The sequence below is a fragment of the Hyaena hyaena genome, unplaced genomic scaffold (assembly GCF_003009895.1).
Source record: "Hyaena hyaena isolate Hyena2069 unplaced genomic scaffold, ASM300989v1 scaffold_187, whole genome shotgun sequence".
NCBI lineage: Eukaryota > Metazoa > Chordata > Mammalia > Carnivora > Hyaenidae > Hyaena > Hyaena hyaena.
In genome coordinates, this window is record NW_024080820.1 from 241,693 (window position 1) to 805,407 (window position 563,715).

The 563,715-nt window shown below is 39.3% G+C and overlaps 7 protein-coding genes and 3 pseudogenes across 13 annotated transcripts in view; 3 read left to right on the plus strand and 7 right to left on the minus strand.

Annotated features, from left to right (window-relative positions):
- Positions 1-4,576, minus strand: part of COMMD8 (COMM domain containing 8) — a 12,863-nt gene extending 8,287 nt beyond the window's left edge. Inside the window, exon 1 of the mRNA XM_039241073.1 lies at positions 4,478-4,576. Within this exon, the coding sequence (XP_039097004.1) occupies positions 4,478-4,543 (66 nt within the window). The 5' untranslated portion in view covers positions 4,544-4,576. The remainder of the gene's footprint in view (positions 1-4,477) is intronic.
- Positions 4,577-26,386: 21,810 nt separating this feature from the next.
- On the plus strand, positions 26,387-132,441 carry ATP10D (ATPase phospholipid transporting 10D (putative)). The gene is made up of 23 exons (XM_039241109.1): positions 26,387-26,597; positions 56,113-56,442; positions 58,532-58,726; positions 68,216-68,420; positions 70,364-70,449; positions 77,270-77,376; positions 77,642-77,773; positions 78,180-78,307; positions 78,421-78,673; positions 89,577-89,815; positions 96,684-96,872; positions 99,733-100,336; positions 100,962-101,068; positions 102,395-102,521; positions 104,431-104,615; positions 109,279-109,588; positions 112,400-112,476; positions 113,669-113,794; positions 115,990-116,190; positions 120,795-120,875; positions 122,096-122,200; positions 126,922-127,109; positions 130,499-132,441. Exons 2-23 carry the CDS (start codon positions 56,150-56,152, stop codon positions 130,827-130,829), a joined length of 4,269 nt encoding a protein of 1,422 aa, XP_039097040.1. The 5' UTR covers positions 26,387-26,597; positions 56,113-56,149; the 3' UTR covers positions 130,830-132,441.
- Positions 131,106-378,924, minus strand: CORIN (corin, serine peptidase). 5 transcript variants are annotated; one of them, XM_039241111.1, is made up of 22 exons: positions 375,989-378,924; positions 346,629-346,773; positions 329,091-329,291; positions 304,225-304,432; positions 284,402-284,583; positions 225,465-225,578; positions 214,419-214,526; positions 211,837-211,947; positions 210,022-210,138; positions 205,779-205,886; positions 197,211-197,442; positions 192,786-192,931; positions 191,892-191,999; positions 180,591-180,704; positions 178,617-178,727; positions 176,074-176,203; positions 159,254-159,370; positions 156,437-156,486; positions 156,114-156,288; positions 143,677-143,948; positions 141,943-142,076; positions 131,106-131,229 (listed from the first exon to the last, which is right to left on the minus strand). In XM_039241111.1, exons 1-22 carry the CDS (start codon positions 376,256-376,258, stop codon positions 131,176-131,178), a joined length of 3,207 nt encoding a protein of 1,068 aa, XP_039097042.1. In that variant the 5' UTR covers positions 376,259-378,924; the 3' UTR covers positions 131,106-131,175. The 5 variants fall into 5 exon arrangements, with proteins under 5 accessions (XP_039097042.1, XP_039097043.1, XP_039097041.1 ...); XM_039241112.1 differs by lacking the exon at positions 131,106-131,229 and adding an exon at positions 133,940-135,189 and having other exon boundaries at positions 376,490-378,924; XM_039241110.1 differs by lacking the exon at positions 131,106-131,229 and adding an exon at positions 133,940-135,189.
- Positions 232,988-234,425, minus strand: LOC120237683 (annotated as a pseudogene).
- LOC120237711 lies at positions 292,209-292,958 on the minus strand (annotated as a pseudogene).
- Positions 378,925-383,150: 4,226 nt separating the features above from the next.
- Positions 383,151-457,709, minus strand: NFXL1 (nuclear transcription factor, X-box binding like 1). 3 transcript variants are annotated; one of them, XM_039241116.1, is made up of 23 exons: positions 457,663-457,709; positions 457,027-457,272; positions 453,567-453,740; positions 442,214-442,323; positions 439,302-439,435; positions 436,056-436,234; positions 435,665-435,826; positions 435,218-435,318; positions 434,469-434,583; positions 433,200-433,324; positions 432,407-432,529; positions 428,141-428,231; positions 422,440-422,560; positions 422,049-422,208; positions 421,239-421,330; positions 413,305-413,326; positions 412,760-412,888; positions 407,207-407,373; positions 402,367-402,436; positions 395,328-395,432; positions 388,464-388,550; positions 387,592-387,645; positions 383,151-384,772 (listed from the first exon to the last, which is right to left on the minus strand). In XM_039241116.1, the coding sequence occupies exons 2-23, from the start codon at positions 457,268-457,270 to the stop codon at positions 384,599-384,601; spliced, it is 2,739 nt and encodes a 912-aa protein (XP_039097047.1). In that variant the 5' UTR covers positions 457,271-457,272; positions 457,663-457,709; the 3' UTR covers positions 383,151-384,598. The 3 variants fall into 3 exon arrangements, with proteins under 3 accessions (XP_039097047.1, XP_039097048.1, XP_039097046.1); XM_039241117.1 differs by having other exon boundaries at positions 457,087-457,272; positions 457,600-457,666; XM_039241115.1 differs by having other exon boundaries at positions 457,600-457,666.
- A 17,268-nt stretch (positions 457,710-474,977) lies between these two features.
- Positions 474,978-489,608, minus strand: CNGA1 (cyclic nucleotide gated channel subunit alpha 1). Its single transcript, XM_039241099.1, has 8 exons — positions 489,493-489,608; positions 488,510-488,635; positions 486,999-487,061; positions 482,378-482,419; positions 482,178-482,288; positions 480,394-480,501; positions 479,533-479,639; positions 474,978-476,392 (listed from the first exon to the last, which is right to left on the minus strand). Exons 1-8 carry the CDS (start codon positions 489,597-489,599, stop codon positions 474,978-474,980), a joined length of 2,079 nt encoding a protein of 692 aa, XP_039097030.1. The 5' UTR covers positions 489,600-489,608.
- Positions 476,915-494,408, plus strand: LOC120237692 (60S ribosomal protein L23a-like). Its single transcript, XM_039241100.1, has 2 exons — positions 476,915-476,918; positions 493,873-494,408. The coding sequence occupies exon 2, from the start codon at positions 493,891-493,893 to the stop codon at positions 494,305-494,307; it is 417 nt and encodes a 138-aa protein (XP_039097031.1). The 5' UTR covers positions 476,915-476,918; positions 493,873-493,890; the 3' UTR covers positions 494,308-494,408.
- A 23,713-nt stretch (positions 494,409-518,121) lies between these two features.
- Positions 518,122-519,445, minus strand: LOC120237686 (annotated as a pseudogene).
- Positions 519,446-523,993: 4,548 nt separating this feature from the next.
- NIPAL1 (NIPA like domain containing 1) lies at positions 523,994-546,632 on the plus strand. The gene is made up of 7 exons (XM_039241104.1): positions 523,994-524,039; positions 524,321-524,647; positions 537,578-537,865; positions 541,182-541,238; positions 543,475-543,565; positions 544,660-544,820; positions 545,351-546,632. Exons 1-7 carry the CDS (start codon positions 523,994-523,996, stop codon positions 545,968-545,970), a joined length of 1,590 nt encoding a protein of 529 aa, XP_039097035.1. The 3' UTR covers positions 545,971-546,632.
- Positions 546,633-563,715: the final 17,083 nt, after the last annotated feature.

Consider the following 563,715-nt stretch of genomic DNA (forward strand, 5'->3'; position numbering starts at 1 on the left):
AAAATAAGTGAATTATACGTAAACTTATGAAACAGACTAATCTTCCTTGTAGGAAACAAGTGTTGTTGGGAGAAGCTCCTGTGACCTGCAAGAGCAGCTGACATTGCAATGTAACTATTTTAACATTATTCTCATTAACTGAAAATTAAAGCTCCAATAAAAATCCCAGACTTTCTATAATTTTGTCCACCTTCAGAAGCTAAAATAATTTCACAGACACACTGTTGTTTCTCCTATAATCCTGAAAGGAAGACAGTGAATATAAAAGTTTCACCTTGAGATTCCTTAGACATTGTATTTATACCAATAATAAAAAAAGGTATGACTTTTAGATCAAAGTTTTTTATGGTAGATCTATAAATTTCATTTCCGCTTGCCTCCATTTTCACAGCATTCACACTCACTTCTTTTGGTCCACTCCAAGAGAGTTGTCAGAACCTTTTTTTTCTTTTTTTACATTCCTTTACCTCTACCCTACCTTAGTATCAGCAATGGAAATCCTAACACATATATAACTGAACATCGTGACTAAGACTGAATTTTGGAATAAAACTGTCTAGTTTGAATCCTAGTTCCACTACTTAACTAGTTTTATCAAGTTATTTAAATGTTCTGTGCCTGCTCCCTCCTGTGTAAAATGAGGATATCATTTACCTACATTATGCTGTTGTAAAGATTAAACAAGTACATGCAAATTACTTGGCACATTCCTAGCATGTATAACACACTTCCACAGTGCCAGCCATTGTTATCATTCTTCTCATTATTGTTATTATCACCATTACTGCCGCCACCACATTACGGTATTATGTTCCATGTCTTTAACATACATTAACTGATTGCCTACTATGTATGTCAGCACTATTCTAGATAATTGACTAATATGGTTTTCTTTCCCAGGAGATATCTGTGTCTTGTTAAAAGAGTATTTGAACCCAAATAATCTGGAAATGCATTTTAAGTAACAAGACTTCCAAATCTTTTCCCCTGGACCATATTCCACTCCACTTTAAGCAATAACTCTTTCCCTATAACACCACACATATCAGAACAGAAATGAGCAACTGGTAACTCCACTTCCAAATGATGGCTAATGCACTCTATGAACAGATCTTTTATCTACCATAAATCAACCAACATTCTCAATCTGAAATTCATTCAAAATTCTCTACACACATCCCATGTTATCCCAAACTGCCCCTGTGGTAAAGCAAAACACAGAACTCAAACTAATAAAGTACTATCTTTTGGAATATAAATGTCTGTATTCATTCATTCAATCATTCATTCATTCATTAATGTTTTCTAGTCATACATATGAAATATGTAATGAGTACTTCCTTACAATTGTTAAACAAGTTAGTGAAAATACAAAGCAAATATAATCATAATGGCTACCATATAGGGAGCCCTGACTGAGTACCAAGTACTGTGTTCATCCTCACTACAACCCTATGGGTAAGTCTCATTATTATACCCATTTTACAAATGAGAAAACTGAAGACAAACAAGAATACGTTGCTACCATATCAGACCTTTAGTCCATTAGAGAAAGACGAACGTAAATATATAAATGCAATTTAGAATGAGAGGAGCTGTATTATAAATTTATAGAAAGTACAAAGAAGTACAGAGAAGGGAAAGGCCTGCTTTTAGAAGGATGAAATGAGGATATCATCTACCACATTATGTTGTCATAGTACCTGGCCACTGAAATAGAAGAGAAGGGCATTTCTAGTCACAAGCAACTGCGTATGAATAGAATGAAAGTGTACAATCACATGTTCAATTTGAAAAAAGACAGGATGCAGGCTGAAGAAGTGAGTGGAGGCCAAATCATAAGGGCCTTGTGTACAGTGTCCAGGCTTTAATTGTTTCGATGGGGAAGCAACCTATTCACATATTTGCATTATGTTTCCATAAATTTTCCAACAAGTTTGGGAAATATAAGGAGAGAAAAGGAAAAGAGAGATGGTGAGACCAAAGGCCCCGTGCCTTCTCTTTACCAGGAAGAAATTAGATTGGGGGGGGGGTTGCTAAATAGTTGAGGACACTCAAAACCGGGGCAGTACAGAGGTATAAAGAGACTGTGAAAAGAAGGGACCAAGGATGACACTCAGAATTTTAGGCTGAATGACTGGGTGGTACTCCAAACCAAAAATGAGGCTATGATCACAGGAAGAATAGTTCCAGGGGGAAAGACAAGTTCAGCCAAGGACATACTGAATTTGAGGTACCTGGGGTGTGTCTGAGCAGAAGCCTGACACTCAAAGAAGAGAGTTTTTTGCCGGATGCAGAGATCTAGGTGTCATCAACCTACATGGTGAGAAAGGCTATGGGCCTTAATAAGAAGCAGGTAGAAGGAAGACAGGAGCAGGAAGCTAATACTAAGACTCACAGTCAGCAGAGCTGACATGCATTCCACCTTTGCCACTTACTAGTTTGACAGCCTTGGGCAGGGTCCTCCAACTCTCCCTGCCGACATTTCAGTTTCCTCACTTGTAAAATCACAGACAAGAGTTAAGATGGTTTTTCCTGATCCTGATAAGAATTAAGTAAGTTTATTCCCTTCGATCTCCCTCACACTTTCCCCATTGTAAATGGAACAGAGGAAAAAAGAAGTCTTAAATGTGGGCCTTATAAAGGCTGCCTACCCCACACCCCTCTATCACATTACGTAGGCTAAGCCCCCCCTCCCACCCTTCACCCATTATAAATGGAACAAAAGTGGGACTTACTCAGAACTGCCTATCATTTACACTAAAGGCCGGCCCACCAAAGCTTGGAATCCAGATAACTGCACCCTCCCGCTGCCATGATTAAGCAGAGTTCAGTATGCATTGATTCCTTCCCTCAGCGAACACTGATTTAAGAACTCACCTTGATCCACAACACAATTCTCAAGAACTGGGAATGTAAAACATAGAATCTACCCTGAAGGAGTCCAGAATAAGAGAGAGACCAGAGTCAAGCCAAGCAGTCAAGAAGTTGTGTAAGGAGGCCTGGATTGTTGGGGGACAGAGAAGATGGGAGTAAACATCCTTATATATTAATTACAATACAACATATTAATTGGCTGACTTCTGAGGACAAACAGAATCTCAACTCCCAGCTAATGCTGAAGCTCGATTCTGCATATATTGCTTTCTTTCAAAGATAGGCAAATTTCCTTCAGGTCTAAATTTTTTTTGCTTAAAAGTTCAATGGGGGAATCTCACTTCTCAGTCAGATATTCCTCTTACAGCAACCATTGGGTTTTCTCTTCACAGCTCACAGTCAAGATACTGTTAGATGTAATTATTGCACACTGTAATTTTTCACACTCAAAACTTCCAGTGCCTTTGGTATCAAGGCTAAATAAACAAGCGTGGCATATAGACTCCAGCCGCCACCTGACTTTCTACTCACCTGTCCAGCCTCAGTGTCCCTGCTCTGCTTCTCACTCTGAATTTCAGCCTCCAAGAATCAGAGCAGGTCCTCAAAGCCCGCAGGGGCTGCTTTCCTTTTTCTAGCCTTGTAGCTACTATTCCTCTACCTAAACCATTCTCCCCCTCTAGCCTGTCTATTCCTACTCATCCTCTGGAACTCAGCCTAGAAATTTTAGATGTTCGTTTTCTGGAAAGCCTCTCCTTGCCCCTTCAAATCTGGGTTGCCACCTGTCCCACAAGCTCATTACTGGAGGATTCAGTTTGGTTTCCTTATTAGATACAAGCTCTACCAGGATACCGGCTGTATCTCACTCATCGTTTTACCTTATCCCATCTGGGCACTCAGCACAAGGTCGACTTAAGAGAAGAGCTGGCAGAACAAATAAACGAAGCTCTCTCCAGATCCTTCGAGCCAGGCTCAAGGTTTCAATGTATATGTCACCTCTTGTATATGCCACCTCTTGAGAGAAAGGCCACCTTGGACCACGCTACCGAAAGTAAGTTGCCCAGTTATTGGTAGTACTTCCCAATTTGTTTTCTGCAGCCCTCAAGGGAGCAGGGTGTGCCTTTCCATGTCCCCAGCCCGTCCCCAGCACCTAGCCCTGTGCCTGGTGCACAGGTAGCATTCCGGCGGTGCGGTGTATGAATGAATGAAATGAGATGCTGCACACCACCGGCTGCACGGTGTAAGATTTTCACATACGAGGGTGGCGACTCCGCTCCCCAGCCACAGTCGGCGGGTCCTGGGCCGCGCGGGGGAGATAACCGGCCCCCCCACCCAGGTGCGAGCAGAGCGGACAAGTCTGCTCGCCAAGCCCCCCCGACCGGTAGCTCCAAGCAGGGATTTGGAGGTGGCGCCAAAAGCGTCGGCCTTCCCAGCTCTCCAGGAGAAGCTGGTGGGACCCTGCGCCAGACATCACGCCCCTTCCCCATCCCTGCCCCAGGCAGCCCGGGTGAGCCCAGACAAGGCGTCTCCATCAGACCCGGCCAGACCTGCACGCCCGGCCACCTCGGAGCCCCGCCTGCCACGCCGCCCGCGCTCTCCTCACCTGCGGGCCCAGCTCGGCTGGAAGCTTCTGAAGCCGCCACAAGGGCGTCCCCTCTTCCGGCTCCATCCCAGTACCAAGTAGGAACCTAGGTCACATGACAAGGCCCAGTCGCGCCTCTGGAGCGACGGCTCAGCCACGTGACTCTCTCGGGTGGGGCGGGGGCCGAGCGTGGAGACGCAGGAGCTGTCTTGCGCATGCGCAGAGACGCAGCCAACGCTTTCCCTGTAACTAAGGAAAATCCTTCTTCCGCCCGGCGTGAGTTTGCTGAGCACACCTATTACCTTGAAAGCAAATTTGCAAACCTCTCAGGCAGTTTCCAATTTTGTTCAGACTTCTGTCGAACTTTCTCTGCACTCTAGAAAGCCATCTAATAAGAATAACCCTGTTTTGAGCTCTGGGCCACTGTCCTGGAGGCTTGGCAGGTGTCTGTTTTTACTAAAGTATTCTAATTTGGAAGGTTAAGTGAGGGTTTACCTGTGTGCAAGATGCTTTATATAGATTATCCTAAAAAGAAGGTACTACTTCCATCCTTATGTACAAATAACAAATAAGATCAGAGAAGTCACTAGGATTGTCAGATGTAGCAAATAAAGAGTGCTGGGTTAAATCTGAAATTTCAGATAAGCAACGAACATGTTCTTATAAGTGTCCCCTAAATATTGCATGGGGCATACTTAAACTAAAAAATTATTCCCGGGGCATCTGGGTGGCTCAGACAGTTAAGCGTCCAACTTCGGCTCAGGTCATGATCTCAAGGTTCGTGGGTTCGAGCCCCACGTCGGGCTCTGTGCTGACAGCTAACTCAGCCTAGAGCCTGTTTCAGATTCTGTATCTTTCTCTCTCTGACCCTCCCCTGCTCACGCCCGCTCTCTCTCCCTCCCTCCCTCTCTCTCTCTCTCTCTCTCATAAATAAAAATATTTAAAAAAATTGTTCCCTGTTTATCTGTAAGTCAAACTCAACTCTGCATTCTGTGTTTTATGGCAACCCTAAAAGTCCCAAGAGCTAGGAGACACAGCCTAAAGTCAAGCAAAGTCAGACGCTACAGCCGCACTGTCAACGTTGAACTAACCAAAAAACGTTTTCCAACGTTGAACTAACCAAAAAACGTTTTCTGTGATTTCTCTCATTATAGCTGTTACCTTAATCAGGTGCTGGAGAATTTTGAGAGATAAGACAGTTCCTTGTATCTAGAAATGCACAGTAAGTGGGAGACCGAAACAGAAATGACAGTCTGATATAAATTTAATAATAAAAGTAGTGAAAGTGATGAAACATACCATAGAGGAGGAAGTCATTATTTTAGTCTGTGGGCTATGCAAAGAAAAACTACATATTAGTGACACCCTTTGATGTTTAGCTGGAATGCCCTTTCTCTACTTGGTGCCCCGTGTCTTGGAGGTGAAAGGAATTTCTTCCTTCTCTGAATTTTCATGACTGTCCCTCACTTAAAGTATTTATCGCTTTCTAGTTCTTGACAGTTATGTACAAGAATCATTGCCCCAACTGAAATATAATTATCTTAAGACTCTTCAACGTTGTGCATAGGAGCTCCTCAACTAATAGTTAATAAACAAGGAGTCTGGAAATCTACCTAATCTATCTGTGTTAGTAAGTCTCCTGAGGGTAGAGTCTTGTTTTCTAAGAAAAGGCTAGATTTTATATACTGTAAAAGTTGGGGTAAAAATATTTGTTAAGCATCTACTATATGCCAAACAGTTTATATATTTTATCTTATTAATCTTCCCTATAACATTGTGTTGTGGGAGTTACCCCAACTTTTAAAGATGAGGAAACATATCTGGTGAAGTAGTATCAACCTTGTCCAAGGTCATGTAAGTGTTAGTTGCAAAGTCACTGGGCCAAGTCTGTGTGTTTTACTGGCTCTGAAGATTAAAGAAAGACATTCTGGAGTGATATGACTTCCTAGGGCCATATAACAGATTACTAAATAACGGAAGGAGGCACAAAGAACAGTGCCCAAGATTTTGTCAGAGGACACAGAATTAGGTCCTGATTTTTCTTTTCTAGCAACGCTAGACACTAGGAGGAATTTGGTCCTTCCTTTGGAATTTGGTTATAAGAAAACTTAACTCTTAATTGTTGAATCACTACATTATACACCTGAAACTCATATAACACTGTATATCAACTAACTGGGATTAAAATAAAAACATACATAGACAGGGAAGCCTGGGTAGTTCAGTCAGTTAAGCATCTGACTTTGGATCAGGTCATGATCTCAGGGCGAGTATAAAGCTCACATCAGGCTTTCTGCTGTTGGGACAGTAGTCAGATTTCTCTCTGCTCCTCCCCTGCTCACGCTCTCACTCTCCCTCTCTCAAAAATAAACAGACATTAAAAATAAAATAAATTTAAAACATACATAAACAATAGGAGTACAAACACAAAAACTTGACCTTTAACAAACACAGCTTCTAATATTGTTCACAAGTTGAGAGTGCTTAATATTTGCATTTTGATAAGAAGATGTCCTTACGTGTATAATCCAAAAGGTTTTTAAAACATTTCTGTTTCTTACAGTCCCATTTTTACTAAGTGGGTTCTAGGCCCAATTTTCCAAATCTTCCTTGAAGTGATAGTTAGAAACGTGAACGCTAGAGTCAAACTTCTTAAATTTAACCCCCAATTCGGCAAATTGCTATCTGTGTAATATTAGGCAAGTAGTGTTCACTTACCTGTGTTTATGGTTCCGAATCTATAATTAGTTATAAAGTTAGCACCAAACTTATAGAGTATTAAGTCCATATGTGCAAAGTTCTTGAAATGAGGTCTAGCCTGGCACATAAAAAACATTATTAGATTCCCTTGTAAGTGGCATTCTTTTCTCTCTTGTTATCTAGCCTAAGTTTAGTGGGTTCCAGAAAACAAGGTGTCTCTTCCTCTTCTTTACCCTCCTATATATAGTGTTGGAGAGTCTCTGCCTTGGGAATGTGATCTGTTTCTAGAACCTGCCTAGGCTGTTATATAGTGCAGTGTAGGCAATGTAGGTCAGTGATCACAGCTCACACCTCTAAAAAATATCTAAAGATCTCAGATAAACCTCACTGGGTGTGCTTGCTGAAGTGAAATTGGAATTTAAGCTGTTTATCGAAGAGTTCATTTGTTGCTTCTTCTTGAGGTTATTTGATTGGATCTTTTCATTTTAAAGAGGAAGGAACGAGAAAGGATTTTGTGCACCATGCCCTGGGAGATTTATTCATTCACTCATTCTTCAACAATTAGTGGTTAAACATCTACCATGCATTAGATACTTTAATGGCTCTGGTATTGCAGGCAGTGTGAACAATAACTTACCTTCTAGTTGTGTATGGTGGGACCTCAGATATTGAATAAGTAAGCAAGTAAGATCATGTGAGCTATGGAGAAGCATCTTTTTAAAAATTTTTATTTATTTATTTCAAGAGAGAGAGAGAATCCCAAGCCGGCTCTGTGCTCTCAGTGTAGAGTCCCATGTGGGGTTCCATCCCACTACCCTGACATCATGAGCCAAAACCAAAAGTCAGACAGTTAACCAACTGAGCCACCCAGGTGCCCTGGAGAAGTATCTTAAAGAAAATGAAACAGAGTGATGTAATAGAGAGGGATGGTGGAAATACACTTTAGAATGGCCAAGGAGTACATTGTCAAGAAGTGGCATGTATATACAGGCATAAAGGAGGAGGAGACACGAAGGCAAACATCTGGGGAATGAGAGTTGTTATTACAATGTAGAGGCCCTGAAGTGGGAGAAAACCTGCCTTCCTTAAGATAGTAACCAGGGGCCTCAGTAACTCAGCAACCTGAGTGCTTCAGTTGGTTAAGTGTCTGATTTCAGCTCAGGTCATGATCTCATGGTCCATGAGTTCAAGCCCCGCATCAGGCCCTCTGCTGACAGTGAGGAGCCTGCTTGGGATTCTCTCTCTGCCCCTCCCTTGCTCACCCTCTCTCTCTCCCAAATTAAATAAATAAATAATTTTTATATTTATATTTATAAATAAATAAATAAATTTTTAAAAAATATAATAACCAATGCCTATGTGGCCAGACCATACTCAGTGAGCAAGGGAAGCGTGATGGAGATGATGTCAGAAATCTAGGCTAGGATTTTAATCAGCAAATTGACATGAACTAGTCTGCATTTTTAAATGGATATGCTCTGGAAAGCAGATAATCTTTGGAAAACCAGCTTTTAGGTACAAGAGTGGAAGCAGGAGAATCAGTTTCGAGGATATGCCAGACGAATCCTCTTTTTTTTTTTTTAATGTTTATTTATTTATTTACTTTGAGACAGAGAAAGCACAAGATGGGTAGGGGCAGAGAGAGAGAGAGAGAGAATGAAAATCCCAAGTAGGCTCCACACTGTCAGCGCAGAGCCCCACATGGGGCTTGTCCCACGAACAGTGAGAACATGAATGACCTGGGCCAAAATCAAGAGTCAGACACTCAACCAACTGAGTCATCCAGGTACCTCCAGACTAATCCTAACTAATGTAGGCATTTAAGTTAATATGACCGAATTTGCATGTGCAGACTATAGAAATCTAGAGGCTTCGATGATGAGTGGTGGGAACCACATATACTTGGAAAGACTCAAAAGCTATTTTGGGTAAGGCATGGAATTGTTGAATCGTCGTATTGTATGCCTGAAACTAAATATAACACTGAATGTTAATTATACTCCACTAAAAAGAAACGTACCATGTTTAAAATCTCAAAAAAATAAAGATATTTTGGAACTAAGAACTATGGAATTTATAGTGAGTTGGATGCTTTGGAAAGAGAAAGAGGGTATAGAAGTAAAATGCAGACTATACAATGGGGTAAACCATCTGTCCTCTCGGCCCAGCTGGAGGCTTGGGGCTCTGACCAAGAGTTAGAGTCATAAACTATAGCTACTGTGTTAGTGAAAACTTTTTGAGGAACAGTGTCATGCAGCAAATCTAGAGTCAGAGTCCGTTTATATCCCTGTCACTTAACACCTGCATGACTTTGGGTAAAGTGCTTCAATTCTCTGTATCTCAGTTTCCTTGACTGAAGATAGGGATAAAACTACTACCCACATAATAAAGTGTCTGTGAAGTTAAAATGAAATAATGCACACAATGTGTTTAGCATAGCATCTAGAATGTAGTTCGCCCACAGCAAAGCTTACCTATTATCTTTTGCCAATATTAGTATTACTTGGAGTGCAAGTAGTATTCAGCCCTGGGAACAAAGTGAGATTCATTGACACATGTACACACATGCCCTGTGCTAATGGGTCTGGTGAGGTGCCCAGATAAGGAAAATTCAAGAGAAAAATGGAGTTGACTCATCCCTGTGAATTCCCATATGTAACTGACTCTGGCAGGGGTTGTGCCAGACATTCAGACAGAAGCTAGGCATTATGGCAGAGACTGCTGCTTCCCCTGCCCCAATATCTATCCTCTATTTTATGCATTAGATTGTTCCCCTTAAAATTCATATGTTGAAGTCATTAAGTCCCAATACCTCAGAATGTGACTTTATTTGGAGATAGTTCTCTATAGAGATAATCAAGTTAAATTGAGGTTATTATGGTGCATCATGATCCAATATGACTAACATCCTTATGAAAAGGGGAGATTTGGGCACAGACACACAACGAGAGAAGCCTGTGTGAAGAGACACAGGGAGAGAGCTTAGCTCTTCAAGCTGAGGAGAGAGGCCTGGAACCGATCCTTCTCCAATAGCTGTCAGAATGAACCAACCTGTGAACACTTGAATTGTTCATTTCTAGTCTTTAGATCTGTGAGAATAAATCTCTATTGTTTAAGCCCCCATCTCAAGAGACTGATTGATAAACCAGAATGTCCTGGGATAAGAGTTGTTTCTCCTTAGGGCATTCTTTCTTGACCCACAAGTTGTTTAACCAAGTCGTGGATTAGAAGGATGCTCAGTGAATATAAGACTAAATGAAAGAAAATGGAATCGATCTAAAATGCTTCCTTAAAATTGTAGTCCTTTTTTATTCCAGAAATGGGTAAAAACAAAGCATCCTTTCCTCTTGACTGAAGAAAAAAACTTGTTTCTTTGACTGTCCTTTTTACCAGATACCATACCCTTATAATTGCTTCATCTAGACTTCTTGACCAAGATTTAGGGAATACTTCTGTTCCAGAAGATTACTCTGGGAATTCCTATTCCTCATCATTGTAGTTTGTCTTACTAGTTAATTTCAAATGATTACCTTCTCCTTGTCCATAAATTCTGGGGCTCCTTACTTTTACTACCCATGAACTGACAACATTAACTTCAGTAATTACAATTTCTGACAAATGTTCTAGGAATCAAAAGCTATCAACTCATTATTCAGAATTTATGGCACCCTTTAATTTAAAAAAAAGTCATCTGTAGCTTTCCAGATCCATTTTCTCAGTTCAGACCTGCTTTTCCAGTTATCCTATGACTTGAAGTTGACTAATTTGTTCACCGTAATTAGATGTGTTGCAGTGCAGATGTGCTTAGTGATTTGCATTGCAATCTATTTAAAATTATTCCTGTCCATAAATTGTTGAGAGGAAAGGGCCTTCAAGTTTAAATGACTTTAATTATCATCTCATAACCATACAGGAAATATTTAAATGTTATATTGGCATTGATTCTATTGCATCAGAAAAAGTTATAATAGCTAATTTGTGAAGACTTGGAGGGGGTTTCTGGGTTCAATCTTGTCTCAGTATAAACTGAGTTTGGCTTCCTAGAGAAGCAGTATCTTAGAGGTCACTTGCATAAATGTCTCATCCTTGTGAATAAACATAATAAGCGGAAGGTCCTTTTGTTTTTTGAGCTCTGTACATAATTAAGAGATGCTTTTAATATCTCCTTATTCCATTATTTTCTTTATCAAAAAATATTCTTGTAGCTTAAGCTATCTGAGTTCCCCATTAAAATGATCTTTGAAACAAATAGACATTTTCATTTAAAAAGGGCAATACATTAACAGTTATTTCAGTGTCCCAATAAAAAATACAATATATTAATGCTCTGAAATTGCTCTGTGAAAGTGAAATACTTGAGTGAACTGCAATTTTGGGCCTCAGATGGGATGCATTGTAATCCACACTACATCCTTAGGAGGCAGTCTTTTAGAATGGCACGTCAAGTGCTCAATTAGTCTTCCTGATGAAGATTCTATGCCTGTAAGACCTCTCGTTTCTCAGTTGCCACCTCTTTAAATCACTGTACGAAAATTCTCCATGTCTGTGAGCTCTTAGAATTTCAGGCAGTGGTTCTTAATCAAGATAGCACATTAGGGTCACTCCAGGGAATTTTTGAGTGATTGGTTTTTCACTTAAGATGTGTCCAATTTTGTTTTTTTAAAATAGCTTTGTAATTTACATACCAAAAAAAAAAACCCACCATTTGAAGAACAGTTCAGTAAGGTTTACTGAATTTATACAGCTGTACAACCATTTCCACAATGTAGCTTGAGAAACTACCAATGGCCCTGCAACATGTCCTTTGTGTCTGTTTATAGACAATCATGTGGGAGCTTTAAAAAAATAATAGCCAGACCTCACTTCCTCTGCCAATAATATTTGAATCTTATTGCAGGTAAGACACCAATATTATTTTGTTTGACAAAACACCCCATGTGATTAAATGTAAACCAGTATTGAGATCCACTGTTTGGGACAAAATTTTGTAGAAAGGGTGAAGATTTGGAAAGTGAGGATGTAAACCCTTACTAACCAAGAGATCTGGTCCATTTAGACCGATGTTGTCACAACAACAGCACAATGACTTTTAGCACATTTAGAGAATGGTGTGTTTTTGATCACTCTGCTATTCCTATTGGTTAGAATAGAGTTTTCTAACTTTGATTAGATTCTTCTCTCCTTTCTCCTGCAGCTCCCTCCATGCACATCTAGTTGGCCTACTGAATCCAAACACATCCCTCAGAGAATTTTTGTTACTGCCTCTTGTGTTTCCATAACTCTTTGAACAAATGATCACCGTCCTTATTGCATTGCATGGCACCTTTGGGTTTATATTCTGCCTCTCCCATTGTTCTGAGATCTCCTTGAAAAGCAGAGACCATGACACATTCACTTTAGTATTCTAGGCAGAGTCTGGCATGAACGAGATTCCCCATAACTGTTTATTGAATTCAGAAAAAAAGTGATTAAAAAAAAAACACTATAAGGAGCATAGGTCATGATTCACAACCTTGACTACAAATTAGAGTCAACTGAGGAGTTTGGCAGAATCCCTATGACCGATCAATTCACACCTAGAACTACCGAGTCAGAATTTCTAGGGATGGAACACAACAACATTTTTTCCCAATGTGTAGCTGAATTTGAGAACCATGAGCTTAAAGCCTTAGAGCATGGTCCAAAATTACCTCTTTGACCAAAAATTGCTCTGCCCCATTGTCTAAAATATATAAATTATTTGTTCTTACCTTGACTGAAAAGAGCTCAGAAATACATGTGGCTTAACAAATATCTGTTCAAAATACATACAATGCCCTTAAGAGTCTCAAGAAAGAAAGAGGAGCCGTCTGGGTGGCTCAATCAGTTAAGCATCTGACTTCAGTTCAGGTCATGATTTTGTAGTTAGTGAGTCTGAGCCCTGCATCTACCCTTCCGTGGAAACAGAGATAGGGCTGCTATCTCCTTTGGTAATTACATTTCAAAAACATAAACCACAAATTCTTGAGAAAGATGTTCCTAAAGTGCAAAAGTGGCAAGAGACTTTTTAAAAGATTTCCATTTCAAAGATGAAGAGTAATTATAATTACAAGTTTTCCAAAGAAAATGTTCCAGGAAAGTGGAAGTCAGGAGTTTAGTCAGGAAGAAGCCTCTCTATGAAGTTTAGTCAAGCTGGGAAATGTTAAAACAGTCTTGGTCAAAGTCAAAATAAGTAGATAACTTTGACCCCATGAGAGTGGTACATAAGGTCGGATCCAGAAGAACTGTCAAAGAAATGCTTTAGCGAAGAGCTTTGAACAGCGAAGCTTAGCATGAGGGGATTGGATACGCAGAAGAACCAAAGAGGAAAGCTAGCAAAGGACTTGAGGAATTTCTGGAGAGGATTAGAATATTTTGCAGCTTTCCCTGCGTAGCCTGGTTGGTATCCAGCAGATGAGATGGAAATGCCTCCTTCAGCACACTCTTCTTCTTGAAGGAACGCTCAGGTCCACATACCACACTACCCTTCAGCGGCTGAGGAAAATGCCCACAGCTGCAATCCCCAATGGGCCTGAAAAGGTCCTTCAAACCACCTAATTGGTCTATTGGGGAAGGTCCATGAGAATGCAACCTCTGGTCCTGTACCCTCTAAATGTATTATCATCCCAAGCCTGTTCGGACAGTAGAGGAAGACACAAAGACATTTACCCTGCACTTGTTCCAACAAGCAGTGGGAGTTACAACTTGCTGGAATTTGGGGAAACTTCTTTTGGTTTTACCCTGGAATTACAGGGGTACTTTTTCTTTTCTTCTCTTTTCTGCGTATTATGGTTCTTTTCCACCTTCTATCTGGCAGCTTCTCCTCCCTCAAGGCTCCCACTCCTTCTGCTTCAGCACTTGAGTTTCTAACCTTTAATCAGCTTGACTCAGCAACTCTCAACCTCAGACCTATGTCGTCAGGTATATATCTTCCGGTTTCTGTCAATTTACCATTCTTTTCATTGGCCCTTAAAAGATATTTTCTCACTGTAGGGGCGCCTGGGTGGCTTAGTCGGTTAAGCGTCCGACTTTCGCTTAGGTCATGATCTCGCGGTTCGTGGGTTCGAGCCCCGCGTCGGGCTCTGTGCTGACTGCCAGCTCAGAGACTGGAGCCTGTTTCAGTCTGTGACTCCCTCTCTCTCTGACCCTCCCCTGCTCACGCTGTCTCTCTCTCTCTCCTAGAAATAAATAAAACATTAAAAAAATTAAAAAAAAAAAGGATATTTTCTCAGTGTATTTATTCTATTTTTGTGGTTCTTCCTGGCCAAAGAATTATTTACAATATATCTTTGAAACTCAAGGACTTATGGTGTCATAGGGGAGATTTAATTTATGAACCAATTAACACAACATAAAGGGCATCCATATTATTGCATTCCATCAATAAAAGAATTATAAATGAAATACAGTACAGTCACATAATGGAACACCGTGTGCTCTTAAAAGAAATGAACTTATTTATTATATCAGTGAGAATAGAACTAGATCTTAAAAATATAATATTCAAAGAAACAACAGGTGTCAGCAAGAAAAAAAGGGAACTCTCATGCACTGTTGGTGGGAATGCAAACTGGTGAGGCATACAGTATGAAGCTTCCTCAAAAAGTTAAAAATAGAACTTCCCTGTGACCCAGTCACCACACTACTGGGTATTTACACAAAGTATACAAAAACACTAATTGAAAGGGATTTATATACCCAGATGTTTATTCCAGCCTTATTTACAATAGCTAAACTGTGGAAGCAGCCCAAGTGTCCATCGACTGATGAATGGATAAAGAAGATGTGGTATGTATACACAACGGAAGATTATTCAGCCATAAAAAAGAACGAGATATTGCCATTTGCAACAACATAGATGGATCTAGAGAGTATAATGGTAAGTGAAATAAGCCAGAGAAAGACAAATACCAGATGATTTCACTTATAAGTGAAATTTAAGAAGCAAATAAACAAAGGGAAAAAAAGAGAGAGAAACCAATAAACTAGACTCTTAATTATAGAGAACGAACAGATGGTTACCTGAGGGGCGGGGGTTAGGAGTATGAGTGAAATAGGTGAAGGAGATAAGAGTACACTTACCCTGGGGCAGCTGGGGCTGGCAGTGCAGAACCTACTTGGAATTCTTTCTCTTTCCCTTTCTCTGCCCCTCCCCATCTCAGGTGCTCTCTCTCTCTCTTAAAATAAATAAATAAACATTAAAAAAAGAGTATACTTATCTTGATGAACATTGAGTAATACATGAAACTGTTGAATCACTATATTGTACACCTGAAATTAATACCGTATGTTAATTATACTGGAATTAAAATAAAAATATACACATAATGTTCAGTTAAAAAACAAGATGTGGAGCTAAATATTGGCACACCATGTAATAGTCAGGTACATTAGACAAAATGTAGCAGAGCATCACATAAATGTGTATTTTTTATTAAAGGATCTTGGAAGATTATACAGCATAAACATATAGTTTCTAGTAGCAGGACTTGGAGTAGTATTGAAGGGGACTTAGTGATACCTGTAATATTTTTCATTAAAGAAATAAGAAATTAGGGACCCATAATCCAAAATGATAACTATAATTCTGAATAATATGATACTATAAATGTGTTTTATGTTCTTGTTACCTGTAGAGATCTTTTAAAATCACAAAAACAAAGCAATAATAAAGGTCGATGACAGGTCCAAACCAGGAGTAAAGAAGAAAGAGAACTCACCATCAGGGTGATCAGAATCATTCTGTTAAGAGAATAAGAAGGATTTGGGAGTTGGGTTGAATATTCATAGGCAGAAATGAATGGGCATAACAATTTAATTGGAAGGAATCACACAAACCAAAAAGGCAGATAATAAAATTCAATGTCAGAATATATCCAAGATAAGTACATTTTTAAATGAAAATTTGAGGCCAAGAATGAAGAAATGTCTGTGTTTAACAGTATGAGGAATATTCAGATTATAGTGAAGTGACTAGATTTCTTTCGGATAGCTCTTCTGTCAGTATTGTTAAGTTCTGGAGCAGAGCAAGAGGAAACAAGAACTTGGCCAGATAATTACAGTGGTAGAAGCCAAACTAACTTAGAAAGCATCTAATCCAACTTCCTCTTACAAAAGAGGAAACGGAGGCCCAGAAGTTAAAGTCACCAGTAGTCAAATCCAATCTAGACTCCTACTATAATGTCACTGTCATCAGAATACAATTCAAATGCTGACAAAAACTGAGGACTGATGGATGTGGGGGGGGGGATGGGCATGGAGGAGGGCACTTTGGGGATGAGCACTGAGTGTTATGTAGAAACTAATTTGACAATAAACTATTTGTAAAAAAAATAAAAATAAAATAAAATAAACATTAAAAATGAAAAAAAAAGAATACAATTCAAAAATACTATTCATGTTTTGTTTTTCAGCTGCAGTAAAATATGTATCCACTTCACATGCTAAAATGTAAGAAGAATGATACATTGAAATTATAATGTCTGCTCTAGACATTAGTTTTAAAATTTACAGATAAAGCAGATACTTTTCTAAATTCACTTTTGTTAAATCTGATTTTCTTAAGTGTTTTATTTAGTTTTGAGAGGGAGAGAGAGAGCAAGCAGAGGAGGGGCAGAGAGGGAGGGAGACACAGAATGTGAATCAGGCTCCAGGCTCCAGCGGTCAGCACAGAGCCTGATGCAGGACTCTAACGCACAACTGTCAGATAAAGACCTGAGCTGAAGTTGGATGCTTAACCAACTGAGCCACCCAGGTGCCCTTAAATCTGATTTATTTTAATCTATTTTTATGCAAAGAAAGATTACTTTAAAAAACCAAAGAAATTTTAGCATATATTATGTAAATCGAGAGCATATAAAAGAATAGCATAAACCCTCTGTCTTAGTGTCTACGAAAGCTGGTTTAACAGAATGTACACACACACAAAATATTATTAAGTTCTTATAAAATCCCTATGGCAACGATAGCAAAGGCAATTTTATGCAACCAGTAATAAACTATCGAGGGGCCTGGTGAAGGACCACTCAGAATCTAGCAGGATTGTATAGCACATTGAACATCATTAGTGCCCTCTTTCAAGAAAAACAAACATAACAAAATTTGACATTATAAAAGGATGCTCTACCAGACTCCTTTAATACAGAATTTCTCTAGGGCATTTGAAATAAAATTTGATTTATGGAACTTCAACAAACACATAATGTTTAAGAAACATCACTTTGAAGGTGCCTGGGTTGCTCAGTTGGTAAAGCATCTGACTTCAGCTCAAGTCATGATCTTGCCATTCATGAGTTTGAGCCCCATGTTGGGTTCTGTGCTGACAGCTCAGAGCCTGGAGCCTGCTTCAGATTCCGTGTTTCCCTCTCTCTCTACCCCTCCCCGGCTCATGCTCTCTCTCTCTCTCTCAAAAATAAACAAACATTTATTAAAAAAAAAAAAGAAGAAGAAGAAACATTACTTTGGTAAACAGAGAAATATTTATCTTGCTCCCTACTCACTGTGGGTTGAATAAATGTGTCTCCTACATGACAGATGGTCCAAATTAATCTGAACATTAAACATTATACCCTGGGTGGATTTAAGTAATAACAGTTTTCAGAGGAATAGTCAATGCCAGCATGTGGTAGCAGAAGCAGTTTTGGGCACAGCAAGGGAGTCAGCTCCTTGGAGGTCTAACCAGCCCTCTTTCCCGCTACTCAATTTTATCTGATTGACAAAGGCAAGATATTTTCTAGATTCTTCCCTTCAGGTCCCAACTAATGATTCAGGAAATGCCCTGAATTTCCAATTGGAAGCTTACTAATAACCTTCCAAATCAGTGGGAGATTGTTCACGTGGGCTAGGACCAAGTAAATAAGAACAGGAAAGGCCTGCCCATACTTTGCCCTGGTGTTTTGGCTGGCAGTCCTCCTTAAACAGATGATTCCCTTGCATTCCAAAGGACCCTGGTTTGACGGAAGTTTTTAAAAGTCTATTTTATTATTATCTGCTTATGGGGGCTTTTACAACTGTCTTGGCTAACCTTGGGATCTTATATTCCAAACTGTACTCTCAGCTTCCAAGACGAAGACAATGATTTAATTTAATAATTGTTAATGTATCTTAACAGCTTAAGAACAATAAAAGGTTGATTTTATGTGCCAATTTGGCTAGGCCCACAGTACCCAGATATTTGGTCAAACATTATTCTACATGTTTCTGCAAAAGTATTTTTTAAATAAGATTAACTTTAAATCAGCAGAGTTTGATTCAAGGAAATTAATCTCCATAATGTAGGTGGGTCTCATTCAATCAGTTGAAAGCCTTAATAGAAAAACATGGAGGGAGGATTCTGGCAGCAGACAGCCTTTGGACTCACACTGCAAAATCACCTCTTCCATGGGTCTCCAGCCTGCTGCGGGTTTCAGATCTCCACACCTTCCCCCGCCCTGCCATTGTGTGAGCTACTTCCTTAAAATCTCTCTTGCCCAATGTATATTTATACACACAGTATTGTTTCTGTTCTCTGTAGAATCCTGCCTATTATACCACCATAGAGCTTAATAATACACATCCCCAGTGCCTTTGAAGTCCACTGTGTGCCCCTCCCTGGTCATGCTGACTTTCTATTGTGATTTGTTTCCTGGCACAGTACTTACACCTTAACTGAGATTTGCTTTCCATGGTGTCAGTTACCTCCAGTCAACCATGGTCCAGTAGTAGAAGCCCCTCCTTCTCATGTGTGGTCAGAAGGTCAATGGTAGCCTAACGCTATGTCATATTGCCTATGTCATTCACCTTACTTCATCTCATCACATAGACATGTTATCATCTTACATCAACACAGGAATTAGAAGGATGACTACAGTACAATGATACTATGAGAGAGAGAGAGCACATTCACATAACTCGTATTATGGTATAATTCTATATTATTATTATAGTTGCTAACCTCTTACTGTTCCTAAGTTATACATTAACCCTTACTGTAGGTCTGTATATATTGGAAAAAAACATAGTATACATAAGGTTCAATACTATGGATCCTTCTAGGCATTCCCTGGGGATCCCAGGACATACCCCAACACACCTCCCCCCCACAGATAAGTGGAGGCTCTTGTAATGGAGATACTTGGTCAGCAAAATTGTTCAGAGAAGAGATTTGGTACAGAGAACAAACTGAGGGTCACTGGAGGGGTTGTGGGTGGGGGGATGGGCTAAATGAGGGGTTGTGGGTGGGGGGATAGGCTAAATGAGTAAGGAGCATTAAGGAAGACACTTGTTGGGATGAGCACTGGGTGTTATACATAGGGGATGAGTCACTGGAATCTACTCCTGAAATCATTATTGCACTATATGCTCACTAACTTAGATGTAAATTAAAAAATAAATTAATCTAATTAAATTTTTAAAAAAGAAGCGATTTGGCACTTAACCCAGTAGATGGCAAGAATGTCACTACATTCAGCATGGAAACTTACACTGGACTTAATGAAGCACCCAACTTAATGGAGTAATGCTACTTCCTATCACCATTTAAGTCATGTACCATCTATCAGACCAAAAAAAGAAAAAGAAAAAAGAAAGAAAGAAAAAGCAACTAGGATTCTGCTAGTCAGCCTGCCCAGGTCAGGACTCTTCTGCAGAGCACAGGATCCTCTGACCAACTCCATTACTGCAGAGCAATAACATTCCTACCGGCCATGCAACCTACATTGTTGGATGGAGCTCATTTTTCTTATCAAGGAAGATTTGACCTTGCAAAGACTCTTGACTGCATCCTTTCTTTTCCACACCACTTCCAGGCCCTTATTTCAGGCCTTTATTTCATATCTCTCACACTGCAATGTCTATCCTGTCCAGTGTGTTTAATTTGTTATGCCACAGAGCTGACCGCAAGTCTTTTGTTCAAAGACCTTCACACTGGGGTCCTAAAACTCTTTCTCTCCTTCTCTACTCTGCACTGGCCTGCCAAAAGTAAACGATTCTCAAACATGCAGTACACTCCAATGCATATGCCTTTTTCTTCTTTTTTGTCTTTTTGTATTTAGCCAGAGGCCCGACCTTTATTGTTCCATCAGTGCATTCCTACACATATCAGAAACCCCGTCAAGTCACAGCCCCATGACATTTATCCTAGTTCCCCTGTGCCACGGGAAGAATGAATTCCCTGTCTTTTATACTCCCATAACACCTGTTCCATACCTCTATGGTAAACATATTAGTATATATTACGCATAGTAAATGTGTATTTCACAAGCCAGTATTAGGGTTCTATGGTGATATTTAAAGGGAGATGGGAAAGATAATTCTAATGAAATGCATTCTTTCCTTTAGAGTCAACCAACCCCTACAAGGATTAAGATTTTTGCGGGGCGCCTGGGTGGCTTAGTCGGATAAGCGTCCGACTTTCGCTTAGGTCATGATCTCGCGGTTCGTGGATTCGAACCCTGCATCCGGCTCTGTGCTGACTGCCAGCTCGGAGCCTGGAGCCTGTTTTAGTCTGTGACTCCCTCTCTCTCTGACCCTCCCCTGCTCACGCTATCTCTCTCTCTCTCTCTCTCTCTCTCCTAGAAATAAATAAAACATTAAAAAAAAACAAAAAAAAAAAAAAGATTTTTGCTAAACCAGTCAAATTGACCTGGAATTTCCTCTTAGAATAACTAAATCCCAAGTTCTCCCTAGATCTCCCATGCCAATAAACACTTGCTGTGCTGTCCCACTAGTTTGGCAGGCCTGCCTAGGCATGACTAAACCCTAGCAGTGGCCACAGCAGAGCTTGGTAGGGAAATAGAATGGAGGAAAGGGCAGAGCAAGTGTAGCAAGAAGGGCACACTGCATTAGAGGTATCAAGTAGACATTGCTAGCAGGAGGAAGAGGTGGTGGGCAGACAACTGCAAATGCATACCTGAAGCTAGCAGATGGCAGAAAGCTTGGAACTCCTTAGGCTGGGGACCATAATTACATCATGAAAATGAATGAGGCTACCAGGGCAGACCCTGGGAGAGTTCATACACTCAAGGTAGAGAAGAAAGCAGATAACCAGACAAGAGTCTTTATAAAATATTTTTTTATTTAGGGGCGCCTAGGTGGCTCAGTTGGTTGAACGTCTGACTTTGGCTCAGGTCATGGTCTCAGGGTTCCTGAGTTTGAGCCCCCATGTCAGCCATGTCAGGCTCTATGCTGACAGCTCAGAGCCTGGAGCCAGCTTCAGATTCTGTGTCTCCTTCTCTCTCTGCCCTGTCCCCACTGACACTCTGTCTCTCTCCCTCCCTCAAAAATAAACATTGGGGGCGCCTCGGTGGCTTAGTCGGTCAGCGTCCGACTTCGGCTCAGGTCTTGATCTCACGATTCGTGGGTTCAAGCCCCTCAAAAATAAACATTGGGGCGCCTGGGTGGCTTAATCGGTCAGCGTCCGACCGGCTCAGGTCGTGATCTCACGATTCGTGGGTTCGAGCCCCATGTTGGGCTCTGTGCTGACAGCTAGCTCAGAGCCTGGAGCCTGTTTCAGATTCTGTGTCTCCCCCCTCTCTGGCCCTCCCCTGCTCACGTTGTCTCTCTCTCTCAGAAATAAATAAAACATTAAAAAAATAAACATTAAAAATTTTCTAAAAATATTTTTTATTTGAAGAATAATTTAAAAAAACAAAGAGAGAAGAGAACCAGGAAGAACCCCAGCACTCCCCAAAAGAGGAGTTCTCAGTAGCAAGGAGCGGTTATCAAAGCCAGTTGTGACAATGGAGAATGGGAGAGATACAGCTGAGTTTGACAGCTGGAATTGTGACCATTGATAAGTTCAGGGGAGAAAAGAGTGAAATCATATTGCAGGGGCTTAAGGAGTCAGAAAGAGATTAAGATATAGTCCAGTGAATTTTGGTAATGTGGTCAGGAGAGAGAGAAAGCAATAGTTTGATCTGAAAGAATAACAAGATCAAAAGAAAGCCTTCTCTATCATTTTCTCTTCCTTCTTTTCATGAGTCTCCTTCCTTCTCCCTTTCTCTCCCTTCCTTCTTACCTTCTTTCTTCTCCTCCTCCTCCCTCTCCTCCTCCTTAGTATGGAGAACATATATATTCATCTCTAAATTAAACATATGTAGGTTGAAGGTCCAGTGAAGATAAAGTAATGATATAAAGAGGCAATAACTGATAACATAAAGTTGTGGAAGGGGCAAAAGCCAGTGGCCAGAGATAGGAACTTCAGAGTGAAATGAACATATTTTAAAGAAGGGAGGACCATTTACATGGAAATGCAGGAATAGAGAAAGAGTGAGAGAGAAGGGAAATAATGAGATTTATACATCATGGTGCTTGGATCCATATCAGCCCACTGTGGACTCCCTTCTGGTGAGTGGAGGTGGAGAGTTCAGGATGTCCTTTGATGGGTGCTTAGTAAGTGTTGGTCAGAAGAGGGGAGCATGGCTGAGAATGATAAGGAATCACTTAGCAATAAACAGCAAGTTTGTTTGTCAAGAGTGTGGACTCCATTAACGTAAGTTTTCAATTAGCTTATTTTCATAATAGTCTCCTGCTAACACACTCTGGAAACATAAGTGGGGAGAAACAGCTGGTAGAGTCTCTGCAAGGTTGGGAATTAACAAGGTAGACTGGTAGTAGGAAAAAGGATGGACGTGAAGGTTGACCATGATCATGTAGAACACCCTTGAAATACGGAACCAGAAATATCAAAACATTGTAGAGATGGGCAACCTACCCAGACCAAAGTCACCAATATCCTGTGAGAATCTCCATGCTAGTGATACAAATATGAATGATAAATCCCAAATCTGAAAGCTGTTCCACCTCCAGAATGTTTCCTCTATCTGCAACAGTCTTACTCTTATTCATCCTTTCATTTGCCTGACTTCTCTTCATCCTTCACACTTTGACTTGCTCCAACTTTGGCTGACAAGACGATCAAGTGAGGAGATAGATGTAAACTACTTAGAATAGTACCTAACATAGAAATGTTTTACTGATGCTCAGTAAATGTCAAGGAGCAAAAGAGAAAAAAATGCAGGATGATATTAACTACAAGAGATATGACCTTATTGCTTGAAGCATTGACCTCTCCTTTTTTTGTCCAACAGTTAGTCAGGTAAACCAATCCTGGGAAACATGATCTGTGCTTAAGTCATGCTCCACTAATAAGTATAGAGAAAAAGAAATGGTTGTTTATGAATCCTAAAATCAGCTTGTGGATCACTTTAGGAAACATTGTTATATGTAAAATGTTTTGAGGCAAACAAACAAAGAAAAAATTGTTATATATGTTCCATGCTAAAGCAGAGACCTAAAAGAATGTTTTCCTTTCACATACGTAACGGGATAAGAAGTATCAGTGGTCATAGGAAGAATCATACTATTTTATAAAAATGTTTCCTAATAAATTTTTTAAATATGTTTAAGAAAAGAGAGGAAAACAGAAGTCAGTAGATTAATAACTATCACTTATTAAGCACCTATTACATGACTTGGTGTAGTCTTAATAACACTGTTGTAGATATTATTGGATTCATTTTACCTGTACAGTTTAGAGATGGTACCTTAGATCATTTATCTAATAATATGCAGAGCTAAGATTTAAAGCCAGGTCAAACCTTGGTGCTTGACTACTATGCCATGTTTCCTACTGGGAATTAATTATGAAGCCATTAGGGTTTTTTTTTTTAATGTTTATTTATTTGTTTTTTAAGGAGAGAGTATGAGCAGGAGTGGATCAGAGAGAGAGGGAGACAGAGAATCCTAAACAAGTTCCATGCTGCTAGCACAGAGCCCAAGGCAGGACTTGAACTCATGAACCATGAAATCATGACCTGAGCTGAAATCAAGAGTTTAATGCTTAATTGACTGAGCCACACAGGCACCCTGAAACCATTAGTTTTGAGATACTAATTACAAATAACTTTCCAGTTGGAAAAGGTGAAATTTCCTTACATTTATATTGTGTACTTTGAATATTAGTTTAAAAAATTCATCAGATGATAGGTACATTACATGGAATTATAAGGAAGTAACTACATTAAATTTGGCAATGACTGTATAGATTCGTACTTACATTTTGTTAGCTAATGTGTTAAAAATATTATGGATTTTTCCTTTTCTTACCTTTTACAAAATGGAAAGAACAATTAGAAAAGTTAGACATTAGGAATATTTGCAAAAACAAACTGAAGCCCACTTTAATAGTGGCTATTTGCAATGACATTCACAAATATTAATTTTTTTAAAACCTGACTGGATCTATTTAAGTCATAAACAGGGTACATGCTACTTTCCTTGTCAAATGATACAGACATGAATGGAAAGCTAATAATACCTCTCACTCTTCCATCCTTCCCTTCTGAGTAAACGATTTTGATGTATATCTCACCATATATTTTTTGTATTTATATACAAATATATGGGGCGACTGGTGGCTCAGTCAGTTAAGTGTCTGACTTCGGCTCAGGTCATGATCTCTTGGTTCATGAGTTCAGGCCCCACATTGGGCTCTGTGCTGGCAGCTCAGAGACTTAAGCCTGCTTCGGATTCTGTGTCTCCCTCTCTCTCTGTCCCTCCCTTGCTCATGCTCTCTCTCTCTCTCAAAAATAAAACAAACATTAAAAAAAATTTTTAAATATACAAATATATAAAAATATATATAAGGACAAGTTATATTACCAAATGTTTCACATTATTCTGCAAAAATTTACCTAACCTTTTGCTTTACATTTTTAAATCTCCAAATCTGATTTTTAAATATAATTTATTGTTTACTTTTACTTTTATCACATTTTTAACTTAAATATGTAGATTTTTCTCTAATCAGTTAAATCTTAGCCAGCGATTCTCACCCTTGTTGCAGATTAGAGTCCCTCAGGGAACTTGAAAGAAATTGCCAGAGCCCCACCCCTCAAAGATTCCAGTTTAATTGGCCTGGGTGGCACCTTGGCATCAAGCTCCCCAGTTGCCACGAGGTGTAGCTGGTTAGAACCACTGATTTAAGCAATGCAAACAGGCAGCAAGTACCAGCCGCCTGCCTGAACTGTTCTGGTATGTATGCATCCTCCCTGGAAGGTCCTTCCCTGAGATTACAGCTCAACGCTGATTGGGGAAACTCTGGGTGGCCGACCTTAAATTTCAAGCCCCCAAGGTTGGCTATCAGATAGAAAACACAACGTTAAATTTAACCTTAAATCATGTTAGGGACACTTACATGACTGCAAAAAGTGCTACCAAGGCTAGGAATTTTCAGAGGCCACGTAAATGCCAGTCTTCTCCTCGAATCAGCTGGATGCATTCCCAGACCTGACTGAACTCTAGAGGTTTGCCCTTGCCAGCAGGTTTCCACATTCAGCCATCACAGGAAGCCACACCCAGAACTTGTTTCTCCCCTCCGGGAGAGGCACCTTGTCCGTGGATGTAGGAACTTGTTTGGTCTCTCCAGCGCGGTCTGGGAGAGTCAGACAGCCTCCCAGGCGGCTCCATGGGTGTGCCCCGGAGAGCTCTTCACTGTTAGTGAACCATATGAACGATTAGTTTTCTCTTTTGCTACGCATTTGAGAAACAGCTGATAAAGTGTAAGCGAGAAGTACAAATGAGCTGTAGAGGTTTTGGCTCCTTTTATTTTCGTTTCAGTGGGATACAATTAGCAGCCAGTGATGATTAGCTTTTGGTCTGAATATTGCCATTATGGGCTCTTACCCCAAATCCCTTTTCCTTTCTCCAAGCAGTTAGTTGGTCAGAAGATTTGAGAGGCCAAATGGGTTAGCTGGAATTTATTTAGGAGAAAACTGTTTTGTTCAAAGCTCTGAATTTTAAGCCACGGACCATGGCAGGTACAGAGACAAAGCACATTACCCTGAGTGAGACCAAATCAAATTGTGGTCTTCTTCTCAATTTCTTTCCCAGTTATAAAACAATAGCATTAAATGTTTAGATTGGATCCCTTTACCCCTCCAAGAATAATTGCCAAGCGCTTCAAGTCTAGATAAACGGCTAGGGTGGGGCTGTAAACGCTCTAGACCATTGGGGCACCGGCCACGCGGAGACCAGCAGCTCTGAGCTCCTGCTGAGGCCGGGAAGCCAGCTCGCCACGCCCCCTGACGTCACGGGAGGCGGGGCGACGGGCGATTGGCTGTTCGCGGAAGCTCTGCTACTCCCGAGCCGGCCGGGGAGGGAGCCGGGCTGGAGGAGGAGGAGGGGAATTGAGCGAAGAAGGGGGAGGAGGAAGAGAACGCGGGGAGCGGGAGGTCGCGGCTTTGGCTCCTGGTCGGGCAGCGGAGTTTGGGGGCTGTCTTCTGAGAAGTGGGTTTTTTTTTGTTGTTTATTGTTTTTTCCCCCAAAACAAATGGCTGGCGTAGAAGCAAAGCTGCCTCCACTCTTCGGATTTGTGTTTGGTTTTTGTCCTGCACCTTGAAGAGTCGCGGTCGTCATGCGGTGATGTGTGCGGATGGAGGAATTGGTAAGGGCGAGCGTGCGAACTCCCGGGACAGTTTCCTTGACTTCTGTTTCACTTCCCACCCTGCGCACCCCGCTTCCCCTCTTCCTCTCCCGCTTCCCCAATAGTTGCTTTCAGGTCTCATGAAGTGTCTCGAAACTAGACTTTAGGGCTGTTGTTGAACTTAAACCAAAAAAGAACCGGAGAAACACTTTTTTCAATCACTTGATTTTGATTTCAAAAGAGGAATTATTTTATCTATTCTGAATGCTGGGTTTGGTGAAAAGGTAAAGTATGCGCGCGCACACTTGTCATCTTATTGTGAAATCAGGCAGTCTGAATGGCTTTGTCTCAAGGGAAGGAAGAGAATGGGGGTTGAAGTTTTAACCCAGTAGATAAGCCGGTTTATTACTTAGGAAGGTGCTCAGAAATGGGTTTAAAGGAGCGCTGCCGCAAAAGCCCATGTTGGTCCCGGCACACACCAGCTATGCAGGACTTAATGGTTTGAGGCATCCTTCCTCCTACATTATAAAACATAGCCATACTTTACTATGGACAGCAGAGAGACACCAGGTTGGTTAGTGAAACCCTCCAGTTTGGAGAGTCGAGGCTTTGTGACTTTAAGTGATATATTTAAACTATTCTTAATCATAAGGGCGTGCTAACTCAGGTGTTGAGAAGAAGATCATTAAGTTTCTTCTTGCTTCTTTTCATGCTAGTTCTTTGCAAGAGAAAAACACTTCTGTAGTCTGAGAGCAAGCCTCTGACTCATCAGCCTTGGAAGATTGATCCACAAGAATGGGGGGGCTCCTTATCTGCCAACTGATTGCTGTATGGGAAAAGTAACTATAGAGGAGATAGTAATTTTTATATTGGGCTAGGTCAAATATCTGTGAAGGGTGCCATCATAAAAAAAATCTTTGGCTTGTTAAGAGCGGGTTTGTGACATGATCGTTGTAACACTGTAAACTCCTTCAGTGTCCCAGTGTGAGTCCTCACTCCACTCTATCCCTAGAGGTAACGTCTTCTCCTTCTGGACTCTTCTATTCTCATTGCAAATACATATTACATACCTACATAGGGATGGTTTGCTTTTATGAAAATGTGATCATACAACATATATTGAAAAACAACTTGGGGGGCGCCTGGGTGGCTTAGTCGGTTAAGCGTCTGACTTTCCGACTTTCGCTTAGGTCATGATCTCGCGGTTTGTGGGTTCAAGCCCCGCGTCGGGCTCTGTGCTGACTGCCAGCTCAGAGCCTGGAGCCTGTTTCGGTCTGTGACTCCATCTCTCTCTGACCCTCCCCTGCTCACGCTGTCTCTCTCTCCTAGAAATAAATAAAAAAAAAAAAAAAGAAAAAGAAAAACAACTTGGCAACATTCAGAAAGTTTTAGGGAGTTTAAGAAATAATACTAGCTGCTAATTTTTAAGATGTTTATTAGAGAGAGAGAGAGAGCGCGCGCGAGTGCGCTTGAGAGAGAAAACATGAGTGGGGGAAGGGCAGAGAGAGAGGGAGACAGAACTGGAAGCAAGCTCCCCACTCTCAGCTCAGAGTCCAAAGCAGGGCCTGAACTGATGATGATGATGAAATCATGACCTGAGCCAAAGTTGGAGGCTTACTGGACAGAGCCACCAAGGTTCCCCAGCAGTAGCTGCTAATTTAACATTTGTTAAATTGGATTTAAAAAATGGAGAATCTACACAGTCTAAAACAGGATTTTAGGAATGCTTGACTTTCGATGGCAAGAACCAAATACTTTTTCAATACAATTACTTAATGGTTAAATGGAAATTGAAGAGGATATTGTTTATTTTGATGTCAGTAAAACGAAGAAAATGACTTATTGGTTAGACAAATAAAATTCTTAGAATCCGTTAAAGATATTTTTTTTAAATGTTTATTTACTTTTAAGGGAGAGCGAAAGAGAGAAACAGAGGCACGAGTTGGGGAGGGACAGAGAGAGGGAGACAGAATCTGAAGCAGGCTCCAGGCTCTGAGCTGTCACAGAGTCCAGCCTTGGGCTCGAACTCACAGACAGACCATGAGATTCTGACCTGAGCCGAAGTCAAATGCCCAACTGACTGAGCCACCAAGTCGCCCCCTTGGAATCCATTTTTTTTCTTAAATTGTTCATTGTCAAGTTGGTTTCCATATAACACCCAGTGCTCATCCCAACAAGTGCCCTCCACCATGCCCATCACCCCCCTTCCCCTCTCCTCCACCCTCATCAGCCCTCAGTTTGATCTCAGCATTCAAGAGTCTCTCATGGTTTGCCTTCCTCCCTCTCCCCAACTATTTTTCCCCTTCTTTTCCCTTATGGTCCTCCAGTAGCTTCCTCCTAATCCACCTACATGTGCAAACATACAGTATCTGCCCTTCTCTGCCTGACTTATTTCGCTCAGCATAACTCCCTCTAGTTCCATCCATGTTGCTACAAATGGCCAGATTTCGTTCTTTCTCTTTGACATGTAGTATTCCATTGTATAGACAAACCACATCTTCTTTTTTTTTTTCTTTTTTATTTATTTCTAGGAGAGAGAGAGAGACAGTGTGAGCAGGGGAGGGTCAGAGAGAGAGGGAGACACAGACTCTGAAATAGGCTCCAGGCTCTGAGCTGGCAGTCAGCACAGAGCCCGACGCGGGGCTCAAACCCACGAACTGCGAGATCATGACCTAAGCGAAAGTCGGACACTTAACCGACTAAGCCACCCAGGCACCCCGACAAACCACATCTTCTTGATCCTTTCGTCTGTTGATGGACACTTAGGCTCTTTCCGTGTTTTGGCTATTGTTGAGAGTGCTGCTATGAGCATTGGGGTACATGTGCCCCCTATGTATCAGCACTCCTGTATCCCTGGGTAAATTCCTAACAGTGCTATTACTGGGTCGTAGGGGAGCTCTATTGTTAATTTTTGAGGAACCTCCATACTGTTTTCCAGAGGGGCTGTACCAGTTTACATTCCCACCAACAGTGTAGGAGGGTGCCCGTTTCTCCACATCCTTGCCAGTATCTAGAGTCTCCTGATTTGTTCATTTTAGCCACTCTGGCTGGCGTGAGGTGGTATCTCAGTGTGGTTTTGATTTGTATTTCCCTGATAATGAGGGATGCTGAGCATCATTTCATGTGTCTGTTGGCCATCTGGATGTCCTCTTTGGAGAAATGTCTGTTCATATCTTCTGCCCATTTCTTCACTGGATTATTTGTTTTTTGGGTGTGGGGTTTGGTGAGTTCCTTATAGATTTTGGATACTAGCCCTTTATCTGATATGTCATTTGCAACTATCTTTTCCCATTCCGTCAGTTGCCTATTGGTTTTATTGATTGTTTCCTTTGCTGTTTTTAAATTAAGAGGTCAAGAAGGTTCACATACTGAAGGCTTCAGTACATGTTTCAGTTATTGTCTGATCTAATTAGACATAGTCTTTTTAATGAAGGAAAATCAAAGAAAATGCTACAAGCAAGATTGCTTGGGAATTCCTCAGACTCGATGCATTGGTGAAGATAAACTTAATAGTTTGTCAGTCCTTGTGAAAAGGAGAATCCGTAGATGACCTCTTGGAACAATACTGTATGTGCTAGCTGCTATCCCTATTCCTGGTCCATAGTTATAGCAGCTGAGCAGCTTTCCTTATCACTTAAGAAGAGGTTTGATGTGAGTGTATTCTCTTAAAGACATTATTCCCTTCCTATTACCTTATGGATTTATTTCATTTCAGAAATCATCTTAGCCATAGAAACAACAGTTTTCATGGAGCTATTGACACCATTAGAGTCAGAAGGAATAGTGGTACTAGTTTTCTTTTTCTTTTTTTAATGTTTTATTTATTTCTGAGAGAGAGAGACAGAGAGGGAGAGAGAGAGGGAGAGAGATAGTGTGAGCAGGGGAGGGTCAGAGAGAGGGAGATACAGAATTTGCAACAGACTCCAGGCTCTGAGCTAGCTGTCAGCACAAAGCCCGATGCGGGGCTTGAACTCACGAACCGTGAGATCCTGACCTGAGCTGAAGTTGGACGCTCAGCTGACTGAGCCACCCAGGCGCCCCTAGTTTTCTTTAAGAGTCGTGGCCTTCACAAAATCTTCTTTTATGCTTCTAAATGAAGGGTATATTCATTTAATGGTTTAAGCTAATGAAATGGGAATATGTATTAAAACCTGTAAATCCTTGCAGGCTTTGACTCAGTAATACTGGGTCTCGAAATATATACCAAGGAAATCATCTGAATTTTATATGAAGATTTATAAATATGTTCAGTACAGTGAACGTGAATGTAATATAAAAAAATAGTAAAGCATGCAATAACAAAAATACTTAAATTAATGGTCTATATACCTATATTGCTACAATTCAGTTTCCAAAATAGTTCTGAAAAAATTTCATGACTTAGAAAGTACTCTGAAATATAAAGTATCATTTGCTTACATATTAAGCTCTTATGATGTATTAGGCATTGTTCTAAATTAACAAACACTGAACAAGACTGTTGGACTTCCTGTTTGCATACAGCTTCCTGTTTGTATCGATAGATATATTCACTGACATATGTGAAAAAAATTGGATTTCTATGTGTAGAGTTGTGGCTCTTTAAAAATATTTTTCTTCCTATTCCCAAATCTTCTATAGCAGCTATTATTATTATTTTTTTTTGACTCAAGGAACATTTATTATTTGCCTCTTACATTTGGTCTTTGAAAAATGTAGCAGCTATTATTTTAATAATCACAAAAATACAGTTTTGAAAAATGTTGCCAAGAGGTACCAAAACCAAAATTAAAACTCTAAGGTCTATATTTTATATACTAGTAAATCCTTTCAAAGGATGTTATAAACTGCAGTGAGACATAAATGAACACCCACATGAAAAATTATGCCCAATTAAAAATAGACAAATGGGCAATTCACAGAGGGAAAAAAATGGACTTTTTTAAGGTCAGGAGGAGAGGGATGTTTACTAAGTAACTACATTTTCACACATCACATCAGTAAACATGGAAAGCAAATCAAAATGTGTGAAGTTGTTGAGAAGACTTTTAATGATATTTAGAAATATGTTCAGGATAGGAGGAATGAAAAGTTACCGAATCTTACTTTTGAAAAAAATCCAGTCTATGCACAGAAACTACTTTATTGGTGGAGAAGAAACTAAATGGTAATGTTACTATGATTGGGTGATGGGATTATGGGTGATTTCTGCTCTTCTCATAGTATTAATCTGTAGTTTCAAAAATTTCTATAGTAAATGTGTTTTGGTTATCAGGGAAAAAATTACTATCCTAATAAAGCAATTTGTTCTAGAATGAAGAAGACATGGACGATATTCTCTTTGTCTTCTTTCATAAAGCCTATGTAGTCTCCGTGTGTAATTCCATGTCAGGTGTCATTGTTTCTCAATTATATTTGATGGTGAGAACATTTGAAATTAAAGGGAAATCTCAAGATAGAATTTATTCTAGTCACATTTCACTCATCTGCCCCCAGCTGTTTTCTGAAATAATAAGTGGTGTTGGGCTGATTGATTAAAGCTTTATTCTTTTTTATTTCCTGTTGATCCCATCTTCTTGGGGCCCAAGCTGCTAGTCCTTAATTAAACACTTCATAATTTCTTTTTCTAAAATCTACGTATTCCATTCAAGGCCTTTTTGAATGAGGAAGAGGAGTACAACTATATTTCTGTTAGCAAAACAAATTTAGAAGATTTCAACTCTTTATATAGGAAAGGTAATAAAAAATTATAATAGTTATGAGAAAGAAGGTCAAAATTAGTTTTAAATTATCCAAAAATTTTGTGACGCCTTTTTCTTCAAGTTACAGTTTTCATAACTAGTACTATTTTAAAAAATTGTAGTTTCCCTTACAGGCTATAATGATACACTGAAGGCTATTGTTAAAAATCTTAATTTATAATATCTTCACTGAAGTCTTTCCTAAACAGGTGTTCTCTCTCATATATTCTCTTAATTTACCTGTGATGCCCTTCAGCTAACAAACTAACATTTCTGCCTTGCCAGGTTAGAAAAATGCCTGATTCTGAACCATTACTGTACTTAAAAAATTCTTATTTATATGTTTATTTGTTTTTGAGAGAGAGAGACAGAGCATGAGCAGGGGAAGGAGGCTCACACAGAATCTGCAGCAGGCTCTAGGCTGTGAGAGGTGAGCACAGAGCCCGGTGCAGGTCTTGAACCCACGAACCATGAAATCATGACCTGAGCTAAAGTCGGACACTCAATCGACTGAGCCACTCAGGAACCTCTGAACTATGATTATACTTTTAAGATTCCTAAACCAAGAACTGAGAGAAAAGTGAAATGTTTTCAATAGGGCAATAAAATTTTAAAAAATAATTCTTACTCAGAGTCCTAACCTGTCTTTCCTCTCGCAAATTGTAACATTGCATTTGAGCTAAGTAATGCAAAACAGGGTGTATTGTGGTCCCCAGTGCCCAATTAGTCACATTTTTTGCCTGCTTGATTTGGGTCATGGTCCTGATGGACAGAGTAATGATAGGAATGTGTGGATAGAGTATGTGGTGTTAAGGATGCATTGATGGTAACAGGCAGAGGACAGGAGGTATAGTGGGGACTATGAGCATGGTTCCTGCCCGGTTGTTGGGGTGTCCTTCCCAGCTATTGGTGCTGCTGAGGTCACAAATGTACACTCAGAGACGCTCCTGAGAAATCCCTAATGATCCCACTCCTTGCTAGGTTACTGGTCAGCTATGGTCAGAAGCACATTTTCTCCCTTTTGTCAGTGTAGGCTCTCTGACTTCTCCCCTATTCCAATGTGTTTCAACTTCTTGCAAAGAAATCCTTTAAATGTCCATATCGTATCACACCCTCTTAACATCTTCGATGATTTCCCATTTTCTTCAAACTAAGTATAAATTTTTCATCTTAGTAAGGACTTACATGGCCCTAACCTAGATTTCCATCTTCATTTGCCCTCACTCCTTAATTTGTACTTGAAACTCTGGCCATATTGAAGTCCTCACTGTTACTTAAATGAACACAGGGTTTCAGGCTCCTAGCCTTCATTCATAATATTTCTAAAATCTACAAATCTCTCCTGTCAGATTGTAGACATTTCCCAAAGCTCATTTAACATGCCCTCTCCTTCCAGAAGCCTTACCCTCCCTCCATCCCCTTTCTGTCTTCCAATCTCATGTCATGTCCTCTCCTGGGACTTTCTGTTTTCTAAATCTATATACTGTATGATTACAGTAGTGTTATCTTTTGTTGTTGTTGAATTGAGCATGTTGACCTGCTCTGGGCACTTTTATTCATTCTCAATGAACCCAGCACTGTGCCTAAGACAAGGTAAAATAAAGGAATACTAGAAGGTAAGCTCCTAGGAGGAAGAGATTTTTGTCTTCTGTTCCCTGATTTATTTCTGCCATCTGTAGCATTGCCTGGCATATACTAGAAGCTCAGCAGACATTAGTTGAAAGAATGAAGTTATTCAGAATGTTAGGCACAGTGCATTATTGAATAAACCTCCTTACAAAACTCTGTGAGGTTGGTGATACTATTTCCACTCTACAGATGTGGAAACTGAGGTTCAAAGGAGCTAAGAGCTTGTGGTAAGTGGCTGACTGTCAATCTGAACATCAGCGTCACTCGAACTTGTTAGAGCTTGTGTTTTTCTACTAGCTGCAGATGCACTTGTTGCTGTTTTGAAAACCACTAATTATATCATCACTTCTTGTTCAAGATGAATGTGTTTTAAAGGGTGGATAGCATTGTGTTGATTGTTGGAACTGACCATTTATTATGAATTTATCTTATAATCCTGTTGAATGTCATTAACTTCTTTTCAGTACCATTTACAGTTTTCATATGTCCCTTATTGGTGTTTATATGCTATACCTTATAATATAGGCATGAAAAACAATTTATTTTATTTATTTCATTTTTCTAAATTGTTTATTTTGCAAGAGACAGAACTGAGCAGGGGAGGGACAGAGAGAGAAGGAGAGAGAGTCCCAAGCAGGCTCTGTATTGCCAGCACTGATCTAGCCCTATTGGAGCTGAATCCCATGAACTGTGAGATCAGGACCTGAACTAAAACCAAGAGCAGGATGCCCGGCCAACTGAGCCACCCAGGTGCCCCAAAGACAATTTAAATGTACATTTAATTGTTGAGACAATTAAAATTCAGACATACCTCATTTTGATTGCTTGAACTAATCGTGCTTCGCAGATACTGAGTTTTTTACACATTGAAGGTTTATGACAATCTTGTGTTGAACAAGTCTGTCGGTGCCATTTTTCTAACAGCATTTGTGCCTCTGTGTCACATTTTAATAATTCTTGCCATATTTCAAACTTTTTCATTATTATTATAATATTCATTATTATTGTGTTTGTTATAATGGTCAGTGATCAATAGTTTCTGGAGATGGAATCTCCCCCTGGTGAAGATGCTGTGAAGATTATTGAAATGACAGCAGAAGATTTAGAATATGACATAAACTTAGTTGATAAAGTAGTGGCAGAGTTTGAGAGGATTGACTTCAATTTTGAAAGAAGTCCTTCTTTGGGCAAAATGTTGTCAAACAGCATTGCATACTACAGAGAAACATCTGTGAAAAGAGGAGTCAGTTGATACAGCACATGTCATTGTTGTCTTAAGAAATTGCCACAGTCACTTTAACCTTTAGCCACTACTGCCCTGATTAGTCAGCAGCCATCAACATTGAGGCAAGACCCTCGACCAGCAAAGAGATTACAACTCACTGAAAACTCAGATAATGGTTAGCATTATTTTAGCAATAAAGCATTAATTAAGACAGGCATTAAGGCATATACATTGTTTATTTAAGATATTTACATTGTTTTTGAGACATAATGCCATTTTGTACCTAATGGACTACAGTGTAATATAAATATAACTTTTATATGCACTGAGAGACCAAAAAATTCATCTGACTGACTTTACTGTAGTGATGTGGAACCAAACCAGAATATCTCCAAGGTATACCTATAGTTGACATATGTAATCTGTGCTTTCATTACATTAAGTCATGTGCTGAAGTCATTTTTAGCCATTGTAAAATAATACTTCTCCGAAATATTTATAACCTATTTTAAGTCACCCAACACTTCCAGAAGTGAATCTTCAAATAGTTTTTAGAAATTAATTAAACTCATCCATTATACTGAAATCTCCTTTCTACATTTCAGCTAGAGAAATCCCTGTCTTCAAGGGCGCCTGAGTGGCTCAGTCGGTTGTGTCCGACTTCAGCTCAGGTCATGATCTTGTGGTTCGTGAGTTCGAGTCCCGCCTAGGGCTCTGTGCTGACAGCTCAGAGCCTGGAGCCTGCTTTGGATTCAGTGTCTCCCTCTCTCTCTGCTCCTCCCCCGCTCATGCTCTGTCTCTCTCTGTCTCAAAAATAAATAAAAACATTTAAAAAAAAAAGAAATGCCTCTCTTCATCATATTTCCAGGGATACCATATACTTTTAAAGGAAACTATCACTTAAAAGTTTAGTCTTTTTTTAAAAAGTTTATTTATTTTGAGAGAAAAGCACGAGGCAGGAGAGGGGGAGAGAGGGAGAGCAGTGAATCCGAAGCAGATTCCATGCTGCCAGCTCAGGGCCTCACGTGGGGCTCAGTCCTACAAACCATGAGATCATGACCTGAGCCAAAATCAAGAGTCATGCCCAACCAACTAAGCCACCCAGATGCCTCCAAATTTTAGTCTTTGATTTGTTGATTTGATTTGTATTTATAACTCAGGTTAATAATCTGAAAAAAACCTTTGGAAAACATTTAATATAGTCTATTAATTTAACCTTTAGTCTTATAAGTATATACCGTCTTTCAGCAGTTAAATTCTTTCCATTTTAGCTACAAACAACACCTTTCCCTGTCCATTATTTTTTTACTCTTATTCCTCATTCTTTTAAGCATTTTATTTTGTTTAAGCATTTTTATTTAATTTCTGTGGTTACACATCCAGAAAGTACTCTATTTCTTATGTATAAAAGAGTAGTTTCACTAATTATTTGTGTATCTATTACAACAGTAATATATACACTATTGGGATAGAAATGATTAGTTGCATAAAAATATTTAGTCATAATAAATCTATGGAGAAAATATATTTATAAACTATAAATAATTTTTTCCAGAACAGATTTGAGCTGCCTGTGTCAATGATTTTCAAAGTCTGGCACCTAGAATTAGCGTGACTCAAACTTGTTAGAAATACAAATTCTCAGGACCCACTGCAAACCTTTTGAATCTGAAACTGGTGTGTGTGCGCGGGGCAGAAGCCGTGTTTTCACAAATTCCAGGTGATTCTGATCTGTGATTGAGAATACACGCTTAGGGTAAGATCCTTAATAAGCAGGCCATAATCACTGGGTTTTGGTGAACAGGTGCCTAGTCTAGTTTAAAGGCCTCTGAGGAAGGCAATTCCATCGACTTCTGTGTGCCATTTCAAGTACTGTGTGCTACTTGTGAGCTAGCTTCAATTAAACATTTTTGTGTTTCATAAGAGAAAAAGAGAGGGACACTTTTCTCATCCTTTGATCTTGGGTATATTTTTGGAGGATGATTAAAGTGAGCAAATATGAATCCTTACCACTCTCAGTAGAGAGTTTGTGCCTAGGGAATCAAGTTTTCTTACCAGAGGTCCTGAGTGTCTTTGTGGAGGTGAGGAATGTTATAAGTTCCTACTCTGATCATTAAAGTTGTAATTAATTAATTATATATAAAGTTAGAGTCTCTCTGCATTAAAGTATTTTCATAGTGCCATCTGTATACAACACAGGCTGTATTCTTTTTTTTTTTTTTTTTACGTTTATTTATTTTGAGAGAGAAAGCAAGCATGGGGAGGGGTGGGGCAGAGAGAGAGGCAGAGAATCCCAAACAGGCTCCATGCCATCAGTGCACACCCTGATGTGGGGCTCGAACCCATGAACCGTGAGATCATAACCTGAGCCAAAACCAAGAGTTGGACGCTCAACCAACTCAGCCACCAGGCACCCCCTCCCTGAATCTTAAATGTAGAAGCAATACATTAATTTCCTTGTGTGCTTTTCCCTGCCATAAGCATTTGGGTTTGTGATTAAAGTTGAGACATGTTTGGTGGGATTAGTTTTAGAACTGAAATGAAGATATGTTTTCTAATGATTAAGTGTATATTTTTATGGTAAAAGATATGGACAGTTACAAAAGATATCTAAAAGTTATCTATTAATGTACTACTTAACCCCTACTTAACCATCTATTAATGTACCACTTAACTACTTAAAACATAACCAGTGTTTATGTTTTAAAAATATTTTATTCCACATTTATATACCTAAAGAGCATATCTATATATATCTGTATCTATCTATTCCAGTTGAGTTTATAGGGGTATACAGGTATAAATAATGGGTTACAACTTTATAAACTTCAAAATTTTTATAACAATTCATTTGAATATTTGTTTAATATTATATATCCATTTAGATATGTCACATTTTAGCAATTTATCTTTTTAGTGCCCTTTCCAGTGCTGAGTTGATCATCTTTGTATTCAGGGCCGAGGAGGATGAGCGTTTTTAAGGCATATTACCTCGTGGCTCCAGAGAAGTGAAAAAGCAGGCTCGATTACCCCATCACTGTATGAAAGCGTGTTTTCATTGAGCATTATGAATAAAGAAACTCTTTGCTACATTCAGTGCAAAAAATACTCTGTTTTAATTGCTTTTTTTTTAGTTGCTTTTTTAGGTTCCTGGTGAAGTGGGAAATACTTTTTTCCTATGTATTTGCAGTTTGTCAGTGTCCGCGTGTTTGTTCATGCTCTTCTAGCAAGGATTTGAATCAGAAGTGAATAATTTCTAGTAATGCTTTTATAAAATATCAAAGTAAAAAGGAGGCCATTGTGAGTGATAATAGGACTTGTTAGGATGAAAGTGGAATAGTAGGGCAGAGCCTACAAATTAGCTGTGAAAAATTTAAGGTAGATACAAATGTGAATAAATCTTAGTAATTTTAAACATAGGTTAAGCACGCTATCATACAAAATTTTAGGAGGCATAAAATCCTGTATTCAAGCTATATATTAGATAATTTATGACATATTTATTAATGTGCAATTTAGGAATTAATAAAAACCTACCTATATGAATGAGTAATAAAATGGTAGTGGAAACAATGGCTGAATTATTTTATGTGACTGCCGCTAACTCGATGTTATAATAATGAATGAGTCAGAGTCTCTGAGCCTCAGTTTTCTTGTGTATAAAGTATTTAGTTGGATATTAAAGATCTTTTCTAGCTTTAAAATTATGAATTTTTTATTTAACTTGCTAAGTCTTACCATCTTTAAATACTTTTCCTACTTGGGGGAAATGTTGGCATCAAATGATTAATAAGTCCTCTGTAATAGTAAGACCAGCTAGTCCATGCCACATTCCTTGTGTATATTCTCACTAATGCCTCACAGCAAACCTGATGACCTAAAGAGTACTTATCAATTTCCTGATGGGGAAACTGAAGATTATACAAAGTCCTACTGGGATTGACTGATTAGGGCCAAGATTTGAAGCCATGATTGCCTGAAAAGCTCCTTTTTCCACTCTGCTAGCTTCCTCTCTCTCGAATAAATGTGGTGGCTTCCTCTAGACCTGTGTTTTCAGCAGTAGAGTTATTGGCATTTTAGGCCAATAATTCTTTGTCGTGGTAGAGGCTGTCCTGTGATTATAATGGTACCCACGGCATCTATCCATTAGCACCCCCTCAGTTGTGACAATCAAAAATGCTTCCAGATACTGCAAATGTCCCCTGGGGAGGCAAAATTGTTTCTAGTCGAGGACCACTAATTTAATGCAACCTAAGTCATCAATAGTCTAGGACAAATAGAATTATCTCAAACAGAGGTAAGTGGCTTTAGGCTGTCTTGGATTACAGAGGACAAGGTAGAATTGACCAAGTAGAATCCCATCATTCAGCAATACTTATTGCACACTTATTGATTGCTTGGCCTTTATCCTATTGAGATTTTTCTTGTTTGGAAAATACTCATTTTGGGATATATGGTGTACGACCATGAACCTGATTGGATATTAGTTAATTTATTTAAAAATATTCACTGGGGTGCCTGGGTGGCCCAATTGGTTAAGCAACTGACTTTGGCTCAAGTCATAGTCTCACGGGTCCCTGAGTTTGAACCCCGTGTCGGACTCTGTGCTGATAGCTCAGAGCCTAGAGCCTGCTTTGGATTCTGTGTCTCCCTCTCTCTCTGCCCCTCTCCTGCTTGTGCTCTCTCTCTGTCTCAAAATAAATAAACATTTAAAAACAATTTAAATATATTCATTGAGTACTTGTCATGTGGCAGGCATTGTCTGGTTACTGGTTCAAACTGTAAATAAGATGGTCTTGTGGGGGAAGCAGCTATTAAATAATTACAATTCATTCCCCTTTTTCTTACTTACAGTCTTTTACAGTGTGCATTTAGAATCACAATCCAGTGTGTATATTATGTTTTACACACGCAGCTTGTCACATAGAGCTAGAATTTGCTCTCCTTTGTACGATGAATAAAGATAGCACGCCATGAAATTTGTGCTCTGCCCATTGAGGAAGGTATTTTGGCTCTTGTTTTCAAAATGGGTACTTATCGGGGCACCTGAGTGGCTCAGTCGGTTAAGCATCCGACTTCGACTCAGGTTATGATCTCATGGTTCATGGGTTCGAGCCCCGCATTGGGCTCTGTGCTGACAGCTAGCTCAGACCTGGAGCCTGTCTTCAGATTCTGTGTCTCCTTCTCTCTCTGACCCTCCCCTGCTCATACTGTCTCTATCTCTCTCTCAAAAATAAATAAAACATTAAAAAAAACTTAAAGTCTGTTTCCTGGTTTGTCTCCCTTTGCTTCCCCTGTGCTTATCTATTTAAAAAAAAAAGGGGGCACTTATCTGGGTTCTAGCTTCATATCATAACTTACTCGTTTATCTATTGATTAGGTTAATGTTTTAATGTTCTTAGTATTTGCCAGTCAGAAACCTGGTCATAAACATGTCAAGGTTTGTCTTCTGGAGGTTAATCTCTGAAGTATTTTAGGGAGTGAGGGAATCTCATGAAGTTCATGCCTGATCCCTCTTCTGGGTTCTTTGCTCCTTGAGGGCAGGAATCATGGAATTTACATAGGACTTTTCATTATTGTAGTTTGCTGTGCCAGGAAAAGTTCCTGACTGGCACAGGGAGCCCTTGGTACCTATTAAACAGATAGAAGGAAAAGAGATCTCTGAACAGTAAAAATAGGTTTCACTAAATAAGTGATAAGTTTCTGTGTTTTGCTTCCTGAAGACCATTGAGGTCATTAATTCAATTTTTAAGCATATTGACTTTTCTAAGAGAGTTGGGAGTATGAGTTAAATTTTGATAAAAGCAGATATTTGGACATCCAAGGGAGAAACAAACCTGTAAAGTCAGAGATGAGCATTCAAAACAAGAAGGTCTTCAACTTACTGGAAGAGAACCTACAGATATGTTTCCGAACATCTTGAAGGCATCACTGTATAGAACACTTTGCAGTAATTGGTGCTTAGAACAGTGGAACTGAATTCTCAGAAGAAAATTTATTTAAAATGTAAAATATAGGAAAATTTATTTTTATTAATTTTTTAATGTTTATTTTTATTTTTATTTTTTTTTAAATAGTTTATTGTCAAATTAGTTTCCTTTAATGTTTATTTTTAAGAGAGAGAGAGAGAGAGAGACAGAGTGTTAGCGGGGTAGGGGCAGAGAGAGGGAGACAGAATCGGAACCAGGCTCCAGGCTCTGAGCTAGGTGCCAGCACAGATCCCAACGCGGGGCTCGAACCCACCAACCGTGGGATCATGACCTGAGCCGAAGTTGTACACTTAATTGAGCCACCTAAGTGTCCCTATTTTTTTTTTTAAGTACAGTATTGTGAAAGCATGATTCTTCTTTGACAAGGCCGAATTGTTCAGTATAAATCCTGGGAAACACTAACATGAACAAGGAAAAAATAAGATCTGGAAGGGGATACAGTTTCTGAATATCAAATGTTACAGAGCAGAGAGAAAATACCATAAAATAAGTTGTGTAGGATCAAACCTTGATTATTCAAAGTACGGTATATAAGAAGGCACATAAATTCCAAAATAGTAAGTAATCAAGAAACAATTTTTTATTTAACTTTAAAAGACAGTCACACATGGGGACCTCCCCCCCCCCCCACATTTACACTCCCCTGGTTTTAACACTCTTCACATTTTGTCCTATTGGGTTTTTTTCACTTTGTGTTTTTTTTATTTTTTAATTTTTTATTTAGTTATTTTTTAAATATAATTTACTGTCAAGTTAGCTAACATATAGTGTATACAGTGTGCTGCTGGCTTCAGGAATAGATTCCCATGATTCATCACTTACGTACAACACCAGTACTTGTACTAACAAGTGCCCTCCTCAGTGCCCATTACCCATTTTACCCTCCCCCCACCCCCTCATCAACCCTCAGTTTTCCCTTTGTATTTAAGGGTCTCTTATGGTTTGCCTCCCTCTCTGTTTGAAACTATTTTTTACCCCTTCCCTTCCCCCATGGTCTTCAGTTAAGTTTCTCAAATTCCACATAGGAGTGAAAACATATGATACCTGTTTTTCTCTGACTGACTTATTTCACTTAGCATAATATGGTCCAGTTCCATCCACATTGTTGCAAATGGCTAGATTTCATTCTTTCTCATTGCCAAGTAGTATCCCATAGTATATATAAACCACATCTTCTTTATCAGTCCATCAGTTGATGGACATTTGAGCTCTTTCCATAATTTGATTATTGTTGATAGTGTTGCTATGAACATTGGGGTACATCAGCACTCCTGTGTCCCTTGGATAAATCCATAGCAGTGCTGTTGCTGGGTTATAGGGTAGTTCTATTTTTAATTTTTTGAGGAAATTTTCCAGAGAGGCTGTACCAGTTTGCATTCCCACCAACAGTACAAGTGGCTTCCTGTTTTTCCACATCCTCACCAATATCTGTTCTTTCCACAGTTGTTGATTTTAGCCAGTCCGATGGGTGCGAGGTGGTATCGCAATGTAGTTTTGATTTGTATATCCGTGATGATGAGCAATATTGAGCATCTTTTCATGTGTCTGTTGGCCATCTGGTCTTCTTTGGAAAAGTGTCTTTTGCCCATTTCTTCACTGGACTATTTGTTTTTTTGGATGTTGATTTTGCTAAGTTCTTTATAGATTTTGAATACTAACCCTTTACCCAATAGGTCATTTGCAGACGTCTTCTTCCATTCCTTTAGTTGCCTTTCAGTTTTGCTGATTGTTTCTTTTGCTGTGCAGAAGCTTTTTATCTTGATGAGGTGCCAGTAGTTCATTTTTGCCTTTATTTCCCTTGCCTTCAGAGATGTGTTGAGTAAGAAGTTGCGGCAGCTGAGGCCAAAGAGGTTGCTGCCTGTTTTGTCCTCTAGGGCTTTGATGGTTTCCTGTCTCACATTTAGGTCCTTCATCCATTTTGAGTTTATTTTTGTGTATGGTGTAGGAAAGTGATCCAGTTTCATTTTTCTACATGTTGCTGTTTCATCCCAGATAAAATTGTTTTGGTACTTAAAAGGATAAACCTTAAGCCGTGTGAAAAAAAACAGGTATTCAGAAAACTTCCTGCCTGAGAGTTTCACAATGAAATTCAAATACCTGAGCTGTTTTTAAAAATAGGGTCCCCTTGTTTTATCCTCCCCCCCTTTTTTATGTCTTCCTGTTGCAGTCTTGTTAGTGGTCGTTTTAGTGTTACATGCTATAAATGTTAATATGAAACTCTAATAATTTTAGCATGCACAATAAAAGATACAGTGGAATCATGAAATAACTAAGCTTATATACCTACGGAGCTGGTGTGTACAAGATTGTTACAGATATCCCATTTTTTGCTGAGTATAAGAGAGGTGTTACCTGATTCATATGTTTATTCCACAGATATGTATTGAAGTCTATTCTATGCTTGGTACTTTATGTAGGTCTAGGCTGTATGAGTGAACAACAACAACAAAAAAAGATAGAAATCCTTCCTCTAATGGAGAGGAGAGACAGCAAGAGCTAAAATGCAAAAATAATTTTATGATGTTAGAAGGTGATGCAAAAGTTCTGTGAAAAATAAAACAGGTTCCTTTCCTGTCCCTGGGAAGGAACAGGGATGGTTGAGGCAAGCCTGTAGCAGGGGGCACAAAGGAGAGGAGGAGCAGTAGACTGGAGAGGACTGTGGCACCTGTGGCTCCATCAGTTAAACATCTGGCTTTTGATTTTGGCTCAGGTCTCACACTGGGGAGTTTTAGCCCCACGTCGGGCTCTGTGCTGGCAGCACAGAGTCTGCTTGGGATCTTCTCCTCCCCTCCCCCCACTCCCCCGGCTCTCCCCTGTTCATCTGTGCTCTGTCTCTCTCAAAATAAATACACATTAAAAAAATAGATTAGAGAGGAATTTGGGAGGCAAATACGCATGACGCTGACAACTATTGTACTTAAGATGAGAACCTCTAGAGAGTTTTAAATCGTGGAAAATTCAGGATGAAACTTAGGTTTTACTGGGACTAGATGATAGTGGTAGAGGTGATACCACGTGGTGAGATCCTGGACTCGGCGGAATTTGCTCACTGACTATATGTGGGTTTTGAGGAAAGGACAGGACCCTGAGATGAATCAGAGGCTTTCGGGCTGAGGATCTGGACGGATGGCGCTGCCATCAACTGATAACCTGTGGAGGAAGCAGGTTTGGGGGAAGTGGAGGAGCACTGGTCTGTATATGTTACCATCTAGAGAGGGGCTGCCTGGTCGGCAGGCAGATATAGGAATTTGGGGAAGAGGTCTGAGCTGGAGGGCAGTTACATGGGGGGAACCTTGTAGAGGTTCTGGTTTGATGGCTTTGGTTTTCTCAGTACAGTAGAAACAAGGTCATCGGCGGGAAGAAAGGAAGGACATATGCAAAGTTAGAGGAGAAGGTATGAAACAGTTGCCTATGAAAGCGGGAAAGTGAAGAGTGTGCAAATGCTGTGTGATTACCATTAGCAGCTGTGGCTGGTTTGTGGTCCGTGGTCAATAATATAAAGTGACACCAGTCAGGGATATTACATGTTTCTCTCTAGCACTTGCAACTTGGAGGTACTAACTAGAACAGAGTATAACAGGAATTTAGATAGAAATGATTTGAATGGAACTAGGATAAAGGTTTGCCAAGAGAGGAGAGAAGAGCTAAGGGGTAGAGAAAATATACAAGGAACTGGTAGAATTGACCATGAAATTCAAATTGAATGGGCGGGGAAGTGAGGCCATGCATGAAGGAGGAACAGTGAAAGATAGTGGTTTCGTTGCTTACAGGTCCCTGTGAGGGCAGATGATACTGAAGTCAGGTTAAAAATGAATCCTTTAAAAGCAAATTTTGGGGCGCCTGGCTGACTCAGTAGGTTAAGCGTCCGACTTCGGCTCAGGTCACGATCTCGCGGTTTGTGAGTTCAAGCCCTGCTTCAGGCTCTGTGCTGACAGCCAGCTCAGAGCCTGGAGCCTGTTTTGGATTCTGTGTCTCCCTTTCTCTCTGACCCTCCCCTGCTCATGCTGTCTCTCCCTCTCTCAGAAAATAAAATAAAATAAAAAAACAAATTTTATTTGTGGATACTGAGTCATGTTTCAAACATAACGTAGAGAGCTTTCTCTTGAATGGGTCAAATGAATGTTTTTAAATTAAATACAAGTATTTAAACTTGTTAACTTAGTTTTTCAAATGAAGTGTATCTTTAGTTCTTTTTTCCCTAAATGACATAGGTTCAGATTTTTTATACCCGTCCTCTTCTTTCTTCCAACCCTCGTGTTCTATGGATTAGGCTTAGTAACCATTCACCAAGCTGTGTCCCTTGGGTAAGTTTCTCAATGGCTCTGAGCCTCCGTTTTCTCATCCTAAAATGGGGATAATAATATGTACTTTGTTGTAAGGGTTAAAGTTACTGTGTATTTATCACCAGCACAGAACTCAGGCATGTGTTCCTACATGGCAGATACTGTTAATGATCTTAGGTTTATTGGATTAGTATTTTATTAGAGTTGAATAATCAAGTCTCAAAAACATGCTGTTCTGTCATCTCAATATTTTAAGAGTATTATCTAGAATTACCAATGTCAAAACATAGTATTAAAGATTGTTATTAGCATTCTAACATGTGTTTATTTTTTCAGCTTTAAGAATAGGTAAAGACATACTGGGAACTAACCATGAGCAATGTGAGTTGTTTGTAGTTCCCAGTAGCAGAGAGGCATCCATACAACTTCCGTTTTTTGCCCTGCCTTTTTGCTAGCTTAAACCAGTTTGGAAGCCTAAGCATCAGCAAAATGGAACTCATTTGGATGTGTGGTCCTTTCAAGAGAAAGTTGAGGTACATTGAAGATGAGAGGTGGTAAAGCTTTCAGTGTCTGAATAGAGATATATATATTCTCACATAAGAAAACTGAAGAATGTCTTTATATTTAATGTGTTTGGAAACATTAAGAGTGAGTAACTCTTCTATGCATTTAGATACCACAGTCATATTTTACGTAAAATGAACATGTTGTATTTGAAAATTCCACTGCACTGATATCAAACATGTGGACCCTCCAATGCTGTGGAAGGTCCCTTCCCTCAGTCTGAATTAGAGGCTGCTTCTGTGATGTAGAACAGCATCTTTTGTTTCTCTTTCCCCAGCATTAGCCATAGTTGTCTGGTTTTCAGGTCATGGACTGAGTTCCAGCACTCCTTGTTTTTCTTAAAAAAAAAAAAATTTTTTTTTAATGTTTGTTTGTTTTTGTGAGAGTGAGAGAGAGAGAGTGCTGAGGAAGGGCAGAGAGAGAGGGAGAGACAGAATCTGAAGCAGGCTCCAGACTGAGCTGTCAGCACAGAGCCCGACGTGGGGCTTGAACCCACCAACCGTGAGATCATGACCTGAGTCGAAGTCGGAAGCCTAACTGACTGAGCCACCCAGGCACCACTTTAAGCAGTCTTTTCTTTCTTTCTTTCTTTTTTCTTTTTTAATTCTTAATGTTTTATTTATTTCTGAGAGAGAGATAGCATGAACAGGGAAGGGTCAGAGAGAGAAGGAGACACAGAATCTGAAACAGGCTCCAGGCTCTGAGCTGGCTGTCAGCACAGAGCCTGACGTGGGGGCTCGAACCCACCAACCATGAGATCATGACCTGAGCCGAAATCAGACGCTCAACTGACTGAGCCACCCAAGCGCCCCTTAAGCAGTCTTTTCTAAAGATGCCTAAGGGTTATGTGCTTGAGTAGAGTTGACCTTTGCCCATGTAGCGTCCTAAAAATGGCAAAGCTATCACAAAGATTTCTTCGTTAGTGGTAGAAGTGAAAGATACTATATAAGTTAGTTTTTCATACTCCTGTATAGCACTTCCTCCCAATTATCAAAAGTAATTACTTCAGTTCATTGTTTTTGGTGATATATTCCCCTTGCCTCGCCCCTTGCACACATCTAAAGGAATACGTACTTCTACTGGGGACTTGGTTCAAGAAGTTCAGTTAATAGAAATTAATAATTTTATCCAAATGATCCCAAACTCCAAAATGACTTTATTTGGTAAATCTGATTCCTCTCACCTCCTGGAGAACACAGAGGATTATGGGACTTCATTATTCAAGATCCAGTTTCCTCACTAAATAAATTGACCCTTGTCATCACCAAACTTGTATTACATCCATCTATAACTGTTCATATTTTTCCAACCATTATGTGGGATGGTGAAAATATTTCCTCCTTTTGTAGATCACAGGATAGTACTTAATAAAGGAGCCCTGCCAACATGTCACTTTGACCCCTGATGCAACAAAGAAATCAGCAAAGATATCAAATGGTCTTACTGCCATTGTTATTACCTGTCAGAGAGAGAATTGATCTCCTGGAGGGCAGCAGGGCTCTTAGAGAGAGAGTTGGATAAGTTAGTCAGAGATGACCCAGATTGGACCAAGCCCAAGTTTAATCAGGGCTCAGTGTGCTTCAGAGAGGGTTACTTGACACATCGAGGTCAAGGAGACTTTTATAGCTTATAAGTTTCTACTGTGAACAGTTCCTATCTTATTCACAGAAACTGATAGCTATAAAATTACTCTGTATTTTTTATTGACCCTCCTAGATAACTTGACTTTCTTCCAAGGTCTTGAGCATGAAACAACTTTGATATTTCATTAGGGTTTTCTCATCTTGGTTGAGAAGATTAGAAGTCTGTCAAGGCCAAGACTTACTGTTCTCCCTCACTGAGCTTTTGGAAATGTTGTTTGAAACGGACTGTAACTGTGTTAAATCTGTACAAAGAACTGATTCTGCAGACCTCAATCACCAACCTCTGAGGATTTTTGTGTAAACTAGACCTTCACAATTTTAGTTAATTCTAACCTTGGATGAGAGCATCTGTTTGTGCAGGCTGTCAAGTCACTGGTACATAGCCTTAGTCTATATGCTCAAAGGAGATGGGCTTGCTGGTAACAGGAGTGGTACCTAATGAACTGTTCACTCTTAATTTCAATTTTGCATTTTGAAATAAACTGATTTAGCATAGAGTAGTGGTTCTCAAAGTATGGTTCAGAACCAGCAGCATCCATACTACCTGGAAATGTGTTAGACATGCAAATTCTTGAACCTGCACCCCAGACCTGTGGAATCAGAAAGTCAGGGATGTGGTTTGGGACACTCTGATGCATGCTGGAGTTTGATAGCCACAGAGCATTTTGAAATGACTACACATAAGAATGTTTTTCTCTTTCAAACAAGTGAGCTTATATGTGTAATTCAAGTTGTTTGTTGGTTGGTGACGACCTCAGAAATTTTTAAATGCTAACTGGGCCCAAGGGAATTCATTACCGCATATTTACCTTGGTAGTCTGCCTTGCTACAAACTTTTCATTAAGCATTCATTAAGGGAAACAGAAATTGTTTGCTTTCAAGTACATTTGTGTTCAAGAAGGAGCATAGTGTGATATGTTATTTTGGGTACACTCTGTTATTCAAGGATTTTTATTTTTAATATCTTTTAGAAAACAAATGCTATAATTAGAAATAATATGGCTTTAAATGATCACACTTGAAATTTTCTATAGAAGTAGTATTGTATAGTTGGAAAGACAGGACTCTGAAATTAAAATTACATGTCTTGAGTTATAAAACCTTTGACTTTTTGTTTCTTACTTTGAAAAATAAAAGTCATAAATGACACTGGGAAATGTATTTCATAAACAGACATAGAAGTGTTAGTACTTATTTTATAAGCAATGTTTGGCCTTTCTTTTCCTTCTTTCTTTTTCTTTCTTTCTTTCTTTCTTTCTTTCTTTCTTTCTTTCTGAGAGAGTGAGTGATCATGATCAGGAGAGAGGGGCAGAAGGAGAGAATCTTTTTTAATGTATTTATTTATTTATATTTGAAGTATAGTTAAAACACATTATTACATTAGTTTCAGGTCTACTTTATAGTGATTGGAGAACTCTGTATGTTATACTATGTTCACACAAGTGTAGCTACCACACCACACTATTATAATATCATTGACTATATTCTCTATCCTGTGTATTTCATCCTCCTGACTTAATCTTAAAAATTTTTTTAATGTTTATTTGTGTTTTTAAATATAATTTATTGTCAAATTGGCTTACATACAACACCCAGTGCTTATCCCAACAAGTGCCCTCCTCATCACCCATTTTGCCCTCTCCCTCACCCCCCACCCACCCTCAGTTTGTTCTCTCTATTTAAGAGGAAGAGGAATAATCTTAAACAGACTCCATGCTAAGCATGGAGCCCAGTGCTGGGCTCAGTACCACGACCCTGGGATCATGGCCTGAGTCAAAATCAAGAGTCTGACACTCAACCACTGAGCCACCCAGACACCCCTATATTTCTTTATTTCTAATCTTAATTGGTTTTGTGCCTAAAAATAAACTCTTGTAGATTTTAGAACTTAATTGGTTTTTTCAGCTTCTGGAGAGGAATATTGGCTCATGTAGCATCATGCAGACCTAACACTTAGAGCAACATTAGACTTTTGTAGCTATTAATGATAAATTCTTCCTTCAAAAACTTTATTTAGAAAAATTATAAGCCGATATATCTTCATTGTGCCAAAGGCAAGAAAGAAGAGTTCGTCTTCCATTCCCTTTGTATTCCCTCCACCAGATAACCTATATTCATAGCCCTGTGTGAATTATTCTGTACTTTTATCCATGTTCTTGCAAATGAACGTGAACATACACACATCCAGGCTGTCCGTGTTATTAAGTGAAGCAAAGCAAGGCCAGGCCAACTGTAGATTCAACAGTAAGAAATCCAAGCTAGGACTGTGGAGCTGTGGTACACTAAGATAGCCCTAGACTAGAGATCCGTAGACCTTTGTGTGCTGATGTGGCCCTTCTTCTAGCCTAAGAATTTGAAAAGGCAGTGGACTTCTGTTCCAGCATCTTGTGTACTGGCAGCCTCCACAGTCCTCACAGCCAACAGCACTACCACACGGTCTTTATGAGGAGCTGGGGAGGTGACTGGGGTGGCACAGGCTTGCGTGCATCCTGGATCTTGCATATATCTTCTTTGCATATTTTGGTAGGTAGTAATCAAAGCGAAGCTTCAGCCGTGCCCACATTGTTATCCTCACCATTCTTTGAAGCCAGACCAGTCATTTTGGTCTGTACTTCATTCATGTTTATAAATTTTTGATCATTTATATTTGCAGGTCTCTGCTATTTCCTTTTTTTGTTGTTGTTGTTGCAAACTATACATAATAGTCATTGGTTCAGGTCAAAGGATGGATATGTATATAATTTTAAATAAATGTATAATATTCTGTAATGTAGATGTGTCATGGTGTATGTAGTCAGCTCTTCCACAACTGAAGGACTTTCATGATATTTCCAAAATTGTTACTACAAAAAACAAACAACCGCCACCAAACTACAGTATACATTCTTGTACATATACCCATACCTATAGGTAAGACTCCCCAAAATGGAATTGCTGTGTCAATAGTTACGTGTATTTTCAGTTTACCACATGTTAAAACATTTTTTTTGGTGGGGGGAAGATTGTAGCAATTCACTTCCCGTTGCCAGAGGGTTTGTTTCCCCCCATCCTCACCAGCACTGACTATAAGAAAACTTTCCTAAGCAAGAGAGAAGTTAACAATTTTGCCCAGCCAACAATAATATACATATTCTGAATTTCCTTCCAGTAAATTTACTATGATATTTACATTTAAGTTTTAATCTACCTAGAGATTGTTTTAAATCAAAAACTTACTAAAATATTTTTAAATAAAAATTTATTTTTAAATGTGGTTTACATAAAGTAGGAATTTAGCTTTCTGGTCTTCAAGATGGATAACCATTTATTCCAGAGATGTTAAGTCACCATTTTCCCACTGATTGGAAAGCCCACGTTTGCCATATATTATCTATTTATACAAGGATCTACTTTTGGGCCCTCTGCACTAATTTTCTCTTGCCATTGTAACAACCACAACTTAGTGGCTTCGAACAACCCCAGATTATGAGGATAGTTCTGTTGATGAGAAGTGCAGATACGGTGTGACTGGTTCTTTGCTCAGGTCCTCAGAGGCTGACATGAGGATGTCATCCAAGCTGAGTTCTTAACTGAAAACTCGGGAAGAATCTACTTTCCAACTTTACTCAGGTTATTGGCAGACTTCAGTTCTTCACAATAGTAGGACCTGTGTCCCCATTTTCTTGCTGGCCGTCACTTGAAGGCTGCTCGCAGCCCCTAGAGCAAACAGTAGCCATCGTTCTGCATTGTATTTAATTTGCCAGATTTTCATGAGTTTTCCCATCAATATTCTTAAGTGAAATTGGTTTATAATTTTTTGTGGCAATTATAAAAATGTTTAGGGGCACCTGGGTGGCTTAGTCGGTTAAGCATCCAACTTTCGCTTAGGTCATGATCTCGCGGTTCGTGGGTTAGAGCCCCGCATCGGGCTCTGTGCTGACTGCCAGCTCAGAGCCGGGAGCCTATTTCAGAGTCTGTGTCTCCCTCTCTCTCTCTGACCCTCCCCTGCTCACGCTGTCTCTCTCTCACCTAGAAATAAAAAATAAAAAAAAAATTAAAAAAATGTTTGCACATATTTTTAATGCATATAGATATTGATATTATGGTGATAGATGGTTAGTTGCAATGAAACTTTTTTTTAATGATATATTTGCCTTGCTGTGAAGGAGTATTGCAAGTTGGGTATATATAGCATTTGGTTCATGTTAATCTCATACCCAATCCTTCTCTCCCACTATTCACATGTGTTAAGAATCTTGACCTTTAGGGGGTGCCTCGGTGGCTCAGTAGGTTAAGTGGCTGACTTCTGCTCAGGCTCAGATCTTGATCTCACAGTTTGTGGGTTCGAGCCCCACATCGGGCTCTGTGCTGACAGCTAGCTCAGAGCCTGGAGCCTAGTTCAGCTTCTGTGTCTCCCTCTCTCTCTTGGCCCCTCCTCCACTCACAAACTGTCTCTGTCTCTAAAAAATAAATAAACATTTAAAAAAAAAGAATCTTGGCCTTTAGGATCTATGGTCATTTTAATTAATTTTTAAATTCTAGATAAAATGCTAATGTCCGTTAGTGAAAGCAAACTGTTCAGAGTCAGGTGTTTTTTGACATTGCATATCTGGGTAATGCTGGGCTTCAAGTTTCGCTCAGCCTGGGAACATGCAGGCCTTTTCATATAGTTAATCTTTAATAGTATTTTTCCATCACTAAGCAGCAGCAAGTTTGTTATAATCCAACTTTTCACAAGTAGTAGTTTACTCCTAACGTAAAAATGATGTTAGGAATGGAGACTTTAATAAAACCTAGGTAATGATAGGTTTATTTTCTTTTTTAACAAAATACTAAATCTCCTTACCTTTAGGGACAATAGCTCACTCAGCAGTAAAATATCTAGAACTGAAAATTCTTTCTGGTTCTAATGATGATGATTGAACTTGAAGCATTGGTTCCTTAATACACGTTAAGCATGTGTATGTGTGTTGAATTTTGCTGTTAATTCTGAAGGCAGTGTTCCAATCAGCGGCAGAGTACAGGTCATGCATGGGGCCATTTTATGTATTAGCAGAACAGCATGACCCATCAGCTCTCTTTGGAGAGAATGAATCTTGGAATGATGAATGATGTTCTTGAAAAATCGTGAAAGTACTTCATACTAAGTTGTTCATTAGTCTGCTAGGTTGCTCTGTTCACCCCTGGGAACAGCTGAGAAGAAGGTATTGCTATCCTCACATAGTTGGTTTCCTGGCAGACTCTCCAGTTAAATGAAATGCAACGTTGCTAAAGCTGAGTGTAAGTTACATACAGTTTAAGAAATTAAATATAGGTAAGTAATTGGGTATAGTGGTTAGTGTCAACATACCGCATATAAATTCTCAATATTTATGAATGAATACTGTAATTGAGAGAACATTTTCCAGATAATCACTACATTTGTTCACTTTACTTACCACTTAATTATGGTTCACACACTATTGTAAGGGCTTTACATATATTAACTCACTTAATCCTCACAACAACCCTTTGATCAAGGTTAGCTGGCAAGTGGAGGTGCCAGGAATTGATGTCAGCGTCTGGCTTTGGAGTCTATGTGCTTAATCACTACTATACTGCTTGCTGGTCTTATAAAGCCAATAGGAAAGAAAACAATGATTTTCCGAAAGAGTCTTTCAGGCTTGGAGAAGCAGATTCCTTCTATTAATAAAAGTAGAAGGAATGCAGTCACAAACTGACTGTTTCTGTTTTCTCAAACTTAAATCTTATTTACTCCTGCTTCTAATGGAAGGAAAGCCAAGCTGAGCCATGAAAGAGGAAATGGGGTGTTTTGTCTCCTTTCCCCATACTACCTCATTTCTGTAAAATTCAATGATGATAGTCATTTGTTGATCATGTAACTTGAGCCAAGCATTAGGCTCTGTTGTGGAGTCTGGAAACAATTGGATGGCATTCCCGCCTTCGAAGAGGGAAGCTACCTGCTGCACGCTGAAACAAGTGCGGTGACTGAGCCCGGCTCAGCATTGGGATGGGAGCAGAGCTGGGGATGCCTTACTGTATCTCCTGTGTGGACCCTCCTCAATTTCCTCCACTCCACAGTCAGACTAAAACAGTCTAAAGGATGAATAGGGGCTGATGTGGTGAGTGTGTGAAATGATTGACCAGCCCTCCAGAAAGAGCAGCATTTGCAGAGACGCGAGGTATAAGCTATGCTTTGCAACCTCCCTGGTAAGTCTATTGGGTACTAATTAAATTCCACATTCAAGGGCCCCATTCTAGATTTCTTAATCAGGATCTCCAGGAGAGGGGCCTCAGGGACTATTAAAGCTTAGGAAACACCAGACAAGTGGAATACAGTTTGTTCATGAACATAGGATGAATTTTGGAGAGATTGGTTGAGAATAAGATCAGGTGGTGTGAGGGCCATTTTTGCCTATATTTTGTGATCAATTGGTCTCTTCTATGTATCCTACTTAATGCTAGTTACTTGTCACGTATCAACAGGTGTATTCAACTGACCACTTACTTAGCATTGGACAACTTTATTTAATTTGAAAAGCAATATATTGAAAGTTTGGACCACAGTCCAATTTACAGGGTTTACAACTTTGACTTTTGTATGACCTGAGAAATAGCCAAAGAGGTGAGAGTGGGGAATAGAATGAACATTGTCTGTCCACGGTATGCCCCATGACTCTTCATGCTGTCTCATTTTTTTCATTAGCAAGCTGAAGTGCAGAGGTTAATTACATAGGTCACATCCCTGATAAGCGATACAGCTGATATTTGAGCTGGAGTCTGTAGAGCAGGAAGGATTTGATTTGTCAAAAAGTGGTAAACATTGTGCTTATTCACTCAATTAAAATAGGAGAACTGGAAAATGCAGGGTTAGGGACAGGGGCTATCGTAAAAAGGCTTCTGACAGTTGTTATCATGTGAAAATATGTGCCCAATATTCAGGGTTTTTTTTTTTCTTTTAAGATAAACTAAATATCAGGGTTTTTTTTTAACATTTATTTTTGAGACACGGAGGGGCAGAGAGAGAAGGAGACACAGAATTGGAAGCAGGCTCTAGGCTCTGAGCTATCAGCACAGAGCCCGACGTGGGGCTTGAACTTATGAACTGTGTGAGATCGTGACCTGAGCCGAAGTCGGACGCTTAACCAGCTGAGCCACCCAGGCGCCCCATAAATATCAGTATTTTATGTGAATTTATATCTATTTGAAAAGGTTGGTCCTATATCAAAAAGCAAATTCTAACAATGTGTTTGCCACGACTATGATACAAGATATATCATTGGGTAGAATTTTGCTTAAAGTTCACTGGTTTGTGACCTCTAGACTAAATAATCTCTAAAGTCTAAGCTTGAAAATACTATGATTCGTGCTGATTTTTAATGAGGTATGACTTACTCTGATTTGCTTTCTTTTTGATATCTTAAAGAAATTTGCTGAAGATTTATGTGAACTGTTATTAATCATAGAACCTTCTTGAAGCATTAATGTATCTTTAGTTTTGCTGGGCTAGATAAAGAAAGATCAAAGGCTACCTTCACTGGGCCATCATGGGAAAGGTGTCGCCCTCCCTGAACATTCTAGTCCAGCTGCCGTTTTCCCCTACCTTTCTGCCGCATCACAAACTGAAAGTCAGTCCTTTCACTTCTGTGTATACTTTCGACCCATTGTGGAGCCACATGCACTCATGGACTTTCCGAAGTGTGTATAGCAACATACCAGTAGACCTTGAGACCAATTCAGTGCATCTTGCCCAGTATTAAAATGGGACAGAGACCGGGCGAGAGAGAGAATAGAGTAGAATAGAACATGCATTGCGAGTAGTAAGGACAAGCATTGTTTTCTACCTTCTGTTTCAGCTGTGTATGTATTTGCATGTGTGGCAGTTCTAGGTTAGATCACAGAATGTATTTCTCACTGTTCTGACAGCTGACAGATTTTGAAAATGCTTGAGCTAGAATGTCTAGGTAGATCCGTCATCATTCCTGCTCCATGTAAAGTGGTTTAAATTCTAAAGTGGAAATTTGAAAGGATATTTACCACATCTTATACCTCCGCATCTGGTCTCTTTGCGATCCCGTGAGAACACTAGTCATGTCTCTGTCTTGTGTAGATCAGCCCTTTGATCCAGTAATCACTCTTCAGGAGAGAAGGGCAGTGCTGAGGGGAAGGCTCATCATTACAAGATGATGAGCTGCCTGGCCTTAGAGAGAAGGACAGAGATTCAATGGCTGAGGAGGGTACTGGGAGTGCAATAGGCCAGCCCCCATTCAGTCCTCACTAAAATTCCCTGGGAATGAGAACAGGCGAAGGGGGAAGATAATACGTGAGGAAACAGAGCACCTAATGAAAGTGTTCTTATACCATTTATACCTTGAACCGTTAGGTCATGTATTTATTTGATACAGAAAAAAAAAAAAGGTAAATTCTACTATCCTTTCTGTCCTTTAAGACTTTCCAGAAGTTGATAAGGAGTGTTTTATTGGGCTTTTGTTTGTTTTGCCAGATCGCCTACATCTCCTGGATCTCAGCGCATTTTGGACATGACTGAGCATCGTCTTCAGTGGGCCAGGCGTCACTGGCAGCGGCTGACGGGCAGCCCACGCAGGGATGACGATGAGAGGCAGTACAACTACTCCTCTCTGCTCGCCTGCAGGGGTGCGTCCTCTCGCGCTCCCAAACTGGCAGCAAAGCACCGTGTCGTCATCCCCCACCTGCGGCCCTTCAAGGATGAGTACGAAAAGTTCTGTGGCACCTACGTCAATAACCGAATACGAACGACCAAGTACACACTTCTAAATTTTGTGCCAAGAAACTTATTTGAACAATTTCACAGGTACTTTTATTCTTTTTTTCTTTTTTTTAAACCTCTTGATATATTCTTTGTCATTTCTGGTTGATAGGAGATTTTTCATTTCTATAATGTATGTTACCTAAGCCTAAGACTTGGGACATTTTCTTTGATGATTCTGGTAGAGTCTGTTACGAAAAGATGACCCCTCACGTTCACACGGCACTTTACAATTGGTAAGATGCCTTCCCTTGACCGGAGAAGATCTTGTTATTTTCATTTTCTAGATTAGGAAACAAAGGTCGGTACTGTGGTTTACCCAGCATCACACTTGCTTACCTGTTCTTCCCATTAGACAAAGCTGCATTTTAATTTTAGCTTTTTCTTACTTGATGATATGGTGAAATAGAGCTCTGAAGCAAATGCAGATATAAGATGTTACTAGGCGAAGCAACGACATAGTTCAGTTTAATATGTATTTACTGCAGCTCTGCTGTGAGTTTAGGCACTGAAGGAAATGCAGGTCTCAGTGGGGCTCCTTTCCTAAGGGGGTTTGCTGTTCAGCAAGCGAAATGGCAGGTGTATACAATGAAAAGACACCGTGGAGGTGATGAGTGTCATAAAGTGCTACCAAGTAGGATGGAAGCCTCAAAATGAGAAATATTAGAGCAATAGAAGAAGAAATGGCATTTGAACTTAATTATGGAGAGTGGGTGAGATTTTCAAGGCGAAGGTGTCGGCAAAGCACATTTCAGATGTAGGAATGAACAGGAGTAGAAGCAGAAAGGGAGGAGCAGAGATTTGCCCGAGGCCTGAAATGTACACCCTTTTGCAAAGCAAAGGCAGAGAGAACATTTAGGCAGATGCTGTATACACTCTGATGAGTGGTAAGACCCGAGCTTAGAGAAATGTGAGAATGAAAAGGATTATGTGTTACAGATATTATGGATTAGATGTGGGGAATTAAGTAAAAAAGATGGTGTGAACGTTTTGAGCTGAGTTAGCCAGGAGGATTAGCAGAAGAGTAAAGACAGGAATAAAGAGAAAGTTGGCTAGATTATTTTTATAAATGTTGAGTTTGAGATGCAAATGTGTGAATAGAGACATTCTCAACATTCATTATTCATTCTACATATATTCGTTCTCATTATTCACTCTACTTAGGTGCCACATGCATTTATTGAACGGTGGGTATGTTTAAAGTATAGATGTGAATTTGTTGAATTAATGGCTTTAAATGCTATGGGCGAGTTTGTCTTTTATGAAGTTTATAATCTAGTACAGTTGATGGAGTTAGAATCTGGAACTTGAAGAGTCCAGGGATATAGTCCACATGGAAACAATAGAAGCCAAAAAAGTAGCAAATGGATTTAATCATGATTAAGAAAGAAATTTTCAAAGTAAGAGGAGTCGGAGGCGAGGAAGGAGAAATGTGGGGAAATTATTTGGAGAAGTTTAATGGTTAATGGAGAAAATATGTGATAAAAACTCAAGGGGCTATGCAGGATTGAGATTTTAAGGAAATGAACCACTTGAATTTACCTTAGGGACTGGTGGAGAAGTATTTGAATATATAAAATAAAGGAATGGAGGAAGTTCCTGAAAAAGTGAATAGCAGAAGAGCTGAAATAGAAGGGCAGGTCTCCAGGGTGGGGGGGGTGGGGGGTGGGGAACCTCTCAGGCTTCTCTGTTTATTTTGAGCCTTGTTTGAATCTAATGTTTGTACTTGCAAATGAACTTCTGAAGGCTAGAGAATTGGAATTTTTAAAAATTTATTTCTACAACGTGTTAACACTGAATCTCCTCTAAATTTTTTGAGCCTTTAAAATGAAAATAGCGTCTTCTGTTATGCTTTATATCGTTTTACACAACTCAAGACTATCCGGCTCCAATATTCACTATTATATATTTAATAAAAAATAACCTCCCGTTCATTAAATAATGCCCTGAGCTGGATGTCTACAGGAGTGACACATTGCTCAGATCCGCTAGGTTGTGCTAGTTATCCATCCTGTAGCATCGAAAATGAACTAGTAGATATTCGTCAGAAGCCACCCTATGGTACTGTTGCCCCTCTTGCTTTAAGCTTGTACGTGATTTGGTAACACCTGCTTGTCTGTGTTTGGATTTGCAGAGCTGCCAATTTATATTTCCTGTTTCTAGCTGTCTTGAACTGGGTGCCTTTGGTCGAAGCCTTCCAAAAGGAAATTACGATGTTGCCTCTGGTGGTGGTCCTTACAATCATCGCAATTAAAGATGGTTTGGAAGATTACCGAAAATACAAGATTGACAAACAGATCAATAATCTAGTGACTAAAGTTTACAGTAGGTGAGTGTAACAGGAGCTGTGCTAGGGAATACACGTGTCTTATTTAGAAACGTGCAGAATGTTACTTTTTTTCCCCGTAGATGTGATCAGAGGACTCTTTTTGGTGATGGTGGTAGTGGTGGTGTTTTCAACTGATGTTTGTTAAAAACCTGCAGTGAGTTTGGCTCAGGTGTCGTAGCGGAACCAAAATGTGTAAAATGGCCCTGATTTACAATGGTCTGATTTAGGATTCTTTGACTTCACAGTGGTACAAGGCAATATGCATTCAGTAGAAACCTTACTTCAAAATTCAAATTTTGACCTTTTCCCTGGGTGATGTGGTGAGATACTTTCATGATGCTGGGCAGTAGCAGGGAGCCTCAGTTCCCAATCAGCCCTGTGATCATGGGGCTAAATAATTATTCTGTACCCATGCAACCATTCTGTTTCTCACTTTCAGTACTGTAGGCGGTAAATTACGTGAGATATTCAGCACTTCACTATAACATAGGCTTTGTGTTAGATGATTTTGCCCAACCATAGGCTCATAGGTAAGCATTCTGAGCATGTTTAAGGTAGGCAAGGTTAAACTATGCTGTTCTGTAGGCTAGATGTATTACATGCATTTTCAACCTACATTATTTTCAACTTGCAATAGGTTTATTGGGATGTAACCCTTTCATAAGTCAAGGAAGATCTCCAAAAGTCATTGTCAACCCAAGAGCTGATAAAGCAAAAGCTTCTATAACTTAATATAAGTGGAATTGAAAGCACTAAACTTCAAACCATAAGAAAGAAAGCAAACTGATAGTTTTTAATCCTGGATGTTATAATTTGGGATAAACATTAAAAAAAATTAAAGAGTTGAAGGCCTATCAGGCATCCCAAGAGTATTCCTTTTTGTACACAAAACTAGAGGCTTATAAAACTCTTCCCACTGCAGCAGCAAAAGGTATTCACAATAGGTCTTTCAGAAGCTTAGGTACTCTGTTGGAGACTTGTATCTCCAGTATTTATTAAATGGAAAGACTAAATAGCTAAGAATAAAGTCTATAAAGGTGAGTTTTGAATTGTGCTCTATGTTCTAAATCTACATCTACAAATTATGTCTATAATGCTGGTATCTGGAGATAACTATAACACGGCAGTATATTCCTTTAAGTCCTGTGCTTATTATGTGCATATGTTTTACAAAATTAAGATTGTGCTGCATATATTTTTATCCTAGTTGTTTTAGCACTTCTCATGTCTTTGGGAAGATGAAATTTTCATATTTCATGCTTTTATGAAAATGAATTACAAAGTTTATAATATTCTCTGGCCTTATGTTTCATGAGAAATGTATCTACTTTTTATTTTAAAATGCTCTTTGTTTTTTAAAAATTTTTAATGTTTATTTTTGAGAGAGAGAGAGAACACAAGCAGGGGGAAGGTCAGAGAGAAGGGGACAGAGGATCCAAAGCAGGCTCTGCACTGTCAGCACAGAGCTCAATGTGGGACTTGAACTCAAGAACCATGAGATCATGACCTGAGCCAAAGCCAGACGCTTAACCCACTGAGCCACCCAGGTGCCCCTATATCTACTTTTTAAAAGTCCTCATTAGGGGCACCTGGGTGGCTCAGTCGGATAGGTGTCCAACTCTTGATTTTGGCTCAGGCCATGATCTCCTTGTGCATGAGATCAAGCCCCATGTCGGGCGCTAACCCTGACAGTGCAGAGCCTGCTTGGCATTCCCTCTTTCTTTGCCTTTCTCCCTCTCAACGTGTATGCATTCACTCTCAAGAATAAAATAAGTAAAAAGTCATCATTAGAACAGATTTGTGAAATTCTGAATCTGCTAATAGCTTTAAAAACATTGTATGTTTGTATGACATATGATGTTATTTTTTGTTTTCATTTTTAATTTTAGGGATAGGAGTGTTCTGAGGATACTGAGTATATTAACTTGGCCTGAGGTAACCCATTAAAGGAGCAGTAATGAGAAGGGAAGAGAGGGAGTATAAGGCTTACTGTGGAGGGACTTTACCCCCAGGCAACTGCTTGAACATTGCATTAGCCAGGGTTGTCTGGAGAAATCGAAACAATAGGAATGAGATTTATTACAAGAGGAATTGGCTCCTGTGATAATGGAGGTCAAGAAGCCCCAGCATCCACAAGCTGGAGTCTCTGGAAAGCAAGCAGTCCAGTATAAAAGACTGAGAGCCAGAGAATTGATGGTGTAGATTATAGTGCAAGTCTGAAGGCCTGAGAACCAGCAATGCTAATGTCAGGCCATCAGTGTCCCAGGTCAAGCATCAGAAAGGCAGAAAGTAAATTCAACTTTTCTCTGCCTTTTTGTTCTCAAGGGGTTGAGTGAGGGCCATCTGCTTTACTCAGTTTACCAATTCGAATGCTACTTTCTTCCAGAAACACTCTCACAGACACACCCAGAAGTAGTGTTCAGCTGGTATCTGGGCACCCCTGGTGAAGTTGACATGTAAAATTAACCATCAGAGATGTTTTCTTTAGTGGCAGAGAATTCATCTCTCCCTCCCTCCCTCTCTCTCTCTCTAAGTTTTTATTTAAATTCCAGTTAGTTAACATACAGTGTAATATTAGTTTCAGGTGTACAATATAGTGATTCAATAATTCCATAGATCACCTGGTGCTAAGCACAACATGTACCCTCTTTAATCCCCATCACCTACTTAACCCATTCCCCTACCCACATCCCCTCAGGTATCCATCGTTTCTCTATAGTTAAGTCTGTTTCTTGCTTTGCCTGTCTCTCCCCCCCACCCCCCAACCCCCTCTGCTTGTTTCCATCTTCTGAGCAGAGAAGGAAGGAATCGGTGAAAGCTGTGCTTTAGGAATATTGGTCTACTCAAGTCCCGGGAAGAGCTTCTACTAATAGTATAGATCTGCCGCTGCGTATCACTCCAGGGCACTACTGAGAGTAGACGCAAAGTCCATCCAGGAAGGGGTGTGTGAACAGATACTATGAAGAAGAACCCAATTGAATTTGGTGAACTTTTGTGATTTTTGAGTAGAAGTACCACTGACAGAAACAGCGAGCATTACATTCACCTAGGGTGGGGCGAGCTAGAAGTGAGAGCAAGACGGGCATCCAAGTGGAAATGCCCCTCAGGCAAACAGGAACATAGTGCAGAAGTTCTGGAAGGAAGGAAAAGCTATGGTAAGAAATGTCAAAGTCATCAGTCTGTGTAGAGTTGATTTTGAAGTGAGGACTTTGATTTAAATCCCTAAGAGAGAAAAAGGTGCAGAGCTGAAAGGCTGAACTTTGAGCCCAGAGGTAGGCAAGCACCTCTCAGCCCCTTGAGCAGACTTTCCAGGTTCCATTGGACAGATGTCGCCACTGCTTCTTCTGATGTCTCAGAGCATTTGGTACATTTCATGGATTGACGTTAGTGTTCTTATGTAGACTCTAAGTTTTTAGATTGTAATTCTGAATTTGTCAGACCAGCAATTCTGTTCTAGTTACCAAGTCTGAATAAAAGACATGTAAGTTCAAAAGTTTAGTTTTATAATAAAAAGTAGTACCTTTTGAACAAATTTAAGGCTCTTTTGGCTGACCAAAAGTTCAACCAGATGACATAATTTTTCCTTTTTTTTTAGTTTAGTTTCAGGAGAAAAAGAACTCAAAGACTTGTCCTCACAGAATTGTCTTTAATTTTATGTGAGCCACAGAGGAAATGGGGAGGCTGCTCTGATGAAGTGATAAGCTAAAACCTATAGGATTCTTTTTTTTTTTATTTTACAAATAGTTTATTGTCAAATTGGTTTCCACATAACACCCAGTGCTCATCCCCACAAGTGCCCTCCTCCATGCCCATCTCCCCCCTCCCCCCCCATCCATCAGTCCTCAGTTTGTTTCTCAGCATTCAAGAGTCTCTCGTCTGAATTGTGTTCATTATTAAAATTCTCCAGTGGCTTTCTCAGTATTTGTTTTAAAGATCTAGAAACCAAATAACACAAATAACTTTTTTTTTCTCCTTTGTAAGATGATGTGACCTGTACTTAGCTAAGGGAAAAAAGTTTTTTTTCTTATACTCTTGTCTACTTAAAGCAAACCAGAAAAACTTATGTATTGTGTAGAAAGCTGAAAATAATAGTAAAAGCTCGTGATGTTTATTTTATTTATTTTTTATTTTAAAGTCATGAGCGTTTTACTAAAACACTGCTATGAATCATTTAATAACATTTGAGTCTTTATTATATGCCAAGGATAGACAGGTAATGTTGATACAGCCTCACCCTTAAAAACAAACAAGAACAGTATTTTGGAATGATTATGATGAACAAAAAGTCCAGATATTGACCAATTTTAAGATTACTCAGCAGTACCAAATTTAGCCAAGGGGAAGGATGCTTCTTATATGTATTTTTAAATACAAGTTATTGTATATAAATAATTACTGATTTTTAGTGGTAGTTTAAAGTTGATAATGTGTGTCTGTTTGCTTTTCTAAATTGTTCTAAATAAGCTCTAATTCTGGTTTTCTCAGTTAGTAGCTGTATAACTTTGGGCACATTGCATTGGGCACATTGTCTAGCTAGCTAAACCCCAGTTCCCTTCATTATGAATATAATAGTGATAAAACAGTAAGAAATAGTATTCAGCCATTTCTAAGTGCTAAGTAAAGGTTAGCCATTGTGATCATTTTTGTAGGCTAGTAATAATTATTAGCTACAGTTTGTCACATTATTAAGTTATTTAATCAATATTTGAGAACTCCTTAGGACACTGTTTTGTAAATATTAAAATTGCCTAGAGGGAGACCTGATATAATTTTTTTCTAAGGTGTCCTTTTGGACATAGTCCTCATCTGTTTTAGATGATTTGCATACAAACTTAAAGATAAGATGCAGGGGCGCCTGGGTGGCTTAGTCGGTTAAGCGCCCGACTTTTGTTTAGGTCATGATCTCGCGGTTTGTGGGTTCGAGCCCCGTGTCGGGCTCTGTGCTGACTGCCAGCTCAGAGCCTGGAGCCTGTTTCAGTCTGTGACTCCCTCTCTCTCTGACCCTCCCCTGCTCACGCGGTCTCTCTCTCTCTCTCTCCTAGCAATAAATAAAACATTAAAAAAAAAAAAAGATAAGATGCAATATTCTATTTGTTTATAGTCTATCCCAGATGTCACTTTAAGATTACATTTCAAAGTAGAATCAGGTAATTTGTCATTTTATCTATTGTTTTATGTAATTTGCTTTTGTTTGGTGTTGCAGAAGAAATACTGCTTATCTTTCACCCCTCCCCCCAAACTGTTCTTGGAACAAATTACAAGGAAATAAAGAAAATAAAGGTAGATTATAAGATTATGCCTTGTTGATTTAAGCATGCTAACAACTTAAATTCCTATGAAATACAAAGGCATCACTTTAGAGAACAAATTATTCCTCAGCAAAATTAAGGTGAAAGTATGAGCTATTAAATTGTGTAAGCTTTTGGAAGAAGCATATTAACATTTCTGTGTAGATAATTTGATTCTTGTTGGTAATATGTGGTTTTTCACATGGTGCTTGTCTATGGCCAAATATCTTGGGAAATAACAAACACTAATATAGAAATTAAACATTTAAGCTTTATTATACCTCAGTTAAGTTGGAATGAGATATTATAGAAAACCTAACTTTCTAAAGATTGCCTTTAAAATAGCAGCTTTGTGGGGCGCCTGGGTGGCTTAGTCGGTTAAGCGTCCGACTTTCACTTGGGTCATGGTCTCGCGGTTCGTGGGTTCGAGCCCCGCGTCGGACTCTGTGCTGACTGCCAGCTCAGAGCCTGGAGCCTGTTTCAGAGTCTGTGTCTCCCTCTCTCTCTGACCCTCCCCTGCTCACGCTGTCTCTCTCTCTCTCTCCTAGAAATAAATAAAACATTGAAAAAATAAAATAAAATAAAATAAAATAGCAGCCTTGTATAAGGTATTAAGGTTTGTTTCAAGATAATAGAAGTGTTTCAAAAACAAAACTACTAATCAACAAATTTGAGTGCCTACTCTGTTATAAGCACTGAGAGATTTCGAGATTTAAACAAAAAATGGAAAAAAAAATAGATACAGTACTTTCCCTCCAGGAACCTGCATTACTTTCTGATTTAAAAAAATCACCGTGTTGGGGCAAATGCGTGGCTCAGTCAGTTAAGCGTCTTAGTTAAGCGTCTTACTTCAGCTCAGATCATGGTCTCACTGTTTGTGAGTTCAAGCCCCACATCCAGCTCTCTGCTGTCAGCATGGAGCCTGCTTTGGATCCTCTGTCTCCCTCTTTCTCTGCTCCTCCCCTACACCCTCTTTCTCTCCCTCAAAATTAAATAAACATTAAAAAAATAATAAAATAAGAGTCACTGTGTTGATTTTAGTTTTGAAATACTGGCTAATGTTAACATTTTAGTATTATCTCATAAATTCATAGGATTTCAGGATTCCTAAAATGAAACTAAATTATCAGTGGCCTTCTAAAGTAATTAACCTTTTGTGTCATACTTAAAAAAATTCTTTTAAATGTTTTATTTATTTCTGAGAGAGAGAGAGAGAGAGAGAGACAGCACGAGTGGGGGAGAGTCAGAGAATGAGGGAGACACAGAATCTGAAGCAGGCTCTGGTCTCTGAGCTAGCTCTCAGCACAGGGCTCGAACCCACGAACTGTGAGATCATGACCTGAGCCAAAGTCGGACGCTTAACCGACTGAGCCACCCAGGCGCCCCTGTGTGATATTTTCTAAAGTGATGATTCTTGAAATTCACTTTCTAAACCATTTTTTATTTGGCAGTCATCAGTTAGTGACTAGATAGTCAAGTAAAGTCCGCTTCTTGAGAGGTGGGGTCTGGAGCTATGGACCTTGTTTTAAATCCCAGGACAAGTTTAGGAGCTGGGTGACCTTGAGAAGGTTACCTAACTTACCAAAACCAGTTTTTCTCATTTGTAAAAGGGAGGGTTAGGGGGCAGGGATCGTAATTCCTTCATAGTACTAACCACATAAATTGATACAAAAATGATATCAATTGGTGAGTATAAAGCATCTGATAAATTTTAGCTAATATTTATACAGTGATGATTATTTGCTTATTATAAATTTTTTAGTGTTTTATGGGAAAAGTGCTAAAAACCATCAGAGAAAAATATATTCAGAATCCTGTGCTTTTTCTCTCTTTAAATTTGTTAAAGTAAGAAATAGAAGTTTACATTCTCCACTCTTCCTTCTTATCTCTCCTCTTCCTCCAACCCCCACTTCAGTATAATCACTGCTAATAGTCCAGTGTGTTCTTCTCCACGTTTCCCACGCTTATGTAGCAGAGCTCTTTGATCTTGAACTCTTAAAGAAGCAGAATGGGTCTAGGAATTTGCCTGAAGGAGGGATTGTGAAGGCCATGTCCTGTCCAGTGATAATAGTTCAGGAGCACAGCAAACAACTAGATGCAAGAAATTCTAGTTGTGCATTCAGGCTGTGGGAGAAGAAGAAGGTCCTCTTAGTAGTTTTAATTCTTGAGCGGGTAGAGTAATGCAGCCTCATTTTGAGTCTCCCACGATGATAAATCTTCAGAGCTGGTTAGATGTGGCAGTGAGCATTGTCACTTGCTTGCAGTTGCTCTGTCACACCATGCTCTCTTGCCCTATGTCTTTATACTCTGCCTGAGTACCCTGACTGATTCACTGTCCCACCTTTCTTCACCTCAGTCACTCTTGATCATCCTCCAAGATTCACCTCCTCCAGGGCTAAACACCCCAACTGTTGGCTCCCATAGTAACCTGTACCTACGTACCTCTCTCTTATGAAAGTACTGTTTGTGTCTCTTTTTGACATTTCAATCTTAGCTGGTGTCAGACATGGTGTCTGTGTACCTAGGACTTCCACATTTACATCTGGAAATTCAGATCAGGACCCTCTAATTGCTGCACATCTTCAGTTTACATCCCACTCCAGTCTGCGTTTATTATCTGTCCTCTCATGCAAACAGTTGCTTCTAAAATTTGATTCATGATGAAAGGCACTATTCCTCATCCCATTATGCAAGTTAGACACCATAATATCATCTTCTATAAGATGACATTTATATCTTATAGATGTAAGTATACATACTTACATATACTTTATACGCAGTAAGTCATAAAATGTGGTGTAGTAAGTCATAAAGTATGTACTAAGTAAAAAAAACCCCAAATATGTCTTGATTTAATCTTCTGTTTATCCCTGTTGCTGCTACTTTAATTTTGATCATCTTCATCCTTCTGAATTATTTCAATAACTTTGCACTGGTTTTTTTTTTTTTTCCTGCCAATTCTACTCCAAACTAGCCAACTAGACTATGAATTTGAATAGTAAACTCTATAAATGTAATTGAAGAGAAATCTTTGCTTTGGAAATAAGTGTATTTTTGTGACAATTACCAGTTCTTTTTGGGTATTTGGTAGGCAATGGAGGAATGAGACAGACCTTCCTAATATTTGTTGATAGCATTGTATATGAAATGCTGTTTAGCTAGTGGAGATGATGTTCTATGATACAGACTTCCTCATTCTACTCTAAGGAAAATGCTTTGTGGAGCATAATTCATGCTGGTTAGTATGAAAAGACATCAGAAAAACTTTAACATAAAGCAGGGTATTTAAGGTAGACAACCTCAAATGATCTATCTTTCCTTTAAAATGAATATATAAATGGGAAAACTATACTTCTGAAAAGGGTTAAAATTTGCCATTCTTCTTTCTAATGATCAACTGCAGCAGACTCAGGACTGTTTACCAGTGTTTCTATTAAGTGATAATTAGAGGTGTTAATAGTAGCATAATGATTTTTTACAAACATTTTATTTATTTATTTTTTTGATGTTTAGTTTTGAGGGAGAGAGACAGAGTGCAAGCAGGGGAGGGGCAGAGAGAGAGAGAGACAGGCAGACCTAGAATCCGAAGCAGGGTCCAGGCCCTGAGCTGTCAGCACAGAGCCTGACATGGGGCTCAAACCCACGACCAGTGAGATCATGAACTGAGCTGAAGTCCACGGCTTAATGAACTGAACCACCCAGGCAGCCCAGAATAACGACTTTTTAAATGCTGAATATTTTATTTTATTTCGTTTTAATTTTTATTTCATTTCTTTGATGTTTTCTTTCATTATTCATCCCATCTAACAGATGGAAAGTAGATGATGTGTCTTGTGCACTTTTGGATCCTTGATACCTGACCACAGGGCAGCACATAGGAATTGTCTTATATGGGAATAAACTTATCAAATGTTAATTTTATTCAAGAATTACACTCAAACAGCTTAATAATTCAAAATCTCATAGGACTAAAGAGCTGAAAAATGTGTTTTAGTAGCTAAATAACTAAATTTTCAGGTGAAGTAAATTCCGGAATTTAGGTTTTTTCTCTGGCTTCCTTCCCTTTTAGCGTTTAATGGATTAAAACTCACCCCATATGCTTTAAACATGCTTTAAATGATACACAAAACCTAAAAAACAAGATTATCTGTGTTTCTGTCTTAATATTCTCTTTAAACCTCCCCCCTCTCCCCAATATTAGGAAAGAGAAAAAATATGCCGACCAATGCTGGAAAGATGTTGCAGTTGGGGACTTTATTCGCCTTTCCTGTAATGAGGTTATTCCTGCAGATATGGTCTTACTCTTTTCCACTGATCCAGATGGAATCTGTCACATCGAGACTTCTGGCCTTGATGGAGAGAGCAATTTAAAACAGAGGCAGGTGGTTCGGGGATATTCAGAGCAGGTAAATACTGGGTTCTCACTTGGTGACTTATTAACATTTTCGTTTCAGAAGATGACCGAGCTCATTTTCACAGAGATAGAAAAAGAGATTCTTAAATTCATTTTTCCCATTACAAAATAGAATCCCGGAGGGCTTAATCTATTTCCAGATATCCCTGGAAGTGTTTTATAGATTATAGGCTGTAATGACTTTGAAGTTCACACATTTTAGTCTGGCGATCCTATATTTTTTGGAAGTGAATTAAAGGAAACTAACAGAATTATTTCTCAATCTGGAAAATTATTTTGCAATGGAAATGATCACCATCTGTTCCTAAAATCTATAACTGCATATATACTTAGACCTTTTGAGACTTGTGTAGCTTCTCATGCCAAAGAGCTTTCTAGACCCTTCACCACGCTATGGCAAGGAAGCAAGAACTTTGAAGTTCTATGAACATGAGTTTGAATGAATTCTAGCTCTGCTGTTTCATTATTGGGTGACCTTGAGCAAGTCACTTATTTTATGCATCAGTTTATCGTAAAATAGAAATGATGATGCCTGTCTCATAGCATTGCTGTGAGAGGAACATGAAGTAATGTATGTAAAAATGTTATGTACGATGCTTAAATATGAGTTTCCCTTCACTGTCTCTGGAAGCACTTGAGATGTTAATGGTCTTTTTTAAACTGAACTGTGGAGTCAGGTTTCCTTCATCTTGTACTTTGTAAACTAAAACATGTTTTAGCCAAATACATGCCCTGATCTTTGTAAATTTTGTGATCTGAGGTAACATTGGCCATCTTTCTATCTATGGATTTAATTTAGCTCCTGTGATTGACTGATAGGCCTCACATTGTCACTTTTGTGAACATTTACGTTACTAAGACATTTGTAAAAATCTCCCACAACTTGAGATTCTAGTATATACTACTAAGTACCTATTCTGAAGGTGATACCAGTTAATGAATTAGTACACTTTGGGGTCAATGAAGGGTGAGTGCTCTGGAATCCCATGACCTAGATTATAATCCTGTTTCTAAACACCTCCTTGTGTGGAAACCTGTGGCAAATTACTGATCTTCTTCATGTGTCTCTTTCTTTATCTGTTAATTAGACCTAATTATAGCACCTACCTCATGGGGTTGTAAAGAAGAAATTAATATGTTTAAAGTACATAATAGAGATTCTACTATATCAAAAGAACTAAAAAATTACTGATGAGCAAATCAAATCATATAATTATATGTCATTTTCCATATGTGTTGCTGTGATATGTTTATACTTGATGAGGTATGTCAGTAATAGTTTTTTTATTAGGCAAACATTCATATAAAAACAAGGAAATGAGATAAAGTTCCCATGGCTTATTCTTAGTGAATCCATGCCTGTGTTCTATAAAAACATTTTGCTTATTTGTCCACGGGTTACATAAAGCATGCTAAAATCACCATCTAATCCATTAGAGAATTTTGTAAGATGCTGACATCCAGCTTATTTTTAAATTTTTGAATAAAGTTTGCTGGGATAAATGCATAATGTGTTCAGAGCATTCACATACACATTTAATCTTAAAAACTCCCTACATGATAAAAGAACAACAAAGTATTTTCAGCTTTTCAGTGCTTTCTGCATAAAGGAGTGCTTGCTGTGTGAATAGAAGCTCGCCTATGCAGAGTCCTGCATGGATTCTAGTGTGTGATTCAGTGTTGATTAGTGCTCTAGGACCATCTTCATCCCACTTACTCATTTATGATTATGCCTAAACTATTCTCTGCTTTTTTCATTTGGGCAATTTGTGACATAAATTTTGTAGCAAGAATGTGTTAGTTTTATCTTAAGAGTTGGTGAAAGGATAAACACTTAAATATCAAGGGTTTAACTTTGAATTTTTCTCGTGTTATGATTTTAAAATGTGTGTGTGTGTGTGTGTGTCTAAATAATATTTGTTTGCTTGTTTTTAGGATTCTGAAGTTGATCCAGAGAAATTCTCCAGTAGAATAGAATGTGAAAGTCCAAACAATGACCTCAACAGATTCCGAGGCTACCTGTGAGTAGTGACTTACCTTCATTGGTATGAGTAGAATTATGTATTGCAATTATATTGAAGTCAGTAAAATTTTCGTGTATGTATATCCAATCCAAGTTAAATCACCAAAGGCTATGTGTTTAGCCATCTATGAATTTATCTTTATTTTAATAATTTGGTGAATATTACCTATGTGTGTTTTAAAAACCACAACAAAAGCTTGTTCTTAAAATAATCATAAAATCTTGGTCAGTGGTATAAGAATGTTTTCCATGAGCTCTGTATTAAGCTCAAGACATGTTGTTTGGAAGGAGGGACCTGGACAGAACTGGTAACCTAGGTGACATGATAGGATAATGTCCTCCTGCAGAATTAGAGTATTAAGTGGCTATTTCTGGTTAGTAAAAGTTAGCCAAGGAATTGAAACATGTGTAAGAAAAAGTATGGGAAGTCACAACACTGTTCATTCTGGAACCCTTGAGGCGTCTATATCCCTTTTGCAATGGCAGCTAGAATTTCGAGTCTTACCTAATTTCAGGCCTGGCTTCTGCCAGTTAAGTACTTTATGCCTTGAACCAAGTTATTTACTCTTTTTGACTCTCAGTTCCCTGATTCTTAAGAGGGGAGGAGATAATTAGACTCACTTCATAGTAGTGATTTTATGAGAGAATGGTAAAGAAAATTTCCAACTCATTTTTGAGACCAGATTATCCTGAAACCGTAAACATACAAAGACACTTAAGGAAATATCAATGTCCTGTATGAATACAAATGCAAAATTATAGCTAATCAAATCCAACAATATATAAGAAGGATAATACATCACGACCCAGTGGGACCTATCCCAAAAATGCAAGTTGTTTTAATATTAGAAAATCAGGGTGCCTGGGTGGCTCAGTCGATTTAGTGTCAGACTCTTGATTTCAGGTCAGGTCATGATCCCAGGGTCGTGAGACTGAGCCCTGCATCAGGCTCTGCACTGAGAATGGAGCCTGCTTAAGATTCTCCCTCTCTCCCCCTCTTCCCCTTACCCTCACTCACATGCGCTCTTTCTCTCAAAAAAACAAAACAAAACAAAACTTAACATTAGAAAATCAAATGATGTAATTCACCATATTAACAAGCCACAATTAACAAATTAAAAAAGGAAATCCCAAGTGATCATCTCATGAATGTACACAAAGCATTTAACAAAATCTTACTGGAAACAGAAAGGAACTCTCTCAACCCGATAAAGGCATATATGAAGAACCTATAGTTAGAATCATACTTAATGGTGCAAGACTAAATGCTTTTAAATGTTTTTCCCCTAAAATCAGGAACAAGTAAATCAGTAAACAATATTTCAATAAGATCAGTAAACAATATTTACTCTCACCACTTTTATTCAAGATTTCACTAGACATTCTAGATAGCGTAGTCAAGCAAGAAAAGGAAATAAAAGTTATCAAATAAAAAAGAAGTAAAACTCTTAATTATTCATAGATGATTTGATGCTCTTTGTGGAAAACCTGATAAAATCTATAAGAATTTAACAATGAGGCTTAACAGTGTTCTAGGCAACAGATCAATATACAAAAATCCATTGTATTTCTACATACTATCAATGAACAATCAGATATTGAAATTTTTCAAAATACAACTTATGATAGCATCAGAAAATATGAAATACCTGAGGCTAATCCTGACAAAAGATGTGAAACACCTGCACACCAAAACCATTGAACGCTGCGGAGAGAAATGAAAGACCTAAATCAATGGAGAGATGTATGCTGTTCATGGGTTGAAAGACTCAATATTGTTAGGATGTCAGTTTTTCTCCAAATTGATCTGTAGAGTCAGTGTAATTCTAATCAAAATCCGAGGATGGTTTTGTTATTTTTTTAAGAAATTGACAAATTTATTCTAGAATTTACATGGGGATGCAAAGGACCTATATTAACTTAAAATGATATTGAAAAAGAACAGAGTGGGAGAGCCAACACCACCTGATTTCAAGACTTCTAGTAAAGTACAGTAGTCAAGTTAGCATAATTTTGGCACAAAGATAGACCAGCAGATCAGAAAGGATTAAAAGAGTATAGGATCCAGAAACTGACCCACACATTTATGGACAGTTGGTTTTTGTTGTCCATAAATGTGCCTTTGACAAAGGTGTACACAAGCAATTTAGTGAAGAAAGGTTATTTTTTTCAACAAATGGTGCTAAAATGATTGAATGTCCATATTCTAAAAAATAAACTTCAAGTCATAACTCTCACTCTTTAAAAAACTTAACTAAAAAATGGATCCTATAGTTAAATGTAAACCTAAGATTGGAAACTCTTTAAACATAGAGGAAACATAACAAAAATCTTTGATATCTTCAGTTAGGCAAAGATTTCTTAGGCAAAGATTTCTTAGACATAATACCCAAAGCACAATAAGAGAACAAAAAAGTACATAAAAGAACTTCAGAATCAAGATTAAAACCTTTTTCTCTTCAATGAGACTATTGAATGAAAAGATAAGCCACAGATTGGAAGAAGATATTCTCAATGTGTTTATCTGATGTGTTCAGATTTTATAAAGACATCTTAAAACCTAGTGATAAGGGGTTGCCTGGGTGGCTCAGTCAGTTAGGTGTCCAACTTCAGCTCAGGTCATGATATCACAGTTGCTAAGTTCAAGCTCTGCATCCTCTGTCTACTGTCAGTGCAGAGCCCGTTTTGGATCCTCTATCTCCCTTTCTCTCTGCCCTTACCCTCTTCTCTTGAGCATGTGCACATACTCTCTCTCTCAAAAACAAATAAACATTAAAAAAAAACAAACCCTCAGTAATAAAGAAAACAGTATAGTTTTTAAAATGGTAAAAGAAATTTGAACAGACACTTCACCCAAAAAGGTTTATAGATGACATATAACTGTGTGGAAAGATACAAGTTAAAACCACAGAGCTACAACAGTTAAAAAGACCCAACTATACCCAGTGCTGGTGAGAAAGTAGGGGAACTAGAGTGCCCACCTGCTGCTTCTGGGAATATAAAGCAGTGCAGCCACTTTAAAACACAATTTGGAAGTTTCTTTAAAAGTTAAACATATGCCCACTGTATGATCTAGCTGTTCCACTCCTAAGTAATTACCTAAAAGAAAATAAAACATTTCTCCACAGAGTATCCTGTACACAAATATTCAGGGCAGCTGTGTTTGTCATAGTCCCGAACTGGAGGCAAGCCAAATGTCCGTCAACAAGTGCATGGATGGACAAACCGTATATCCATACAGTGTAATACTTTTCAGCAAAAAGGAATTCACTGGTGATACATGCTACAATATGGATGCATCACGGAATCTCATATTCAGTGAAAGACGCCATGCAAAAAAGAACATATACTATATGATATTTTAATATAATTTCTTGAAAATAAACCTAACTTATTGCGGTAGAAAGCAGATTAGTGAGTGCCTTAACTAAATTTCTGGAACTGGTCTCCTGGCCTACCTTGTCAGCCTCTCTCTTCATCTGCATTGGACATTATTTTTAATAGACACATTGGAACATCATTCGCTATTGTGAGTACCCAGTCTTGCCCCAGAACCCTTACCTACTTCTAAGGCCCCACTAGCCTCTTGGTTCCCTAATTATCACTTGCCTCTGGATTCCCTGATGCCACGTTTGCCTGCTCTTTGGTTTTTCCATTTGTGATGGGCTCCTCTAATGTGTGCTTCAACTGCGCTGCCTTACTTTCCGATTAGCCTGATCTGACCACTGGAATTGCCTTTCTCTTGGGATCCACGACTAAAAGCTGCTCTCTGCTTCTTTTCCCTCCCTCAGATTCTGTCTTCCTCAGTGATTAGATTTCCCTGGGTCTGCTCTGTTGACACTTCTATTGAGAGCTGGCTTCAGCGACTTTCAGGAAAGCATTGAATGAGAGAGTCAGCCCAGGTAGATAGAGTGATTTTTCTGTGGAATTATTTTTATCCACTAAACTAGCTCCTTACCCTTTTCCTGCTTTGTGGTCTGTTTTCTAAAATCAACAAAAATCGAGCTGCTCAGGCTCACTCTCTTCTCTTGTTCCTGATCTTAGGGGAAAAACATTTGAAAGCATTTAGTCTTGCACCATTAAGTATGATTCTAACTGTAGGTACTTCATATATGCCTTTACCGGGTTGAGAGAGCCTTCTCTGATTTTCTCCTATTTGTGTCCACAGTGTATGCTAAATGTTCAATTTTTATTATAATATCTATAATAGTTTTCTTACACTTAACATATTTCTGTATCAGTCACTTCCACTTAGACCACAGGAGCCAAGACGATGTGTGTTTTTGTATTCCCAGCATCTGAGTGGGAATGCTGGGTGTGTAATAGATGTTGCCTAGCATCTTCAGTAGATGAGAGCTCTATGTAGACAGTCAGTGCTCCATAGAGAGTCCAAAGATCTCACATCGTAAGTGTCAAATATCATATACATGTCAAGGGCAGGACCTGTTTAATGTTTGGGCAGATACCATTTTGATAGAAGTTACGCTTTGATCTAATGATTGTAACCTAGAGTGATGTAATGATGAAAAAATAAGATTCCTGGCAGGGGGGTGGGGGGAATCTTAAATCTTACTGAGGACCTTTGGAAGTGGCTTTTATTAACAGAATGTTAATTCTGTTTCTATAAAGGTTCTAGGGATAATGAATGTTATATTGATGAGAATTGTGTGGTGCTTGCCTGGGAATGCTACATGGAAATGTCAGTGTTGAACTTAAATTCTTCATCTGCAAAACCAGGAAGCAGAATTAAATTAAACCCATGGACACCACCAACCATATATATATTCACATATATGAAGGCATATAAACATAGACCTCCTAGGACACGGTGTTTACAAATTATAGGAGTGAAATGACACATCTATTTTCTTTCTCCTTTGTGATATCCTTCTTTGAAGAGTTATTTCCTTTTCCTTAGTAATTGTAGATAGAAAGGATCCAGACAACAGTGACAGTTTTCCTATATTTAAGAAAGAAGAAGGGTACTTGGGTGGCTCAGTCAGTTAAGCATCTGACTTCAGCTCAGGTTATGATTATCACAGTCCATGAGTTTGAGCCCCACATTGGCTCTGTGCTGACAGCTCAGAGCCTGGAGCCTGCTTCAGATTCTATATCTCCCTCTCTTTCCTCCTCCCCTGCTCACATTCTCTCTCTCTCAAAAATAAATAAACTTTAAAAAATTTTTTTAAGAAGAAATAACTTACTGACTGAAGTATATTGCTTAGAGAACCTAATTTTAACACTGAAGTTAAGAGGACATTTTCTTTTTTCTTTTTTTTTAAATTTTTAATGTTTTTATTTAATGAGAGAGAGACAGACAATGTGAGCAGGGGAGGGTCAGGGAGAGGGAGACACAGAATCTGAAACAGGCTCCAGGCTCTGAGCTAGCTGTCAGCACAGAGCCCAATGTGGGGCTTGAACCCAGGAAGCGTGAGATCATGGCCTGAGCCGAAGTCGGACGCTTAACCAACTGAGCCACCCAGGCACCCCAAGAGGGCATTTTCAAATAGGTTAAATACATTACTTTCTGCTTATTAAAAAAAAATTCCAATTATTTTGCTCTGTATTTTTGCACTATTATAACTTGATCAAGTAATTGCTTTCATCATTTTTAAATTGTTTATTACAGAAACTTTCAACCAGTCAAACGCAGAAAGAAAACTATAATGAACACCCATGGGCTCTCAGCTAGTTTTAACTATTTCATAATTTTGCCAGCTTTGTTTCTTTCCACGCCCCGCCCCCTGCCTTGCAGTTTACCACACTTACCAGACTGCATCCTTGCCGTGGTAGTGAACATTGTTTTCTGGCTGTCTGATTTCCTGTAAACTGTCCAGAAACACTTTCGAATCTGATGAGGGAAATAGTTTCTTTTTCTACAAAGTGACGTGTGTGTGTGTGTGTGTGTGTGTGTACACTTGCATACATACATACACGCAGGAAATGTTGCATACAGTTTCAGAGACTTCATGGATCTCTTGATGCCACAGGCCCCAGGTTGATTTGCTGTTGAGGAGGCTTGATTAGGTTCCTGTGGAAATAGGTACTTTCTATTGCATACCACCTGTAGGCCTGTGATGTCCTTGTCCCATAGGTAGTTCTATTAAGATTGGTGTTGTTCAGGGGTGCCTGGGTGGCTTAGTCGGTTAAGCGTCCGACTTTCGCTTAGGTCATGATCTCGCGGTTCGTGGGTTCGAGCCTCGCGTTGGGCTCTGTGCTGACTGCCAGCTCAGAGCCTGGAGCCTGTTTCAGAGTCTGTGTCTCCCTCTCTCTCTGACCCTCCCCTGCTCACGCTGTCTCTTTCTCTCTCTCCTAGAAATAAATTAAAAAAAAAAAAAACATTTTAAGATTGGTGTTGTTGGCTACCCTTTCATTATAAAATTCCTCATCAGCCTGTCACCTAGTGCCTTTAGCAGCCACAACTTACCATTGCCTAGAAAAATGGTTGATTCCAAACCAGGTTGAAAATGGAATTTTTCCAGTTCTATCAAGAATGTTTCCCTTGTCAGTTACTAAGTTACCTGAAACTCAGTTTGTATTGGAACAGCAGGCTCCTAATTTGGAATGTTGTTTTGAGGTTTTGGAGTATGAGAAGTTGACAAACAGGAATAATAGAAAACAATGGTAGTTGAGACTTGTCGCATCTTTTTCCAAGCCAAAGCAGCGTAACAAAAGCAAATCGCTCAGAGATTTGAAACCTTTCTTGTGAACTGCTTGACCTAATACTCCAGTCAAGAAAACTCGAAATGTGTGATTTTTATGTTTACATCCCCACTTTTGCAATTTAAAAATGAATGTCTGTGCCATCTTTCTTACAGAGAACATTCCAACAAAGAACGTGTGGGTTTGAGTAAAGAAAATTTATTACTTAGGGGATGCACCATTAGGAACACAGAGGCTGTCGTGGGCATCGTGGTTTATGCAGGTTAGTTACGCTTCTCATTTTCACTGTCGTCTCCTCTGTGTTTTTCTTCAAATTAACATTTTTCATTTACTCAAAATGCAATCTACAAAAGCAGAAAGCTTGTCTTCATAAACTTAAACCTTGGTCTCTGACACAAAAGCAAACTAAATTAACAAAATATATTGTGCAATTACTCTGTATTAAATTACCTGCCACAGAAATTTAAAAATATGCTATTTGCTATCTGACTTTAATTTGCGACTTTTCTCACATGTTACCTCTGTAGGCCATGAGACCAAAGCAATGCTAAACAACAGTGGTCCCAGGTATAAGCGCAGCAAATTAGAAAGAAGAGCAAATACAGATGTCCTCTGGTGTGTCCTCCTTTTGCTTGTGATGTGTTTAACCGGTGCATTGGGTAGGTAACATTTGATTTTTTTGTTGTTGTTGACATCTTTTCAGCAAGATATTTATTTAAAAGCATTTTCTTTTCAAAATATTGATGAAAATTTGACTTCTGTAAAGGAGGTTTTGTTTGCCATCAGCTTTTCCCCTCATATCTCTTTCTTATTCTCTGATCTGAAAAACATTAATGTTGATTATATCCAGCTATGTGGAGCTACAGTAGTAAAGGGACCTGGGAAGAGATTTAAAGAGAGACCGAGACCAGAGAATGTGGGGCCTTTTGAATTTTAATTTGTTTAAAAAAATAAACAGTGGGTCTTCCACCAAAATAAATGCTCGGATTCCTCTTTAGGAATGAAGCCGTCTATTTATATAGTGTATATGTAGTATTCTTTTGATGTCTCTGTGTTTTTTGAAAGGTCATGGAATTTGGTTGAGTAGATATGAAAACATCATGTTTTTTAATATCCCTGAGCCCGATGGACATGTCATATCACCAGCATTGGCAGGATTCTATATGTTTTGGACCATGATCATTTTGTTGCAGGTATTTTCTGTTGAGTTCATCATCAAGAACTTTGTTACTTATCTAACTACATTTGGTTTCTCAACCTTTATTTTCCCTCTCTAATATTTTTTAAATTGCTTGGTTCCTCTTAGGTCTTGATTCCCATTTCTCTCTATGTTTCCATTGAAATTGTGAAGCTTGGACAGATATATTTTATTCAAAGTGATGTGGATTTCTACAATGAGAAAACGGATTCTACTATTCAGTGCCGGTCGCTGAACATCACCGAGGACCTTGGACAGATTCAGTACCTCTTTTCTGATAAGACAGGAACTCTCACTGAGAATAAGATGGTTTTTCGAAGATGCAGTGTGGCAGGCTTTGATTACTGCCATGAAGAAAATGGTGAGTGTTGGGTTTCTGTAAAAACCAACCTTATAATTGGTCTTTTTTGGCACCTACTTAGAGGTTTGATAATTCTAACTCCTAGGTGGCTCAGTTAGTAAAGTGTTTGACTTCAGCTCAGGTCATGATCTCATTGCTTGTGAGTTCAAGTCCTGCATTGGGCTCTGCGCTGACAGCTCAGAGCCTGAAGCCTGTTTCAGATTCCGTGTCTCTGTTTCCCTCTGCTCCTCCCCCACTCACACTCTGTTTCTCAAAAATAAATAAACATCAAAAAACTTTAAAACTTTAAAAGTTTGATAATTCTAGCAAAGTGATGCTATATTTAAGCATTAGGTACTTAACTCATCCAAATAGGCATTAAGCTTTATTTTTGTTCTTTCCAAAGCTAGTGGATCAGAGTCAAGGAGTCAGTTGCCAGCCATGGTTTCTTTAAAAGGAAAGTAAACTACCAGTAATGATAGAAGGTTGGAGATTCGGTATGGTGATAATGCTATATTATAGATACCTGTGAGAATCTAATGAAACTATGGACTATCTCCCTAAGAAATATTTTGAGAATAATTCCAAGGGGACTTTAGGCTCCCCCTAACCCATCACATCATTTAGCCCATCAGTATCCATTGATTCTTGGTTAAGAACACCTAGTTTAAAAATAAATATGATGTGCTAAACTCTGAGGCTAAGGAAGTAAATATACAAATTGCAAAGTCTCTTTAAGGAATTGAACTTTGTTAAGTTTGTTATTTACAAAAGTAATGTGCACTCCTATGAAAGTAATTCTGAAAAATATCCAAAATGAATTAAAAACCTTATTCTCTAGAGATTAACCACCATTAACAATTTGATGAACACATAACCCTCCATTTTTTATGTATATTCTTTAATATGTGAATATATGTGAATATATATTTATTCATTATATATATGTGTGAATATATGTGAACATATATTTATGCATATAAAGAATATATGCATATTCTTTAATATGTGAATATATATTTACATATTTTCCCTTTTATAAATTAGAACATGTTATATATATTTTTTATTTTTAATTTTTTGCCAGTTTGCTTCTTGAATATCTCAAGGACCTTTTTTCCAAATCCATTCATAACTTAACATTAAGTGCACAGTATTGCATTGTATGTGGTCAAGCTTACTTTGCTATTATAACAATACTTGAAATTAATATCACTTACTCATTCAACATAAATTTTGTGAGCCCCTAATATGTAGAATGAGTCCCTTGATCTCATGTAGCTTTTAGTTTAAGGCAAGGAGACAGACAATATTAAGAATTATGAGAAATTATAATAGCATATACTGCTATATGTATAAATATATAGCTATAGCATATATCTATAGCATAAACTTCATCATGTAATATGTATTTTTGTACATACATGTTTGTGCACATGTTTGTACATATCCTATTTTTATAAAATACCTTTCTAGAAGTGGTATTATTGGATCCAGAGGTATGCATATACAGAGTTTTTATAGAGCCTACAAAATTTACCTGTAAAATATCATGCTTGTTCACACTTCCACAATCCAGAAAAACAACACCTGTGTTTTATACCAGCCGTAATATGATGAAGTTATTCTTTTTAACCTGTGTGAGTTTTGTAGACATGGCGCTTTATTGCCTTAATTTGTCTCTGATTAGCAACAAGATGTTAATTTTTCATATGCTTATTGGTCATTTGAATGTCCTTGGTAAAGGGATCATTCTCCCTGTCCCTTCCCCCCATTTAAAAATGAGCTCTTCTTAGTGATCTGTAGGAGGGTTTTTCTATTAAGGCAGAGCCAGTGTTCAGTTTTTCAGGCTTTGTTGACTGTGCCCAGTATCCATTTTTATTTGTGCACTTGTATTGAACTATATATTAAATAATTTGAATATCAACCCTGTGATATTGTCTTTATATGGTGAGTATTTTCCTGGCTCATCATTGATCACTGTTATTAGTTTTCTATTGCCACATGACAAATTGTGACAAATTTAGTAGCTTCAAATAATACAAATATACTGTCTCAGTGGTTTTGGGGCCAGAGCCTGGGTGCAAAATGGCTTCATCCTCCCTCAGGATCCATCACCAAGCTGAAATCTAAGTGTCAGCTGGGACTGTGATCTTATCTGAGGCTTAGAGTCCTCTTCGTAGTTCCCTTGTTTGTGGCAGAGTTCAGGGTCTTCTGGCTGTAGGACCAAGGTCCCTGCTCTCTTGCTGATTGTCAGCCTGATACTGTTCTGAGCTCCTGGTGGCACCCACCATTTCTTACCACGTGTTCTCTCCCTAGCATGGCAGTTTGCTTCTTCAAGGCCAGCAGCCAAATCTCTAGCTTTGAATTTCTCTGACCTCAGGGAAGTACTGACCCCTCATTTTACCTGATGTCAGATCTACCTAAGATAGTGTTCTTTTAGATAAATTCAGATTCAGGTGTTTAGGGATTTGATTACATCCTTTCACATTGCCACACAATATAATTTAATCACAGGGGTGAAACCCCATCATATCCACAAGGTATGTGCATCAGGGGGACTGGAAACTTGGGAGCCAGCTTAGATTCTGTCTAGCACAGTCTCTTAGGGTGTTTCTTCTTGTCAGAATTTTTATATGTTTATTAAATCTTGTAAGTTATTGTGAATATTAATAAGGTTATGAATATTAGGATTTTTGCCCGTAGTGTTAAACTTGGACATCCCACCTGGCCCAAAATTTAAAAAAATACACCGTGTTGGGGCATCTGGATGGACTCAGTTGGTTGAGTGTCCGACTCTTGGTTTCAGCTCAAGTCATGATCTCATGGTTTGTGAGTTCGAGCCCCACATTGGGCTCTGTGCTGACAGCACAGGGCCTGCCTGGGATTCTTTCTCTCCCTCTCTCTCTGCCCCTCCTCTGCTCTCTCTGTCTCTCTAAATAAGTCAACTTAAAGAATTTTTTTAAATACACTGTATTTTCTCTTAGGCACATACATTTTTAAGCCAGGTTTCATTGTTACCAGTGAATGTGAGGGATAAAATGTTGAATGTTTATCATATAATTACTACACAAATATAAAAAATAGCTAGTCATGTTGGATATGATGATACTCCGCCTTGTTTTATCTTCTTTTTGCATTTTTTTGTTACAAAAACTATTATTATAGAAAATCTCAGATAAGCTGAAAGAGGAAAAATATAAAAGTCATCAGCAACCCTTACCAGAGTAGACTGCTGTTAACATTTTTGTGCATCTATTTTGATTCTTTTTCTTGTGTACTTTAATATATGTTTTTTAAACAAAAATGGCATCATAGTGTGCTTTTGCTTTTATGACCATTTTTCTGATCTTCATCACGATCACCTTTCTACACTCTCCTTACTCTTCTAGTGGCTTATGCTGTATTACACTATAATAATTGCCAAAATGTATGTAAATAATCCACCATTAATTTAGGTTGTCCACGTTTACTGTGGTAAGCAATGCTGAGGGAACCTTGCTAGCTAAACTCTCACACCCGTTTGTGAGATGAGTGTCTTCCAAAATAGTTGACTATGTAGATCCTTATTTTCAAGAAGTCTCTTAGAGTAGTGTTTTCACAAAATATGTGATGGGGAGTAGAAATTTGTTTTCTGTATTTGTAGCATTTAAAATTTTGTATTTGTAGCACTTACGAGGGCTGGGACCAGCCCTTTCCTGCCCCAGTCCCTGAGCCCACACTTGGGCCCAGTGAGTGCTTCTCTTCTGTAGCCCTTTATGCAGAGAAGGTACCAAGAGACTGAGAATCACATGCTATCATGACCGAACTGTCTGTGGACCCTGGAGTGTTGCACTACTTCTAAGGCTAACAACTTTGCCTGTTGCCTGTGAACACTTCTCTGCCACACACACATATAGATCCTGGTCTCTTTTCTGTAATGGTTTAAAAACAAGGACATGTAGGGGTGCCTAGGTGGCTCAGTTGGTTAAGCTTCCGACTTCAGCTCAGGTCATGATCTCATGATTCACGAGTTTGAGCCCCACATCAGGTTGTGTGCTGACAGCTCAGAGCCTGGAGCCTGCTTCGAGGATTCTGTGTCTCCCTCTCTGCCCCTCCCCTGTTCATACCCTGTCTCTCTCTCAAAAATAACTAAAATATTAAAAAAATAAAGTAAATAAAAACAAGGACATGTATACAGACTCTGATTGATGAAGGAAGGGATAGTAGGGACTACTTCTCTCCAGAATTTAACCCTAAGACATATTATTTTTTTTGCTGACATTAAAGCTAGTTAACCCTTCAGGATTTGGGGGCAAAATCACTGCCTAGGAGATCTGTCCATAAAGAACATCACTGCTAGGAAAGAGCCCCATGCACATATGCATAAGAACTAAATACATCTGACGACACTATTTTATGTTTTAAAATCTTGCAACTTAGGAGCACCTCGTTGGCTCAGTTGGAAGAGTTTATGGCTATGGATCTCAAGGTCGTGAGTTTGAGCCCCACATTGGATGTAGAGACTACTTAAATAAATAAACTTAAAAAAAAAAAACCTTGCAACTTAGAAATTTGGTTCGTGAACCTAGCAGCATCAGCAACACCTCGGTGTATGTTAAAAACACAGAATCTCAGGCTTCTTTTTAAAACTTCAATTATAATCTTCTTTTAACAATATTCCCAGGTGATTTGTGTGCATATTAAAAATTTTAAAGACAGTCCTTTAAAAGATTACTGAAAGAGAATGTCTTTTTTAATAGTCATCTTTTTAGTTGAGAATAGCATTAGATTTACAGAAAAGTTACAAAGATGCTTTTGAGGGTTCCATTATGCACCCCTATCTAATTTCCTCTGTCGTTAACATCTACCATTAATTGTACAATACATTTGTCATAAGTAATGAACTACTACTGATGTCATTATTAAATGAAATCCATACTTTATTCAGATTTCTTTTTCTGTCCGAGGATCCCATCTAGGAGACCATATGACAATCCTTATTTAGACTCCTCTAGATCTGGAAGTTTCTCAGGCTTTCTGTTTTTGGATGACCCTAGTCATTCTGAAGGGCACTATTTGGGGATTTAGTAGAATGTTTCTCAATTTGTGTTTGTCTAGGGAGTGCCTTTATGATGCGGTTTATAAATATGATCTACACAGTGAGAACATTTATTAGTTTCCAAGAACAAGGATTTTGGAATCAGCCTTCCTGAATCTGATTCCCATGTTTACTGCCTATAAGCTTTGTGACCCTGGGCCAGTTACCTAATTTCTCTGGGCCTCAATAAAAAGAATCCATAATAGGATTCATGAAGATAATTCATGAAAAGTCACTCAAACTATGGCACAGAATAAATTCTTTGTAAATATGAGCTGCTATTGTTCTTATAATTATAGTTGTCAAAGTAAGAAATAGATTTACCTTTTGAGAAGTTCATGATCCCCTATGGAAGACAGGCATGGAAATGTAAAAAATACTTTACTTAGTCTCATAAGATGAAAATTTCATGTTTTGGAGGTGATGTTAGCATTGATCAAGGCTTGGGACTAGAAGGATATCGGGCAAGAAATTTTTGGAATGTTGGGGAAATGCATAGGGAATGAGTTTAAAATAAAAGATTTGTGTGTGTCAAGGATACATGGATGATACAGTTGGCCGAAGCTTAGCTGAGCGTGCTGTTTATAAGCAGGTGAAAGTTGGGATGCTGGAAATGTTTGGGGGATTAGTTCATAGCAAAGTGCTTGGAGGATATGGGGATGGTACGGTTGGGAGGAGTCCATGAACACATTATGCTGTTCACCCTTGTTTTGGGCCCTTTGGGGAGCACGTTGAAAACTGTGATAAACTTTTCCACAGATTTTTGCTCACTTCTTCCAAATATTAAATAAATGTAAGTAATAGGCCCTGAATAGGTTACTAGATATTTGAAGGAATCAGAAGAGAAGATTAGGGATTAAATAAGAAAGAGAAAAAGTAGTTAACCTAGCATCTAACCCACTACCTATCTTGATACAAAGGAAAAACTATATTCTTTGTGTTTTTTCCGGTGAGTTGGAAGGCAAGAATTCCTGTCCCACTGTGAGGCATTTATGGAACTAATTAGAACCTGCTTTAAGAGACATATGAAAAGTTTTCATGATCAGCTGGATAGATTAAAAATTTTTTTAATGTTTATTTAAAAAATTTTTTAAATGTTTATTTCTGAGAGAGAGGGAGAGAGACAGCGTGAGCAGGGGAGAGTCAGAGAGAGAGAAGGAGATACAGAATCTGAAACTGGCTCCAGGCTCTGAGCTAGCTGTCAGCACAGAGCCCATCATGGGGCTCGAACCCACCAACTGTGAGATCGTGACCTGAGCCGAAATCAGACACTTAACTGACTGAGCCACCCAGGCGCCCCTTAATGTTTATTTTTGAGAGAAACAGAGAGACAGCAAGAGAGAGAGAGTGACAGCATGAGAGGGGGAGAGGCAGAGAAAAAGGGAAACACAGAATCTAAAGCAGGCTTCAGGCTCTGAGCTGTCAGCACAGAACCCAATGTGGGGCTTGAACTCATGAACCATGAGATCATGACCTGAGCCGAAGTCAGATGCTCAACCAACTGAGTCACCCAGGCACCCTGGATAGATTTTTGTTTATCAGTATGGTAATAAGCTTTTCTTTCTCATACCCAATTTTTAATTTTTTTTAAGTTCATTTATTTATTTTGCAAGAGACAGAACTGTATGCAAAGAGGGGAGGGGCAGTGAGAGAGAGGGAAAGAGAGAGAATCCCAAGCAGGCTCCACACTGCCAACACAGAGCCTGATGCAGGGCTCAACCTTCCAAAACTGTGTGATCGTGACCTGAGTCAAAACCAAGAGTCAGACGCTTAACCAACTGAGCCGTCTCATATGCAATTTTTGAAAAATCTTCATTGAGTCTAGAAGTATTACACCAATAGCTTTTTAAAAAAATCTCATTATAACTTTACTGGCATGTTTCCTTCCCATAGCTTTCTACAAAATGACTGAAGGTTACTCCATGTGTTCTTGATTCCACTCTTCAGTGCTATTTATTGAGCAAGTTTGTCCTAAGGGCCAAGCTGTCTGGCATTATAGTATTTACACAGTTGCATGATGACTGATTTCCCTAATGATGGCCAGAAAAAATTCCTGAAGTATAAGCCTATGTTTCTATAGGTTCTGTAATACTGTAATTATTTCTTTTAAAAATGGTATCACATCACCAATAAATTTTTTTAGCTACTCAAGGAGTTATCAACCTCAGGGACTATTGACATTTGGGGCTGGATTATTCTTTGAGATGGGTGCTGTCCTGTGCATTGTAAGATGTTTAGAGGCCTCCGTGGGCTCTGCCCACTGAATGCCAGCAGCACTCCTCCCCCAGTTACAACAACCAGAGTGTGGACAGGCATTGCCAAATGTTGGCTGGGGACAAATTCACCCCTTATTGAAGATGACTGAACTAACCTATAATATACAGGTAACTGCTAACGAGATATAACATAGTGGATACATGTACTGGCTTTGGAGTCAGGAAGACCTAAATTTAAATCCCAACTCTCCCCCCAACTCGCTGTTTAACCATGGTCAAAGTATTGAATCTCTCTGGATCTTAGCCTCTCTTTCCTGCAAAGTGAAACAGTATAGTGCCTATGTGGTAGCATTATTTTTAAGATGAAAAGGGAAGGTCTAGATACAGATATTAATATAAAGAACCTAAACAGATGATTGATGAACAGTAAGTACTCAATAAATGTTAAGTCCCTACCCCACAACATTCCCTTGAGTCTAGGGATATTTCATTCATGTGTCTATTCAGACATTCATTCATTATTCATTTAATAAATGTTTAAACTACAATGCATGGACTCATTGAAATCAAGCAGGGAATATTGGTGTAAAATGATAAGGAATAATACATGTTAACATATATGGCTATATTTAGAAAGAGTGTGGCATGAGGACTCCAAGCATTGGCTGTGAACTTCATAGAAATGGATATAAGACTGATGAATATTACTTTTGTGAAATGGGGAAAATTCATTTGATTTCTTTATTACTAAAATTGAGGTACTGATAGTATCTGCCACAGAAGGTTGTTCTAGTTATTAAATGAGACAAATGCCTGGTGCGTAGTAATATTCAGTACATTCAGTATATAGAAGCTTAAAGGCCCAGCAAGAGAGTGTCAGTATAGTTACAGATGTCACCATTGAGGAGCTGGCCTTTGAACTAAGCTTTCAGAGATGTTGAGGATTCATGTAAGTATAGTAAAAAAGAATGGATATTCTAAACAAGGGCACAGGTGAAAATGGAGAACTTCAGTATGTTTGGGATTAAATAAATGGATAGATTTCTAAAGCTGAAAGGCCATACAGGGAAAGAGTTCTGTATATTTAGGCAGAGAATATAATGAAACTTGCAGAGCTGGAAAGGATCTTAAAGTCATTAAATCCAAATTGTTCATTCTGCTAGTAAGAAAACAGGCCCAGGAAGAGTTAAGTGATTTCCTACAAGACACTGAGTCTTTGGAAGAGTTGGTTCTAGAGGCAATCACAGCATTGCCTCTTAGCCTCTCGTCGTCCTTGAAAAATACAGATAAAAACTATTAAACTATGAAAAAATATATACTTTTTGAAATTAACTTGCCAAAAGCCATACTCTAAGTAGCTAGACGTGCCTTGACTACAGCTAGCAATTCAGCAAGTACACATTTACTGATTGTTTACTCTGTACTCCCAGACATAATGATTAACAAGGCAGACAAGGGCTCTCTCACAGAGCTTCTGTTGAATAGTCACAAATAAATCAATTCTTAAATCAAGAAAAATATTAAATAATGAAAAGTGCTTTTCAGAGAATTAAAATGAGATGATATGATACAGAATGATTGGAAAGCACTTTGTATTGTGTAGGGGAGCAAGGCCCTTCTAAGGATTAGAGCTTAAATCTGAATAACATAATCTTGAAGTTCAGGTGCAAAAATCCACCAGTTAGAGGTAGCAGCTAGTATAGAGGGGCTCAGGCTTAATGAGCCTGGCAATTTTCTAAGTAAGAAAAGAAGGCCAGTGAGGCTGGATTTTAGTGGATGTGTGGAAGAGGAAGAGGCAACAAAGTTAGAGAACATTAGTGGAGGTCAGATCATTTTGAGTTATAAAAGCCAACATAAAGAAAGGTTTGTGCAGGAGTAATGTGATCTACTTTATGTTTTAGGAAGATTATTCTAGCTACTGGTTAAGTGATGGAGTGCAAAGGGATAAGGAGACCAGTTATGAGGCTATTTGCACGAGTCCAGTTAAGAGGTGATGATGGCTTGGATGAGGGTAATGAAGATGCAGAGAAGTTGAGATATTTGAGATGCAGCTTGGATAAGTAGTGGACAGCTGTTGGTGATGCTTTGAATATGGGGCTGGACAAGAAGAGAAGAATCAAGGAGACTCCTAGATTTTTGGTGTAAGTAACTATATAAATAGTTAGGTGCTATCTATGAAGATGGGGAAGGCCAGAGGAAGACTAAGTTTGAGGGGTAATGAGGGAGAGAGTTCTATTTGGACCATATCAAATTTAAGGTATCTATTATTTATTTAGTCAACAAATATTTGTTGAGTATTAACCACTACTTTGGGCTCTGGTGATCTCATGATATATTTTAAATTTTTACTTAAATCCAAATTAGTTAATATATAGTGTAATAATGGTTTCAGAAGTAGAATTTAGTGATTCATCACTTACATATAACACCCATTGCTCCTTAATGCCATCACCCATTGAGCCCATTCTCCTCACCCACCTCCCCTCCAGCAACACTTAGTTTGTTCTTTGTATTTAAGAGCCTCTTGTGGTTTGCCTCCGTCTCTGTTTTTGTCTTATTTTGGGAATATATCATATTAACAAAACAGACAAAGCTCTTTGCATTTTTGGAGTTTATATTCTACTGAATGATTCAAAAAATAAAAACAAATAAGATCTACAGTGTGTAGATGGCAGTAAGTGCTGAAGTGGTTATATCTGGAAAGTCTTTGCTGGCAAGGGACATGATATGAGACTTGAGAAAGGTAAGCCATGCAGATAATCTGCTTCAAGAACCCAGTAGACATCCAACTGGAAGTATCAAGTGGAGAGTTAGATATACATAGGAGTCTGGATTCCAGTTAGAAGTTGGAGTTGAAGATACAGGTTTAGAAGTCATGTGGCAGAGTTGGTATTTCAAATGTGGGACCAGTTGACATCACCAAGGAAGAGTATATAGGTGGAGAAGGGAAGAAGCTCTAGCAGTAACCCAGAATTTGATTGAAGAGAAGACAGCAGGAGAAAATAAGAAGGAATAGCCATTGAAGTAGGAGGAAAAACAGGTACACATGGGGTCAGAGAAACCAAAAGAACCATTTCAGGAAGAGACTGGTCACCCTTGTTGGATGTTGCTAAGGATCCATATAACAAATGGACAGATGCAATAATGAGATTTGATACCTTGCCAAAATAGTATCAGTGGACAAACAGGGACAGAAAGCCATGAGATCAGTTGAGGGGAGATCAGGGTAAGCAAAAGAGGGGAAAGTTGTAAATGTGAAGTCCTTGAGAAGGCCAGAGGAGTGGGAGGCAGATCATGAGAGGAGAGCTTGGCTTTTGAAACTTTATCCGTAGTAGTAGTAGGAGGGAAGACAGAATTTGGATACAGATGTGGATAGGTTGGTAGATTTGATGATGGGATAAGAAGGGAGTTGCTGTCTGATTGCTTTTACTTTTCTCAGTGAGATAAGTTCATTAAGGGAACCTAGAGAGGGGACTTTGGAGGGCAGTTTTGAAAAGGAAAGAGATGGTGTGAAATATCTGTTTAAGTAAATGTCTGACATACTCAGTTTGCAAATGGTTCTTCTTGGGTAATGACCCAGTATGGTTTTTGGTTGTGTTTTTGTTTTTTTTTTTTCCTTATCTCTCAGCCAAGAGGTTAGAGTCCTACCAGGAAGCTGTCGCTGAAGACGAAGATTCCGCAGACACTCCCAATGGCTCCCTCAGCAATATGACAAAACCGAGGACCTCCAGTTGCAGGACAGTTCATAATGGGCCCTTGGGAAGTAAATCCTTGAATCATCTTGCTGGGAGCTGTTTAGCTCTGGGAGGTGGAGAAGGAGCCAGTGAAGCCCCTCACTCCAGACAGGCTGCTTTCAGTAGCCCCATTGTAAGTGTGAATGCATGCCTTGAATCTTGCATATCTATAATGAATCATGAAAAAACATCCTCCTAATTATGACAGAGCCAAACACTGTTGTCTTTCTACCTGAGAAGAGACCACATAATTGCGCTTCAGTGTAATTGCTGCATAGAATTGAAAAGATAAGCAAACAATATCACAACTTCCTAATATGTGGGATAATTCAGTGTATCGTTTCTGAAATAGCATAGTATTTCTGATCAGGGCCAGTCGTGTCTGAGCCTAAAGAAGGCTGCCTTGGGGTGGCTCAGCTGGCTAAGTGTCCAACTCTTGATTCAGCTCAAGTTATGACCTCAGGGTTGTGAAATCAAGCCCTGTAGCGGGCTCTGCACTGGGCATGGATCCTGGTTATCATTCTCTTTCCCTCTGACTCTCTTCCCTGAACTCATGCTTGCTCCCCTCTCCCTCTGAAAACAAAACAATCAAACAAACAGAAAAACCCAGAAAGGCTGCCTTAGTTTAAGGACCATGACTCACTCTCAGAACAAGCAAAGCTTACCAGAGTTATCTCACAGACAGGCAAGTATGTCTGAATGACATATGTACTGTTAGTATCCTTCAAGGCCTTTTTTCTGCATTCTTCTCTCCAATCCCATCAAACCCTGAATCCCTCCATTCCAAGTCCCCAGAATGACATTCTCTGATATTTCAGCCAGGTATCACTTGAGTTCCCGAAGGAAGTTTTGGAAATTGTTTAGTCATACCCATTGACAAACCCATTTTGCTGTGGAAAAATCTAGAGGGCCACGTGGAAGATGGGAAAGAGGAACACTACTTACATGAAAGAACCAGAGTTCAAAAGTTTTGCTGTACTTAAAGTTGCTTCTGTAAAACTTCAGCTGCCCCCTTGCCTTCCACATATCATTAACTCTTGTTTTTTACGAAGACGGGGATTCCCAGGCTTGGGACTGCAACTGGTCTGAAGTAGGTGGCGTAACAAGTAACAAGAACAAATCTACTTTGGAGAACCTTTGTGTGTCTGTGTTGAATTTATTGTATGATTTCCATAGCAGAGATGTGATCTGAGTAGACACCAGTGGTCTCATTTGTTCTGGAAAGGCCTCGAAGGGAATCTCCTGGCTCTTTTCAAAATTGCCAGTAAAAATTGAGGCAGTGAGGGTGATCATTTCCATGCAACTCATTTAGGTCATTTCTGTGGCACTGAAGATATAAAACCTGTCATATTGTATCTTGGCCATACGTCAAACTGTTCCAAACATCCAGACTTAATTTTTTTTTCTCCAACTTCTGAATGGAACATGGGAAAAGAATGCATACAGCCTCTTCTGTGCAATCACTATAAGGCTGTATCACAAATAGATATATATTTTCTTCTCTTTTTACCTATTCCTGTACTGATCTTTTATACTTTCCACCCACAGGAAGTTAACCACATGTTGACCCATGTTTACTTGGAAATAGTAGGCACGGGTGACCCACTGGGGTTGTGGTATACCTACCCCCTCAGTTTCCTGATTTAGCCTCATTCTCGTCTTGGAAAAAAAATGATATTTCTTGAAGTCTGTTCTTTTATCTGTACCACCATTTCCTCCATGTAAAATTTATTCTCCTCATTGACAACCTCCCTCTATCTACCAAATCTGATGAAATACTTATTTCTTATAAGACTATATTAACTACTCCCTTCCAAAGACTTTTATGTACATATTCCCCCCCTTCCTTGCTTCTCATTACACAGGCCTTATTTATGTCCCTGACATGTACCATTACATTAGCTCCTTGAGAGCAAGAATTTAACATCTTGAATCCTCAACATCTAGCTCAGTAACTCACGTATTCACCCTCCATAAAGTAGTTTTGAAGGCTGTTAAGTGAACTGTTTCACAGGCTCAGTCTCCCCACTCAGTGCATTTTGTTTTCACTTGCCCTTTACTTCAGTGCCATGTGCTATTCTGATTGTATAGATGCCCTGGGGCTGTTGTTTTGGGTTTTCAAAACCACCCCTTATGTATAGGATAAAGAGGTCTTCCTTGAAATATGAGATCATCTCACTCTTGCTCTAGACAAGTTGATTTTATCCTTTTGAGACTACAGATTATTTTGAAAAAGCTATGGATTCTTTGACCTGAAAAATTAGCATCTGTTAAAATTTGGCATCCAATTCCAAAAGCCTGTCGGTGGAGCCCAGGTTAAGAACAGCAGCTTGAGAGCACACTGAGAGCCTGTGATGTCTAGAAATGAAAAATTATAAGCTAGAACCTTGCATGGGGAGGCACGTTAAGAGCCAGGAAGTACGGATCCTAGGCGGGCTACTGGCAAAAATATGCCAACATTGGGATTTAGCAGGTCATTGAAGCCCCAGGGTCCTGGGGCCTATTTAGAAAAAGAAACCTTTTCTTTGTAAGCCAAGGTTTTTTATGCTGCTTTCATCCTCTCTATGTTTTCATTCAACAAGAGTGCGGTTTGTTCTACCCAGGTGGCTACTCGCTTAGATCTCTGTATGGCTCTCCTTTCTGTCACTGACATCTCAGCTTCTGTGTCACCTCTTCAGCAAACCTTCCCTACCACCTAATCCAAAGTTCTTTTCACCCCACCCTGTCTCTCTCTGTCTCAATCTAAAAACATCTTATTTGCTTATGGATTAGTGTTTGGATCTGCTGTCTCCTCTAACTAGAATGTGAGCCACACGCAAGCCAGAGTCCTATCTGTCCTATGCATCCCTCTGTCCTTGAGGAGTACCTGATGTCATAGATCAACAATAAGTATTTATGGGATGAATGAATAGATTAATAAAAAAACAATAGGAAAATACTAGACACAGGGATATAAAACGAGTCACATACGTCCCCATCCTTCAGTTTTGTTTCTAGGAAGAGGAGACAGACCTATAAATAAGTAAATACAATCCTGTATTAAAGATGTGTTAATAGTAGGTTAACCCGCAGTAGAGTGAGGGCACGCAGAATGAAGTGTTCAACTTCTAATGGGGGAAGAGGGATCAAGAAGGGCTGCAGAAAAGAGGTAAAACTTGAGTTAGGATTAAACTAATGAGGAGGGGTTTACAGAGCATAAAAGAAAGCAACCACAGAGCCCTAAAGACCTAGACTTTGCAGCAATAAAAATGAGAATTGAGGTAAGAGAAATGGACCTGAATAGAGAGGGTCAATAATTGATAAACATAGGTGGGAAGTAAGCCAGAAAAGTGGGGGAGGTGATAGAGAATTACTAAAAAGGAAGCATGGTTCTATGGAAAGCCACCAAATTTAAATTGATGTTTAAATATTTCTTAGAGAGGGGCGCCTGGGTGGCTCAGTCAGTTAAGTGTCTGACTTTGGCTCCTGTCACGATCGTGTGGCTCTTGAGTTTGAGCCCCGCGTTGGGCTCTATTCTGGAGCCTGGAGCCTGCTTCAGATTCTGTGTCTCCCTCTCTCTGCCCCTTCCTCACTCATGCTCTGCCTTTCTCTCTCTCTCTCTCTCTCTCTGTCTCTCAAAAGTAAATAAACATTAAAAAATTTATTTTTAGCATTTCTTAGAGTTTCACTCTAAGAAACACTCTAAAGTTTTTTTGTTTTTTCTGGGTTTTTTTGTTTTGTTTTTTGTTTTTTTTTTGGCTTAGTGCAGATTAGCATTCTGAGATTCCTCTGGAAATGTTTTCTAACTCATGGGATCTCAAAGCACTAGATGACAGTATAATCAGAGACTTTGCCAAATATCACGTGCCAAATTTCCCAAGCATCCCTTGGCTGACTAAGCATTGAGTAAGAAAGAAGTCTCTCAAACTTTACCACTCTCTTCTATTGACTTTGGCAAGGAGGTCCTTGAGGAAAGGATTATTCTCTGAGTAACTGAGGGCCCAGGCACCAGCTCAGTGTTACTGTGTACGTGAGATGCATGAGGAAATATGGCTGACTCATTAGTGAACAGCCATCAGGTTATTAGTGCCTATAAACTGCACCAAACTGCAACAGAATTCAAATTTTGCTAAGTCTCATATGACAGGATAGTACATATTGATGTATTTAAATAGAAATTTGAGAATGCTTCGTGACAGCATATATTTTGGACCCATTGTGAGCCTGGTGACCTGCCCGTAGGTTCCTGTTGTGCAGGTATCACCTCACTCATTATCTCATTGACTTTACACAGCCACCCTGTGAGGTAGGTGTTATTTTTACCATTACTCAGAAGAAGAAAATCCAGCTTGGAGAGTGAAGCAAGCTGCCCGAGGACAGCAGCTGCTGTGCAGTGGGTCCAGGACCTAAACCCAAACTCATGTGCTCTTTTCTTATTAAGCCTATCTAGTTCTCACCAAACTAAGCATAAAATACACGCCATGGTCTTCTGAGCCTAATACCACATGTCTCACTTCTCCGTTGTTCACTCCTATCTCTACGTCACCTCTGCTGGCTTCCTGCAGTCAGTATGCTTTGCCATCCAACTACATCAACGACTCCTCTGGAATACAGTGGCATTTTTGCACAATTTGATTTGTAGCTGATGATCCCTCTCTTGATTCATCTGAAAGATTTCTAAAGTCGTTGTCTACATGTTACTGTTTATAAACCATTTTCTAGTACAACGTTCTTTTATTAACACCAGCATTCTTCAGTTAAGTGTGCGAAGTACTGTGTTAAGCAAAATGGATACATTTTTTTTCAATAGCAGAACTTCTTAGAGCTAATTTGTACTAAGAATATTTATTAAATTTTTAAAAAATATTTATTTTGGGGAGAAAGAGAACAAGCACAAGTGGAGTAGGGACAGAGAGAGGGAGGCAGAGGATTTGAAGCAGGCTCCATGCTATCAGCATAGAGCTGGATGCAGGGCTAGAACTCAAGAACCATGAGATCATGACCTGAGCCGAAGTCAAGAGTCAGACACATAACTGACTGAGCCATCCAGGCACTCCTGTACTAAGAATCTTTAAGAGAAGGGCACAGGGCATATATTGCCAAATATATTTGATGATCAGAATCTCTTGGAGGTACCTGGATGGCTCAGTCAGTTGAGCATCCGACTTTGGCTCAGGTCATGATCTCACATTCGTGGATTCGAGCCCTGCATCAGGCTCTGTGCTGACAGCTCAGAGTCTGGAGCCTGCTTTGGATTCTGTGTCTCCCTCTGTCTCTGCCCTCCCCTGCTCCTGCTCTGTTTCTCTCTTATCTCTCAAAAAATAAAATAAAAACGTTAAATAGAAAAGTAATCTCTTGGAGGAACCCTCATTAACGTCATGTATATTACTAAGTGATGTTCTGTTGCCTGTTCATACTAATGTGTATTTTGGAGAGCTTTTTTTGTTTATTTCTGTTTTTGTTTTTATTCTAATAATGATTTGAACCATAAAATATTTTGTTAAAGTAATATGGTATGAATAATGTCCTCACTTTAAAAGAGGTGGTACTTAGCAGTCATTAAATGAATCATCAGTTACTGTTGGATGCTCTGGAAATGTGTATTTTTCTTTCTTTTCAAATTTTTATTTAAATTCTAGTTCATTGACATACAGTGCAGTATTGGTTTCAGGAATAAAATTCAGTGATTCATCCCTTACATACAACATCCAATGTTCATCACAACTAAGTGCACTTCTTAATGCTCATCACCCATCTAGCCCATCCTCCACCAACCTCCCTCCATCAACCCTTAGTTTGTTCTCTATCAATAAGAGTCTCTTATGGTTTATTTCCCTCTCTTTTTCCCCTTCCCACATCTTTATCTGTTTTGTTTCTTATATTCCATAGGTGAGTGAAGTCAAACAGTATTTGTCTTTTCCTGACTGACTTATTTTGCTTAGCATAATATACACCAGCTTCATCCCTATTGTTGCCAGTGGCAAGACTTCATTCTTTTTCATGACTGAGTAATATTCCATTGTTTACGTATACCACATCTTCTTTGTCCATTCATCAGTCAGTGGACATTTGGGTTCTCTCCATAGTTTGGCTATTGTTGATAATGTTACTATAAATATTGGGGTGCATGTATTCCTTCAAATCTGTATTTTTGTATCCTTTCGATAAACACTTGGTAGTGCAATTGCTGGGTCATAGGGTAGTTCTGTTTTTAACTTTTTAAGGAACCTCCATACTGTTTTCCAGAGTGGCTGCACCAGTTTGCATTCCCACCAATGATGCAATAGGGTTCCCCTTTCTCCACATTCTTGCCAACACCTGTTGTTTCTTGTGTTAATTTTAGTCATTCTGACAGGCATGAGGGGGTATCTCATTGTGGTTTTGATTTGTATTTCCCTGGTGATGAGTGATATTCAGCATCTTTTCATGTGTCTGTTAGCCATTTGGATGTGTTCTTTGGAAAAGTGTTTATTCATATCTTCTGCCCATTTCTTAACTGCATTATTTGGGCTTTTTGTGGGGGTGGGGGGTGTATTGGGTTTGCTAAGTTCTTTATAGATTTTAGATACTAACCCTTTATCTGATATGTCATCTGCAAATACCTTGTCGCATTCCGTCTGCTGTCTTTTAGTTTTGTTGATCTTTTTTCCTTCTCTGTGCAGAAGCTTTTTATCTTGATGAAGTCAAAATAGTTCATTTTTGGCAACTATGTATTTCAAAGTAAGAAAACAGTCAACTAGATTTTGGTGGAAGGCGTTGTTCCTATCTCCTGTTGAGTTTAAGTTAATAGTCAAGGTACTCTCCATCAGTATTATGCATTCTGGATTTTCCATTTCTTTTTATCTGTAATTTTCCTATTCTTGCTTCCCATTGTGCCATATATGTTAACTCTTTGTTAGAAGTGTAAAGTTTACTATGTTGTTGTGCATAGATTGTGGTTATAAAGCTACTTGTCATGTAAATTGAAAGCTCTCATTTTTAGATACTTAATGTAAGAACACTTTTTCTTCTTGGGTTTTCAGGAAACAGATGTGGTACCAGACACCAGGCTTTTGGACAGATTTCATCAGATTACACCTCAGCTTTTTACTCCAGTAGATGAGACTGTCCCAGATCCACCACTGGACACTTTGTACATCATTGACTTTTTTATTGCATTGGCAATTTGCAACACTGTAGTGGTTTCTGCTCCTAACCAACCGCGACAAAAGGTAATGTCTCTGGGCTCCTGGGTAAAGTGTCTGCCTTTGGCTCAGGTCATGATCTCACGGTTCATGGGTTCGAGTCCCCGCGTCGGGCTCTGTGCTGACAGCCAGCTCAGAGCCTGGAGCCTATTTCAGATACTGTATCTCCCTCTTTCTCTGATCCTCCCCTGCTCACGCTGTCTCTCTCTCTCTCTCTCTCAGAAATAAATAAAAAACATTAAAAAAAAATTCAAAAGGTAAAGTCCCTGATGCAAATAAGGATCACCTTCCAGAAGAGAACTTCGGGTTTAAATGTACATGTACTGGCCTTGTTACGTAGATAATAATTAATACTATCACTCATGATAATAATAATAGCAGCTAACATACACCACTGAATCTGTGCTCTGGATATATGTTCTAAGTGATTTACTGGTATTAACATGTGTAATCCTCCGAACAATTTCTAAGTTGGGTAATATTACTCCACTATACCCCATCTTACCATTGACGTTAGGTACTTATCCTGGAGTCACAGAGCCAGTTAGTGGGGAAGTGGTATTTGAACCCAGGAAGAATGACTCAGTGCTGCTCTACTATTTTGCCTCTCGAAAGGTGGCTGATGAGAACAGTTCTTATGAAATGTCGCTGTGCTCATTTTGCATAATTTCCCTACCAAACTGAAGCTTCTTTGAGGCTTAGGAGACCTCCAGCGTCATATGCACTACATCAAGCAAAATCTTAAGTATTAGATTCATCATCATGTTTCATGATAATGTACCTTCTTCATGTATCAGTTGGGTTAGTTCTAACTCAATTTAAAATCCAATACATTTACAGTGTATCAAGATTCTGCAGTTCCCACAAAAGCTAGATTTAAAAAGCCTATTTGTAGCTTAGAATGTATGGAAAAATCCATTTTCAATTCAAAAGAAAAACTTGTTTTAAAGACTGGTGATTCACCACATGCTGTGCTGCCTTCCTCATGCGAAGGACTATCTTTCCTTTTGCAACACCCACTTAAATTTCAGTTTGCAGCACAACCCAATTATATTTTCATTTTCCATCAGATCGTCTCCTTTTGGCGAATTCAGAGGTGGTCAGTTTTAACACAAAAATAACTTATTTCCAGGGTGCCTGGGTGGCTCAGTTGGTTAATCGTTAAGCGTCTGACTTTGGCTCAAGTCATGATCTCACGGTGCATGAGCTCGAACCCCACCTTGGGCTCTGTGCTGACAGCTCAGAGCCTGAAGCCTGCTTCAGATTCTGTAACCCCCTCTCTCTTTGCCCCACACTGCTCTCTCACTCTCTCTCTCAAAAATAAACATTAAAAATTTAAAAAAATAACTTCTTTCCAATAAACCTTTTACTTGATCAGAAAACTGTTTTTATAAGATTTTCAGTTAGAGAGTTGCTCTTTGGAAAGTGGTTATGTACTTAGAGAATAAATCACTGGATATTCTTTTTTTTCCTCCTCATTTAACAATTTTTCTCATGCATCTGTTTCCAAAGTAGGCGTCTTCTGGTGTTTTTTGTTTGAAAATATTGTTGCCTTATCCCCAAAAAATAGAATATGCTCTTGTCTGAAAGAAAATCCCTAGAACTATAAAAGCTTAAGCTTCATGATATTTTGAGGTAATGATAGACCATGACTAAGAAGCTAATCAGAATCTGTAAGAAGTATGGAAACCTCATCTGTATCTGTTTCTCTTCATTTCTGAGTTGCTGATGAGTGTGAAAATTGACCAGCATAGCTCCCTCCAAATATCCAAAGATTAATAACGTTTAGGAAAATACTTTCATATCTTAGACATTTTAGAATGAGAAAACTTTAGGATATAATTGCCCTTCATAATTAATATTAAACTCTATGTTTAATCACTGATAAAAGTTAAGAGCTAGAAAAAAATCATGCCACAAATTAGAATATATTATGCTGATAATATTAAGCTGATCACTTCTGCTGATAACACTTCTCTAAGTGACTTTGTTTACCAGCCTTTTTAAAACAACAGAGAAAGTCATGGTAAGAATCTTTTATAGAATCTGAAAATTAAAAGAGAAAAACAAACCCATTTTGTTAATCTTTTGGCTTTCCTTCAATGTTTTAAATGTATATTATCACTCTTTTTCTTATGTTCATACAATTTTTATTTTTATATTATTCACACAAATTTTATATTTTTATGGCTTTTCCAATTTTACCCTATGGGGAGCTTTATAAACTTTATTTTTTAAATACTGCATAACATTTCAGAAAGATTTTCCTGCTTTGCTATTTCTGAATACTTAATTTGCTTATAATTTTTAAATTGCTATTGCTAGGATGTACATAATAAAGATTATGGATTACCTATATCTTAAGTTATTCATTAGGAAAAATTGCTGTAATATGCCCACTGCTAGCAATTTTTTAATCTTTACTATCATTTGTCAAGTTTCTTTCTGAATGGTTGTAGAAATTTATAGTGCCATCAGTGTTAGCACATATTTTTTATTATGTCCATTTTTACTTTTGTTAATGTTTTCTGGGACAGTTTTTTAAAAATGTTTATTTATTTATTTATTTTGAGAGAGAGAGAGATGGGAGGGGCAGAGACAGAAGGAGAGAGAGAATCTCAAGCAGGCTCTGTGCTGTCATCGCAGAGCAAGGCTTGACCTCAAGAACCTTGAGATCATGACTTGGGCTGAAATCAAGAGTCAGATGCTTAACCAACTGAGCCACCTAGGCACCTCTTTTCTGGGGCAGTTTTAAGTATGAAGAAGCAGGCTGGTAGCTCTTTAAGGAGGGATAATTCTTACCTAGGTTTTTCCTGGTTTGACTTCAACATTGTTCTGAACTGCTTTTGACTATATTACAGAGATCCTCCCAAACTATCTTTCCTAGATTGGACTCTCATCACTGAGTGGAATGCCCATCAAGTCCTTGGAAGAGATTAAGAACCTCTTCCAGAGGTTGTCTGTCCGAAGATCAAGTTCGCCGTCCCTTGCCAGTGGGAAAGAGCCATCTTCTGGGATCCCAAGTGCCTTTGTAAGCAGACTCTCTCTCTTTAGTCGAATGAAACTGACTTCACCTGTGGAGGAAGAAGTCTCCCAAACTAGCGAGAGCCCACAGGGCTCTAGTAACTCTGCTTGCCCTGCAGAGACTGAGAAACAGACCAGTGATGCAGACCTCACAGATGGCAAGGTGGAGTCCTCCCCTGCACAGCCGTTGGCCTCCAACCTGTGTTATGAGGCTGAGAGCCCAGACGAGGCGGCCTTGGTGTATGCTGCCCGGGCTTACCAATGCACTTTACAGTCCCGGACACCAGAGCACGTCGTGGTGGACTTCGCTGCTTTGGGGCCACTAACATTTCAACTCCTGCACATCCTGCCCTTCGACTCAGTAAGAAAAAGAATGTCTGTTGTCGTTCGGCACCCCCTTTCCAACCAAGTCGTGGTCTACACAAAGGGTGCAGATTCTGCAATCATGGAGTTGCTCTCTTCCCCAGGTAAGTTCATACAGAACTGAGAATGGGGATACGAGGGGCTCAGAAGTTCAAAGCCCCACTCTTGATGGTTTTATAAAGACAAACAAGTGGATATTTGGGGGATCAGCTGTTCTTTGTAAAGTGGGGGAAGCTGCCTAGCATTTGGTGAGAAAGCATGTAAGTTTGGGGGCTGCACAGACCTGGCTGCAGATCTGACCCAACTATGTCTTGGTGAAGTTACCTAACTATTCTGTGCCTAAATGTTCAACAAATGGGGACTGTAGCACTTTTTTATAAGTTCCTCAGAGGTTTAATGACATAGTATATGCAATAGGTAGAGAGTCTTTGTCCAGTGCCTACCAAACGGTAGGTGTTTGGTAAATGGCAGCTTGCATTATTATGGTTATTGCTGCTGTTGTTATTAATGGTGCGGGAATGGTGTTTGTATTAAGTTCATGGTACTTTTCCCCAGGGAGGAAGGAACAAGGGAAAAGTTTATTCTGAGGGTCCCTTTAATAAATGCACATTTGGGATTCAAAAGTGCAAGGTCTTTTATTTGTTGTGGGGTAAGCTACTGTTGTTTGTAAAACTGTGGCTTTAATTGGGCAGACTTGTGGGAATACTTGCGTTTTGTTAATTATTTCAGATGGAACAAGTCTGGAAAAACAACAGATGATAATAAGAGAGAAAACCCAGAAACACTTGGATGACTATGCCAAACGAGGCCTACGCACGTTATGTATAGCGAAGAAGGTGAGGCTCTCAGTTAGGCGCATCTTCTTTATTCTTCCACTGCGTAGCCATCACTTAATGATCGGCATGTATCAAACCTGGATCTGGACAATTGGGAAAGCCCCCAGATCATGGGCTCTCTGTTCACAGCTTCTCTCTTCTATATGTATTGGCCGTTTGGAGCTTGTTCTCAGCATTTTGCCAGAAGGGCACCGAAACGTTCTGCTCCCTGAGTTCTCACGTGGTATGTTAGAAACCAGAGTATCAATGTCCATCTGTCATTCTGGGCTCCAGTGAGTATGAAAGTCAGTGAAACACACGTAGATCAAAGTATCAGTGCATTAATTGCCATCCATTATAATTTCTGACTCCTGGAAGCCTGAATTGGAGACTGTAGCTAGGACCTAAGACACACATAAGGGTCTCTCATTTCTCACCCAAATTCTAGTTCTGACGAGTTGCATTAGGGAAGCTGGGGTCCACTGCAGACTCTTAGTCGATATTTAGTCAACCAGCTACATAGAGAATCAGAAGTCAACCCTACACCCAGTTGTAAGAAAAATGGAGAGTTTCAAGATCAAAGCAAAAGGAGAGAATTCTGCCTTTTCAAGTGGAATGACCCTGCCCCTGATAACAGTGCAGCCCAATAGATGTCCAGTTTTTCCTGTGTCAGATTGCCTTGTGAGCAAGAATAAGCAGCCAGAGAAATTGCCTCACTCCCTCTGCTTCATGTTGCTTTATGAGAACTGAAATGTAGATTTCTCCCTCTATGGCAACCTGAAGATAAAGGAAAATGTATCATCGGGTCCTTCTCCAGAAATTCCATTTAATATTTTTGGAGGAGTCCTTCCTTGCTCTGCTCACACAGCCCCCTCTCTCCTTTCACCTTTACAAATAACTAACTCCATAAACGAATCCTCAGAAGGTATTAGCGGTGCTGCTGGCTATGTAATACCTCAACCTGAGCAGTCCTGACACCACTTTCTCTACTGCACCATTAGAATCTTTCTAGATTTAATGACCAAGTAGAGATCTCTTCCAGCTGCATACCCCCTGGTTTAATAGATTAACCCACTTTCATCATATATGATGCCTAGAATTTCCAAGAGATATGGACCTATAGTGTCCACCCATTCTCAGTGGTAAAGTGGTCTGATCACAGAGCTTGGGAAGCTTGTGACCAGGCAGTGTGAAGATGAAGATGTGGATCTGGTATCAGTATGTCCAGAGAGAGGAATTCCTAAAACAGGTTGATGGTTTGGTATTTTGCTAGTGGTCACTCCTGGTGGGATCCTGCAAGATGATCTGGCCTGTCTCACAGCTTTCCCTCCTCCTCCTCCCCCCCAGGTCATGAGTGACGCTGAATACACAGAGTGGCTGAGGAACCATTTTTTAGCTGAAACCAGCATTGACCACAGGGAAGAGTTACTCCTTAAATCTGCCATGAGGTTGGAGAACAAGCTAACTTTACTTGGTAGGTAGACTTTGTTGTGTTGTCTGAATAGATGATTTTGAAAAACACTGGCTATCTGTAAGGAGGTTATTCACCAGTGTTTTCCCCTCTGTTTTGATCTAATAGAGCAAATAGTTCTGTCTGCCGTGTCCAGTCTGATCTCTACCCCATTTCCAATTCTTTTCATTCTGTTTTCCACTGCAATGAACTAGACTTCATTTATGGTGGGATCAGGGTGGTCGTCCTTAAGAAGATCATTTAAAATCTTATCACTTTAACTTAGAATACCCAGTCAGAGAAATATTTCAGTTCCTCCTGGCTCAAGAGGATTTCCAACTAAAGTTTCTTGCCAGGCATTAGATAAGGTATTTAATACGTGTTGTCTTTTTGAATCTGCACAACAAATCTCTGTCTTATTTAGAGGAAACTTGGAGCACAGATCAGCTCATTGACTCGTTCAAAGTCACACACTAACAACTGACAGAGCTACAAAGAAATTCGGATCTACCTAGCAACAGGGCCTGCGTTCTTTGTTCTGTTGACAACTGGACCAGTGAAATTTGTTTCTCTCCTCTTACTTCCTGATTGCTGGGAAAAGTTGCACAGCTAACATTTCTTGTCTCAGACTGAGCTATGCACTGACAGCACAGAGTCTGCTTTAGATCCTCTCTCTCTCTCTCTCTCTCTCTCTCTCTGCCCCTCACCCATTTAAATGTTTAAATAAACATTTAAAAATTATTTTACAAAGGTCACCTGGGTGCCTCAGTTGGTTAAGTGTCCAACTGCAGCCCAGGTCATGATCTCATGGTTCATGGGTTTGAGCCTCACATCGGGCTCTGTGCTGACAGCTCAGAGCCTGGAGCCTGCTTCAGATTCTGTGCTTCTCTCTGCCCCTCCCCACTTGAACTCTGTCTCTCTCTCTCTCATAAACAGTAAAAAAAAAAAAAATTTCTTAGTATAAAAAAAACTGCATCCTATTCTCAGGGATTCTGATTCAATTAGTCTGATGTGTGACTGGGACATTTGAATTTTTAAAAACTCCCCAAGGAACACTGAGCCAGTCACGGCTGAGAACCACTGTCTCCCAGTCTGGACATCTAGATTCTAATCTACGTGCTCACATACCAAGAGACCAGTATCAGAGCTCCATTCCTCTGGTTCAGAGAAAAACAATGATCTCCCTTCATATTGAGCCACAGAGTAATAATACTGCCTGTCCTACATCATTTCTCTGTGACAGCATCAATAGTGTGGGTCCACCTTTCCTCATCTGAAATTCCAAACTCAAAAACGCTCTGTGGATTTAGTGCCAGAACTCATTTGGCTATAAAAACCAGGCCTGATGTGATAAGCTTTTGTAAGTCTTTATTATCCTAATTAATGTGAACATTTGAAAGTTTTTTACAGAAACATTAATATGCTTGATTATGAGATGTTTCAAAACATGATAGATGAACTCTCTTACCTTCATGAAATTGGAAAATTTTTGAATTCCAAAACTTATCTGGTTGTTTTAGAAACGGGGATTATGGATTTATAATACGCATTTTTAATGCTCTTTCCTAATATAAGCCACTTATTGGCAAGAACATTCTTTGAAAGCCAGTCATTACCCTTGGGAGTATCACAGAATTAAAAAATTGTAGAGAAAGGTTACATAGTAACTGAAACGAGTCCTCATCAATTTACAGAGAGGAAGGCTAGCCACAAGGATTACACTCCAGTTTAATTAAGCCCATTGATTCTTAAGGCTTCCCTCCCAGAATAGTACTTTGTGAATGGTTTTGGTCTGGGTCTTTACACTTCTTTGAATCCCTGGAAGCTACTGGAACAGTTCCTGTAGTTCAGGATACAATGCAATTTCAGGCTAGGTGAGCTTCTACTGGCTTTGGTTTCTCACAAGCTCTGTTGCACCTTGGCTGTCTTTTAGGTGCTACTGGCATTGAAGACCGTCTGCAGGAGGGAGTCCCCGAGTCTATAGAAGCCCTTCAAAAAGCTGGCATCAAGATCTGGATGCTGACGGGGGACAAGCAGGAGACAGCTATCAACATAGCTCATGCGTGCAAACTCCTGGAGCCAGATGACAAGCTCTTTATCCTCAATACCCAGAGTAAAGTACGTATAATGAGATTGAGTCCATCTTTTTTTTTTTTCCCATAGCCAGGGGAACATTTGTGATTTGATGAATGGAAGGAAGAAAAAAAAAAAACAAACCCAGTAAGTATTAGCTCCTTGATAATTATTTCTGCTATCCAGAAGGTACCATAGTTCTTCTAAAGGCTTCATGGTTAAACATGATTCAAAAGAATTACTGCTAAAGAAAGTTGCCTTTATTATTTTTTATCTGCTTCCTCCCCCAAACCGGCCCCTGGATTTCCAGAGATTTGACAAGATTTAGCCCATAATGACAAACTATATCAAGTTCTGGGACGGGAATATACCTCCGTTTCAAGTTGAAGGGAAGTGATGATTTCTATCAGCATCAGGTGAATAAATTAGTATTTTTATGGTTAATTCCAAAAATAGACTCTTGGGATAATTATGCCCTCTAGTGGTAGTTCTTAGAGAGTGCTGTTGAGAATATCAAGTTTGTGGAACTGTTTTAAGGGAAGGGGAAAATAATTTTTTTTCTTTAAGGAGTTTAAGAGGTTTGGATCCAGCTTATTTATTTTTCATAATTATCCCTGCTCCACCCCCCATTAAACTCTAACACAAATGTTCTAATGAGTTGAATAGGCATTTTTTCTTAATTTTCCAGTATAGTAATAACCTCTGAGATTTGTGCATGTTGCTTAATTAACTTGGAAAGGCTTTCTCCCTCCTACTTCAAAGTCAGACTTAATCAGTGGCATCCATTCTCCATCAGCAACCTGCCTCTTAGAAATCCTCTACAGCTTGTCATCTGGATCGCATCCTGGGACTTTGTCACAGACTGCCATGTTTGGTTAGCCATGTTATTATGATCAGGCCTTAGTCAATACCTAACCAGATCATACATTTTAAGGAAAGAGAAGTCTTCTTATTCAGCACAGAGTGGGTTCTCCTTGGCAGTTGACTGTGGTCCCAGAGGCCCATAACCACAACTTGCAGTCAGCTACTAGTACCAGCCAGGTCTGAGCACAAGAAAATTGTCATTAGTCATGGTGGTCACTAAAATGGATGTGCCCCAAGGCTGGTAAGACCCTGGTTCATTTACTTGGTCTGCTAGTGGTTAGGTATGTGACTGTGGACAGTTTTCTCCTGGACCTTTTCCCTAACCTGTGATGTGAGAGTAATGCCTATTTCACAGAGTCATTGTAAGCATTAAATGAGAAACTATTAGTGGTAAATTAAACATGTAGTACCTGGGGCACCTGGGTGGCTTAGTCGGTTAAGCGTCCGACTTTTGCTTAGGTCATGATCTCGCAGTTCGTGGGTTTGATCCCAGCGTCGGGCTCTGTGCTGACTGCCAGCTCAGAGCCTGGAGCCTATTTCAGAGTCTGTATCTACCTCTCTCTGACCCTCCCCTGCTCACGCTGTCTCTTTCTCTCTCCTAGAAATAAAAAAAAAAAAATTAAAAAAAAATAAACATGTAGTACCTGTCACAAAGGGTTCAGTGAACATTGAAAAGGAAATGTCAGTTCTTTTTATTTGATGTCAACTTTGACATTTTTATGAGCAGTAAGATCATTAGGATTATAGAGCTCATTTGTAAATGCACAATTTGTAGTTAAAGATATTTAAAACTACCAAATTCAAGAAGTCTTTATAGAGTACCTACTATGGACTGTTCTAAGTGCAAAAAATACATTTTTTTTAAATTATTAAAAGCTATTCCACCTATGTGAATTTTCCAGGTAGCTAAACAGAGCACAGTGAACACAGTTTGGTTTTATGGTGACTCAGGGCCATGCATATAAAATGCCAGGCACATAGTAGGGGCTCAGTCACTATATTATTTTCATTTTTTTTCTCCACTCACCTCTCCCCATCAGGAGATGCTAAGAGTTAAAAAAGATCATGGAACCTGGTTGGCCAGTTAATGAAGAAATTGCTTCTGTGACCTAAGTGAGCCACTGGAAACCAGTAGACTATCTGGTCATTTCTGTAGTGTAGTACCTCAAGCTTTATGAATTTCCATCAAAAGTGGAAATCTGGTGTTCCTAAATCTGCACATTGGATTACAGTAAATGTTGCCACTTATAAGCTTTACATAGTTTCCATTCTCATAAGAGCCCTGGGTCTGTTTTTGATGGGGAAAAGGTTAATATAATTATATATTAGATTATTTACTGCCTTGTGATATATAAAGGCCTTTTAGGATTCATCACTTAATTTTTTAGGTTTTATTTTTATGATTTCATTTATAATTTTTTCCCTGAGAGTAACTTTATTTTCATGTTAATTAGAATCCATAAAAGGCTTTCTTATATGTGATCTTACTTGACAGTTATAGCAGGTATACAGATCAGGTAAAATTATCCTCATTTTTATAGGCTGAAACTCCAAAAGGTTGTACTTTGTCTAAGTACCCACAGCTAATTACTTGTCAAGCATACATTTTGTACTGAATTACGTATTATATAATCTGTATCCATCTGTAGTTATTTTCATTATTCTTGGGGTTCGGTTCTTACAGTTGCTGCAAATGCTGTATTAGTGAATACTAAACGAAACGTAGGATTAGGTTCCCAGAAGCCTCTCTGGTCACAACATTTTGTCAACCAATCAATATATATAATCTTGTTCCATGTGTGTTTCTATTTAAAAACAATTTATTATATGGATTATAACATTGCATTTATGGCCAACAGCACTGTAACTCATGCTTGCATACGGCTTATCTAACACACATATTTTCTCTGTAAAGCACATCACAACCTTCTTGTACGTAGACAGCACTATGCTCGGAGGCCATTTTAAACAGTGAAATTAACAGAGAGCACAAACGTACAGAAAATGTGTCACCAAACAGTGAAAAGGACACTTATGTACAGTATGGGAGCTGACATAAGACAGAGCATCACCTTGTTCAGTTTCAGCCGGAGTCATATCATGTGACTCAAATCTTTCTATCTATGTGTGTTTACAGATGACCACGAAAACACTACAAGTATTGATTGTAGGATTACAGATAAATTTTAACAAGTAGGTGAATTCACAGATATGGAAGCCACAAATAATGAAGATTGTGTGTGTATGTATATGTTTCTATAATGAAAATGTAATTTAGAGAACTAAATACATACTCAAATAAGAGGATAAGAATGTCCATAATCATTCCATGAACATAAAACTACAGATAATTTATGTTCATATTTTAGAGGGCTTCCACTCAAGACTGTATTCTGTGCACCCTGAGCATACAAAGACTGTAATTATAGTATTGTATAGGATTATAAGTATTTTTTCACTTAACAAATACCTTAAATATCATCTCATGTTAATAGGTGTGCTGTTTTTCAGACTTAAGGGTATGTTACCTTCTACATGTATCATTCTAATGTAACCAAACTCTAGAAGGTTTCTAAAAATAATTTTTTACTATTACATATTGAGCCTATTAAGGGCATATTTGATTCATCTTTGCACACTTTTCTTCAGAAGCTTTTGACATGTATGGGATCAGATTTGTTCCTAAGCTAAAGGTTGCTGGGTACCTCCATGTAACGTCGTATCTCTTGTCTGTCGCTTATGTAGTTAGTAAGTCCTTATGTCAGCTATGTACCCATATTTACTTCTTTCCTATGCATTTTGTTTTGTTGTGGGTTGAGAAATGCTTGATTAAACAGTATCTGAAATAAGAATGAATGACCTGTGAGTGAGGGGCTCTCTTATGAATCAACTCTTTCAGTCTTTTCTTTTTCTTTCAGTCTTAATGTCTAAACTTAAATGCAATGCTCCTGGATTTTGTTAGGCTCTGTCCTGAGGGGTCACTTGACACCGTAATTTCTGGATAATTTTGTTGTCAGTCTTCTTGATTAGAATCCATCCAGTGAGTATTCATTGAATGTCTGATGTGGCCCTCTCTTAGGCATTGGGAAGGCTTCAAAAGTAAATTAAAAACAATATGTGTCTTTATGGAACTTTTTACCTACATGGGCTAAAGAGAGTGGAGGGATATACACCCACCACACATGACCAGCACCACTGAAAACATCCCAACCAGAACGTAAGCCCCATGAGAGCAGTAATCTTCTTAAGCGTGTTGACCAATCCTAGTGAGTGCCTAGGATGTTTTCTAGTCTAACGTGGTTTCTCAACAAATACTTAGTGAATGAGGAGTGTTGAGTCCAAAAGAAGATAAAAATAGTTAACTATTGTTTTTCAAATTCTGTTCCATGCCTGACACTAGGAGCTGTGCACACATTATTCCACTTCTCCTTCACAGTGATGTTATGATATGTAGACATTTGCATTTTTCAGATAAGAAAGCTGAGGCTCAGAGAGGTTACATAATTTTCCTGAAGTCAAACAAATAGTAAATGGTAGAAAAAGACCAAAGAACTCTTGGGAGTTCCTGTTTTGAGAAGGTTAAATTGTACAAGTAAAGAAATTCTCAGCTATTCTCAGTTGTAGAATTGGGGATGAGAGGTCTCTTCCATCCTATTAACTGATCCCCACATACACACAGAAATCTCTGTGGAAAAGCTGGGGGGTCTTCAAAAGTAACTGGGGTTGAGGAAGTACCTGTGGTTGCCTTTACACAGCAGTTGCGAAAGACCGACAATGATAGATTTAGCTGGGTATGGCCGCCAAGGGAGCCCTAAGACCAACCGTCTTTGCCTCTTGTTTCAAGGATGCCTGTGAGATGCTGATGAGCACAATTTTGAAAGAACTTCAGCAGAAGAGTCCGGACTCTCCAGAGCGAGCATCGTTAAGGGAGGGTTTACAAGAGTCCCCAGCCACACAGGACTCAGGGCTGCGGGCCGGGCTCATCATCAATGGGAAGACCCTGGAGTTCGCTCTGCAGGAGAGTTTGCAGAGGCAGTTCCTGGAGCTGACTGCCTGCTGCCAAGCTGTGGTCTGCTGCCGGGCCACCCCCCTGCAGAAAAGCGAGGTAGTGAAATTGGTACGCAGCCATCTCCAGGTGATGACGCTGGCCATCGGTGAGTGGGGAGGGAGCCCCGCCCTGTGCTTCTCACTTTCGTGCCACGCCAGGGGCTGACTTCTGCTCCATCCTTCCGTCTGTACTTCTGTTTACCCTTCTGTCTGTCCATCCTTTCCCTCCCCGGCTTACCTTCTCCCTTTTCTCCCTGCTTACTCCCTATCCTCCACTCTTTCCCCTCTTCCCTTCATCACCTATTTGTCCACCTGCTTTGAACCATGTGGTAGGGATGTGATGCAGAAAATAACATACTAGGGCTTGGCTTATGCGTGAGAGCCCCAAATCATCTAAGTTAAGGAGGGTAAATGTACTGAATTATAAAACTGAAAAATCTAGGCATTCTACCTTCAGAAAAGTTAAATTCAGGGACATGAACAAATCATTTATTGATCCATTCAGCAAATATTTATTGAGTGCCCTCTGTGTACCAGACACCTTTCTAGGCACTGGGGATAAAGGAGTATATAAAATTGACAAAGTAATTTTTCCTAAGGAGCTTATATCCAGTAGGAGGCATATAGTAAAAAATGAAATGAAACAAAAAAGCCATAAATATACATCAGATAGTGACAAATGCTATTAAAAAAATAAAGCAGAGCCGGGGGATGTAGAGCACCAGGGGAGGAGGGGGCTGCTAGCTTAACTGTTTTTCAGAGACAGTCTCAATGAGAAGGTTGCATGTGGGCAGATACCTGAAGAGAACGATTAGGAGCCATGGGAGATCTGAGGGGAGAACATTCCTGGTGAGGACAGTGAAAGTGAAGGCCATGGGCCAAATTTGGGGTGCCTCAAGGCCAAAGTAGGTTAAGCAAAGGGAAGAATTTTCTAGGTGAGTGATGGGCAGAGAGGTGGCCAGTGGCCAAATCATGTGGGGTCCTGGAGACCGTTATACATTTTTGGGTTTTCTCTGAAGAGGTAGGGGGTCTTGGAAGAATGTCCAGAGGATCACATGGCTGCTGTGTTGAGAGTAACTATTGGGTGCAAGGACATAGGTAAGAAGACCAGTTGAGAGGCTACTGGAATCATTCAGGCAAGAGATGGTGGTGGCTTGAGCCCAGACGAGACATGAAACATGGTCAGATAATAGACGTGGTTTGAAAAAGGAGTTGGTGACGCATGCTGTTGAATTTGATGTGTCATATGATAGAAGGAGTTAAAGGAAACAAAGATTTTTGTCTCTGAGAACAGAAAGGAGATAGAGCGAGGAAAGCAGGGGAATCAGGAACTGATTAAACTTGTTAAACATGAACAAGTCCGTTAGAGATCTAAGCAGGGATGTGTCAGGGGCAGCACCAATATGAAGTCTGGAATTTAGCAATGAGGGATTGGCTGGAGATGTAAATCCGGGAATTATAAGTCTAAATGATACTTAAAGTCTGGCTAGTAGATGTGATAACCAAAAAATGAGTATAAATGAAGGAGAGAAGCTGTGTGAGATTAAGCTCTGAGCTACTCCAGTGTTCAGAAAATAACAGGATGAGGACTCCGCCATCTCTCATAGTCTCTGTTTTCACCTGGAGGTGAATTTTTCAGTCTCAGAGAGCTTCTCCCTTCAGGGTGCTGCTACAGCCACCGAAAACTCCTAGGTTACATCCTATCCTATCAGCAACCTGAGTGAAAAGACAGCAAGTCTTTTCATTTTGCTGGAGTAAAGAATCAGAAGTAGAGTGGAATTTTGTTCAGCTGTCTTATTGAATGAACATATAAATGAATGAATTGTTCAAGCCCCCAGAGCCAGATGTTCCTGAGGCTAGAAGCCCTGGACACGTCAGTTACATCATTTGAGTCAGGTGCCCATCTCTGAGCCAGTTACCCAGGCCAAGGAACAGATGATGTTAATTGTCTAGGCCCGGGTCAGTTCCCGTCCTACATCTGGGGGTTTTGGTTCATCCTAATAAATCACGTGGACTCAGAGTTCCCAAGGGAAATCAGGATACTGTTACCAGAAGACAGTGAATGATCAGTGGGCATTTGGGGACAACAAATGTTTCTTACCAGCAGGAATGTAATACTGCCCCTTAAGAGGCTTCCAATGCAGGGGCGCCTGGGTGGCTTAGTCGGTTAAGCGTCCGACTTTCGCTTAGGTCATGATCTCGCGGTTCGTGGGTTCGAGCCCCGTGTCGGGCTCTGTGCTGACTGCCAGCTCAGAGCCTGGAGCCTGTTTCAGTCTGTGACTCCCTCTCTCTCTGACCCTCCCCTGCTCATGCTGTCTCTCTCTCTCTCCTAGAAATAAATAAAACATTAAAAAAAAAAAAAAAAAAGAAGCTTCCAATGTGTTGGGGAGACCAAGAAATATATAGCAGCCATAATATCGCATGATAGGTATGATAAAGATATGTACATCCGCAGAGTGGTGCCAGAGTCTAAGGAAGAGGCATCTGATCTCAAGGGAAGATAAGAAGGATTTCCCAGAGGAAGTGACGTCTAAGCTGAGGGCAAGAGCAATTGAAATCCAGCCACATGAGGTGGGGGTGATGAGGGCAGTGTCGTAGGTACGGAAACCGTACGTGCAGTGTCTGGAAGGAGCAGGGAGATCCAGAAAATTGAAAGTAGAGTGAGTGGCATGGAAAAGGGGGAGATCAGACAGGTGCCTGAGCATGAAGGAATTTTAAGGCACCGTTGAGTCTGGAATTTGTCCTCATGGCAGTGGGAGACCACATTTAATTTCTCTCTAACTAGTTTCCACATAACTTGCAGACCCGGGATCAGCTTTGAAGGATTTGTGTGCTTGAGTGGTCACTGTTGCTTTGCACAGTCTATATCTGTTCTTTACGCTGCATACGTTTCTCACCTTTTCTCCTGTCTCCTGAAGGTGATGGTGCCAATGACGTCAGCATGATTCAGGTGGCTGACATTGGGATAGGGATCTCCGGTCAAGAAGGCATGCAGGTGAGTGGATATTGTGCACCCAAGTACCATGAACTTCGCCTGCCTACTCAAGGACAGCATATTTTCACGATAAAATCTCTGGTGTAGAGTAAGGCTGGCTGTGGCTAGATCAGGAGTAGGAGACAGGAAATGTGTCTCTCCATTCATTCATTATTTACTGTGTGGGTATTAGGGTATTTTCCTGGGTAATTTTAACCATGTGGTTCCCTTGTTCAGTTTAAAAAATATAGCTCATCTAGAACATAAAAAATATATATATTTAACCTTGTAATAGCTGTGACTTTTTTTAGTAATTTTAAAGATATTTTCTTATGGTTTTATTTTATTAATTTAAATTCAAGTTAGTCAACATATACTGTAGTCTTGGCTTCAGGAATAGAACCCAGTGATTCGTCTCTTACATATGGCACCCAGCGCTCCTCCCGAAAAGTGCCCTCCTTAATGCCCAGCACCCCTTTAGCCCAACCCCACCTACCTCCCCTCCAGCAGCCCTCAGTTTATTCTAGCTGTGTGATTTTTGACACTGATGAGAGCTACTAAGGTTTGAATAAAAGACCTACAGACCTCAAGAGGGAAGGAGGAAGATGATATTTGAGAATGAGGTGAGGGAGGGGTGCGATTTGTATGTGAGTGTGCATACATGTGTGCACATCGGATAGTGTTTTAGGTACCAAATTCAGATAAAAGCTTATCCAAAGCCTACTTTTCATGTATGGAGCAAATGCTGTTAGGGGAAGATAGGATAGAGGCTTCAGGTTTCCAGAGAATTGTAAGTTATGACATTCTCTACAGCTGAGAAATTGCCGGGCACATTATACGTTGTTACATAGTGTCATGCCTACAGTACTTCTCGTATTTTTCTCACTGAGGGAGAAGCAGATGCATCTTGTAATGCAGGGCAATCTTGCTCCTGCTCCGGGAGCTGCTTTCTAGGCATTTGCTGAAATTGTGTCAGGAGTAGTAACCAAAGAGAAGTCTTGTTTCACGTGACCAGAATGGAAAGTTGCATAGTAACTCCAGGCAGACCATTTAAGGCTCTGAGTTCATGAGTTTTGTTTTGTTTTGGTTGGTTTGGTCTGCTAAACAACAGATGGGACCAGTTGGAGCCTGATGGCGGCCAGGCCGCCATTTTGTGTCTGTTTTAACACATTGGATTGCTCAAGGTGGCATGCTCTTCCCCTTGTCTCTGCAGGCTGTGATGGCCAGTGATTTCGCCATTTCTCAGTTTAAGCATCTTACCAAGCTCCTCCTTGTCCACGGGCAATGGTGCTATACAAGGCTTTCCAACATGATTCTGTACTTTTTCTACAAGAACGTGGTATGTAGCTCCAGACAATCTGTCCCTTCCCCCTTTGCACTTTCTTATTTTGCTACCATAAGGGATGAGGAGGAAGTGCCCTGAGTTAAGCAGCTTTGCTTGGTGATGTTTGGGGAGCAGCCGGGAGCGCTCCTACCGCCTCACCAGAAATAATCTGGGAATGTGCTGCATTTCAGCTGCTGACAGCAAACTGCTAGGCTTGTCCATCTGCTGGCGTTTTCTATTCCCTATGCTTTTAAATTCAATTAAGTCCTGTCTGATTCATTTAAGACCTAATTTTTGACCTTCCATGAAAAGGTAGTGACAACCAGAATTATGAAATGTTTAATGGTGTCTGTCAGTAGAGAATGAAAAGGTTTGCTTCCATTTTACAGGAGATACCAAAAAATACCTGCTCTCCTAAAATTGATGCCCCAGTTGTATATTGAAGGCACAGATGCCAGGGAAAACCCAGTTTTAATGTGTTAGCCTGTAGCTGGCTAACACTCACAAATGAAGAATTCTCTGGTGAATCTGCAAAATGTATTTCTGGTTGGGAGTTATTTGATGATCAGGGAATGGAATTTTGATTATGTAATTCCTAAAGGGGCAGCATTTGATGAGAAGTCTGAGCTTTTCGTCTTTGACATACCATTTAAATTTCAGTCTCCCCTTTTATAAGATCATGTTGACCTTAGATTGCTTCACTTAAGTTCTTCCAGGTGGAGTGATTATATAAATATGTCATGATTTTTAGACTAAATTTATTCTTAGCCTTCAAAGTCCATAGTCAGTGTGTTAATAATAATATAAATTTACATCACTCTATTGAAATATCATCTTTAGGAAAAAAATAACTTCAGTACGTGATTTTCCAGATATTCCAAATGTGTAATCTGTCACCAGGGAACAAAGACAGAAAGCTGTCTTTCTGCTGTGGAACCCTTGATGCCCATTCCCACTGATAGCCTCCCAATTTATTTCTACTTCTTCTGTATCTAGCAAAACAGTGAATGCTTTATAAACTATGAAGAAAAAGGTCCAGCACCAGAAGCCATTCAAGTAACTTATCTGAGACTGTGGTTCTTGGATCTTAGACAACTTTGGAGATACTGACGAAGACTATAAATTCACTCTCCAAGACACATGTAGCCAAATGAATACATTTTCAGGAACAGAGGATAGTGTATGTCCATAGGCCCTAGACTTAAGGATTGTTGTAAGGGTCGTGGCCCCTATCCTAAAGTATTCTAGTGGGTCTAGATGCCAACAGTAACCTCTCTATGTAGGTAAGGCACTCTACAGGTCATGAGCACTTTTGGAGTTGACCTTCATAGCAAGCTCTGAGGTGGTATCATTCTCATTTTTCAGATGAGGAAACCAAAAATTCAAAGGGTTAGGAAAATGGCCTAATGTGAAAAAAGCAATAAGAAGTGTCAGGCTTGAAGGTGACCCCTAAATCTAAATCCGTGCCCTTTCCTGTGGCCTGCCTTGCTGGAGGGCACAGAGCTTTTGCTATATAGTGGACTTAGTTCGTTTGAGAAAAATATTGGAGGAAACAGTAGGATGTAGGTGTCTAGCCTCTAGGGTGACCACCTGTCCTGATTTTCCTGGGACTGTCCCAGGTTTAGCAGTGAGAGTCCATGTCTTAGGAAACTCCTCAGTCCAAAACCAACTGGGATGGTTGGCCACCCTGCTGGCACCACTAAAAAAATAATTTTAAACCAAGAGAGCAAGAGAATGAATATTTGTCATGTGCATGCTACATACCAGGCACTGGGCTAGGTCTCTTCATGTAGAAGTGATTCCTCATTTTGAAAACCGGCTCTGCTACTTATCAGACAGGTATCTTTGGGTACGTTCCTTAGCCTCTCTATGCCTCAGTTTCCTCATCTGTAAAACAGGATGACAACAATTCTCAAGTTGTTAGGAAGGTTAAGGAAATGATTTGTAAAGCTCTTAGGACAGTGCTAAAACCACACAGTAAGTGGTGTGTGCGTGTTCATGTATGTATGTATGTGTGTATGTGTATGTGTTGTACTTAAATGAAACATTTACCTGAAAGGGACGCCAAGGTAAGTTGTAGCCTTCTAGTGAGAGAACTACACCAAGTGAGAGGCTGAGATTGCATGGCAGAAAATGGCAGCATGTGGCTGGTGTGGTCACGGCACACATCGCTGTTTCTAAGATGCAAATGTCGCTCTTTGTGTCCATAGGCCTATGTGAACCTCCTTTTCTGGTACCAGTTCTTTTGTGGATTTTCAGGAACATCCATGACGGACTACTGGGTTTTGATCTTGTTTAACCTCCTTTTCACTTCTGCTCCTCCTGTCATTTATGGTGTTTTGGAGAAAGATGTGTCTGCAGAGACCCTCATGCAACTGCCCGAACTTTACAAGAGTGGGCAGAAGTCAGAGGTAGGTGCTAAAGCAGAAATGCTTGGACCAGTACACATTCATTGTCAAAGCCAGGGCATTCTCCAGTCAGCCCAGCTCAAATATTGTGGTACATTCAGGACTACTTAAAACAATTTGAATTAGGGAGTACCTGGGTGGCTCAGCCAGTTGGGCATCCAACTCTTGATTTTGGCTCATGTCATGATCTCACAGTTCTTGGGATCAAGCCCCGCATAAGGCTCTCTGCTGACAGCGTGGAGCCTGCTTGGGATTCTCTCTCCCTCTCTCTCTGCCCCTCACCTGATCTTGCATATGCCCGTGTGTGCTCTTTCTCCTTCTCTCTCTCAAAATATATACACACTAAAAAAACCTATTTGGATTATATGGTTGCTTCAAAAGATCTCTACTAACATGGCAGATATTAAGTTACTTGCTTCTGAGGTGAACAGGTAAAACTATGAAAGGCCTTAGGTAATTAAATGAAGAAATCAGGTGTTTAGACCTTATACCTAATAATGTCTAGTGTTTGCTAGACCTCACTGTGCTGTCCCTTGTGCAAACGACTAAACATTCCATTTCATGTATCTTCACAAAACATGTCAAGGGGGAACCTCAAAAATCTCACAGCTACACAAACGGCAGAGCCAGGGTGCGACTGCTTCTTAGCCTGATTCCAAAGCCAAAATCAAATTCTACAGGTTCTACTCTCATGCAAACTAGTGGTGTGATCTGAATGGCTTCCTCTACTTAAAACTATGCCCGCCTCTCCTTAACTGACCTTCATCCTGTCAGTCTATCATGGATCATTTAGATCTGTCTCCTTTCCAGTCTTCTCTCACTGCCTTCATTACCTCCCATCCAGAGTATTGTGGTTGCTGATTAATTGGGCTAGTTGCCTCAAAACTCTTTTCTTTCTTTTTTCTTTTAGAGAGAGAGTACATGTGAGCAGGGGAGAGAGGGAGAGGGAGAGAGAGAGAGGATTTTTTTTTTAATTGTAAAAGTGTTTTTATTTATTTTGAGAGAGCCCACCTGGAGAGGGGAAGAGAGAGAGAGGGAGAGAGAGAATCCCAAGCAGGCTTTGCACTGTCAGCACGGAGCCTGATGTGGGGCTCGATCCCACTACCCTGGGATCATGACCTGAGCTGAAAGCAAGAGTGGGGTGCTCAGCTGACTGAGCCACCCAGGCAGCCTAAAACTCTTTCCTTTCTAATTTCTCTTCTACAAAATTAATAATAAATTAATGTAGCACTTATGAACATTTTTGTAATGCCTCCTATAAGCCAGGCACTGTTCTATGTCCTTAATATACATAAATCCAATCTCAAAATGACCCTACAAGTAAGTGCTATCTTTATCCACACTATAGTTGAGGAAGGTTAGGCACAGGAAGGTGCCCTCAGTAATCCGCCATGCCACAGTGTTCATGGCTGGTGCAGGTGAACTCTGGAACTGGCCCCTGATGTCCACCATTATGCTGTGTGGCAGAAGGTACACTGATGCTAACTTCAGTCCTTGGGTCACCCCCTGCCTCCACAATGCTATTTAATGCCAAGAATCGAAAGTGCACTCACAAGTTCATTATCAGGATCACAGGGACTGAGAAGGGTCAGGAGTCTGTGGACACCTGTAAGTGGGCAAAGCTGAGGGGTCCGTGTAGGCAGATAGTCTGGTCTTGAAAGGAAGGCTCCGTTAATCAAGACTCTTTAAGTTGCAAGTGATAAACCAACTTGAACTGGCTTCATAACAAAGGGAAGTTCATTGGCTCACATAGCTGCAAAACCCGGAGGTAATGATGACAGAACAGTATTACTCTTAAAGCAACTCTAAATGTCCAAGTTAGGGCTCATCGGTCTAACTTGAGTCTCATGCCTTTTCCTGTGTTTATCACAGTGGCCAGTAATATCCTTTTCTCCTTGACCAAGCCTGGGACAGCTCTCATTCCTGAAGACAGAGCTGAATCGCATGGACAGGATTGGAAAGAAGGGGACTGTATACAAGCACTGGACAGACAAACATCAGGCCCACCATAAGAAATCTCTGTGTTGTGCTTCACCCACTCTTCTAAAGACACTGGCCCAAATCAGTTAGAAATAATACTGAGTGTATGTTTAAATTCTGGTTCTGTGCCTTGTAACCTTGATAAACTATTTAACTGGCCTGCACTTCTGTTTCTTTATGGAGATGGTGTGAGGATTAAGTAAGATAAAAAGTTCTATCCACATTAAACTCTCAGTATTGTTATTTTTACCCCCCAGAATTAACCATAAATTTGAGGAAATCTCAAATTTAAAATGTGTTTATTTTGCTCAGTCTATCTTTATTCTGACATGAACTTCCCTTTCCAGGCTGGGGAGTAATTTAATGTCCACAGGCTACCTGCAGTGGCCAACACAGAGAAGTCACACATTCATCTTTCAGGGGAGAAGAAATCCCCATAATCCTTTAATATCCTCCAATCCATTCAGATCAGGGAACTAAATGGGGTTTTCCTAAAGGAATCCAGGCTGACTTAAAGTTCCCAGGATGTAGGAATATATGGTTGATATTAATGAAGGTTCTTATACCCCGTACCTAAATTAAATTCCAGGTCCATTGGGGACAGAGAGGTGAGGGCGGGGGAACATTCAAAAATTTTGTAGCTGGCATTTTAAGAGCTCATTTGTATAGACTGTGATTGGTTCTTACCCTTGGAAGAGTTGAGGTCATTGTTTCCTGTTGTTGAAACCTGTTATCAGTTCTTTGCACACATTGTTCTATTGAGTTGGCCAGTTTTATAATACATGGTAATAGCAGGCAGATTCCCAGCATGTGGCTAGTGATGGAAGGTAATGGATTTCATTGAGTTTACCTTCCAGAAGAGTTACCCTTTCTTTGAACTTGGTCTTCAAGTGAATTCTGTTTTATTCTTGGGCCATTTCCTGTGTTCAGCATCATGAAATATACTCTCCAGGGCTTCAGAATCTTCCCCCAAAAGGAGATGATGTGGAAGGCTGTGGCAGAGGCTTCCCTCCCAAGAAGCAGTCATCTGTTAGCCATCTTTCATCACCCAAACAGCCATCTTTCCTGGCTTTGACTTCATATCCACATTTTCCCTTTTGGTTTCCAAGAGATCCGATGAGTTCATCTCTTTAGCCTCTCATTCATCTTTTACCCTTCTCTACTTCCCATGTCCCCTTACTCACATGACTGCTGTGGAGTAATTGTGCCTTTACCTTATTTGCTCTAGGATTTTTGAGCAACTTCCATTCGTCCAGAAGCATGAAGTTATGTTTTAGTTTATCCCCAAATTGTTCTCTCTTGTCTAGCGGCATTTTGGTTGCCACTTTGGTTCTACTACATTCTCTTCTATCATTTTATTGTGACTCTGCTTAGATTTTATGGACATTTGGATGATGAAAGGCCGGTAGAACATCCCATCATTTTTAAGGAGGAAATAGTAAAGAGGTACAGGGCAAAGCAACAGTAACAGTGTAATAAAAGGAAAAATAAGAGTAGTAAGATTAGAAATATCAAATCCTCATTGCTTTGATTTTCCAGAGGCTGAAGAGATCTTTTTAAGATTTTAAAATTCTATGTGTAGTCTACTGAAAAGTAGAAGAATGCATATGGAAAATTTGTATATTTCTAAAACTTTGTTACTTAGAAGACTTTGGTTGAAATTTCAGCCTTTTCATATTTGGAAGGAAATGAGAATGAAAACATGGGAAGAAAAGAGAAGAGTAGGGAAGGGATATAATACATGTGTTACCACGTTTGTCCATGGCAGACATCAGTGATAAACCATAACACTCTATTCTTCCTCCTGGGGCTGAATGCAGCCTCAGAATCCTTCTGCACACACATTAGCATTCCATCAGAGGTGGCTCTTGTTTGAAAACGTGTTTCAAGGAGAGATTAGTGTCTCTGCTTGAACTTTCTCTTTATTTTTGTTACAAGCTTTTGGTAAGAAGCTGTTTAACATGTGCAAAGCCATATAGGAATAGTTTATTAATCCAGCAAATATTTATTGAGTACTTGATATGTAGCAGGTACTATTTTAATCACTTGAATTAAAACAATCAAAGCCCCACTGTATGTAGTTTGCATTCTATTGAGAGAACCAGAAAATCACTAGGGACGCCAGCACAGTCCTTTCCAATGGTGATGGGAGATTTCTTTTTTGTTGGAGAGAAAGATGTTGGAGAGAAAGAGTATATGTGCACACACCGAAGCGGGAGAGGGCAGAGAGGAAGAGAGAGAGAATCTTAAGCAAGCTCCACACTCAGCACAGAGCCCAGTGCCCGGCATGATCTCATGTCTTTGAGATCATGACCTGAGCCAAAATCAAGAGCTGGATGTTCAACTGCCTGAGCCGCCCAGGTGCCCCAAGGTTGGTCAAATGATATAAGTGACACATGTGGAACAGACTTCCTTTATGGATTTTTTTTTTCACCTGTGAACTTACCCAACTGCCAACCTTATTTGTTCACCACTGTTTACAAATCCCAACCCATTCTGCGTATGAGAGAATGAAGGAATATAGTCTTCTCAGAGAAGCGAAAGTAAGTATTGGCTTCTGTTGTTCTTTGACTTTGCTTTGACCTATTTTAATCTTGATCCCTCCTCAATGTCTGTTTCGTTTTCAGGCATACTTGCCCCTTACCTTCTGGATCACCTTGATGGATGCCTTTTATCAAAGCCTGGTCTGCTTCTTTGTGCCTTACTATGTGAGTCCCTGTTCATTCAAAGTGTGTGTTATTAATGAATCAATGATGCTTCCTTGTTGCCAATATAAGTGTACAGAATAGATATATTAGGGAAGATTGCTCATATAATCAAGTTGATAATTAGCTGACTAAATTATAATGCCCTTCCCCCCACCAGATATGTTAGATAATGGATTAAGTTTAGAGAGAAGTACCTAGTTGACTCCTCTTATGTCTCCTTTTTAGCCCTGTACTGCTTGAGAGTTTTTGTAAATTACCTGAATAAAATTGAGAGTCCAGGCATATAATGAGATGAATCAAAACCAGAAAGGCAAAGTTAGAATATGAAATCTATTATTAGTGAGCATTGGGATGATAGTCGTAGCATTAAATTTAAGTTCTTATTCATAATCTCTCCAAAACTAAAACAAAACAAAACAAAACAACAAAAACAAAAACAAACCCTGTGTTACAGGTGAGGAATAGAAGAAAGGTGACTAAAGAAAGAATGTGTAAAAATGAATTTTAAAATTTGTGCCAGCACCAAGCACAGAGTGGGGTGATGTAATTGCCCACCATACACAGCCCGATCCAGGAGAAAACACTAGTTTGATCATAGATTGGTGTTAACAAAAGCACAGTGTTAAGAAAGAAAAAGGTTATAGTCTCTAAGTTAACACTTTATATTCTTTAGTTATTTGTTTAAATAAAATGACTTGAATTTGCCCAGCTTGAATATCCCGGGTTTACTGCATTTCACGAAGAATGCAGATAAGGCGATCTGAAGTGAAAGCAAAAGAGAACCAGTAGAATTGTGAAATGTCAGAAAATAGTGTCATTCAAAGAATACTTTAAGGACTTGAGGGCATATACATAGGAGAGGAGGGGATATTTACATATAACAGAGATATATACTCAGGATAGCCTCAGAGGTTTGCAGCTCTGTTAAATGGGACATATTTCATATTTTTCTCTACCTCAAAGAGAGAGAAGAGTAAGTAAGAGTCTCCAGGAGGATGAATTATGACTCAGAATAAAGAGGCATTCCAGCTGAAAAGTTCAGAGATTAGGTGGCCTATCTGAGAGTCAGTCTCTCTCTTCTGGAAACGTTCAGGTTTATCCTAAATGACCCGTTATTGAAGAAGGGACTCCATGCACAGTTGAGTGTAGAATAAGGGAATGGTATTCCCGCCCCGGAGTGTGACAGCTCTCCAGCATCACCACCTGTTGTGCTGTTGTAGGCCTACCAGGGCTCAGACATCGACATCTTTGCATTTGGAAACCCCCTGAACACAGCTGCTCTGTTCATCATTATCCTCCACTTGGTGATTGAAAGCAACAGTTTGGTGAGTGGTTTTCCTGCCTTTGAATTAGGCTGAAACTGTGCTTGGGGAAGTGTTCTGTATTAGCAGCGACCCTGCTAAACCTTCATGCCTAGAAGGTACATGTTAACAAGAGTAATGATTCCAAATAAGAAGGGTGATTCATGGCTACTCTTGTTGATTGTTGAGTGCCATTATGTTGAGATTGATGGCCAGCCAGGGAAAGTGGCAGATATCTACCTGGTCCCCTTGGTGGTATCCCTGATGGATGGTTTATGGAGGCATGAGTCAGGCTGGAGAAACAACTGATGGCCGATATTCTTCAAGACAGCCAACATTATTTGATTGTCTTGATGTCTTTCAACTCCTAAGAAGAGGGGCCATGCCATTATCCTGGTATACTGACTTTAATAAGTGATGATTTTATCACAACAAAATTTTTCATGATACAGAAACATATTATCTTCCCTTCAGAATTTTTCCTGTTCACTTAAATCTGGGTCTTTATTATCTTATTTGCTAACTTCATGATAAAGTTAGATCTTTTCATCAAAATGATTGCACTGTAGCTCTCTGCAGCAAAGCTAATGTGTAGGATACAGATAATGAGAGCTTTGTTGTAAACCTTCCTTTGCAGATGAACATTCCACCCAACTCTGAAGAATAAACTGCCTCTGTGATTATTTATGCCAGACCCTCATTTCCATTTGCATTATCTTTGCTATAGTCTAAACCCTATCATCTCTTCCTGGACTATTGATACAGCCTCCTTAGTCTCCCCACCAACCTCTACTTTATTTTTTTATTTTTGAGAAAGAAAGAGAGAGAGAGAGAGACAAAGCATGAGTGGGGGCAAGGGGGGCAGAGAGAGAGGGAGACACAGAATCTATAGCAGGCTCAAGGCTCTGAGCTGTGAGCACAGAGCCCAGCACGGGGCTTGAGCCCACGAACCGTGAAGTCATGACCTGAGCCTAAGCTGGACGCTTAAAGGACTGATCCACCCAGGTGCCCCACCACCAACCTCTACTCATGACTCCTCCAGACATCCTCTGCAAAACAACCAGAATCATCCTTTTGAAACGCAAATCCTATCGTGTTGCTGTCCTTCAGGTAAAACCCTTCAGTGATTTCCCACTGTACTTGGAATAAAATGGAAAAGCCCTACGGTGGCCTACAAGACTTCATGCAGTGATGCCTCTACTTTTCCCTGCAATCACATTTCCACTTATTCATGGGCTGGAACTACATTGTCCCTTTTCAGTGGCTCAGATATAGTGAGCTCCTTACCTTATCAAGTCCTTAGCATTTACCGTATCTTCTAAGGGGAGTATTCTTACTCTTCCCTTGGTTCCCTGCACTTTACCCAGCTCAGATAGTATTTCGGGTCTCACCAAAAATATTCCTTTCCCCAAGAGCCCTTCCCTAACATCCATTGTCTCATGCCATCCTTTTGCTTTTATCCATTGTCCTAAGAATAATTTCCTATTCATCAGTTACATAATTATCTGATTTGTGTTTATCTTCTGCATTAAACTATAATCTCTGTGAGGACAGGATTTATATTTTGTTGACCAATTTATACCAGAATCTAGGACAAGACTGGCCCATAGTACGTGCTTAAAAATATTTGAATGGGTAAACAATAACTAAATGACTAACTAGTGTTTGGAGTGTGTTTACCATCCTCATAGTGAATGCATTTCAAACAGGAAGAGCTGAATGAGGTTATAGTTGAAATGTTACGTGCAGTCATATTATAAAATTATCTGTAATAATTTCTAAGGTAGAGCTGAATACTTTTGCCATCACTTTGCTTACAACCTTCTATAATCAAACTGTACAAGCCTAAAGTGTAGTAAAAGGTTAATATCTGAAAATACCAAGTAGGGAGACTAAAGGGAATTCTACAACTAAAATATTTGCCATTGTTTTAATATCTATTTGATTTCATTTTTAAACAATTTTGTAGGCACTTTTGATTGCTACCCAAGGAATTATAGTAGGTTCTAACATTATTAGCATTTCAAAGGACCTAACGGATCAAGTGTGGCCATTTGGGTTCACTGGTTATGAGCAACAGCAACGAGAGCAAATAGAAAAGATATTAAAAATATACTGAAGAACCATGGTCAAACCAAACCAAACCAAGCCATCCTGAGGAACGAGAGTGGCTCCAGACTTCCAGGAAACAAACTAATGGGCAGGATTGCTGTGCTCTGAATTGGCTCTGGTCATTTTCCTTCTGCGCTTGCCTTGCTGGACTCCAAGTTTAGTCCCTGGTGACAGAATTCTGTGTCCTTAGCTTCAGTCCTAGACTTTGGCTAGAGGAAGGATACTATACCAAGACTGTGCACAATGTCAGGTATCTGCACTAAAAAGGAAGAAAGTGAAAGCCAGGTGCCAAGAAAAACAGCGTTTGCTGTATAAAGGACACATCATTAATTATTTTTTTCTCACGCCAGGGGAGGCTGGAGCTCACAGCCTCAGAGGGTCCCTTGTCTGGAAGAGTCAGCCATTGCGAGGATGTGAAGCCATTTCCCTTCACACCCTGGCTCCCCATCTCATTGTCACCCCCACCCCCACCTCGCTGTCTGTTTTCACCCAGTATCTCTGGACTGTAACCATATCAGTTTATGTAGATGTGTCAACCATCATGTTGCTATCTCACTGGCCAAACACACATCTGAAGGGAAGAAAACTCAGGCAATAGGGTTCAATGGGAAGGAAAGGCATTTAAGAAAGAAAGAACAAAAAACCAAATCATTGTTTTAGAGGCATGACGATCATCAGGAGCTCTGAGCAGTTTGTACATTTTATGCAGAATGAGCAGCCTTTGTGATGCTTGTGAAGATACCTACCTTGGGGAAATACTTTGCAGGATTAAGAGGGAAAAGGAGAGAATTGGATCTCGTTTGAAATTTATAGCCTTCGAAAATATTAACAAAAGCAGTGCTTTCCCCTCAAAAAGCATAACCTTTCCCACCCTGGTATACACTGCGATTTTAGGTGGTGGGTACCCACTGCAGTAAATAACACACAATGTGAAGGTGATTCTCTTTCATATGTCGGATTATGTCAATTTCCCTTTGTAACAAAGATCAGACTCTAGACTCAGCACTTATGATAATAGGTAATGGTGATATTACATTTAAGGTAATCATCTGTTCTTTCTAAATGAAGTTCCTTAAATAGTAAGACAGGTTGAGAGAAATATTAAGAAGGGCACCTGGTGGGGCTCCTGGGTGGCTTAGTCGGTTGAGCGTCCGACTTTCGCTTAGGTCATGATCTCGCAGTTCGTGGGTTCGAGCCCCGCGTCGGGCTCTGTGCTGACTGCCAGCTCAGAGCCTGGAGCCTATTTCGGAGTCTGTGTCTCCCTCTCTCTGACCCTCCCCTGCTCACGCTATCTCTCTCTCTCTCCTAGAAATAAATAAAAATAAAAAAAATTTAAAAAAAAAAGAAGGGCACCTGGATGGTTCAGTGGGTTAAGCATCTGACTCCGGCTCAGTTCATGAGTTTGAGTCCCGCGTCGGCTCTGTGCTGACGATGCAGAGCCTGCTTGGGATTCTCTGTCTCCCTTTCTCTCTGCTCTTCCCCTACTTTCACTCTCTCAAAATAAATAAATAAACTTTAAAACAACAATATTAAGAAAAATTCCAAACTATCCATAGATACAAAGGTGGCTAGGTTACCATGGGAAGAAAAAGATTTGTTTCTTGTTCATGTAAAGTCAACTAAGGTTCCAGGTAGCTCAGGGGTACTTGTACTCTGAGCAGGGGGCTGAGTGCCCTGGCTGTGTCTTGTAGCTTTACCATCTGGAATTATCCCCCAAGTGGGGGAACTTCTTGGTCAACATGGAAGGAAAGGAGACAGCATGGAAAATTGCCCACCAGCTCTTCCCATACCTCTAACCTGAACATTTTGCATATCTCTCCCATTCACATTTCATTGGTCAAAGCAGGATATATGGCCATACTTAATCTCAAAGGGACAAGGAAATGCAGTCCTTCCAAATGCTTACAATGGAAAGAAATTGGAATATTGGTGAGGGATGTCTACGAGCCATGTGAATGGGTAAAGTTTGAGGATTGAAGTATAACTTAATGAAGAAAAAGACCAATTAGTGACTGTATTAAAAGAGAGAAAGAGAGAGAGAGAGAAAGAGAAAGAGAAAGAAAAAGAGAGAGAGACAGAAAGAAAGAAAGAAAGAAAGAAAGAAAGAGAGAGAGAAAGAGAAAAAAAGAAAGAGAGAGAAAGAAAGAGAGAGAGAAAGAAAAAGAAAGAAAGAAGGAAGGAAGGAAGGAAGGAAGGAAGGAAGGAAGAAGGAAGAGAAAAGGAAGGAAGGAAGAAGGAAAAGAAAAGGAAGGAAGGAAGGAAGGAAAGGAAGAAAAAAAGAAAAGAAAGAAAGAAAGAAAGAAAGAAAGAAAGAAAGAAAGAAAGAAAGACAGACAGACAGACAGACACACCTTATGGTGCATGGACAATACGGACAATACAAAATAAAATAGTCATCAGAATCAACCTGTTGGCATTTAACTTTGTCTTACAGAAATTAAACAGTGATATGAACTGGTCACAAAAGATGCTCTTGTCTCTGGTATTTTGTGTTTTGTTCACTAAGGTTTGTGACACTATTCATTCATTGCTTAGACATGTTGTCCCTTCAACAGAGCAGAGTGCATCGGGGCACGAAACCCTATCAGTGACAGGGAAACCCTATCATTTCCCCTGCTTTTCTTGTCTTGCAGACCTGGGTCCACATGCTGGTCATCGTTGGTAGCATCTTGTCTTATTTTTTCTTTGCCTTGGCGTTTGGAGCCATGTGTGTGACTTGCAACCCACCATCCAACCCCTACTGGATTATGCAGGAGCACATGCTGGATCCAGTGTTCTACTTGGTTTGTGTCCTCACAACCTGTGTCGCCCTTCTGCCCAGGTATGGTGTCCTGTCGTCAAGAGAGTAAATAAAGTCATAGACTTAGAATTCTTCAGGCAACTGCAAGAATGGATGGCTGACTGTCCTGTCTACTAGTGGACAAGCCAGCCCATGTGCTGGTGTAAAACACTGGTGTATTAGCTCTTTTACCAGAGAACAAATGTGGTTTAAGCGAACTGGAAAGGATAGGTCTCTCTCATGGAAAATTCTGATGTGGTTGGCATTCCCCAAAGATGGGGCAGCTTCACCCACAAGGTTACATGAAGATCCTTTCCTCTGTCCCTTTGTTCTGCCGTCTCCTACTGGTGTTGCCCTTATCTGCGTGATTGGAGATGACTCACCATCAGCACATCCACGTCCCTGCCTCCAGGAGGGAGAGAGAAAATGGAGTGCAAGCAGCTTTCTCCTTCTCTTCCTTTTCCTCCTCCTCCTCCTCCTTCCTTCTTCTTTCTTCTCTTCTTCTCCTTCTCCCCCCTCCTCCTCTTCCTCCTTCTCCTTCTCCCCCTTCTTCTCCTTCTTCTTCATGCAGAAGTGACCCTGAAGCTGCTCATATCACATTAACTAGAACTTACGTACATGGACTCTGAGTGGCTAAAATGAGTGTTTCTAAAAGGAAACAGGAGAGCCTGCATCCTGAGGGACAAGTATCTGTCTCTGTACAACCTATAACCACTGAAAACTTACCTCCTTTATCTGAGTTCAGTTACCTTTCCCATTTTAGTTTAATTTGCATTTCTAATATTGTATGGGATGGAAATCGCTAAGGAGTATACATGGGTTTTTAATCTATAGCTCTTTATCTTTTTTTTTTTTTTAAATAAAATTGATCTGTTTAGCTGGAAACGCTTTGCCAAAGAGTTGTTCTACCTTCGTAAACATGGTGTGAGAGTCACGTGGTGATTTCAGACTATTCCTTAAGAGAGCCAGCAAACTGGCTCAAAGGCCAAATCTGGCCCGCTGCCTGTTTTTAAAAGTAAATAAAATTTTATTGGAACATAAGACATATTTATGTGTTGTCTATGGCTGATTTTGCACTACAACAGTCGAGGTGAATAGTTCTAACAGAGACTGTCTGGCTTGGAAAGCCTGAAATATTACTATCTCGCCCGCTGGGAGAAAGTTTGCCACCCCCAGTTTGTAACACCAGCATAAGAGCATGGGCATAAGCTCTTTGCTACTGATGGGCATTCCTTCTAGAAAAGTGTAGGAAAGACCCACTGGAGTCCTTCTGTGGTGTTTATAGTTGTGTATATATCACTATATACACACTATATACAACTATAGTTGTATATATATCACTGCTAAACCGAGATACCTCTATACTACTCACTGTTATTATAAGCTTTCAGCTTAAAAACTAACAAGATGGACTTGTAGGATTTATGAAGACACAATTCTTACAAAGTCCTAGTCTGAAAAGAAAAATCCATCCAGACCCCTAAGAGTACAACTCTATCTAACATGGTTGTGGTAGGCTGAGAAAAATGACCCCCTAAAATATACCCATGCCCTAATCCCTGAAACCTGTGAATGTTATGTTCTTTGCTCACATGCAGATGTGGTTAAGGATCCTGAGATGGGGAGATTATCCTGTATTATCTGGGTGGGCCCTAAATTGCAATCATAAGTGTCCTTATGAGAGAGAGGCAGAGGGCGATTTGACACAAGCAGATAGGAGAAAGCACTTCAGCCACAGTGCGAGAGATACCTTGGCCACAAGGCTAAGGAATGCCAGCACTTAGCAGAAGCTGGAAGAGATAAGGACTGCATTTCCCCCTAGAGCCTCTAGACGGCGCATGGCCTTTCCAACCCCTAGATACTGGTTCAGTGAACCGATGTCAGAATTCTTGGCCTTCAGGAAGTACTTGGGTGGTTCAATAGGTTAAGCATCTGACTTTTGATTTTTGGCTCAGGTCAGGATCTCATGGTTCATGAGTTCAAGCCCTGAGTCAGGTGCGGTGCTGACAGCGCGAAGCCTCCTTGGGATTCTCTCTCCCTCTCTCTCTCTGCCCTTCCCAGCTCTCTCTCTCTCAAAATAAATAAACTTAATAGTAATAAAAAAAAAAATAGAACTCTTGGCCTTCAGAACTGTGAGAATTTGAGAATAAAGTTTGGTTGTTCTAATCATCAAGTTTAAAGTAATTGGTACAATGGCCCTATTAATAACTAATAGACTTTGATATGGGGAAAATGGGTGCTGCTGTCACAAATACCTAAACATGTGAAGGTGGCTTGGAAACTGGATAATGGGCAGAGACTGGAAGAAGTTAGAGGCACATGATAGCAAATGCTAGACTTCTTTAAACAGACATTTAAACAGAGACATTAAGGTTCCTGTTGGTGGGGATTCAGAAGCAAGTGAGAAGCACGGGTTGGGAAAACCATCTCATCTTAGAAAATACATAGACAGCCTCAAACCAAATGTGGCTATAATTGTGGAGAACAGTTAGACAGAAATGAGGAACATGCTATTGGAAATTTGAGGAAAGGGGATCTTTGCAATATAGTGGCAGAAAACGTAGCCAGTGTGTATTCTGTTATGTGGAAAGCAGAATTTATAAACTACGAACTTGGATGTTTAGGGTTGAAGATTTGGCCTGGTTTCTGCTTGCCGCTTAGAGTAAAATGTGAGAGAAGAGATTGAGAGAAGGCCTGTTAAACCCAGAGAAGCCAGATTTAGGAAAATTCTCAACCTATCCGGATTTTAAAAGTTGTTAAAATTAAGAGATTGGCTTTGGGCACAGTGCTCTAGAGAAAAGGCCAACAGTGTGGCCAGACAGCCTTTCATTAGCACTGAAGAGAGTAGGTCTGTGACTTATGGGTCCCTTCAACCGTCTCCACAGCCACCAGGAAGAGATGGGATCATATAGGAAAGATCTGTGGAGGACCCTCACCTAATGGCATAAATCCACGTGACATATATTGGATACCCACAGGGTTTCTGAGAATGCCGTACCAGCATAAACCCTGACAGCTTGGACTGAAAGGGACAAGTTTGTAGTAATGTGTCACAGTACTCACAGGGAACTAAGAGCCAGCATTTTGTGAATGTTTACTATGTGCCAGCACTCTGTCTGCTTTACACGTATCAGCTTATCTAATCTAACATGAAGCCTATGATCTAGCACTATTGGCACCTCTACTTCTAAGATTTTCTTTTTTATGTATTTGACAAGCACTCTCAGGGCACTCACTGTTTTCCAAGTGCTTTCCAAATATTAACGTACTATTGTTATTGCGTCCGTTTTATAGTTTGCTTATCTTTCCCTTTTACCTCAGGAAGGCAAATGGCCACCAGACCCTTTTACTTTTTCTAATTGGGGGGTATTTTTTGTGTCCCATGCTGCATTTGAGGTGACTGTAACTCTGTGGTGCTTTTTGTAACCTAGGTTCGTATATCGAGTTCTTCAGGGATCCCTGTTTCCATCTCCAGTTCTAAGGGCTAAGCACTTTGACAGACTGACTCCAGAGGAGAGGACTAAAGCTCTCAAGAAGTGGGGAGAGGCTGGAAAGACGGGCCAGGTGACACCTACGTACGCTGACCACTCAGACGCTGCGTCAGAGAAAAGAGCTACGTCTGGCCCCGATGCTGTCTTTGCAATGATGTCAGCGCCTTCTCATCCTGTTGAGCAGGATGACTTATCTGTACACGAAACTGCTTTGGACTCAGACTGCTGTGAAGCCAAGGACTCAGGGATGGCTGGGCCCCCAAAGGGTTAAAAAAAAAAAAAAAAGTAGGGTGCCCTACTTGGAGTGCAAATATTCCTTCAGATTTGGAAGAGGGACTTTGAAGAGGCAGCTCTATCAAGAATGAGGTCGATTTTTCCCTAAGGGACATGAGCATTCCTTCCACTGTGCTTGGAAGAGCCAGTGTGCAGACCCTTTATTGTATGTTTGTAGATACATTTGTAAAAGAGGTTGGAGTGTGACCTGAACAGGGTTTAGGGAGGTGAAATATTTAATTCAGAATCAAATGCTTTTATGAAACTTTTTGGATTTTGTAAAAGCTCTTTTATTGTCTTCGAAGTGCAGACATTCTTAAAGGATTCCTTTGAGATGTTTTTATTTAACTGGGAGAACTCCGGTTCCAGGGAAATGTTTTCAGTGAGCAGACTCCAATCTGAATTTTTAAATGAAGAAAAAAAAGCGGTTTTTTAGATCAGTTCGAACTCCAAAGAGAAGAAAATGTTATAAATGGTCCATTTCCAGAGAAAAAATTCAAAGAGCCTTTTAAATGACAATGTACCTAAACAAGGGTAATAACTGTACTATTTAAATGTAGCCAGTGACTATTAATAGCCTCTTTCATGCAGGAAGATGCCTTTGGTTGTCTGACTGCAGATGCCAGGCATACCTCTCTGCTCACGGCAGTGCTCTCCAGCGGAGTGTTCACTGGGAAAGGGCAGAGGGACGCCAGGGTTCTGTAGGGATGTGTTCCTCTCTCAGCTTTCGCTCAAAAGAAGACTTTTTATGAGGTCTGCCTCTATGCGGCCGTTGTCAGTTGGGAAACGCAGTCCACACGTATGGCAGACAGAGTGAGCTGCGTGTCTACCCATTTGGCAATCTCTTGTATTCTAAAACTTACAATCAAAAGCCTGAGAAAAATGAGACAATCAATTTCAAAACAGTCTTTAAGAGACCATTTGAGGGTTCGTGGTCTTTACAGAATCCTACAACTTCTCCCATGTTGTAGCTTTTAAAAATGAGGTGTTATGAATTGGGTCTGATACAGGTGGTTCTCAGAAGGATTCCATGAGGCTCTTAGAAAACTTTTTTTTTTTAAATACATTTTAGGACAGGAATGTTGATAGCAAGTTACTTGCTGTCACAAATCATGTATGCTGGCTTTAGTTGGAACAAAGACTAGTTTACAAAGTAAGCCCAGTTATTATAATATCATCTAGTCTCATTGAACTCTTTTTAAAATTCGATATCTATTCATCTGAAAATTGTCAGCCACTAGTCACCCAGAATCTCCTTCCTGAAATCTCCATGCTAATGTTCTCTGTCTGTATCAAGGTCTTAGGACTATTAATCTGTTATTCTCAGGGCTTAATTTTTCCCTGATACCTACTTTCCTGGTCTGACTTTCTTTCCTTCCTTCCTTCCTTCCTTCCTTCCTTCCTTCTCCCTCCCTCCCTCCCTCCCTTCCTTCCTTTCTTCCTTTCTTTCCTTCTTTCTTGTTACTTTCTGATACTACTGCAAATACTCTTATATAGACTGATTTCCAGAACTTTCAAAATCCCACATGGCTATTGGAAGTTGCTTTCTACTTTCTTAATGATGTTTTAAAATAAACTGTTTAATAAATAATGTGTATGAAAAACTGTCATCACTCCTATGGATACCACTGACCCCAGTAGTAATTGCTGCCAGAGCTTAAAAGGAAACTCTTAAAGCACAGCTTTTACCAGAACATTGTAATGGCCTTTTCTTACATGGAAAAATCAGTAGTGTCATATCATCCATTATCCTCCCAGCAGCTGGCATTCATTCTCTGAATATCGATAAAGGGTTAGAATGTAAAGATAAAATGAATAAACCAAGAAGACTAAGAAAAAAAGTCAGGTTTCCAGATGTCAAGTATCTGTACATAAGAGTAGAAGAAACTCGAGTATTCGTGTTATGAGTCCGCAGTCTCCTACCCACAATTGTAAAATCCCAAGAGCTCTGAAACAGGTTTTTCATAAATTAGGCACAAATTAACAGACAGATGTAAAGCTATTTATTTAATGTAATTATTCAGATATTTTGCTATCAAAATGTGTTGTATTACTGGGTGCTAAACTATTATATTTTTTATTCTGAAAAATTCTGGATTCTGAAACACAGCTAGTCCTCAGGCAAAAGAGATTTGGGGTCTATATTAAGCCCTTAACAGGCCTCATTTACAAGTGCATAACTTTTACACTAAGTTATTACATTTTGGTGTTCAGTATATTTTCCCAAATTTGAGGGGACCCAGCATTAGATCATTGTTCCTTGGAGCCAGAAAAAAATTGATTAATAGTATATCTTTTGCGGTATAACTTTATCCCAAAAGATTTATGAAAGAATTGTTTCAGGCTCCCAAAATGTACTCTGTAGACATGAAAGACTCTTGCAGTCTTACCAGGACTAAAGTTTTCTTTGGACACTTAAGTGACCTGAGACTATTAGCAACCTCTCATTTCAAAAAGCCACCCGTCACCTAAAATAAGAGCACCCTCCTGTGAGAGTGAGCTCCAAGACAGGTAAATTTGGATTGGTTGGCGGCTGGGGGCCAACAGTTATAGCAGGGGGCACAGTTTTCTGGGACTTGCTCTCCAGGTTCCGTGTCCGTTGAAAAAAAAAAGGATTGTGCCATTTTATTTTATTGCAGGTTATTTAAAACAAGTACAATAGGTACAGTTGACTGAACAGAAGTTGAGCAAGGCTAAAAGCTATTACATTATGTACCTACAACTATAACAAAACTGACATCATGTTCTTGAACTTCCATACAGTTGTGCCCGTCATTCCGTTGCTGGGTTTCACATTCTCAGTAGGTTCACACAAACTAGAGACTAGGAGAGGAATAACATGGAACGTGTCAAGACAACTTTTTGAAACCGCAATATGTGGACACGTTGAAAAGAGGAGAAAACTACATGTATAAAACTGCAGATAGTCTCTGCTGAGGCAGTCCGGGCGGGGGTTGCTTGCTGGTGAAGGTTAGTAGGGAACCCTACTTGTTCGAAAGGCATTTGGATGTTGCAAATGGATCCCTAACTAAATCATTTACATGTGAAGATCTGTATTGTGAAGCTTTTTAGTGGGGAGAGGTTGATGCACATAAAGTGGCCTTGTGCTTAAAAACATTAAAAAAATTTTGTTTTAATTATCAACAGGAGGAAATGGCAGCAACACCAGATATTAAATATGCTTCAAGGAAAGTTACAAAATGTGTTACTCCCGGCAAACTTGAACTGTGCTTTGGGATGCGTTTCTGTGACTCTATTGTTATGGGTGAACGCAGGAAAATTGGGAAATAAGGAATTGGGGTCGGGCGCAGTTTAATTTTCATCTTCAAAAATTGAATCTCTCCAGTCTAAAGCAAGTTCTCCTTGGCAAAGTTTAATCTCAATTCACTGTCAAACAGCCAAAACAAAATGTTTCCCACGAATATTCTTCTGGTTGTTAAAATCTCAGTCAGCCCATTCGCCCTGAACAAACGTCAGCTCTGGAGAAGGTTCAATGGAGACTTTTCTATAAAGTTACATCCTTGATTTGAGTTCAGAGGGGACAGTCCTCTGAGGAATGCTAATGTTGATGTCTGAAGACTTTGTGTTCAATATGTTTCCATTTCAGGTACCTCAATGGATGCTACTTGTCTTTTATCTCTGTCCACTGTAAGTTCTCAGAATTATGGAAACTTGAGAAGAGTAATAGTAAACATTTAACTTTGTAAATTATGTTGGCTTTTAATAAAAGAGAGCCTCCAGCATTAATATTGCAATTTGCCACCGTGCTCGAGAAACAAAAACTGGCAAAGATTACTCATCGGGGATCTCTGTCCTCTCTGTGACTCGAAGAAAGAGAATTTTCCATAACCTGTTCTCCTAGCACCTGCCCTATTCCAGGGCTGATAAATTTTGTGCTAAGGTCAAGGTTAGGCCTGGCAAAAGAACAAGATCTGCTTTTCTTTGTTTTATGGGTTTTTTTTAGACTCTCATTCAACTTGAAATAAGAGAAAAGTAAAGTTGAAACAAAACTGCATAAAATGAGACCAAAACAAACATGAAAATTTGCAGCGCACGGCTGAGCATCACGGTCCACGGAAAGTGCTTCTGTTCAGCTCTCTGCGGGAAGCTCTCCACAGTCAAAAAGGCCATTTGCTTTGAATGTAGCTGACAAAAGTCTCTGATCGTCTTTGGAATTAGTTTAGGAGAAAGGTATGGACGTACATTTGTCTTTCAATCCATTCGACGAAGTATGACACATTGCTGTAAACCCCAGGCCCCAGGACTTTGGAAAAGCATACGGAGCCCCACGACGTTAAACCAAATAATGTCCATTGTCCTCCAGGCCGCTCACAAACAAGTGGCCCACCGCTGTCACCCTGTAATGAATAGCAGTGCACATTAGTCACTGGTATTTCAGAGCCCTCATGGCGTCCGTGTTATCCTGAGGGTGCAATAAAGGCAAACCTGGCTTAACCAACTTCTTGGAAAGTTTTAACAAAGCTCTCAGTGCCAGCTGGTGGCACTTTCCACTACACAAGTGGAACTTGCAAAGGAACATTTTACACTCTGATCTTTAAAAGAATGGAGGTGGGGCACCTGGGTGGCTCAGTCGGTTAAGCATCCAATTTCAGCTCAGGTCATGATCTCACAGTTCATGGGTTCGAGCCCGGTGTCGGGCTCTGTGCTGACAGCTAGCTCAGAGCCTGGAGCCTGCTTCAGATTCTGTCTCTCTCTCTCTCTCAGACCCTCCCCTGCTCATGCTGTCTGTCTGTCTCTCTCTCAGAGATAAGTAAAACATTAAAAAGAAACTTAAAAGAATGGAGGTTACTTGGGAAAGGGCTACATTCTTTGTTTTCCGGCAAATTAGAAGATTTCTCAGTCATTTCCTGTGCTATATTAACATCAGGCATCATTTTCTCTACTTAGCATATCAGTAAAAGGCGAAAGATTTATATGATCTGAAGAGAAACCAGAGTATTCTACTTAGCGTATCAGAACTAATTCTCTCCTAGTTTGATCTCGCTCCTTAACTTTGAGTCATTTTATGAAGTTGGAAGTACCCAAATGGAACAAAGATTTTGTTTTCTCCACCAAAAAGTACTTAGAAAAAGAAAAAAGATTGCAGAATAACCCTATTTTCAAGATTCTTGCTCTGTGAATGAGTGCATTCAGTAAAAGACACTGACAACTTGCTTGATTTCTTAACAGATCTTAAGATCTGTCCAATTAGTGTACTTGAATGGAAAACACCACATAAGAATTATTTCCAGCAAGTTATTTTGTGGATAACCTATATTCTATTTCACATGCACGGGGATTTTCATTCTTGACATCTAACTTGAGGCGTTGCAGTTCTTTTACCCACATATAATTAAGACACTGTGGCTTTACAAATGTTAATATTTGTTACACCTGAAAAGATCACAGATTAGGCAAGTTCTGCACGGCCTCAAAAGAGAGGAATTGATATCCTGGAAAATAAGGATGTAAATGTGGGAATTCATGGTGGGAATTTACCAATAATCCTTGTCCTGTAAGAATTTCAAACTTGGAATGAGATAGATGGTCTTCGCCGCTCTGGTCATGTTGGAGAAAAACAGTAATTATGTTTGTTGATCCTCCTCTAAACACTTTCCCTTGGATTAGCTCATTTAATCCTCATGAAATCCCTATGAGTTGACAATAATTATAACATGTGTGTTGGAGGCACTGAGCCTGAAGCACAGAGCTAGCTTTAGACCCAGGCCATCTGACACCATGACTCCAGCTCCAGAACTACTTCGTCTCAGAAGCGTTAGCAAATACTACTGCTATTAGAGTGAAATGGAGTTTGTTTTTAATTTTTTTAAACATTTATTGAGAGACAGAGAGAGACAGAGCATGAGCATGGGAAGGGCAGAGAGAGGAGGAGACACAGAATCTGAAGGAGGCTCCAGACTCTGAGCTGTCAGCACAGAGCCTGATGTGGGGTTCAAACCCACAAACCACGAGATCATGACCTGAGCCAAAGGAGGATGCTTAACCAACTGAGCCACGCAGGTGCCCTGCGAAATGGAGTTGGTTTTTTTTTAATGCTTTATTTATTTCTAGGAGAGAGAGAGAGACAGCGTGAGCAGGGGAGGGTCAGAGAGAGAGGGAGTCACAGACTCTGAGACAGGCTCCAGGCTCTGAGCTGGCAGTCAGCACAGAGCCCAACAAGGGGCACGAACCCACGAACCGAGAGATCATGACCTAAGCGAAAGTCGGACGCTTAACCGACTAAGCCACCCAGGCACCCCCTGTTTTTGTTTTGTTTTTTTTAATTTTTGGTGTTTATTTATTACTGAGACAGAGAGAAACAGAGCGTGAATAGGGGAAGGGCACAGAGAGAGGGAGACACAGAATCTGAAACAGGCTCCAGGCTCCGAGCTGTCAGCACAGAGCCCGATGCAGGGCTCAAACCCACAAACCGTGAGATCATGACCTGAGCTGAAGTCGGACGCTTAACCAACTGAGTCACCCAGGTGCCCCCAAAATTCAAAAAAAAATCAAAGTTTTTGACTGCGCTGTGTGCTTTGTGGAAAATGGAGATCTTTGCATTCCTAACGTTCCAATGCCATAAGCCCAAATAGTATAGACAGACCTTGCAAGAGGCTGAATAAATTGCTCTGCCTGGAAGCCAAAATGAATTTTTTTAAAGCAAAACTTACTAGAAACATTTTGTCCGACAAATTCCACAGTTGTTTCGTCTTCCCTTGTGCAAAAGCAATAGCAAAATGCTGACTTAATTAGGGTGAGCTGCTTATTATGTCAGAGTGTTATTAACATTGGACATGCCGACGTTACCTCCAAAAAAGAAGCCCGTTCAGAGAAGGGAATGGGCAAGGGGTACATGGTAACTTGGGAGTTCAGTATACTGAAAGATGCTGTCGATAAAATCAAATGTAATTAACATTAACAACAACAACAACAAAAACGGGGATGTGTACAGGCTGGTATCTCTATACTTTCAGATCAGGAATTTAGCCAAATAACTATTCAGCATCTTCTCTGCAAGGTTCTGTGCTAGGATCTATGCAGATGAAGAAGGCACTATTTTTTGTCCCAGAGAGGTCAAAGGTCTGCTTGGGTACCAAGCGTAACTCTACTTGAAAGCCAGGTCTAAGGACCATGAGAAAGGAATCTTCAAAGGACCGAGCGATTACCGCCAAGTGGACGGGAACAAAAGTGCCTTCCCATGATGGGGATTTTGAGTTAGGCCCTAGTGAGACAAACAGACAAGCGTCAAGTGGAGAGCAAGAGAGGAGAAAGGAGCAATTCAAACGCAAGGGATTGTACAGCAAAAGGCACAAGTTGCTCGTTTTGGTCTTCTTCCTCTTTGTCATATTGGGCTTTAGGCCAAAGTTTATGTTGGGCTTCAGTATTGATCCCCGTGATTGATTTCTAGACCTTCACAGAAGGGTCTACAGCTTCCAATGTCGGCTACGGATGTAATTAAGGAAGATAATGAAAGGTTCTGATGAATAATCTTGCTCCAGACCTGATGAAAACAAAAAAGTAGCTTTTGATGATTTGTTTTGTATTCGTCTCCCTAGGGATGTATTATGGAGTATCTGGTATGCATTTGCGTCTCCCACAGTGTTGAATTCCAACTACTCCCAAGGTCGGGAAGGCCTAGTCCTACCAGGCAATGTGGTATGAACCTGGCTGTGCCTGTACCTGGGCTTCAATTCTCTTTCAAAGAACACCTCCCTTCTCTTTTAGCAAGTAACAGGGGATGAAGAGGCACTCATTTGGGGTGGGCCTCCAGATTGTGCTGGGAACGGGGAGAGATGGATGCACACTAATCGCTGCTACCGGGAGTGTAGAGGTTGAACACCTGGACCCTGAAGCTATACTTCCTGTGTTCACATTCTCACTCTACCACCTCCATGCTGGGTGATTTGGGGCAAATCACTTCACCTCTCTGCTCCCTTGTTTTCCTGCTTTGTAAAATAGTACAAACAATGTTACTGCCATAAGAGCTGGTTGTGAGGATTACATGAGTTACGAAAAAGCACTTGGAAGAGATACTGGAACACACAAGCACCAACTGATAAATACTAATGATACAGTTACTATTCATTGTGCCGGACATTGCACACACGTAGGTGAAAGATAGGGGCTTTCACATACATGGGCTCGGGTAATCATAACCACACCCTGAAAATTAGAATCAGCCCCATCTTCTGAGAAAATTCTAGAGAAACTTCTCCAGGTCACATTGGTCTTACAGGCAGAGATAGGATCTCACCCAAAACTTCAGGCTGCACATTCTGTGAACCAAGATCCACACCACGCTGCCTCCCCAAACACTTTTTCTTTTTCTTTTTCTTTTTTGGCTTGGGGAATCAAACCTGGGCCTCTTGCATGAAGGTAGGGATTCCTCCACCACCGGCCACCTCAGGTGGACGATTTGTGGTCAGGAAGCAGAGAGACTGTGGCCTCAGGGAAACCCCAAAGGAGCCACCTGCCTCCCTCTTTCCCGTGACAATTAAGGAATCGCTGTTGGGCCATTTCGAGCCCCCCGATTAGCCTGTTTTGAAATAGGCCGCCCAAAGTGTTCTTTTATTATGTTGTGTGAGTGGTGATGATATTGTTGATCTCTTCTTCAATTCTAAAATGCGAGGGGCAATCTGATTTACTCCACAGCAGTGAAATAACAAGAGTCTTTCATAGCAGTGGCACGGTCATAAGTAGCACTGTTATAAACTTCCTTGAAGGAGAAAGAGAAATTAACAATCCCGTTTACAATTGCACCAAAAAATGATAAGCTATCTAGGAATAAACTTAACCAGAGAGGTGAAAGACCTGTACTCTGAAAACTGTCAAACACTGATGAAAGAAACTAAAGATGACACAAAGAAATGGAAAGACACTCCATGCTCTTGGACTGAAAAGAACAAATATTGTTAAAATGTCTTTACTACCTACAGCAGTCTACAGATTTAGTGCAATCTCTATCAAAATACCAACAGCACTTTGCACAAAACCAGAACAACATTCCTAAATTTATATGGAACCACAAATGACCTCGAATAACGAAAGCGATTTTGAAAAAGAAAAGCAAAGCTGGAAGTTTCACAATTTCAGACTTGATGTTATATCACAAGGCTGTAGTGATCAAAACTTTCTGCTACTGGCACAAAAATAGACACATAGATCAACAGAACAGGATAGAAAACTCAGAATAAACCCACAAGTATATGGTCAATAAATCTTCAACAAAGCAGGAAAGAATATCCAATGGGAAAAAGTCTCTTCAAAAAACGGTGTTGGGAAAACTAGTCAGCATGTACATGCACAGGCAGTAATGTCTCTGACATTGGCCACAGCAACATTTTTCTAGGCAACAGAAATAAAAGCAAAAATAAAGTGATCTATTGTATCTAAAATTATCTACACCGAAATAAAAAGCTTCTGCACAGTGAAGGAAACAATCAGCAAAAACTAAAAGAGAGCCTATGGAATGGGGGAAGACATTCACAAATGACATACCCAATAAAGGGTTAGCATCCAAAGTATATAAAGAATTGATACAACTCAAGACCCACAAAACAGATAACTCAATTAAAAAATGGGCAGAAGACACGAACAGACATTTCTCCAAAAAACATATCAGATGGCCAACAGACACATGAAAAGGTGTTCAATGTCACTCATCATCAGGAAAATGCAAATCAAAACTACAATGAGGTATCACCTTACACCTGTCAGAATGGCTAAAATGCAAAAATACAATAAACAAGTGTTAATGAGGATGTGGAGAAAAAGGTACCCTCTTGCACTGTTGGTGGGTATGCAAACTGGTACAACCACTGTGGAAAGCAATATGGAGGTTCTTCAAAAGGTTAAAAATAGAACTATCCTATGATCCAGTAATGGCATTACTAGGTATTTATCCAAAGAATAAAACAATTCTAATTCAAAGAGACCCATGCACCCTGATGTTTACAGCACCATTATTTATAATAGCCAAGTGTTCATTGATTGATGAATGGATAAAGAAGATGTGGTGTTTATTTATACACAATGGAATATTATTCAGCCATAAAAAGAACGAAATCTTGCCATTTGCAGTGACATGGATGTAGTGTGAGAGCATAATGCTAAGCAAAGTAACTCAGTCAGAGAAAGACAAATACCAAATGATTTCATTCATATGTGAAATTTAAGAAACGAAACAAGCAAAGGAGGAAAAGAAAAAAGAGACAAACCAAGAAAGAGACTCCTAATTATAAAGAACAAACTGATGGTTGCCAGAGGCGAGGTGGGTAGAAGGATGGGTGAAATCAGTGATGGAGATTAAGGAGTGCACGTGTGATGGGCACTGGGTGATAAATGGAACTGTTGACTCAGTATATTGTACACTTGAAACTAGTATAACATTGTATGTTAACTATACTGGAATTAAAATTAAAAAATGGAAAGCAAAAAATAACCTTTTTGTTCTTGCCTGGTTTCCAGTTCAATATAATATTCAATGAATGTTTATTATATGAAAATAAAAACGCCTCCCTGTATTGCTAAGTTTGCATGCTTGGGAAACTACTCTGACTACGGAAACTACTGAAACTACATGACTATGAATCCTGGGTGCCTAAAGCAATCAACGTGGGAGCGATCGACTCCTGAGACAAAGGGAGTTCTCTCACACACCCTGGAAGGTGGGGTGTTGTGTGTGCTTTAACGCCATCACCTTGATGGCTGAAAACATCCTTTGGTGTCCCTCTGCTGTGGGCAGGGAAGAGAGACGGGGAGGGGAAGCCTGGTTGGAGCCATGATTACCATTAGCTTCTCATAGAACTTGTTTGTCTTGGCTGCTAAGATGGGCCAGACAATTGCTGTTCTTCCTTTTGCTGACCCAGGGTGCTATTCCCCATGCAGTAGGATGAGAAAGCTGAGGGCAACCTGGGTGAAGGGCATGGTGGTAGTTAGGAGGATCACTTGGGTATTGGGTAAAGTACATACTGTGAAAAATTAAACATTTGGTAATAAGCAATGTTCAAAAAATATTCCCAAAGGGCCACACATGAATCATAATGAGTTTATATGGACCCATTGATGTTATCGCTGAACTGAATCTCCTCAGTAACCAGAAAGCAACTTACCATGCATGAGTCGACTGTGCCGGACTCATAGCCGGCACATATCATCCGGGTGGTGATGGTCTTCATGTCAAAGTAGGATTGGCAGTGCTCCAGAGAGATGATGCGGACTTCTCCCTCTTGCAGCTTAAAAGGCACTGGATTTTTTTTTTTTTAAAGGAAGAAAAAAACACAATATGTAAGAGGGTAAGATGACTCAAGATGAGGCTAACTGTATATGAACTGATTCCATCTGTATGCCAGGAGCACCAAAATCTTTACTTAAAGCATCATTTCAAAGACTAGTCTTGTTTGGCATCAGAATTTTCCAATTAGAAGTGTTGATAGGAATCATCTCGTCAAAGTCCTTTATTTTATCCATGGGAAAACTGAGGCACAGACTCATCTGTAACTCGGTTAGGTCACTTGGCTCGTGCTTTTCCTCCTCTTAATACATATTGCAACAAGAACAACAGCTAACAATAGGCCAGGACCTGCACTCTGGGCCTCTTTAATCTTTGCAATAATCCTGTGAAATAGACCATTGCCATTGTTTTTTCCATGGTAGAGTAATCTAGAAAGTCAGGGTTAATCAGACCTTTCTAACTGAATTCAGACCCTCGCTCTTCATGCCAGGCCATATATGTGGTACGTGCAATGTCACGTGATTGCTCTGAGTTTGGTGTGGCTATTGTGGAAACAATACAAGTAGACACAATATAAAGCATATTCTGCTGCTATACCACGTCACGGTACTAATTATAACTCTGAAAAACCAAGAGCCACAGGAATGGTGACATCACATGCCTAACACTGCCTTCAAAAGTCTTCCATGGGAGCTTGTCAGAAGGCATTGACTCATTTCTATCTTTTGACTTTTTCCTCCTGTCCTCAACTGATCACATAGAAAAGAAACTCAACTTAGCCCCAGACTTATCTGACTGAATTTTGAGAAGAAGGAAAAAAAAAAAAAAACAAAAAAACTGTCCTTCAAATTGGCAGTAGCTAAGGGATAATGGGACATCAATATACATCAGCATTCCCAAGAGCTGTGCTGGTGTTCTTGATACAGTCTGGGTGGCCAGCACTTACCGTAAAGTAAATGTCTCATTGATTACATTCTTATTCTCAACTTTTAGTAGGTCCGACAACACGAGGGAATACATTATGGGGCTGGGAGTAGGTAGTACAAATTGTTTAATTTTTAAGTTTTGTAGGTTTAAATCATCTAGGGAGCCAAACTATTTTAATCAATTGAAACAGGCGAATAGCAAATCAGGTTTCCTTCTGGAAGGACTTACAGCTTGTGACAGATGTTGACAAGACCAAATCATAACAGGGAATTGGACATGTGGCCGAGCCGCCTGACCGCGGGGCTGAAACTGCCTGGCCTCTGGAGAGTGACTTTGCCTGCAGAGCGCCACTCACTGGTAGAGACGGCGTGAAGCCAGCAAGACTGAGAAACCCGATCTCACGGGGCAGCCCGGGGCAGCGGCAGCGGCTCCCCGGAGAAAGAATCTGGGGTGCAGAGAAGGACTTTTGGGGCTGCATGTGACCGTGGCAGGTCTACACACCGGGAAGTGCTGACATCTCCCGCGTGCGTGGAAGGCGGGTGTGTGACACGCGCACCTCGTATTCGCTCTCTGTGGCTGTATTTTTAGAAATGCAAATGGGAACCTGGTGCCAAAGGCTGGGCGGTAACATCGTGTTTTTCAGGTACAAGCTGAAAAGCAAGAGCTTCTGAGGATGGTGGCTTACTTTTGTTGCCCATGTGTCCCCAGCCTGTGATGTAGCAGTACGTATCGGGCTCCAAGGACTGGTCTGGGCCGGGTAAGCAGACGGGCCGCACGTAGCTGGTTTCGGCGATGTCTTCACTCAGCTCCACCATGCTGATGTCGTAGTCCACCACCGCTCGACTGTAGCGAGGGTGCAGGATGATGCTCTTCACCAGGCGCGTCTGCGTGAACGTCGACGGGTGGTCGAGATTGTTGATGCCAAACACCACTTTCCAAACGGCAGCGTTCTCTCTCCTAAAATGATCAGTTCAAGAGCTATTGGCATCTTAAACTCAAATTTACATTGTAAAAATGTACATGCAATTTTTAAAAAGTGAATTTTATTTGTTTTGAGAGAGAGAGGAGAAAGAAAGAGCTGGGGAGGGGCAGAAAGAGGAGAGAGAGAGAGAGAGAGAGAGAGAGAGAGAGAATCCCAAGCAAGCTCCCTGTTGGTCAGCGCAGAGCCTGACACAGGGCTCAAACTCATGAACCTTGAGCTCATGACCTAAGCCAAAACCAAGAGCTGGATGCCTAACAGACTGAGTCACCCAGGTATCTCTAAAATGTACATGTAATTTTTCAAATATTTTATTTATGTAAATATTGGCTCTTTCCCTGCCCAATGTATTTATATAAGAAGCACCTCTATAATGGCCTGAGCAATTTGTAAGTAGGTATTCTTGTAGCAAGCAAAGCTCATGCTTCTAGAATGGGGCTGTTTCGGAAAATAAAACTGGTTCAGTTTGGAAGGCAGGCAGGGTAGTTACTTGCTTCACTGAGTGGGAAAAATAATAAAAAGACATGAAGAAGAGAAAGGAAATTCTGGGGCACGGAGAGCTCTGAAAGATAAGTGAGTAAAGTGTTTTAAGGTGGAAATTGACTAGAATAATCCCAGCAAGTGCTGAAAAACAATAGCATTTTGTGAGACTGACCACTGGAAGGTGTGGTAAACTTGTTAAGCCTTTTGGCTTGAAATTTTCAAAAGGTTCCTCCAAAAACTTGCCATTTTTTGGAGGCACTTACTCCTTCTCAGAGGAATTTCTAGGTCTTGGCTTTTTATTCTCCTTGCTTTTCATTTTTCCTCTGGTCTCCTCTTCTTCTCTGCTCTCAAGTCTATGTCGAAGTGCCTCCAGGCTCTACCGTCAGTCTTCGTATTCCCTACTCATCCCCTTGAAGATTTCATCCAGTCCAATGGTTTAAAATGCTACCAAATCCTGGTTAACTCGTAAACATGTATCTCTAGCTCCCCCCTCCCCCCTGAGCTGCAAATTTGAATACCCAATCATCTACTCAACACATTCGCTTGTATATTTAACAATAGCTAAGGTTTTTTTAGTGCTTGCCACACTTTTGACAATGTTCTAAGCATTACAGATGCTTAGTACTTATAACCCTGTGACACAGTTGAAACGTCTTTCTCTTATACCAACATCATCTGCATCTGCAGGTCTTCACTTTCAAATATACCCTGAATCTTGTTGTTTCTCCCTCTTCCACAACCTATCTTAATGTAACCACTGTCAAGTACTTGGACCACTGCAATGGCCTCCCCAAAGGAGGCCATTCTACACTTAGCCCCCTGAGACCATTTTCCTCACAGCAGCAGAGTGATCCTTTTAAAAGCAAAATTAGAGGGGCACCTGGGTGGCTTAGTCAATTAAGTGTCCCACTCCTAATTTGGGCTCCGGTCATGATCTTACAGTTCATGAGTTCGAGCCCAGTGCAGAGATCACATGGGATTCTCTCTCTCCACCCCTCCCCTGCTCTCTCTTGCTCTCTCTCTCTCTAAGTAAGAAGTAAGAATTTTAAAAAATTAGATTGAGTCCATCTCGTGCTCATAACTCTCCAGGGAAATTGAATCACACTGGAGACATTGTAGACTTCTCCCCATGGCCCCTGAGCTGACTTGCTCCATTCCAACCTCAAGAACTTTCTAGTTTTGGACATGCTGAGGATATCCCCAACAAAGGCTCTTCCCTTTCAGCTCCCATATGGTTCCCACCTTAACTGCTTCTCTTCTTTGAGGTCTCAGCTCAAACACCACCTTCTCACAGCTATCCTCCTTGCCACCCAGTCTAGGCTTTATTCTGTCCCCATCACTCTCTACTCTCAACCCTGCTTGAATTTTTATCCCATTGATATCAATGATATCAACACATCTGTTGGTCTATTCTCTGCCTTGTACCCAGCATACAAGCCCCGTGAGGCCAGGGACTCGGCCGATCTTATTTGCAGGCACCAGGAACAGGTACGTAGCAGGTTCTCAACAAGTATTTGCTTCATGATGGCTCAATGCATGAACATTTATTAGGGGCCAAATCTGGCCACCTAGGCAAGGTCTATTCTTCATCAACTCCTCCCCACCCCCTCTACCGTTCCCAGTCCCTCCTCCAGAATAGGCCAGGAGCAAAGGAGTGGAGCGGACCGCAGTGCCAGTGGAGCTGTTTTAGCAGACACCCCCTCACATAGTGTTAGCGTCGCTGAGCCATGTCAACTATTCCCACTTGGAGCTTGCTCAACTAAAGTAGGTTGATCTGACCCACTAGAAGGTTGTTTTTCAGTCCAGGCTGAACACTGAATCATGTGGGGAGCTCTTACATACTGATTTTCTGGGCATCACCCCACATCAGTTGAAAGCTTTGGGCTACGTGAATCAAGATTTTTAAGAGCTCCCAAAGAAGTCTCTGACAAAAACTCACCCACGTCCCTTCTTCTTCTTTCTTTTTACTTTTTTTTTTTTTTTTTTGCATGCTTTCCTTCACTATGTTCTCATGGCAAAGATTCAAAAAGTTGAGATTTCAGGAGGGTGAGGAAAGAAGTGGCCAAGGTCAGCATTCAACCTGTTTACAGTAATGCTGGATTCTTGGAGTGCCCTCTACTAAAACACTCCTCTAAAAAAAGTAGTCCATGGATTGTAAAGAAAAATAATATTAGGGCTCTATGAAGAGGAATTGGTGTCATTCTTGAATGCAGATATATAGATATTAGCTGTAGACATATAGACAGGTATGGATATATAGCAACCCCTCCATGCCAAACATAGTGCTAGAAGCTACAATAAGCAAGATATAGTTCCCGCTCCCACAAACTCTAGCACTGAGTGAAGATGAACAATTACAGAAACAATCATAGTAAAATGTAGGAAGTGATACATCATGAGCATTTCAAGATGATATTACAGAAGAATTATTTTTCATTAAATAAGGCCATGATTCAAAGAACACGTCTTTCTTTCTCTCCCTTCCTTCCTCACTCGCTCCCTCTCTCTTCCTTTCCCTCCCTCCCTCCCCTTTCCTCCCCCCTCCCTCCCTCCCTTTCCCTCCCTCTCCCCCTCCCTTCCTTCATTCCTTCTTCCCTCCCTCCTTCCTTCCCTTCCTTCTGTCTTTCCACCCACTCTTCTTCCCTCCTTTCCTCTCTCCCTTCGTCTCTTCCTTCCTTCCCTCCCTCTCCTCCCTTTTCTCTCTCCCTTCTTCCCTTCTTTCCTCTCCCTTCCATCTTCCTCTCCTTCCTTTCCTCTCTTCTGTCCTCGTTTCACTTCCTCCTCTCCCTCCCATACAATGGCAAGGGTATGACCATTTGAGAAATTCAATATTCACTTGAGATTCTATCATTTAAGGCATCTGAAATCAATTTATTTCAAACTTGTGCCTATTTAATTGCTCCTTGCCCTTGATCCTCAGCTCCTAAATTTTGTTTATAACAAATACTTATCCATTTGCTTAAATCACAAGTAGTATTTCAAACAGTTGAACACTGCAAGTTATTCATAACAAGATGAAATAGCATCAGTTTCAGACTTAATTACTATATTGTGCTTAATATAATTCTAACAGTGAAAAATGAAACTGCTAAATGTCATTAACTTGTATCTAGCAGTTTCTTGCTACATAAGTTACTGTCCTTTTGACATTAACACCCACCAAAAACAAACAGAATACACAGGAAATTTACATAATTTTTGTCATCTGTGAGATATTGTTCTTTTTCCTTTTAGTTATGAGTGTGATGGGAAAAATAAAGTCTCTTTTAATGTTTTTCCCCAAGGGTGGCAAAAACCAGGAAAACCCACAAGCTCTTGTTTGAAACAGGCATGTGAAGTGAGGGAATTGTGTCTAAATGGTAAATGGACATATTAAACACATGCCAGAAAGAATGAGTCAGGAATAATAGCAGAGACAGCCCCGTGTTGGTGGAAGCAAAAAGAGGAAAGAAAATTTAGAGCTTCATGAATGCCACAGGAGTCTAGTTTCAGTTCAAAATTATCCTGTGGAGAAACACACAGGAATATGCCAGGTTCACCTGGGTGTTTTAGTGAAGAGTTTGAGTGAGAAAGAAAAAAAGCCAATTACAGCAGCTGAAAACCTTCAGCAAAAGGAGGATTTTTTTCAAACTGAGCTGTCAGACCTCAAAGCAGCAGTACAGAGAGCTGGCGCATCCTTAAAGAAGTTTCTGCAGAGACCCCTCATGCTCTGGGAGGGATGAAGCAGGCAGAGAGGAAGCCCAGAAAATGGCAGATGGGGCACCTGGGTGGCTCTGTTGGCTAAGGTCCAACTCTTGATTTAGGCTCAGGTCAAGACCTCAGGGTCTTGAGACCTAGCTCCATATTGGGCTCCACATTGGGCTCTGTGCTGGGCATGGAGCGTGCTTGAGACTGACTCTCTTTCTCTCTCTCAATCCCTCCCCTCTCTCTTTGCCCCTCCCCCAACCCATGCACATGTGCACTCTCACTCTCTCTAAAAAAAAAAAAAAATGGCTGAGGAAGACATTAAGAGACCCCTTTACTCCTTTCATTCTTGCTCCAGATGTTATTTCCTTGTCTGAAATTCACATTTAAGGTCTAATTTGTCTCATGCCTAGATGACTGCTTTAGTAATCAAAACACCCTACAGAGAACATTGAGATCACATGATTTTAACCTAGAATTCTTTGAACATCAGCTCGAGAGAGAAAGGCCAGCTTTGTACACATCTCAGATGACATGCAAGAAAATTTACACAAAATTGCAAGCACGATGTCTCTGGTCGTAAGAACTGGTCACTTTGGTTTATAACCTGCCACCCTGAATTTGAGTTTAGACACAAAAATGGCACATTTTTACTTAATTCAGCTAGCCAGGTTTAGAGATTTTCTAACTTCTTAAGAACACAAAATTTTCCTTTCTTTCACCCTTTCTGATTTTGCTTTACTATCTTTTATTTATCACTTTAAGAAAAGAAAACTAATATTTATAATTAACACCTGTGATAGAAATCACCCTATTTTTACAATTGTTACTATAGAAATAGCACAGCTAAGTGGTGATTTGGAGGTAGTTTGAAGGTGACCAAATTTGCACTAAGTAAAGAAATCTCACACGATGGCATCATTGCTGTTCTACGAATCTTACCAACCTCTTACTTATAAGATAGTGCTCTGCCCTTGGTATTTCTAAAGAATTCTCCACAACGCACCTGGTGAATAGACTTTAGAATAGGGTGATCACAGAGTGAATGTGTGAAGGGATTGGATGTAAGTCCTAAGGACAGTGTGTCAATCATAAGCTCTGCCCACCAACTGCATCTCAACTCCTGCATTTTGCTGTCATGTTGGAATGCTTGGTGTAACCTGACTTTTTTTTTTTTTTTTTTTTTTTTTTTTTAATGTTCAAGGGAAGCCAGAGCTCTGGATTCCTTGTATGGAGTCCACAGTTTTAAATGCTGGCAAAACAAACAAACAGACAGCAATACAATAAGCAAAATAAACCAGCAGCCTACATTTTATTAGTATAAGAGTTCTGTTTTATAGCTTTCCAAGTATTTCTATACACAATATTTCAAGTGATCTTCTCACCAACTGTGAGATGTAAATAGGAATTCTAATTCCATTTCAGAGAAGAGAAAGCAGTGACTCACAGCAGATGAGTGACTCATCTAAAGTCACAGAGATAGTAAATGATGGTGACAGACCAGAATGCTTGTCCTTTAAACCCCTAGAGCACACCCTTTCTACCAAACTTCTCTGAAGCAAACAGAAAGATCTACAGGCATCTACATAGAAATCAGGTATGGCCACAGGAAAGCATGTCACATGGTGGAGACTCAGTGGTGAGTTATAAAATGCAGATAGCAGGAAAATATCTTCTCTTTCTTGATGGGGAGCTAGCCACCAGTGGTGACATCACAGAAAGTGAAAAATCCTGTAATTCCAAGGTCTGAAAAGGCAAGAGAAGGGAGTAGTCTGATACATGTCATAGACATTTGAGAATCAGATTTCATAATGTTTTGAAAAAAAGGCAGACATGATATTGTGCCCCCAGACTCTTAAAGCAAGTATAACTCAAGAGACATGAGAGAATTAAAGAGCCAAATTCTGATGCTACCATCACAAGTGACTGTGGTAAGAAAATGAAGAGACATTTAAAAAGCAAATGCAACTGCGTAAGGATCCCAGAGCTTTGCAACTAGAAACTGTCACAAACGAGTGGCATGAAAGTCGAGTAACTACAGGAAAGTCTTTATCATAGGCTGAGCAGGGGTTTGTTTAAGTGGGAAAATGTTGGAAAAATAAAAAAGGCTTCTCTGCAAAATAATGTGCAAGAATGAGGAAAGGGGAAAGTTTCTGTCTGTGGCAAATAATATTACTAAAGAACTAAGACAAAACAGAACTATTCGAAGTTTCCTTTGCTTCCAGTTTCTCCATTCAAAGAGAATGTTCCTCAGACAATATTCAGAAGATTCATCTTTCCATTTGATAAAACATAAAAGATTCATCTTTCCATTTGGCTTAATACATTACAATGTTGAACAGATTCGTGGTCTAAGATTTGGGAGGACTCAGTGCAGTGAGACATCGTGGACCTTCTGTAGATAAATTAACACTTCTAGTTCCACACAAGCTATAGTCCTAACTACTCAGGCAACTTCATCTTTGAACCATCTAGAAGATGAGTGGCTGCTATATGCCATGCTGAAAGAAATGAAAACAGAAGGATGAGGAAGACAGTTCATGCCCTCATAGAGCTTTTATTCTACTGCATTAAAGCATATATAAAGAAATAAGATTATCTCAAGCACTTGAAAGTGACAAAATAGGGTAATGTGATAGACGACTGAAATAGATCAGGAACACTAATGCACTCAATGGCATAAAAAAAGGGAGAGATGGAGAAAGAGAAAGAAATGGGTAGGTCAGTGAAATAAGAGGAAAACAAGAATATTTTTGTTATTCTAAAATAAAAGTGAAGAAAGTATTTCAAGAAAGATGTAGTGATGAAATACTTGGGAGGGTTCCAGTAAGTCAAAAACTGAAAAGTCGCCATCGAATATGGCAAGATGGAAGTCATCAAAGACTTCGATAAGTGCTATTTTTGTGGTGACCTTGATGAGAGCTCAACCAGTGTGGGTTGAGGAGAAAACAAAAAGTGGAAAAGGGAAGACAGTGACTGTGCCAAAGTCTTTTCGGGATTTTACTGTGAATACTAGCCAAAGAGACCAGTAGTTGAAAAGAGATGGAAAGTCAAGAGAAGGGGGCTCAAGTTAGTGATATCAAGGCATGTTTGTTGAAGAGAATGACCCAGCAAAAAAGGGAGAAACTGATGATGCAAAATGGAAATGATTATTTTAAAAATAAAGTCTTGAAAAAGATGAAGGAGGGTATGATTGTCTTAAATACAAAAGAGACATCTTCCACCATAAGTCAGGGGAAAGTAGGGGATATACATATTTGCAGGTAATTTGTTGGGATTAAGAATGAGACAAGGTGGAATATATGATAGTGTCTGTTCTCTCCATAAGTATGAGGTGAGGTCAATGGAGACTGAAGAGAATTTGGGGAGAGAGGAGAAAATGTCAGATAACTGTCTCTGAGGGTAGAAAAGTGACTTTACTGTGGAATCGTACTGGAAGTGCCCCATATTGTTAGATGCTCATTTGAGATTCGTGATCACACATTTTATGTGAGCTCAGTTAGCAGTGAGGTGTGTGATATTCTTCAGCAATGGCTAGCTGTTCAGGTCCAGATGCAGAGTACATAGTAGGTAGTTGTTTGACTACAAGAAACAATGACTAACTACAAATCTTAAGAGGGGAGGAGCTCCCAGTTCCTGTGAGCCCCAGAAACTATGAGGTTGGGCCCATATTTTAAGCCAACTTCTGAGTACATCCTAGATATTTTCCCCTGGAGAGAGGAGGATGAGAGAATATCTCCATAGTAGGCAGCACAGTGGCAAGGATAGAGTCAGGTCATTGTCACCGAGGACTTTTTAAAACCACACTTGCTTATTTTTCAGTGATGCTGGAAAACAGCACCTCAGGGGAAGTATGGATCCAAGATGAAGAATTTCTGCTTTAGTGGACACCATTACTGATGGAAGTGGATAAAATCCCTTAAGGGAATGGGACAGAAGAACAAATTGTGAATTACTGGCACATTTCATAAGCACCTAGAGATAAAGAGGGAATCATGAGGACACAACACGATTTAACTTTTAATAAAAAGTCAGACCAAACCTCTCACTTCCTTTTCTGAGTGCAGTAATAGACTGTTAGATTAGGAGGGCTGGACGAGCACAGTGATTTTATTCTACATCAATGAGAGAGGGAGCTCTCCAGAAGAAGGTAGAAAGATGACAGAGTAATATTAAAAGTCTAGTTGATGTTGAAAGTCAGGGATGGTGCTGATCTGCACTCTTGGGTAATGTCCACCCTCAATTCTGAAAAGCAAGAATATTAGGATCAGAACATGAGGTATTTGCATTGACTCATTTTTGGACATCTGCCTGGTTTGAATGGCAGACAAACCCAGGGATGAAGACACTGTAGGTCTCGGTGAGAGGACTGAAGTGATTCGCCTGGCACACAAGGTTAACTGTGAAGAGAAGGGCATGAGAAGACTAGAGGACTGAAATCACTGGGGGACACATGCAGACCAGCAGCCACAGTCCTGTTGGACAGAAGAGCTGGTTGGGAGAAATCACGGCATGGATAGCGTGGTGGGGTTAAGGGTTGTGATCAGATAGTGAGGGGATCATTTTTCATGGGCATTTCCTGGAGAGGAATTAGCTGCTTCTGACAATTACTTCTTGCGTGCCAGCCTAGAAAGTCCAGTCTTATGGCTTCCAGAGGCAGGAGAAGGCAAGAACAATGCATGTTAAATTACCCCTGCAAGTCAAAGTCTTTCTTGCTCAGAACGGTTGAAGTTGAGTTGTTATTAGGGCATATGGGGCTTGGTGTCATCAGCCTAGTAACTCATGTTTTTAATTTTCATTTGGGATTTTAAAATACTTTTTCATAAAAGAGCAAAACAAACTTGTCTTTTTTTTTCCCCTACCAATATAATTTAAAAAGACAGGCTGATAAGGCCTACTGATGGGTCATGCTGGGCCTTGCCAAAGTATGGGATGACGGTATGAAGTAAATCCCATTAATTGCAGCAGTTGATGACTCCAGCAGAGAATAAGGCTTACAATTAGAAGTTCTCAAAGCTTTGCAGGCCACTGGAGAGATTGTAAAATTGAGTCAGTTATTAGCACATATTCAAGACAAGGCTTATTCAAAGTTGGGCAATTTCTAGCTTTTTATGAACAGACCAGATCCCTGTTGACAGTTCTGTTATGTCTAGTGTTCCATGAAATTTCACCAAGACCTTTGATATTATATACATTTCCTTAATTGTAAACACATATTTCTTCTCTAATGCAAAGTTTCTTCTTAGCTTTACAGAGCTGTCAATGACAGGAAGCTCGGATACCACATGTGGAAATGACAAAAGTGGTGTATGAACCTGGTTTAACTAGCGCATAAAGAGTACTGTTGGATTTACTTAAGTAATCATCTTTTGATGAATGTAGTCTTGCTAGTATCATCTTCTGCTGATCACGGAGTTCTACATCAGAACGGGGACAGACATCTGGAAACATCTGGCCCCTTCCAAAGCAATAACATTGTAGTGCATTTCCTGACATAACTACACAGACTCTTCCAATCATTCTGGGTCTTACACACTAGAAGTTCTCAAGAGGAGGCACTGGTTTGATTTTTTATATTTTCTTTTCCCATAAAGAACAATCAACTGGATATACACATTTCTATTTCATAATTGTATTCTAACTACTTGTTTAAATGTCCATCTCCTTACAAGGGTAGCACTTCAAGGAAGGAAACATGCATTCATTTCTATAACCCCCCTGTAGAGCTCAGTACATATGCTGGGACTCTAGTCTGTAGCAGAAAGGACCAGAAGATGAGTAGCTGTGTTTGAGAAGACATATTGCAGTATTGCTAACATGGTAGCAGAGTGGAACTAACCTGAATGTCCATCAACTGGGGAATAACAGAAAAAGTTATGGTAAATCAATAAAATGGAATATCATTCAGGCTTGAAAAAGAGTGAGGGAGAGCTACATTCATTAACCTAGAGGGAGGTCCATGATATACTGTTAAATGAGAAAAACAACGTAACAAACAAAAACAGAGTGTGATTCCAAATCGTAAATGTAAACAGCAGCACCCTGTGAAAAGTGTATGTGTTCACCGCTGTGAAGAATAGTCCCTCGGCTCTAACAGGGGTTACTGTGAGGATGATGAGAAGGGAGAAGGTAAAAATACAGCTCGCAAAATGCAAAGATACTCATGTGATACCGCAAAAGGTAAAATGCATGTTTTCAGCAGTATTTTTTTGAAAGAACAGCCGACCTTTATGGAGAGCTTACTGATCAATGTCAGGCATGGTTCTCAAGGCTTTGCGTAAGACTATTTCACTTACTGCCGGCACCAGCCCTGTGAGGTAGGGAATATTATTTCCCACATGTCATAAGTGAAGAAGCTGTGGCCCAGAGACGTTAATAAATTGACCCATGGTGACACAGAAGGTGGCAAAGCTAAGAAAAAATATAAATAGACAAAAAAAGAAGAAATTGCATTTTTTTTGGAGAAATTAACCTGATCAAATGAAAATAATTGATTTGGTTAACTGATAGAACTATGAGTTATTTGGAATTTTTGCTATTATTTAATATTTAATTTTATCTTGAAAGAAAGTAAAATTATTAAAAATAAATAGAAAAAATGGTATGGGTGATTTTAAAACATGCCCTCAAGTCTTCCTCCTACTGAGAGAAGAGGTCTTTGTTTCTTGCCTTTGGATCTGAGTGGGGCTTGTGAGGACTCTGACCAGCCACATAGGGGACGTACCATGTGGGTTTTGGAAGGTAGGTCAAAAAAGTCAACAGCACCTTCCTCCCGGCTCGCAGTTTGAGAAGCTGGCTCTGGGGACCAGCCACCATGGTGTGAGTCCCATATGGAGATATACTAAGGCCCCAGCCAACAGGCAGCATTGACTGCCTGACTTCCGATGGTTCTAGCCCTCAGCCTTAGAATCTTTCAACCGAGGCCCCAGACATTCTGATCAGAGACAGACTGCACCAGCCATGTCATGACCAAATGTCTGACCCCCAGGATCTTGTGTGAACATACTCAGTGTTTCAGATTTTTTGTTTGTTTGTTGTTGGTATTGTTTGGTTTGTGTTTATTTTTTAAGTTTATTTTTTTGCTCTTAAGGTTTACACAGCAGGTAGTTGGAACAGGTGAGGACCTTCTGGAGTGATACTTGTCAATTTAGAGTATAGCTTTCCTTCATCTTATTTTTCTAGTCCTTTTAGGCATAATGTGATGAATTTTATATGCCGATGAGGTTAGGCCAAATGCAGTGCCCAAATATTTGGTGAAATGTTGTTCTGGATGCTTTTGTGAAGGTTTCTTTGGGCAAGATGAACATTTAAATTGGTGGACTTTGAATAAAGCAGATTACCCTCCATAATATGATTATCTGCATCCCCCAAAGTGGAGACATTAAGAGAACAAAGACTGACCTCCCCTGAGCAAGAAGCAATTTTGCCAACAGTCTGCCTTTGCATTCAAACTGAACCTCTCCCTGAGACTTCAGGCTGCCGATCTACCTCACCAGCACCCCCACAATCATGTGAGACAGGGTCTCAAAATAATTTCACCCCTCGTCTCTCATTCTCTGAGAACCCTAATACACATATTGTGGTACCTTTAACTCTGCTTCTCAAACTCTTCCCAAATCCCTCCAGCTAACCTCACCGTAGTAAACGTAAATCCCCTCTATTGAACTTCAGATGTATTTGATGCGTTTAAGGGGAATAGAAAAGAGACTCATGCTAGCTGGAGAGTCAACCTTCTACACCTCTTCCACTTCCTCCCTCTTTAGGGAAAAATCATAAGCAATATACATCCATTGCCAACAAATGATCAGCACATGAATAGGATGACAACATCAAGGGTAGGAAAATCTAAGCAGATAAAGGAAGTAGATCAACTGTGGCCTCTGCACTGACGTGGCTTCTCAGAATTATATATGCCACTAAGAATGCCCAAGTGACAGAATGATCAGTTGCAGGCAAAGCCGAAGGATGCAGCTTACCCCTCGAAGCAATGGGCAACTGTCAGGACCCACTTCTTGGCAATGAGGACACAGCCGCAAATGTGTCCGCTGGGTTCGCTCTGCAGGGAACACTGCCATGGCCACCTTCCAGGGCGACTCGTTCGACCCCCAAGGATCCTCTTGTTCATTCGGGCGGCAGGGCGGCGCCCACAGTCTACCAGGGAGCAGGAAAGACAGTGGGCGATTCACCGACAAACCCAGCTCCATGCTTGGATCTTTGCTGTTAAGTGCAAGTCATTGTTTTTGCCCGGAGCTAACCCAGTTAAGTTCATATTCCATTGCTACACCACTAATTCTCTCACCTTGTTTAGTACACAGAAGAGAAATCTTACTTCTGCTATGACAAGTCTGCCTAGATTTGGAAACATAAAATGGCATAAAGTTACTATTTATTGTTTACTTCAAACACTTTACCACCAAAAAGCAAGACAGAGGTTCCACTCTTCCCAGAGGTTGTATTTTTTGAGTAAAGATTATCTGTACTTTAGTGCAGGAATTCTTGAGGAATTCGTGTAGGGCTATTGTCAAATATCACCTTGGAAATGTGGGTACACGACAGATATGTACTTTTTTTTTTTAGTTGACTTAATATTATCATAATATATTTTCACCTGTGAGGGAAAAGGAACTATTGTTAGCAACATTTTCCACATCAATTTGGCTGGTGGCATCACCCAGAAAGAATATTGACTCAAACCATGATTTTCAAAGGAAAGCAAGGGAACTGGGTGATTTCTTAGGGTTTTTGGTGAGGAGGGAGCATATTAGATTTTTATGCTTAGGGAGAGAGTGTGGATGTCCAAAACAAGTTGGAAATAGTTTGGAGAAATAAAATATTACTTCAAAAAGTTAGAGAACAGATAAAGGATTTGAGTAGACAGGAAAAGAATCGTGAAGAGACTTGTGATAATAAAATGTGGATCTAGGGCACCTGGGTGGCTCAGTTGGTTGAACGTCCAACTCTTGATTCTGGGTCAGTCATGATCCCACAGTTTCGTGGGTTTGAGCCCTACATCAGGCTCTGTGCTGGTGGTGTGGAGCTTGCTTGGGATTTCCTCTTTCCCTCTCTCTCTCTCCCTCTCTCTCTCTTAAAATAAGTAAACTTGAAAAAAAATTCAAATGTGGATTTATGATTGGCTGACAAGAAGAAGGGGGTTAAATTAACTCCATGTAACCCTAGATGGCAGGATCAGAGCCAGTCAGTAGAATTATAGGAATAATGGGTTCAGGAAAGAAAGACCTTTCTAAACACCACAGTTAACGTTTAAAGCTAAGAACATGGGCCATGTTTAAGCATCTATTAATGTGGCTACACAAGAGCATTCAACTTAGGGCACATTAAGTTTCAATCACAAAGTTTTCTTTCAACCATGAAGCATTTATTCACAGTGTAACTTTAAAAAACAAAAGATACTTTGGGTTTGTCAATGGGGTGTCTGTGTGGCTCAGTCGGTTAGGCGGTTAGGTGACCCAACTCTTGGTTTCAGCTCAGGTCATGATCTCATGGTTTCATGAGTTCGAGCTTTGCACCAGGCTCTATGCTGGCAGTGTGGAGCCTGCTTAGGATTCTCTCTCTCGCCCTCTCTCTCTCTCTGTCCCTATCTTACTCACGCTGTCTCTGTCTCTCTCAAAATAAGTAAACTTTAAATTTTTTTTTTAAATACTGTGACATGCTTAGAATCCTAGCCCACTAGGAAAGAAAGAAGTATCTCTAAATATGCCATGTCTACATTCCCTTTTGAGGAATTGCTTTATTTTCATTTCTTGCTCAATTTGCATGGAGGTATGTGTAATTATTTGTATCAATAAATTATATAATACGGAAAAAGTATGTTTGCTTTTTGCCTTCCCACAACCTGAAGTCCTGTCTCCTCTTTACTCCCTATCTTGTTACCCTTAAATTCTTTGTAGTATTTTCAAATACCTGAAATTTATTTTATTTACTAACTTAGTCTCTCTGTCTACTTATACAATGTAGGTTTCTTAAGACCAGAGCCCTTGTCCCCCTCATTCACTCCTTCATCTTCTCACAGTCTAGCACTGAACCTGACACAGAAGAGATACTCAGTACTAAGTTGCTATTTTAGATCCCCAAATCATAACTTGCAGGAATAGGAAAAGACAGGGAAGACTATCCTGTACCAACTCCTTATTTGATAGGAAATTGTGGTTATAGAAGATCACAAATCTAGGTAGCAAGCCAGAACTAGATCCAGTTCTACCAACTCCCAATTTAGAATGAAATTTATGTATGTATGTGTTTAACCTGAAAGGGCTTTTCTGGCATTTGCAATTTGGGGAAACAAATCACTCCATTGAAAGATCCAGGTCATTGTTCAGAAATCTGGTGGCAGATTTTTGTCTATGGGGAAATCTTCAAGACATTCTAAAGAAAAATGGCTTACATTTACATTTCTCCTCTGAAATTATTAGGAAGTCGTTTCTCTAGTACTTATTAAAAGCTTTGGAGTCAGATTAACTTGGTTTGTGTTGAAAGGCCACCACTTACATTTGTGGGCTGTGAGTTTTAGTCAAGCTATTAAAATACTCTATAGCTATGACCCTATAATTTAATAGACACAAAATAAATCTTAATTCCTTCCATTTTCATCCTGTATCTCCATCCACAAACAAGGGAGACAGCCCTGTTCAAGGTGCCATGATTTTTTAGGGGGAATTTTCCAGAAGTGGACTTTCAAGGCTACTTGATTATAATTTAATTTTGTGTCAGATTTTCCCTCAGACTCTCCAAGTTTGATCAGTTCTCATTATTTCAATTCCCTCTTAACTAGTTCCATGTAGCATCTGTAGGATATTAGACATGAGAATTTGCTTTGGATAGGATTTGAAAAAACTCCAAAATTAAAACCTAAGTTCCTTTTCCTTCACCATGATAGTTTCTGTAATCATCATTAAAGGAAAATATAATTAGCAAAAGAATTATGTCTAGAAAGAAGAGATAAAGCCAAACAATGTTGAAATATAAAGGCCATTCGATGGAAGTTCTTTATTGATGTGATACATTTGGATTATCCTAAATTAGAGACAGGAGAAAGTCCCTGATGATACACTCTTGCTCCATAATCCACTCTACACAGCTCTTGTGAAGGGTGTCTTACCCTTTTACCAGCAGTTCATGCAAAGTGGTCCCATTGAGGCTCTCCCAGTTGGAGTGTAACGTCAGCCACTGCTGGTCTTGCTCCTGTCCCTGTACCAATTTGGTCACAGATGGCTCTCTAATAGAAGGACAAATAACAATGAAATACTCAAATCACAGTGACCTTTGACAGGTAATATCATTATTTAGCTCTCATTCTCTTTCAAAAAGAAACATTACATTGTAAGTCAATATTTCAAGAGGGGAGTGTGTATTAGAAATTTGGCATGGAATGTGATCAACAAAAGAGGAAGCTACTAAAAGTATACACTAAAGCAATAAAGATCTAAATTGTTACAGCTGTTTTAATCATGCTCTCCACTGACATGTACTTGAACTTTGTGAAGCGTTAGAATTCTAACATATGTGACATAAAAGTTCCATCTCAAAAAACAAGAGCAACTTTGGGCAGGGATCAAAAAAAGTAAGAAAAAATTTATCTGCCTGGGGATTTTTTTCTCCCCTCTTCTTACCCAATGTAATTCTGCAATGCAGCAATAACTTAAAATGAAGTAAATAAAGTAAAAACTAAAGAAGTAAATAAGTAAATTGATGGCTATGTAATGTCTATTTGGACAGCACAAAATTGTAAAGGTTTTTCTCAACAGACTGTAAAATCTTTATGCACTAAAAATTAGGAAAAACTCTGGAAAATAGAAATGGGAGTTAAACACTATTATTTTCCTCTTTACCTGTCTTCTTAATTGACTTGTACCAATCCTTTTCTGTGAATGTCTCATTCAATCATTCAAGTATATATGGTTGCACTGTATCCAGGATTTAAAACCTTGGGTTTCAAAAGTAATCAGGTTTTATGTAAAATATTCTATTATTCATGAAATAATTGGTTCTTTTACGCAATTCATATTTGCAGAAAACCTCTTGGACTTCCATCACGTGAGGCCCAAGGGTAGAAGAAATGGAGAAATGAATTCAGACAGTAGGAAGGAGGGCTGCTTCTAAACCCGGAAGGAAGCTGATACTTTGCTGAAGTTGGAAAGGAGTAGGGACTTCAAATCAGATAGCCTCTATCTTTCTTTCCAAGTGAAAGGTGAGCTCCTCAGATGAAAGTTTGGGGTGTCGGGGCACATGATGATGAGGAAAGTGACATGTGTATGGATTTGTTCCCTGGTGGAAGGGTCTGGAGAAACACATCAAATATAACTGAGAAGAACGGCAATAGCACTGAGGGTTGAAATGAACCTGGAAATCCTGAAATTGTACCAGCATCAAGTCTTCATGCTTAGTGACTTTCTTTTCCAATAATGGGATGCCACTTTTTGAAAAAAAAGGGGGGTGGTATGGAGGGCACAGGAAGGGAAGCAAAGTGAAGTTCAGTGACATTGAAAGAGAAATGAACATTGCAGCTGATTATTATTCAAAACTTATTTTTTAATTTTAACTTTATGAGATTTCATTAATCTCATCATAGAAAACAAATGGAACAAAACCTTCATCAAATCCTGTTACTTTTAAAAAGAGGAAAACCCTCTACAGAGAATACTTGATGACAGAATAAAAGCCAAAGGAAAAAAACCAAACAGAGCCTTTAATAATGAATGGATTCCAACCATTGGATGCTAAAACAAAGAGCATGTAACCTAACCGCACTTTAAGAAGAGTTCCACTAGATTTAAATTTAGTTAGAAACTTGAATGAACTGTGAGGTCATTGAAATGTTCACAAAACTTACTACAGAATGAGGGTTTTCCTGTTCCTTGACCAAAATGAGAGTCTGGCTTTCTGTTCATCTCAGAAGTTGCATATGTGGAAGCATAGCGAGAGGGAAACTTTCAATGTCAGACAGAGGTCACAAATACCACTGATAGTATTTCTCCTGATACCTGCATCCTGAGAATTACGTGTTCTGCGGTAGAACTTGGGAGCCTCCTAAATCCTGGCATTTTACTGGCCAAAAACCAAAGGAAGATAAGGATCAGATTTGTTGTTTAATTGAGTCATTCTTTAGGCAGGTATTTATAGGGCAAAAGGGACTTGCACCGGGAGGTCTATTCAGCATAGCATTTGCACTGATGGTGGATAGAAAAATCATTGCAAAGGACACTTCAGTGTTTCAACCTGCAAGCCACCTTCAGTTACCCTGAAAAAGGTCTCCACAGAGCAAGGCCCATGGGAGGTTTCTGCATTTCATTCATTAACCTCCAACAAGAAAGGCAATTTAGTCTGAATCTCTCACTTAGATCAAGTGGAAAATATAAGAAATTCATCATCAAGAAGAGGGGAATGTCATTATAAAAATTAGTTTTCCATGAAATTCTTAAACACTAGAATGCTTTTCATGCACAAAAATAAATCTTTCAGCCCCAGAAATGCGATTCTGTGCCTCATTAAAAAAATATCTAGGAGCTCATGGGGTTCTATTTCTGCCATCATAACAGAATCTGAGCATTGTGTGATTTCAATTTTTTAATTTTTTTCTTTAAATAATTTAAAAACTGTAAAAATAATACTTATACATAGAAAAAGTAATACAAATTATACAATGAAAAAATATTCTTCCCATCCCAGATGTATAGAAACAATCTCGGTATGTATATATAGACATGGATTTTTTAGTCCATCTACCTTGTTCTGTGTTGTATTGATGGTATTTTTATTTAGTGATTTACCTTGGAAGGCTTTCCAGAAAAATAGTTAACATTTGTCAACTGCACTATCTTATCTTATTTACTCCTCTCAATCGTGTTGGAAAGTAGGCATTGTTATTCCCTATTTTGGAGATGAAAATTTTCAGGTAAAAAGAGAGTAAGTACCTTGCCCAAGCTCACACAGTGAATAGTCGGCAGAATTGGGATTTGAAGCCCTGTGGTCTGATGCCAGAGTACCAACCTAATACTTTGAACACTACGTGGTCCCACTTCATTAACAGCACGTGCTGTGTCCTTTTTATAGCTGCAGAGTTTTACCATTATATGGATGTACATACATTTACTTACCCAACCCACTATTAACCCAGATGTAGGTTGTTTCCAATTTTTGTTATAACAAAAAATAGCAGTTAACATTTTTAACTTTTACCTTTGTCTACATGCACAGTTTCCTAAAATAAAAATAATTTCCTAGAAATAAAAGTATCAAATTAAAATTGAAATTTTTTATTAATGGTATGAATTTTTCCCCCAAAGACTAATGCCAATTTACATACTCATCAAGAATATATATGTAAGTACTTTTTCATTTTTATAACTATGCATAAAATGTAAATCATGCCATTAAAAGGTATCTGGAACCTAGCTGCTCACATTTTGTTTGACAATTGGTAGTGCATTTGACTTACCTTTTTCCATATTTTATCAAGTTAAAGAAATTCTGTTGGGTGGGGAGCAAAAGAGCAAAAACCATTTTACTAGTAATTAGGCATTAAAGTCACTGTATCCTAAGAAAGTGCAGGGAATATAATCAGACCTGAATGTTTCTACAGCAGCCATGAACTCATATACAGAGAAGGAAATTAAGGAACAATCTAATCCAGTGCCCTCATTTGATAGCCTGAAAGTCTAAAGAAACTAATACACAGATATAGACCCATCCCAAATATTTGAGAGTAAGGGTACAAATGGACGCCCACATAAGATAGGTCTACATATTTAGATGTTATAAATCAAATTAACAAGTTGTTAAAGAACATGTCTTTTATCTTCCTATCTTTTCTGTTTTAAGAAAAAAAATTCCAAGATTTTATTTAAATTCAAGTTAGTGAACATATAGGTAGTATTAGTTTCAGGAGTAGAATCTAGTGATTCATCACTCACATATGACACCCAGTGCTCATCACAATGAGTGCCCTCCGTAATGTCCATCCCCCATTTAGCCCAGCCCCTCACTCCCCTCCCCTCCAGCAGCCCCCCGTTTGTTCTCTACAGTTAAGAGTCTCTTATGGTTGCTTCCCTCTCTGTTTTTACCTTATTTTATTTTTCCTTCTCTTCCTCTATGTTCACCTGTTTCTATCTTCCCATCTTGACAAACGTAACTTTTAGGTTCAAAATAAGGGATTTTGGACTCCTTGGAACAGTGCTTATCAAAACTTGGCATTCATCAGCATCACCTGGAGGAGCTGTTACAAAAAAACAGGTTCCCTGATTCACTAAGTCTGAGATGGCGCCACAAAGGCTACCTTTCTAACCAGATCCCAGGTGATGATGCTGCCGCTGCTGGTCTGGGACCACACTTTTAAAACATGCTTTAGATAGCAGACCAGGCTCCGGGTGGGCCTAACTCCTTGCCCCATGGGGTGAGGCATGGCTGGGGAGGAAGGCCAGAGCGGTCCCTCTAAATCAGGATTTCTTATCCTTGGCACTATCGACATTTTTATACCAGATGATTATTCACTGTGCGGAGCTGTCCTGTGCTCTTTAGGATGTTTAGCATCATCCCTGGCTTCTACCTACTAGATGCAAGTAGCCACCCCTGGACTGATCATTAAAAGGGTCTTCCAGACATTTCCAAATGCCCCTTGCGGGGCAAAGTTAAGCTTGTTGGGGAACCACTGTTCTCAGTCATGGCGCCCAGGGCAAGGCCCCTCTGCTCTGGGTCTAGAGGCAGTACTGTGCAGAAAAGCACAAGGATTTCCAAATTTGCTTCCTAATTGTGTGGCCATAAGACATACATATTTTAAAAAATGTATCATTCTTCCTCTGCTCCCCAAATGAGAAGATAGAACTTCTCCGGAATTCTAAAACATCCTGACATTCTGAAAGGAATGACACACTGGTACATTTCAAGGCTTTGGTGAGCAACCAGATCTCTAGATAGTTTGATCCGCCTTCCCACGCTCAAGACATTCAGTGTTCAGTAATAGGCGCTTAGTTCGCATGCCATCCTTATGCTGGGCTTGCTTACTTGAGAAGTGCAGGTCAGCACAAATTCCCAGAAACCAAGGGCTTCTTCACTTTTTGGCAGCAAGAGAACAGGGGAGGAATTACCTAGAAATGTGATACATTTAAGTAGCAGGACAAAGTCTGTTCTGTCATGGGTACTGCCGAGGTACAATAATCTGAGTTTTCAACTTCAATACTAACAGTTGGTCTTGAAATATAAATGCCTCATGCAGTAGACAAAATATGTTATTTGCTACTCTAAATACCTTGTTCAGAACTTGGAATATTTCCACTAAACATCCAGATATTTTCTTGAACCCTGTCATAGTATCTCTGTTTGGTTCCTAGAGACTAGACACATTATTAAAAAACTAGTTACATTATTTTGTCAAGTAGAAGGATGACCTGGAAATTTTGACAGAAAGGCAAAATGGGCTTAAAGCAAAGCAGGAATGAGTACTTCTATAGAGTCATTTGTCTGGTTAGTTAGCTCAGCTTATACTTTATACAGGAAAGACTCCTACTGGTAGAAATGTTTAAAGGATACCATTAAGTCCGAGTTAATTTTTCCAGTTAACTTAGTATTTCTAAAAATATTTTTGTTGAAATCCTAACTGAAAACATATAATTTTACTCATTTATCTGTCTCAGAGGTAGAGCATAAGAACTGTATGAGGCAATGACCTATGGGTGTAAGTGACAAAAACTATCTCAACACAAAGATAGGAGAATGTTATGAATTTAAATTAAATCACACTATTGGTATTTCATAAAATTTAAACATCAATGAAACTAGGTATTTAATCCACATTCATCTGAAATTCTAAAGTTATAACATGAAGTAAAGTATAAGTTTAGAAAATATAACTATTAAATATACATTATTCTAACATAAATTAGAAAATAAAATTAATATGGGGTGCCTGGGTGGCTCAGATTCTTTCTCTCTCCCTCTGCCCCTTTCTTGTTCTTGCACACGTGCACACTCTCTCTCAAATTAAAAAAAAATAGTAAAATAAAATAAAGTTAGCTTTAAAAAGTATTGTTTCAAATAAACATGTCATTAAAAGTGAAAAAAGTAACCAATCATAAAAATTTTTAATTAAAATGTCATTTGATCATTTTTTTAAATTCAATCTTATGAAGCACACAGAGTATATGGTGTCAAGTGGTAAGTATACTTTTAAGCAAAAGTATCTTTCAGAATCTACACTAGTCTGGGGCACTTGAGTGGCTTAGCTGATTAAGCATTCGACTTCAGCTCAGGTCATGATCTCACAGCTTGTGAGTTCGAGTCCTGCGTCGAGCTCTGTGCTGACAGCTCGGAGCCTGGAACCTGCTGCAGAGTTTGTTTCCATCTCTTTCTGCCCCTCTCTGCCTCATGCATTGTCTCTCTCTCACTTTCTCTCTCAAATATAAATAAACATTAAAAAAGTAAATAAATTACTTTTTAAAAAAAGAATCTACACACAACTCTTTCCTTTGGTCCTTTGGGCTATTTTATGCTCAGAAAATTCCATTTCTTTCTGATAACTTGTAGAAAACCTTTTGGAAAAAAATTTTAAATTATTTTTAAGAAACAGATTCAACATTTTATTGAGAACAACTTGAGTTTAGTTTCAAAGAAAGCGTTTCCTCTTTGTCTTCACTTTTCAGTTGATCAGTATAAAAGTAGAGATTACCAGTTTCAACTATAATATGCCATTTTTTTTTATTCCACTACTTCAGAAAGACTGTGAACCAGAGTAGAATTAATTTTTCTAACAGAAGTCTTTTGTCAAGTGCCCATTTCTTCCTCCTCTTGAAAATTATAGAAGTATAGAAAAGACCCTTTTATTCAATTAAGACAGACCATGCCTCTAGATATAAGATAAAATGATTAAAACTTCAGGGATTTAAATATACATATTAATTCCATTCAGTTACTAGTTTTACACAGACAAAACAAAACCTCAGGATTTTAGTCCCTAAAATACCACTGGAATATCTGAATATGAAAAAGCTAGAAATATAATCAATCACTAAAGAGATGTGGCACTAAGATAAGCTGGTGGCAGAGAACCAAGAGCCCTCAGGACCCTCGACCTCTCATCTCCACATCCTTCTGTGAGAAGGAGCAGGAGGTGACATGAGGGTGGCTTTATTGTCCCCATGTGACTTTTCCACAAACCAGAGGACAGGCTGCCTGCCCTTCTAAATTCAGATCCATTCATCTTTGTGACCGAAAAGGAAAGAAGTCTCTTCTTCCAGCTCAACCTAAAACATATCTTGTTGAAGAACTTTAAGTATCCCAAATCCAATCACTGTGATCAGAAAGTTAAGTCCTTTGATTGGTTCAGCTTGGATTAGGTACCTCCCCCTCCACCATGTACAAAGGCTCGTGTACAAAGATGGCAGCTCCCATTTGGATCCCAAGGATAGAATGAGGAGTGAAGCAAGTCCCCAAAAGGAAGGGATACAGGGAGCAACATCATAAATGTCTGCTACAAGTGACTTTAATTGAAAAATTTCAGTTAAAAGATGACTATGCCTCAGAGTCAAGATTCTAAATGTTCCTTTGTTAGTTTGTAGAAGGGTAAAAAAATTGGGTAGAAATTGGATTTGACTTATGTTTATAAATGAAACACTGGGTTAATCAGTGAGTGTTCAAGCTGATATTGCTGTAAGGTGAGCTGAATCTCAGAAGGAACATTATCCTGGAAGAATTTAAACAAATGGTGCAGTCAGATGTACAAAGGCTAAAACTGATGACTTGGGGGTTAATAAGGTGGAATGGAAATGGAGATAACACAAGGGTGTCGTATTTAGACAGAGTCTCTTCCTCAAGGGGCTACTGTTTTAGTGACAAACAAATAACAAATATGGTAAAAAATAATTTCTGATTCTGTGCTTTGAAGAAAGCAAAATAAGCAGAGAGTGACTTGGTGTGAGTGAAAGCTGCTTCAACTAGGGTTTCTAAGGAAGGCCTTTCTAAGTGTTTGATGTACGAGCTAAGACATGAATGATGAGATGGAGGTGATCAAGTAAAGGTCTAGAGATCAGCATTCCAAGCAGGAAGAACAATGAGGCAAAGCCCCTAAGGAGGAAATGAGTTTGCAGTTTGAACATCAGTACTAAGGTCATTGTGTCTAAAGTTCACTGGACAAGTGGAGAATGCAAGAAAAGAGAGGGAGGGAGGGGCCAGTGTCTTACAGGCCAGAGTAAGAACTGGATTTTGAGCCCAAACTGTATAAATAATAAGAAAAGACCAGTGGATTTGCCATGCAGATAATGTCATTGCTGACTGTCAGTCCTGTCTTTGAGGTAAAAATCAGCCAAACTGCAGTAAGTTTGGAAGGCAATATGAAAAAAATAACAGATCTAAAGTTGGTTGTCACCAGGAGTCTTCTGGTAAAAGTTCCAAAATGAGTAAGCTGCCATATGAGGACTTCTAACAGAAAGAACACAGGCCTCTTTGGTCAATTACTGAAGGATTGCTGTAAATCACATTCTTAACTTCCCAGAACTCACTCATATTTATGTCCAATGGCAATGTTATATTTATTATGACAACTGGGAAATCCAAGTCACCCAGAGACATTATGGAGATTCATTCTTTCCATTCTAGAATCTTCTGGCTCACATCAGCCCTGGTATTTTTGGCTAAAAGCTGAGTCTTAACAGTACATAATTCTAGAGAACCATCTTTGATTTTAAAAATCGCGATATGAGTTTATTTTTCAAACTTTTCACTACAAAATGGAATGTAGGAGGGTAAAACACAATCTGATTCAGAATCCCACATAGTTCCATTCGAATTAATAAGGGTGAATTTCTCTATACCACTGAGAAGTTTCCTTCTAATGTCATAAAATATTCATTAACTCAAGTCACACAGTTTGAGATTCAGTTTGCTAACAAATATCTAATTTTTTGGCAGAGCCTGCTGATAGCGATCATAAAGAAATGCTTTCAGGACAACTGATAGCCTTACCTTGCTTTGTTTATTAAAGCCTCATACCCAGTAGTCTCATGGAGGAACTTAAAAAACACTTTTACTTCCTTTAGGATACAATACTTTTGCAGGAAATCATTCTTCAACCTCACCCCAAAATAGCATGTTTCAGGGAACTATACATTCACACACTGGACTATCTGATTCTCTCTTCTCACCCAGGCAGTCACTTAACCAGCTTCTTGGAATGTGTAGGATTTAATTCCCTGTGCCCAAGATCTGTGTCTGCCAGAAAAACTGTGAAACTGCTGTGTGAAAGAAAAGAACTCTTTATGGATTTGCTTCAGCTAACTTCTATTCAGAATGTGCCTACTATCTACTTATTACTATAAGTGGCTTTTCAAAAATTGAAAAACACTTACATTGTTGTCTTGCATGCATGATGAATTTTCCCCACTGCTGCACCTCCTCACCATTATCTACTTAAAAATCCCACATCCTAGATGGCTCAGTCAGTTAAGTGGCTGACTCTTGATTTTGGCTCAGATTCATGAGATTCAGTCCTTCACTGGGCTCCATGCTGACAGCATAGAGCCTGCTTGGGATTTTCTCTCTCCCTCTCTCTCTCTGCTCCTCCCGATTCACACTTGCTCTCTCTCTCTAAAAATAAATAAACTTTTAAAAAAATGCCCCAATGATAAAGATCATTAGGTAGTATGGTACTAAGACTTGCCACAAACATCTTATGTAAAACGATACTAAAAGGGATTTATGTTTAAGAAGTTGGTTGGTCCCATCAATCAGGTCATGTTTATCGAAGAGTTGGGTGCTATAGGGAATCTACTCCCTAAGATGCCCTTTGCCTTTGCTTGGACTTGCATCCTGGCACCATAGTTTTCTGTGACCTAGCAAAGTTCCATGACCTAAGCCTCAGTTTCCTCATACATAAAGTAGAAATAATAATGCTAAGTCTGTTGCAAGATTTTATGTGGACAAATGGAGTGAATACATATCAAGGACTTGGAGCAGCCTGGCACACAATTAAGATGAGCCATTACTATTTTGTATCAACTTTCTGGGAAATTAAAGATAAAGAATAAAAAATAAATAAAGATGGTGTATGGCACTGTAGAATTAAAGAGGGAAATTGTGTAATGCCAATCCTTATGCACAAGTATAGAGAGAAAAAAGCTCATGCAGATGAGAAAGTCTTCACGGAACTCATGGTGCTTGAGTGAGGCCCTGAGAATTTGGATAGGAAATGTATGGACATTTATGGACAAAATTACAGAAGCAGGAAAGAATGTGCCCGTGGAACATGGATAAAGGACAAGTTGGTCTTGACAGTGAAGGAGCATATAAAGGGATACAAAGTCAAAGAAAGATGAAGTTTATGGTGAGTCCACTAATTGGGGAAAATAGTCCAAACTTATTTGGTTAAAAAAATATATGAAATGAAAGGTTTTCCCATAGAAAGTATTTATTTCTGCCTTAATCTACTCAGTCTTCTATAACAAATTACCATAGACTGGGTGGCTCATAAATAACAGAAATTTATTTCCCACAGTTCTGGAAGTTGAGAAATCCAAGATCAAGCTCTTGGCAGATTTGGTGTCTGGTAAATGCCCAATTCCTTGTTTGTAGATGGCCATCTTTTTGCCATGTCACCACATGGTGGAAGAGGTGAGGGAGCTCTCTGGGGTTTCTTTCACAAGGACACTAGTTCCATTCATGTGGGCTCCACGCTCATGACCTAATCACTTCCCAAAAGCCCCACCTCCTAATACCATTACATTGGACATTAGGAATTAACATATGAATTTGGAGGAATACAAACATTCAATAGCAATTGAACATGATGTTCCTACTATGGTAGGTAGGTGCTTATTAATAATTTATCCACAGGATACTGAGTCCCTCCCAGGAAATGGAAGCACCAAACATTTCCTAACCCTAATTCCCCCACCAACTACTGCTCACATTTCTTTGCTCCTCTTTACAACAAAACCCCTCAAAAAAGTTCTATACTATCTTTCATTTCTCTCCTTTCACTATATCTTATGTCTTTGCTCCACTCACTCCACTAAAACTACTCATGCCAATGACATGAACATTGCTGAAACCAAAAGTCAGTTTTCAGTCCTCATTTTACTTGACTGCTCAGCAACTTTTAATACAACTGACCATTGCTTCTGCCTTGATACACTTTCTTCTCTTGGTTTCCAGGATATCACATACTCCTACCCCTGGGTCATCCTCTCTCATCTACTTTGGCTTTACTACTTCTCTTCTTCTACCCTTTTAATATTAGGGCTCAGCACTTGGTCTTCTTATCTTCTCTAAACTCACTCTTGGGGCACCTGGGTGACTCAGTTGGTTAAGCATCTGAGTTCAGCTCAGGTCACGATCTTGCTATTCATGAGTTTGAGCCTTGCATCAGGCTCTGTACTTATAGCTCGAAGCCTGAAGCTTGCTTTGGATTTTGTGTCTCCCTCTCTCTCTCTGCCCCTCCCCAGCTTTCTCTCTCTCTACCAAAAATAAATAAATATTAAGAAAAATTAGAAAACAAATACATAAACTCGCTCTCTTGATTATGTCACCAGTCCCATAAATTTATATTGTCTCTATCCAGGTGACTTTCAAATATATATCTCCAGTTCAAACCTCTCTAATAAACTCCAGACTTGAGGCGCACCTGGGTGGATCAGTCAGGTAAGCATTAGACTTCAGCAGAGATCGTGATCTCACAATCTAACTCTTCATGAGTTAGAGCTCCACATTGGACTTTCTGCTGTCAGCACAGAACCTGCTTTAGATCCTCTATCTCCCTCTCTCTCGCTCTCTCTCTCTGCCCCTCCACAATTTGCATTCTAACTCTCTTTCGCAAAAGTAGTATAACTTAAAAAAACCCAACAACTTTAAACTCCAGACTAGCATTCATTTGCATGTCTAATAGACATCCCACATTTCACATGCCCAAATGTGAGAACTGAGCTTTCTCCCCAGATCTGCTGCATCTACAATATTCCCCATCTCAATTTACTACAACACCGTCTTTCCAGTTGCTCTAGCCAAAAAAACAAAACAAAACAAAACAAAACAAAACCTTTCAGTCATTCTTGACTCTTCTCTTTCTTGACTCTTCTCAATCTCCAATCAACATCCAGTCTGTCAGTGAATCATGTTGACTTCACCTTATAAAATATATTCAGGATCAAACCATTTACCACCATGTTCTCTGCTACCATTCTGATCTGAGTCACCCAAATGTCTTACCTGGATTACTTCAATGGCCTCCTAACTAGTCTTCCTGCCCTTACCTTTGCCTTCCTACAGCACATTCTCAATTACAACCAGAAAATGTCTATAGCAAAAAGTGGTCAGAAAATGGCTATAATAAAAAATGAATAATAACAAGTGTTGACATAATATATGGAAAAGTTGGAACCCTCATGCATTGCCGGTGAGAGTAAAATGTGGTGCAGCCCTTTTGGAAGACAGTTTGGCAGTTCTTCAAAAAATTAAAAATTTGACTTAGTAATTTTAGTCCTGAGTATACACCCAAGAGAAACTGAAAACATACACTCACACAAAACTTGTACATTAATGTTCTTAGCACCATTCTCATAAGAGCCAAGAAAGAAAAATGGAAATAAATATCCCCATCAATTGATGAGTGGGTAATCAAAATGTGGATATATCTACACAATGGAATATTATTCAGCCATAGACAGGAATGAAGCACTGATACATATTATAAAACATGGACAAACCTTGAAAACATTATGCTAAGTGAAAGACACCAGACAAAAAAAGCACATATTATATGATTCTGTTTTTGTGAAATGTGCGCAATGGGCAAGTCTCTAGAAGCAGAAAGTAAATTCGTGCTTGTCAGGGGTTTAGGGAGGAGAAACAGGGAGTGACTGCTAAGAGACATGGAGTTTCTTGGGGCGCCTGGGTGGCTTAGTTGGTTAAGCATCCAACTTTCGCTTAGGTCATGATCTCGCAGTTCGTTGGTTTGAGCCCTGCGTTGGGCTCTGTGCTGACTGCCAGCTCAGAGCCTGGAGCCTGTTTCAGAGTCTGTATCTCCCTCTCTCTCTGACCCTCCCCTGCTCACGCTGTCTCTCTCTCTCTCCTGGAAATAAATTTAAAAAAAATATATTAAAAAAAAAAAAGAGACATGGAGTTTCTTTTCCAAGTGAAGCAATGTTAAGGACTCAGTGGTGATGACTGCACAATAGTGTGAATATATTAAAATGACTGAATTGTATACTTTTAAAGAGTGAATTTTATGGTATATGAATTATATTGTATTTTAAAAAAGGACCATAGGGTTTCAAGCTTCTTTTCTATGGTTTACTTGTACAGGACCAGCAACCTAGGCTAGATTTACTACCACAGAGGATTTAGTCTGTCTCTGAGCTTCATGGAAGTCAATCAATACGAAACCATCCTTACATGATGAATGAATTCTGAAGTTAGAAGCTTTTCCCTGGAAGTACACTTTAGGAAAAAGATTTTGATGTAAATCCTTATATCAGGGACTGTTAGTTAATACAGTTGAGGCTATCTTTATAGTTTTGCCCAAGACAAAGAAATATTCCTTGGAAGCATATTGCTTCTATTGACCAACTCTAAAACATTAGGACAAAGTCAAATTGCAACTAATCCCATAAAGGAATTTTTGTTAAAGTAAAATAGCCTATTTCCAGATGATCTGGTTTTATATAAAGTTTATGAAGCCAAGAGACGCAAAGAATCACATTCTCTCTTAGACCAACTTTCTCAAATAACAGATGTCTCAACTGAACATTTGGCAAGTATTAGAGGGCAGTCTAAGTTCTGATTTGTATTGTTGATGAAATAAATGTCCGTATGTTTTTAATACTGGATGTGTAGGTAGCAAAGTCAATGTACTGTCGTGACAATTACGGGTTGATTTATATTCTTGTCCAATCGAATAGTCATCATACTTCCAGACTGGGCTGAACTCAAGATATCTGCAGATGTGAGTTAAAAGTTGTGCAGATTTAGCAAAGAACTCTCAATCTTCTCAGTTGGGCAAGCACTTAGTTGAGAGCTAAGTGTTTGTGCTATTAGACATGGAAGGTGTAATTTGGGTCTGAAGAACTCCAAGTGCAGGTGTTTTTTAATCAACTGCCTCTATCATGAAAATATTTCAATAGAAGACCCGCAAAACACGTAATTTGGTCTAGACCTACATTTTTATAAACTAGCTCCTTCCTCCTCCCCATTTGGAGTTAATGTAGTTAATTAGTTTGTATTTAATGTAGTTAATTAGTTAATGTAGTTAATTAGTTTGGGACACTACACTACAATGCTATTCTCTATAAATGTTTACTGAATGACTAAATAAATAACTTAGTAAGTGTATATTATAATAGCAAGACAATATTAGAGTTGAATATTTTTCTTACATACCTTTAGTAGGTATGCCATGTGTTATACTGTACATGAGTCATTCTCAGATGACAAAAAGTCTGGAATTTTTTTCCAACGACTTTATGTTCTAGGCTGTTTCCTCATGTGTCTTCCCCACTACATGATAAGCTCTTTGATGATGTTTTCACCTTTGCATCCTCCACACAATGCCTATTCCGGTTCAAGGCCCATAAGCAGATACTCAAAAACAAACAAAACAAAAGACAATAGGAAAGAGATACTGAATCGAACTAGTTGGGGCTGTGTTTTAAACTTCAACTTTCTTGTGTAAAGCACATTTGAAGGTATAAAGACAGACCTACTCCACTCCAGAAGCTTAAGGAGGACAGCTATAATGTTTTCCCTCTTTCTGGCAACTGGAGTGTAAATCAATGACTAATCATGGCCAGACAGAACTTGCTGTAGGGACTTTGCATCTAGAGGAAATGACTCAGGGTGCAGGGTTACTTCGAGTTTGAGGCATCTGCAGCAGAACTGTAATTCACAGCATGGCTGTTGATCTCCAGGGACAGTGGATTCCCAAGTAGCCCATTCCTACCGCAGGAATGAATAGCCTCAGCTTGCCATTGTCTTCATTTCTGCCCTAGCCTGGCTCTCTAGATTTCTGTCAATTCATGATCCTCCCAAGAAAACTGAAGAGTACCCGTGAAGGCAATCAGAAAGTACAAAAATACAAAGTGTACCCTTCTTACTCACTTCCTTAGAAGACTTATCACTACTTATCCACTATTAACTCACTCAAATAATGGTTATGGTTTCCAGCCACACTGCTCTCTCAGATTTTCCTAGCCTTTCTGTGAAATAAAGGTATCTTAAAAGAAAATCTAAGCGTCTTTTTAGGTTTTAAATATCTAGTCGATTGAAATAACATTTTCCCACTATTTTAAGGAGATGAAGAAGTAGCATAAGAAATTTATTTAAAAAGCCAATGTGAATACAATATCCAAAGGTGAAAACCACTGAAATGTGCCTCGTTGGATGTACAGGTTTAAAAATGTGGTGGATCCATGCAATGTAATATTTTTCAGCCATAAACAGCAATGAAATGCTGATCCACAGTGGCATGAAAACACGATGCTAAGTGAAAGAAGCCAAATAATGGAGATGGTTGCATAGTATTGTGAATACACTAAATGCCACTGAATTTACCCTTTAAAATGGTGAAGATGGTGACCTATGTTGTGTGTATTTCATCAAAATAAAAATCCAATGTACAAAAAAATTAGAATAAATATCAAAGAGAATATTTAAAACAAGATCCCTTCTATTTATAATAGAATAGGGTGGCCTGTTGGAAGAATTTTTCTGCTGGCAAAACCTTTGCGATTGCAACTTTTCCTCAGAAGTCTGAACAGAGTTATCAATCATTCTGTAATCAAGTTTTCATATTAAGATATAACCTGTGTTTTGGTGAGAGGAAAATAAAGCTCATTCAAAAGGCTTACCATTTATCTCTCGTCATAGTCACATCCCATTTCATTTAGACACTGTAAGGATGTGCTGAAAATGAAATATAATTTAATGGATCTTGATGGTTATAATTTTTCCATTCTTGCAATGTTGAAAGTTCTTTCTTACATATTAGCATCAGTTACTCAATTTTCCAAAGATGTAAGACTTTACATGGGACAAATGGATTGAAGATACTGGGATTTGTGTCATTCTTCAAACTGAGCTAACAAAAATGGGCTGCTAGTTTCTGACCCATAATTCATAGCTCTTTATTGAAACATTGTTTCAAGTGCATTTAGTGGAATCCTGGGAAATGACATTTACTTAATTTTTTATTCTAGGATTTTAAAATTCCTTCATCTTTTATTTCCATCATTTCAACATTTCCCCCCAAATCTCACATACATCAGTGGTAGAAACAAACAAACAAAAAATATGTGAAAACATACACTCACAGATACATCTAAGATCCTCCGTTATTGTTTTCCATCCCCAACAGAACTGAAAAAATAAAACCCCACAAAACATCAAGTATCCAACTTTCAAAGTATGGGTTTCAGCCTTTTTGTATCAAAGCCAGAGTTTGTGTCTTTTCATTCTACTAAGGAGCAAAAATGGTGAACTGTTTCCTGATTTACATTTCCTGAATTACTACTGAGGGTAAACTGAAATGCCGTCAATGTTAAGTTCTATTTCTCAACTTATTAAAAAATCTGTGTTGCTTAAAAAGAAATTTTCAATAACCTCTTGGTAGAAAAACCTCACAATTTCCCCATCCAGGTTGCTTGGAGGAAACCATCTTAATGCTTTTGCAAATACTGAAAGCGTTTCCTTTCAGAAGTTGTTAAAACACAACGACTGCATTTACATGTAGCGGGAGGCTTCATCAGAACAGCTTTTCACCCCAGCTTTCCATCTCTTCAGAGCAGGTGCCTGTGATTAAATATGGTCCTCTCACCTGATTCATTTCCCGAGCTCTGGAGGGCTCTATGTGAGAGCACTAACTCACTCTGCATTCATAAGGAAGATGTTATTGCCAATTCTGCGAAGCCCTCTGAGAAATTCATCAGTGCTACAAACTACTGACCTTACCCTAAACCCATCTGCTTGCAGGCCAGCTGACTCAATGTCTCCTGCCAGCCATCCGCACACACGTGGTGTTCTTTGGCAGATCTGTGAGCCATCAGGAATGAAGAGGAGCTCACATTTTTAGAGAGGGTCACTGAGGGGAAAAAAAGAAAGGGAAAAACCCTAATGAGAAACATTTCTGCTCAGGAACCAAATGCTAACTCTACATGCTTTTGCCTCACTTGCATTTGTTTTTCATTCTTTTAATTAAGAACCACTTGGTGAGGGGCACCTGGGTGGCTTAGTCGGTTAAGCGTCCGACTTTTGCTTAGGTCATGATCTCGCAGTTCGTGGGTTCGAGCCCCGCGTCGGGCTCTGTGCTGACTGCCAGCTCAGAGCCTGGAGCCTGTTTCAGTCTGTGACTCCCTCTCTCTCTGACCCTCCCCTGCTCACGCTGTCTCTCTCTCTCCTAGAAATAAATAAAAATATTAAAAAAAAAAAAAGAACCACTTGGTGAGCGCTTGCCTTGTGCTTAGCACCACTCTCAGTGTTGTGGAAAACTGCAAAAGTGAATTAGAAATGTTCTCTGCCCTCCAGGAACCACAGGCTCTAGGGAAAGAGATGGGAAGTTCTTAACTTTTCTTTAGGAGTTACAATATGACCAGAGGCAGCACTCCATCCGGTGAGTTTATCCAGTGATTTGCACTACTATCAGGAGTTAGTTGTCACTTTGTTCACTTCCTTTCAAGAAAGCATGTGAGAAGGCAAGGGTATGCAAGTGATGTTAAGTTAGGACTACTTTGGTATACGCTAATTCCTATTTTGTAATAGAGCATCCTCTCTACTTCCTACACCATAGACTCCTTGTGAAACACTATGCAATTAATCACAGCACAGATGATGATCATGATGTGGTCAGATGATGCAAAGGACTGAAATAAGAGTCCAGTGAATGGAAAGATGATGAATGTGGAACAAGAGAATTAATCAAACCCAAGATTACAAACTGTAATACTGGATGCTGGTGGGAGATGCCTTTAGGTCCTGTACATGTAAGGAGCTAGATAGTTAGACATCTATTGCCTTTGGATCTGGAGCAAGAGTACAGGGAAGATGGAAGACCCACTTTTTAAAGATAATTAATAATAATTTATTTCAAAATTTTTAATATATTTGGTTGGATTTTCCATCAGCATTTAATTTTTTTTTCTTCCCAAATTTTATTTAAAATAAAATTAGTTAACTTAGTTAACACACAGTGTAGTATTAGTTTCAGGAGTAGAATCTAGTGATTCATCACTCACATACAACACTCAGTGCTCATCACAGGAAGTTCCCTCCTTAATGCCCATCACCCACTTAGCCCATCCCCCCACACCTCCCCTCCATCAACCCTCCGTTTGTTCTCTGTAATTAAGAGTCTCTTATGGTTTGTCTCCCTCTCTGTTTTCCTATTATTTTAATTTTCCTTCCCTTTCCCTATGGTCATCTGTTTTGTTGCTTAAACTCCACATATGAGTGAAATAATACAGTATTTGTCTTTTCCTAACTGATTTATTTCGTTCAGCATATCATATTCTAGCTCCAACAACACTGTTGCAAATGACAAGATTTCATTCTTTTTGATTGCCAAGTAATACTCCATTATATATATATACATATACACCACATACAAATATATATAAATATAATATATAAATATATATAAATATATAAACATATAAATATATATGTATATATATATACATATACACCACCTCTTCTTTATCCATTCATCAATGGACATTTGGGCTCCTTCTATAATTTGGCTATTATTGCTAATGCTGCTATAAACATTGGGGTAAATGTGCCCCCTTTGAATCAGTACTTTTGTATCCTTTGGGTAAATACCTCGTAGTACAATTGCTGGAATGTAGGGTAGTTCTAGTTTTAACTTTTTGAGGAACTTCCACACTGTTTTCCACTGTGGCTGCACCAGTTTGCATCCCCACCAACAGTATAAGAGGGTTCCCCTTTCTCTGCATCCTCACCAACACCTGTTGGTTCCTGAGTTGTTAATTTTAGCCATTCTGACAGATGTAAGGTAGTATCTCATTGTGGCTTTCATTTGTATTTCCCTGATGATGAGCGATGTTGAGCGTCTTTTTATGTGCCTTAGCCATTTGCATGTATTATCTGGAGAAATGTCTGGTCACATGGAAGACCCACTTGAATACCCTATTCCAGGAGGTGTCAATGATATGGGAATGACAGAATATTAATAGTTGTTGAAGCTGAGTGATAATAAAGAGTTTAATATTGTATTCTAGCAGTTATATGGTCATAAGAATTCAAGCCCAAATGTTTTCACATATAATATAGACAATTCAAATAGCAAAATAACTTAAGAGGAAATGTTCTGTGAGTTGGAAACAACATCTATGAATCACTACTGCCAGCTTTTATCATAGTAAAACAAAACAGATGAAATTGATTAGTAAATTCTGTGAAGTCACTTAGGATGTATTAAGCTTAAGTAGCTGATAGGTGTTCCAGGGGGCAGTCAATGGCAGAAACACGTGGCTCACCACAGTCCCATTCATCAGAACTGTCCAAGCAGTCGGCTTCACCATCACACCAGCGCTCACGGGACACACACTCATGGTTTGCGCATTCCAGTTCATCATCTTGGCAAAGTGCTGGCATGGGGAACAAGAAGCGAGACGATGGAAACATTTCAGAAACAAGCGTGGCTATCATTAACATGCACATTATCATCTGTCAGGAGGAGCATGGAAGGAAGAAAAGCTGTGGTCACTGAGGCCTCCAAACAGGTATCAGGACAGAATAACAGAATTGGTAAAAACTCCTATTATAGATGCGTATCCATACAAACAACGATCATTTAAACAATAGTACCATCTCTACCTGACTAAATTGTCTAGGTCTAACACCAGGATTGAAAAAGTGGTACCCAGAGCAGCAAAAATTCCAAAAATTGAGAGAACGGTTAAAATCTGAAGTAGCACGAGGCAAGCACTGGGGATGAGCAAAATGAAGTGACCACAGGATGGAAACAAGCTCTGTCCACATAATATGGATCATGTTTATTCTTTAAAATCTCTACTATTAAATGACTCCCTGAATCACATACTAATTCTGTTGGTTTTTTTAAATCATAGTGACACTCCCTGATTGCCTGCCTAAGATCTATATCCTTTCTTTCTCGTTTTTTAAGGGAACCTGATTTTGTTCATGTTCCCACAGCTTCAGGAGATCTTGACTAGTGTAAGTGGGACATGGCACTTTCTAGCTACAACTATTTTTTTCTGAGTACGGTTATTAGTCCAACGGAAAGCATGGGACCCAAGATCAGAGTTTTGGCCTACCATTTCTTGGGTTGTGCTTTCTAAGATAGTTCCTACCCAAACCCTGCTGGCCAGATCATGCATCCCAGCTGGGGACAGGGGCAGCCTGGAGGAAACAGCATCTTTTTCTAGTTGGTTCTCCCTGAGGGGTGTTTCTTTTTGCAGTCCAGCTATTTAGGCGGTATTTTCTAATCCACACAAAGACCCCTGAATGCTAGCTGGAACCTTGCTCAAAGTTGGCCAATCTGAGTGAATCCTTAAGTGATATTCCAAAGATGAAGGCAAGGTCATCATCACTCCTTCCCACGGATATGATCAAGAAAGCATGGAATCCCAGGTGCTCGTGGCAGCCATCTTTTGACTCTCATAGATCTAGTCTGTAGTCAAGCTGAACTAAAAGAATCACAGAAGAGGTGCTGAACTCCCACATCTAGCATCAAGAATCTATCTTGTACTTGACTTTTAAAATTATAATACAGGACATATGTGATACATATGAAAATAAAATAAAATAAAATAAAATAAAATAAAATAAAATAAAATAAAATAAAATAAAATAAAAATCTTCACTGTTTAAGTCAGCCTGGGTTGGGCTTTCTGTTACTAGTAGATAAAATATCTTGAGAGATAATTTTTTTTCTGGTTCAAAAAGTAGTGGCTAATCATTTAGAAAATGTAGAAAAGACAGAAAAAAAAAAACCCCACTTAATAATCCCAGCCCTAGAGATGAAAATTGTAAACTGTTTCTTGTGACTTTCTGATCTTTCTTTTATGTGGGTATCAGCACTTTAAAAATTCAGGACAATAGTGCACATAGTACGTTATATTTTGTTTTATTCACCTAATGATATGTAATGAACCCAGGAGGAATTATTCTTTCCATTTGATTTTTAATGTTTGCATATTATTGCATTTTAGGATTGTACTTTCTGTCCCCTCTTTTTGGATAGTTGGGGTGTTTTAATTTTTCCTTGTGACAAATAATACTAGAATACTATCACTGTGTATATAATTTACACATGTTTGATTACCTTCTTGCATATATTTTTATAAGCGGAGATTTGTTCAAAAGATGTGAGCATACTAAAAGCTTTTGATACATATTTCCAAATTTCTAGATTATATTCAAAATGGAAAATAATCAGTGTTTAACATTAAAAGACTTGTGTTGGCCAGTTCAAGGTAAGCACTTACAACAGTTCTTCTCATCCATGGCATCAGGGCAGTCTGGGAACCCATCACAGATGACTGTGTGCTTTAAACATTGTTTATTGGATGGACATTCCCAAAGATCTCTCTCTTTACAGCCTGAAGACAGAAGAAAAAATTATTTGCAGTAGATGTGGAGATAAAAAATAATGATGGATTTAATCAAGCAGTGTAGAAAAATTATAGCACAAAGACATACTTCTTTCTTCTTAAAAAGCTTTGACTTCTGGGGGCTCAGTCAATTAAGTGTCTGACCACCAAAAGGAAATCAAAGGCATCAGAATTGGCAAAGAGGAAGTCAAACTTTCACTCTTCGCAGATGACATGATACTCTACATCGAAAACCTGACAGACTCCACCAGAAGCCTACTAGAACTGATTCAAGAATTCAGCCAAGTTGCAGGGTACAAAATCAATGTACAGAAATTGGCTGCATTTTTATACACCAACAATGAAGCAACAGAAAGAGAAATCAAGAAACTGATCCCATTCACAATTGCACAAAAAACCATAAAATACCTCGGAATAAACCTAACCAAGGATACAAGAGATCTGTATGATGAAAACTATAGAAAACTTATGAGGGAAATTGAAGAAGACACAAAGAAATGGAAAAACATTCCATGCTCATGGATAGGAAGAATAAATATAGTTAAGATGTCATTACTACCTAAAGCACTCTACACATTCAATGCAATTCCAATCAAAATTGCATCAGCATACTTCTCAAAACTAGAACAAACTATCCTAAAATTTGTATGGAACCACAAAAGACCCCGAATAGCCAAAGTAATACTGAAAAATAAAACCAAAACGGGAGGGATCACCATCCCAGACTTTAGCCTCTACTCCAAAGCTGTCATCATCAACACAGTATGGTATTGGCACAAAAACAGACCCATAGACCAATGGAACAGAATTGAGAACTCAGAAGTGGACCCAAAAGTATACAGCCAACTGATATTTGACAAAGCAGGAAAGAATATCCAATGGAAAAAAGACAGCCTTTTTAACAGATGGTGTTGGGAGAATTGGACAGCAACATGCAGAAGAATGAAACTAGATCATTTTCTCACACCATGCACAAAAATAAACTCAAAATGGATAAAGGACCTGAACGTGAGACAGGAAACTATCAACACCCTAGAGGAGAAAGCAGGAAACAACCTCCTTGACCTCCACCGCAGCAACTTCTTACTTGACACATCCCCAAAAGCAAGGGAATCGAGAGCAAAAATAAATTGTTGGGACCTCATCAAGATTAAAAGCTTCTGCACAGCCAAGGAAACAACCCAGAAAATTAATAGGCAACCAATGGAATGGGAAAAGATAGTTGCAAATGACATATCAGATAAAGGGTTAATATCCAGAATCTATAAGGAACTCACCAAACTATACGCCCGAAAAACAAACAACCCAGTGAAGAAATGGGCAGAAGATATGAACAGACACTTCTCCAAAGAGGACATCCAGATGGCCAACAGACACATGAAACGACGCTCAGCATCCCTCCTCATCAAGGAAATACAAATCAAAACCACACTGAGAGACCACCTCACGCCAGTCAGAGTGGCTAAAATGAGCAAATCAGAGAACTCTAGATGCTGGCGAGGATGTGGAGAAACGGGCACCCTCCTACACTGTTGGTGGGAATGTAAACTGGTACAGCCCCTCTGGAAAACAGTGTGGAGGTTCCTCAGGAAACTAACACTAGAACTCCCCTAGGACCCAGCAATAGCACTGCTGGGAATTTACCCAAGGGATACAGAAATGCTGAGGCATAGGAGCACATGTACCCCAATGTTCATAGCAGCCCTCTCCACAATAGCTAAAACATGGAAAGAGCCTACGTGTCCATCAACAGATGAATGGATCAAGAAGATGTGGTTTATCTATACCATGGAATACTCCATGGCAATGAGAAATGATGAAATCTGGCCATGTGTAGCAACATGGATGGACCTTGAGGGGGTTATGCTGAGCGAAATAAGTCAGGCAGAGAAGGACAAATATCATATGTTTGCACGTATAGGAGGATTAGGAGGAACTTGACGGAGGAACAAGGGGGAGAAGAAGGGCGGAAATGGTGGGGGAAAGGGAGAGAGGCAAACCATGAGAGACTCTTGAATGCTGACAAAAACTGAGGACTGATGGATGTGGGGGGGAGGGGGGATGGGCATGGAGGAGGACACTTGTGGGGATGAGCACTGAGTGTTATGTGGAAACTAATTTGACAATAAACTATTTGTAAAAAAAAAAAAAAAAATTAAGTGTCTGACTCCAGATTTCGGCTCAGGTCATGATCTCATGGTTTGTGAGATGGTGCCTCACATCAGGCTCTGCACTGACAGCACGGAGACTGCTTGGGATTCTCCCTCTCCCTCTTTCTCTGCCCCTCCCCAACTCACAGGCTTATAGTCTCTCTCTCTCTCTCTCTCTCCCTCTCTCTCTCTCTCTCATAATAAGCAAATAAACATTTTTAAAAAAAGGCTTGACTTCTGTATACTATGAAAACTGTAATTTTGAGAGTAGAAATACTCAATAGCAATATAAATAGGACAGCTTTCCTAAGAGATCAAAAGTGACATATGGGAAATGGAGAAAAATATGGAAAAGCAGCTATACCCCAATGCTCATCTTTAGCTGTTCTTTTTGCCTTCTGAGTCAATTTGCCAGCGCATTAGACACATCTATGAGATGATAAGTTATGCTTTAAGTAAATACGCCAAAACCTAGTAATTTAGATGCATATTATCTTAAAATGTAATTTCAGTCAACAAATGGAAAGGCCATCTGTGTGTTTAGTAAGAGGCACCTCCTACGGCAAATACCTACAAGACTAATTTAAGAGCCAGGTACGAGGGCTGTCACTTCAGTAACAAAGTCTAAGCGATCTAAGGATGTCAACTTCATCAATTAATATGAGAAATAAATGCAATTTGCACAAGATCAGGACCATCAGCTTGAACTGTAATTTGCCTGTTTAATAGCAAGTACTTGCAATGAACTTAAAAAATACCATTTGCATCAAAAGCAGTGCATTTCATACATCTGTTAAAACATGCCAAGAGTCTAATGCGTTCTTGTCACTCCAGAGGAATCCATGGTCCTTACCAGGCTGCTAGGTGCATGAAGGAGGAGTCCACATGCCATTCATCTTTGGCTTCCCCTCATCCCCCATGCCACCATAGTGCGAGCCCTCAGCAGGCCTTCAACACATGTGCATTTTAAATGGAACTTCATTTCATGTAAGGAACAAAAAGTCTCTTCTCTTCCCAAGAAAAGACAACTTAGTTTAAGGTGAGTGAAATGCAAAGCCGTGATCAAATAAGGACTTTCTTAAAAGACGCTATTTCCCATTTGACCTACTACAAATAATTCAGAGAAATTCTGTGGGTGATTGACTCAAGTTTCTTGGAATCCATTGTAAGAAAAAAATCTACTTTTATCAAAATTCCCACTGAAAACAGTTATCAAAATAAGTCACTAGAAGATAAATTTTTATTACAAGCTAAAATTAGATTTAAAGTGTTTCACCATTCAAAACTATAGGAAATAAACAGTGGGGATGTTTCACTAGCTGTACATCTGGAAGAGTCTTAGGTCCAGAGATGTCTATTCTGGGAACTCATAGGTATAGTATGGAGTTTTAGCTAGCAGAGGATACAGACATCACCTGGGTGTTCTGACAATAACAGCCTCATCAGTCTCGTTATAAACATCACCACTTGCTAGTAGATGATGAGAGAAAACAGCAAGAGCCTTTCTGATTATTCACAAGGTATCCTTCCTAAAAGTCTTGAGACTGTGGACCTTTGGAATGGGCTGATAAAAGACCATAGAAGTAAGGGACATAAATAAGGCCTGCATTCTCAATAGTAATAATAATAATGATAATAATAATAAGATAGAATTCATTATCCACTATAGATACACATAATACATATTCATTTCTAAAAAAGTATTCAGTGTTCAAATTTCTTTTTCTTTCTTTCTTTTTTTTTTTAGAGAGAGAGTTCAACAAGGAGAGAGAGAGAGTGAGAGCCAATCTCAAGCAGGCTCCATGCTGAGCACGGAGCGCAACACAGGGCTCAATCCCACAACTCTGGGATCATGACCTGAACTGAAATCAGACTCGGACGCTCAACCAACTGAGTGATCCAGGCTCCCCAGTTTTAATTCTTCCAATAACCCCACAATAACAGTATGTCAGTGTGATGATCATTGTTTTATAAGTGAGGAGAATGAGATTTAGAGAAAATAAATCAGTTGTTCCAAATCACAGCCTTATAGAGGAAGACCCAGTTGGGATCTGGGTGCAAGGCTTTAGCTGCAGTCCTCTGCAAAATGAGAATGTACAGTACAAGGGGTAAGGGGCAGAAAGCAATTTGAATCCTAGCTCTGATTTCACTAGCTGTGTGACTCTGGATAGGTTACTCAACCTCTCTGAACCTCAGTTTCAATATCTCTAAAAAAGTAATAATAATGCCTACTACATAGGGTTGCTATACAGATTAAATGAGTTCTCTCTAAGCATTAGCTTACCCTTCTGTATCTTCTCTTCTCTCATAAAAGTTTGTGTGGCCTCATACCTCTTTTGTGGAATTATGATGAGCATACATGAAATAGGATGAAGACGTCAAGACATTAGTCATATGGAAGATGGTATTATTATTTTGTGAAGGAACCACTGTCTTTAAAGTGACTTTTTGGTGTAATTATGTTTTAAATGTATGTCTTAAAATGAAAAGAGTGTGACTCCACTAAAAATTAAAGGCATATATGGTGGCCCCTGGGTGGCTCAGTTGGCTAAGCGTCTGACTTTGGCTCAGGTCGTGATCTCACGGTTCATGGGTTCCATCCCCAGGCCGGGCTCTGTGCTGACAGCTCAGAGCCTGGAGCTGCTTCCCATTCTGTCTCCATCTCTCTCTGCCCCTCCCCTGCTCATGCTCTGTCTTCTCTTTATCTCTCAAAAATAAATAAACATTAAAAAGTTAAAAAAAAAAAAAGACGGATATGGATGGGGTGGGAAGTTTAATGGAGTTTCAGGTTATGAAACCACATAATGGTTTATGTCAGAATGATAACCACCACCACAGAGATGATGACAAGGCCCACTCATGGAGATGCTGGTGTGTGGCTAAAGTGACCAGCCCAGCCCAGCTTACCCAAGACCTGCCTGTTCTGAGCACTAACGGTCCCTCATTCCAAAACCTTCCATCGGGCCCAGGAAAACAAGATATTTTTTCACCCTAAGTGTGCTAAGGTTTGTGCTGGGTTGTTCGCTTACTCTAGCTCTCATTTTCACAAAAACTCTGTGAAGCAGCAGGCCTCCTACCAGAGGCAGGTCCCACCTGAACTTGGGCACCATTTTGGGGTTTTTTCCTCTCTACCAAGAAAGTTGTTATCACAGGTAAAGGCAGCAAACACCTTAAAGCAGATGCTTCTTATATTGGAAGAATCTCTCAGGCAAATATAAGGTGAGAAGGTTGGCTCATTAGGTCTGCTAATTTGAGCTGTAAGAAATAAAATATATCCTTCAGGGAAGAGTGCCTGGGTGGTTCAGTCGGTTAAGCATCTGACTCTTGATCTTGGTTCAGGTCATGATCTCAAGGTTCATGAGATCGAGCCCCACATTGGACTCCGAGCTGGCAGCACGGAGGGTGCTTGGATTCTCTCTGTCCCTCTCTCTCTGCCCCTCCCCTCCTCTCTCTCCCTCTTTCTCAAAATAAATAAAATAAACATATATATATATATATTCAGGGAGGAACTAGTCAGTAGGGCAAGAGGCAAGGGGAATCTAGGGACACCTGGGTGGCTCAGTGGGTTAAGCAACCGACTTCAGCTCCGGCCATGATCTCACAGCTCCTGGGTTCAGCCCCCCATCGGGCTCTGTGCTGACAGCTCAGAGCCTGGAGCCTGCTTCAGATTCTGTGTCTCCCTCCCTCCCCACTCACGCACACTCTATCTCTCAAAAATAAATAAACATTAAAACAATTTTAACAATTAAAACAATAAAACATTAAAACAATAAATAAAGCATTAAAAAAATTTAAAAATTAGAAAAAAGCGGCCAGGTGAATCTGCACCCTGGGGCTGCTGGGGCCAGGCCGGGCTGGAAGCAGCCATCTTGGGCCTGCACGGGAAGCTGCAGCAGTGAGGCTCGAGGCCCCTGCAGGGCGGGCAGCCCTGGGTGACGGAGCTCCAGTCTCAAGGAGCAGCAGCAGCTCCTGCAGGACAGCAATGCCAGCACAACCAGTAGGGCTCGCGGGTCCTCAGCAGCCCCTCCCAACTCCTCCCCTGTTTAGGGGTGACATCCCCATGTCATCCTCTTCAACATGTGCTGGCTTAGCACGCTCCGTGGAGGCAGGATGGGGAAATAGGAAGGGCTTTAAACTGCAGGCTGGGGGCTGCCTTCCATGACTCATCCCGGAGAGGGGGGCATCTGCCTCCAGAGAAGCTCAGCCTCCAGGATGAGACAGCACCCTGCTGCTCGTGTCTACTGTGTGGCCAGGGGCTTTCCCCAGCTCGTGCTTTGGACAAGACACACCAGCCTCATCTCCTCTGCCGTAAACAAGACCTTGGTCTGTCAGCGACAAGACCAAAGACAGGACTCTTTCCCTCAAGGGAGATCCCTGGGGTGACCTTTGAGGGGAGTTGCCCCCCAAATGTGCTAGCCCCGTGGCAGATGGGTGCTTGGTTACTGCCTTCTGAGGAATGAGTAAAGGCACGGAGTAAGCATTCCAAGCTCCGGAGGACAAAGTGGGTGTTCTCTACCCTTCGTAGGCGAGGAAACGGAGGCCCGGAGAAATTAGTGACTGGCCAAAACTCACACAGCCTCTAGGTGCTGAGTTGGGATTTAAATCCAAGTCTCGGTCTACACAGAGCACCCCCTGACATTTCAAGCTGCCTGCCCAACATGCCAAATAAAACAGCAAAGCAGGGAACCAAGTAGCAAAACAGCTAAAGAGAAAGCCCATTTGTGGGTATCCGATGTGAAACTTGGGTTATGCTAGTTACAGAGCAGAGTCGGGGTCTTCCAGGAGCAAAGAGAAAGAGAGTCATGGAGACTCCTATTTGCTAAAAATGCCAGGTCTGCCATTCTCTGTGAGAAGTCATAGAAATACTAGTAAAGAGTCCAAAGGGCTAGGAAAAAAAGGCCTTTTGGAAAACTTTAAAAATCAGCCCGTCACCCCACAAATATCAGGGTCAGAGGCTTTGAACGCAGCCCAAAGGGGTTTTGATCCCGAGAAAAGATTATAGTTGAAAATTTTATTTTATTGAGCCCAATAATTTAAAAAAATTTTTCAAGGTGTATTCATTTTTCAGAGACAGAGAGAGACAGAGCATGAGGCAGGGAGGGGCAGAGAGAGAGGGAGACACAGAATCTGAAGAAGGCTCCAGGCTCTGAGCTGTCAACACAGAGTCCAATGTGGGGCTTGAACCCAAAGACCGTGAGATGATGATCTGAAGTCCGACACCTAACCAACTGAGCCACTCAGGTGCCCCACTGAGCCCAGTGAGTTTTAATCATTTGAGGATAAACAGAAAGGCACTTAATGACACTTGAGTATTTGTATTGTTGTCAGTCTTTCTCCATATGGTGTATATTCTTTTGTATAGAATAGAGATCAGTTAGTCATTGTAATGCTGCATTTATGTAACAAAGGGTTTTATTTGGACAGTATATATAATGAAGCTGTCTTAGCCCTCTTCCCATATAACTGTCCCATTGAAAACACAGTGCTGCTCCTATCACCTGGCTCCTGTGGTAGCCCACTCACACTGTGGACATAGAGTTAGCAAAATCTAATCTCAAGTCTCACAAACTCAAATCTATGCATGAAGGCAAAGTCCAGAAATGTAATCCATTGTTATTTCCCTCAGCTCGCCTTTCTTTTATGCCATTCCTGTTCAATTCTTGGCCCAGATCTTCACCTTTTCCTTCACTGTTTACTATCAGTGCTTGGAAAAGAGTATATTGAAAATCAACTTATTTCATCCAGTTGCTACTTTGACAGTTCTGTCCATATAATTTATGTTCGATTAATGGCAAAGCATCAGCTTTTAAGACAACGACGTACTTCTGTACTGACACAGCAGTGGCTCTATAAATGGCTCCCACTTTCCAGGCTTCCCTCCCGTGGAGCCATTCTGGCATGCTGTGTTCAGATTTGCCCAATTCTTCCAAACAGTTGCTGAAAACATCTCTAATACTGACAGTGTCTTCAACGGCAGTTTACGTTAGCAATTACACAGTCCAAACAACTTTAACAAAAATTTGCCACACGAGCAGATGACGCTTCAGAGCAGCATTGGTCATTTGCTAAAGCCTAACGCATGGACAGGTATCCCTCTCTTCTCGAAAGTTCGCAACACGCCACTTGGCTTTTAGGAAAGTCCTACTAGCAACTGTTTTCAGTGACCAAACGAAATGGGAAGAGGATTGTCGCTCTCATGAAAAACAGCGAAAAGGGAAAAAAGGAAAATAGCTTCAGCGAGTTAAAAAGAATAACAGCTTCAGCATTTGTTTTGCAGCGGGGCTTTACGCAGGCACCGTACACCCCGAGCAGCGGGTAGCGCCCCCACGCCCCTTCCCTGGGAACTACACTCAGCTTCAAGCCACCAGAGCTCTGACCTTTGTGAGCATCTTTGCTCTGTCTTGATTTATTTTGTACATCCACTAACAAGATGTGTGGTAGGTATCAGAAAGCCTAAAGGAGGATATTTTTAGGGTCTGGGTACACTCAAAATGTTTTCTGCCTAAATCAATGGTAGTTGCTTCTTCATTTCACACAATTTTGGCTTATGAAAGTTTTTACACGAATGCTCTACTTCTGGATGGCAGGAGAAGTCTGTATTTTAAAAGCATATTTATAAACGGGGTGCTTTTTAAAAGCATATTTATAAAGCTACCACATTTTCCTCCTGCAGATTTGCCAAAGAAACACAAAATAAATTTCCAACACATCAATTGTTTTGTAAATAAATAAGTCTTGTTTTGAGAGGAAACCCTATAATGGTTTTAGAAGTTCTGGAGCATCTGCAGTGTGTGACAGTGCATAGTTAATTGTCACATTGTTCAAGAAAGCCCAAGCCATTAGGCGCGTTAAGTTTCACAATGGACAGAATAAATCAAACTATATGAAGCTCGAGATGAAAGCCAGCTTCACTAGCGCTGGTGTTTGCATTGCTGGATGGTACCATGCCTACCCACAAAAATGGAGGGACAGACTGAAAAAATGAGAAATGGGAGCTGAAAGATTTCCCCAGAGTCCTTCATTGGGCCCTCCTCAACAGGACTTCTTTATTTCATTGTAAGTGTCTTATTCTCCCAGAGTATCAGACATGCCCATTCAAATGTGTACATACATCCCAAAGGGAAATGTATGGAACATTTCCATCATCGGTCACTTTGAAAAACTTAATAAGAGTTTTCTCATAACTAGATACTGTCGGAGCAATTAATGTAAGTCTGAATGTATTCACTTCTCTCCCATTTTTAACTTTCCTTACCTAGAGCTGTCAGTAGTGCCATCAATATATTGAGTATTGATAGGGATACGACAACAGATTCTATCCTTCTGGTGTGAACTGATTGCCTTTAATTGTGCGAACAAAGTATTGATTAAAAAAACAAAAACAAAAACAAAAAACCTCCTTACCTAACTAGAAATCTGATACTTTAGGGTCATTTAAACCCAACAGTGCTTTGAATTTCTTTTTGCAGAATATATTCTAGGACTCCGACCATTTAAAACTAAGTTTTTACATTTCTCAAATACTTAGCCCCCTACTGATAGACTTAATCCCCTGCTCAGATATAGGTCCAGCCAGCCCAGTGGAGTGCTGTGTAATCTGTTTACGTCATCAAAGCTAATCCATTTTATTTTATTTTTAATTTTTTTTTACATTTATCTATTTTTGAGAGACAGAGCACAAGTAGGGGAGAAGCAGAGAGAGAAGGAGTCACAGAATCCAAAGCAGGTTCCAGGATCTGAGCTCTCAAGACAGAGCCCAATGTGGGGCCCGAACCCACAAACCATGAGATGGTGACCTGAGCTGAAGTCAGACGCTTAACCGACGGAGCCACCAAGGCGCCCCGAAGCTAATTCATTTAAAACTGCATCTCGGAATACCATAACCCATTGAAGTCATAGTTTAGCAAACAAAGCCAATAGATTCTCAACGAATCACTTACGTAAGGGATATTCAACCAGTTCGGATTTATTTCTCCACATAAAGACCACAAACAAACAAACAACAGTAGCTTCTCAAAACACTGGATGTTCTTCTCTAACAGAAATACCCCTGGTCATTGGACCATCATCCTGACAGCTCTGATTTTCTAGAAGATGCACTTGTCCATATTTATAGCAACTGATGGGGTTTCCGTGTATTGCTTGTGACGTGTTGTTTAGACCAGAAGGACAGTGTATACTACAGAAAATTCATCTTGGGAAACCAGGCAGTATTTCATATTTCAAAGGCCAAAAGAATAAAATGATTTCAAAAGATGTACTGCCTTGTGTGCTTTCAACGAAAGCGTCAATTCATTTTTAAGCAGAACATGGTAAGTAATCATAATCAAACTATTCTTTGGAGAGCCTTTGAATCGTTTTTGCTTTATTCTACAATATTGCTTAGTAAAGAGCATTGCCCGCTTTCTATTTCCTGACACATTTTGAGGTTACAAGTACAGAGGTTTGCAGGGACACAAAACGGGAATTCACTCCACTCAAATTACCATTGGCATTTCGGGCCTTTCCATTGGTGATTTTGGAACTCCATGCAGAAATGTCAGAAAGAGTTTTATCCTTTGCCGACAGAGACAAAATCAGAGAGGGCATGAAAATGAATTCCAATTAAATTGGAATGTCGGAGCCTGAACTCTGCCTGTGTATCTAGATGCCTATTTAACAACATGGAAATCATATGCAAAGACGCTATTATTCTGACTTTTAAACAGGTGACAACTGCTTTAACATCTCTAATAATAAAAATAATCCCTTACATTGTGAAGTGCTTCTCCTTTTACTGAGGATTTTGCACATATATCATCAAGGTCATAAACAGAAGTATAATTTAGGGAAAGTCAATAGAGTTAGCAGAAAAAATACCTATTAAGTCATACCTTGCCATTTGGTAATATTAAAAGTAAATGCGTTAACATTCAATATTCCTCATGTTCATGACTATCAGAACGGCTGACATTTTTAAATACAGTCTTTTATCTTAAGCAGGCATTACCATATATTCCAGAAAAGTGTCATCTCACACACATACCACAGTTTTCTTCATCACTGTCATCGTCACAGTCAGCCTGGCCATCACACCTTCTGGAAGCCAGAACGCACCGTCCAGAGCCACACTTGAAGTGACTAGGTGAGCATTCTGTTAAAAAAAAAAAAAAAAAAAAACGAGCCGTTTTATATTCGATACACAGAAAACCTGGGACCATCAACCGATTTATCTATTTATGGGTGGGCTATTGCCAAGGAGCTAGTCCTGAAGAGAAGATAGTCTTCTACAAAGCTGAGCCAACCAAAGTTAGCTTGGCTCTCTCTGCTTGCTGATCGGGATCTTTCTCCTTCACCCTTGGCATCGTCTCTCCTGTCGGTTGTTGAGTATCTTTTTGCTTTCCAGCAATTAACCACCTTCCCGAATGGACAACCATGTCCATTCGATGGATTGCCAGGGTCTGAAATAACCCATGGGGACAATGCTTCTAACTACCTAGCTGCTCTTGATGTGTTCAAATTGTTTGCAGTTCTAATCCTTCTACCAGGTGGGCAGGTCCCTGATCCCATTTCACTACTTGATGATCCTATGTTGTCAAAGTCTCTAAAAACTTTAAACTTGAAGTAACCAAGGCCTGATGTTCACCATTACCTTCAGGACCCCTAGTATAATGGGCTCTGTGAGTTGAGTATGGTTAAGATAAGTACCTGGAAAATTACATACATCTCTGCAATTTATTTTTAAAGTGAAGACAATGTTTAACAGATCAGCACCAAATTCTTCAGTGTAATCAAGTGCATAGACTCACTCACCCATGCCACCACCTGATTGACAACTAAATAGAATGCAACAAGAATAATAACAACAGAGAAATGTGAGAAGGTAGCTGATCTATTTGTCCATGTTAGATAACTCACGGTAATTAATTTAAACATTAACCTTCCACATCTTCATCAGGCATTAGGCAAGTTTGGTTGTCTGAATGTTCCTCTGGAAATTGACTGCAATCTGTATCTTCCGGCCACTGAAGGCCCACGATCCCAAGAACAGACTCACAGTGTTCTTTGGAGTGCTCACACAGTGCTCTGAAAGAGTAAGAAAGATTAAACACAAGAAACAGAAATAGCTACATCTGAAATGGTATGTTAGGCATACCGTAGGGTTCTAATTCTGCATGCATATGGGTCTATGTGTATATCAGGTGAGTGTATATACCAATATATATAGATGCACAGATACATAACAGATATTCAGAAAACAAAAAGAATAATACTTCCACAAAGGAAATTCATGCCAGCAACATAATTTCACCAAAAGAAACTTCACTGAAGAAACAGAAATAAAACTTTGCTGTGTGTATTTTTATTGAAATATATTTCACCTATAACATGATGTATATTTAAGGTGTAAAACATGTTGATTTGATAACATTTATTTATTATAATGTGATGATAGAACCTCTATCACATCACATAATTATCATTTCTCTTTTGTGGTTGGAAAAGTTAAGATCCAGATTCTTAGGAAGTTTGATGATTATAATACAATATTGTTGCCTATATTCACTATATTTTGTGTAAGATCTCCAGGACCTATATATCAATTAGTTGCAAGTTTATGCCCTTGAACAGATTCTCTTCTGTAGTTTGCTTTTTGCATTCTCTCTTCTGTCTTTCAGGCAGACACATTCTCCGATGCTTTTATGGCAAGTCAGGAAGTTCCCGATATCAGTTTGGAGAGTCTCCCACCAAGGGTCATGGAGTCTATACCATACGCTCAACCTCAGAGGTCTCTCCCTCTGGGGAACAGCCATGTGAGCCATTCCATGTGCCAACTTGGCTTACCTAAGGCACTGCTAGCATCACTTAAACTTGGACCACTAGTGTTGAAAAGCTTGGTACCTCCCCAAACCCATCTATACTGAGCCCAAGTCAGCTAAAATAAACTGTGTTTGTTTCTTTTGCTTTGTAAAGAAAATACACACTAAGCATTGTGCTAGGTGCTTTCATGTGTGTTATCACATTTGTACAAAGCATGTATATATTTTTTCTTGAGGGGTAGAGAGAGAAAGAACCAGTGGGGGAGGAGCACAGGGAGAGAAAGAGAGAGGTTGAATGGGGAAGGGGCAGAGAGAGAGGGAGACAACAGAATCTGAAGCAGGCTCCAGGCTCTGAGCTGTCAGCACAGAGCTGTCAGCACAGAGCCATGAGATCATGACCTGAGCTAAAGTCGGACACTTAACCGATGAGCCACCCAAGTGCCCCTTGAAGAATTTTTTAAATATTTACTTTGGAGAGAGAGAGAAAGAGCACATGCATGCATGGAGGGGGAAGGGCAGAGAGAGAGGGGGCAGAGGATCCCAAGCAGGCTCCGCACTGATAGCACAGAGCCTGATGCAGGGCTCGAACTCACAAACTGTGAGATCATGACCTGAGCCAAAGTCAGGCACTTAGCCTGAGCCACCCAGGAGTCTTCTGACTCATAAAATTTTTAGGGGAGCCTGGGTGGCTCAGTCGGTTAAATGTCCAACCTTGGCTCAGGTCATGATCTCACGGTATGTGGGTTCCAGCCCCACATCAGCCTCAATGCTGTCGGCCAGTCAGCGCAGAGCCTGGAGCTTGCTTCAGACTCTGTGTCTCCCCCTCTCTCTGCCTCTCTCCCTCTTTCTGTCCCTCCCCTGCTCACACTGTCTCTGTCTCTGTCTCTCTCCCTCTCCAAAATAAATGTTAAGGGGCGCCTGGGTGGCTCAGTCGGTTAAGCATCCGATTTCGGCTCAGGTCATGATCTCATGGTTCGTGGGTTCAAGCCCCATGTTGGGCTCTGTGCTGACAGCTAGCTCAGAGCCTGGAGCCTGTGTCAGATTCTGTATCTCCCTCTCTCTCTGATCCTGCCCTGCTCATGCTGTCTCTCTGTCTCTCTCAGAAATAAATAAAACATTAAAAATAAATAAATAAATAAATGTTAAAAGAATTTTTAAATGAAATTTAAAAATCAATAAGCAAGCTTGGCAAAAGCAACATTGCTTCATGAACATATCAGTATATTATTCTTAACAGAACATAAAAAAAACCCTAATAAACAAAATCAAACTGTAAAATTCATTTTGAAAGCCACTGAAAATGACAGATGTACTTGTAGATCTGAGAAACAGAACTAAAGTATCTAAAGGAAGTTCACTAAAATATTGATTGGATAACATTTCAGGCTCATCTTGGGCATTTTCATATGAAACATAAGCCCTGAAATTATAAATCATGTGTGGATGTAAATTTGTTCCAGAGAATACTGCATTAGGGAAATTTTTTATACATATGAAAAGAAAATCAAGCCAAGCATTTTTTAAGTATTATCAGAAGTGATTATGCACTATCCTTGACCTTGCTTAGCAAAAGTCGAATAAAATTGAGAAGTAAGTTTTTCACATAAAATGGGTAGATGTTTTATTAGGGATACTTTAAAAAGCATTTTCCAGAAGTTTTCAGAAATATGTATGCACAAGGCAACATTAACTTTGACTCTGTTCAGTTAATTTATTAGTTCCCCAACTCATTTTGAAATTTTATTGTTTCCTGTCCTCTATAAATGCCTCCTCCTTGTCATCCATTAGATATTGGGTATTTAATTTATTGTTTTTCCCATCTGTCCACTGTATTGATATTACTGCTTTTTCTTAAAGCTCTAAGTGACTTCTGATCCCAACATAGGGTGTCCATAGTTAGTGCTCACATTCGGACAAGCATGTCTATATATTCACCCCTTGATGGAAAACAGGGTGGAGAATGCAGCAGCCCACCTCCGTGACCACCTCTTGTTAACGGCACCGTCTATGACTACACCGCAACACACGGCACAGGACAGACACCAACTGCCACTAGACAGTAGTGTTCCTCTCCCACCATCAGAGCTGATGTTCACTCCCAGCCACCAGTCAGAAGGCTTCACGTTTATGCACATTCACTTACTCTCCCAACAACCCTTACTCTCTTGATTTCACAGACAGAAGTAGAAGACCCGGCACTGGGGGAGACAGAAGAATCTGTCCCAGGCCATTAGGCAGGGAGGGATCACCAGCACGTGGACCAGACAGTGGACTCAGGAGTAGTGCTCTTACCCTGAAGTAGGACATCGCTCATTCTAAATCTAAACTGCAGGCTTGAAATTCTGCCCCTTACTTCATCCAAACAGGTAGCCTGGCCAACCATCAGGCCATACCTTATGTAATGTCCCTAACTTTTTTTTTTAAACGTTTAGTTATTTTTGAGAGAGCGCAAGCAGGGGAAGAACAGAGAGAGAAGAACAGAGGATCCGAAGCAGGCTCTGCGCTGACAGCAGTGAGCCTGATGTGGGGCTTGAACTCACGAATCGTTGAGTCAAAGTCTCACATTCAACCGACTGTGCCACTCAGGTGCCCCTTTGTCTCTAACTTTTGAGTGCTATCTGGAGGCAGCATTTTATTTAAATTTTAATATAATTTATTGTCAAGTTGGCTAACATACAGTATATATACTGTGCTCTTGGTTTCAGGGTTAAATTCCCTTGATTCATTGCTTACATACAGCACCCAGTGCTCATCCCAACAAGTGCCCTCCTCCATGCCCATCACCCCAGTTTCCCCTCTCCCCTGCCCCCTCTCCCTCCACCAACCCTCAGTTTGTTCCCTGTATTTAAGAGTCTCTTATGGGTTTGCCTCCTTCTCTGTTTGAAACTATTTTTTCCCCTTCCCTTTCTGCATGGTCTTCTGTTAAGTTCTCAAGTTCCACATATGAGTGAAAACATGATTATCTGTCTTTCTCTGACTGACTTATTTCACTCAGCATAATACCCTCGAGTTCCATCCACTTTGTTGCAAATGGCAAGATTTCATTCCTTCTCATTGCCAAGTAGTATTCCATTGTATAGATAAACCACATCTTCTTTATCCATTCATCAGTTGATGGACATTTGGGCGCTTTCCATGATTTGGCTATTGGTGAAAGCGCTGCTGTGAACATTGGGGTGCACGTGAGGAGGCAGCATTTTAAACACATCCATGTTGCCAGAGAAAAAGGCAGATACACTCCATCTTCTGTTAACTCACATTGCAGAACACTTCTTGACCCACCAAAATGAAATGTGGATGATTTTATTGGATTAATGTATGTGAACTATTATCAAAGGTAGTTCATGCCTCCCTCATGTGGTACTTCAGTAATTAATTCAAATATTAATTTTCGAATTCTTATTTCTTTACCATTTAAATACATAATTTGTTAAATATGGAGCTCCTTAGCCATATGGACTTTGTCTAAATTCAGACTCAGTCTCTGCCCACTTGGTTCTCCCTGAGGGGAAGTGAGGGTGCTTGGGGGAGACCCCTTGGGTTACCTGCAAGGTGGGATACGCTGGCTTGTGTTCACGTCACACTTTGGTACCAAAATGGTGCAAGCAAAGAACATGAGGTATTTGTAACAGTTGGTTTGAACCAGTGCAGGGAAAAGAGAGGACTCCCAACTGATGGATGCTTCCTTTTGAGTCCTGTGGCCAAGGTAATTTGGATAATTTGTATGGTTGTAGGGTAAATTCATGCAGAGTTCCAACGTGATTGGTTCACATTGACCTAACAAGAAAACAAAACACACATACAGGTATATATCTATGTCTACATCTAAATCTCTATCTCTATCTATCTATCTGTCTATCTATCTATCTATCTATCTATCTATCATCTATCTATCTATAGTAAATTTCATATGCAAAACAATTTCTTACAAAATTGAAATCTATCTTATCTTCTTTAAAAAAAAACAAAGACTGGAATGCAAGCAGTATATAACTTCCATCAAAAGGTAAATAATTTGGTTAAAGAACTACCAAACCAAGAATCATTTTTTATGTTATAGAAAGTCTTTTTTCATTTTTCCCTTGGCTCAATCTATCTGAAGGTGACTCTCCTTTGTATTTCCTTTTACCCATTTTGTCTTCTGATTTATTTATTACTTCTTTTTTTTTTATTTTGTTTTTAAGTAGACTTCATGACCAGTGCAGAGCCCGATGTGGGGCTTGAACTTATGACCCTGAGATTCAAAACCTGAGCTGAGATCTGTGAGATCAAGACCTGAGCTGAGGTCAAGAGCTGGATGCTTAACCAACTGAACCACCCAGCACCCCAATCATTTATTAGTTCTTAATGAATATATCCCCTCATTTTCACAGCCATTTAAAAAAATCAATGAATTTGGTTAAATAAAGTTCGGTTATTTCTTTCTATACATTTTGATTGTTGATCAGTCGATTTAAACATAAGGCTACAATATTTCAAGACAAGAGAGGGCTGAGCTCTCATTAGCTACCCATGGGTAGGAGACAAAATACTAACCCTTCAGCTTGGCATCCAAGACTGTCTCAGACTCCAACCACAGCCTAACTTTCCAGACTCACCACCAAAGACTGTTTCGTCAGCGGAATTTCTTCAGTGACAACAAATATGTTAAGAATTACATGCGTCTGTGGGCCCGGTTAGCTCTTCTCTCATCTTTCCCTGACATACTTGTAATCACCCCTTAAATGCAGTCACGGTTCTAGCTGCCAGGTGTATACAACACCTGCTGCCTGGAATGATCCTTTCCCATCTTCTCCACCAGGCGAGCTCCTCCTTGGCCTGAAGGCCTCACCATGCTCACCTCTTCTGGGTAGCCTTCCCAGCCAACCACTCTCCCCCTCCCACTCCCAGTAGGTGCTGAGCACCACATCACCTTAGGCATGTTCCTACCACACACTCATTGTCCTCTACTGGATTCTTTACTTACTTGTGTCCCCCACGTAAGTTAGAGATTTTTGAGAAATGAGACTTTATTTCTTGATCTCAAAGTCTGTACCTAGCACAGCGCCAGAATGGAGGAAGGAAAAAATTGGGGGGCAAGGACAGTGTTGGGAACCCTCCTGGGCACTTAAAATGCAAAAATCACAAAAAAGACAGTCCCTGCCATTAAAGCACTCTGCAATTTTTATAGGAAGAAAGACACATTTTCTGGTAGCTGTTGTATAACATGAGGATAGGACAGCAGTGTTAAAAAATACTAAGAGGCCAGAGGGACCAGGCAGACGATAACAGCACAGGAAACCTTTCCAGGACAATGGAACTTAGGGAACTGCGGTAGGAAGTCTCCCTGTTTCCTCTCTCTGTTTGCAGGAGTCGTGTCACACTCCCGGGAGGTGGGAGGCAACCAAGCAAGTGTGTTGGTGAATCAGCCCAGGCCCACCAAAGACTCTGGGCCTTATCAAGAGTCATTATTCAATTAAGTTAATTATTTGACCAAGAGGTGGCATGCATGCAGATAGATTGGTAATGAAGACTGGGGTGAAATATTAACATCACTCTGGGACCACTTCTCATTTTAAAGCATCTGAGGGCTTCGAGGAAATTACATTGATAAGGTGTCTGATGAAAAGCCTTCCTGACAGGGGCGCCTGGGTGGCTCGGTCGGTTGAGCCTCTCACTCTTGATTTTGGGTCAAGTCATGATCAAGCCCCACATCGGGCGCTGCACCAGTTTGGGTTTCTCCCTCTCTCTCTCTGGCCCTCTCCCGCTCGTACACGTGCACTCTCTCTCTCTCTCTCAATTTCTCTTGCAAAATACATAAACTTAAAAAAAAGCCTTCTGGACAAAGTGTAATTAGGCTCTGTTTACTGGAAAAAAAAGTAACATTGCAAAGTTGACATAACCTTTTTTTTTAATGTCTTATTTATTTTTGAGAGAGAAATAGAGACAGTGTGAACAGGGGAGGGTCAGAGAGAGAGGGAGACACAGAACCCGAAACAGGCTCCAGGCGCTGAGCTAGCTGTCAGCACAGAGCCTGATGCGGGGCTCGAACACACAAACCGTGAGATCATGACCTGAGCTGAGGTCGGACGCTTAACCGACTGAGCCACCCAGGTGTCCCAACATAATCTTGAGGATGAATACAGGGTGGAGAGAAAAGACGCACAGGAGTGTGGGGCTGGCTCAGTGTATCATGTCCATTGATTTGTGAAAGAAGAATAACATTTAAATATTTGGATTTCATATTACAAAAAATGCATGTTCTTCATAACAATAAAAACAATGCAAGATGTGTAAAAAAAGTTCATGGACTCCCTGCCCTCCTTTCTCACTGACCCTCACAGACAACAGACTGAGTCTGAATCCTTCCATGCCTTTCACTGGCTCAGACAGGCATTTACATACAAGCATTTGCATACATGCATTTACATACAAGTATTTGCATACATGTATTTACATACAAGCATTTGCATACAGGCATTTACATACACGCATTTACATAGAAGCGTTTACACACATAGAAAGAGGTTGCTTGCTTGCTTCTGCCAGAGTAGAACCCACCATTCCTACGATTCCTCAATTTGCTTTTGTTCTTAATTATTCATCATGACTGTCTTATAAGTCAGTAGATACAGCTCTAACCAAATTTTTCCCTAATTTCTTTAATATATTTTTTACAAAAATGGGATGACGTACACAGATTTTTGATGCAGTCCTTTCCCTTCTTGTATATGCCTTTCCTTTCTATCTCTTCCTCTCCACCCTATCAAGTTTTAACGTTTTATTGGCATGCTTTATTTAGATGATTAGTAGACCTATCACATGGATAGTTTTTTCTCTTTAATATGTGGAAACTACCACATTAATGATTTGAGATGAGATATAAGCTTTCAGCGTTTCAGAGCCAAGAAAGATAAAAGGATGGAGTTGTAATCATATATTATTCTGGAGATCTCTACTGAATGTGGTAAGGGCGACTGAATCTTGTTAAGGAATTCTTCATAGAGTGCTAAGCAATATAAACTCTCAAGTTCTATGATTTACAGTATCAATAAGCTTTTTTATCTTAAAACAATGACTCACTCACTAGCTTGATTTATGACAGCCACTAGAGGGCAGTCGTGTTACAAACATGAGGATGTTTAAATCCTGCAGAACTGTTTTTAATCCAAGTTTGATGCCGTGCTTATCAGTACATTGTCCTGAACACAGATGAGGTTTAATAAATATCTGTTGAAAAAATATAATAAATATTTATATTTAATAAATATCCTAATGGAGTCTTAATGATATCCCACTTTTCAAAGTCTGAAAATAGGTTTGTTCAATTCAACCTAAAGATGGAATTGTTAATGATGTTACGTCCTTGAAGGGATGAAATACTCTGAAGCCACTGGAAATCATGAATTTTTTTAATGTTTATTTTTGAGAGAGAGAGACAGAGCAGGAGCATGGGAGGGGCAGACCCAGAATCTGAAGCGGATTCCAGGTTATGAGCTATCAGCACAGGGCCTGACGCAGGGCTCAGACTCACAAACTGCAAGATCATGACTTGAGTGAAGTCAGACGATTAACAGACTGAGCCACCCAGGGGCCCGTGGAAATCATGTCACTTACATAAGGAAAATGTTGTTTTCAACATGCACTGGTATATACAATATTATAAGATTCATCTTTGCCTCAAACTCTGTATTTTTTATCAATATTTTTAATAGCTTGATGAGTTTTATGGGGTGAACATCCCTGTACCTACCACCCAGATCAAGAAATTGAACTTTGCCAGACATCCCAGACGACCTCCATATACCCTATCTTCTATCAACCTTCTCCTTTCTCCACAGAGTAGCTACTGAGTTCACAGTCACCACATCCTTACTCTTCTTACAGTGTGTAAGTGTGCACTGCACCCTAAATACTAGAGTTAAGCCTTGCCCATTTTTTAAAACTTGTTTTGTCTTCTCCTCCATCCCTTAATTTTTCTTAAAAATTTTTTATTTTGAGAGAAGGGAGGGTATGCACTGGTGAGCAGGGGAGGCACAGAGAAAGGAGAGAAAGAGAGATAGAGAGAGACAGAGAGAATCTCAAGCAGGCTCCATGCTCAGCACAGGACGCGATCACAACTTTGAGATCACGACCTGAGCTTCAATCAAGATCCAGACACTTTGGGGGCACCTGGGTGGCTCAGTCGGCTAACTGACCGACTTTGGCTCAGGTCATGATCTCGTGGTCCGGGAGTTTGAGCCTCACATCACGCTCTCTGCTGTCAGCACAGAGCACACTTCAGACCCTCTGTCCCCCTTTCTCTCTGCTCCTCCCAGCTCATACTCTCTCTCTCAGTAAATAAATAAATAAATAAACATAAAAAAATTAAAGAGAGTCAGATGCTTAGTTGATTGAGCCTCCCAGATGCCCCATCCTTTTATTATTAATTGAAGTTTAACTACTGAGGAACCCAGAGATTTGGACTGTAGAGTGTGCCAGAGTTTGAAATTTGCTGACCACTCATTCCTGGTGAGTAAATATATTCCCCTGTCATTCCTATTTCCCGAACACTGGCAGCTGAATCCAGAGGGTTGATGAAGCTTCCTCCCTCAGGTAAGACTACAGATGCTATGGTGTTCTTTCATCAGAAGCCGAAGTATAACCGATTTCTCTCCTTTGGTGATGTCAGCAGCTGTAGATGTTCAGTGCCTTGACCCATTAATTCACTGATTAATGTTACCAAACGGTAACAACTGGTTACCAAATGGTAACCAATCAGTGCACCTAAATGGTAACATTCTAATTCAATCATTTATTTTTCACTCATTAGCTGAGAATCCTTTTAGAAAGAGAACATTCCTCTCATCTATGATTTGTTCTCAAGGACTGAAGTCCTTAACCATTACACTGTCTGGCTTCCTTACTGCACCTCTAGACAATCTGTTCCTTCCAACTAGAGACTGCAAGGAGATCTCAGTAAATTGGGGGGTCAGTTGGAAGTTAGACAAAGAACAAAGCTGTCTGTTGCTTCCTCAGCATTGGAGGGAAAAAAATCATGAGTCAACATGTAGCAGTAACAGTTGACGGAACACTCTAGGAACTTGAGAGTTCCCGGAGTATGACAGTCCTACTTGGCTTCGTACAGCTATGGCGCCCATCGACACAGAGAGGAGGGGGAGGACATATGCCCAGGAGCTGCTCTTTCCACAGGGTTCCCCAGCTGTTGGGATTGCATATAGCCAGGTGGAAGTAAGGATTAGCCCCCCACACCAGCATGAGGGGAAATAACATTCCTGCTCCTAACATCTAAGGCAAGAATGTGTCTGTACTTTGCCTCCCAGGAAGGCATAAATATGTTAAATATTCTGGATTGTACATGGCTGTGGGAATACTGTGAAACTTCAATCTTCTCAGTAAACCATATCATCAGAGATGTGGTTTGTAGTCTTTTTTTTTTTTAACTGTAGGTAGGTATATCAGGGAGTCTGAGATAAGCCATGGACTTCACTGAAAACTTTAAAAACTATGAAGACATTTTTTTAAATTCAGGGATGTCCCTACCCTTGCAGCCTAGCAATGAACAAACTGCTAATGTATCATTCTCAACCTTGGCTGTCTACTGGAATCACCTGGAAATTTAAGAAATACTGATGTCTGGGTCCTGGTTAGTGTGTCTTCAGGGACCATTAGTAAGTTATATAATATTTTATGGGATAGTAAGAACAAGTGTCTTCAAGAACTAGAATCCCAGCAACTCCGGGACTAGGCTGACTTCATCAGACAGAATATCCACATTCTTCAAACTCACATTTCCATTAGTATGGAGCCAGAGAAAGACAGGGCTATGTAGTTATGCCTCTGAATCTAGGTAATGATAGTCTTTCTAACGGTAAAGATCTTCAAATAATTAATCACATTTTCAAGTGCATGATGTTTTCTGAGAGAAGATGCTCCTTGACCAACTTTATAGACATACCATCATGGAGCTCTTGGAAAAATGAGGGAAAAAAGTCTTTACTCACAACTGGAAGTTAGAGATATACACTATTTTTAATAACAGAGAAGGAGTGAGGGACCAATGCCTAGCCCAGAGCCCGGAACTCAGAAGATGGGATGATCAAATGTCTGCTGAATACATATGGGAAGAACCTGGCAAGAACATTTGTGGTGAATGTGGAAGCTAATGAGACAGTGAAAGCTAGGAACATTGTTTGAGTGTATTTAAGGAATATAAAGAGAGGGCCGCCTGGGTGGATCAGTGAGCTAAGCCTCTGACTCTTGATTTTCACTCAGGTCATGATCTCACAGTTCATGGGATCAAGTCCCACATGAGGCTCTGCACTAACAGCATGGAGCCTGCTTGGGATTCTCTCTCCCCCCCTCTTTCTCTGCCCCTCTCCTGCACTCAAAATAAAGAAATAAACATTTTAAAAAGAACATAAAGAGAAAACTAAAATAGTATACATGAGTGGAAAGATGGCACTATGATCTCCCATACCAAAAAGTTACCTCCAGGAAGGCAGAAATCGTGTCTCCCTTCTTCACCATTAAAGTGCCTGGTGCCCATCCCAGAGCCTGGAACATTGTCTGCACGCTATAAATACCAGTTGGCCATGAGCCAGAGTTCTCTAGTGCCCTTCTTTCCACTTCCCTTTTTGACAGGTGTAACACATTTTAAAGTTTTATATTCTCACATATTTCAAAAATGGAGAAAGTGGGACAATATACGGTCAATTCCTCCCCACCCAAATTCGACACAGGCTAACACTGCCCTTTCAACGTTTTTTGAATCTAACACTAAGTGCCATTCCATGTTGACAACCCCCAAAACTAATAATAAACACATATCCTGGAGATGACACTGTCACTGTTTAAAATTACTTATGCCAAGTTCAAGGTATAGTAAAGAAATAATTCTGAAAACCTTCCAGAGCAGAATGGGAGATAAAGCAAAGTGAAACAATGGACCCAGAACATACAGATACAGATACATACATGCGATATGTACACACACTTACTTACATCAGTTTAGGGTGAGTAAAATGTCAGTATGTCGTAATGGTTAGATTTATATCTATCTCAACTGTTCTCTCATATGGAAATGGAAAAGGTCTGGGGATTGTCCTCTTCCCTAAAGAGTTATTAAGTGCTCATGAAAATAAACAAAAACTCCTCAGTCTGGGTTTTTCACTGGCTGCCTCCCTCACACTCCTGTGGTTACAGGAGCAGCCCCTATAAGCCCTATAGTGACGCAGAAAGGTCACTGGGTAAAACTAGAACCTGAACCCTTTGGCCTTTCATCTGGGAGATGACCTTTATACTTTCTTGCAAACGAAAAGCTGACAGACCTGCTTCTAAACCTCAAGCCCCAAGCTGAAGCTGAGGCCACAAATTCATTATAAAAAGTGAAAGAAGTGAGCAAAATAGGAAAGTGGAGCCACAGAAAAGAAGTCATAACTAGAAATCAGAGTCTTTCAGGGTTTTTTGATTCATTTTTCCATTTCCCACGAGAGTCTATACAGCCGTCTGCGATCCCTGCCCAATCTCTCTCCCCCAGGATTTCCCTCTCCTGAGAGCTACTTTAGAGAAAGCCACCTGTTTACACCATTTGTCACCAAAGCAAATTTACATAACAGCCTCAAGATCATCCCAGGCCAGCAAAGTTCCCGGAAAGGTGAGAATACATTTTATTAGGAGAACAGACCTGCCACGGTTGTATGTGGCTGTCTAGATGACCTTCGTATTCCCTTCTTGGATAAAGTTTCTATTTTTGAAGCTGTGCTTTCAGACAGAAGAAAGATAGCATCTGCCCATAGATGGAGCCAAGAAAGTAACATATAGGAGCTGATGTTGAATCGAAAATAATGGTAATGATGTTAAGCAAGGTGGATTTATAGGCTGTTCACAATGACACATTTGTTTCTGATTTCGGTTAACTGAGACCATTTTGTTTCTTTTTCTGCTACCACACACAACCTTTAAAAAAGGAGAAAAGAAATAGCATATATATGTACACACACACACACACACACACACACACACACAGATTTGGAGGGGTTCCAGAGATTTCAACATTCTAATGTCAATTCAAAAGGAAAAAGCCAAATATACATCCTGATAAGGTGATTGCGTTTGTCAGCCGCTGTACTTACTACAGTTATTTAGACTGTTGTTCGGGTCACAAAGGGAGCTACCGCCACATGAATCAAGGCAGGAATTGTAGACACACCTTTGGTCGCCTTCTTGACACGGAGTCTGACCTACAGTGGGGGGAAAGGCACATTTGCTTTCATCATCTGTAAATTCCTTACACTGGGAACGAAGGTATCAAGAATGTCTGGTGGAGTAAAGTGGACACAACTTTAATTCCCTTCCCTTCCAATTTCTCCAAAAATACTGCACCCATGTTAAATATGTAACTTTCTGGATTAATTTTCCTGGCAACTAAAGACAACATCGTTATTCCGAAAAGGATTCTGTAGGAATGAAGAAATAGAGGCAACCTAGCCTACCAAACAGGTGATTGCGGCTTTTAATGGGGGGTTTTATGTTTACATGGGTGAATAAACTTGATTACAGCATAAAATTTAAGTGGTTGGAGAGAAAGGCCAACATAATGATCTTGGAATTTTGAATATCAAGTGATCTTATTTTAAGGACTCATTTGCACCCAACTCTATTATTCTTCCCTGTAAGGAAAATCCTTTCCCTAAAAATAAGTAAGGCATCAACACCAATACAATAAGGATACTTTATCATGGTGCAAATCATATGCAGCTGCTATCTACATTTTCTGTCTGTCCTTGGAAGGTATCACTGGCCTAGCTATGATGACCTGAGAATCGGGTTTCTTGTTTCCAAATGAGTGAAAGCAGTAACATCAGCCTAATGGCTTTTCCTTACGGTTTGTAGAAAGGAAACTGCTTTTCCCATTGGTTTCCTGGTCATTTGTAGGTTAAGTGGATAAGGTAATAAATTACTGCCCATTCTCTTTCTAGCTCTTGCTCATTATAGTCAGTTATTTTCAGACATGTCCTCTGGAATCTAGAAAATCTTGCAAGACATTTTTAAGTCTAAATAACAGTATGTATAAGTATACATAACATACTTCTTATCTATAATTCTCACACAATGTTTATTATACTGGACTCTTTCCTTCCCATTAATGTGCAACAGTATATATCATAGCCTTGAAGAAAAGAGATGCCATTCTTTTTTTTATTTTTTTACTATCATCAGGGGCAAACCATTTTTTTCAAGGTAAGCCAGGAGAATATCCATGCATTTTGTCTCTTAAAGGATTAAAAAAAAATTTTTTTTTAGCATTTATTCAGTTTTGAGAGACAGAGAATGAGTGGGGAGGGGCAGAGACAGAGGGAGACACAGAATCTGAAACAGGCTCTGAGCCGTCAGCACAGAGCCCAACGCAGGGCTCGAACCCACAAACCATGAGATCATGACCTGAGCTGAAGTTGGATGCCTAACCGACTGAGCCACCTAGGTGCCCCAGTCTCTAAAAAATTTTAGTAAGACAACCTGCATTCATGATTTCAGCTGGTATTGAGCATCCGCTATGTGACAAGCTTATGTGACAGGTGAGGCATGAGGCATTAAAAGGTAAAAGAAGTGAAATGGCTTGCACTCCAACCAGGGCTATGGCCATGAACAGAACCTTATAAGGCTGTGTGATCACCGTGCTGCTGAAGGTAAGTGGAAGGCAGTAACAATAAGGGGAAAGCTTCTCAAAGGGGTTTTTAAGGCAGGTGAGTTAAGTTGGCATAAGAAGGTAGAATGGGTTGGGGCATCTGGGTTGCTTGGTCGGTTAAGTGTCCAGCTTTGGCTCAGGTCATGATCTCACAGCTCAGGAGTTCAAGCCCTGCGTTGGGTTCTGTGGCTGACAACTCAGAGCCTCCAGCCTGCTTTGGATTCTGTGTCGCCCTCTCTCTTTCCACCTCTCCCCTACTCGCACTCTGTCTCTTTCCCTCTCTCAAAAATAAACATTAAAAAATAAAAAAATAAATTTAAAAAAGAAGGTAGAATGGGTTTCCCAAGCAGACAGCAGAGTACACAAATGCTGGAGTGGGGCGGGGTGGGGGGGCACAGGTTAGTATCACTGGAGCTTCAGAGAGACTAGACAGCAGGGCTAAGAGCAGAGCTGGAGGGCTGTGGAGGCCTGAATCTTCAGTAGGGGTGGCTTCTGCTTCCCTCCCTCCCTCGTCTTCCTAGCAGAGCCAGCCTGTGATGCTGGTGACAGTATTCTGACGTAGCACCCTCCCCTTCACTTCTGGCTCTAATCAGAGTGGCCTTCTCCTGGTTCCCTACGTATATGACTTGCTCCTTTCCTCCCTGGGACCTTTGGACAAGCAGATCCTTGTGTCCAGAGTGCTTTTTCCCACTTGCGCTCATCAAGTCGACTCCACTCCTTCCTCAGATCTTAGCTCCAACGTCTCTTCCTCAGGGAAACTTCCCTGAGGCCCTGTCCCAGCACATGCATCTCATCTACGGCACGGAAGTCCCTGAATTTTCCCTCCTGGCCGATGTCACTCCATGGGTAGACACTGACCTGCACAATTATTTGTATTGTGCCGGTCTTCCCTCGGAGCCTGCAAGGTCCCATGACCTGTTTTGCCTATCACTAGATTCCCAGTGGTTGGCCACATATTAGCACCATGATACACATTTATTAAGTTGGGTTCATTAGATCAAGTAATATAAAGTTGACACAGTTTTACTTTAGGTCCATTTTATCACATGACTTTCTTACAGCTCACATATGTTAGGAGATAGTTTATAAATCTTGCCATTGCATCCTGAAGAATCCAAAATTGTCTCAAACACAGATGAATTATGTGGAAAGAAAGAACAATTTGATCCAAAGGGAGGTGCTTGGCTGATATGCTCATAATAACTCATAGCTAGAAAAGAATCTGCTTCTGAATGCTAAAATTGGTAAAACAAAGTACTCCTTATCTGATTTTTAGGTACTAAATCTGTGATTAAAAGTACCTCCTTTTAGGTCTGGAATGCATTCCCATTACAGCTATTCTAATGATCAATATTTATTATGACAAAACTAATTTAGCTACAGGTGACAAACCTCATTAGCCAATTTGTGTTATACCCAGTCCTAGACATGTTTTAACACAACAGAAGTGTAATAATAAAAGCTCATGTTTATTGAGTGCTCACAATGTGCCAGCCCTCTGAGGTAGGTATCACTCTGAGTTTACAGGTTCACAGCCTGTGACATGACAGAGTTCAGTTATCAGCCTAAACTCAACTAGAGCCACATTTTTTTTTTTTTAAGTAGGCTTCACACCCAGAATGGAGCCCAGTGCGGGGCTTGAACTCATGACCCTGAGAATAAGACCATCCAGCAGTCACATTCTTAATGATGAGGCTATGCTGGTGAGTAGCAAGGTCACTTACAAACAAAAGTAGTGATTTTTAAGTCAAGGGCTCTTCTTTTCTGACAGAAATAGACACACTTTAAAAACCAACTTATTTGATTTACTTTTTTTTTTTTTTTTTACGAGTTTCACAGAAGATATTGGCGACCCTTTTCAAGTGTAGTTGAGTATGTTACTTGGTAATGTGAGGCATGAAACTGCTTCTCTGTGATTGATCACTGAATTCTACTCCTGAAAACGATATTACACTATATGTTAATTAACTAGAATTTAAATAAAAACTCAAAATAAAAAGTAAATAAAAATAAAATGACACTGCAGGGCAAAAAAAAAAAAAGAAGAAGAAGAAGAAGAAACTGTTTCTCTGAACATGGTTATGTTAGACGGCTATCACATTTTTTGTTTGTTCGTTTTTATTTATTTACTTTTGAGAGGGAGAAGGAAAAAGTCTCAAGCAGGCTCCGAGCTGTTGGCACAGAGCCTGACATGGGGCTCAATCCCATGAACCGTGAGATCATGATCTGAGCCAAAATTAAGAGTCAGATGCTTAGCTGACTGAAGCACCCAGGTGCCCCAGGAGGCTGTCACGTTTAATTTCAGAAGCCAGTTCCTCCTAACTGGAACCTAATGTAATTTAGCAGAATACTATGGACTCAACTTTTCCTTGATCACCATGTTGATCTTTCCTTGAACATCGTGTTGACTTTCCCCATTAGACAGTTCACTGAATCCCCCATGCTGTTTAACTGTTCAGCCTCCACTGTGTACCCTTAGGGATGACTGTTCCATGCAAGATGCTGGAGAATTACATTGACCCCAAGGAAGGGATTTCTGGCCAGCCAGTGCTGTGAGCCACGCCACGCCAGGCAGTCTGGAATTGTTTATGTGGGAATCCTATGTAAGCATTAGGTGACTCCCAACGCTTTGCTTCCTTCCCAGGGAAAGGTCTGTGGAAGGAACGCGTGCGGCTGCTGTCCACACTCACCTTCGCCACAGTTCTCCTCGTCAGAGCCGTCCCTGCAGTCTTCCTCTCCGTCACACTGGAAAGTGCTGGGGATACACTGTCCATTCCTGCACTCCACCAGACCCTGGCTGTGACAAGCTGCGGAGGCCAGAAGAATAGTCACTGCACTGATTTGTACTTCTGTCTGCGGATCATAGAAGGGATTCCCGCTTCTCTGGCATCACCCAGAAATAAACTGTTCTGACTATCGCCCTGTTCCGCATAAATGAATGAATGTGTCAAAAATTTGTTTCGTTCCAAGTGTTTTGGGAATGGAAAGTTTTCTTTGGAGGCTCTCTCTTGCCTTTTTAAATAGCGCTTACTAAAAACTAATGTTTTCTTGATTAAGGGCAGGGTGAGAAATTGTGTTGATGATAGTAGTTTTATTACGAATATAAAAGCTACAATTTATTAAAGGCTTAGCATATGGCAGTAACTGTGCTAGCAGTATTATGTAGCTAATCTCAAATCCTCATAACGGACTTGCAAAGTAGATATTATCAGCCTTTTGTAGAATAAGTAAACTAAAGTCTAGAGAGGTCAGTGTCTGTCTCAAAGTCACAAGGCTGTTAAAAGCTGGTGCTGGAATGTGAGGGCAAGCTTCTCTGACTCAAAGCCCAAACATTTCATTTTATTCCAACCTGACCAAATGGGCCAATGAAATGACAGATGTGAGAGAACTCACAGAGTACCCTGAACACAATAAGCACCTTATTTCAAAATTGCTTATGACACCTGATGTTTGATGTTTAGGGTCTAGTGGTCGCTAACCTTCCAGTTCCCGAAGGTTGTCTAAATGCCATCCCTACTGTCTTTTAGAGCATCAAATACCCATTCATGTAACTTCAGCCTTCACGGAGTTACTGTCTAATATTAAAGCTCCAGATGCTTGAACTGAGGCTCAACACCAGAATTGGTATACTTGAGCACCATGTCCTTGCTTTCCCAGGGATCCATCGAGATATCATCCACTCTGTTCGACTGGTGGCCACCAACGAGGACTCAGCTCCAATTCGATTCAGGGAAAGGGAAAGCTGGGCATTGCATTTGTTCATTAATTTAGATGACTTTTCTTGTGTCAAAATAAAAATCCATGCAACCCATATTTCCATTTTCACTTCAAATAATAGGCAACTTAAATATTTAATCTCATATGTATCAATTTGTCTACTTTTATTAGACAGCAAAAGATTGAATAGAAACTTTAATTGGTTTGAACAGGCATAAAATGCACTGTATTAACTCCTTCAGGTCAACACTATTCTCGTTTAACATCTTGCTTCTACTATTCAAGACTGTCTACTCACCCAGCACCACAATAGCTCCTAAGGTTATAATTATTATTGTGTGTTCTATGTAAGTCTAGGAACACTGAAGGCTTTCTTCTCTCTGGCAGTCCTCTCCATGTTCTCCGACAAACAGTGCCTGAGAACATGTCTGGAAGTTCCTTCAGGGAAGTTTAATTACTTATACAGAGTTTGCAGAAAAAAAGTCCCCCAATCTTTGGGAAGAACATCCTCTTTGACAAAGTTACAGATGCAGAAAGGAGATGTATGGCCAGTGAGACAGAAAACAGACACCTGCCTGACCAGAGCAGCCAAGTTAAGCTTGGAGTTCGGAGGAGAGACATGTGGAAGCCAGATATATGACACTGTTACTGTCATCACACCGCTCAATTCTTATCTTCATAGATTAGAACCAAAGCACAGTGATCTTCCCTTTGCGTGCCAGATACTCTATTTGTCTAAACAGGCAGAAATGGAAAAATAAGCAAATGGAAATCTTCAGGGCACTTACAGCAGTTGGCCTCATCAGACTTATCCACACAGTCATGGTCACCGTCACACACCCACTCTATTGCAATGCAGCGCCCATCTCCACAGCGATGCTCCTTTGTGGGATTACAATCTGGAGGAAACAAAAGCCCATGGGGATGTAGAGAACCGGCATGACAAAGACTTAGAGCTGAATGACTCATGATTCCATCTGAAGAGGGTCTGTTTCAATTGTTCCAATATCTTCAATACTTTATGGTGGGTCTGGAGCAATTAAAATGCTACCTCCTACCCACGCATGTGACCCACTGGCCACCATCACTATGGGGTGAGAGCTGCTTGTTTTTCAGATGAGTAACAACTTTCTCAGGACTCATAGGTTGTTCCCGTTTTCTGTTCTGTTTAGTTGTTGTTTTCTTTCCTTGTGAAAAAATTTTAGTTTCACATTAGCTAAAATACACAGAACTGTGATGTGGATTTCACAATGTAGATAGCTGGTTTGGCGTATTCGTGACAACTCTGCCATGTCTCTAAGAATTGTAACCTACATCTGTCTGACAAATTGGGAAGGCAAATATCCCCTGTCATCTTTCCTGATGCTAAGCTTAGGCTTTCTATTAAGCTATCTTAATATATAACTCATATTGGAAAAAAACTGCCAGGTGAGAAATTCAGAATATTTATATTTTTTCATGATCCTTTTCAGCCTAGATTTAACCTCTTCCCTAAACTATACATTCCTGGGGAAAAAAAAGAGAATTAAGTAAAGTTTCTTCTCACAGAGAGCAGATTCTATGGGACCCCTTACCATAAGACATGGAAAAACCATAATATAAATAGCCCTTTAAAAGATGTGCATGGATTTGTGGATAGCAGATTCGATGATGAGGAATAGTTATGAGTATCCATTGAGAGTACCACTGTCATTGACAGACTCATGGGGCGAGCATGGATCTGAAAGGTCATATTGCAGCAATAAAGTATGGTACAGTGTATGGAAGATGAAGTGCTGAGAAAAGAAGGAAGACACAACAGATAGGACGCATGTGCAAAAACTGGAAGAACCACCACGTGCTCAGCTTGCTAATGGTGGGCAGCTGGGGTAAGGACTGATCTAAGAGAAAGTTGTAATTATTTCCATTACATAGAGGCAAAGTCACCCTAAGAGCACAAACTTCACAATATCCGACTATCTTCAGAGGAATTATGTTGAGAGGTAAGACCATTCTTTTTCACACAGTCACTATATTCCCTGGTTCTCTCCACTGACCTGTCCAACTACAAGCCACACTCAAGTCCTCCGCCCCATTCCCCACCTTCCCCCCCACTCTTGTCTCCAGTTATCTCACTGTAAAAGGAGGGCTTGGAGTAGATCATCTATAAGACTATAAATTCTATGATGTATACAATTAAAATTGCTTCTCATTCTTTGCCCCAAGATTACTCAGTCCCAGAGGATAATCCATATCTACATAGTGACTTGTAGGATAATTTGTGCATATACACATAGCCAATATTTTTATGGATACAGTTAGGGCAGCTAGACAGTTACTTCTAGAAACTACCTCGTTTCCCAGTATGGGACCACTTCTGACATTTGCCACTCTAAGGCATTCCTCTGGTCCTTCCCCAATATCTGTTTCAATATTCTCTAATGCTGAATGTTTTTTCACATCATGTTCCCAGGATACTTTCTCATCACAGCTTGCCTTTGGGTTCATATGACAAAGTCCTCATGTCACTCAATAATACACTGCCTAAACATTCTAAAAGGTAAATAAACAAGAGGACTTTTGCTGCTTTCAACTTATGAGATACTTATGAGATGGCATTCACAATTGAATACAGCTCTTTAAATAGTAGGTTCATTCTTTCATTTATGAAGACATAATGGACATATAACATTGTGCGTGTTTATGCTGAGATAAGTCAAAGAGAAAGACAAATACTGTGCGATAGCACTAATATACGGAGTATTTAAAAAAAAAAAAAGGTGAATTTGTAAAAACAGAGGGTAGAATGGTGGTTACCAGGGTCTGGAGTGGGGGATTGGGAAGACCTTGTTTATAGGTATGAACTTGTAATTAGTAGGTAGGTTGATTTTTTAAAAAGATAAGAACAGATTTTGTGCATAAAATAAATGTGCTTGTCTAACCCTAGGTGTCACTACTGCAGAGGCTGTCCTTGCCAGGCTTGGCAATCGAATAAGCGGGGGAGGGGGGCCTTTGGTTCCATATAGTAAGGGGATCCAATACACAACATACCTGTCCACAAAGTTTTGCTCAAGAGTTCAAAATCTAAACCAGAGAAGAAATAGAACACTTTCAAGGAGAAAAAATTAACATATTAACAACCGTTACCCATCTTGCCCTCTACTTCTAAAGCACTTCCTTATTATGACTTTAAGGAATATTATATTTACACATAAGACATGACTGAGACGCATACTTGAGAGAAAGCTCCTCTTTCTAAAAATTAAGAAACCAACCATTTTGTAATTTAACCTGCTAATCACATTGACAAACAAGGAGCTACGAAGTCTGGATTATGCATTTCTGTAATTTTAAATGAAAATCTTCATTTAAAAGAAACAATAGTACTTACCACAGTTCTGCTCATCACTCAAGTCCCCACAGTCATCATATCCATCACACACAAGGCTATAATTAAGGCATTTTCCCGTGTGACAGTGAAACAAATCCTCACTGCAATCTGCACATAAGAGAAGCCACTGATGTGTCATCAGAGCAGAACAGAAGGGTCTAGTAGTACTTCATTTAACAAAAGCCTATCATGGGAGGGAAATCATAATGGTAACCGGGTCCATATCTACTGTTTTACCAGTGAGGAGACTGTGATGCAGAGAGATCCAAGGTTTTGTTCAAGATCACATAACAAGTTCCTGCAGAGCCAGAACTAGGACCTTCTGGCTCCCAAGCCAATGCTTCTAACACTTTCTGAAAGTCTTTATCTGAGATCCACTTTGTTATCTGACACATCCTTTATAGTCACATATGAGCACAGACACTCTCAACTCACCAAAGTTCCTAATGAAATTCATGTTCATACAGAATGAATGACTTTTAATACAGGGTGAGTAATTATTTCCTTAAAATATTTCCTTTAAAACGAAAGTCTAGGGGCACTTGGGTGGCTCAGTTGGTTGAGTGTCCGACTCTAGATTTCAGCTCTCACGGTGATGATGTCACGGTTTGTGGGATCAAGTTCCATGTCGGGATCTGTGCTGACAGCACAGAGCCTACTCGGAATTCTCTCTCTCTTTTTTTCTCTATTTATCTTTCTCTGCCTCACCACCACTTGCACTCTCTCTCTCAAAATAAATAAACTTTCAAAAACAAAATAAAATGAAAGTCTAGTTTTGCCAATGGTAAGCATGAACGTAATGGAGAGAAAAAGTTATTGAGATTATAAGGTTCTTATTTTCACACAAACATTATCACTTAAATCAACTGAGTGTTTCATAACATGACCCTCCAATAATCAGTCCTGGACTAGATTATGGTGACAAGGTAAGACGAAGTGAATCGTAACCTCAGGGAGCTTAAAGTTTCATGTTGAAATAAGCAACATGCAAGGACTTGGACTTGATCCTTGTACAAGATCTTGTACTTGGGTAAACCAGATGCTTGGTCACCCTGGTTCTGCCATCTACCACGAGCTGTGAGAACTTGAATAACTGGCGTGGTTAAAATCTACGAGTCTGTGAACTGATTTATGAAATCGGGATAAGATCAATTACTTAATATGGTTAAACATGTGTAATGTAAATTAATATGTGTAGGATGCCAACACAATTCAATGGGAAAACAATACTCTTCAACAAATGGTGTTGGGGCAATGGCAAAACTGAAGTTTAGCTTTTACCTCAAAATGTACACAAAAATTATCTCAAAGTGGGTCACGGACTTCAATGTAAGAGCTAAAATTATCAAGTTTCTAGAAAACAAAAACAGGAAAAAAATCTTTTTGACCTTGGAAGAATTCTTAGATATAATGAATTCTTAGATATAATAAAAAAGCACAAGCCATTACAAAAATAGTAATAATAAATGGACTTCATTAAAGGTAAAAATACTTGTGCTTCAAAAGATACTACTAAGAAAATGAAAAGATAAGCCACATACTGGAATAAATAGTAAAAAGTCATCTATCAGATAAAAGACTTTCATCCAGAATACATATAGAACTTCTAGATTCAATAAGACAACCCAATTTCAAATACGTGAAAGAATTGAATAGAAAATCTTCACAAAAGACATACAAAGGAGACATAAAAAAGTGATCAATATAATTAGTCATTAGGGAAATGCAAATTAAAACCACAATAAGATACTATTATATCTCCCCTAAGATGGTAATAATAATAATAAACAGAAAATACCAAGGATTGGTAAGGATTTTAAGAAATGGATGCTCTCATATATAGTTGGTGGGGATGTAAAATAACAATGCTACATTAGAAAGCAGTATGGCAGCTTTTTATAAAGTTAGCTATAACCTTATCATACGATTCATGATTTCCATCCTTAGAAATCTACCGAGGAGAAATGAAACAAACATCCACACAAAGACTTGTATGTAAATGTCTGTGGTAGCATTATTTATAATAGCCAAAGACTAGAAACAACCCAAACACTCACTAGCTGATGAATGAATAATCAAAATATAGACTCTTCAAATGATGAAATACTATCCAGCAATTAAAAATATCATACTATTGGTACATGTGACCACACAGATGAATATCAGAAACATGCTAAATAAAATAATTCAGATACAAAGACCACATATTGTGTGCCCCATTTATGAAATTCCTGGAAAGAGAAAACTTACGGAGACAGAGCTCAGAGCAGTGGTTACCTGTGGCTGAAAGGGTGGGAATGGGGACTGACTACAAATCGGTGGGAGGGAAATCTGAGGGGAGATAAAGAAGTTCTAGAAATGGATTGTGGTGACAGTCACACAACTCCATAAATTTACTAAAAATCAACGAGATAACATATGGTCTGGAAACTGTAACTCAATCAAGTTATAAAAATGTTTTCAGTCAATATGTGTAAAGAAGCCGGCATTTAATAGAAATAAGATTTCTTCAAAGTATTTTCTCTTACTTAAAATGAATTAAGTTCAAAATACAGATTCTTTTTAAAAAATTTTTTTAAATGTTTGTTTTGGAGAGAGAGAGAAAGAGCGCGAGCAGGGGAGGGGCAGAGAGAGAGGGAGACACAGAATTGGAAGCAGGCTCCAGGCTCTGAGCTGTCAGCACAGAGCCCAGTGTGGGGCTCGAACTCACGGACCATGAGATCATGACCTGAGCTGAAGTCAGATGCTTAACTGACTGAGCTACTCAGATGCCCCAAAAATACAGATTCTTAAGGCTGGAGAGGGATCATGGAAGGCAGGCTTTCAGTAGAGCGGACAGGGTGAAAGCTTCAGCTCGTTTCAAGTAGAAGAAACAGCAAGAACAAAGGGACACATTTGACGACAAGTCTCCTTAGCTGATGAGGACCAAGAATCTAATCATCTCCTAAATTCTGGCTGACTGTTTCTCCTCCCCCACCATAAGTCCGCATCTCACATGACTGGTGATGAGTCCCTCTTCACTGTAAACATCCCAGATGCTATAAATCTTTATTAAGATTCTTGGGCATTGATCAGTTAAACTGTTAGCCACATACATCAAATATTATTGTTACATGAATTATACATTTCTATTTCATGAAGCATCCTTCTAAGAAGCTACTTAAATACTTGTAAAATCACATCATTTTAAAAATGTAATGCAGGAGCGCCTGGGTGGCTTAGTCGGTTAAGCGTCCGACTTTCGATTAGGTCATGATCTCGCGGTTCGTGGATTCGAGCCCCGCGTCGGGCTCTGTGCTGACTGCCAGCTCAGAGCCGGGAGACTGTTTCAGTCTGTGACTCCCTCTCTCTCTGACCCTCCCCTGCTCACGCTGCCTCTCTCTGTCTCCTAGAAATAAATAAAACATTAAAAAAATTTTTAAAAAAAAGAAAAAAAAATGTAATGCACCTTAGGGACGTCTGTTCAGTGCCTACATTAAGAGGGTGTGTATATGGAAAACGCACACACATGTGCTTACACGTAACTATGCTCACATATTCTCACATACAGAACTCTGTAAGCGCTTTTTATTTTTTATTTCCCCCAGGCTGAACAATTGTAATAACAAGGATGACCATCATAAGGGAAAATAAAGAACTAAAAAGATATCCCAGGTTTTACCCAGACAGTGCTATTTCCTCCCATTCAGCAGAGGGCGCTCAATCCCCACCCTGCACCCTACACTGGGTGTAACCACCACACACGTCTAACCTAAGTCAAGAAAGTTTACAAACTTTTGTTCTCCTGCCCACCCTGCAAAGTTAGGGAATTTGTGCATCAAAATATATAGATTTCCTTGGGAAGTTTGAAAAGATTTTTCTCATTATTATTGTTTTCTTATCTCAATTACTCTTGTAGGAGGTTTTGAATCAGTATGCTAGAATCAGCAATAACCAGGGGCCTCAACTCGACCATCAGTGTAAAAGTATTTGCATTCCCCAGGGGAGAGAGTGGGGTGGATGATGAGGTGACATATTTTAAACCATATGAGTTAATTTTCTTTTTTTTTAAGCAGTACATTTCACTTTTTTCTTTTTTTTTTTTTTTGATGGTAAGACTGGGGAATCAAATACTTCTTTTAGAATCTGATTAACCTTGGAACACACCAAAAATTTCCAATGATTCATGCATCCCTTCTGTGAGGCCCTTTCTAAAAACATTGGTAGTGCATATTAAAACCCCTTGTTGTAGATATTTTTATATTAATGCGGCCATTTATGAAATTATTTCATAAAAATAAACATTTATTTCATAAATGGAGATGAATCAAACATATTTTTTTTATTTCTCATTATTCACACAGGTGCAGATTCAACTTTCCACTGTTATGACTTACTTGGTTAGAAGCCATTTTCAGAGGTTAGATACAAAATTAGCCGCATTTGGAAAACAACTTTTACCTCCCTGAGGTCCGTGTGATTAGTAAACACACAAAACCTTAACCAGAGGCACTACACAGCCAGAAATACATAGCAAATAGCAAAGATCACAGTGCCTCCTTTTATTGGAATAAATGTTTATTTGGACTGAAAAGAGATGTTGTCAGCACCATTTAGGGCCAACAAATCAAAATTTTCAAAAGCTTCTTGCTAGGAGTTTCTTGCTCAATACAAGCATAATTTTACATAACCTAAGGTAGATGTTTTTCTAGATACAGATTTTTTTTTTTTCTTAATGAGTACTGGCTACAAAAGGTTACTTCTGAAGTTCTCGCATGTTGATATTTATTTCAGTTTGGCACCTTCTGCTATTAACTTTCGCCCCTCAAGATCATCATTAAATTAAGGGAGAAAACTAAGGAACAGAAAAGCTTTTATCAAGAGCTTCATTCATTTTTTCTCAGTCTCTACGAGTTTATAAACATAATTATGTTGCCTCAGTTCAAGATTCAAGAATGGGTGCTCTATTTTCACTCACAGGCGCCCTCATTTTGAGATGTCCAGAGAAGTTAAATGGTTTGCGCGCAGTTGCCCAGCTCATTACAGTTACCCAGGCTTCTTGACTCCTGGGGTTTTTGACTATTGACTTCTAGCTCTGAAGGAGGACTTCTCAACAGCAGTACTACTGACACACTGGAGTGGATAATTCTTTGGCGGGGGGGGGGGGGGCGCTCCTGTGCATTGTAGGATGCTGACCAGCATCCCTGGTCTCTATCCACTAAATGCCAGTAGCACCTCCTCCAAACTCCACACTCATGAGAATCAAATATGTCTCCCAACATTGCAAAATGTCCCCTGGGGGTGGGGGGAGGGCAAAACTGCCCTCACTTGAGAACCACTGAACTAGACTTTCCAAACATTTCCTGTGTCCAAGGCCTGGTTTCATTCCCATCTTTCCATCAGCTTTCTCCACACTAATCTTACTTCTCGTGATTCTGCCCTTGTCTGGATCATAGAACCTATGGCCCCTGCTTTTTTTGTTTACACGAGTCTTTTTTTCCTTTGTGACATCTCTTCTACTGTATTACTCTAAAGTACCATATTCAATGATCTTCGCGTTCATATGTTATTTCTCTGATTAGACTCAAAGACTCCTGAAGAAAGAAATCATATCTTAACAGTCTTTATGTTTCCTGGGTGTCTAGAACATGCTTCACACATAGCAGGAATTCAAGGATAGTCAATACTCTTATTGATTTGTATTATCAGATTGCTACCAAACAGAAGTGAATTTTCCAGACACCTGAAGCTTCCTCCTTCAGTGTACAGCATAATATTTTCCTTTTTGTTATTTTGATGGATATAGTTTTACTATTTACTTGCATCCCTGCCTTTTAGTAAAAAGAATATGGTAAATGTGGTCATTTTGGATGATTCAGAAACATCATCTGGAATACCTGTTTTTATTTTGTACCTCTTTTCTAAGATAGTTTCATGTGGTGCTGGTTTTAAAATTGTGGTGGATATTTTAGTGTTTCCATTTCCTCTTCAGTGTACCCCCCTGACCTTTCTGAGCTGCCTTCATGACTTCGGTGACCATCCTTTACTCCCTGGAGGTGAGGGGTGCTAGGCAGTGGTGGAGGTGAGGGGGGGAGGGAGGGAGGGGAGCAAAGATGTGGTGAATAAAACAGCAATAACCACAATAACAACCAGAAATCCTATCACCCTTCAAGAGTAATTGCATGCCAAACAGACAATGGTCTATGCGCTTTATAGCCAAGGATTTGTTATTCTGCACAGTAGTTCTAGAGATAGTTACTATTATTGTTTCCATTTCACTGATGAGGGCACTGAGGCCCAGAGAGATTAAGGGACTTGCCCAAGTTCACAGAAGCAGGAAATGGCAAAGCAGAGATAGGAACCCAGGCAGCCTGACTCAAGAACTTCCACGAACTTACACATTCAAGAACTTACACATTGTGATAATTAATTATACTTAGAATAAGTAGTTAACGCAGTATAATTAGTATATGGTATAGCTTATAGTATAATTATACTAAAATATACGACAAGCATTTTGACTCCAAATTCCAAGCAAATGATTTCCAAAAGTATTTGACAGTGATTGTATGCAGCATGAAGTGTGTGGACTTTGTGGCTGCAACTTTCCTTGCGACAACCGTTCTCGAAGCTTTCTTATTCATTTGCTAAGCACTAGTTACGAAGAACAGACACTGTTCTACAGCTGGTTATACAATCAAAAGATTGTAGAATGTGAGGAACAAAAGTCACCAGGCCCCCTCTAGTCCAGTGGTTTCAAATCTGGCTGTGTATTCAAGTTACTAGGGAAGTGTCACAAAGGCGCGGCTGCCTCCTGACCAACTGAATTAGGATCCCTGCAGGTGGGGTTTCCTGTTGGTGCTAAAGTGCAGCCAACCTCAATGGCAAAGAAAACCAGGAACAGAAAAGTAGCCTGCCTAAAGTCACAGAGTTAGAAATTTCTAAAAGAAACTTTTCCTTAGTTTTTGAAAACCTTTTCACTACCCCACTAAAATTATTCCAGGTGGTTGGGACTCCATTCATTCTACAAATACTTAGGAAGAGACTGAAGACCATGACAAAGTTAGTTAGTGGAGAAAAGTCCGTAAGCAGTCCCAGATACCTGGCTTAATAGACAATCATCACCCAAAGTATAACAGAGCTCCAAAATAAACATTTTCCTGTCATGTAAGTGATCAGACTGTAACTGTTCATTCACCAGGTCTGAACTTATTTGGACAAGGGCAAGTCAGAGGCAGCATTGTTTGGGGAAAACAACAATTAGATTTGGACCCATTCAAGGTTGGATTCAGACACATAGATCAATGGAACAGGATAGACAGCCCGGAAATAAACCCACATTTATATGGTCAATTAATGTACAACAAAGGAGGCAAGAATTTATAATGGGGAAAGACAGTCTCTTCAATAACTGGTATTGAGAAAACTGGACAGCCACATGCAAAAGAATGAAACACAACCACTTTCTTACACCATACACAAAAATGAACTCCAAATGGATGAAAGGCCTAAATGTGAGACCTGAAACCACAAAGCTCCTAAAAGAAAATACAGGCTGTGATGTCTTGGACATCAGCCTTAGCAACATATTTATGGATAGGTCTCCGAGGGCAAAAGAAACAAAAGCAAAAATAAACTATTGAGACTGCACCAAATAAAAAGTTTTTGCACAATGAAGGAAACTATTAACAAAACAAAAAAGCAAACTTTGGAGTAGGAAAAGGTATTTGCAAATGATATATCCAATAAAGAGTTAATATCTAAAATATATAAAGAACTCATACAACTCAATATCAAAAAAACCTAAATAATCTGAATAAAAAGTGGGTAAAGGACCTGAACAGACATTTTTCCAAAGAAGACATACAGATGGCCAACAGACACATGGTAAGCTGCTCCACATCACTCATCAAGAGGGAAATGCAAATCAAAGCCATAATTAGGTATCACCTCACACCTGTCAGAATAGCTAGTTCCTAAAAGACAAGAAATAGAAAGTGTTAGCGAGGATATGGAGAAAAAAAAGGAACCCTTGTGCCCTGTTGATGGGAATGTAAATTGGCTCAACTAATGTGGAAAACAGTATGGAGCTTCCTCAAAATGATTTAAAATAGAAATATCTTATGATCCAGTAATTCTACAACCAGGCATTCACTCCCCCCAAAATGAAAACAGTAATTCAAAAAGATATATGCACCCCTATGATTAGTGCAGTATTATTTACAATAACCAAGATGTGGAAGCAACCTCAGTGTCCATTAATAAATCAATGGAAAAAGAAGATGTGGTGTGTGTGTGTGTGTGTATATAATGGAATATCTGGGGCCATAGAAAAGAATGAGATCTTGTCATTTATAACAACATGGGTGGACCTTGAGGGTGTTATGCTAAGTGAAGTAAGTCAGAGAAGGACAAATATGATTGATATGCATATTATGCATGTATATACATTGTATATACATTATAATTTCATGTATATATGGAATCTAGAAAACAAACAAAAAGAGAAACAAACTTCTAAATACAGAGGAAACACTGATGATTGCCAGAGGGAAGGGGGTTGGGGGATGGGTGAAGATTTTAAGGTGACGGATGGCGACTACCCTTGTGATGAGCGCTGAGTAATGTGCAGAATTGTTGAATCACCATGTCGTCCACCTAAAACGAATATAACATTGTGTGTCAACTATACTTCAATAAAAACAAATAATAGAGACCCAGGTTTAAATCTAGCACTTTGAACCACTGGCAAATTCATTCATCACTCTCAACCTCAGATCTGCATCTGCACAAAAGGGGACAGGACCTCCTCTGCTAAAAATTCAATCACGCCATGTAAATAAATGTTACCAGCATAGTTGATTAGCAGAGACGAGTCTTACTCCTATACCTGCCAGTGCCCAGGAATTGGCATAGCCTTCGTCTCATCAGGAATGCCCGGCAAAACTGTCTTCCTCCCTCAGGAGTATGCAGGCTGCGTTCACGCTCTGATTTGCATCCATGCCCTATTTCAGACTTACACGCCTCCTTCACCACAGGGTGGTGACAGCGGGAGGGTGACACCCTCAACGAATGCACTGAAATGCCACAAGCACTGAATGTTAAAACTCAGAATCAAATGTCCTTGTAAGTTTGGAAACAATTACACGCAGAGCTTTCAATGTCTAACTAAGCATTTTCATAGACAAACATTCTAAGGGGATGTATTTTATTTCCTCAATTGACCAAACCACACGGGTTTTTAAGTATGCTCATGAGGAAAGCCCATCTCTTCCTTCATAACTCTTCAGTTTCTAGGACATTGCTATGTACCTTATAGAATAGTAACACTTTTTTTCTTGTTCAGTCACTGGGAAAATTTACTCCTTCAAAATCAGTTTCAACCAGTGCAGCCGAAAGGTCTTACTGTTTTAAGTGCAGTGCTCACTGCAATGGAGGAACAGACTTACGGGCCAGTGTTGACCCACCATTTGGTGCTAGAGGCACATGAGGAATTTTAATGGTGCCCACGTGGGCCGTATTGGGAGATAAGGAAAAGATTCCACCACAATTCTCATAAATTGAATATAATTCTACTGAATCATTTTAAATTCCCCACTGTGGTTGCTCTATAAAATATTTCCTCCTAAGTCTAAAGTAATACTCCTAATGTAAGTATACATCCTATAAACACGTTTTTCATGTAAAATCATGTGCCATAGGTTTTTGTGAACAGGTAATTCCAAACTATAAAAACAAATGTCGTAGTGAAAACATTTCTAAAATATGGGTGGCATATCAGAAGTTCCACAGGACACTAGATATTACACAAAATACATAAAAGAATACATTAATAATAAATAAATAAAGGTGGGGTATATATGAACAAATGATGTTGAGGAAATATGAAGTTAATCAAAATTAACAATTCTTATTTATTGATTTACTGTTTATTTATTGTTTTGAGAGAGAGAGAGAGAGAGAGACAGAGCACGATCTCAGCCGTCAGCACAGAGCCCGATGCGGGGCTCGAACTCACGAACCGTGAGATCATGACCTGAGCCGAAGTCACTCAACTGACTGAGCCACCCAGACACCCCAATAAGTCTTTTTTTAACTGTGTTTTTATAACTGCAAGTGTGTGTGTGTGTGTGTGTGTGTGTGTGTGTGTGTAGGACCAGAATGTTTATGTCTTCCCAATATGTGTATGTTAAAGCCCTAACCGCCAAATAACTGTATTTGGAGACAGGGCCTGTAAGAAGGTGATAAAGCTTAGATGAGGCTCTAAAGGTGGGGCCCTATCTAATAGTAAGGAGACCCTTATAAGAAAAGAATGAGGCATCAGAGCGCTCTCTCCTGCCTTCTCGCCCCCCAAAGAGGCCACGTGAGCACAGAGGACGCTGGAAGCTGCCTGCAAACCAGGAGAGCTCTCACCAGAAACTGAACCTTGTTGGCCTTGATCTTGGCCTCTCCAGCCTCCAGAAGTGTGAGACAATAAATTTCTCCTATTTAAACCATGCAGTCCGCGGTATTCGGTATGGCGGCCCTAGCAGGCTACTGCAATATGAGACAAGCCACCCACCAATCGGGCCAAAACGACCAATCGAATCACTAGCAAGTAAATGGACGAAGTTTATGGCTGAATCTCTCAATGCATGGATCCCAAACAGCTAACACCGTGGTCTCTCTCCAAGGCTCCGAGAAAGCCTAAACAAACAAGAGGCTTTGCATCCGCCCCACCAGGAAGGTGAAGCATCACAAGGCTGAAAAATGTCCCTATTAAAAATGTCCTTTTCCAAAAAGCTGACCTCTATACTCATTAAACTTTCAGAACGAAAACAAAATCGTCCCCAGACGAAAATCAACAAAAAGCCTTCTGCTTGTGAGCCCTCGCCGCATACAAGGCCCCAGTCCCTAGCAGGTCCACTGGGCCTCCAGCTATTGACCTGCTGAGGGCCTCAGGCCTCGCCCACTTTACAAAGGCACACTAGACGTGGGCCACGCAGGGCCGGTGGTCGTCAGGCTCTGCGGTTCCAGGCGCCTGACCGGCCCCCGGCCGCCCGCACACCCCAAGAGCCCCGCGCCTACTGCAGTGCGCCTCGTCGCTCCAGTCGTTGCAGTCGTTGTGGCCGTTGCACCGCAGCTTCCCGGGCAGGCAGATCCCGCTGGTGCACAGAAAGCTCTCGGCCGCTCCGCACAGCGCTGAAACACAGGGGCGGGAAGACGGCGTCAGAAGGCTTGTTCCTTTAAAAGTAGGGGAAGTAGGGGCGCCCGGGTGGCTTAGTCGGCTAAGCGTCCGACTTTCTCTTGGGTCATGATCTCGCGGTTCGTGGGTTCGAGCCCCGCGTCGGGCTCTGTGCTGACAGCCAGCTCGGAGCCTGGAGCCTGTTTCAGAGCCTGTGACTCCCTCTCTCTCTGACCCTCCCCTGCTTATGCTGTCTCTCTCTCTCTCTCCTAGAAATAAATAAAACATTAAAAAAAATATAAAAGTAGGGGAAATAAAGAACAGAGGGAAAACCTTCTTCCTTGGCTCTTCAACGGATTTGTTTCCACATTCCCTCACCGGGCTTCCTGTGGCCCTCTAGAACAGGAGTGGTGAAATTACCTGCCAATGGGGCGCCTGGGTGGCTTAGTCGGTTAAGCGTCCGACTTTCGCTTAGGTCATGATCTCACGGTTCGTGGGTTCGAGCCCCGCGTCGGGCTCTGTGCTGACAGCCAGCTCAGAGCCTGGAGCCTGTTTCAGTCTGTGACTCCCTCTCTCTCTGACCCTCCCCTGCTCACGCTGTCTCTCTCTCTCCTAGAAATAAATAAAACATTTAAAAAAAAAAAGAAAAAAAAAAGACATTACCTGCGAGGGTGTTTGCCTGAGAAACGCAAAAATAAACTCAGCCCTAGGCTGGCTCAGAGCACCAGAGGGGAGCCTTACTGATTGCACCACTTCGGTGGGAAACATACCAAATGTGAGTATTTTTCTTAATAACTGCAAATTATTTTAAAAAGTGCTGTTAGTGGAACAAACATTAAAAAAAAATAATAAAACAGCCCCCCTCTCCTTCTAAATTGCAACATGGGGCACCTGGGTGGCTCAGACTTAAGTGTCTGACTTCAGCTCAGGTCATGACCTCAGGGTTGGTGAGCTGAACCCCCACATCCAGCTCTGTGCTGACAGTTCAGAGCCTGGAGCCTGCTTGGGATTCTGTGTCTCCCTCTCTCTCTCTCTGCCCCTCCGCTGTTCGTGTTCCATCTCTCTCTCTCTCAAAAATAAATAAACATTAAAAAAATTAAAATGCTACACAATGTTGCACAGTAAAGTTACAGTAAAAAGAATCAACTGTCCTGTGCTTGAACCAGGCCTAGGGACACCCTGTCCTGTAGTGAAATATATTTACTTGCCTCAAAAAAATGCCAGTGAACTATATCAGAGTCTGTTTTGCCATAAGGAATGTGAAACATTACCTAATGATTTTTTCATTCTTTTCTTCAACATAGTTATATTTTAATATTTTTTTGCTTTTAGTATTGCGGTACTTTTTAAAATCAAAATTCAACAAATATTCAATCGTTTCAACATTACAGTAGACAGGTGTAAGATAAAAAGCTAGAGAGTTTTTTTTTTTTAAGGAAAATCATTAACAAAAGGAAAGATCAGTTCCTTTTCAAAATAAAATGGGTGTTAAAATAGACTTAAATATTTGGTAATGTGCATCCAATGCCTTTCAAATGTGCATGAGCTTTAACCAAGCATCTTATTTCCTGGACTTCATACAAAGGAAATCATTCCAAATAAGTGCAGGTTTTTATTTTTAAGGCTTTTCACACCATCATGATTTATAATGAAATGATAGAATAAGAACCATGTAATACTTGGGGGCTGGTTAAATAAATGTTGTTACCTTCATAATAAGAAATACTGTTACAGCCATTGAAAAGAATGCTGCAGAAAATACTTGATGTCTCGGAACAAAGTTCAAGGTAATTTCAGTGGAAAAACACCGTTTGGTACGGGAAAGAGCAAAATACAATTTGGTCCAGAAAGAAGTATATCAGCAGTTACTGTGATTCTCCCCAGTATTAGGATTAAAAGTAATTTTTATTTTCTTCATTTTATTTTGCTCTGTATTTTACAAATGTTCTTATAAGAATGGTGTCTGTTATTATTCAAGTATAATTGACACATAACATTATATTAGTTTCAGGTGTACAGCATAATAATTTAATATTTGTATATGCAGCCAAATGATCACTTCAGTCATTCTAGTTACCATCCATCACCAGGGAGAGTTACAGATTTTTTTTCTTGTGATGACACCTTTTAAGATTTACTATCTTGGCAACTTGCAACTATGCACTACAATGTTATTGATTGCTGTATATTACATCCCCATGACTTATTTATTTTGTAACTAAGTTTGTTCCTCTTGGCCCCCATTGGCTCCCATTTCCTTCACACCCAACCACCTTCCCCTCAAAAACTATTATTCTGTTCTCTGTATCTACATGTTTTGTTTTGTCTTCTTTGTTCCGTTTTTTAGAGTCCACATGTAAGTGAGATCACATGGTATTTGTATTTCTCTGTCCAACTTTCTTCACTTAGCATAATACCTTCAGGGTCCACCTGTCTTGTTACAAATGGCAAAATCTCATTTATTTTTTGGCTGAGTAGTATTCCTTTGTGTATGTGGATGTGTGTATACACATACACATATATACCACATTTTCTTTATCCTTTCATCTATCGATAGAAACTTAGGTTGTTTACATATCTTGGCTTCTGTAAATAATGCCGCAATGAACATAGGGGTGCATATATCTTTTCAAATTAGTGTTTTCCTTTTCTTCAGATGAATATCCAGAAGTGGAATTACTAGATCATGTGATAGTTCTATTTTTAATTTTTTGAGGAACCTCCATATTATTTTCCATAGTGCCTGCACCAATTTACATTTACACCAAAAGTGCATGAGGGTTCCCTTTTCTCCATATCCTTGTCAACATTTGCTATTTCTTGTCTTTTTTATAATAACCATTCTAACAATATGATATTTCATAGTGCTTTTGATTTGCATTTCCTTGATGATCAGTGATGTTGAGCATCTTTTTATGTGTCTGTTGCCCAACCGTATGTCTTCTTTGGAAAAATGTCTATTCAGATCCTCTGCCCATTTTTAAAATCAGATTGTGTTATGTTGTTGCTGTTTTGCTATAAAGTTGTATCAGTTCTTCATATATATTGGATATTGATCCCTTATCCAATACATCATTGAAAATATCTTCTCCCTGTTAGTAGCTTGCCTTTTCATCTTGTTGATGGTTTCTTTTGCTGTGCAGAAGGTTTTTAGTTTCAAGTAGTTTCACTTGTTTATTTTTGCTTTCGTTGCCTTTGGTTTTGGAATTTGATCCAAAATTCATCACTAAGACTGATGTCAAGGAGCTTTCCACCTATGTTTTCTTCTATACATTTTACGGTTTCAGGTCTTACATTCAAGTCTTTAATCTATTTTGAGTTTTTGTGTATAATGTAAGATAGTGGTCCAGTTTCATTCCTTAGCATATCAGATAACACATGGCTGTCCAGTTTTCCCAACACCATTTGTTAATGAGTGTGTCCTTTCCCCGTTGTATATTCTTGCCTCTTTTGTTGTAAATTAACAGACCATATATGCATGGGTTTATTTCTGAGCTCTCTATTCTGTTCCATTGATCCATGTGTCTGTTTTTATGCCTATATTGTACTGTTTTAATTACCATAGCTTTGTAATATAGTTTGAAATCAAGGAGCATAATACCTCCAGTTTCATTCTTTTTTCCTGAGATTGCTTTTACTATCCAGGATCTTTTGTGTTTTATACAAATTTTAGGACTGTTGTATTTCTGTGAAAAATGTCGTGGATTTTTGCATCTATGTTCATTAGAGATACGGGCCTATTGTTTTCTTGTTTCTTTTCTTTTCTTCCTTTCTTTCTTCTGGTATCCGTGCCTGGTTTTGGTATCAGGGTAATGCTTTGTAAAATGAGTTTGGAAGTGTCCTTTCCTCTTCAACTTTCTGGAAGAGTCTGAAAAGGATGTATATTAAATCTTCAAATGTTTGGTAGAATTCACTGGTGAAGCCATCTGGTCCTGGACTTCTGTTTGTTGTTGGTAGGTTTTTGATTACTGATTCATCTTCTCACCAGTAATTGGTCTATTCAGATTTTTTATTTCTTCATTATTCAATCTTGGAAGATTATATGTTTCTAGGAAACTATCCATTTCTTCTAGGTTATCCAATTTTCTGGCATAGAATTCTTCATAGTTTCTCAAGATGTTTTGTATTTCTGTGGTATCTGTTGTAACTTCTCCTCTTCCATTTCTTATTTATTTGAGCCCTCTCTCTTTTTTTTTCTTCATGACTGTAAAGATTTTTAAATGTTGTTTATCTTTTAAAAGATCAAGCTTTCAGTTATAAGCTCAAGTTACTTAGTGACTATTATTGTGTTAGTCTCTTTTTCATTTGTTTCTGCTTTGATCTTTGTTATTTCCTTACTTCTACTAACTTTAAGCTTTGTTTCTTTGTCTTTTTCTAGTTCTTTAGGTATAAGATTAGATTGTTATTTGGATTTTTCTTGTTGCATGGGGTAGGCCCCCTTGCTGGAACTTCCCTCTTAGAAACTGCTTTTATTACATCTCAAAGATTTGTATTTCCATGTTTATTGTCTTAAGGTATTTTTTTATTTCTCCTTTGATCTCGTCATTGACTCATTATATATTTATGTATGTATTTATGTGGGGTTATTTAATCTCCACATATTTGTGACTTTCCCAGCCTTCTTCTTTGATTTCTAGTTTCTTACTGTTGTGGTCAGAAAAGATGCTTGATGTGATTTCAGTCTTCTTTAATTTATGAAAATTTTAATTTATGGCCTAACATATAATTTATCTTGGAGAATATTCCATGTGCATTTGGTAAGAATGTGTACTTTGTTGCTTTTGGATAGAATGTTCTGTAAATATCTATTAAGTCTATCTAGTCTAATGTATCATTTAAGACCAATGTTTCTTTAATGATATTTTTGTCTAGATAATCTATCCATTGATGTAAATGGGGTATTAAAGGCCTCTACTATTTTGTATTCTTGTCAATTTTTTCCTTTAGGTCTGTTAATATTTGCTGTATATATTTAGGTAGTCCTTTGTTGCATGCATAATATTTACAAACATTATTATCCTTTCATTGGATTGACCCCTTTATCACTATGTAATGCCCTTCTTTGTCTTTTATTACAGTTTTAATTTTAAAGTCTATTTTGTTTCATATAAGCATAGCTACCCCAGCTTTCTTTCAAGTTCTTTTTGCATGGAACATCTTTTTCCATCCCTTCACCTGCAGTCTTTGAGTGCTGTTACATCCGAAGTGCATCTCTTGTAGGTATAAAACAATGTCTTTGTTTATTATTATTTCTTTACTTATTATTTTTTAAATCTATCCAGCCACTCCCTGTTTTTTGATTGGATAATTTAGCCAATTTCCATTTATTTATTTTTTAAATCTTCAGTGATACTTCATTTTTTAAAAACTACAAATGATGTATTTGGAGGTATTTTTTTTTGTTATTTCTACATGTTGGCATGCTAGTAAAGAAACTTTCAAAGTTAGAGTAATAATGTCATCCCTTTAAAACAGAACTATTTGGCAATAAGTTTGTCCAATCATAAGGAAATTATGTGATCAATTAACCCCTTCTGGAACTCTATCCAAAGGAATCCACAACCTTCAACTTTATTAACCATTAAAGGTAAAATCATGCTATACCTTAAGTGTGCCTGAAATTTAAAGTGGTTTGAGAATGACTGGCCCCAAGCTATTTCTTAAGTGTCATCTCTGACCATACCTTCCTTGCCTCCTGTTTTCTGCCCTGACAATAATGAATTGGGTACTTGGGCTTTTTCAACTCATTGTGCTGTTTCTCTATACTTATTGTGTTTGTTCAAGCTGTACCTCTTGACTGAATTCTACCCATGTCCCCCAGAAAAACCACCTGTGTAGGCCCTCTGCATATATTTGGCACAATTACAAGAACTCTTAAGTATCATCCAAATTTCTGTCCTATTCGCCCCACATCTCTATGGGCCCAGAACATAAAATACAAACAATAACTGATGCAAATACCACTGAGACAGTCTCTCAAAACTGTCTGCTGTCTCATTCTCTCTCCTTGGACATTTTGACCATCCCTCATCAAAGCTTTCTACTCAGCTTCTAACACTTTGCCAGTCTTCCCCCACCTCCTCCGTTGGCTCCTCCTCCAATTCTCTAGCTGGGTGCATTTCTTAAGGCTCAGATCATTTGGCTATTTCTGTAGTGAATTAATATTACAGGTGATTCACCAAGAATAATTTGTAAGTTAGGATACTAAATCCTCCAGGAGATAAGATTGGTAGGAAAAGGGTCCTACAAAAGAAATGTAAAGTTCTTTGCTTTCTCATGTGAAATAGTGTTTTTTTTTAAGATTTACTTTTGTCACTATCAAAGTAACATACTAGCAGAAACTGGAAATACGTATAAGAAAAACCTTCCATCATACCACCCAAAGAAAATCCCGGTTAAAATGGATTACTTTTCCTTCAGGATTTCTTACAGCCTGCTTATATCAGCTTTATCATCTATGTTGATTAAGAAGTGGTTAAGGACACAGACTCTGGACCCAGGACTGCCTGAGTCTGTGTCCTAACTCCATCACTTCCTGACTATGTGGCCTTGGGTAAACTCTTTAAGCTCTATTTCAGTTCCTTCTTCTGTAATATAGGAATTCTAATACCTATATTCTTGTCTATAAAGAATTGAAAGTGTTTATAACATACCTAGGAGAGTGCCTGGCACAACATTAATATTATATAATTACTGGTAGTATTTTGAAAGCTAACCATTTTTATATATTACTAATAATATTACAGGTGAGTTACCTAAAAAGCAATAAAATGATAGTTATGAATAATGATCATGTATACTAATAAAAAAACAAAAAATTCCTTCTGACTTTGAAATTTAGGTGAAAGAGTAGTAATCTAGGAACAGGAACTAACAGACCGACCTTATCAGCCTCTAGAGGCTACTACCTAGAAATCAGTGTTCCAAACCAAAGTTTTTAAAAGTATGTTTTTACTTTTATTTTTTCATATTTATTTTTGAGAAAGAGAGAGCACTAGTGGGAGAAGTGCAGAGAGAGAAGGAGAGAAAATCCCAAGCAGGCTCTGGGCTGTTAGCACAGGGCCCCATAGAGGGCTCGATCCCACCAACCATGAGTTCATGACGTGAGCCGAAATCAAGAGTCAGACGCTCAACCAACTGAGCCACCCAGGTGCCCCTAAAAGTAGGTTTTTAAACTGGTCAAGGGCAAAGAGATCTAGAATGACACATTCCATCTATAATTCAGCTAAGGGGATGATTACTTGAGCTACTTACCAAGAATATTAAGTAAACAGATTCTAGTTGATCTTTCCTAGAGTTTATAATAATATATACTTTATGTTGTATAATATTCTTACTTTGTCTTTTATGGTGAATATTTGTTCGTTAATGGTAGTTACGTCATGGTTTTCACCATATGAGCTACAGAACATTTGGTGAAGCAGAATTAGACACCAGAAATAATGTACATTCTAAGACATTCTTCCAGAAGGATACCAGCTCCATTGATTCTTGTTATGCATTCAAGCTGGGAACCAATCAGTTTGTCGATTGTGTCATCTTGTTGTTCTCGTATGCTGTGCACCACATGAAGAGAGTCCCTGTCTGACAGGATACTATTAATCTTATTCTCCCAAGTGAGCACCCAGCATATCTTGAAGATCAGAAAGAAAGCCTCACTCAGTGTTGCTGTGTTGACACAGGATGACATTTATTCCTTGGGGCGCAGCATACAGAGCGTCTCGATGGGACATCTCACCTCAGAGGGAAGGTGGGCCTCTGCCCCCTGCAGCACAGTGCTCCTAGAACCGCTGCACAGGGTCATGACTTTGACTGGAGACACTAAGGTTCTTCTTATGCCAAGAGCAAGGTGACCATGAGCTAGTCCAAAGTGACTTTTGATTCCCACAATCATGGCTGCCCAGGAAACAGATGCATCCACTGTGCGCAACCGCCCCCATTCCAGCATGTGGGAGCCGAGGCTTCCCCAGTGACAGAATTTCAGTCTCTAATAAGATGCCTGCGCTTGGAAAGAACAGCCACCGCCTGCATCAAATCCCCCTGATTCAGACTAATCCGTGTTTGTTCTTCATCATCAGTCCTAGTAGAAGACACGACAGAAACATGCGCAATACTTTTCACTGCAGAAATGACTTTGGCCAGGTCGTGGGTGCAGTTAGCACTGAGTTCTGCTCTGTGCATTCCCCTGTGGGGTAGTTGGGAGCTTTGGAAGGATGTATGGTCCTGGAGGTGCAAATTCCAGGCCCTTAAGCCGACTGGCGGTTGACTTCCTGAGGTGCAGCATCCCGGGCTGTGTGAGGAGAGTAAATACGGACTGTTTCCCAGAGCCAGGGCCACCAGGCACTCCTCCACATTTTCCAGGTTATGCGCTTCAAGGGGCGGAAAATAGGCAGATGGTGAGAGAGAATCAGACCCGCCTTCTTCTGCGGCACCTCCTCCATCACTTCTGTCAGGTCGTTGGTAAGGAAGAGTGTGTTTACAGTGTGGGGTGGGATTGGTTCCACCGTTATCCAACACTGTCCCAACTGTCATCAGGTGACAGGGACACAAAGTCATTCAGGGAGGACCGGAGAGCCTCCAAATCCATGAAGCAATGGGCATTTGCAGATCAGGGAGTGGACAAGCCGGACTGTTGTGGGAATAAGGTGTCCACAGATGATAACATACAGAAATCAGGGAACACTGAGTACCTGCCATTTCAGTCCCACCGCAGACCTTCTCCAGGGCAGTGAAGAGACCAGGCATGGCCAGAAGCTCCTGAGTCAGGACCCCTGCCCTACTCATGCCCTATGCTCTTGTGGGACAAACCAGTGTTCTGCCCTATCTCCTCGTCTGCCTCCTTTCATGGCAGCATCTCCCAGAGCTGCCACAGCGTGCACGCTAGTCCATTTACATTTAAAGTAATTATTAGGTATGTACCTACTGCCATTCTGTTGAATTCTCTTGCTCTCTTCCCTTATGGTTTGATGAATTTTTTTTAGATATGGATTTTTTTGGTAAATAAGGTCTTTTGCTTGTTTTTAAAAAATTTTTTGATTCAATTTATTTAAACAAATACAAACAAAAAACAACATTCACCCATTTCTCCCACCTCCCCCTAGACTCAGCCTCTTGGAAACTCCAATCTGTTCTCTGTGTCCGTGAACTTGGTGTTTTGTTTTTGTTTATTTTTAAGATTCCACCTATAAGAGAGATCATGTGGTATTTGTCTTTCTCTGACTTTGCCTTTGACATAATGCCTTTGAGGTCCATACATGTTGTCACAAATGGTAAGATTTCTTTCTTTTTTAATGGCTCAGTAATATTCCATTATATATATGTATATATATATGTGTGTGTGTGTGTGTATATACATATATATTTTTACACACACACCATTCATCCATTGATAGACACTTAGTTTGTTTTCGTATCTTAGCTATTATAAATTATGCTGTAATGAACGTGGGAATGCATGTAACTTTTGAATTAATGTTTCCCTTTTCTTCAGATAAATACCCAGCAGTGGAATTACTAGACCACATGGTAGTTCTACTTTTAATTTTTGAGGAAACTTCATACTGTTTTCCAAAGTGGTTGGGGCACCAATTCCACTTCTACCCTTGGTGCACAGGTTCTCTTTTTACCACACCCTTACCGACACCTGTCATCCTGTCTTTCTTTTTTTAATTTCTTATATTTTTGATAATAGCCATTCTAACAGAGGCGGGGTGATATCTCATTGTGCTTTTGATTTGCATTTCCCTGATGATGAGTGATGTTGAGCATCGTTTCAGTTACCTGTTGGCCATCTCCATGTCTTTGGAAAAATGTCTATTCACATCTTCTATCCATTTTTAATTAATTAACTATTTCATTAACATGTTTTAATTCAAGTATAATTAACATGCAGTGAATTATTTTATATTAATTTATATTAATTAATTAATTATATAAATTTCCATTGTAATATAGTGATTCAACAATTCTAAACATTAGTCAGTGCTCATCACAGTAAGTGTACTCTTAATCTCCTTCATCTATTTCGCCCATCCTCCAATGCCCCTCCCCTCTGGCAACCACCAATTTATTCCCCATATTTAAGAGTCTGTTTTTTTGTTTGTCTCTTTTTTTCTTTGTTCATTTGTTTTGTTTCTTAATTTCCACATAGAAGTGAAATCATATGGTATCTTTCTCGGTTAGACAGATTTCACTTAGTATTATACTCTGTAGACCCATCCATGTTGTTGCAAATGGCAAGATGTCATTCTTTATTATGGCCGAGCAATATTCAATTCTGTATGTATATACCACATCTTTTGTATCCATTCATCTGTGGATGGACACTTGGGTTGCTTCCATATCTTGGTTATAGTAAGTAATGCTGCAGTAAGCATAAGGGTGCCTATCTCTAGCCTGCCAAGAACTGCCTCTCCACTAGTTACAGTCCTGTGGGGCCCAGAAATCACCCTCTACCACCACCAGAGCCAAGCGATTAAGGAGCATCCCCTATCTGGACTGCATGCACCTGCTGGCATTAGCAAGGCGATGGGAAAGTGCAGGGCAGGAGCATGCCCACTTCCTTTCATGGGACTGAGAAAGAGCTTCGGGCTGGGGTATACCACTGGCTTTCATGATGTCTGACTTTTTTAAACAGAAAAAAAAAAAGCTAAGTGTTTCATGAGTTCTCAATTCAGAGTAACAGTAAGTAAATACAACCCTTGAAAACTTCTATCTCTGTCTCCGTCCCTCCAGGAAGGATAGTGTGATCACTTGTGTGGTCAGTTGCCTGCTTGCTGTCACCACTCCCAGAATAGTATAATCCTTGATGAGATGAACTCTGTTGACTAACTAAATGGAACTAGGAAATACAGAATATTTTAACTCAGAGTTAGAAATACACAGAAGTATAGACTGAATGCTCCAGGCAGTGAAACCCACATCAGTCACATTTCCCATGTGAGAGTGGGAGAGTGGCTGGCACTCAGAAGGTTCTTAATTAATATATGATGGGGAAAAGTCACCTCAATCTCAATGAAGCACAATATATTACCAAAAAGCAAATAAAAAATGCAATTACTTATTTCCCAATTCTATCAAGGAAATAGGAATTTCAATTTGCTGAACATTAAGTATCAGTTGATTTAGTTAAGTTTCTTAGGATGTTACCTCAAGTGTAATCATCAAAAGATCAACAACAAGTGTCTGGTTTTCCATTACATGCCACCATTTCAGGATCCATACAAATGACATCTATGGATTTCAACCGCTAAAATACGAACCATGTTTATATTTTGAATAGTCTTAGAGGACTCAGCACGGGACACATTCCTATACCTACAAATACAGACTTTGTACACAGGAAACCAGATATAAAATGAGAATCCAAAACACTAAGATTTCACTGGCCAGTCTATACAGTATCCTCTCTCTAGCATTAGGAGAACATTTTCAAGGCCTAAGTGTTTATCCTATTGTTGGGATTGTTTCTGTGTTATATTAGAGACTGAAGAAATTCCATCTGTCTGCATTTCAGCAGCTGCAATGCTTCAGAAGAATTATTGCATTCCCCACCTTAGGGCCCCGACGATTCCTCCAGAAATGTAGCTGAAAGTTCACCAGTAAATAGCTCCTAACATCTAGGTTTCATCTTTAAGACCCTATATATTTTATTCCAGTAAAGCCATTTCTTGTGTATGGTTATGTCAAATCTGGATCAAATTTAAAACATAGCATTGCTTGCATTGTTTTCATTATTGATATCCCCCTGTCTTGGCTAATTCAGGAGAAACTGACTTCTTTTGTGTGGTTCCTCAGTAGGAGGTGTGGCTACCCTTGGTTTTACATTGTAAATTGTTTGTTTATTCTTATTTTAGAAGTTCAAAGCTTCATTAATCACTATTAGTTTTGTAAACTCGGAATAACTTTGGTATAGTTTCTGTTTGATTTCTCCTTCACTTAGATTCAACATTTCCACTTTTGGTGCATAAAACTGGTCAACTCGCAAAGTACTTCAAACACATCTTATTCGGAATTTCCAAGCAGCCGCATAAAGTAGACAGGCAGGCATTCTATCCAACTTCCTTAGGGGAAATGGTGAAGAGTGCCATGCGGTTAAGACAACAATTGCCTAAAGTCTTATAGTCAGGTAGACATGGAATCATGAGGTCTGAGCTTCAGGCTCGATCCTCCATACCACACGCTAGTGACCTGTTTCTTGTCCAGGGCAGTTGTGTGGTCACCTGATTTGTGGTCAGTTCAAAGACACCAGGTTCAAGTAAAAGTTCAAGTCTGTCTGTATTTTTCTAGCTACATAAAAGATAAATGTCTGCCCTTCGGGTGATTTGGACCAGGTGAGATAACATTCCCTCTTAGCTCTGGGTTTTCTGGAGAACACACTGAGAGAGCTCATAACAAGTATCTGTAGAAATTTTTCAACTATACATTTCACTTGCTTACACCAATAATCTTCATTCAAATAACCTTTTTTTAAATGTTTATTTATTTTTGAGACAGAGAGAGACAGAGCATGTGTAGGAGAGGGACAGAGAGAGAGGAAGACACAGAATCCAAAGCAGGCTCCAGGCTCTGAGTGGTCAGCACAGAGCCTGACACAGGGCTTGAACTCATCAACCCTGAGATCATGACCGGAGCCAAAGTCAGATGTTCAACTGACTAAGCCACCCAGGCACCCCTCAAATAACCTTTTGACTTAGCCCTTAAGGTAACAAAGATTCCCTGAGAAGTCATGCTGTACAATCCTGACACCATTTCCACTAACATCATCTATAATTCTAAGAGGTACATGTTGGACTTTAAATCAATGGCAAATTGATCAACAGAAGATTCATTTGTTAATCAGACAAATAGTTACTGTATGTTTACAATGTGCTAGGCATTATTCTAGCATCTAGGGACACAGCAGTGAAGAAAGCAAAAATAATCCCCTACCTTTATGTAGCAAATATTTTACTGATGGTCATCTGTTAGAGATAATCTTACCAAGTAAAGATACTTCACCACCAAAATTGATTTCCATTCATACATGTAGCAATTGATTATTATTAATGCAATAATAGCAGCATACAAAGGTATGCTAGTTTACATGTCCAGATGAGACACTAGTTTACATGTCCAGATGAGAGGGATAATTATGAACCACCTGACTTCAGAATTCTCTGGATTCTGAAGAGTACATACCCATGAGGATAATCAATTCTTTTCAGTATTTTGGTCTCTAATAACAGACTGCTGAAATAACATCCATTTCCTGAAATCCTTTAGATTTTCTACAAATGCTTCTAGGTCTCTCAGTTCTCTCTGCCAGTGTAATATGGGCACCACTTATATTGGCAAATGCTCTCAATACTTTGACTGTTAATTTTTGGAGTCCCTTTCAGAAATTACCTACCAGTCACTGACTGTATAATGTCCTCATTCACCCACTCTTTAAGCCTTTGTATAAAGTCTGAAGCTCAGGTTCAATTCTACCTCTGATGAGAAAGCTGACCTGGCGGAGACTGTTATCACCTGAGCTTGTACTGAGACCCTCTTAGGCCTTCGTTCTACAAGTTGCTTGAAATTAAGTTACTGTCGACCACTATCCCTCTTACCTTTTACAAGAATATTTGACTAGACAAAAAAGAACATGTCTAATCTTTTAGCAGCTGATGCAATTCTTCTTGTAGAGAGCGCTGTATCTTTGGGTTGATAAAAGGATTGAGGTGAAAGATAAGAGATGAAAAAGGAGAAAGAAAATCCAACGATAGGCTCAAGTAAGTCAACTCGGTCTCACCCAGTTTTCCAAGCCACAATCACTAGCTCACCCTTCTTTTTGTTGCACATTAATATGGGTAGGTATGCATGGGTATCAGCGCTCTGTGTATGAAGGAGTAAAGGATCCCCATGGGGGGAGAGAGGAGCCAATGCTGCTAAGCGCTGTCTTGGGGGAAAGCTAAATAAAAACGCTGGTGGTGTCCCCCTAAGGAGCACAGTACAGAGAAGATTCTTTATAAAACAGAAATATCTACTGGGATATTTCAAGTTGTTTTCTGAGGAACGGGAGGGGTAATCTCTTCCTCTATCTGCCATGTGGAATTAACAAAGCTTATGTCGCTAACTTTTCAACTCACTTATTTAGCCAACTTGGCATCTTTCTCAGAGGTTGAGAGATACCATTGAATACAGAATAGATCTCTTTGTGGAGATTGTATTCTAGAGGGACAAATACCAATAAACGTAACAAAGTTATTTATTATAATAAATAATGAGGTAATAAATTCTATTTTAAAAAGAGTCTACAGATTATGTGGGGGTAGGTCAGGTCCCAATATTAATTAGAGGGCCAGGGGCACGCCTCTTTGAAAGTTGACATTTAAGTAACAACTTTCAGGGGAAGATTTTAGCAGAAGGGGGTCCCAGTGCAGAGACTCTCAGGCAGGAACATGTCTGGTGGCCGTGTGGGGTATGGGGAACAGCAGAAGCCTGTGTGGCTGTAGCAGAGCAAGTGGTGGAGAATGCAGCAAGATGTGAAGCTGGGTGGAGGGGAGGGGTCAACCACCTAGGGCTTTGCAAGAACTTAAAAGTAATTTCATTGCAAGGTTTCAGGAAATAGTGGTATGATCTGACCTATATTTACAAGGATCTCTGCCTGTAGTGTTGAAAGTACTCCAGGGGACAAAGAAAGCAGTGGGAACTAGCGCTGAGAGCCCATTGGAGCTGTCCAGAAAGAGCGATGGTGGCTTGGCGGGGGTGGCAGTGAGGGTGCCGAGACATGACTGGATGCTGGGTGTATTTTCAAAGTAGAGCCAAGAGGGTTTCCTGGTCCTCTTGATGAGTTTTGAGATAAATACAAGAGCCAGCGAGGACTTCAAGTTTCCAGCCAGCCAGAAGACTGGAACTGCAATCTCCTGAGGTGGAAAAGCCTACGGGAGGAGCAAGACTGTGGGGGAAAAGATCAGGAGTTGCATTTTGGACATGTTTCATCTGACACATACAGGAGACACCCAAGCAGAGAGATTAAGTAGACAACTGGACATATAAGTTCAGAGACTGGGAAAGAGGATAGGACTATAAATGTAAAGATGTGAGTTGGCAGCATCTGAACTTGACACCAGAATGCCCGGATGAGATTTTGGCAATGTCAGGTCCGTGGAGACTCTGAGAAGAGCAGCGTCAATGGAGTTAGAAGGACAAAAGTCTAGCTGCACTATGTTTAAGAGAGCGTAAAAGGAGAAGAAGTAGCTCGGAAAGGGAGGACAACTTTGTTGCTGCAGAAGAGAATAAATCGGTGCCTGATATCAAGGGAAGTGGGGTGGGGTGGGGGTGGGGGGCTGAAAGCGTTTTGAAGTGATTTCGCATGAGTATATTCTTTGTGGAGAGCAGAGTGGTACCCAGTTCTGCCTACAGGTTGGCATGGATCAAATAAATGATCACTCTTGAAGATACAGGAGGCTGTGGATGAAGAATCATCAACATCAGGAATATATTCACAGTCCATACATGAAGCCAGTCTTATTCTGTCTGTCTCTCTAATCCTATCACTAAAATGTGACTTCCTCAGGAAAAGTGTCTTCCAAGGTGAGAAATGCTTTCATTCTCTTCTTCACCTTCTTCCACATCTACTAGGCATCTATTAAATATGGTGCACCATGCTAATCCCTTCTAATAGCGCTGATGCACAAAACCATCAGAACTACAGACTGCTTTAAAAAAAAAAGACTGTTTCTTTATGATTCCTATAATTATATTAGCAGAAGATGTTTGTTTGCTTATTGTTTCTCTTTCTGTCTCCTTTCTAGAATGTAAGTTCCTTGAGAGAAAGCATTGTATCAGTTTCTCTCACTCCTGAGTCTAAGATAGTATTAAATGGTTGTTAAATAAGTAAAGACAGAACATAAGGTGCCTAGCAGAACTAAATGATCATTCCTTTGGGGGTAGATGTTCAAAGGCAATACACAACTTAGAATTTTCTTCTCTTAACTGGTAGGGAAATAAGGTGCTGACGAAATAATAAAATCCCTCTGTGTTAGCGTGGGATACTCACTCAAACCTGCTGGCAAGCCTGCCTCTGAGTACCATCTGCTTGTGCGATTGGACCAAGAGTATAAAGGACACTTCTACCTACAATAATCTTCCCCACTGGCCTGTGGAGATGTGTCTACTATTCCTCCGCCGCCCCCACCTCCCACCTACATCCACATTACTCATTCCTTACGTTAAAATGGCGGTCTTCAGATGAACCCTAGGAGACCAAGAGAAAGGACTTGGGGCCACATCATGGGCTGGAGGGGTGTCTCCAGTCCCCTGCTCCAGTCCTTTGCCAGGGACCTCTACCCTTGTCCACTTTACATATTTCAGCCCGTGGAAACTTTCCTTTGAAAATGGGTTTTTGCTGCCAAAACAAGTTTGACAACCCTTCACCCTTAAGATTGTAAGTGTTTAGTTAAAATCTGAGAGAGATTACACTTTAATTACACTTTTTTGGCTATGAATTCTTAGTTCTGAATTTAATTACAGGCTGTTGCACTTCTCATCCTATCTGGACTTGAAAGAATGAGCTATTGGATGAGTAGCTTTTGAGGTGGGAGAAAGAGAGCTCAGGGAAGTTATAAAACATGAGAAAAAAGAATGAGAAGTGAGACCTGGGAGCGCAATACGCTCTGAATGTCCCACCTGAAGGTGTCGCGGTCGTGGATCTAACTCTGTCACACTATGGTATGAGAAATGCCACGTCACTTTATTTTTCTAAATCAAATTAATTCATCCTTCCTCACGCAAAAAGGTGATAAGAAATCTTATTCAGCCATGTTTTTCAGAGATTTCAGCCTTCCTAGGGTGCTGCAAGGATCCAAGGGGCTTACACGGTGCCTGGAAGAACTGAGGAAGGGCTCTAGCTTTGAGTTCCTCAGAGGATCGCTGAGGGACTCATGGTTCCAAGCCCTTGGGTTTACACTAGACAGAGCGCTCCACTATGTCTGATCCATCCCAGGGTACAGGGTCATGGTCCCCAGAGTCAAGCTTTCCTGGCTGCCCCACACAGCCATTCCCCTCTGAAATCCTGCCTCTTTCCCTAAGCAAGTAAGCAAGGTCCTTGCCACATGAGGGACATGGCAAGACTCAGCCCCCTTCTGAGCCTTGGGTAATGTCTCCTACATCCCCTGCTCCACTCCTACACCTCCAAACATTTCCTCCCCCCCACCCCCACCCCGCCACGCCACCCCACTCTGGGAGATGCCACATGATCTCTGACCCTCCCCTCCCCAGTGCTGGTCTCTCTCTTCTGAAAATGCGCAGATGGTAACACAGATCCTGTTTGTTTTCTTAGTAGATTGCTCTATTATACAGATATTTCATTCATTACCAAGGGAGCAAAGGACTCTGTTAGTGCTTTTTAACATACAGATCTTTGTCCCAAAGCAGAATATGGTAAGCGGTCAGTAAATGCCATTGAATAAATGCGCTTAGGGACTTCTTAACTTAGATAGTCTAAAAACAGAAGTACCGTGGTGACTTTCTCCTGTATGACCCACAGTGCTCATACACGTGCCGCAGAGACCAGGTCAAGCCAGTCCGCTCACACAGGACAACTCTTTAGTTCCAAATCCCTCCGTGACTGGTATATAACGTGTTTCAATTAGCGAGAAACTATCGTCAAATAAATGGCCAAAGAAAATCCAAAGCAACTCCCAATTAAATGACCTCAAGATTAAGTTACTTCTTGACTCATTTTTTTTTTTCTCTCTCTGAAATAAAGCTACGCTTTGATTCAATGGAAACTTTGCCATCTGGCCTTCAGCTTAAACTCTTGAAACTAAGAACTAAGTATATGTATCGCCTGTCTGACAGCATGATGGAGGGTCTGTCGTTCTACAGAAAAATCAGTCATTGTGAAATTATCTAAAAATCATGAGCAGAAAACAAAAATGGTTCTGTAACTGGTGGCACTCTGATAGGAGAGAGAATATAGAGTCTGGAGAGCAATTCCATGTCATCATTCAATGTCTCAAGTAAAATCATGGTATGAAATAGAGGTAGACAGAATTCTGCTCAGAAGGTTTTAAATCAAATTAGAGGAGAAAGTAAAGAAAGGGCAGAAGAAAAAGGAAGACGTTAGCCTCACGATCAGAGACTGCCAGAAATAGACTGTCAAGCAGAAGTCTAAACAAAACTTAAAAAAAAAATTATTCATTCAACACCACAGAAAGAAGGGAGAGAGGGAGGAAAGAAGGGAAAAAACTTCCAAACAGGAACTGTCCAATTAAAAGGATATACTAGTCTACTACCCCAAATAGAACTAAAAGTCCCAAATAGAACTCTAAAACAATTTTGTCAAAAACCACTGGAAAATAAGATGCCTACAGCAACTGTGTTATCGTTTCCTGCAGGTTAGTGCAATAACATAACTTCAACTTTCGAAAGAACACGGACAATTTAGAAGCTATTTGCATAGGCAAGTCTGCCCTCTTGACAAGGCAGGTAGAGATTTCTAAATTCAGGGATAATTACTCAAACATTTAGGTTTCGTGGGGTGCTACTTTGAGTTTGCTTTAAGAAGTAAACACTTTATTTTCTAAACAAGAACAATCATTTCATGGTGCTTTAGAATATTTTTGAGATTTTCTCCAAACATAATCTGCCTCATATGACATTTTGCAATTCTGGATTATGAATCATGAAATGAAAGCGATAGAACTATACATTACCTTTGACAAATTTCAAGCAAATGTAGGATGATTTTTAGAAAAGAATGAGAGGTCTGCATATAAATCTAAGAGAAGTAAAAGAGATACATATTATTTGGAAAGGAGGTAACAGTCTCTTGCATGCACGGGGTAGTATCTGAAAAATTATGCATACTAGCATTTTTCCAGACCTTTATTAAATGGGAAAGTCAGTCACAACACCTATGGAAAGACTTAAGAGAATGATAGACAAACAAAAAATAATCAGTTTGAAGAGCTATTCCGTGTTATTTTTCTTACTTGTTAAGCTATACAAATTGGACTGATTTCATTTTATAAGTTCATAGTTTATGGATTTAATTTTCAACTCAAACCAAACTTATTTTTAATCCTAATTTCTTTTACTTTAGTTCATTTCATACATTTTACATAATGACACTCTAAAAGCTGGAATAAATTGCCTATGATAAAATACTATGTGGCCTGAGACCCAGAAAGAGAATAGACATATATATTTAGAATTCACTCTCAGAAGAACTTGGAGAAAACATCTTTCAAGCATAAATAACAGTTCTATCTTATTGTCTAAAAAGTCACTTCAAATCCCATGAAGATGGCTTTGTATCACTTTTCCACCTACTTCCTATTGTTAATTATAATTTACAGTATTCCAAAGCACTGTCATCTTTAAACATTCACTAATCTTCAAGATACTGTAGGACATCACTTATCTTTCACATCAGATAGCCAGTACTGGGTGCTGAGATTCAGAAGCCCTAACTTAGAGTTCTGCCCCAGACCTTCTCTAATCTCCTTCCTCTCAACAGATGGCAACAAACCCCACTCACTTGCCATCACAAAGTAGCCCGTGGAGACAGCACACATTCCATTGCTTGGGTCAACTCAGGGGTGGGAAAGCCTACTTCCAATTATCCGACGCTTCAAGCTTAAACTACCCCACAATAATCAGGAAACTTCAATCCTAAATGGCATCATGATAAGAAGAAAATAAGTTAATGGGGAGAAAATTAGTTCATAAACACTAAATATCCATACTGAAAGTGACTGGATCTACAGACCAGAAAAGTAATTATTCACAATAATGAACCTCAGATATGAAAATAAAAGTCATCTTGAGGGGCGCCTGGGTGGCTCAGTCAGTTAAGTGTCTGACATAGGCTCAGGTCATGATCTCACAGTCTGTGGGTTCGAGCCCTCCGTTGGGCTCTGTGCTGACAGCTCAGAACCTGGAGCCTGCTTCAGATTCTGTCTCCCTTTCTCTCTCCCCTCTCTCTCTGCCCCTCCCCCGTTTGCTCACTGTCTCTCAAAATAAAGACATTAAAAAATGTAAAAAATAGTCATCTTGGAGAAAAAGTATGAAGTTGGATTTAAATTAAGTGATTCATGCTAGTTTGGGCCACTTAATGAACCTTTCTGAGTTTCAATAACCTTATCTGAATCCTATCTGCTTTGATATGGCCTTTGAGTATATTGATCAGTAATGGATAGAAAGCACCTGGCACTGAATTGGGCAATGACCAGTATGCTCTGTTTACCAAGGCCGGGGAATGTGTAATTCACTTCTGAAAGATGGTCATCACCAAGTGTTAAAAAAAAAATGCCTTGTGCTACAAGGGTTAACCTGAGAATAACTAGAGGGTCCCCTTTCCCAACTTTAGGGATACAGCACTGCCTCCTTAGAGCTGGAAAGTGGGGGCACCGGATTCTTTGTAACAACCAAGTAACTGGAAAAGAGCCTGCTTCTAGATCAACACACACAGGAACCAATATAACAGCATCTAGGGATAGAATTCCTAACTTTCCTTTGGCTCAGAGACAGAAAAGGAAGTCAATTGCTCCAGGAAAGTTGACTTGTACTGTGAAAGCATTTGTGTTCTGCTAAATGATTTACATACTGGTGGGACACAGAGGTCCCTGAATTCCCTCTCCCATGCTTCCTTTTCTACCGCTGCATGCCTTTCACAGCACAGCCACATAAAATTTCTCCTAGTGTCCCTAGTTACCAGGATTGTATGTAACAAAGCCACACAGACTAAACCTAACATAGGAAAAAAATCAGCCTTGCCTAAAACTAAATATAAGCACAATTTAATTAACTTGCATTCCAGAGTCATAGCTGCCAGCATGCTGAGACCAGAATATTGGGTACACAGCACCCAAGGCTCAGAGGGATGGGGGGAAAACCCCTGCTAAAAATTTTTTCAAAATGTTCACAGGATTCACATGTTTCTTCGTACAGGTAAACAGGGATAATGTCTCTGTGAACAAGATCTAGCGATACAATCGGAATGAGCCAAAGGAAGAGAAAAGGTGAGAGGTTGAAATGAGGCTGAAGTTTCAGGAAAGCCATACAGGGACTAGAAATGGACAGCAAATAATTTGTCATTAAGATCGGCCCTGAGTCAAAGAGGGAAAGGTCATCTGCCACCCTGGGGAAGCCAAAATCTATGCGTCTACCGCTGTAAACTCTCAATACTGCAGTCTGAGCAGTGATGCAGTCTCATCTGGAAATATCCAACTGATCAGTCTAATGTGCTTAAATTAATCCTGGGATACTTTATGGCGTGAGGATCGACTAATGGTAGTTGGGTTGGGGGAGTGAGCTGAGCAAGGGGGTAAACACCACTGGGAAAAGGTCCATTTTCTCCCACTTGCCAAAAGGGTAGGGAATGTGCAGTTTCCAAGCAGGCGTACTCAGCACACAGGCTCTGGGCGGCGCTACAGGGAAGTCTGACTGAGACACCCACTGTGTGAGAGGTTGTAAAGAGTCACAGGGCATTCTAGCTGGGAGACAGCTCTTTTCTAATGGCCACCCTTGCTTGTGTCTGTAACCAGGTATATATGATATCATGAAATCCCACTTCTGCCAGTTCTTTCTTTAGAGCAATGAAATGTCCTTCAGAATTGATGCCTACTTACATCTTCTGCACATTTTTCTATTGGTCTTCTTCCTTGTTGATTTATTGGAGCCCATTTTGTTGCAATTTTCTTTGTCTTTAATTTTTTTTTAATGTTTATTTATTTTGAGAGAGAGGGTGTAAGCAGGGGAGGGGCCGAGGAAGAGAGGAAGAGAGACAAAGAATCCTAAGCAGGCTCCCAAGCCTGGCATGGAGCTCGAACTCACAACTGTAAGATCGTGACCTGAGCTAAAATCAAGAGACGGAAATTTAAACAACTGAGCCACCCAGGTGCCCCTATTTGCCTTTTAAATTCATAGTCTTTCACTATACAAAAGTTTCACAGGTGAAGCCAAAAATCAGTCTTTATAAAATGGATGTATTTGTAAATCATATCTATATGTGTCATAGAATAGAAAGTCTAGGAGGGCAGTAATTTTGGTCTGTTTTGTTTCCTGCTATGCCGTGGGTCATGGAGGAGGGATGGGCACACAGGTGGGCTAAATAAATTTAGCATTCAACTCAGAGCCTTTCTAAAGCAGGTGGAAAACACCCCAGCCAAATTAAAAACATCCCAGACAAATTAAGAGACATTTTGTGGCCAAAACATGCCCAAAATGGGCCACAGAGATAGAAAATCCAGGCTAGGTTTCCTAATAGTCAAAACTGATTTTCACATGGCCATAGGGGGAAGCCTACGGATTGACTGACTAACTTTTGTTCAAATAAGAAAGCTTCCTATATTGATGAAATGGTCAAAAATACAAAACATGTAACCTGGTCTATATTTAACAGAACAGAATAAGAGAACTCTTAAGACACCTTGCAAGATAAATGTCAGCCAAATGCCAAAGGGAATAAAAGTGGTGATGCTTTCAAGCCAGTACCTTTCTTAACACCAACCACCAGAGGGAGACCACACCACAAACCAAACGGCAGAGCCTACTGTACACTCGCAGGAAGTGCCCAGGTGTGTGACAGCATTTGAAAACAATGGTCTTTTATGGGTTCTCAGTATTTCTGTTAACCATTACATCACATTTGAATTTTGCATTTTAACTACAGACACCAAAAACTGTGAGTCCTTGTAGACCCGTGCACATGGGACACTTAATAACGGACTTTGTGCATTTGTTGTGGAATTGACATTTTTCCATTCTCATAACAGCCAATAACTTTAGAAATCCGGTTTTGACTCAGACAGTTTTCTTTCAAATGGCTTTGTATACATTTTTAGAATTGTCATCTATCCATAATATGATTTTTATGGAATTTAAACGGATTTTTAAAAATTTTTTATTTATTTATTTTTGAGACAGAGACAGAGCACGAGTGGGGGTGGGGCAGAAAGAGAGGGAGACACAGAATCTGAAACAGGCTCCAGGCTCTGAGCTGTCAACACAGAGCCCGATGCGGGGCTCAAACCCACAAACCGTGAGATCATGACCCGAGCCAAAGTCGGACGCTTAACTGACTGAGCCACCCAGGCACCCCTAAACGGATTTTTTAGCAGGTGATCTCCTTACAAGGTAATCAATCTCATTACAAATGGCTGTTTAGAACGTCTGACTGTGGTACCCAGATCGAAATGAAACTTTGCAGCTGTAGAATAGTTCTTCTGAAATGTTAATAGCATAAGCCCCAACCTCTCTGCTCAGAGAATTCTGAGAAATCAAACTGCCAATTTTACTCAGCAAATACCCTCCTAAGGAACTTTTGTGACAGCCATTCCAGAACTGTTTACAAGTAGACAGAAAATGGGGCCAAATGCATTATAAAAGTTGGCTTGATTTGAAGTGCTCCTGGGAGGTCTCTCTCCCTAAAATATGTCCCAGCTGAAATTCCTCAGTTTGGATTTTACTCATTTAACTTAAGCCAAAAGTCCTCAATTAAAAGGCAGATCCTGGGGACTCCTCATTTATTCAGCCACCAAGAACTCCATGAAACTATCTGCAGAAGGCATAGTGTAGAACATGGCAGAAATCATAAGGCCTTACAGAGACCATAAAAGATAAAGGCAATATCAGTGATTAATACCTCTGGAGATAGTACTTTATGTATTTATCTTGTTTGCTTATTTTTTTTAAGAGATTGGAAACAGTATGAAATATAGGAAAGGGTGGAATCTAAAGATTATGAGTCCAGCAAAGATAAACCTGGGTAAAAGCCCTGGGGGACCAAGAGTCAAATGGGATCAGCAGGGGCAGAAGGGGGCAGGGGAGTGGCAGTGAATTACCTGGAAATAGGTGAGAAGGAAAGTCGTTTGCCTTACTGACAACTCTGTCCAGGATCAGACACCCATGACTTTGTTTAAGCCAGCACTTATCAAGAACTTTCTATTTACCAGGCAAGGTCTTTAAGGATTTACCTTCATTTTTCCTTAGAACACAGCCATGATGGTGATAACCTCATTTATCAGAGGAGGAAACCAAGGCTTGGAAAAGTTAGGAAATTTCCTTCATAACCCAGCTAAAAAGTAGCAGAGCTCCTTACGAAAACCCATGCTGTCTGACTCAGGAGCCGGTACCTTTAACATAAACACTCAAGGGTGCTGTGTTAGTTTCCTATTACAGTCATTAACAATGATCACACACTGGTGGCTTAAAACAATGGAAATGTATTCTCTCAAAGGTGTGCAGGTCGAAGTCTGACATGAATCTCACTGGGCTAAGATCAAGGTGTTGGCACGCTCTCTTTCTTTTGGGAGGTTCTTAGGGGAGAATGATTCCTTCCTTTTCCATCCTTGGTTGCTGTCCCCATTCTTTGGCTTGTGGCCCCTTCCTCCATGTGGAAGGTCAGCCACATAGCATCTCTCTGCTCTTTGTGCACTTCACATCTCTGTCTGACTCTCCTCTTCTGCCTCTCTCTTCCACTGTTAAGGACTCCTGTGATTACAATGGGGCCACCCACATATTCCGGAAGAATCTCCCTATTTTAAGGTCAGATGGGCAGAACCCTTATTTCCATTCTTCAACTTTAATTCCCCATTGCCAAGTAATCTACTATCTTCACAGGTTCCAGGGATCAGGATATGGACCTCTTTGGGGAGCCATTATTTGGCCTACCACAGATGCCTTGACATCTTACTCTGTATTTGGGTGCCTTGTACATATGAACAGCCACCTGCAAATAACTGGCTCAAACAGATGTGCCTTCTGTCCCACCTGCTAACTGCCCTCCTCTTCCTCCTTCCCATTCCCTGCATCAGAGATGCCATGGTTCGGAGTCTCTAGTCCCAGTCCTTGTCACGAGCCAGATTCAGTCAATTCTAGTGATGGAGGAGCCCAGGGTCGTAGGCATGTTGGCTGCACAAAACCACTAGCGGGATAATTGCTGTTTGATTCTATTCCTGTAATAAGCGTGTTCAAAAGACTCAGGGATGGGACTCTAAAACGTAAATGAATCTTCTATGAGGCTTTGGTGCGACCAGGAGCTATCTGTGCTTTCGTAGCCATCAGCTACATGTGTTTCTGACTTTCTGAGTAGCCAAGAGCCAAGCAAAGAAACAGAAAAGGCCTGAGGAGGAGCTTGGCCTTGACTCTTCTCACAATCTCATTCATCATTAGTAACCAGAATCCTTTAAAACCTGCAAAAGGGCTATATGTCGCAGGCATAGAAAAAGCAGCAAAGAAAGCCAAGCAGATAGACTAGTCCCTCAACCAGTACAAGCTACATATCTGCAGGGCCCAGTGGAAAATGAAAACGCAGAGCCCCTCGCAGGGGGGAAAAAAGCACTTTAAGGATACGAAAATAGAAACATTTTTTCCTCTAAGAATATTTTATCACTTATAAAACATAATATCAATAATAGTGATATATGAGGAAGAACATAAACTTACAAATAGCACAAAACATATATTTGTGTCAAAATTTAAGATGATGCAATAAATAACAGTACACTATTAATGTGATTTTACTGACTCACTTTTCTGCAAATTCGCATAGTAATTTATGCATTTAGCAACATTATTTTTAATCCCTATAACTGAAAATAGCTTCCGTACATAGCTCAACTAAAATGTAAGATGGCAAATGATTTTTGTTAATTTTTAATTTTGACGAGCGTCTTCGGTGCAGATTTTACTCTTGCTGTTCAGAGCATTTATAGGCTAGGAGAACATTAGGATAGATTTCTGATACACTCATTTGAAATACAAATTTTAGTCTATCTAGAGCTGATGACTCTTCAGGAGCAATTTTAATAAAAAGATTTAACTCTTCCTATGAATCAGTTTCATAAGTCTGAATTTTATTTTAAGTGTAAATTTATACAATGGTATTTTTAATGATTCCTCTGATATGTCCTGTCAATTGTGGAGATCATGTAAGAACTCAAAAGTGGCTCTAAAATGTATATACAACTCAAAACGCCTGTTTATACATTCTATAGCCGGATTGCCAATTTTATGGAAAACTCTCATTTTTAGTTATCTTCCTTGTTAATAAATGGTTCACCCAAAGTTCATGTGAAAATAATGTTCTTTCCCAATGACAATGGTTCAATGTGATTTCTATTTCTAAGCCTGTGGATATTCATTTTGCAATTTTCAGCATTCAAAACTAAGGATTTTTAAATCCTTGAAGAATCCTTATAATTCTCTGATAAATGCTTTATCACAACATTCATGTGTACATTTACTGCGTAATAATTTACTTACAAAGTCAGCTGTCCAAGCACCAGCAGCTACAGTCTCAGGGTTCAGGCTGGAGAGTTAGTATTTGTGCTGATGCCCCAGGGACAGTCGGCCGGCTGACCTACTACAGATTCTCAGGTGGAGCCCCTCTAGGCCAAGGCCAAGGCTACCACTCCACCATCAAAACCGGCTTTGTTGTGTTTCTGCTGTTGTGACCGAATCACGGCCACCAATCTGGGCCCAGGTCCTGACCCGGCCACCTCCAGATGATCCTCAGGCACATGCATGTGCTTTGAGGCACCAGGCCAAATGCTCAGCACCCACCCACACCATTCACCCACCATGCCCCATGGCATATGCCCATGTGTGCACACACCACTACCTAGCATATCTCTGCCACTCACACACCTGCCCCATTGTCCAATCCAACCTCATCACAAAGCACAAGTATAAATATAAAGTTATTAAAAATTTCAAGACGGTGACAGCACAGCATTAAACCAAGCCTGGAGTCCTTCTCAGCTCAGGGCCCTGTGCCACTCACCACACAGATCATCAGCCATGAAACCGGCCCTGCCTTCAGCCCTCTGAAGGACAAAGAAAGGCAGGGAGGGTGAAATGGAAATGAAAAATCTCCAATGAGTTCTTCCAAGAAGTTATAATGGCAAGGGCCCCAGCATCCCCCTGCACTCCAAAACCTACCCTGTGTCACACACTGTACCCAACCTCTACCCACATCTCTTCTGCCACCAACACCAAATTCAATCCTGCTAGAGTCCCTGTCTAGACGTGGGTACCACCATAGGGATGTGGCAAAGCCTACTGGTTGTGCATCCTAACACACCCCCACCTCTGTTGTGGTAATGGAGTTTAAGGGGCCCCTATGGCTGACCAGCTAAAGACTACATATCTTAGTTCATTTGTGGCTCAGTGTGGTCATGTTACTAAGTCCTCAGCAATGTATAATAAGCGGATGATTCTTCTACTTTGTGGACTTAAACGTGACTAGCCACCATGTACTTCTCTCTTTGCCTTCCCACAAGCTGGAGCACAGATACATGGCTCAGCCAGCCTCAATCACTCAGATAAAGACCATGATCTAAGAACTGGGGAAGCAGAAAAAAAAAAAAAAAAGATGGAACTCAAAGAGTTCATAGAGGAAGTTTTAGCTTACAAACCGGAAAACTGAGTTCATAGAGGAATGACTTCATAGAGGAAGTTTGAGCTTACAAACTGGAAAATTCATCTTGGATGTATTGCCTAACAGTGAAACAAAGTGTTGTTTTCTTTAAGCTGCTGTATTTCAAGATCCCTTTTTTTTTTATAACAGGTTAGTTTTTCTATAATTGATATGAATGGTTTGAATGGGGGGGGCTCATTCCCACTGTCCATAAGGAAGATCAGAGAATAAAGCCAAGTCACTTGTAATAAATATAGAGTCCAAGGAAGAAGGGGGGCCCACTGCATCCCAGTGAGGACTCAGGATGTACCTTCCCACGCAGACAGTCATTTACACATGTTGGCTATGAGTCTAATAGACTTTAATCCAGCTCAGGCTAGAGACATACCTACAACAGAGCTTCTATGAGAAAATATCTTTCATGTCTGAAACAACTAATCTGCAAGTATATCTTTGAAATACAGCCCATTCATTGACTGAAGACTGCAAGTAATCTGTATCTGCCTTACAGTGAAGATTAATGGACATAGTACATGCAAACCATTAAGCATGGTATCTGGCATCAAACGAGCTTCTAACATATTTATTTGATTATTACTGACATTATTAAATCAATATCATGATATAGGCAGCAAGGAAAGAAGGAATTTACTTTAAGGAAGTATACTGCCTCAGGCTTTCGGGATGAGTGGGTAACCACTGTCTGACCCCAACGCTCAGAGGCATGAGGGAGACGTGGATTAAATGTTTCTAGACCTCTTAATTTCCACAAGTAAGTCTAGCACATTTCCCCAAAAATAAATTGCATAAAATGTTACCTCAAAAAATGTTTGAGGTTTTAAAACATTCCCCAAAGTAGACAATTGGAAGTGATGGGTTAGAAAATCAACATGGGAAGAAATGCCTGCACATCTGGAAGAAGAAACCAAGAACTGAATACGAGAGAGAAACATAAAAGGAAGAGCCACTATTCACTCCCCGCATCTCTGCAAGAGCCTGCCAGTAGAATAAATACGTTGACCTTCTGCAAATTCACTTTACAATCAATGGTATTCAATGGATCAGAGCAAGATGATTTTTAGAAACCAAAGTTTCTACTTCAGAAAAAATGAAAAGAATAGAAGGAAAACAATAAGACCTTCTTCAGAGCCACAAGGAATAAAAAGAGATAGTGGGAACATGTAAGACTGAATGAGGTGTAGAGAAAATCTGATAAGACACAAAACTGAAAAGCCAGAATTTTAATGACTTACTTCTCTCCAGAGCACTGTTTTCAGAGTGTGAACACTGGCTAAGACAATAACAAAGAACAGAAAAGTGAGATGAAATCAGTGGAAATCTGGAGAAAGACTTCTCAAATAATCAGGACTTGGCAGTATTTTGTTTGCTGAGCACTTTGGAGGAAGGAAATATTCCACATAGTGAGAAATTCAAATAACTAAAGCATTATCTATTTAAGATTCCTAATATCCTTCAGAATTTTATTAAAGTTTCATGAAATAGAGCACTCTTTCTCCACCTTCTTAAATTGAGTGTGCTAATTTTAAACATTTCCCTGCTGCTCCAGTGTCTTTCCGATGAACAGCAAAAATTTCTCAGTGCCACTGGGACTTTCCTGCGGCGAATCTGTCCCTAGACTAAGCTGCCAAGGATCGCCGCCTGCTTCAGGCTCTTGCCATTTAGGATGCATCCTTCCTATATGATCCATAGTCTCCACCATCACCATCTGTATGAAAGATGGCAATACCCATCTCTGCTTTGAATTTGTTTGCCATTAATTATACAGATTTGAGAAACCAAAAAAAAAAAACAAAACAAGTTTTTATATTTGTTCAAAAGTAAAAGTCAATAGGGGCGACTGGGTGGCTCAGTCAGTTAAGTGTCCAACTTCAGCTAAGGTCATGATCTCACGGTTCGTGAGTTCAAGCCCCTCATTGGGCCCTGTGCTGAGAGCTCAGAGCCTAGAGGCTTCATTGAATATTCTGTCTCTGTCTTACTCTGCCCCTCCCCCACTCACGCTGTCTCTCTTTCTCTCTCTCTCTCAAAAATAAACATTAAAAAAAAAGTTTAAAAAACAAAAGTAAAAGTGAACAGGCTATAAAAGAGGGCCTTGGGAAATATTTTTAATGATAAAAGAGAACATCTATTTGATTAATCTTTTCTGTGTTTTTACTTTTTAATTATTGATTGTGTCCTGAATAATTTAAGTGGAAATCCCTGGAAAAAATGAGATGCTACCATATATGCATATGACAATAAAAATAGAGGAGGCATATGAAAAGAGATCATGTTGCTACCATGGAAAGAGCATGGAGCTTTAACTGAGTTCAAGTCCTGAGTCTGCCTCTTACAGCTGTGTGAACATTCACATCCATTAGAGAGAGGTGTTTTGAAGATTAAAAGAGATAAAGTAAAATGCCTGCCTCCATACTTGGCACATACAGAGCTCCTATAGGAAAGCTGTATTATTATTTTTAAATTGTTAAATATGTACGGACATTTGGATGTGTGTTTAATATACTCAAGAGGGATTGTAATAAAGCCAACATTTAATCTGTAAGAAAAAAGATCAACTTCAAATTAAGTAAAATGGAGTTAATTAGATTTCAGGAACTTTAAAGCTGAAAAAGACTGGCAATCATAGAGTTCTACCTGCCCATTCTATGAATGAGGGAACATAGGCTGGAGAACCTACATCCCATGGTTAATTAGAATGTAGAGGCAGGACAGTAACCCAGGTTTTCTCACGTCCTTTCCAATGCTCTTAAGCACATATGAATTCATCTAGAACAGAGGTTGGCAAACTTTTTCTATAAAGGGCCAGATAGTAAGTTTTTTACACTTTGCAATGATACAGTCTTTCTTGTAAACTCTATTCAACTGTGCCATAGTACAAGCAAACGCAGTCATAGGTAATGCAAAAATGAATGGGCATGGCTGTGTTTCAGCAAAAGTTTATTTACAAAACAAGCTGCAGGCTCTATTTGGCTTCATGGACTGTAGTTTGCTGACCCTGATCTTGAACGAGATGGCAGACTCTAGCGAAATGAAAACGGCCAGTTTAATTTCAAATCAACAGAAGTATTATTAATACAGTAAAAAACTGAGTCACAGTAACAGAACTCAGGAGAGTGATTAGATATATTTTAAATGTTGCTAGTGTGACATTTGTAAATGATGTTTGGTAAGGATTAATCCCAGCCTCAGGACCATTATTTTCTTTGGTAATATTGAGATAATACAAGAAAATAACTCTAAGAAAGTGGAGGCTTCTTAGACAATCGGAATTCTAAATTAGCTAAGTAAGAATGGTGAAGAGAACTAAAATAGTAGCATACATTAAATGATACAACTTGCTCAATTAGAATAAATAAGATGCCAAACACTAGGGGTTTTGTGTAAGTACTCTAACCTAAAGAAATAAGTAAATATTGCCATCAAAATCTTTTAGTTACCACAAACTGAAAACACATCACCCTCCCACCAAAGGAACATCCTTCATATCAGAATCAGTAAGTCTGATCATGGAACCATGAATAATCTCCCAGCAACAAAAGCAACCAAAAGTGCATTTGGCCTATGTCAGGAGCCCTTGACAATACTGTTGTAATGATCATAATCTTCATAATATTCTCCAAACACACAAAGAGAGATTTCATGGAAGAAAGTGCCCAAATGCCTTTTTTTCTCCATGAAGGATTAATGCAGAAAAAGAAGAAGAAGAAGAAGAAGAAGAAGAAGAAGAAGAAGAAGAAGAAGAAGAGGAAGAATGAGGAGGAGGAGGAGGAGGGGTAAGAGAAGGGGGAGGAGAAGGAAGAGGGGAGGGGAAGGAGGAGGGGAGGGGAAGGAGGAGGGGAGGGAAAGGAGGAGGGGAGGGGAAGGAGGAGGGGAGGGGAAGGAGGAGGGGAGGGGAAGGAGGAGGGGAGGGAAAGGAGTAGGCAGAGGGAAAGGGGGACGGGGAGGGGAAGGGGGAAGTAGAAGGAGGGAGGAGGGGTAAGAGGAGGGGAGGGAGAAGGAAAAGAGGAAGGGGGGAAGGGAAGGAAGAGGAAGAGGGGGAGAGGGAGGGAGAGTGGGAGGGGGGAGAGAGAAAGAAAAAGCCTATGCTACAATCTGAGGCAGGGACAAATTTCCTCTTCCTAACAAATATGACAGATTCGGATGGGTTTGCCAAGGAACACTGTTCAAATTTCCTCTAGGGAGCATTTGAGAGAAGTCGAAACTTTGCATCTGTTTGGCATGAGGTACCCTCCCTGAAGAGAAAGGAAAGACGAAGAAGACTTTTCAACATCTGAATTTTAAGAGAGCTATACAAATTGTCATTTGACATACTCAATTAAACTAAATGTAGTACTCTATTTTCCCTAATGTTTATGTTGCTCCCTAGTAGTAAATTGGTTGTTTAAAAAGCACATCTACCCTTGGAGGCACTAAAAAGTAACCCAATGATATATGATGAGAATGAGGCTCATTACTTTGTGCCAACTTGCTCCCAACATCTGTTCCGTTTATACAATGACTCATTCAGAGAATTCAGGCCTTAGTGCAAACAACCATCATCTTCCAATATTTGATTTACCCTTGGGCTTTCACACACCTCAACTTTGGTTTCACTGCATGGCTTTGGAAGCAGAAAGGCATAAAATGAAGCTATATCAAGGAACAAGAGATCGGGTTATAACTGATTATAATTATGGAAGTTTTATGTATACAATTTCTGCAACTCAAACGGCTATGAGTCAAGATGATGATGGTATAGCTGGAAAGCATTTAGACACCTTTGCTCTCTGTCAGAAATATGACTAGAGCTGTTACTTGAGTACCGTAGTCCACTGTCATTTCCTATACTTTTTCTTTACATAGCAAAGAAAAATGTTAACTTAATAGATGAAGGATCACAGTCCAACACAATGTTAAATCACACAGAATAGTTTTCACATATACATATATATACACACATATATCCAGCTATATATGAAATTGCTTGCAATGCAATTATAATTTTTAGCCAAATACGTCTGTATTGAAACACTTCAGCTTTTCAATATAGATGATAGGCGTTTTATTTTTGTGCATCAACTTAAAAAATGAAGACAGCTTCAACTATCATGTGCAAATGTTGATGCTTTACAAATATTACTAAAAAGTAAATGAAAATTATGTCCTTTTCACACTTGTTAAGAAAATATGTGCAAATTGAAAGAAATATGTGTTGGAAAAAATACCCGAAGAATATATTCATTATGGTGTAAGTTATTTCCCCTAATGTGGAGATGCTCACTACTTGTAACCGACGTTGGAAACAAAATTCCTACAGAAATAATACTCTGAAAATCAGAACCAAAGCGTATTTTTAAAATGATACTGTCAAGACCAAAAAGAGACCTGCCTGCTGGAAGTCATGTTAAGTTGCTTAACGGAAAAGTAATGTTTTGTGTAGCAACTTGGACATCTCAGAACCGTGGATTTTCCTGTTATTTTCCATTGTAATGTCCTTTGGAGTTTTTCACAACAGTGGATCTAACAGACAACTCAGGCATGAAAACCAGTACATACTCAATTTTACCAGTTGGTAAAAAGTGTTTTTTCTCACCCACAGCTTTGACCAGGTCACCCCTCTCAGCCAGTGGCCTCGCCATAGTTCCCCTTATCAAATGCAGACTCCTCGTTCTTAGCTTCAAAGGTCCCCTTCGGTTTTCCCAGCCTTCAATTCCTCTCTGGCCAGTCTGTATTCTTCCAGCCAAGAAATCCTTCATTCAGCTCTTTCATTCACGGCCCCCAGTCCTTCCTCGTACTCCCACAAGTGCACACTCTCCACACGCACTCACACCACTTTCAACAACCTGCTTCTCCCCCAAAATGTAATTAAGCCTAAACTTGGTAGGTTAAATGACCTAAGCTTTTGTTTGCTTGTTTTGCTTTTTAAAATCTAAGGACATTGGCCCTGTACAAAAGAGATTCTTAAATGGGACCGGGACACCAGTAACACATTTCTGGAGTGTTTTAGTTATTCGCATCCAATCTGTTAGAGGCATGACACAGAATAAAACACACAGCATCTGCATCACATTTAAATATAGGGTAATGGGGCGCCTGGGTGGCTTAGTCAGTTAAGCATCTGACTTTTGCTTAGGTCATGATCTCTCGGTTCGTGGGTTCGAGCCCCGCGTCGGGCTCTGTGCTGACTGCCAGCTCAGAGCCTGGAGCCTATTTCAGAGTCTGTGTCTCCCTCTCTCTCTGACCCTCCCCTGCTCACGCTGTCTCTCTCTCTCCTAGAAATAAATAAAAATATTTAAAAATAAATAAATAAATAAATAAATATAGGGTAAAAAGAGACTCTCCGTTACGTGACTGCTGGCCAAAGAATTTCAGCTGATACCGCTTCAGAGACTGCCAGGCCTGGAAGAAATTGGGAAGGTTAGCCACTAGATAAGAGAGGAATAAAGGCACCCATAGCCTCATATCACACCGTGAAAGCGATAAACTGAGAAGGAAGAACAGAGACAGGATACTGACGGGGGAACTAGGCAGCACAGAAGCACAGAATCCCAAGTAGGACTAGAAATAGACCACAATCCAGCCTGCCGGGCAGAGCTATCTTTGGGCATTTGATCATATCAAATGCCAACAGGGACACATATTAGTGACCTGAATCACTAATCTCAATAGACTTAGTTTCTGAAAACTCCATTCCCTCTTCTGCAATAAACATGACTATTAGCTTGCTTATTTTGTTGCTCATAATACTCACCCTAATGAGATTCCCTAGTTGCGATGCTAACAGTTGGATTAATTTAGTGCCCTTAAATTAGTATTATTTTTTTCATTGCTGAAAGCACCTTCATTCATTCTCTCATTAAAAAATGTGCTGAGTACCAAGGTTATTCTGTCAGGAAATATCCTAAAATGATAAGCTTCCATTTCCTTACTTGTAAAATAAGGATGATATTATATAGCCAGTACATTGTATAGAAAATTAAATGAAACAATGTATAAAGCACCTAACACAATAATTGGCACCCAGCATGGATGCAGTAAAAGTAACTCATGATTACTGTTGTTGCTGTTATTGTTATTATTGCTCTAAGGACCTTGTTTTTAGCTGTCGCCTAATTTGAGCTAAAAACCAATAAAAACTCACTTTTAAACAAAACAATGTTTATTTATATGCATTTCTCTCTCTTCCTATAGAAAACAACGAGTCACATTTCTTTCCAAACAGTTTTCCTGAGTCCCAGCGCATGCATCCCAATCCTCCTGAGTCCAGCGGGGTACCAGCCTGTTTCATAATCAACTGGAGGACACCCACAAGAGAGGAAAGAGAAATACCGAAGTAGAAGATTTAGTACTCCTTAGTCTGTTACTCAAGAGATGAGTCATCGAGCCATTTCCCACAACTCCGGTGGGTCTCAGACGGGGACAGATACCAAAACTGCTTTTGCAAGCTGCCCTTTAAGGGGTCCTGAAGTTTCATGCTCCTTCCTCTTTGCTCCTTTGCACTTCACATTCACCCTCCGTGAGCTCATCCACTTTGCTTTCAGCCCGATATCTATACAAGAACCTCCCCAGCTCTTGTTCCCCTGCTCAAACCTGTCTCCTGAGCTTCAGGTCCCTGCGCCCAACTGATAAAATCTGTAAAGTCACAGTCCAAATGGTTCTTCCTCCTAAACTGTTCTTTCCCCTGTGGTTTCTACTTTGGCAAGTGGTACAACCACCATGCTCTCTCTCCTCCCAACGAAACACCTCCTGTGTTTTGCTCTCCCATGAGAACCACCAAATTCTCCAATGTGTGAGTCCTTTAGAACAGGGACTTAGTTTGTATGCTCCTGAATCCCCCTGTGGCTGAAACAAATTCCAGGAAGAATAGGCACTCCATACACATTTGCTGTATGCACGAAAGGCCCAGAGCTGCTTTTCCCTACCTGCTGAACCAAGGGGTGAATGCATTTCTTAAACCTGGCTTCTCAAAAAACAAGAACATAAAAATAATCCCCTTTTACTTAAATCTTCCTGGTAATTTGTTCTTTTAAGTACAGCCATTAAATCATATGAAATTATTTTGTTTTCTATCAAAACAAATACTGTTTATTTTGTTATAATGTTCAAATGTTAATCATCTGGCTGTTGAGTTCCCCAGAGAAACAAGATGTTTTCTAGTCTTCAGATTTGATCCTATAAAAATTTGTAAAAATCCTCTATTAAAAAGTTATGCTTAGCGGGGAGTCTTCTGAAATCCAAACTGAGAAAACTGGAAATAGCTTAACAACCCAAAGAATAATATTTTATAAAATCCTATGGAGAAAAAAGCCAGATCCTATGGGGCTACTGGCTCTGTGTATTGGGCAATTGCAGAAAGCATTAACTCTTTCGAACCCTCTTCAGGCTACTAAGTGGAAAAGAAGTAACTTGTCAAATGTTCCCCAAGATTATTGAGTGAAGGTCTTTTCATATTTCATCCACAGCATCATATCTATGTGAAGATGTTAGTAAGACAAAGTTCTAAACAATACATGTTGCCTTACTGCTAGAAGTATGTGGTCCTGCATCTCACTTTCTATCAAGTGTCCAGTCAGATCAATTTGCATTGCATGCTTCATAAATATAGCAAAAAATGTGCTACAAATAGCAGAAATAAATAAAAGATCAGTACCTTCCTGTCTGCATCTGCCTTTGACTTGCAAAATAAGGAGGCTTCATGAGATAAAAATATATCAAGACCCTTATTTTTATCACTATTCTATACCAGGCAGATCTGAACATTCTATATTTTCTTCAGTTAAAGACTGCCAGCAGACAGACTTATTTTCAGTGCAAAGCCTTAGCCTACATTAAGCCACACATTTCTGTTATCTTGTCCGAAGACATTGAAAGCAAAACTCCGAACTTCTTACCCGGTCAATATCAACAGTTCTCAACAAAATAGCCACTTTTTTGTCCCATGTTGAGGTGTATTTGAACTACAAACCATGAAAAAGAAAAATAGGAGCATTTGCACGAAGAAGAAAAGAGAAAGAAGCCAACTGGGGTGTGTGCAGGTGACCACTCACTGCTTATCTAATCACAAAATGTAAGGTTAATAAACAGTACTGGCTATATATATGTATATACATATATATATATATATATATAATCATGTGCTACACATCTATACATGGAAATTTCCTTATGCAACATGAACTGTACAGAAGAAACCCCGCCCTTGTTTTGTGGGCCTAATGCCACAGTTCTAATCTTTAATCCATTCTAATTAAGTGCTTCTAATGAATGATTTTTTAATACGTAGTCTTTGTACATAGAAATCACCACTTTGAGGTAATTTTGAATGTTATTAAGTTAAATATACACAGAAATCTTCTTTTCTCCTTTTAAACCACATATGCTATGTTTACAACATACTAGATACTAGATACATAGATACTAAATCTATGAGCTCTACCAGGCCGAGGTTCAAATGGGTTCAAATCACAGCCTGCCTAGTCCTACCTCGATAACCTTGAGCAAATGATATAACCTCTCTAAGCACCTGTTCTCTCACCTAGAAAATGGGAAGTGTCTCCGTCAGTTTTGGCTGTAGCAACAACACCATAGACTGGGTGGTAACACAAAACATTCATTTCTCATTGTTCTGAAGGCTGGAAGTTCAAAGGCAGGGTGCCAGAGCAGTTGAGTTCTTGGTGAGGGCTCTCTTCTCGGTTATGTCCACCCATGGCCTTCCTTGGTATATGCCACAGAGAGCAAGCTCTAGTCTCTTTTCTTCTAAGACTCCAGTCTCATCATGGAGCTCCACCCTCATGACCTCATGGAAACCTAATTACCTCCCAAAGGCTCTATGTCCTAATATCATTCCATTGGGAGTTCGGGTTCCAGCATATAAATTTGGGGCGGGGGCACAATATGTAGCCCCAAGTAGGAAGAATTACCATACTATTCATAGTGCATCTGAGAGCAGTAAATAAGATAATGTTTCCAAACACTTAGCATGGCATTTAGTACGTAATAAATTCTCAGCAAGTGTTATATATTATCATTATTATACTATTATTGAAACTATTATTTGGATTGAAAAGTTCAGCTACTGTTTCTTTTGCCTTTTTTTTTTTTTCATTTTCAATTCTGTAATTGCCTTCCCACATTCACCAGAGAAGAAGCTTAAATTAAAAGTCAGTGATCTTCCCTTCTACAAATCTATGACCAAAGTGCCACTTCCACAGACTAGCCCAACCAGCCTCTAACATGTAGCTCTCTCATCCTCACAATTAGTCAGCATTTTTCCGTTCTTAGTATTTATCCCATGTATTAATGTAATCACTTGTATATGTGCCTATGAATTTCTGTCACTTGTGATTCAATTTTACACTATATGTGCCCATTTTCAACTTTAGGCTATCGTTAAAGAAGTAGAACCAGATAATGGCCAAGTCTGCAGGATTCTACAATAGCCATCTTCTAAGTATAGAATATGTTTCCCTAGGCATAACCAAAAACTCTCTCTCTCTTTTTTTTAATATAATTTATTGTCACCAAGCATACACACAGGCAGAGAGAGTTTTAAAGGAATCAATATCCACATTCTTAAACTCCCTCTTTTTTGTAACTGCCCTACTTAATTGCCCTACCTGTCCAAGGCCAGGGTCATCAGTTTTCCCTTCCCCATCTCATGATGTCCCTTTTTTTATTGACAAAATAAGGACATGCCTCTTATCCATTCCAAACCCGATCCAGCGTCTCATCCTGAGGTGCAAAACATCTGAAGTTCCAAATATGTAGACATTTCAGGATACCTTCAATTTAACTATCTTGCATCCTCACTCCCCAAATAGAAAATATATTTTTCCTTTTTTAAAAATTTTTTATTTATTTTTGAGATAGAGATAGAGACAATGTGAGCAGGGAGGGTCAGAGAAAGAGGGAGACAGAGAATCCGAAAACAGGCTCCAGGCTCTGAGCTATTCCTCAGCACAGAGCCCGACGCAGGGCTTGAACCCACGAATGGTGAGATCATGACCTGAGCCAAAGTCGGATGCTTAACCGACTGAGCCACCCAGGTGCCCTGAAAATATATTTTTCTTAGGGAAACCTCTTGAAGGGCAAAGTCAAAAGAGCACAGATAAGAAACACAAAGGAGAGGGCACTCATTTCAGTACAGCAACAAACTTGTGCCCAGGTGTTGGGTTTTGTCTGACTGACTGTCCTCTTAAATGTATATGCTAAAATTAAAAGTAAAAATGAGATCATAAGCTACCAGTTCCAGTTAAGATGGCCTAAGAATATTCCATCTTATCTTCCACTTTGATTATAACTAAAAATCATGAACAAATGGCACAAAACAACTATCACGGGATCTGCAAAGTAAAGAATAGCAGGCAGCTTGGGAAGGGAAATAAGACTTTAAAAAGAGTAGTACAAATATCAAATCATTACATTGTACACCTGAAACTAATACAATGTTGTGTCACTTATACTTCATTTATTTAAAAAAAAGAGAGAGAGAGAGACTAATTAGAAGTGAGTTTTTTGGTGTTTCCCTTTTCCCACCCATGCTTCCCAACATAGAGTCTGGGCAGCAAAATCATGAATTTAGCTACAGGCATGGCCAGTAGAAACTCTCTCCCGGGTCAGAGGAATGGGAGGGAGGGATCCTGCAAAACAAAGAGAGTGGAGGTAATCTTCCAACTTATTTTCTCTCTTGACCCTCCTCTAGAGAAAGGTCTTAGTTCTGAAGCTGTACTCACACAACAATGGGAGCAACAGTGGCCTGGGCTGCCTGTTTGCCCTGGAGGAGGATATGATGGTGAAAGGTGCTGAAACTAGAGCTTTTTGGACAAAGGAACAGGAAGAAGAGTCCCTGGGAGTCAGAGAGTTTGGAGAGATCACAGAGAGAAAAAAGAGTGAGGAGAAAATCCCATAGAATTGTGTATTAAGTCCTGGGCTTAGCCCCCAGAGATACATGCATGAAAATGACTTGAAATAGAATACCAAAGTCTTTGAGAACTGAACTACAGTGCAGTCCATGGCCCAAAGGTCACTGGGGACACATATGGGTGGAGGATTGAAGTAACACCACAAAATCTTTGAAAAGTAAGCTGACATTGGAACTAAAGCCCACAGAAGGTACAGTGGAACTTGTGGCCTGAACCCAACTGGCTCAGTTGACTATGAAGAGAAACAAATATACAAACAAAAATTAACATTCTCCAGAGATTTTTAACAGGACCCAGAACCTCATAATATATTCAAAACACCCAGGATGTAAACCAAAATTAGTTGACATACAAAGAAGGAGGACCCTCTCAGCAACCCTCAAGTGAAAAGATAATCAGTAGACACCATTCCTGAGAAGACCTAGATATTGGAATTATTTGACAATGCCTGTAACAGCTATTATACCCATGCTCCATGAAGTAAGGGTCAATGAATTTGAAATTAATGGAAGGATAGAAGTTTTCAGTAGAGAAATAGCAGTTATAAGAAAGAATTGAATGGAAATTTTAGAATTGAAAAATATAATTTTTTAAAAGCCACTAAATGGCACAATGAAGATGACAATGGAAAGAACCAATGAGCTTGAATACAGATTAATAGAAATTACCTAACTTGAGCAATAGAGAAAAAAAGACAGAAAAGAATGAACATTAGAGACTATTAGATACTATAAAACGTCTATTAGATATTATAAAAACGTCTAATGCTGATGTCATTAAAACCCAAGAAAGAAAGAAGAACGAGATTTGTACAAAAATTTTTTTGAACAATTAATGACTCAACTTCTGAAATCCAATGAAAGACTTGAACTCAGCAAAACCCAAACAGGACTAACTCAAAGAAAATCATACCTACACACAAAATACTCAAACAAGTAGGGTTTATTCTGAAAATGCAAGACTAGTTCAACATTTAAAAAGTAATACATGTAAAATTTACTTCATAAAACTAAAGAAAGACTACGTAATCATGCCAACGTATGTGGAAAAATATTTGATAGAATTCAACATCTTTCATGACAAGTCCTCAGGAAACTAAGAGACTTAGTTTAAGGAATCACCTGATTGGGTCAGCTCTGCCAAAAATACTCTACCTTTCTTGAAGTCAACTGTGGTGTATAACCTAGCTAATCACAGGACTGAGCATCTCATCATAATCAGATTTCATACCCACATTCAAAACTAGGGAGATTATACACCAGAAGACTGGAATCTTGGGGACCATCTCAGAATTCTGTTTACCACAATAAGCAATGAACAATATATGAAACCAATATTCTGAAAACAGTACCTTTTACAATAGCTCTAAAAAAAAATGTGCAAGGTCTATAAATGAAAATTAGAAAATGCTGACAAAAGAATCATGTCAGACCTAATAAATGGAGAGATAAACTGAGTTCATTGTTTGAAAGATTTATTATGTTTAAGATACCAAATTGGTATCTCCCTAAATTGATCTAGAGCTTTAATATAATTCCAATCAAAATCGTTGAGGGAGTTTTTGACAAACTGATTCTAAAACTTATACAGAAAGTCAAAGTACTAGAATGGAAAATAAATTTTGAGCAAGAACAGAGCTGAAAAACTCATACTACCAGATGTTAAGACAACATAAAGCTATAATAATCAGGACAGAGTGTTTTTGGCTCAGGAATAGACACAAAGATCAAAAAAATAGAATAAAGAGTCCAGAAACAGACCTACATGAATATGATCAATTAATTTTTAACAAAGTTGCAAAAGCAATTCAATCTTTTCAGCAAATGGTAAAAAGTGTGCAAAAAGAAAAAAATACTACTTGATACATTATGAATTATAGTATAGAATACTATACTTCATACATTATGCAAAAATTAACTCACTATAAATCATAATATAATGAAAACTATAAGTCTTGGGAGACATTATAGGAGAAAATTTGTGTGTGTGTGAATACGGCAAAGAATTCTTATAGGACACAGAGGCATGTTCCATACAAGACAAAATTAATATATTAGACTTCATCAAAATTAAGCACTTTTGCTTTATGAAAGACAATGTGAAAAAATAGTAAGATAAGTCACAGACTGAGAGAAAATATTTCCAAATCACATATTTCACAAAGGACTTGCACCAGAATACGTAAAGGAATCTCAAACAAGAAATCACACAATGTAAGGGAAAAAATGAGTGAAAGATATGAATAGAGAGTTCACCAAAGTAGATATACTGATGGCAAACATGTTAAAAGATGCTCATCATTAGTCATTAGGCAAATGCAAATTAAAACCACAATGAGATACCTCTACACACCTACTGGAATGACTAACACAAAAACAACAAAATTCAACCTGGCAATACCAAATACTGATGAGCTTGTGGAGCAACTTGAACTCATATATATTGTTGAAGGAAAAACCAAACAACATAGCAATTTGCCAGCTTCTGATAAAACAACACATACATTTACCAATCTAGGTATTTAACCTAGAGAAAATTGCTTACAAATACGATAATCAAATGTTTAGCAATAATTTCATAACTACCAAAAACTGGAAACAAAAAAATGTCTTTCAACAAATGAGCAAATAAGCAGATTGGGTGGGGTGCATCCATAAAATGATATACTGTTAAAAAGTAAAAAGAAAAAAATTGATACATGTAACAACATGGATGAATCTTGAAGGTATTATGCTAAGTGAAAGAAGTCAGTCTCATAAGATAGTGGAACATAGCATTCTATTTTATGATGTTGCGGGAAAAGCATGACTGTAAATTTGGAGAGCAGATCATTGGTTTCCAGGGGTTTGGGGTGGGAATGTAGATTTGGCTACAAAGAACAATATGAGGATATTTTGGGGTGATAGAACTGGTTTATCCTGATTCCACTGGTGGTTATACAAATCTATGCATGTGTTAAAACTCATAACTATACACAAGGGGGGAAAGTGAATTATATTATAGAACTTAAGAAGTAAAAGAAATAAATAACGGAAAGATTCTTATCATGGGAACACATACCAACACACTAATATAAACTGAAAACTTAAGGTCAGCCTCTTTCTGTCAAGGAGTAACTCTAATTTGGCCAATTAATTTCACATTGAAAAGTGGCTTTACCAATTAAGTAAATTCTCCATAAATTGAAGGAATCAAATCAATAGCTCCAAGGTTTTAAGACATATATTTAAAGCACACAATAATATGATAAGCTATTTAATTAATTATATATTTGTTTAAATTCAAATTAGTTAACATACAGTGTAGTAGTGTTTTCAGGAGTAGAACCCAGTGATTCATCACTTACATATAATACCCAGTGCTCTTACCAACAAATGCCCTCCTTAATGCCCATCACCCGTTTAGCCCATCTCCCCCCCCACACCTCCCCTCATATCAAAAATACTGTGTTATTGGGATGCCTAGGTGGCTCAGCTGGTTAAGCTTCTGACTTCTGCTCCATCATGATCTCATGGTTTCTGAGTTGAAGCCCCTGCACTGGGCTCTGCACTGACAGTGCAAAGCTTGCCTGGGATTCTCTCTTTCCACCCCCCTCTGCCCCTCCCCTCCCCCAAAATAAATAAACTTTAAGAAAATATATTGTGTTAGCACTAATTAATTGAAATTAAAAATACTTCTGTTTTCCAAATTCTTTCTGAGTATACAGGATTAAATAAACTTCCTCTAAGTGAAAGAGTCATACATTGACATTTGATAAATCCTCATAAAGGTCTAAGAAATTAAGATCACGAAGACTCTAATGGTGGAATAACAAATTTGCATGCAAGTACAGTGCTTTCCAACTTTGTGCTTTCAAAACTGGAAGGAGAATCTAATAAAGTTGTCATCTAATCATTAGAAATAATTTTTAATGATAGGTTATTATAATGTGAATTTTGACATTAAACTGGAAGCTGTTCAAATAACTGAATGCCATTATTATAATAAAATCCCTTCTATTCCCTGTACTTAATTACGTGAATAAGTTCCAAAGCACAACCGTCTAGAGGAAAAAAAATACAGGAACGGAATATATCACAAACTCTGTTATACTGTACACGAACCAGTTTTAAAAGAAAATGAACCACCCCTCTAACACATCAGCTTCAGCAAATGTCACATTTAGTAATTACAAAAACTTGTAATCAATTTAAATCATAATTATTTTGATAAGTTAGTCAAAAATGAAATTGTTGACACTCAGAATCTCATGACTGAGGGAAAATGTTTCAAAGTAATACAGGGTTTGGTTCTAGAGATGTATGGTAGTATAATAAAAAAATAATTCTGAGCATTCAAAGAGATTAGGCTAGAATGAAATTCTGTGGGAGAAGGAAATTAGAAATAAGAGTTCAGGGAGAAAGAGAAACAATGTAATGTTCACTGTGTGAAAAGAAGAGCTTGTAATTTTTGAAGGGTTGGTGTAAGTCCCTCACTATGGTATTTAAATTCTTTTGGACACATTTTAAAAAGTAATATAATCGTTTCATTTTAAAATGTCAATTATTATAATATTTAAATCATACTCTTTGCCAATTACATTCATGATTTAAAATTTTTATTCGTAATTTAAAATTATGCAAAGGGTATATCGTTTTTCAAAATCCTTTTAGGGTTCCACAGCAAAAATATTTAGAAGACTACAGCTCTAAAACACTGTGTTACACTGCCTCCTCAATTAGAATTTAGCTCCTCAGGGCCCCTGGGTGGCTCAGTGGATTAAATGTCCGACTTCAGCTCAGGTCATGGCCTCCTGGTTTGTGGGTTCGAGTCCCACCTCGTGCTCTGCGCTGAGAGCTCAGAGCCTGGAGCCTGCTTCGGATTCTGTGTCTCCCTCTCTGTCTGCCCATCCCCTTTTGGATTCTGTCTCTGTCTCAAAAATAAACATTAAAAAAAAAAAAGAATTTAGCTCATTTTGTTTCAATGGGTGCAAGGCTTCAGACACAAAATAAACACACAGATTGAACAGATGAAAAGGGAGATGGCAATTACTTCCCAACTGCTGAGCTCAATGGCATTGAGGTTATAAAGATCGCAGTGCTATTTGGCATAATGAAATCACAGTTTCAAAAGAGATTCACAGATTTTCAAGTGCTGATCCTGAATCACACATTAGTTTCAGCAGGCGGCCCAGAGTTCAGACATTTGGATGCCTGAGTTACTAGGCAATTACTACATCATTCAAGTTCAATTTCAAGGAGAACTGATTGAACTTAAGAAACTATATCCACCAAAAAATACATAAACAGTACCCCTTCTTGGGAATTTTTGAAGACAAATACAAAACTTAGAACTAAGCTAATATTTCAATTACGTGAAGTGGGAAAAATTCCAGCAATTTCTTTCAGCTACCTGGTTATGATTAAATTGACTAGCCTGGGGGATATAAAGCTGAATTTAGAATTAAAGGATGTTTTGAATGGTTCAGGGTGTGACTGAAGCGCATTCTTACTGCAGCGATCAGATTACTGATGGGAAACACTTAGAGGTATGTACTTATATACGTTGAAAACATCAGACTTTTTCTTTGTAGCTAAAAATGTCTGTATTTAATCTGTAAGTCCACAGAAGTGGATTTCTGACTGTGAGGCACGAGACTGAACAAAACATGGATGCCCTTGGTCTTCAAAAACTGAACACAATAATACAGGGATCAGACTGTGCTCTTGGGCTTCTGAGTTATCAGCCTCTAAGCCAAGTGACTAACTTGTAAAGAGAGTAAGAAAAACAAATGCAGGCGAGGACAGGAACCTCCTTATTTCTGAGGGACCACTGTGCTGCCTCAAGCAAAGCAGTATTTGGCAGAGAATAGAAACCTAATCTCAAATGATCTATACACAAAAATTACTGAGCCCAAGGAGAACAGGTAGTATTTAGGCTCAATGAGAAACCTATTTTGTTTGGCACCGCTTCTTTTTGCTGGGTATGTGGCATCGCGAAATCAAAACAACACTGTGGTTCTCACAGAAAAACACTGGAAACCTACCAGATGAGCATTTCTTATGGTTCAACAGATTGAAAGAAGTTGTTAGGGACTTTAAATAATTTTAAAAAGTAACCATCAAGTTTCCATTCATAGCCAAATGAAATTCAAGTTGATCGTGAAATTTATTAAGAATTCTTCCGTGTGCTTGACTCTCTTACTATCAAGGATAATGATAGCTGTTACTGGTATAGCTTCTCTTCCTTACCTAGTCTTTATCCACTCACCGAACAGCCCTACAGACAGGGGTTTAAAAGAACTGAGAGGAGATATCTGGGGGAACAGGATGGTAGGCACATAGACCAAATAGCTAGAACCTAGGACATAAAAAGGAAAGTATTGAGAGGAGTCAGGTGAGGTAAGAGAGCCAGATAATGGAGGGCCAGGTGTCTACGTTGCTCTGGGAAGCACTAGTTATATTGAATTCTGTGTGACTGGTACTCCCCTGGAGTTGTGCAGTGCAATACCGATGCGTGGCCCTGAAGGTTGTAAGGATGGTGGTTCTTGAATTGCGTGAGATGGGAAACCTTTAAAAAACTTGGAGAGCAGAGGGGTGGGCATTTAAGTAGCAAAAAAAAGGACATTTTGTTTCTGTGTGGAAAATAGCAAACAGGAGCAAAGGAAGGAAGCAAAGAAGCTAATAAGGAGTTGGAAGGATAATCCAGGAACAAGCTGAAGTGGCTTGGACCAAGTGGTGGTTATGGAGGTGGTGAGCACTGGTTGGATTATGTATATATTTTGATAACAGAGCCAATGGAATTTGCTGATAGATCAGACACGGGATGAAAGAGAAGAGTAGGACCTAACATTTTTGGCTGGAGCAACTGGAAGAATAAAATTGTTATTTATTAAGATGGTGGAAAGAAGGGAGAGGAGTAGGTGTGGGGGCAACATCAGATCAGTTTCATGCCTTTCAAACACTCAAGAGGAAATAAATAGAAAGCAGTGTGTGTGTGTGTGTGTGTGTGTGAGAGAGAGAGAGAGAGAGAGAGAGAGAGGGAGAGAGAGAAAATGAGAGTCATAAATATGCATGCAGTTCCAAACGTCAAAGAAGATTCAGTCTTGAGACTCACATTGGTAGTTTGTGCATGAAGCCACAGCCTGAATCCAGTCTCTAAAACAGGAAAGATCCAAAGACTAAGCTGTAGGGCACTCCAATGTTTAGAGATGACAGAAAGGAGGAGACCCATCAGAGGAGACTGACAATGAGTGGCTTCTCCCTGGAAGCCAAGGGAAAGGAGATTATCAGGGGAGAGGGAGTAATTAAATATGGCAAAAGCTGCAGGAGGTCAAGTAAGAGGAAAACTGAGAACTTTCCATGGGATTTAGCAAGACGAATGAAAATCCTTGGAACCCAGAGAAAAGTAGCTTTGTTTGAAGGGTAGAAGTGAGGACGTTGGAATATAGGTCTGAAGCTTGGGGAAGTAGAATAAAGTTTGGGGTGAAATATAGATTTAAGAGTCATCAGTACTTACATGGCCACAAGCAAGAGATTTCCTAGAGAAAACAAATAGAATGTTAAGGAAAGAAGATTGAGAGTAGAATCCTTTATATGCCAAAATACAAGGAGTCCTGTTGAGGAAAAGGAAAGAATTCGGAGAGTGGCCCATGTGGTGGGAAGCAGATCGAACAGAGCACTGGTCTAGAAACCAGAGGCAAAAAGAGTGCTACAAATGAAGAAGTCAGTGGGACTAAAGCCCTCCCAGGCTTTCTGCAGGTAGAGCCAAATTTTATACTTCCCAGATTTTCCCAGGAGATTAAGCTCTCCAGTTGCCCACTATGGTAGCTGGTTTAATAATTTACCTTTGCTGGCCATCTTCCCTTCCCTAAATCACCTCTCCCCTCCCCCACTGTCCCATGCCTCTCTCAAATATACCATTTGTGCCCAAACTCTTGTCTCAGGCTCTGCCTCTGCTTAGATTCTATTTCTCCACTGGCCTATAAGCTCTTTGAAAGTATGCAGGTAATCTTTCTTTTTCTAGTTCCTGGTAAACTGTCTGGTATACAGAATGCTTCTAAATATCTGTTTAACTGAAGCATTCACATTTGCATAGTGTGTTATGGTTTGCAGAATTCTTTCAAATACATTCTTTCCTTTAGCGCATGAAACAGTTATACCACCTAGGTGTATAATAATAATTATTCCTATTAAAAAGGGAGGAGGGGCACGTAGGTGGCTTAGTCGGTTGAGCATCCAACTCTTGGTTTCAGCTCAGGTCATGATCTCACCGTTTGTGAGTTCGAGCCCCATGTTGGGCTCTGTGTTGACAGTGCAGAGCCTGTTTGGGATTTTCTCTCTCTCTCTTTCTGCTCTTCCTGTGCTCTTTCTCTCTCTGAAATAAGCTAATAAACTTAAAAATAAAAGGTGAGGAAAGAGGGGATAAAAGGATTTAAGAAACTTTCTTAATTCGTAAGTAGAGTAGTCAGGGCTTTAACACAAGTCTTCAGATCTAAGTTTGGTATCCTTAAAAGAAGCATCTACCTATGGAAGAAAGAAAATGTTTCCATAGTTTAAACTTAAATAATTGAGAATTATAAATGTAGAAAAATCTGAAGTTCTAAGGAAACCCCATTTTATTTGACTATTCATTGTAATGAGAAGTGCACGGCTAGCTTTTAGTAACTTCATGATGCTATCTATAATCAAATGTCCCTCGCAAAACACTGACACTAAGTACCTCAAAGAAATAGTATTGCCTTATTTCTCCCAGATGAATCCACAGCTCAGCAGAAGAAATTCAGAGCGTGGGTTTTACAAGATCCCCAAACTACCACTTTGCTGCTACTGGGCTGAAATGGTTGCTCTCAGCAACCAGAGCAAGAAAGGCAAATAAGATACTAGGAAAAAGAAAAGGAAGAGGAAAAAAATAAATAGCTGCAGTCCTTTCATGGCATGGGAGATTTCTCTAGACCTACAGAAATACCATTTAAAAATGACTTTTCATATGTGATCACAGAGAAGGTAGAGTAAAGGCTTAGTCAGAAAGCTCAGAATGATTGATGGGCCTTGACCTCTACCCCTGAGTTCTCACAACTCAACTATGGAAACACATACAAGTGTTTATTTTGAAACGTCTGAAGAACAGTTCCCACGGCGTTGTCATTTAGCACATGATTTACTTTACAGGACCGAGTATCACTAAAAGAAAGGAGGAGACAACTGTGTATCCTTCTATATGATAACAAGATATCTTGAGAGTGATGACGGATCTAAAGGATGCTAAAATAAGAATGAAATTCACAGAGCTGTGCCTTGGGAAAAGCAGCTGTTACAAGTCGTGGGCTTGGGTTCGATTCAGTCTGAAAAGACATTCAGGAAGCTCCTGGGAGCCGGGGCCTGTAACAGAGGGTTGTGCTCAAGGATTAAAAATTGAATCCTAGGATGGCCCCACGATGGTGGACTACTGGGCAGATAATAGGGCCTCGGGGGCTAGAGTTAAAATAACCTTGAAATGATCTCCCTGACCCTTTGTTTCCGAATTAATTAAATAAAGATGATAATACCTCAGAGATTTGCTCTGGAAGCAAGTGAGCTAACAGCTGTGAAGGCACTTTGGAAAGGAGAACGGGGTCCATAACGTAAAGGGGGAATTTATTATTTCCTTGGGGCAAATTATTCACAAGTGGGAAGGAAAAGATTAAAATGGGAATTAACTTTTAATGACCCTTCATTTCATGGGCTAAATAGGAGCCCAATGCCCAACACGAGTCACAGGGCTGAGTGCCTACAGAATACCTTTCCTCTTCATCTTTGCAGGTGGGAACCTTCTCTTTTTCAGATATTCAGAATTCGTTTATGCAGTTGACTCCCCTCTACTCCCATTGACATTTAACCTGCATTGCTTTGTAGTTTCTGTGTGACAGTATGTTTAAATGTAGTCACTAATACTCTTCTTCCATTGGTTCTCACATAAGGGGGGATCATATTAGGCTTAACACTCCTTAAAGGTAGGAAGCACGGCAATTATTATTATTATTATTATTATTATTATTATTAAATACTTTGCAAAGCATAAAACATTAGACCAAGGTTTCTCAAAAGCAGCACTATTGATATTTTGGGCCACATAGTTCTTTTGTTGTGATAAGCTAATGTGTGCTTTATAGGAGGTTGCACAGCATAACTGGTCTTTACTCACTAGATGCTAACTATAAACTCCTTCTGTATGCAGAGCTGTAACAACCAAAATGTCTACAGAAATTGCCCAGTGTTCCTAGGTGGGGGCCATAAAGCGACTCTTGGTTGAGAACTACTGCTCTAAATGGGTATAAACTAATATTATGATTATTGTGATTACTTTTATTTTTCTCAGGTTACCTGGATGATGCTCAAAACAGAGCAGGTACTCAGCTGGCATTTATCAAATAAATAAAGAAATGAGAAAAGGACTTCATCAGTTGTATTTATAAGCGGTTCTATAACGTCAACTCTTTTATGATTAAGACTATAATAATATAGTAAAGACTCTTTCTCTTTGGCATACATATCTTTAGCACATGAACACATATTTAGTCTGTGTGTGTGTGTGTGTGTATGTGTGTGTGTGTATGTGTGCTAGAAATTATGTTCTTATGCTCACACAAAAATCATAGCTAGCCGATATGAACCACGGCCATATCTAGGATTGCTATATCCTGTTTATCCATTAAGCATGAGACAGAACAATTATTTTAAATTCTAGGAAAATATTGCATCAAGCACTTTTTATCAGGTTTATTTTCAGAGAATTATTTCTACACAGAAAAAAATACTACCACAAGAATTCTAAGAAAACCATGACAAGCAGAGGATCTCAGATCCTCTTAGGAAATTTCTATCTCTTTAACATGTGGGGTTTTTAAATTTTTTTAATGTTTATTTATTTTTGAGAGAGAGAATCATAGCATGAGCAGGAGAAGGGCAGAGAAAGAGGGAGACACAGAGGCCAAAGCAGGCTCCAGGCTCCAAGCTGGACTATGTGGGGCTTGAACTCACAAGCCATGAGATCATGACCTGAGCAGAAGTCAGGTGCCTAACCAACTGAGCCACCCAGGCTCCCCTAAACATATGTTTTAGATATAAATGTTTCATCAAACTTCCAAGGTGTTTTTTGAGATCAGAAAATTTATAATATTTTCTGATATCTTAAGAACCTATATTTAGTGGCATTTCAGTTAAGCTATTAAATAATACTGGGAATCTTACTTTGATTTTCAAGAACTGAAACTTTCTGACCATCAGCATTAAGGAACACTGATGATGTTTCGATTCTTAAATTTTCTCTATGGATTCTTAAATCCTGTACCAATGGGCTACACTTTCCAAATGACTTCTAATAATGACAACTAATAAAGTATTCTTATCAAAACAGGGGCAAAAGAGAAGACATGAGGGACTTATCTTTCAGACACACTCACTCATCCTTCTTACAGATTGCTATATCCATAAGATCTTTTGGATGGAATCCTAACTTAACAGTAGACATCTACTAAACATTGTGTTAAAAATAAATAAATAAAACAAACTTCCACTGCTAGCTCAAATGTAGTATCTTACAGCAGGTCAATGCCCTTAAGTAAAGCTAGAAAAGCCAGATAAAACCAAAGAAACATCTGTATAAAGTCATCTTATAGCTCTCGAGACCGTTAGGATGTGAGTGGCCAAGATCCTGGAGAGAAAATGACAAAGAACAAAGAGTGCACATTCTGTGGGTGTATTTTCCCCTTATGGAACTTGCCAGTTCTTGGCATGGTACTAGAAACTGAGATCGGACGACCACGGAGCCACTGTAAAGAGGCAGAGAAACCAGGAGAGTTTTTGGCAATCCCACAGGTAAAGAAAGACAATAGTTAGAGTTTGGGTACTGCCAAAGGGGTGGGGTATTAGGGGCCATGTATGTGGTGAGAACGGAGACAGAGACAAGTAGGCCTATTACTTGGAAGGATGCTCCCCTTTCACTTTCCACAAAGAGCAAGAGGCTAAAGAGCAAGGCAAAAGACCTCTTCAACATGAAATGGAAATTCCAGCAATCTTATTGTTCTAAGAAGAAAAAGATGGAGTTTGGGATTGCCCAAGGAAGAATAGAATGCAGTAAAATCCCAGTTTCTCATTTGGAACCACCGGAGAAGTGCACCCTAAGACTTAAGACAAACAAGAGGTAGGTAGATGGAGCCTTATCAAAACAGCGAAATCAGTCAGTCTCTGTTGGGTTAAGGGGATCTGTTCCACCATGTGTCTAGCCCTCAAGAAAGGGCTTGTTGGGGGCACTTTGGTGGTTCAGTTGGTGAAGTGTCTGACTTCAGCTCAGGTCATGATCCCACGGCTTGTGGGTTGGAGCCCCGCGTCAGACTCTGTGCTGACAGCTCAGAGCCTGGAGCCTACTTCAGATTCTGTGTCTCCCTCTCTCTCTGCCCCTCCCCCATTCACATTCTGTTTCTCTCTCTCAAAAATAAAAACCTAAAAAAAGAAAAGAAAAGGGCTTGTTGCCCCAACTGTCAGCCAACAGCCTTTAGCTCCTTCAGATTTTGTTCCAACTGTAGACAGCTGCCTCACCCAAAGGTACACCCTGCCCAGAAGGACCACATCAATGACTGACTGAGATGGGGATGTAAAAAGCCAGCTATTTTGGCCTACTGCAGAATACCTTTCTCAGATCATGTATATTTCAGAGCTTCGCATGGATTTAGCAGAGACATTGATGGGCCTGGATCAAATTTCAATTTCTCCTTCTGCTCAGTTCTGCTTATTCTCCCTCCATTACCCAAGTGCTAATGCCTGATGAATATGCTGAACTACAGCCTCCATCTCAGTGACTGCTTCTGAAAAATTCAACTTGTTTGTGGCAGTCTCAGGAGTGATCCAGGAGAGCATGTTGTAATATGAGGTTATTGATCTGGATTACTCACTGCTGTGAAAGTGTCATTCCTGGTAGGTAGGGCAGACAATCCCTGACATGATCAGGCAGTCCAACTGTTAAAACCCTCATCAGAGGTGAATTGGAATAATGTACCTATGCAAACGAATGCACTGAATGGGGTTTGAGAAGTGAAAAAAAAAAAAAAGTATAAGGACAATGAACTGGATGCCTTCCTGCTAAGCATCAATGACCTAGAAAACAATAACTCAAAGCTACAGATAATTATAACTCATGTGTGAAAACCAAAAAGCCTCTTTAGTAGCTTAGAAAGAGCCCAAGAATTAATAGTCAGAATGCTCCAGCTCTACTGAAGGATAAACATCTAATCAAAGCAGGTCTCTTATGCCAATGTACAGCCTGAGTTAGGGAGTTTAAGTATGAAGAGAGAAAGAAAAAGAATGCTGACACTTGGGATAAGGACAGCTGAAGTATTCCCCTTAATGTCTCACCTCTATCTGACATTGAGGCTCTACATAAGCAGGAATTGAAGGCTAAGGCAGAGTTGTAAATTGCCAGAGTGTTTAAGCCCTACCACAATATACACACAGAACCCATTGGAAAAGGGTGGGAGACTTACTGGTTCAATGCATTTAAAGAAATATCTGTCCCATCATTAGCTCACCATTGAGCCACTATCTGGGTAAAACTTTCAGTGGCCAGACATGACAAAGAATACAAACGTTACAATACAAACTTAGTTCAGGGAAATCACTAAATAAATAACAACAATAAAAGGAACACCACGTAGTAACAACAAATCTTAGGGAGAGAAAAATTTTGATTTGCAGAGTTATACACTATATTATTTAAAATAGCCAATTTTCAACAACAATAACAAAATATGGCAAGCAAAGAGACAGGAAAGTGTGACTGATATATAAGAAAAAAAGCAGTCAATAGAAACTGTCACCAAGGAGGCTTAGATATTGGACTTACTAGACAAATAATTTATATCAACTATTTTAAATATATTCAAAGAATTAGAGAAACCCATTTCAAAGGATCTAAAGTATAATAACAATGTCTTAACTAATAGAGTATTAACAAAGAGACATAATTTAGTTTTTTCTTTAAAAAGAAAACGAACCAAATAGAAATTCAGTTGTTGAAAAGTACAACAAATAAAATGAAAATTTCACCAGAGATGCCTAACAAGTAGGGTTGTGGGATCAATCCCATGTTGGGCTCTACTCTGGGACCTGTTTATAATTCTCTCTCTCTCTCTCTCTCTCTCTCTCTCTCTCTCTCCCCCCCCCCAGCTTACTCTCTCTCTGAAAAAAATGAAAGAAAACAAATAGCACAGTAGAAAACGTAGATCCTCTCTTATCAGTAATTACATTAAATGTAAATGAATAGAACACTTACAATCACTAAGCAAGGATAAAAAACACTATTCAACTATATGTTCAACTCAGATTCAGAGACACAAATAAGTTGAAAGTTAAAAAATAAAAAATTTGAGGGGCACCTGGGTGGCTCAGTCAGTTAAGCGTCTGACTTCGGCTCAGGTCATGATCTCACCGTTTGTGGGTTCGAGCCCTGCGTCCGGCTCTGTGCTGACAGCTAGCTCAGAGCCTGGAGCCTGTTTCAGATTCTGTATCTCTCTCTCTTTCTGACTCTCCCCTGCTCACGCTGTCTCTCTCTCTCTCTCTCAGAAATAAATAAAACATTAAAAATTTTTAATAAAGAAATAAAAAATTTGAGTGGAGCCTAGGTGGCTCAGTCAGTTAAGCCTCTGACTTGATTTTGGCTCAGGTCATGATCTCACAGTTCATGAATTTGAGTCACAAATGGGGCTCTGCGTTGATAGTGTAGAGTCTGCTTGTTGTTCTCTCTCCCTCTCTCTCTGACCCTCCCCCACTCAGGCTCACTCTCTCTCTCTCTTTCAAAAATAAATAAATAAAACTTTAAAAAATGAAAAACTTGAGATGCATAGATGCTTACATATATTCTGCTATTGTTAGATGGAATGTTCTACAGATGCCTATTAAATCAAGTTGGTTTATATTGTTTTTTAATTCTTCCTCCTTATAGATCTTCTACCTAGTTTTGCTATACACTATTGAAAGGGGAGTATTAACCCTTATCTATTTTTCCCTTTAATTCTGTAAGATTTTGCTTTATGTATTTCTGGGCTCTGACGTTAGATTATGGCTTCTTGATGGGTTGACTCTTTTATCATTTTCAAATGTCCTTCCTTCTTCACTTCTAGTAATCATCTTACTACAAAGCTATAGTAATCAATACAGTGAATACTCACATAAGAATAAACATATCAATCAATGGAATTTAATTGAGATTTCAGAGATAAACCCATACATCTATGGTCAATTGATTTTTGACAAGGATACCAAGTCCATTCAATGGAGAAAGAACTGTCTCTTCAACAGTTAACTGGATGAGGTTAGACTCCTACCTCATACCATATATGAAAATTAATTCAAAATGAATTGATGACCTACATATGAGAGCTAAAAACTTAAACTCTTAGAAGAAAACAAGTAAATATTAGCAACCTTGGGTTAGACTACAATTTTTTTAGACATGACATTCAAAGCAGAAGTGACAAAAGATAGATAAATTGAACTTCTTCAAAGTTAAAAAAAAAACTTAAAAACTATTTTTAACAAAGTTAAAAAAAAAAACTTTTTTCTTGACACAATCGAGAAAAGTCACTTGAGGGGCACCTGGATGGCTCAGTCAGTTAAGGATCCAACTCTTGGCTTTGGCTCAGGTCATGATCTCCTGGTTGTGAAATCAAGCCCTGTGTTGGGCTCCATGCTGACAATGTGGAGCCTGCTTGGGATTCTCTCTCTCCCTCTCTCTCTGTCCCTCTCATGCTTGTGGTCTCTCTCTTTCTTTCTCAAAATAAATAAACATTAAAAAAGAAAGAAAAGTCACTTGAAAATCACTTGGGGGGAAAAAAGAAAAAGGAAAATCATTTGAAAAGACACCCTACAGAACATAAGAAAATATTTGCAAATAATATATCTGACATATTATATCCAGAATGGATGAAGAATTCTTATAATTCAACAATTTAAAGACAAATTACCTAATTTTAAAACAGGCCTCACATTTGAAAATATATTTGTAAGAAGGCATACAAATGGCTAACAAGCTCATGAAATGTTGAATTATCTACATAATTAGTCATTAGCAAAATGTAAAACAAAACCACAATGAGATACTGCTTCCAACCCAGCAAGGTTACAATCAAAAAGGACAACAAGTGTTGGTGAGGATGTGGAGAAACTGGAACCTTCTACACTGCTGGTGAGACTGGCGTTTCCTCAAAATGTTAAACAGAGTTACACAGCAATTCTACTCCAAGATGTATAGCCAAGGGAATTGACACATATATTCACATAAAACTTGCACATGAAAGTTCATTGTAGTAGCATCATTCATAATAAACAAAAAGTAGAAACAATCCAAATGTTCCTCAACTAATGTATGGATAAAAGAAAAATAGTATATTCATACAAAGAAATAACAATTGACGATAAAAATGCATGAAGTGCTGATACATACTGCAACATGGATAAGCCTTGAAAACTATGCTAAATGAAGGCAGCAAATCACAAAAGGTCCCATATCGTATGATTCTATTTATGTGAAATGGCCAAAATAGACAAATCCTTAGAATCAGAAAGTAGATTAGTGATTTCCTGGGACTGGAAGAGGAGAATACTGGTAATGGGTATGGGGTTTCTTTTTAGGGTAATGAAAAAATCTTGCAATTAGATGGCTGTGATGCTTGCACAACTCTCTAAGTATACAAAACCAATCAATTACACATTTTAGAGAGTGAATATTAAGGTATATGCATTATATATCACTAAAGATTATATTTGTAACATAATACGGAGAAAATCATATCATCTCATAAGTATGGAAAATTGATAAAATTCAAAATCTATTCATGATTTAAAAAAAAAAACCTTAGCAAACCAGAAATAGAAGAGACTTCCTTAATCTGACACAGATATCCATAAAGTCTTTCTCCAAACATTATAATTAAAGGTAGAACATTGAAATCTTTCTCTATGACAGAGAAAAATCAGAAAGCATAATCATTAGAAAGGAGAAAACAAACTGCCATTTGTAGATGACATTATGTGTACCTGGAAAATCCAAATGAGAGTTATAAAAATCAATATGTGATTTATTTGTACAAAACAGAAAAAAAATCTTTTAAGTTTCCATTTACAGTGACATCAAAAATATCAGATACCGAAGAATAAATCTAAGGGAAGATGTGCAAGATCTCTCTGGTTGAAATTACCAAAGGTTTTTGAGAGAAATTAACAAATAAGTCATTAAAATACTTAATTAAAGATTACCATAGTATATTATTTTGATGAGTTGGAGGACCTAATGTTGTAAAGCAATATTCCCCAATTTGACCTATGGATTTAATACAACCCAATTCAAAACAAAACAAAACAAAACAAAACAAAAGGCCTTTGTGGCAACTGAAGGTGATTTGAAAATTTACATAAAATGGAAGGGCAAAGAATAGGCAGTCTTTAAGAAAATGGCCGAAGGACTTACACTATTAAATTTAAAGACTTATTATAAAACTATAGTAATCCATACAGAGTGGTATTGGCTTAATTCTATATCAAACAGAGGGTCTAGATATATATGTACATATAATCAATCGCTTGGCTGATAGCATTACAGTGACATTACAGCGCAGAAGGGAAAGACAGTACTCCAAATAAATAAAGGGCAGTGGGGTCAATTAAATATATGGACAGAAAAAAAAAGTTAATCCATAGCTCTCACCATACACAAAAATTAGTCCCAGAATATAGTACGTGTAAACGTTAGTACTGAAATAAAGCTCCAGGAAGAAAATACAGAGGGTGGAAAAAAAGCTTCTATGTTTTGGTGTAGGCAAAGATGTCTTAAATAAGACATCAAAAATGAATCACAAAATAGAGGGCTGATAATTTGGACCCATTAAAATCAAGACCTTCTATTCCATAATAGATACTAATAAGAAAAGCAAGCCCACCAAGTGGGAGATCAGAGATCTTCACAATACATATTCCCAAGAGTTGACACATCCAGAATGCATAAGGAACTGCAAATCCAGAACAAAAAGGCAGACTGCCCAATCAAAGAATGGACAAAATACCTGGACAGGCACTTCGCAAAAAGGAATAGTCACATAACAAAAAGTTTTGGAAAAATCAATCCAACTCATCAGGAAAATGAAACTTAAAACCACAAAAGTTCAAAGGAGCATCATCAGAATTGCTAAAATGAAAAAGACTGACCACAACAAGTGCTGGGTAGAATTTGGAGCAACTGCAGTTTTCAAACATAGCTGGTAGGAGGATAAATTGATTTTTTAACCACTTGAAAAAAACTCTTTGGAGAACAAATATATGAGCATGTTCAAAAACATGTACAAGTATAGTCATGGCATCACTATTCATGACAGCTAGAAACCATTCAACTGTCCATCAACAACTGAATAGAAAAGTATATTGGGAGCTAAAACATGGAAAGAGCCTAAGTGTCCGTCAACAGACGAATGGATCAAGAAGATGTGGTTTATCTATACCATGGAATACTACATGGCAATGAGAAACAATGAAACCTGGCCATGTGTAGCAACATGGATGGACCGTGAGGGTGTTATGCTGAGTGAAATAAGTCAGGCAGAGAAGGACAAATACCATATGTTTGCACGTATAGGAGGATTAGGAGGAACTTGACGGAGGAACAAGGGGGAGAAGAAGGGGGGAAAAGGAGAGAGGCAAACCATGAGAGACTCTTGAATGCTGACAAAAACTGAGGACTGATGGATGTTGGGGGAGGAGGGATGGGCATGGAGAAGGGCACTTGTGGGGACGAGCACTGGGTGTTATATGGAAACTAATTTGACAATAAACTATTTGTAAAAAAAAAAACATAGTAGGCACAAAAAAAAAAAGAAAAGTATATTGGGATATAATCATATATTAGAATACAACGATGAGAAGGAAGGAACCACAAGGTGAAAACATAACGAATCTTTCAAACATAATGCTGAGCAAATGATGCTAGATACAAAAGGAGTCCATCCTGCCTGATTCCAATGTCATGAAGCTCAAAAGTAGGCAAGCCTATCTAAGATGACAGAAGTCGCCTTAGATTGCTTCTCTTAGAAGAGAGGTTTCTTTTGGGATTCTTTCAGATGACTAGAAGGGGGCCTGAGAGATTTTCTGGGATGCTGGGCCTTTTATGATTTGCTTCTTCCACTTAACTAATATGTTCAAGGTTAATCCATGTTGTAGCATGTATCAGTACTTCATGCATTTTTACTGTCAATTAATATTCCACTGTATGAATATACTATTTTTTTAAATCCATACATTAGTTGAGGAACATTTGGGTTGTCTCCACTTTTTGGTTACCATAAATAATGCCACTTATCAACATTTATGTGTAAGTTTGGTGTGATCTATTTCTTGATCTGGGTGCTGGTTATAAGGATCTGGTCACTTTCATAAAATTTATTTTATGAAGTATACATTATTTGCATATTTGCATGTGTGAATGGTATTTGTCAATAAAAAGTTTTTTAATGCAATGAAACACGGACACCTACATTGCTTTCCTTTTTCCTGCTGCGGTGAGAAGCAAATCCTGCTGACGTTGCTGCTTTCGTTTTGGTTTCTAAACTGGGAGCATTTGAGGAAATCCGGCCAGGAGGCATTCACCATCCCCAGGACTGATTCACAGCCCTCTTTTGCAGCCTCACAGAAGGATCTACAGGGCAGGAGTCCGTGACTGGAAGAAAAGAAAAGATGAAAATTAACGTTTTTATAGACCACTTCCTGAAATAACAATGAAATTAAAGAAAAGCTGGCTGCCAGTGCTGTGATATCACCTTAATTTATATTTACTATAGTCAACAATTTATATTTCCACAGTAAGTCCTAAAACGAGAATTTCAGCTACCCTATTATCATGATTCTTGGAGCAATAAGCCAGTCCCATAACATATCAGCTCACCATCTCTTGTAGAAATAAAACCATTTATCCCAAATGATTTTTTCCCTAATTTTCCTGTGCTAAAGTAAACCTGTCAAAAAAAGTTCTAGTTAATATCAAATGGAGTAAATTAACATAGAAATGAAGGTCCCCAAATTGGAAAAGCAGAAGTAGGTCACAAAATAGGTTAATCTCATTTCTTTATCTTCCCTTTGAGAAATTAAAAGTATCTCTGAGAGGCAGACAGAAAGCTGCCTCCCCAGAAAAAAAAAAAAAGAAAAGAAAAGAAAGAAAGAAAAAGGAGAGACGAGTGGAAAGTCAGCTATTTATCTACAGGAAGAAACCATTTATCTTCGGTTTTTAAAGTTGTTTATCTTCTCAGATTTCTCTTTTATCTTTCGCGAAATAGAAAAAAATGCAAACAACTGTCTGCTAATGGTAAGAGTAATGATGACCCGTGAGCCTATCTCTATGCATCCGCCAGGCAATCGAACACTTCTGGATTAGAATGCTACAATGAGAAGGTCAGGGACTTATTCTCTTACAGACCCAGGTGGCATTTCCTACTTGGCAGCAATAAAGTCCATCTATCTCTCACCCTGCCTGCTGATCTGGCCAAGCCATCTCAAATGGTTTTAAGGAAACTGGGAAAGAAAATATACATGTCCGTCAAGGCAAAGCACACACTTCACGAATGTCGGGTGACTAGGACTTTGCAGGATCATACAATATTGATCTGTACCAAACCTTCAACAATACCTGGTTCAAACTCTTCATTTGAGACAGGCCTAGGAAGATTCTGGGATAGACTCGAGAGCACAATCTTCTTAATGGCAGAAGCTGGAAGATAATCCAGGTGTTTGAACTTTCAGTTCATGCTCTATCTACTCTTCCATACTGTCTGTTTTTATATAAGGATGGAATAACTCAGCTTTAAAAATCCCTTGATCAAACAAGAATATTAAAATTTCCCATTGATATTTCTATGTGCTACAGAAACATAATGGGATGTGCCAGCCACTGATAGAGTGAGAGAGTCTGATAGAGTCTATAAAAGAATCTTGGAAGAGAGATCTTATTATATATAAAATATATGGGGGTGCCTGGGCAGCTCAGTCGGTTGAGTGTCCAACTCTTGGTTTTGGCTCAGGTCAATGATCTCATAGTTGGTTCGTGAGTTCAAGCCCCGCCTTGGATTCTGTGCTGACAGCACGGAGCCTGTTTGGGATTCTCCCTCTTTCTGCTCCTCCCCTGCTCGAACTCTTTCTGTTTAACCCAAAAAAATAAACTTTAAAAAAAATAATAAAAGTATGGAAAATGATTCTCGATGATTACATTCAGATACAAATGCTTTTGACCTTCCTCTCAGGAATTTGTCTTAAACCTGAGTCTCTTTCAGAATCCTGAGCACATAATTATCTAATTACATTAAAATGTAACTAAATTTGTTAATGAAGATATGGAAAGAGGGGTTTTGCATTTGAAAGATTAGGTTTGGGACATAAAATTATGAATCGGTGCAGGCAAGTTTCTTGGTATAAAGAAGACACCTGACTGCTATGGTGAAATACATTAGATGTTTAAAGGACTTAAGAAAGGATCACTTAAATAACATTTATAAATCTTATTCCAGAGAAGTTAGAGACTGTATTTTCTCAAATAAAACCAACGGACATGGTTGGGGAAATCTGGAAAACATAGAATTCTTATACCATTCTTTTGCAACACTTTGCTAGGCTCTGTTCTAAGTGCTTCATGTACATTATCTCATTCATTTCTCATTATAGCCCTAAGTGATAGGTACAATTACTATCACCCCAAATATACAAATTAAAAAATTGAAGCACAGGAAAAATAAGAGACTTGTCCAAGATCACTGAGGTAGTGTCAGAGCCAAGATTCGGACCCAGGCAGATTGATCCCAGGACACACTCAGTTAAACTCCATTTATGTGAGTCCATACTTCCAGAACGTATGTTCCAAAATCACAACTCAAGGTTAGTTCAAAACTTGATACAGGCTCAACCTTGGAGATATTGCAGTTTGGTTCCCAGCCACCCCAATAAAGTGATTTCACAAGAAAGCAAATCAAATGCATATTTTGTTTCCCATTGCATTTATAAAAGTTATGTTAATATGATACTACAATTTATTGAGTGCATGACAGCATCATATCTAAAAACACGGTGTACATACCTTAATTAAAAAAATATTTTATTGCTAGAAAGTGTTCATCATCTGAGATTTCAGTGAGTTATAATCTTTTTCTGGGGTGCAGGTTCTTGCTGCTGACTGATCAGGGTGGTGGTTGCTGAAAGCTGGGGTGGTGGTAGCAATTTCCTACAATAAGGCAACAATGAAGTTTGCCTCATCCATGGACTCTTCCTTTCATGAACAAGTTCTCTGTAGCACATGATGGTGATACCATCTTACCCATGGTAGAACTTTCAAAATTGGAATCAATCCTCTCAAACTTTGCTGCTGCTTTATAAACTAAGTTTATGTCATATTCTAAATCCTTGTTGTCATTTCAATAATTTTCACAGCATCTTCACCAGGAGGAGATTCTATCTCAGGAAACCACTTTCTGTGCTCATCCCTGAGAAGCAGCCCCTCTTCTGTTCATGTTTTGTCCTGAGATTGTAGCAATTCTGTCACATCATCAGGCCCCACTTCTCAGCCTAGGTCTCTTGTTATTTACACCACATCTGCAGTGACTTCCTCCACGGAAGTCCTGAACCCCTCATGGTCATCCATGAGGGTCGGAATCAACTTCTTCCAGACTTCTCTTAATGTTAATAATTTGGCCTCTTCCCATGAATCACAAATGCCTTTAAAGTATTCAAATGGTTAATCCTTTCCAGAAGGTTTTCAGTTTACTGTTCCCAGATCCATCAAAGGAAATCACTCTCTATGGCAGCTATAGCCTTACAAAACACATTTAATAAATAATAAAGACTTAAAAATTAAAATTACTCCTTGATCCATGGGCTACAGAACGGGCGCTGTGTTAACAGGCATGGAAACATTAATCTCATTGTCCACCTCCATCAGAGCTCTTAGGTGACCAGGTGCATTGTCAATGAGCAGCAATATTTTGAAAGAAAAATTTTTTCCTGAGCAGTAGATCTAGTTTAAAATACTCAGTAAATCATGGTTGTAAACAGAAGTGCTACTATCCAGGCTTTGTTGTTCCATTTATAGAGCACAAGTAGAATAGGTTTGGCATAATTCTTAAAGGCTCTAGATTTTGAAAGCGTATATAAACACTGGCTTCAACTTCAAGTCAACCACTGCATTAGCCCCTAATACGAGAGTCAGCCTGTCCTTTGAAGCTTTGAAGCCAGGCCTTGACTTCTAACTATGAAAGTCCTAGATGGCATCTTCTTCCAATAGAAGGCTGTTTCATCTACACTGAAACTCTGTTTAGTGTAGCCACCTTCATTAACTATCTAACCTAGATCTCTGGGTAGTTTGCTGCAGCTCCTACATCAGCACTTGCTGCCTCACCTTGCACTTTGTGTTCTGGAGACAGCTTCTTTTCTTAAACCTCGTGAACCAACTTCTGCTAGCCTCAAACTTTTCTTCTGCAGCTTTTTCACTTCTCTCCGCCTTCATGGAATTGAAGAGAGTTAGAGCCTTGCTCTGAATTATTAGGTTTTGGCTTGAGGAATGTTGTGGCTGGTTTGATCTTCTATCCAGACCACTCAGATTTTCTCCCTATCAGCACCAAGGCTGTTTAGCTTTCTTATCAGTCATGTGTTCACCGGAGTAGCACTTTTAGTTTGCTTAGCAGTTTTCCTTTGCATTCACAGTCTGGGCATTTGGCACAAGAGGCCTAGCTTCCTGCCTATCTTGGCTTTTGATACACCTTCCTCACTGAGCTTAATCCATTTCTAGCTTTTGATTTAAAGTGACACACATGTTCTCTTCATTTCACTTGAACACTTACAGGCCATTGTAGGGTTATTAATGGGCCTGATTTTAATACTGCTGTGTCTCATGGATTAGGGAGGACTGAGGAGAGGGAAAGAGACACGGGAATGGCCAGCTGAAGGAGCAGTCAGACCACATAGGACACGTACTGATTAAGTTCGCCCTCTTATACGGGTATGGTTCAGGGCACTCCAAACAAATACAATAGTACATCAAAGATCACTGATCACAGATAATCAGAACAATACTTTAAGAATTACCAAAATGTGATATAGAGACATGAAGTGAGCCAATGTTGTTGGAAAAATGGCACTGATAGACTTGTTCGACACAGGGTCGCCACAAATCTCCAATTTGCAAAAAAAAAAAAAAAAAAAAGCAACATCTGTGAAGCATAATAAGGGAAAGTGCAATTAAAGAAGGTATTCTTGTATACACTTTCTGAGTGGGACTAACCTTATGCACAGGGATGGGCTCTCCCTTCATTCCACAAACTCCTAGCTAACCTGCAATCAATCAGTGTTTGCCAAAGGGTAGTATTTGCCAAAGGGAGGGTGAAGTCATTTCTCTTTCTTTTCCAGGCGTGAGACGACCCACAGTAATCGTACAGGCAAGCCAGACTTATCTTCGGCATTCTTTCTTGGTCTTCTAGTTCCTGACCTTCCCAGTTTCTGACACGATCCTGGCCACCCTCACTTCAGCGCCCCACTTAGATAGCCGTCTCCACCAGACCATTACTCACTCTTAAACATTTTCTTCCCTTCCTACAATCAAAACTACATTCCTCAAATGATCAGATCCCAATTAGGCTGCCAAAGAAGAAAAGGGATGAAAATAACACAGAGTAATTCATAATAACAGATGGACACTTAACCTTCCCAAGGTTTTGCATCATTAGAAGACTTTGCTGGAGCAAAGGAATCTCTAGTTGATGGACTTCCAGGTGCCATTTACGAGGAAAACAGTCATCCAATATAGTGGGGTGGGGGAGATCCATGCAAAGCTCTCTAACACGCAGAGCCCAATTCTCCCAAGAGGTTCACGGACTTTCCTCCCTTCTGATCCCACATATTTTTGGATGACTCAACATCTATTCTCAGAATCTTCTATAAGAGCAATACAATTTCACACAAGGGCCTAGCAGATTGTTTTCATGTTCGAAAGCTGAGTCTTATCTCAGAAACTGACTATTACTGACTCTGACCGAGATCATTTTCTGTAGGAAAGCATAAGTCTACCACCCTAAAACTTTCATACAGCCACTCCTCATGATCTGATCGTAGGCCAACAGTTCACTCACCGAAGACTGCCACTTTCCTCACTCGGAAAGTGAGGGGTGTGGAAGAGCTGGTTTTTCATGGTCTTTTTCCTACTAACATTCTGTAAATCAAAATTCATTCTTTAACACGATACTTCTCAGAGGAGCAGTGCTAATCCTACGAGCTTGGCTAAATTTCAAAAGGTAACAGACATTTTTCCCCCTAAAGATTTGTTCTAGGAATATATAGAGACATTAAAATACCATTAGGTCTTCCATTCTAAAAATAGGACTTAGGATAAATGTCTAGAGTGTTTCCAAATAGCTCTCTTAAGAGGAGTAATCGACAGAGACCTGTTAGAGCAGGACATGTGAAATGGTGATAGAGCATTTATAACAAGCAACCCTTTCAAACAGTGAGCAAAACGAGAAGCCATTTGTTCTCCCTTTGCGCGAAATCCAACTGCCTAAGAGGGCTTGAAGTATTTGGCTTTTCATCACCTAGAACAGTGCGGTGAGACAGACCACACTATTTTGGGTTAGGAGTGTCTATATCCAAGCAGTAAGCAGACTGACATCTGAAAACAGTGCACCGCACAGGGGAAGGGTCAGATTTGGCTATCAGAATATTATTTTAGCACCGGTGATTATTTTAAATTGATGTGTGAAGTGCATTTGGTGTCATGCTGAAGTCCGAACACATTTCAATTAAAGTTCAAGCAGAAAAACTGTTGCATAATCTCTGCAGCTCTTTGTTGAAACAAAGATATATAAACAAATATATAAGTAAGTCCACTATATAATGATAGTGATGCTTTTATGGTATTTTCTTTTTTTTTTTTTTTAATATTTTTATTTATTTCTAGGAGAGAGAGAGAGAGAGAGAGACAGGGTGAGCAGGGGAGGGTCAGAGAGAGAGGGAGACACAGACTCTGAAACAGGCTCCAGGCTCTGAGCTGGCAGTCAGCACAGAGCCCGACGCGGGGCTTGAACCCACGAACCGTGAGATCATGCCCTAAGCGAAAGTCGGACGCTTAACCGACTAAGCTGCCCAGGTGCCCCTTATGGTATTTTCACTAGGAGAGACATTCTAAAATAATTTACCTAAAAATAGTAAATTTTACCCATATAACTTTTAGTGAATTTATCTACCAAAATTGTTTCCTGTATTTACAGGGTTTTTTATTTTCTTTACTGTGCCTTTTGACCAACATCTCATGTCTCCCCAAATCTATACATGTTATTGGGAAAAAAAAGTTCTGATAAAGAGATAGATGTTTAAAGTTACTGAGCAAGCCATGGTCACAAAGTAAGCTCTTGTAGCTATGGGTTTTAAATTTGACAAATCCTTTTTTTCCAATTATTCACTTTGACCTACGTTTTGACTTACAGACAAGATGTAGGAATATTACGAAAAGCTTCCATATATCCTTCTTCCAGACTCCTCCAAGGCGAACATATTATATAACTACAGTATAATCATCAGAAGCAGAAAATTAATGTTGGTGAAGTACCTTTAATTAAGAACTCTATTCAAATATTCCCATGACCTCTATTCAGGATCTCACATTGCATTTCATTGCCACTTTTTATTTTTGGCAAATAAACCAACCTTGCAATATATTTGAAGAGGTTAGGATTTAAAACTCTTTTACCATTACAAAAAAAAAGAGTCTCTGTGGCTGGCAGACTCTAAGATGGTCCCCAATGATCCCCACCTCCTGTTATTCACACCCTGTATAAGCCCCTCCCTCCCCTTAGGTGCCAGTCAGCCTAAAGACTCTCTTGCAACCAATACAAGGTAATGGAATGTCACTTCCATCATTAGGGTACATATGATTATGTCTTCTCTATTGCTAGCACATTCTTCCTTATTCGATTTGGTGAAACATTTGCCATATTGGGGGCTCATGAGACAAGAACTTAAAGAGTGACCTCTGGTCAACAGCCAGCTAGAAATAGGTCCTCAGCCCAACAACCCTTGAGAAACTGAAATTCTTCCAACAATCATATGATTCAGGTAAGACCCCAGCCCTGGCCAATACCTTGATTGTACCCATATGACAGACCCTAAAGCAGAGGATCCAGGTGAGTCATTCCCAGATCATAGATCCTAGAAACTGTGAGATGATAGATGTATGATGTTTTATGTATGTATGTATGTATTTATGCTGTATTATCTTTAATAAAGTACAGAGATTTCTAATAAGGTCACCTAGAGACCATTTTACCCAGTGTTCTGTTTGGCTGCCATTCTCTTGTCTCTCTCTTCAGCAATGGTGAGGTGGATGTGCTTTCCACAAGGAGGAGAATTTCATGGTTTATTGCCTTTGCTAATAACAAAAATGTTGGAGAGACGGGTGGTAAAGCTGTTGCCATTGGCAAATCAGGGTGTCTTTCTCTGTTGGTGATCACACCGACTCTTCAAAGGTTAGCGCCCTCTGGTCACTATACACAGATTCCCAGTGTCCAACTTAATGAGAGCAGTCATCTTTCCAGTCTCCAGTCTCTGAATGGTCATTCACCTTGATGAGGGGATCAGGATAGCAGATGATGCAAGTGTCATGGGTCAACAGATGAGGGATTCCTTTTGTCCTCACAAGGCATCCTTCTCATTTTGCACAACCTACACTTGGCTTCCTCAGGTGTAATCCAATGAACAGCAAAGTGACCCTTGGTGTTACAGATCAGACAGAAATTCTCCCCAGTCTTGTCAATGTTGATGACGTCCATAAAACCAGATCAGTTTGGACCTTGCCATCAATCTTCATAAAACACTGCATACAGATCTTCTTCACTTCATCTCCTGTTTGGACATACTTAAGTTGTTCCTTAAGAAAATGATGAGGGGGAGACATTCTCTCAGCTTATGGGGACCAGTAGATGGGTGAGGGGCAATCAGACTGGTCAGTTTATCCAGCATCCAAAGCTTTGGAGCTGCAATCCACTTTCGATGCTTCTTGGGACCATGAGCCATGGCTGTGCTAGGCATGAAAAGAGTTCGATGTACATTGTTATAAGTCTCTAAATCTGTGGTAATTTGATATGCAGTAGAGTGTAAATAGTATACTTTTCTTTAATATATCACTTGGTCAGAAACTGCTACTGAGTTAGATGTACCATTCATTGATGAGACTCACACAGTCATTTTTGGAAAACATATTCCTAAATGTTCTTTGTTAGGGTGAGCTGTTCAGTGAACAATGCTCACAAAGTCATAGTCACAGGCAGCTCCCAGAGCTGTAGACCTTAGTCATGAAAAGAATGGTAATGCTGGAAAGGTCTCGCGAAATAACTGACTCCTATTTCCTCCTTTTACATTGTGAGGGACGTGAAAACTAAAAAAAAAAAAAAAAAAAAAGAGATCTCATAGTCAGATAGTATGACTCCACCCAGTGCTCCAAGTGCATCACGTAGCTGGCCTCTTCTCACAGACGTGAGCCACAGGTAAGTAACACAGGGATAAGGCGACAAATGACACAGAAGCATGACTTCATCACCACTCTTGGAAAACACGAAAACAACAGATGGCTTGTTCTTTCTTTGGTGGACCGACACTGCATCAACTTCCTATGCCAGCACATTCTGTTGACCTCAAGAGACCTCATAAGAGGCACAGCCTAGATGGGGTATGACAGAGGTAGGCAAGAGGTTTCCTTGGCTCCCAGCTTTATTAAATATGGAGATGGAAGAGTGTACAGGAGAATGTTTGTCATTGTCCCGGATCAGAAGAGGAATAAGGAGAAATGTTAGGGTACTTTTTGGCCACATTGGTCTGAAGGTCTTTAAAAACAAAGACTATGTCTGTCTTATTCTTCCTTTGTAATAGCCATGGTTCCAGAGAGAAAGCAATGAAGTAGGATCACTGCAGAGCGTTTAGTGAAAGGGCCACTCAACGAAGGTGCTGGCAAGGTTGAGAAAAGTCAACCAGGAGTAGTACAGTATGCTGGGGCAGGTGACTGTGAGCATCCCAGGCTTAAGGAACAAGGGAAGGAGCAGTCACTAGAATGTAGAGAAAGCCATATGGAGAAGGCCGCCTGTACCAACCACTGCCTGTCATGGTGGAGTGCCCAGCCATGCGTTTGGCAAAGAAGGAAGTACGGGATTACTACACCACCTGACTCTTCCCATATTCCAATGCCCTGTTGGGGGCTCCCACTGGCTGAGTCCCACAGCAAGGGAGAAAGTAGCATTATTGAAAGCTCCCTGGGGACAAGAGTGAAGTGGAGGATGATGGGAAGTGGGCTTCAAGAAGTAAACGAGAGGGGTGTCAGGGTGGCTCAGTCTGTTAAGTGTTAAGACTCTTGACTTTGGCTCAAGCCATAATCTCACGGTTCATGAGATCGAGTCCTGCTTCAGGCTCTCTGCTGACAGCATGGAGCCTGCTTGGGACTCTCTCTCTCCCTCTCTCTCTGTCCCTCCTACATGTGCTCTCTCTCACAAAATAAATAAATAATCATAAAAAAGAAAAAAAAGAAAAGAAAAGAAGTAGTAAATGAGAAATAGCCAGCATGCTGCTGTGCGCCCTGTATCTAGCGGGAGCTCAGCAAATACTTGTCAAGGGATAAAACACAATGTGGTGTGTGGTTAGATTGTTAAACTATTATTAGCTTGAAATCTGGGAGGATTTATACCACAGAAATCAGCCAACGCCACAAATGATTGTTTTGTTTTGCTTTGCTTTTTTTCAGGGAGCCAGTTTACTAGCAAACCATTAGCTGAAACTATCAATCTCTTACAGAAGAAAAAATGCGCTTATCTCCTCTGAAAGAAAAAGCCTTATCATGTGCTTCCCAAACCAGATAAAGACATTATGTCAATATTAACTCACTATCCTGCCCCACCTCCCCAGCCACCACTTCTCTTTTGATATATGTGGTTTTCTTGGTGGTAATACCGCAGGCCCAAAAGCCTTTGCCTCACCTTCAATCTCACCAATTCATATGCAATTAATCACTATGTGCTGTTAATTCTCCTTCTTAAAATCCCCTAACATATGTTTGTTCTCTCCTCTTTTTTTTTTCTTTTTTTTTTTCTTTTTTTTTTTTAATGTTTTATTTATTTCTAGGAGAGAGAGAGAGAGACAGCATGAGCAGGGGAGGGTCAGAGAGAGAAGGAGTCACAGACTGAAACAGGCTCCAGGCTCTGAGCTGGCAGTCAGCACAGAGCCCGACGCGGGGCCCGAACCCACGAACCGCGAGATCATGACCTAAGCGAAAGTCGGACGCTCAACCGACTAAGCCACCCAGGCGCCCCTGTTCTCTCCTCTTTTTATATCTGAGCAAAATTAAACTAGTTGTAGTTCCCCTAATATGTGCTAGATCTACGCTGTTGCTCTACCTGAAACACCTTCTCTTTCTACTTGGTCCACGTGGTGAACTTCTACTTATCCTGCAAAACCAATTCAGCTGTTGCTTCCTCCCTGGGAGAAGCTTTCTCTAATAATGCAGTACAGAAAGGGGGCTCCCTCTGTCACTCTGTTGCCCCCACACTTTGTGAACCGATTACACTGCACAATCTGATTGTTTTCATGTCTGGCCCCCTATTACGCTGAGTTCCTTGAAGGCAGAACTGTATTTTATTCATCTCCACATGCCCAACATCAAACTATGCACCTGGCACATTGTAGGTGCCAATAAATGCTTGCTAAAGGCATAAATGAATTGGAAACACCAACAGATGCCCAGGTCTCACTCATCTCCTGGATTTTCATATCCTCACAGATCTCAGTGAAGTTCTCCTGACCAATACTCCGCTTAAAATTACCACTAATTTTAAATTTTAAAAACCTCCCATTCTCCCAAAGCTCTCCAATCCCTTGCTGGAATTGCACTTTTCACTATCTGATATACTAATATCAATTTATTTACTTATTTTAATTTTTTATTATCTATTTATTTGCTTATTGCTTATTTCCCTTCACTGTAATAAAAGTTCCATGAGATAAAGGATCTATTTTGTTTGTGGCTATACACCTAGTATGTACAGTCAGCAAATATTTGTTGAAAAAACAAATGAATCACATGCAGGGGATAATTCTGTGGCCTGCTTGGAATAAAGCTTTCAGTAGCAAAGTGGGGAGCAAACCATCACTACCTAACTTTCAACTATAGATTATGAAAGAGCTCACACTTGCCACACTCATATGATTTCCTACCCATTAGGTCACCAAATTTTACATGTGCTGTTCAATCCTGAAATAATTCTCATGTAAGAGGAAAATGCTCTTAAAATGTTAATAAAATTGCTAAGGATGAAAACTCTACAGATTAAGTGCCTTGTTTATATGCCAGTCGTAGGGGGTCGCCCTTAAGATAGAAGAACAAGGAAATACCAACAGATAAACACAGCTTGAATTAAGATGAGTATGAATAATGTAAAACCACATAACCACCCCTGAAAAGGAATATGAAATTCCACTCAACTTCTCACTGACATGATCCTGATTCTCATTAATACTTGGCATACTTACCAGGACCCATGGGACAGAGGATTAACAAATCACACAAAAACCTTGCAATTGTTAAGTTATTTTTGCAGGTGTTTTGATTTTCGCCCATCATGAAATGACGCCTTGCATATGGATCTTCAAATGAATTGAATCAAAAAGATGAAATCTAAATTCTAGTCACATCCACATAATACCAATGAATTACTGAGGAGAAAAGTAAGCAAGTGACCCCACTGGGCTTCATAAAATGTGTGTGCTTGAGACACCGCCAGTGATGTGACAGGGCACAGTCAGAAAGAGCCGAGATGTCGTGGCTGGATTCTCTAGCTTTATGTCTTTGTAAAATAAAAGTAATATGAGTTATTGGACTCTATCTTACCCACATTTGGTGCCATTTTGGCTCATATAATGGAACCTTACTTATCATTTCATCTTTGATGTATAATGCTGAAAAGCAGACAACATCAACCGTGTTGCCTTGGGTTGAAAAGGAAACACACCAACTGACCATCTCAATAGCCATGTAGACAACACTGGTCTGGCTAAAAGACTGCTGCTTCCAAGTTAGTTGGTACAATCAGGGAGGTAAGTGGCAAATGGCTTTCAGAATATTTTCTTGGTAATAGCAACAAAGTTTATCTTTACTTACTTGACTACTGACCTCTATAAATTTTTTAAATTATAATTATGAAAAAATGTTAATCTGTGATGTTTCCATTCATTCCCAAATGTGATACAATAGAGTTCTTGGGACATAGGTGAAATCTTGAATAAAATAAATTAGCAGTATGTAATTACATTCTATTTAGAAAAGATTAATAGAATAAGCTTATGTTGACTTTATATAATTTGTGAATACTTCAAAAATGTTGTTTATTTATTTATTTTGAGAGACAGAGAGAGTAGGGAAATGGTAGAGAGAGAGAATCAAAAGCAGGCTCTGCACTGTCAGAGCAGAGCCCAATGTGAGGCTCGATCCCACAACCCTAGGACTATAACCTGAGCCAAAACCAAGAGTCAGACACTCAATTTACTGAGTCACCCATTTGCTTCAAAAATGGTTTTAAAGCAAGTTATATTTTCCAGTTAGCTTTCAAAGTGATTACAGGGTTGCATTTTACATAGGAAATTGGCCCATGCTGTCTTATAAAATAATACATTTAAGAATATAGTAAGCTCTCCAAAATTACATTATAAGCAGACAAGTTTTAATTTCTTATTAAAAGATTGTCAATAAAACTTAACTCAGAAATGGTGTGTCAATATAATGATGTGCAATAGTAGGAATCGTGAGTATAAATTGGATGATGAGGGAGAGACTTTATAATTCTAGTATAGCAAATAGTTTTTTAATCATTCCTTCAGTCAACATACTTCAACATAATAAAGGCCATATATAAAAAAAACCCACAGCCAAAAACATATTCAATGATAAAAGAAAAACTGACAGTTTTCCTATAAGATCAGGAACAAGACAAAGATGTCCACTCTCACTATTTTTATTGAACATAATACTGGAAATTCTAGCCACAGTAATCAGAAAAGAAAAAGAAATAAGAGACATCCATATTGGTAAGGTAGAAGTTAAACTGTTGCTATTTGCAGATGACATGGTACCATATACAGAAAATCCTAAAGAATCCACCAAAAAACTATTAGAAGTAATAAGTCAAGGTAGAAAAGTTGCAGGATACAAAATTAGCCCCCAGAAATCAGAAGCATTGCTATATGTTAATAATAAAATAGCAGAAAGAGGAAACAAATCCATTTACAGTTGCACCAGAAATAATAAAATACCTAGGAATAATTTTAACCAAGGAGGTGAAAGACTTGTACTCTGAAAACTATAAAACATTGATGCAAGAAGTAAAGACAGTATCAGCAAATGAAACAATGTTCCATGCTCATAGATTGGAAGAATTATGAATTAATATCGTTCAAATATCCATACTACATAAAGCAATCTACAGATTCAATACAGTTTCTATCAGAATACCAAGACATTTTTCACAGAGTCAGAACAAATAATAGTAAATTTTACATGGACCCACAGAAGACCTCAAATAGCCAAAGCAATCTTGAGAAATCAGAACAAAACAGGAGGTATCACAATCCCAGACCTCATCATATACTACAAAGCTTCAGTCATCAAAACAGTAGGGTACCAGCACAAAAAATAGACACAGAGAGTCTAGAAATAAACCCACAGTTTTATGGTGAATTAACTTATGACATAGGAGGCAAGAATATATAAAGGGAAAAAAATCTCTTCAACAAATACTGTTGGGAATATAGGACAGCTACATGCAAAAGAATGAAACTGGACCACTTTCTTACACTATACACAAAAGTAAACTCAAAATGGATTAAAGACCTACATGTAAGACCTGAAACCATAAAATTCCTGGAAGAAAACATAGTAATTTCTCTGATATCAGCCATAGAAACATTTTCCTTGATATGTCTCCTGAGGCAAGGGAAATGAAATCAAAATTAAACTATTGGGATGACACCAAAATAAAAAGCTTTTGCACAGTGACAGAAACCATCAATAATACAAAAAGGAAACTTACTGAGTGGGAGAAGATATTTGCAAATGATACATCAGATAAGGGGTTAATATCCAAGATATATAAAGAACTTACACAACTCAACACGAAAAAAAAAATCCAAGTAAAAAATGGGCAGAGGACCCGAATGGATATTTTTCCAAAGAAGACATACAGAAATCCAACAGACACATGAAATAATGCTCAACGTCACTAATCAGGTTTAGAAAGTGAGAAGAATGATTTTTAAAAATGCAAATCTTGCATCTTTAAAGGAGGTGATGAAGTTTATACCCTTCCAGAAAATTGCATATCATCTTTGACTGCCATATCAATAAATAAGTTATTACTTATGGAGAAGTTACTGTGCACCCTATGGGGAAACCATGTATGGGCACTTTGCATAAGTCATTCTGTTTAATACACACAGACGCAGCCTATAAAGGAGCTATTAACACTCTCATCATAGAAATGAGTAAACCATGGGTTCGAAGGCTAACACATATGCCCAAGGCCTTTTAACTGGCAATTGGCAGAGCTATAGTTTGAGTCAAGTTTCATCTGCCCCCAAACGTTCAAGTGCATTCTCTGTAGTTACCAGATTAAATTTTCTAACTTCCAGTCACCATACTTATTTGGGAAAAAAGTGTAATAGTTCTTTTGAAGAGGATCATTCAAGGAAATTCATTTTATCCTTACCACAATCCTACAGGGACTGAGAACACTATAGAAAACTGTCCCGGAGCTCCTAGGTTTGAGATATAATCTTTGATCTCAAGTAACCCAGCTAGATAAAGAATGTTTTATTTCATTTCCACAGATATTAAGAATTTCTGCAAAGGGGGTGCCTGGGTGGCTTATTCGTCCAACTTTGGCCCAGGTTATGATCTCAGGTTTGAGCCCCACATCAGGCTCTGTACTTACAGCTGAGAGCCTGGAGCCTGCTTCAGATTCTGAGTCTCCCGTTCTCTCCACCCTTCCCCCACTCATGCTGTATCTCTGACTCTCTCTCAAAAATACATAAATATTAAAAAATTTTAAAAAAAAGGAATTTCTGCAAAGGACCTAATGCCAAATCAATACTCCAGAGGGGGAAAAGAATCAATAATAAGCATGTCAAGATTTTAATGTTAAGGACTCATTCCATGAGCACAGAGTTTCTCTACAAAGTATTAGAAGATGTGAGTGGGGTGACCGTCACCCCGCATCAATGGGTCTCCTGGGTGTCTTCTAGAAGCAAAGCTGGACCTTCCAAGGCAAACTGACCCCCGTTTAGCTTTGATATGTTATAGGCCTATTAATTAAACAAGGTTGGAATGAATGATAGTTATACATAGAAATTCTTGTGAATGCAATACTTGGTTTCTCTTCCAAAAGCCATCCAGGAATAACTGTTACTCTCCTGGCCCAGAAATAGTGAATTTCTCTCTAGCTACTTGCTGATATTTTTAGGCTAGTCTTTGTAACTCATATATTTTTATGACTACCCAAATAGCTTATCAGCTAAATCTCTATAGTTTGAGATATGTCACTGAATTCATAGAAACTATTCACCACTTCAATTAGCCTGTGTTAGAGTATATGATACACATATTTATTCATAGCAATCCTCGTCTGAATAGAAATTATTAAAGTTCACTGATATATATATGTAGTTAATGAGCATCTGAGGGGCAGGTTAAAAACTATACTATTTATACAGTCCACTAGATCTTTTATAAACTAAATTTTAAATATTACTAAATACCTATTTTGGCTATGGTAGAATATAAGCAATTCTCCATTATTTGAACAGTAAAAAAAGTTAGTATAATGGATGACCCAAATAGTGAAAAATAAGAAAAATGTTTGCGTTATTTTCTATAATACATTTTACCTTCATTAACTTATTTTGCTTATTAAAACTAGCTAACAGGTCTATGCACACACTAAATTACACTGGTCTGAAAATGTAATTATAAAATTAAATATAATAATAACTGTAATAATAAAAAATAGGATAAGTCCCCGAAGTATATCTGAAAAGTGACTATAAATTATTATCTGTTACAACAGAAAATGGAAAACACTTATATTAGAGCATTTCTCAGGATGAACCAGGTCAGAAGAAAAACAAGTTTTACCTAAAAGTGTCCTGAAGGCTATGAGTTGGCTTAACTAAAATTTTACAGTTGAGGGGCACCTGGGTGGCTTAGTCGGTTAAGCGTCTGACTTTGGCTCAGGTCATGATCTTGTGGTTTGTGGGTTCGAGCCCCACATCAGGCTCTGTGCTGACAGCTCAGAGCCTGGAGCCTGCTTCAGATTCTGTGTCTCCCTCTCACTCACGGTCTCTCTCTCTCTCTCTCTCTCTCCCCCAAAAATAAATAAACATTAAAAAAATTTCGGCTGATTTGACTGAGAGTGGAGGTTGAGTTACAGTAAGGATGAGTTACAAAAGGGAATTCAGAGTCTCCAGGAACCTGAATGCACTCTCTTTCATTGTTTTATCTATGCACAAGATGAGGCTAAGACATGAGACTCCATTCACTGCGTCCTCAGCAGCTGCAGTGTATTGAATGGACGGCCCCCAAATGATGTGTCCACTTCCTAACTTCTGGAACCTGTGAATGTGACCTTATATGGAAAAACAGTCTTTGTGGGTGTAATTAGAACCTTCAGATGATGAGATCATCTTGGGCTACCTAAACCAATGACAGGTATCCTCACAAGAGAAAAGACAGACACACAGAGAGAAGGCTATGTGAAGATGGAGGCAGAGAGTGGAGTGAGGTGGCCACAGGTCAAGGAAAGCCTGACATTTCCAGAAGCTGACAAAAGGAGAAAGTGTCCCCTCCACCCCTCCAGAACCTCCAGAGGGAACATGGTCATGTTGGATTTTAGATTTCTAGTTTCTAGAACTTGAGAGAATAATGTCTATTTAAGCCACTCTGCTTGTAATAATTCATTATGGCAGCTCTAGAAAACTAATACAACCATCACATTACAGTGCCACTGTTTTGCCCTTATCACCTTGAAAGCCTGCTGTGCGTCGGATTCTTTCTTGTGAAAATTTTCCTGAACTCAGTATCTGATCATAGCTCTTTACTTACTTCTATAATAACCTAGTGCTGTATTCTACCCAGATTTTATTCTGTGGCAATGCAGGCATTTTCCAGTCAAAACAATATATGTCTTTGTCCTGTTCTAAACACATTTCACACACTAATTAAATAGTACAGATAGGGGTGCCTGGGTGGCTCAGTTGTTTAAGCATCTGACTTTGGCTCAGGTCATGATCTTGCAGTCTGTGAGTTTGATCCCTGCATTGGGCTCTGTGCTGACAGCTCAGAGCTTGGAGCCTGCTTCGGATCCTATGTCTCCCCCACCTCTCAAAAATAAACAAACATTTAAAAAATACTACAAATAACATGAAATCTATTTACACTTAAAATGCATTGCATTCTAACATTACTATCCTAAAGCTAGCTTAACATTTTCATTCAGAAAATAACTGATGTTTTATGTGATTATGTATTTAACACATGCTTTGAAAAAAAATTTTAATGTATACTTAGTAAATTTAAAATATTCCATAACATACTTTTAATTGATTTACTCTTATTGAAAATTGTTATTTCTGTATAATAACGTAATATTGAAATTTATGCTATTTCAGTAAGGTGAAGGTGGTCAAATGTAGAAATTTCCAGTTATAAACTAAATAATTTATGGAGATGTAATATACAGTATAGTCACTATAGTTAATAATACTTTATTATAGGGGTGCCTGGGTGGCTCAGTCAGTTAAGCATCCGACTTCAGCTCAGGTCATGATCTCATAGTTCGTGAGTTTGAGCCCCGCGTCAGGCTCTGTGCTGACAGCTAGCTCAGAGCCTGGAGCCTGTTTCAGATTCTGTATCTCCCTCTCTCTCTCTGATCCTCCCCTGCTAATGCTGTCTCTCTCTCTCAGAAATAATTTTTTTTAAAAAAACATTAAAAAATAAAAATAAAAAATAATACTCTATTATACAGTTAAAATTTGCTAAGAGAGTTGGTTTTAAAACTCATTCTAGGGACACTTGGGTGGCTCAGTTGGTTAAGTGTCTGACTTCAGCTCAGGTCATGATCTTGTGGTCTGTGAGTTCGAGCCCTGCATCAGGCTCTGCTGACAACAGAGCCTGGAGCCTGCTTCAGATTCTATGTCTCCCCGTCTCTCTGCCCCTCCCCCATTCACACTTTGTCAGTCTGTCTCTAGTAAATGAATAAACCTTAAAAAAATAAAAAAGAAACTTCTCATTCTAAGAAAAAGAAAATTTACAACTGTGTGGTGATGAATGTCAACCAGATTCATTGAGGTGATCATCTGGCAATATATACAAATACTGAGCCATTAAGTGGTATGCTTGAAACCAACATAATGTTTATGTCAATTTTATATCTCAAACAAAAAAATGAAATGAGCTTACAAGACACATACACAAGCACACTCACTCACAAATGCTTCCGCACACCCAAAATAAGTAAATTCTTTCTAGTCTTATTTAATAGAATGTTAGACAGTCTCTGTTTGTCCTTCTGCATCTCCCTTTCACCCTCCTCACCCTGCTGTGGGTTCCAGTGTTGACCATAAGAACCACCCAGCATCTCACCTCTACCTGATTTAGATGATGAGATTTGGGACTTGGGATCAGATGATATGTAGGCGAGATTTGGGATCTCATCCATTGTGCTCACAACAATGACACACCCTTGCGTGTCTAGGGTCACGGCACTCGACTGGTTGGAAGACCTCTTACCTAAAGCTATAATTCTCGCCAGGTGGCTGTCTGCCCTTCTCCCCTTCCAAGTCTTGGGTGGTGGAACTGCATCCCCCTATCATGAGACACTGGTGCCCTTCATCATTTAGTTGTTCTCTTAACCTGTCCACACCTCCATAAATCCTCTCTTCAATAAACTCTTTCCAGTCACCCCTTTGAGTGTGTTGTCTTCTGCCAGCCCCTCACTGAAACAGCTACTCAGTATCCCAGCTGATTGCTTCAACCTCACATCCTGAATAATTTCTTCCCAGAAAAAAACTACTCTAGGTTTCCCCCCCCCCAAAAAAAAAAGTCTGGTTTAAAAGAATTGCAACGGGCTATGACTGGCATGAGATATTTCCTCCTTTAACAAAAATATATGGTGGTAGCTCAGGATGATCTCATTCCCTCTCAGATGCTTCTGGTACAACTGACTCTTATCACCGAATGGTTTTGGTTCCAAAATACCTGTCATCACCATCACCGACGCACTCAGGGAAGGCGAGGCTACAGCCAAAAAGCATGATATGTTGATAGCAACTCAGGCGATGGAGGTACATGAAGAACTTGAGGAACTTCTCCATTTCCATGTTTTTGACAAAGGAGAAGAGAGGTGTGAGCGTCATGTGGTAGGGCAGCATCTGACACTGGCTGTGGGTGATGTCCATACAGGCACCTGGGAAGTCAAGATAGTCCTTTTTAGGAGCAGACACTCATCTGATATCACAGACTGACATGCTCAAAAGATAAAATACATTCTGCAAGCAAGAACGAGTATAGAGATACAATCAGACATACATACAAATAAGTGTGTGCGCGCACACGTGCATGCATGCATATGATAATGAAATCGAGCCACTAATATTCACAAAGGGATAGCATCTGTGTCCTGGGAAAATGTGTAGAAAAATACACTTTCATACCTAGCTGATGGGCATATAAATTGGCAAACACTGTTTTGGACCAAAGCTAGGCCGGACAATATGTATCAAGAAAAAAAAGAGTTTTGGGGGACCTGGGTGGCTCAGTCAGTTAAGCGTCCGACTTCAGCTCAGGTCATGATCTCACAGTTGGTGGGTTCGAGCCCCGCATCGGGCTCTGTGCTGACAGCTAGCTCAGAGCCTGGAGCCTGTTTCGGATTCTGTATCTCCCCCTCTCTCTGATCCTCCCCTGCTCACGCTGTCCCTCTCTCTCTCTCTCTCTCTCTCTCTCAGAAATAAATAAAACATTTAAACAAAAAGAGTTTTAAATGCATATCTTTTGACACTGTAATATTTCTAAAACTTTTATTCTAAGGGAATAATCATGGTTGTGAACATGGATTTATCTACATGGATCTTCGCCTCTGCATAGTTTATAATTTTTATTTTTTTAAACATTTTTAAGTTTATTTATTTTGAGAGAGAGAGAGAACAAGAGGGATAGAGGCAGAGAGAGAGAGAGGAAAGTGAGGATCCCAAGCAGGCTCTGTGCTGTCAGCAAAGAGCTGGATGTGGGGCTCCAACCCACGAACCGCGAGATCTTGACCTGAGCCAAGGGCAGATGCTTAACTGACTGAGACACCCAGGCGCCCCCTATAAATTTTACAAGATATCAATCCCATCTAAACATTCGCCAGTGGGAATTGGTTTAAAATACTATGAAACAAACAACAGAATACTTACCTATATGAAAGATGCTTTAGAAGATTATCTAATCACATAAAATGGCGCTTATATTAAATAAAAATAGCAAGTTACAAAGCAATTTGTATACCATGATCTTGTTTTTAAAAATTCATGATTATACAAAGGTTTCCAATCCTGTCTGTGCTAACAGTTCAGGGTCAGCTCAGAGCCTCTGATTTCATTTTCTTCCATAATCGACTCTTCTCCCGAGCCCCACCATCTCCATAGCCTGACTCCTTCATTCCCTAAATTTGCATGGTTGGTGTCATATAAATAAAAGTATTAACATGAGTCCAGATGGCGGGATTTTAGGAGACTGTTCTATTTTGCTCCTTGAATTATGGTATTCTCTTATTGGTTTATACAAAAATTGATTATTTTTAATTTAAGAAGGGTTAATTAAAATTCTGTTTATTATTTAAGCAAGCTATTATTTAAACCCACAGTCTTCAGGTTTGGGAAACACGATGGAAGTATTAATTCTAATTATGTTGAGGGGGGATAAAGGCAAGAAGGGAAAGGAGCTCGAGAAGAAAGGAAACATCTTTTCTGATAACTATATAATTTCCAGTCAAAGGAATAAAGGGGAAAACCTCTCCAAACCTAAGGCCGATTTCATTTTAATAAAAATAATGTTAAAAGATAAGGCTGCATCTCTGACAAAATGGCTGAACCAATGCTTTGATCTGTAATACAGAATAAATGCAACCTACTACAGAAGGGTCCCAGACCTTCCTCTTTCTGCTTCCTTCTTCACAGAGGTCGCCTCAGACTTCACTTCTTATCATCTCACTGCCTTTCCTAGTTTCCTAAGTACACTTCCTAATGTCACGTCTCTTTCAAATCTCTCTGAAAACTGCCCAAACCATGAAAGAAGTCTTTCCCCCAAATGACCAGATTGTAGCCATTAGCTCAAGAGTCTCATTCTTCATGAAAAGACACATTTCACCATTGTTTTTATTATCTAACCCAAATGTGCCAAGCTCAGTGGGGCAGGATCAAAACATGATTTCCCTTTTCAAAGCCAATCAATGACATGTGGAACTTCTCTGTGTGCTAGAACCTAAGATAGACGCGGCCAAAAATTTAAGGGCACAACGCTTTTTTGGACCTCCTCAAACTCAAAATACAAAATGGCCAAGAAAGGAGCTAGAGAAGAAGAGAGTCCAAGTTAAAATATTCAGACAGAACACAATTTTTTAAAATGTTTTATTTATTTTTGAGACAGAGAGAGACAGAGCATGAGCAGGGGAGGGGCAGAGAGAGAGGGAGACCAGAATCCGAAGCTGGCTCCAGGCTCTGAGCTGTCAGCACAGAGCCTGATGCAGGGCTTGGATTCACGAACAGTGAGATCATGACCTGAGCCAAAGTTGGACACTTAACCAACTGAGCCACCCAGGCGCCCCCAGGCAGAACACAAAGAGACATATAAACACACGAATTCAACCTCACGTGAGTGCTAAGGTCGGGGTTCTGGGCACGTTGCATGATTATGACAGTCACGTCATTTGGTGAGGGAGGTTAAAATACACTTCCGTGTGGGAGATTAGCACAGGCAGTGTGATCATACAGATAATAAGCTTCAAAATGACACACTGTATACATTGTGCTACAGGCAGAAATGCTTACTTAAAAGAGCTGACAGTAAGAGTTTTTACTCCATCAAAAATATGAAATAATCTGTGGAAAATTCAGTCTCAGGAAGACATTTATTGAAAACCAGCCAGTGCCAAACACCAGACCGGGTACTCAGAGGCTCTCATTCACAATTATCTCATTTTCACAACCTGGTAAAGTGGCATCACGTCTATATTATACATGAAGAAACTCAATTTCAGAAAGCCTGAGACCTCTGCCCAGCTATGCAGAGACATTCTGTGGAAGTTCCAGATCTTAAACTTATGTCTTCTGAAAAAGTTCCATTTGGAACCACCCTAGGCTAACACAAAAGGGGTTATTATGTTAAAAACACATCTTAAAGAATTCAATCCCTAATGGTCCATGAAAGGAAAAGACTAAAAAGCATGTAATGGCATGTCATAGTTCTGAATTTATATTCATAAGTAATACACTCATGTATACTGACCATGTTATCATTCGTTTTATATTACATTATTTTCTGTAGGGCTCACAGCTTTGGGGTTTATACACCTGATGATAAACTATATTTGAGGTGAAGAGATGATCAAAAGGCTAATTCATCTCCAGCTAGCCAAAGAATATTGAGAGTCAATATTGAGAATATTGAGAAATGAATTTTAAGAAATCACTTGAAAAGTAGAAAACAGTAAGGTAACTCATATTTGGTGTGTTATCTTGTGTTACTGGCAATGTGAGCTGCACACACGCACACACACACACACACACATAACATACACACACACACACACTCACTCACAGATGTTTCCTTCTCAGAGGACAGCAAAGTTCCCATAAGCATACCATCCAAAGTGCTCCTACATCCCTCAATAACATCATCCTGTTTTATTTTCATTATAGTATTAGGACTACTTCATACAATCTTGTCTGTCTATCTATCTATCTATTTACTCCCAGCCTTCTCAATGACAGAAACCACTGGGATACCAAATAGTAGACAATAGCTATTCACTGCATGAATGAAGAGATTAAATGGAACAAATTGTTCCCTTTAAAAGATTAACTACAAAAAGTAGATGTGAACAAGGCAGTATATCTGAGACCCAAAGGCACCAATGTTGATGGCTAATACTGCAACTATTGTTTTTATCTGTTCCCTAGAACTCACCATGGCCTAGGGAGTCATCCCATCCTGTTTCTTTCACTAGATTAATTCTTATCTTGAACTCTCCTCTGGATTCTAGTGCAGCAGTTGAACGGAAGGGCTGCCCTCCATTTCGTTACCCTTAAGCATGCTCAATTCCTTGTAGCATGAGACCTCACCATAGCAGAGAAAACATAGCCGAACTCATCATGATGCTCAACTATCATTTCAACAGCATCGGTACCTTCAGCAAGAAAAATATACAATTCAGGGAGGATAGGGTGAGATAAGTTTACAGTAAAAGGGTTAATATATTATTAGTATCTATTCAAGTTTCTAATATAAAATATACTGAAAATTTCCTTTCCACTTATTGTTTTATATCAAATAAAACAATTTAAAGATAAGAACATAGATAAAAGATCCTTGAGTAACTTCTAGGCTGGATATATGATGCCAGATACATTATATACAGAACTTTATTTAACCTTCTTACAATCCTATGATAAAGCTTTTTTATGCTTATTTTATAGATGATGAGCTAGATTCAGTGGGGGTAAGAAAGTATTCGAAAGTACACAGATGTTAACTTGTAGAACTGAAACCAGGTTTTTCTGATCCCATAACCTATTTTTTTCCTCCATACTATTCTGCCAAAGATACGATTCCATTTTAAACATGGTAAATTTACTTCATTCATCGAAGAATATTTTTATGAATCTCCTTGTATTTAGCAATAGAGCTGCTTCTCTAATTTTGGCAAAAATTAAAACTTTCTCAAAGGAAACAGTGAATCTGCTATTAAAAATAGTTACTGAGAGTCCATTTGGATTTGGGAACACTTAGCATCTATTCCTGGCTGTATCACAAAGTCGACTACAGGTCAGGACTACATCAGCAGAATAGAATAATGAAGGCCATTCTTTATTCTAGATAACTTATGAAGAAAGTTACATCTTGTCAGAATAATTTCTGGCACAAACCAATCTGAAAGGACTTCGTGTACTTAGGAAGATCCGTAAATGGGCTACAGTAAGATAAGAAGGAACAGAGAGTTGAGGACAGGTCCTCTCTGTGAATATCTTGGCCTCTTAACTAACTCTGTAAACATCTTTGAATCCAAATATGGTAACTATTTTATTTCTCATAAGAGAAAATCAATGAGACAAAGTAAAACAGATGAGTCAATAGTGGCATTTGTAAAAAGTCTTCACAGACATAGTCAAGGGCATAGGTAACTCAATGTCTTATCAATTTATGCACATGCAAAAAATGTAAGTGCCTGGTTAGTACAACACTGTATAAATTATCAGAGTTCAGTAAAAGCTAGTGACTCTTGCCAGGAGAAGCATGAGGGAGGGGATTTAACATTTTCTATATAATTATATGTATTCCAGACTTAACATTTTTTTAATACAATTTCAAGTCTCTTGGTAAAGTCTTTGCCAAGATTTAAGCTTTCATATTCCATATATACCTGTAACTAGGTCATTCTCTCTTATCATTCATACATGTATATTCATACTACATGATTCTATGATGTTTGAATGGTAGCTGAAGGCCACACAACCTCTTATCATTCATTCATCCAACAAATATCTCCTGCGGCGACACTCTACCACAGTCAGGTGTCAGTATTTTATTATAAATTAATTATTCAGATCCCACAGAACGAAGTAAGATGTAACATTTCAGCTGTCACATCTTCATCTGTCAGTCATAATCAAGTTTTAAGGAACTACATCTTGTCCCATATAATTTTCTATCCTAGAATTACGAATGGTTGGATAATAATAATAATAATTTTTATATACTTTCAAGTTGGTAAAACAACTTTCCCTTACATAGCATGATGGTTTCATGGTCAGATTCAAATCCTGCTTTTATTATTCTGTATTTATGTGGCTTTTCACAAGTTACTGAACTTTTCTTTTTTTTTTTTTTAAATTTCTCTATGTTTTATTTATTTCTAGGAGAGAGAGAGAGACAGCGTGAGCAGGGGAGGGTCAGAGAGAGAGGGAGTCACAGACTGAAACAGGCTCCAGGCTCCGAGCTGGCAGCCAGCACAGAGAACTTTTCTGTGTGTGTTTCTCCATCTCCAGATTACTGTATTTGGGTTATTATAAGGATTAAATGATGCGTACATAATGCCTGTCATTAGCACATATGATAAGCCATAAAACTTTTTACTATTATGATTAACTCATTTGTGACTTACAAAAACTCTGTAGACCAGAAAGGAGAAACAGTTGTGTCCATGGTGTATAGGTAGAAAAAATGAGCCTGAAACATTAAGCTTTCATCTGCTGTTTTCTTCTAAATTCTATTATTATATTCCATTATACATATAATCAAAATTCAAAGTTTCATTAATTAGTTTGCTTTCTTGCAAAAGAAACCAATGTTGGGTGTTACATTTAAATAAACATTAGTTATTCATTGAGAAAATATGTATGAAGTCTCTATTAAATATAGACATTAGTTTTGGTGCTAAATTTTAAAATAAGAATTTGAAATTAGACCACATTTTATTTATTTAGCCAAAATGTGCTGTAACACAAATGAAAATTACTTGGTTTTTAATGCCACTAATGGCAAAAATAAGTTCTATAATGATGAGAGTATAAAAAACTACTTAGTGACCCCTCATGTTCATTGAGGGTAAGGTTTATTGGAAAACCAGTGCCTCACTTGAGGTTAGTTTTAAACTTCACTGTTCACAAAGGCCATGAGATCTCAGCAGACTTTCCAACATGTGTAGCTTTATCGGGAATCCCATTTCACAGTCAACATTGAAATATTGGAAGCATAAATGAGAGGGCAGATCTGCATACCAAGGTCTGCACTATACCAGCTAAGTACTGTGGTTCTTAATGTATTCAGATAACCATCTCTCACTCAGAATTCTCTAACTTTAAAATCAGTAACAAGTCAGTCTCAAGCTGAGCTGATATTTACCTTTTTACACTCTGAATTTTCAAAGGGAGATTTTACAGAGAATAAAATTATAAATGGAGTAAGATGGTAAAGAGAACCTCAAAAGGGAATATTTAAAATTTTAGTTTTGGGGATGCATGTGATATACTCATTCTTTTTAACAAATATACCTTTTATCTTATTATAAAAGCAACGTAAGATGAGAAAGTAAAAGTAAAGTATAAGCAACCATTGAACAACAAGGAGGAGGAGTAGTTCTTGTTGGTTGTATCCTCAGTATCAACTCCCTCATCTCTAATTGGAATCATAGCCATGAACTTTGGGAGGTCTCTCCCTATCCCTGGCTCCAGGCAGGGGTCCTGACTGCCCAGTGACAGTTAGCTCATGACATTGCTTGGCACTGTCCTTAATTCAAGGGCACAGAAGAGACTGAAGTTGGTCCAATCACAGTACAACCCAGGAACAGAATGGTCTACCTAATAATTTAGGACACCCAGGGTAAATTGCAAACATAGGGCCCCTTGTTCCAAAATTATTTTATATTATTTACATTATATTATTTATAATATTTATTTATGTTATCATTAATAATTTCAACAAAGTGACAGCAGAGCATTAAACAATGGGTGGAGCCTTGTGCTCAGAGCTCTGTGCAGTCATACAGGTCAGCATGCTTATGGAGCCAGCCAATGATGAGAAAAGGAGTCCTCCCTCCAGAAACATCTATAACTCTCCACACAGGGATATATGAGCAGCAGTCCCAGGATTTCTCTATGACATCGGGTAAGAACTAAAGGTGATCAGTTTAAGAGTTGTAGGGGCCTCCAATTTAGTCAGAGGACTTCTATCTTTTTCTAAGATTTTAAGGTGTCAGAGGCAGAGATATCAAACACACAGCATCTCTGGCTTTGTCTACCCATTAAAACATTGCATAAAAGTAGCGTCTCTTCTTGGGAAACTGGATGTATGTGCAGAGTACATTTCAACTCCAGCTTGAGAGAGTCACACATGTTTCCAGGAAGGCTGCCTACACTGGACTGGTGAGGAGCCCGTGCCCTGCCATTGTTAAGTGGCCACTTTTCTCTCACATCTAGCCAGGAGAGAAAACATAGTCTAATTCTGGTGTTCCAATGTTCCAAACCTCGTGCTGAAATATTTGCAGTTTATACCTGCTTCTATATTATAATGCACATAGTAAAGCCCACCCATCATGAGTCAGTCATTTTGAGTTCTTGATTCACAGGGAATTTCTCAAGAAAATATTAATGGCTATACTGTGTACCATATCTCTACGATGGATATATTAGATGAATTTGGCCAAACTGTAACTGAAGACATTTGTAGAACATTAAGAAAAGTGTTTCTTCTTTATCAAGAAGATATTAGCAGGAAATGGGGGAGTATTTTTCTCCTACTTGTTACCAACAAAAGTAGATAATGTCAATTCACTTGTCAGATGACAGAAAACAGGACTCTGCAAAACATGGCCTTGGAAAAAAATGTAAATTCTTGAAAATTCTCTCCTCTCTGCCTTTTCATGTTAGGATGGAGATGGAAAAAGTGGAGTAAAGGGCTCTGGGTTAATAAAACAAACAAAAAACAACAACAACAACAACAACAAAAAAAGAAGCACAGGAAGCTTAAACATGTACATGAATGAATGAAGTTGAAATAGCAAGAAGCGCAGTCAAAATTAGTGAGACTGGCCCAGATTCGAGTGGGCAAATATAATGCAAACATAAAGAGGTAGAGATCTGAATGGTGCAGTGGAAGCCATGGAATACCCATCACAAAAACTCCAAGGGGAAATGTCAATGCAATTTTGTTCCTGTGTAGGGACACTGTAATTTTTCTTATAATTGAAAAATGTCAGAATCTGAGTTTTAATAGCGATGAATTAAGTATTTAGTATTAGGTTTAACATATTGCTGTATAAAACCTTTGCTTTCTGTAGGTAATTTCTTAAAATTATGAAACTATGAAATACTATAAGTGTCTTCATTAAAAACTAGTTAATGTCAAAATTCCTCTGTGTAATTACAGAAGTAAGTTTAAACTCTACTACAAAGGGCACTAGGAAAAAATGCTTTAAGAAAATCCTGACAGGGGTGCCTGGGTGGCTCAGTCGGTTAAGCTTCCGACTTGGGCTAGGTCATGATCTCGCGGTTCGCCAGTTCGAGCCCCACATGGGGCCTCTGTGCTGACAGCTGGCTCAGAGCCTGGAGCCTGTTTCGGATTCTGTGTCTCCCTCTCTCTCTGACCCTCCCCTGCTCACGCTGTCTCTCTCTCTATCTCAGAAATAAATTTTAAAACTTAAAAAAAAAAAAAGAACTCAAGACAAATCTGAGAAAATACATCAGAATTTAGCACAAAGATTAATAGATGATGGATAAGACTGTCCAATCTAAGTGTAATTAGAGTTCCAAAAAGATAGAATAGAAACATCAGGAGGGAGGTTATATTCATAGCATGAATAGCTGAGAACTCTCCCAAACTGAAGAAATCTGAATGCTCAAATTCAAGAAGTGCATCATCTAGACAAGATATACATATAAAAAAAAGAAATCCAGGGACCCCTGGGTGGCTCAGTTGATTGACTGTCCAACTCTATTTCAGCTCAGGTCATGATCCCAGGGTCATTGGATCAAGTCCTGCATTGGGCTCCGTGCTCATGTAGAATCTCCTTAAGATTCCCACCCCCCTCTCTATCTATCAATCTCTCCCTCTGCCCCTCTCCCCTGCTCGAACTCTCTCTCCCTAAGACAGATAGATAGGTAGATGATAGATAGATAGATAGATAGATAGATAGATAGATAGATAGATGATAGATAGCTGATAGATAGATAGATACCCAATCTATATTCATTGTAATAAAACCAGTGTATTTAAAAAATTTTAAGCATCCAAAGACAAAATTCCAGTTACCTATAAGGAAACAATATTTAAATTGGCACTAAAGTTTCTGATAGCATTGAAGAATCCAGATAAATGTGAAATAAAATTCTTAAATTGATGAGAGGGAAAAAATTGCTAATCTAACTAAACAATCATGCCATTTTCAGAGGGAAATAAAGACATTTTAAGGTAAACCAAAACTGAAATAGTTTCCACTGGGCAAACTTCCAAGGAGTATTTTCAATTAAGCAAAGAATTTAATGCAGAAGGAAGAAGCAGGATGCAAGAAGCAATGGTGATTATTAAATTATGTATACTTGAAATCTTCATCATATTGAAAAGGAGTGCAAGAGCCTTCTTTGGTTAACGGCTTCTTTAAATTGCCTAAAAATTTGGAAGATTGAGTAGCACTGACTACGGTACTTATTTATTACTATAAAAATCAGAAACTTGGGGCTTATTGCTTTGCTTGCTCAAACACACTTAGAAAAATAAGAGTATCCTCCATATTTTGAAATTTGAAAAAAAAATTCAAACTCTGTACCTTGGATGCAGAAAGGAAATTTATTAATTTGACATTATTTTGCTGGTCTTTTTAATATATTGCCTATTATTTAACATAATATGAATATACATAACATTACAATGAGTCACAATGCTCTGTATATATGCAAAGTATATTATTTAGCCTGCTTATTCACTCACTAACACATCTTAAACATTTCCACATTTCAGTATGTATTCTTCCACAACATTGTTCTTAATGGTTGTACATTTATTCATACAATGAATCAAAAGGAAGAGATGGGGAAAAAGGACAGAAGACTGATTAAAAACTCATAAAAAATATAACCCAAAAATAAACAAACAAACAAAACCTAAAATCTTTATAAATGCTATATATGATGCGAAAACACTAAGAGTGAAAACAACAGCTCAAATAATCCAATAAAAAATAGAAGACATGAACAGACATTTCTCCCCCAACCCCAAAAAGACATACAAATGACTGACATATACATGAAAAGGTGCTCATCACCACTTACTATCAGGGAAATGTTAATCAAAACTACAATGAAATATCACCTCACACCTGCAGAATGGCTAAAATCAACAACACAAGAAACAACGGGTGTTGGTGAGGATGTGGAGAAAAAGGAACCCTTGTGCACTGTTGTTGGGAAAACAAACTGGCGCAGCCACTGTGGAAAACAGTATGGAGTGCCTCAAAAAGTTAAAAATAGAACTACCCTATGACCCAGCAATAACGCTACTGGGTATTTGCCCAAAGAATACAAAAACACTATTCAAAAGCATACATACACCCTTACGTTTATATAGCAGCATTATTTATAGTAGCTAAGATATGGAACTAGCCCAAGTGTCCCTCAACTGATGAATGGATAAAGAAGATGGGATACACACACACACACACACACACACACACACACACACACACTCAAATATTATTCATCCATAAAAAAGAATGAAATCTTGCCATTTGCAAGGACATGGATGGAGCTACAGAGTATAAGGCTCACCAAAAGAAGTCAGTGAGAGAAAGACAAATACCATATGATTTCCCTTATATATGGAATTTAAGAAATAAAACAAATGAACAAAGGGAAAAAAGAGAGATAGAGAAACCAAAAAAAAAAGACTCTTAATTATAAGAATAAATTTATGATTACCAGAGGGGTGTGCTGGGTCAATTAGGTGATTGGGATTAAGGATGGAACTTGCCGTGATGAACACAGAGTGATGTATGGAATTATTGCATTACTATATTGTATGTTGGAAACTAATACAACACTATATGTAAACTAATGGGAATTAAAATAAACACTTAAAAATTCATACATACATACATACATACCAACATACATATATATATATACATACAGACCTACATACATAAAATATATGTTTGCCAAAAAAAATACAGCTCAAAGACAAAAGAGAAAATTGTAATAAAAGAAAATTAAGAAAATTGAGACTATCACACTAAAAATAGTAATTTAACACTAAAAATGTTTACAAATAATAAATCAAAATTGAAGAGTCTTAAGGTAATCACTATAAGCACATTTAAGAAGATGCACATATAAAGAAGATAGCAAGTCAACAAAAAATGTCCTTCTGAATCTAAGAACCCAGAAGTGGCAGAGAAAAGTCCGGAAAATGTTATGAAGAAAAATCTTTCTAGGGTGCCTGGATGGCTCAGTCATTTAAGCATCTGACTTCGGCTCAGTTCATGATCTCGCAGTTCCTGAGGGCAGGCCCTGCATCCGGCTCTGTGCTGACAGCTCAGAGCCTGGAGCCTGCTTTGGATTCTGTCTCCTTCTCTCTGCCCTTCCCCATCTTGTGCTCATGTTTCTTTCAAAAATAAACATTTAAAAAAATTTTTAAAAAAGAAAACTTTTCCTGAAATGAAGGAATAAATTAGTTTGCATATGAGAAAAGCAACCATATTTCATTATGACATCAGAATGCTGGACATCAAGATATAAACTGTTTAAGTTAATAAACTTAATAGAAGAATTCTTCAATAACTTTGTCAGGAACTAAGCACCAAATGTGTTCATTGTCCTGAGCTGTCACTTCTTTCAAACTTTACGTTAAACAGAGACAACTATTATGTAGTTTTTTTTTTTTAATGTTTTATTTATTTCTGAGAGAGAGACAGCGTGAGCAAGGGAGAGTCAGAGAGAGAGGGAGATACAGAATCCGAAACAGGCTCCAGGCTCTGAGCTGGCAGTCAGCACAGAGCCCGACGAGGGGCTCGAACCCACTAACCTCAATGAGGTCATGACCTGAGCCAAAGTCGGACGCATAACCGACTGAGCCACCCAGGCGCCCCAACTATTAGGTAGTTTTAAAGAAGGAAAAGATACGTGTTTCACTGGTATTTTCAATTCAAAATTAGGATTACAGGTTTTTACTTATTTTTGTACCTGTACCTCTTTTCTCTGATGTTGAAAATGTTGGTTCCTGAGAACATGAATATAAATACTTACTTGCTTTCTCCTGTAATGTGCAAATCATGATTTCAAAATAACAACCCCAATATAACAATAAGACTGCCCAATGGAAACTTGAAATGGACTGAAGATTTAAATATAACACCTAAAACCATAAAATTCTTAAAAGAAAACAGGAGGAGGGGGGAGCTTCCTGACATTGATCTTGGCATGATTTTTTTGATAAGATACCAAAAGTACAGAAAACAAAAGCTAAGTAAATAAGTGGAACTACATCAAACTAAAAAACACCTAAAAACGCAATTTGTGAAATGGAAAAGCATTTGTAAATCATTAAGTGGTTAACATTCAAAATATATAAGGAACTCACACAACTTGGCAGCAAAAAAACCAAATAATCTTAATTTTAAAATAGGCAAAGGACCCAAATAGATAATTTCCACAAAAAAATAAGACATACAAACTGCCAACAAATATATGAAAAGATGCTCAACATCTCTAATTGTCAAGAAACGCAAATCAAAACCACAATGAAATATCACTTCACACCTGTTAGGATAGCTATTATCGAAAAGACAAGAGATAACGAGTGTTGATGATGATGTAGAGAAAGGAGAACCCTTGAACAGTGTTGATGGGAATGTAATTGGTGCAACCACTATGAAAAACAGTGTGGAGATTCCACAAAACAAATAAATAAATAAAAATAGAACCACCATGTGACCCAGAAATTCCACTTCTGGGAAAGCACAATTTCTTTTTTTATCTGAATAAAAAAAATGAAAACACCAATTCACTGCGGCATGACTTATAATAGCCAAGACATGTAACAACATAAATGCCCACTGATGGATGAATGGATACAGAAAATGTAATGGAATATTATTTGGTCATAAAAAGATATCCTGTCAATTGCAACAACATGGATAAACCCAGAGAAAGACAAATACTGTATGGTATCATTTATACATGGAATCTTAAGAAAAAAAAAAAAAAGGACTTCTCTGAAACAGAAAATAAACTAGTGATTGCTAGGGGCTGAGAAGAAATACAGATGTAGGTCAAAGGGTACAAATTTTCAGTTACAGTATGAATAAGTTCTGAGGATTTAATGTACAACAAGGTGACTATAGTTAATGATACTATAAGATAGACTTGAAATTTGCTGAGAGTAGATGTGTTCTCAGCAGACGTGCGTGTGTGCACACACACAGACAAACACAAAGTTAACTACATGAAGTGATGGATGTGTTAATTAGTTTGATCTTGGCAACCATGTCAAAATGTATATGTATATCAAATCATCACATTTTACACTTAAAATATAGGCAATGATACTGGTCAATTTTCCTCAATAACATAGGGAGGAAAACAATACTACTTGTTGAAGTTTAAACTTTGCAATTCTTTAGGTGTTTAGGGTACATCTACTAGGGATGAACAATCAAAAATATTCTAAGTTCAGTGAAGATAATTCATTTATTTTAGACGGTCAAGTCACCATATGAATGGTACATATGAATGTATCTTATTTGCATCTCTGTCACCTTCTTCCTGTCTCTCTTCACCAATAAGAAACATTTTTATTAGTTTCTAGTGGATCCTACCTGTTTGTTTTTTAACATAAATAAATAACTTCCCCTTTCTATTTATCACACAAAAGGTGACATTTTATACATTGTTTTGCACCTTGATTATTGATTCATTATTTAGTCTAGATCTCATTTTATATATATATATATACATAAATTTTATATGTAAAATTTTATATATAAATTATATACATATATGTTTACATATAAGTTACATATAAGTGTGTAACAATCTACCTCATTATCTTCCCAGATGTATCTTACACTATTACTTGGCTAAACCATATTTTTTTTAACAGTACCCTCCTAATGGACATTTAGAGTATATTGATTCTTTCGTAACTGCAAATACTGTCAAAGCATCCAGGTTTTTGAGAGATATTCTTTACTGGATTAAAGAAATTTTCTTTCCTTTTTTGTGTCAAATTTTAACAAATGCTTTTGCTTCAGCAATTGAGATGATCAATAAAACTACAGTATTCATTAAATGAGGAGACATAAGAATACAGTGTCTAATATTAAGCCATCCTTGCATTTCCACAATAAAGCCTATTTTGTTGAGATGCAATATATTTTTAGGTGTTAATAGAGTTGGTTGCTGATATTTTATTAATAGTTTTGCATTTTATAGGTGAGATTTGTATTAGTCTACCAAGGCTGCCATAACAGAATACCATAGACTGGGTGGCTTAAAGAACAGGAATTTATTTTCTCACAAGTCTGGAGCTGGAAGTCTAAGATCAAGGTGACAGCAAAGCTCTCCCCTTGGGTTACAGAGGACGTCTTCTGGCTGTGTGCTCACATAACCTCTTTTTTGTGCAAGTTTCCCCCTGTCTCTTCTTACAAGGGCACTTAATCCCATCACGATGGTCCCACCTGATGACCTGCTCCAGTCCTAATTACCTCCCGAAGTCCTCATCTCCAAATGCCATCATCTTAGGTGTCAGAGCTTCAACATATGAATTTTAGAGGGATACAAACATTCTGTCCATAACACTCCACCCTTGCCCCCCAAAATCCATGTCCTTCTTAATGCAAAATATATGGCAACCCTCTCATATTATTAATTTTAAACTTTTCTGTTGACTTTAAAGGATACATAATATGGTAAAATACTGTGGCTTAATAGCCATCGAGTTAATATAAATCAGTTTCTTAATGTATATCCATTGTCCAGTACACATTTCTAAACATACCACCAAAGCAGAAACAAACTCTCCAAGATGACTACTTAATAAACAATGAAATTTTGGAAAGAAATTTCAAGGAGGGAATTGTATAATTCTAGACCTCCCACTTCCTGAGGTGATCAAATTCTCAGTACTATGTATAAAAGCAACGTTGGCCTTCCCATAAAATTGAAAACTACAGGCTTTGTTCAATTTATCTAAGATAATTATATTACAAATAAGTCTTTAAATGTAATAATGGAACAGTATAATCTCGTGAAAAATGAAAATTCCAGGTCAAACCTTTAAACTAAAATTTACTTTTATAATTATAAATAAAACTTTATTGAGGTGCCTGTGTGGCTCAGTCAGTTAAGCGTCCAACTTCAACTTGGGTCATGATCTTGTGGTTCACGAGCTCGAGCCCCATGTCAGGCTCTGTGCTGAAGGCTGGGAGCCTGGAGCTGCTTTGAATTCTATATCTCTCTCTCTCTACCCCTCCCCTACTCATACTCTGTCTCTCTCTCTCAAAAATAAATTTAAAAAATATTTTTAAATAAATAAATAAAAGTTTATTGTTTGGAAAAATGTTGTATTTATTACACATAAAAATGGTATGAATTAGAAATCTCTTTTAAAGAAATAAAAAGAATTGAAATAGACCATGTTTTTCTCTGTCGTTGAACGTCTCTTACAGAATTTCTCAGGTTGAAAATATGTTCATGTATTGATGCAGTTACTAGACAGTGGCTACAACTTGGAGACAGGACTTGTATTTGACCCACCCGTATAGTCTGCACAGCCAAACCACAGTTCAAACACCACAATTATTGGGTAATTAGTAGGTCAATGATGCAGAGGAACGAAATATAAGCCTAAAATATGTTAACAATAAAAACCAAGGAGTGCTTTGTATCAAATGTAAATTGCTGCAAAGCTTTTGGCTTACCAAACTCATTACCATATTCATTTCAACTATAAGTACGTGAAAAGGCATATTCTCCAAAGGCAAAAGTAACAGCAAACAGATTCCCTCTGATGGTTTTTTTGCTTTCAACACGGAATTGTACAAAGACCAAAAACCCAAGACAGTCAGCAAATTGAATGATTCAGGCAAAAGAATATACACAATGCCAATTTTCTTTCAGAACCAGAGAGTAGAGTAACTTACAGGGTTTTTTTTTAAAGTTTTATCTGGTTGAAAATTTGGTTTTTAAAAGATCATTTTTAACCTTAAATATATATATCGGGGCTGTGATTGCAATGCACTATCACTTTGCTATTTTTTTTCTTTATAAAGATCAAGGATATAGGGCTGTTCTTTCTGAAGAGGGAACTGATAATAAATCTGGAGAGGAAAATTTTGACCCACAGGCCTTTGACACGACCATTTAACTCCGACTCTTGCTTGCTTTAGTAATGTGTTACAGGCACGTCCTTCTGGGGGAACACGTCACCTGTGGAATGTTGCAGGATTCATTTTGGAAAGAAGGTTGGGACATCTTACCCACAGATCTTTGACAAGGGAAGATGGGGACTGTAGTCAAAGGAGGGTGAACCAGTCACCAATCCATTACCCCTTTCAAAAGCCTACGTCCGCAAATGATTCCATTTGCTCTCTCTGCGAGAGACCCTAATACCTCCCAGTCATCTAAAGATGAAATGAGGAGGGGCGCCTGGGTGGCTTAGTCGGTTAAGCGTCCGACTTTCGCTTGGGTCATGATCTCGCGGTTCGTGGGTTCGAGCCCCGCGTCGGGCTCTGTGCTGACTGCCAGCTCAGAGCCTGGAGCCTGTTTCAGTCTGTGACTCCCTCTCTCTCTGACCCTCCCCTGTTCACGCTGTCTCTCTCTCTCTCTCCTAGAAATAAATAAAACATAAAAAAAAAAAAAAGATGAAATGAGGAGAAAAGAAAGAAGAGTGGGGAGAAAAAAAGGGAGTCCAGTGGTACATTTAAATGTCCTTTCTCTCTCTCCCAAGAAGTGTGCAGTTCTTTGCTAGAACGCTACCATGCTAACTGGAAGAGCACGCAGCAATTATTTAAATATTTCACTGGCTCTTGCTAAGATGTTGATGCTAGCCAGAAGCCCATGTCTGAATCTCATAACTATTTTTTAAGCCTGAAGAAAAGATTACTATACAGCAGAGGGCGACCAACTGGACTTGAACCCAGGGGGTTAGCAGAGCGCATAAGCGATGGTGTCTAAGGTCATGACTACGGCAAATTTTGTAGTAGCAAACTCCTAATGAAGCAGCTTAAACAGGCCTTCAACTCTCCCAGGTACCAAAAAAATACTCTTTTCATCTGGAGTATGTGTCCTTAATCATAATTCAAAGACCCCCAAAGTGTCCATACATAGCATTTTTACTATCTGTGAAGAATCTAAATTGGAGAAAAGTAGTATTTCTAATTCCATTAGCCTCCAACTGAAATTTAGCACACTTAAATTACCAATGCAGGTAACAAATGTAAAAATACAAATTAAAAATTATATGTGGTATTTTCATATCGACATGAAATTATTATAGACATTTCAAATTATTATTTATGCTCATCCTTGTTATAAAATTATAGTTATTGACCTACAGCTAGATACCATTATTAATATGTTAATAGGCACATGAATTACTATATCATGAACTTGTATTTCTAATATTTGATAACTGAATTTTAATAAAATTGCCTTCCTTTGTGATTCTGTGTAATTTAATTTAAGCACCAAACATTACTCCGAGAAGGTACCCAGAGACCTCACCAAATCGCCCAAGGAGTCCTGGGCACAAAAAAAAATTAAGAAGCTCTTCCCTAGAGGATCACTACTTTTTCTGGGGATGTGACACAAACATCTGGAATTCTGTCACTCTAAAGCAGTATTTTGCAAGCCGAAAATTGTACAGGCATTTTTACAGGAAGAAAGTTATGCAAGTATATATATATAATTAGATATAAACCAGTTTATGCCTCTAGGTCTAACACAACTACGAAATTAATATGTATAAATTAAATTGAAACAAAACTACAAAACTAATGAAAGCTAAGTTAATTACATCAATTAATGATATTAACACTATTCTATGAAAAGTTTGGTGCGGAGGCACAAATTCTTCTCTCTTTAGGAAACTTAATACTACAATGTATCCCAGCTGAGCAAGAGAGTCACCATTTTTCTCCATCTGAATTGCCCTGAAGGTGCCCTTTTCACAAGAAGCCGGTACACACTGTAGTTCTACAATTGTGAAGAATATCTATCAAGTCTGCCTCTGTTCCTTTCTTGATGCCTGGCAAATGTCTAAGCAATGCAGTTTAGCAGCAACATAAATCATAAATAGAAACTCAAATACAGGCACCAAAATTCCATATAAGTACTTGTTACAAGATGGTTATCCAGGTTATCGAGATCAGGCTTATATTAGCTATTTTATATTGTCATTGAAATGAAAGCACATATTTAAGAAATTGTTATAGAGAATTCTTGGATCCTCAGAACACATCTGAGGTCTCTCAGACCCCGGATGGAGAAGTACTACCCAACAACAACAGAGGAATGCTAAGGACACAATTCTCAGATGCATTTAATCCATTCGCCCATCCGCCTTCACACACATAAAAACAGGCAAGCACAGATTTCCACTCCAAACAGCACAATAATCCACAGTCAGCAATTACAGATGTGTGTAACTTACTCTGAGAACAGAGGAACTGACTTTTGAAAAATATAATAAAGACATGCAGGGTTCTAGAAAATGGCAGGAAAAAAGAAGGGACTTTACATGACTTCAGATGTCTACCTAGACTCCCTCTCCCCAAGTACCCCCTTGGATAGTTGCCTGATGAATAGTAATCAGGGTAAAACTTCAAAACTTGCTCTCAGATCCTCTTAGCTTCATATTCTTGCAGAACTTACTTCCAAGCTAATAGAAATACTATGTTACAAACAGAAAACCAGGAAGAAAGGATAACCTTAGGGTTTTTGATTGGTATATAAGCTGTCTACACTCAACAAATTTTGAGCATGTGGTTAGTGCCCTTTTGGTACAAAATTATCAGTGCTAATAAATCTCTGCTTTTTAGACAGCTCCACTGTTACAATCCAAGTCATTTTATCTTCAGAAGAAAGATTCTATGTAGTTCATTGAAGAAAAAAAAGTAAATATAAGCTAAATGTCCATTGTTAGGAGAATTGTTGAATAAATTATGGCATAATGACAATACAGAATGCTATTCAGTCACTGTAATACTGAATTAAAGCTGAATTGTTGTCTTGGGGACATTTACTCAAAGTATTCCTGAATTAGGAAAACATTTTATATAATAAATGTGGTCCCATTTTTTGAAAAACAATGGTAAAAGAACCTATACACATATGCTATTCTATATACAGGTATGTGCATATATGTTTGTACATGACTATATTAGCATGGGGAAAACTTTAAATCATATACACTCAGTAGTTAACAGGGGTTAATTATGGGCAGATTGGGGGTAATGCAAAAGCAAGGAGTGGGAATGAAGAGATTTATGCAAAAAAGAAAAAGAAAAAAGAAAAGACTTCCATTTAAGCATAATATGTATAATATGAGCATAGTTATGCATTATAAAAAGAGGAAAATAATCTCCCAATATTGGAAGAAGTGAAAGAAAAGCACAAGAGTGGATAAGGAAGGTAAAAATGATTGAGGGGTAGGAAGCAATTTCAGAACAACATACTAAGATCCACCACAAATATGCTCCTACGTGAAAGCAGTGAAAATACTGGGAAAAAAATGATCAAAATCAAATTTTTTAAAACTTTGAAATTTAACCAAAGTCTTGCATCAATGAGAGGAACATATTTATTCAAGAAAAATGACTGAATCACAGTGAGAACTATGAGCTTTGTAGCATTTTACCTTCCCCTACTTCCATCACCATCTCCTCAGCTCTGCGGTAACCTTGAAAACCGGTGGCTTTGCATTTATTGTAAAAACCTGCAACTGAGGAGGCAATGGAGAGGAAAGAATGGGTTTGAAGCTATCCAAAAAGCCATCCCCAGAAAACTGTCATCATTCAACCTGTCTGGAAGATCCCTGGAAAGAATCCATTCTCAGAGCTTGTCCTTACTTGACCCAACTCAGAACTTTTTTTTTTTTTTAATTAAAAGTTTATTTATTTATTTTGAAAGAGAGAGAGGGAGAGCACATGTGCACACATGAACGGGGGAGGGGCAGAGAGAAAGAAAATCCCAAGCAGGTTCCGTAACATCAGCGCAGAGCCCGACATGGGGCTGGAACCCACGAACCGTGAGATCATGACCTGAGCTGAAATCAAGAGTCGACGCTTAACCAACTGAGCCACCCGGGTGCCCCAATGCTGGTGAAGTTTTAAAGCGCACAAGAACTTTACAAGGAATCTAAGGCTTCCTTTTCCCAATCTTTATCCCTCTAATCCTTTTTTTTTTTTTTTTTACCAACTCAGAACTTTTTGTTGTTGTTGTTTCTGACTCAGAACTTTCTATATGCAAACAGCCTTATCCCCAGGGCACTTATCAAAAACAATGTGTGGTGATTGCTCAAACAATGTGTGGTGATTGCTTAACATCACAGCTATGTCAGGCAAAGATGCCCGTTGGAAGTAAGAGGTTGACCCTAACCACTTAAAAGGAAAAACTGGAGAATAAGAGAGACAAAGGGGTCTTTGAAAGGCTCTGATATAGTCTCTGGGACCTAGAAGGCCAAGACTGTGCACATATCCAAGAAAGATATGAGGAGCCAGTCACACAGCCACATATTTATTATCTAATGCTCTGTATATGAAATGTTCAGAATCGGCAAATCCTTAGAGGAAGAAACTATAAGAATTTTGGACACAGGATGGGGTAATGGGGAAATGAGGAATAATGGATACAACATTTCTTTTGTTATATCATTTTTTTAATGTCCATCCATTTTTGAGAGAGAGAGAGAGCGCGCGAGCACGTGCGCACGCGCGCACACACACACGTGGGGAGGGGCAGAGAAAGAGGGAGACACAGAATCTGAAGCAGACTCCAGTCTCTGAGCTGTCAGCACAGAGCCTGACACAGAGCTCCAACTCACAGACTGTGAGTTCATTACCTGAGCCAAAGTCAGATGCCAACCAAGTAAGTCACCCTGGTGACCCAACATTTCTTTATGCATTGATGAAAGTGTTCTAAAATCAGATAGTTGTGGTGGTTGCACAATTCTGTGAATCATTCTTAAAATCTTGTATTTTACTTATTAGAAGGTGAATGTTTCAGTAGGTGGATCATATCCCAAAAAGTGTTCTTTTTATTAATAAAGTGAATGAGAGGTATGATGCATTTTCATCTGATACAGAGATTAGGGATCTGGTTATCAAACAGGATGATGAAAAAATGGAACACTTTAAGCTTTTAGCACATTACCCCACTCTTTTGTTGCTTTAATTCCTGATCAGAGTTTCCAGGCTATTCCATTGTCCACCATATTATTTTTAACCCAAATGCTCTCGGTTGGTCAAAGAGGTTTTTTTTTTTTCTTTCCTTAAAATTCAGTTTATGTTTAAATATTTAGCACATATATAAGGAGAAAAAGTGAAAATACAAAAGGTAACCTAGAAAAATCCTTTGCTAAAATATAATGTGCAAGCTCACTATGAACCTTTCCCCTTTGCATATCACAGCTGGGTTTCAAAACTCAGCTAATGAAAGTCCAGAAGTAAGAGATGTCACATAAAACCTATTTTACATTTACAAAGCTCTCCCACACAGTGTAATACAGGGAGTATTCTGATTAAGACTTTACAAACTACAGTATTCTGTGCTTTGGCCTGATATTAAGGACCCCCAGGGGGAAATGTCTGAGAGGCTATTTCCTGTTACCTTTTGCCAGGAGTTTGCTCCTTGGTTTCCTACCCAGGATATTTGGATAGACCAGAATGTCTGGCCACTGTATTTTTGTACTGAAGTGGGCTTAAATAACTTTTATATATACCAGGAATGTAAAATGACATTTTAATTAGAGAATAACTTTTTAAAAGGGACAAAAGCAAATTCTCTCCTAGGTGTTAGTCCTGATACAAGGCACTAAATGATGCTTTAAGTAAAACTGATTAAATAAATACCAAGTGCAGAAGTGTGATTAGACATTATTAATGAAAAGTGATAAATCAGATATTAAAATTTTGAAATGACTGCAGTTGGTTTACTTATTCATTCAATAAGTATTTTATAGTGCACTGGCTATACAGCATCAAAAAGAAAACAGACTACTCCCCTGGAGCTTAAAATTTCCACTGCTCCTACACAGAAACCAATAAAATTAAATAAAGAATCATGAAAAACTTGAAAGAGCGCTGGTCTACACATCCCAGGATCCGAATCTCAATTTCATGCCTATCACTTACTAGACAAGTGATTCCGGCTATGTCAACTGAGCCTTGACTCCATAACTTGAAATGGTATGTACTGCCTGCATACATCATCAGTTAATTCTATATAAGGAGAAAAATATTTAAATATGCCCTAAAAACTACCAAAAGCTATACAATCACAGGCTAGCAATATTACTGAAATGTATGAAAAACTATCAGATCCTTTGCAATGAATACTTTTAGTTAATATAGACAATATATTGAAGGTCTATGTGGTTAGCAGTAGAGCTCAGTGCTAACTGTCAAGTATATGAACAACACAGAATGACATATATTCAAAGGTGTTGACCTTTCTCCATTTAACTGTTCTAATTTCACCTGGATTTCTTTTACATGTCAAATTACATTCCTAGCCTTGTGCAATGTTTGAGTCAGAGGAAGAGAAAACGAGTCAAACAGACTTCCATCAAGCTTCCAAACTGAGTAACAAGTACCATAGGCTTCTTTACTCTTCACAGTATGTGTTTGCCACCTCTACTTGAATCTTAACAAGTAACAAAACTTTCAAAAGAGAGAAAAATCCACTTAGCAAAAGAAAACAATTGCTATAACTGCAAACACATTAATGGGACTGAGTTTTTGCTTAAATTACCTCTGCGCCTCTGATGAAAAACATTGTCCTTAAGAAAAATGAAGTGCTTAAAACATGACAAAAACATTAAAAACTTCAAAGTCAAACTCATGATGAAACCAAATTTTGCTTGGCATAGTTTGGGTTTGCAGTTATTACCGTCAGGTAATAAACAAAATTCTGTATTAATCACTGGCGAACACCAAGCGTAAGAAACAGTTAAAACGTAGGTGCTGTGTGAAACGACAGAATCCAAACAGCCTGTCTCTTTGGGTCTACAGCAATAAAATAACCCTGCTTTTCTTCAGACACTGGCAAATATATACCATGATCGCTAAAAGTTAGCTTAATCCTTCCCTTCGTGGTTCAGAATGAAAATCAATACATTCATGTCCTAGACCTAGGATGTGACCTTCCTCTGTGGGTTTTCATGAAAGAGGGAGGAACAAACAAGAAAATGACCCTGGCTGGATGGGTTTTGTATATTTTTCAATCACTTTGTGATTTAGGAAGTAGAAAATAAGAATTAAGACAACTGCAGAGCAAGTTCCTACAGTGACTGGGCTCCGATTCTGTTTGCCAGTGCGGACTGGATCAGAGCTAAGGCTCGGGGGCACTTCTGCCCAACTCCACACCCACCAGCATTCTGGAAACTTAGTGACTTTACTAAAAATTTGAGGGACGTTGAAGAAGAAAATCGCATTCCAGAGCAGACTGTCTGCCACTGTGTAACTGGCCCCATCTCCACACTTTCTGTCCCCTCTCTGTCCCCACTTTTGTTCTGGAATAGCTGACGTTTGTCCTCAAGCAGAGTTTCATACACACCATTTTCCTTAATGTGCGACTGTCAGTCACCAACACGTAAAAGAAATTGCACAGCCAATAAAGGAAGGAGAAGAGGGAAGTAAAGAAAAAAGACCACACAAGCACTTCAGAAGCAAATAGGGGGTGGATAGTTCCCATTAAATCATTGACATTCTATCACAGAACTTCCCGCAAGGCACCAATAACAAAATAAGTAACTTCACTTACTTACTCTTCTAACTATCTCAAAACAAGTAACTTCAAAACAGAAGCACAAACTTTCAGAGAGGAGCCACCATAAAATCAATACCATTGTATCGGGGAAAGCAGAGTGCCTCAGAAATGTTGAATGACGTTGATACATTTTCATTTCCTACCCTTATCCCTATCTGGATGGCTGAGCTGATGGCATTTCATGTTTAGAAAGAGAATTCCCAGTTAGGTGTGCTGGGTAAGTGTGTGCAACTTTGTCTCTGTGACCAGTTCGTTGTTGTAAATTAAAAACATTGGTTGCCATGCTTAAAATCTGCCTGTGGGTGGACGGGTATTCAGCATCTACAGACTTACTTGTGTTCCTGTGAGTTTGGTCCCCCGGGAGAGAAGCATCCGTGGTCCGGGCTGGAATGTGCTGGTTGGGATGTGTAGCAGATATCACACTGCTCTTGTTGCAAACTGTATTTGTAAGAACAATATCAGACACCTGGACTTCACCATCGGTGACCAAAGGTTCACTCCCATTTGATTTAAAATAGGTTTTCTTTAATGTTCCTGAAAGAAATAAAAAAGCACAGATATTTTGATATATAACTAGACATGTCTATTTTTAAAAGCATATTGAGAAAACTCTAGAACTACTTGACTAAGTCTCATTCTATCCAGGCAAACCCAAAGAGGCAGATGGTGGCTTGCAAAGCTACCCACTTCATTGGAACAACCAAGAGAGTTTCTCTTCTACCACAAATGACCTAATCCTGTGAAGAAACCACTGCTTTCTCAAAAGCTTCGGGCATAGAAACTGGGTCTCCCATCTAGGGTTCCCAGTGTCCAAAGAATTCAGGGCAATTCCACCTCACCTGAGACTCACAACAAATAAATGAAATGTGGTGAATCTCAGTGTTTCCTTCTGGCTTTCTCAGTTTCTCAATTTCATCCACCATTTTATGCTACTTAGTACCCAGGACACATGCCCTTCACATCTCTGTATCTGCCACCAAAGGACAATAGTGCCTGCTTTAGTTCAGCCTTATATTTCTCTACATTTCCACTAAGTTTCAGTGACCTGTGTATAACAAATAAATAAAAATAATAGAACTCATATATTTACCAAGGCTAGATAAGAAACCCCCCCAAAACTAAACTCTAATTCTAGAAAAACTAAGAGAAGGAACTAAATTATCTTCATCTTTGACCAGAAACTGTAAATATTATAAGATGTAGTCATTAAAACAAGATAATTGTATCAATTCGTCCTTTCTCAAGGTAGTGATTCATTGACAAAATAGTCAAATCTAAGATTACTGAAAATCACTTCGCTTTGGCTTTAGGCAGACACTCCTGAAAACTTTGAAAGAGATCATGTATTTTTAACTTAGTAAAAATAGACAACAGATTGTTTCCAGAATATAGCACTGCAATTGAGTATGTCACTAAAATAAACAAATGTGATATTGATTCATTATAGAAATACCCAAGGGAGATTTTTTTTCTAAAGGAATTTACAGTGAATGCTCTAATTGGCTCTCACTTTTCCAAACAGTCCACGGACCATTAAAAATAAAAGAAATATAAATAAAATGTTTAATATCAGTCTATGGAAAAAATTTCTCTACATGTGCTTGACACTTGGAAAACATTAACTACAAATCAAAATAGAAAAGCAGCTGTTTTCTAGCCAACTAAGGTCAACAATTTCATCTGCCAAAGGATTCTAAATAAAACGTTGGAGCATAAAAACTCAACCGTGACCATGTGGGGCAGGTAACATACTCTCCAAACTGTCTGTAGGATGAGGAGTAAATATTAAGTGCAGAAAGTAAAATGAAAGACTTTATGTAATTGTTTTTTTATTTTCAAAGTGATTTAGATCAAAATAAATGTATGTGATAGACTTGATGACTATATAAAATGGGTCTCAACCATATAGAAAAAATTATGAATCAATTAGATATAATTTTACTTTCATCCATTTATTGGTTGCTCTCACCGTTACTTATTTTGGCATAAATGGACTTTTCACAATAACATGTTAATTCCATTAATGTGGCCATGATGAACTTTTAAAGTCCATAAAGCTGACTTAGCATGCTAACCCTCTGAGTCAGCAGCCAGCTCTGTCAACATTCATTTAGCAAATGCCAACTCCTCACAGTTATATCCCTGAGTAATCCACTTAAAAGGAGTTGCTTTCCATATGAAATATTTCAACAACTGGTCTTAACATTATGTTTGTAATGATTAGCCAAATTAATAATCTTTCTTTATCTTTTTCATCAAACCACAGTGGTGAAAGTGTTAATAACATCTGCTTAGGGAGGCAAACCATAAGAGACTCTTAAATACAGAGAACAAACTGAGGGTGGATGGGGGGTGGGAGAAAGGGGAAAATGGGTGATGGGCATTGAGGAGGGCACTCTCTGGGGATGAACACTGGTGTCGTATGGAAGCGACGAACCACGGGAATCTACCCCAAAAACCAAGAGCACACTTTACACACTGTATGTTAGCCATTTTGACAATAAATTATATATATTTAAAAAATGACCTAAATGAATCACTTAAAAAAAAAAAAAGAAGTCTTCTGAAACTGACTTTCTTAGGAAACACTGACTTAGATAACAACTCTCTAAAAAATTTCAGCCTCCTTGCTCTTAAATTCTACATATCAAAGCAAGCTAGCAGAATAGATAGAAAGGCACAGGTAATACATGATATATGGTAGTAGCTGTAGTTAATGTTCCTAAAGTATATTTTTAAGAGATAGACAGATGAACCAACCAACAGAGAAGGAGAGAGAATAAACCCAAGGACCTGTGTTTAAAAGCCTGAACTCATTAAACAATTTCTTTTCAAGCATCTCTGGAAACCAACCACCTCTCAATTCACAGTTGGTCATTTCTACGTGCGTACAAAACTTAGAACTCGGTAAGACGAAATAAATACCCTCAGGCTACACCATGATGAGCTATAAAAATGCTGAGCATGATTAGCCCAAAATGGAGGGTTCATTCTTCCAATTTTGGCCCATCATTTTCTACATTCTTATTTTTACAATGTCATGGTTAAAAGTACAGCTTCTATAAGCCTGACCATGTGGGTTTAAAAATCATCTCTGGTGCTCACTAAACTTGTAACTTTGGGAAAACTCTCAAATGCCATTAAATAAGGAAAATAAAAGTCCCCTCATGGGACTGGCTGTTAAGATCAAATTAGTCTCTCTCTTTCTCTCTCTCTCTCTATATATACACACACACTGGAAAAGTTCTTGGCACATAGTAAGTTCTCAATAACTGTTAGTCATTACTACACAATGACAGTAATGAAAGTAAAACTGCCTTCCTCAGGGCTATGTAGGCACTTTCAAATAAATATCAATTTCCATTTTCTCTAAGTGCATCCCACATAACCAAATGGCTAAGGTAATTTTCAAAAGTGAATCACTTAACCTACTTTTGGAGTAAAAAGAAACGTGGCTCTTTCACACCCAGTTAATAATACAAGGCCACACCAGTCAAGGTTGTTTGGATCAAAAGTGTTTCAGCTCTGGAACACAGCTCTGTTGAATTAACAATGTTTAAGGAGGGGCACTTGAGTGGCTCAGTCGGTTAAACGGCTGACTTAGGCTCAGGTCATGAGCTCATGGTTCGTGGGTTCAAGCACTGCGTTGGGCTCTGTGCTGACAGCTCAGAGCCTGAAGCCTCCTTTGGAATCTGTGTTGCCCTCTCTCTCTCTGCCCCTCCCTACTCACACTCTGTCTCTCTGTCTCTCTTTCAAAAATAAATAAAACATTAAAAAATTAAAAAATAACAACCTTTAAGGAAAAGTCTATAACTCCAGTAACAATAGCCAAACTTCACTGGTCACTTATAATGAACGTATCAAGCACTGTGGTAGGCAAAATTAACGTTCCCCCAGAGACATCCACCTCCTACATCCCAGAACCTGTGAATATACTACCATACACACCTTAAATGGCGAACGAGATGCTGCCAATGTGAGTTAGTCATGGAATTTAAGATGGGGAAATTACCCTCTATTATTCACATGAACCCAAGACAGTCACAGGGTTTTTATAAGCAGAAGAGGGAGGTGAGAGGTTGTGTGTATCAGAGTCATGCAGTGTGAGAAGGACTTAATGGACCATTGCTCATTTTGAAGATGGAAAGAGGCCGGCCACAAGTCAAGGAATATATGAAGACTCCAGAAGCTGGGAAAGACAGAAAACAGACCGTCCCCTAGAGCCTCCAGAAGGAATACAGTACTGTCAACACCTTCATTTTAGCCCAGTGAGACCTATTTTGACTTCTGCCCTCTGTAACTCCAAGGTGGTGTATTTGTGTTGTACCAAGTAATCAAAGTGTTACAGCAGCAATAAGAAATGAACACAGGCACCTTGCTAAGGATCTTCACTATAGGCATCTACTGAGTTAGCCTTCCAACAATTTTGTGACATAGATGCCATAATTAACTCTACAGAATTACAGAGAGAGGAGGAAACTGAAGTTTTCAAGAGTTATTTAATGTTTCCAAGAACGGAGTCAGGACATAACACACACTCACACACACATACACACACACACACACACACACACATACACCCACACACACTTCTTACTTTGGACAAATGCTACAGGTTTTAAAAAGAATCAACCATCTTATGCATGTAGACAATTATCTTCCTACGATGGGAGTTTCCAAGTAATGCCTCATCTTTACATCTCTAGCCACGTGGTAATACATTCACTTGGCATTTTTCTATGTGCCAGGAACATTCTATTTACTATTTGCTGAAAACACAGCATTTCGTAAAAGCTTCCTATCATCAAGATGTTTATAGATTAGTTGAGGGAAACAGGCATGTAGTCTAAAAACACAAACCATGATACAAGTGCTTGGAGAATGGTAAACATAAGACAATCTGATGACAGAAAGTAGAGAGGTAGCTGTCATTCCATCTGAGAAAGTCAGGAAAGGGGTGCCTGGGTCGTTCAGTCGGTTGAACGTCTGACTTTGGCTCAGGCCATAATCTCACGGTTTGTGGGATCAAGCCCCGCGTTGGGCCCTGTGCTGACAGTTCAGAGCCTGGAGCCTGTTTCGGATTCTGTGTCTCCCTCTCTCTCTGACTCTCCCCTGCTCATGCTGTCTCTCTTTCTCAGAAATAAATAAAACATTAAAAAAAATAATAAAAAAAAAAGAAAGTCAGGAAAGGTTTCCTAGGGGGAAATGGTCCTCCTTATAAATCTTAAAAGATAATTAAGCATTGTCTAGGTTTGAGCAAAGCATTTGTGGGGAAGCAGGAGGTGAGGTAATAGGGAATGGAGAACTTTCTAGTTGGAGCAAAGGGGGAAAGATAGGCAAAGCCGAGCAGCAAGTGACTAAACATGACTAGCAGGGAAGGCTAAAGAGAGAGAAGAAGCCAGACTGTGAAGAAGAGTTCTTGTTAAAGGCTTGGATTTGTTCTTGTGATGAAGAACTTTTGAAGGATCTTAAAAAGCATGGCACATTAGAATGATCACTCTGGCAGCAGCGTGGTGATGGAAAGGGGTCAAGTCCAAGTGAGAAAAGAGAAAAGCCTGAACCAAGGCAAAAGCAGTTGAAGACTAAGGTAACTTTTGGAAGAGGCAAAATTGTGGGTACATCAGGGAAAAAGTCAGAGGTCACTTCAAAGTTTATGGTTTGAATTACTGTGTATATGAAGAGACCCCTCATTGAGATAAGGGTAACAGTCATTAGCGCTGTTCATCAAATATTTTGAAGTCTCTCACATTCACTAAGACACATGCTTGGGTTACATTCTCTGGCCTCATTCTCTGTCTCTGGACATTTCTGATGTTGTACTCAAAGGGCACAAGTTTTCAGTTATAAGGTGAATAAGCTCTGGGAATCTAATGTACAGCATGGTGATTATAGTTAATAATACTGTATTATTAAAAAAAAGAATCTTTGAAAAAAAAATATCCAGTGCTCTTTTTCTTTCTCTTTGGTACAATAACTACACAGGTGCATGATGATGGCTGGTTCATCACTTTAGTCTCTGAATGAGCATAGCCCCCATGTCATTCACAAAGGACATCCAGCATGAGTGAGAAATTGACCTTTGCTATTTTTAAACCACTACTGTTTTAAGATTACTTTTGTTACACATTATTGCATAGCCGATCCTGACTGATACAGATAATGAAAAATAGAATTTGTAGAAGCCACCTTTTGTCATTGTTATTACAATTCATTGAGTATAAAATCTAGAGCAATCTAAACATTTCCTGTAGAATGCCTCGTCAGACCCCCCACAAAATCTGATCTTTGTGGTCCCAGAGGATACACTGTTTGTATCACACATATACTCAAGAGCAATTGTCTGTTTCCTTGTCTGCCTTCCTGAGGTAGGAAGGTGTATTATGCATGTCTGCATCTTAAGTGCCCAGCAGAATGCTTGGCACCAGCGTAGGGCTTAATGAATATTTGAATATACATTGCCAAGAGAGGCATGAGTGTAAAGTGAGAAGAGAGAGAGCGTAGGACAGAAACCCCAACATTTAATGGCGAGAAGAAAGATAAGCTCAAGAAGACAGAGATAGAACAGTCAGAGACAGAAGCAAAGTCAAAAGTGATAATATGCAGGCAAAACAGAAGAGCGTTTTGAGAAGAAAGTCAAGACTGGGCAAGATTCTATCTGGTCACATGATCCTACTAGAATGAAAGACGGTGCTGCTGGCATCAACTAACAACGAACATGCTCTTTCTCAACTGGTGTAAACAAGCACGGAGAGGAAGCAGGGGCTCCTCATTTTAAAGTCTTGTTCAAACACACATCAGTTTCAAATGCTGTGCATTGGATAAAAAGTCACTGGTGCCCCAGTAACAATATTTAGTAGGATGACAAGAAGAGAAAGAGGGGAAGATCAGATCGCAGTGGGTGGAGGACTGAACCAAGCAGAGAAATCACCTGGGGCTCTTGCTGGAATGCAAAGGGAGGAGGTTGGAGTGGAATTTGCACTTCACACAAACTCTCAAGTGATGTTGACCGTTGCCAGCCCATGCACCACACTTTGAGTATAAGGCTTTAAACTCCCATTTCAAACAGCTTGAGACATTACATATAACCTCAAGCCCGAGCAGTTAAAGAAAACTATTCTCAAGTTTAGAAGCTCTATGTCCATGAATCTGTACCAGAAGTTCAGGGTTATTAAAGGAACTTGGGGGCTCAATTAAGTAACGTGGAGTTGGGTCATAAAAGATCAGAGGATCTTAATTTTTTTGGTGTAAGGAAATAAGGATCTGGGAGGCTTTCCCATGTTAAAGTGATAGTCAAAATACAACATTATAAATTAGGAAGTTAAAATTCTGATAACTCCAAACTCTTGTAAAAGTCACAAGCTGCAAAGAAATTTGCTAAGAGAAAAACTATATTTAAGTTCAATGACGTTTAGCTCATCTAGCACTTAAAAAAATTTTTTAGGGGCGCCTGGGTGGCTCAGTCGGTTAAGCATCCGACTTCAGCTCAGGTCATGATCTCACGGTTCGTGGGTTCGAGCCCTATGTCGGGCTCTGTGCTGACAGCTAGCTCAGAGCCGGGAGCCTGTTTCAGATTCCGTGTCTTCCCCTCTCTCTGACCCTCCCCTGCTGACGCTGTCTCTCTCTCAGAAATAAATAAAACATTAAAAAAAAATTTTTTTAAATGTTTGTTTATTTTTGAAGGAAAGAGAGACAGAACATGAGCAGGGGAGGGGCAGAGAGAGAGGGAGTCACAGAATCCAAAATGGGCTCCAGGCTCTGAGCTGGCTGTCAGCACAGAGCCCGACGTGGGGCTCAAACTCAAGAACCATGAGATCATGACCTGAGCCGAAGTCGGTCGCTTAACCAACTGAGCCACCCAAGCGCCCCTCATTGAACATTTTTGTAGAGGAATAGTTCTCTTGAATTCAAGAAAAATGGCCTATTTACCATATTTGCTATAATCTTCACCACTACAATTTTTCTTTCTTTATTGCATGACAAAACAAACAAAAAAAACCCACATAGTCCTTTCATAGTATTAAGAAAATTAGGAAAGTTACCTTATACCACACATAATAAGCTTATGGCTAAAACAAACAAAATGTATTTTCGATGTGGGTGAATGGGAGAGCCTTTGAAACCAAGGCCTCAAAAGCCTGGGAAAGAAGATAGGGGGCATCCCAATGAGAACTTTTGGACCATAACTTTGATGAAATTGAATTAAGATGAACAATAGTTTGCAAAACTCAGTGCAAAGCAAAACCTAAAGCACCACACTTGTAGCACTATTGCAATACACCCCTTCATTTTTTCTCCCTGCCACATACTCTACCTGCTGCAACCTTCTTTCCTCACACCTGCCAAAGGCACCTTTTAAAACCAGATCAAACATGTCACTCCCTTCCTCCAGGGCCCTTATTGTCCCCATTGTGGAGTTCCTCATGAGTGTCACTCCCTCAGAAAAGTCTGCCCTCGACTCAATCGAGCTTTGGGCCCCTGTCATAAAGCTCTCCTAGTAACTGTCTCTTCCCACATCAGTTACCTCTGTTGGCATTAATTAATTGTGTGACCATTTTTTAATGCCTCCCTCCCTCATTGAATTGTGGCATCCAGGAGAGTAAGTTTATTCAGTTTATTCAATGCCATAGCATATTGCCTTGAACTCAATAAATGTTTGTTAAAGGATTGACTAGTATCAAATATGGCTACAATTCCATCTCTTTCAAATGTTTCCCAACATAGCAAAATAAATATTGCATATATGGGGCGCCTGGGTGGCTTAGTCGGTTAAGCGTCCGACTTCGCTTAGGTCATGATCTCGCGGTCCATGGGTTTGAGCCCCGCATCGGGCTCTGTGCTGACTGCCAGCTCAGAGCCTGGAGCCTATTTCAGAGTCTGTATCTCCCTCTCTCTCTGACCTTCCCCTGCTCACGCTGTCTCTCTCTCTCCTAGAAATAAATAAAAATATTTTTTTAAAAATATTGCATATATGTGTTTAGATGTTATTTATATATTTAAATAAAATTTCAAGCAGATATCCATTCAATCTCTAATAAAGTACTCTAGGGCAGAAGCTGACTCTTCCAGGGATAGCTGACAATACAATCTCTCCCCCTAGTTTAGTTCTGATAAGAAATGGATAACCACTGAAATTAGCACTCGGGTCTAAGCATAAAAGTCATGTGAAACTTGCCATCACATTGCAAACTCAACAGTCAGTCAAGTTTATTCCTTCCTAGCAACTATACTGGCAATTGAAATATACTGTGGCAATGGCTGGGTTATAGAGTTGTGGATTTATGGATTATGGGACTACTATGACAATGGATCATTGCACGAAGATTCTAGGTCTTATGGATAGAGTTAAAAAAAAGATAAGCACATTTTAAGTTAATTTTTGAGTGTAGTAAAAATGAATTATTTCCCTTAATAATTAATTTTGCCATGTACAAAAACGCTTTTACAAATTTTATTTCATTCAACTTTTGTAACAATGCTGCAAAATGAATAAGAATTATATTCCCCCTCTCACAGAGAAGTTAAAATGTCTGACGAAACCTCATACATCTGGTAAATGGAAGAGGAAGACGTTAAACCCCAGCCTCCTTGTGACATTATAAATTACTTTTCTATGTCACATGGCCCTTCATTATTAGATTAGAACTAAAGAAATAAAAACCTGGGGAGAGTATTGTAACTTTCCTACTCTTCAATTTTCTTTTCAATGTGTTTCAAAATCCTAAATCTAAAAAAAAAAAAAAATTGAGTCACATTAGTGACTCATTAGTTTCAGCTGTGCAACATAATGCACCTTCTCTCTGTTCTACTATGCTCGCCACAGATGTAGCTACCATCTGTCACCATACAACACAACTATAATATCACTGACTATATTCCCAATGCTGTCTTTTATTCCTGTGACTTACTCCGTAACTGGAAGCCTGTACCTCCCAATCCCATTCACCTGTTTTGCCCATCCTCTCACCCACTTCCCTCTGGCAACCATCAGTGTGTTCTCTGTATTCGTAGTCTCATTCCACTTTTAGTTTATTTATTCACTTGTTTTGTGTTTTCAGATTTCACTTACGAGTAAAATCATACAGTATTTACCTTTCTTAGTCTGATTTATCTCACTTAGCATAACAGACTCTAGGTCTATCCATGTCATCACAAATGGCAAGATCTCATCATTTTTTATGGCTGCATAATATCCCATTGTGTCTATATACCGCACCATCTTATCCAGTTGTCTACTGATGCTTCCACATCTGGACTATTGTAAATGATGCTGCAATAAACATAGGGGAGCATGTATCTTTTTGAATTAGTGTTTTCATTTTCTTTGAGTGAATACCCAATAGTGGAACTGCTGGATCATATGGTAATATTTTTTTTTTTGAGGAACAGCCACACTGCTTTCCACAGGGGCTGCACCCATTTGCATTCCCACCAACAGTGTATGAGAGCATTTTTTTTCTCCACATCCTCACCATATTATTTTAGCCATTCTGACAGCTGTAAAGTGATGTATCATTGTGTTCTAATTTGCATTTCCCTGATCACTGGTGATGTTGAGCATCTTCTCATGTGTCTGCATGCCTTCTTTCGAAAAATGTCATTCAGGTCCTCAGCCCATTTTTTAATTGGACTTTTGTGGGTTAAGTTGTAAAAGCTCTTTGTGTATTTTGGATATTGACCCCTTATCAGGTATATAATTTGTGTGTATCCTTTCCCATTCAGGTAGTTGCCTTTTTGTTTTGTTAATGGTTTTCTTCGCTGTGCAGAAGCTTTTTATTTTGGTGTAGTCCCAATAGTTTAATTTTACTTGTGTTTCCCTTGCTTCAGGAGACATACAAGGAAAATATTTCTGTGTCTGATCTCAAAGAAATCACTACTTATGCTTTCTTCTAGGAATTTTATGGTTTCAGTGTCACATTTAAATCTTTAATCCATTTTGAGTTTATTTTTGTGTCTACTGTAAGTAAGTGGTCCACTCTCATCCTTCAGCATGCAGCTGTCTAGTTTTCCCAGCTCCATTTGTTGAAGAGACTTTTTCCCATTATATATTCTTGCCTTCTTTCTCATAGATATATTGACTATATAAGTACAAGTTTATTTCTGAACTCCATTCTGTGTCATTGATGATATGTATCTATTTTTGTGCTTGCACTGTACTGTTTTCATTACTCTAGCTTTGTTGCATATCTTGAAATCTGGGATTGCGGTGCCTCCAGTTTTGTTGATATTTCTCATGTTGCCTTTGGCTACTTGGGGTCTTCTGGGTCCTATACACATTCTGGTATTATTTCTTCTATAATTCTATGTGAAATGTTGTTGGTAGTCTCATAGTAATTGCATCAAAAATGTAGACTGTTTTGGATAATATGGACTTTTTAACAATATTAATTCTTCCCATTCTTTCATCAACGTTTCACAGTTTTCAGACAGTTTCCACTGTCTTGGTTAAGTTTATTCCCAGGTATTTTATTCTTTTTGGTGCAATTCTAAATGGATTTGTTTTCTTAATTTCTCCTATTGACGCTACTTCATTAGTGTATAGAAATAGTCTTGATTTCTGGGGGGTTAATTTTGTATCCTGCAAATTTACCATTTATTTAATTATTTATTTCATCTAATAGTTTTTTGGTGGAGGATTTAAGATTTTCTGTGTACAGTATTGTGCCATCAGCAAGTAGTGACAGCTTAACTTCCTCCTTTCCAATATGGGTTCCTCTTATTTTTTTCCTTTTCTGATTGCCGTGGATAGGACTTCCAGTACAATGTTGAATAAGGGTAGCGAGAGTTCCTAATCTTATAAGAAAGGCTCTCAGTTTTTCACCATTGAGTATGATGTTAGCTGTGAGTTTTTTTACATGTGGCATTTATTATGTTGAGGTATGTTCCCTATAACCCACTTTGTTGAGAACATTTATCATGAACAGATGTTGAATTTTGTCAAATGGTTTTCCATATCTATTAAGATGATCACATGATTTTTATTCTTCATTTTGTTGATATGGTTTATCATATTGATTGATTTGCGAATATTGAATCATCCTTGCATCCTCAGAATAAATCCCACTTGATTCTGGTAAATAATCCTTTTAATCTATTAATGAATAGTTTGCAATTCTGTTAAGAATTTTTGTATTTGTGTTCATCAGGGATACTGGGTTATCATTTTCTTTTTTTGTGTGGTGTCTTTGTCTGGTTTTGGTATCAGGGTAATGCTGGCTTCACAGAATGTCTTTGTAAGCTCCCCTTCCTCTTCTTTCTTTCTTTATTTATTCCATTAACTCTTCTTTATTTATTATTATTTTTTAATGTTTATTTATTATTTTAGAGAGAGAGAGAGAGAGAGACAAAATATGAGCAGGAAAGGGGCAGAGAGGGAGGGAGACACAGAATCTGAAATAAGCTCCAGGTTCTGAGCCGTCAGCACAGAGCCCAACATAGGGCTCAAACTCACAGACTGTGAGATCATGACCTGAGCTGAAGTCGGAAGCTTAACCGACTGAACCACCCAGGTGCCCCAGCTCTTTTTTAAATGTTTGATAAAATCCACCTTGAAATCCATCTGATCCTGGACTTTCACTTTTTAAAAACCTAAATCTTTATTTTAGAATCCAAATCTCCGGAACCATATGGACAGCTCAGACCATCCAATAATTCTAGAAATACTAACCTGGGGCACCTGGGTGGATTAGCCAGTTATGCGTCTGACTCTTGATTTCAGCTCATGATCTCATCGTTTCATAAGTTTGAGCCCTGCTTCAGGATCTATGTACTGACCACGCACAGCCCAATTGGGATTCTCCCTCTGTCCATCTTTCTGCCCCTGCCCCACTCACAGTCTCACTGTCTTTCTCAAAATAAATAAATAAACTTTCAAAAAAATGAAAAAAGAAATACTAAACTAAACTAAACCTTTGTAGCTCCAGCTTCAGGTTTGGGGGTTGAGAAGAGAAACAATTTGTTACTGCTCTCCTCTATGTCTTGCTCCTGAAATAATTATTTAGAAAGTCCAACTCCCTTATCGTACGGAATCTTTTTACCAACTTGACCTTTTGCATGAGAGAAGCCCAAAGGGACAAAACACATTACTACACAGAGTGCATCTTTATTAGCATAAGGCTTTTATTATCTTTTCCTAATTGATAATCCTCTCACTCTTATTGCCTTTTGAAGCTACAGCTCCTGGTATTTATACAAAATTAGGATCCCAGCATCCCACAGCAAACTTTATGGACCCATAAATAAATACAAAACTTTGAAAGAGCATGTAGTCATAAACTCAAGCCAAACAAAACATTTTTAAAAGTAAGCAGAATAATCTAATGAGGTATTTTTTTTAAAAAACAAAAATATAAAATTGTTTTATTGCTTATTATAAAAACAAACATCTCAGTTACAAAATAGGAAATGTTTATTTGAGCAGACACTGCTTAACATATCTGTATCAAATCATCTGGGGCAGAATCTATGAAAAGACTGCTTTTGAAGAAAATGTCCAGGAAACTCTCACTTTTAAAGGTTACCTAAATCTGGGGTGCCTGGGTGGCTCAGTCAGTTAAGTGTCTGACTTCAGCTCAGGTCATGATCTCATGGTTCGTGGGTTCGAGCCCCGTGTCGGGCTCTCTGCTGACAGCTAGCTCAGAGCCTGGATCCTGTTTTGGATTTTGTATCTCCCTCTCTCTCTGACCCTCCCCTGCTCATGCTGTCTGCTTTCTCTCAGAAATAAATAAAACATTAAAAAAAAAATAAAGGTTACCTAAATCTAAGCCAAAATGCATTTAGAAGTGGTTGTAAATGGTACATTTCCTAATCCCATATATAGCGATTAAAAAAATTGTACTCTTACGTATTACCCAAGAGAAATGAAAACACAGGTCACACAAAAACTTGTACATGAATATTCAGAGCAACATTATTCATAATAACCAAAAGATGGAAATAATGAAAATGTCCATCAATTGGTAAATGGATTTTAAAAAACGTGGTAAATCAATACAGTAGAACATTATTTGGCCTTAAGAAAGAATGGGTGTACTGATACATTATACAACATGAATGAACCTTGAAAATATTATGTCAAATAAAAAACGCCAGTTACAAAAATCACATATGATCATGCAAAATGTCCAGAATAGGGACATCTGTAGACACAGAACATAGATTAGTGACTGCTTAGGGCTAGAGCAGAGAGAGGATGGAAATATAGAGAGCCGACAGTAAAAAGTATAGTTTCTTCTTAAAGTGATAAAAATGTTCCACAATTGATTGTAGTGACAGTTACACTTAACTGTGAATATACTAGAAAGTGTTCAATTATACACTTTAAATAGGTATGTGAATTATATCTCAGTAAAGCTGTAAAGAAAAATTAGAATCTAATAAAGAAACAAACAAAGTTAACCCAATTAAAGGCACTGCTTTAATAGCATCTCTCCTCTGTGCAGAGGCCTCTAAGCACTGAGGTACTTAAAAATGTGTTTAAAACTTACATTAGCGTTCTACCCTGAGGATGAAAGGAAATATTCTTCAGTGTGTGTGAGCCTCTGAACACACTCTTACAAGAATTAGACTTTTAAAAATGACAGCGGTCGGAGTGAGGGAGCTCCTCCCAGACAGCCCCTCGCAGAGATAACAACTATAAACCTGGACAAAACACATACAGAAAGTACCTGAAGGCTCAGGAAAGGAAACAAAGGCAGGACAGCTCGGGAGGGGAGTTGAGACTTGGCAGAAAAGAGGGGCAGAGATGAGTTTCTGAGATTCCTCCTGCCTCTGGCCTGAGAGCCGGCCACAGTGGGCACCATGTGGGGGCAGGGCGACCAAAACCCCAGTAGAAGACCTGAAGTCTAACTGGGCTGAGCCACTCCCTGTGCCCTCTCCTTACTTGTCACCTTCTGACCTCTGCAGTGTCTCTCCTCTCTTGGCTAGGAAACAGCATTTCCGGGTTCTTTTCCTTCTTCTCTGACCATTCTCCTGTATCTTGTTTCCTTCTTTTTCTTTACCTTCCCCTTAAATACTCCAGGGCTTTTGCCCTCAGCTTTTGATCAGTACACTTTCTGTTTGTAGTTCATCTATTTCTCTTGCTTCAACTGCCAGTGAGACTCACACCTTCATGACTGGTGAGGACTCCCTTCATGGCTTCCCTTCTGGATGCTTCTAGCTTCAAATCAGTAACAGTGGGGTGGGAGTTAGGTTCTTTGTGTTTATTCATTTATTTTGGGGGGAAAGGGCAGAGAGAGGGAGAGAGACAATTCCAAGCAGGCTCCATGCCCAGCACAGAGCTCAACTTGGGGCTCGATCTCATGACCACGGGATCATGAGCTGAGCTGAAATTAAGAATCGGTGCTCAACCGAGACACTCAAGCACCTCAAGTTCTAAAGTGAGCACGAAAGCCAAAAATCATGTGTCGTCACAATTTCCCTTGAAGTTTCCATAGGAAAGCAACATGTTCTGCTAGGCCTACATTCATTTCTTGGTCTTGCCTAAACTGTTGAATTTGCTCAAGATAAATGCACTGAAACTAGAATGCCAATGTAGTTTGTTGTCCCATGAAGAGCTCTAAGTTAACATGCCCAAACTAAACCTCCAACCTGCCCTCCGTCTACCTACATCCCACTCCTCCACTTTTACTTCCTCCTTGAACAAATGCTACCCAAGTCACTCTGGTTGTCAAAAATCCAGAGATCAACATTGACGCCTCTTTGTCCTTTACTCCAAAATCCAATCAGCCCTGACTTCTGATTTTAATGCACCGAATGCCTTCATTCAAGCCCTTATCATGTTTTTACTTAGATCACAGCCATAGCCTCAAAAAGGCCTCCTGTCTTTCTGCCCCCAATCCTCTGTGGTAAATCTAGACCTACTGTCTTTTGTAGATGCAAATATGGTCAGATTCCTCCCTGCTTGGAAAGATCTTCCAATGGTAAACTACCGCTCATAGCAGTGGTTCTCAAGCATTTTTGTAGCAGATAAATACTATTTTCAAATTAATACCATATAAGATCCTAATATCTACAAATAGATAGAAGCTGTATTTTATTAGGATTAATTTACTGTATAGGTTATAAACGTGTTACTTATTAAAATCAATCATTGAGAAAATAACAGGTAGTTTTGGGGAAATACAAAAATTCAAAGTTGTTGGTGAGCAATTTGATCAAAATCATCTTGCTATTTATTTCTCTGTTTCATTTGACTGCACATGATCAAAAATATCCTGATTCATAGCGATAGGTAGCTACGAAAAGTAATGTTTTGGGGTTTCTCCCCTCAAACAGCTCACCTTTAGGTTTAGCATATTATTCACTTAAAAAGATAGCAAGATCCAAATACAAATGAATTCATCTGTCAGCACAAATTACTTGGTGTTTGGTCTCCCCTCAGTTAAAAATTGGCGTGTAATATTTAGTTTGAGTATGTGTTTAAGATTTCTCTTATAAGTTGAAAGCCAGAACAAACATTTGCAGGCAGGCTGGGTGGTTCAGTCGGTTGAGGCTCCAACTCTTGATTTTGTCTCAGGTCATGATCCCAGGCTAGTGGGTTTGAGCCCCACATCTAGCTCTGCACTGAGTGTGGAGCCTCCTTAAGATTCTCTTTCATTCTCTCTCTCTCTCTCTCTCTCTCTCTCTCTCTCTGTCTTCTTTCTCTCCTGGGGCATCTGGGTGGCTCAGTGGATTCAGCTCAGGTCATGATCTCATGGTTTGTGAGTTTGAGCCCCAAATTGGGCTCTGTGCTGTCAGTGCAGCATCTGCTTCAGATCCTCTGTCTTCTTCTCTCTGGCCCTCACCCCCCACCCTCTCTCTCAAAAATAAATAAACGTTTTTAAAAAAGATTCTCTGTCTCTCTCTCTCTCTCCCTCTGCCCCTCTCTCCTGCCTATCTCTCTCAAAAATTAAAAGAAAAAAAGAGGGGCACCTGGGTGGCACAGTTGGTTAAGCATCTGACTCTTGAGCTTGGCTCAGGTCATGATCTCAAGGTTTTTGAGTTCTGGCCCATACTGGGCTCTGCACTGACCACCTGGAGCCTGCTTGGGATTCTGTCTCTCCTTCTCTCTCCCCCCCCCCCCCCCCCCGCCACCGCTTGTGTGCATTCTTTCTCTCTCACAAAAATAAATAATAAACTTAAAACATTTTTCTAAAAAAGAAAGAAAGAAAAAAGAAAACATTTGTGTAATCCTTGAAACTCTCCCTCAGAACCTTGGCTTCATGGAATAGAGTTTGAAAAGCAATTACCTAGGTACTTAAGCCCAGTTCCCTTAGGACAACATGCAAAGGCCTGTGTCATTTGGATTTTAACTATCAATCTAGTTGCATTTTCTCCCACTGCGAAAATTCTACCCAATCTCCTAAGTCTACCTCCATCTATCATGGGGTTTTACTTTTGCACTTGCTCTTTTCTCTGCCAAACCTATGTATTTGTACAATGGCCTTCTTACCCGAATTTCTATGAACTGTCCAACGATTAAAATGTTAATTAAAATGCCTCACGAAGCCTTCTTCGACTTACCCAAAATACCTAGTGTTGCCTATCCTCCATCTCCACCATGTGTTGCCTTGTGTTATAATCATCTCTTCCTCTCACCCATAAGTTCCTAAGAAAGAAGGACTAAGTTAACGACCCCTAAGTTCTCAGGGACTTTCCCAGTGCCTGGTACCTGGTAATCACAGCTTCCGTGCTTTTAATTAATTACTTCATTAATTTATACTAATAATAATAACTAGCAGAGTGAAACAGTGGAGGAAACTTCAGATTTGCATTAGTCAACAGATAACCCTTTCACCAAGTTGACTCTTCAGGTGAAATAAGTACTAAGTAGAAATTACTGTTGCGGTCATTTTCATTTTGACTTCGTTTTTCTTTGATAGTGGCATCACTCACCAACAAAGGAAAGCAGGATCACAAGCAGGACAATGAGGGCACAGATACACGGAATCAAGACCAGTAACAGGAAGCGGAGAATATTCGCAGTTGCCAGCTTCTGAGGGCAGCCATCACCCATGCCATTGTCAACAGCTCCCAAGACCTAAAGTAAAAGAAGAATATGAAACGTGGTTTTAATATTACAAAGCAATGCAGTACACAGTATGAAATTATAGCATACAGCTGTCCATTCAGGGAAGCAGCATTCCTGAGAGATTCTAGTGCATGCAATTTAGGGCATGAAAATGAACTTAGTCACTAAGTCACACTATTAAATGAACAAGTAACTGTACAACCACATTCAGGGCAGAGAAAATCATCTCTTTCTGAAATGTTTTTCAGGAATACATGAATTTTTAACGACCTTCCATCTTGAATTTTTTTAACATATTTGCCAATTTGGTGTTATTTCAAAGGGCTATGAATTGCCATGGTAAGGACTCATTTTGGCCCAGAGCTATGAATAAAGACTACCTAGTACAGTGATAAAATATAGGACATTATCTAGACTTCATTGCTCTTTGTCCCATCAGTCCTAAGCCCAATCTGTATGAATCTGGATAAAATTAATTTTTGGCCATTTATAATTCAGCAAGGTTAAATATTACTGACCATGTATTTAGTGACAAGCTGAACAATGAGAAAGAGAGCCTGTCCTGTTGACTAGTAAAACACTGACAACCCCTCAGGATACCTTCCATGGGCCAGGCTGTCCCTGCAGCCTATCTATTTGTGAAAGCATTATGAGATGCAATCCTGAGGGTTCCGATAAAGTTCTTATCTTCAAATACTTTAAATTTTGCTAATTTAAATTAAAATTAACTACCTTAATTTTTAGTTCAGTCTCTTGCCACAAATGATGTCTAGCAATTCATTTCTTGCAAATGGCTAGTTTAGGGCACTGACTTGTTCAACAGGAGTCTGAGATGAAATTAAAAGTGATTTGAGTCCCTCACTATGAGCAACTCTTCCAATCCCATGTGAAGGTGTTTCTCACAGTTCCCTCTTAGATTTTCGATTCTCCTAGCCTTTTCTCCTGTGACAGTTTCAGAGCTTGAACAATAACCTCTGCCTAAGTGACTTCCTGAATCTTTCTGGAGTTCCAAACTTCCTTCCATGTTATATCATATATTTCCAATGCCTGGTGCTTGGCGACATCTCTTCTCAACAAGTCCAAAACCAAATTAATCTCTTTCTCTCCTTCAAACTAGTTCTCTTGATTTCCATATTTGTGCCAATAGACATACCACTACTCCAATAACCACAAGACTCCTCACTTCTCCATCATGATCCCATGCCATGCATTACCAGGTTTTCTTGGTTCTTCCCCTATAACCAATGTCTGATTTTGAAAAACGAATGACCTTTGAAATAGAGCCTTATCATAATCAAGAGGTTGTTCTAATAGAATTGTCCTGCACCTGGTCATTTATAGCATATAACAAGTACTTGATAATTTCTCACGGATAAAAAGGCAACATTGATAGGTTCTTCTGGATTGCAAGGCATATGTGATATTTCATGTCTGCTTTATCCCCCCTAAATCAGAATCGGCTCTTATTCACTAACACATATTGCAAGTGGTGTTCGCGACATATACTCTCTATATATGTATTATGATACCTTCTGTAATTTTAAGCATATCCCCCTAAGACATGTCATTTGATTTTTTTTTTTTTATTATTTCGGAGAGAGAGAGAGAGACAGTGTGAGCAGGGGAGGATTGGAGAGAGAGGGAGACACAGAATCTGAAGCAGGCCAGGCTCTGAGCTAGCTGTCAGCACAGAGTAAGATGCAGGGCTCGAATCCATGAACCGTGAGATCATGACCTGAGCCCAAGTCGGAGGCTTAACCGACTGAGCCACCCAGGCACTACTAGACATGCTTTTTGAAAGAACATATGATGTTAGCTTGAGAATGGCTTCATCTGCTAGGTTAATGTCTTCACTGACCCATTCCCTCTGCACCTGGTTTAATCCACCAGCCAAAATGAGATCAGAGTTAATTTACAATTTGATCTGCAAGAAGACATGGCACTGTGTTAAAGGAGACCATAAAAAGGATGTGGCCACCCATCGACCTGTGAGCCGGACCCAGGCAAGCAGAGCCTCCTCACCCCCTCCCCTGTCCTTGCAATGTACCACCGTTCCCACAGCCAGAGCCATTTTCAAGAATGCAGCCTTGAGAGAGCAATGTGTTGTTGAGACCATCTGGACAATGCTCTATATGAACTTTTATGATTCTGGCAGCCAGGTGTGGAAATTCACTCATCTGCCTAAGCCTCCTAGTAAGTTACCTTGCTCCTTAAACCTACCATCTACCAATCTGAAGTGGTCTCTTTCTTCAGTATCTCCTTGTGATCTGTGTATAAAAGCCAGTTTCAAATTTTACCCAGGAAGTTCCAAAGTTTGCAAACCAACACACTGACACAATTTAATATAAGATCTGCAATAGCACAATAATTACCACACTAGCATTGGCGGGTGGTGTCCTTTCAGGCTTGGAAATAAGCCAATGTGGGACTACAGCCCAACAGAGACAATAGGAGAATCTGACTTATTTCATTTACTAAACAATTAGCTATTGAAAACCTACAATTACAAGAAGCATGGTGACAGATGTAACAGTGATTTCAGACTAACTGTCCCTCAAAAGCTCACAGTCTTGTAGGAGAGATATGTCCATAAGTGATATATCTATATGTCAAAGTAGCAAATGTTAAGCACCATGACACTTACAGCTGAAGTGCCATAGGAATTCAAAAGGTAAAAATACAATTTCTTGCTGGAGGATCAGGTAAAGCATAGAGAACCAGCACTTAAGGCAGACATAATTCTGAGAAAAGTGCCCCTGAAAAGCCCTGCTATAGTTTTAAAAAGTGGTAAGATACAACCAGAGGCGTAAGGAGGTATGAACTTTCTTTGGCTTCTACAAGTGTAGAAAAGGCTTCTTGGTTGAAATGATCACAGGAAATTTCAGGGATCATCTTCTTAGGTGGCAAATTCACGATGGCCTCAGCACTGTCTGGAATCCTGTAGCCAAGCACATCCCATTTAACCAACTGAGCCACCCAGGCACAAGCACATCCCATTTAGTATTCACCCATGAAGAGTCAGCAGAGAAAGTGCTAGAGGCCCATTCCGATAGCTCCTATATCTATCATCAAGTATTTGACCTCCAGAAACCATCTTCATGATTTGTGCAAATATGTTCTCCGGTGCTTAGGAAATTATTTGCTCTTATCAAGGGGAGAAGAGAAAGAAATACTTAGAAGAATGCTAGCACTATTGTCAATTTCATAACTGTTCTCTTGTACCCGTGACCACTTAGGACTATAGCTATAAGTGCTGCAATATTCAGAGGAGTTTCCTCTGGGCATAACGTAACGACTAGACTCTACTGTTGAGCGAATAACACCAAATAACATAACCTGCTGAAGAAATTCTTAAGCTTCATTTCAGTGGACTCTACAACCCTCTCTCCAGAGGGCACCCTCTTCCAGAACTTACCCTCCACAGGCTTGAAACTGTAAGCCAAGCACAAGCACAGCATTTCATGGGACAGGCAGGCAAGACTGCATCTGATTGACCTGCACATATTTCAGGTATGTCCTTCTTGTGTTTTGCTAATCCTGCTGGTAAAAACTCATTTCTTATATCTTAAGAGGCACATTTACTTTAAAAGCTGCCATATTGGTTTATTTCACATGTACGAATACAATCTATCTAATTAGCTAGGATATTTTCTTGAGTCCATTTGGTTCCATTTGGGAGACCTTCTCCTCCCTCTCCTTCCACATTTTTAATTCTATCCTGTTCACCGCTGAATTTGCTGACTCAACTATTTTCACGACAGCCATCCTCTGGCTCTTTGGAGACCTGCTGTCCATGGATGCCTGCCTCTGTCTTCTCCCAGCCTATCAGCTCTCTCCTTTTTCATTTCCACATGTGTCTTCTTTAAAATCTTTGTACCATTAATGCAACAATACTCTTGCTAAAGCCCTGAACCTGCTTATCCCTCTGAATTTTCTTCTCACCTATCATGTAAAAGTCAATACCAGATGAATCCAACAATCTTCTCTCTCTGTATCTACACCTGGAAGTTGAATGTAGCTGTAAAAAGTCCCTCAACAAGACTACTCAATTGCTGACTTAAAGCCTTCTCCATTCCCCTCAAACAAACTTCTCCCAGTCTCCCCTCACCCTCAAAAAGGACCCACATCAATTCCCATCTTACACAGAGAACAAAAACTACCAAATGGGAATTGCCTCACTTACCTAAATCTAAACCTACACACCTGATCACTGATAGACCCTTCCCTCCTGTTCAAACAGAGAAGCTATTTAAGGCTCCTCGTCTTTAAGACTAATCCTGGGGTGCCTGGATGGCTCAATTGGTTAACCATCTGACTCTTGATTTTGGTCCAGGTCATGATCTCACAATTCATGAGTTCAAGCCCCCTGTCGGGCTCTCACTGTGTCAGCACAGAGACTGCTTGGAAGTCTCTCTCCCTCTCTCTGTCCCTACCCCACGTGCTCTCTTTCTCTCTCTCTCTCTCTCTCTCTCAAAATAAATAAACTTTAAATAAATTTTAAAGGCTAATCCTCTCACTTTTGTGACACACTCCATCTCCTTCTCCCTTCTCAGGAATCTTATATCTTAATTCTCCATTAAATCATATATCCAAATTCTCTCTCTCTCTCTCTCTCCCTCCTTCCCGACTCCTCTCTCACTGCCATTAGCTTTTTATCATGTTTAGGTTTCTCCAGTTATTTTTTTAATCATCCTCAAGCCTATACTGAAACACCCACTGTCCTATTTCTCTCCTTCTTTTGATTCCAAAACACCCTGAGAGTGGTTAACATTTATTGTCCAAATTTCTTCACTTACTATTTACTCTTGCGACCACTACAATGTGGGACCCACTTCTGTCACCACACCAAAAGACTTTTTGCTATGGTCACCAACGATGTCCATATTGACATTTTCCAATCATCATTGTAATGACATCTCGGTATCATCTGAGCAATCAAATTCTCAATTAGCCACTCCCATCTGCTTCAAGCACTTTCTTCCTTTGACTTCTCTTTCTTCTCCCTCTCTGGTCATTCCTTCTCTTTCTGTAAGCTCTTTTCTTACATTCACAGTCTCCAAACAACACCACCCACACAAATAGCATCAATTGCCAACCTTACACATATGACTTACATCTTTAAATAGTGGGCATAGATCTTTCCCCTGAGCTCCGGACCTTTGTATCCAACTGGCCATTTGACATCTCCTTAGAGCATGTTACAAAAATAACCCTAACATGTCTGAAACCAAATAAATAATCTTTATCCCCATATCTGGTAATTTTACAGAGCTCCTTATCTCAGGAGAAAGTAATTGAGCACCTGTTATGTGTCAGGTGATATTTGGGCACTTGGGATACATCATTATGCAGGCAAAAATCTTCAGCCTCATAGATCGTATATTCTATTAAAACTACCATCATGTCTCACCTGGAATGGTTTACCTGTATCCTTTATCACTCTCTCTAATTTGTTCTTCACATTCTAGCCAGAGTGCGAAAGAGGATGTCTATCATTGGATATGAGAAAAGGCAACATGAAAAATGATTCCCAAACTTCACTAATTCAGAAAATTCAGAGCCTAGAACCAGATATGGTCATGAGAAGCAAGTACCCAGTGTATTAGTGGAGATTTGGAGAGGCCTTTGGACCTTCACAAGGGTGTATGGGATATCAAGTCCAATTTACTAAGATTTCAAAGGTCAGGGGCACCTGGGTGGCCTAGTCGGTTAAGAATCTGACTCTTGATTTGGGCTCAGGTCATGATCTCATGGTTCTTGAGTTTGAGCCTGCATCAGGCTCTGCACTGACATCATGGAACCTGCTTGGGATTCTCTCTATCCCTCTCCCTCTGCCCCTCCCCTGTTCACACACGCTCTCTTGCTCGCATTCTCTCTCTTTCTCTCTCTCTCTCAAAATAAATAAATAAAGTTAAAAAAAAAAAAAAGATTTCAAAGGTCAAAGAGACCATAGTTGATATTTCAGGTACATTAGCCTTAATCTTGTTCTGCATTCCTGCAGCATTTGACTTTATGAACACAGAGTGCAGTCTTGGGAATACTTCCAGAGCTGCAAATGGCAGAAACCACTTTAGAACAAGGAGATACCTGCTTCTGTAATTGCAGATAACTCAGTTTATAATCGTATTAACTCAGTTGTGACTCTCTTTATATGCAAATATTCCCTTTTCTCATGAGTGTACCATCATCCACAGCAGCATCTGAACACAATCAGGAGTGGACCGATACCAGCTGAATAAATAAACGAATTAAATCACCTAAACAAAAATTGCTCTGTGCAACATTATGCAAATTACTACTTTTTAAAATGATATACGCCTTACAAAGTCTAATCCAAAATCATGGAGTAGAAAATGTGTCTGGTAAAAAGCAAAAATATTTCCCATTTAGGGAAAATATACTAGAAATAATAAAATTAGCTTTTACTAGGAGTATTAGTACAATTCCATACTCACATTTCCTATGATGAGCTTTGAAGTCAGTTAGAAACTTTTGTGATTTAAGGAGTACATTTTAGGGGTTTTTTTTATAGACAAAATTTTATTTATTTATTTATTTATTAAATAGTTTATTGTCAAGTTGGTTTCCATATAACACCCAGTGCTCTTCCCAACAAGTGCCCTCCTCCATGACAAAATTTTAAAAACACCGTCTTTGTTAAGAACATGAAAAGAAGTGGCTTTATAACACTATTAACCCCCTTAATCAGAGATTCCCACGCATTCTTGGTTCAGAGCACCACCAGCGTCCAGGTAATTCTTTTTGGTGGCCTAAACCAAAAGAAATGCCTAACAATTCCATGTTGTAAGCCTTTTGGTTCAACTATTTTATGAGTTTTTGTATCCTAAAAACTTAGTAGCCGTTTGAAAAAATACAACACATAAATTGAAATAAGCAAAATGTTTATGTTATCATTAAGTAATGACAAATACTTACTCATGCACAACTCCTCAAACCTTGGGATCCGATTATAAAGCACCACCATTCATTGTGTGTTCACACGAATTTTTCCATGGTACAACTTTTTACACAGTAACCATCAAGAACCCCTCCTTATGAAGACAGGACAATATCAAAAGGAATATAGCACAATGTTGAAACTGTGAACTACCTCGAGCTAGCACTTCATTTGATAACCAACAAATGCTGAGTGTCACTGGATTCCCCTCAAAAACTGAAACTCACTAGCAGAACCTCTGGGAGTCACTGCAGTGTTTGGGGGACCTCAGCCCACGGTTTGGAATCATGGTTCCACACTATTTCCCCCACATCTACCTGCCTAAACCTGAATCCTCAGAGAAGTAATTCATATTTAACTTCATTCAGAAAGCCTCCCTTAATAACCTAGCTACAAATAACCTCCCTCAACCTCATCTGAATTTCTGGTAGGTGGCAGAGACTAATTGACTGCTAGCATCTATTCTTTCCCTTGATCTTAGAAACAGACTCCTAAATTTTGGTTGGGTTAATATTTAATGGCCACTCAGAATAGAGACAACATTTCCTAGCCTCTCTTGCAGCTATGCAAGGCCATGTGGCTGAGTTCTTGCCCGTGAAATGAAACTAGAAGTGGTAAATGTGACTTATAGGAAATGTCCTCAAAGGGAGTGGTATTGTCTTTCCTCTTTCCTGCTGGTGGGAATATGAATGTAATAGTTGGAGCCTAAGCAACCATTTTAGATTCTGAGGTAAAAACTATAGGCAGACGGTGGCTGAGTACCAAGAAAGAGGGAAACTGAATCCCTGCTAGATTTGCAAAGCTCGTCTATCCGCCCTGAACTGCTTATTTTCCAGACTACAATTACATGAGAAAAGAATAAATTCTTGATAAATCACTGTTAGTCTGAATATTGTATCACTTGCAGTTGAAACAATTTTAACTGACACGTGTATTTATCACTTTCTACTTTGGATCATGGTCATGTATGTACAAACTAAAACTATCAATCTACAATCTCAGTACTAGGTACGTGTACTAGTACTAGCACATAGTAGGACCAATGAAATATATGTTTTCTCCCTTGAATAAATGACTCACAATTAAAGCTCAAAAAATTTCCCAAGAAATATTTGGGGTTTTCAATTTACTTACTGTGTATGGGAGGGAGATAAAAACCATAAAAGGCTTTTTGTGATAAATAATATAACTGTCAAGTTTGTTTGCCTTTGACCAGAATAACAGAAATTCAGTGTTGCCACAGCAGATTATCTCTTGCTATTCAGGAGCTCCGTACCTTTTATATGTCTTCAACAAGGATAAATTCAGAAGAAAAAAATTACAACATGGTAAATTATAGCTTATCAATTTTCAATTAAAAATGTCCGGGACAGGGGTGCCTGGGTGACTTAGTCGGTTAAGCGTCCGACTTTTGCTTAGGTCATGATCTCGCAGTTCATGGGTTCGAGCCCCGCGTCGGGCTCTGTGCTGACTGCCAGCTCAGAGCCTGGAGCCTGTTTCAGTCTGTGACTCCCTCTCTCTCTGACCCTCCCCTGCTCATGCTGTCTTTCTCTCTCTCCTAGAAATAAATAAAAAACATTAAAAAAAATAAATAAATAAAAATATCTGGGACATCTGGGTGGCTCAGTCAGTTGAGTATCCGACTTTGGCTCAGGTCATGATCTCAAGGTTCATGAGTTTGAGCCCCACATCAGGCTCGCTGCTATCAGCCTGTCAGGGCATAGCCCACTTCAAATCCTCTGTCCCCCTCTCCCCGCCCTTCCCCACTCATACTCCCCAAAATAAATAAATATATATATATATTTTTAATTTCTAAATACAGTGTAGTAGCCAAAATGTTTCCATCAGGAGCTAATAGGGAGCAAGCAATAAAAAGTAAGGTTGGTTTAAATGCAGGCAATTATTGGACTAGGTCATCTCACAATCCCATTAGAAACCCACATTCTCTTGGGGCGCCTGGGTGGCTCAGTCGGTTAAGCGCCCGACTTCGGCTCAGGTCATGATCTCACAGTTCGTGGGTTTGAGCCCCGCGTGGGGCTCTGTGCTGACAGCTCAGAGCCTGGAGCCTGTTTCGGATTCTGTGTCTCCCTCTCTCTCTGACCCTCCCCTGCTCATGCTGTCTCTCTTTCTCTCAGAAATAAATAAAACATTAAAAAAAAGAAAAGAAACCCACATTCTCTACCGACTTGAGCAATCTCCTACCTGAGTTCCCCATATCCTCACTTGTCCCCTTCCAATCTCCACATTGTAGCCCTGCTTAAAACTCTCCAGAAACTTTAGAGACAAAGATGAACTTTTTCCTCTTTTTTAAAAAATGTTTATTTATTTATTTTTGAGATCACAATACAAAAAAAAAAGAAAAAAAACCAATTGGGCATTTCCTGTGGGCCAGGCACTCCTCTCAGTGTTTTGCGTATAAAAATGCTCTTAATCCTCAAAAAACTCTACTGGTGGTTGCTGTTACCATACCTATTTATAGATGAGTTTGAGGCTCTTTGTGAATAACTTTATAAAACTAATTCAAAGTAACTGACAAACAAGGCAGAATCCAAAGCAAGATACAGTCACTCAATTCCTTTCTCTAAAGCTCAGTAGAAAGGCCAGAAATCTCATGATTTTTTAATTTGGTCTAATTCTGTGGCTCTCAGAACTTTTTAGAACACACTATCCACTCTCCAGCTCTGTCCTTGTGAAGATAGACTAAGCTTTTATCCTGAGTCATGCAGAGCTGAATCCAGATGCCCAAGCCCTATGAAGGACCAGATCTCATGGCCCTTATCATCAGAGATTCAAAACCATCCATTCCTGAGTACAGGCGGTCCTTTGGAGGTAGGAAATAGACCTTTTTCTACCTCCATGCTTCTGCCCTTCATCCCAGATCAGATGGCTTAATGGAGGTTACCACCTCACCACAGCCAGGCATTAAGAGATACATTTTAGAAATGGCCTGTCTGTGGTATTTTTCAATTTCTTTCTAGAGCTCATACTTCTAAATCACCTTTAAAACATTGATCTAATTATCTAGTTAAGCATTAATCACTTCGAATTTTTAAGTGCAGAAGTTTTCTATTCTCTATCTTTTAGAAAGATGGAAAAATCACATGAAGATAAGTAAACTATCAAGAATTAAATTTACAAAATATTGCCTTGCCAGAAAATGACTTGAAATTCTGGAAAATATAGAATCTTCTACAGTTTCTATAGAATATTTTTCCCTGAGAATGCAAGTCTTGGCCCTATGGCAACTCATGGCCCTAATGATCAGTTTTCAAATATAGGGATATTATTCTGCTAGCACAGTATAAGTAGCATCATTTCAACAGCAGAAAATCATAATAGAAAGGAGGTTCAAGTTCATATGTAATACATGAAAAACCCAATTAACATGAACAACAACAACAAAAACCCTATTCCCTGACCATTCCAAGGTTTTGCCAAACATATGCTACCATTGGCCTACAATAGCTCTAAAAGTGGTATTATTCACACAAAGACACTGTCTATAAAGAGACTAGTATCAGCTTGATATTTCTTAAAGTATAACATCAGATGTAGAGATATGTTGATTCTTTTTATTTCAAATAAGATTTGCTTAAATGACAACCAAAGATCAGAAAACCTTGAGGTAGTATATAAACGGTTCCAGATTAACAGGGTATTTTGAAATGTGGATAGGCTAATTCTATCTTTATAACATGATACTATACTATGGCTTTTCTTAAATATCAAAATAATTATATATTTTAAATGTTTGTTTTTTATATTTGAGAGAGAGAGGGACAGAGCATGAGCAGGGGAGGAGCAGAGAGAGAGACACAGAATGTGAAGCAAGCTCCAGGCTCTAAGCTGTCAGCACAGAGTCGAACATGGGGCTCAAATCCACAAACCGTGAGATCACTACTTGAGCCGCAGTCAAATGCATAAACAACTGGCCCACTCAGGTGCCCCAAAATGATTATACTCTTCAATACAATTGTGAAATTATGTAGACTTAGATAAGATGGGATGGTCAGTCAATAGTCTGTTAATTTTAGCCCTGTACAAATATGACTACCTACTACCCAAAAGTTATCCTAACTCATAGATCTAGTAAAATTCTATTTAGTGCTTTGCAGTTTATGATATGAGCAAACCAAATATCAAGACATTCTTTTTTTTTAATGTTTTATTTATTTCTGAGAGAGAGAGACAGCATGAGAGAGAGACAGCATGAGGGTCAGAGAGAGAGGGAGACACAGAATCTGAAACAGGCTCTGAGCTAGCTGTCAGCACAGAGCCCAACATGGGGCCCGAACCCACAATACGTGAGATCATGACCTGAGCCGAAGTCAGACGCTTAACTGACTGAGCCACTCAGGCGCCCCCAAAACATTCTTAAACCAAAATGACAGCGCACGTTTTAGCGGATGGGATTTTGTGCAAAACCATGGCAGAATTCAATAACCATCTGTCCTACCAAAAATATTTGCTTACAACATTAAAAACAACTCGAAAGAAATATTTCACCCCAAACCCAAACTATGTGTTGGCTCGAGATGAACTTAGCACTTTAGTTTGCTAGGCAGAAGGCTGATAAACTGCCAGAGTCTTCTGTACTCTGCTGCTTCCGTAGTGCAGGGAACAGCGTGCAACAATGACAAGGTCACTCTGCCTGGTGTGGCCTCAACAGGACACAGGAGCTCCCATAAACTCTGTGGGGATGTTACACTATCACATGTTAGTGTAATTACAGTCCTGAAAAACTGCAGACGCCAAGACTCCACTTGCTGCTAGATACTCAGCGTGGGATGTTGTCCTGTACAATCATCAGTCCAAAATGTGATTTGAATGGTGTTTTCAGCATTCAAGAAAGGGCCTCTCTGATCCACTTCCACTGTCTGTCTGTCCACTGACAGAACAGAAGCCAACTGTTGCCCCATATTTGAGAAGAAAATCTGCCAGTGCTAGATGCTTTCCTCTCTGTTCTCAATAAGCTGTGGAAGTGTTCCCTATATGAATTAAGAGTAGATTTATTGAATAAGAGATCAGTGATTTAGGTACACTCAAACCAGACATCTGTTAATTCTCCAAATAGTAGCTCCCACTCTACCACTAAGCAACATGCCTCCAAAATCATCCATCAGTGAATTATGCCAAACCCAAATGTCTTTTGTTGTGATGTTTGTTTTTAATATTCCAAGAGGCATGAAGAACAAGCATCTGGTTTTCAGTAAGTCTTTTCATCCCATTTTCTGGTATTTAATTGAAGCATACAAAGTTCAAAGAACTCATGGGCTCTCTCAAAATGAAATTACTCAGTTCACACCAGAACACATGGTTCTCGAGCCAATCATGCTCACATTTTCTCCTTTGAAAATTAACTGAACAGCAGGACCAGATAATACCGCTATCCCAAGTTCTATATCCACACATCCCAGAAGAGATGCGCACTACAGACACTGAATACCGACAAATATTTTCCCTCTTGAGGAGACTAATAATAATAATACAGTACCCAGGCAGCGTATCACTTCAATGTTTCGGTTTTGAGGGTAGCATTGTTTAGCCGAAGTCTGAAATATGAGAGGGAAGATTGGAATGTTTCAGAGACAACTTGTACAATATTGTCTCCACCACTGAAAATCGAGGTGACCTTATAAAGCCATCACCGTGTCCTAAGCATATTTCTGTATGTGTAAGTAAGGGTTGAAAAATAAATGGCTTGTGCCAACCACAAATATTCCAAAAATAAAATGAAATTGGTAAAGCAAAAGAAAGGAAGACTAACAATGTTGCTTTCAAGTTCAAAAGGCTCTAAGTGCCTTGATTTCTCTCCAACATAGTGTGTGGAGTTTGTTCAATTCAGTCTCCGGAGGAAAGTTATAGTAATCTTTATTCAAGTGATGTCTTCAGGGGTAACAGGAAAATCTTTTAAGGTAAACCTCATTTTCTTCAGAGCGAGGTGGGAGGGTCATATTTCTATTACAGTTATGGAAGACGGTCTCAGAACAGAACAGCAGGAAACTCCCCATCTAGACAAGATAGATAAATGGGGCCCAGAGTACTTGTTGTGAGATGACTTTGCCCCCAATCTCAAACATGTCGATCTTACCATTTTATGATAGCCACAAATCGTAAAGTAATAAAAGATTCCTTTTAAAGTAGATACTTTAAATATTAGTAGATATTAGTATTAGTAGATACAATATCAGAAGTCTTTCTGCATAGATTACAGAGTCTTAGAGCCTTTTCAGTATGTTTCTTTGGAAACAATGGAGGCTACGGGGGTGGGAGGGGAGGAGGATTGGGTTATCTGTCCCTCAGGAAATTAAATATTTGACATTTATTCATTAAAATGTTTTAAATTTCACAGCCCGATTCTAAGTTATCGTTTTTCTAAGGATGCTACAGCAAAATCCAGAGGAGCCTAACATATTGTTAAATGAAGCCAAACCTATTTTTCAAGGAGCGCTAAGGAAGCTGCTGAGTGTGCAAATCTGAGACCTAATTGACTCGCTGATCCTATAACAATGGAAATGTTGTGACTTTAAAGAATTCAAACAGATTTGCAAAGTGAGTACAGAACTAAAATATTGACTCCCTACAGCTGAAAATAATCAGGGAATGCATACAAGACAAAATGGATTTATGCTCTACAACAATCCATTTCAGGCATTTCAATGCAAAGTAAAACATAAACAGATGTCGAAAACAGTTAACCTACTGAACTTACCTGCTGAAAGGGATCTTGCAGTAAAAAAAAAAAAAAAGTACAAGTTAGGATTTTATGTGTTAGATGAAGCAGCAATTTCTTTCTGAATACCTAGAGCAAAGGATGGATTCCAAACTTAACATTCATCTTCTGTTTTGTTATATTTCATCAATATTCTAGTTGGAAAATTCAAGAGAAGTCCTGTCTTGTGTTCCATTAAAAACATGTCTATGCTAAAGGTCAAAACCTCATTAATTTGGCTTATGCCACTCATGTTTTTTTAGCACCTGTTCTGTGCGCAGCTGAACTATAGGGATACAAAGGTGAGAAAGACACAGTCCCTGCTCTCCGAGAGTCAACAGCCTCTCTCCCAGGAGATGCACAACTTCATGAGTGGCTTCAACAGCCCATGATCCGGCAGTAACACAATGCAGAAAGGACAACAAGTCAACCATGAGGGCGGAGTGAACTAAGGCACGGTCAGTCCACACCACTGTGTTTTGAAAAATATGCAAGTTTTTACTTTTGTACCACGATTAAACAGTAGTATTTCTCCAGCCTTCATTTTCACGGGTCTAAGAGCATGTGTGTGTCGGTTGAGGGAGGAGGGAAGCCAAGGGAAATCAACATAATTGACACTTTAAGCAGGGCAATTTTTCACTGATGGGACTCTCACACATATATCAGGACATTTGGCGTCCCTGGCCACCACCTAATAAATGCCAGCAGTAACTCTCCTCACCCTGCCCAGGCCGTGTGACCAGTAACACGTCCTCCATTATTTCTAAGCGTCCCCCAGAGTCGTATGTTTTCTGGCTAAGAAACATTTAAGCTCTTCAGTAGGGACCTATTGCACACATATTGCACGGTCAGCTCTATGCTCTGGATGGAAGGCAAAGTCCTACATTAGCAAATTTCTCCCACAATCTATAGGCATTAACTACACTAAGAGTTAATAACTTCAAGTAAACAATGAGCATTTATACCTTTTTGTCCACAGAGAGATAGTATACTTTTAGAGATTGAACATTTTATCTTTTCATTGTGACCATCACCATACCTGGCATATAAACACACACACACACACACACACAGACTTTTAATGGCAACATTAATTAATTAAAGAAGAGAGGCATAATTTATTAGGTCCTTTGAAACCTAACATCTACTAGATTAAACCAGGAATACTGAGTAAGAGTGAGGAGTAATATTTGGGGGAAAATATATATAGAGTGATTATTTCTTGGGTAGACAGTGCATGAGGTTTTAAGCTCTTGTGGATCCATACCACATATGGTCCATGTAGGATTTGGACCATCTTTGGAGCCTCTGCTGCCAGGCTTCATAGGTGTAGCTTGGCCCAGTGTTTCAAACGAGGCAGAGGTAGGACCAGCCCTTTGTAGTCCTAGAGGTGAGAAGAAGCAAATATGCTTCCTGGAAACTACAAAGCAACTGAGATTCTTTGGCTCTCCAGGAGTAGAGTGAACTTCCAGCTTTCACTCTTCATGCCGGTCTTAGAGCAAATATTGAAGGAAGGCTGCCCCAGGTTCCATTTCTTATGATGTTGTTTTCAAGTATAGTCAGAGCCACGGAAAGAAACCAACAATTAGAGGTACCAACACCCCAGATGCATGAGGCTTGTTCACAAGTTTTAGCCATTCTCCATCACATGGTCCTAATTTACTCCGGATCTGTTAATTAAGTCACCTCTAGCCCTGGCTTTAGATTTTAGAGACTAAATTCATGGATTCTGTCAGGGAAAGGTGGGGCGCCTGGGTGGCTTAGTCGGTTAAGTGTCTGACTTTTGCTTAGGTCATGATCTCGCGGTTCGTGGGTTCGAGCCCCACGTCGGGCTCTGTGCTGACTGCCAGCTCAGAGCCTGGAGCCTGTTTCAGAGTCTGTGACTCCCTCTCTCTCTGACCCTCCCCTGCTCACGCTGTCTCTCTCTCTCTCTCCTAGAAATAAATAAAACATTAAAAAAAAAAAAAGAAAAAAAATCAAAACAAAAAGGAATAGATGGCTTTATCATCTTGTGTTTCATCTTCCCGAAGTGAACTATGAACACAACTCAATAAAATTTTTATAAATGCAATCCTAAGAAGGCATTTTTAAAAAGCCTGTGCATTGAACATTCTGTCTTGACAAAGCAAAGTTAACTCAGAGAGTCAAAGGGGATGTGAATGGTTTAAGAAACATACTTCAGTCTTGTTTCCAAAACAACAAACTAATGAAGCTAGAGGAAGAAAGAGATCTTTTTTAAGAGAAAGGCCGAGCCTTGAGCCAATATGCTGAGCAGATAGGAAGAAAACATGACTCTGAAGGTCTAGACAGAGAATGGCAAGGTTTCACCCAGGTCTACTGCCCTTAAGGAGGCTATTAGAAGAGGGAATATAGTCTTGGTAGTTATTAGACAGTAGTACAAGGCTGGAGCCCAAAGAAATCAAACAAAGACGGAGGGGCAAGGCAAAATCTCAAAGAACAAATAAACTGATTGCCCCTAAGGAGGAAAGAATTGGAGAAATTACTAAAAGCTGGCTTCTTAAAGCCACCAATAGACAGTTCATTGCAAGAACAATCTCGAAACCATGCTTCCAAGATTGTATAGCTATGTCAAATGGCTACTGAAAACGATATTCATGAGACACCCAATCTGTCAGAGGAGAAAGAGAATAAATAGTTACATAAATATTCATTTAAGTATAAGTGCATTAAGTGCTATTCATAGTACTGGGTAAATAATATGCAGTAATGTGAAAAATGAACATATAAAACTAATTTCTACTTTTACATTAAAACTTAACATGCTGTGTTAACTACAACAGGGAATGGTCTAATATTGAAAATACCCCAGTGACAAAGACTTCTAATGAATATTTACTTATTAGCACTGAATAGTAATTCACTCAAAACTGAATTACTAGAATTATTTTATCCATAATTAAATAATTTAGCTTCCCAATTTCTTTCCAATGATGGCTTCAAATGGTTTTAATATATTAATCATATTTATTTTTTAATTTTTTAATGTTTATTTTTGAGAGACAGAGAGGGACAGAGCACAAGTGGGGAGGAGCAGAGAGAGAGGGAGACACAGAATCTGAAGCGGCTTCAGGCTCTGAGCTGTAAGCCTGGAGCCCAACATGGGACTTGAACCCACAAACTGTGAGATCATGACCTGAGCCAAAGTTGGACACCAACCAACTGAGCTACCCAGGCGCCCCTATGTTAATCATATTTACAACATAAACTGTGCTGTTTAATATTTAGGAGTCCAAAGTATTAAAAACTATATAACATTTCCTAAAATTATAAGAGGCTGATGATTAAAATAAGACGTTTTAGAATATAAGCCTCATGCATCCCTCCACCATATTTTTAAATATTGTTTTGATATCTGTACAGTCAGTATTCCCAAGGATAGAACATTTTAAAAATCTGTTTATGATTATACCCTACCAAAAAAACCCAAATAAAATACCTAGGAATAAATTTAGCCAAGGAAGTAAAAGACCTATATTCTGAAAACAGTAAGGCACTGATGAAATAAAGATGACACAAATAAATGTAAAGATATGCCATGCTTATGGATTGGAAGAATTAATGTTGCTAAAATGTCCATACTACCCAATGCAATTTACAGATTCAGTACAATCCCTATCTAAATACCAAGTGCATTTTCACAGAGCTAGAATAATCCTAAAATTTGTATGGGACCATAAAAGACCTGGAATAGCCACAGCAATCTTGGGAAAGGAGAACAAAGCTGGAGGTGTTTCAATGCCAGATTTAAAGATATACTACAAACCTATAGTAATCAAAGCAGTATGGTACTGGCATAAAACCAGTCACATAGATCAATGGACAAATCAGAGAGCCCAGAAATAAAGCCACACTTAAATCATCAATTAATCTATGACAAAAGAGGCAAGAATATGCAGTAATAAAAAGTCTTCTCAATGAATGGTGTTGGGAAAATCAGATAGGTACATGCAAAAGAATGAAAACCACATTCTTAAACCACATTCTTACACCATACACAAAAATGAACTCAAAATGGATGAAAGACCTAAATATGAGACATGAAACCATAACACTCCTAAAAGAAAACACAAGCAGTAATCTCTTTGACATCAGCTTTAGCAACATTATTTTTTTAAATATGTCTCTTAATGAGGCGACTGGGTGGCTCAGTCGGTTAAGCTTCCAACTTTGGCTCAGGTTATGAGCACACGGTTCATGGGTTCGAGCATGGAGCCTGCTTGGGATTCTCTCTCTCCCTCTTTCTCTGCTCCTCCCCTGCTCCCTCCCCAATTACATCAATCACGTGGTGTCTGCCAAGCCTGCCTGCAAGAATATTACTCCCCACCTCCCCCACCTCATTTGCATAATCAAGAAACATTTTGTGCTGAGGCACTGAAATTATGAAAACATCTCATCCCTTCAAAGTTTCAGTTTATTCTTTTGTTGACATGTGCATGGACTCTTGATTTCCTATTTTATTGAATGGTTTATAATCTGTTACCACCATTACTTATTTCCACGCTAAACTACCCCCTATTTGGCCAGTGGGAGCCAAGTTAGTCTGGTTTCAGTGTCCTTTTAACATGTACCCATCATTCTTTGAGCCCCTCCTTGCTTTCTGGAACAAGATGTTTTAGACTCTTTCCTTGCTTCACCCTTGGAATCAACTGTTTATCCAAGTACCTTGGTTCCTTTTAGTACAAAATGGTATTTAAGACCTAGCTTGTTTGTTCCTTGGAACTCACAGGGTGTGCTCATTGCTCTTAGGTTGTCGCTGTTCCCAATCTCTTTCAGCAGACAGAGCTAGTGGGGGAAACGTACTCATTCGGCATGTGCATTGATGAGTATCCTCATATACACACACATTACATCTATAGTTATCTATCTTTATATGTTGAAACATACATTTACACAAGTTATCTCCAATTCCAATCCCAAATCACAAGGTTCTAGATTTAGCTTTCTGTCTCTCTCTGGCTTTAACTCCTTTTTCCAATAACAAGAATGTGGCTTATTCTTAATAAGTGTAATTATTTGATCAGTCCTCCAGTCTGCAAGGAGTCTCCTGGCCCCACCTTCCATGGATGCTGCGCTCGCATGGTCCAAGCTCCGATACCCTACCTGGACTGCCCCACGCTTGCACACCTTCTTCATCCTACTCAAGCTCTGACTCTCAACTCACGCCTACCCGCACACAGCCTCCTTTCCCTTACCCCCTGCAGAGCACCCCTCCCCAGCCAGGTGTTGGCCACTGTACTGCCCTTGCTGGCACCTGAGAGCTTGCTAATCTCTACCTATAAAACAGATTCAGGACTTGTGCACGAAGGGGCAAGAATAGGGAGGTCCAAACCAAGGTTTGAAATTTACAATCATGTTCTTCCTCTGTTCATTTGTTTCCCACCTAACATACACAAAAGACTAACAGAAGGATAAGATCTAGACCCTCCAACCTTCTCCCCTGACTGTCAAGAGGTTGTGAGTGTATGATAGTGTGTTTCACATTTATATTACGGCAGCCAGACCACTACTGAAGCTCCGCATTCATTGCTTCCTACCCGACGTGACCAATCTCCCGGCCGCAGTGCAAACTATTCAGCCCTCCATTAAGGGGCAAAAGTCCAAACTGCAGAATTGACTACATTCTTGCTTTGTCCTTGAGAACTGTGAGTGGAGAAACAACAACCTTTTTAAAAAGAAAAGGCTGCTTTCAAAAATTAAAAACAACACAATAGATAACAATTTAAAGAAATTTTGTTTTGGGACACCTGGGTGGCTCAGTTGGTTAAGTGTCTGACTTCAGCTCAGGTCATGATCTCACGGTTCATGGGTTCGAGCCCCACGTCAGGCTCAGTGCTGACAGCTCAGAGCCTGGAGCCTGTCTTCAGATTCTGTGTCCCTCTCTCTCTGACCCTCCCCTGCTCATGCTGTCTCTATCTCTCCCTCAAAAATAAATAAAACATTAAAAAAAAAGAAATTTTGTTTTCATCACAAATTTGTTCTAATTTGTTAGTTATTGTTTTGTTTTACTTCCATTTGGGAGAATAAATAATTTTTCTGGAATGAAGATATTTTTTTCACCTGTTGGAAAAACACTCTTCAAGGAAGAAAGGGAGAGAGTTGCCTGCTTTTAGGAGTTTCTGACACAAAATGATTGGAGAATATCATTGTATTTATATTATTATATTTATCCCTTATCAAGAGAGCATGTTTGTTCCTCTTACTGACATGATAGGTAAAGCCAAAACACTCCAGAGGAAAGGGTCAGTGCTATCAGGAGGGAGTCAGTGGAGCAGGCAAGCTGAGGTGGTCACAGGATGACCTGGGCCGCTGACCTTGGCACATAAATCAGCACTCATAGGTCCTTCCAACAGGCCACGTGAGTTTCTCACCAAGGACACCTTCAGAAAGGCTCATCTCTGTTTTAACTTCAGAGAGTTTGGGAAGCTCTTTCTTTTTTTTTTTTTTTTTTTAATGTTCGTTTATCTTTGAGAGAGACAGAGCGTGAGCAGGAGAGGGGCAGAGAAAGAGGGAAACACAGAATCTGAAGCAGGCTCCAGGCTCTGAGCTGTCAGCACAGAGCCCAGCGTAGGGCTTGAACCCACAAACCATGAGATCATGACCTGAGCCGAAGGCAGAGCTTAACTGACTGAGCCACCCAGGTGCCTCTCAGCTTTAATTCTTACGCAGAAGAAGGCAGCATAAAAATCACCACACACCAGGATGAGAACAATAGTTACCAAGTCTAGATTTATATTAAACACACACACACACACACACACACACACACCAGGAGAGACGGAGCCAGTCTGAAATTTGCCCTAACTCTTCCACACAATGACACTGGGCTTCAGCCATTCCTGGCTTCATACTCCCACCCTCCCCCTTGCCCAGAACTGGTCACCTCGAGGGGGCAGCTGGGTGTGAGAGCTTTGCGGGGCCTCCCCAGGGCTATTTTTAACCTGGTATTTTCCCCTTATAGCCTTTCCACTGGGGCAGCCCCCAGGCCTGGGGATTCACTCCAGCTGGGAAATCTGAGAAGCCACTGGCCTGTGTGGCAAATGAGGTATTTTTAGCTGAGACTTGGGGATGTCAGGATTGTCATCTCCTTTAGACCTCAGGGTGGGAGACACAAAAGAGCCACACAAGAGGAGGGGTGCCAACTCTGAAGTTCCTTAGCAACAGCCGCCACTGAGCTTATTGGTGGAAGAAGATTCCGGTCTACCCTGGTGGGGGAGGGCAGGCCGGCCTGGGGGCCTTCCCAGCAACAGTGCTGCACCCTCCCCACTGAAGCCAGGCCTGGGCCCCCTCCTGCTTGCCTGGTATTCCCAGGGGCTCTCCCAACACCCACCTGCTCCCCTGCTGCGGCAGCATCACCTGGAACTTGTTAGAAATGCAAATTCCTGGCCCCACCCCAGACCTACTACCTTGGAAATTTGGGCAGTGGGACACTCGATCTGGGTTCTATCGGGCCCTCCAGGTGACTCCCATGCTCACTGCACGTTGAGAAGCAGTGGTCCAATCACATTCATTCACATTCAGAGACAAAAGGTCGTTAAGAGTAAACTTTCACTCCTACCAAACCCACATGGCAGTACATGGACAACCCCTCAAGGATAGTGACAAGACATCAACTGAGTTTTGCCATCAAGGGCTGCAACTGAGTCAGAGTCAGAAACAGACCCCACTTCTCCAGGAGAATGGCCATGACGCATGCCAACCTTAGGAATGAATGACTGTGCATAAGTACTCTAGACTGGGCTGCAATGAAGCCAATAATTCTAACTGTGTAAGGTGATGTAGCCCTTCTGTGTTGACATCTCAGAGCCTGGAGCCTGCTTTGGATTCTGTGTCTGCCTCTCCTTCTGCCCTTCCCCTGTTCATGCCCTGTCTTTCTCTCTCTCTAAAAAAATAAACATTAAAAAATTAAAAAAAGAAATGCTGTTAGTATTAGACTGCCTGTAAGGAATTTGTTTTCTATGGCTGCTATAACAAATTACCACAGAGGCTTACAGCAACACAAATTTATTTCCCTATAATTCTGGGGGCTGGAAGTCTGCAATCAGTATCACTGGGCCAAAGTCAAGGTGTTATCAGAGCTGCTTCCTGTGGAAGGCTCTCGGGAAAGAGTTTGTTTCCTTGCCTTTTTCAGCTTTTAGTGGCTCCCTGCCTGTAGGGCATGGCTGGTGGGCCCTCCTGCATGTGTAAAGCCCCTCCCTCCAATCCCCACACCCACCATCTCATTGCTTCCTCTTCTGACGGAACCTCCTGCCCAAGAACTGGGCAATTCCAGCAGGTCCTCCCGTTTAATCCAGGATAATCTCCCCATTTTGCAGGATAATCTGCAAAATCTCTTTTGCCATATAAAGTGGCATTCACAGGTCCTTGGATTAGGACATGGATATATTTAGGGGGTCACCATTCAACCTATCATACTCCATATGGTTCTATACTATCCAAAACGCTAGACACTGGCCACTTGTATTTATCGAGCATTTGAAATGGGACCCATCTGAATTGGATGTGCTGTAAGAGTATTGAAATCTGAAGACCTGTTATACACAAAAAGTAATATAGGGGTGCCTGTTTGGTTCAGTTGGTTGAGCATCCGACTCTTGGTTTTGGCTCAGGCCATGATCCCAGGATTGTGGGATCGAGCCTGGTGTCAGGCTCTGCACTGAACTTGGAGCATGCTTAGGATTCTCTCTCTCTCTTCCTCTGCCCCTCTAAAAAAAAAAAGTAATATATTTTGTTAATAATTTTTATATTGATTCCATGTTAAAATTATAAAATTCCAGATCGAGTGAGTTAAATAAGATCCATTGTTAAAATTAATGTTTCTTTTTGCTTTTTCAAATGTAGCTACTAGACAGCTTTCTCTTTCTCTTTTTTGAATGTTTTTATTTATTTTTGAGATACAGATAGAGCATAAGCAGGGGAGGGGGAGAGAAAGGAAGGAGACAAGGATCTGCAGCAGGCTCCAGGCTCTGATCCGTCAGCGTAGAGCCTGATGTGGGGCTCAAACTCACGAAATGAGAGATCAGGACCTGAGCCAAAGTCGGACACTTAACCAACTGAGCCACCCAGGCATCCCCCGACATGATATTTCTAAGGGACAGTGCTGCTATAGACCACAAAGGAAGCAAGGTAGTGGTAAATTTCCATTGTTTTATTTTTGTCCTACTCATACTTAGAGGGGAGCCCAGAAAGCAACATTTCTTCTTTCAACCTTCTCTAGAGAGAGTAACTGAACACAGAACTGAGATTTCAAATCAAGATGGATATCATCGAGAGGTGTACATAATTCTTCATAGATAATAGTAACTAAAAAAAAAAAAATTATCAACTTACGTTCTTACAAAGCACCTCCAAATGCGTTATTTCACTGAATCCTTCATCACAAACCTGTGAGAAGAACCTTGTTCCCATTTTTCAGAGAAGGAAACTGAGCCCAAGGGAAATTTACTTGCTGGCGGCACAACCAGCTACTAAGTGATGAGCAAGAGTCTGAGCCAGGTCTGCATGCTCAGGGCTGCCTTGAGCCTACTTCCTGGCTTGGGTCAAACCATTTAATCAGGTTCACTCTATTTCCTGAGTGTTTTTATAACCAAGCTTCCTAACTTTCAAAGATCCAACATTTCTTCCTTTTTCCTAAAAAAAAAAATCTGTATTCTTTTCTGCTACTCTGAACACTTACTATTATTATTATTTTATTTCTTAACTGAATACAGACTGGTGCTTGTCATTTAAGGAAGATGACTGTTCTCCTGTGTCGAACTGCTCCTCAGCTACAGCCAGAGGCATACCTGGCTCCCACTTGATCCTGGGTCATCTGTTGGAAGACCCCAACATCCCTGTCTCGTCCCACTCCTTCCACTCCCCACAAGCCACCTGCATCGATGAATGCTCAGCTCTGACTTCTAGCCAGAAAAAATACCCTAGACAGCTTTCCTCTTGATCAGTCTTCACTGGGGTTGGACAGGCAATGCTGTACTTTGGCAGATGGTCACCATAAGAAGAATCAGTAAAAAGAGCCACAAAGAGGGAGGCAGACATTAAGGTCCACTAGGATGCCTCTTCCCCAGGCAGCATGTCTCAAATGTGGGAAAGAGAGGAAGGAAAGAAAAAAAAATTGGTACAATGTGCTGCTCATTTTCTCTGCCACATTAACAGCTTTTAAATCGAGAAAGCTTGGAGAGTGTCAAGTCCAATGACCTCATTTTACACACGAGGACACCAGGATCAGATTAAGCAACTTCTGTAAAGTCTCAAAGCAACTTAGTATCAGACGAAGACCAGAAGGCCCATTTAGGGTTTTCCGTTTTTGTTCAACTCGGACAAAACTGTTCTGAATGACCACAGAGAAATACACTAAGTAAACTCGTGTAGCTTTGATCTGCAAACCACGCTGCAGACGAGTGGCATCTTGCTTGTGGGATGAGGCTCTGAAATGGACACACAAAGGGGAAAATCGGGTACAGTCAAAATAATCCTTGAAAATCCTTAGGAAAAGACCAATACAACTTCTGTCAATAAATCCCACGTGGTCAGTGTTCCCAGAGACAGAACAGGCTTATCAGTTTAGCACCAGATTAGTGAACCGGCTTGAGGTCAGAGGACAAGAAGGCACAGATTTTTAAACACGGGATCACATGTAGACCTGCAAGATGAATACATAGAAAGTTACCAGTGTTCTGAAACTAACAGTAGATCCCCTTCTAGTGTCTTGGGCTCTCATTCTGGGTGCACTAAGCAGGATGACAGGCAGAGTGGCTCACACTACATAAGCAGTTAGCTCTCTTCTCTGCACTCCTGAGGCAGTGTCCATTGCCTCAGTTGAAAACTAAAGCTCCCAACATGCATGAATCTCTGTGTTTTGTTCACTGGTGTATCCCTGCCTAGTACTATGCCTGGCACATAAGTGTTTGTTGAGCAAATGGATGGATCTACTCCTCCTTTGGTCCAAGCTGAATTCTCATAAGCTGAAGCAATTTGGGTCTAGTACATGACCTCTCAGGGTATTATACTGCCCTAGCCAGAAAAATTCACATGGAACTGTTCATAGAGAGTTTTCACTCCTCATGGGGTTCAGGGACCCCCAGATTAAGATTTCCTGGGGCCACCGTGACGCTTTAGCAGGATGACCTTAAGGACTTTGGAGGTTCACTTTTATAGCTGCCTAAAGACCTTTCTTTCTTTTTTTTTTTTAATGTTAATTATTTTTGAGAGAGAGAGACAGACTGTGAGTGGGGGAGGGGCAGAGAGAGGGAGACACAGAATCTGAAGCAGGCTCCAGGCTCTGAGCTGTCAGCACGGAGCTTCACGTGGGACTCGAACCCATGAACCTCAAGATCATGACCTGAGCTGAAGTGGGAATACTCAACCAACTGAGCCAAAAGTCTCCCAACTGCTGGAAACAAATGGTGCCCTTCCACTGTCAGCCGAAAGGCTCACAGGGGCACCAGGCTAAGCACACTAGTGGCACCAAAATGTTCTTCACTGCCCACCCCAATGTTTTCTGCCCACTCCTAAGCCAGCCCATTGGCTGCCTGGACTTTCTTCACAGATGTCCTCCCGAGCTGCCGACAGAGTTTTAGCACCGATATTGAATGGCAAGATGGATCACCTACAGGACCACCCTGGCTCCCCAGCTAGCCCAGCGAGCACTGACAGGTTGCTTGTCACCACCAGCTCTGATGGCTTGGACATGTAGAAATGTACAGCAGGAGAATATTCAAACAGCTGCTGTAAGGTGAGCTGATGGAGGCAACCGCCCGCAGGCTGAGAGGAAAACGTAATTTATGGGCATCTTCAGCAGAGCTCAGAGCTGAGCAAAGGCTGCTACAGAAACGATCAGGGACAAGCCAGTGCTCTCGGACCACAGTGGCTCCACCTGAGCAAAGAGAAAGTAGAGGCCAGAGACAGGGGTCAGGAAGGGGCAGAGGTTCCTGCGATCCAGAGATGAACCACCCCATGGATTCCGCACCCACGAGGACAGCACACATAACCTCCCAACCTGCATGGAGATTCTCTGTCTGGAAGAATGACAAACTCCTTGCACTGTGTTTGGAACAAAGCAGAGCCAGCAAAGACTCAGAGACAAAATCAGCCTCTTGGGTGTTGGGAATCTGGGTAGGGAAAGGATTACCTGTCTGTGCATTTGTGCTGGCTAGAATAGTGTCCCCCCAAACTCATGTCCACTGGAAACTCAGAATGTGACCTTACTTAGAAAGAGGGTCTTCACACTATATGTTAGCTAACTTGGATTTAAATAATTAAAAAGAAGAATATGAAAAAAAGAAAAAAGAAAGAAAGAAATAGGGTCTTGCCTTTGTAGTTAGTTAGGGTGAAGTCATACTGGATTAGGGTTAGCCCTTAACCAAATATAACCAGTGTTCTTATATTAAGAGGAAAGACCTGGGGCACCTGGATGGCTCGGTAGGTTAAGCGTCCAACTTCGCTCAGGTCATGATCTCAGGGTTCGTGGGTTCGAGCCCCATGTCGGGCTCTGTTGGGCTGACAGCTAGCTCAGAGCCTGGAGTCTGTTTCAGATTCTGTATCTCCCTCTCTCTCTGACCCTCCCCTGCTCATGCTGTCTCTCTCTCTCTTTCTCTCTCTCTCTCTCTCTCTCTCTCTCTCAGAAATAAATGAAACATGGAAGGAAGGAAGGAAGGAAGGAAGGAAGGAAGGAAGGAAGGAAGGAAGGAAGGAAGGAAGGAAAGAAGGAACATGGAGACCCAGGGAAGAAGGACTATGGAGGCGGAGCCTGGAGTGATACAACTATGAGCCAAGGATGGCCAACAGCCACAAAAAGCTAGGGAAGAGGGGAGGAAGGATTCTTCCCCAGAACCTTCAAGGGCTTCCAGGGACAGGGCCCTGCTGACATTTTGATTTTGGATATGTAGCCTCCAAAACAGTATGTGAATAAATTTCTGTTGTGTTAAGCCACCAAGTTTGTGGTTATTTGTTATAGAGCCCTTGGAAACCAGTGAGCATCTATCTGTCCTCCTAGCTAGCTCCACATAGACCTCTGTACAGTCTTCTATCCACAAACAATTAATAAGCACCAACTATGTACCAGACACTCCTCTAGCAACGAACACAAACAGAAAAATCTCTGCTTGTGTGGAGCTTCTATCTCAGAGTAGGAGAACCCAGAAAATAATCAAAACGAAGAAGTAAAATATAGTCTGTCATATGGTGGGAAGTTCAGGAAGGGGTCCGACAGAACGAGCTGGGGGTATTAGTTTCAAATCCACATGAATCGAACACTCCCAGTAAACTGTGATGCAAACATTGAACCTAGTATTCTAGTATTGTCATTTTTGTAAAAAATGGTACAACATGTGAGGGTGTAAGGGAGAGAAAAGAGCCTTCCTCTATTATGTCAGTGTTTCTGCTCTAAAACTAGGAAAACCATCAGCCATAAAGCTCATTGTGAAGGGAAGAGAATACATTAGCAAAAAGCACCAAGGGGGGGGTGAGGGGGGGAATGCCCAATGACTCTGTGGCTAATTCACACTTGTTGGCTGATTTGTAAAGGAATCTAGCCATTTACCATTCAACAATTCACCGTGTCAAAGACCTCAACAACGCACAAGCAATTTAGCTCTACAAAACCACTCTTTGGGAAGAAAGGATGCAAAAGGAGGCCTTTTGAACAGAAAACCTGTATCATCCAAGAGCCTCATTAAATTATCACTCAAGTAAAAGAGAGCTCGAGAGAACATTCCACATTGAAGGACATGTTCTAGCAACATGGGAGCCACGGGTCACATGTGATTGATTAGTGAGCACTTGAAAAATGTCTGGGGAGACTGAAGAATGGAATTTTTAATTTGATTTAATTTTGATGAATTTAAATAATGACACCAATTAAATAACAACATGTGACCCGGAGCTCCACTACTGGGGAGTACAGCTTTAGAATCACAGAAGTCTGGCTGTGCAGAAAAGCCTGACAGACTCCTTGGATCTGAGATGCGACCAGCTCTGCAAGTAAAAATAGGTCAGGGAGACTTCATAGAATGTACAACTATCATGGATAGTATTTCTAGGACACACTTATTTCCTTAACCCTCACAGTGGTCTTATAAATGGCCAATAGTATCATCCCCAGTTGCTGGATGGAGGTTGAACATCAAGGTTCAACAGGAGTATCTGATTTGCCCAGGGCTTTGTAGCTTTCAAGGTACAGCAGAGATTTGAACTTAGCTTAGACACCAAAATCCATGCTCTTCTCTCTGGGACACACCACCTAACAGCACCTTTCACTCTTATGATTTTTTTTCCATTCCCACCCTCACCTGAACAACCTAAAACACAAAAGCGTGTGTGTGTGTGTGTGTGTGTGTGTGTGCGCGTGCGCGCGCGCGCGCGCGCACTGCAAGCCTGAGTAGATTTTGTGGAACAGGTTAGGTCTGGAGCCTGCCTGAGTGCTTCCTGTGGATCTAGTGTTCTGCACCGGTCAGTAGTCCTCTCGCCAAGCAGCCCCATTTTCGGCTTGGCCAGGCAGAGTGTAATGCCCAAGACACTGATGGGGCAAACGGGATGCACGGATGCAATTCTTCTCACGCTCTCCGGGGTGTGCCAAAAATTAATGTTTTGCAGCATCTTTAATTTCAACACCTCCAGCTAAAGCGTGTGTTCTTGGATCGTGATCCCGACTTCGTAAGTAAATCCTGAACTTGGCTCCCTTTCTGGTAGCAGTCAGCATTCCTACGCAGAGTTTTGTTTCCGTCAGCAAACTACAAAAACAAAACCCTGAAAACTACCAATGTGTACAGAGAAGCCGTCGTAGTGTTACACGAGAATTAGTCGTTGCCACGCTTTGTTCTCGGAGGTTCCCCGCGGGAGGAAAGCTCCACCGTCTGAACTGCGAGGGCAGCTTCCCAGGGAATGCCCGGCCCGGCTGCTTTCCTGTCGGGCTCGCAGCTCCGAGCGCCCGGGGCTCGGCCTGGGATCGACCAGCGGTGCTAAAAGCGCCGACACCGCCATCCACAGGCCCCAAGCTGGCGGCACCGGGAGGGGGGCGCCCGCCACGGGAGTCCCCACAGGATCCGACACGACACCACCTTCCTTCCGCCCGCCTAGCCCTCAGTCCCCGCTCGCGGAGAGCGGTCACTGGTCCCCAACTCCGTGCAGCCGGCACCGCGCGGCAGTGAGCGGGTTCTGCGACCCTCCAGACCCCGAAAAAGAAGGGCGGTGGCATTTCAGACCCTGTTCCCGGGGGCTGAGCCAGCGCGAACCGTCTGTGATGCCCTTCCCTCCCTTTCCTTTCCCGAACTGGGGGCAGCGCGGTCCCTTCCCCAGACAGGAGCGGGGGCGCGCCAAACCCAGAGCAGCTCGGAGCCTGCGCCCCCCGGAGGACGGCGTGTCAGGCGGATCTGCGCCAGGGACAGTTCGCGCGCAGGGGACGCGGGAGTTCCCGGGATGTGCCACCGCTCAGAGGGGGCCAGCGAGCTCCGGGCGCCAGCGCGTCGCGGAGGAGGCGAGCGCGAGTTCGGGCTCCGCGAGGGACCGAGACCGAGGGGCGCGCAGAGGGAAAGCAGGCTTACGTCTGGGGCCGGCCGGGCTGCTGCGCGGTGCTCCCGGGGCCGGGGCGACCGCGACACTGGCGCGGAGAGGAAGCCGGGGATCCCCGAGGGGCCCGTTCCGACGGCGCCTGCGGCCGCCTCCCCAGGCGCCCGCGCGCCTCCTGGTCCGCTCGCCGCGTGCAGGACGCCCGGCCGAGGAGGGACTCCGCAGGAGACGTGCCGACGCGCCTGCCCAGGAGAGCCGGGTCTCCGGACCGACCCGATCCGCACGTTGAGGGAAAGTCTGCTCATGACCTTGCGAGGGTCGCGGACGCTGAGCCACGCGTGGGGGACCGTGCGCCCGAGGACCGGTTGCCGGGAGTTCCACGGCGTGCCGGGCGAGCCGAAGCTCACCGACGGCGAGGGGGGAAGGGGCCACCTAGGGGGGGGGGGGCGCAGGGGGAGGAGGGGTTGACTCTGAGTTTATCTGGACTGAGAGGTCATCCGACCTGTTTGCGGGCAAGCGCAATTCGTGGATCTTACCTGCTCCGGACCCCGCGCTGGGCGGTAGCGCTCTTCCCGAGCCAGGGCTGGGGACTGTTTCCTGGAGAACATGTCTCGCTTTTTCCTCTGCTCACTCTTATCCAGGTCGCTTTTCTTTCCCCTTTGTGCCCCTTTGGGGGTTGGGGGTGGGGGAGACGTACTACGGACGCCTTGCTCCTCACTCAGGAAGAGACAAGTTGAACTTCAAGGGACAGGGGCCCCACATTTTGTCTGCTCCACAGATCCCACCCGCGGACCACTCCCTCCCCTCACTGCTGTCTCGGGGCGGGTCCCACCCATCCGAGCCCTTAAGGACAGATCCACCGCAACCCCACCTCTTTTGCATTCAAAGAAGTTACTCTTTAGGGGCAGAGGGAAGGCCAAGCGGACTGATGGTTCTCCCCCCCCCACCCCCACCCCCAAACTTACACCCCGGCGAGGACGGCAAGAAAAGAAGACCTGAAAGTTTCGGCTGTGGGAGACAGAGTAGTTGGGAGCCAAAGAGTTACTTCTCGGCTCCCCCAAATCTCCTTATCGCATCCTAGACCATTTTCTTTTAGCCAGAGCTTAGCCAAGTAAAAATCAAAATAACTGCAGGCACTGGCAATAAAAGGCCAACTTTGTTTTCTCTAGAAGAGAGTTAAGGTTTTGAAGGCGAGCATTATTTGCATTAGACAAATAGAAACCTGCCTTCTGTTACATGCTTCGTGAAGAAACTGCTTTTGCAAAACTGCCTGAGACTTTGCTGAGGTTGGCGGGGCTGTGGGAGCACCTCGGGCTGCTTCCCTAATAAGCCCGGTTGGCAACTTCCTAGGAAGGGCATCCGCAGGCTGCCACTGCGCCGTCCAGCAGCTCGGCGTTTGCGTCAGTGGCAAGCCTCTGCTCCTCTCCAGACAGCGTCAAGGAGGGCACTGCGGGCAGTCACGAGGGTTAAGTCACTTTATCATTTGAAGCCCAAGACGAGTTGTCAAATGTCTGGGGGTTTGGGGGGCAGGGAGACTACACTGCATTTTTCTTAAAAATGAGTTTGTATCCAACTTGGGTCAAGTGAAAATGTCAAAAATGATTCATGAGGTCATTGAACAAATCCATCTCCATTTTTCTGGTGGAAGCGACGCATAGTCAACAAAGTATGCACAAAGTATGCACGAGGCACCTGTTCCTTGAATATTATTGCTGGGGGGAACTGTCTACATTTGCACAACTGGGGGGAATCAGTATTTTGTTTCTGAAATGAAATGAAAAAGTAAATATATATATGTAAATATATATATATGTATATACATATATATATATAGTAAAAAAGTTGAAATGCTGACTTGATCAGGGTTCCAAACATCAGATTTGAAATCCAGTGTCTGACAAGTTTATCATAATCCACAAAAATTAAGCTCTTAGTATCCGAGGCAAGCTTTGTGTTAAGCACTGTACACGCATTCTCTCTTTTGGGTCTATCAGCCACTTTATGGGGTAGGTACTATTATGGTTTATTTTAGAGAGGAGAAAGATTTAGGGAGTTCAAGTAGCCAGTCTAAGGTTACACAGCTGGACAAGTCCTGAGCTGGGATGCCCCGGAGGCAGTGTAACTTCAGGACTGTGTTCTTATGAAAATCCTGCCTCGTCAGAAGTCATCACTGCATGGACACCAGTCAGAAAACGAGGACCCTAGGGGATTCTTCAGCCTGCTCTCCCTTGAGCAAATCACACGGCCTTTCTGAGCCAGGTTAACTCAGTTTGCAAAAGGAGGTTTGGATTCAGTCCTCGAGGGTCCTACAGGCATTCTGAAGGCTAGTATGCCTTTGTGTCACCTTTCTCTTCCACTTTCTGCCCTCTGGTGGAGGTGCTGCAGGAAATGTGAAATTAAAGCAGCTAACTCCATGGATTTGAGGTAGCTGGTATCCCTCTCTCTTCCACTACTATACTATGTTCTGAGAACTAACACTGCTTGCATTGCTGGTATAAAATAAGAAGTCTTTCAATTTCTTTCCAGAAAAAAAAAACAAACAAAAACCCAACCAGTTCTATTACCAATGGCACCAGAGTGACTACTTGAGGTATTGTTGGCGTGACAGTAAACATCTATTTTTATGTACTTTGTAAGAAGGGCTTATAATGTAAGAAATCACAAAAATGTGAGAAGCCTCATAACACCTGAAGTACTTTGAATATGCAGAGGGCCTGCAGTAATCGTCAATGCCCGGAGTTCCTCCTTTTTAACAATTTGCCACATTTGCTTTTCAACTTAGCAACCATCAGCTAGTTTCTTACAATACTTTAATTTTATAAAAGGAACATTTCTAGTCTTTGGAAATTTTTATTGTCTAGCATTTCTAGTATATATTCAACTAATTAGATCATTTCAAAGAAAAAAAAAAACAAAACAAACCCTAAAATGGTTTATGGAAAGGTCAGCTTAAACATACTAAGAATGTCTCTGGGGAAAGGGTAATTTTACAGATGAAACTTTGGTCACATATATTGCAGACCTGTTTAGTGCTTAGTACTACCAATGAAAGCAATTTGAGAACAAGACAGAGATATTTTAAAGCCGCAGTCGGCATCCCGGGACCATAATAGGCAAGCAGTGGATACGATAGATACACTAACCCCCAAATTATCCATTTAGCTATTCATTCAGCTAATACTCATTTAGGATTTGCTGGCCTCCAAGTGAACAATAGCTCCTGCCCTCACAGAACTGTCTAGTAAAAGAGATGCATTAAAGACACTCAAAATATGTTATGGAAAAACACTTGAAAATAATGTGGGACTGGCTTTAGGGGATGTAGAATGTGGTGTTTTTGGCTGAGATCTAAAGAAGCAAAGACTTTTTACAAATATTAAAGAGCAAGAAAGAGGTGAACTGGAAATTTCCCTGTTGCAGGGAAGGGAGAGTTTGTTTAAAGAAGAAATCAGCATACCCTCACCTGCTCACTGAAATATTGTGCATATGCCAGAAGTGGCATGGGCAGACATTCTGCTTTGCTGTACATATTGTTACTAGGACATCAGTCCCCTGCTCTACTATAGCAGAGCAGTCATTTGGGAAGAAGATAGTAAGAAGTGGCCCAGAAAAAAAAATTCCAAAGGAACTTTATTTTTAGCGCCCTCGCACCACCTAGTGCCGTTTCCCCACCACGGGACCTCTTCCTGCAAATTGTCCAAATGCCCCCTACCTTTGGGCAGCATCCTGCCTGGTCTTCAGAGAGATAGTGCCCCCCTCAATGACAGTGCCCACATGAGCAAAAACTGAGGTGCCTCAGTTCCCAATAGATTTTTCTTTCCTCCGACTGGTGAATCCATTTGTAACAGAGGTCTTGAAGTTATGAGATTAAGTCACACTTACCTTTATTATTATAGCTACGATATTTTAAAAAATTTTTTAATGTTTAATTTTGAGAGAGACCGAGTACGAGCCAGGGAGGAGCAGAGAGAGGGAGACATGGAACCCAAGCAGGCTCCTGGCTCCGAGCTGTCAGCACAGAGCCTGAGGCAGGGCTAGAACCCATGAACCCTGAGACCATGACCTGAGCCAAAGTCAGACGCTTACCTGACTGAGCCACCCAGGTGAGTAGCTAAGATTTTCTAAGCACTGTGTGGCAAGTACTTCACAAAGTGATATGTCACTTTTGTCTTTAATTCTTGAAACAAACCTACTTTCCTTTGCTGTAAAAGGAGACTACATAGGCTGTCGTGGCAATTTTTAAAATGTAAACCGCTTTGAAAGAGTTGCAGACATATAATAATTGCTAATGCTTACTGTTGCTACTTTACAAAAGGAAATTGAGGCTTACAGAAGTTAAATAATAAGTGTTGTAGTGGGCTGAAGAGTGTCCCTCCCGGAACCAATGTCCACTTGGAGGCTATGTCACCCTCCACATTTGGAAATGGAGTCTTTTGAGATGTAGTTAATTAAAATGAGATTATATCGGCTGAGTGGACCTTAAATATACAGAGACAGAAAAGGGCACAGACCCACAGAGGAAGGTCATGTGAAGATGGAGGCGAGACTCGTGATGCCTACAAGCCAAGCCAAGGCAAGGACTGACGCCCACAATCAGAAGCTATGAGAGAGGCATGGAATAGTTTTCAGTCTCCAGGAGCAACCAATCACATTGTCACTTTGACTTTGGACTTATGGACTCCTGAACTGTGCGAGAATAAGTTTCCATCATTTCAAGCTACTGTGTTTGTGGTCATTTGCTATGGCAGCCCTAGAAAGTGAACACCAGCATCTACTCTGTGGCGAGGCGTGCCCACTCTGGGGGTACAGCCGTAAACAAAACTACACTCCTGCCCTCGTGTAGCTTATGTTCTAGTGAAGCAGATGAGACAACAAACAAACGCATGATACAATGACAGGTACTGCTTGGTGCTATGAGGAAAAAGTATTGTAAGGTAGAGGACGGCCAGATGACGGTGAAAAGGGAACGTCTCTCTGAAAGTGTTTTAACTCAAACGAATCTGGACTGGGGAATTTCAGGCTGCATGTGGATAACTCTTCACGGTGCCACATAAATACACGTCCCCACATTAACTGAAACAGAAATAAGAGAAGCTCAGCAAATAAGAGACTTAAACTTCCCCAGTAGACCAACAAGATTCCGCAATACCTGAAAATGGCCTTCCGGGTGGATGCCTGGTGTCTCGTCCGCTGAGGGGTTCGAGGCTCCCTCTCCCAAATTCCCATCTCTTTTAGGGGGTGTTTCTTCCCTCTATGAAGCTCACCAACTTATAAGCAGACTCTAAGCCCCAAGGCTTAAGGTGGTCTAATCACTGCCACTCAATACAGAGGACAACTTCCAAAGACCAGAGAGGGGACAAAGCTGCCCTCTATCAGTTCTGGCTCCAGAGCTTCAACTAACTTACTAACATCCAAGGATGGGCAAAGGTAACACCACGAGGAGCCCCCTGGGTCATCTGAGATAACATGAAGAGTCAAAAAAGCTTTGCGTCATCTTGAAACACTACCTCAGATACGTACCTGTGTTTAAATTTTTAACACAAATCTGGGCACCAGTCAGTTAAGCATCCATGTCTTGATGTCAGCTCAGGTCATAAGACGGACTCCAGGTGGGGCCCCATGTCGGGTTCTGTGCTGACAGTCCAGAGCCTGCTTGGGATTCTCTCCCTCTCTCTCTCTGCCCCTTCCCTGCTCATGCACTCTCATCAATTAAGTAGGGGCACCTGAATGGCTGAGTTGGTTAAGCATCCCGTCTTGGTTTTGGCTCAGGCCAGGTCATGTTCTTGACATGAATTTAAGCCCCGCATCAGGCTCTGCACTGGCACTGTGGAGTCTGCTTCTCTCTCTCTCTGTCCCTCCCCCACTCACACGCGCTCTCTCTCTCTCTCTCTCTCTCAAAAAAAAAAACCATTTAATTAATAAATAAGTAAATAAATAAAATTTTTAACATTCATAGACATGAAGTTCAAGCATCAGACTTCTTTGCAAAAAGCAAATGTTTTCAATGTTTTGCTCCAACCAAGTTCCTCTAGCAATTTCAGCAAAGATTATACTAATTTATTTGACATTTGAATTTAATTTGGACTTGACTAAAGTAACTGAAATGCAAAGACTAGGTTCTGAACACTCCTAAGAGTTTAAGCTGAAAAACTAAAATTTCAATATAAATTTTCCACAAATTTCAAATAGTAAGCTAATAGACTTCTACAATGACACAAAGGAAGTAAAAAAGGTAAGGACATGACATTCACAATTTTATTTATGTCATTCCTAGTGGCTATTTGATAACTCTTCCATTCCTCCTCTGGTTCAGATTGAAGCAAAAAAAGGCAATATGTACTGCTTTATTTCCTTCCAAAGAAGTATTTAGGCCAAAGTGAACCTCATGTTGACCTTAAAGATCTATCCTGTCTCATTCATTCCCCTTCCCCTTATCAAGCAGCGGTTTCCACTCATTCAAGGGCGATGGGAACTGGGGCGAGGCATCAGCAGCACCTCCAGCATCTGGGCTGCCTCCCAGCCCATCTCCCTCCCTTGCTCCCTTCCAGTTTTTTCTCCACCAGCAGCCGGCAAATCATCGTAACAAGAAGAGCAACTATTCCCCACTTACAGGATTCCAATACTGCCCACTGCCACTGGGATAAACCCCAATACCTCACCATGGCCCATGGGGCTCGCGGACTTGGTACCTGCTACTTTCCCTCCTTTATGGATTTTTCCCTCATATCTTCAATGGAGGTCACTCAGGACACAGCTCAGATGTCCCCATACAGGCACATCTCAGGGGGGCTTTCCCAGAATAAAACAGCTAGGGCCCACTTACCCCCATTTTCATGACTTTCCATTTGGTAATACCACTTATCACACATTAAAGGATTTTTTTTATTGTGCATCCATTTCCTTCTTGCCCCCTTCCACTCCTTAGCAGCTCCTTAAGAGAAAGGATCACTCTCATCTCCAGTACCTATAAAGTACCTATCACACAGGAAACACATCTGTTGACTGAATAAATAATAGTGTGTGACTTTGGATAATCTGAACTACTAGCCAGGCAAATACACAAGAGTAAAAAGCTTAATTATTATTAATTCAATCAGTCTCATTCCTCCGCTCACTAAATTCTTCCCAACAAATGAGAAAGAAAACTGGCAAGAACGGAAGCCCAACAAACAGACGGGAAATAGGCTGTAGGCTTGTTTATTAGGCCAAGATTCTGAGATACCTGAAAATAGCTTCCCAGACAGACACCTAGTTGTTCAGTCTTTAATATTCATCTTTTAGAGTAAAGAAATGACGAAAGTGTAGCAGCTCTAATTTAGAGCTTCTGAAACACCAACCCAGTTACTCTAACATGGAGAAAGGTAAAAAACAAAAAAAACAAAACCCAAAAACTAAGGTCAAAACACAAATGCCATAATGAAAAGAATGACTGCCCTTTCATTTCAGACAGTAGCTAACACTGGACGAATGCATAGAACATTAAAAATTTTTTAATTTAAAGTCAGCAAAGTTTAAAAAATCCTTCTTTGTACTTCTGTTTAAAACCTACTTCTCCACTTTTTAGTATCTACCAATTAACTGCGTTTTGCATCCAGTATTAGAGCTTTTATACATTGATACTGATACCTGGCCTAAAATGACTGGCCCCTGAATCTTTTAGATTATAGTAAATATTCTAGGTTACAAATTTGGTATGAAAAATTTTAATGAAAACATTAATCATACAAAAATTAAATAGCAAAACCGTTTAAAATCACAATCAAACAGATTTGGCTTACTGCTATTTCTCTATCAGCTTGTTTTCATAAGAACGGATTATTTCCAGCTGAAATCTACTTATAGGATGTGGTAAGAAGAAATGAGAATAGGTATAGAAAGCTCCTAAAGCCCTGTGCTCAACCAATTGCTCATAAATAGCAGTTTTTCTTTTATTGTTACTTTGAGAAGACACATACAAGTTTTACAAAACATGCCAAACTTCAGTTAAGTGCTTCTTACACAAGAAATAGCCACATGTGAGAAATCCAGCCTGACATTTTTAAAAAACAATTATATTTTCCCCTGAGAAAACCCACTACATAAAAACGTATTTCAGTAACTGATAAAAATTCCTCCCTAATAAAACCAATTTCTGGAATCTAATTATATCCAATTATAGTTTCATGTTACAATTTAAGAGGTCTTTTAGAGAATAATTTTCTTTTAAGTACAAAGTTACATGATCAAGAAAAGTACCTTTTAATAAGTAACCAAACATTGTGAAATATTCCTTTTACTACACATACAGCTCAGTTTCATCTTAATTTTGCAAAAAGTAAAGAAAAGAAAGTTGATTTGAACTAGTAAATGAAACAACTGTGTTAACACAAAGAAGCACACTGAACAACTGACATGTTACCCAGCCACCGGCTATGACTTATGAACGACTGCACAGTTTCAGTCATGCTTTTACGATTAAACAATGTCACGCTCCCACTTCTAGTAAGCTAATTAGGATAAAGCTTAACATTCTGTCCTTCTGTCAAGAGCTGGAAGGGAACACAGAGATGAACGTGAATATGTACGTCTTACAGTATACACTTCCTAATGTTCCAGATTTAGCTTCTCCAGATCCAATCTGAGGCATATTAACAGATCAGAACTTTTTAGGCCACGTCGTGGGCTATGTACCACGCACACACTAGAGCCACAAGTGCACAGGCTGGAAGGAGATAATATTTGTATTTCTGCCACAGCGTCAGCTCCACTGCCACTTCATCTCTTCTCCTGTTCTTCTTCCGACGACCTTTCAGTCTGTTTTCAAACGCCTCCAGCTCAGCCTAGATCAAAAACCAAAACAGTATCATTTTTATTAAATTCAATACATATGCTGATTTGAAATTTTCCACTTAGATGAAAATAAACCAATTTGTGAAATGTTTTAATAGTAATGGTACATAATAAATATATTGATTTGATTTAAAAAAAAAAAAAAAAAAACCTCTCCACTACAGATTGTATTCAGCAAATTCAGAAGTTCAGTGAGCAAAAAGGGAAATGGGAGTAATAGAAGAGATCAGTTCAGATGGCAGGCCTGACTTTGGCACAAATACAGAAACATCTGATTAAATAAGGGTGTCCTAAATATAGACATTAGTTTTATACTTCAACAGCATTAACCTACTGGGTTTCTATAACACTTTCTAACAAGTGATAAGAGATGCCCAGTGAGAATAAAAATACCTGTAATTCTAGCTTTTTACAATGCTGGGAATAAACATTAATGGTTTCTATGAAGGAAATTCAAGTGAGTAGAGGAAAAAAACTGCCAGAAATTGATTTTTCTCTTTATCAAATACATTTAAAAACAGAGTAGAAATTCTTCAGGGGAAAAAATGACTCATGCTTTAGGTAAAAATGACTATTCTAGAAAGTAGAATATAAAAATTGGTTCTAAAACAAGGATAACTGGATGATACTCATAAAATAGTCGATTTTTATTCTACTGTTAACTTACTTAACTTTATAAATTATAATGTAACATAATACCATAGTGCGTTGTAACTACAACACGATAGTCCTTAACTAAAATATATATGTAATAGCCATGCAAGATTCTATAATTGTTTATTTAACTAAAGGAAATACAAGTTAACCTTTAAATAATGCAGAGGTCAGGGTGCTGACCCCACCAACAGTCAAAAATTCACATGTAACTCTTGACTCCCCCAAAACTTAACTACTAATAGCCTTATGTTGACCGGAAGCCTAACTGATAACAGTTGATGAACACAGATTTTGTATGTTGTATTATATACTGTATTCTTACAATAAAGTAAGCTAGAGAAACTAAAATGTTACTAAGAAAATCATAAGGAAGAGAAAATACATTTACAGTCCGGTGCTGTAGCTATCGAAAAGAAGCCACATATAGGCGTGCCCTTGCAGCTTAAACATGTGCTGTTTGAGAGTCAAGTGTACAAACTTCAGTTAACACATCTGTTACTTTACCAGTAAACCACATTTGAAGATGGCCTACTCCTGTACTTAATTTAACACAGAGTAGCATTCTTCAATGAATCAAAATGTCAGAATATTTTCATGGTGGTTGAAATAGAGAACAAGATCAATACACAATAAAAGCAGCCAAACTTGAGAACTGACACAATAAAATAACTGATGCTTTAATGACAACCCACAGTCATCATGCAGAATTTAAATGATGTTCTATACACTCTGTTGAACGGGTCAGTACATAGGGAATATATTTACAATTTCCATCCACAATGGTTTATAAAAAGGGGAAGAAGACTCACCCTAAACTATTCCTAATAAGTTAACTTTCCAGGACTCTAGTCAATCCATGTTTTATGTTAAGAGCTTTCATAACTTATTTTGGAATATTAGGCAAACCAACTTTATAGAACCCATTAACATCAGAGGTCATTTTAGCCCCTTTATTTGCTACCTAAACTGTTTCCAATGCCCTCCCTTCCAGCCGTATAAATTTCAATTTCCTCATTCAAAAGGCAGCAGTTTGCATATAACATACCGTTTTTGCTAAGTATAAAGCATCTCAAAGTGCAAACTGGCAAATAATTATATGTCACTATTAGAAAGTTAAGTCACTCTTTGGAGTACACAATCAATATAGTATTTGGGCAAATGGGATATCAGGAGTGTCGTTGTTATCTGCTATCGAACAAAAAGCAGATAATAATCCTGCATTTATGAATACAAAGGGGAAATAAGGAATGTATTATTAAAATAAATGCATTGGTTAAACAACTCATTTTTATAGACAATTTACAACTCCGTAAAATAGAACTCAAACAGGTTTAGGTAAGTGAAGAGCTCCAAGAGGTGATCTAAAATGGATGCTGCCAGAGGAGCCTGGGGGACTCGGTCAGGTAAATGTCCTACTTTGGCTCAGGTCATGATCGCACGGTTCATGGGTTCGAGCCCCACAGTGGATTTGCTGCTGTCAGTGCAGAGCCTGCTTAGGATCCTCTGTCCTCTTATCTCATTGCCCCTCCGCAGCTGGAGCACGCACACACGTGCGCACTCTCTCTCTCACTCTCAAAAAATAAATATTTAAAAAATTATTATTTTTGAGAGAGAGAGGAGAGACAGAGTGTGAGTCAGGGAGGGGAAGAGAGAGAGGGAGACAGAATCCAAAGCAGGCTCCAGGCTCTGAGCTATCAACACAGAGCTGGATGCGGGGCTCAAACTCACGAACCGTGAGATCATGACCTGAGTTGAATTTGGATGCTTAACCGACCGAGCTACCCAGGTGTCCCTAAAAATTTTTTTTAATTAAAAAGAAAAAAAAAGGATGCTGCCACACTCTAACCCCCACCCACCAACCTAAAGAGGAATTAAAATTCTATCACTGGAGAATCGATGAGCTTGGCAAGGAAGTAAATTTGGGAATATGCAAAATATCTGGGAATATACAACATTTCACGCTTCTTGAGAGGCTCAGGATAGCTGGACTGAAGTGAATGAATGGCTAATTTTTGTTTTGTAGGAACTATATTATTTTCAGTCCAGAAAACAGTAGACTAGCCCCTAGTTTGTATGTGGAATATACCTTGTGTTTCTATAAAAGCTAACAACAATACAAAGAGACATAAATTTAGGCATTTTATTTAGTTACCTGTTGCCTTCGTTTTTCCTCTTCAAGAGCAGCTTTGGCCTCTGCTTCTTTTATCTGTTTTATAGATATTTAAAAGTATATTACCATTGTAACCATCAAATTTTATTCAGAATTTTAACATCTTCCCACCCAGGATCCACTAACCGGTAACAACTTTTAGTAACTTTATACTGAAAATTACTTAAAGACATGTAATGGTTATACTGATAAGCATTACCAAGGTTCTGTTTAAGGGCCTGGAAGGGGAGGGGAGGGGAGGGATAGTGTCACACATTACATAAACATTTCAGCTTAACAACTATAATAGACTATTATTAGATCACAATTCAAAGAGTTACAAAACTGCAAAATGAAATATTTTTAAAGCTGATTTGTTTTCTCTTGAGCTATCATACTAAGCCTATAATAAGTTATTATTAAATACTACTCTTTTTCCAGAGGTGAAATTGACCATTTTCCACAAATGTTCTATCTGGAAGGGAATCTTTAGTATCAAACAAAATCAAGAATTTTTCATTGACTGCATTAATGGAGGAAAATGGTGACACTAGAAGTAACCTGAACAGCCAAGAATTCCAAAATCTAATTTTGTATTATTTTAACCTAGCTTCCAGGAGGCTTATCTTAACATTAAAATAAACAACTATGTCCCATTCCAGAGCACATACACTAACTGGTACAGAAAAATCCAGTACACACTGGACAATAAAGAACATACCTGGGGGTTCAAAAAAGGCCTATGAAACTAGGCTTTTATTACAGAAGTCAAAAAGATGAGATTTGTTTGTAATTAGCACATAAAGTAATGCCCAAAATAAATATGAAAAGGCCATTAGTTAGCAAATTGAAAATGACGTTGAATGTAGCATTACCTCAGACGCTTTCCGTTTCATTTCCTTGCACGTTGTGTCACATTCTATTGAAATCTGATTTTCACGTACTTTGTTACACTGCAATTCCTACAAATAATATTTTTAAAAATTTGATTTTAAAAGACATTTCCCTCAAAGTCCTAACTGTATGTCATAAAAAAACAAAGTTTCTCTAACAGCTTACAGTTATGCACATTAAGAGTCATATTCATGAATATTTAATGATGATATGGTTACAAGCATTAAATGTCTTATTCAAAGAGTGATTATTCCTGTATTTCCTCATAACTGAAAAAAGTAGATACTATAAAATTCAAAGCATCCATATAATAATTATTTACTAGAGCCACTATGAACTTAGCTTCAATTTCATTTTTATTCTTTTATTTTTATTGTGTTTTGTTATGTTACAAAGCTTCCAGGGGATAAATGCTCTAGAGTAGTTCCATGCAACACCGCTTTCTGAGATCATAAAAACGTCCTAAATCTGGACAACCTAAGAGAGTAACACTAACTACATATGGCTAATGACAATTCAAGATGTGTCTAGTGAAATTGAAGAACTGAAGGCTTACGATTATTTAATGTTAATTCATTAAAATTCAAATTTTAAATACCCGTATGTGCCAACAGGTATATGCAAATGTGCTCAACATCATTAATCTCCAGGGAAATGCAAATCTAAACCACAATGATATAATCAACTCACAACTGTTAGATTAACTATAATTGAAATGCCAAGAAATAACAAGTCTAGGCAAGAATATAGAAAAAAAAGAAACCTGTGCAGTGTTGGTGAGAATGTAAATTGGTATAGCCAGTATGAAAACCTTAAAAGAGATGTAGTATAGGTTCTAGCAGTCTTACTTCTAAATATACAAGAAATGAAAATAGTATCTGAGATATCTGTGCTCCAATATTCATTGCATCATTATTCACAACAGCCAAGATTTGGTAACCATCGATGGAAAAATGGATGAAAAAAATGTGATCTGCCTACCTACCTATAATGGAGTACTATTCAACCATAAAAAAGGAAATCCTGTTATTTAGAGAACATGGATGAACATGGAGACAATCATGCTAAGTAAATCAAATATAGACAAATATTATATGATCTTATTTATATGTGGAATCTAAAAAATTAGAACTTAGAAAAGGTGGGAAGAGAATGGAAATTGCTAGGGGCTAGGGATGAGAAATGTGGAGAAATTGGTCATTGGCTACAAATTCTCAGTGATAAGATGAGTAAGTTCTAAAGAACCTAATACGCAATATGGTAGCTATAGTTAATAATACTGTGTTATGCTCTGAGTTGATATGACCCCAGCTACACTTTTGGGAGAGTGTACACCTTATAGAGCAAATCTCTAAATATCAGTGCTCTGTGCTCTTATTTCTCTACCATGTAAATCCAGTATTTCTCACCATGGAATTTTTTAATGTAGAAATCTAAGGAAACAGAGACTGTTAGGGAAGAATATGGAGTGATGTCATGCTACCCTGTTGACTTTATTATTATTGTGCTCTTCAGGGTTACTGTTTTTTTTTTTTTTTAAATGTTTTATTTATTTCTAGGAGAGAGAGAGACAGCGTGAGCAGGGGAGGGTCAGAGAGAGAGGGAGTCACAGACTCTGAAACAGGCTCCAGGCTCTGAGCTGGCAGTCAGCACAGAGCCCGACGCAGGGCTCGAACCCACGAACCGCGAGATCATGACCTAAACGAAAGTCGGACACTTAACCGACTAAGCCACCCAGGCGCCCCCTTTTCAGGGTTGCTGTTAATCCTGCTGCTAATTGCCACTTTTGTTTGAGATGAAATTCCTATGAACATAAAATTAACCACATTGAAGTGAACAATTCAGTGGCAGTTAGTGTATTCACAATGTGGAAAACCTTTATCGCTATTGAATCTAACTTTGGGTTGTAATGAAATACTGCTTCATCGATTAATTTATTTTGTTCCTCTGATTGTTTCAGCTTTGGCCACTAGGAGCTTTTTCAATTAACTGGTTTTTTGTTTGTTTGTTTTTGTGCCCCTTTGACATAACCCATCAATGTGTGTGTTTTTTCCCCCCAATTCTACCTTTAATTGACGTTTGAGTTGTTCTCAATTATTGTTATAATAAATTATGCTGCTAGAGACATTTTTGTACATCTCTGGTGTAGAAGTTTATCTAGAAAATTCACTTTAAATGACAATATCTGTATCATATGATAATGCCGAATATTTTTCCGATGTGTTAGCACTAACACAACAGTGTATTAAGCTGTCCTACTGAGTCACAGTCTCTGCAACACTTGATATTAATAGGCTTCAGGTTTTGCAAATCTAGTAGCTATGAACAAAATTACATTTCATTTCTCTATTAATCAGGTTGAGTATATTTCAAAATGCTCATTTGACATTCATGTTTTCTTCCTGTGAAAGGCTTCTTCACAAATTTTGTCCATTTTTCCATTTTGATTTTGTGTCTATTTTCTTATTGATTTAAGACAATTCTTTGGCAGTTGTACGTATCACAAACATCTTTTATTTTTCCATCTCATCACTTTCTGTCAAGTATCTTTCATAAAGAAATAAGGCCTTAAAAATAATACTACTACATTATATACTTTACATGTGTTATGTAAGTGTTCTCACCACAAAGAAATGGTAACTGTGAGGTAAATGTTAATTAGCTTGATTGCTGTAATCATTTCACAGTGTATGTGTATGGACAATCATCATGTGTATACTTTAAATACACATAATTTTTGTCCTTTTGCATCAATAAAGCTAAAAAATATTCAAATAAATAGCCATATGTGGCCAATGGCTACCAACTCATGCAGTTCTAGAGAATTATCTGGAAAGCTACAAATTCTCCTCTCAACCATTTAATCTTTCTTTAAAGTTTTAAAATTTTGGTAAGGGCACCTGGGTGGTCCACTTGGTTGAGGGTCTGACTCTAGGTTTCAGCTCAGGTCATGATCTTACAGTTTTGTGAGTTCAAGCCCCATGTCTGGCTCTGCACTGACAGCACAGAGCCTGCTTGGGATTCCCTCTCTCTCCCTCTCTCTCTGCCCCTCCGCTGCTTGCACAGTCTCTTGTCTCTCTCGAAATAAAAAATTTTTCAATTTTGAAAATTGGTCTGAAGCTTATATTTGCACTTAGGTTGCACTTCAAGGCCTCCTTAATGAAACAACAAAAAACTAATCTCCCCTTTCCTGATGACATCAATCCTACAATGAATTTGTGAATTATGCTGTAATAAAGTAAGGGGTCCTTATTTTAAATAGTCTTAGAATTTGCTCTAGTAGGTGTGTTATCTACCTTTTCTTTCTTTCAGGTATCACTTTTGCTCCATGTGTACCTATTTTTATCAATTTCTCCTTTCTCACCATACTCTCAGATACTAATTTTTAGTTTAAATTTATCAGAGTTAAGATATGGGATCATCAAATCCTATGAGCAAAGTACATATGCTTTAGTGAAAACACTTCATAGGATGGACTTTTATTAGAGGGGGTTTTAGCCCACTTAAGTTCTTCATTTTAGACTGCGGTTGGTGATAAACATAGTCTTGTCTTTCAAGGACAGGCCAAATGAAGAAAAAATAATATATATAGGGGCTCCTGGGTGGCTCAGTCAGTTAAGCGTCCAACTTCAGCTCAGGTCATGATCTCATGGTTGATGACTTCGAGCCCCACATCAGGCTCTGTGCTGACAGCTCAGAACCTGGAGCCTGCTTCGGATTCTGTGTCTCTGTCTCTCTCTGCCCCTCCCCTGATTGTGCTCCTTCTCTGTGTCTCAAAAATAAATAAATATAAAAAACAATAGGGTGCCTGGGTGGTTCAGTCAGTTAATTGTCCAACTTCGGCTCAGGTCATGATTTTGCAGTTCATGAGTTTGAGCCCCGCGTCGGGCTCTGTGCTGACAGCTCAGAGCCTGGAGCCTGTATCCGATTCTGTGTCTCCCCCTTTCTCTGTCCCTCCCCCACTCACATTCTCTCTCCTCTCTCAAAAATAAATATTAAAATAATAATAATAATAATATATACAAACTTTAAAGACAAAAATAAATATTGTGTATTTGCAGATATGAAGTCAACCAGCCTAGAAGAGGATCCTACTTTTCCTCATTCAAAAGGTACTTATCAGGGAGCCTGGGTGGCTCGGTCAGTTAATCCTCAGTCAGACTCTTGCTTTTGGCTCATATCATGATCTCATGGTTCATGAGATCGAACATTGCATATGTACTGACAATGCAGAGCCTGCTTGGAATTCTCTCTCCCTCTCTCTGTCCATCCCCTGCTCACACACATGCACATTATCTCTCTCTAAATAAATTAAATAAATAAACATTAAAAAAAAAAAAAAAGGTACTCTGTAAGTACCTTTACATGCCAAGCACTGTATGAAGGGCATGGGACACAATAAGGAAAAAAATGTAATAATATGATAAGTGGTTAACTAATAATAATAGCAGCTACTATTTATTAAACATAGCAATTGTGCTAACTGCTACATATGCATTACCTTTTTTATTCCTCTCAATAAATCTAAGTATAAACTCTCTTTTACGAGGAGAAAACAAGGTTACAGACGTCCCTAGAACCACAAAGCTCTTAGTCATGAACCTAGGATAAAGAAAACCAAGGAAAAGCAACATCTAAGTCTTCCCAAGGGAGTCAGGGAAAGGAAGACCTTCCCAAACAAGGAAATGCTTGCACAGAATACTAGAGCAGGATTCTAGTAGACAGAATAAAGGTAAAGGAAGAATGTATACAGTGCCACAGATTAAAGGGTAAGGTAGCATCTATGTTAGGACACCTAAGTAATAGATGCAAAGAGACGGCTGCTAGAGGATGAGCCTGAGATAAGCAGGCCAACATTTATCATCTCAGATTCATTTGAATGCCGCGTCTGTATGCGCATACACGTTTCCTTTAAATGCATACTTTTCCCATAGTGATAAAGAACCACTGAAGAACTTAGATTAGGGAAGTATTAGGCTCAGGGGCAAGGAAATCTGTTATGAAGCTATTATCCAAGTCCAAGAATGAGCTGTTGCCAAAGTTCCAGTGGGTGGCGAACTGCATTGGGACAGTAATAAGAAAGAGACATCTCAGATGAAAAGTGACTCACATGAAAAGTGACTGATTTTCACACAAAGTGGTCCAATTTAAATATCTAAAACTTAGGGATTCAACTACAAAAGTGACTGATTTTCACACAAAGTGGTCCAATTTAAATATCTAAAACTTAGGGATTCAACTTCAGAAGAGGTCAGGCTTATAAACTTAAATTCAGAAGCTACCTATCCTAGGAAGTGATAGTACGAACTGTGAAAATAAATAAAAAGCAAAGATTCCCAATAAATATTTGTTGAATGAATTTAAAGAAAAGGAAAAGACTAGCTTTGGGGATGACCATAAGAATACGAAGAAAAGAGGAGTTGCAACTATAACCAAGATAGCAAAAATCAGAGGTGAACAGCATGAACAGGCAAGTCCAGGAAAAGGAGGCTGAAAACAAGACAACCCAGCCGCTGAAGAACAGGGAGCTCCTCCTGTGTAAGCTCAGCTTAGCTGAACGGTGTACAGTTTGCTTCCACTGAGCTTTCCAGTTCTTAGTTTTGCCCTTTTAGGGACGGCTGGGTGGCTCAGTTGGTTAAGCATGTGACTTTGGCTCAGGTTATGATCTTGCGGTCTGTCCCCGCATCGGACTCTGTGCTGACAGCTCAGAGCCTGGAGAGCCTGGAGCCTGCTTCGGATTCTGTGTTGCCCTCTCTCTCTGCCCTTCCCCCGCTCACACCCTGTCTCTCTCCCTCTTTGTCAAAAATAAAGAAACGTAAAAAAAAAAAAAAGTTTCTGTTCATGTCTTCTGCCCATTTCTTCACTGGATTATTTGTTTCTCAGGTGTGGCATTTGGTGAGTTCCTTATAGATTTTGGATACTAGCCCTATCTGGTATGTCGTTTGCAACTATCTTTTCCCATTCTGTCAGGTGCCTATTAGTTTTATTGACTGTTTCCTTTGCCGTGTAGAAGCTTTTTATCTTGATGACGTCCCAATGGTTCATTTTTGCTCTTGATTCCCTTGCCGTGGGGGATGTGTCAAGTAAGAAACTGCTGCAGTTGAGGTCAAGGAGGTTGTTTCCTGCTTTCTCCTCTAGGGTTTCGATGAGATTCTTGAATACTGAGAATAAACTGAGGGCTGATGGGGGTGGGGTAGAGGAGAAAGGGGGTGAGGAGCATGGAGGAGGGCACTTGTTGGGATGAGCACTGGGTGTTATATGGAAACCAACGTGACAATAAACTATGAAAGAAAACAAAATAATTTAAAATTTTTTTTAAATAAACAAGTTTTCTCTTTTACTCCTCCATTACCACTATTTTATCTTAAAATGAATTCTCTCCCAGTTTGTTATTTTGTAATTTTATAAGGCTGTGCATATGAAGTCTTTTTAAGGCTGTGTTTTCACAGGATACTGATGGCAAAAACTATTTCATAAATAAGAGCAACAAAGGTTAAATTTCAGACCATTTCTTAAACCATGAAACTCACTTTATTATTCATATCGTGTTCCTTGTACAGAAACCTCAAATCCAGAGCATATTGATTCTACCCAAAAAAGGGCACTGAACTTAGTTCCAACATAAAACAAAGTTCTCTTAGGAGTAACTTACAGAAAACTAAATTGCCAGACAAAGGTGATTTTTAAAATAAGTACCTATAGAAATAGACAGGCTGACGATAAAGATACTAAGAAGGAAGACCTTAAAATCAAAAGGCAAAAAGTAAAGCTAAAGAACTACCAAAACACAGAGAAAAAAATTTTTTTTACATAGAAAAGTATTTTCAATAACTTAAAATACTTACCTTTTTTATTCTTTTACAAGGACATCTAAGTTTTACCTTCTGGTTGCAATTAAAGGGACATTCACCAGGATGACACATCTCTTTGCATCTGTGACCACAAGGAAGCTAAAATAAAACCAAAATAAAGCAATTGCATTTTTACCTTCTAGTCATACTCTACAAACTCCCCTTCCTCCAACAGCTATTTTAAGAGAGTCCATCACAATAGGGCCAATCAACCCTGGATAATCCTCTAATTTTTCAACTTTTCCTTTTAGATATAAATTACTTTACACATAAAAGTTACATAGTCTCCCCAGCTCCACTCCAGGAGTGGATCTTACATCCCTGGTGTGGCTAGTTACAGCCATGTGACTCCGTTCTGGCCAATGCAATGTAAGCACAAGTGTTTCTGTGCTTTAAAGCCTTTCAAGAACATACCTCCATGCTCTTCCCTTCCTGTAAATGATGCCATTTAGAGCAGTCATGGAAACCACGTGTCAAAATGAAGCAGAGCTGCCTGACTGACTTGGGTTCCTGGATGAATTCATGGAGCAGTGACAACACATCTACCTTCCCTATACGGTTATATAGGAAAGAAAGAAAACTTCCTTGTCCCTAAGGCACTGTACTGTAATACAACTGCTTAGCCTTTTATTCTAACTCATTTCGCTTTGCCACTATATATTAAAAAATATTATGTAGGTAGTCAAGCCAACTCAGTACTGCCATGATGTCTCTGTGACTCCCTGTCTTTAGTTATTTACTATCTTCTTATCCCAGTCAACCTTTCAGATGAAACATTCTGATCTTCTTTGTATTCAAATCTTATCCAGATTTCAATAAATGGCTTAAATCTCCATAGAATCATGATAGAAATTTGCCTATGTTTGAACAAATAATAGTAATTATGTAAGAAATCTACTTTTAAACTATCGAGACACTGTTGTGTGGTCTTAAACTTAAAAAAAAAAAAAAAAAAATTACGGGCCCCTGGGTGGCTCAGTTGGTTGAGCATCCGACTTCGGCTCAGGTCATGATCTCACGGTTCCTGTGTTCAAGTCCCACATCAGGCTCTGTTCTGACGGATCCTGGAGCCTGCTTCGGATTCTGTGTGTGTCTCTCTCTATCTGCCTCTCGCTTGCTTGTGCTCTGTCTCTCTAAAATAAGTACATTTAACATTTTTTTTTAAATTTATATAATTCATAGATTCCTGTCTCTCCAGCCAGACTGTGAATAAAGGACACCATTGGTTAATGGTTACATTCCAAAGTCAGGTTGCCTGGAACTGAATTTCAGCTTCCCTGTTACCAACTGTGAAATCTTGGGCAAACGTCCTCACTTTTCTGTGCCTCATGTATAAAACTGGAAAGAGAAACGGAACTTTGTAAGGCTGTTGTGAGGATTAACTGTTCTCCATATATTTAGCTATTATAAGAAAAGGTATTATAATAAGGGCAATGGTCTTCTATTTCTTTGCGTCTCTTATGTTCATTAACAAAAGATACACTGAATTCTCCAACTTCTGATCTGTATGATTTACCAGACTGATCCTTCAAACTGTTAACTCCACTCACTTTAAAACATGCAGAAGCCTTTTCCATTCATTGCCTTTAGTCTCTCTCTAGTGTGCAACTAGATTCCTTGTTCTTTCATTTTTAGCTGAGATATTCATACCAAGCTAAATCTGGATGACTCCGACTACGTTTTCAGCATCTCATCACAGGGCTGCGCTGCTGGAGAGACTTCCACACCGGCATTCCTGGACCACTTTGGTTTTGTTTTGTTCCACACCTAACTGTAGGCCTTGAACACTGCTTAATAAGCTCAATATTTATTCACTATCAAATACCTGCCTCACAGGGTGGTTTAAAGTCTTTGTCCCCCTCAACTTCTTTCTCACCTGCATTCTGGCCAGTGCCTCTAGCCTGACTTCACGAAGACAAACATTTGGCATTAGTTTACCATCCACCCTCTCCTCTTCTCAAAATAGGTCTCTGTAGCCTTGTGTTCTTTCTTTAATCATTGAGGTAATGGCATCAGTCATCCTCTCTAAAGTAACTAACCACTCTACTGCAAGTTCAAATCATTCTAATGGGGAAAGTGAATAGGGAGGCTTTTCAGAATCAATATAGATCTTTCTGAAATTACACAGAATCATGGCTACAGTGTTCTATATTTTCAACGTGTTGGGGTTTGATGAAAAGTTAAAAACCACTGGTCTAGATATCATATCTTTCTGCCTTAGTCTTAAAAGACCTCATGGTCACTTTCCACAATTTCACTACCATCTTAAAAGTCTCTTTTCTCTGGCTGGGTCTTCTGCCTTCAAAATGTATCTCTTTTTTCTAAATACTGCATTTGATCCTGTTACCCCATCTCACACTTCCATGAATCTCCCTGACTGACACCTCCTCTGCTGGTAGCAGAAACAGAAGACATAAATTGGATGGCTGCCTGGCTCACCAGTTCTCCCAGGAGCTATGGCCATGACTGTACCACCCATTCCAGTTCCCTGTCTGTGGCTGCCTGTGTCAAGCGAGCCCCTGTACCTAAGGAGGCCAATCAGATTTTCTCTCCTGATAACTGAAAACTAAAAAGAAAGAGATGGTGGTTTGAACAGTCATCTCAGCACAGAGCCCCCTGAGCTCCTGCTGGGAAGTGCCTGGGGGATGCCCAGGTCCTGCCCTTCCCAAAGTTTGCTGTAACAGCATTTCCTTCAGAATCTATAAACTGACCACCCCCGCCCCCAATATCCTCTAAATATCCCTTCTTTTTTGTGATAAGTTAACCAAACTGATTTCTGTAGCTTGCAAGGAGAAGTGAAACTCATCCAGAAGTATGCTTATTAATGCCATTAATCCTGAAGAAGTATTAAAAATCACCAGTAATCAGGAAAACGTAAATTAAAATCACCAGATGCCAAAGGATTGGCAAACTTAAAAATTCTGACAATACCAAGTGTGGTGGTAATTGGAAATTAAAATACTGGAACTTAAAAAAAAATGTTTAATGTTTTATTTATTTCTGAGAGAGAGAGAGAGAAAGAGAGCATGAGCAGGGGGTCAGAGAGAGAAGGAGACACAGAATCTGAAACAGGCTCCAGGCTCTGAGCTGTCAGCACAGAGCCTGACATGGGGCTCCAACCCACAAACCATGAGATCATGACCTGAGCCGAAGTCGGATGCTTAACCAACTGAGCCACCCAGGCACCCTTAAAATACCAGAACTTTAAAATACTGGTAGTAAATAAGAAAATTGACTGATAATAAACTGTACAATTATTTTGGAAATCAGTATGACTTTAAGTTGATATTATACATTCCTTATGAACAAGCAATGGCACAGAGAAACCTATATGCACATATATTAGAATGCACAAACAAGACTGTTCATCGTAGTAGTTTTAACAACTCAAATTTACCCACAAGAAAGCAAATACAATGAACTATAGTAAACTCATATAATGTAATAAAGACTATGGCAACATGTAATAAATATGACAAACATAATGTAGAGCAAAGTAAGCAAGTCACAAAAGTTCATACTTTTGAACTTTTCATATAAAATTAGGCAAACAATATTGCTTCCAGATACAGATATAGGTAGTAAAAAACTACAAATAAAAGCAAGTAAACTACTATAGAAGGGAGATGGAGAGAACATATAGGATAGAAGGAGGAAACCACAGTCAGATAGGGACTTTGGTAGACTTATGAGATGTAGCCACACTGTAATTTTCGACCTTGGTAGAGTTACATGGTCTCGACTTTTTAACCATTTGTTAAATTGCCCATATATATGTTATGTAGTTCTGCGTAGGTAGTAATTTCATTGTTTAAAAAAATCAGATATGGGGCGCCTGGGTGTCTCAGTCGGTTAAGCGTCTGGCTTTGGCTCAGGTCATGATCTCACAGTTCGTGGGTTCGAGCCCCGCGTCGGGCTCTGTGCTGACAGCTAGCTCGGAGCCTGATTCAGATTCTGTGTCTCCCTCTCTCTCTGACCCTCCCCTGCTCACGCTGTCTCTCTCTCTCAGAAATAAATAAAACATTTTTAAAAAATTAAATTAAAAAATCAGATGTCTAAGGATGTGTTATCTTAAAAGACAGTGTATATTCTAAAAGAGCTGAAAAGCAGTTCCAAAGGAAGCTGACCAAAATGTATAATATATAGACTGTTTCTTCATTATAGACTTCACACCAGAAACCTGAGGTTTTTCTAAAACATCCAACCTTCACCCTCATTTAAAGCAGGGATGGCCTACTCTTTCCACTCAATGTGGGATGTTTTTCTTCTACTAAGCCCCTAACATCATTCTGCTAACATCTGCATATGTCATATCCAACGCCTTACCAATAACCAATACTGTCTATTTCAAAATGTTCCATTTTAGGGGCGCCTGGGTGGCTTAGTCGGTTAAGCGTCCGACTTTCGCTTAGGTCATGATCTCGCGGTTCGTGGGTTTGAGCCCCGCGTCGGGCTCTGTGCTGACAGCCAGCTCAGAGCCTGGAGCCTGTTTCAGAGTCTGTGACTCCCTCTCTCTCTTACCCTCCCCTGCTCACGCTCTCTCTCTCTCTCAGAAATAAATAAAACATTAAAAAAAAAACAAACTTTCAAAATGTTCCATTTTAATCCCAACAATTAAAAAAGCTCTTTAAAAATAATTAAGGAAAGCTTGCAAAGCAATAGTGTATGTGGATAAATAACCATATCATCATCGCTATAGCAAGCACATATATAGCACTTACCATATACTAAGACATTTACAAGTTATTAACTCAACACTCAGCACTCAGAAGTATTTCTCTACCATTTTATACATAAACAATTCAAGTTACAGAGACATTAAATAATTTTCCCAAGCAAAAAGTAAAAAAAGCTTGCATGGAAATGATAAAACCAAATTCAGAAATAAATTTTAAAAGCAGAATTGTATATGTGGGGCACGGTTTAAAGGTATAGTTCTTCATGGTATCTTTATATTTTCTTTTAGTTAAATTCAAACTAGTCCAGAAGACAGAGAGTGTATATCCAGAAGGATATGCCTATACCACTCCCACAGTTCAGTTTCATTCACATTCAACAAATGCTTACCAACTGCCTAATGCATACAAACAGGGAACAAAAAGACTGGATACAAGGACAAATATGACATAGTCCCTGCTCCCAAGAAACCCAGAGTATGGGGAGAGGAAGAGACAGTGAACAGGAATCTGTCAGTCCATCAGAATTGATCATAATCCTATACCTTAACTCTGAGTACAGGATTCTACTGCAGATACAAAGTGACACAGTTCTTGGTTGATCCCAAGTATGACTTGATTTTATAGCTTAGTGGGTCTCAGAACTGTGGTGCCAGACCAACAATATCACTAGTACATATAAGCTTATTAGAAATGCAAATTCTTGGGCCATTAATCCAGACTCCAAAAATCAGAAACTGTGGGGCACAGCCCATTAATTTGTTTCAAGAACCCTTTGAACGGACTGTTTGAAAAGTACTGCAGTAGCCTTACCAATGTTAAGAGGCCACAAACTAGAGTAAGTTCTATTAGATACCTGTCCACTCCTAGACTGTTTGAAACTATAACGGCCACTTGGATTATTCCCAAACAAAGGCTGTATTTTTCAAGAGAGCCCAGGGAGACTCTGGCAATACTAGGGCCTCTAGAATGATCTAGAACACAAAAAATCATGAGCATGGAAAACAAATTTTTAAGTAAACAGTGACTACTCATCTAGTCCCACCAAATGTGACAACAGTCTCACAAATGAATCATAGCCAAGGAAATGTTAAACTGCAAATTAGCAATCCCTAAATTTAATTTTGTTATTTCTAAATACAATCTCATACCAAGTTACTGAGTCAGATTAAAAATAAAACATTTTCAACCACTTATTACCTGGAATCTGAATTTGGACAGAAGATTTATTTTAAAAAGGAAAAACTCAGGATTTGAAGAATTCAGAAAATTAAATTTGAAATATCCCAATATCCTTAGTTTCGCTTATATGACAAAGACAGGGTAATTAAAATAATCACTTCTTGCTTGAAATGTTTCCTTGTTTATAATTTCATGTAACTTTTAAAATAAACAGGTTCAATTTCCAATGGTTCTTAAACAGAAATCCGTAAAAAGCATCCAGTTTTAGTTAAAAGGAAATATTGTTAACAAAAGGGCATGTCATGCATTAATTTCTGTTTTTACTTAGTCAAAGAGAATGACTACTATATTTGTCATTAAGGCTTTGTTGTCATCTCTCCCTGACTGCAAAAAGGATGAGAAACAGGTAAGTACATAAAGACACAGAATTAAAATAAAAGTGGTACTATTAATATATCTGTAAGTCAAAGGGATTCCTTTATAAATGTCCAACCAAATCAAATAACTATCACTGCCCTACCTCCAACAACAAAAAAAGGGAAAACTCTGACTTTTAAGTTAACCAACTGTAGCTGGACCACTTTCGTTTCTCAAATTGTCACCAAGAAAAATCACTGGTGGCTCTTTACCTTTATACTCTGAACAGTTTGGATACAATGCAAATTCAAGCATCAGAATCTTTAAAAACATAACTTTACATATAAGTGCCTTATGTTAATTAATTCAAGATAACAACGAACTTTAAAGTTCATACATACACCACACACACACACACACACACACACACACTCACAAATCTGCTTTTTAAATAACTTACTATGGATTTACTGTCTAACAGCCTATGACTCACACAGTTCTTATCTATTTAATATTTTAAGGAAGGGTAAAGCATTCGGTCAATACTTTATCATATAAAGTATATAAGCTATTTTTAAAACTACTCTTAAAAAAAAAAAACCTTCCAAGGGTCATCCTTAGTGCTGATACCCCCAACATTTCATAGAGACGTGCATCCAACAGTTAGTATGTATTACATTTTTACACACATCCACCACATCTTTCTTTCTGGACCCGCAGGTGCAGAAAAGACATGAAATAAGACCAAACAAGGAGACAGAAAATCCAAGAGAAACAATGCCAAAGAAATACAACTCAAAAGGTTCTTTAAAGCTTACCTCTTTAGGACACTGATTTTTGCAACAACTAAGGAGATTCTTTTCATTTATATCAGCAGAGGTTATTTTTCTAAAAATAAAAGAGGAAATTTTGATGCCAAAGCAAAGTCCATTTTATAACAATTTCTCTAAAAATAATTCACAATTTCAAACATATCCATAAAATTACCTTATTTCATTTTTCTCTTGAAAACTATTTTGTGTATCATCTATAATAATTATCTCCAAATTACTTCCCTGGTCTGACAACTGAAACAGTCCTGTACTTTATCTACAACCAACAAATCAAATGGCGAAAAGGCAATCACTGCAAATAGGAAGTATAAAACATACACAAAATATGAGCTCTTTAATAGTTCCTGCTATTATCTTTCCCTGTTGATCGATCAATCATTATATTATCATATAATTATCATCTTCCTAACATTTCTATGAAAGATCAAAAACTAATGGTTCAATATATTACTTAACAATTGATACTGAGAAAATGCTCACCCAGATTTCTTTTTTAAGTTTTTATTTAAATTCCAATTAGTTAACATAAATTGTAATATTAGTTTCAAGTGCACAATATAGTGATTCAATACTTCCATACAATAACACCCAGAGCTCATCACAACAAGTAACCCCTTGATCCCCATCACCTATTTAACCCATTCCCCCACCCACCTCCCCTCTGGTAACCATCAGTTTGTTCTCTGTAGTTAAGAGTTTGTTTCTTGATTTGCCTCCCTCTCTTTTTTCCCCCCTTTGCTTCCTTGTTTGTTTCTTAAAGAGAAAAAAACAAACAAAAAACCAAAAAGAAACCTACTTCATATTGAAGAATTTAGTAAGCTTGTTTTAGGAAAGCTTTTAAAGTTGTTTTGGTAAGCTATCTATTAATATTCAAAATTGATTCATTTTAGATTCAATCATTTTAGAGCAATCTCTGTGCTTTTATATTTGACTTGGTGGGTAATTCGGGAAAAGTCAAACACCAAGGAATAGTAACTACGTTCTAATAAAGTTGAATAAACCACAACAGACATTGCATGAGTCAGTAACTAGTGACACTCTTAAAATCCCTACCATATGAATCTTATTTTCTTTTCCCATTACCTTTCCTCTCCTTTTTATTCTTTCTTTTCCTGCTTCTCCTATTTCCCTTTCAGTAGACCTAATTGTCAAAATATACCATGAATTTAGCCTACTAATGTCAAAGCTATTATCTTCAATATATGTATCAAATTAGTATAAACGTAGTCTAAAATAACATGCATTTTTCTTAGCAAAATTCACTTAATAATTACACTTAAAAACTTCTGGCTCTACCAAAAGTGGTACATTTTCATTCTTACATGCATGGCACTCACTTCTGAACTTAAGAATATCATTTTGGGGGCACCTGGGTGACTTAGTCGGTTAAGTGTCCGACTTTCGCTTAGGTCATGATCTCGCGGTCCGTGGGTTCGAGCCCCGCGTCGGGGCTCTGTGCTGACTGCCAGCCCAGAGCCTGGAGCCTATTTCAGAGTCTGTGTCTCCCTCTCTTTCTGACCCTCCCCTGCTCACGCTGTCTCTCTCTCTCTCTCTCTCTCCTAGAAATAAATAAAAATATTTTTTAAAAAACTTTAAAAAAAAAAGAATATCATTTTGTTCCAGTCACTTTATAATTAGTAATAAACTAATTTTTCAATACCTGTCAATCTTTTGTCTTTGTCTTTTGAATTCTAACAGGTATGCGGTCGTACCTCATTGTGATTTTAAGTTCTTATTTAAATTCCAATTGGTGTATATAGAAATGCAACAGATTTCTGTACGTTGATTTTATATCTTATAACTTTACTGAATTTGTGTATCAGTTCTAGCAGTTTTTTGGTGGGCTCTTTCAGGTTTTTATATAGTATCATGTCATGGTGAAAGTTTTGCTTCTTCCTTGCCAGTTTGGATGCCTTTTATTTCTTTCTGTTGTGTGGCTAGGACTTCCATTACTATGTTAAATAATAGTAGTGAGAGTGGACATCCCTGTCTTATTCCTGACCATAAAGGAAAAGCTCTGTTTTTCCCCACTGAGGATAATATTAGCTATGGTGTTTTTACCTATGGCCTTTGCCATTTTGAGGTATGTTCCCTCTAAATCTACTTTGTTGGGGTATTTATCATGAATGGATATTCTACTGTGTAAAATGCTTTTTCTGTATCTATTGAAAGGATCATATGGTTCATATCGTTTCTTTTATTAATGTGGCGTATCACATTGATTTGTGAATACTGAGCCATGCTTGCAACCCAGGAATAAATCCCACTTGATGGTGGTGAATAATTTTTTTAATGCACTGTTGGATTTAGTTTGCTAGTATTTTATTGAGAATTTCTGCATCCATGTTCATTAGGGATATTGGCCTATAGTTCTCTTTTTTAGCAGTATCTTGTTTTGGTAACAAGGTAATGCTGGCCGCACAGAATGAATTTGCAAGTTTTCCTTCCTTTTCTATTTCTCTGAATAGTTTGAGAACAGTTATTAACTCTTCTCTAAATGTTTAGTAGAATACGACTGTGAACCATCTGGTCATGGACTTTTGTTTGTTGGGAGTTGGATTACTGATTCAATTCCTCTGCTGGCTACCAGTGTGTTCAAGCTTTTCATTTCTTTTTGTTTTCAGCTTAGGTAGTTTATATGTTTCTAGGAATTTATCTATTTCTTCTAGGTTGTCAAATTTGTTGGCATAGAGGGGCACCTGTGGCTCAGCTGGTTAAGCATCTAGCTCTTGGTTTCAGCACAGGGCACGATCTCACAGTTCATGAGTTTGAGCCCTGCGCAGGGCTCCATGCTGACGGTGTGGAGCCTGCAGAGTTCTCTCTCCATCTCTCTCTGCCCCTTCCCTCACCCCCTTCAAAATAAATAAACTTTAAAAAAATTTATTGGCATATAATTTTTCATAACTTTCACTTATAATTGTTTGTATTCCTGTGGTATTGGTTGTTATCTATCCTCTCATTTGTGATTTTATTTATTGGAGTCCTTTGTCTTTTCTTTATGGTAAGTCTGGCTTGATGTTTATCAATTTTATTAATTTTTTCAAATGATCAGCTCCTGGTTTCACTGATCTGTTCTACTGTTTTTCTAGTTTCTATACCGTTTATTTCTGCTCTAATCTTTATTACTTCCTTTCTTCTGCTGGCTTTGGGTTTGGTTTGGTATTCATTTACTAGCTCCTTTAGGTATAAGGTTAGGTTGTATATTTGATATTTTTCTTGCTTCTTGAGGTAGGTGTATATTGCTTTATACTACCCTCTTAGGACCACTTTTGCTGCATCCCAAAGGTTTTGGACCATTGTCATTTTCATTTGTTTCCATGTAATTTTTTATTTCTTGTCTGATTTCCTGGTTGACCGGTTCACTGTTTAGTAGCATGTTGTTTAACCCCCATGTATTTGTAATCTTTCCAAATTTTTTCTTGTAGTTGACTTCTAGTTGCATAGTGTTGTAGTCAGAAAAAGTCCATGGTGAGGCTTAATCTTTTGGCATTTGTTGAGGCCTCTTTTGTGACCTCAATAGATCCAGAATGTGTGGACCTATTCTGGAGAATGTTCTATGCACACTTGAAAAGAATGTGTATTCTGCTGAAAATCATACACTTTAAGTATGTATTCAAGGAACTCCAAATAACTGTAGTAATGGAAGCCAACTCAATCAAAATATATCCATCCACACATCCCCCCCCAAAATCATTCGGCTCATTAATCATAAAATGATTAGTGCTCTAGATCAGAGCACTAACTAAAAGGAAAAAACTTTAAAAAGTGCCCAAAAACCAAGGAGCCAATCTTGGAAAGCCACCACTCTGGACAAGAAGGTAAAAAGGTACAGTCACCCTTTAGAGACTATGTGACAAAGGGAAAAAGCGAGAAAGGGAAATTTAGACCCAACAAGACCAAAGAAAACCTCCTTTCTTCAGTATCACTAATTACTAAAGCAAAATTGCACTCTTCAGTCTCCAAACAAAACTTCTAAAGCTAAAATTATATTTTATTCTTAAAATTTCAACAAAATAATTTTAATATATAAAAAGAATAAAGTTTAACTCTTCCAATTTAACAAAACATGAGTCTAGAGTATAAATAACAAAAGCAGATTTAGAATATTATCAACAGGAATTTTTCAAAAGTATTTATGTTCAAAAAATGAAAAACAAAGTCATATTCCCAAATTTAACTTGAGTCAAATACACTTACACACAGCCCACTTTACAAATTTGGGTGATATGGAGCTGAACAAGTTAGATAAATTATGTTAGACTGTGATTAAGTAAGGGAAAAAAATGGTAATTTTTCCCCTCCACATAATTGATAAGCAAAAATATGCATTTTACTAAGTGTGCATGTTTTTAAGTAAAGGAAATAAAGAAGTCATAGCGTCATATGGCATATGCCGTAACAGCTCCATTTGTAATAAACAAAAGTCTAGAATTTAAAGATTATGCCTTAGTAGCTATGTGTACATCAAATGTTGATCCAACAAAATTCTAGTTTGGCATGGTTACTTGAGCAATCTGCTCTAGGATATTTCTTTTTTTTTTTTTTTTCTTAAGCAGTGATTGAGGAAACATTTTTCCTTAAAAAATCTTATACAGAATTCCCAAATGGAAAAAGCAGAATTTCCCTTGAAACCAGGATTAAGTATCAAGAAGGTGAAGTATTCTACATTTTCTTCAGGTTTCTACTGGAAAATCTAGGCTTCTGGTATCTATGTGCAACACTGAATAATGATTCCTAAAGTATACTGTATAGAGTTCTGAATTACAAAGAGATACTGGTTAAAATAATTAATTATAATAAAACAATACTTGTTCAGTCCACTTACCTACATTCCACATAGAGGCTTGTGATCTTGCAGTGACATTTTATTCTAAGCATCTGAACACAAGGAGGACATTCTCCAGGGTGACATGGCAAAACACATGGATGGGGACAACCCAGAGGTCGTGATTTAGAGCACCCTTCTTCACACTGAAGGCATTCTGGGCCAGCCTGATGGGCAATAAGGAGATAAATCATCTAAGAACAGAAGTCTAACATTTCTGTATATTTAAACTACAAAATTCACATATCTCATTAAAAGAAAGTACTTTTACACCTCTTGGGAATACAGTTAATAAAATGGTACATGCTTTCACTCTTTTAAAATTATTCAAAATGAAAAAAATATATATTCAAAATGAAGAATAGCAAAATTATCACTGTCACCACTATTCACAAAGACTGTTATGTCTGCAAACTTCATTAAATCAAATTGCCTCATCTGAAATTGTACTTGATTGCATGACGGATTCCTACTAAAAATGTAAATTACTTCCTAAAGAATAGTTTGTAGCAGATAAATTATCAATTCATTTCTGCCCAACATGCACAATCACCATCAAACTAAAGAAATCAACACCTTGTTAATACATAAATAATAATTCCCAAAGCATTCAATGTTCTGGATATACCAATCTCATCTAGTCAAAGAGAAACATAGAGAGGGGAATATAAAAAAAAAAATATACTTGAATGTAACTCAAAAAGGTACCTCTCTCCTCTAGTAATTTAATAATTTAACTATCATCTATCTATTAAAGAAGGTTAAAAATTGTTATTACAAAATAGTATTTATTTTCACATGTCATACAGGAGATAAAATAAGAGAGTTATAGACATGGATAGTGCCCTAAAGCTTAAAAATGTTTTCATCATTCCTAAGTAGAGCCATAAGTACAATAGGGTTATTACGTCAATAAAAATCTAAGCTACTTTTAACATACATAATTAAAAGAAAAAGTGTCAATTATGAAACATTCTTCTATAAATAATTTCTATTTTTTAATTTAAAAAGCATATTAATTTATTCACACTTATTCAGCATTATGTACCAGGAATCATTTACACGCTGGGAATATGCAAAATGAGAGAGATCCTTGACCTAAGAAACTTAAATTTAAGTGGGGAAGATAAATACTCTGAAAAAAGATAAAGCAGGATAAGAGATAGTAATAGGAGAAACATGAAGAAATTTCTGTTCATATTTAAACAGAAGTTAAGTTAGAAAAGAGAGAAAGCCATAAGAATATAGAGTTCCGGGCGGAGGGTTGTGGGGGGGCGGGGGGGATAAGTGTAAAAGCTCTGACAAAGAGCCAACTTGGAATACTCAAGAAATAACAAGACCAAAAGTAGAAGGGAGCAAGTGAGTGATGAGTAGAAAGGGAGGAAACGTAGTCAGAAGTTAGATCTATAACGATAAGCCTTATTAGGCTATCATAAGGCCATTTGGATTTTATCCTAGGAGTAACTGAAAGCTACTGATGGGTTTTGAGCAGGGAGATGACACATGACTTACATTTTGTTTTATGACTTACATTTTTAAAAGATGAATTTGGCTAATGCAGTAAGACCAAAGTGGGAGTAGACAGGCTGGCTGGGAAAATACTGCAGAAATCTAGGAAAGAGGTGATGGTGGCTTGGATGAGAAGATTAGTGGTAGAGGTTATAAGAAACAAGTCAGATTCAGGTTTCTACTTTGAAGACAAACCTAACTAGATTTGTTGTGAGACAAGGAAATGAAGTTAGGAAAGAAATGAAGCAATGTTCCTGTCTTTGGTCTACAGAATGGGGTAAAACTGATAATACAACTTCCTGAAATTGGAAAGACTGGAAAAAGAGAAGCACTGAATCTCAAAATATGCAAACATAACCAAAGATGACACACACAGTCAATTTCATTTGTTTCTTCCTGGCTATGTGGCACATCTGCGATAATCTTTCATTTAAATAAACAGAAGACCATACTGGGCTGGGAGTTCATATCAGGTAGTATCAGGGATACTACCTTCTTATTACCACTCTTTTGGTTATGTGATCACAAACAAGTCACTTGACAACCCTCAGTTTCCCTATCTGCAAAAGAAGAATTATACTGATGATATGAGGCTCCTTTCTTCCAATTATGAAAAAAAAACAAAACACTGAACCTACACTTGCTAAGCTATCTTCCTGGATCACTTCCAATATCAAGTTCTATCTTCCAGAAGAATCTACCTTAATTCAGAAATACAGCAAGCCTGGCTGTCAAATATCTTACCCAGTTCTCATTTAAAAGAGGGAAGACAGGAACTTTAGCCCAGGGAGCAATATTGGGATAATCCACAATAATTCCCCAATTAGTCATTATCATCCTTTTTAAATGAGTTTTTCCTGATTCATCTGGCGTCTAGAAATCTACAGAGGATAGCAATCCTAATTATAAGCAAGGAGATGGTGAGAAGGCAGAATAAACATGTGGGTTATTATTACAAATTGGAAAATGAATCTTGAGAAGTAAAACTCTTTTTTCCCCATTTTATATTTGACATTCTGTAAATTTAAGGTGTTCCAACATTTATATACTATGATTATCATCATAGCAATAAGTAGACCCTCTATCACATTATAGAATTATCCTTTGTTTTTAATGGCTCAAATAATTAAGTTCCAATCTCTTAGAAAGTCTGATGATTATAAAACTTTTTTTTTAATCAACAAAACATGACACATCATACACACTTGCCTTTAGCAAGTGTGATTCTCAAACATTTTTGTACATGATCAATCACTTGGCAATCGTTAAAATGCTGAGGAACGACCTGAGATTTTGTATTTCCAACAAGATTGGTGATGCCAATGCTTCTAGTCTGCAGACAATACTCTGCATGGCAAGCATCTATCATATACATAAGTGTATAAGAAATGTATTATGCACCGATATATTTTTTCTTTTTCATTTATTTTTAGTACAGATTTCCCCCAAAGACTATTCTCATTATTTCTTCTTCTTTCTTCCTTCTTTCTTCCTTCTTCTTCTTCTTCCTTCTTCTTCTTCCTCTTCCCCTCTTCCTTCCCCTCCTCTTCCTCCTTCTTTTCTTTCTCCTTCTTGTGTGTTTTTGAGGTTTTATTTTTTATGTTACTACATAAAAATCACTATGGAAAGTATTCTTGGAGAGTATGTTTTCTTCAAGTAGAAGAAACTAAAATGCTCATCACTTTTTCTTTCAGTCACTCTAAAAATTATTTGTGTCCAGGTTTGCTTGGGAAATACACTCACTTCAATTGTCATCAATCTCACACCTTTCCCCAGTTAACCACAGTTCCACTCACTCCAGCCGCTGAATTAGACAATACAGATATATTTGTGGCTAACTATAGCAATCAGAGCCACAGCCTATTAGAATAGCTTTGATTGGACTGAGAGATCTACAGGCAAGGCCAGGGAAAGAGACCAGAACAGACATAAGAAAAAGACTTTTGATTCAAGTCAATTCAATAAACGCTTTTTAAATACTTGCTATCTTGTAAGCTCTGTGCTACAACTCAAGGTAGAAACTGAATTAACAATTCCTGAACCATCTGGGTCAAGAGAGACATACAAGGAGATCATCTCCAGTGGGAGATGAGATGTTACAATAAGGAATTAATTTTAAAGAGTTTATGAAATATTTCATTTTTAATATACAAATTAGAAGATTGCAAGGTTATCCCCTTGTAGAATTTAATTTTCATTCATGTTCACTGTAGTAGCCTTCTTTGAGTGGGAGATAAAGATGAACTTGTAGCTAAATTGAGAAGGACTGCACCTAAGTTATAACCTACATTTTACCACAGCCACTGCCCACGAAGCAGTGCTAGGATAATCCAAGTTAATTCCCAATCAGTGTCATATCAGCTCTTAAAATAAGTTCTTCCAACTCATTTGATGTTTTGGAAATCCATTAAGCAGCTATACTCTGACTAGTTAAAGGGATTTTCAATTATTTTATTTATGTTGTAAGATTTCGTAATTCCACTATCCTTTTCATTTTATCGTGAGTACATTTTTATTAAGGATCAAAGTACAGATCAATGAAGAAATTATAAGCAATGTATTTACATATATGTCTACACATGAGCAAGAATGATACTATGGACATTTATATTATCAGGCTTTACAACCACCAAATCAAAGACAAAGAAAAAAACAACAATGCAAGTGAATTTTTCAATAACATACAATTCATATTAATAATTTAAACATTTGCAAATCTAATGTTATTTAATAAAATGAATCTTAAAATCTTTGGCTTATTTCTCATTACACACACTTTCTAATAATATGATTCCCTATAGAATGGACGTCTATGAAAAAACATTATTTTTAAAATATGTAATGTTTTATATAGCAAAAGTTTATTTTTTATTCATATATCATATTAAATGCAGGCTGGCAGGGGACTCTGGCAAATCAATGATTCTAGGATACTGGGTGATGGGGAGTCTCCTAGCTTTTAACCGTATTACAAGAGATACCTCCTCCATCACAGAAACAGAGAAAGAATGGTTAATGATAAATTTCTCTATTCCTGGGGTTAAAAACATTTTATTCATATTTTATTGGCCAGAACTTTTCACATGGCCTAGGAAATTCAGAGCAGGACACTATCTGTATCTCTGTTTTAACAGGAATCTTGTATTTTTTATTGCTATTGAAAATGATCTTGCTGGGTTTTTTATTTGTACTTGTTTATGAATTTAAATATTTTAAAATAAAATTTAATAGGGGCACCTGAGTGGCTCAGGTGAGTGTGTGACTCCTGATTTCAGCTTAGATCATGATCTAGGGTGGTAGAATCAAGGCCTGCATCGGGCTCCATGATGAGCATGGAGACTGCTTAAGATTCTTTCTCTCCCCCTCTGTCCTTCTCCCTGGTTCACATTCTCTCTCACTCTAAACATATGTATATTTATATATATTTCTGTTTCATATTATTTATACATTATATATATATAATTTTATTAGCTACATTTATTTTTCCTTGTAAAATGGCAATTTTTAGAGATCTTTCAACGTTGACTTCTTATATGATTTGTAAAATGCTTTTAGTGAACTTCACACACACACACATCCTAAATCTGTGATGGTATTTATTTCCAACAAAAGATTTCAAATTTATTAAAATTGTGAACATTGTCTATCATACATGTTAGGTTTAAAAAGTAGCTAAGAACAAATGTTCCAGACTAAACTCAGAGATATAAATGGACAGAAGTGGAAGTGATACTATCTACTATCTAAATAGATAATTTCTGTACTTTTATAAAGTAAAATGAAAATGAAAGCCTATGTATTAACACATGTACAGTATGTAAAGAGTACATTAAAAAGCATATTATCATGAGCTAGCATGAAGATACAGAGAAATATAGGCCAAGCTGTTAAAGTTGGTTGTGTTAAGGCAAGGAAGGAGAAGGCATGAGGGCAAGAAAGAAGAAAACAGTTATAACAAAATGGGAAAATATTTGTGGCATAATTATCCAAAAGAATGTTTCAAGCATACTATAAGCACATACATATTCAACCTAAGGATATTACCTTGTTTTTGCCGATTTCAGTTACTTTGTGGCATTCTTTCATACATGTATGATTCTGACAATCTAAGATTCGTCCACAGACTCTCGTACAAGAGTAGGGTCCTACAGTATGGCATGGTAGTGGACTCACCTTAAAAAAAAAAAAAAAGAAAAGAAAAGATTATCAGCAACATGCACACAAAGCCTTCCGACCCATGTTTCTGAAATGACTCATCATTTAAGAACAAGTTTCATAACGGTCTAACACATTTTCATTAATAATAGTTATTATCAAAATCAAAGTGACCTATCAAAAAACCCAAAAAATGAATGCCAAGAAGCAAACATTCTATTCCTAAAAGGGAAAATCAATATAATGATTCTGTAGTGACCACATATACATAGGCTAATTCTCAAGAGCACTGTATATTTTAAAAATCAACAGATAAACTCTTGTACTTTTTAAGAGCACTAAAAAACAAACAAAAAAACCTTTGTCGTTTCTAACAATCCGTATATAGTAGCATAGATTATAAGCTTTACTTAAAAGTTGTACCTGTAACTCACCTCATGCTTCCCAAGACATTCTCTGCAAGAAAAAAACAAAATGAAAACATTATAAATTCTTCAAAAAGATTACCTAAAGCAAAGGTGCTAACTCCACTAATCAATAAAACTCCACTAGTTTTATTACGAATAAAAAACCACACACATATGGAACTAATAAGTGATTATAAAAAGATTGCGAAATTAACATACAAAAGCCAACTGCTCTCCTGTATACCAGAAATAAACAACTAGAATTTGAAATTAAAAACATACCACCATTTATATTAGCACAAAAAATGAAACAGATACAAATTTGACAGAATATATCCACGACCTATATGAGCAAAACTACAAAATGCTAATGAAAGAAATCAAAGACAATCTATACAAATGATGAGATACTCCATGTTCATTGATAGACAGGCACAATATTGTCAAAATGTTGATTCTTTCCCAACTTGATCTAGATTCAATATAATTCCCATCAAAATCTTAGCAAATTATTAATATTGGACACCAACAAACTGACTTTCAGGTCTATAGGGAAAAACAAAAAACCCAGGATACCCAACACAGTACTGAAGAACAACACGGTACTAACACTAGCCAACTTAAAGACATCCTATAAAGCTACAGTGATGAAGACAGTACGGTCCTGGTAACAGTAAACATACCAATAGATAATGGAACAGAATACTGAGCCCAGAAATAGACCTACACAAATACAGTCAGTTGATCTCTGAAGAAGGAAAAAGACAACTGAATAGAGAAGGGATAGTCTTTTCGAAAACGGTTGGTATTGGAATAAAGACATCTACATGGAAAAAAATCCAAACAGGCCTTATACCTTTCACAACGGATAACTTAAAATGGATCATAGACCTAAATGTGAAACGTGAAACTATCAACATAGGGGAAAATCTAGGTGACCTTGTGTTTGGGGATGACTTTTTATATACAACACCAAAAGCATGATCTCCAAAAGAAAAATGGCTAAGCTATACTTTATTAAACCAAAATATCTGCCCCGTGAAAGACACTTAAAAGAAAAGATAAGCCACAGACTGGCAGAAAGTATTTGGAAAACACATACCTGGTAAAGGGCTTGTATCCAAAATATAAGACAAACTCTTAAAACTTAATAATAATAAAGCAAACAACATAATTTAAAAATGGTCAAGATTTGAACAGAGGACAGACACCTCACCTGCTGTATAAAAACATACAGGGGATAAGTAAACCTATGGAAAGATGCTGAACATCCCATGTCATTAGAAAACTGCCAACTACAACGAGATGCCACTGCGCACCTGTTAGAGTGACTAAAACCCAAAACACTGGCAGGCATGTGCTGGCAAGAATACAGGGCCCAGAAACTCTCGCTGCTGGTAAGAATGCAGAATTGGTACAGGTCCCTTCGTTAGACCGTTTGGCAGTATCTCTCAAAGGTAAGCGAGGCCTCCCATATGATCCAGCAGAACCTACACATGAATGTTTAGCAGCTTTCTTTAGAAATGCCAAAACTGGGAAGCAACCAAAATGCCCTTCAATAGGTGAATGGATAAACACACTGTGGTACATTCACACAATGGAATATTATTTAACAATAAAAGAAATGAGCTACCAAGACCTAAAAGGACTCAGAGGAAACTTAAATGCATATTGCTACATGGGATATGCTGAAAAGGCTATGATTCCAACTATATCACATTCTGATGGGCAAAATGATAGAGACATTAAAAAGATCGGTGGTCACCAGGGACTTGAGGGGGAAGAAGGTGAGGGATAAACACGTACAGCACAGGATATTTTGAGGGCGGTGAAACTATGCTATATGATACTGTAATTAGTGGACACACGAGATCATGCATTTATCAAAACTCATACAACCATCCAACACAAAGTAAACCCTAATATAAACTATGAACTTGAGTTTACAGTATTATCATCATTATTCAATACCAGTTCCTTAACTGTAAAAATAAATGTGCCATACTAGTGCAAAACGTTAGTAACAAGAGAGACTGTGTGTCACAGGACCATATGGGAAATCCGTACTTTCTATGTAATTTTTCTGTAAACTTGAAAGTCAGCTAAAAAAAAGATAAAGTCTATTTAAAAAACTAAAAAATAAACATTTCATTTCCCTTTCCAGGGACTGATTTAGAAACTGTCTTGTGATCCTCATCTGGCCAATGAAATGTGAAAGGAGTTTTGCTAAGGGGCTTCTGGAAAAGGCTTCTCACTCTTTAAAAAAAGATGATGATGGTAGAAGACATAAACAGTTTGTTTCTTCCTCCAGAAACTTTCCTATCTGGATGGGAAGTTTATCAAGCCAAAGAGCCTGAGGGCAAAAATATTACACAGAAGATGAAACAGAGGCAGAATCAGGCCCTTGATGGTGCATCACTGCATTAATCAGCTCCACCAACCAGGAAGCTGCTCTCCCTCCAGTCTAACTGCACAAGGCATGAGCACTGTTATTATGTCACTGTTTATGTAGGTTCTTTATAACTTGAAGCCAAAGGCACCATAATGATACAGCAAATAGTTTATGTTCAGAATTCTTTTACCACATGGCCAAAGTATTAAAAGTCAGGTTATGTTTAAAAATGGTAGGCAAGGGACAAGACGACATGAACATTCTACTCTAAGAAAAAAATTATGCTACCTCGATAGTTCACATGACAAATATTTTTAACATACACTTTATAATAATTTTATTACACCTACCACTGAAAAATCATTATATCAGAATTAGAAGTATCTTTATATATTTGTCTCCTTTTTAAAACTGAGATAAAACTTACATACGATAAGACTTATACTTTTCAAAAAGTACAATTAAGGGGCACCTGGGTGGTTCAGTGGGTTAAGCCTCCGACTTTGGCTCAGGTCATCATGATCTCACAACTCGTGGGATTGAGCCCCGCCAACGGGCTCTCTGCTAACAGCTTAGAGCCTGGAACCTGCTTCAGATTCCGAGTTTCCCTCTCTCTCTGCACCTCCCCTGCTCAGGCTCTGTCTCTCTCAAAAGTAACCATTAAAAAGATTTTTTTAATACAATTCAGTGGTTTTTAGTATATTCACAAGGTTGTGTAACCATCACCAGTATCGAGCATATTTTCATTACCAACAAAGAAACCCTGTAACTCTTAGGAATTACTCCATAGCCCCTGGCAACCACTAATCTACTTTCTGTCTCTATGGATTTGCCTAGTTTGGACATTTCAAAAAATGGAATCAGGGGCACCTGGGTGGCTCAGTTGGTTAAGTGTCCAACTTCAGCTCAGGTCATGATCTCATGGTTCGTGGGTTCGAGCCCCGCATGGGGCTGTGTGCTGACGGCTAGCTCAGAGCCTGGAGCCTGTTTCAGATTCTGTGTCTCCCTCTCTCTCTCTGCCCCTCCCATGCTCATGATCTGTCTCTGTCTCTCAAAAATAAATAAATGTTAAAAAATTTTTTTAAAAAATAGAATCAAACATTATGTGGCATTTATGTCTGCCCTCTTTCACTTAGCATACTGTTTTCAAGTTTCATCCATGTTACAGCACCTATCAGTATCATGTATTTTTATTGCTGAATGATATTCCATTGCGTAGATATACCACATTTTACCCATTCATCAGTTGATAGACATTTGAGTTGTTTCCACTTTTTGGTTATTAATAATAATGCTATTATTGTAACATTCATATACAAGTTTTTTATGAACACATACTTTCAATTCTCTTAAGTATATACCTAAAGTTGGTAACTCCAAGTTTAGCTTCCTGAGAAACTACCAAGGTGCTTTGCAGAGTAATTTCACCATGTTAACATTCCCATCAACAATGTAAGATAGTTCCAACTATTCCATATTTTCCACCAACACTTAGGTCTTCTTTATTTTAGCCATCCTAGTGAGTATAAATTGACATCTTAATGTGGTTTTGACTTGAATTTCCCTAATAAGTACTTGAGCATCTTTTCACATATTTACTGGCCATTTGTAGATCTTCTCTAGAGAAATGTCTATTCAAAGATTTTACCCATTTTTAAATCGGATTGTCATTTTGCTTCTCAGTTTAAGAATTCTTTATATATTCTGGGATGCCTGGGTGGCTCAGTCCGTTAAGCATCTGACTCTTGGTTTCAGCTCAGGTCATGATCTCATGATTCGTGAGTTCTAGTCCTGCATCGGGCTCTGCACAGCACATGCTTGGGATTCTTTCTCTTTCTGCCCCTCCCCTGCTTATGCTCACTTGCTCAAAATAAATAAATAAACTTAAAAAAAAAAGAATTCTTTATATATTCTGGATAATACTCTTATGGGATATATAATCTACAAACACTTTCCCCCATTCTTTGGGTGGTGTTTTCAATTTTTTTATTGTCCTTGAAGCACAATTTATTAATAATGTCCTCTGATTTTACTTTTTCTTTTGTTGCTTATGCTTTATGTGTCACCAATACGTAACAAGCCACTGCTGAACCCAAGGACACAAGGAGTAATACCTGTTTTCTTCTAAGAGTTTAAAACCTTATTTTTAGATCTTTGCTCCATTTTGAGTTAATATCTATATATGTTGTGAAGTAGAGGTTCAATTTCACTTTTTATCCATGTGAATAACTAGTTCTCTCAGCACCCACTAAATTGTTTTGACACTTGTGAAAAATCAACTGACCATAAACATATGGGTTTTTTTCTGGATTCTCAATTCTATTCCATTGATCAATATGTCCCTCCTTACAATATCAGATTCTTAACTGTTATAGTTTTGTAAGTGTAAGATAAGGAAGTGTGAGTTCTCTAACTTTGTTCTTCACTTTCAAGACTTTTGGCTATTATGAGTTCTTACGTTTCCATTTGAATTTTGGAAAAAAGCCAGCTGTGATTTTGACATGGAGTATGTTAAATCTGTAGATCACTTTGGGTAATAATGCCTGTAACAATATTGTCTTCCCATCCATAAAACTGGGCTACCTTGCCACTTACTAAATAATTATCCTAGTACCTTTGTCAAAAACTGGCCATAAGTATATGAATTTATTTCTAAACTCTCAATTCCATTCCCTCGATCTATATGTCTGTATGCCAGTATCAGAGTCTTTGGTCTTCTTTAACTTCTTTCAACAATGTTTTACAGTTTTCAGTTCATAAAACCTTAGATTTCTTTTTATTAAATTTGTTGAATAAACAAGTTGGTCTTTTAATTTTTTAATTTTTTTAGATAGAGAGAGTGAGACAGAGGGAGAGAATTTTAAGCAGGCTCTATGCTCAGCGTGAAGTCCAATGTGAGGCTCAATCTGAAGACCCTGGGATCATGACCTGAATTGAAATCAAGAGTCGGACACTCAACCGACTGAACCACCCAAGTGCCTCAATAAGTTGCTTTCTTAATGCGACTGGAAGTAGAAATGTTATCTTAATTTCGTTTCCAGATGGTTCATTGCTAGTGTATAGAATTGACTTTTGTATATTAACATTGCTTTTAGCTTTACTAAGCTCATTTAATATCTCTAATAACTTGGATAAGGATTCCTTAGGAATTTTCATATACAAGATCATAACATCTAAAAATACAAATAGTGTGAATACATTTTTTATTTCTTTGTCTAGTCTAATTGCTCTGGCTAGCACCTCTAATACAATATAAATAGAAGGAGCATAAACACAGCAGCATGCTAGCCAGAGCAAGAGCGGACATCTTAGTCTTGTTCCTGTTCTTAATCGGAGACTTTCAGTCTTTCACCATTAAGTATGATTAAGGGCTTCTCATGCATGCCCTTTATCAGGTTGGGGGAGGCTGTTTATTCCAAATTTGTTGAGTATTTTTATAAGAAAGTGTGTAGGATTTTGTCAAGTGTTTTTCTGCATCCATCAATTGTCCTTTACTCTAGTGATAAAATATTATTTTGATAGTCTGATTTTCATGTTGAATCAACCTCATATTTCTGGGATATGTCCACTTTGTCATGATGTATAATCCTTTGTACGTGTTGCTGGATTCAGTTTGTTAGTATTTTGTTGAGAATTCTTGTATCTATATACAAAAGAGATATTGGTCTATAGTTTCTTTTTCTTATGAGGTCTTTCACTGCTTTTATATCAGGGAAATACATGACTTAGTAATTCCAGGCAGTTTTTTCTACTATCATAAAATATTTAATCCAACCTCTAAGACTTCAAGCAAATTGAGTAAGTCAGAAAATGTCTCCCCACAGTGAAACACTGGTGTTAATTCTTTAAATTTACCAGTAAAGTCACTCATCCTCAGCTTCTCCTTGTGGTAAGCTTTTGGTTACTAATTTAATCTCTTTACTAGGTATAGGTTTATTCAGATTTTTTACTTGAGTCAGCTTCAGTTGTTTTTGTGTTTCTAAGAAGCTGTCCATCCCTCCATGTAAACTGTAACCAAAAGGGGGTAGAAGTAGCTATACTAACATTAGAAAAAATAGACTTTAAGGAAAAAATTGCTATTAGACACAGGACCTCCAAAAATTTTCTTTTCCACACTGACATCTTTGTAGATATCTTGAATTTCCTTATTTTACAAATAGAGAAGGTATATGACTTGTTCATAGTTGTAGTCAGCAGGAAGCACAACACTGGGCTCAAAAGTTCTTACACTAAAACACAATTTTAATATACATATCCAAAAAAACTTCCAGCAGCACATTCCAGTCAAGTGCAAAGGAAAAACTTTTAAATTTTGTTTTTTAAACCTCTAGTAAACATGACTTAGTAATTCCAGGCAGTTTTTTCTACTATCATAAAATATTTAATCCAACCTCTAAGTAATTTCAAGCAAATTAATTAAATAAAATAGGCATATTACATAATCCTCCTATAAGACAAAGTAAATAAATCAAAGATAACTGACCACAATTATACAATTTTAGTGCTTATGAATCCTTCACTAATGTACAGACTAAAATCACTCTGTAGATATAGTTCCCAACAATACTTTGCCTCGGAATCTGACTCCATAACCAATATATAAAAATATACATGCTACTTAAACAGAAAAGAAAGAAGTGGAGGGACAAAATGGGAGTGAGAGCTTTTAAAAGTAAACAAGAACCCCCTTTGTAAAAGGCTGATACATGAGACATACCAATATTCAATTTGGGGTTGTTTTTTTTTGTTTTTTTGTTTTTGTTTTTAATTTTTTTAATGTTTTATTTACTTTTGAGAGAGAGAGAGACGGTGTGAGCAGGGAGGGTCAGAGAGAGAGGGAGACACAGAATCCAAAGACAGGCTCCAGGCTCTGAGCTGTCAACACAGAGCCCAACACGGGGCTCCAACCCATGAATCGTGAGAGTATGACCTGAGCCAAAGTCAGACACTTAACCTACTGAGCCACCCAGGCACCCCCCCAATATTCAATTTGGAACCTTAATGGTAATTTTATGTTGCTTCCCAAAATTCTGTGCTTCCTTTTCTCCTATATTCCGTAACCTTTACTGAAACTCTGAACCATTCCAGGATTCCCTTATTACTGTAGGTTTGACTCCTTACAATTCAGTCCAGGTCATTTTCTGGTCCCTCCAAAAAACTATTCCTTTCATTTTCAATGTTTCCTTCAATTATGCCTTACCTAAAACCTGACTTTCTTCCGTCCTGAAGGAACTCAAAGACTAACATGCGAATCAGTCAGAAAAAACTAACAGAGGATGATCTCTTGGATGAATTATTTTAACAATAAGCCCGAGTTGCTATGGAAACTAATAAGGATATCAAACTCCAGCTGGGGAAAAGGCTCAAAAAAAGATATATAGAGGAGGTTTTCAATCAGTATTTAAAATATATTTAGAAAAGAATGAGGCTGAAAAAGAAAGACTGGTTTATGGACCAGGCCTGAAAGAATGATAAACTCAGCAAAGAAAAAGGAAGTCGGTGGCTTAAGATACATTCACAATTAAAGTGTCAAAAGATTTTTTTTAAGTTAAAATTCTAAAATACTTACGTAGGAATAGGAACTTGACATGGAGGACAAGGTAATGCAGTCTGAATAAATGCTGGCTCAGAAGGCTGTTCCCAAGGGCCTGTAGGCTGGTGCTACAAGTAAAATACATTAACAATTTTAAAGCAGAGGAATTAAATTGTAGGGCCATTATAAGACTTTAATAGTTCCACATATCCTCTGCTCAAGCAGACTGAAATTTTTTCAAGTAATCAACAAATTGCGCTTACTGAAATATTTTATTCTATCAGATTGTTCCCCTCCACGCCCATTTGACATTAAAAACTGAGGCAGACTCCAGTTTTTAAATGGCATAACAAAGGCAATGCAGCCTCTTTCACTGCTCATTAGCCAAAAGAAGAATGAGAAACAGAACTGTAAAATCCAACTTCCACCAGCAGAATGTAATCTCCATTACTTTGTTCACAGTTGTCTCCCCAGCACCTAGAAGAATGCTTAATACACAGGAAAGACTTAACAAATATTCACTAAGTAAATGAAACTTTGAGGAAACCAGAAGATATCTTTAACCCTGAACCACAATATATGAAGGAAGACTGCCAAACTCATGCGTATCACAATTACAACATGACTATCACACAGTATTAGCAAACATTTATTTACTGGTTTCTCGCTTTTTCTATACTGTGAGCTTAATATAAAAGATCACGTCTTATTTACCTTGTACCCCAACTCCTATCACAGTGCTTAACATCCAGGAGGTACTTAATCATTGCTTGTTGAATGACTAAGTAAAATTAAGAAAATATGACCCACAGCAATGCACTACCTCTTAATAATATATTCCCTTACCCTGCCAGTTTGCTTTATTAATGCTTGATCATGACATGGAGCAGGACACAAGTGACCACATTTCTCCAAAACTTTTTGGCAAGGCTGATGACATGGAGGACAAGAGCCAAAGTGACAGCGATGTTTTTCTTGACTTGTATGATGGCAAGTTGGTGGTCGACTAAATCATAAAGTACAATTTTTTAAATTACTTTTGATCACTGAACAATTATATCTAAAGTGCAATTATCTATTTATGTATCTTCTGAATCCATACAGAACAAGAATACTGTGAATATTAGTATTTTAGAACATTAAAGCAAAATTAAAGATACTAACAATATCAAAAGTCAATATGAATTTAAATTTGTTAAGACACCAGATGTAAGTTTGTGCACAACTTCATACTAACCTGCATTGCTCTTTGCACTTGGGTGGTCTTGTGGTACGTTCCCGCCCACAGGGCACTGTCACCTTTGTACTACCACAATTGCACTTCACATCTACAGTTTCTGGGCAGGGATAACAACTGCCTGAAAAAAAAAGTCTGAAACTTAAAAAGAAATGACCTTGACTACTCAAATGTCCCTCAACAGTAGAATCAATGAGTTCAGCATTCACACAATTGGGTACTCTACAATGAGAATAAAGAAACTACGTGAATGAACCTCACACACATAACATTGAGCAAAAGAGTCAAACACAAAGAGTATGTAGTGTATGATTCCACTTACACAAAACAAACACAAAAAACTAATCTATATAGTTTGCAATTGGGATGATGGTTACAAAGGATACAAAGAGGGTTTTGGAAATATTGGTAATGTTTTGTTTAATCATCTGAGTTCTGATTACCTGGTTATGTTCAGTTTGTAAATGTTCATCAAGCTATACACTTATGATTCATATACTTTTCTATATCTATACTGGTAATTCCATTAAAAAGTTTTAGAAGTTTCCTTAAAAACTGTTAGAAGTTCTACTGTAAATAACAAATTTAATACATGGCTAATTTAATCTTCACTACACAAGCAAAATGTATTTAAGTCTTGGAAAATCTAAAGTTGCCAATACCCTTTTTGACTTATTTTCATACATACTTCTTATTCAAGTATATTATTTTTCAATAAATTCCCCAATAAGAGATAAATTTAGATAAATTTACTTAGATAAATTTATTCAAGTATATTATTTTTAGATAAATTCCCCAGTAAAAGTAACATCTCTCTTCAGGCTATTAACAACAGTCAATTTTCGATTACTCCTGCTTTGTGAAGACTTATTCTCAACCTTTATTTTAGGTTATATTCTTATAACCCTTATAATCCCAAATATTCTTCTAAGCTTTTCAAAAGGAATGGTTATTGGGGTTTCAGCTTTCTACCTTCTTTAGTTGTAGGCTGGTAAGGATACATAAAAACAAAATGAAAGAAACTTTTTTAAACAGGCTATAACATTCTCCCCAAGGCTCTGACATCATCTTCTTCCCACTGGAGTATTCTCAGTAAGTAAGGTTCCTCACTAGAACTGAAATAACAAGAAGGGAATGAGAGTCTTCAACTAAGAAGTGAGGATCGTTAAGAGACCTTTGTCAAGACCAAGCAAAATACTGACTAGCAGTTAACCTGGTAAGAAATAGATAAGTGATGAAAAGTAGCTTGAATAAAGCCTCTTAAAACAGTTCTTACAAGGAATAGAAGTTAAGAATTCTAACTGAAATAATGAACACAGAATAAGGAAATGAGAGTAAAAAGCACTGTAGGGGAAAAAATATATATGTATATATATGTATTTACAAATTATAAAATTTGTATTTCATTGTTTTGATAAGTATAATCCATGAAGTATTTCCCTGATAGTAACACAAGTTATCTGATCCACATGATCAACTTTAATCTTTCCAAAAGAATGACTAGATGTCAAATTTTCTAAAAGTTAACAATGACCCTTAACTTTTCTCATTCAGCATATCACTTTCTACTTAACAATGGTAACTTTCATTCACCTCAGCAATTCAAAGAGGAACTTATCAAACATAACACCTTTTTGCCACCCTAAACTACAGCATCACTTTTCCTTTTATAAAAATTAAATTTTAGAAAAATAAGGGATAATTTCTGTGAATCACCTTCCTAGTGATCAACAGAATTTGTTACAGATACCTGTACGACATGAGAAAGTAAAACAGCTACAGAGAGATTTTGAAAATGAAAAAGCAGCAAACAGAATGCCACTACAGTGACCAGTGAGTCAACTGCCAAAATGAGTACTCATCCAGATGTTCTGGAACCATAAACACAGATAACCTTGAACTTAAAGAAGTGTAAGTCAGGGGCGCCTGAGTGGCTCAATCGGTTGAGGGTCCAACTTCGGTGCAGGTCATGATCTCACGGTTGGTGGGTTCAAGCCCCGCATCCAGCTCAGAGCCTGGAGCCTGCTTCAGATTCTGTGTCTCCCTCTCTCTCTGCCCCTCCCCTGCTCGTGTTCTCTCTGTCTCTCAAAAATAAATAAGCGTTAAAAAAATTTTTTTTAATTGTTTAGAACTGAAAGTCAAACTTTCTTATGTTCACAGTGCAAATACCCAGTTAGCATCCTCTTCTAGAGGTTACAGTATAACCTTGATTATGAAGGTACCTAGAATGAGGAAAAAGGGTATGGAATAATGGTGCTATACGTCTTCTCTATAACTGTGGATGGTGAAAGTTACACAATAGTATCTTCCACATACTTTCCATTTTTATTGGAGTTAATAAGCTTCTTTAAAAAAAAAATAATAAATACTCTGCCCAAAACAAACAAACAAAAAAAACTGAACCTGGATCTGATCAAACCTCTACATCCCACTAATAATTTATAGGAAATACAGAGGAAAATATCAAATAATACCACAGAGATGCAATCTGTAAAATGTAGACTGTGACTAAATAAAGCAACTTAGTTTCTTAAATAAGTGACAAGGAAAAAAAAAAAGAGATAGAGGAGGGAAAGTATAGATTCGCAGACTTTAGAGACATCAATCAATTGCAATATGTCAAACTTATCAGGTTTTTGATTCCTACAAACTAAAGTAAAAAATGAAGAGATTTATGAGACAAGATATTTGAACAGCAGATATTTCCTGATGTATCTATTTTCAGGTTAAGAAACCACCTTTTAGAAATGAATACTGACGGATTTACAGGAATTGCTTCAAAATAATACAGGAATGGGATGTGTTTTTCAACACTCCTCCACTAAATATGATGCTTGCTCTACCTTTTTTCTATAAGGTTAAGGATGCTCCCTTCTGTTTTCAGTAAAGTTGCCATCAAATATGGATGCTGAATTTCATCTACTGTTTTTTAAACATTTACTAAGATAGTTTCATTTTCCTTTAATCTATTCATGTGGTGAATCACATTATTAGATTTACTAACGTTAAACCAACCATACATTATTGGAATAAACCCAACTTGGTTATGAAAGATTAAGGTTTTAGACAGCTAATAGCTATAGTACTGGATAGCTGGATTTGAATAGCTAAAATTTTAATATTTTATAAATATGTTTATGAGTTAGATTGGCTGATAATTTTCTCTTACTTTCTTTGTCAGATGGATATAATGAATTGGGACACGTTCTTTTTTTACATATACTCTCAGTTTATGAAGATATATATATATATCTTAAATGCTTGTTAATGTGTAAAACTCAACTAAGCCTACTGTTTTCTTGGTGAGATAAATCTAAACTACTGATCCAATTTCTTTCATGGTAATACAACTAGACAGGTTTTCTAATTATAGTAAAGGCCAGTGCTTTAGTAATAGTCAACAAGGTACTACACATATTCTTTCTCCAGCAACCCTTCAACCCACCATCTCTTTGGACTCATCTCCTACCCTCTGCCCCCTTGAGCACTTACTACCATCCTCTTTACAATTCCTTCAAATGCTCCTGTCTTAAGGCCTTTGCAATTACTGTTTCCTTGCCCTAAACACTATCCCACCCCCTTTTTCACAGGGCTTGTTAACACCGTACTTCATTTAGGATTCCTCTCAAATATCGTCTTTCTACAGTCCTCCATGATCACACTAGATTTTCTTTCTATACTTGTCACTACCTGATATTTTCTACTTATTTGATTATTTATATTCTAACTGAGGGGAAGTAAAAAAATAAGTTCCATAAGAGCAGGCACTTTGTCAATATTATTCACTTAAATATTTCCAGTGCCCAGTACTCAACACTCAAAAATACTTTTTTAATAGAATTAATGAGTAACATTAGAAAGTTAATGAAATCTGGGGCACCTGGGTGGCTTAGTCAGTTAAGCATCTGACTTCAGCTCAGGTCATGGTCTTGCAGTCCATGAGTTCAAGCCCCACATCAGGCTCTGTGCTGACAGCTCAGAGCCTGGAGCCTGCTTCGTATTCTGTGTCTCCCTCTCTCTCTGCCCTGCCCTACTCATGCTCTGTCTTTCTCTCTCAAAATAATAAACATTAAAAAAAATTTTTTTAAAGTTCACGAAATCTCCTAATGAATCAATGATCTAAAATGACTATAAAAAAAGAAAATTCTTTCAATAATGGTGAAAACTGAAAAACTAGTCCTAACCTTCACAGTTTGAAGATACTAATACAATGAGTGATCCTATAAGAGAACACTCATAGGGAAATGTCTACAGGATTAACAGAATCTGCCACTTTTCCTAACAGGGAGGCAATGTGATATAATGGAAAGGTCATTACAGTTTGAGTTCACATCTGACCCTGCCTGCAACTAGTTTTACGACCTTGGGCCAACATTCTCTTTGCCTATTTCTTTACAGTACAAAATAACAGCAGCACAATATATTTTTTGAGATTTTCGAAAGGACTAGGAGATTAAGCAAGGTATTAAACATCCACCTAATCCCAAAGGAAGGTAACAAAAAAGTATAGTTTGTCCCAGGTCATAAAGCTACTAAGTGGCAAAGTCCAGACTTAAACCAAGACCTCTTACACTAAGGTCCATGCCCTTCCTACTACCCTATACAATCAGCATTCCTTTTTATATCATCCTACTCCAAGTGGGTAAAGTTAACCCAGTTTTCTTTTTAAGTTTATTTATTTGAGAGAGACAAGACAGCAAGAGTGGGGAAGGGGCAGAGAGAGGGAGAGAGAATCCCAAGCAAGCTCCTCACTGTCAGCACAGAGCCCAACTTGGGGCTCGAACTCACAAAACCATAAGAGCCTGACCTGAGCTGAAACTAAGTCAGATGCTTAACTGACTGAGCCACTCAGGCACCCCTAACTCAGTTTTCACTGTATAATAACTTCAGCAACCCTAGGACCTGTTCAGGAGGTCTGCAAGGTCCCACATCATTAGAGTAGTTTTCCAGATGCTATGGGTCAAGCAGTATGACGACAGACTGAATGCAGAAGCACACATGTGAATGTAGCCTATCCTCTATTAAGCTACACAGTAAAGACATTTGCAGAAATGTAAAACAATATCATTCTTCTCACTACATTTTTTTCAGAAAATAGTTATTTTTCACAAAAAAATATGTCACTGTATTAAGATGTGATGGGGTTATTATTGCTATTTTTAAATAAAATAATACATATTATTACATTGTATTTTAACTTCAAATACAATAAATATCAACAGATAAAACTAACATTAACAAAAGGTCTTTGGGTACAAAAAGAGTGTAAAAAGATCTTGAGACCAAAAAGGCTGAGAATCACCAGTTTAGGATATATCCAATCCCTTACTAGAGGTCTACTCCATATAAATGTCTAAAATTCAAAATAACACTAAACAACCTAAGAACATAATAATTTAAAAACTGTGGGGGAGAGGTTGGGAAGAAGTAAGGAAACAACGTGGTGTTTATAGAAAGAACAAAACTTTTATATTTAGAAAGCCTGGGTTCAAATCTTAGCTATGCTTCTTTACTAGGTATTTCCCTGAGTAAGACGCTGAAGTATCCTTAGCTTCAATCTCCTGTCCATACAAGAGGGATACTGGTGACTGCCCTATGTTCTCAACATTGTTAAGAGTAAGATAACGAATGTAAAAACTCTATCAACTATAAAGCACTGTATAAATACAAACAAAAAATTATAGCTGTTGTTAAATGTTACCTCTATGGCAGACAGACGGACATTTATGGTTCCTACATCCTAAAGTCCGTCCACAGTTTTGATCACAAGGTGGACAGTTCCCAGGGCAACACTGAAGGGAAAGCAATATATAAAGAACAGGTCATTTGAAAACCACACATAATATGAGTGTCATTACTAGTTACTCTCAGAACTTATGGAAGGCAAAATATACTTCTTTCCACCATAAGAATAAAAGTATTCAAGAGTATCAACGTTATTCTAAGTAGACAGACTGTATTAAGAACTTATAAATGTAAACAGACAATGACCTAATTTAATGAAATCAAGCTAAAGTTTCTTGCTTTCAGTTAATTACTCTGTGACTTACAACAGTCCCATTAGATAATTTCACTTCTACTTATGTATGCAGAGATTGCCAACAGTAACCAAAGGAATGGATGTGCTCAACTCCTATAGTCAATTTAGGCAAATAGTCTATTTTTTAAATTTAATGAAAATAAATCAATGTATAGTTCAATGTATAAGTTAGTTTGGCAGTTATTTTCTTAAAGTTTATTTATTTATTATGAGAGAGAGAAAGAAAGAGAGAGAAAGAGGGAATGGGTGAGGGGCAGAGAGAGAGGGAGAGAGGGAATCCCCAGCAGGCTGCTCACCGGCAGCACAGAGCCTGATGCAGGGCTCAAACTGATGAACCACAAGACCATGACCAGGGTCAAAACCAAGAGTTGAACGCTTAACCAACTGAGCCACCCAGGCACCCCAGTAGTTATTTTCAAACTATGAAACCAAAGACCAACTAAAGGAGAGAAAAAAAGAAAGGCTAATTGTTTCTAACTTTATTTTGTCACCCCTCTGTTTTCCAATCCACTTGTGCAAACTTCTCCCAATTTTCATTCATGAACACAAAGCAACTAACTACTTAAAGCCCATCTTGCCATCCTAACTCCTTCCTTGGCCTCTCATATATCCAAACTTTGGGGGTTGGGGGGAATACAGACTACAACTGTCTTAAAGAAACTTAGGGTTGTAACCTACTTAAGACAAGTTTCAGTATATAAAAATAACTCAAAACAGAATACACAGTATTGAAAAACAATTAAAAGTCAAAATAGTTCATTCAATTACACAAATATTTATCAAGTAAAACTATATGCCTATCATTCTGTCAGTTAACAGTGGGAGAAGAGAAAGTTATATGGTACATGCCTTAATAAAACTTTTCACATTTCTGATTTTGACCATGGAGTAATAACGATCAGATTTACTCTCCTATCTTTAACAACTAGAACATCATACACAATATATGAAACAACAGTTTGTAGACATTAGACAATTAGGCAGCACAAGACAGCAATCTCTGAAAGAAGAGAAACAAACAAGGTGAGGCCTATGATAGCACTCGCTCAGACCTGGAGGCTACAGCACAAGGAAGATCACAAGCAGAGTCTGGTGGTCTCACCAAGCTGAGGAGACAAAAATTCATAGTTCAGAGAGGTCAGTGTGGCTTGAATTTGTAAAGAAGTGGTAGCAGTACAGAGAAAGCTCTGGAGAACTCAAGAAAGGACCCCTTAAGTCTTTGGCTGAATACCGGTTTTTACATGTGTAAAGGGAAAACTATCCAAAATCTAAGAAAGAACCACTGGAAGAAGGCATAACTGTTTCCAGAGATTATGCAAGACTAGGAATAGTTTATGCTCCCTGTGGCCAGAATAGAAAAACTTCCTAATACACAGGCATCAAGTAGAGTACTTAGAAGAATTATAGCCTCAGTAGTGACACCAAATTAACCCTAAATAAAAGGGTAGCCTCAACACACCTAATAAAATTAAGCCTCAAAAGAACCAAATGATTTCTAAATAACTTGGCCTCAACCTAGAATAAAGCTTAAAAGTATTTAAAGAAATATAAGACAAAATAAAATCCCAACATCCAAAATATAAAGTTCACAATATTTGAAAACTAATCAAAAATTACCAATCGGGAAAATTTAGTTCAAAAGAAGAAAAGTCAATCAGTAGAGATAGGCCCAAACATGATAGATGACAGAATTAAAACACAAAGACATTAAAATAGGCACTGTAAGTATAGCCCCCACATACTTAAGATGATAGAGGAAGCAGGAGCCTGGTAAGGAAAGAGATGGGAGATACAAAAAAAGACCCAACTCCAACTCTCAGAGATAAAAAAAAAAAAATACTGTATCTGAGATGAAAAAACACAGGCAGGTATAAACATCAAATTAGATCACGTAGAAGAAAATTAGTGAACTTGAAGACAAAGTTACATAAACTAAAATAGGACACATAAATTATAAGGACTAAATAATAAATGAAGCATCAGTGAGCTGTGGGACTTCAAGCTGCATAACATACACACCTTTGAAATCTCAGATGGCAGTGCACATGGGAAAAATATTTGAAGAAATAAAGATTGAAAATTTCACAAATTTGAAAAAAGCTATAAACAGATCCAAAGAAGCTCAAGAAAAACTAAGCTAAAGAAACACAAAGAAAGCCATATGAAAGAACACCACAAATAAACTGCTGAAAAACAACAGAACAGGGAAAAACCTCTAAAAATAGCCAAAGGAAAAGGATGCAAGCTAAATGATAACGGAGCCACATCTTTACGGTATGGGAGAAAAGTTGTCAAACTAGAATTTTACCTTAGAAATATGTTTCACAAAGGCTAAAGGTAGTTTATAAAAGTTGAAAGACATCATCATGACCGACATTATAAAGAACGTTAAAAGAAGTCTATTTACAAATAGAAAATAAATAGCAAATGACAGATTTAAATACTACCATATTAAAGATCACATTAAAAGTTTATGGGGGGAAAGGGGCGCCTGGATGGCTCTGTTGGATGAGCATCCGACTTCAGCTCAGGTCATGATCTTGCAATTTGTGAGTTCAAGACCCACATCAGGTGGGCTGCTGTCAGCAAAAATAAACAAACATAAAAGAAAATTTTTTTTAAAGTTTGTTTTTGAGAGAGAGGAAGAGAGAGAATGCGAGCATGAGTGAGGGAGAAACAGAAAGAAAGGGAGAGAATACCAAGCAAGCTCCACACTGTCAGTTCAGGGCCCCACAAGGGCTCAATCTCACGAACCGTGAGATCATGACAGGAGCTGAAATCAAGAGTCAAACGCATAACCAACTGACCTATCCATGTGCCCCAAAGATCATATTAAATGTAAATGATCTACACCCAAATTAAATGACAAAGACTGTCAATGTTTCAAGTGGAAGATATTATAAAATAAAATTTATATATAATCTATAATAAATTCACTTTATTTTGAGAGAGAGTGTGAGTGTACATGTGCATGCAAGCAGGGGAGGGGTAAAGGGAGAGGGGGAGAGAGAGAATCTTAAGCAGACTCCACACCCAGTGCAGAGCCCTATTCAGGGCTTGATCTCATGACTCTGAGATCCCGACCTGAGCTGAAATCAAGAGTTGGTCCCTTAAATGACTGAGCCACCCAGGCACCCCAAGAAATCTACTTTAAATATAAGATATGAATAAGTTAAAAGTAAAAGAATGGGAAAAGATATCCATGTTAACATTAAACAAAACAAAGTTGGTATCACTATATCTAAATGGATTTAGGTATAAGGAAATCTTACCAGAAATAGAGGGATAATTCATAATGATAAATAGGACTCAAAAAAACTGCAAATCTACAGACTCAAGAAAATTCTCCAGTTAACCTTATACACCTAAGTGTTTATAAATAAGATTTGAACACTAGAAGTTAAGCCTCTATCACCAAATGAACTATTGCTCTAACAGGGCTATGATGTTTTAGGGAACAGAAACAGCCCAAGAACCAAGTTAAAAGGTTTATGCCCAGGACCAAGAAAAGAGACCGCTGTCAGTTAAATAACTTGGTAAGATTTCCCACTGATAAAAATAATTAAGACTAATCTAGAACAGAGACGCCTGGGTGGCTCACTTGGTTGAGCATCCAACTCTTGATTTTGGCTCAGGTCATAATCCCAGGGTTGTGGGATTGACCCCGACATCAGACTCTGTACTGGGTGTGAAACCTGCTTAAGATTCTCTTCCCCATCCCTCCACCTCTCTCCCTGCTGCGTGCTCTCTCTCTCTCTTTTTCCCGCATAAAAAAATTAATCTAGAACATTTATTAGTATTTCATATGGAAAGCAAAGAATATGCTTGAACATCTGAAGAACAAATCATTATGGCACTTATCACAGTCCCAAAAAGGACAAATTCAAGACACTTTTTAAAACAGTTTCTCAAGCTTCTTACACATACCTTTCTCCTACATTGATGCTTCTGACAGTCCCGCATCTTAACACACTTAGTTTCACACAGATAAGGTTTATGACATGGCATTCGTTTTGTATGCTTTCCACAGCGACAGTGCTTTTCCACTTCCTGGAAATAGTAAGTAAGTGCTATTAAAACTAACTTTTGTTGACTTTTTTTTTCACAATGCAATCTATAATTAGTAAAAAATGAAGAAAAGTTTTAAAAGTATTTCATACAAAGGACTTTACCAAAAATAAAGCTGAATTTCCTTAAAATACTGTATCTTACTTTGTTCCAATAAAGACTTCACAGAATTTCCATTATTATAGTAAAAATTGGATATTACGCACATTAAAATCATACCTAGTTACACCATACCATCTGCATATCTTGTCTCAGTAAAATTTAAAAAATTAGATTATCTAATAATATGGTCAAAACCAAAATGACATATATAACTTTAACATATCACTTCTAGGCATTTGTTTCTTTCCATCATCACTAGGTCAACTTCATCACTGCTTTAAGTATCTTCTGGAAACAAACAACGCTGAGCTGGATTATAAAAATGACAATGTACAAACTTTTACCAAACAAAATCAAACAATTAAGTAATTTTTAGGTTTGATTGTTGGCATACTCTCCTGCTTCTCCACCACACATATTAGGTCACTAAACTCATATGGATCATGACATAGATATTTATGTAAATAACGGAAAACAATTATAGAATAATCTCATTTGACATATTATGCTAGGTGGCTCTTAAAATTAATTATTGCAGGAGATGACTAACTTGTCTACATGTTTCACAAGGACCTCGGTGACAACGCTGTGAACATCTGTGGATGCCACATTCCAGTACTTTGTCACAACTATCTCCACAAGTTGGCACATCTTCTGTACAAGGCAAAGAAAACTCTGAAAGCAGACAAAAAGTCAAAGTTAATAAGATATGTTACTATAAAGCACTAATAACATGCCATATTCTTTTGACTCCCTAAAGAACGACAGCCCTTTCAGACTGAATTTTTGTATGTACATAATTTTAGAAACAGTTAAATTTTTTAAATTTATTTTTAAGAGAGAGGGAGACAGACACATAGTGTGAGCAGGGGAGAGGCAGAGAGAGAGGGAGACACAGAATCTGAAGCAGGCTCCAGGCTCTGAGCTGTCAGCACAGAGCTTGACGCGGGGCTCAAACCCATGGACCATGAGATCACGACCTGGGTCAAAGTTGGAAGTTTAGCAGACTGAGCCACCCAGGTGCCCAGAAACAGTTAAATTTAATAAAAAAGAATCCCTAGTAAGAAAGTTTGTTTTTTAAAAAGAATTTGACACATGACAAGTTACCATCCTCAAGAAGCATGTGTTTATGAGCTAACCCAGAAATCCTTCTCTAAATAAAAGAGTAAGACCATGTACATCTCTATGAAGAATTCTACAATACACAGATTTATAAAAGGAAAATTTGTTCTTAACAACCTCACAGGATTAGAAAAAAAAGAAAAGATGCAGACTTAAAAACAGGAAACTAATCTTTAACATAAACATATTAAGACAAGTGTTGCCAATAATCTCCTAAATACGTGTGCTGGTCCTGCTGGTGCAGAGTCAAAGTGGACTCAGACTACAACCTTATATGCTTATCTCTAAGCAGCCGGAAGTTAAATTCATCTGTAACCTAATACACAATAATGGTAACAGTCTATGATTATGAGGTTTCCTTTATTGCCAAGAACTATACCAAATTCTCTATGTGCATTTTGTAATTTAATTCTCTTTCTCTGATAAAGAAGTTACTATGACTGTCCCTGTTTAACTTTAGAAAAACTATTATTTCGTAAATGTGGCTTTGAACCAGGATATGCCTGACTCCAAAGTCTGACTTCTTAACCCACCAGACTATATTGTCCTTTCACCAAATATAAAGAAATCTAGTATCATATTTGTATTATTACTGAAATTACATTATGAACTCCCAGAGAAATCTAATTTAATTAGGAAAGTACTCTAGTGAGCATGATAATCATATTCCATTAAAGGTTTTTAAAAAAAGTCTCACTTGACTTCTGACACGGACAGGACCTCTTCCCAGATCGAGGACATTCTCCACAAGCACCAGCATGGCAGACTTGCTCACAGGTATGATTACCACATGGCAGTGTTTTTCCACACACCTAAAATAAAATGCAATAAGTAAGAGTGAAGGACTTAAAAGCTAAAAAGACTTTGTGCATGACATATCTCCTTTTTCAATCAGAAGCAACTTCTTTATGTTCTTCCTATTAAGGTCTGTATCTTACATATGTGTCATACATATATAAACATACACACACACACACACACACACACATTTCCTGCATACCAAAGAGTATATTTTAAAAATAAAAGGAAAAAAGTACATATGGCTTCACATGGCCATCTACCAAAGAATTCCAAATGGTACTAAATCCATGTCAATCTTGGACAATCTACAAAATCAATGCTACTTCCTCAATTGGATTAAGTCAAGAAGAAGGGAGTGGTGTCAGTTCAAGAGAAAGGAAAGACAAGGAAGGCGGGACAGACAGCAAGAAGCAGAGCATGTACATACTGAATCCAAAATCAACAAATCACTATTAATTTGAAAAAGAAAACTTCTCCCAGTAATTAAAATTATACTAAATTGGAAAACAGTTTCCTAAAACATGACTATAATCCACTGGAGTCACCATTCTTCTCCTTTTAGCTGGCTAACCCTAATGAGCACCTCCACCTGCTTATGCTGGCTGCGGTCTCCACTCCCCAGCCCCCGAGTGCTCAGGGACTTACTTGATCACAGTGCCACAAGGGACTGGCGCAGCTCCTTTCAGCAGCTCGTTTCCCACAGACACACTTTTGTCTACTGACTCTTGGACAGGGAGGACAGTTTCCTAAAGTCATGATGATAAATTAGCATAGAAACATTTACAAAAACAATAAACGCTGCTTTGACTTAAAAAAAATTTTTTTAACGTTTATTTATTTTTGAAAAAGAGAGAGACAGAGCACGAGCAGGGGAAGGGCAGCGAGAGAGGGAGACACTGAATCCGAAGCAGGCTCCAGGCTCTGAGCTACCTGTCAGCATAGAGCCCGATGTGGGGCTCGAACCCACGAACTGGGAGATCATGACCTGGGCCAAAGTCAGACACGTTAACCAACCGAGCCACCCAGGGGCCCCAACACTGCTTTGATCTTTTACCTGAAAAGTCAAAACACCTTAGAGGTATGACCTTTTACCTGCATGACAAGGACTCTCACATTTATGTTGTCCACAAAGCAACCTGCGCCCACATGGCTGCTGACAGGACCATTCCTTGGCACTGCATCTCCGAGGGATCGGTTTTGCTTTCTTACAGTAACAAGTAGTTGTCACCATCTTTGGACAAGGAGGGCAGGGACCTAGAATCCAATGAAAGGGAAAACATAATTATAAGTCAACGTAAAACTTTCAATCCCTACATCTACCGGTAAAGCTGTCTTTAGTGATACTATTCAAAACCATTCCCTTCTAATATCTTCTTACCGACACGTAAGTTCTGAGCTAAACTTTCACAATTTTTTTTTTTTTTTGGCCTCAACATAAGAAATAACATCCCACAAAGAATTAGAAGTGTAATATATAACTCACCTGGATGACAGAGGAGCAAACACTTATGGCCACAAGGAGGTTTAAATTCTCTCTCACATACTTGGCCACATGAATGAGGCACAAGCCATGGGTCTAAAGGTGGATCTTCTACTTTTCCACAGTAGCAATAGTACCTACTAGGTGTGTCAGATCGCTTGTATTCAAACCTACATTTTGGACTACAAAAAAAATAAATAAATAACAATTATTAAATTAATTTCATTTTTAAAAGTGACAAGAGACAGGAATATAAATATACTTAGTAGAGTATACTCAATTCTATGTTAATGTACTGCCTACTCCATCTTTATACTCGTAAGAAACAAGATTTTACAAAAGCCATTTTTGACAACCTAGAACAGCTCTGTCCATTATAATTTCTTGAGATGCTGTAACTGTTCCACTACCTGCCAGTCCAGGACAGTAGACATTAGCCACATATGACCAGTGAGCAACTAAAATGTGGCTAATATATACAACTGAGAAAGAACAGAAATTTTTGTAATTTCTCAAAATTTAAATAACCACATGTGGCTAGTTGGTACTGTATTAAATATAGTTAGAATGAAACTACAAAAAAGAAAGCAACATTAGCTGTCTACTAAGCAGATGAACTTTATTCTTGAGGTATTCATTCCAATTTTTATAAAGCTCAATGTTTTAAAAGTTTGCTTGGATGATTTGCAAGTAAGTAAAATATATTGGCAACAGTGAACAGAAGACAGAAACCAGATTATAGGTAGGCAACACAGCAGCAAGAGCTTGCCTAAAATCTAGAATTAAAAGGGAAAATATTTTAAAGTAAAGAATGAATGTTTCAACATCTAATACAAAATCGATATATTCCAAATGCGGCTAAGTCAAAGAAAGTTCAAATATTGTTTCACATTCTCTGCTAAAGCAGATTTTTACCTAGCAAGATTTTTAAAAAAGCACTATTAACCTTCAGTTCTATCAAATTCACTTGTAGATTATAGATCCCTTCATTCTAAAAAGATGTTCTAACCCTTACTATCCCGCAAGTGAGTATAGTTAGTATACTATACTGGAAAAAGTTTCACATCATCACTTACTTTTGTATCATTTATATTCTCCTTGTCCTGAGAACACATTCCATTCCCAAAATAATACTTTTTCAAAAAATATTCAGAATAACCAAAGATGTTTATTCTTGTACTCAAAAATCAAAATCGCATCTAGACATTCATCTAGAATTTTTTTGGAAGAGTTATAATTTTCCTTTGCTAAAGGAAAAATGGCTACATTCCTCTAAGCTAATGTGGAGGGGCATGTATACATTAAATAAGCCTAGATATGGAGGACTAAAAAACAACTCACAACACCCTAATACTGCCCATCAGCAGTGAGGCTGAACTGTTCCAGAAGACTGGGAAAGATAAGCATATTATGTGCAAATGCATGTGTTATTTAAAATAATGACATGCAATAATGAAATATAATTATGCCATATCTTATTTATAAACAAGCAATATCTTAGTAGAAACATATATTTTAAATGTTTGAATTCCACTAAAACAACCAATTTAAAACTATTAATATTTTTATCAAGTTCTAGCTCAATCTTGATGAGGATTAACCAAAATCCAGACTAGTCATTTTCTTTTTTAAAAAAGATGAAATATAGAATGCACAGTTGATTTGGTTTTTTGTTCCTTTCAGATTTAAGTGAAGAGTAGCAGTTCACTCCTCTCTTAACTGGTACTTCCCCAGCACCGTGGCAAAATGACCTCTTAAAATAGAAGTGAGAAGAGCAAGGGTGATAAAAAGTATATAGAAGGTAGGGCGCCTGGGTGGCTTTTTGTTAAGCTCCCGACTTTCACTTAGGTCATGATCTTGCAGTTCGTGGGTTCGAGCCCCGCGTCAGGCTCTGTGCTGACTGCCAGCTCAGAGCCTGGAACCTATTTCAGAGTCTGTATCTCCCTCTCTCTCTGACCCTCCCCTGCTCACGCTCTCTCTCTCTCCTAGAAATAAATAAAAATATAAAAAAAAAAAGTATATAGAAGGTTTAGATCTCTAAAACTAAGCCAGAGTATCTAGTTCAATTCTGTACCTATTGAACACTGAAATTCTCCCACAAATAAATAAGATGCAGTAGCAAAACAAATATAGACTGAAATTTTAAAACGTTTCAGAGAAGCTAATATTCATTGAGAAGAAAATAAATAATATCTCTAAAAGTAGTATTATAAGAGAGAACTCAGAATAGAAAAACCTCTGAATTCAGAAGTCAGAAATCCTAGGTTTCAAATCCTGGCTTCACCATTTAGGAGTAAGATAAGGCTGAACACAGCAATTTGCTTTATCAACTTCAATATCCCCATTATTGACATGGGACTATAAACCTCACAGAATGCTGAGAATTATTTTTCAAAGTAATTAGTGTGTCTAAAATGTTTTTTAAAAACTAGACTACCACAGTTTTATAAATGCATCAGTACTGGTAGTAAAAAGGGGATGTCAGATATTACGGGTCCAGGTTTTCTGAGGTCTGAATCTTACACAATTTGGGGGCCTCTGTTAAGAAAAAGTACTTAAAATTACAAATGTAAGTTATGAAAGTGATATATGAACACAGAACCCCTGAGTTTATGCTTCATTACCATGACAGTAAACCTACCCTCTGAGCTGCCAGTATGGATTAATTTTTTATTATCTTTATTTAGCATAGATACAAATTCTCTACTCTCCAATTCTTTCTGGAAATGTAACAGAAGTTCCCAATCAAATATTCATCAACAATAAGCATACTAATAAATAAATGTGGAGAAACTGGTTAAGACTGGGTAATATACACCTGCAGTTTGAGAGATTTTGGAGATAAAACTAGGAAGCCTATGATCAAAATACATGAGATGACAGTCTTTTACAATGTGATACTAACTAATGTGTACTAATAGTAACTCCAGAAGAGAAATAACTCTTAGAATTATTAAGGATTCTAGTCCTATAGAATTTTAAAGAAATTAAAGTTCCTTAAAAAGGATAATTAAGGAGTCATTTTGCGGAAGAAAGTCTGAATGATTTATTAGTTTCTGAAAAGAACAAGTAGTTACACAAATTAGAAAAAAAAAAAAAAAGCCATTACCAAAGTACCTTAACTTCACAGACCAAATGACTAATTGAAGGCCCAACACGGATCCTGAAACTGCCAATAAAGCAACTTACAAGCTATAATTTTCATTTATTTTACAACTTACTATTCCAACTAAATTAGCAAAAAGTTACCATGGCCAAGGATAATCTCTCTTTCCAAAATCGTCATCTGTCAAAGGAGAAGATACCAGAAACTGGCTATCTTTAGCCCACTTCTGAATACAGGGCATGTGAAATATACAGAAACATCCCGAACAGCTCCAAACCTAAGACAAAGGTATCAGAAATTAACACACATGCAATGATTTTCTTTCATAATTCCACAATACTTTAAAATGTGCATCACATTATTTTGAAGGGCTACTTAGGTATAAAAGAAAAAAACTTTTCCTTCCATTCTAATAGAAGAAATAAATGGTCTTCTTAACTATTTATTTAAGTATAAAACACTTTGAATAAAAATACTAATTACCCCAATTCATTTCTTTTTTTTTTAATAGTTTATTGTCAAGTTGGTTTCCATATAATACCCAGTGCTCATCCCCACCAGTGGCCCCCTCCGTGCCCATCTCCCCTCTTCCCCCCCACATCCATCAGTCCTCAGTTTGTTCTCAGCATTTGTCTCAGTTTGTCTCACATGGTTTGCCTCCCTCCCTCTCTCCAACTATTTTTCCCCTTCTTCTCCCTCATGGTCCTCAATTAAGTTCCTCCTAATCCACCTATATGTACAAACATACGGTATCTGTCCTTCTCTGCCTGACTTATTTTGCTCAGCATAACACCCTCAAGGTCCATCCATGTTGCTACACATGGCCAGATTTCATTCTTTCTCATTGCCATGTAGTATTCCATTGTATAGATAAACCACATCTTCTTGATCCATTCGTCAGTTGATGGACACTTAGGCTCTTCCCATGTTTTGGCTATTGCTGAGAGTGCTGCAATGAACATTGGGGTACATGTGCCCCTATGCATCAGCACTCCTGTATCCCCTGTACCCCAATTCATTTCACTAGAAATAACTACTTACTAACATTCTGAATCATCTCCAATGATGATTTTTTAAAAAAATTTTTAATGTTTTTTATTTATTTCTGAGAGAGAGAGAGAGAGAGAGAGAGAGACAGCATGAGCAGAGGAGGGTCAGAGAGAGAGGGAAATACAGAATCTGAAGCAGGCTCCAGGCTGAGCTAGCTGTCAGCACAGAGCCCGAGGCAGGGCTCGAACCCACGAACTGTGAGATCATGACCTGAGCCGAAGTCAGACACTTAACTGACTGAGCCACCCAGGCGCCCCTTACAAACTTTTTTAAAAATAAGGTTACGTTGTTCTGATGTGTAACTTTATAGTCTTTTAACATACTATAAGCATTTACTGTTATTAAATATGTTCATACATGATATTTACAGCTGTATAGTATATCATGTAGATTTATATATTGTCATTTATTTAACCAATTTCTTGTTAGGCATTGGAAAGGTTATTTCCAATTATAAATAATGCTACCAAGGAATCCTGAAATATAGCAGGTACATATATTCTCTATATAGCCTTTTGTTACATAAAATCTAGTAACCTAGCATTTAATGTTAAATGCTAAAAATTAAGCAAAAAACTTAATATATATATATATAAAATTTTTTTTTTACAAATAGTTTATTGTCAAATTAGTTTCCACATAACACTCAGTGCTAATCCCCACAAGTGTCCTCCTCCTATATATAAAAATTTAAAGAACACTACAATAGTTTAATTTTTAAAACCTGCCAACATTTCAATGACAAAAACCAATTCCCCTTTCATTTTAACATATGGCAACTATTCAATAAAATCAGACATGGAGCACAATGCATAATCTGGCAGCAGCATTAAAAAAAATAAGACAATTTCTTAGTTTGAGTTACCCCCAAAGCAGTGCCTGAGTAAAGAACTAGGATGCAGCAATGAGGGGACAAAATGGGGAAGAGAGAATACTAATAAATGGTAAATTGCTGTGCTGATTATCACTAAGGGCCAACGTTCAGTCCTATTAGGGACCCTCTGGAGAACCATGTAAGACACATCTCAGATTACTCACGCCCCAACCCCTAGCAGGGAGGAGACTGGGATATTTATCCACCAATTAATTCCATGTAGAATGCCCATTAACTCCCCTGTGCTTGTGCACAGTGCCTGTGTACTGGCCGAGTCCATTCCCAAGAAGAAAGCATTAAGGATAAAAAAATAAACCCACACACACAGCAAGTGTTTAAGGTGGGACTATAACCACATGCAGAAAGACTATTCATCCACAGTACCTGAGATCAGAGTCAGCCAACCAGAGGTGACTCTGGACAACAAAGGCACATGCCATCTATATAACCTATCCATGTTATTCTGATTCACTCTACACGACCAATTCAACTCATCTGGCCTGATTTTCTGTGTCTAGGCAATGCTGCTATATAGCAGATTAATGTGAATCTAAATGCTGAGTCTACCATATTCAGTGATTCCTTCCCCTCAACTGCTTCCTTAATGTTCTTTTAAATTTATTTATTGATAACTTCACCATTAGACCATAGCAGCACCTCTAAGTCCATGAGTTATATCTGAATCCATCTCTCCCCAATGACCATAGCCATTTTCTAGTATCTTCAAACACAAGAGAAGCTCACTCCAGGCTCTACTTCCTTGAAGGCAGGGACCATATCTACCTCTTTTTAAATCTGCTGAAAGTAGTTGGAATATAATGCATTTTAGCATTTCAGAATTTGTGGGAATCTCTAAACTACAGATGCTACACTTTATCAAACTGACATATACATTAAAACTGAAGATACTTGCTTCACATATTAAGAGTGCTAAAAATACTGGATCCTCATTTAGAGGTAATTTTTTCAAATTCAGATTTACAAAATGAAGATCAATTCATAAATAAAATTCACAAATGAAGCATTTTTTTAACAAAAATAAGCAAAAGAATAATAAACAGTTAAATACTAGAAATGCAAAATAAGATATTTTGGGAAGATGCATTAATTTAGATAAAGAGAAAAACTTACTGCTTGGTTTCTCTTCACTGAAGCAATACAAATTAAGCAAGTCATGGCTCCTGCTTGGAAAGCTTCATGCATATACTGTTTGGTTCGCTCTAATTCACGCATATCTCCATCTTGAAATTTAAAAATTAAAAACTTCATGTTAAGCAACATCTGAAAATAACACAAACTCACTAATAGCATCACATTAAGTGAGAACTGAAGCCATATCAATTGCTTGAAATACAGTTGAAAAATGAGAAGTTAAAAAAAAAAAGCAACCAATGAGCTGTCAAAAGGTCACAAAGTGCATACATTAAAGAACAGTACATCTGCCCTCTCTAAGAACGTCTTAGCCTTTACTGTTGTTACAGTCCTTAGAATTTGGTGGGAGCAGAGCCAGAGGCAAGAGGGGCAAGCTGTCAGGTAACTAAGGGAAAGCAAACCTAAAAGCAAAGTGAAACTGGAAAGTCAAAGCTCAGCACAGCCATTTAGCCTAACTGTAAGAATGTGTGTTGAGATATAGTATATTCTTAATAAAACTTGTTAAATGAAGTGATCCTGAGATCGTTACACTGTAATAACCTTGTCTCATTAAATTATGTTCACAACTTTACTTAAAAGGGGAACATGAACATCTTAGAAAATATTACCAAACTGCATTTTCCGTAAGAAATTACAGAGCATTTATTTGCTAGCCACTATACTATCTGTCTTTTAGTGGGATTAAATGAGCTATTTTTATCTTCATTTTACAGATGAGAAAACTGAGGCGAGAACAATTAAGTAACTTCAGCCTGACTAAAAGTGAGCTTACTTAACCACGACGCTATGCTGCCGCAAAAGGTACAAGAGATTCAATAAATAACAAGTAACAGCAAAATGAAAGACTGAAAAACTACCTCAAAGCATACTATCTTTAATATTCTGAGTCACTTTAGTGTAAGAGAAATGAAAGTACATACCTTTGGTACAATAAAGATTCCTCAATAGAGGTTAACAGAGTCTCGAAGAAAAATAGACAAATATCATGGCAATAAAATGGTTCAAACCACCAAAGAAAAAAGTTAAATAAAAAAGACACATGGCTAATTCTTTACTTTCCGAAATCACCCAAGTACGCATAGTACACCCAAGTACATAAACATGCCCTACTTTGCTAACTTGATCTATAAACATAATTTAGAATATTAATCAAAATATACATAAAATCACTCCCGCAACTATAAAGTATTATAAAATTACTAAAGACAATTGTTTTATTTTAAATAAACACTGAAATTTAAAGAGTATTCTTAAAGGGAGACTCGGTGATCCCATTTTGTGAGCTGCCTGTGCATTTCAACAAATGTACAACTAACCCTTGAATAACCGTGCAGTCAAAAATCTGAGTATAGCTTGTGACTCCCTAAAACTTAACTACTAATAGCCAACTATTGACCAGAAGCCTTACTGATAACACAATCAACCAACATATTTTGTATGTTGTATATGTATTACATGCTATATTCTCAATAAATAAGATAGAAAATAGTAAATGTTATTAACAACATCATAAGGAAGAGAAAATTCATTTACAATGCTGTACATGTATTTATTTTAAAAAATACACATATAAATGGACCCACACAGCTCATGTCCAGGTTGTTCAAGGGTCAACTGTATAACATTTTAAATTTTACCTAATGTAACAGCTCACACATAAAATAGAATTTGAGATATGATGAAACAGGCTTAACAAAATAAAGTCCAACCTTACATTTATAAAATTCATTTAAGATTTCTTTGAAAATTGTATTCAAGTTTGGCTGTGGGATTAAGTATACCGTCCAAGATGTCACAGTGGATAGCCTTGCATTTTAAAAAGATCACTCTGGCAACTGAAGAAAGAAGAGTCTAAGGAGGCCAAGACTAGAAGCCTCAAGTACCACTTAAGAGGCAGCTACTGTAGATAAAGCAAAAAATGACTTTCAGCAAGTTACCTATTTCTGTCTCCATTTTATCATCTTTAAAATAGTAATAATAGGGGCGCCTGGGTGGCTTAGTCGGTTAAGCGTCCGACTTTCACTTAGGTCATGATCTAGCGGTTCGTGGGTTCGAGCCCCGCATCGGGCTCTATGCTGACTGCCAGCTCAGAGACTGGAGCCTGTTTCAGTCTGTGACTCCCTCTCTCTCTGACCCTCCCCTGCTCACACTGTCTCTCTCTCTCTCTTAGAAATAAATAAAATTAAAAAAAATAATAATAAAAAAAATAAAATAGTAATAATAGCAATAGTAATATCTACCTCATAGTTAACATGGATTTAATCCACAAATTAAACAGCTGTAGGGAACTGAATTAGGCAATAATAGTATGTAGAGAGAGGAAGAGGGGAGTTAAGAAATATAGAAACTGTAACTCAGCAGGGCTTGGTGACAATTAGATTGTGCTGCTTTTAAACACCAACATTCAAAGGCAAGAGTGCTGTCTTTGATGAGATGTGTGACGTGGGCAGTGGCGGGGAAAGTACTGGATGAGACACACTCATGTTATGTCTATGCCATCACTGAGCCGAGATTTCTGGCTTGGGTGGAAAAATTCTGGTGCTAACTGAAGTAAACAAAACAAGTAAACAAAAAGAGAAGAAACAAATTCTCTTTCAACAGATGCTCAATGGGCCAATGGTTCTTGGGTCAACAAGATAGAGACGCTCATCAGGAAGGTGCCCATGCAACTCTGAATTTGAAAGAAGGGTCATGAAAATACAAAGGCTGGACTCAGACAAAAAGACTGAACTTTGGCAAAGTTCCGCTGTTTAATTCACTAAGGTGCGATGGGACACACCTCAATACTTTAACATTTATTATTCTTAAATCAAGTAATAAGATTTCCTTCCTTGGATACAGGTAAAGTTGAGAACACAAAGGAACAAGAATCAAAATATTTATGGATTTGACATAACCAAAAAACGTAAGAAAAATTACCTGAACACTTTAAGATGAAAGCTAGGCCAAAAATTAGTAACTTATAAATAAAAAATGTTTTTCAACACTACAAAGAAATAACTGAGTTACAGCGTTGAATTTTCTATTTAAAAATAAAACTTCTCTCTATCTAGAAATATTTTAAGTGAGGTCCTCTTCAAGTGGGAAATTAAGGTTACTTTCTATAATGTCTTCTAGAAGCAAGAAACTTCCTAACCTTAAAGTAACTTTTTATCAACTTACCTGGCCAAGCCAGTTGATAAAGGTCATACTTTATCAACCTACAGTGGCTGAGCCAGACTTTAAGCTGTCTAATCTCAACTCCTTAGCAGATGAGGTAAATCTACTTGACGGTGTGTGGCCTCATGATGCCATCAGAACACTCAGGCAACTCACGGTGATAACATATGCCAGCACCTTTCCAATAATGACATTAAGTACAAAATGTGAAAACACTTGGGGCGCCCGGGTGGCTAAGTCGGTTAAGCGTCCACCATCGGCTCAGGTCATGATCTCAAGGCTCGTGGGTTTGAGACCTGCGTCGGGGCTCTGTGTTGACAGCTAGCTCAGAGCCTGGAGCCTGTTTCGGACTCTGTATCTCCCTCTCTCTCTGATTCTCCCCTGCTCACGCTGTCTCTCTCTCTCTCTCTCTCAGAAATAAATAAATTAAAAAAAATTTTTTTTTTGAAAACACTTAAATTTCAATCTACTTAGCCCCAAATCCTTCAGAGCAGCATCAATGTGGCCCTCGCTCTCATACACAAATGTGGTATGAAGGGTCACCGAGGGGGTGCCAGGTCAGCTCAGTTGGTTAAACTTCTGACTCTTTTCTTCTTTTTTTAAAAAATATTTTTATTTATTTCTGAGAGACAGAGAGAAAGAGCGAGCACACACGCACAAGCAGTGGAGGGGCAGAGAGAGAAGAAGAAAGAGGATCCAAAATAGACTGTGTGCTGACAACAGAGAGCCCAATGCGGGGCTTGAACTTAAGCTCCCCAATCTTGATTTTGGCTCAGGTCATGTTCATGGGATCGAGCCCCGAGATTTGTTCGGCATGACAGCACAGAGTCTGCTATGGATTCTCAATCTCTCTCTGTGTCCCATCTCCACTTGTGGTCTCTCTCAAAATAAACATTTTTTTAAAAAGGGCAAACCAGATACACACACAGCATTTAATGTGACTGTACACATCAAATACGAGAAGGCTTAGCTTAAAAAAAAGTATGAAATCAGAAGTTTTATAAGATATAATATAAAGGAATAAAGTTGAGAAATGAAATTGACTTCAAAACACATTTAACATGATGAAGAATAGATTTAAGGGAGTATTTAAGCCCTCCAGCCCAACCAAATCATTACTGGAGACAACTTGACCCCACACTTCAGGGAGCTTTGACATCCCCCTCCCAGAACCTAATGAACTGCCAATTACACCGACAGAAGAACTTCTAAGTCTATTAAGGGACACTGCCATTTATTTGCTCTGTTGAAAGATTAGTGTTCTACATCATGTAACTCAAACAGATTCAGCACAAAAATTCAACTCTACAGTATAAAAATGCTCATTCTTAAAATGCAGCAACTATTCCATATAGACTAAAGTAGCTTTCTAAAAGTGAGAATTATGGGGCACCTGGGTGGCTCAGTTGGTTGAGCGTCTGACTTCAGCTCAGGTCATGATCTCACAGTTCCTGAGTTCGAGCCCCACATCAGGCTCTGCGCTGACAGCTCAGAGCCTGGAGCCTGTTTCAGATTCTGTGTCTCTCCTTCTCTTTGCTCCTCACCCACTCACGCTGTCTCTTTTTCTCTCTCTCTCAAAAACAAACATTAAAAAAAATTTTTTAATGTATAAAAGTCAGAAATATATTTTCATTGATGTCAAAAAAGTCAATCTAGGGTGAGCTAAGACAGCGACAGAGTAGTACCCTAGACTGGTCTCTTCCCTGGAACACAACTAGATACTATCAAATCATTCTAAATACCCCAGAAATCAACCTGAAGACTGACAGAACAAATTCCACAACTAAGGGGAAAGAAGAAGCCACACCAAAGAATAGGCAGGGCGGAGACCTGGTTTAGGGGAGAAATAGATCACAAGTACTGTGGAGGGGAAGCAGCCCTGGTCTCAGAGAATGTCATGAGAGAGAGGAGTACATAGCAGACAGAATGCACTAGAAAATTTCCCCCAAACCAGCTAGGAAGATGAGGGGCAGATTTTCATGAGTTCTTGCAACAGTGGGGCTTAAAGGCTAGAGTTGTAAAGGCCATCGGGCTTGGCTGGCACCGAGGCCTGACAGCACCGCACTGCTCCCGGGGAGAAGGCAAGCAAACCGCCTGGGGGCAGACAGTGTGGTCACTGCAATCTGAAAAACGCCTGGGGTACACAAGGGATAATTATTCACTCCTCTTAGAGTACATCCTTTGAGAGGCAGTGTTCAGAGATGGACAAAGGAGCCAGCGGGTGCCATTTCCTTCCCCCACCCCTCAGTATAAACACAGAACCACCTGTGGTAAAGCAGGGCAGCACCAACATGGGCTGCCTAACCTGCTTATACAAAGTCCCACACCCCTGTGCTCTGGCAGGACTGACCCTCTCTGTCAAGCTTGCTTCTGTCCTCGCACAGCAGAACTAGAATAAACCCTGCCCACACCACATCTCCTGACCAGAGTTCTGCAGAGCTTCAGTTCTAGTGGAAGTAGTATCAGGTCTCATTTAACAAGCAGACCAGAGCACACATAAGTAAAACTTGCCACATTCTGGCTAAGGCCCAAACCCTGCCCGCTGCAGGCGAGGACAGCCTCTGCAGACGACTGGCCTGAGAACGCAGGGTCAGGCAGCGCACACCAGAGACACTCCCTGAAGCGCTAGGCCCTGCACACTTATATGACCTCTTCTTCATAAAGCCATTACTCTCAGAAGCAGGAAACATACAGCCTTTTCTAACACACAGAAGGCGTCAGAGACTTAGACTAAATGCCAAGATGGAGGAATTCATCCCAAATGAAAGAACAAGATAAAGTCACAGCTAGAGATCTAAGTGAAACAGATATGTAACATGCCTCATGGAGAATTTAAAGCAACAATCATAAGGATACTCACTGGGCTTGACAAAAGAAAGGAAGACATCAGGGAGACCCTTAGTGCAGGAATGAAAGAGTTAAAAAAGAATCAGTCGGAAGTGAAAAATACAGTAAGTGAGACTGGAAACAGGCTTAATGCAATGAAGACAAGGCTGGAAGAAGCAGAGGAATGAATAAATGGCATAGAAGACAATATAATGAAAATAATGAAGTTGAACAAAGAAAAAAGAAGAATTATGGATCACGAGTTATGACTTAGGGAACTCAGTGACTCCATCAGATGTAATAACCCTCATATTAAAGGAGTCCCAGGAGAAGAAGAGAGAGAACAGGGGGCAGAAAACTTATTTGAGGAAATCATACCTGAAACCTTCCCTAAACCATCCAGATCCCAGAGGCACAAAGAACTCCCATTGAAATCAACAAAAGCAGGCCAAATATGCAAAATACAGTGATAAAGAAAATATCTTAAAAGCAGCAAAAGAAGTCCTTAACTTACAAGGGAAGGCCTATAAGGCCGGCTGCAGAGTTCTCAACTGAAACTTGGCAAGCCAGAGGGAATGGCATGATAGACTCACAGTGCTGAATGGCAAAACTCTGCAGCCATGAATACTCTCTTCAGCAAAGCTATCAGAATAGAAGGAAAGATAAAGAGTTTCCCAGACAAACAAAAACTAAAGGTATTCTTGAGCAAAAAATCAGCCCTGCAAGCAATATTAAATAGGACTCTTTGAGTGAAAAAGAAAAACCAAAGTGACAAAGGATCAGAGAAAATCTCCAGAAACAACGACAAAACAAAAAATAAAATGGCAGTGAATACATACCAATAATTCCTCTGAATCTAAATGGACTAAATGTGCCAATCAAAAGACACAGAATATCATAATGGATTAAAAAAGACAAGACCCATCTATATGCTGCCTATAAGAGACTCGTCTTAGACCCGTCTTAGACCTAAAGTCACCTGCAAATTGAAAGTAAGGGGATGGAGAAACATCTATCATTCAAAAGGAAATCAAAAGAAAGCCAGTAGCAACGCTTATATTGGAAAAACTAGGCTTTAAACCAAAGACTGTCACAAGACATGAAAACAGCACTATATCATAATAAAGGGACAATCTAACAAGAAGATCTACCAACTGTAAATATTTATGCACCCAACAAAAAGCACCCAAATATATAAAATGGTAACAAACATAAAGGAACCCATTGATAATAATACAGTAATATTAGGGGACTTTAACACCCCACACACATCAATGGACAGATCATCTAACAGAAAGTCAACAGGAAAACAAGGCTTTGACTGACACATGGACCAAATGGACTTAACAGATATATTCAGAACATTCTACACGACAGCAACAGAATATACATTCTTTGCAAGTACCCATGGGACATTCTCCAGAACAGATCATATACGTCACAAATCAAGCCTTAAGTACAAAAAGGCTGACATCACACCATGCATATTTTCTGACCACAACAACACGAAACTTGAAATCAACCACAAGACAAAATCTGGAAAGACCAAAAATATATGGAGGTTAAAGAAGATCCTACTAAAGAATGAATGAGTCAACCAGGAAATTAAAAAAGGAAATAAAGAAAATATGTGGAAACAAAGGAAAATGAAAATACACTGGTCCAAAACCTTTGGGATGCAACAAAAGTACTCCTAAGAGAGAAGTATATAGCAATACAAGCCTACCATAAGAAGCAGGAAAAATCTCAAATAAACCACCTAACCTTACATCTAAACGAGCTAGAAAAAGAACAACAAAGCCCAAAGCCAGCAAAAGACAGGAAATAAGAGAGGTTAGAGCAGAAGTAAATGATATAAAAACTAAGTAAGTAATATAACAGATCAATGAAACAAGGAGCTGGTTCCTTGAAAAAATTAAAATTGATAAACCTCAAGCCAGACATATCAAAAAGAGAACAGACCCCAAAAAATAAAATCACAGACAAGGAGGAGAGATCTCAACCAAAACCACAGAAATACAAAAATTACAAGAATATTATGAAAAACTACATGCCAACAAATTGGAGAATCTGGAAGAAATGGATAAATTCCTAGAAACATATAAATGACCAAAACTGAAACAGGAATAGAAAACTTGAACAGATAACCAGGAAAGAAATTCAACAGTAATAAAAAAAAAAAAAATCTCCCAATAAACAAAAGTCCAGGGCCAGATGGCTTCATGGGCAAATTTTACCAAATATCTAATGAAGAGTTAATACCTTTTCTTCTCAAACTATTTCAAAAATAGAAAAGGAAAACTTCCAAATTCATACTATAAGGTCAGCATTACTCTGCCACCAAACCGGATAAAGATCCACTAAAAAAAAGAACTACAGGCCAATTATCCCTGATAAATATGGATGCAAAACTTCTCAGTAAGAATGCTAGCAAACCAAACCCAACATTACATTAGAATGATTCACCACAAACAAATAGAATGTATTCCTATAGGGCTGCAAAGGTGGTTCCATATTGCAAATCAATCAACATGATACACCATATTGATAAAAAAAAAGTATATGAACCATATGATCCTTTCAAAAGATGCAGAAAAAGCATCTAACAAAATACAACACACAATACAAAATACAATAAAAATCCTCAACAAAGTACATTTAGAGGGAAGATACCTCAACATAATAAAGGCCATATATGAAAAACCCACATCTGAGATCACCCTCAATGGGGAAAAACTGAGAGCTTTTCCTCTGTGGTCAGGAACAAAACAATCTGACCACCACCATATTACTTAACATCATAATGGATGTCCTAGCCAGAGCAACCAGACAACAAAAAGAAATGAAAGGCATCCAAACTGGTGAGGGAGAAGTAAAATTTTCACTCTTCACAGATAAAATACTCTATACAGAAAACCTAAAAGACACCAGCAAAAAACTGCTAGAACTGACACATGAATTCAGTTAAGTAACAGGATACAAAATCAACAAACAGAAATCTGTTGCTTTTCTATAACTAATAACAAAGCATCGAAAAGAATGATCAAAGAATCAATCTCATTTACAATTGCACCAAAAACCATAATACACCTAGGAATAAACCTAACCAAAGAAGTGAAAGATCTGTACTCTGAAAACTATCAAATGCTGAGGAAAGAAGCTGAAGATGACACAAAGAATGGAAAGACATTCCATGCTCATGGATTGGAAGAACAAACATTGTTAAAATACCTGTATCACTCAAAGCAATCTATACATTTAATGCAATCTATCAAAATACCACCTGCATTTTTCACAGACATTTGTTTTCACAAGCAATTCTAAAATTTTATGGAACCACGAAAGAACCCCAAAAGCCAAAGTAACCTTGAAAAAGAAAAGCAAATATGGAGGCATCACAATTCCAGACTTCAAGTTATATTACAAAGCTGTAATCATCAAAACAGTATGGTCCTGGCACAAAAACAGACACATAGAACAATAGAACAGAATAGAAAACTCAAATGAACCCACAACTATATGGTCAATAAATCTCCAACAAAGCAGGAAAGAATATCCAATGGGAAAAAGTCTCTTCAACAAACAGAGTTGGGAAACTGGACAGCAATACCCAAAAGAATGAAACTGGACCACTTTCTCATACCATACACAAAATTGAATTCAAAATGGATTAAAGACCTAAATGTAAGACAGGAAACCATAAAAATCCTAGAGAAAGCAGGAAGCAACTTCTCTGACATCAGCATAGTAACTTCTTACTAGGTATGTCTCCCAAGGCAAGGGAAACAAAAGCAAAAAATGAACTATTGGGACCTCATCAAAATAAAAAGCTTCTGCACAGCAAAGGAAACAGTTAAGAAAACTAAAAGGCAACATACAGAATGGGAGAAGATATCTGTAAATGACATTTCTGATAAAGGGCTAGTATCTAAAATAAAAAGATCTTATAAAACTCAACACCCAAAAAATAAATAATTCAATTAAAAAACAAGCAGAAGAAGGGGCACCTGGGTGGCTCAGGTGGTTGAGTGTCTGACTTTGGTTCAGGTCATGATTTCATAGTCCATGAGTTCGAGCCCCACGTCAGGCTCTGTGCTGACAGCTCAGAGTCTGGAGCCTGTTTCAGATTCTCTGTCTCCCTCACTCTGTCCCTCCCCCACCCACACTCTGTCTCTCTCACTCTCAAAAATAAACATTTAAAAAAAAATTAAAAGTAAATAAATAAAAAACAGGCAGAAAACATGAACAGACATTTCTCCAAAGAAGACATCCACATGGCCAACAGACATGAAAAGATGTTCAGCATCACTTACCATCAGAGAAACATAAATCAAAACTACAATGAGATATCACCTCACGCCTGTCAGAATGGCTAAAATCAACAACACAAGAAACAAAAGGTGTTGGCAAGGATGTGGAGAAAGGGGAACCCTCTTACACCGTTGGTGGGGATGCAAACTGGTACAGCCACTCTGGAAAACAGTATGGAGTTTCCTCAAAAAGTTAAAAGTGGAACTACCCTACAATCCAACAAGTCCACTACTAGGCATTTACCCAAAGAATACAAAAATACTAACTTAAAGACATAAATCCACCCCTGTATTTGTAGTAGCACTATCTATAATAGCCAAATTATTGAAAGAGCCCAAATGTCCCTTGACTGATGAATGGATAAAGAAGTTGTGGTTTATATATACAATGGGATATTACTGAACCATAAAAAAATGAATGAAACCTTGCCACTTGCAATGATATGGATAGAGCTAGAGTATTAGGCCAAGCGAAATAAGTCAGTCAGAGGAAGACAAATACCATATGATTTCACTCATATGTGGAATTTTTTTTTTTTAATTTTTTTTTTAATGTTTTATTTATTTCTAGGAGAGAGGGAGAGAGACAGCGTGAGCAGGGGAGGGTCAGAGAGAGAGGGAGTCACAGACTGAAACAGGCTCCTGGCTCTGAGCTGGCAGTCAGCACAGAGCCCGACGCGGGGCTCGAACCCACGAACCGCGAGATCGTGACCTAAGCGAAAGTCGGACGCTTCACCGACTAAGCCACCCAGGCGCCCCTCATATGTGGAATTTTCTAAACAAAACAAATGATCATAGGTGGATAAAAGCAAGACGCAAACCAAGAAACAGACTCTTAACAAGTTGATGGTTACTAGAAGGAGATGGGGGTGGGGCTAAATAGGTGATGGGAGCACACATGTTGTAACGGGTCCCGGGTTTTATATATAAGCACTCAATCACTAAATTGTACACATGAAACTAGTATTACACTATATGTTAACTGGAATTTAAATAAAAAAATTTAAAAAATCAAAATTTAAAAGACTATACAGCACCTGTCTGAGTAGTGTAAGTTGTAAATGTATTAGCAACTATTTTTCCCTGTTTTCCTTCAAAATCTTCATCTCCTTCTTCTTCAGAGGAAGAGCTGAAGTGTTCTTCAACAAGTTTTTTGGCTGCAGCTTGATTGGCCTTCTTGATTTCCTCAAATTTCCTTTGAGACATGAGCTCTGTTTAAAAGAAAAAAAATTAGTTTCATTTCTTCAAAACAATCTCTAAAAGCACAGATTTAAAGTCACATTTGGAGCATTCTGCTATGCTTTATGCACACACACAAAAAAAGCATTTTCAAGTTTCTTGTCACATAACTAAAGAGAGTACTACCACTGGGGCACTTGGATGGCTCGATCAGTTGAGCAAGCCACTCTTGATTTGGGCTCAGGTCATGATCCCCGGATCATGGGATCCAGCCCTGCATCAGGCACCTCGCTGAACATGTAAAGAGATTTTTCTCTCCCTCTGCCCCTCTCTCCTTGTTCACGCTCATGCACCCTCTCTCAAATAAAAAATAAAATATTTTTAAAAAAAGAGAATACTACAATGAAAACTTTCACCTTCTTAAAATATCCTGCTAAATGCAGCAAATTGTTCTAGAAACAGTGACTAACAAATCAATTAAAAAATTATAAACATATGATAAAAGCATCAAAAGACTGTAACCAACCCCAAAATAAGGACATTAAAAAATTTTTCAATGGGACGTTTAAAAACAAATGAAATAGTGATTTTTTTTTTAATTTTTTTTTTTAATGTTTTATTTATTTCTAGGAGAGAGAGAGACAGCGTGAGCAGGGGAGGGTCAGAGAGAGAGGGAGTCATAGACTCTGAAACAGGCTCCAGGCTCTGAGCTGGCAGTCAGCACAGAGCCCGACGCGGGGCTTGAACCCACGAACCGCGAGATCACGACCCAAGCGAAAGTCGGACGCTTAACCGACTAAGCCACCCAGGCGCCCCTGAAACACAGTGATTTTTAAGAGGTGGGAAACATGCCAACTGAGAACACCTCAGAATCAGTTAAAGCGAGTGCTTTCTCAAACGCTCCTCTCCCCACAACAGCCCAGCCTTGCCTGGCCCACCAAAAATTTTGCACAAACAATATTCACTGCATACCCGTTATTTTATAATCTGCCCTTAGAAAGCTCAAGGACTTTGTGCCTTTATTAAAGTGTGGTAGTAAAATATGTATGTTTAACATTAATCCACACAGAATGTTGCCAATACAGAAAATGTGGTTCTTAAAACAGCTTCATTCCAAAAAGAAATGTTAAATAAATTGATTAGTTCTTCCACTATTCTCTTTATCGCTGACTATACTTCTCATGTTGTTACCCAGCTAAATAATAACACAAAAAGAATTAGATCACTTCATAGCGTATTCCCCACTACTTAGGGGCAAGGACCAGAGGAACTTTAAGCACTAAGTAACTATTAAAGTCTTATGGACAAGAACCAGTTTTAAGAAAGGAGCTCCAAACACACTGAATTGATCTGAATTTATTAGTGTCCCTATTGAGAGGATTTTAAATATACTTATTTAAAATTGTAAATCACTAATTTAAAATTAAACTGTATGCTTGAAACTGATAAGCCACTACCAGGATAAACTTTTTTAATCTGGGCAGTGCATTTGTACTTAATGGTGTTTTTATCTCTTATTCCCTCATGAAATCAAAATTTACATCTTAAAGCCAGTTTAGGTGGGGATTATTTCAGCATTTCAAGTAAAACAAAGAAATGCATACAGTGCCTTTAGAAGAATCTTTGCGTATTAGGAAAAAAGTAATGGCTATGAGACATAGGCCTCAAAACTTGATGTGCAATAAGAGAGATGATAAATGTCCTTAATTGTGGAAAAATAGTACTTAAGGATACATGTATTTATTTATTTATTTAATACATTTATTTATTTATCTTGAGAGAGACAGAGACAGCACGAGTAGGGGAGGGGCAGAGAGTTGGAGAGAGAGAATCCCAAGCAGGCCCTGTGCTGTAAGCTCCAGCTCGGGCAGATGGAGGACTCAAACTCCCGAAACCTCGAGATTATGACCTGAGCCAAAACCAAGAGTCAGTTGCTTAACTAAGACTGAGCCATTCAGGTGCCCCAAGGATACATTTTTTAAAGGCTGAATCAGAAGATATCATAAAAATGTCCATAACCCGATCAATGTGTCCACATAAGATCAGCTCAAAGAAAGGTGACACAACAAACTTCCTATGGACATTATTTCTCACAGTCAAATCTCACGTATACAGGGAAGAATACTTGCTTTTCTACTATCCGCAAAATCCAAGAAATGTTACCGAAACTGTTCTTGGTCTCCAACTTGCACATTTCAGCACCACTCTCATAAACTCATAACTGCTACCGGAGGGGAAGGGGTGGGGGAATGGGGGAAAGAGATAACAGGGGTTAAGGAGGCCGCTGGTGTGACCAGCACCGGGTAGGTATGGAACTGCTGCATCACTATATTGTATGCCTGAAACTAATATAATGCTGTATGTTAACTATATTGGAATTAAAATAAACTCAGTGACTGCAACCTATGAGAATAAACAACTTTAAAAGTAGCTCAGGAAAAAAAGCACTCAAGCTCAACTTGCTCCTTCCCTCAAATAATATACTCAGACAAATAAATTCCAAACATAAAGCTAAAATGATTTGGGGGATTATATCCTTAGCCTCATGCAGTCCTGCCTCAGCCCTGACAATTCGGTTGCCTGAGGATTTTCAGGCTCCACCCAAACAGCCTTGGATGAAGGATACTGACATTCCAGGGGCGGCCGCATCAGGTACATCTGGAAAAGGACAGGAAACATGAGAAAAATACCTCAAGCTCAAGTGCTCACAGGGCACAGACAACCAAAGGTACTAAACTAAAGCAATCTGGCAAAGATGGAAAATGACAACTGGCCCCGAGATAGGAGAGCCCCCGTGAAATGGAGTGCCTGAACAGGCATTTCTGCAAGTCGACTGTTGCCATGCACAAAGGCAATGAAGCCACACGATCCTATTTTAATAAAAAAAAGTTATGAACCAGATTTTTATGAGATTTTAAAGAGAAAATCCAAAAATCCTAAATCCTGCTGACGACCAATTCAGGTTTCAAGGACTGCGTTAACCAAACCAAACTACAGGCTAAATCAGAACCCTGCACCACAATTTGCAACTTTTGGTCTAGGGATTCGGTAGGCAAAAAAGAATAAAGAAAAGAACGCCGGTCAGAGAAGGGACGCTGATTAATGGCAATTAAAATGAAGGTGAAAGAGGTAGATGCTGGGAATCTGCCTAGAACGCCGAAATGAGTGGCTTCCTAGACGGGTCGGAGAAGTAGGGGCAATACTAAACTCCCGAAGGAGAAGGAAGTAAGTGAAGGAGGGCAAGGGCAGGGAGGCAGTTCTGAGTCCGGAGTGCCTTCCTACGTCTCCCGGCGGAACCGAGGACGGAGTCTTTCTCACCACCGGCTACGGAAGTCTGCGGGGCTTCAACTCCCGCGGGGCTGCGCCGCGCCGAGATACCTGCAGCCGCGGGGGCCGGGGCTCCTCTGGGGCCGGGGCCAGGACCGGCAGCGCCCATTGCCCCCTTCTCTCGGCCCCCTCCGGCGCCGCGAAGATGGATTCCGTTTCCCGAAGAGGGGGCCGCAGTGGCCCGTCCTCGGGCTCGGCCTCGGCCACCGGCCACCTGGCGCCAGGAAGCTTCCATCCCTGCAGAGGAAGAGGGGGGAAAATGAGTGGGAGGAAGGTGAGCGCAGCGGGGGAAAAGGGGCAATGGGGGAAGCCAGTGTGAGGGGCGGAATGAGGAGGGTCCCCGAGGGGCGAGGACCAGGTTTGAGAAGGTCGCGGCCCTGTTACTAGGAGGGCGAGTCCCCGCTAAGCCCAGGTTCAGGAGATGGACCGGAGAGGCAGAGGACTAGACAGAGAAATGGACCTCAGGGCAAGGAGCATCCAGCGCCGCAGAGGGAGGGTCCAGGACAAGGGAAGCGCCTCCTCAGCCTCAGAGGGAGCGCAGTGCGGATAAAAGTAAAGACTGACCCCTCGCCTCCCGCCGGAGACCAACTGTAGTAGCGGACCCCAAGGAAAGCTACGTTTCCTTACCGACGGCGCCCGCCCCGGGTGACTACAACTCCCAGAAGCCCAGATCCACTGCCCACAGAACGCGTGGCATCGCTAACCACTTCCTTATCCGGGAGTGCTTCGGGGAGCGAGTGTTGTTCAGAGCGCGTGCGCTGACTTGCACCGGGGCTTCGGAAACTACAATTCCCGGCGTGCTCTGGGGCTTGGGCGGGGTCGTCGCCCAGAGAGGGCGGAAGATTGGGAGGTGGGCGGGTCCTAAGAGTTCTCAACTCCAGAGGATACTAAATCCTTCCCACCAGTACCTCAAACCCAGTTGGGTATCCCAGCCCTGTCAGAGTGGCCAAAATTGACTATTCTCCAGCCTTAGCCTTGACCCCAGGATTTCAGGTGGCAGGAGAATTCTCAGTGACGGAGATAAACAATGAAAACACATAGGGGTAGAGGAATAGGGAGGGAAAGTTTGGGGAGTATTGCGGGAAAGTGGCTGGAATAGAGACAGCGCCCTTCCGAATTGCTAAATCGATATAAAGGATAAGTCTCATAGTTTTTTATAGTTTACAGTAAGGTCATGAGGGAGGCTGATTTTTACCTTCATGACAGCTCCCTAAAGTAGATTTTATTACAGAAAGTAGTTGAGAGCCATGACCTAAAGTAGACTGTGCTGATTTTTCCAATAAGATAAACTGTGCTGAGCGCTGAACAGGGATCCTGCTTGAGATTCTCTCTTCCCCTCTCTGCCGCCCACCCCCACTCTCAAAATAAACATTAAAAAAAAAAGATAAACCAAAAAATTGGGTCTCTGACTGGGATTAAGAAATATATTGACTGCTGCTTGGAACTACCGTCTATATACAACTCTTCAACTTCAATTCTCTATATTAATAATAAATATCTAATGTTTAAATAGCGTTTGTTAAGTGCCAGACACTATTCAAAGGGTCTTAATATAAATGTATTAACTAATTATTCACAATAACCCTATTTATTCCCAGTTTACAGCTGAGAACACTGAAGCACAGAGAGGTTAAGTAACCTGCCTTTGTTGATACAGCTAGCAATTGTTATCATAGATACCATTTTTTAAATTGGAAAACAAAGACAAAATTTTCTAATTCAAAATCCTAGAAGAACCAAAATCGCAACAGAGTAGTGTGATTCCTAACCTATATTCTTAAACACCATGCCATATGATTACTGTATAAACGTACTTAATGTTTACCTAGAAATTCCAGTTACTTTTAGAGGACCTAATCAAGCAAAAATACCCTCACATAATGAGAATGCTTCCACTGCCATATGACAAAATAAAAATTTATAAACATAATTATTTTGGAATCAGAAATAATCATATGTGTTATCTGTATCAGGAAACTATTATAGAATGATAGGAAAGTTGTGCAGTGAAGAGCTGTGTATCATATGGAAACATATGTCAATTGAGAACCTGTTGTCAAAAGTGACCATTGCTGTTTTTTTTACTTTGAAATTTCAGATAATATTTAGGAGAAACAAGATTTTTTGTGTGTTTATGGGAAATATAATTTAACATTATAATAAATATAAGTAAAATTATATCTTAGTATATATTCTATGTATTAAATTATTAACATATATTACATTATTTTATTATATATTGTACATTAAATTATATAACAAATATAATCGACATTCTAAAAATATAATTCAATGATAAAGATTGATAGCTGTAATCGTGCAGGTCCAATTAGTTTTAATTCTTAGAACTAATACCCAGAAGAATAGCTAAAAAGAAGCTGACAATACAAAGTGTTGGCAACAATGTGGAGTAACTGGAACTCACTAGTCGAAATGGAAATTGGTTCAAACACTTGCAAAAAATGTTTGGCAATATCTACTAAAACTAAACATGACTTACTACTACAGCATCATAACCAAACAATTCCACTTCTGTATGTACACCTAAAAGAAATGAGTGCATATGTCCAAAAAACTCACATTTAGAGCATCTTTATTCATAACAACCAAAAACTAGAAACAACCCTAATGTCCAGAATAGAAAAAATAAATGTAGAGTATCCATATAATGGACACACACACATATGTGTGTATATATATATGTACATATATATATACATATAGCAAGATGGGTGGATCTCAAAGATATCATATTAAGCAAAAGAAGCCAGACACAACAGAGTACTTATGTGTGATTCCAATTTCGTAAAGTTCCTGAACCAGAAATAGAAGCCAGATTAGTGCTTACCTCTGATGGAGGTAGGAGGATTTTAACTGAGAAGAGGAGTGAGGTATCCACCTAAATGATGGAAAAATTCTATCTTGATCTATATGGTAGTTTCATGTGTGTGTAAACTACAAAAAACAAAAATATATATACATTTATGATTTGTGCAATTTATGGTATGTGTGATACACTTCAATTCTGAAAAAAATTCTAAAATATAGAAAAAGTAAGATATCTGAATACTTCTATTGTCCAGCCACTTGAAAAATGTGATTTAATTATATTTATTTGTCCATTAGGGATATATTATCCTGATGCGGATTCTTTTTGCCAGAGGACTCATACACAATCCCGCAAGTACATTTATCCTTGGCAGATACATATATATTTATGTAAACACTATTCCAGTTATCAATTTATTGCCTCTCAACTCCAACTCACCCTTCAATATATGCTCTATAATAATGGACAGAATTCTTTTAAGCATCTCCTCTGAGAGCACCACCTTAAATTTTCTCAGCAGTGGGTGTTGGAGAAACATTTTGGGAAAGAACCGTATTCCGGTGTTTCCTGCTACTGCACATTAGGTCAGAAAGCTTGCAGCCTCTGCCTGGCCTGTAGTTAACCTTCAAAACAGACCTCTCAACATGGAAACTGGCCCCAAGGCCCCCTGCTCATTCTCTCTTAAATTTAAAAAAAAAAAAAAAGTTTTAAGGAAATTAAGGATACAACATAAAGTGCAAAATATACGAACCAAAATGGGTAAAAAAGATTTTCTGCCATATATAGGGCAGAAGAAAACTAGAAAACTAATAATCAGGTTGTTTCCCTAGCCATGTTAAAATAACTTTAAAAATGTAACTTTAGGGGACTTTTCCTTTTTATTTCTTTAGTTAGTAATATTCAGAATTGAATAATAAAATAGTACTGTATAATGTAAATTTCCTGAAAAGGAAACTAAAATAATTTTTTAACTTTATCATTTTACTTTTTCTAGGAAAACCACAACAGAAACAAAAGCAAACAAACACTTACTCATATTTAATGTAAACTTTTCAAATGTTCAGTTTAGTAATTCATCCATCAATAAATAATTGAGTCTAGCAGATATCTAATACAATCAGGCACTGGACATATGTACTTAGAGATGAGAAGGATTCACTGTAGGTAAAGTATCAGGATGAAAATGAAGAGGTTCATGAAGATGCTCAAGGCAGGGTTAGATTTGAGTAGCATGGAAAGATGAAATCTGAGTGGTAAGCTAAGGTTTAGAAGTGAAAATAAACATGGCACGTGTTTGAACCAGAAAAGAGAAAATTCTGTTGACTCCCAAGGCAAAGATCATAAATAAGAGCATCTTGAAAACAGAAGTTGAAAAATGTGTTCTCAATGTTGGCACTAAGTAATCACCTGAGGTTCAAGAAAGGGGAAGCAATATCATAAAAGGGATGCTTGGGGTTTTTAAAATCTGGTTTCATTTCTGAAAGATCACAGTGGCCACTCTATGGAAATGAACGATTGGGGTAAGAAGAGCAAAAGTGGAATTAGAGACTGGGTAACAGGCTACTGTAGGAATCTGGTGGAGGATGGCAGTTCAGATGAGCAGTGGATGTGACAGATTACCGTCGCAATCAGGGTATATCTTGAAGGTTGAGTTGACAACATTGACTGACAGGTTAGATAGCAGGTATGAGATTAGGAGTCAAAGTGTGACTCAAAGTTTTTCACCAGAGGAACTGGGTCAATGGCAGGGTCATTTCCTGACATAGGGAATCCTGGAAAAGAAACAGGTTTGAGAAAAAAGTCATGAGTTCTGCTTAGGACATAACAAATTCTTACTATAAATAGACAGATAGATAGATAGATAGATAGACAGATAGATAAAATCTCCAGCTCGCACAACAATGCTTCTGGCACTAGGTGTGTAGCTTCTTCCTAACAAAACAGTTCATTTTGCAGAATACACCAACTTGTAGATACTCCCAACTCGGTGAGAACTGAGTTAAACGTAAATGTAAATCTGCATTTAACTCAGTTCTGACACTAACTGCCTGGAGAATGCAGACCCTGTAGGTTAAAGACTCTCAGTCCCACGAGACTGCCCACACACACACTTCAGACGCCAGTCACAAGTCTCCTGTTGTCACCTGTGCTACTGCCAACTAGTTATAAATCATGTCCCCCTCCTCATGTTCTATAATTTGTTAGAATGGCTCGCAGAAAGACGACATGATACTCTACATAGAAAACCCGACAGACTCCACCAGAAGCCTACTGGAACTGATCCAAGAATTCAGCCAAGTTGCACGGTACAAAATCAATGTACAGAAATTGGTTGCATTTTTATACACCAACAATGAAGCAACAGAAAGAGAAATCAAGAAGCTGATCCCATTCACAAATTGCACAAAAAACCATGAAATACCTAGGAATAAACCTAACCAAGGATACAAGAGATCTATATGATGAAAACTATAGAAAACTTATGAAGGAAATTGAAGAAGACACAAAGAAATGGAAAAACATTCCATACTCATGGATAGGAAGAATAAATATAGTTAAGATGTCATTACTACCCAAAGCAATCTACACATTCAATGCAATTCCAATCAAAATTGCACCAGCATACTTCTCAAAACTAGAATAAACAGTCCTAAAATTTGTATGGAACCACAAAAGACCCCTAATAGCCAAAGTAATACTGAAAAATAAAACCAAAACTGGAGGTATCACCATCCCAAACTTTAGCCTCTACTACAAAGCTGTCATCATCAAGACAGTATGGTATCGGCACAAAAACAGACACATAGACCAATAGAATAGAATTGAGAACTCAGAGCTGGACCCAAAGGTATACAGCCAACTAATCTTTGACAAAGCAGGAAAGAATATCCAATGGAAAAAAAGACAGCCTCTTTAACAGATGGTGCTGGGAGAACTGGACAGCAACATGTAGAAGAATGAAACTAGATCAATTTCTCACACCATACACAAAAATAAACTCAAAATGGATAAAGGACCTGAATGTGAGACAGGAAACCATCAAAACCCTAGAGGAGAAAGCAGGAAACAACCTCCTTGGCCTCCACCGCAGCAACTTCTTACTTGACACATCTCCCAAAGCAAGGGAATCAAGAGCAAAAATAAACAATTGGGATCTCATAAAAATTAAAAGCTTCTGCACAGCAAAGGAAACAACCCACAAAACTAATAGGCAACCAACTGAATGGGAAAAGATAGTTGCAAATGACATATCAGACAAAGGGTTAATATCCAAAATCTATAAGGAACTCACCAAACTCCACACCCGAGAAACAAACAACCCAGTGAAGAAATGGGCAGAAGATATGAACAGACACTTCTCCAAAGAGGACATCCAGATGGCCAACAGACACAGAAACGGGCACCCTCCTATACTGTTGGTGGGAATGTAAACTGGTACAGCCCCTCTGGAAAACAGTGTTGGAGGTTCCTCAGGAAACTAACAATAGAACTCCCCTATGACCCAGCAATAACACTGCTAGGAATTTACTCAAGGGATACAGAAATGCTGATACATAGGAGCACATGTACCCCAATGTTCATAGCAGCACTCTCCACAATAGCTAAAACATGGAAAGAGCGTAAGTGTCCATCAACAGATGAATGGATCAAGAAGATGTGGTTTATCTATACCATGGAATACTACATGGCAATGAGAAACAATGAAATTTGGCCATGTGTAGCAACATGGATGGACCTTGAGGGTGTTATGCTCAGCGAAATAAGTCAGGCAGAGAAGGACAAATATCATGTGTTTGCACGTATAGGAGGATTAGGAGAACTTAACGGAGGACCATGGGGTAGGAGAAGGGGAAAAATAGTTGGGGAGAGGGANCACTTGGGATGAGCACTGGGTGTTATATGGAAACCAACTTGACAATAAACTATTTGTAAAAATAAATAAATAAATAAATTTTTTTAAAAAATTAAAAAATAAAAATAAACACTGCAAAAAAAAAAAAAAAAAGAATGGCTCGCAGAAGCTAGGGACAGCGTTTACTGTTTACAGGGTTTACAACTCAGGAGCAGACACATGGAGGAGATCCATAGGACAAGGAATGTGGGAAGGGGTGAGGAACTCCCGTGCCTCTGAGGGCACTACCCTTCCAGTACCTTGCGTTTACCAAGCCAGAAGCTCTCCAAACCCCTTGGGTTAAGGGGGGGGGGTGGTTATTGGAGCTTCATTACATAAGCCTCGTGGATTAGATCCTTTGGTGTTAGTGATTGACTCAACCTCCAGTCCCTCTCCTCTTCCCAAAGGTCAGGGGGTCGGGCTGAAAGTTCCAATTCTCTAATCTCTTGGTTTATTCCCCTATCAACCAGCACCCATCCTTAGAGACTTTCCAAAAGTCACCTCATCAACATAAACTCAGATGTGGTTGAAAGGGGCATGTTATGAAAAACAGAAGACACTTGAAATTTTTTTTTCACTCTGGAGCTTGTTTTGGGAGTCAGTGATAAAAACCTGAATCCCAAAAAAAAAAAGATTAACAAAGATATTCCTTTGTTGATAACAAAGATATCACTTAGGAAACTACAATGGTTTTAGGAGCTGTGGCCAGGAACCAGAAACAAAGGCCAAAAATTTATATTTCTTATTAGATCACATTTACCAAAGGAGAGACCATGTGCCTAGTTTGATATGCAAGTCTGGAGTTCAGAGGAGAGGCTGCAGATACAGATTTGGGAGTCTTCAGCATGTAGATGTTGTAAAGTGCCTTGGGACGTATGAGCTCATGTAGGGAGTAAATATGGTGGCCAGGGGACACTTTGGCCTTCAAAGATTTAATGAGGAGGAGAACCAAGGGAGATGGATATCCAGTCAGAGATGTGACTGGAAAGCCAAGCATCTTGAAAGGCAAGTGAGGAAAGCATTTCAAGAAAGGTAGTGATCATCTCTACCTAACACTAATGAGAGATCTGGTAAGTCTTGGACTCAGGACTGACCATGAGATTTGGCAAAGCAGGGGTCATTGGTATTGGTGACCTTGACAAGAGATTTCAGTGGGGTGATAACAGTAAAACTTAATTGTGTCAGGTTCAAGGAAGAACAGAAAGAGAGTAACTCTGCAAAGACAAATTCTACAAAAGTTTTATGATAACAGAGAGCAGAATGTAGTGTTGGCTGGAAGCAGATACAGGGACAGGCATCAGGTAGATGTTCTTTTAAGATCTGAGCCATTGCACATTGATGGGGACAAGCCATAGGGGTGGGGGAATGGTAAAGCATGATGGGGGGCAAGGGAAGGGGGAGGTAATTGTAACAGCAAAGTCCTTGAGTACAAGAGAGGATCTAGAAACTTGTGCTCAAGTGGAAGATGTAGTTTCTCAGACAGGAACTTATGGTGCTTGTCCATTGTGAGAGACTTATCTCAGACATTCTTCAGGCTTGCTCCCATGCCTGGTGCTCTTGTGGTAAGGCCCTCACGTGCGCAGTGTCAGTGTACCGCTTGGGCCATGAGACTCTTTTGGAGGCTAGGATTTCTGGATCTAGGATCCAGCCTTCCCAGTGGTCAACTTGGTTGTTTCCTTTGAGCGCCCACTAGAGCCGTAGGGAGCATTCAAGGAACCAACAGATTTTTTTCCCTTCCCCCATCTCAGAGTTAAAGTCTAGCAGAAATCCTAGTTCTGAGTAAAGTCAATACACTTTGTAAAGTGTTCAAGCCATTCGTCTGTGATCCAGTAAAAGATTCACTATTTCACTGAATATGTTGAAAGGAAGTTCTCTAAAACTGGAAGAGAAAACCCTGAAAGTAGGGTTGACATTCAGATAACACCTCAAAAAAAAAAAAAGATAAGCTGGGAGTAGGATAATTTATTAGTACATAATGGTCTCAAGAAACAACAGATCTATCTGGGCAGATATTCCAAATATGAGATATATTTATATTTATATATTATTTATATATTTATATTTATTTATATTTATATATTTATTATATATTAATTTATATATAAATATATTTTTATTTATTTATATTTTTATATATTTATATTTATTTATATATATTATTTATATATTTATATTTATATAAATTTATATAAATATATATAAACTCAGGGGTTCTACTGCTAAAAGAAGAAGACAGGTATTTCTGCTAGACTTTAATGTTATATATAATGTATATTATACACTATTATATATTATTTATATTATTATGTATTACATACTGTATATTATTATTTTACATATATTTTATATGGAATATATCATGTATGTAATATTATATATTCCATAGTAAAAACAAGGTTGTGTCAGCCTCTCTTGCTTTTAGGTGTAACCGTACAACGAAGTTTTTGTCAGTGAGATGTGAGGGGAAGTGGAAAGTGTCCTGAAGGAAAGAAATGCCCTTCTTCCTGTCTTTCTCATTCCTGATGTCTAACGTGTAAATAGGATGGCAGAAGCTGAATTTGCCTTCTCAGACCGTGAGGTGATCTTGGGAGAGGAGACCTATGGGATGAAAGGCAGATCTGTTGAAACATCCAGATAGGAGCTAATATCCCAGAGAACTTCTCTGGAAAATGTCATGGCAGGCCTCTCCTGCTTATATCTGGACTTCAGCATGAGAAGTAAATATAGATCAATCAAGTTTGAACCACAATTCCTGAATTCTACGAAGCCATTACTATCTTCTGCTTTATCTGAATCCACTTCTAAACTAACACGATACACAAATAATCCAGTTTTGTGCAGGAAAGCTGATAATTCAATTTCAGTACATTTTCTATAGACCTTTAGTCAAAAGTCATTACAAGAATTTGAAAGCAGCCCAACAGAAATGAGATGATTGTCAGAGAATACAATCATCAGCTTAAAAGAAGTGATAAAAGTTTAATTCCTTGAGGCTTTTGAAAGTGCTTAGATATTATTCTGTTAGACATTACTCAGATAAGCTCAGCATTAGTTAACTTGACATCTGAAGATCCTTTCCAGGCTTGTTATTGGATTATTCTGTTGTGTTTATTTTTCCAGGGTTTGCATCAAAACTATGATACTAGAGGGGCGCCTGGGTGGTTCAGTCAGTTAAGCGTCCATCTTCAGCTCAGGTCATGATCTCGTGCTTTATGAGTTCGAGCCCCACGTCAGGCTCTGTGCTGACAGCTCAAAGCCTGGAGCCCACTTCGGATTCTGTGTCTGCCTCTCTTTCTGCCCCTCCCATGCTTGCGCTCTCTCTGTCTCTCAATAACAAATAAAACATTAAAAAATTTTTTAATTAAAAAAAAAAACTATGATACTAGAAACATGTTAATTCCTACTATGGAGTAACAGTGTGCCAAACATGCCGAATGCTTCTAAAGGTGGTAGAAGCATTCATTTCCAAAATTACTATCTTCTCTTGAACAGAAAAATAAAATCTGAGAAATCCTAGTTCTGAGTAGATTCAATGCACCTTGCAAAACATTCTTGCCATTTATAGGTGATCTAGTAAAAGACTCAGTATTTCTCTGAATGTGTTGAAAGAAAATCTCCTAAAAACTAGAAGAGAAAAAATTCCTGCAAATGAGGTTGACATTCAGATAGGGCTTTTAAAAAATGATGGAACCGTCTGGCAACAAGGTAACTCATTCCCACATTTTGCTCTCGAGAAATAACAGGGAACCACTCTAAATAAGCTATGTTTCATGCCTAGTGACAACACTGTGAGGAGTTATACTCTTACTGGTTTGTATGAAGAGGCTTCCAGAACCTCCACCATTACATATTTTTCCCTCCCCTTCCCTGTTAACGTGATTTTCCTCATCTCTGACTAGTTTACAGTGAGTTCTTTCTTCTTCTAAGCAATCCTACTTATTCTCTGAAAGAGTGCTTATTTTTTTCCAAATTGCCAGTGGTGGTCCATTAATTAATCATGAAAACAATTTAGTAATTTGCAACAAGCATTTTTTTTAAAAGAACTAAAATAGAATAGATAACAGAGAAACTCCTGGAGCACACTGCACTTTATAAGGGCAAAGATTCTTTTCTGAAAGGTTTGTTATAGCTGTGTGTTTTCTAGATCACAATCAAAATGCATGTTATATGGGTCATAGTCAAGGGAGTTCGAAGAGACTGCCCTGGAAAGAGTTATCCTCATTATTTTTTTTTTAAATATTTTTATTTATTTCTAGGAGAGAGAGACAGCGTGAGCAGGGGAGGGTCAGAGAGAGAGGGAGACACAGACTCTGAAACAGGCCCCAGGCTCTGAGCTGGCAGTCAGCACAGAGCCCGACGCGGGGCTCGAACCCACGAACCGCGAGATCATGACCTAAGCGAAAGTCGGACGCTTAACCGACTAAGCCACCCAGGTGCCCCAGAGTTATCCTCATTATTGCACCTGGCTGTTCTTGGGCTCAGAAATGTTTTTCTTTTCCTCAACATTCTGCCTAATTTACACTTCTAAGAATCATTTGTTCTCCAGTGAGAATAGCCTTCCTGAAGTTTTGGTGCCATGTTATTTGTCGTGTGTCTTAAAGTGCAGCAAACACTTGGGGAAGTCCAATCAGTAAAGCAAAATCCGAGGCTACTGGATCTCTCTGTTTCTCGTACACTTGGCTTTAGGACTAGATGATGAGCTTGAGGCCTCTTTCCATAGTGAGACTAGATATTCCTTTCCTCTTAGTCCTCAGAGACAGGCATGGGGATAATTGGCTTCTGAAGAAAACTTATAGATGACTTAGTCAATGCTAAATCTTTCCATTCTCTTAATAATCATCTAGATATTTTTACTGTTGCTGTTGCTATTTTTTAAAGTACATTTTGCTCGGCCTCTGTCTTTCTGTACTGAAGTCCCATGTTCTCTCCCACACCACCATTAATCCACGTGTCACCTTTTCATTCATTCTTCAGACCCCACCCAGCTCTAATAAAATATCTTCACGGTTCACTAAACAGAAGTGCACACAATTTTCTAAGTGCAGATGCCTCGGAATTTTCTACAAAGACAAGAAAATGTTTCTTAAAACTTTCTAGAGAAACCCAGCATTTTTTATTTTTATTTTTGTAAGTCCTCCCTGGAACATTACAGGCTACAAAACTCCTTATCTAGGCCTTTACTGTATTCTTTACTGTATTTGATTGCTTAAAGCTAATTATTTAAAAATTATAATTTGAATTCTTTTACTCCAAGGTATTCCAGTGGAACTTATCTGTACTGAAGTCCATCTTGGTTTTAAGATCATATTTAAATATTTTGGATATAACTGGTCCCATTAGGATCAGTAAGTAGGCAATCTATTCATCCATACCATGTATTATATGATCTTTTTCTAAATGTCATATATAAATGAAACAAGAATAATCATTGTTTTGATACATTTTTGAAAGTTCAAATAAGTGATATTTACTGAGTTCCTTTGTCCACAAACCTATTTCTAGCTCAACTAGATGGTTTAGTTATGGCTTCCTGTTCTCAAGGACCATCTAATTTGAAGAGTGCCATCTCAACTGGGCTCAGAGAGCAAACACTCAGTTCACATGGTCAATACCTTTGGCATAATCTATTTGATTGCAGATAAGTATTTGGAATATGGTTAGGCTGCATTACGTATTTTTAGATCTTTTGTGATTTATTGTTGACCATCCTCTCTGAGCTGCAAAGAAGCAAAGGTTTTCAGGTTTGGCATGGAGGCCAAAAGAACAGGCTCCCTCTCCAGGTAAGAGATGGAAATAAAGCTAGGTCACTGGTGTTAAACCAAGAGGTCTATGTTAAGAGATTTAGTACCAAAGTGTTAATAAAGAATTTCTAAAAAAGGAGTAAATAGCCATTATTGCAGTTAAGTAAAAAACAACTCTCTGTTTTCAGTCACCAAAGAGTCTTGTCTCTCTTTAATCAAGACGTTTGGAATGCCCAATTATTCTAGATATGAAAATAAAAGAAACATAATTGAGGTAAATTTCATGTTATGCTATTGTGGTATACTTCCTTAGTAATTTTATGTATTTTGTGCTCTTCAGATATTTTGAAATCATATCTGAATGGAGCGATGGAAATGCCTGTAATGTAAATCTGTTGATTATCAGTATTTGTGGCAAATGACGGATCTAGGGACAGTGACTTATTACATTCAAAAATGAGCGGAAACAATTACATCCGTGTTCTAGAAACTCCTGATAATGGTAGGCAAATGTTCGTTCCTTGTGCCCTGGGTGGCTCATCGGTCCCTCTTCCTGCCGAGAGTAAGCAATGAAACCACTGAAGGAAAGAAAGCATGGAACATTATGGATTTTGGTGCCGTAACAATATCGTGCTCCTGGGCATCATGAATCTTTGTGACAAACCCAGGAAACAGGCTCACTGATCTCTAAAGAACTAACTCTAAAGTAGCTTTTTGGACCACACCCAACTGGCTACAGCTCAACCCAGATAAAATAAAAATGAGCCTAACTAAAAACTGGAGAAATTGGCAATCTGACAAGGAATCCAATATCAACTCTTTTTAAGGGCCAACACTGTCAGGCTGGTGAGTAATTTTGTGGTAAATTGCTATTTTCAGAACCCCAAAGGAATGCATTGGTGAAAAATGCGTTCTTTCACCTCTAACTCATCAGGAAACCAAGAGCCAGACATGAAATGTAACTCTAGAAAGTATTGTCTCGAATTTACTCAATGTGCAGTCTGACTAGCTTAAAGTGGAGACATACCGATAACAGACATGCTATCACCAAGTAGAACCCCATGAAGCATTCAACTTGGTCTGTGTAGAGAGCAATCAAGGGCAACCTCACAATGAAGTAAGCACTGAACCAAGGGTCAAGAGTTCAGGCTCTGTCACTAAGCCAACTGTGTGAATTTATACTTACCTCTCCTATTCCTCTTTTCTCCTTCACTTGAAAGAGTTCATGCATACCAAAAACTATAGACAGAATACATATATTTGTACCTAGGTTCATCAGAACCTACCATTTGGACTTATTTATTTCAGCTTGTTTTTAAAAATATAAAACATATTCACAGACTGTTGAAGTCCTCTGACTTTCTCACCCGGCCTCCCATCTCATTCTCTCCAGCCCCAGAAGTATAAACACTGTTCTGATTTCTGCTATCATTTGCATGCCTGTTATTAAACTGTTACATTGGAGGTGCAAATCCATAAACACTACTAAGTATTGTGCTGTGTGTTTGGAAACTTTGTATAGGTGATATTATGTGTACATACAAAAGTCAGCATGAACGTAAGAGTGAAGAACAGGAGCCCCGAAGCCTTGCTGTCTGCGTTCAAAGAGCAGTCATACCACTTCCTTCCTGTGAGCCTTGGGCAAATTACTTAAACTCTCTGTACCTCCCTTTCCTCATGTTTTAAACAGAAAACATAGTGGAACCCAACTTAAAAGTTATCAATGAAGATTCAATGCACTGAAATCTAGAAAGAACTTGTAAAAACTAAGCCCTAGGTCAAGTGTTATCTGTTACTATTCAAACATGTTATAGTATTCCATTATGTGAATATATTCCAATTCATGTATCTAGCCTCCTCTTGATGAACATTTAGATTGTTTCCAACCTTTAACTATTATAACCATTCTTTAACATGTCTCATGGTGTATATGTAGCCAATTTTCTGTAGTGACTGTACCTAAGAATGAAATTGCTGGGTTTTAGATCAGCCTGACCCTGGCTTTAGCAGATATTAGCACCCAGCTCTCCAATTTATGGTAAAACATCCCACTGTTACTCCAAGTTCCTAATACTCTACATCCTCACCAACCTTAGTGTTGCCTGATCATCATTTCTATATTTGTAAAATAAGGATGGTGAATTAGATGATCTCTGGAGACTTTTTGCATTTTCTATATTCCCCAATTTCCTTTCCATGAATTTCCCACTTTCTCCCTTCACCTAGAGATAAACTAGTCCAGTGAAAAGCAACCTTTTCTTCTGAGTCTATAAGCCTGTTGTTTGGTATTTTATATCCTGAACAGTCTATAAACAAAGACATCCAATAACACAATTTCTGTGGTCATAAGGTAGGATATTACTTAAATCGAGAGTGTTTTAGCCAGGCATACTTCCAACACTGTTAAAACATATCAGTAGTTTCCAAACTTTTTTAAGCAATGGATTTTTTAAAAATACAAATATAAACTGAATTTCAATATAAATGTTACTTGCTCCCCTTCTGCGTGTGTGTGTGTGTGTGTGTGTGTGTGTGTGTGTGTGTGTGTGAATCTCTAATACATATCTTACAGACTGGTAAAAAGCTTCTTGTAGGGTAATTGTCATTATTGTGTTGATGAACTTCCTGAAATTAAGAAATACTAAAATGCTTCCATTTATCTGGTTGCTTTATCCATTAAATTTGCATATTAAATTTTATTTGATCGTGTTTTAATTTCAGACTAGCATATAGTTTGTTATGCTAAAATCTTCTGGAAATATCCATGTTAGGGAAAAAAATGCCCATTATTGCCGAAGAGCTCTGATTTTACTACCTGTAATCTCTGTGAAGAAAAATTGTTTCAGGCTTTGGAGGTTGTCACTGTAGACCAACATTGCCACCTAATGGTGAGAAGTTTAACCATATTATATTTCAAGATGGAAACGTTGGGGTTTTTTTAAAAGATATATGCAAAACTCTGAAGTAATCTATTCCTATGAGAACATTACATTATACTAACATTGGGCAGGCAGGTGCAGAGTAAACACTCATCAGGCACACTGGAAAGACTAGCTGATTGGGCTTCTGCTCCCTCCTTGATCTACCATCTATGAGTTCCAGAATTCTCTCTCATCTGCTCTCAGATGAGTTACTAAAGAACTTCAGATTTCAACCACCTCTCCCTTGTCCTTATATCAAACCTGTCCTACTCTTAAATATGTTAAGACAGGCAATCGGAGTCTGGAATCATTCTAGCATATGGGTGGTTTCTTGGATTAGTAAAAGGTGAGTTCCTGCTTTCGCATCTATCTGTACCCAGGTCAGCATCCTTACCATGAGTCTCCCAAAGCCACATATTTCCTGTCTTTTTAAAAGATTTCTGTGTGAAGCCAGAATCCAGGTGCAAACCTCTGCGTTGCGCTCCAAGTGTCTAAAGTGGGACTTGGCCACGAGCTGTCAGAACCTCCAACTGGCAGGAGTCATGGAAAAGGAACTGGCGTAACCCCCATGACTCAAGTCTTTGAACCAAGAAAGACTTTTCTACATCAGAAAGACTTATAGAGCTTTGGGTCAGAGGTCATCAAATCAGAATGGGTGTCTCTAGCCCAGATCATGCTTGAAGTACCCGCCCTCCTGGATGCTGTGACTGACGCTGTTTCTCCTTGGAAGCCAGCCCCCATCCAGGTCTGTAACCCTCACCCATTCCTATCTTACTAAATCAAGCCTCTTTACAATGTCTTGGGGGCTTTTATAACAGGCAACAAAGCACAAAGAATAAAATGCGTTTGAAAGCGAAGGCATAATAAGAATAAGGAGAAAAAGAGAGTGAAAAGAGTACTTGTCTTAGTCAGCAACGATGTTACATATTAACTACAACCTCCCACTCCAGAACCCGCCACTTCCTCTGTAGTGAAGAAATACTTGCTAGCTGATACTGAATGAATAAAATATAAAATGGCAACATAAGACTGAAAATACCATGCACAGTTCAATGAATATTCTTTTGGTAGAAAAGAATAAACTCTACCATAGGCATACACTGATCAAGGTCCATATAAGTATTTGAAATGTCAAATTAACAAGATACCTTGTAAAGTCATATTATTATAGGCCGGGATAGAACTTTTCTATCAATTCCAATTATCTGTATTAAGAAGAATTTTTTGAACCACCTCTGGGTTAAGCAGCTGAGAGCTGTATGGTTGCTTAGCAATGTCTTCCACAACCACATGCTTCTCACACAGTTCCCTTTTCCGAAATTGCTAAAACAATCCCATTAACCCCTTCCTGGTTCTGTAATTAGGTGCTTCTCAAGCTTTAATGTGGGTATGAATCACCCAAGGGTCTTACTAAAAACTAGATTCTAATCCAGCAAGTCTGGGGTAGGGCCTGAGATTCAGAATTTCTAAGAAGCTACGTGGGGATGCCTGTGCTGGTTTATAGAACTTTCAGATTTCCTCTTCTTTATTTTTTTTTAAATGTTTTTTATTTACTTCTGAGAGAGAGAGAGAAACAGCGTGAGCAGGGGAGGATCAGAGAGAGAGGGAGACACAGAATCTGAAGCAGGCTCCAGGCTCCGAGCTAGCTGTCAGCACAGAGCCCGACGCGGGGCTCGAACCCATGAAACGTGAAATCATGACCTGAGCCGAAGTCGGATGCTTAACCGACTGAGCCACCCAGGTGCCCCACAGACCTCCTCTTCTAACATTACAACAATTTCCTTTGTTAATCATCCAGCAATAGAATTATTTTTATCCCTTTTTTTCTTGCTGGCCAGTCAGATAAGGAAGAGAGTAGCCACTGCTGTCAGGCTTAATAATCAGAGAGGTTTTTTTTTTAAATTTATTATAAAAGATTCCTACATTTTATGATTTTTTTAATGTTACATATTTCTATATAAGCATATATATGTGAAGTCTAATTTGTCACGTTTTTATCATAAGAAGTTTCTCTTAACTACACTTCCTAAGTCCAAGAGTACAGTGATTAATATCCTTAAAATGACTCTGAAGCTCTATAAAATCCTAAACCCCCTACTAAATTATCAAATAAAGAATATTCATTATAGTTTTAGGATTTATTTTACTTTATTGCATTCTAATTCTTTTTAAAATGGCATCTTGAACATGACGTTCCTGGTAATTCCCAGTTGCTTCTCAACGATGCAAAATGCCTGAAAGTGAGGGATACTTCTTCACTTTTATAAAACGTATTACACAAAAGGAACACACATGAAAAAAATCAGAAGATATAGAGACTGACAAGTGAATCATTCTATATCTTTGCACATTATCCATTCTGAAAAATCCTAAGTATGATGATTCTTTAATCATAGTACCTCACAAGTGAGTATGTGGTGGGCCCTGTCCCTTGCACCAAAGCACACTTTCCTTATGGAAAAACTCCCCAGCTGAATCTTTCTCTCCTTCCAATTTAGAGTTGCCTAATCACATCACCAAAAGGATCATGAGGCATGTCCTTGTTAATAGCCAGCTTTTCAGTCCTGTGTGGAGTCCACGGGCCCACTTTCAACTCCAGATCCTTCAAGAGCTGAAAATTCTGTGTCAATAAGTGGTTTCAGAAATCGCTCAACCTTAGTGAGTCTTTGCTTCAGTTTCTGCTGCATTGACTCGTACTCAGCCAGGATCCGAGCAAACCTCGTTTGCATGAGGTCTACGGACCCCTCCATTCGGGTGACCTTCTCTTCGAGATCTTTAGGATCACTTCCAGCATTTGCGACATTTATATCCAGCAGACCATCTTTCATCAAGATTTGCCTTCCTTTCTCTTCTAGCATAGTTTTGGCATCTGGGTACTCAGTCAGAGCTTCCATGAGGTCATCTTTTGAGAGACAGAACAGATCCGAGTAGCCAATACTTTTGATATTGGCTGTTCTTCGATTGCCAGCTTTGCTACCTTTAATGTTAAGGATGCTGATCTCACCGAAGTAGCTACCATCACTCAATACCACAAACTGAGTGATTCCATCATCTGCCACCACAGCCAGTTTGCCTTCCTTGATGATGTACATCTCTCGCCCAATATCTCCTTTCTTGCAAATGTAATCTCCAGGACTGTAGACTTGGGGCTGTAATTTCAAGACCAACTCCACCAACAGACCAGCCTCACAGTCCGCAAAAATACGCACTTTTTTTAATGTGTCTAAGTGAACGTTGATGGCGATCTCTGCTCTCAGCTTATCAGGTAGATACTTCAAGACTTCTCTCTCATCAACCGTTTTTTGGTTGGTCCACAGGTAGTCGAACCATTTAATAACTCTCTTTTCCATATCTTTGCTTACATTTCGAAAACGCATATACTGCTTGATGGCATCGATTCTTGCTTGAAATTCTGCTCTGGCAGCATTCATATTGGAGATCATAGAACCTATGTTACCAACGATGGTAGCAAAAATTAACACTCCAATTAAGAAGTCAACCACCACAAAGACAAACTCAGAATCCCTCACAGGAGGTGGTGTTTCACCAATTGTGGTCAAAGTCAGTGTAGACCAGTAAAGGCTGTACACATATTTTCTAGCCAAACGGCCAAATTCAGGATCATTAACATCAGGATACACCCATGTGTCATTTCCAAATCCAATAGCTTTGGAAATAGAGAAGTACACACATGCATTCCAGTGGATAATGATGACAATATACATAACAAGATTGGAAATCCTGAAGATGTTTGGGTAGTTTGTTCTCGTTTCTGTTCTCTGGAAGAATTCAAACATCCGAGAGATCCTTAACAGTCGGTTCAATCTAATTTCTGGATAGTTCCACCCTAGCTTGAAATACAGCAGATCAGTTGGTATCAGTGATAGAAAATCAAGTTTAAATTGCAAGTTTGATTTATATTTCTCTATGAGTTTAACCTCTTCCTTCACCAGCAGTCCTTGTTCCAAGTAACCTAAAATAGGAAGAAAAAAATTTAATGCTTTTCACTTTAAGCCATTATGAATTTTTTCTAAAATAACCTTCAATGAACTTCGCTGAGTTCAAAACAAGACTTCATTTCCAATAAATATGCTTTTAGCAATGCAGTCAGATATGAGTACCAATCAACAACTAGCTATGGAAAATATTATTTTGCAAAAATAAAAAATTAAACCTTGTAAGTGCAAAGTGAGAGATTATATCCAACGTATATATGCCAATCTCTCTAGATCCAGCTTGTCTATCTATGTAAAGCCAAGAACAATGTTCTTGGGAAGTTTTCTAAAACACCCTAGCTTTTGTGCCTAAAGCCTCATGGCTCTCTCTTGTCAGAATCCTAGCCCCACCCTTGAAATTTGGGTACCTGCGTTACTGTCAGTTATGTGTATTCTTGCCTTGTCCCTTCAATGAGAAGAATAAGTGTCCTTTGAAGGTTCGTTTTCTCTCTCCCCCATGTCCCTCAGGCTTTCTTAGATGTCTGGTATCTTCCCTTTTCCTACGTTGCCACGGTGGGCCTTGACTTTTAGCATTCTGATACATTTCACCAAGGAAAGAATTTGTTCCTCTTTCTGTACTGGCCACCAGAGCTGTAACTAGGATAAAACAACAGGAGCATTGCTCCAGCACACTGGTATTTAGAGCATGTCCTTATTTTACATAATGATCCTTAAATGTTGTTCTCTGTACAGTGATTACCTTTGGATGTAGACAGCAGTGTAGAAACAGTAAGTTTATGCCCACTTAACAAGCATACTTCAGTGGGAAGCTATCAGATCCTGCTCCTTGGTCAATAATGCCTCACCATGACTACAAAGTTAAGGATGTGTGTACTGTTAGAAAGAGAAATCAAGAAACTGATCCCATGTACAATTGCACCAAGAATCATAAAATACCTAGGAATAAACCTATCCAAAGATGTAAAAGATCTGTATGCTGAAAACTATAGGAAGTTTATGAAGGAAACTGAAGAAGACACAAAGGAATGGAAAAACATTCCATGCTCACAGATTGGAAGACTGAATATGGTTAAAATGTCAATACTACCCAAAGCAATATACACATCCAATGCCATCCCAATCAAAACTGTACCAGCATTCTTCTCAAAGCTAGAACAAACTACCTAAAAATTTGTATGGAACCACAAAAGACCCCGAATAGCCAAAGTAATATTGAAGAAGAAAACCAAAACAGGAGGCATCACAATCCCAGACTTTAGCCTCTACTACTGTAATCATCAAGACAGTATGGTATTGGCACAAAAACAGGCATATAAACCAATGGAATAGAATAAAGAACCCAGAATTGGACCCACAAATGTGTGGCCAACTAATCTTTGACAAAGCAGGAAAGAGTATCCAGTGGAAAAAAGACAGCCTCTTTAACAGATGGTGCTGGGAGGACTGGACAGCAACATGCAGAAGAATGAAACTAGACCACTTTCTTACACCATACACAAAATAAACTCAAAGTGGGTGAAAGACCTAACTGTGAGAAAAGAAATCTTCAAAACCCTAGAAGAGAAAGCAGGCAACAACCTCTTTGCCCTCAGCTGCAGCAATTTCTTGCTCAATACATCTCCAAAGGCAAGAGAATTAAAAGCAAAAAATGAACAATTGGGACCTCATCAAGATAAAAAGCTTCTGCACTGCAAAGGTAACAATCAACAAAACTAAAAGGCAAACAACGGAATCGGAAAAGATATTGGCAAATGACATATGAGATAAATGGTTGGTATCCAAAACCTATAAAGAACTTACCAAACTCAACACCCAAAAATCAAATAATCCAGTGAAGAAATGGGCAAAAGACATGAATAGACACTTTTCCAAAGAAAACAGCCAGATAGTCAATAGACACATGAAACGATGCTCAACGTCACTCATCATCAGGGAATTACAAATCAAAACCCAAATGAGATACCACCTCACACCAGTCAGAGTGGCTAAAACGAACAAATCAGGAAACTACAGATGCTGACGAGGATTGGGGAAATGGGAAACCTCTTGCACTGTTGGTGAGAATGCAAACTGGTGCAGCCACTCTGGAAAACACTGTGGAGGTTCCTCAAAAAATTAAAATTAAAAATCGAACTACCCTATGACCCTAGTAGTAGCAATAGCACTACTAGGAATTTATCCAAAGGATACATGATCACTGACTCATAGAGGCACATGTATCCCAGTGTTTAGAGCAGCACTTTCAACAATAGCCAAGTATGGAAAGAACCTAAATGTCCATCAAATGATGAATGGATAAAGAAGATGTGGTTTATATATACAATGGAATGCTACTTGGCAATGAGAAAGAATGAAATCATGCCATTTGCAGCAATGTGGATGGAACTGGAAGGTGTTATGCTGAGTGAAATGAACCAGTCAGAGAGAGACAGATATCATCTGATTTCACTCATATGTGGATCTTGAGAAACTTAACAGAAGACCATTTTTGGAAATGAAGGAAAAAAAAAACCTGTTACAAACAAACAGGGAGGGAGGCAAACCATAAGAGACTCTTAAATACAGAGAACAAACTGAGGGTTGATGGGGGGGGGGCGGTGAGGGAGAGGTGGGCATCGAGGAGGGCACTTGTTGAGATGACCACTGTTATATGTAAGTAATGAACCATGGGAATCTACCCCAAAAACCAAAAGCACACTTTACACACTGTATGTTAGCCAATTTGACAATAAACTATATTTTTTGAAAAAAGGATGTGTGTACTATTATAAAATGTTTAGTACAGCTGTGCTGGGTACAGTGATTTCCCCCATGCCTCTTCATGGTATCTCTCCATGAGGTAGCAATTACCCTTTCACCACAGAGCTGGCACAATATTTCTGTTCTCTCTATTCCTCTCACTTGGCCTAAAACCAATGAACAAGATAATGGGGGCAAGCCACCAATCCACATTCAAAAGGTTGCCTAGTAACCTGAATCAGTGGGAGTAGCCTAAGCTTGTGGGTGAGTATGTGGTACTCTTGTTTCCAATGGTGCTTTTTCTTGTAAAATAGACCTGTGAGCTTATTTTGAAGAAGACTTGAATTAAGAAATTTCAGATTATACTATAGAGATAAAAGCACAAAATTGCAAAATATCCAAAGCTGAACATATTTACCTGTCCTTGTTCGTACAAACATATCAAGAAGATAGACTACATCTGATAGGTAATCAAAAATGAGCCAATATTCTAAGTAATCAGACTGAAGTTCATCAAAACATGCTCTGTCAAAGAAAAACATGCAAATAAAATTAAATGGGAGCCAGTTTAAGTAAAAGTCCTCTCTGTATAATTTTTATCATGATAAGAGGTATAATGCACCAAGGCTAAGAGGGTTCTTAGAGTCTATTTAATCAACCACAGCTTTTCCAAATCTGAATGGTTGGATTTCGTTTTCTCACGCTTCTGAAATCCAACATTCTTTCTATTATACTAGTTCGTTTTGTGGAAACATCAAATAAGAATAAATGTCCTCAAGCTAATGTCAAAATATATTGGCTTATACACATTGATCTCCAGGTTCTTATTGAGTATCTGCACCCAAAATGCTTCCAGGAATGGTGCTTGGTCCTGGGTGGCTGAGATGTTTACTGTCTAAAAGACAGAGAACAACAGACATACCTGAGAAACATAGCTTGCTTGAAAACAACCTAAATCTTTGATTTTTTCCTCTCCTGGCAACATTTTTTTCTTAGGCTACAAAAATAAAGTTTCTCCCAAAATTCTAATTAAACGATTCAGCAATCAAAAGTTTAAAAATATCCCCCTACACCCCATCCCAGTACTAGATTTCCAAGTATACTGGGAACCAATGCATCTACACCTGATGTCAGGAAAACACGTTGAGAATAATATAACCTCTCTTTACAACCAGAGGCGGAAAAAGGAGGTATGTCCTGAAGAGCTCTGGACCAAACTGTTAAGTCAGTTAACTCAGAAACTAGAAGCAAGTCGAGATCCACAAAAATATATAGATACCTTGCAATAATCATAGTCCAGTTGTACATAACAGGCAAGGTGATGCAAAACAGCCAGTTGTAATACATGTTCCCTGAGGGATCAATAACCTTGACTTCTTTCTTCTCCCTAGCAGCAATTAGAAATGAAGTAGAAGGTTACCAAGAAACAAGAAATTTTTTATGTCAAATATTAAATATGGTTATGTCCGTTACCCACAATTAATGAAACAGAACTAAGCCAGAGAAGCTCACCCTACAGGGAGAAGATTCGCTTGGCATGAGTGTATTAGACATCAGAAATTGCTTAGTGAGGGCTGACTAGATGGTTAAATGATTAGTCTTACATGAAACCTTACACTAGACTTTTATTAAAGCCCTTGTTTTGCTATGATGCTGCAGCTACTTCTTCCATCAATTCAACCACTGAAAAGGAATAATGGCACAGATCATGCCAGACTCTGGATATTCCAAAGGCTTCCTTGGTAGCTTGCGGGTGGTGAGCGAATGGTGGTGTTACCACTCCTCCTCCCAGGTAACAAAACAATCAGGAACTACACTGTGAGAGGGAGCGCTCACCTGCATGGAAAGAAGAATATAACACAATCTAATAAAAGGTACTTGTTCATAAGCATCTATGAAAGATGAAGAGAAAATGGAAGGAAGGAAGGAAGGAAGGAAGGAAGGAAGGAAGGAAGGAAGGAAGGAAGGAAGGAAATATATCATCAAATGGAAAAGTTTTTTTGTCTAGTATCAAGCTTCTATTGGTTTTGGGCATAGGGATTGGGTTTTTTTGTTTGTTTGTTTTTAAGGATTTTATATTTAAGTAATCTTTACACCCAGTGTAAAGCTTGTTGTCCCCTCTACTGACTGAGCAAGCCAGGCACCCCAAGCCTATACTGGAAAGGATTTTTCCCTTTGGAAGAACTTCAATGGCTTTCCAGCAGGCACAAATAAGTGAATATTATTTGGTAACGAGTTTTCTTTAAGTTTAGAAAACAATTTCCCCTTTAATAAAAGGAAAAAGATCGTTTTGAAAATATCATTCAGGGGCGCCTGGGTGGCTCAGTCGGTTAGGCGTCCGACTTTGGCTCAGGTCATGATCTCATTGAGGTTAGTGGGTTCGAGCCCCGCGTTGGGCTCTGTGCTGACTGCCAGCTCAGAGCCTGGAGCCTGTTTCAGTCTGTGACTCCCTCTCTCTCTGACCCTCCCCTGCTCACGCTGTCTCTCTCTCTCTCTCTCCTAGATATAAATAAAACATTAAGAAAAAAGAAAAAAGAAAATATCATTCAGCCTTACCCATATGAAATTCTCACCCTCAAATGTTTGTTTACAAAGGATCTTTCAAATGGCTAGAGTTTTAATAAGCATTTGTACTGCTCTCAGAATTAAGCATGGCTTTTGCAAGAAGACTTGCTTACTTTGGAGTATTGGTCATACAGTATTTATTACTCAAAAATGTTAGTAAAATTATTAATTTTTTAATTTCAATTTAAAAAGCTAGTGGTAAGACCCTAGAAACCCAATCCTCTTGAAATCCAAATATCTCCCAATGGTAAAATTTACCTTTACCAGAACTTAAGGAAGACAATTAACCATAGCATTGAAAAGTCTTGATGACAAAAGCAAGAATAAAACTACCACTGCTCATTTTAAGGAAATTAGAAAAAGATTAATTTCCATTCAGTAACAATTTATTTAGTCTTTTACCCAGGGCTTCGTATTATAAACTTTCAGGCAATTATCCTTACATCCAAAATCCATTACAAATTCATTCCTAATTTCAAGGCCAGTAAAAACACTTACTCTTCTTTCTTATCTTTGCCTTTCTCCTCTTTCTTTTTCTTCTCTTTTTCCTTTTCTTTCTTCTTTTTCTTCTCTGAGTCCTTTTTATTTACATTTTTATCATCTGACTTGCTGAAAAGTGAGAGATGTAGTTAGTAATAAAATATGAAAATGTTATGGGCCAAAATATCAGATATCATTCATGCCAAAGCCTAACTTACCTCTTCTTTTCTTTTTTCTTTTTCTTTTTTTCTTTTGGTTCTCTAAAGAAGAAATAATATCGAAGTCACACAATCAAATTACATTCTGACTTCTGTTCTTATTTATTTCCCTCTCTATTGAGCAAGAAATCAGAGCTTTGTGTTCAGAGACCTGTCCCTGTGCTAGGAACTAGAAATCTGGTCTTCTAATGGAGAGTCTACAAAAATGGACCTGCACCAGATAATAAAACAAACAACCAAAAATCCCTGGGTTAGTGCATATGGAAAATTGAAGATGGGGGGTGGACAAAGGCATAAACCCAACAAAGGAAATTTAGGAAACAACAGCCCCCAAGAGTGCACTTTCAAAGCCTCCATGTGTCCAAAAATATTTATTATTTAAAATGTAAGCCTCTTGATATCACTTATATTAATTATTGAGTAAGAGCTTGAAGAATTTCAAGAAAATGCCATCAGTTTTCTTGAGAGGGATAATCGTGACTGAAGCAATTTTTTATGAGTAGTCAAAAAACTCCACACACTGGAATCCCAATTCTTAGAATCATTCACTGAATTTTCTATCTTTTTTCTATCTACAATTTCTTCTGCAGTGGAGATTATGTGATTTTAGGCTTCTTCCTACAGTTGGCTCTCTCTGTCAGCTGAAGAATGCATTCTGGAGTCAGGCAGACCTAAGGTCAAAATAGGCTGCCATTGTTGGCTCCTCAAGGGTCTTGGGAAAGTTTATTCTTCAGATGTGGATGAACAGGCATGGCACTACCATTAGGGTAGTCAGGGAGGATGTTAAAGGGAGTTACGACTAGGCCTCAAAGTATGGGTAAGGGTTGAAGCAGTTGAGAAGAGTGAGGCCACTAAAAGAAAGAACATTTTCAGGTGCAAATGTACAAGTGAACTTAGTCCACATATGAATCGCCCAGGAAAAGCTGAATGCTGCTATTGAGGAGAAATAGGAAATGAATTAGATAAGGAAGTGGGGCTTGACACCTAAGGCTGTCATGTACAAAGAGGAACAGAACATAAAATGGGACAAGGGAGAATTTATTACCATGAAAGCACACTCTTGTGTTATAGGTTTCAACCCTCTAGCGCAGATCCTTGGAAATGGTGCCGACAACCTGTTGGGATGGCTCTCAGAAGCTCAGAAAAAATGATGATTCATGCTAAGTGGAATAGAAACTGCAAAGTGCCATGACAGGTGGTGGAGGAAAGTATCAGGAAGACTGAGAGAAGTGATGTGCTGAAGTGGACATACCAGGTAAGGAAGATAACCCACCAACTGACTGTGGTCCCTAAGAGGCCTCAGAGGACACAAAAATGATAAGGAATGTGCTGGTGAGAGAGGCACCAGCATCATTAAGGAACTCAGTGGTACAGTCCTCTATAAGCCAGGGCTGGAGTGGGAGATGCTAAACTGGGTACAAAACTGGGTTCCCTGAGAGCAATGGACACAATAGAACCTGGGACTAAGAGATTGGTGGCAGTGCTTACACATCAGAGGAGAGATGGGTCCAATAACTATAATTACCCTGGAGGTGAGCATGGTAGCCAGGGGGCTTAACCCATAGATAGCTATGGAAGAAGTTAATCAAATACTGTATTCCTAGATAGATGGGCATCCTTTTGACTTATTGGGGGTACTGTTTAATGTATACAATGAAAACAGAGCAGGTATGGATGATTAAGAGGTTGAAGGCAACACAACCTGATAAAAAGTCACAACCTTATGAATAGTTTCTAAATCTGAGCCAATTCTCAGAAATGAAACCACTGACTGAAGGAGAAGTCAAGACCCCATGAAGAAAGACTCTGCAAACACCATGACAAGTATATTCAGTAATGATTTCCCCAGTCTTTCGCCCAAAGAAAATCTGTGGTCATTTACATAGGTGACTGTACCCTGGGTGAAGAGGGAGTACCGAGATATATTAAAGACTGTTTGGCATAAGACCTAAGCTGATATTGAGCCCCAGGGATTGAAGCATCATCATGCCTCCCATTAAAGTGGGGGAGGGGGTAGCATATGGTGGCCTAGTAATAACGGAGTCCTATATGATTTATGACTTAGGGGGTTTCCACTGGATCTAAAGATCCCCATTGTGGTCATTTCTCTAGTTCTTCAATGTAACAGTGGAATGTAGACATTTGGTCATTGGCAGAACCCTCATTCCCATTAGTTCCTTGGCTCCTAAAGTAAGAGCTATCATAAGGGGGAGGGCCAAGTGGAAGCCCTCAAGCTGCCTTCTACCTGCTCGTCGAAAACCATAGAGCATCCTGAACAAGAAAGAAAATGTAATCCTTAAAGACCTAATGCATGCAGGGGTGGTGGTCTCCCCACATTTAATTCAATGTCTTGTCCCTACAAAATTCACATGGATACTAGTGAATGGCAGCAGACTACTGCAAAATCAAACACATAGCAGCCCCAATTGTGGCTCCTACGGGAAATGTGAAAAACAATGCATTCATGCAATCTAAACCATATGCCTAGTGTTCTGGGCCAGTCACAGTCCTTACCTGTGTTATTTTTTTATCACTACCAGGGAAGAGAACCCTTCCTGGGTTTCCATCCCAATAGTTACGGGATGGAAAATGGCACACTTATAGTCTTTTCCAGGGATATGTTATCTCTCCTGATTAATGTCGTAACACAGCCTAGAAGGACCTAGACTATCTGGACATTCCTCAGAGCCTCACATTGGCCTACTATATCAATGGCATCATGTTAACAGGGCCTTGAAAGAGGACTCACTAACCATGGGACCAAAAATGACCATTGACCACGAGTTGGATTCTGTACAGACTAACAAGTCATAAGGTTGTATACCAATCTATCACATGATGAAGCGGTATATCTGGGATTGAGCAGGTGGCTCACTACCCTTCCGTCATGTCATCTACCACTGTTGCATCAGCCCCTACTCTTCAACTCTCCAGCATGGCCATATATGTGGGTCTTACAGGTCATCATCTGTGATGAACTGGTCAATGAATGGGTCAGCTTGACATCAGTATACAAGCCAAAATGGGCTATGTGTATATCATAGCCCTACTTAGAAGTGACCTTGAAAGATAATGGTAAAGTTAATCTTTCTAATGTCACAGCTTCAAGCAGTGCACAGTCATCTATTTTGTGTGGAAAAGCAAATGGCCATGTATGGGTCTTGTAACCAAGGAGCTGAAGTAGGAGTGACTCGCATAGGAAATGTGTGCTTCTCATCCCCACAACCTTATGCTCTGTGGAGCGAGAGGTTTCCAAGTAGGTCATGTGTCTTCCAGGGAACACAGTAATGGCCCATTAAACATTAAGCTATGGACTGCTCCCTAGTCATGTTAGGCCCCTCATGCCACAAAACCAATAGGCAAGAAAGGGTGTTACCATACTGGCAAAAGAAACTGACTTCTTTAATCAGAACTAGATAGTGTTGCTGTGTTATATATGGCGGGGGGGGGGGGGACAGATTGGAGTATATTTGGCACATAGATGATCCACTCTGGTGTCTCTGGTGTTCTCTGCCCCACTTTTAGTGGTAAATGGACAAATACAGCAGCTATAACTCAAGGAAGACACAGTGACCAGGGGCTCAAATCCATCAGGAATAAGGGTCTGTATCATTCAGTCCACAAAATAAATCATCTAGACCGACAGAAGTGCTGGCCAGAGGTGACAAGACTCTGGAATGAGTAGGAAAGGAGGGCATAAGCAATTTCAGTTGAAGCCTCAAGACCAGCTGCAGTTGTTAGGGACCTGAGTTCTTCCCATTAACCTTCCTCTTATAAGCTTCCTCAGGAAAAAAGAATGAGATTCCTGGAGGAGGTGTTCCCAAATGGGGTGAATATTCTATATGAAGAAAGCAGACCTGAGCAGTGCAAGAAGTGTGCTATGGATGCAGTAGTGTACAGAACTCTGGCACTCATTCCCCACCTGCCAAGAGTATTGCTTGCTCACAGCTCACAGTCCCCCTATCCTTTGTCTGGCTTTGGCTAAAGGAAGCCACCATGCTCAAAACTATGACCCCCCCCCCATTCTAGGGAGAGCCATCATCCAATGACTGTGCATGAGTGCAAAGGCCCAATCCTACTGCCCAACTATGACACAACTCTGAAGGGCCATCCTTGCTCTAGAGCTTTCCATGGGATCATATGACACGTCAACTCTATTCTCTGAAGTTCAACTTCTCCCTCTGCCCGGTTCTGCTCCCCTAACTCCCTTCTAGGTATCATTCCTAAGTTCACTCCCAATAAACCTTTGCGCACAAACCTCCTTCTCAGAGATTGTCTCCTAAGGAATTGACCTAAGACACATTGGCTCAGAATGGAAGGGATTACTGATATTTCATTTATTTTTGTCCACCAGGTGGGGCAACTGCATTTACACTGTAGACTGTAGTTTGAATATACATATTCAAACACATATACATACATAAATATATGCTGCTTTTAATATGGGTAGCCACATTTTTTTAGAATAACCCCATGACAAAATAATAGAATACCATTGCCATTGTATTAAATAGAGTTTTCCTAATAAAGATTTCCTCTATAGCAGATTCAGATATATTCCTACATGTTACTGGTGTTCTTTAAAAGCAAAGCTTTGGTTTTCTATTGGAAATGTACTTACTGCTCCTTATTGCTGCTGTTGTTAACATTGAAAAGTGCAATGGTGCCAGGGAGGTACTGCTTCCTGGAAAATAAAAAGTACACTGAAATCATAATTGTTACCAACTGCATAATGTCCATGATCTTAAAGAACAGTCTTTTTTAAAAATTCTTTTTTTAATGCTTATTTTATTTAAGAGAGAGAGAGAGAGAGATAGAGCATAAGCAGGGGAGGGACAGAGATAGAGGGAGAGAGAATCCCAAGCAGGCTCCATGCTGTCAGTACAGAGCCTGATGCAGGGCATGAACTCACAAACCGTGAGATCATGAGTGGAGCCACAATCAAGAGTCAGGTGCTTAACTGACTGAGCCACCCAGCTGCCCTAAGAAGTCTTAAAGAACAAGTTAACAGGGCATCTGGGTGGCTCAGTCGGTTTAGCAGCCAACTTCAGCTCAGGTCATGATCTCGTGGTTCATGATCTCACGGTTGGTGGATTCAAGCCCTATGTTGGGCTCTGTGCAGACAGCTCAGAGCCTAGAGCCTGCTTGGAATTCTATGCCTCCCTCTCTCTATGCCCCTCCGCCATTTGTGCTCTGTCTCTCTCTCGCTCTTTCTCAAAAATAAATAAACATTAAAAAAAATTTAAAGAACAACTTATCTTCAGTTGCTAACTACTCCCTAGACAATTTTTGAAAATACGGAGCCTTCACGAAGCTTGAGTTGCTGAATATCAGTGCTATGAACCAAAGTCACTAGTAAATATCTATCAATCAGTGCTAACACCAAAAATTAGCATCCTCCATGGCCTCAAGTGAGCCAACGTGGATGCCAGCAAGAGATCTAAATAAGACTTAGATTGTCAGAGAAGATTGGAAGAGAAGAAAAGACAAATAAAAACACTGGGGAAACTGAAGGTGGTTGGTGGAAACAGAAATAAGAGAGAGGAAAAAAGGAGGAAGAAAAAGCAAAGAAAAAGTAAGTATGTTCCACGGTAGGGGAACTCCCGATCCACACCAAAATCACATTCGTTCCACACCCTCAGAGTCAGTGTGTGAAGTTTTCATGAGGGATTCATTTCCTGCTAAGGATTTCTAGCTTTTCTGTTCTAGCTACTCACTCGAGGGTTCTACTTCCCTGAAAGTAGGGTCAAATGTGTACAGCATTTTAGAGGATGACAGCCAACCTGTCCCACATACCACTGCCGCAGGACCCTGAAAGAAGGTTCAGAAAGAAGGAGGAACTTCTGAGGAACCTTCCCTCAGAGAGGACTGGGGCCTGAGGTTCTAACGAGATGGAGACACATCTCAGGGAAAATGATGAGCAAGAGTGTTTGTGATGTAAAGCCCCATGGACATGAATAATCATCAGCCTGTGGTTTCCAAGAGAGGAAAAGGGTAAGTAGCAAGTTACTCCTGAGATCCTGCGTAGTGGCTGGGTAACAGGAACTGTGGTCAGGGGAGGAGGAGAATACCTTTCCTTCATCTAAATAATAGTTTAGAAAGAGATTTGGAGGGATAGATCATACTGCTCACCTCTGTGATGGTCCCCTTATGCATGAGTTATTTCCAAAGGAATCCCCTGCATGGCGGTTTTCATTCTCTGATTCTTCAAACACGGAAGCACTGTCATCATCATCATCATCATTATCAGAAAAAGAGCTATGGTTCAACAAGAGGCAGAGGTGAATTAGATCAATGTTTTAAATTATTATGAAGGAATAACATTTCTCATTAGGAGGCCACTGCCACTGCCTCATCTTTTCTCCTTCCCTCTCAAACTAACACACGACCCCCTTTTTAAAAGCAGGCCTCATACAATGCGCAGAGCCCAATGCAAGGTTCTGTCCCATGACCCTGAAATCAAGACCTGAGCCAAAATCAAGAGGCGGATGCTCAACCAACTGAGCCACCCAAGCACCCCTACCTCATTTTAATTAGAGGGAAATGAGAACTGCTAGAATTCATGGAATTAGGTAGAGTATATGCAAAATTCAGTAACGTGTGTGTAATTAAGAAACTACTTTCTGGGTCTTCCGTATTTCTATCATTTGATGCATTGATTAATGTTAATATTTATCAAATAGAAAGTATGGTATCTATGCTTTAGGTCACATTATACATTTGCATGAACCAACCTGTAATGACGTTTCTTTCCACAAAAAATAAATTCAATATATGTGTATAAATGCCTCTTCATTTATAGGGTAACTTTAAATTATACTTCTAAAACATTCAGCATATGACACTTTATATTATTTTCACATTCATGTATGCCAGTGTTATCCCTTTAGATATGAAATGTCCCATGAGAAAAGGCCTTGCATAAGTACTTCTAAATAAGCACCACAATAATATCTATGTTCATTTGTGAGACAAGTTATGCTGTTCCAAAGTATAAACGCAGACACAAAATTAAATAAATTACAAAGAGCAGAGTCACAAATTAAAAATTAAACGGAAATTAAACCTGGTTAGATTTATGAACAGTGGCTGGTGTCAACAATGCACGGATTTACCTGCATGCTCCATTTTCCATCCTCCTTATTTCCTTTTCAATATCTGGAACAATCACATTGGGAATATTTACAAAAGAGAACCGTGTATTGATAATATTTTTCTTCATGGTTAGTTTAATATCTGGGGAGAAAAAAAGTCTTCTTAGTAGAAAGACTATATAGTTACATATACAATCAAAAGTTTCACTCTACCATTCATCTAAAGCTCTCATAATAACTTTATTTCCAGCTATATGTAGGACTTATTCTTTCATAGAATACAGATGTGGCCTAAGCCCTTCATTACCACTAGCCAGTTTTTCTGTGTATTTTTTTAAATTCCAGAATATTCCAGAGGTGTAAACTAATTTTTTTTTTAATTTTGGGTTAACCCCAGATTTTTCTCCTTTTTTTAATTTTAATTTTAATTTTTGAGAGAGAGACAGAGATAGAGACAGAGACAGCACGAACAGGGGAGAGGCTGAGAGAGGGAGACACAGAATCCAAAGCAGGCTCCGGGCTGTTTAGCACAGACCTCATCGTGGGGCTGGAACTCCCAAACCGTGAGATCAGGACTTGACTTAATCCACTGAGCCACCCAGGCGCCCCTGGATTTACCCCAGTTTTACCCCAGGTATGTGTACCTCACATACACATCACACAAATAATAAAAAGCAGTAAGATAAAATACCCAAATGAATGTAATCGGTTGTGAATTTCTACAAGGATTCCAAAGCATGGAGCATGGGAGGGGGCGGTGGTGTCTTGAATGGTATTTAAACTTCGTAGTAAAAATGTATGTGACACATTTTTAGCAAGCCCCCTAAATTATTCTTATACATATAGTGCTCGGCTTCCCGTGCAACCATCTCAAGCTTCAGGAGAAGGCCAAGAGCGAAGAGATCCTGAATTCCCTCAGGTATGTCCTACCCTGCGGTGGTTCGAGCCCAACTTCTGGCTCTTGGAGACACGCGGTGAACCTTCCAGGCGAGGTTCTGCAGTCACCCAGCGACCACGCCACTGCCCTAGTGACCGCTCAAGGTGGTCCGCCTGTATCCAGTGTGCTGCAACCACGTCGCCTGGAACCTGGAGAGGTTCCTGGTGGGTGCGATGGGTGTGCCTGTGTGCAGATACAGCCGCTGCTTTGCGACCATTGACTTCCATGCACAGCGGGGCCTTGGGGCCCAGATGTGCATAGGGCGCCCTCCTACCCACCCCTTTGTTGGGCAGTTACAGCGCTGCCCTCTGGGGTTTCCACCCAGATGGTGTTTCCTCCAAATCTGCCTGGAGGAAAATCCCTCAAGATAGGTGCTGGGTGTCCATCCCAGCCTCCCCTCTCCCACACCAAGTTTCCTCACTCTAAAAGCTCCCAGTGTCAGCAAGAGAAGAAAAAAAAATCAGTATCTGCTCACTCCAAGAACAGTGCCACTGTTTACCAGCGCTTGTATTGAAGGTGGTGCCATGGTCTGGGTTTGAAGACCCCAAAAAGGCCAACGTGACGAGAGGATGACAGCAGGGTACTGGACAACTTCAACACCTCCGGTACCTGCACCTGATCTTCCCAGGCTGCCTGGTCATCTATCCATCCCCTCCCCCACAACGCACACCTAGCCTGTGCTCCCAGTTTCTTATTACATGGCTTGGGGATTTTCCTTTGTTATTTTTCTACCACTGATTTCAAGGTTTGGGCAACAAACTTGCCTTTGTTATTAATAACATAGAAAAGCAAAAAAGAAAAAAAAAAGAAAGGCGGAGAGAGAAGGAATCATTTGATGTGGAAAAATGTGTAAAACACTTCATTCTTTATAGTAAAATATGTTAAAGAATGATTTGCTTTTTGGGGCGCCTGGGTGGCTCAGTTGGTCAAGCATCTGACTCTTGATTTTGCCTCAGGTCGTGATCTTAAGGGGTTCATGAATTCAAGACCCACCTTAGGGGCTAATTCATTTTGAAAGACAGAGATAGCATGCGTGGGAGAAGGGCAGGGAAAGAGGAGGAGAGAGAGAATTCCAAGCAGGCTCTGCACTGCCAATGCAGAGCTGGACATGGGGCTCAAATTCATGAAACTATGAGACGATAACTTGAGCCAAAACCAAGAGACAGCTGCTTAACTGACTGAGCCACCCAGGTGTCTCAATATCTAATGACTAAAAGTTTCAGAACATAATACGTACCTTGATATCAACATTGTCTTAACAGATGCCTAATGTGGTTTGGGGTTTATAAAAATATTTTTAGCATTTTACTCTTAAGCATGGTGCCAACTCTTGGTTTGAGAGAAATGGTTGATTTGTGTTAAGGAAGTCTCCATTTATTCTTATTTTATTAATGTTTTAAAATTAGAAATAGGAATGAATATTGATTTTTATTAAAGATCTCTTACTTTTATAGAAATGATCATATTTTCATATTTTTCCTTTTAATTTTTTTCTATTAACGTGATGAGGTATATTAATGAATTATTTTAATAGTTATGAAATAAACTTGTCCTGATTATGGTAAATTCCTCTTTTCATATGCTATTGGATCCTAACTGCCAATACTGTATTTTATTTTGAAATTTTTACATTAAAATTTTTTCCATTGTATTAAATTGCAAAATTAGTCTATTGCTTACAAAGGGTTTTTAATAATCAGTATCCGTTAATGTTTTTCATATACTTTTCAACTCTTTTGGTATCATTGGGCTGTTAAGAAGGCATCTGAAAAGAACAAAAAGATTCTTCTTTTAGAGAATTCATTGCTTTGCTGGTTTTCCCAAATATGAATCTTGAATCAAAATTTGTGAATCAAAAAGAAGCAGCTGCTTTTAGAAAGTAAGTTTCAGGGATGCCTTTCTGGCTCAGTTGGTTGAGCATCCAGCTCTAGCTTTGCTCATGATCTCACAGTTCATGAGTTCAAGCCCCACGTCGGGATCTGTGCTGACAGCTCAGAGCCTGGAGCCTGCTTTGGATTCTGTGTCTTCTCTCTCTGCCCCTCCCCTAGGCATGCTTTGTCTCTCTTCCTCTCAAAAAGAAATAAATATTTTTTTTTAATATTTTTATTTTATTTCTAGGAGAGAGAGAGAGAGACAGCGTGAGCGGGGGGGGTCAGAGAGAGAGGGAGTCACAGACTGAAACAGGCTCCAGGCTCTGAGCTGGCAGTCAGCACAGAGCCCGATGCGGGGCTCGAACCCACGAACCGCGAGATCATGACCTAAGCGAAAGCCGGACACTTAACCGACTAAGCCACCCAGGTGCCCCTATTTTTTTTTAATTTAAATACAAAGAAAGTAATTTCAGTTTTCATTTTTAGCTGAATCACAAAAATTTTCCACTTAAATGAGGATGTAAAAACCTGTACAAAGATAAAGCAAAGCAAATGACTGGGAAAATCTTAAGGACAGTTCCAGCAAAATTAATTTGGAATATAAACTACGAATGCCCAGGAAGGCATCTATGCTATTGATTGACATCAGGCTCTAACTTGGGTTCCAATCCTGACTCTCTCACTAGCTGAATGAACTCAAGTGAGTTTTTATAACCTTACCGAACCTCAATTTTAACATCTATAAAATCAGAATAATAATATCTTTTATATCAAAAAGCAGAAAAGATATGTTGTGAGCCCCCAATCGCAAACCCACATGTAAAAACATAATTAAGTATGCAGCAGTGATTCTCTAAATTTGGTAGGAATGATTCCTGTGAAAGTTGTTTAAAATGTAGGTATCACGGCCCTGGTCTCTTGAGTATGAAAGAAGTATCAATTGAAGTAGACATGAATCTACAATTTCATCAAGCACCATAAGTAATTCTGTTTCAAGGGATTCCTGAGTAACACTTAAAGGAAGATTACTGTATGCTATTGACCTTGGTACACTAGCCCAGTCATATCTGTCTTTCTGAATATAGTAGTGGGAGGCATGAAATAACTATCAGAAAAGCCTTCAACATTGCTGTTACTTCTCTGACATTTCAGATCTACAGATCTGAAAACTTGAGAATCAATTCCTGAAGACAAAATTTACAAACACCTTTATAATCAAAAGTCAATTTCATAACAGAATACAAAAAAATATAGACTTTGATTTGAAAAATGGTCTGTAAAATTCACTATATTAATAGGAAAAAAAGATGAGAAAAGCCATATGATAATTTCAACAGATGAAAAAAAGGCATTTGACAAAATTCAACACCTATTTATAATACAAAACCTCAGCAAATTAGGAATAGAAAGGAACTTACTCAACCCCATAAAGAATCTGTACCAAAAAACCTGTAATTAACATCATACTTAATGATAAAAGACTGAATATATTCTCCCTAAAGTCAAGAACAGGCAAAGATACTTTAGACATATTCAACATTGTGCTGTCTCTTGCAACAAGCCCAGGAAATATTTAAATATTAAAAAATATAGAAGACGCTTTTCACGAAGATGGCGCCAAAGGCAAAGAAGGAAGCCCCTGCCCCTCCCAAAGCCGAAGCCAAAGCAAAAGCCTTGAAGGCCAAGAAAGCAGTGCTGAAGGGCGTCCACAGTCATAAAAAGAAGAAGATCCGCACGTCACCTACATTCCGATGGCCCAAGACACTGCGTCTCCGAAGGCAGCCCAAATATCCTCGAAAGAGCGCCCCCAGGAGAAACAAGCTTGACCACTATGCCATCATCAAGTTCCCACTGACGACCGAGTCAGCCATGAAGAAAATAGAAGACAACAACACTCTTGTGTTCATTGTGGATGTCAAGGCCAACAAGCACCAGATCAAACAGGCTATGAAGAAGCTCTATGACATTGACGTGGCCAAGGTCAACACTCTGATCAGGCCCGATGGAGAAAAGAAAGCCTACGTTTGACTGGCTCCTGACTATGATGCTTTGGATGTTGCCAACAAAATTGGAATCATCTAAACTGAGTCCAGCTGGCTAAATCTAAATATAATTTTTGTCACCAAAAATATATATATATATATATAGAAGACATCCATATAGTGAAGAAATTAAACTATCTTTATTTGCAGATGACATAATAGTGTATCAAACAACTGTAAAGAACCTAAAAAAAAAATTAGAACAAATAAGTACTTGACAAGGTCTCAGGACAAAAGTCAATGTAAAAATTTCATTTATGTCTGTATGTTAGCAATGAATAATTAGAAAATGAAATGAAAATGAATATATACATAGCATGCAATTAATGTCTATATCCAATTAAATAAATAAGTACTGTATACAAAGTTCTTTGCCAGATGCTGTAAAAAAAAGAAGCCTAAAGAGGGGCGCCTGGGTGGCTCAGGCCAACTTAAGTGCCCAACTTGGGTTCAGGTCATGATCTCACGGTTTGTGAGTTCGAGCCCCACATTGGTCTCTGTGCTGACAGCTCAGAGCCTGGCATCTGCTTCAGAATCTGTGTCTCCCTCTCCCCCTCCCTTGCTACACTGTGTGTGTATCTCTCTCCCAAAAATAAACATTAAAAAAATTAAAAAAAGAAAAAGAAACACCAAGAGCAGTATGGCCCTAAAGAGCTTACAACTAGTAGCAGGGAAGAAAAGAGCACCACACTAAACAAATGGTTTGGGCCCATAAAGGGACATAAAGTAAGTATTCATAATTGTCAATCACGTCTTCAATTTCTGAGATTATTTCTTCTTTGTTTCAAAATTAGTAGACATTTTAATGATGTTATGAGAAAAAATGATAGCTGGAATAACAGATACTTTTTTAAACTTTAAAGAGACTTTAAAGGGGCACCTGGGTGGCTCAGTTGGTTAAGCGGCCGACTTCGGCTCAGGTCATGATCTCACTGTCCATGGGTTCAAGCCCCATGTCGGTCTCTGTGCTGATAGCTCAGAGCCTGGAGCCTGTTTCAGATTCTGTGTCTCCCTCTCTCTCTGCCCCTTCCCAGCTCGTGCTGTCTCTCTCTGTCTCAAAAATAAATAAACATTAAGAAAAATTTTTTTTAAATAAAGAAGCTTTAAAGAAAGAAAAAATTCCTTTTCAGCAAGATTATGAAAAGTTTCATGAGGAAGACGGCACAGTACAGAGACCTGGCCTATAGTCAGGATCCAATCAGAAAAATGGTCAAATCAGATGGTTCACTAGAGAGAATATCAAAGGTGTGGGAAAATCTAAACAGGAAACAGTAGGAAAACCCAGATATGAATGGCCACAGGGCCCTGATGCTTCCCCTAGAGCAGGAGACATGCCGGGAAGAAGGATGAAAGCCTAAAGTCCGGACGTCCAGGCTGGAAGACAGGACCACTGTGGGAGATGCTTCCAGAGGCAAAGAATGAGTGGCAGAAATGACTTCCCGTCTCACTTCACCTCCCCTCTGCCCTCCACCTTCCACCAGTGCCTCCCAGTAGTGAAAAGACCTTTCTTTCTTGGCGAAAGGGAATTAATGAGAAAAGGCATGGAGGTGGGAAGGGAAGCTATCAGAAGAATAGAGATTCACCTAGTTTAACTAGAGGACAGAGAACTAAGGGGAAATAGGTATCAGAAAGTAAGAGGGTTTTGGCAAAATAGGGGCTCATTCTTCATAGGAAATAGTCATTGAAGATTTTAAGGCATGGAATGACATTACCCCAATGTACTTTAGGACAATTAATCTGGTAGCAGAGTACAGGATAAATCGGATTAGATGCATTATAAATTCTTGCCATGCAGTCTCACCTTGGCCCTTAATGTCGCTCATCAATCCTCTCCCTGTATCCATAGAAGCTGTTCCAAGCCTCTCCTATTAGTCTAATGCCCGACTTCCAACTCTACCAAGAGACACCCCCTACTTCACTAACCTCTAGCTACACTGGTCCATTCACTGACAAAACTTGCTGGAGGAATGAGCCACATTTTAATTACCAGCTTCCCACAACACCCCGTGAAGAGGTTTGCACAGAGCAAGCACACAGAGAATGGCTACTGAGTTGACTTAGAGTCTGGGAGAAGAATTTGAGGCTGTCAGAAAACTACATCAAGGTGAGAAAACCACTTGGTGTCTATAGTCCTTCCACCCTTCATTCTTTCCATTCTCCCTTTCCCTCCCACCAAAAATGTTTATTCAAACTACCAGCAGGAAATATGCTAAGTGCTGTGATACAGAGCTTAACAAACGGTGTGATACATGCCCTGAAGAAATGTATACTATCGTTAATAAAACAGATAAGATATTTAATAGAAAAGTAACACTTTTTTTTTAAATTTTTTTTTAAATGTTTTATTTATTTCTAGGAGAGAGAGAGAGACAGCGTGAGCAGGGGAGGGTCAGAGAGAGAGGGAGTCACAGACTGAAACAGGCTCCAGGCTCTGAGCTGGCAGTCAGCACAGAGCCCGATGCGGGGCTCGAACCCACGAACCGTGAGATCACGACCTAAGCGAAAGTCGGACACTTAACCGACTAAGCCACCCAGCCACCCCGAAAAGTAACACTTTTGATAATTATCTTTAGAAATCCCAACAGAAAAGAAAGATGCACCCAAAGTGCAGTTCCTTAAAGAGGTTTATTTCCAAATGGACTGTTTGCAAAGGTGTTTATATGAGAGAAGCACAAAGCATGGTGCAGTGACCTGGGGCTAATATGGCCAGTTCCCAGCCCCAGGCTTCAAACACGAGGAGAGGGAGTAGTCAGCAGCCCTAGAAGGAGAAGGAGTTATGAAGAATAACTGCCCATGAGGCAGTGACTGACCACTGAAGGACAGAGTCAGCACAAGGCCAGCCCACAGGAAGTACACCACCAGGGCACTCAAAACTCTGACCTCACATCTCTCTACTGCCCCTCAGTCTACACCATAATCTACACTACAATCTACACTATACTGAGTGATGTCTGAGAGCATGTAGATGCTTTCATAAAGGGCATTTCTCTCCCCCAGAATACAGAATGGAGAAGGGCTATGTTAAGGTTGAATTGTGTCCTCCAAAAATGGTGTCTTGAAGTCCTAACCCCAGTGTCTTAGAATGTAGCCTCATTTGGAAATTAGATGGGCCCTAATCCAGTATTACTGACATGTTTATAAAAAGGAAAAATTTGGACCCATGCACACACACACACAGGGAAAGAGAGAGAGAGAGAAGACAGTGAGAATGAAGGTTGGAGTAATGCATACACACATATGTGCGCGCGCGCGCGCACACACACACACACACACACACACACACACACACACAGAAGACTGTGAGAATGAAGGATTGGAGCAATGCATCTACAAGCCAAGGAATGGCTATTTTTACCATAAAGTGGGCAAGAGGCACAGAACAGATGCTTCCCTAGTGCCTTTGGAGGGAGCATGGCTCTAATAATACCCTGATTGGGTCCTTCAGGCTGTAGAACTGAGACAATACATTTCTGCTGTTTTCAGCCACCAAATTTTCGTTAGTTTGCTACAGCAGTCCCAGGAAACTAACACAGGGTGAAAAAGGATCCAGAGGGTCAAATAGCCAATATCCAGCACATAGAGGTAGGTCGGGGTTAGTGATGTTGTGGCAACCAGGAGGAAATGCACCGATCCTCTGCAGGGCCTCCAGATAAAGCTTCCCAAAAAGGGAAGGCTAGTGCAGTCTTGGACACAGAGCAGACATCTGCCAAGCATATTACGATGTGGAATAAGATTCTGGGCAGAAACAGAAGCAAGTACAAAATAAACACAAACATGGGAGAGAGCACAGTGCCTCTCTCACTACTGGAAACCCCAGTAGATCAAATGACTTTTTCACACCTCAGTGTGACAGATTTAGGCAGGAAGAGAAACAGGCAAGTGAGAAAGAACTCCTATGTGTTGTCCATTCTCTCCATCACTGGACCTCTTTCAGTCTCTAGACTTTCAGACCATAGGGGCAAAGAGAGAGGAAAGAAATGTTTACTGAGTGCCTGCTATAGGTCAGACCTTACATTTTGTCCACATAAGAATCTTAGGCATAGCTTTATGTTCTCAGTTTCACAGGGGAGGATATGAAGTTCAGAGAGGAGTTGCTCAAGGTCATGTGACTTTTATCATAGCTCTGGTCTGGTATGTAAAAACAGGCTGCAAAGCTCAAGCTCTTTCTGCACAGCTCAGAAAAGGTGCGATATGGGAACTCCGTCACCAGTTGTCCCCAAGTGAACCTTGTTTGTCGCCTGTTTCATTCCTATCAGCAAGGTCTTCTCCACGAAAAGTGTGCCTTTTGGATTCAGCCAATTATTTACAATACAATGATATAAATTCAAAAAGCCTGTCTGAAAATATTGACTTAAGCAAAGGGATGGCCTTGGGGGGTTTTATCTTTCGATGATATCCTTTAGGATCCCAATCTCACCCCCAAAAATTACCTTTTAAAAAAAACAGTAGATTTAATAAATAAATGTGCTTTTAAAATAAGTTTCTAGCCCCCACTTCTCACCAGATGGCTGCTCCTACTATATAGAAATTCTGAATCCATGACTGTCCTTAGGAAAAATACCAGAAAGGATTTTTCTGTAATTTCACTCAACCTAGCTCCTGAAGAGAAGGAATGCTTTTTGTTTGTTTTGTGTTTCGTTTATACATCTTTAGCATTTAGAGCTGTGCTTGGAACCTAGAAAGTACCCAGTGGTGTTTGTGGAAAGAATGAATGAGCAAATGAATGCATGAAGGCTGGAGAGAGGAAGGCTTAATGGTGATGGAATGAATCCTGATCATCTTTGCTTTGCTAGGACTCCAAACTCTTTACTAAAGTCCCCTTTCCTGTCTCCTCTCTTTATCACTTCCTCCAGATCAATCAAATCCTGATAACTTAGGATTGTAAGGACTTGCAAATCCGATGATCCACTAGCAGGGTGGTATGGATGTGGATCTCACTTTTTCACCAATCACTAAGTTCTGGGCCGCCAAAGCTCCTGTGTGAACCAGACCAATGCCATCATAGACAAATCCGCCATAGTGACAGCTCTGTGACCTGAAAGCCTTCCTGAGCACAGTCCCTCACCCCACATTCTTTCTTTTCATTTAAGCACACCCTTAAGTACGCCTCCGCATAACACCCTTGATCTGCTCTGGAGATATGAGAATGACACACATGTGGACTTAAACATTCTCTTCCCAGTGGTCTGCCAGCCATACGCCCAGCATCTAGGGCTATAAAAGCAGGTCTTTGGGGAGGTGAGGCTGTGGACACCTGCATGTCTTGTGGCCACCCACGGTACACTTCTGTCCATAAGTCTCCTTAATAAACCATTTCTTGTCAAGCTGGACTTGTTGGTCTTTTTCTTTGGTCTTATGATTCCTTCAGCCTTTGGAGGTCATTTTGCATATGCCCCCCCTTTAGAGCAGAGCTCCCCAGCTCTGTCTGCCCCCAACAATTTCCTTCACTGCATCCTTCCATTGGTAGTAATAGTAACACATTATATATATATATACATATATATATATACACACATATATATATGTAATAGTAGCACGTCATATGTATATAATGTGTTATCTAGAGAAATTAGTATTGTGGAGAGTCCCACACTCAGCATCCTGCACTGCTGAGGAACAGGAGTGCCAAGACCTTCACCCATTTTCTTTTTTTTTTTTTAATTTTTTTTCTTATTTATTTCTAGGAGAGAGGGAGAGACACAGCGTGAGCAGGGAGAGAGGGAGTCACAGACTCTGAAACAGGCTCCAGGCTCTGAGCTGGCAGTCAGCACAGAGCACGACGCGGGTCTTGAACCCACGTACCGCGAGATCATGACCTAAGGGAAAGTCGGAAGCTCAACCGACTAAGCCACCCAGGCGCCCCTCACCCATTTTCTTATATAAAAGTTCAACCTATATTTCTAGGCCAGTATCTCCCGATTCACATACCCAGCACTGACCGCCTTCCTCAGCTCCTATGCTACACTCCACTCATCAATTCATTCTAAAGATTCTGAACACCTCCTATTAGCCACATTCCTTTCATTTTAATTCTGGAGCATTTACTTCGGAACCTTGTGTCCAGTGCGCCTCCAAACGGGTTTTTGCTTCTTTCCCGGTCTAATCAGCTCTTTTTTCTGACTTTCCTATTTCTGTTGGCAGAATGGCAGTTCCTTCATTCACTTCACTAAGAACTTGGAGTCAGTTATCCGTGACTCTTTCCTTCCCACCCAGTCACTTCACTGAACATTACCATCTCCCAATTGTTCTTGCCTGCACTCCTACCTTTCCCTTCTAATTACCACTAGAATTTGTCAGGTGCTTATCACTCCTTGTCTTTGGCTAGTCTGTTAGCTGATTTATTCATCTCCCTCCAGTTCAGCCTGCAACATACTCCCAAATTAACCCTCTTAAGGAGCAGATACTCTCATATTCTTGTTCCAGAACCTTCGAGATTTCACCATTGTCTACTGAATTGTTACCTTTTCTTGTACAGCAGGGCCCAGTCTCCCTTTCTCCTCCCTTCCCCCTTTTTTCCTGTCGTTTTATTCCTTCCAGAAATATGGCTCATAGGATGAAATACTATAACTATGTATGAAATACTATGACTATTTTTAATGACTATGTATGTTGTTTTATTCCTTCCAGAAATATGGCTCATAGGATGAAATACTATAACTATGTATGAAATACTATGACTATTTTTAATGACTATGTAGTCATTAAAAATAAGAAAACATTTGCGCGCCTGGGTGGCTCTGTTGGTTAAGCATCCGACTTCAGTTCAGGTCATTATCTCACGGTTCATGAGTTTGAGCCCTTCATTGGGCTCTGTGCTGACAGCTCAGAGCCTGGAACCTGCTTCGGTTTCTGTGATTCTGTATCTCCCTGTCTCTCTCTGCCCCTCCCATGTTCATGCTCTGTCTCTCTCTCAAAAATAAATAAACATTTAAAAATTTGTTTAAATAAGAAGACACTTCTGTATGAACAGGTATTGAAAGTCCTCAAAGATATAATTTGGTACCATGTGCAGAAAAAAAGGATAAATAATTTCCTCTGTGTGTGTGTGTGTGTGTGTGTGTGTGTGTGTGTGTACACAGAGAGAGAGAGAGAGAGATGCCATAAGAAAGTACCAATGATTACCTGTCTCTACGAAGGGGAACTATAAATGGGAGTAGGCAATAGGAGAGAAAGGGAATATTTTGTACTTTTTAAATTTTGTATCATGTAAATTAATTACTTAGTGAGTGGGTACACATAGTGACCCTTATTTTAAAACGCAAAACAGTACAAAAATCATAATTATCCATAGTTCCACCACCGGGAATTAACATTACCTTTTGTATATTGTCAAATTTGCATCCACACCTTTTATGGTAAGTGAAAAACAATAAAACTGTATGCCTACAGTTAAAGCCCTTTAAGAAACTGCCACCTCCCAGTGCTGTTCTTACTGTCCACCTTCCCTACCTCCCAGAAACAACCACTGCTGTAAAAAAGAACACACTGGGGTGTGTTCTTCCAGATCATTCTCCCTCCTTCCACATGCTTACATAGGCATCCATTGGTGTATAGTTTTGGACATGTTGTTTAAGCACGTAAAGCTTCACCTGTGTATAATTTTGCAACTCGCTTTTTTTCACTCAAAATTATGTACTGAAAAGTATGCTAATATACATAGAGCTATTTCATGTTATAATAATGTTTGTAAAGATTGCAGTCTATAGGTATCATGTGTTCCTTTTTTCTGTGTGTTGTTTCCTCTTTCTAATAACAAAAGATTGGTTCTTTCTAGTGGTTTGCTATTGTGAGCAGCGCTGTAGTAAAATTCCTCTGCTTGTCTCCTTCTAGACACATGAGGGAGAGTGGTTCTTATGTACATATCCAAACGTGCAAAGGCTAGTTCTAGTTTTAGGTTATGAGAGCCAGCCAAATCATTGCCCGAAGTTGAATATCGTTTTCTATACCCTGCCAGCCCGATACAAGTGTGCCATATCCCCAACATTCAGATCAACCCTTCCTATTGCCAAGTTTTTAAGATTTTCCCCAATTTGATGCATAAAAACTGTCTTAATTTGCATTTACTAGTAAAGTTGCGAAACTCTCATGTGTCTATCGGTCATTTGGATTTCTTCTTTGTGAATGAGATGTTTACATTCTTGGCCAATTTTTCTTCAGTTGGGATTTTTCACCCATTCAACACGTAACACGTGTTTAATAAATGCCTGCTGGGGTCAGGCATTATTACTATCCCTTAAATGAATATGCACCCCTGGTTCTCTGATTATTTATTGTACTTTACTTTGCTAAATAAACATAAAGTTATCTACGAATGTCATTTGTGTACTTAACTAATCTGGAAGTCCCTTCAGTTACATGGCAATATGTGTTTGCCAGTGTATGGCTCACAAAGCAATCTGACCCCTCTAATCTCAGTGAACTATTATCACTACTACCCTGTGATCCATAATAGGCTGTATTATGTCACCCAAGCAGTGAACAACTTCTAGATAAAACTGAAAACTGAACTGAGAAATTCATTTTGCAAGGCTGGAAGAGTTCACAGGCTCTGAAGCATCACCTTTATTTTTCTTTTTTTGAAAAAAAGAGAGAGCATGCAGAACAGATGGAGAGGGAGAGAGAGAGAAAATCTTAAGCAGGCTCCATGCCCAGGGGGAGCCCGATGACAGGCTTGATCCCACGACCCTGGAATCATGACCTGAGTCAAAATCAGGAGTCAGATGCTCAACAGACTAAGCCCCCAGGCACCCAAAAGCATTATCTTTAAAAGAGGATAGTTAAATTTATTAGGCAGATCAGAGCACCCACACCACCTAATTATTTGAAGATAGCCAAAGATGATTCAGCTAGTAGAAGGATTCCCATGTGGTGGTGCGTTCTGGAGTGGATTTTTTTGTGGATGTTCGAAACGATTATTATAAATGACGTATTTGTTTTTTATACATTGTTATATTGGCTCTCGTGAGGAAAATATGCACTTTCTAAAATAAATGATGTTCTCTTCTCCATCAGGGCAAAGTTTTTCTAACTTTCATCTGCCCAGGTAACCAGTAAAATTCAGGCCTCATAGAAGAATGCAGAACTATATGCACTAAACTGTAAACACCAGTTTACAGTTGAGCTCTGGAGCACTCTGTATTGTTCTCTGTATTATTCAAATGTTATATAATGAACATGTATTATAACAAAGTATAAAGTTTGATATCTTTTCTCAAAAGAGCATTACTTAACAACTTGTAGAAATATTCATGCTACGGTGTTAAGCGGAAAAACCCGATTGGTCAGCAATATTTATAATATCATCTCATTTTATTAAAAATTGTGTATATGTTCATAGAAAGGATAAACACTTCCTTAATGTTAAACATGTTAAGTGTTTAGTGGTAATTATTATTTTTACTTTCTTCTTTGTGCTCCTCTGTATCTTCTGCTAATTTAGTTTTTAATGGGAAAAAGGTAGTATTCTTAAGTGGAATATTGTTTAATAACAAAAATAATTAGAGTCGGCACTTTTCCTTTAAAATAATGTTTCCTAGCCCTTGCCCGATCTTAGTATTAAGTTCCAGAATTAGGGATGTTGCTTAATATTTAATAATGCTCCAGGAGTTGTGTAACCATCCAGAACAGGCTTCGCCGGCTGTGCCACAGACAGGCAGCCAGTGTCTGGAAACAGCCACCTCCTACTTGGCAAAGACGTTGGTTCTAGTACCAGCTCATCCCCGAGTTGCCCGTGAGACCCTGGCAGAGATCTTTCTGAGCTTCAGTTTCCTCTGCTGTGAAGTGGAGATGATAATACCGGCCCTGCCCTTGGTAATGAGTCTCTATGGACAGCTAATGAAAAATCCATATAAATACATATAAAGCAATATGGAAGCGTTATATAAATGCAAATTGACACTATTGTTATGTAATCCCCAAGCTCAGAGAAACAACCATCAACTTTCCCATGGAGACAAAGAGAGTTAAATGATTAAAATAATCTTTCTTTAAATCCTTCCTCCCCAACTTGAACTATCACTTCAAGAGGTCAAATTGGTCAGAGCAACTATTTAATAATTATCTTTATAGGATTATAATAAACAAGCTATAATTCCCATGAAAATGCAAACAGAGCTGACACAACACTGTTACTCTTAGGAAAGACAGGGACCTGTCAGGCTTCCTAAGTCACTTGTTACCAACATATGAAGAAAGCACAATTTTTTTCTCAGAAAGAAGCAATTTCACCAAGGAGGTGGTAATTACTATAATCATTACCATCACTTCAAAATCCACAGAAAATTTACAGAGTGACCATCATAAAATAAAATCTCGATTGATCAAAAGCCAATGAACAAAATCAGCAAATAACCAAATAAATACATCTTCCAATATTCCTTCTTTTTTGGCCAAAACATTCTACAAGAAAACACAGTGGTATAACAGAGTGGTTTAAATGTCAGAAAATGTAAGAGTATTAGAGGGAAAAATTCTGTTCTGTTCACTACTACATTCCCACAGACTAGAGAACCTTTTCCAATAAATTTTAAGAATTGATTTTAATAATTAAATCATATATATTATGACGTTGGGGCATTGCAAGACCCTATATCATTGAAGAAAGATTTCTTTAAAATCCATACCTTCTACTGATCAAGTGTAAGAGCAAAGACTTTCTGCAATGGTTGGAAGCCTTAATGTGTTATCTTTCCACTTTGTCCTTTAAATCAGAAAGTAGTCAGAATTCTAAAAATTAACCTCCCAAATTAATAAATATATAATATAAATGTTAACTGATTAATATTTATATATTAATGTTTATAATCAATCTCTTATAATATATAGTCTCTATATAGAGATATATACATCAATACATTTATACATTATAATAATATATTATACATTTATAGTATATAGCCTATAGATGATATAGATATAGATATAGATATAGATATAGATATAGATATAGATATAGATATAGATACATCTATGGTTGCATGTGAATGTCCCACTTTCCTAATATTCTCTGAGCTGCTTAAGGACAGAGAATTCCCTTTTTGTCTATATATATGCCTCAGGACAACACAAATACAAACTTTATGAAAATAATAAAGGTGAGTAAACATATAAAAGTCAAAAAATACTTAGAACTTAGCACTTGAGGTCCCCTGGACTCTAATTATATGGAGATTTTGTCAGTCACAATGAGTATTTGAAATTTAGGATAAATTTGTCCTGCTTTTCTTACAAATTTATACCTGTACCCAAAAGAAACACATTAAGAGTACTGATATTTTTACTTGCAAACAATTTTCAGATAACGTAATCCAACCTGCACTTAATATTTTTGCTTCTCACCATGTGTTGAGCGTGGGCCATGTAAACAGCAGCACCACGTAACTTGCTGAGGTGTGAAGGCGAGAAAGAAAAGAGAGAGGATGGACGGGTGATTAAGACAGGCTTCCAGGCCTAGAAAAGTTAGCGAGGGAACCACGTATGTAATAAAAATCCAATGGGACAATTTTGGGTGTGCATACAACACCATACAGTGGGGAGATTCACAAAATGCTTTCCAAAGCAGGGGAGATGTGCCTGGAATTTGAAGAATGAGTAGGAGTGTGCCAGACAGGAGAAGAAATGAGCATTCCTGGCAGAGGAAACAGCATGTGAAGAAGGTATAGAAAGAAGAAAAGAGCAAATATTCCTAATGGCTGGAGGTAGAGACCTGGGTGCTGTGTCTCCCCTGAGCACTCACATAATAGGGAGCACTTATTCTCAGAGCATGGGCCCATTCTTTTATTATCATCCCTTTATAGCAGTGTCTTTCCCACCAGACTTGAGAGCAAGTACCAATGAGTTCTGATTTTTATGTCTACAGTGCTTTACATAATATCTGGCTCATAATAAACAACCAAAAAAATTGTTTTACTTTTGTTACTTATTACTTATTTTATTGCACAAATACTACATCTTCACTCCATGTAGATGTAATAAGCATCTACACTCCATCATCATGTTAAAGACTGCACTTAACTATTTCTATGACAGTACAGTGTGCACATTTATTATTCCCAGTTGCGTTAGAATACTGTTCCCTAGAACACAATGTGTTTTAAAAAGATATTTCATTAAATGTATGAGTTAATTTTGGGAGAATCAACATGTTTAATATAGTAAAACTTTTAAAATCACATGACAAGCGGGGTCACCTGGGTGGCTCAGTCAGTTAAGCAGCCAACTTAAGCTCGGGTCATGACCTTGCAATTTGTGAGTTCAAGTCTGAGAGCCTGGAGCTCGCTTTGGATTCTGTGTCTCCCTCTCTCTCTCTTGCTCCTCCTCCACTTGCTCTCTCTCTCTCTCTCAAAAATAAACATTAAAAAATAATAATAAAATAAAATAAAATCACATGACAAGGGATATCTCATTTATTGATGGCTTTTAAAAATCTACTTTGTAAGTCTTTATAATTTTTGTATTTTATTTTTAAGTAATCTCTACATCCAATGTGGGGCTCGAACTCACAACCCTGAGATCAAGAGTAGCATGCTTTTCCAACTGAGCCAGCCAAGTGACCCAAGTCTTTACAAATTTCCTTTAAATAAGCTATGCACATTTCCTATTAAATGCATTATACATGGTTAAAGTTTTATTTGTAAATAAGATCTATTTTTTATTGTATTGACTGGTTATTACTGGTCTATAGAACTATTAATTTATATACTTATTTTGTAGCCTATATCTTATTGACATTTTTATTAGTTTTAATAGTCTTAAATTGATCCTTTAGAGTATTCTGAGTAGACAATCAAATCATCCACAGGTAATGATAATTTTCTCTCTGAAAACTGTATTTATTTCTTTTTCTTGTCTTATTATGTTGAATACAAGTCACTGAACAATGTTAAATAACAGATACATCAGCACTCCTTGTTTTATTTCAGACTTTAGAACTTCTATATTTGTCCATTGATTTCAGATAAATTATTAAGTTAAAGTTTTATTTTATTACTAATTTCCTATTTTATAAAAAATAGATGTTGAATTTTATCAATTACCTTTTTATCAACTAAAACCATATGCATTAAAGCTAAATTTGTGTACCATGGAATGTTTGTACATGTGAGAACAATTAGGCATAATTGTAACCACTTGTCCCACCTATAAAGTAGACAGAGAATGAAGCCTGTATACTTTTTGCCTATATTAGCATAGTTCATAGCATAGTTCAAAATCTTTGCACAATAGTTGTCTGCTGAAAGGAAGGTACATTATATTCCTCCTTTATGGGGATGTAGCTGCAGGAAGTTTGGTTAGTGCCATGGCCAAAACTTAAAATATGGTAGCCCAATTCTCATGCAACTTTATTCAAGGTGAAAGGTTCAGGCATTATGTGGATTTATTCCTTTGACCTATTGATGGGGACACCATAAAAAACAAACCAAAGTTTCTGGCTAAGACAATGCCTTTAACATAATAGGTACTACATAAATATTTGTTGAATAAATTAATGGGTAAAAATATTTAACTTACAAGTGGCTTTTTTGGAAGAAGCTCCTGGACTCTTTTTTCCAACTTTGCTCATAATTTTTCATCAGTTGAATTTCTACACCCGAAGTTCAATATGGATGTTTGTTTTTATTAAAAATAATCTATTTTATCCAGGTCTTTTACACATATTAACTTCACAGCCTAAAACAATTACCTCCATGAAAAAGAAAAATCTATAATTGCTGTTTTGCTATCTTCAACTAAAGATGTATTTGATGATTCTTCCTCCACCCCCAACTTTACACTCAGTATTTTTTTATTCTTAAGGGTAGGGTCTTTAATTTAAACTTTACTTATTAATTTCTAACTTTGACTGTGGGCAGAGATTATAACCTGTATATTTTTTTGCCTTACCGAGATCATTTTGTGACCAGCGTTAATAAACATTCCAGAGTGTAGAGAAAAGAGAATGTACCCTCTATAGTATATAAGGTGTAGTCAATAACTATTAGGCCTTTTTATTTATTTATTAGGTTTCTCTCTAATGATTCCACTTCCCCCTGCATCCTCTTTTGTCTGCCTGCTTGATCTAGCAAAGACATGAATGAAAGATGTTTATGTAAAGAACACTAAGCAAAAAATGAATGTAATTAAACAAATTGATTAAGGGATATATAAACAAAAAACAGAAAATCCAAAATGTGAAAAGTCATGTGTTTATTGATAGGAACATTTTATTTTTTTAGTTTTTTAATGTTTATTTATTTTTGAGAGAGAAAGAGACACACAGAATCTGAAGCAAGCTCCAGGCTCTGAGCTGACAGCTCAGATGCAGGGCTCAAACTCAAAAACCACAAGATCATGACCTCATGACCTGACTGAAGTCGGTTGCTTAATCAACTGAGCCACCCAGGTGCCCCTGATAGTAACATTTTAAAAGCTTAGTTTAATAATACCTAACTTTGTAATATTGAATGAAATGACAAGTATTTATAATCCTATAATCTTGGCACAATAAAAACGATAAGCACTAGTTTTTTACATTTATTAAAAAAAATTACAGTAACTACTAATAATTTTTAAAAGTCTCATTAAAATATACATGACTATCATGGAGAGTTAAAAGAAGGCAAAGTGATTTCAATTCTGGCTCCATCGCACAATAATAATATTTTACCTTGAGGAACCCTCTTAATCTCCTTAGAACATTTATTTATCTCTAAAAGGAGGTGTGCAGGTTGCTGTAATAATGCTTATAAATATCTAACACTTAAGAAGCTCTCGATGAGTTGAAGCTCATATTTTCAGGAGTTAATTTTTTATTAAGGTATATATGAATTTAATGGTTTTCAATCTTGAAACATTAAAGAGAAAGAAAACTCAGTATATGATGCTTCCTTTGAAGACACATCTGCCAAAGTTATTGTTTCTGACTTCCTGAAATGAACTTGAAATTTACAAAAAGCAGGTAGCATTTACTGTGCTGTGATATTCAGATTAACAGAAGCATATTACCAGGTATTTATTTATTATTATTTTTAACTAAAAATGTATTTCAGTAGAATATTCTTTTATCTGACAAAACTACAGAGAAGTCAATAAAAATACAAGCAATCATCGCTGTAAATAGAAAGCATGTAACAGAAAATAAAGCAAATGCTGCTACTTTAATAAATCAAAACAGAAGTGTAAGCATATGTGAAATTACAACAGTAATTACTACCGGGTTCTTACCTTTGGTTGCTTAAACAATGAATCTGTGTCTTCTAGAAATGGAAGTCAGTGGTATATCCAAAGCAAACAGGGATGTAGTGCAAATCTTGACATGGTCAAAATCCAGGTCCTAATATTTTTAAATAATAAATATGCAGATCTTTTTCCTTCCTTTAAACATGTGAAAAGAGCTAGTTTTCTTAATCATTCCCAAGGAAAGAAACAGTTCTGTGGCATTGTCAAAGGAGGATTCTCATGAGTCGGTATTGGATTTGCGGATTTATATAAGGATGAAAATAACAGCAACCAAATCACCATGATCCTTAGCTGGGGCTGGAGCTTATTAATATGCATAAGAGTGAGGGATAAAAGCGGGTTTCTCAGAACTACACCTCTTCACAAATGTGAAAGTAAAGTTAGCCGAAGGTAGTACTGCCTCATGGATTTTATTAAAATTACACTATCAATTCATCCAGGGTGAATTCTTGAAAGAATTGTTTATGTTTTTGCAAAGTATGATTATATTTCTAAGTATAGTGCCATCATATTAAAAACTATTAAACCATAAATAGGGTGCATTTATTTATGCATTGATCTGTTTATTGTGTATTTTGCGAAATAATTGCATGTGTGAAACATACCTGGTCAAGAGATAAAATAGAATGAGTCTGAGCTTGTTTTAAAGAGTAATTCATACTTGAGCTGTGCAAAACACATTAAGACATGCCAGTTAGCATCTAAATGTTACTCTAAGGATCCAAAAATAAATTTCCTTAAGTATTTTAAGTGTGACATTTGAAAATTTATATAGTTACGAAACTTTGACTTATGATTGAAAATTAGAATGGCACAAAATAAATACTGTCTCCATTTAACAAAACTGCTTTCATTTCAAACTATCGGCTCCAAAAATACATCATTATTTTTCCAGTACTTGCACTATTTGTCTGGCTGACTAATTAGCCATTGAGCAACCAGTAATGTTTACTGTTTCAGTTGAATGGCTTCAGCATCTGATGGACTGCAAGGCTCTCAAAAGGAGAGATACCCCAAGATGCCTGGTAGAGAAAATGGGTCGAGTACTGAGTACTCCTTTCTTTTGGAAAGTTGACTTTTGGGTTTCAGAATTTTTAAAATAATGTTTAATTCCTAATCATAAAATAAAACATGTTTCATAGGATTCGGATATCATAGAAAGGAAGAAAATAAAACTGAAACATATTCTTACTCTACTCATATTCTTATTGTAGTCAATATTAACATTTTGGTTTATACTCTCATATAGATCATTTTTATATATAATCATTCTTGTTTTCTTTTATTTTGTTTTTTTTAAAATGTTTTATTTATTTCTGAGAGAGAGAGAGAGAGAGAGAGAGAGGGAGCATGAGCAGGGGAGGGTCAGAGAGAGAGGGAGACACAGAATCTGAAGCAGGCCCCAGGCTCTGAGCTGTCAGCACAGAGCCTGATGTGGGGCTCGAACCCACGAATGGTGAGATCATGACCTGAGCCGAAGTCAGATGCTTAACTGACTGAGCCACCCAGGTGCCCCTATTATTTTCTTTAATATTATTTTATTATCAGTTTTATATTACTAAATATGTACCTACATATTTTGTATGTACATCTTTTATATGCATCTTCCTTTTGAAGACTGCATACTATTTTATCGTATTCCATTATTCCATCATTTATTGATCGATTTTCCTTTCATTGGACACTTTTCCTCTAGTCTAAAGTTTTCAAAGTGAGTGCTTTTATTATATATATAATAAAAATATATTTTTTAATATAATTTATATATAATAAAATTTAAATATATTAAATTTACTTCCAAGTTAGTTAGCATATAGTGCAAAATGATTTCAGGAGTAGAATCCAGTGATTCATCCCCTACATATAACACCCTGTACTCATCCCAGCAAGTGTCCTCCTCAGTGCCCCTTACCCATTTAGCCTGTCTCTCCACCCACAACCCCTCCAGGAACCCTCAGTTTGTTCTCTATAACATAGCTCTTATGTCTTGTCCCCCTCCTTGTTTTCATATTGTTTTTGCTTCCCTTCCCTTATGTTCATCTGTTTTATATCTTAAAGTCCTCTTATGAGTGAAGTCATGTGATATTTGTTTTTCTCTGACTGACTAATTCTGCTTAGCAAAATACCCTCTAGTTCCATCCACGTAGTTGCAAATGGCAAGATTTCATTCTTTTTGATTGCCGAGTAATATTCCATTGTCTATATAAAACACATCTTCTTTATCCATTTATCTGTCAATGGACATTTGGGCTTTTTATACACTTTGGCTATTGTCAATACCATTGCTATAAACATTGGGGTGCATGTGCCCCTTTGAAACAGCACACCTGTATCATTTGGATAAACACCCAATAATGCAATTGCTAGGGTAGTTCTATTTTTAATTTTTTGAGGAACATCCATACTGTTTTCCAGAGTGGCAGCACCAGTTTGCATTCCCACCAGTAGTGCAAAAGAGTCCATCTTTCTCTACATCTTCGCCAGCATCTGTTGTTTTCTGAGTTGTTAACATTAGCCATACTGACAGGTGTGAGGTGGTAAAAACACAAGAAACCCTAAAGCAACCTGGCTATACGTGTATGTGACAACATCCCTCATGACTTCTTAACGTGAGCCCACTTATTCAGACTGCATGTTTGTGGGTCACCATATATGGGAGATAAAAAAGTAGAATATACATAAAAATCTACCCCACATGGCGCTCGGGGCTCAGTTCTTCAGGTACAAACCCAGCTGAGCGGTGCCGGCAGGAATAAAGTTGCTTCCCGGAAAGAAAGCCTCGGTGTCACGACTCTGTGTGAGAATCCTACTACAAAATTAACTGGAAACATTTCCAAAAGCATGCACATTTCAAAAAGCATATAAAGGATAGTAAGTAATGAAGAGACCCCCAAAGGGAAATTCTCAAGACAGAAAGGAATTTAGCTTTTCTCCGCGGTAAATACCGGTTTCAAAACCTAACAATCCCGTGGGGTAGGTACTGTATCAATTTCATTTCACAGAGGAGGAAGGAAAGGCTGGGATGTGAAGTAATTTCCCAGGGGACAAAAGCTAGTATTATGTCAGAGTTAGCTCAGGTTTATACCCAGGTAGAGTTCCCAGGTTCAGCAAATAAAAATACATTATAAGGATATCCCACATATTGCGTGAGACAAACTTATACTAAAAAAGTATTTTATGTTCATCGGAAATTCAAAGTCAATCGGGTGTTCTTTTTTTCATCTGTCAAGCCTGCACCAAGTCCTATCTGACTCTAGAACACCACACTGCCCTAGCATCTGGAAGGTAAGGCCATGAAAAATCAAATCAGGTCACCCATTTCAGCAATGTGTCTCTACCAGCAACTGCAAAAAGCCTTGTATACAGGAAAACACTATTATTTGCATGCACCTGTAAACCCCTTAGCTTTTTACCTGCACATAAGTGCTCAAAAATTATAGGTTTTAACTATTAGTTTTGGTATTATTAGTATGCTCTTCATATCTAAGAAATTTTCTCCTTGAAATATTTTAGATGTCTTAATCATCCAGTTTGGATCTATCGTTCAGGAAAGTACTCAGACCCTTTGTGGACTTTTTCATATTCTCAGCTAGATCTTACTTCTTGGGAGTAAGGGTTTTCAGGAAATTGCTACCCGTTGTCTAATACAGAAGACCCTTCTGGTCTTAACGCTAGTGTTCAGTGTTCGCCTTGCCTCTGCCTGTCTTATGCTAATGATTGATCCCCCCTTTTGGGGGGAAGTGGTTTCTATGACACTGTGCTAGAATTTAAATGCGGAGGATTAGAGCCACAGGCCTGAGGTTGAACCGCAGCTCCATGGTTCACTAGTTCTGGGAATCAGCATTGCAAATGAACTTTCTGGGCCTCAGTTTCAGTGTTCAAGGGATGGACATGATCATATCTGGCAGATCTGTATAAGGAATAAAATGTGCTATAGTAATATGAAGAATTTGTTTTACAGTCCCCAAAGCATAGTAAACACTTGACAGTAGCTAGTATTCTAATTTTTAAAAGACAAATAGCAGAATTAAGCTTCATTTTATAATGAAATAAATTTGCCTGGTTTCTTTATTTTTTCATTAAAAAATTTTAATGAGAGAGAGAGAAAGGGGATCTTAAGCAGGCTCCACACTTGGCACTGAACGTGACAAGGGGCTTGATCTCAAGACCCTGAGATCACAACTTGAGCCAAAATTGAAAGTTGGACACTCAACCGACTGAGCTACCCAGGTGCTCCTGCCCGGCTTCTTCTAAAAGTTAAAAATACATTTTCTCGTTAGGAATTATACTAGGTTTAATTAGAGGAATCTTTTCCCAGTCCTATCTCATATGTGAAAGACGTAACTAAAACAAACATACCTAAAAATAAAACAAGATGACCAGATTGGGAATTTGTTCCCATCTATCGTCACAGAATATTCATCTTCTTATGGATTGTTTCTTACTTGAAACTTTCTTAAATGATTTAATGAATTAAATAGTTGGAGCAATAATTCTAACTAACCTTTCTTCCTCCTGCCAACATAACTCCTGGTTAACCTCATGAAACTTCATAGAACTTGTTATTATAAAATAGCTCTTGCCCCAATGAATTTTAATGTGAGGTCGTTGAAGGCAACGACCAAGAAAGAATTCTTGAGACATTTATGGTGCAATTTAGCAAGTTTGTCTAAGTGACACAGGGACAGGACCCAGTGGGCAGAAGGAGCTGCACTTTTTGCTGTGTGAGGTTGGTGGTTATGTACTTAGTGACCAAAGGAAGGGAGCATGCAGGGAGTATCAGATTATGAAAGTGGCTTCGAATTTCTTTGCATTTCTACTCCTAAAACTACTTTTGCAAGATTCCTCTGGCGCTTATCATTCAGTTCAATATTAACTATCGGTGAGGCGGTGGTGAGACCCTTAAAGAATGTAGCAAACAGCACATATTTGATCCTCATCCAAACTATGTAGGCTTTAGGTCAGCCTTGTGGGCAAAGGGTAATCATTTTCCTGCTTCTGGCCTTCGTCAGATCCCCCTCCCTGTCCTTTTCCCTCCCTCCCCCAAGCCCCCAACACACAGGAAATTCTTCACCTCTTTGGAATGACTCATTTGTTTCATCTCCAATGCACCTTTCTTTTTACCAGCTCTTACACTTCCTTGTACTTTTCCCACTCTGAAACTGTAATTAAGGATGAACTGAGTATGACTGATTCTTGGGATCTTGCATAGTAGCTGTGTAGAGAAAATGATTTTATCTTTCTGAGCTTCAATTCCCTTATCTGTAAAATGAAAATGTAATGCCAACTGCATTAGGTTTCTGTGCAGATAAACGGAGCAAGGTTATAGAGTTATCACACACTTTTGGTATATGCAATAAATGTGCACGCTCTCTCCTTCCCTTTCCTCGAAGCCCTTGGATGGCACCTAAATGGGAGCTTTGCAGCATACTGCTGAAGCCTCACCTGTCCCCCCTATGTTGTAATGGGACTTCTGATAGCGAGATACATGCAGCCATTCAATAACTACCTTATGTAAAGCTGTAGAGCTATTACTTATACCTTGTTTCTAAATAATTTATTATATAATGCTAGTAAGTGTGACCAAATGAAGTAATTCATTTGGGTTTTTTTTAAGTTTATTTATTTATTTTGAAAGAGAGAGAGAGGGCAAGCAGGGGAGGGGCAGAGAGAGAAGGAGACAGAGAATCCCAAGCAGGCTCAACATTGTCAGCACAGAGCCTGATGCGGGGCTTGAACTCACAAACTGTGAGATCATGACCTGAGCTGAAACCAAAAGTCTAACGCTTAATTGACTGAGCCCCCCAGGCAACCATTCTTTTTTTTTTTTTAATGAAAATCTGTATTTTACATGTGAAATATATTTTATATTTCACTTAACAATGTGAAATAATAATCCTTCGTAAAGGCATGGAATTTGTTCAAGTGTTTATTCGTTCACCGAACATATAATTTCTAAGTACCACACTGTGCTTGGCACTGCTCTAAGGTCTGGGTGCATAAAGCCTTTTTCCTGGAGACAGTACACAGGAGGGAGACAGGCAAAAGAACAGATGCTTATAATATAAGGTGATCAGAAGCTGAGGAATCACTTACAGGGAGCCCTAAGATTTGGGGAGATAAGGAGCTAGACTGGAAGACTGCCAGGGAAAAATTATCTCTCCTGAAATTGAAGGTAAGTAGGAATGTTGTTTTCATATCTAAAACACACACTAGGATATTTTTCCAATTTACTCAAGCTAAAAAGGGCAAGAGTGTGTTTTATTTTATTTGGTTTGGTTTTCCCCTCCAAATGTGATTAGCCTGACCTAGTCTATCAATGGATTTCTTTCCCTGGGACTCGCAGTAACCTTGACTGGTGGAAAGAACATAGCCACATTGGATTATCTGTTTTAGTAGGCTACTTTTAGTTTGGTTCCCAGTCTTGCTTTGTCAGCTCCCTCTAATCTTTATAATCCTATTTAAACTGCCTCTAACTACAGCTGCTCATTTGCATGACATTGACTCCGGTATTTGCTGTTCAAAAATCATGTGATTTGAGGGATTCTGGCTCTTGACTCTAAATTATTAAATATTTGATAGTCTGTCTTCCAATGCATGAGGACTTTTAGCCTGAGTGGTCAGTGATTGTCTCTTCAACATGTATAACCCTATACATTAAATGTCTTGTAATTCATTGTTTTATGTTTGTCTTCCAAGACAGGCAGGCACTGTGTCTTTCATTACCATGTGTACTATCTACCGTCCTTCTATAGTAACTGAAATTACAAAATCTCCTTATAAATTATTATGCGACTTAAAATAAATATTTTATTTATTGTTATGTCTGAATTTAACTGGCCTCTAAAACTTATAGAATTTTCATTAATCCCCTTACATATTAAGAGAAGCTGAGAAATATAATTTTAGCACCTGATATTACTAGAATATTGTTTAGAATATTAGAAATAATACACTTTGAAGTCAGACTAATGTAGACTTGTATCTTTGGTCTTGGGCAAGTTATTTACCTTCCTTAAGCCTCTGGTTTGTTTGTTTTTTATCAGTGTAATGGGAGGGATTCTTTTTATCAGGTTATGGTAATTTGAAATAATCACATTAAAACTTTCCACAATGTCTGGCATAAATCAGGTCCTCAGTCATATAACTATTAAGATTATTATTATTTTACTGAGCAATAGTTCCTGATGCTCACTATTAATACTGTTAGGGTATCAAATTTCTAGGTAAACAACATAATTAGATATAGAAGGCTCAAAAGGATTCAGAGAAAAATGAATCTATCATGGAAAAAACGCATGGTTACACTAGAGGATTTTAAGTATTTTAGGTAAATATGAAAACATTTCAAATTCTATACTTTGCTACATATACTAGGATTTTTGGAGACTCTACAGTGGAAACAAGGTTGCCTATTGATCTTCCCCAAACTGGCTTTGGATTCAGCTTTCTCAGATAAGCCAAACCATCTATATGATACCTAACTTTCTTTTTAAAGATCTTTTTTCTTATTATATTTTTGAGAGAGAGTGGGAGAGTGTGAGCGGGGGAAGGGGCAGAGAGAGAGAGGGAAACAGAGGATCCGAAGCAGGCTCTGGGTGGGGTTCAAACTCACAGTGAGACCATGACCTGAGCTGACCTGAGCTGACCTGAGCCCAAGTCAGATGCTTAACCAGCTGAGCCAACCACGTACCCCTGATACCTAACTTTTTAAATTTGGTTGCCTCTCCCACAGTCCCACCCCTAACATCAGCAGGACTGAGGAAAAAGAATAAACAGAGCCTAAATATCAAGTTAATGAAGTTATTAAATAAAACGTTTTGTCTTCACCTTGAAAAATATACCTTTGTGGGGCACCTGGGTGGCTCAGTCAGTTGAGCATCCGACTTCAGCTCAGGTCATGATCTCATGGTTCACGAGTTCAAGCCCCACATTGGGCTCTGTGCTGACAGCTCAAAGCCTGGAGCCTTCTTGAGATTCTGTGTCTCCCTCTCTCTCTGCCCCTCCCTGGCTCATATTCTGTCTATCTCTCTCTCAAAAATAAAGAAAACATTAACTATATATATATATACCTTTGTAATAAAAAATCAAATCTATAAGATGATTATTATAATGTTATTGAAACTTGGCAAAATTTCAAAGACAACTAGATTCAATTATTGCACATGCCTGGGTGGGTCTATTGATGGGCCAGGGATGTTATTAATATTAGTAATAAAATAAAGATTCACGTAAATGATAAGTTATTACATATTACATGTAACGTATTTTTCTGCCTTTTCAGAAAAATTACTAAGTGCCTTATAACAATCCAGATTTTACTTTATTTGTGTTCTATTGACAGTAGGGCCAAGTGAAATAATATTTCTTTTTTTTCTTTCTTTCTTACTTTGAGACCTGATGGACAAATCTTACAGGTACACAAGGAAAAGTGAGACAAGGAAAAGCAAAAAGTGAAGACAATCTAACCAGAAAGCTTTAATTCCTGTCAGTTAATGTGGAAGCTAAAGCTCTGAGTTGGACATGCTGCAGGGCTGAAAGGAAAGGTAACTGATATTCCTCTCTTTCTTCTTCACTCTCTCCTTCAATGGGAATCCACACCCGCTTCCTCATAATCCTTCTCAGGAGCAGCTATGTCCTCACGAGCCTCAGAAAACGCTCCTTCCTCCATACTCTCACGCATATGCCAGTGAACAAAGGCACGCTTGGCATACATCAGGTCAAATTTGCTGTCCGGACAAGATCAGACCTCAGCAATGGCTGTGGTGTTGCTCAGTGTGCACACAACTCTCTGTACTTTGTTCATGTCTCCACCAGGTACCAGTGAGAGGCTGGTCATTAATGCCAACTTGGAAGCCAGTGCTTCACCCGTCCACAGTATGGATGGAATGCTTGGTCTTGACGGTGGCAATGGCAGCACTGACGTCTTTGGGAACCACGTTGCCATGGTACAACAGGTAGCAAGCCATGCATTTACCATGCCAAGGGAAACATTTCACCTTCTGGTTGGCCAGCTCGAAGCATGCATTGGTGATCTCTGCTACAGAAAACCGTTCATGGTGGGCTTTCTCAGCAGAGATCACAGGAGCATATGTGGCCAAGGGAAGGGGTTGGGAGGATAGGGCACCAGGTTGGTCTGGAATACTGTCAGATCGACATTCAGGGCTCCATCAAATCTGAGGGAAGCAGTGATGGGAGTCACAATCTGGCTAATAAGGCAATTAAGTTAGTGTGGGTTGGGTGTTCAATATTGAGGTTTCTATGGCAGATGTCATACGTAGCCTCATTGTCTACCATGAAGTCACATCAGCATGTTCCAGGGTGGTGTGAGTAGTGAGGGTGGAGTTATAGGGCTCAACGACAGCTGTGGAAACCTCAGGAGCTGGGTAAATGGAGAATTCCAGCTTGAACTTCTTGCCATAATTGACAAACAGATGTCCCATCATCAGGGAGATGAACCCAGAGCCAGTTTCCCCCGCCTTGAGCTGTGGAAAACCAAGATGGCTTGAAGATCTGTGTACTGGTCAGCCAGTTTCCCAGTTTGGTCCAAGACAAGGCCAATGTTCTCCTTGTCAGTGGTGTAGTGTCCTTCGCCATAGTTATTGGCAGCATCATCCTTCCCTGTGATAAACTACTCTGGGTGGAAAAGCTGGTGGGAGGTGTTAATGCAAACTTCATCAATGACTGTGGGCTCCAGGCCTATAAACACTGCCCTGGGCACGTGCTTTCCAACACCTGTCTCACTGAAGAAGGTGTTGAAGGAGTCATCTCCTCCTCTCTACAATGGTCTTGTCACCTAGCATCTGGCCATTGAGTTGGATGCCGTGTTCCAGGCAATAGGGTTCCCAGCAGGCATCAGTGACCTGGACACCAGCCTGGCCAATGTGGCTGGAAATACACTCATGCATAGTGGTTACGGGTTAGCAGGTGCAGGCAGCAAGAGTAGATACAAGGTCCCAGTTACCATCTCCAGCAAGCTAAGAGTCGAGGTAAGTGATGCACTCAAGTTAGGTAATACTTCTTAAGTCATGGTAGAGTCTAGATCATTTTGTTAATTTCTATGTGGGCATTCTTCGCATGATTTGTCAACCCAACTCATAATATGATACTTAGATACAGAAAGAAACCATAAACTTAAATATCATGTCCAAACATTGCATTTGGCTCCTACAAATCACCTATACTATAGATCTTAGCTTTTGCTCATGAGAAAGTAGCTTGACCCCAAAATGGAGAAAAGATATAAAAACTGTCTTCAAAATACTGGACAACAGGCAGTAAAAGAGTGTGATACTTGAGAGAAGGGGGGGAAATGAGTTGAACCCTGCCCAGAAGCAATTTCTGAACTGTGACATGAGAAAAAGGAAATCAGGCAGAGCCCAGAGGTCTTGTCTAGTTGAGGAGTCTGAATTATGATCTTGGAGACCAAAGTAGCTAGCATATGCAGAACACAGTACCAGTGAGAAGGAAGTTGTGCAGAGAAAGAGCTCCAGAAATCTGCACAGGGGTCTTCTCAAGTCTTTGGCAGAATAAAATAAAGTACATCTTTCTGCCATTTATAGGAATTGTTGTTTTTTAAGTTTATTTATTTATTTTGAGAAAGAGAGAGAGCATGCAAGCGGTGAATGGGCAAAGGGAGAGAGACAATCTCAAGCAGGCTCTATGCTGTCAGCACAGAGCCCCTTGCAAGGCTCAATCTCATGACCCCGGTGTCATGACCTCAGCTGAAATCAATACTTCAGCACTTAACCAACTCAGCCACCTGCCCTCTAACTTATCTTTGTATTGAAAGTATTTCTTGGGGCAGTTGGTTGAGCATCTGACTCTTGATTATGGCTTAGGTCAGGATCTTGTGGTTTGTTGGTTTGGGCCATACTTCGGGCTTTCAGTTGACTGCTCAGAGCCTGCTTAGGATTCTGTCTCCCTCTCTCTCTCTGCCCCTCCCCCCCAAAAATAAAATAAACATTAAATAAATAAATAATACTTTGAACTAAATGATAAAAACACAACATACCAAAATTTGTTGCATGCAGCTAAAACAGTATTTGGAGGCAAACTAGTTTTTAATGCTTAAAATAGAAGGAATAAAGGTTTAAAATCAACAATCCATGTCTCCACCTTAGAAACTAGAAGAACACCAGATTGAACTCAGTGTCGAAGGAAAGAAGTAAAAATAATAAATACAACATGAATACATAATTAATAGTAATGAAAGCAGAAGCCAATGACATTTTTAAAATCAGTAAAGAAAATCAATAAAGGGAGAAGTTGGTTCTTAGAATGATGAATAAACTTGAAAACCTCCTAGATAGACTAATTGAGAAAAAGATAAGGGACCATGAATTCTCAACTGTAGACTTGGCACAGTGCTAGGCAAGATGAAACATTCCTGCAGGTAGTTACAAGTCCCCTCCCAGGATACAATTCTTCTGGGCTAGTCACCCCATCCCCTGCTATAGAACCTCAGATCTCTAGCAGCTGAGATGAGAGGTTGAAGCACACAATACGTACCTCTCAGACCCCTGCTGCTCACAGAACCTGGGGCCTTGTCCCTCGAAGCCTTAAGGCTCTACTGGTTACTGTTATTTTGACTATCACTACTGAGTCTAAGCAACCTAGCACAAAGAACAATAACACAGGGACACTTGGGTGGCTCAGTCAGTTGAGCTTCCAACTTCTACTCAAGTCATGATCTTGTGGTTTGTGGGTTCCAGCCCTGCGTCGGGCTGCGTGCTGACAGCTGGGGACCTGGAGCCTGCTTCAGATTCTGTGTCTCCCTGTCTGCCCCTCCCCTGCTCGCACTGTCTCTCTCTCTATCTCAAAAATAAATAAACATTTAAAAATAGTGGGTTTTTTTTTTTTCAATTTAAAACAAAGACCAGGAGCTGACATTGTAGAGGATCTCATTATCGTATCTTGAGTTATGAGTAAGAAAAGGAATTTTCCCAGAGTCCTACAGTGGGCCAACTGGAGATTTTTTTGATGCTCTTCTTTTGGTTATATAAACACAGCGTTTTTTGTTGAGAATAAAAACCCTCAAAGTTAATGTCACTCAGGAGAGTCTATGGTGTTGTAACTGCATAAATCTAAAATCATCTGGAAATAGGCAGTGAAAGAAAATATAAAGTTCTCCTAGCAACAAGGAAGCTGAGAAAACAGGGACCTTAAATAAGCTTAAATATTTTTTTGAGTGTTTTTCTTCTTATTTTCAGAACTGAAAAGGAAAAATTACAGTATAGTGCATCCTACCTAAAATAGAACTGAATAAGAAACTGGAGGGGCCCCTGAGTAGTTCAGTCGGTTAAGCGTCCAACTCTTGATTTTGGCTCAGGTCATGATCTCACAGTTCGTGAGATTGAGCCCCAGTAGGCTGACAGCACAGACCCTGCTTGGGATTCTCTTTTTCCCTCTCTCTCTGCCCCTCCCCTGCTCATGCTGTCTCTCAAAATAAATGAATAAACATTTTTAAAAAATAACAAACTGGATTCAATTTTTATGAGAAACCATCTTGGGTGCACATGGGTGGCTCAGTCAGTTGAGCAACAGACTCTTGATTTCAGCTCTGGTCATGATACCCATATCTGGCTTCATGCTGAGCATGGAGCCTCCTTAGGATTCTCTCTCTCTCTCTTTCTCTCTCTCTCTCTCAAAGAAAAAAGAAATCTCAATGGTACATTTTTAAGCATTTTTTTACACTAACCAATTAGCAAATGGGTTAAGAGCATAGATTCTGAAGCCAGATGTCATTAGTTAGCATCTCAGCTCCACCATTTACCAGTTAATGTCCATGAGCAAGTTACTTAATTTCTATGTGCCTCCCTTTCCTCATCCATAATGTAGGGATTCCTAAGAGTACCTATCCATTATGATTATTTAAAAAGCAAATATTTATAAATGCTTAGAATAGGGTTTGTTCACCTAAATTCTTTCTTGGTACTAGTTAAATAAATAATAAATAAGTAATACTCTAGATCACATTTACTATCATCAATCTTTAATAAAGGCAAAATTTTCAAGTCCAAAATGTTTCAAGTTCAAACAAAATGCTTAAATTTTGAAAAAAAATTTTTAACATTTATTCATTTTTGAGAGACAGAGTGTGAGTGGGGGAGGGGCAGAGAGAGACACACACACAGAATCCCAAGCAGGCTCCAGGCTCTGAGCTGGCAGCACAAAGTCCCACTGGGGGCTTGAACTCACTGACCTGGAGATCATGACCTGAGATGAAGTCTGACCAAGCTGACGTCAACCACTTAACCGACTGAGCCACCCAGGTGCCCCCAAACAAAACGTTTAAATAGAAATCTAAGCTTTGAAGCTTATTCTCCAAATTTGGCATAAATGTCCTTCCCTTCCAACTTTCCCCTATTCCCCTCTCTATGCTATTCCTTCTCCACTAAGCCATCCACAAATGGAAGTGTGGGCCTTGTATTGATGAATTGATTGTTCTTAACTCTTCATTCGTCAGCCTAAGAACAAGAAAAGCAAGATTGAGACCGCTGCTATAAAACTCTTGGGCAATAAAAATAATAGTGTTGTTTATACTACTTAGGGCAAAGGCAAGGCGATCAGACAAAGGACTTTTCTTTATTGCCGAAGTCCCAGAGCACAGAGGCACCCCATTCCTGTGGTGAGGACTTTAGCAGGAATTATATCCAATTGGTGTTGCATAATGACCTGCTACCAAGCCTTCCACTAACTAGTTGGTTGAGTTAGTTAACCTCGCTCTTTGCCTCTGATCCCTTATCTGTAAAAACTAGCCATTAATAGACTAGGTTGTGAGATATAATGAGCTAATGCATACATATGCATGGTAAAACAAGAATATCATAAATGTTAGCTATTTTTGTGGGAATAAGTCTTTTCAGTTTGAACGTTGCTTCTCCTTCACGGTTTATTGCAAATAACTACATGACTTAGAAAACAGGGTGTTGGGGGGACCGGGAGTTTGAAGCCGAGGGACCGCGGGGAGAATCTGATAGCATCACAAGGGCAAAATCTACTAGATTCAACTTTAGCGTGGCGATTAGAGCAGAATCCCAGGGGCCAGCAACTTCCGTACAAAGCCTCTAACATGCGAAGCAGGGCCCTCAGAGAGACATTTCGACCGTCTAAGAAGCCAGAAGGGGCCCTCGGCACAGCCTTTACTCCACTAAACTCCGAAAGACTTGGCTGGGCGGCCTCCACGCTCCGAGAGTCGATTTTACCCTGCGAGGTGTGTCTACGCTTCTCAGCTGCGCGGCTCCAACCAGGACCAGGATCTGCAAGCTTGGAGTTAGCTCACATCCACAGACCTCGGGGGCGTGGCTCGCGAGAAGGCTCCAATCGCATTGGCTGAGGCTGCTCGGGGGCGGAGTCAGAGCGCACTAGCTCCGCCCCGCAGGTCCACAGGGAGGAGGAGAAGCCCAGGTGGAGCAGGAGCGAGCGCCTGCTCCGGGAAGCCCCGTGTGGGGGCCATGGGGGAACAGGTGAGGCTGCCGCCTGGAGAGCCCTGCCCGGAAGGTGAGTGTCCCTCGAGCCGAGGGAGCTGGCATCTGGGTGGTGATGAGACCGGATGGGCGGTCCCGGGTACTCGTGAGGAAGAGACCCGAATACACCCACTCGTAAGTTTACTCATTCAGGCTTTCAGGCAGTCAATAAATACTTACTGGTGCCTATGATAAGCCAGGCTCTGGGAAAGCCTGAGTCGAAAAAGACAGGCATACCCTTGGCTCTCCCTCTGGTCCAGGAGGCAGACCCATGTAAATTAACAGCGTGCTGAGTGTCGCGACGGGGCAATTCAGGGTGCTGTGGGAAGATTCCCAAGTCTCGTCTGAGAAAGACTCTTCCAGAGTCTGCGGTCGGAGTGCGCCGGTGGGCAGAGGGCGTGCCGGGGGACCGGACGGGGGTCTGGGGTTGCGCCCTGCGCTGGTTCCGTGAGGGTCAGGCACTGTGGAAGGTCAGCCGCCGTGGGCCTCGGGGGAGGGCGCTGGGTCCGCCTGGACCGTCCGCATCTCTCGTCTGTCTTCGAGATGAAAACTTCTGCAGCTGGCTCGCCGTGCAGCCTCCATTGGGCTGCTTAGGGCGAGAGCCCAACAGAAGAGGAGACCGGGAACCGGGCGCAGTCATTTGTAGGTTAGTTACTGCTGGGGTTTCGGCCCCCACCCAAATCCTGAAAAATCGCTGGGCGAGGAGACCGCTTGCCCTTTGCCAGGCGTTTACAAACGCTGGCAGGCTTTCGGGTGGCTCAGTACAGAAGGCCCGTGTGAGCTGAGACAGAAGTAGGGACCGGGATACCTGAGGGCGTGCCACAGGACCGGAAGGGTGTGCCTCAACCGCAATGACAGTTTTCAAGGTGTCAAGGGGAATGCTGATTTCTGAATTACCTGGTAAGGACAGGAAGACGGAGTGAAGGGCGTGGCGAGAATACCGTCCCAAAGTTGCTGAGCCCTTCCCGGAGGGCTTTCTCTCCTCTTTGCCCCTCCTGAGTACCTTTGATGTGGGAAGTTTAAACTAAAAAGACTGGGGGGGTGGGAGGAAGGCAGTGAACAAGTCAAAACTATGCCGTCAAGAGAGAGAAAATGCCTGAACAATTCACGAACAACTCAAAAGTTGAGATTTTGGAAGTGGTTACTAAAGCAGCTGGATCTGGAATTATTTCCTAGATAGTGAGGCGGTGTGACCTTTGTTTAAACAATTCCTAAACCAGTAAGTCAGACTGTTAATAACACATCCACCCTTGTTTACCCAAGGATCTGTAAGTAAGAAGGGCATATGAATTACGCTTTTGCTTTTGAAACTCAGATGTTTTTCCTGCTTTGCTCATGCCTTTAGTTCCAACAAGAAATACTCAAGCTCAATGCTTAATACCTGTGATGAATTATAATTGTGTGGGAAAGACAAAAGAAATCAGAATCCTTGTCAATACTGGGAAAAGATTAGGCCCTGGCATGAGTCTTCTCAGCTATGACTTAACCTCCTTGAGTCTTCCTCAATAAGAGGAAGTTTACAGTTGTGAGATTACATAGGAAGCATACAGGTCAGAGCCTGACATGGAGTAAAGTCTCAAATTTTCATTCATTCATTCATTCATTCAGTTAGTCAGTCATTCAAATGGCAAGAGTCCCGCGTGCCAAGCACTGCCCTAGGTGCTGGTATGAAGGGATTCACAAGACAGTCTAGTCCTGGGCTCTAGTAAGCCTTGCATGCAGCTTACTGTGTAGATGGCAGATTCTATGCAAGAAACAAATGAATAAGAAAGGACATTACAAGGGGCACCTGAGTGGCTCAGTTGGTTAAGCGTCCCCCTGCAGCTCAGATCATGATCTTTAGGTCTGTGGGTTTGAGCCCCGCGTCCGGCTCTGTGCTAACAGCTCAGAGCCTAGAGCCTGCTTCAGATTCTCTGTCTCCCTCTCTCTCTGCCCTTCCCCCATTCATGCTCTGTCTCTTTCTCTCTCTCTCAAAAATAAAAAAACATTAATTAAAAAAAAAAGGACATTGCAAGAATGGTAAGTGTCATGGATAATGTGTTGTGAGAACAGGGGATGTTTAGATCGGGTACTCAGGGAAGACCCTTTAGAGAACGTTACATTTGAGCTGAGGCCTGAATGACAAAGAGTTCATCATGAATCTAAGGATAGAATATTCCATTTGGACTTCCATGAAGAAAAAGTTAACCCCAAGCCTTGGTTTTGACTCTTAAAACCATAGATGCTTCAAAAAACCTTTTAATTCAAACTTTTCTATAAATAAGAAATAAATAAATAACACATATGAAGTGTTTTTAAATTTAGGTTTTTGATATTATGTCACGTATTCCACAGATCTCAGTTTGAGTCCAACAGCCAATTGAGCCTTATTACTCTAAAAATATGACACCATGAAAATAGAATGTGAGAAATAACACACATCACATGTGAGGCACCAACTGCATGAACACTGTGGGCCATGGAACTGTAGAAGGGGATAAAGGAATCAAGGGACAGAAAGATTGGGCTGTGAGGAGGATAAACCATATATTCCTGGGCCCCTATTTGAGAATTCGGAGCTGGTTTGGCAGTAAGGAGAATAAGCTGGAGATAGGGATCCAGTGGTTTTCAAAGTTTTGACTGAGTGGACCGCTTTTCCAGGGTGCAGCCAGCTGGCCGAATGAAAAATGACATAGATGTTTTTTAGGGCTGATTCAGCTTGTGATGGTTTTGAGAGGAAGAAATTAAGGAACTGCGTTCTTTGAGGACTGGTTGTATCTCTCTTGTACTGATTAGGATATGTCCCATATTGGTGTATATAATCTGAAATTTTCAAAATGGGCTTGCATAACAATGTATCAGTTTATCTTCACACATAATTAAATTCTAGGAGTTTTATTAGGTAGTCATTCTCTCCTTTTCCCAGATACAGAAACCAAGGCCCAGAGAACTGAATAATGTTTCATAATTAGTGATCAAACCAGGCACAAAATTATTTGGGCCTTTGTTTTTCTGTAGGTGCCTGTCCCCATTCTCTGGCTCTGTTGGATGCAGTGGTATTCATTTTAATGATTCTGAAATTTTACTCTTAAAAAACTTTACGTTAAAAAATGCCATAAACATTTCTCAAAGTTTCACCAAGTAAACACAACTTTTATTATCAGGAAAAACTTCATGTTTTGTGTACTGGCTGCTTTTCTGTTGCACTAAAAAAAGGTTGCCTCCATTTTTTATAAATTGTTCTTCCAGGCTTCCATAGATTTCTTAAGTGCTGAAATTCAAAAGTGCTTAAAGGTAGTTAAAGTTCTCAACTAAACATTTTCCGGAAAACCGTGTGCTCAAAATTGTTTAGTCTAAAGTTTAATATGAACTGTACATAATTGTTTTTATCTTTTGTAAGTTTTTATTTTAATTCCAGTTAGTTAACATGCAGTGTAACACTAGTATCAGGTGTACAGTGTAGCTGTAGACTCAACACTAACATGCATCACTTGGTACTCATCATGACAAATGCACTGCTTAATCCCCGTCGCCTAATTCACCCATCCATCCACCTCCGTCCCCTCTGACAACCATCAGTTTGTTCTCTATACTTAAGACTCTGTTTCTGGATTTGTCCCTCTCCCTTTTTTGCCCCCTTTGTTTGTTTTGTTTCTTAAATTCCAGATATGAGTGAAGTCATATGGTATTTGTCTTTCTCTGATTGATTTCACTTGGCATTATACTCTCTAGCTCCACCCACGTCATTGCAATTGACAAGATTTCATTCTTTTTTATGGCTGAGTATTATTATGCACGCACACGCACACCCCACATCTTCTTTATCCATTCATCAATCGATGGACACTTAGGCTGCTTCCACAATTTGGCTATTGTAAATAATACTGCTATTAACATAGGAGTACATGTATCCCTTTGAATTAGTGTTTTTGTATTCTGGATGGTAAGGTAGTCATATTTTTAACTTTTTGAGGATCCTCCACCTGTGTTCTACAGCAGCTCCACCAACAGTGCATAAGGGTTTCTTTTTCTCCACATCCTCACCAACACCTGTTGTTTCTTATGTTGTCGATTTTAGCCATTCTGACAGTTCAGGTGTCTCATTGTAGTTTTGATTTGTATTTCCCTCATGGTAAGTGATAATGAACATCTTTACATGTTGATGTATCTTTACATGTTGATGTCTGTTGATCTGTATATCTTCTTTGGAGAAATATCTGTTCATGTCTTCTGCCTGTTTTTTAATTGGATTATTTGTGTTGGGAGTGTTGAGTTTTATAAGTTCTTTATGTATTTTGGATACTAACCCTTTATCAGATATGTCATTTGTAAATAGCTTATCTCCTTCTGTAAGTTTTTTAAATGTTTATTTGTTTATTTTTGGAAGAGAGAGAACATGTGTGCTTGTGCATGAGTGAGAGAGGAATAGAGAGAGGGAGGGGGAGAGAGAAGGAGATAAAGAATCCCAAGCAGGCTCCATGCTCAGTGTGGAGCCAATGTGGGCTCCATCTCACGAGCATGAGATCTGAGCATGAGATCGTGACCTGAGCCTAAATCAAGGGTCAGTTGCTTAACCAACTGAGCCACCCAGGTGCCCATCTATGGGTTGTCTTTTAGTTTCATTGATTATTTTCTGTGCAGATTTTTATTTCAATGAAGTCCCAATATTTTATTTTAACTTTTATTCCCCTTGCCTCAGGAGACATATCTAGAAAGAAACTTTCTCTGGCTGATATCAAAGAACACTACTTGTGTTCTTTTCTAAGATTTGTATGGTTTCAAGGCTCACATGTAGGACTTTCATCCATTCTTAATTTATTTTTGTGTGTGGGTAAGAAAGTGGTCCAGTTTTCCCAACACCATTTGTTGAAGAGACAGTCTTTTTCCCATTGCATATTTCCCTGGTTTGTCAAAAATTAATTAACTACATAATTGTGGGTTTGTTTATGGGTTTCTATTCTGTTCTATAGACTATGTGCCTATTTTTGTGCCAGTACCATGCTGTTTTGATCACTACAGCTTTGTAGTATAACTTGAAGTCCAGAATTGTGATGCCTCCAGTTTTGCTTTTCTTTTTCAACATTACTTTCGCTATTATGGGGTCTTTTGTGGTTCCAAACAAATTTTAGGATTGTTTGTTCTAGTTGTGTGAAAAATGCTGTTGGTCTTTTGATAGAGATTGCATTAAAAGTGTAGATTGCTTTGGGTAGGATTGACATTTTAATATTTGTTCTTGTAATCCATGAGCATCAAATGTCTCTCCATTTCTTCTTGTCCTTTTCAATTTCTTTCATCAGTGTTTTATAGTTTTCAGAATACAGATCTTTCCCCTCTTTGGTTAGGTTTATTCCTGGGCATCTTACTGTTTTGATACAATTGTAAATGGGATTTTTTTCTTGATTTCTAGTACTTGGCTTCCAAACACGCTCATAGTGGTAAGATATTTTTTTCTTTAATCAATAGTGTCTTCTCAATTTTACTTTGGTTAATTGAAATCATGGTCTTTTACCCAGATTGAACGGAGTTTATATGTAGATATATTACTGTGACTTGATTTCCATATATTCTCAAAATTATTTCTCATTCTTATTCTGTGCCAAGTTTTCTCTAAATTATTTCTCATTCCTATTCTGCCCCCCTTGTTCCTGTTTGATAGTTCTCTCTCGCTAAAGGTGTCAGTCAGCTCAGAGGACAGAGATCTGTTCACCTGTCCTGTTGATCACTATCTCACCTGTTCTTAGAACAGGGCCTGGAACACAGGAATTGCTTAATAAGAATTCGCAAAGTGTTGAATAAATGAATACCTAACATAGTGCCTTGCATGGTAGGTGTTCAACGGCTATTTTGTTGAGTAAACAGAAGAAATAGGGGTGCTTGGATGTCTCAGTTGGTTGAGCTTCCAACTCTGGATTTTTTTGCTCAGGCCATGACCTCATGGTCCATGAGTTTGAGCCCTGTGCCTATCTCTGCACCGAAGCATGGAGTCTGCTTGTGAATCTCTGTCTCCCTCCCTCTCTGCCCGTCCCTTGCTTACTTGCTCCCTCAAAAATAAGTAACATTGAACAAAAAAGGAAATATTTTTTAGAAAAGAAATAGATATATGGATACAAGGCTGTTATAGAGCCATAATGAAACTGTGAGAAGAAGTTTGTTTTGTGGCAGTAAGATGATATGATGGAAAGTGACTAAGAAGTTCCTTTAGAGTGGGCAGGCAGGAATGCCTTTCTAAGGAAGTGCCATTTTCAAGTAAGAGCTCAATGAGGAGCAGTTAGCTTGCCAGCCACTACCCAGGCTAAGGCACAGGTCACAAAGCTTTAAGGTGAGAAGGAATGTAGCTTATTAAAGAAACAGGACCAAAAAAAATTGTAGGGAATGTGGTTAGAGAGATAACTGGAAGCAGGATCCTGTGGGCCCTTATAGACTATGGTGGGGATTTTGGAGAAAGGAAGTCATTATAGAATGTTAGAGGGAGAATGGCAAGATTGGACCTACTAATATCTAAAGACTCATTTCACCTGATCTTGCCCCCTGCCACACTTAGACCTCATCTCCTGCCGTCTCCCTTCCATCATCCCAGTCTGCCTCAAGCACATTCCTGCCTCAGGATTGTTGCATTTACACATAGCAGAGAGGTTTGTCCACTTAATTAAAAAAAAAAAAACTCCTTTATGCTACTTTTACTGCTTTCCATGGAACTCAACATATTATGTACGTATTAGTTTACTTGTTTGTTTCCCCTCATTAGAATAAACATGAGAGCAGGAATTCTGTTTTATCCACTATTGTATCCCCAATTTCTAGAAAATGCCTCAAAGACAGTAGATACTCGATAACTGTTGAATCAATGATTGAAAAGATGGCTAGTGTTATTTCAGAGACTAAGTGGGAGAGGGAGATGCAATATAATGTCACAGGTGAGCAAACTTCAGGGCATGTAAAGCTTTTAAAGAGTCCAGGATGAGAAGTTTAGATTTTGTTGTAATAGCAATGAAAAGTCATGGGGGACGAGGAAGGAGATTAAGCAGGGGAATGACATAATCTGATTCACACTGGCTGATATTTGGAGAATAAATTGTAGGGAACATAAAGAGATTCATTTATTTTTTGTATGCTAATTGGAATAGTTAAGTGTGTCAGTCAGCTATTCCTATGTAATATATAGCCCCAAACTCAACAATCATATATTCTTGCCGATGTGTCTGTAGATCAGCTGATGGTTGATTGAGCTAATCTGCGTTCACTTGGGTGTCTCTCCATCAGGCCACATGTCTATGAAGGAGCTTGGCTCCTTCATGTGGGATGAGTTTAGATCTGCTTCATGTGTTTTCATTCTGGGGCTCAGGCTGAAGGGGCTTGCGAAGCTCTATGCCTGACCAATACAGAGGTGAATGAGAGTAAACTTAACAGTGCATTTGAAGCCTGTTCTCATATCACCTCTGCTGTTGTCCCATTGGCCACCAACTCACTTCCAGCCTAACCTCAGGGGAAGAATGCTCTGCCCACATCAGGAGGTATAAGGGAGTAAATATTTGCTGAATAATAAGCCAAACTAACACGTAATATAGGTAGTGAGACAACGATTTCTTCAAACTGGAAATATCTTGTAGTGATTAAAAATGCAGTATTACACAATCATTGACGTCTTAGGAACCAGCTTCCTACTGTATATAATGAACTGGACAATTTTAATTATTATTCTCTATAGGCAAATCGTACTTGAAAAAATCATTCAGAGTGTTTCATCTTTGTATAAACATCAATAATAACTTTCAACTGGATTTATTTGTACTTTATGTTTTTACTTTTCTGAAATAAAAAGAATACTGGCCTGGAAATTGGGTTGCTACTCGGTTGTGATTTGGGCAACTACATGGCTTTCACAAGTCACTTAGTAATCTTGGCATCAGTTTCTTTGAAATGTCTTTCCACTCCAAGTGCCTATGAATTTAAAGCTGGTGTATCATATCAGCAACATTTATGAGCCACTGGGATTGTAAGTAAATTACGCTGGGAACAAAGATAGCTTATGATCAAATCATAAATTTATAGAAAGCTTCGTCAGAATCATTGAGTCAAACTCCCTCATTTTAGAGATGAGGAAATTGAAGTCAAGAGTGAATACTCCAGACTTCAAGCTGTATTACAAAGATGTAATTGTCAAGACAGTATGGTACTGGCACAGAAACAGACCAGATCAATGGAACAGAATAGAGAACCCAGAAATGGACCCACAAATGTATGGCCAACTAATCTTTGACAAAGCAGGAAAGAATATCCAATGGAATAAAGACAGGCTCTTCAGCAAGTGGTGCTGGGAAAACTGGACAGTGACATGCAGAAAAATGAACCTGGACCACTTTCTTACACCATACACAAAAATAAACTCAAAATGGATGAAAGAGCAAATGTAAGACAGGAAGCCATCAAAGTCCTCAAGGAGAAAGCAGGCAAAAGCCTCTTTGACCTTGGCCACAGCAACTTCTTACTCAACACATCTCTGGAGGCAAGGGAAACAAAAGCAAAAATGAACTATTGGGACCTCATCAAAATAAAAAGCTTCTGCACAGTGAAGGAAACAATCAGCAAAACTAAAAGGCAACCTACGGAAGGGGAGAAGATATTTGCAAATGACATTATCAGATAAAGGGTTAATATCCAAAATTTTTAAAGAACTTATCAAACTCTATACCCAAAACGCAAATAATCCAGTGAAAAAGGGGGCAAAAGACATGAATAGACATTTCTCTAACGGAGACATCCAGATGGCCAATGAAAAAATGCTCAACATCACTCATCATCAGAGAAATACAAATCAAAACCACAATGAGATACCACCTCACACCTGTCAGAATGGCTAACATTAACAACTCAGGCAACAACAGATGTTGGCAAGGACGCAGAAAAAGAGGATCTCTTTTGCACTCTTGGTAGGAATGCAAACTGGTGCAGCCAGTCTGGAAAATAGTATGGAGATTCCTCAAAAAATTAAAAATAGAACTGCCCTACAACCCAGCAATTGCACTACTAGGTATTTATCCAGGGGAAACAGATGTGCTGTTTCGAAGGGGAACATGTACCACAATGTTTATAGCGACACTATCAACATTAGCGAAAGTATGGAAAGAGCTCAAATGTCCATCAACAAATGAATGGATAATTAAGATGTGGTATATGTATACAATGGAGTATTACTCAGCAATCAAAAAGAATGAAATCTTGCCATTTGCAACTATGTGGATGGAACTAGGGGGTATTCTGCTAAGCGAGATTAGTCAGTCAGAGAAAGACAAATATATGGCTTCACTCATATGAGGGCTTTAAGATATAAAACAGATGAACATAAGGAAAGGGAAGCAAAATAATATAAAAACAGGGAGGGGGACAAAACATAAGAGGCTCTTAAATATGGAGAACAAACAGAGGGTTACTAGAGGGGCTGTGGGAGGGGGGATGGGCTAAATGGGTAAGGGGCATTAAGGAATCTACTCTTAAAATCACTGTTGCACTATATGCTAACTAACTTGGATATAAATTTAAAAAAATAAATTTAAAAAAAGTGAATACTCAACTTGTCCATGATTATAGACAGGAACAGAGCTCAAGGTAAGGAAAGACATATAATCCTACAAACAATTTAGCTTTGTTTTTAAATTCTTAAGTTGTTGTGTGTGTAAGTGAATTTTCACACTTATACATAGAAGATACATATCAAGTTCAACCATATGAAACTGCTATTTTCATGGGGTCAAAAATTGTCAACTATTATTAATTACGTATGTTTCAACCTAACTAAGAACTTTAGCAGTACTGTTTGAAGAGCAAAACCATTGTACATTACCCAAATGTCCACCAACTGTAAAATGAGAAAATTGTGAGCACCTACATTTCATAAGGTGCAAAGGAAGCAAAACTGAATAATTTATTTTTTAAAGATATAGTCATATAAGGGAAATCTTTTTTTTTTAAAGAAAAGGGATCTTATGCAGAAAGTCAGGGATAATGATAGAGATAATGTTTTATTTCTTAAATTGGGTGGTTGACACATTGGTGCATACTGAATTAATTTTCTTAATAACTGACACATATTTTCTAAATATTACTCAGTATTTACACAAATTAATAATAACCATACCAAAGAATTAATGCATGTTCCTATGTGTAGGAGTATGTATTGGTACCATGATTTTAGAGGGGTACTAGTGTCTATTAAAATAAAATATAATGATGGGCACCTGGGTGGCTCAGTTGGTTAAGCATCTGACTTTGGCTCAGGCTGTGATCTCTCAGTTCGGCTCCTGTGTTCCAGCCCCACATTGCTCTATGAGGACAGCTCGGAGCCTGGAATCTGCTTTGGATTCTGTCTCCGTCTCTTTCTGTCCCTCCCCCACTTACACAGGTGTGCTCTCTCTCTCTCTCTTTCTCTCTCTCTCAAAAATAAATAAACATTTAAAAAACAAAATAAAATATGACTGTAATAGATTTTCTCTATGTCGAATAAAGTTTAGATTAAACTTACTTTGCTTACTAGAATCTTAAGAAGCCCAACTCAGATTTCTGATTCCTCTGAAACACTCCACGGACTCCCTGCCCACACACTGTACTTCACCCATCTGTCTCCTTCTGCCCTAAACCACTCCACACCCACCAACCCACCCTTCAACCCCCCACTTCCTCCTTCAGTCACATCTGCTGTAGGCTCTCTCATCAACATGCACCCAAAACATAAAACCATTTTTCTAAGGTCAGAAACTAGACAAGATTTTTATTATTGTTCCTGCCATAAAACTTGCAGCATTAATATCTACTGTTCACAATAAGAACTTACAAAATGCAACAAAGATTATTTGCTTTCCCTTATCGCCCTCTGCCCCCACACCCCCGAAAACGTCAGAAACATTTTGCTGTGTCAACAGCTTATTTTTGTTTCACTGGAATGAGACCTGCCCACACTGTTTCCCAGATGAAGTTTTGGAATGGTTATGTTAATTACATAGTAACACCAGTGCAGCCATGGAATTTACTGGAAAGTCAAGTCAGATGTTTTCTCTCTCAGGAATTAATGGAATGAAAGTTCTTACTATGAAAATCATTTTCCATTCTTGGGATTTAGATGAGATGAACAGTGACTGGAACAGGATTACTAAGGGCTAGCTTGTTTGAAAATTTGTAGCAATTCTTATTAACAACCTGCCTGAAACTTCCTCAATGATATAGACTATCCTGCCAGCAGTAGAATTCTTCTTGGAATATTTAGCAGTTTTGACTTAGAATTTATGCTGTATCTGTGAAACAGTTGATTCATTTTCAAATGATAAGAAATAAGTGAAATAATCATGAAAAATTGAATTCAATTATTTTACCTTTTTGTTTTACATTTTTTAAATCTTTATTTATTTTTGAGAGAGAGACAGAGTATGAGCAGGGGAGGGTCAGAGAGAGAAGGAGACACAGAATCTGAAGCAGGCTCCAGGCTCTGAGCTGTCAGCACAGAGCCCAATGCAGGGCTCGAACCCACAGACTGTGAGATTGTGACCTGAGCCGAAGTCAGACACTTAACCAACTGAGCCACCCAGCCACCCCTATTTTACCTTTCTAAGGCCTGAATTTTATGGTGGTTTACTAACTGTGTAAGTGGTAAATTCAGATAACTGCATAATGTCAGAGAGGCATTGATCCAGTTACCACAGTTTTATCCCTAAGGCATCATTTGGTCAAACTGTCTTTTGCCTTCTTAAGATTTCTGAGATGTAAAAAAAAAAAAAAAAGGATGTAAAACTAATTGTTTTCATTGAACTCTAAAATTGTAGTTGATTCATTTTGCTTTGCCTTTTTTGTTAGAATGGGAACATATGCTTTTTAAAGAAAAAAAAATGAAACTGATATAACACTGTATGTTAACTATACTTGAATTAAAATAAAATAAAAATAAAAGGAAAAAAGTTGAGAAGAATGTCAGAAAATCTAGTCATAATCTCACCCTGTTTGCAGCTAGCTTTTCAAGTGGAGAACAGATTTAAAAGTTTCTTACACGGGCGCATGGGTGGCCCTGTCGGTTGACTGTCTGACTTTGGCTTACGAGTTGGATGCCCACGTTGGGCTCTCTGCTGTCAGCCTAGAGCTTGCTTGGGATCCTCTGTCCCCCCTCTCTCTCCACCCCACCCTCACTCATGTGCAGGTGCTCTCTCTCTCTCAAAAAAAAAAAATCATTTAAAAATAAATAAAAAATAAATAAAAATTTCTTACTTTGTCTATTGTGTTTTAGTGTTTAGCTTTCAAATTCCAAGGCACTAATAATCATGGGTCTGGTTCAGTAGATTTACATGTTTATTTGAATGCTATTCTAAGAAAAGCCTATTGACGTTTAATTCATTTTTTTATTAGATTCTATTTTATTTAGGAAAAGGGAGAGGAGTAGGAAAATCATTCTCTTCAGGAAAAGTGGTACAGAACTCTAAACCCACTTTTATTTTTTATTTTTTTTACAAATAGTTTATGGTCAAATTAGTTTCCACATAACACCCAGTGCTCATCCCCACAAGTGCCCTCCTCCATGCCCATCCCCCCCCCCCCCACCCATCAGTCCTCAGTTTTTGTCAGCATTCAAGAGTCTCTCATGGTTTGCCTCTCTCCCTCTCCTCCACCATTTCCCCCCTTCTTCTCCCCCTTGTTTCTCAGTTAAGTTCCTCCTAATCCTCCTATACGTGCAAACATATGATATTTGTCCTTCTCTGCCTGACTTATTTCGCTCAGCATAACACCCTCAAGTAAACCCACTTTTAAAATACGTTTTCTGAAAGGCACAGTTCACACCCCACTGAATGTGTTAGCTGCATTTCCTTTAACATGTTGACCACTGGGTCGCCCTGCCTGTCCCCACACCCAGGCATCATAAACACTGCCCTCCAGGAGCCATGCTGATCACGAGAAGGAGTGAGGTGCGTGCGGGGGACTGTGATGAATTGCTGAGCACCACTCAGGTTGCTGTTTTGCTAGAACGAAGAACCAAGCAAGTGTTGCCCAGACTCTCCAATTTATAAGAGGAAGTCAGAGTTTCAGGTGAAATCTCTCGTTTTTAAATGATTACAGCTAAACAATTTCCAAAACATTTTCAAGAACCTGTGTGAGCCAAGCAGAACGTGTCCACGGGACTGTGGATCACCTCCTGGGAACTTCCCTTCATACAGTGAAAAACAGGGTTTCAGTGCCGTCCGATTGAGTTTCTCTTTCGTCCGTCCTTCCTTCCTTCCTTCCTTCCTTCCTTCCTTCCTTCCTTCCTTCCTTCCTTCCTTCCTTCCTTTTAACATTTGTTTATTATTATTGAGAAACAGAGAGAGACAGAGCATGAGCAGGGGAGGGGCAGAGAGAGGGGGAGACAGAATCTGAAGCAGGCTCTAGGCTCTGAGCTGTCAGCACAGAGCTTGACAAGGGGCTGAACCCATGTGCCATGAGATCATGACCTGAGCTGAAGTCAGATGCTCAACTGACTGAGCCACCCAGGCGCCCCATGGGTTTCTCTTTCTTACAGAAAAGGGGTAAACTTTAATGTATCTCCCTTTCGTGTTTGTTGACATTTCCTTCTTTCCCTTTTTCCAGGCTACACGCTGTCTCTAGTCTGTGCAAACTCCGCCCAGGCCTGGTGTGAGATCACAAATGTGTCCCAGCTGCTGGCTTCTCCTGTCTTCTACAGGGACCTGAACGCCAGCTACAGGGACATGAATTCCAGCATAAGCGACTTGATCATTTCTGCAAACGTAGAAAACAAATACAGTCTGTACGTAGGCCTGGCGCTGGCAGTAAGTTCCAGTATTTTTATTGGCTCCAGCTTCATACTGAAAAAGAAGGGCCTCTTGCAGCTGGCCAAGAAGGGCGTTACCAGAGCCGGTAAGAAATGGATGCAACTAGCAAATTTGAGTCTCTGCAGCAACTGCAGAAAGAATCCTATTGTAAGACCCTAGTGCCATAGTAGTAATATTTTATTGTCTCTTAGTCCCTGTCTGAGTTTAGCACATCTCCTCTGCAGCGCCCAGGATTGAGCTACCTGTGTCTCCTTTAGGGTGCAACAAAAATTCTTGTTTCAGAGGGATGAGTTCTTCTTTCATAGCTGTTGTGTGTGATTTCAGTGGTCAAGGTCAGATGCTGCTTCCCTGCTTAAAACACGTCAGTAGCCTTTCTTTGCACTCAGAATAAAATCCAGACACCTTTCCGCAGTCTCTGACCTCCTGTGTAAACTGGCCCTGGCAACCTCTCCAGCTTATATATTCTGCTGTCTTCCCTGTCATTTACTTTTCTCTGATTCCTGGAACAGACCAAGTTCTTTGCCATCTCAAGGCCTTTTCCTTTTGCTTGGAACCCTCTTCTCCCTGCCCTTCATTTGGCTGACTCATCCTTCAGACTTCAGCCTAAATATCATCACCTTCCCTGGCCTTCCTCTCTGGGAGATGTCCCTTTCCATCCCAACCCTGCCCTGTTACTGTCTATCATTGCACTAAAGGTTTCCTTCATTGTATCTAGAAAGTCTGTCATTGTACATTTATTGTTCATTTACTTGTTTATTGATAGCAGATTCATAAGAGCAGGAACCTTCCCCAGCATAGCATTTGGCAGCCCAGTAAGTATGTGTTAAATGAATAAATGGATAGCAGAACAAAGTTGCTGTTATCACAGTGATATTTCACATGTTGAGTAACTCAGCTTGACTACCCTCCATTAACCATGAATTTCTATTCTTTCTTATCAAGAATATCATAGAAGAGCTAAATATTACTCTAAGGTTTATATGAAAAAGTGACTACAAATTACACAAACAAGTTCACGAAAGTACTATTGGAGGAGATTTGCACTATCAGAAATAAAATATACTATAATGCTATAGAAATTAAAACAGTTTGGTACTGGCACTAAAAAAGATAGATAAAAAATGAAAGAGAATTGAAAACTTATCAAGGTACCCAAGTACTTGTAACAAATGAATGTACGATTTTTTAAAGTGGCATTTCAATTCACTGGAGAAAAGATGGATTATTCAGTCAAAAGTGTTAATGGGGCACCTGGGTGGCTCAGTAGATTAAGCACACGACTCATGATTTCAGCTCAGGTCATGATCTCATGGTTCGTGAGACTGAGCCTCGCATCAGGCTCTGTGCTGACAGCACGCAGAGCCTGCTTGGGATTCTCTCTCTCCCTCTCTCTTTGCCCCACCCTAGCTTGCATGAGGGTGGGCACACGTGCTCTCTCTCTCTCTCTCTCTCAAAGCAAACATACTTTAAAAAGCGTTAAGACAATCAGCAAAAATTACAGGAGAAAAATGTAAGAGTTCTACTTCATACCATTCAGCAATTTAAAATGAAATGATTTTTTCAAAATCCTAAAAGGTCTTTCTAACTGTACAGATAAACGAAGAAGCTATTCTATATGAAGGAAGAGATTATCTAAATTGATTTGAAAAAAAAAAATCCTACATGGAAACATCTAACTGAAACTAAAGAGCAAATGACACGGTGGGGGGTGGAGGTGGGCATGCTTCCAAAATATATGACAGACAAAGGATATTAAGATCCACAATATATATAGTGACTATAGTTGATAAGAAAAAGATTAGTAGTGGCCTAAGGCAAAATAGGCAAAGTACATAAATAAGAAGCTCACAAAACAAGAAATGCAAGTGGCCAATAATCAGGTAGAAGTAAATGTTATTTCACTAGTACCTAGAGAGATACCAACTATGTACAATGAGCTCCTGGGTTGTTTTCTACCATTTTAACCAGGTTTTGTTTTTTCTTGCAAAGGCCTTGTGTTGGTAAGGGATTTTGGAAAATAAATAGCCCTCCCAAACATTGCTGGAGGCAGCATATAGCATAAATGGGTACAAACTTTCCTAAGAACAGTTTGGTAAAGCTCAAAAATGTTACTGTTTTGGGGCTCCCAGGTGGCTCAGTCAGTTAAACGTTGGACTTCGGCTCAGGTCATGATCTTGTGGTTCGTGGGTTCAAGCCCCACGTCAGGCTCTGTGCTGACAGCTATCTCAGAGCCTGGAGCCTGCTTCAGATTTTGTGTCTCCCTCTCTCTCTGATCCTCCCCTGCTCACACTGTCTCTCTCCATCTCTCAGAAATAAATAAAACATTTTAAAAAATGTTACTGTCTTAAAACATAATAATTTCACTTCTGGAAATTTATCTTAAGAGGTGAACAAGAATGCCACCTATATTTACATACCAGGATATTTATTTAAAGGTTTTATGTAATGAGAACAAAACTAGAAACTCTGTGTGTGTGTGTGTGTGTGTGTGTTGCACACAGGTTAAGTAAATAATGATATGCCAGATTTTGAAATAATATTAAGCCATTAATTAATATTGTGATATATTGTTTGAGAAAAATATTTGTGATACATTATTAAATTTTTAAAAGACAGATTATTAAATTATAATATTCCAATTTAATCATTTGCACATTTTATAAGAAGAAAATCCTAAATAAATAACTACCTTGCAAGATAATCTTCACAGCTAATATACCCTGTTTGTTTCATTATAACAAAATCAGGTCAAAGACACAGGATTAAGTATATTGAATAGGTGAGAAAATTCCATTTTCTATAGCAAAGATAGCAATGACTTTAGGTCACAGATTACAGTAAAGAAAAGATAACTCTGAATATCTCAGGAAAGCTTTTTGTCCTTTTCAGTAGACTAGAGAGAAACTCAATTTCATGATGCCAAGGTAGAGAATAGGAGAGGCCTACTGACTAATGCTTGCTGTTCTCTGGCTGACTATCCAAAATTTCAAAAGCTTGTCTGTCAACCGTCTTCTTCCCTTCAAGGTCCTCATTAGGTACCGATGTAACTTACAATATATATTTTCTGTCTTTAATTTTAACTGTGGGTGAAGCAAAGTACTTAGAGGTTATAATAGTCTGTGTCCATACCTCTGGCTGGCATAAATACACTACCCTAATGATTAAATAAAATTTTCTTGCAAATGAAAAAGCTTACTTTCTATAAAAATCAAAAGTGACATAATCGAAAGCCTAGAAGATCTTCAGAAATGACTAAGTAAATAAGCTAAAGACTAGCTGGACTGAGTTGGCTTTACATCTCGCCTCTTCCAATCATATTCCATTACTCTTCCTAGCAGTCGGTTCTTCCGATCTTCTTCCTCCAGTTCAGAAACTCATTTTAATTGTTCTTATTTTTCTAGGACAAGGTGGACATTCTTACCTCAAGGAATGGCTCTGGTGGGCAGGATTACTCTCAAGTAAGTCTTTACTGCTGAAAATAGTGCATGCTTGTAAAATGATAAATAAATTACATGGGGTTGCTCAAAATTGATTAATTTATCTTCTTGGTAAGGATGGCATTAAAGTTTAGACACTTTCGTGCAGGTATAATATATTGTCTTACATACAAAGTCACATGTTTAAAATTAATGTTTCCTCTTCTCTCCCTGTACCCCCATGTTCTCAATCCTGTCTTAGAATGCAAGGAAAAAAGTTAACATCTGAAGTACTGTTATCTTATCACGAAGTTCCCTTTTTGTTATATTTTATCTCCCAGAACATCGCAGAAAACATCCTCTTCCCACATTTCCCTGCTCCTGATTTGAATCTGTGACTATTCTAGCTGCATGTTTACTAAGGAATGGGTGCGTTTCACTGGCCAGCACCAAAACAGGGGCTAATTAAAGTCCCGTCGGGCTGCTTAGCACAGAAGAAATGGAGAGAAGATGGAAGCTGTCAGCACTCTCCTCCTCCCAGACTTGCCCTGAGGAGCACAAGAGACTGCTGGATGGGAAAGCACTTTAGAAATGCTCATATGCTGTGCAAATAGAAGGCAGTGTTCATGTGCTCACAGGCGCTTTTGCAGATTTCTATCTCCTCCCCTAACTCCTCTGAAATCCCAGACCTAAGACTTACAAAGATAGGAGCTTATAAACTGTAGTTTCACACCTCCTGCTAGTCATCTTCCTCTGCAGCAAGTAGACTGAAAACTTCCATTTGTTTTCTCACACCAACTAACACATTTCAGTACTTGTGTGGTCCTCCTATGCAAAGGAATTGGATAACTTTTCTTCAGTGTTAGAATCTAAAAGAATGATAATCATTTAAATGTGATTAAATTTAAAAGTTAATTAAGTTAATTACAGTTGTTAAGGTGTTTTCTGTTTTCTTACTTCTTTTGAATTAAAGTTGGCCAGGATGTACTGGGGAGATTTCAGATAGAGATTTGGATGATTTTTTTGTGCTTTTCTCTCTCTTCTACTCGTCTCCCCACCCCTCTACCCGCACAGCAGGATGAAGATATAAGGAGAATAGTATATGCCTACATTTACAATTTTGTTCTCATCATGTACCAAGTTCATGCTAGTATTGAAGACAGAAAAGCAGAAGTCTACAACATTAGAGATTTTATCTCCTGACAAACACATAGCACTTCAATCATGAAATTAATATTTTCCCAGAAAGCTGTCTGGAAGAGATACAAATATAAATAATATCAAGTATTCAAGAAAGCTTAATATTTGAAGAAAACTGCCATGGCTCTTCTTAGAAGAGCAGTCTCCTAATTGCTCTGTTCTGGAAGTTTCTATGTGTTTTATGGTATTTCCCTCAAGCTGAGTACTCCTGCAGATTTGGCTGGGGTGTAGAGGGGAAGGCTGGGAACACAGCAGCCAGATGGAAAAAGAAAAAGTATTCTGGTGTCGTTTATCTGTTCCAGAAGCTCTCTCTACAATATAAGTGTTTTCTTGGGCTGGTTTGCCCTTGTGAAATACTGCCCATTCACTTGGGACCCATAAGAATACTTTGGCTCCGAGACAAGAGTGTAGTTCTTAGAGGGATTTTCCCTCACCATAGAAATCGTTTCACAGAGGTCTAGACTTCCTTGGATGAGAGAAAGATGGCAGGAGCACATCCTTATGACTTTAAAACAGCCCTCTGCCTCTCCTCGAGCTTTAAGATCCTGTTAAAGTGCTTTAGGATCTTGTGCGATTCAGAGACAGATGCCTGGCGACCTAGGACAGTGGTAGGCGTTTCTGGCTATGCCCTGCCCGGTAAGCAGATCTCTGCAAAGCACGCTAATTTGCCACTCTGCCTTTTGTTAATTTGCATAACAGTAGGTATTCTTGAGCAAATAGAAAAATTCTTTGCTTAGGTTAAAGCTGCCTCTAATTAGACTTTTATCAGAGTGGCCAAATATGTTTTTGGTAGTGATGTAACTAAAGTCTCTATTGGAAGTCACTTAAAATGTGTATTCATCTGTTACCACTTTTATTTTTGGCCTTAATTGAGTTCCTATCACCAGGTAATTATAGTTTATCTGCATCCCTTAATACCAATCCTACCCCCAAGCTCCATTAAAAAAGTTTAATTGTTCCTTTTACTAGATCTGTTAGTATCCTTGGCATAAAGTCTACCATTTTGCTTGTGTCCTTGGTTTTTCTCTTCTGACAAGTAAATCCATCTCTCACGTGAATACTATGGCTTGTTTTCCAGTGGGAGCCGGAGAAGCGGCAAATTTTGCAGCTTATGCTTTTGCACCGGCCACCTTGGTCACCCCGCTGGGTGCTCTGAGTGTGCTCGTAAGGTATGTGAGAAATGAACTTGGCTTCTGTGGAGATGTCAATACCATGATGAGCTTAAACCACAAGAAATATATTGCTAAGCATATTTCCAGACAAAATATCACACAACTAATTTGAGAAGACACAATCAAGAGTAGTAGAAATGAGAAATAAGTTATGTTATTGTTGTTATTTAGAAAAATATGAGGGGGTCCTAATTTCCTGCTAACATAAAATAATCACGTGTTATGTTTGCATTTATTCAATGAAGCCTACGGGATTTTTTTCTCTCTCACCTGAACACATTGCCACAGCCCTTTTCAGCCTTTCTGTTGTCATAGTGACTAATGACCACAGTTATCAGAGGGTTTAAAAACATAGTGTTTGGGTTAAACTTCAACTCTCACCTAAAGTCTTGCATTATTTGCTGGATAGTTCTGTTCAGAGACCTCTGAGTTTTTTAGTCATGGAAACAGGAGTCATTTTTATGTTCATAGAATGTGCATCTCATCTTTCTGAGTTGGTCTTTATTAGGATCCCAAATGAATGTGCTCAATGGACATGTGAACTCTTACAGTTAAGCAACTGTTTTGTTGTGCTTTTCTGTTCCTTTTATCTATCCATCCCTAGTAAAAAGCTTATGGCTAGGCCTACCCACTTCTTTTTACCTTCTTCATAGCATTGCTGTGAGAAGTAAATGAGTCAGCACACAGAGAGCACTAGAACACTGTCTGTGCAAGGAGTGATAATCCGTAGTTACTGATTTGAGCTTTTTTGAGCACAGATATCCTAAGTGTATCAAGCCAGTAAGATATAAAAGATCTTCCATTTTGTTTGGCATTATAGAAGATGGGGAAATTGAAAATGACCTCTCATGGGACGATTACAGGGATATAGAATGTCTGTGAAAATTCTTTAGATGCTAAAGCAATTCAGCAGATTTGACCATCATTTCTGAGTTTTAAAGCTAATCGGGTTTTTCAGCGGCATGTAGCATATTCAGATCAGTCGATTGTAGACAGGGATACAGGATGGCACATACTACAGCGAGACTTCTGAGCTGCTATGGGATCAAAAGCTAATTGAATGAGCGATTTTGTTTTTCTTCTCCCAACAGTGCAATATTGTCTTCCTATTTTTTAAATGAGCATCTGAACATTCATGGTAAAATGGGCTGCATTTTAAGTATATTGGGGTCAACTGTGATGGTTATCCATGCCCCGCAAGAAGAGGAAGTCACTTCTTTGCATGAAATGGAAATGAAATTGAGAGACCCAGGTCTGTGATTCAACCAAAAGAAACCCTTACTCAGATTCTGTTCCATTTTCTCTCCTCATCAAATGACTCTGTGCTAATTCTGTAAAAAGCTGTAAGCCTCACGGTGGGTTGTGAGATACAGTAAGGTTTGACTGTATCACAAGTCTTCTATACAGGTGACCCAACTTATTGTTCTGTCCATGCTTCCTCTCTGTACGTGAAAGGAAGAGATGGGGATAGGAGAGGCAAAAGGCATGTGTTCCAACCCCAATTGTGGCTACTTTTCCTCTCTGAAAATAAAGAGTCACTCAGACGATAGCTACCATACCTCATAGTGTTAGCTATGAAATTGAAAAGATACGTTTGTGAGAGTCCACTGTAAAATGTTGAGAGCCATGCTAGTAAAATGTTGTTTTGGTTTTGTTATTTTAATCTAATCTCACTTCCCTTTCTGAAACAACTGTGCTCCTAAACTCTTGACTAACAACATTTCATAAAGATATGATCTTGTCAGCATTTTCTGAATTCTAATTCTTTTTTCTTCCACACAGGATTTATTTCCTTTGCCGTGATCATAACAGTGATCTCGTTGGTGCTGATATTGATCGTGGCTCCCAGGAAGGGACAGACCAATATATTGGTCTACATTTCAATCTGTTCCTTGATTGGAGCATTTTCAGTGTCCTCTGTCAAGGGCCTGGGAATTGCCATTAAGGAACTATTGGAATGGAAGCCAGTTTATAGGCATCCACTGGTCTTTGTTTTGTTGGGTGTACTTGTGCTTTCAGTGACGACACAGATTAACTATCTCAACAAGGCACTGGACACCTTTAACACATCTCTCGTGACTCCCATTTATTATGTGTTCTTCACATCCATGGTAGTAACTTGCTCCGCCATCTTATTCCAAGAATGGTATGGCATGAAGGCTGGAGATATCATCGGGACCCTGAGTGGCTTCTTCACCATTATCAATGGCATCTTTCTTCTACATGCTTTTAAAAACACTGACATTACCTGGAGTGACCTGACGTCCACTACACAGAAAGAGGTCCTCTCGCTGAATGGCAGTGAAGACAAATATGTCTTACTGGAGCACACAGAATATTCAACCCCAGGATACAATGACGACATTACTTTGTTTAGCAGGGTTGATGATCAAAATCTCTAGAAACCCCAAACTTTAGCCAATATAAGACACTTGGAGAGGACAAGAAATACCTGATTCTTGCGAGAACTATTAGGAAAGCAGGCATTTTTAAAGTTCTAACTAATAATTTAGGTGTGAACCTCACCCCACCAAAAGATCCTCAATTTTAGCCATCAAATTTAAGATGAAGGTTTGGAGCCTCCTCCAGAAGACTTCCAGTGGTTTTTGTTTCTACAAACTTGAAATATTCCCTGAGCACAAAAGAAGTTCAAGAGTTACATGAGCCTCTGAGTTGCTCTTCTGGTCACAGTATATTTGGCTCTGCCAGGTGGCTCTTCGTTTCTTTGGCTGCTATTCTTAGTAATTCGTAGATAAACTTAGCTATGTGCTGATAAGCAGAGTAGCAATCATCATTCTCTGATGAGTCATTGTTTCAAATTCTTAAAACTGAGAAGTGAGATCACTGATATTCTCCCCGCCCCTTCCATAACTTCTTTCTTTCTAAACTAGAGTGGTGTGCTGAAGCAAAAATAGGCCTGCTTTGGAAATCTGCTCCTTGGTGGGTTAGAAGGCACAAGACACACAGCCCATGAAGGGCTTATGAATTGTAACTCATTGGCAGATCATGAAAACTTACTACAAATTCAAAAGGGGAAAATGGAGGAAGGAGAGAAATACTTACGTGAAACACAGTGTTTTTTTCTTTTCACAAAAACAAATGCAAGTGATTACTTTCCAGGGTTCTTTTAACTCAAACCTGAACAACGTAAGACAAAATTGAGTTTCTGGAGATGACCAAATGATTTCAGCCGTGGAGTTCCTCATATTCACGTTGTCCCTTTTTCTTACTATCATCCCCAAGGTCATTTTTCCTGTTGACATAGAGATGTTTGTAAAGTCTATAAGTGTAAATTGGTACATTATTTTAAGATTATATTGTACACTTCGATTTTCCTCAAATGTCTAGTTCTCGAAGGGTAGGCTATTTGGAAACAATTAGAAAAATCTTTGTAAAAACCGAAATGAGTTATCATAATTGTTCCCTTGAAATTTGGTACTTTCATCCTTATTAAGAAAATTATAATTAGTTACTAACCTTTCCGAAAACATACATACCCTACCACAATAAGTGGTAGATTGTCTTCTTCTGTTGAATTTCATCCTGACCACGTTTTCTATACATTTTATTGATAAGTGCTTTGGGAGAATAGAAAAGGAAGGAAGTTAACTTCGTAGAAAACAAAATATTCAGACCTCAGGGACTACTACAGGAAAATACCTTTTGAATATTAAAACTTACATACAATTTTCAACAGGAATAACATTTTTGGTGGCCTTTAATGTGTATGGACAGATATCTTATCACTCAATGATTTCACGGGAAAGAAAGTACCTATTTCTAGACTAAACTTAATTCCATCAAAAGCAAAACAAAACTCCTAACTAAAAAGTTACGATATTGGGGGGGGAGAGGGGGGGGGAACAAAACCCTTCAGGTTGATTGGATTTTTCTGTTCCAACATCAGATGTTGTTATTTGTTTGTAATCTAGCTCAAGGATGGCCTGGGTCGTAATGTTAAGTTCTGTTATTTAGACTCTATTAAATGGACTTCAGCATTTTGGAGTTCTGTTAGTTAGGACTAATGTTCCCAGGGATGTCCGGAGAGGAATGTGAAGTTGTAAAGGGCCATCATCATCTCTTCAGCACTTCTCAGTGTTGAGTGCAACTCAGTGCTTTCTAATTTTTGAAAACTGATAATCCATGGAAGACACATGGGTTGATACCTCAGGTCAAGTACATGTTTACTCTGTTGATTGCTGTTTCACTTTAATTGTATACCAGATGTATAAGCTATGAACAGAAAAAGTATTTTCTGAAAAGGTAGTGTTTAAAACTTGTAGAAATTCTTTTAAAGTTTTTTTCTTCCCCTGTTGAAAAACTCTCTTGGTTTATCCAAGGCACTTTCTTAGTGAGCAAATGCAGGACATCCACCCCAAGGCCGTGGTGGTTCTCTGTTCTAGTGAAATTCAGTGTCAGGTATTTCTTATACGTCACTTGTTAACAAAGTTTTGCCCTTGGTGTATTGTGGCCCGGCTAAAGGTTCACAGAACACAAGAACTCATGTGGATCTTGGATTGGAAACTGAACTGATATTAACACATACACCAGGAGAAAGGCTGAAAAAGATTTAACAAGTTGAAGTATGTTGAGAAACAATGAAATATTTTAAAACTCTTTAAAAAATCCCTGGCAGGTACATGCATCAAAAAACTAAAATGTTATTGCCAATCTAAAAGTCAGAATAATTTTTCCCAAGTAGGGAAATATTGTCTAAGAAGAAATAAAATGCTGGATCCCTATATTCAGACTATATTAGTCTTGACTGGTGGCTTCATATAGGTACATATCTTAATGTTTATACATTATCTCACATAGATATCTTAAGATTAATTATATAACTATCTGCACATGGGTCATTAAGGATTACAAAGCTGTCTTCACGCAGCCAAACTGAAAGCTTTTCCATAATTCTGTTTCATTCATTCATTCAGTTCATTCGTATAATAGTTTCATTTTATTTTTTGACTCGTAATTTTATTCTTAAGAGGAAATGTCTAATGACTTTATTTTTAGTTCAGATTGCAGAATGTTTATAAGACCCTTTAGATTTAGCAGGACAAAGTTAAATTAATGCCTTTGTGTTTTAAGAGTATTAAATGAAATACTTGGAAAACACCCTTCATCATGCCTGATATAAGAATTTATTTCTCTTTGAATCCACATTTTGATTCTTATAGTCTTATTATCAGATAGGTAAGTACCATTTATTGCCAATTGTCATACATTCTTCGTCTTTTCTTAATATGTGTCACATTAGCTAATTTTAAATGATCCAAATGAAAATGAATTCCATCATTATACTATCTCAACACCATTACAAAATTATTCCAACAAGAATATTTTTTCTTAAAGCCGATAAAACTGAACTAAATGCACCATTCACATTCTAACAGAACTTTGTGGAAAAGCAATTTGTATGACTATATATGAAATGTTCTCAAATATTTTGAATAAACTCTATAGTCCTGAAATTTTCTATTTTTCAAATGTTTATACATACTGTTCATTTTAGGAAGTTTACAAATTTTAAATGAATGTTTCTGTATATTTTTCATTTGCAATAAAATGCATTTTAATTATGTGTGTTGGGATTCAATTTTTAGTTAATCGAAGTTAAGTGTATTTAATGGCATAAATATCCCCATTTAGATTTGAGACTGTTTTTCAAGTTTTGACGTTAAAAGAAAAATCTGCACTTAGGTTAACTTTGCTTTGGCATTTTCCTTGAAATTGAAGCCTGTTTTTTAAATGAAGAAGGATGGGGCGCCTGGGTGGCTCAGTCGGCTAAGCATCTGACTTCGGCTCAGGTCATGATCTCACAGTTGATGGGTTCGAGCCCTGTATCAGGCTCTGTGCTGACAGCTTGCTCAGTCTGGAGCCTGCTTCTGATTCTGTATTTCCCTCTCTCTCTGACTCTCCCCTGCTCATGCTGTCTCTCTCTCTCTCAAAAATAAATAAAACATTAAGAAAATAAAAGAAGAAGGATCTCCATAAAACCATTTCCTGTATCATTGATTTGGCACCAGCACCAAAAGTAGGAGAAACGGTCTTATCATTTAATGACAGCATTGAACAAGATAGGAGTACAAAGCAGTCACTGTAATGACATCTCAGTTCAGAAGTTTAAAAGGAGAAAGCATTTAAAAAATACTTGGTAGCAGTCCATTATATTAAATTCACATTTGCGAACTCTGCAAATTGAAGAAACAGAGGAAGAGGGAGAAAGCATTGTAAAAATAGTTTGGTAGCAGTGCATTACACTAAAATTTACATTTACAAACCCTCAGCGCATTTCCTTCTGGCCCCCGTGGGACTAAATCTTTGTTTCAGGGGAGTGCCTGCCTGACAGTCCAAAGAGCAAGTAACTCTTGATCCCTGCGTCCGGAGCTTGAGCCCCAGGTTTGGAATAGTTTACTGAAAACATTTTATTTTCATGTATTGACCACATCACTATGACTTGATCAGTTTTCCCTATTTTGATTTGAACTCATGTTTGAGAACCACTCTCTCAGTTGTTTCTATGGAAATGAATTGTCTAGGATACAAAAGGCCCCCTTTTTCCCGCCATTGTAAAAGTAAAGAAACAGAAATAATATGCAATCCCTTAAATCACTTGGTTACCAACACCCCAAACTACTCAATCCACTGAATGTATGCTTTCCTAAGGAAGGCTTGGTGGAGTCGATCCTGTGTAGAAACGTCGGATCTCAGAGGTTAGAACACATTTTTCACAGCAAGCAGTGTTTGTCGTCATCAACCATTTCAGCATCCTGGCTGTGGTGTATAGGAAGCCTCTAAGAGGTAAGCATGGGTTACAAAGAGGATTAAGTTTTATTTATAACAGTGAGCAACATATTTTTCCTGACTGAAAGCTTTGATGGGTTGCAAAAAACAACAAAAAGCCTTTTGAGGGAGCTGATTGCCTGAGCCACCCTTTCACCCCGTCAGTTACAAATCATGAAAAACCTTTCTTCTGGAGGGAAAACTATCTCTATCAATGCCATCATTAGTTGAATTAGAAGGCATTTGAGTTTCTTTTTATGTAGAACTTCTCCTGTGGCTGAGGGGAGAGTAGAATTTTTGCTGGCCAAGCTCTACGAGCCTCACGAGCTTTTCCAGCCCTCAGAAGACAAGTCCTCACACCAGTTTTCTGTACTGGCACACTCAAAAGATCATGCGGACCTCCCTCCCACGCAGCCCTGTGCAGGCCCCTGCGCACAGGGCTGTGTGGGAGGGAGGTCCGCATGATCTTTTGAGTGTGCCATAACTACTTGACTGGGGCAGGGGGAAGAAGCAGATACACAGAGTTGGTGGTATAGATAAAGGAGCCATGCTCTGAATACCACTCCCAGAATCCCCTCCCATTTTCTGCCTTCCGTGATCCAGCCAGTAAAACCTGACTGCTATTAAACAGCATCAACTCTGCCCCAGAAGCTTGTGGACTGCTTTGCAAATGCCTCCTCCAGGAACGCATGGACCACAGAAAGCAAATTCATCTCTGTGGAGAAAGTCTCTGGATCTCCCTTAGAATAGATCCTGGGTAATGACATGTGGCTCCTCCTAGAGTTAAATGCATCTAACAATCATCCAGGTAGTACACTCAAAGAGATCCACTGTCTAAGCTCAACAAAACACATTGTTTCCTAGATCAGGAATGGGCAAGACAGCCCTCTGACTCAGAAAGTCTCTCTCTCTCTGTCAATTAGCTATTGCCTGTGTTTTTACCATTAACATCTCATCATATCGCTGCAAGAGTTTTAAATAAAATACATTTGAATAAAAGAGATTACTCTTCTCCTTAACTCATGAAACTATAAAGCTGGGTTATAATGGGCAAGCCTTAGAAAAGACAGAAAAATTCCTATTGGTAGAGTAGGGTTTTATTTATAATTACCTTACTTGAACTTAATTCCTTCTGAGTAGTCTTGCATGCACAGGGAAAAAAAGGGCAAGTCTTTCTACCAGTTTTGAGAGGCTGCTTTCAGGATCACAGTATGTAGATTTTGAAATGAAGCGATCCAATCTTTTCAGAAAGTACTGAGACAGACACTGGGCAAGGGAAGCTGCCGGATTAAGTTTACACGAACAGAAAGGAGAATCAACATCAAGGGCACCATGATGTTGTCTTACTGTGAGAACCAAACTGGTTTAGAATCCGACAGACGTAAGGAATTCAATGCAATTCGAGTGACACAGAGCAGGTCCCCTTACGGGGAGGTGCCTGCTGATTGAAGATTAGCCCACAGCAAAAGGAAAAATAAAACATAAGGAGGAACTGGTCAAACAGGATCAAGTGTTGCATTGTTTTGCTGCACAGTGCCAGTAGCTGGGGCTGCCTGAAGCAGGGACCCACAATATGAGCACATGATCTATTTTCATAACATCGGGATAATTTACAGTCCAGAAGAATGAAGATTAACTAGAGTCCAATGTCCTTGAAAGGCCGTAACACCAGAATGGTGAATGAGACATCAAGGGTAAAGTCTAATATCTAGCTACGCAGAAACACGTTCAATTTTGTTACCAGGCAGACAAGAAAGTGGGACTTACTTCAAAGTCAGAAGATCTCAGCTGACTTTCATTCCCACCATTTAACAAGCAGACTCCACAACAAACAACAAACTCTTCTTTAAAATATTTGAACTTCTGGTTCCTTCCTGGGGTTTCATGGAATTCAGAAAGTAGTGTGGCCCCCACACGTTTCTGACCTTTGAATTCTTTTCCAGGGACCCGGTAGAGTTGAAATCAAGTGAGGAGATGCTGCAAAGCTCCCTGCCTCTGGGTTTCTGGCTCTTTGTAAAAGGGCACTGTATTTCCTTCACTCTCCTTAGCTATGAGTGAGTAGCCATTTTGATGGTGGACCCAGTGAAATGGCGGACAGGCTAGCAAAAGCGTTTGTCGAATTAGCAGGGGACAGCTTGTTGAACAGCTGTTAGTCATCAGGTATTGAGGGGACAGCTTTCTTTCTTTGCACTACCTATTAAAAAAGTTTAGAAGAAGCCTTGATGCAGAGTAAACATGTCTATACATACATGAAGTATTTTATCGAGTGCAATGATTTTTGGCCCTGGCTGCACATTACTTTCACAGAGGGTGCTTTTTAAAATTACCATGCCTGGGGCCGCCTGGGTGGCTCAGTCGGTTAAGCGTCTGACTTCGCTCAGGTCATGACCTCTCAGTTTGTGGGTTCGAGCCCCGCATTGGGCTCTGTGCTGACAGCTAGCTCAGAGCCTGGAGCCTGTTTCAGATTCTGTGTCTCCCTCTCACTCTGGCCCTCCCCTGCTCACACTCTCTCTCTCTCTCTCTTTCAGAAATAAAACATTTAAAAAATTAGAAAAGAAAAGAAAAAAGAAAAGAAAAGAAAATTACCACGCCTGGGCCCAGCCCCAGGCCAAGTAAGTAAAACTTCTGAGGGCGGGTCCAGGCAGCAGTGTTTGTTAAAAGCTCCCTCGATGATTTTAATATGCAGCCAGGGCTGAGAACCATTTAGATCTAAATCTGAGGCCCCACCTATTAGAAGTCATATCCCAATTTCACAGTGGCTGTTTTTTTTTTAAGTGCTGAACTAGAACATCCACCTATCCTTTGGTTGTTTTCAATTCCTTAGACAGGTTTCAACAATCTTTGTAGGAAGTTACATAATCCGTAGCTAAGAAGAAGTACCTAGTACAGTAGCTGCCAACAGAAGAGTCAGCATCATGTAGGAATGGGCTTGCCTTCAAGTCATTGCACAGCTGACTAATAGTGGCTTAGAGAAATCGGGGTTCATTCGTATCATATAAGAAGCAATCTGGAAGCGGGCAGTTCTGCGTTGGAGCGGTACCCCCACAACCCTAAGAGGGACCCAGAGAGGATTCTTTCTGCTCCCTAGAGAGGATTTCCAGATTTAACAGCAACAAAAATACCAGGCAAGCAGTTAAATTTGAATTTCAGACAGATACATTTTGTCACATGCAAGTATGTCACTTGGCAATATTTGGAAATACTTACTGCAATAGTCTAACTCCAATTCTGATGTTTGCCAACAACTTTCAAGCTCCTTTCTGCCCCACACCTGAGCAAGCGGATAAGAACGGCTGTCTGCTCCCTCCCTTGGTACCAGCGGAGAGTTCAAACCCCGTGCCCGCAGCCCGCTCAGCTCAGCCCTACCCCTCATCACCACTCCAACGCAGTTGCCCCATCTGGATTCGCTGAGGATATCCCCAGCAGATGTGAGTCATTATGTGCATCATACACCTTTCCTACTTTCTTGGTACGTGTATGGTGTCCACAGTCTCAACATCTGAGCCAAACTTGGGATGGGGCTCCATCCATTGCTGGGACTGACCGCAACTGGAGAGGTGACCACAACACTGACACTAAAAAATTATTTGTTGTTTATCAGAAATTTAAGTTTAACTGGACATCCTATATTTTATGCGGCAACCCTATCTATGGGCCCTCATCTTCATGTCTGTTTCCTCAGAGTCACAGAGCTTCCAGTCTCAAAGCCATGCTCCAACAGGAAGAGGCAAAAAACTTTCTTTCTGGTGAGTTTTGGCTTGTATTGGGGAAGGGAACCCCCACTCCCCCCACCCAGGTGCTTCTGGCTGCATTTCATTATGTGAAATTTGCTTGTGTCCATATGCTTGCTGCAAGTGAACCTCGAAAGATGAGTATTTCAACTTTTCATAAAAAGAACAAAGGGTTGTAGCTCCCTTTTGGAAGATAAACCCACAGCATCTACTATGAAGTTGTTTGTTGCCATATGTAACGGGTATATTTTGAAAATACCTGTATTTATCCATGAGTCAATTTCCCTCTCTCTGGATCTGATTAGCCTGGAGGGTATGGGGATGCAAATGTCACCTGGAAGGAAGGATATGGTCCAAGGACCTGCACCTTTGGCATCAGCTGGGAGCTTTTAGAAATGCGGAATGTAAGGTCCCACTTCGGACCTACTGAATCAGAATCTGCATTTTAACAAAGTCTCCAGGAGACTGTATATACATTAAAGTTTGAGAAGAATGGAGATAGAAGAACTTTGAAGAAGTGAAGAACATTTTTTGAGCTATTCTCAGTCCCCTTATGATATGGATGGGGCTCAGAAGTTTCCATATGGGCTCAAGATGGGAGCAGGAAGAAGTTGAATTAAGAACCAGACATGCTGTGACGGCGCCTGCCATTTGAGAAGCGAGATGACCCGTAGCCTCCACTACTGCACCAGCATTCCAGCCCAAGGGGCAAGTAGAAATCATGGTGGAGCCCAAGGGGGGCCTACAGGGCCAGCAAGCACTGGGGTGAGGCCGAGTCAGCCGGGGACGGCTGCAGGGCCCTGACCAAGTCAGGAGAGACCAACCCACACTGCCACCAACTTGGTCTGCAAGTGCCAGCAGGGCGAGCCAGCAAGCAGGTTGATAAGAAGTATTGTTGAGACCAGAGGTGCCGGGGGGACCCTGCTCCAATCCAAGCAGCCCTCCCATTCACGTCATCACTTCAAAGGCACATTGCGGGGCTGATAGTCGCTGGGAGGGCTGGGCTGATTACTCCCAATCAGCTTCTGATTGGTCTGTGCTTGGGCCAAATCAGTTTCAAATGTTTTGAATATCACCCTGGATAAAATCACCCCTCCCCCTTCTATACCCGGATACTACCTTGGCAGAAACAGAGGGATGGAAAGGCAAAATCTGAGTGACTGCCCTATTTTCTTATGAAAAATGTTTTCATTTTTTGCCCTGGGTTGAAGCTACGAGATTAAGATAAATTGGATTTTCCCAGCATTACCCAGCAAGCGAGAGAACATGAAGAAAATAGGATAGTTACAAAGTCAAGTAGCTACAGGTTGTCTGCATCCAGCAGCAGAGTGGGGAAATTTCCATCCTTTTTATAGAAACAAGGATAATCTACTTCCTCTATTAAATATTTATCTACCTATATGAATTTATATTTTTCTATACCTTATTCAGGTATCTTTTTTTTTCTGTTAATCTGATGTCAGTCTTTAATGTGATGTATTTTTCTCTACGTAAGTAGGGACAGGGAGATATTGAAAATCATGTGTAAGTCAAATTTTTTAAAATGTTTTTTTAAATTTATTTCTAGGAGAGAGAGAGAGAGAGAGACAGCGTGAGCAGGGGAGGGTCAGAGAGAGAGGGAGTCACAGACTCTGAAACAGGCTCCAGGCTCTGAGCTGGCAGTCAGCACAGAGCCCGACGCGGGGTTCGAACCCACGAACCGCGAGATCATGACCTAAGTGAAAGTCGGATGCTTAACCGACTAAGCCACCCCGGCGCCCCCAAATTTTTCTGGAAAAGGTGAGATCTCTACCAAAAAGAACTGGTAACTGCCTGACTTCATACAGTATAGCCAGAAAGCAAAACAATCCACCATTGTGTGGAAATGTTACTGACACCTAGGTTCAGAGGTCTGTCGCTGGAAAGGGCAAGACTCAAGAGACAAGTTTGTGATTAGAAAGGAATATGAGCTTTTCACAGAAGGCTGGCCACCTGGGGAGGAGGTGGAGTCTTGTCCAGAAGCCAACTCCAAGATTTCTGCCTGGCCCAGAGATTTTTAAAGAGGTTTAATCAGTTAAGGGAGTACAGTGGTCTGTGACATTTCTTGATTATGTGTAGACTCTTCCTTCCCTCCTCCTCCTATAGCTTCCTCCTCCCCTCCTCTCCCTTCCCCCTTCTCCCTCTCCTCCACCTCCTGCCCCCCACTCCTCCTTCTCCTTCTTCTTCTGAGAGGGAAAGAGAAAATGAGAATCTTAAGCAGGCTCCAGGCCCAGTGTAGAGCCCCATATGGGGCTCAATCTCATGAACTGTGGGATCATGACCCGGGCCAAAATCAAGAGTCTCATGTTTCACCGACCGAGCCACGCAGGCGTCCCTCACCTCCAACTTCAGACCCTCATATATTGCTAAAGCTCTCTCTTAAGTTGTGAGAAAGCTTACTCCAGATCATTTCAAAACGGTCGAGTGCTGAAGAAAACTGAACCTAGCCAACTGTCCCTTAATACAGACAAATTTACTAATTATGTTGGAGCTAATCTACATTACAGAAGCATGGATCATAGCCAAACACCTCCAGCTGGTTACTAGGAAAGATGGCAGATCACATTCTAAAAGGACCAGAAAGCAAGAGTACTTGGGAAGAGTAGAGCAGTGGGTATTTGTTGATTATCATTCCAGCATCTGTTACTCACCCTCCCTTCCCTGTCTCTCTAGAACTCACCATTTCTAGTTCCAAGTGGTTGTAGGTAAATGGGTCCCAACCCTGGCTCTTGTGAGAACATGTGACCAAAGCTAAGCCAATCAAAGCATTCCATGCCCCAGCCTGCAGAGGTTTGTTCAAGGAGGCGTGTGGCTCTGATCCAGTAAGAGAGAATATCAGGACACTGGTACAAACGCTGGGATGAAGATGTTTTCTCCCTTTGGATGATACGAAGTGTCAAGTTGAGCTATGCGGCTACAGCAGCCACTTTTCATCTGAGGATGGAGAAGGTAGAAAGAGGAGGCAGCCTAAAGACCCAAGAAAAGGAGCTGGAACAGGGTGAATATCTGAACCTGTGGACTCAACAGTCATATGGTTCAATAATACCTGGGTCAACCTCAGCACTATTGACTTGGGGCTGGATACTTCTTCCTTGTGAGGGAACGTGCTGTGTATTGTAGGATGTTTAGCAACATCATTGGTCGCTAGTCCCTAGATGCCAGTAGTACCTCCCTACCATGGGTGATGGTCAAAAATGCCTGTCTGAATTGAGGTGGGTTTTTTTTGTTTTTGTTGTTGTTGTTGTTGTTTTTTGCCTTGTTTTGGGAGTGGACTGGAGCCACCCTGGTCTCCAGAGAGATTTGACTCATCCACTTCTGTCCCTCCAGCTGGCCAGGTGTGGGAGCTTTGGAGGAGAAGAGAGCCAGGAATGCCCACCTGGAGTTGGACTCCATGCAGGTTGAAGGGGCTGATTGCTGGCCAGCCTCTCTCTCTGCTGCCAAACGTGGGACCAGACTCATCGCACCCCCATCACACTCACCGTGGGGGCAGAAGGTGGGTGAAAACGAGGCTGTGCAAACCAGAACTGAGGACCGGCCCCGGCAATGAATGGAGAGGGGGATGGAGATGGCTCTGAGGATGGGCCTGGATAGATCTGCACATTGGAAAATCAACCCGCGGCCCTGGCCAAACTAAATCCTCACGGGGCTTCTGTTCAGACCACAGTAAGCAGCTGGTCAGCTATGTGTAGCCCAGCAAAGACCTTTCCAGATTCAGAAATTCTGTTCAATATGGGGGTTCTTAGTTTTTTCATGCTACAGATCACTTTGGAAATCTAGGGCAGCCTTTATATACCCCCTCTCAGAACAAGGCCTTTAAATGCATAAGATAAAAACACACAGAACTAATAAGGTAACCAATCATATTGAAAAAAGTTATCAAAGTATTTTAAAGACACATGTGTGCCTTAGGTAATACGTCTTTTTAAAAATTGAGTTAAATGAAAAGATGTAGGGGTGGTTCTAAAAGCTTCATGTCTTTGAAGTAGTGATACATGTAGATTTTCTCCCCCCAAAAGCTGAAACAACTCTCATATTATATGAAAATAACAGTTTTTCACAATGCAACAAAGTCACAGAAATTGCTGATATAAAGTACTAGATTCTATTGTTGTTTTGTTTTACCTATATTTGGCATTACAGGAAATGCTAAATTTTAGTTAAAGATCCATAAAAATAAATGTGAATTTTGTTGTTGTTGTTCAAGTTTATGAACAACTCTTTAGTCCCAGGTCAAGAAGCTTTTGTAACTAGATCAGTGGTTTTCAACCCCAGGGCCATTCTGCCCCCCAGGGGACATTTGCCAATGTTCCTGAAATGTTTTTGTTGTCGTACCATTGGGGCTGTAGGGTGCTGCTGGCTTAGTGCCTAGAGGCCACAGATGCCACTGGACATCCTACCAAGACACAGCACATCTTTCCACAGTAAAGAATTATCCAGCCCTGGGGCACCTGAGTGGCTCAGGCAGTTGAGTGTTTGACTCTTGATTTCGGCTCAGGTCATGATCTCACAGTTTGTGGGCTTGAGTCTAGCATCAGGCTCTGTGATAGCAGCGCAGAGCCTGCTTGGGGTTCTCTGTCTCCTTCTCTCTCTGCCCCTCCCCCCCGGGAAATAATCTTAAAAAAAAAGAAGAAGAAGAAGAAGAATGGGCGCCTGGGTGGCTTAGTCGGTTAAGCGTCCGACTTTCGCTTGGGTCATGATCTCGCGGTTCGTGGGTTCAAGCCCCGCATCGGGCTCTTGGCTGACAGCCAGCTCAGAGCCTGGAGCCTGTTTCAGTCTGTGACTCCCTCTCTCTCTGACCCTCCCCTGCTCACGCTGTCTCTCTCTCTCCTAGAAACAAATAAAACATTTTAAAAAAATAAAAGAATTATCCAGCCCAAAATGTCAGTAGCACTGAGACTGAGAACCCTGAACTAGAGGAAGAAACCCTGAACTAGACCTAGAAAAACTATGGTCAGGATGAAGAAGTCTTTATAAAGGCAGCTGTAAATTCTGTGCCTTTCCCAAACCACATAGTCCTTAGGAAGCCTGGAAAGTATATCATTCCCCACCTTTACCCTAAGTGCTGTTGTATTTGGAAGAAGCTTCCCAGGAAACAGAATTTAAGGCAGACAAAAAGAAAGAGCAGGACAATATGGTCAGGGGAGCAAGGTGAGCTGTTAAAAGTAAAGCAACCAACTGGCATAAGGCATTTGCGCTGTGATGTTTTAGTGGGTTTCCTACAGGAAAGTTCTTGCTCCCGGACTCTCATCGCAGGAAAAAGAGATAAGATTGTGATTCTAAAGTCATGTGCTCCATAGGACACCCAGACTTCCTGGGATGGAAGTAAATAGCATTTGAGGCTTAGATCTAATGAGAGCAATTATGCCAGATGGAAGAAAAGAAGAGGAAGGAGAAGCTGGTGCCTAGAGATGAAGTATAGAGATGGGCTGGCCTGGGAGCCCATGAGAGGCTGGCTTCCCGAGATGGGGGCTAATGTGATAGGTGGTGACAGAGTCCCTCCTTGACCAAACTTCAGTCTGGCTCCTCTGAGCTCTCTTCTTGTCTAGGCGTCATCACCGAGCCCATCCATGGTCTACCCTTAGTAAGAATCCTGTCAAGTCAGTTTAGCAAGACTCCCCCTATCCCTGGTATCTCCTCTTGGTAACTGTCCATCTACTGAGCCCCTCACTCCGGCTATCTGTCCTGACTGTCTTTGCTGTATTTGGAGTTGAATTCCGTCTCTCTTCCCTATTGCAATAGTCTTGATAAAGTCTTCCTTACTGTTTTAACAAATGTTAAAATATTTTTTCTCTAGTAGTCAAGGCCCAAGCTCTGCAGCACTGAGAATGGGGAAATGGCCATGAGATATGTAGGGAGCTGAGAACTAATGAACTTGGCCCTGTAGAGAGCGGGGCTGAGGTTCTCTGTGGCTGAGCCCATGCGAGCAGGGAGGACTCTCACAAGGGAAACCTGTATGCCTGACAGAAGCAGAGGACCAGGGACAGTTGCAACCTGAAAGACGAGCCACTGAACACGTAGGGCCCAGGACAGCCCTCCCTCCATGCCCACCCCTCATCTCTATTTTCCACATAGTACGTACACCTCCACTTTCCTATACTGCTTGCGGAGTCGGGCACAGCGTCTCCTCACAAAAGGCACTTCTCACCAACCACAGCAAGAGAGAGACCCAAAATCAGCCTTCATTTGATTCAGGAAAATGATGTTATACTCCTTACACTGCATGTTGGGCAGTGTATTTACACTGGCTGTGTGTGAACATGTACCCGTGTTATGTGGTTCTCTGTTTAACATCCAGTTTCTCTCCGCAAGAGAACTGAAGCAATTCTTTTCTGGGTGTGGCTCAGGGACATGGCTCTACCCTGGTCCATACTTCTTTCATTGTGTCACTGGCTGATGCTCTTCTGTTACATGTTCCCTTCTGTATCCCATACCATTTATATTGCATTTTTCCACTAATGCAGCTATCGACCAGATAAGAACTCCTTGATTCCAGTTATCCAGATTGCTATGAAGTTACATGCCTGTAGCCCAGATGTTAGGGGAGGTTCTTTTTATTCTTTTTTTTTTTTTTTGTAATTTTTTTATGTCTTTATTTTATTTTGAGAGAGACAGAGAGAGAGGGAGAGGGAGACACAGAATCTGAATCAGAGCTGTCAGCACAGAGCCTGACACAGGGCTCAAACCTACAGACTGTGGGATCATGAGCTGAGCCAAAGTCAGATGCTTAGCTGAGTGAGCCCCAGGCACCCTGGTTCTTTTTATTCTTAAAATCAAGTTAAATCCTCAGTGTAGCAGTCACACAACTATACATAACCAAAGCCTTTCCCAAGATTTAGACAAAATCTCCGAGGGCTTACATGCTTAGAGTGTCTTCTGCCTGCCGGTTTCTTCTTCTTCCCAGACATGTTTCATATGGTCTCTGTCCTGCACCATGAGAAATACTCTTCCCACACATGCTCTTCCCACACACGCAATAAAATTCACTCAAACCCAGCATTCATGAGCCCAACTGACTTTAAGGAATAACTGGGGTTACAGGGGTGAGAAAACATAAGAAAACCAACATTCCTGCTCCCCCACGTCTGCCATCAGGCAATGCCCTCCCTCTAACTCTTTTATCTGCTTTCCTCCTCTCCTTCCTCTTCTAGTTTCTCTACAGGTCAAGCAATGCATCTGTCTCTGATGCCTACCCCCAAACTTATTTAGTCAAACCTATCAAATTTCTCATTCAATTGTGGCCTTCCATTTAGTAAGACCCTCACTCCCTGGAAAGAAATTAGAGAAACAAATAGCCATGTGTGGGGTGGTGTGTGCATGTGTGTGTGCACATGCGTGTCCACACGCATGTGTGCACATGCATGTATTCATCCCACACATGATGAGACACCCAGATCTTTCATAGTATCTCCAGATCCAAGTTCTTGCTTCTATCAAATTCCCCTTCTCTGCATTTCATCTCTAATAGTATCCTTTTGTATCACCCCAAATCACCTCAAGCCTCTCAAATACTATTTATTTTCGGTTGTGTACAGGGCATCCTGCTATGCTGACCACAAAGAATAGGGGACTGATATTACTGCAGCTCAACCAACAAAAGTTAATACAAGACGTCCTTGTCCATACAAATCCTTTGGCCATTGTAATGGGCAAGACAATTCCAAATACGGTTGAGGATGTGAAGCAAATGGAATGTTCATACACTGCAGCTGGTCGTGTCCTTGCTGATGTCCACTTACAACACTGCTTGGCACTGTTTCCAAAAGCTGAACACACACAAAGTTGTTGGTTCTGCAACTCCACTTCTAGGCACACACAGAACAGATACACATACATGTTTTCACCGTGAGGTGTGTAGAATAATGTTCATAGCAGCACCGACCCTAATAGCCAAACTGGAAACAACCCAAAGGCCATCGCGAGTAGAACAGATAAATAATCAGCGGTATAGTTACACAGTGGGAGACTATACAGAAATACAAGTTGATGAAACACAACCACATACAATATGGAGGGACCAAATGAACATATCCAGTGAAAGAAGCCAGGCACAGGAGAGTACGTACCATAGGAGTCCATTTGTATAAAGTTCCAAAAGGCCCATACCAATGCACGGTGTTGGAAATCAGGATATTGATTACTACTGGATGAATGACTCTGTTACGGAATCTGGTTGGGATCACCCAGCGCAAGAACCAAGCGGCACTCGGAGATCTTGGAAGGCAGGAGGTTTATTTTACACCAGTGGGCTCAGAGGAGTCACTCTCCAGAGGTCTGAGCCCCAAGCATTAGCAGAGGGAACAATTTATAGCCTGTTACCTCCGCCATCCTCATTAATCAGGGAGAAGTGTTTTCTTATTAGTCCTGTAGGCCATCTTACAACAGATTTTCCCTATCAACTCAAATTGGGCATGAGAATGGATTCTGGAATTCTGGAGTGTACCATTTCTTGATCCGAGTGCTAGTTACACATATATATTCACTTTATGAAAACTAAGCTATATACACATGACTTGTGTACCTTATGTATGTGACCAAAGTGTTGACAGCAGACCTGTACTCTTTTTATCCCAGACCTAGATCTGTCTGGGAGGATTTTAGGTTTGCTTTCGTCCAGCACTTGAATGGCAAATGAATGGCACAGCCCCTTCAACATGTTCCAAGATAAATTTGGAATCTTGAGTCCCAGGGCCAGACATGTGTTTTGTAATGCTGTGGAAATCTCTGATCTGTGGCAGAGCACATGAGCTGAGAGACCTGAGAATTGTAGGCCTACATAACAAGTGGGAAACCAAGAGAGAAGTTTCTTTGCATAAAGACAAATTCCAATGACCATGGCCTCATCACCAGCAATCATACACACTCTCTAGGTGGTTGAGGAGGGACCCAAGTATCTATGCACTTGGGCAATTGATAGGCCTCCCTTGAAACAGATGGGTTGTGGGGCACCTGGGTGGCTCAGCTGGTTAAACATCCTACTTCAACTCAGGTCATGATCTTACAGTTTGTGAGTTCAAGTCCCGTGTCAGGCTCTGTGCTGACAGCTCAGAGCCTGGAGACTGCTTCGGATTCTGTGTCTCCCTCTCTCTCTGACCCTCCCCTGCTCACACTCTGTTTCTCTCTTTCTCAAAAATGAATAAACATTAAAAAAAAATTAAAGACATTCCAAATTCACCCATGATCTGGCACCTCAGTTACATACACGTTATCTCCAGTTACTTCTGTTTCTTAGTATCTCAAACTCTGATGAAGTATTAAAACAAAAGGAATAGAGCTCTCCTACCACACTGCTCATAGGCACGCCAGCGGCCACCATCACACCTCCAGGAAGGACTTCTCTCTGGACTCACTCTCGCTCTGCACTCTGTCTTCCTGCATCACCGCGATAGTGATGGCAGATGCTCTGTGGTCAATCCTAACTTTTCAGTATTTGGATGTTCTGTTTTGTTCTGTTGTCATAACGTTAACCTTCCCCCTGGCCTTGGCTTTTGCTTGTTCAACAGTCTCATGCCCTCTTGCACTTAACTTCTGCAAATCTTATTTGACCTAAGATCTCAGTAGTAGGAGCCCTGTCTCACCCCCATATCATGAGGAAAAGGGGTTTGATAGTCTCAG

What these genes read in the sequence shown, in the direction of transcription:
- ATP10D (XM_039241109.1), top strand. Translation starts at nt 56,150, where the DNA reads ATGACTGAGCATCGTCTTCAGTGGGCCAGGCGTCACTGGCAGCGGCTG. An exon ending in CCGGTCAAGAAGGCATGCAG is followed by an intron (nt 112,477 to 113,668) that starts GTGAGTGGATAT and finishes TTGTCTCTGCAG; the next exon opens with GCTGTGATGGCCAGTGATTT. An exon ending in TGTGTCGCCCTTCTGCCCAG is followed by an intron (nt 127,110 to 130,498) that starts GTATGGTGTCCT and finishes TTTGTAACCTAG; the next exon opens with GTTCGTATATCGAGTTCTTC.
- CORIN (XM_039241110.1), bottom strand. Translation starts at nt 376,258, where the DNA reads ATGAGCAGACTTTCCCTCAACGTGCGGATCGGGTCGGTCCGGAGACCC. An exon ending in GATCCTGCTTTCCTTTGTTG is followed by an intron (nt 329,292 to 346,628) that starts GTGAGTGATGCC and finishes TATTTCTTTCAG; the next exon opens with GAACATTAAAGAAAACCTAT. An exon ending in CCAAACTCACAGGAACACAA is followed by an intron (nt 304,433 to 329,090) that starts GTAAGTCTGTAG and finishes TTGACTTCCCAG; the next exon opens with GTGCCTGTATGGACATCACC.
- NFXL1 (XM_039241116.1), bottom strand. Translation starts at nt 457,270, where the DNA reads ATGGAAGCTTCCTGGCGCCAGGTGGCCGGTGGCCGAGGCCGAGCCCGA. An exon ending in TGTCAAGTTCCTATTCCTAC is followed by an intron (nt 413,327 to 421,238) that starts GTAAGTATTTTA and finishes TTTTTCTTGCAG; the next exon opens with AGAATGTCTTGGGAAGCATG. An exon ending in AATGTCTTGGGAAGCATGAG is followed by an intron (nt 412,889 to 413,304) that starts GTGAGTTACAGG and finishes TTTTTTTTTAAG; the next exon opens with GTGAGTCCACTACCATGCCA.
- CNGA1 (XM_039241099.1), bottom strand. Translation starts at nt 489,599, where the DNA reads ATGAAGAAAAATATTATCAATACACGGTTCTCTTTTGTAAATATTCCC. An exon ending in ATGGAAAATGGAGCATGCAG is followed by an intron (nt 488,636 to 489,492) that starts GTAAATCCGTGC and finishes GTTGAACCATAG; the next exon opens with CTCTTTTTCTGATAATGATG. An exon ending in AACAGCAGCAATAAGGAGCA is followed by an intron (nt 482,420 to 486,998) that starts GTAAGTACATTT and finishes TTTCTTCTTTAG; the next exon opens with AGAACCAAAAGAAAAAAAGA.
- LOC120237692 (XM_039241100.1), top strand. Translation starts at nt 493,891, where the DNA reads ATGGCGCCAAAGGCAAAGAAGGAAGCCCCTGCCCCTCCCAAAGCCGAA.
- NIPAL1 (XM_039241104.1), top strand. Translation starts at nt 523,994, where the DNA reads ATGGGGGAACAGGTGAGGCTGCCGCCTGGAGAGCCCTGCCCGGAAG. An exon ending in GGAACCGGGCGCAGTCATTT is followed by an intron (nt 524,648 to 537,577) that starts GTAGGTTAGTTA and finishes CCCTTTTTCCAG; the next exon opens with GCTACACGCTGTCTCTAGTC. An exon ending in GTGGGCAGGATTACTCTCAA is followed by an intron (nt 541,239 to 543,474) that starts GTAAGTCTTTAC and finishes CTTGTTTTCCAG; the next exon opens with TGGGAGCCGGAGAAGCGGCA.